Source organism: Vicugna pacos, chromosome 12 (genome assembly GCF_048564905.1).
Source record: "Vicugna pacos chromosome 12, VicPac4, whole genome shotgun sequence".
NCBI lineage: Eukaryota > Metazoa > Chordata > Mammalia > Artiodactyla > Camelidae > Vicugna > Vicugna pacos.
In genome coordinates, this window is record NC_132998.1 from 31,327,932 (window position 1) to 31,805,253 (window position 477,322).

Here is a 477,322-nt window from a genome sequence, read left to right on the forward strand (position 1 = left end):
GATGTGAAGGAGGACAGAGCTGAGTCAAAACATCCCCCTTACATGACGCCAGGACTGGGGCTCAGGTGAGGGGGATTCTGGGAGGGGGGTGATGGCCTCATTTTGCTCACGTGGAGAACCCTGGCTCTCAATCTCACCCTGGGGCCCCCAGGACTGGCATCTGTATTCTACAAAGCTGAAAACCTTCTTTAGCTCAGGAATTTGTATAGTTAACAAAATGATTTATTGAGCGTAACTGAACCCACTCTGTCAGGAGAACTATTAATAGCTGTGGCATAAACTCACCGTCCACACGCTACAAAGGATGTACAGTGGGTTCCAATAAGAGTTTCCAGCATTCCTCCTACGGATGTGGTAAGAGAACCTTCTTGGGGTAGGTTTTGTCCAAATTCTCATCTCTGTCCTGCATTGCCCTTGACACCACAGATACTTTAGATAAGGCTCTTAGTCTTTCCTCCAGCACTTGCTCAAATTACAGCCCTCATTGTATCCACTGATTACAGGAGAAAGCGTTAGTGTCCCTCTAACATCCCCTGCAAGATGCTGTCTGTGGATTGTGACAATAGAACTTCCACCTCGTCCCTTCCCCACCTTTCTCTCTCTCCCTCTCTCTCCCTCTCTCCCTCTCCCCTTCTCCCTCCCTCTCTCTCCCTCCCTCCCTCCCTCCCTCTCCCTGTCTCCCTCTCTCTCTCTGTTCCCCTATCCTCTCACTCACCCAACTGCTCTGGTCCTGCTTCCCTCTGCAGAACTACCTTCCCTCAGCTCCAGGGACGGTATTGTGAGCATTTGAAAGTCTTACCAGAAGAGTTACCTGCTATTTGTGACCTCCCTGAAAATGGATCTCCCATCAGAAAGAAACAGGGGAGCTATGACACTTGCTATGTAGCTCTATTAATATTCCTCCGAGGCCGGAGGTCAAGCAGTTTCTCTTTAATCACTTCATGCCCAGCATCCTGTGGGCTCCCCAGGTGTTCTGCTTGCTCTGGAATGCTGTTATCCTAATTAGAACCCAAAGCCATACAACTGGGATGTTCGAAGAGGCATTTGGAGCCATCCTGCAGTTTGCTTGAAGCGTCTTCTCTTAGGCTCAGCTGAGTATATTTGAGAAGTATGCTGGAGCTCGCTCATATGGGCTCACAAAGCAGACCGTTAAATTTTCATGAATTTTGCATGTCACTTGTAGAACTGTTGGTAGCTTGAAATTGGCCTGGTTGGAATATTTACACTAAGGACATTGGCAAACATCAAAGATCAAGGTCCTTTCTCCTGGCTCCAGCTGGCCATTAAATCTTTACCAGCATGCTACTGTCAGTAACGGTCACCCCCACAGTCTATATAATGGATAAGCACATATAATCAGGCTGATTTGAACTAGAATTCTAGCTTTACATTTATATTACTTATCTTTAGTTCCCCGAGGTAAAATTGAGATTTGAAATAATACTATGTCGGGTAACACTAATTTCCCATTCCTCACTTTTCCACTTGGAGAACTTCCATTAGTCATACTCTTGGCTTTTCTCTGATCCCCAAGGGAGGAGTAGAAGCAGCTCAGCATGTGTGACTGCCATCATAGCACGTGGTGTCAAACATCACCAAGACAGTTGCTTGAGCATCTAAAGGTCTGCCTCGAATTCCAGTGTGGGGGTGGGTCTCCACACTGCCAAGCAGTTCTCAGACACCAGCCACATGTCCTACAATTCAGCTCAATTCTGAAAACATCTACCAGGAGAGAGCATCAGATTCCACAGGGTAAGGGCGCAATCCCACAAGACTGCCCTCCGCATCAGAGGCCAGTGCCAAGTGCAAAGTGAAACCTGTGCTTCTGACTGACTGGCTATAAATCAGAGGTTCCCACGACCCCCTCCTTGAGTTCAATTAATTTGCTCACAGAACTCAGAGAAACATTTTGCTTACTAGATTACCTTTTTATTGTAAAAGGATATAACCCCAAAACAGCCCAATATAAAATATGCATAGGGCAAGTTACGGGGACGGGGGTTCGGAGCTTCCATGCTCTCCAAGCATGCCACTCTACTAGCCCCTCCATGTATTCACCTGAAAGCTCTCCAAACCTGCACACACATCAATAATTTCCAAACCTTGTCCTTTGGAGGCTTCATTATGCAGGCATGACCGATTATATCACTGGACATTGGTGATTGATTCAACCTCCAGCCCCTCTCCCCTCTCCTGAAGTCAGGGAAGTGGGAATGAAAGTTCCAACCCTTGCCCCTCATCTATAGATGCCTCTAAAAGTCACCTCACTGACATAACAAAAGATTTCTTAATCACTCTTATCACTTAGGAAATTCCAAGGGTTTTAGGAATTCTGTACCATTAATGAGAACAAAGACCAAACATGCATTTCTTCTTATAATCACAACATCACAGCATCCTCGTCTACAAGTACAGCCAGCAATAAGGAGGCAGCATCAAGATGGACAGGCCTCCTTCCTTTAAGGACACTTCCTAAATATTATACATGACACATGTTTATATCCCATTGGCCAGAATTTAACCATATGGCCAACCCAACTGCAAGGGAAGCTGGGAATTTTTTTACTCCAGCAAGCTGCATGCCCAGCTAAAAGCCAGGATTTCTTTTAATATGGGAGAAATAAATAACAGATACTGGGGGGAAATTAATAGTCTCTGCACAGCATACAAGCATTGGACACAGAACTTTGCTCACAGTAAGCAGTCAGTGAATATTACCTATAGTTGTTTTCCTATTAAAAGCATCTAGTTTATTCTGTGTCTCTGTGTCTATAATTGTATGGAAAGTTAGAAGCCAAAATATTCCTTTACCTTAAGGTTTTTATTATTATCTTTTAGAGTTCTCTGTTTAAAATCCAAATACCCCTTAGAAGGGGCAACTCACTAAAAGGGAGAATTACTTGTGCCCCACAGGAAGCAGGGAAGGAGGTGAGACCTGTCAACCAAGCATGACTAGAGTCACAGATGTGGGGCAGACACTGTCCGAGGCGTGGATGCACAGAGGGCACTGGAGGGGGGGGCATGAGGGAACCTGGAGGGACAGGGGGCTGGACATTGAAAGGGGAGTAGGGTGGTGCTAATGGCAAACATCTTCCAATTTCTCATTTTGCAAAAAGCTGACCCTGAATTTTTTAATGAAACAGAATCTGAACATTTCCCTATAAAATGAAGCTTTCCCTCATATGCCTCTCCTTCTATTCAGCTAAGACATTTTCTAGGTGAGTTTCTTAACTCACCCCCTACCAGCCTGGGCTGATCCTTTACTGCAGGGAGGGTCGACCATATGCTATCTGTGTGAACTTGGTTTGTAAATATCTGTGTGCCTCTGTTTTCCAAAATGCAAATGGAGGCAATAACACTATCTATCTTATAAAGCTGTTGTGAGGATTAAATGATTAAAACATGCAAACCACTTAAAACAGAGCCTAGTACATAGCATGTACCACATATATTTTGTTATTGTTATACTTAACTTGGGCCCATACCACACAGCACTATAATTTTCTAAAGGCAGAATTTTTTATCTCTTATCTAAAGAGGGATATCAAAATGATAGGTGGTCATTTTAATACTTTCTCCCAGGAGGTTCTGAGGGTTATTCATGTATAGGTCATCACCAATATGACATAAATGCATTAAGTATGACTCTGAAAGTTCCCAGAATTATCTGTGTCCATTTTAAGTTCTATAGCATTCTACTACGGCATTATATAGAGAAAGGAAACAATTCACTTCTTTGTTCATTCAACAAACACTATGCTAGTATTAAAGATATACTAATATATATGGGACAAGACATGATCCTTCTTTAAGAAACTCACAGTTTACATTATCTATCTGCCTCTGTCTCTCTCTCATCTATCAATCATGTAACAGTGAGAAAGGGTCTATTTAATAGAATACTCCCTGTTGCAAATGACTGAAACCCAACTCAAACTAGTTTAAATGACAGGGAGAATTTTATTGGTCATTCATTATTTAACAAGAAATTGCTGAATTATCTACAGGTAAATTTTTCAAACATTTCAAAGCTGGGTCTGCATGTTTAGAAATCTCTCTCTCTCTCTTTCTCTCCCTGCCCATGGCTCTGCTTTCCTCTGGCAGGCTCTCCTCACATGAGCCAACTGAACCCCAGGTTTGTCTGCTAGCTTAGCAACCTCAGCTGAATAGGGAGCCTCTTTCTCAGCAGCTCTGGCAAAAGTAATGAAGCTGGTTCTCAGCGGTCTGGGTAAGTCATGTGCCCATCCCGGAGCTGCACACAGAACTCTGAACTGGGACTGTAAGCTCAAGTACCCACTCCGTGGTGGAGCTGGAGGTGGGATCAGTCCCACCCAAACCTTATGGCTGAAAAGTGAGAGGACTGACTTCCTCAGTGGAAAGTGGGGTGCTATTACCAAAAGAAAGGAGGCCGGACACTGAGAAGGCAGAAACAAAAGGCACCCACAACTACAGATCAGCTCTTGACCCGAGAGGATGATATAGGGGGAGGGGGCTCAGGGAAAACCTCATAAAAGAGTTGATGTGTGAAATAAGCTTTGAAGGGTATTTGGAATTCAGCTGACAGACCAGAGAATTCAAAGCAAAGGGAAGAATGTATACAAAGACCTAAGGATATGAGGGCTTAGAGAAACGAGTAGGGTTAGGATATGATTTGAGGGAAAAACAGTCCATGAGGCAGGGAAGACAGGCAAACATGAAGCCAGCACGGAGGTCTTTGTGTGCTCAAATGAAGATAATTTGGGCACACGTGTCTTCATACTTACAGAGATTTTTCCATGCTATTTCATTGACGTAAAAGAAACTGATTCAACACAGGAAACACAATAAGGGAAGAAAGAGGGAAGTGGAGGCAGAAAATAGAAGGTTCTTTATCAAGACAGGTAACTGTGGGCCACTGGAGCACAATCCTCCTAGGAATCTCTGAGAGCCAGCGAGAAAATGCCCCTCTGTTCCCTCCCACCCAAGGAGCAAGGGAGCTAGGGTATGGATACACCAACTCTATCAGTCTTGGGTTAAAGGCTGCTGGGGGCTGTGCTGGGATGGGGAATGGGCATGTTCCCCAGCACTTCTGGCCTCCTCCAGTGGCCAGGGACACAGATGGAGACCCTGGCAGTGCCCACGGGAATGGTGACATGGGGTGGGTGCTGACTTAGCTCTGTAAGCAGCAGTTTCCCCATATGTAAAGTGGAATAATAATGGCACCCCACAGGGTGGTTATGAAGATTAAATGAGATGACGTGTTTGTAACTGCATGGCACAAGAGTACACAGAGTTCGTACACGTGAGCACGTGAAAGAGACAAAGAGGGAAGCATATGGAAAGCCCAAGAAGAATGAGCAGGGAGAAGTAGGAGGTAGCGAACAGAACAAAAAATGGTAACTTTTATGAATTAAAAATACACATTCCAAGAGCAAAGATGTTCCTGCAAAGGACTTTCAAGAGACTTGATTCTTGAGAGTCAAGAAGACACAGTGACAAGATCCTCCATTCCCTGAAGGTTGGTAAATGCAGTGACTTGAAAGGGCAAAAAATGGAGAATATCTATTTTTGTGAAATTATCCTTCTACCTTATTGTCTTTACCAGTGAGGAGGGTAATTAGTTCTTTCAACATGACAGGCATACAAGTTTCTGCCTTTTTTAAGGAGGAAAGAAAATTAATTCATAAAGGTATTAGCTCTATTTTAAAAAATGAAATGAAATGAAAGCTCTTTTTAAAATTTTAAATTAATTTACTTTTTATTAATTATTTTTAATAGGGCTGGGCTCTGATTTTTTTTTTCCTTTCCAACAAGTCCTATAGCTCTACCGCCTTAGGTGGGGGGGAGGGGAAGAGAAGAGAAACAATAGACAAATCATCATATGTGAGTCCAGAAGTACCAAGTGCTGGAGAAAAAACAAAGGGCCTCAGCTGTTTGGAGGCAGGTTTGTTATTTTCTTTGAGGGTGGGAGAGAAGGCTCTCTGGCAAGGAGACATTTGAGCAGAGACTTGAAGGAAGTGAGTCAGCCAGCAAATGTGTGAAGAGTATTAAACGGCAAGTACAAAGGGCCTGAGGCAGGAAAGTGCCTGTGAGTTTGGATTACACAAAGGAAGCCTCTGTGGCTGGAATGGATAGAGCCTGAACACAGTTGAAGATGCCCTCGCAGAGGGTGAGGTGAGTGTGAGGGGAGGTAAGGGAGAGGGAGCAGAGGGGAGAAGAGTGAGTTGAGGAGTGATGCAATCAGACTCACATTTTAGCAGGATCTCCTGGCTGCTGTTTTGAGAATAGGCTGTCCAGAAGCAAAGGTGGAAACAGGAAGCCCAGGCAGGGAGGCTCTTGGAGTAATCCAGGTGAGTGATGATGTGGCCTGGACCAGGGTGGCCGTGGTGAAGGTTGTAAGAACTAGTGTTCTGGATCTATTGTGAACAGAGAGCCAACAGAATTTGCTGATGAGTTGGACGTAGGGTGTGAGAGAGTCGAGAGGAATCAAGGAAGACTCAATTTATTCAGTAAAACAACCTATACTATTTTCACTGTCCTGAAACAAAAATTTTTGCCTTCATGAAGGTTTTCTCTAGTGGGGAAAACTGACCATAAAAAATATAAATATTAAGTATGTTGGATGGTGATTAAGTGCTAAGAATAAAACCAAAACAAGGATAGGGAATGTCAGGGATAGGGACTGCAATTATAAAAGAGGGTTTCAGGGAAGGCCTTCCACAGGAGAAGGTAAGACTGAAATATGAACATGAAGGAGGTAAGGGAGTGAACCATGTGCTTATCCTGAGGGACAGCATTTTCAGAAAAGGAAACAGCAAATGCAAAGCCCCTGAGGTTAAAACACACTGATTTTGTGATGCCAATTAGACATCCAAGCGGGGCTGTCAAGTGGGTAGCTGGATGCATATTACTGAGAAGACCTTCTAAGTGATTCTCTTGGCTTTGGGCCCACCCTCTTCCAAGTAGGGTGACCAATTGTCCTGGTTTCCCTGGGACTCATGGGTTTTCCAGGACACAGAACTTTCAGTGCTAAAACCAGGACAGCCCTGGGTAACAGCTGTTCACCCTAATTCCAGGTCATTCTGCATCTTGCTATCAGGGGGATGCTTCTAAAATATAATCCTAAAAAACAGGTCCTAAAAATCCTTCAATTGTTTCTTCTAGCATGAAGGATCAAAGTTGAAGTTCTGTAGAACTCAGCACAGAAGTCCCACCTACACTGACCCCAACACCTCTCCTGCTCCTCCCTCACCAGCACCCCGTTATCAACCAGCTGCCCCCACAGCCAACACAGCTTTCAACAACCATCCAGCACTATGGCATTATTGCTTTCTGAATAAGTTGAGATCTTTTAAATCCCCCACACCAGCTTTGACACATTCCACTCCCTTTGCCTGTCCCATCCAGTGCCCTCCACTTCTTTGGGTAGCTAAATTACTTCTCTTGCTTAAGTCTCATTTCAAGCACTACCTCCTGGAGGCTTTCCTAGCTGATAGAGATGTTGCATCTGCATATCCATGAAGCTCACCGTATCCTGCTAAGGGCTAACTCTCAGCCTGATGGGTCCCAAAGCTTACATAATTTGAGGGTACTCTTTAAGAAAAATAATACAAAATTACAAATACAGATTTAGGTATAAGAGTGAATACTTATTTAGAAGAGACACATACAAATGAGGGGCCCTGAAGCTTAAAAGCCACAGTAGATTGCCCTCTGATCCCATCTTGTTCATCTTGTGCAGAAGTGGAAGGTTCCCTTGTCTGTCTCCCTCCCTTGACTGTGAGATCCCTGTGGGCGGAGAGCTTACCTGATGGGTCTTTGCATCCCTGGTGCCTGGTATGTAGAAACAGCTCAGCGATGTTTGTTGACTGACAAAATGGTTAGGTTGGTGGTAACAAGGAGCACTGGTCTTGGAGTCAGATCCTGGTTTTAGTGACACCTGCCACTGACCAGTTGTATCACCTAAAGACAAAGAACAAGGAACTGAACCCCCCAGAGATGAAAGATGAGCTACTTGTGTGAAACAGCTGGCCAGAAAAGGGGCTTAATAAATCCTTGTTTCTCCTCTTTCCCTATCCTTGGGTTCTGTTTGCTATCCATCAGTCACAGGCCCCCAGGGCTGGGACACAAGCCAGGAAATAAGCTGCTGTCTGTGAATACATGAACTTATTTAGCTCCACTGTCTTATATCTCAGAATGAAGATCAATGTTTCAACTGAAATATTTTCCCTGCTCATGACGAGTTAAGATTATTTAATTGATCTTTTAACCCTCATATTTGTCTGCAGGTCAGCAGGTAAGCCTATATGTGCCATCGTGCACTTGAACTTAGTCCAGGGTCTGTAAATAAGGAAGGGAGAGTGCTGTTTCTGCTATTTAAGCCAATCAATGTTATTGTTGCAAAGGAACCAATTTCCTTCTTTGTAAACCCAAGCATATGATAAATAAATAATTCAAGTCCCTGAAATATTTATTATAGGTAGGTAGCTCTCTGCTCTCTGAGAAAAGCAAGTTGTCTAAGAATTGGATGCCGTTGGGTATCAGCGCCTCCCCTCCACTAGTCGCAGCGACTCTGTGTCTGTTGCTTTCCGTCATTTGTCTAATGCCCACAGCAAGCTTGGGAGTTAGGAAGACAGTCTCCATTTTAAAGACGAAGAAACACAAGAGGCATTAAATAAGTTTTACAGAGCCAAAACGTCTGCGAGATAGTATTCCACCTGGTCTCTTCTGGGGACGCCTCTACTCTCTGTGCAGGAGAGAAACTGCAATCTGGTGTCTGTTCTTATAAAGGACGACAATGCCTGGGATTTCTTTCCAGATGAGCCATTCTGCTTCCTCTGTACTTCCTGGATTTATTATACCGTGCATCATGCCCGACTCCCTGTCCCCCTGTCAGCAGCCAGCATCCCAAACCAGTCTCTGGTCTCTAAGGCTGAGTCATGTTTGGACTGATAAAGATCTTTTTTTTTAACATTTTTTTTATTGAGTAATAGTCATTTTACAATGTTGTGTCAAATTCCAGTGTAGAGCACAATTTTTCAGTTATACATGAACATACATATATTCATTGTCACATTTTTTTTCTCTGTAAGCTACCACAAGATCTTATATATATTTCCCTGTGCTATACAGTATAATCTTGTTTATCTATTCTACATTTTGAAATCCCAGTCTGTCCGTTCCAAACCCCTGCCCCCTTGGCAACCACAAGTTTGTATTCTATGTCTATGAGTCTGTTTCTGTTTTGTATTTATGTTTTTTGTTTGTTTGTTTGTTTTGTTTTATAGATTCCACATATGAGCGATCTCATATGGTATTTTTCTTTCTCTTTCTGGCTTACTTCACTTAGAATGACATTCTCCAGGGATATCCATGTTGCTGTAAATGGCGTTATGTTGTCAGTTTTATGGCTGAATAGTATTCCATTGTATAAATATACCACATCTTCTTTATCCAGTCATCTGTTGACGGACATTTAGGCTGTTTCCATGTCTTGGCTATTGCAAATAGTATTGCTATGAACATTGGGATGCAGGTGTTGTTTTGAAGTAGGGTTACTTCTGGACTGATAAAGATCTTCATATGACATCCCTGTGCATTTCTTTTTGAAATCTCTGCTTTTGATATGACCTGGCTCACCTTGCTGTTTGCTAAATGTTATTCAATTGGCTGTAATAGTCAGTCATTGCTTTTTCTTGGATGGAAATCACCTATCAGTGATGATGATGGTTGAAGCTGTCATTAATCCAGTACTCACTACATGCCAAGGACTGTGCTAACAGCTTTAGAAAATGCAATTTAATTCTTAGAACAACCCTTTGAGGTGGATGTTAATGTCCACATTTTTTAACTGAGATATTTGAGGCCTAAGAAGTTGCAGGAAATAACTGGTTCTAGACCACACAGGAAATAAGTAACCAGCATGGTCAGGATTCAAACTGGGGTCTTGCCAAGCATACAATAGTTGCCCTTAGCCACTATGATACCTCCAGTGGGAAAAGAGTCAGTATTTGCCATCCACTAGCATAACCTCTCATCATATTTAGAAGATATCTTTATTTCTAGGCAAAGTGGATCCATTCATCCATCCACTCATCCATCCATTCATCCGTCCATCCATTCCCTCACTCACACAGACTATTCCCTTTGCCTGGGACGTTGCTCTGCTCTTCCTGTAATCAGGGAGCTAAACCCCTTCTCATCCTTTAAGTTTCATTTTTAAGTTTGCCCTCCTCCTGGAAGCCTTCCAAGCCTGACATCTTGTCCCATCTCTGTGACCCCATGGTGGTCTGCATGTCCTACTCAGGGGTGGGTCCAGATTTTGTGGGGCCTGAGCTACAAGGTACAGTCAAGGAGAATGACTTACAGGGTGACCAAGGGTCAAAACTCCAATTAAACAGGGCAACTAGACCTTAACTTCATTTCCTCTTCAAATTTTGCTTTTTCTGGATACTCATTATATCATAATCACAGCCCTTTACAGCTTAACATTTAATCCAAGTGTTAGAGTTTTATTTCTCTAAGGCATTGAACCATCTCACCTCCAGACAGACTAAGGTTCAAAGGACTTAAAGCTATAATTGTTGTGATTCAGGTTTAAGTTGCTGAGCCTTATATTCAGATTCTCCAAAGCTGCAGCCAATAGAAAAGTGAGAGCAAACAGTGCTGACCTAACCTGAGGCCCCAAGTGCCAACATCTGTCATGATCATGTCAGTGGTCAGGTTAATTTGCAACATGTGTTTATCAGAGCTATTTTTGCTCTACAGACTTTGTTAAAATCAAGTCACAAAAAATATAATAGTGTTAATAACTCATGCGGAAACTTAGGGATGTTTATCTCTTACACACAATCATAGGAACTCAGAGAATGTTATTACCCACATTTTACCAGTATGGGAGCTGAATCTGAAGGGTGTGATCTGATCTCCTAAGGTCACACAAGCTAGTAAAAACTACAGCAAACCAGGTCATGATTACGATGTCAATGTCCTTTGTACGGTGCTATAATGAATCTCCCAAGAACCAAATTAGAAAATGAAACTTCCTGGCTTCAGCAAGTATATTATAGATTTACACTTCTGTGTGCAAATTAGTCTCACTAGAGAATGACAGATGTACAGGGGCAAGTCAAGATAGTCAATATTTCTGCAAGTGCCTGTATTGGAGCCACCTCAGTAATAGTCCCTTTTGTTTACTTCACATTGTTGTAATTATGGAATTACCCCACCACTGAGACTTGTGAGTAGATGATGCCCTGAAATCTTAGTTCGATTTAGACGTGACCATCTCTGTTGTTACTACTTCAGCTCAAACCTTCTCCCAAGAATCTTTCTTATAAATCCCTAGACATTTCTAGAGCTAACTCTAGACTCTTGGCATGCAGAGGTGAGCTGCTCTTCAGAAGTTCTTCTGGGATTCCCTGAAGCTGTCCAGAGCACCAGCGCACCAGATCAGGCTCCCTCCAAATTCTGCTTCTCTGCCAATTCAGTGAAACAACCCTGTGTCCTTTTTCGTTTCTCCTTTTCCGTAGAAGAGTTTATCATCGGAATAAGTGGACTTGATATTACAGGTGGAGCCCAGTCCCCCCTCCTCCCTCCACCCCAGGCCACACTTCTGGGAGTAAAAAGGTTAACGATGGGGTTACATTTACAGCAACAAATCATATTTCTCTACATCTCTCCCCTGTCCCCCTGTCCCACCACGTTTCCCCCAATTACTTCTGGAAAGCCTGGGGTGGAGATTCGTGGTCTCACCAATACAGGAGCCTGGGCTCTTTTCTACCAGGCACCACTTCAGCCCTATCTTCAAGTCACTGCCCAGGTCAAACCACATGGAGCCGGCCCAGTGTGGTACTTCCTCTAGTGTCCAGTAGAGGGCACTGTTTCCCATCACATCACTGCCTGCCCTTGCCCCTGGAGGCTCTGGGCCCCTCACTGTGGTGACCTCTGCTGCCACCATCCTTCATGCTTTCTGCTTTGATCCCATCAAGTGTCACTGTGACATCACTACTGCTCTCCAAAGCTGGGCCCATAGCAGGGCTGACTTTGTTCCAGACACTCACAGATGTGTGAGAGCAGCTCTTGGGTTTTTACACACGACTTCTCCTGTAGGACTCTGAGGGGAGCTCTGGGAGATGGCCTGTGCTGTATTCAAACCACTCCTGCCTCAGGCTGAATGTGTGTGCCTACCCCTGATCTACTGGCCCCTCAAGCAAAGAGGATCCTGCTGGGCCCACCCACCAGTCTTTTCCTATGCAAGTGAATCCAAGTAGCGAAAGAGGTGTGCTCAAATCACCTGCTTCTAGCCCTGGGGTTACCAGCACTCAACTCCAAAACATGCAGGAAGTTGCTGGGAAACTGAGCTGGTTGACTCCACAAAGCCAGCCCTGCAGATTCTCCCCACTTGAGGCCAATTTTTCAGGTGTGAAGGTCATCGCTGCACCCTTGGCCCCTACTCGAAACACATCATGGACTGGGCGGAAAGTCTACACAGGCCACAAGCTCATGCCATGGGACAGCCGACTTCAGCCAGCTCTTCTGTGTCACCGCCACTGACCTTCTGGCCTGAAGTCAGTCAGGACTACTGCTTGCTCCCACCTGAGGTGCCCCCTTCTTAGCAGTTGCTAAGGTACTTGGCGCAGGAGTCCAGAAAATGCAGCAATTATGAGAGTCTTTGCAATTCTGGAATCCCTGTGATGTGCCTGAGTTGTGAAGGTACTTACATAAGCCTCATGATTTCTTATCAGGAGAGTTTGCTTTTCTGAAAGACCCTTTGCAACTGGCCCCTTGACAACAACAAACACGAGGATACTGTGGGCTCTGACAGAACAAACTTCCTCCTGGAAACAGTTGCAGAAAGAAGACAAATGAGGCCAAGAGGAATAAAAAGGGTAGCCCCTAAAACATATCGACTCCAGTGTTCCTTTTTCCCTGACCCCTAAGCTCTAACTCCAGTGCATGTGGGGAATACCTGCTGCCAAAAACATCAGTGCAGTTCCGTTCTGCTTAGCCTCGCCCACGGCTTCTTTCTCACCAGGAACAATAATCACCTGACAGATGCCGAACACCCTCAAGACATAGTCAATGCTCTGTGTTCCTGCACTTATAGGACAAATGGAGAGGCTGTAACCAAGACGTTGATGGTGAAAGATGACTATGACCTAGGCGAGCACTGTTCTCAGCACAAACTGGCTTAGTCTGGGCAGAGTGAGGGGAAATTCAAGGGCACAGAGCCAACGACAGAAGCTTTTAGAGGTCCGGAGACTTCTGCACACAGTTCTAGCAATCATTGACTCCCTAATCTGAGTCAGGAACTATGAAGTGCTTGCTTAGTTCCCCCCCTTAATCTGCACAACAGGTACCTGTGAAGTAGATGTTATCACCCCTGCTTATAGCCCAGGAACCTGGGACTCTTTCATGACTTGTCATGGTTTCCACAACGGCCAAGAAAAATATCCCAGAGATTCTAACCAAGTCCTTAAATCATGATTGCATTACTCAAAACTCAGTTGCAAGGGACAGAAACCCAACTCAAACTAGCTGAAGGGAAGAAGGGGAAAAAAAAAGAAATTTATAGGTGTCTAACTTCAGGCATGGCTAGATCCAGGGACTAACATGTCACAATGGACCAACTCTGTCTCTTTTTATTGATCTTTCTGTCTCCACTTGCCACTGCTTTATTTTGTGTGTGTGAACTTTATTCTCCTGCAGAGTTTCCTCCAAGATCACAAAGATGACCATAAATGGTTCCAATCAACATTCTCATTTATCTCACGATTCCAGAGGAAAAGGGCCTTCTCTTTCAGAATCCACATGTAACCTCTCAGAGAAGAAGCTGGCTCTGTTCGGGTTACATCCTGCTTACCCTTGAAACAATCACCAGGGTAGAGAGGTTAAGTCCCATGACTGACAGCTGACCAAGGCCACATGGAGAGGGATGTCTGGTTGCTCTTTGAAAGAAAGGTTGCTGTACAAACAACACAGGTGTCCATCAGAAACAAAACTTCATTGAACTAGTAGGGACTTTACTTAGATGTAATCCTTTATGAACTTGTAGTTGCCAGTTTTCATCGTGTGATTTCCTTTTGTTTTACATGCTCTCCATTATCTGTGGTATACTTATGAACACAGGATCAGAACTGACAGAGGAGGAAGCACCAATAAGGTTTCTGAGGATGTGTTTTAAAATTAATTTAAGAGCCAGTAATTAGCGGTTTTCCTTCTAGAACAAAAAGCATATTGTTATAATAGAGTTGCTGGAATCTTTCAAAAGCTGTTTTAAGAGAATGCAGCATCATCTTGTGGTGTTCTTGCCAAAGATGTTTAACACAAATTTAATCATGAAAGAAGAATCAGACAAATGTAAAAAATTGGCTTGGATGCTCCAAAAATGTCAATTACATAAAAGACCCCTTCCCCCTCGGGCTCCCCCCACAGAGGCTGAGGAACCACTCCAGATTAAGTGACTCAAGAGTCATGACAATTAAACAATTAGATACAGTGTGATCTTTGATGAGATCCTGGTTTTAAAAAAAATTATAAGTGGCATTATCAGGACAGAATGCAATAGTAAGATCTATATATATTAGTTAACGATGTCATTATCAATGTTACATTTTCTGAGTGTGATTGTGGTTATGCAGAAAAATGTCCTTGTTTTTAGGAGAACATAAGGATTTATTTAGGGGTAAAGAGTCAGGATAATGCAACTAATTTTCAAATGGTTCAGGGGGGAAAATGTGCACATAGGTTGGGGAGAGGCAGCGATGGGGGAGTGCGGGAGTATAAGCATGACCATGAGCATGTGGCAAAACGGTAAGAATTGGTCAATCTAGGTGAAAGGCATATGGGTGCAATTATGTATATTGTATTATTCTTATACTTTTTCCTAGGTTTCAAATTTTCCCAAATAAAATATTGCTGAGAAGGGAAAAAATTAAGGTACGGCCTCATAACAATCTAAAATCTAACTCCCCAACCCATAGTACAGAAAGTGAAGCCCCAAAACTCAGCCGTCTAAGTACGGGGTCATTATCACCAGCTTAGGTAAATGACAGGCGAGTTTTAACAGCCAGAGCTGGGATCCAAATCTGTTCACGTCCGGGCTTCTGAGGTTGGCGCCACCTGGTGGCAGTTGTCTGCTTCAGCTTAAATTAGGATGGTGACTGTCCTAGGTCCAGTGATTCCAGGAATCTCCAGGTAGTAGCATCACTTCCTTGACCCGATTCAGGAGAGTGTCCGGGAGTGTTCTGGGAACTAGGTGACCATATCTTGGGCAGAGGTCAAGGTGAAGGCAATCTGGATTCAGTCCACATGGGAAGTGCTGGCATCCAGAGGCTGCCTGGCTGTGATAGCGGACAGCAGGCTTAGCTGCTCTCTGCCTGCAACAAGGTCCCTGGTTACAGGAACCTAATGTCCATCTCTGCAATAGGGAAGTAGCTGAAGAGTTTGACACAGCTCCTGGCTCAGAAGGGGGCATCATATATCCAGAGGAAACTCTTAATTCGAAAAGATACATACACTCCAATGTTCATAGCAGCACTGTTTACAACAGCCAAGACATGGAAACAACCTAAATGTCCATTGATAGATGACTGGATAAAGAAGCTGTGGTACATTTACACTACATAAAAAAGAAAAAAATAATGCCATTTGCAGTAACATGGTTGGACCTGGAGATCATCATTCTAAGTGAAGTAAGCCAGAAAGAAAAAGAAAAATACCATATGATATCACTCATGTGTGGAATCTAAAAAAAGAAAAAAGAAGACACTAATGAATTTATCTACAAAACAGAAACAGACTCACAGACATAGTAAACAGTCTTATGGTTACCAGTGGGAAAGAGGGTGGGAAGGGGTAATTTGGGAGTTTGAGATTTGCAAATATTACCTAGTATATATAAAATAGATGAACAAGTTTCTTCTATATAGCACAGAGAACTATATTCAATACCTTGAAGTAACCTATAATAAAAAAATATGAAAATGAATATATGTATGCACATGTATGACTGAAACATGCTGTACACCAGAAATTGACACATTGTAACTGATGATACTTAAAAAAAAAGAAACCACATTATTTAGGATGCTTTGAGCTACAAGGTAACAGAGGCTTAAAGAATAAATGCATTTAATAATAAAAATCAAAAATCAAAAAAGTTTATGTGAAGCAATAAACAAAGGTAAATATAGAATAACTTCCAAGAAGCAGCACTAATGTTGTTGGTGAGGAAGACAAATGTTGGTAAAGACTCTCACATGGTAGAAGATTCTAAAGCAGTATTTGAAAGAGTGTGGTAATCTTTCAGAACAGACAGATCACTGGACTAGAATAAACATAAAAGATGTAGATCCTATTACATATAAGAATTTAATAGATGATTTTCCACAAAGGCACTGCCAAATAATGCAGAGAGAAAATAATTCAATCAACCATACTAAGATACTTGGTTAGCAATTTGGCAGAGAAATATTTATTTAGATCTTTATCTCACACATGCATCCCCATAAGTTTCAAGTGGACTAAGTCTTTATATACAAAACCGAGACTATTTTTTTAAAAGTAAAATAAAATAAATATTTATCAAACTTCTGGGGGCACTGCAACTTTCCCAACTTGGAGTAATCGAAGAAATCACAAGAGTGAGAGATTTCACAGCCACAATTTTAAAAGTTCTTCACATAAAAAATATAACCGAGCAAAAGACAAGTCACTGAAAAAAATATCTGTACAACCAGGACAAAGACAGGGGTTAATATTTTTCCCTTTATGTCTTAACATTTATGCAAATTAGCAAGAAGACCACTAAGACTGTTGGGGATAAAAATGAGCAAAGGACCTTAACAGGAGAAATTTTTCCAGCCTTAGTAGTAGTCAAAGAAATAAGAAGGAAAAACAATGAACAAGCATTTTTCAGTAAATGAGTAAAACTTTAGGGAAGATCTGGGAAGGGAGAGAAGTGATGGAGAAGGTATGTTCTGATCCCTCTGGTGGTGCTTGGAACCAAGAAAATTTGTTTGAAAAGTTGTTGGTGATATTTATCATGAAGTATAAAAATGTTTGTTAACACTGACCAGTAATCCTCTTAAAATTAATGTGATTTCTGACAAATCAAAATATTTTTAGATTAGTTGCACTAAAGGGTTCTTTTGTTTGCAGCCACCAGCACCTAATTAAAGATGATGTGCAACTTTTTAGATATCAAGGAAAAAAATCCCTGCGCCTGGAAGTACTGTTCCCTACAGCCCAACGTCTTTGTTCTCTATGTGAATGCATTTGCGGGGTATCCTAAGCCTGATGGTTAGTTAGAGTAACTAGTAAATCTCAGGTTGGCTCAGAGTTCTTCCCTCAGTAATGTGACCAGTTTTTCATCTAGCAAGTATTTATGAAGCACAATCTGTATGCACACAACTGGATGATATAGATTAGTAAGACCTAGTTTGTGCCCCCAGGAAGTTTGGAGGCTGGTAGAAGATTATATGTCATTTTTGGAGCATTCAGGTAAAAATCCGAAGTGGAAAAGAACAAAAGTCGCTATGAGAAGTATGAAATGCTTTGTACACTTGTATTTTGAGATATCTACTATATGCACATCACAGCATCTTCAATGCAGTTTTCTAGAATGATGTACAGTGATGGTCTCATATTACTTCCTTAGTAAATGAAAAAGCAACAGAAACTCGGTAGAGATGAGCATCCTGGGGTGAACATCCTTGTCAGAGGCTCAGACGTAGTGAGCGAAAGATGAGCTGTGGACCACATAGGCTAACAGTTCCAGAAGCGAAGCAGGAGAGGTGGGAAGATCCAGAGAGATGCTGAAGTGCTCCTTTCCCTGTGGGTTTGGCTGTGTGATATCTATTCTGACCCAAGCAGAGATGTGTTAGGTGTTCTAACGCATGAATCCACAATCCACGAGAACCAGGACCTGCACATACACATACATAGGCTCGCCAGCCCTGGTCCAAAAATAGAGGAACATCTTTCTCATGGTAAATTCAGCTTCATTCCCAATTCAGAAGTTTGCTAAACTTCTTCCTTCAATAAGGAGCCACACTCTGCTTTTACCCAGGTATTTGTGTCTAGTACACAGTAAACACTTCTTTTTAAAGGTTGACTAGATAAGGTTAATCTCGGCAGGCTGCATCAAAGAGGTGAATTACATAATGCTTTATAAGAAAAGAAGTTCATGTATAAGGCAATTTTATAAATTTTTTTCCCCCAGAGCTTAGTGCTTCACCTTAACATTCGTTTCTGATGCTATTTCCTAGAACCACTGCATGCTTGGTATACACTGATTTTATTTTTGCTTCCAGAGACTTAGGTAGTGAATAGAGATTAATTTGTTATCTAGTCCATTGATTTTTCTCCTAAGAGAACGGATTTCATTTTCATCATTCCCTTCTATCAATTGCTACTCATACTTAAGTGGATTCTCCAAGCTAATTTCTGTTGACGTCTGATGTATTTTCTGAGTCATGCAATATTTCTGTGGTTTTGCAGTATTCAGTCATGACTGATCCTACAGTTCATTCTGATTTCTAGACTCCCAAGAGTATTGCAGGCATGTGGGAAGTCTCCAGGGGAACCCCCCCAAAAACTAACCCTATTCTTTGCCCAGGCTCTGAGCAAGTTGAGAAATAAAGCTAAACATAGAAACCAAAATATCAGTGTTATTCATAATAGAAGCTAGAGGGGAGGGTAAAGTTTCGGGTATTAACCAAATTGGCCTGCTGACTGGATTCTGCAAATTTAAGCACCAAATTCCAGGCAGAAATGATCCAGCAAAGCTTCCTGACTCTCACTCACCCACCTAATCCTGTACTTCCTAGAATTGCAGAGCAGAGTAGAACTTTGCTCTGGGCAGACTCCCTCACAAAAGAAATAAGGGGAGAATTCTTCCTCAAATTACCAATCAGGTAAATTACTAGCTCCCTGGGGTGGAGTGAGGAATGGGAGAGAGACCAGGTGTTAAACTGATTGAGTGCCTTTCATGGGAAGGAAATGTCAAAAGATGAGAAAAAGGGTTCTCCACTAGTAAGTTGTATATTGAGAAGTAATAATAAGAAAGGGGAAGAGCAAGGACATGGAAATCAAAATATTTGCCATATTTTCTAGCCATGAAAACTTGAGCAAATAATAGCATCTCCCCGAGTCTCAGCTTTCTCATCATAAAATGGAGATAACATCTGTTCTTCTTACCCTCCAAAGTTTTTACTAGATGACACAAAATAATGCAACATAAAAAGAACAGTAAGCATGAGGATATGATATTAGCAGACAAAAATTTACACAAATCCCAACTAGGATCAAGAGTTTGATCTCTTAGTGGATGGCTTCTTTCAGTTTTTAAGCAGTGTGGCTAATTTTACGCTTGTTTCTTACAATGCTTCTAAGTTCTTTCACCTTCCTTCTGTGCATATCTTACTGTCGCTCTCAGGTGACAAGAGGTCCTCAGGGACCTCTTGGCCATTCTGCCTCAGGCCCCCCATCTCACTCCCTGGACTGTATGAGCACTCGGTTTCCCCCCAGACACGCTTCAGATGAAAGCTCTGAATTGGTTCGTCTAATGGAGCAAATGAGTAGCTCTCGGGAGGCTTGTTATACCTGATCCTTCACAATACCTTGATTCTCCTTAATTGATAGGCAGGAAATCTGAAGCAAACCTGGTCCTCCTCCAAGGACTCTGTCTCCACAAGTAGCAGCAGCAACTTCTCAGCAGCTAAACCAGAAATCCGGGCTTCCTTGCTGGTTCCTCCAGCATCCTCCACGTCCCACGTGAAAATAATAGTTATTATTTATTGACATTTTCTATGAGTTAGGTGCTCTTTTAAATGCTTTGTGTGTCTGGTCTCTTTTAATTCTCAATATGATCTCATGAGTTATGTCCTACTTTTATCACTAGTTTACAGGCGAGGAAGTTACGTGCCAGAGGTCAAATAACTTGAGCGATTCCCACAGCTGGTCAGTGATCTTACTGGCATTTGATCTTCCATATTCTATCAACTGCCAAGTCCTATATATTTGATCTCCTAACTGTTTTTCAAATCTGTTCCCATCTCTTCACTCCTACCATCTTTGTCTCACGGAGGCATCTCTCTGCCAGACTACTGCAGCTTGTAACTGCAAGACCCTTTCCTCTTTCCTTGGCCTCTGTGTATATCCTCAAATACACCTTCTCTAGCGCAACTCACCCCACACCTTCCATTCATCTCGAGTTGTTTTCAAGTCCCAGAATATAATTTGTCATGTCCAGTTTCCACGTCTTGAAAAGTGGCTTTCCACTATTTCCAACATTTCCATTTGGCAAACTCCTACTCAATCCTCAAGACCCAGTTCAAGTGTCTTCTCTACAAAGACTTCCCAGCCATCCCAAACATGATCAGTCCCTTTTTTACGTTTTATAAAGTGTTTGTGACCTGAAGTACTTATTTACCTGTTTGTCTTCCTGAACTGACATGATTTCTATGATGACAGTTGATTGATCGTGTTAATAGTAATCACAGCTGCTCCTATTTGTTAGATGCCTACAATGTACCAGATACTCTGCTAGGCACTTTATAATCATCATATCTGCTCTTTACAACAACCTGGTACAGTATATACCATGATACCCATTTTACAGATGAAAAAACTAAGACTTACTGGTCTTAGTATAACTACACTTGGAATACTTCTGGGCAGAGGCAGTCAATAATTATTGAATTCAAAAAAGAAATGAATGACTTCATAATCTTCAATTAGTTATTTCGGAAAAACACTGCACTTAAACATGCATAATCCTAACAGAGATAGAAACTTTGGTTCACACAGAAATGTTCTGGAGCTACAATCTATCTATTGTTTCATTGTGTCCTATTTATTTAACTCTAGCAACACATTTGATTTATTTTTCTGCTTTATCTTTCCTCTCAGTATTTGATTTTTAAAAATCAAATAAATTGGCTTCTAGTCACAATAGAGAAGTAAGAGCACATGGAACCTTTTCTTTCCAGCCCAGATACATCAAAATGACAGTTACATATTTTTTAATTTAAACATCTATACTCACAATTTTTTAAAAAGTTTCTATAGAACAGGATAGGAGTCATCCAAAGTAATAAGTGAGGGCTGAGACCATGAGCTTACAAACTAATAAGGTCATCCAAAGCCACAAAATATATCCAATAAACCAAACAAACAGGAAACTATATAGTCAAGGAAATATAAATACAATAATTCCCAAAAGACTTTTAATTATGTTTAAAATCTTACAAGAGATAAAAGATGGAGGTTATAATCAAAAACAAAGAATTATGAAAAACTACCAATAAAAAAATCATTGACATAAAAATATATAAACAGTTGACTGGATCCAGTTAAAGAATCAGCAATTAAAAGTGAGGATGTGATCCAAAACACAACACAGAGAGATGAAGTTAGAAAAAATACGAAAATGAAGTTGAGGCATGATTGCAATGCTCTGATGCAACTTTTCAGAATAAAAAGGTACATCAAAGGTATATAAAAAGGTACATCAAGGTATATCAAGCAGGAGAACTTTTTAAAAATTTTCCACTCTGAAATAACTTGTAGCAGTAGAATTGCAGAAGATCAAGAAAGAGAAAATTTTTAAAAGCTACTAGAGAGAAAGTGCAAAGAATGATAATCAGACTGATGCAAAATTTCTAATCAGCGAAATGCCAGGATAAATGGAGTTATATCTTCAAAGTGCCAAAGAAAAGCCACACTCAATCTAGAATTCTATACCCAACTGAAATAATACTTAACTTGAATTTTGTATCACGTGAAAGTATTCCTTATACGCAAAAGTCAGTATAATGTAAAAAGAGAGAGAGAAAGAATAAGATGGATGATTTCAGGCAAAGACTAGTTTGTTATCCAGAAATCTTCCCTGACAAAACTACCAAAGGAACAAGAAAAATAAATCTATGAGGAAGGTAAAGGATGCACATTATTACTATAAAATAGAAATGATGACTGGCTGCAAAAATAGAAATAATATTTTTTCTTATTTAGAGACAAGATGGACATAAAATTCTAGATAATGACATGAAAGGTGGTAACAGTGAGATTGAGAGGAAGATAAACATGCTAAGTTCCTTGTTTTCTTTGAGAGCAGTATTCTACATGTGTGTTAAAATTTTTAATATAACCATAAAAGAATAGAAATAGAATGTTTGCAAACTGATAGAAGAAGGAGGGGAAGTGAAGAGAAGTCAGAAAAGGAACAAAAAAAGAAAATATGAAAAGAGAAACTCAGACTAAAATAGTAGAGATACTCCAAATCCATCGGTAATCACAATAAATGTAGATAGACTAAATTCATATAATAGACTTCTAGAGTGAATAAAACAAGCAAAATTAGATATCTGCATGTGACCCACTGAAGTGGAAACATTTTATTTCTTCTGAGCTAAGTGTGTGTGTGTGTGTGTACATTGTGTGTGTGTGTGTTTTGTGGGAGAAGGTAGAGACAGGTCAGTTCAATCTAAATGCTCTTTGCAACAGATTTTGGTGGCACATAAAAGTTTTTGTTGAGCCCAGTAGCACAATTTTAACTTTTGCATACATTCTTTTACGAGGTGTAATTCAATTAATTAAAATGTTTTTTCACTGAAATTTCTTCATCTGAAAAGTGCAAAATACTAATATAAAGCGGATCATAGTGAATATTCAAAAGGGTGACATCTCTGAGAATGAATAAGAGACACCCCAAAATATCAGCTGGTTTATTTACTCTGTGAGAAATAGGTCAACATCACCATTTTATTCGAAATGCAGCCACTAAAATCTCAAGGAGAAAAAAATTTCACATATCACTGATTACTCATTTGACAATTTTAGCCAGAAGCTCTTCATTCTTTCCTGGGGCCTGTGAAAATCAGTTTTAACAAACTGTGAAATTATCATTCTTGCAACTGACTGCTTGTAGCAGATTTAAATTCCATTTTGCAAGAGAGCCAAAAACTCTCCTTTGCCTCCTAAGCTCAAAAGCCTTCTAGAAAGCAGCTGAAAGATGGTCACTGCTTTGTTCTTGAAGAGAGCTAATTACACAGTTGTCTGACAGGATGGGCTCTGTAGTCAGTGTGTAAATAGGAATAATTAGAGCTCATTTCAAGCAGACATTACTGCTAAAAAAGGTAACAGAACTTCAGATTTTAATTACTCTCATAGGGATTGTTACATTAAACAAAACCTGATCATTTTTTGCCTCGCACTTCAGTTCAACCAACATGACAATTCTCTGTCACAAGAATGTTCTAATTTTAACATTTCTACAGATGGTTTGGTGGGAAAGTGAAGTTTATTCCTCCCTTTTCCTCACTAGATTAATTTGAATCCTACATCACAGTTTCAGATAATTTGCATAGTATTGAAATATATATGTTTTGTTCTCACACCTTTTTAGAATCATTATTTTTTCATGTAAGAAAATTCAACTAATCAATCATTTATTAAGCCCTACATAGATTTTCTAAGCATTGCACTTAACGCTTTGAAACATTTTCTTGCTTAGTTCTCATATTCACCTTAGGAGTGTTATTCTCATTTTAGGGTTGAGGAAATTGAAGTGTGGTTACTTGACCAAGGTCACACAGCTAGTGAGTGGCGGAGCTGTGATTTAAATCTAGCCAGCTTCCAGAGCCCTGCAGAATTTAGAAAGTGTGTGTGTGTGTGTGTGTGCGCGCGCACGTCTCTTTCATTCTAGGAGAGGGAGCACTGCAGACTTGGAGTTTGCAAGTTATCCAGGTTCATGGTTATGGGAACCAGGACTGGGAGGGTATCTCAGTGATGAGAGTGGAGGGAGAACCAGTTCAAAGAAACAGCTCAGCTGAGGAAGCCCATGGTCTTGGCAGATTTTAGGTTATATATATATCAAATGACTGACATTTCTCCAAGATCTGTAAAGCTTATGGAGAGATGCCTGTTTTGAGATGCTCATTCCTCTTCTCATTTATTTTTACGGTGTCCATGTTCTGAACCTGACCATACTGCTTTATCTCATGACCTTTCCCTCTTCTCTGTTCTAAGAGTATTTATTACCCACAGCACACAAGTCAGTGGTTCATTATATATTGTTTTAGACTCTGTTTACTTTTTTCCAGAGTCACACACTTCTGCTCAGATGGCATCATCTGGTCTCCTTGAATGACTCATTTGGTGGGAACCACAAAACCACGTGCCACAATGTTCTCTAACCCACAAAATCCCTCTCTGGGAAGAAAAATTGTATCATTGTATTATTGTACCCTAAAAATTAATCAGTAGTTCTTTTTTTCTTTTGCATTATATAGACCTAGAATTTTATGTAGCATATAGGGATGAGATTTAAAAATCACCTGGGATACAAGGAGGGGTAGGCGGGTACTAAAGAAAAACATGGAGGCATGGGAGTTATTTTTACAATTTAACTGTGATCTCAGTCTCTCTCCCTCTTTCTTCTTTTCTTTTCTTTCTTTCTTTTTTTTTTTTTTTTTTGAAGGACGGTGTCACATTCCTCTGGAAAAAGGACTTTGGGATGGAGATTTGAATGCATCATGTCTACTGGGGAATGCTCTCAGGTCAACACGTGTAAGGGAAGGGAAGTAGGCAGGATTGGACAGAAGTAGGTGGGCTGTGATGCTATCACAGCAGACATCTCAGCTGATCCTACGGGGAGCTCTGGAGCCTGGATGGCCCTTTGGAAGGGTCCTGAATTGAGTGAGGGATGACTCTTTACACCCACATGTCAAGCAGTCATTGACTGCAGGCATCCCCCAGCGATGAATGAAGTGGATCCATTCAAACAAAGGCAATTAGGAATCAGGGAAGCTCAAAACTCAAGTAACAGTAAGATGATGAACCTGTCAGCTCTCAGACGGAGTGAGGGCTTCAGTCCTGCAAGCTGGGGGTAAATCTGGGTGGCACACCGCAGTATCTATTTATAGGAGTTTTTTGTTTGTTTTGTTTTTTTCTTAATTATGAAATATTTCCGATACACAAATGGAGCATAATATAACAAACAGCCATGTACTTAAAATTCAGTTTCTGAAATATAACCTTATGAATTCAACTGCATTTCATTACACCGAGTGTACCTTTACCCAAGCCCATTTCCTTCCCTCCCTCAAGAAGTAACCACCATTCTAAGCCTGATGTTTCTCTTCTTCAGGTAGTGCAACCAGTCGTCTTGGTTTGCCTGGAAATGGGACATTTCCAGGATATGGAACTTTCAGTGGGAAAATAATGAAAGTTCTAGGAAAACTGAGATGGTTGGTCACTCTATCAGGCATATTTTATACTTTTATTACTTTTATATCAATTCACAGATCTTGTATGATATTCTATGCTTAAACTTTGTATAAATAGGATCATTGTGTATTATTATTCTACAACTTGCTTTTTCTAAGCTCAATGTCACATTTGTGAGATTGAGTCATGTGTATAATTATACCTCAAGTTCATTCATTTCACAGCTCTGGAAGATTTCCCCATTGGGATACAACCACAGTTTATTTATCCATTCTACTGCTGCTGAGACATTTGGGTTGTTTCTAGCTGTTCATTTCCAACTGCACTGCCATTAGCACTATTGTTTCTGTCTCCACACACATGAATTGAGATCTTTTCTGTGTAGAAGAACCACTGAACTGCCTTGTACACCCATCTTTACTTTTACTAGGTAACTGGAGAACTGCCCTCCAACGTGATTGTACCAATTTCCCTCCCCACTAGCTGTGTTTGAGGGTTGCTGTTATGCCACACCTTTACCAGAGTTTGGTATCATCAGACTTTGGAAACGTTGAATTCTAAGGAATGTGAAATTCTTGTCTTTTTTAAACAAAAATCTATTTGTACTGTCCCCTGATAATGTTTATGTGTATTAAAATGTAAATCTTCACCAGACTATGATTCTGTAGGAAAATGATCTCGTTCTGCGAACTCCTTGAGGATGGAATCCAGGTGTGATTATTTTTAGAACATATGGAAACCACCACAAAGCTTGTCACAGAGCAGTCACTCACTATATGCTTGTTGGCTTAATGAATGATCAAATTAATTATGTTCTACTTCTTTTTTTAAAGAAGGTATGTATCTTTTAAATTTTTTCTTTTAATTTTAATTTTTTGGACATACTGGGGATTGAACCCAGGATAATTATCATTCTTGATAATGTTTTCTTTCTTAAATATTAATGGAGGGCCTAATAATTATTTATTCATTCAGCAAATGTTTATCAAGTACCTACCATGTTCCAAGAACCATTCCAAGTATGGGAATATAACAGTGAAACAGACAAAATCTCTGCCCTCCTGAGGCTCATATTCTGATCTTATGTACTTAGCTTCAAACCACAGTAGATGAAGACACAGAGGCTCAGTTAGGCATGAAGTGGTCAGCAGAGGCTGCAGGAGGGAGATGAGGCTGGGTTAGCCTCAGAGGATGCTTCACTGAAGGTATCAAGAGGGAAGATTCAAGGACACTGAGATTGAAAAGACAGCAATGAAAAGAGGAGTATTCAGCTTGAGTAGAAGGATTTAAAGTGGGAACCAGAGAGTAGACCCAACAAAGGGCCTTAGAAGGAAGCTCAGAAATTCACATTTGTGGAGTAAGAAACACTGACTAAGTTTTGGGGCAAGGAAGCAACACGGCAAAAGACTGTTCAAGGAAGATAGGTGTCTGCTTGTCACCCACAGAGTGTATGTAGTATGAAAAGTCTGGAGTCTGGGGGTCAAATAGAGGCTGCTGCAAAAAGCCAGAGCATGGGAGCCTCCTAGATCACCCACACCCAACACACAGCTGCATCCAGGGAGTGGCCAAGTTGCATCAATCTAGTCTCTTTAGTAGCTCCTGGAGTCACAATGCTGGTAGATGGTTTTCCTAAAAGGCAAACCCAATCACGTCACTTCTCTGTCTCACGTCCATCAGCCGCCTCCATAGGCCTCACAATAAAATCTGAGCTCCAAAACATGGTTCAGGAGGCCTCACATGACCGAGCTTTGCCCACCTCTTCCCATGTCCTGAGAGCTCTGCATGCCCAGCTGTGGATGATGTTTCCTGTTTCCAAACCTCAGCATCCTGCCACTCCTTCTACTCAAAACATGTTTCCCCAAATGTCTGGAAACGCTTGTTCTACCCTTGAGGTCCAGCTACTGCACGAGCTTCTTAGAGAAGCGTTCCTGGGACACGTGGAAGGACCACCACTCCTTCCCAGTGAACACCTCCACACACTCATCATGCTGTGTCTGCAGGCTTGCTTGCCAACTTGTCTCCCTGCCGAACAGGTCCACTGTGGCTTCAGTTTCCTGAAATGGAAAGAGAAGGATGGAGGATGGAGGAAGAAGGAAGGAAGAGTTTCTCTGCTGAGCCCCAGATTATTTTCTTCTTGAAGCAATAAGACATGCCTTCTGCAATTCTCATCCATGTGAGCCAATATATTCTCTGGTAAAATGTTAAGCCATTTTGGCTTGAGTTTTCCCACTATAAGTAACAAATAGTGTTTATTAATTTATTCCCTCAAATGAAAAGTAACTTCTCACTCATCATGGAGGTGAAAGAAAAACTATCCTTAAATCACTAAATGGTAGAAGATGCCACTTGGTGTAGGAGACATGTGGAAGTTCAGAAGAGAGAGGGTGACTCCCATCAGGACATGTGCAGGCGTCCACCAAGGCATCTGGCCTCTATTCAGGTTGGAACGGAAGCCCAGGAAGGTTTCTGAGCAGTGGTGTGTCAGGAGTCAAGTTGAGCTCTAGTCAGATTACTGTGGACACAGTGTGGGCCTGCAAGGCCACTACACAACTACAGGGGGCGCCATTCACCTAGAATACATTGTGAGTGGTGCTCCCAGAGTTGTACTGTGTGCAGCTTTGTGCCATGCAGAGAGGCTGAAAGTGTGGTCAAAGAGCTATTGGGAGGCTGCTATCTTCCAGGAGGAAGTTGAAAAGGCCATGAACTTGGGGAGTAACACTAGGAGGGGAGGGATTTGAGACACATTCTACAATTATTGGACCTTTTCAATGTGGAGAGAGAGGAAGGGAAGACAACAGAAGCAGAGACATCAGGAGAAAGAGTAGATTTGGTGGAAATGGAAAATTTCTTTTCAGGTAGTAATGGGAGAAGCCTGGTGGCTACTGACAATGGAACTGGAGCTCAGGGAAACAGGGCTGGAAATAAAGAGCTGGAAATCATTCCTACAGAAATGGCACTGAAAACCAGTTTGGAAGAAATGGCCAAGAAAGAAAATATTTTTTGTTAGAAGAGGACCATGGAAGAGTCCTTAGGAATAGCTACATGGAAAGGACAGAGAAGGAACACAAGTTAGAACAAGGAGTGAGGGCTCAGAGAATCATGAGAAAAATTAGACTCACATCAGGAAGACCAAGGGGGGAGTTTCAAAAAGAAGGGTCTGGCTAGTCCCACACTCCCTCCTCCCTGCCACGGTGTTTGTCAAGATGGCATGTCCATCAGCCTTGGTCCCCAAACTACTAAGATGGGCAGAGCCCTAGGTGGCCCTGATGGGCATTTAGCATGAGCGAGAAGTAACCTTTGTTGCTTAAACCATGAAGAGTGTTTTTTCTTTTGTGCACAAAGGCCTAGTGCATCCTGATTGGCATGGGGTTGCCGCTTGAGGATGACAGAGTGGGGAGAAAAAGAAGAGAGAAAGTAGGATTAAAGTGGGGGAAAAACAAGAGAAATTGGATGTAAGAGGGAGCTATAGTTGGTTAGTCTTGGCTCCGGGAGAGGCCAAGGGCTGTGTTACTTCTGTACACACCGGATTACCGCAGATCAGACAGACCGGAGAGGGAGCCAACACACCTAACTAGGAGACATTTGTGACAGGCAACAACAGCACACTCTTCTACCAGGGAATCACTTCTGGAGAAAGTGAAAGAGCTGATGATCAAGCATTTGAGATGATTTAGTGCCAGAACTTCTTATTTAGTATACAGAGAAATGGAAGAAACATCTTCTCAGTGCCTCTGTTTTCTCATCTATAACATGGGGATAGTAACAGAATCTACCTCACAGAGTTGTAAAAATTAAATGAGTTACGACATGTAAAACATTGAGAACAGCGTCCGGCACAGAGTGAGTTCAATTTAAGTGTTATTTCAGAACCCCTTCAGGTTTTAGGATAAAGCTCTAAATATGGTGGTGAAATTGGCTAATAGTTTTTTTGGGGGGTGCTGAGCAATCACTTACTTAGACAAAAAGGAAGAATAGAAAGGAGCAGCAAAATTCTGCTGTCCAAGAAGGCAAATAGGCAAGGTAAGAAACATCTTACCATGTTTCAAAACAAGTGTCATTGAATAAAAACAATCTTAATTTATCTTATACTGCCATGCCATTTCATCAAATAGGAATTTCTTGGAAAAAAACAAAGACTCAGCACAGATAAAAGCCCTTGAACACTTTCAAGGAGTCACTGAAAGTCATATGGGGACAGAATTTCAGGGATAGAAATGATTGTGGCTGATAAAATACACTCTGGGCATCTGAGATGGTGTCTACAAAGTACCAGAACTATCAGCAGAAAAAGTCAAACAGTCCGTTGTTTTATTTCCGTGATTCACAAATGCTAGCTTGACTGGTAGCATCAATGAACTGATTAAATCAGTAGCTTGTTTTGACACTGCAGTGTAAGGGTTGGAGTGGCTTTTCTAAAATTGGGAAGTGAGGGTCTAGAACATTCTCTATCCCACTCATACAATAGGTTTGGAAGATCCCCAAGTAAGGCAATTCAGGGACGATTGGTGAGTCCAATCTCCTCAAAGTCCCCAAGACCTAGGGATGAAACAAATCTTGCTGATTTGAACATTATTCATACCCATCCTCAATCACATCTGTGTATTTGAGCATTTCCAGCCATCAAAAGTCATCAGATTTGGATTTGGGAGGACACAGGGGACACATCTGCATTATATCGGCCTCAATGATCTTGAAAGAAAAGGCCAATGCTGGAAATCGAAGGTTCCTTGATGCAAGTGACCTCCCTAGGTAACTCAGACAAAATTCAACCAAACTCTGGATTTGTTTACCAAGAGAACTAGACAAATCAGTCATGCCCAGACTTTTAAGGAAAACTGGCTGTGGCTTCTGCCAAGACAAGTGAACCAAGCTATTCCTTACATCAAAGTAGCCATGCTCTAGACCACACGACCTATCTGTTCACCACACAGGTTGAACAAAGAGGGTTGTTATGAAGGACAGCCAACTTACTGGTTTGCTAGTGACCTATGCAGAAGCCTGAAGCAAAGAACTGTCCCCTAAAAGAAAAATGGTAATAAACTAAGCCATTCAGATTCTCTCTTGAGACTCTGAACTGACAAATGGCATCAGGTAGTTTTTGTTCATGGCAGAGCACCAGAGTAAAGGGGGGAACTTGGGCTGCAGAAGGGAGATAAGCTGACCTGTCTCTAGAGCTCCCTACATTTCTCGAAGTGACTCCAGTTCCACTTTCTGTGAGGCTCACTGTACAGATATTTCTGGGTTACTGCCAGATTCCTGTTGTCATTTTGGTTCTGTGTCTCCATAAAACAACCCAGGACTAGAGAAAACTGAAGTGAATCTGTTTCTTGTAACCAAGAGCTGACCTAACACACCAAGTCTTCTCAGGATGCCTACTGGTCCCATGGGGCTACAAGCCAGCCAGGGAGATGTGCCAAGGCCCAGTTGTTTTTCCGTGAGTCAGCAATACATTTTACAGGACAAACGTCCTCTGTCATCTGCTGGAGCAGCAGGAGGAAGCACTGAGATGTCAAATCACAGGGAGCATATGCTTGGAGCTGTGTTCCTCTGACGCAACTGAGGTGGCCGGAGGGAGGTCAGCCTTCCCACATGCAGCTGGTTTGAGATCCCATCTCTGTTACATGGAATACTTGTTAAGACCGAGGGCGGTGTCCATGGAGCAGTCAAGGCAGAAAATCAATCCCCAGTGTCACAGGAAATACTCTACAGTGTTAGAAGAGCATCCTCATATTAGAGCTGTGTGCTTCTTGATTTTTAAGGAATGGCTTGCCCAAAGAAAGCTCAGATTCCTTTCTACTTCCAGTCCTGCGTTCAGGACTTGATTCTTACTGCTTTATTTTGTGAGTCATAGTTGGTGGTAAGTGACTCTTATTCTTTAGGCTCAGATACAAATACCAGTTTTTCACTTTCTTTTAGAAACTCCTGATTTGAAGCAAGAAGAGAAAAGACAAGCTGTTCTCATCAAGATATCTTATCCTAGAAGAACTGAGCTGGCTACAGTCAAAAAGAACACCATACTTTTTTTTTTTTAAAGCCACTTGAGTGAAGATTGTTATCTGGAGAGCAGTGACCTGTCTTACCATTGTATCCCTAGCAGCCAGCTTAGGGTCTGCCATGGAGGAGACACTCAGAAAAACTGTCTGTTAAATGAGCAAATGAGTGAATTGGTGGTTCACTGCCTTGTGATCAAGTAGATTGCTCTGGAACCCATCATAAATACAAATACAAGGAATCTGCCAGCCTGGATGCAATGCATTTAGGACCCATTGAAGGGGCCAGTGATCAGGGTGATTTCACAGAGGCCCCTGGGACGATTACCTCTACCATTTTCACTTCACTCTGCTGCTCACAGGTTGGTCTGAATCCAGTAGCTAACAGGCTCTATCAACGAACTCCTTGGCCTGAGTTTCCTCATCTGTTCACTGTGAGGATTGAATCTGGTAGTAGCAGGACCCTCACTAATCTAAGTCTATATGTTATACTAAGTATCCTCTCTCAACCCTGAAAATAAGTATTTTAAAACAAAAACCTGGATGGTAAGTAAGGAAGTTTCTAACATTTCTCTTCTGTAAAAGTGCAGCATTTTCTGTTTTGTTATGTAACAAAAGAAATCCATAGAAGAAAATATAGGCAAAACATTATCTGACATAAATCTTGAAAATGTTCCCTTAGGGCAGTCTACCCAGGCAATAGAAATAAAATAAAAAATAAACAAATAGGACCTAATTAAACTTACAAGCTTTTGCAAGCAAAGGAAACCATAAGCAAACAAAATGACAACATACGGAATAGGAGAAAATATTTGCAAATTATGCGACTGACAAAGGCTTAATTTCCAGAATATATAAACAGCTCCTACAACTTAATAACAAGCAACTCAATCCAAAAATGGGCAGAAGACCTAAACAAGCAATCCTCCAATGAAGACATACAAATGGCCAATAGGCACATGAAAAAGTGCTCAATATCACTAATTATCAGTGAAATGCAAATAAAAACTACAATGAGGTATCACCTCACACCGGTCAGAATGGCCATCATTCAAAAGTCCACAAACGATAAATGATGGAGACGCTACGGAGAAAAGGGAACCCTCCTACACTGTTGGTGGGAATGTAGTTTGGAGCAGCCATTATGGAAAACAGTATGGAGATTCCTAAAAAGACTGAAAATAGACTTACCATATGATCCAGCAATCCCACTCCTGGGCATATATCCAGAGGGAAATCAAATTTGAAAAGATATATGCACCTCAACGTTCACAGGCGCACTATATACAATAGCCAAGACATGCAAGAAACCTAAATGTCCATCGACAGATGACTGGATAAAGAAGCCATGGTATATTTATACAATGGAATACTACTCAGCCATAAAAAATTAAAATAATGCCATTTGCAGCAACATGAATGGACCCAGAGATTGTCATTCTAGGTGAAGTAAGCCGGAAAGAGAAATAAATATACCATATGATACCACTTACATGTGAAATCTAAAAAAAGAAAAAAAAAAGACAAATGAACTTATTTACAAAACAGAAACAGACTCAGACATAGAAAACAAACTTATGGTTACAGGGGGGTGGGTGGAGGGGGGAGGAAGGGATAAATTGGGAGTTTGAGATTTGCAGATACTAGCTAATACATATAAAATAGATAAACAGTAAGTTCATACTATATAGCATAGGGAACTATGTTCAATATCTTGTAGTAACTTATGGTGAAAAAGAATATGAAAACGAATGTATGTATGCTCCTATATGACTGACACATTATGCTGTATACCAGAAATTGACACAACATTGTAAACTGACTATACTTCAATAAAAAATATATATATATACACATATACATACATACATATACATATATATATATATATATATAGAGAGAGAGAGAGAGAGAGAGAAAGAGAGAAATCTGTAACTTCAAGGCCTCTCTTATAACTGTCCCCTTCTCTCCTCTCCATTTCTCTCCAGAAATAAGCAGGTCATATTTGCAGGCTTCTTCAAACTTTACTATGACATTTTCCCAGGGAAAAAATCCTTCCACAGTAGGTTTATCAACAGTATTAAACTAGAGGCTCACTTTACACATACCGGTGCTTATGTCCAACCGTAAGAGAATATTTCCTTCCCTCTGTCCTTTCCTCCACATTTAGGCATTAAATGCAGGAGATGTAATTGTGAACAAGTGAGACACAGTGGCCCCACCAGGTGTGGTAAGGGGTTTAGACAAATGAATGGGAAATCAGTGTAAGGTGACACTGTGACGACAGGAGACATGAAGGCAGGAAGTAAGTACAAGGGGCATCCAACCAGCCTTGGCGGGTCTGGAAGTTTCTAAGTGATGTTTAAGCGGTGAAGTGAAGGAGGGTAAAGTAAGAAGAACAGCACCTCCCAACTCCTGCTACATCCTCTGAAGACTCCCAACTCTTCTTCCTTAACTTCCCCTTTGAGCTTCATTGATTTCAAAGGCTGTCATCCTCAGCAGTGTTTTGTTTAATCATTAAGGAGACCTGGCACTTCCAGAACTTCAAAAATTGTTTTTGCTGATGATTCAGGTAAATGGAAACTACTACAAATTGCTGTTTAAAGACACTTGCTCCATTTGACCTCCGGGCTCGGGATTAAAATAAAAAATGTCACGTTCCTCTCCTCTTCCAATACACACGCACCACAATCTGGCCTCTTCCATGGCCGTTTACTGGATTCCCCAGCACCTAGCACAACGCAGTGGATCACTGAAGGGATCTACAGGACACCACTTTGTACTGCAGTTTCAGGGCTGTGTGAGAGAAATTTAAATTTATTCATTTATTCCTCTTGGAACTTCTCGTGTATGAAACCTGTTCACTCGAAGGACAATTATTTATTTTAAATGTTTTTTAAAATGGAGGCTCTAGGGCCACTTGGGGAACAAATACTGTTACTTAATGGCAAAACTTTATAGTTTCCTGGAAGCAGTGAAATAAATTCCACAATGAGAAGAACATTTTAAAAAGCAATCAAATTAAAACTATTCTCAAATTATGAATGCTTCATATGTGCAATTTCTCACATGAATCAAGTGATTCGAATGTATTAAGAACACCCAAAAAAGCAAACGGAAAACTTCATATATATGTTTAAATTTTAATGCTTGAGAAAATACAAGTTAAAATTTGATACAAACACTGCTGGCACAAGAAAACATACACAAATTTGGATTCAGATAGAGTCAGTATGTAAACCTAGATGTAAGAATGTATCATAAACAATACGTTACTGAAACCTTTTAAAGAAGTAATAGATTTTTAAGTCAGACAGAGACAGACTGCAGAAGGAATAGTAATTTTTTTTCTCAAAAAATTTCCCTTAAGTAAACTCAGTGTGGAGAGGAAAGTTAGAGATCATCTAATTTACCAAGGCATTTTGAAGATATAAGCCTGAAAGACAACACTGTAAGTCCAAACAATGTAAAAATAATCAGCATTACATTTTCCTCTGAAGATTAATTTGGTATGCTTGTCATGTTAACAAATTATAGCAATGAAAAATAAAAACTTATTCCATTCTTCTCTGGAAGCAGACATTATTTCTTCTTCCAGATATTTCAGTAATTGAAGCTCAATATTCATTTTATTAAGTATTAAAAAGAAACATTAAAAATCTCACACTATTGTTAAGAAGAAATGAAAACTTCCAACTTCAACAATGTATTTTTAAAATTGTGAAAACAACTGGATATACCAGCTCTTTAACAGCATTTCAAAATATATTGAATAAAGTATCACTCAGCCATTGTTTATTTAAAAAAATACTTTATGTTGGAAGAGAAAGCTATATAGAAATAAAAATTCATCCAATGTGAATATAATTGGAGAAATTCCCTGATCATGAATATTAATATAGGATAAAATGAGTATTTCAAAAATATTCTCACCATATCAAAGTGTAAAATCAAAACAGAATAACAGGAATTGGAAATTCGTACTATCAGTAGCCTGATGAAGAAAAGGACTACTTATAAATTAACTTCCAATTTTCAAAAAAAATAATTCTTGGAATTTGTGTCAGATGATACTTTGATTCCTGATTATTCTCAACACAAAAGTTACTGTTTACAGTTTTGTGAAATCCACTTGGAATCAGTTACATTCATTTACTTTTTTTTTTTTAAGTTGTAGAAGTTACTGATACAGAAGTATCGTTTGGTCTTACAAAGGAATAAACTCCTTCTTGAAATTAAAATTCTTCCTCTTTAAAGATACATTAAATATTTCTTGTCACTAAAAATGTAAAACTTCCAGTACTTCCTGAACATTGACTCACCTTCCAAAGATGTAAATATTACCTCAATGCCCAGATCAACAGTGGAACTAAACTAAGTATTTAGGTACTGTCTCTCTCTTTTTTGTTGTTGTTATTTTTGGAGGGGGGAAGTAATTTGGTTTCTTTATGTATTTTTTAATTAATTTTTAATTTTTTTTTTTTTAGTGGAGGTACCGAGGATTGAACCCAGGACCTTGTGCATGCTAAGCATGCACTCTACCACAAAGCTATACCCTCCTCTGGGACTGTCTCTTTTAAGAAGAGAAGCATCAATTATTTCAAAAACTAGCCTGCATATAGCTTTGATTTTAACTGTATTCCTCAGACAAAAGATCACTTAGTTTTATACAAAGGTTTCTTGTTTTATAATCTATCAACAGTAGTAGTCAGCTTAAGATGCTTATTCTATGATTACACATTTGTGTGAACCATTATTTTTCTTTAGAAAAACACTTTAAGTTTGAAATAGAGAAATACAAACCTTAATACTGAATATAACAACCTGTGATAACTGATAATACTGTAAAGTTATTAAACATATCCCTAAAACTTGAGAGTACATTAATCATTTTAAAATAGTTACAATCTCTTAAAAAACAAATTATTTACAAATATCATCTTAGATTGATGAGGTCTATGTAGTCATTATATGATCTGGGTAAGTTCCTTGGAGAATCTGCCTACAGAACAGAAAACGATGCATATATACTATCCATTTGCCATCAGAAAACTGAAGCATGACTTTATTAAAGAAAGTTAACATAATTGGGAGAATCTAATTAAAACTGGTATTGTGCTCACTAAAGAAAAATTACAACCACATGATAGAATTTTTATATAGCAGCGCTTTAAGATTCTTTAATATCACACCTTAATTTTGAGATGGTTAAAACATAATTTTGATGTTAAACAGCATTATTTTAGTGTAAAAACTGGTATCTTCACTCATAGAAAATTACATTATTTTAAAAATATTTCTAATATGCTAAAAACTACCAAACCATTTCTGTTTTCACATTGCACAATGTCCATCTAAAATACAAGGTATACATTCTTATAAATAATATGAAAAATATTTTTTCCAGATTTCAATTTATATGTCAATACCTTAATTGGTTTTACTTTTTTACCAAAAATATTGGTAACAAAATATTACCAATGTTAATGTGAGTCAGTTAAAAAATTCAGTTCCTTCTAATTTGGAAAGCTTAAAAAAAAATTTAGTAACAGTCCAACCAAAGCCAGAGCAACAGCAAGCTAATCAGCAGCAGCAGCCGTCGGTACCTGGTACTGTCCCATCAGGCTACCCTGGTCAGGAAACTGAATTAGGTACCTTTTGTAAGACAAGTGCCGAACCGTTGCTTTTAAACTAAAATGCAATAACTTACATTAAGAGCACCTCTGTTACTATTAGCAGGTAACAACCTCCATATTTAATACATATTCAAAACATAGCAACTATAGTTATAACTCTAGTAGTGTTATTTGACTTTATATTTCCCTTCATGGGCAGACATTAACAGACAATAAATGTCTATCATTAATGACAGCCTCGTGGTAATTTCACAACCATCTGCCTAAAGGGGGACCTTCTGGTGAATTCTGATGAGCCCTCTCATCACCCCAACCTCTACCCTCATCTTACTGTACTTAATGTCTGAACCCAAATGGATAAACACAATTAGGAGAAACTTAAGATGTGAAGCTAACACATTCCCTCTCTTTCTTTCCTCTGTTTTCTTAAAATAACATGTTATATTTATTTCCTAGGTTTCTTACTTCCAGTCATAACAAAATAATGGTCATCTTCCTTTTTCTTTGCAGGAGATTTTTTATCTCCACTAACTGCCTCCTTGCCAGAGGAAGGTGGTTTCCTGGTTGAGGCTGGGGCTTTGTCACTTTTTGGAGGCCCTTTGGCTGAGTCCTGGCTCCTGGTGGCAGTCTGTGCTGACTTTGGTTCTGGTTGTGTTCTGGCAGAAGACTGGGGAACACTCATGATGGACAGTGGGGTGCGGCCAGGGGACCTGGAGGAGCTGGGTCCTGTCTTCTGGGATGTGCTTTTATTCTGAGGCTGCTTTTTGGCAACTGAAACAGTATTTTTATCTTTCGATTTCTGTGCAGCTTTTGTAGGAGCAACTGAGGCTACAGAAAGTGGCTGGTTTAAATTCCAGGCTGACTTAGGTTTCGGGGCTGGCATCGCCCCCGCTTGCGGGGCTCTGTCACATGGCCCGGATCGTGTTTCCGGACCTGCGGTCGTGGTTTTGGAACCGGATGCCATCACTTTTGGAGGGGACCAGATAGAAGGAGAGGGGTTAGGCCTTACATGTAGATTTCCCTTAGGTGGCTTTGGACACTTTGATGATGAATTTAAACATGCAGCTGAGTGACAGGTTGCATTATCCCTGGAAGATACATGACTGTGTTTCAAATGCTTTGGTTCAGTTTTTCCTGAACACTTATTTGGCAAAAGTGTAGACTCATGCATCTCTCTTGACTCCTTGGCTGGAACAAACTTGGCCTTAGGAGTTTTGGGTGATAGGACACATTTTCTTAATGACTCAGACACACAAGGTGCAGTTCTTGATAAAGCTGGTGAAGCAGTGCTTTTACCTACGGGCTTTAGACAAGCAGGTGAAGATGTCACATTGTTTGAAGGAGCCTGTGGTTTCTTTGTTATGCCTTTTGAAGATTTGAGTTTAAGGTGAGAAGATGTAGCTGGAGAATTTGGAAGTTTAGAACGGACTGACCTGGAGGCTAGATCACCTCCTTTCAGGGAAGATGCTGGCAGCAACACAGCTGGTGAACATACCTGCTTCTCTTTGCTCCTTGGAAGACCAATGGGTGTGCCAGGTTTTGAATCCTGTTTCTGAAACATGCTAACTGCTGACAAAGGATTCATTTCAGGAGGCTGAGGTGTTCTGGCACACGAATCAGGCACACTTTCATTAGACACTCCTTTCTGAAATGCTAGAATTTTCTGTTCTAGTGTAGCAAACTGTAATATTCGACAGGGATCATATTTAAGCAAAAATCCTTGAAGAGTATCCCAGCCTCCACCGACACGGACCATGACATGTTTTCCATGAAGCATCTTTCCCCCAAAAGAAAGTAAAAAATAAAGCTGTAAAACTGTAAGGTGTAGTTACAATTCATTAGCACTCACAATTTGTGATGCCTGTGACCTGTGAATTCAATTCAGTGTGTTTGCTAACAGCTTCACTAGAAATCGACAGTCTCTTTCTTACGTTATTAAAATAATAAATTTAATTCATACTGAATCATGCAACTAACAATAGAGAGTCCTCCATTACTAACATACAAAACTGTAAGGACAATATTGTTCAATTAAGAATTGAATATTGAAGGAAGATAGGAGAGAAGAGAAGGAAGGAGAGGGAGAGGAGAAACGGGACTTACAGAAGAAACGTCTCATAATAAAGAAAAAAATGACAGCAGAAAGAAAAAAATGACCAAAACTCATACTTTAGAATTTAATAAATCACGTTCATATATATCAATTTAATGTTCAAAAATTTTGATACAACTTATTACTAGTTTTTCTTTGCAGATGAGAAAATTATGGCTCTCAGAGACTAAGGAAATTGTCCCAAATCACACAGCTTGGCCCAGCCCTAAACACACCAGGCTGCTCCAACCCAAATGGTGCTTTTGTGCAGATAAGACACATCCTGGGTCTACCAGCACAGCCTGAGCTGGACTTCAGGCCCCTATTCATTCAGTAAGCAAATCTGCACAATTGTATGAGGTTCCTCTGCAAATTTTAACTCTAATCCCACACTCTATGCACCACCACTGTATCATAACTGCCTTTAAGAAAAGAAAGCTAATTAAAAGATAGAACATGCACATTTGTGTTTCTGTGTGAGTTCAGGAGGTGTGAGAAGGTAATGATAATATATGAAATAAAAGAAAATAAGGGTAGTGAAATATTTTTCATACTTTTATATTACATTCTTAAATTGGGAATAAAACAGCTCTTGCATCAGAAGTGGGCAGAATTTTGAACAGGTAAAACTTCCATCTCATCAGCAAATGATTAACCAACTGCAAATTGCAGATGGGACAAAGGAAGAAAATGAACATGTATGCTGGCATACTGATGCTGTGTCAAGGAAAAAAAAAGGCCTTATTCTTAAGACCCAAAGTATATATTATCATAAAGTGCAATGTTTCTATTTATTTTTCTTCTTACTGATTGATATTTAATTTTATTAGATGCATTTGGTTTGCTTTTTTCTTCTTATGATGCAAAATTATTCCATTTTAGAAACCTCAGAAATGGAGTAAGTTACCTGAGGTATACAAAGATTCTTTTTCCCCCCAGTTATATTCAATGCCTAAATAGCCTTACTATCCTGTAGTTAGTTGTTCGCTATATTAAAGGTGTTTACCTAAACTCATTGTATATATACTCTTGAAAGTAAGTATTCCATATTTTCCCTAAAGAGTGAAGTTCTTCCATTAATAAAATCCTCTATTCCAATTTTTTAAAAAGTAAAAGGAGAGCAAAAGAAGTTTGGTAAAGCAATAAATTCAATTCCAAAATGAGATCTCAATGTAAGTAGGATGTAATGGTGACTTACTCTTATAAAGAGTATTTTATCTCCTAGTCGGTACCGTCCTTCAGATAAGTACTCGATAGAAAATCGATGAGAACAACTACAAGGAGGGTCTTCTGCAATATGTTTAACCTAAAATGAAAAATAAAAGACAAAATTTAGTGCTTGTGACAAAAACTATTTTGTTTAATGTTAAAATGCAAGGTTATTTGATAGCTGGTAAAAGCAAACTCAAAGCTAAAAATTTAAAGACAGTGCAACTATTTATTACCTCTTCTGTTTTACTTGTTGACAAATATTGAGATTGGACAGTAGTTAATCTAATAAAAGCTATCAGTGATGAAGTCTTGAGTCAGTTTCTCTCTGCCCAAGTGCAATCAAGCTGACCACTCACAGTAGTACACTCACTGACCACTAGAGGAGGCCTGTGCATGTGTACAAGAGTAAAGTCAATTCAAAACACATTCATTAAGGCACAGGAAATGTGTGAGTTCATTATTAAGCCTGAATTGTTTCAAGACCGGATTAATATATCTGTTAAACCAAAGGTCGGCCAGTCAGATAAAGTTTAACCAGGAATTTTCACTTGCCCCTTACCGTTATGCTAAAGTAATACAGATTTGTTCCAAATTTACTGTTAAAACAGAGACATTTATATCTAGTCACCCCAGACCGGGTAAATTCAAATAATTTCAATTCAAGAGGCTTTTTTCTAAAAGTGCCACTTTGTTTCAATAGTCTATTAAGGAGATGAAAGTTGAGGGGAAAATTCTACCTCCATTCCTCAAGGGGCTTACAGAATTTTTAACTGTAGTAAATATCCAAAACATGGTAAAAACTGGAATAAATATAAAAATTCAGGAATTCTATATTTAAAACTATGGAAATTAAAATAAACCGATTAAATGAAAATATTTGCTGAGATAGGTTTAATTTGAAAAAAGAAGTCACATATCAGCCACTACAGAAAATACTTTGTTTTCCTAAAATCACATTTTTGAAAAAGCAAGGCGACATATATTTCTTTCAACTACTTGTCACACAGAGTATATCTAAACAAATTAATTTAATTGAATTTAGGGATGATGGATAAAGAAAGTCTCTTCAGATATACGCAGTTTATTTAGCTGAACATTAATAGAAATTTATGATTTTCTTAATTATCTAACCCAAAATTAATGGACACATGTAGATTCACCTTGGCCTGATCAGAAGGGTCTGGATTTATCTCCCTATATCATTCATTTAGCAAAATAACATGATCATAAATAGAACTGACATTCAATCAAGTTTATCTTATTTACCTCCTGGGTGTATGTACACACTACACACACATTCATACACACACACATACACACACCACATGCAAAAAATGGCTAAAAATAATCTGAACCTGGGTAAGGAATTTACAATTATTTAAAACATTTACACATTAGTTAACAAAGTAATTAGAAAGCAGGTATATATTTCAGTCATTATTTTCCATCCATTACAGTTTCTTAAGTACACAGAACTACAATTGTATACTTCTTAATAGTACTCTAAATAATGAATCAGATAATAATTGTTCCTTACTTAAACATGATTCTAAGATCTCTGTAGATCATGTACGTAGAGGTGGACATTGAATATATTTATATAGCACAGATATATTTAAAGAAATGTGTTCCTTTTAGTTCTCATAACAAGAATGCAGACATGAAAAGTCACTTATTTTCTTTGTTTAAAATATACAAGAACCACTTATATTCAGCAGTACAAATCAGCACTAACCCACAATCTAAGGAAAGTGGTGAGGCTAAAAGAAGAGCTGTAAATAAAAAATGTTCTCTTCTGGCTTATCTATTGCATAATTAGCATTACAACACTAAAGGAAATAGCTGAAGAAATTAAAATCATCTGTAAAGGCACTACTATCAATTATTTTCATTCTCCTTGTTCTGATACACACTTTTCACAAAATAAACATTTTTCTTGTTGCTACATGGTCTTCATAATGATTACATAAAATTATTATTCTGTTAAGATAATGACTCCTACTTTACCTAGCCACTGCCCTATTTGGGATTACTTAGATTGCTTCCAATTTTTCACCCTTATAAATAATAATGCAATAAACACTTTCATTAATGCTACCTTTTTCTCTCTTCAAATATAATTAAAAAAAAAAAGAGGAGGAAAGGTATAGCTCAAGTGGTAGAACGCATGCTCAGCACCCAAGAGGTCAGGGGTTCAATCCCCAATACTTCTTCCAAGTGAAAATCAATGAAGAAACTTAATTATTTCCCCCTCATAAAAACAAACAAGCCAAAAAAAAAAAAAAAGAGGAACATTTTCGTGGCTGTTGATATCCATTCGTCAAGGCTGTTTTTCAGAAGTTTACATCATTTTCCACTGCAAACAGCAATCCCTGAGTAGAGTTCTACCAGAATTTATCAGCACCAAATTTCATAATTTTAAAAAATGTTGTTGATGTGACAAATCATATATCTGATTTCCTTGATTATCAGCACATTTCAACATTGTATTTCCTTCTTATGTGAACAGTCAGTTACCTACTGGAAATGTTTTTCTTATCAAACTGTATATGGTCCTTATATAATAGGAAAATTAACATATTGTATTTCCTATTTAATAAAAAATGTTTTCCTTTTTATTTAATTACCATTATTTTAGGTTATATGAGATTTAAAATCAAGTTTTTACCTACTACATTATCACTGCATTGCATATTGATATTCATAGGCATCATATAAATCAGTAATATAATGCAGTAATATAATATTCAGGCCTGATAAAGAGTTGTTCAGGCTGACATTTTCTTAACCTGTCTTGCAAGGCTATCCACATGTTTTTCTATGGACTTTTATCATATTAAACAAAACAATCAAAACAACAGTTTATTAGTAAAGACTTATTTGTTATTTCTTGAATAATTTTGTACATTAAGCACTTTCATAAAATACTACAATGCAAAAAAAGACTGAATTCTAAGCAACAGTCTAAGCAGAAAAAAATGTTTTGAGGCTCAGTTCACCTCCATAAATTATCATACTGCAGTCACGGCAGAAGACACACAGCCTAAGCAACTGTAATCCTATTAACTTCTACCTAATGATGTACTGGTAAAGTTTGGAAGACTTTTCAATTGAGACCCATCATCTAGCAAGTCTGCAAATACTCTGTCAGGGGGAACAGTCAGAAAAATCCCATCAGTTTGCTCTCACAACTTTTCCTCTTCCTATATTCCTCAATTATCAGTGTACCAACGACTTGAAACCTTGGAAATTATCCTAGATGTTTTCCCTCCCTATTAGAATTAGTATTCCTGTCAATTCTCTTAAATATGTCTTACACTACATTTGTTTCTTTTGCTCCTTACCTACTGTTGCTGCTCAAGTTCAGGTTCCCAGCATCCTTTGCCTGGACTATATAACCTCTACAAGACCAGAGTAATCCTTGTGATTTACAAATCAGATTACAGCACTACCATATTTAAAAAGGAACCAGTGAATTCTGTGGCCTACAGAACACTTCATGATGGGTTCCAGTCTATTTGCCTCACTCCTCCTCAAGTACACTCCCATTCCTCATCACACACAGGCAACACCAAGTCACCTTTAACATATGACACTCTGAACTCACCAGAGAGTGGAAATCAGTACTGGTGTATATTCAGAATAAGAACATTTTCTTTTAAACATAGCATCGCCTGTGGCAAACGATGAGACTGAGGCATCACAGTTGAAAGATAGTATAGCAAGTACTTACAGCTTCATGCAGCTCTTCATGTTGACAGCACGATTTTGGAATGCTGATGGAATCTTCAAGTCCAGAAGTATTAAGTAAGGTCTCCTCTAGCTCAATTTCTTTCTCAAGTTTTACTAATACTGGGGGCTCAACCCCATATCTGAAAACCAATTATGAAATCTCATCAAGCAAGTGAAGTCTGACCCAAGCACTTCCCTGCGTATCACAATAGGTTATACTTTATTTTAAAATAAAGTCCGTCTGACTCTCTTCTACCAGTTATTTCACTGGGACATCTGGAAATCATTTTTAATGTCCCACAGATTGCCAAAAATTCATATTATCATCTTTACATCACAGCATATATATTTGGGTTACTGGATGCTCCTAATATTCAATCAAGGATCCTAAAAGGTGCCTTCAAGTAAGCAGCTTGTGAGTGAAGATGGTTCTGAGCTAGGTAGGGAGGATACCAAGCCTCAGCCTTATTACTAGACCCTCTTTGTGTTCAAAGGACTTGCCTCGCCTTGAACTGCTAAAAGACTGCATACTCTCACTCTGCTCTTAATTAAAAAATTTAAGTATCCACTTTTACAGTGTAATATTTAATGAAGACAAGCTATATTGAGCAAGTAAATGTTAACACATGACATGGCTCACATGAACAGAACAAAGTTAATAAAGAAACAAAAAGAAAGAAAAAATTGTAAATTAAGTTACTTCATTTCAATCAAAAATTATTTTCACTTATTAAAAAGTGTTCTAGCCAAAATAAAGTAGCCTAAAAACTGTTTATGACATTGAAATTCTGAAATACTGTGGAATACATACCTTGACACAATTCGACCAATTTCAAGAAGACAAAGATACACCTGTCTTGGATCTTTGTGCAAAACTGTGAAAAAATAAGACCACATATTTTAAGGGGCAAATTTAAACAGGCAAATATATTTCTGGCATGGAAGAAGTAAAATAAAAGAATGATTAATACAGTAAGTTTACTTGTTTGGAGACTTAGAAAAGATTTTTGTTTTCTCTACATATTATCATCTTCCTTAAATTAAAAAAGAAACAAAACTGTATAACAAGAAGACGAAAACCTACCATGGATGACCATTATATGCACAGTGTTTTAGGTCTAAAAAACTAAGGGCTAAGTACTATTACATTAATATTTCAGATCTCTCAACAGGAGATTCTATTTGAAGAGATGTATCACCTCAATTTTATTCTAAACGATCTTTAGCATAGGACTATATGTGACTAGCCTTCTTAAACTCTTCCAAATGTAGGAGGGAGCACTTCCTAACTTATTCTATGAGGCCTATATTACCCTGATACCAAAGTTAGACAAAGACATCACAAGAAAACTAAAGACAAATATCCTTAATGAATATAGATGTACAAAATTCTCAATGAAATACTAAATCCAGCAGCAAGTAAGATTTAGCCCAGTAATACAAAGTTGGTTCAATAAATGAAAATCAATCAATACACTATACTGAAAGTATAAATGACAAGAATTATCTCAGTAGACACAGAAAAAGCTTTTGACAAAACCAAACATCCTTTCATGACAAAAAGGACTCAACAAACTAGAAATAGAATGGAACTTTAAAAATATGAAAATAGGCATCTCTGAAAAACTCACAGCTAACATCTTTATCAATGGTGAAAGACTGAATGTCTTCCTTCTAAGGCTAGGGAAAATAAGGATGTCCACTCTTACAACTTCTATTCAACATTGTACTGAGGTTTAGCCAGGGTGTTTACATAAGAAAAACAAATAAAAAGCATCCTAGGATTGGAAAAAAGAAAGGAAAACTATCTCTATTCACAGATAACATGGTCCTTTGCTTAGAAAACTCTAGAGTCTATAAAAAAAAAAACTAATAGGGCTAATTAGCAAGTTCAGTAAAGTTGCAGGATACAAGATTAATAAATATACAAAAATCACTGCACTTTGTAGATTACAATCTGAAAACAATCTAAAATATAATTAAGAAAATAATTACATTTACAACAGCTTCAAGAAGAATAAAATACTTAGGAATAAATTTACCAAAGAATTATAAGACTTGTATCCTGAAAACTATGAAACATTGTTAAAAGATATTAAATTAGATATAAATAAGTGGAAAGACATTCTACGCTCATGGATTGGAAGACATAATATTGTTATTATAATACTCTCCCAGCTGACTTACAGATTCAGGACATTTCCAGTCAAAATCCCAACAGCCTTTTTTTTTTTTCCAGAAATGGACAAGCTGATGATAAAATTCATATGGAATTGAAAGAGACATAGAATAGCTAAAATAAGAACAAAGTTGGAAGACTCATACTTCCCAATTTCAAAACTTACTACAAAGCTACAGTAATAAAGACAGTGTTTACTGGCAGAAGGACAGACATACAGACCAATGTACTAGATTGAATGTCCAGAAATAAACCCATATGCTTATGTTCAATTGAATTTCAACAAGGGTGGCAAGACAACTCAAAGAGGGAAGAACAGTCTTTTCAATAAATGCTGCTAAGATAACTGTATATCTTCATAGAAAAGAAAAAATTTAGACTCCTTCTTCACATCATATACAAAAAATAACTCAAAACTCAAGGACCTAAATCTAAAAGCTAAAACTGTAAAGCTCTTAGGAGGAAACATAGGTGAAATTCTGTGTGATCTCGGATTAAGCAATGGTTTTTTTAGATATGACATCAAAAGTATAAGCAAAGAAAAGATAAACTGAATTTCACCAAAATTAAAAACTTTTATGCATCAAAGGACACTATCAAGAAAGAAAAGACAATCCAAAGATCAGGAGAAAATATTTGCAAATCATATATCCAATGGCCTAGAATCCAGAATATAACTCTTACAAGTCTACAAAAAAAGACAATTGACCCCTCCTAAAAAATGAGCAGATTTGAATAGCATCTCTCCAAAGAAGATATGCAAATAGCCAATAAGCCCATGAAAAAAAGCTCAACAATATTAGTCATTATGGAAATTCAAATCAAAACCACAATGAGATAACACTTCACACCCACTAGGATGGTTAATTGGTTGGCCCTTGAAGAACATGGGTTTGAACTATATGGGTCCACTTAACACATGGATTTTTTTCAATAAATACAGACTACAGTATTACAAGATCTGCAGTTGGTTGAATCTGTGGATGCAGAACCATGGATACACAGGGCTGACTGTAAAGTTGTATGCAGATTTTCCACTGTAGGGGTTGGGGGTTCACCGCCCCTAGTCCCTGCATTGTTCAAGGGTCAACTGTACTTTTAAAAAATAACAAGTGTTGGCAAAGATATAAAGAAACTGGAACTTTTGTGTATTGCTGGTGGGAATGTAAAATGGTGTGGCCACTGGGAAAACAGTCTGGTAGTTCCTCAGATAAGCACAGAATTATCATATGACCCAATAATTCCACTCCTAAGTATATCCCTGAATTAAAAACATGTGTTCACTCAAAAACTAGTACATAAACATTCATAGCAGCATTATTCATAATAATAATATTATTAAATAATAAAAGTAAGAACAATCAAAATGTCCATCAGCTGATAATGGATTAAAAAAATTGGTATACCCATACAAAAAAATACCATTCATCCATAAAAAAGAATGGAGTACTGTTAGATGCTACAGCGTAAATGAACCATAATGTGAACTGAAACTAGCCAGACACAAAAGCCACATATTGTATGCTTCTATTTATATGAAAAGTACGCCAATCATAGGAAGAGAAAGTAGACTGGTGGTCGCCAGAGAATGGAGGCAGGGAGTAACTGGGTCCAATTGCAACTAGGTACAGGTTTTCTTTTAGGAGTGATGGAAATTCTGGAATTAATAAGTGGTGATATCTGCACAACAAAGTGAATATACTAAAAACCACTGAAGTGTACATTTTGAAAAGACAAATTTTATGTATGTGAAACATATCTCAATTTTTCAAAATGCTACAATTAAAAAGAAATCTAATATGCTTAATGATTAGCACACCTGGATTAAAGCAGGATACAAATTGGGGGGTAAAACAGCAATCCATTATTTTTAATTCTATACTGGACGGGAATCTCTAGAGGCATACTAAACAGGTAACAGTGGGAATAGCTACCCTGTTTGCAGACAACAGGGTGTGCACGTCAGTAGAAATATTTAAAACAACAGTAACCTAAAACAATAATAAAACCAACTAACAGTTGGTTTGCTTTTTATTACCACCATGAACCAGCAATTCTGAGCAATGTCAGTGATAAAATACTTGTCTCTATCAGGGCAGACTACTACTTCCACGACCCCCACCCTTAGTATGCTACTGCTCCTAACAAAAAGTTATAAATTCTGTGTGTGGGGTGTGTGTGTGTGTGTGTGTGTCTGTGTCTGTGTGTGTCTGTGTGTATATACATAAATACTTCGAGGAAACTTCGATGGTTTTCACTTTGGTCACTGCACAGATGCTTCTGTTGACTTAAAGGAAGTGAGAAAATACATCAGTAATTCTTTAGTAGAGTATGATCTTTTAAAATGAATTGTCAAAAACATTACTCCACTTAGATAACCAAGTTGGCAGCTGCTGTTTACGAGGTAAATCTAAGCACTGTGAGCATACAACATTTGGCCTTCTGTTATTTCTGTAATTACCTAAAGACAAACTACTCTACCAAGTAATTGTTGACGAAAACATTAATTAGTTAAGCATTAGTCCAGAACCTTCCGGTAGCCAACTCATTTAGGAAGTAAAATATGTCTAGGCCACTCTAGATATTTAGGATCTATAACTATAAATGAAAAGCTTAATCATATATTTAATTCAGAATCTGATTCTCCAATTGTTTCATGTGTATTTCGAGTATAAGTTTTTCTAGGGAAATGAGATGTGGCATTTGAGCCCTTATTTGGAAAAAAAAATTCTAGTGAGTTATATGAAAAATATCCTAATAAACATTAAACACAACAACAATAACACTTACCTAAACCTTCAGATTCAAAGAGGTAAGTCTCATCCACTCCAATGTGCCTGCACCAGTGAAGGAAGTTCGCAGTGTTGTCTCTAGCAAAGAATGAACCTGACGCAGCATCTTTCTTACAGGGCACTTTTCTCATTGGAAAATTCTGGAAAAGACAAAAGACTAATTTCTTACATGCATCAAGGATATTTTCATTAGATGTCCCTTTTAACATTATTAAATAAATAGTCACTGCATCGAATGTAACAAAAAAGTACACAATACAGGGGGAAAGGCTGGCATCTTTGAAAATATTTTATTTTGCTTTTTTTATGTATATTCCAGAAAATGACTCCTAGGAAAGCAATCTGGTCAAAATTAGAAGTAGGATCATGCATCTCTAACCTCTTTATTTTTAAAATAACACAAGAGTCTTAATTAAAATGAAAAATGACAGTCTAATAATTCCAAAGCATATCTCTATAGGATGTCTCTCCATACATAGTTCAATACAAACACAAAATTACTGCTATGTTAAAGGTTTACAGACACACTCATTTTTGTTTACTTCCTTATTTGCAGATTCATAAATATGGTTGTGAGTTTCTTGAGGAGACTTTAAAATAAGGAAGTAGTAGCTCATTCTTAATTCAAGTTCTTTGAAAACTAACAATCTAAGTTTTACAGAATCCTTTTTTTTTTACTATTTGGACAAGAGTATTCAGATAATCATGCTGAGGCTGAGGGGTTTTTAGTCTTAAATTTTCACTTGAATAAGAAATTCACGCATATGATTTTTTAAAATGCACTAACACAGTAAAGTATACGTCTTTCTTCCCCCTTTATCCCTCAGTTCCTCTCTCTTCCTAGAGATAACCACTGTTACCAGTTCCTTATATTTCCTTCTTGTTGCTATTATTTTCCAGAATTAAAATAGCTTTGTGAGTTTTTCTAATTGTATACAGAAAAAAAATCCAACACAGCCAAATACAAAGATAGTTAGTATCAAATGAAATCTTCTCATCCACATTTTATTAAGACATCTCTATACACAAGTATACCTGTACCTACAGAATGCCACAAGAACACACTGTTCTGCACTCTGATTTCTGTGTGCATGTATGCATACACACTTAATGACAGGTTGCAAGCAACTTTTGGGGTAAAAAAAAAAACAGATTAAAATAGTCATTTTTAATGAATACATAATATTCTACTCTGTTACGTACCATAATTAATTTTAAACAACTTCTCTACTGATGAGCATTTAGGTTATTCTTAATTTTTTTTGCACAATCATTTTTGTAAGTTTGTGGTTATTTTCTTAGAATAAATTCCTCAAAGTATAATTATGTTATGTATTAAAGTTTGTGCTTTATTTTCAATGTGATATATATTACCCACTGTCCCCCAGAAAGATGGTACTATTATACTTCCACCAGCACTATGTTAATGTTCAGACCCTGAGAACACCCACAGACCTAAGGGCCTAGAAGTGAAAACATCCATATTTGATGAAAAGAGAGGAGACTTTATCTACTTCAAATCATAACTTCAGGGTCAATGAAGGAAACTGTCCTAAAAAAGAACTATTTATTCAACTAATATTTACAGAATTTACCACCAAGACAATATATAAAGAATAAAAAGATGAAGAGGAAGAAGATGATAGCTGCTAACTGTGTACCAAGAACCATCACAAGCTCTTTTCTCATTCATCTCTCACAACAAGTCTATATTGTTCTCAGTAAGAGCTAGCTACTAGATATTTACTAGGCACCAGGCACTAATCCATCTATATATTATCCCATTTGATTCTGCTGAATCCTTGAAAATATATCCTACAAGGTAAATGTTAGTTTCTCCATTCAGCAAGTGAGAATATTTTTCCAGATGCTCAAAATCATTAAGTAAACTACCCAAGGTCTTACAGAGTAGTTTGGGTGGAAGTTTATAACCTTGCAGAGATGATAAGAAATGTACATAAATCAGTATGTACCAAGGTATAAAATCACTACTGTCAAACATTTTCTTACCCTTGGTTCTTCAGAGTTGCATGTTTTCACCATGTTTTGAAGAACATTAATCAGCTGGCATAATAGTACTCCATTATCAAGTTCTTCCAATAATCTTTCTGCCTTAATTTCAATACCTAAAAACATATTTCAAACCTAAGATTCTTCTAGAAACAGTAAATTCAAACAATATGGTTAAAGTTGAATTAAATATAATCAGATTATAACTGAAACACTAGACAAATATTAGATCAGACTCCAAGTATTTATTCTTAGAGGATACACTTAGAACAGCAGATGTCAAATTAAGTGAAAGATAACTGGAAAAAAAAACCTAAATGTAGAAGTACAGAAAAAATAAAATATCTACTTTATTTCATTTAAAAAACACCGAAGTGTTTTTTATATTTCAATGTTCACTATTAAGGTTAAGTTTTGATTCACAGCATATTACTACTGCTTGCACACAGAAAAAGATTCTCTATAAAAAAGATGGACTTTGTTGCAATTTAGAAATTAGAGATAACAACATAATAAGCACTCAGGAAACACCAACTTTTCACCTCTAAAATTCCTTCTTTAGAAGCATTGTCATTATAAATAAACTTTAAAAAAACTATCCAAATCTTTAAACTAATGTAAGGTAGAGTATTTACTGTGTTTTTAATGATCTTGAAAGGCCACAGATAAGCTTTATATATATATATTCCTTTTCATGAAAACCTTGGAATGCTACATGAAATTCTGCTTTTAAAAGAGAATTTTTTTTTCTGGGGAGAGAGTTCAGAGCACTCATATCCTCTAAGTGAGTAAAGAAATACGATGTCATACATTGTCCAACCTGACTCTTCCTCCTAGGTTTCATATGCCTCTGCCCCTCAATGTCTCACAAACAGTAATCATTTTAACTATAGTATATATTCCATCAAAATCTTGTGCCACAAGATTAAGGGGAAAAATCAGCAAAATATAGATCCCCAGTTAGACCTATACACGTAAAAAAACCCACTAACCATGAAAATGTTGATTATTCACAGCTTTTACTACTGACTTCTTCTGTTAAGCCTCAGACGAGCTTACTATTCAAGCCCCGAGGGTCAGGTGAATCAGAGTATCTTCCCAACTAGAATGTAAGCTTGGTGAGAAAAGGGACATCAAATATTTCATTCATTAGAGGATCCCCAGCCTTTGGAACAATCATTCCGTGTCAAAGAGTAAGAATCTAAATAAACATTACTGAATAACAGAATACAATTTTGAGTCACTTTGCAAGCCTTACCTAATAAACCAGATAACCAGATTGACAGATCCTCTTGCATGGGCAACAGGGTGGCTTCGTGCCTCACAGCTATCCACTCGTCATACTGACAAACATCAGCCAAACCTGGCCCATGTCTAGGGGTCAGCGGACTCCGTGGACTTAAAGGCAGGTCTTCTCCAAACCATACCTAGAGAAAACACCAACCAACTGAATGGATGTGAACTTGTTAAAAGTCAGCATGCCCAACATTTACATTTAAGTCATGAATTATAGACCATATATTTAATATACACACATACAAAACTGCAGCAGAAAAGTAATAAACTAAAAGCAAACTATTAGCCTAGATAATTGAGACTTTTTCCATATTTAATTTGGTGATAAATGTAAGTAAATGCCTAATTAATAAATGAATTCTACTATCGAACCAAGAAGATAAAAGTCAACAAATAATATTTTTCCTTCACTTGTTAGCTGCATAAGTTTAACAAGTTGCTTAACCAGAGTCTCAGTATCCTGGCTGTAAAATGAGTTAATGATACCTGCCTTACAAGATACATCTTTGGAGCATCTAGCATTGGGCCTGGTAACATTTATTGAATAATGGATAAATGAGTGAATGAATGCATAAATGGCATTTTGTAAACTTGAAAACATAATATCAGTGTTATATGAAAAAACTAAATAATCTGGTCTGTCACCTGATTTTGCATGGTCCACAAGCTAAGAATGCTTTTTACATTTTAAAACAGTAGTTATATAAGTACCTTCATAATTGCTTCAATTTTGCCTACTGACTCACAAAGCCAAAAATATTTACTACCTGGTCAATCCCTGGTTTAGAATAAAAATTAACATAAATGTGCTATTAACCAACACTTACAAAATTTTGAAATACAATTAAATACACTTTTAATATAAGATTATTTAGAGAAAAGACTGTATCAAATCTCAATTAAAGAAGGAGTATTAGAGACCAAATGAAGTGACAAAGGGGTTCCCACAGGAGGGGAGCTTGAAATGGAGGGTCAGAGCTTGAGTGAGGTGGGCATCCACACATGGGGACAGCCCTGTGCAGTGTCAGACCCTAAGTAGGACAAGGAGGGTGTCCACTGGGGACAATGGGGGGAACGTCCCAGTACACAGTGTCAGAGCCCAAGTGAGCTGAGAAAGGCATCAGCTCACGGAGGGGCGGCAGCAACAACAGGAGACTGGTTACATACACAGGCATTTATCAGATGGGAGCCAGGTTTCTCACTGCCAAAGAACAGACATACAACTATGGAATGAGAGGAAAACGAGAATGAACCCTATGGTGCTGGGCTGGAGTATCTTTTACTAGAAAGCAAAGAAGTGCTCAAAGAATGATGGGGACATGCAAAAGGACACAGAAGTCGGCTTGAAGGGACTTGTACTGGCTAAATTAAGAACAATTTAAGCATCAAAATAATGATATAAATGGATTATAACACATGAATAAAATAAACTGGAATTTCCATGAGGAAAAAGATTTTTATACAGTTTCAAAGTATTTCCCACAAAATACTTATTACAAAGAGAAAAAAAGAGTAATTTTACAGTAAAGAAACTCGTCAGGCAGCAACTTAGCCAAGTGACATAGGTGAACATGGTTGATAATGGAACAAACCAAAATCATATGCCACCTGATAGAATGCAGTGAGACAATGCAGCATCCCTCTGTGATACTCCTGCCAAGATGAATAACCTGAATCTAATCATAGAGAAGAACATCAGGCAAATCTAAACTGAGGGGCATTCTAAAAGACAATCAGTCTGTAATATTCAAAAGTGTCAAGGTCCATAAAGAAAGCAAAGATGAAGATACTGCTCTAGACTGATAAAGACTAAGAAACGGGACAACTAAACTCAGTAGGTGATTCTGAACTGGACATTACTGAGACAACTGGCAATACTTGAATATGGTCTAAGTCTTAGATGGTAGTACTGTACTAATGTTAATATCCTTATTCTGATCACGTCATTGTGGTTGTGCAGGAAGAAGTTCTCGTATGCGAGAAATGTACCAAAGTATCAGAGGTAGGGGGCATTAGATTGGCAACTTACTCTTAAATTGTCCAGCAAACAAGTATCTCTGTTTTATACTTAACAACTACTTTGCAGGTTTGTGATAACTTTAAAATAAAAATTTTAAAGCTTTTTTTTTTAAAAAAAAGAGGCATAAGTATAGGTAATATGAAGTGAATCTAGTTCTCTCTTGATTTTTAAATGTAGATAACTTAATTTGAGGTTTCTTTGAGGCAAGTCTTACTGTACCAAATCAAAAGCCACACCACCATCGTTAATCCAGACAAACCTGGAGATGGGAAAAAAGCTGCTTCCAATCTCCTGCGATGAGAAATAAACATGTTTTTTAAAAATATCAAAGGAAAAGAAAAAAAATGAATATATACCACAAGAGGCAAGCTGGAGTAATAAAACTTAATAAAAGTCACCAAAGACAAAGAGAAACATAGTCATTCGAGCAGCATTATTTCAGGTATAAATTGGGGAATGAACTCCTAAATATACAAGGATCCTATAAAGTTGTATGAAAAAGACAAGATGTTGTTTATTTCCCTGAATTCTCTTAGAATTATTTCAAAAGGAGAACAGCAAAGATTTACTATTTAAGTCTTCCCTTTATAAACTTTGTTTCTGTTTGTAATCCCAGGACTCAGTATGAGACCTAGCACGTGGGATGCAGTCAAAAATATTTGTTGAATAGTTGAGGAATAGGTATTAGTAAATGACTCTTTGTACCATCAAAATCAAGATGCATCTTACAATCAATGGTATTTTACAGTCAATAGAATGTTATTTGTCCTTCACTCATTTGGCTGAGCCCACAAAAGGCAGAGAAGATGCAAATGTTTGACAAAGAAACATGTGAATTCATTAGAAAGGTGGTTTTGAGAAAATCCTGTGTGAAAATGTAGAAGCTAACATTAACAAAAGTCATTCTCATTTCTTGCCACATTAGGGAGAAGAGTACTTGGATTTTTCTATAGTTGCAAGCAGAAGACCACAAAAACCTGGGCTAGTCAGTAACATATTAATGTTGTTAAAAGTTAGATGTTAACAACAAAACCTGCATGTATAAAGATTGTTCTCAAACATGCTGAAAGCTGTCATACTGTAGAGATTCGTAACCACAGGTAGTCTATAGATGAACTTGAGTCGGTATATAAACTTACCGTACATTTAAACAAAATTTTATGCCTGTGGACAAAAGGGCCTTTTCTCAAGACAGTTCGTAGCTTTTGTCAGATTCTCAAAGGGGACTATGACCCAAAAGAGATTAGGAACTATAGTTCATTGGTTTGTAGGCTGTATGCTTATTTACTAATCAGAATCAGGGATATAAAAAGGCGCAAGGAAGAACTTAATGTATTAAATTAATAAGAAACCAACTGAAAACAGCTAAGTACTGGCTGTCTCCTCTCTGCAAGGCACTTATGAATAATGAAGCCTAATTAGCAAAGAGGTGAAAACCCTAGAAAGTTCTCACATTCACCAGGGAGAGAAGCAAAAACTTCATAAGAGATGTCAAGAGTGCACTCAAAGTAGACTCAGTAGAGCTGCACCTGTGGAATCTAGATGAGAGAAGGGTTCATGGAACTAGAAGACAAAACTATGGGAAAAAAATCAATCAGTTAAGAAAATATTAATGGCCATTAGGATAGAAATGAGAAAAACACGGTAAATGTGGCAATGATATAAAACACTCTGTAAGGAATCAAGAAAATATAATCAACATGAAACAACATTTCTGAGACCTGGATAAAAAGAGACCAATAGAACTAATCAGATAAAACGTGGTTTTGAGAAATAAAGGAGTCCTGAGCATACTCAGTGTGGATTTGAGAAGACCCATGGGGGAAGAATAAGACCTTCTGGGAGACTGCCATAGACTCCCAGTCCCAAAAGGAAAACAGTATGAAAGTGGTCTTTGTTAGTAGAGCAGGAGATACAGCTGCATAGCATAGTAGGGAGAAGACAGTATCACACTCAGAGTTGTTCTTAACCATTTGATAAATAAGCTATCCTCTCTAGGCTATTATTATCCACTGTTATCTTGATAAGACTTCTTTCTTAATTAGAAAAAAACAGTAAAAAGACTTTCATGACACAGGAATAATCTCCAGTTTTACATCTGGATTATGGTGTTGAACCAATGACACAACCAAACTTCTGAAGTGCCTCCTATGTAACGTGTTATCTCATGGATTCCTCACAACCACCCTGAAAAACAAGTGCTATGATCTTCACCCAGAAGCAAGGAAATGGAGACTCAGACAGCTAAAATAACTTGCCAGAATCTCACAATCAGAGTGGCAGAACTAAAATCAGAAACAAAATCTGATTGACTCGAAAGTTCTCACTTTCCAAGGCAAGTTTTATTATCAGTTGCTTGCATCTTCTAGGTAGACCTTCAATGTGATTTTTATCTTTAAGTTAAAATTCAATCATGCTCCACTTATATCAAAAGAAAGAAAGGATGTAAGAATAACTGCCAACTCTGGAAATCATTCAAATGTAAGATTATTCTGGTTTCTCTGATTATTTCCATCTTGCCTCCCCTCACCCCAAACACAAACTAACCAAAAACCATTCTTTAAAGTTTTAATGTCAGGTTATTTACAGACATTACAAGGCACATGTACAGTTATCTAAAATTAAAAATCTGTATTCGTTTTCAAAGAAAGCTCTTTTAACTACAAATACATACTAGATAGTAACAAGAAGAAAATCACAAAATATTCCAATTCTTTTCCCAGGGTAGTAAAAATAAGATGAACCCACCAATCCTAAGGTATTTTTGATTCTTACAAACATTCAATATAAATGAAAGTTTAAAATTAAAAACTTTTCAGAATTCGACAAAATGTAGTATTCCTGTTATTATAATTTGATGCTTAACAAAGGTACAATAAACACATTTTGCAGTAATTTTAGTATTTTACTACTTATTATAATCTTATTATATTAATCTCAACGTAAATATGTACTTTTCCAAGAAAACCACTTACTTGAATTGCAGGCTGCATGGTCATCTATATTGAAATGAAATTGCTGTTCTGAAAATAGAATAAAACATTAATATGCAGACAACAGTAGTTTTCCTAGTTCCTAAATCCTCAAATTACAAAGAATCTGCTTTACTCTTCTACTTGACTGAAAACCTAAGACTTTTTCTTCTAGTTAAAATAATGTGACTATAGGAGAATTCAATAATACTCCTAGCTTCTTACTTCATAATAGTACTCCTCATTGGAAAGAGGAAAACCTGCAATACACTTTAAAATGTAGTTTCTGGCACTAATATCAGGGTAATTCTTGAAGCATCTGACTAGAAAAATAAAATTAACAATAAAACTTAGCTCATATAAAAGTGTCCTGAATTTCTCCCTATAAACACAATGCAAATATAATGTAAATACAAATATCACAGCAACTTAACTGAAAGTTAAGTATGTCTTAACTGATCTTTATAAAGAGATCATACAAGTTCATCTGAACTTTGTATAAATTCACAAGCTTAACCACATAAGCTGCATCCACCTGATAATAAGGTAATAAACATGAACTTTAACTATGAAACAATACCCAGTGCTTTTCTATAATGATTTTTCTTAAGTTATCTTCTCCATGAGGCACTAAAGACAAAAAACCCAGCAATTTTAATTTTAAAGTACTATTCTTGAAATTTGCAAGAAAAAAAACCCAATTTTAATCAAGTTACATTAGTACCATTCCTTAATGTAGTTAAAGAGGAAAAAGAATGAAGAGCTTAAAAACACCCAGAATAGAGTATAAGACCTAGGACTTCAGATTACTACAGTAGCATAATATTCTAGTCTATTTTTTATTGTAAAGCACAATTAAAACATTGTAAGAAAAAATATAAAATGGCTTATAAGGCTATAATGCTATCAATTTCCAAAGAAAAGTTTATTTTCTCCTCTAAGTTATACAAACATACCTCATGCACAGGGCCAACTACACACTCCACTTTGCTCTCAGGAACAGTTTTTCTGGTGCCAGTGCTGAAGAGGGGTAACCCTAACTGAAAAGAAAAGTCTGATATTACATCTCACATTGTCTTTGCAAAAGGCAAAGGACAGCAGAACTCCCTTCCTGATGTCATTTTTCCTTCTCTCTACCCTCGCAAAAGGCCAAAGTACAACTGAGCATTACTAATGAACTTGTTATGCTTCCCACGAGGTAATTCAGTGGGGAATACATTTTCCTTTAGCATAAATAATCCTTTGTCCCCAACAAAGATCCACAGTAAGAAGCTTCTGAGACCATTTTTAAAAAATGCAGCAAAGAAGCTGCTCCCATTAAAATAAGGAGACCCACATAATCAGACAAGAGCTTTAACAGTTGGAGCTGCCAACCCAAAACAAAAGAAGGCCTAAATTATAAGGAGTGTGCAAATCAAGAACAGTGACACATTCACAAAGAAACTAACACAGGAATGTTTAGTAGTTGCACTTTTTATGGAAAATTCAGCAAAATTAGTTTTATAAAAGAAATGAAGAATTTGTGCACAACCTTCAGTCATAGAACTTTAGCAGAAGAATCTTATATACATATATTTATCTTATAAATATATATATATATTTCCACATTATTCTTCTTACGTAATGGAAAGAACTGCCTTTAAGGTGACAAAACTATAGCCATCCAGATTACCTTTAAAAACAAATTATTTAATAAGTGGTACTCAGATAAGATACTCATGTATCTTTATATGAGAAAAACTGTCATGTACACAAATATATGCTTTTATTGGAAAACATTTATAAACTGGTGAGACTGTATTAGTGAATCATCAGTTAATTCCTGAATATTCATTGTGTCCCAGATACTAAGAGCCAGTTATTGGTATTTTCTAGTCTTTCACTATTCTCTTTCTAAACCATTTTTGGGTCTCAGGCATTTAATTCCAATAGCAGCTTCTTTTCCATAGTTAACCCAGTCCCCAGTCTGCATCACAATTGCAATTCTTGCCTCTTCCTCATTTTATTACCTACTTTTTCCTCTTATCTGTCTTTCCCTAAAAGTCTCAGTCTCTACACTTTTCCCCCACATAAACCAATTATACTGAATCAGCAATTCTTCATTTCTGAAGCTGCATCCTAGTAAGCAATGTTTTGGTTTTATTTTGTTTTTGTCTTTCTGTCTTTCTGAGAAGACTACTTTAATTCTTTGCCATTTTGAGGAGGTCTTTTCCCTTAGATTTAGGGGAAAAAAGAGCTCTCATGTGACCAAGTCCAAACTTTATGCTAACCCTGCTTGGAATCTTTCACAAGACAAACAGCTTATGCAGAGGTCCTAAGTAAAGGATAACATACTTAATCTTTAAAATCTGTAGAAAATGTTAAACGCACAGAATGCGTCCACCCACCAGAAACTTGAACAGGATTTGGGTCTAACCCACTTAACTTAAAACCAGTTTCACCTATGAGGTCCTCAAGATTATTTACGGTAAAGCTCTTTGCACCAATTTGACTTCAGATCATGATGGGGAAAAAATGCCAACCTGTGGAGCTGCTCCTTTATCCTGCAGCTGGAGGCTCTGAAAATGAGTGCACTTTCATTCCTAACCTGCATCATAAGACACGGCGGGGAAAGCACAAGGTAGCCTGCCTCAGTCCAGGTACAAATCGGGGGCACATTTGTAAAAGAATGGCAAAGAAACAAAGAAATAAGGTAAGTTTCTTCAGAAAAATAATAACATTAACTGCCACTGCCACAGATATACATTCAGCACCCAGCCACCAGATTACTGCCAAGATCCGCCAGCTGCTGGGATACGATAAACGCCCAGGTTGGCACAGTGGTTACTGCTGAGCAAGGGGAAGATCAGGGGAGGAAGGCACAGAGGCCTTCCACTGTACCAGGAAGACTGTATTTAGATACGTGGTGAGAACATAGGTGTTATTATACTAGTCTGTATGCCCTTCTGCATGTCAAAAAACATTTTATCATTTTTTAATGCTTCATTTAGATACACAGTTGAAGAAGATATCCTCTCTGATTTGTTCAGGAAAAAACTCCCAACTTTCTCAATTTTAAAATTTGAATTAAATATTCCCTAATTGCCTAATAGAGAAGAAACAAATGCTGCATCCATACTAAACATATTTCATTTTTTTCAAATGTATACTAAAATAACTAAACATAAAGGCTCCAATGTGGTAGTAGAAAGTAGCAGGGGCTTACTGTAAGCCTTAGACTGAGTGGTTTAGAAATGGTTTTGCTGGAGGAAAAACGTGAATTTGAAGGATGGTGGGAATTAGCCAGGGAGAGAGAAGAGGAAGAGTTCTATGCACAGAGAATAATTTTCACGAAGACTCTGAACAAAGCAAGAGTTTGGCACATTCGAGAACTGAAAGGAGCTAGGACGGCTGAAGCATAGGTCACGTGTGGTTTAGGATGGGGTGGAAAGTTAGGCAGTAGCCCCATCACAAGGGGCCAGGTTTAGGAAATTACATTTTACTCTAAGTGCAGTGGGAAGCCACGGAAGAGTTTTAACCAAGGGGGAGACATAATTTAATTCATAGATTTAACAGAGCTCCCTGAGGGGGCTAGGGAAACAGGGGAGTGAAATAGTGATGGGTTTAACAGAGAAAGCAGAGGAGAAAACAGCAGGAGAGGTGCGTAGAGATGTGGGGGAAAGAATTAGGGGAAACAGTGAGAGAGGGAGAAGCAGAGAGTAGAAACAGTGAGAGCAAAGGAAACTGAGCACTCAGGAAACGAGATGGGAGAGGAGCCTGGAAGGAGAAGAGGAGAGAACCCACTGAACAGGACTGACGTCTCCACTGGAGAGAAGTGGATGGATGTGACGTCCATTTTGGGGTTAGACTCAAGACTTGATGATGGTTAGAGATGGAGGGTGAAGGAGAGGGATGTAAGGGCAAAGTGAAGTGTCAAGAACGACTCCTGGGTTTCCAGCTTAAGCAACCGAGCAAATAGAGAGTGGCGGCATTTCCTGAGATGAGGATTGCGGGAGTCTAAACAGACTGAAGCAGGGATGACACAGACAGGGCAAAAGTGCTGGGCTTCGGTCATGTTTAATTTGAGAAGTCTTTAAAGACACTCAAGTGGAAGTGTCAGGTTGGCCGTTGGAAATACTAATCTAGAGCTAAGAAGTTCAGGAGATAGAAATTGTCAGAAAATACTTAGGAGATAAAGCCACTGGAAAGAATGAGATCATTTGAGAAAGAAATGGAGAAAGAGCTGATAAGGGTCAAGTCCTGTAGAAATCCAATGTTTAGACACAGGAGAAAGAGTCAGCAAAGGATCCCTCAACTCGACTAACCCAGGTTTCTAACTCTTGATTTACCTCCTCCCAGTAGCTCTTCCTGATTGGCCTAACTTAGTTCTGCTTACATGTGTAGCTCTTAAATTCACAGAGTATTTCTCCCAATTACTTGTCTTTCCTGTGCCTTGCACTATTTTCTGTTAGTTCCATATATCGCTTGACCAAGTATATTATAAGTTCTTGGACTGCTGCTCAAAGTAGGGTTGAGAGAAGTATTCAAGCTGAAAGTTGAGGAACCCTTTTGGTGGGAGATACATGAACATCTCTAGGAAAAACTGGGTGTTTCTGCCGTAGGTGAAATATTACAGCAAAGCTTGGAAGCAGCCACACAGCAAACAAGTATCTGACAAGAGACCTTTTATTGGTATTATTTATTACTTTCACTTTTATTTACTATGTGACCTGAATTGAGAAATATTTTTGCCTCTTACTGAATACCTCACCAAATATGAAGGTGAAGTATGAGAGTAGTTACTAGTCAAGGTATCAGCAGGTCAAGTGAGCTGCCTGATACAGCAGAGGAATCACTAATAAAAAAAAAAAGACTAAAACTGATGTGTATTGGGCAGAGGGTCCAAATGAACAGACTAGCTGTGCCAATGGGCAAGGACTCTGGGAGCAATGTGCTACTGAGCAATCCACACAGCTGCCTGGTGGACAGGTACAGTTCTATTACATCTTTTAAATAAACCCCATTTGTGGTAGATGGCATAATGATCCCCAAAGAAGTCTATGTCCTAATCTCCAGAATCTGTGAATAGACTGCCTTCCTGGGCAAATTGGACCTTGCAGATTGAGTAAATTAAGTGCCCAAGGAAATGGGAGATTATTGTGGTGGGCTCATTGTAATCACAAGAGTCCTTATAAGGTGGAGTGCAGAAAGATCACAGTCAGAGAAGGTGATGTGAGAACAAGCAGAGGGAGAGAAGGAGATGACAGAGAGGTAGAGAAAGAGAGAGAGAGGTTTGAGTTGTTACACTGCTGGCTTTGGAGAGGAAGGAGCCAAGAAATGTAGGTGTTCTCTAGAAGCTGGAAAAGGGGAAAAAATGAACTCTCCCCTGAAGCCTCTAGAAGGAATGCACCCTACTAACATCTTTTTTTTTTTTAGCTTTTTTCAGATTTTTGAATTCCCAACTGTAAATAATACATTTATGTTGTTTTTAAATCACTAAGTTTGTGGTTATTTGTTCTAGCAGTAATAGGAAATTAATACATATCTTAAGTGAAGGAAGATTTGCACAGAGGGTCAAGACATTTGACCTAGAGAAAGCAGTATATATCTAAAATATGAAGACACAGCAAGGCCAACATGTTGAAGCAATGAGAAAAAGGGCACCCGCTGCATATAGATGCTTAAAAAAAGAAGATGCAAAATTTATAGGTAGAACCCTTTGTGAGTGCTGCGCATTATTATTTATTATTTTTGCTTCTATTTATTGTGTGGCCTGAATTGCTAAATAATTTTGCTATCATCATCAACAACAAATGGCCCTGCCTTTGTATATCTGAGATCATTCATTCACTCATTTAAATATTTAAAAGGTTCCTGGTGTTTACTATCTCAGGGAACAATACCAACATTCACGAACCTACTGGGCCACCCTGATTCCATCCTCTCTCTTTTTTTTTTTTCCTTCTTTTCTCTTACCTCCACCTGCTCCCCAGGTCCCTACCTTACCTCAGCCAAAACAATCAATGGCCATTATCTTGTTGTCTCTACCTTTAAATGTTCTCTCCTCTAAATGACCACTCCTCTAATTCAAGCCACCATCATCCTTCTCCACACTGACTGAAACAGTCTCCAACCAGTCACCCCTTCTCCATCCTTGCATGCCTCCAACCTGCTCTACATGTACTGCAGTCAGAGTGATCCTTTACAAATTCTCATCTAAGGATGTTACTACTTCTACTTCACTGCTTAAAACCCTTAATGGCGCTCCACTGCCTTCAGGATAAAGCCTAAACTGCTTAACAAAGCTATTAAACCCTTATAGGATCCCCTCCAGCCTCATCTCCTCCCTTCCCCTCTTGCCATATTTAACTCATTTTAGCCCCTTCAAGTGCCAAGTTTTCTCATCTCTGTGATCTACCTCCAGGGAATGCTCTCCCTCCTCTCTTCCAGACTCACTCCTACCTATTCTTCCGATTCAGCTCCTCTAAAAAGCCTCCTCCCCAATTTAGGTTGTATAGCACTACATGTTTCTATTTTTACTGTACTATATACTTAAAAAAAAAAAATCCATGAGAGAGTAACATTCTCCATCTACTTCTATGTAGAACTCAGTACTAACATTAGTACCAGAATTACCCCTAAACAATAAATGCTGTATTTATTACTGAAGGAAATATGAAACAATAATAAAATAACTCTGTGTTATTCTTTTAAGATAAAGGCAGCTTCCAAAGCAGGTGAAGACTTTTAAAAGAAAAGAGTAAGTTCCTTATCATTTAATAAAACATCACATGTTATTTGCAAAATACAGAGGCTCTTCATTTGTTGGGAGTCTTTGCTTTTTTATTTTAAAATTTCCTTTTGCAATGTTTGGCAGAGATCCAACCTCAATAACTTAATTTTATATTAGAATTATCAGTTTGTCATAACATTTTGTGGGACACAAAAATTTTTTTAAAAAATTTAAAAATCAGTTTGCCTTTCTATATGATAGACTAAAAGGCTATATGGAAAACAGACACATATACAAACACTAACATAAAGAAATGTAAAACATTAAGTGTTTATTAACAGGAAATGGCTAAACTAGCTTATGAGACATCACAGAGTGGATTCATTCAACCACTTGAAAGAGTAAGATAGAGCTGTGTCTACTGAATGAAAAGATGTCTATTATATGTCATGCAACCAAAAGCAACCTGCAGGACATTATATAATTATGCTACTGGGATTGCAGTGTTTTTTAAACTGTGTGTGTGTGTGTGTGTGTGTGTGTGTGTGTGTGTGCAAAAAAGAAAAACTTCTGAACACAGTTAAATAATTTTTTCAACAATTTTTTTCGTGTATCAAAAATATTAACAAGTCATCCATCAAGGAAAAACAAAAGTCATAATGTTTAAAACTCTATATAAAGTGAGTCGTTCACCATAGCTTATACTTTCTTACAGAAAAGTTTATGTTTTGTGAGAGTAGGCAGAAGTCTCTACCAGTCAGCATGTCAGCAATATCTAGCATGTGACTGATAGTCATAACACTGTAAATTTCCATGACACTTTAAGCAACAAAGATGAAATTACGTTTACTATATCTGCTATATTTTATTACATTCTTTGGAAATTAGTAATTCACTTATGAAATACATGGCAACTTCCTGTTAAAATAATCTACTCTAATAATGTAATATCATGAGAAAACTTTTTGAGTTTGTAGAAGGAGAAACACTAAAGAGCTACAATTATAATTATTGCCTATATCTTGTAAACATTACTTCTGAGGCATTTCTCTCTATGGCAGTTAAATTTCAATTAAAATAGGGCAATTCAAAGTGAGACAACTGACTGACAGACTCAAGTTTCTTTTCTCTCAAATTCTATGTACATCACATGGTTCATTAAGGGTGTAAAGGTATATCTGCTATCAAAGTACAAGCAGCAACAAGTAATAGGAAGAAAGTAAAACAAACACACATACATACAGTCAGGTTACCGTAAGAAAGTAAAATATAACAGTATACATTAACCTTAACCCCTTACTTTCCTCACCAAAGTAAGCTTTTAAAAAGTATTGAAATAACTGAACTTTCATTCTCATCTCCAAACTTAAATTGAATTGACAGGAAAGAAAAAAGTGCTGCTTAGTAAAAATATAGTAAATAAGGAAAGACTAAATGGGAAAATATAAATTAGGTAACATTACTTCTAAACTGACCAATTCTCCAAACATCATTGGACTCATTTGGGTTTTAGTAATAGCATGTATACTGTTGATACTACTCTCTTATCACACAATTTGATTTACTATCACAAGTTATTACTCATTATTTTTAATGAAGTATTCAAAATAAACCCATACCCACTGCAGAAATGAACTTCTCTGTGCAGAGAAGTTGTTTAATGCTGGGAATATAAATGCAAGAGTAGTGTGATACAAAAAAAGAGGCTGGACAGTCTAGACTGATTCTGGGTGGACCTTAGTAGCTTAATTCCTTTCTCTGAGCTTGCGTTTCCTCATCTGTAACATGGAGAAAACACCAACTACAATGCAGGTTTACTAAGAGGTTTAACAGTAATATAAGTAAAGCACCAAACACAGCACCTGACACATTCTGGGTAATAATGCGTTCGATAAATAGAAATGAGTGTTTAGTATGTGCCAGATACAATTTTAAGTGGTTTACATATGTGAACGTAAGCAATGAATGGTAACTACCACTACCCCTGGCACTGCCTTCACCTTCTGCTCCTCTCTGCTCTTTGGGGATAGCTTGAAACTTCTGATTCAAATTAAACAGCACAGAAATAATAATAGCTATGTGTCAGGTACTGTACTAAACTAGTTATATGGATAATTTCATTTGATCCTCACAACCTTCTCATCAATAAGGTAGGAACTGTTATTAACCTCCTTTTATAGAGTAGGAAATTTAGCCTTAGAAAGATTAAATAGGTCACACAATAAAGTCTGACTTCAGAGCCCCAATGCTTAGCAACTCTGTTACACTAAAAAGGAATATTACTTTTAATTCATTAGTGTCAAGATAGCAGAGATACCTGTTATTCAAAGTCCGTTGGTTTTTATTGACTTTTTGAAACTGATGAGTCAGACAAGCAACAATCTATCAGGATCTACGCTAGACCGTCACCAGAGTTTCCACTTTTTCTTTCAAACCCATTTCCATCGCCTCTAAAGGGGAATATGCGGTGGTGAGAATTCCAATTTCTAATCATTTAAGTGCCAAGTGAAGTGATTAGATAGCAGTTCACAAACTGCTCATTTTCTAAGAGAATAGTTGTGAGCACTCTCCATATAAAAGCAGCAAAGCCCAAACTCTGACCTAGACTGGTCCTGTGAAAAAAAATCGCTTTGCTTAATAACGACTAATCAGCTTCTCCACTAGACATATCACAAAGCACTCTAAATCCATAAAATTCAATCCCTTGGTTTGAAAAGATTAGTTAAGAACTAGGAGTGACTGCATGGGAAAGCACGCCGTCCAAAACTTTCCTCCGACTTCCAAGGCAATCTACAAGCTCCCCCACAACGCAGTCCTTCAAACCGAGGGGTGTGGGTGGGAAAAGCATCGCGCAGAGCCTCCGGTTACAGCCCCTTGTTCCGGCCATCTGGGCTATGTGGGTGGGCCTTGCGTGGACTGGAGGGAACAACAGGGAAGAGACTGTAAACTCCGCCTGAGCGCAAAATGACTATTCTTTCAAGGTCAGTGACTTCAACAATACTTCTCAACGTTGAGGAATCAAGTGACCCTGTTATGTGCTAGGTGCTTGGAAATGAGGAGAGGCGACACTACTTCAGCCTCAACTCTCTTTGGATTCTAAGGCAGCGCAACAGCGGGTCGATACCTCCTCCCCAGCCTAGTGCACCCACACCTGAGAGCGCCCGCCCCAGCACACCTGTTGCCCCTCACATCGCACGGGGTGGGAAGAGGAAGGCAGGCCTAACGTCACCGTGACGGGCCCAAGGACCAATCAGAGCACGCGACTCCCGCAGAGGGCCAATCGCACGGCGTCTTGGATCCCGCGGCCCCGACCGAACCACCGCTTCGACTCCGCTGAGCTTGAGGGGCTTATGGAACGCAAGCTGAGGCGCGGCAGCCCCGAGAAGGCTAGTAAAAGTTCTCGAAGATAAGAGAAGGCAAACAGGGAAGTACTCACCCGCCCAGGCGCAGGAGGGTCACGTCTCCCTGCGGGGCCACATCTCGCTCAATCTCTGCCTCGCCGGCACGCCCCTGACCAACCGCCGCCGCCGCCTCTGCAGCCTGCGCCTCAGGGTTCTCGGCGGTTCGCCACCGCCTGTTTCGAAGGAACCAATCAGCGGAGAGGGGCGTGGCCGTGTGCCCCGCCCACAGGCCGCCCCGGGAGCACGCGACCTGCGAGCGTCTCAGGCAAGGGGCGCCCTGCCTCCCACCTCCTGGAGTCTCACAATCCTAGGGGCCAAGCCCCTTTTTTCACTGAAAATGGCTTGGTCACAGAGCATGTCCTCTGATCTGGCCCCTCAGCGACAACAACAAACCCGTTTGTCTCTATTGGCAGGAGAAATAAATCGACCTCTCTAAGCATCCTGAAATGTTGTGGTGTAGAGTTGCCCTGAGTTTTACCCTGATCTGTTTAGAGCCCGTCCCAGTCCTAAATCCACCCAAGATCTGGCTGTACTGAGGGCGCCACGGGTTTCCGGATGCAAACTGTCACGCTGCAGGCATGGGAGTCCTGTGAGCAGTGTGGGAAGAGAGACGGAGAGGAATCTAGCTCCAGGCCACAACTGAAAGCAAAAAGAGGATGTTGCCCTTTCCTTCTGGAAACCCCAGAGCGGGGGGGAGGGGGAGGTAGGATTAACCTCAACATAATGAGAGATGTTTGCTAGCTCCCAGGGTTGAGGTAAAGTGGGGACTGGTCTTGACTGTAACAAAAGATAGGTCTGTGATAACTGAATGTGACTTGTTAATATGGGGGGTCGGGGACGGGAACCAGTGCCAACAGCCTGAAAGTCCAAACCTTTCCCCTCTTCTTAGTTTTATTTTGTCAAATCATGTCACCTCTCTGGGCCTCAGTTTCCCATTTGTAAAGAGTGGAATCGACCTGGAATGATGCTGTCTAGTATTTATTCCTTCCTTCATCAAAAACACTGAGGAGGAACTGTTGCTCCCTGAAGAGACTAAAGTGAAGAAGACAGTCCTTGCCTTCAAAGTGCTCAGCAACATGGCAAAGACTCAGTGGAAGGCTGTGAAAGGAACACCTCACAGGCTTGGAGAGTGATGGTCAGAGGCTTGAAAGGTTGAACTTTGAAGGATGAACAGGAGTCTGCCAAGAGAGAGGATAATTAGGAGTAAGGAGTGCTTGCTACGCAGAGAGAACAACCAGCTTCCAAGGGATGTGAGAGCACCTGCAATGTTCTGGGAATAGTAGTTTTGAATGACTAAAGTTTGGAGATTTAGAGGTAGATCAGGCTGAAGGAGTAAGCACAGATTAAAGCCCTGGTAGTCACTAAGAAATTTAGATTTTTCCTGCAAGCAATTGTGATATTTGTGTTTTAGGGGGAAAAATCATTTTGGAGGATTTTTGAAGACTGGCAGCAATTGTAAAACTTAAAAGATGACAATTACGTAAAGTAGCTCAGAGTGGATAGTGAAAAAGAGGTGTCTGGAGATACCTAAGAGGCTTATTTACCTGGACTTAGTATCTTGTAACAGTGATGCCAGTCTAAGGAACACAGGGAAAACAACTATAGGGGAAAGAATAATGCATTTGGGTGTGTGGGTGTGTTAACTTTGAAATGTGAGGGGAACGTGAAGGTAGAAGTGTCCAGAAGATGGTTGGAAGGTTAGGTCTGAAGCTGGTTGAATTAGTCTGTGCAAGAGATACAGATGTCAGAAGTTAATTCAAAACTGTTAAGCACTTTCTCTGCACCAGACTCCATCCTAAGCACAGGGGTCCTGTTCTCAGAGAGCTTACCTTCTGGGTTAGGTGAAGATGGTCATCAAAAAGTTGACATTTAAGTGCTAATTGAACCTGATGCTCAATAGTGGTTGCTCCTTTTTTCACTGATGTCTATCGCAGAAGCCGTTGCTGCCCATGACTACAATAGACCTATTTTCACAGGACTGGTTGTTCAAATCAACCGGTTTTAAAATGTTTCTATGTGAAACTAAAGGACAATTTGTCATACCATTTCATTTAGCCAAATTTCAAGTGGAGTTGTGACTTTAAATTGGGTTAGTTGAGCCCTAATATCAAAATATGTACACGTCTTTGTAAAACCTTAAGAATAAGTAAATTGTTATACAGATCTTGTTTGAGTCAGTAAACAGTTCCTTTAGTTTCTTACATGCATCTATATACCTAAATATTTTCATACCACTTACTAAAAATTGAAACTGTGCTATATAAAGTATGTACACATCCTCTCTCCCTCTAATGTGTGCATGTGCGCACACTCACACAAACACACCACTTAGTATTTCTCTAAACCATTTGCTGAAACTTTGGCAGCAGGGTATTTTTATGGTTGCTTTCTTTTTACTCTCATTGTCTATTTGATTTGTCTTGGTAACTCCTCTACCTTATAAAGGTATAGGACAGTGTATCTGGAAAGTGAATCTGGAGTCAGGAAATCTGTGCAAATCACTTGTAAGTCCATCTTCCTCACTGGTTAAACATGGGGACTGGGTGAGAAGTTCCCTTCTAGATGCTTTGATTCTTCTAATTTCCTTCTAGTTGCTTTTCCCTAATGTGTAAAAAAGAAAAAAGTTCTTGTTGCTCTCTCAACCTCACTTTTACTTGAATTCCCAGTTAGTACCCCACTCACTAAGCCACTCGTCATCTTACCCACCTTGATTTTAACACTGCAATTAGTAATTGAGGGTTTCACCTAATAAGCTGCAATCTCCTTTGATGTGTAGATTTTCTAATTGGTGGTTAGGTTAATAGCAATGTTTTAGATGGTCTCATTTAAAATTGGCATGGTTGTAAAATGCAAAGCAAGCCTTACCAGTTTGCTTCCATCAGATAAAGTATTTTAGTTCTGACATTCTCAAAATTTTGATGATGTGCCTCACTTTAACAAAGCATCATGTTTGGAATCTAAATTTTTAAACATATCACATTAGGAATATCCATTCACCTGACTAAACATCTCTATAAAATGCAGAAGTCTCTCATAATCATATAATCCTTGGATATTGAAATATGATTTGGGTTTTTCACAGCCCTACAAGAATGCTCTATTGCTTTAAATATACTGTAGTTGTTCGAGGTGTTTTGTTTTTGTTTTCACTTTTGATTGGTTTATTAGTTATTTTGTTCTGCATTTTGTAGTTTCTGCTGTTGCTGTTTTTAATGCTTTGAAATTATTGACTATCAGTCTATGGATTGTGCCTTGTGTGAACTACTGGGTGAAATTTGGGGGCAATAGAGATCTTGATTCATTCACAATTAAACTACTCATTCAGCAGATAATTTATTGAGAGCCAACTACATTAAAAACAATACTAAGTTCTATCTTAAAGGAATGTTACTGATTTACATTAACAAATATTATCTGTAAGTAATTCAATGATATAAAATTTTATAACAACAGTTGTGATTAATACTAAAATGTTACATCTATATAGTGGATTGAATAGTGTCTCCTCCAAAATTCATGTCCACCTGGAACCTCAGAATGTGCCCTTATTTGGAATTAAGATCTTTGCAGATGACCCCCTTTTCAGGTTCAGTAATGTGCTAGATGGCTCACAGAATTTGGGACAGCAGTTAACTATTACCAGTTTATTGTAAAGGCTACATCTCAGCAACAGTCAAATGGAAAAGACACATGGCATAGGGAGGAGGGCATGGAGTTCCATGCTGTCTCCCACACATCGCCCTCTTAGCACCTCACTATGTTCAACAACCCAGAAGCTCCCCAAATGCCATCATTTGGGGGTTTATATGGAATCTCCATTACATGAGCACGATAGATTAAATCATTGGCCAATGGCAATTGACCTAAATCTCTGGGCTCTTCTCCCCTCCCCAGAGGTCTAGGGACAGGACTGAGAGTTTTAATGCTCTAATCACATGGCTGGTTTCTCTGGGAGCCATTCCCCACCCTGAAGTATCTAGGGGCCCACCAAGAGTCACCTTATTAGCATAAACTCAGGTATGGTTGAAAGGGGTTTGTTATGAGTAAAGAAAGATGATCCTATCACTTAGGAAATTCCAAGAGTTTTAGAAGCTCTATGTCAGGAACTGGGGGCAAAGACCAAATATCTATTTCTTATTATATCACAACTAGTTTTCCACATGAGAAGCATTATTTGCTATTACAAGGCCTTAACCACTTGAATAAACCCATACCTACAAGGTTAGCTCCTAACTCTGCCTACAGTACCCCCTCAGTTCCAGCTTATTTCCCACCACCTTTCCTACAGATGCCTTAGGATCTGGAAACACCGAACCGCACTCAGGTCCCAACAGGCTCTACTCCTTCAGGCATTCAGAAATTTACTTTTGTGTCTCTTAAACATCCTTTCCTCACCACCCTCTTCCCTGGTGGGTCTAACTTCCCATTTGCTGCTCATTCATCAGCTAAAATCCCTTTACACAGTGGATACTGATGCCTTCGTTCTGCAGTGGTGAAACCGAGGCTTAGCAAGGCACTGGGCACCCTCTCCCCTCGTCCCCCACCCCCGCCGCTCTGAGACTGCTTGTGGTCTCTAACATCAGCACAACTCCCCTGCCTCCCTCCTTTTGCTCCTGTCACCCCTTTCACCTTTAATCCCCTTCCCTCTTACCATGACCCATGGAGTCCTGACTATTCTTCCAAGCTCTGGGAAAAGGCAACCTCCTCTGTGATATTTTCCCAGGTAAGCCCAAAGCACTTTCCGCTGCTCGTCTTTGTAAGCCCCTCTAGGCAGTTACTGTGTCAATCATCTTTGTATCTCCCAAGGAATTTAGCACAAGGATCTTATACTTAGAGAGACTCAAGTCTTTTTTGTTGTTGTAGCAAATGGAATCCAGCTGATTTTAGCCGCAACTCACTTTCTTTACTACTGACTAGCCTTTATTAGGACTTCAGGGTTACCCTAGTATTTAATTTTAAAAAAGAAATAACAACAAAAACCCCCAAAAAACCTCTTTGCTTGCTAAGCAAGCTCAATTTTGCATGATTTCAGGAGAAAGGGAGCCCATTATTTATAGAAGGTGTTTTATTGTAATCACCAAAGGATAATGGGGATAGTAATGCAACAGTATGACAATGAAGGAAGGAAATGAACTAACTCCTGCTTTGGGGGTAAGTATACAACAGCTGTGCATCCAGCTGAAGGAGTGTTTTCCAAAAGCAAAACAAACAAAAAAGATTAATTACATGCACTGAAGCCAATAGGGAGCACTTTTAAGAGAAAAAAGGGAATGTCCCATTGCTGGAGTTATCTGCATACTCTGAATTTGTAAATGATGCCTCAAGACCCTAACTATGGAAAGCGTTTGCTTGAGCAAGGAATAATTTATTTTAGAATCATTAACTTTTCTGTATGCTACTCTCCTTGAACTTCAAAGAAAAGGAAATAATCAGGGGGCTATTACGAATGAATGACTATTTACCAGGGCTTCCAGGAAGGAGAAAAACACCATTTATGTTGGAAGAGTTTATCTTTTTGTAAATTACCCCCTCAGACTCAATAGGATGTCATTCATCATTTAAAGAAATAAGTTTGCATATGTTTCAAATCTTATTCTCAAAGAAAAGCCTATTGCCATTATGTTCAGTTTATTGCCAAAATTGAACACAACTCTTAATAAAATATATGCAATATGGTAAGATGAAGAGCAAAATGAGATTTTCCCTATTTCAGCAGATAGACTTGAAGTAATGATCACTTTAAATAGGTAAACAGGGCATGCCAATTCAAATGATAGATTCCCTGAAGCCTTGTAAAATATAGTGTAGAGGAGGTATTTCTACCTGGCCCCATATTTACAATTGTGGAAGTTATAGAACTACTATATAAATATTGATGAAAATCCTTGTGTGAAACCAGGTACAAATGAAATAAAGGAAAGTTATATATAAGATTTATATTATGAAGAAACTGACGAGCTAGACCTTGCCCCTGCAATGCTCATCACTGTACGTCCCAGATTTCACAGAGAAGCGGGGTAAACTTGTGGTCATTCACTCTCCATGACATAAGCATTTCTGCATGGTGATGGTTGAATGTCCGCAACTCAGTTAGGCGACCCAGGAGACAGGCAAAATGTTGAGGATTTTCAGGCTGGTGAATCTTGCACAACTTTTGTAGAACATCAAGCAGTGGTTCTTGAAGCTTCTCTATGGCCTCTCTGTCCTTTATATATTGTCTATCTGTTTTGAGTTTAAAATAAAATGACCAAAAAAAAAAGTCATCATTTGGAATAACTACAAGAATGTTAACTTTTTTGAGTGTAACTTATAAATATTGTACACTTAAAATGTACAAATTAAGTGTTCAAACTGATGAATTTTTATATATGTATAAATGTTTTATATATATATATGCATAAATGAATATATATGAATCTATTCATATATATTCATGTAATCACAACTAGATCAAGCTATAGAACATTTACTGCCCCCAAGAAGCCTCCCTAAATTCTCCTTCCAATCAGTGAATCCAAGGTAACCTCTATGATAGACATAAGCATCATTTCTAGTGGGTACATTCTGAGAAGTGGAATTGCTGGATCATAGGGGATATACACATGTAACTTTAGTATGTACTGCTGAAAAGTTTTTCTTTTTTTAACTGTAATTTCTTATGGTAAAACAAACTAACAACTAGCTCCTGCCTCAGTATCATGTATAAAATTCATTTAAGGCTAACATTGTAAGGGGGTGGGGAGTGGGAAGAGATAGACTGGGATTTCAAAACTGTAGAATAGATAAACAAGATTATACTGTATAGCACAGGGAAATATATACAAAATCTTATGGTAGCTCACAGAGAAAGGAATGTGACAATGAATATACATATGATCATGTATAATTGAAAAATTGTGCTCTACACTGGAATTTGACACAATATTGTAAAATGATTATAAATCAATAAAAAGTGTTTAAAAATAAATTAAAAGCCAAATTTAAAAAAACTTAAAAATTAAAAAAAAGGCTAACATTGTAATTAAGCCTTACAAATCATGAACACGGATGGCATCAGTTACTTCCAAATAATTAAAGTAATCAAAAAATACAGATTTTATGTACATAGGTTTTCATTTCAACATTGTTTAAAACAACAACAACAAAAATTGGAAGCATCCTAAATATCCAAACATGGTAATAATTGAGTAAATGATTGTACATCAACACAATAGAATATGATGCACATATTACAACAAACTTTTACCAACATAATTTTTAATCACATGAGTAAACTAAACTTAAAGTCAGTGTGTTCTTTATTATGTTAAAGAAAAAGTATGTAATTTCATTTATGTCCTTGCTCAGATTTCAACCCCTTAGAAAAGCCTTCCCTGACCACTGATTATAACAGCATTTTGCTGCTACTTTCTTTCCTTATACGCTCATCTTTCTTTTTTTTGCAGCACTACCACCTCCAGAAAATTATTTTCATTTGTTGCTTCATTTATTGTCTTTCTCACCCTAGTAGAATGGATGCTCTATGTAGCTGTATCCTGCCTGTTCCATTGCTGCTGTATCTCCCAATACCTAGAACCACGTATAGTGTGTATAAGGTGTTCAAGGCGCAATTACTGAATGAATGAGTGTGATGCTTGGAAAAAGGCTGAGAGGAACTATACTGAAATATTAATGGATAAATTTGAGTGATGGAATTATAAGCTATTTTGCTTTTTCTTTATGTTTCTGTTTTGCAGTGTTACTACTATACTTGGGGGGAAGAAACCAACAGAAGGCATAAAAATAAAAATGTAACATTGAAATTACCTGGAGAGAGGATAACAATTGCTGTAAGCAGAGCATACTCTTCTTGAGTCATTTTCAATTCTGCAACACTTTTATAAAAACTAAACATAGGTGTTATATATTCATCGGAGATGCCTATGGAGGAAAGTTAAAAAATTGCAAAGGCATAGTAAAATTTTTGAATGACTGAAAAGTATAAAACTACATGTTATATACACATACACATATTAGTATTTATACCCATATGCACACATTTAAGTACTGACTATATATTAAATGTCCCAGCCAAAAGCAAGGCATTGCAGAGAAGATCAGTTAACCAAATCCTCAAAGTATGACCTAATCAATGATTTGTATGTCTTTGATTTTGGCAGTGCCTTTGTTTTAGTCACTACTGTGTGACAATAAATAATCTTCATGAATTGCCAAAAGAATCTCTGGACTTCACCATGTTCTAAATGGGGCTTAGTTCAATCTTTTTAATATTACTACCTATAATCAAGGCAGAGATAGCATCTTAACCGACAAACAGAAGTATAAACAACTCTACTTCAGTCCAGAAGTGTAAACAACTCTACTTAATACATTGGCTAGGGTTCTTACCAGAGTTCTGATTTCTCTCTGAAATACCAAAACTGTTTATCCATTGCCTACTAGGCAATGGTACTTGGCTGTTCTCCAAACTCAGTGTATCCAAAATCAAAGATACCATGTATGGAGATAAATTCTTCATCTTCCTCAAAATCCACTCCTTTCCTGCTGTTCACGTTCTCAGTGATTGGTGTCCTTGCTGACCCAATTGTCCCCACCTGCCCCAAGATTCAGTCTCCCTCTAACTCAGTCAGGTGCCAAGTCCTGTGGATTTGAACCCTCTTCACCACGCCTTGACTTGGTTTAAGTCTTTATTTCATCTGGATTATTGCAATTGCCTCCTCATTGGTCTTCCTGTCTTCAGTGTGTTCCACTTCAATCCATCCTAGAATCACCTTGCTAAAATTCAAACCACACCCTGTCTCCCCCAGTTCTAAATATAAATAAATATAAATCTTCAAAAACTTTGTGGCTTTTGACATAAATGTTTTTCCTTTTTACACAGGAAACTCTATGACCTATCCACTGCCTTTCCTACCACCCACTACTCACCCACATGGTAACAATAGGGGTTTACCTCTATTGAGTACTCATTATGTAGAAGGCACTGTTCTAAGCACTTCTTATGAACTCATTTAATCCACTCTATTATGTAAGTACAGAGAAGTTACATAACTTATAGCTGGTGAGAGGTGGAACCATGATTCAAACCAAAGCCAGTAGGCTTCAGGGTCTGGTTCTTAGCTGTGACTAAGAGGTACCATTTTTCTATTACACAGCCTTTACTCCAACCATGTTAAGGTCTTGGGAGTTCCCTAAAAAATTCTCATTGCCCAGTTTTGTACATGTTGTTCTCTCTACTTGGAATACCTTCCTTCTCCTGTATAATTCACTCCTCTTGATAATTTAAGATTTCTTTCTGCCACTTTCTCCATTCATTCAATGACTATCAGTTTGGTGCCTGTTCTGTGCATGGCTCCACTCCAGAAGGGGTTTGACTGGGGAATTGTGGAGACAGAAAAAAAAAAAAGATGATGATATGACTTATGGATGAATTAAGATGAAAATGAGTTCCTCAGCATTGGTCCACATGAGAAAAGACTACTCCATTCTGTCCCAAACCAGACCTAGAACTTTAGAGCTTTGGTTGAACCACATCAGAATAAAATTGGACTCCAGATGGTAAAAAGTATAATTATCACTTATTACACTTCATGGAATCACAAAGTCTGAATCCTCATCTTTAGACAAATCTAAATAATCTTCTTAAACAGAATCCTTGGCCTTTCTCTCGAGTCAAAATTGCACATTTCTCTCCCCTTTGATGTTCAATTCTTTAATTGACCCAGTGGGCTCTCTCAACAACAGGGTCTTTTTTTGAGCAACCTGGGGATGACATCACATGGAAGATTGCTCTCTATCCAGCTGTTACAGATTAAACTGAATACCCATGACCAAACTAGATACAGCTTAAAATTAAGAAAGTTGGAGTATGTGACTCTGGGACTACTAGTCCCGATTTCCAACAAACATACTGGTTTGGAGGTGGTGAGCTTGAGTTTAAAATCTCACCTATGACTTGATCTTGGGCACATTTCTTAAACTCTTTAAGCCTCAGTTTTCTCATCTGTGCAATATGAGTTGTAACAATTGTACCATATAATATATGTAGATTGCCTAGCACCATGCCAGGCTCATGGTAAACCGTCAATAAATGTTAGAGCAAATAATCATAATAAGAAATATTATTACTGTTATTCAAGACATTTGAGTCAACACTTTAGTTCCATCTTAATCTCCAATTAAGGTCATTTACTTTTGTGTTTACAAAGCTCTCTTTTTGTTTTGTTTTTACATTCTGCAGCTTCCTAGGGATATATATAAATTGGCTGATCGGTGATTTGCCTCAGTATTTTTCTAGGTATTAAGGCTAAGCTAAGGTCTGTATTTCTTGAGAAGGCTATTCTTTTTTAATCTTCAAATTTCAGTATTCAGGTACTATGTGCATTAGTTATAGTTATGTAAAATAATAATTCATGACTGTGTCATTACTTTAAATAGTATATGAGGATTTGAAGATTAAAGGCAACTGATTCGAAAATATTTATGAATTCATCTTTGACTACCTCATGTCCTATTTTGTCTTTCTATATCCCTTCTCACCCTCCAAAGATGAATCTCCATTAGCTATCTATGCAGTTATTATTTTTAGAAAAAAAATAAGCTAAAATGTTTATTACAATTGGTCATCTTATGCATGTTGTAAAGACAAACAGTGAATACAGAAAAAATACAGAAAATAAGTAATAGAGTTTTTAAAAAATTATTTTCCTACAGCATAGATAAAATATAAACCTGCTTTTGAATTAAGAGTCAATAAACAGAATTAACCACGCCAGCATAAACAAAGGGGTGTTTTTTAAGTGTTTATGAGCCAGCAGTTTCTAACGTAAGACATGTAACAATCGCATCATCCTGAAGGGGCAGTCTTTTCCTGCTTTCCTGCTTCCTCCTTTCTGAAACTTGCTCTTATGGCACAGTAGTTGACTTTTGGTCACAAGAGGGCGCTGTTTTCTAACTTAATCACAAAGACTCATGGAAAAGTTCAAAGTTGTAAAAAATCATTGCTTCTGCTTCTCCGTTTACTGTTTTCCTTAAAAAAAAAAAAGAGGTCTGTGATTGATAAATTAATTGTCCAATGATAAGAAATATTCTGAGAGAATAACCATATGATAGGATTAACACTATGCTGTTTTAAGTTATTTTCAATGTAAAATAACTTTAATTTTATTTATTTTCTTTTATTTCCTAATTAACTTTTTTGTTTTAATTGGGGACAAAAACAGAGCAGAGGTGTGTGTGTGTGTATGTGCATGTGTATTATACACACGTATGCATATTATACAAGGTATCCTTGTTAGGTTAGGACAAGGACAAGTTCAAATTTTGCTTTCTCTGTGGAGCTTTCCTTGTCACCATGAAGCAGAATTACTTGATCCCTTCTGTATGTTCAGTTCTATTGTACCTATCATAATTCATATCTCTCCCTCCATTAGAGTGTGAAATACTGTACACATTTATGAAAGGAAGAGTCAGCTGCTGTATCCCCAGTGCCTGGCACACTGCCTGGCCAATAAAAATGTTTCTTATTCATCTCTGTATCCTTAGTAACTAGTATCCTGCTGGAGACACAGCAGGAGATTAATGAATGCTTGTCAAATTATGCAATATTACGTTTTGTTAGTTCTTTGCAATGAAGGTGACATAGCTGTGAGATGTGCTAGGGAAAAGGATGCCATTAAGATAGTAGAAACATTCTCGTGGTGCTAAGAAATTAGACCTTGGCCTCTATGTCAATAGCTAACCTCTACTCAGTGAGTCATTTGTGCCATTCTGTTGGCCTTGAGTCAAAAGCTGCCATCATACTAACAATTCAAAAAATAACCACTTTAAATGTAAAATACTTAATTTAAGATATTTAATAAATAAGATATTTTCTGCTAGTATGAGTGGCTAAAAGTTATCTTAGGATAATGCTGCTCAGGAGTTGCCAGGGTTTGGGCTGTCAAGTTACAGATTCATCTCAATAAAATTCACCAAATTTTGTTGGTCTCATCTGTGCCAGAAACCGTGGCAGTGGTGGGAATAATCCTCAGGCAGTTTATAGATGAAAGGGGGAGGATAAGTACACAATGTCCCAGACTGGACAAGTATGAAAGGCTTGGGGAGTACAGCTGAGAGGCAATGGAAAACTGACATCTGTATTAGTTTACTACTTGCTCCTGTTTTGAAGAGGTTACTTCCTATAATTTGACCCCAAATTTTTCCATGCTGAAATTGAGGCGGGAAGCCCCATAAAAAGACCAGCAGGACCCGTAGGCAGGGCTGCTGCTCTCCTCCCACGAGCATCGGGTTCCCTGGCCCAGAGGCTCTATCTCACTTTTTGCCTCTTAAAGTGGCTTACACCTAGAATTCTACTGGTTCCCTGAGCTCACTTCTGATTGGTTATTTCCTATTGGTTATTACTCTCACTTCTGATTGGTTATTACTTTCACTTCTGATTGGTCCACTTCCCTAATTCTGATTGGCCCATTTGTAGTACTTCATTTGCACGGAGCTCACTCCTGATTGGTCTATTTCTACAAAGCTTGTTCCTGGCTGGTCAACTTCTGTTGTACTTTATTTGCATATGATGTTGCAAAGTGTAAAACTGGCAGCCTATAAAAGGGCTGTGTAAATCTACAGACAGGGCCCAGAGTTTGAAGTGTTAACTCCTGTGGGCCTGCTGGCGTAATAAACCTGAGTTCTCCAACACTCCGAGTGCTGCTTGGTCTCTTGCCTGGATCCAGGTTGCTGTCACAACTGAGCTGTAACACTGAGCTGTAACACATTTTTCCGCAACAAAATTATCATGTGACCCCTTTAAAAGCAACACGAGAGGTGGTGAGAATTCTAAAGTTCAAGAATTAACCTTCCCTAGAAATCTTCAGTCATTTTTTTCTGTCCATTTCCAACCTTTCTTTCAAAGACAGACGATGAACTGATCATCAGCGTACATCTCCTTCATAAGGAAACTTAGTTCTTATCAGTGTTTTCATTTGTGCAAGCTGCCAAGGTTAAAGCAGCAAACTCGTATATATTTAAAGAGCAGGAAAAAAATAAGCACAGTATTCGACGTAGAATACAGTTTGCTACCATAAACTAGCTACAACTCCAGCACTCTAAGAAGAATCTCTCTTTCCTCTAACCTCCTTGTCTCTATTCATTTTATCATTTGCTTAAAAGCAATTTCAAATCACTAGCTGCTGCTTATGTTTTCTCACTCAACCAAAAGCCAGGAACCATGTCTTACTGGGTCTTTAAATTCCCTACGAGCTGATAGTTGGGCAAATATTAGATCTTAGCGAGTGACAGGTGCAATGTATACAAACAGTTCTGGGCTTTGAGTAGAACATTGTGTCCATCTCCTGGCTGATTAGCTGTATGACCCTGGGCGGGTCATCTAACCTATCTGAGCCTGTTTCCCCAGCTATAAGGTAGAAGCAGAGCACTCACTTTTAGGGGCCACTGGAAATACTAACAAGATGATGCATGTCACAGCAAACCATTGCAAACTCACAAGATATATTGTCATCCTGATAAATACTTACTAAATTGAATATTTCACTTATGTCTGTTGTAGAGAATCAAATAAGGCCAAAAAATACTATAAATTTCAGAGGTTATTTGTCTTTGAAGTGAACAGAACAAGTCTGTGGGAAGTTATTGCTGATTTCTTAATGTGAAAAATATGAACCCATTCAGTATTATTAAGCCTTTTTCAGTTCTATCATATTTTATGGTATCAAATGATTATTCCTATTTTTATTAAAAATTTTCAGTTTATAAATGTATTTTGCATAATACCACATTAGGAATAAAAAAATTGATGCACTATAATTATGTAGAAACAACTCAACCACAGGTTGTGTCAGATATAGGTTCTGAGGCCTCAATTATCATAAAGAAATACTGTAACCCTCATTATGTAAATGTATCTCAGGAGACAGCATCTTTGTGTACATGAAGGGATTTTATAATAGTAAACAAAAGAGTATGAATTTGAAGAACAAGAAAAGAAATTTCACACTATATTCTCTAAAGAGTTCTCTAGGCTTAAACAGGATAACTTTGAGACGTTATATTACTCTGGAATTAAACGTACAATAGAAATAAGGATGTGCTACATTTGCATAAAAATAAAAAGTTATTCTGAAAGGTCATCTTGCAAGATCAGGTTTTTGTATGGTGTGGAAGAGGCAATGTTCTGAGAATCCACTGGGAGAAGCAAATTCATAAATATTAATAAATGGAAGCATCATAGATAATAAAATACAAAGCAGCATGTGACTTTGGATGGTTTTCATTGTCACATATGTGGTTGATGTTTGGGTAAAGTATCTTATTATGAGCTGGAGGCATGCAAGTTTACTTATACAGATTGTATTCTGCAAAATTTCATTTTTGAACTTTTTTGAAACTCGTGGCATCACAAGTTCTGAAACTTGTGTTATTAAACAAGGGTTTTTTTTTTTGGTCTTTGATCACTACATATTCTTAACCTGCAAGACTCTCATTATTCCTCACCTAGTTGTTGCCTTGGTCTCTTTACAGAGACCTGCTTCTTGTCTCAATTCCTCCAAACCTTCCTTCATATTTCTGCTAGAAAAATCTTTCTATAGTACTGCTATGGTCATGTCACATCTGCTCAGAATAGTAACAAGACTCTCCATTATATAAGAACTAAATTAAGCTACTTTTGTGGCATTCAATATCCCAAATAGTCTAGCACTTACTACATTTTCAGCTCCACAAATATTATTTTCCAGCAATATCAAGGTATTTGTGAGTCCTCTACAGGGATACTCTCATTTCTCTACATCTTTGCACTTGCAATTTTTATACTACTATATTGTAATGGCTTTATCTCTTGGAATACCTTTGTCAGACAAGTTCCTAATTATCCTCCATGATTCAACTGTCAACTTTGCATGCCTTTTCCTATTCACCAAGTAGACTCACAGGAAGGCAGACCCATCTTTATGCTTCAATTTCATTTACATACACATTCCTTAAAGTCGCTGTTACACTGCACATTGATTTGGAATCATTTGCTTGTACACCTTCCCCATTAGTCTATGAGTTCCTGGAGAAAAAGATCATACATCCTCATCTCCACACCCTCAATATCTTTACAGTGCCTGGCACAAAGTAAGTATCCAATGCATGTTTGTTGACTAGAAAGATCTCCTATAAAGTGCCTGTTGATTAGTAACTCTGCATTTCCTCCTCCTAATCAACAGGCATAAAGTTTCACGTAAGCAAGACGAATAAGCTCTAGAGATCTGTGTTCAACATTGTACCTACAGTCAACAGTACTGTGTCGTATGCTTAAAATTTTGTTAAGAGAGTAGATCTCCTATGAAGTGTTCTTAACACAATTAAAAAACAAAACAAAACCAGGACAGTTCCATAGTTCATGAGTGACTGGCTAAATCAATCGGAAATACTGAATCAGTTAAGAGAAGAAAAGTAGACTTGTAAAACTGAATGGTATCTTGGAGGTTACCTGATTCAATCATTCTACCTTACCCCTAGCCTCCTGGACACGGACACACACACACAAACATTAAGGCCTAGAAGAGGTAAGTAATAAAATCTTTCCAGGACTAGAATCCACATTTCTCAACAATATACTGTCTTTCAAAGACTGAAAAGCTGCAACAACATATTTCTCAAATTTTTCCCCTTCTCTCCATTTGTTCCTGGCAGCAAGTACTTGAAATTTCTTGCCCCCTAACAGGTGTCTCCTATCGTGGCTTGTCCTAACATTGCTGCAAGATCTGTAAAGTATAAATTTGATGTTTTTCCTCCCCTGCTCAAAACTCTTCAATGTCTCCCCATTACTTAGGAGATAAAGAATAAAATCTTTAACCCAACATTCAAGCACCACCCCAGCATTCAACCATTTGATTCTGATTTTTAATTTTTTTCCCTTAATGTAATATTTAATCTGATCAAGTTCAACAATTCAACTAATTGATTTTCCTTTGTGTCTCAATCCTTTGCTCTGCTGGTCCTTGATGATATGGACATCAAGTATCATTCAAGACCTAGCTCAAATGCCAATGAAACCTTTCCAGAGCCCTCCCAGTAGAAGTCATCTCTCACTTCTTCTCTTCCATGTTTTATTACAACTATTTATGTACATAGTTCACCTCTTCCCATTAGACTGTAAGCTTCCTGGGGGAAGGAACATGCTTGATTCCTCATCATAGTACCTTGCCCTTAAATATTTGTTAAACCAACAAGTCAATGGATATACAAGAATACTGTGTCTTTTTAAAATATCTATTTAAAAAATCTACCAATGATGTTACTTATGCTTTCAGTTTTTAACTAAGAAGATAAAACATAATGACTATGGAAAGGCTGCTTTAAAAGGAATTTTTAATTTTTCAGTTATTTTACCTATATCACATTTGCAGAACTGCTGAAAAACTTTTCTTCAAATCTCTATTCTAAAATACTGGTTTTATAAGTATCTAAACTTGTTACAGTCAATTATGGAATGATAATACTTTAGGAAGAAAAGTTTGAAAAGTCATTTCGTTTCATCTCATTCCCTCCTCTCCCAATCCATATATGAAAAGTCTCAGAACAAACTTACGGTTACCAGGGAGTAAAGGGGGTGAGAAGGGATAAACTGGGAGTTTGAAAGTTGCATCTCTTGGAGAGTGATGGAAATGTTAGGTACCTTGATTGTGATGGTGGTTTCAAAGGTGTATACATTTATCAAAACTCACCATGCTGTACATCTGAAATATGTGTAGTTTACTGTACAGAAATTGTACCACAATAAAGTTGTTTTTTTAAAGGTTTCAGGAAAATAAGAACTTATTCTATTTTAAGGATCTCCAAGATAAATTACACAGAATTCCTGGTAATTCATTCTATCTCTTTGCCCTCTCTGTCACAGTATTCTTCTATATTATTTATGCAATTATTTCATTTTATCTCTTGAGAAGCAATGTAGTATAGTGATTAAGACACATGACTTCTGAAGTCAGACTTCTTGTCTGCTTGGAAGAGTTATTTAACCACTCTCTTACTCAGTTTTCTCATCTATATAATGGGAATAATAATAGTATGTATTTAATAAGGTTTTTGTGAGAAGTTGATGAAATAATATAAAGTATTTAGAACAGTATCTGAAACCTAATAAATGATGTATAAATGTTGCTATTAGTATTATTTCTTCTTATTTTCCTCTGAATAGAGATAGATAATAGTTTAATAGTCATTCATACCTGAAGGTTTTGAATAAATGAATCTTTTTCTAGACTGAATAATTCCAGCTCCTTTATGCCATTTTAAAAATCAAACTAATTTTCAATTTTTAAAAATTCCTCCTTTGGTCCTTCATCTTAGCATAGTGAAGAGTATTTTTGGCATTTTGCTATTACAAGAATTTTTGAACTAAGTCTCTAAGTCCCACCTATTTAACACCTTTCTTTTTAGTGCCATCCTTCATGCTAGTCACAATGGGCACATAACTGCATAAGATGGGCAAGAGGCCTGCCTTCATGGAATGTACAAATTCTTACTTACAGGAACAAATTCTTTTTACCATTAACCAAATTACTTACCACTCTTTCGAATTCTTTCTTCCAATACGTCAGCATGTCCGGGTGGAAGTTTCTTACCGAAAATCTCAGCTGAACGGAGGAACATAGCTTCAACTGCAGATCCTTTCAACAAAGCAATCTGATCTTCATGGTCCAATGTCTGAAATCCTGAATGAAAATGATAATCAAATCAGGATCAAAAACTATGAATGTCACATAACAGTATTCATCATCACCATCATCCCCATTGATAAAACATTACCATAAAGTAATTTTAAAATTGAGTAGTCAAGTTGAGTCAATAATTATCTATTGTACTCCTCCAAATAGAAGCTACTTCTATCTTCACTGAGCAGGATTTGTTGAACAAGCTGGGCAAAAGAGGATATCAAGTCCACTCCCAAACATTTGTTTATATATTATGGCAGAGATAGGCTGATTCAGATGAAATAATCCTCAGAAAGTGGAGGCAAAGTAGATTCTCTTTGAGCCATTATTTTAGTCACATCTAGTCACATCAGAGAGGGTCAACTCTTAGAATGGAATCATCCACAAGCCAGAAAAAAACTTACATGTTCTCAGAGGTTTAAATGAATATTTGGCCAACTCATGAATCTTTAATCAGTGTGAAGAATGGGTAACATTCCCCCCATCCCCAGCCAAAAAAAAAAACCACCTAACGAGGGCCATGTTGAGGTTATCTGCTTTGAGCTCAGCTCTGCACATGCAGGATAGGGAAAAATCAGATAAATATGGGAAGGAATTGATGACCTGAAAGAATATAACATTGCCTGGAAAAATTCAAAGTCCTTATGCAGGCTTATATGCTACAGTCTCCAGCAGCCTCTCTGACCTTGTTTTCTCCTTCATTACCTCCTCCTCAATCATGGTGCTCTAGCCACTCTGACCCCTGGCTCTGCTGTAAACACACAAGTCTGATTTTGCCTCAGGGTATACACTCACCCCCAGCTATCTCCATGCCTCACTCCTCACTGTATGCAAGCGTCTTCTTCAGGGTGACCCTACCTAAAATAGTACTTCTCAGCACTCATCAGTCCCTACCTGCTTTATTTTTGTCCACAGAACTTACCACTATCTGACATGATATTATAGGTTTATTTGCTTATTTGCTAATTGTCTGCCACCTCTCCTGGAGTATAAACTTCTTGGGAACAGAGATTTTGCCTGTTCTATTCAATTTTGGACCCCAAGTGCCTGGCATATGATTGGTATCCAAGCATTGTTTGTTGAATAATTTAACAATGACTAAATGAATGAATGGGAAACAAATACAAACTCACTTGCATATATGTCCACACACACACACACAAACACAAATGAGATAAATTAATGCTATCAGGGTCTAAATGCCCTAGGAAAGCATTAAATAGTGATGGGAGTTTAGAGAAGAGAGTAATGTTAAAGGATTACAAGTCACTATCTTAGAGAATTTGAGAGCTCCTTTGAGGGCAGGAGCCCTGCTGAGTCTCCAGCACCCTGGACAGTGCCTGGCAAAGGTTGTGCTCAACGAACTACTGAAAGGAATTACTCAACTGAGTCACAGAATACCCTTTCACATTGGTAATACATCACTATTACTACTACATATGCTAATGTTGTCATTTCTATAATTATTGTTAAAATGAATTTTTTCTTTCCCAAGGTTTTTTTGCCTTTTATTTCCCGTTGAATTTCTTGTTTTTTCCTTCTACTTTACTCATTAAACATGCATTAATTGTACTCTTTCTCTCCCTCAGGAACTCAGTTAGGTACTGGAAATGAAGAGGTGTGTAAGATATTGCCATTGCTTTCAGAGAATCTGCCTCCTTATGAATAAGATTTTTTTTGTCTTCAATTGTTTCTTGGTTCAATACCAACTGACCATTTGAACTGAAAAACTTCTCATAAACAACCAAGAACATCATATTCTCTCTTTCCAAATTCTTCCCCCAACATTTTTCACCCTTGTGCAATCTCATTTTTGATCAAGATTGCCTTCAGCTAAATTAGCATATAACAAATTAAGTTCCTCTTTCATTGTTAATAAAGAAATGAGAGAATATTACTGTTTCAATGATAAGAACTTTCTCCCAATGTTTTATGACTTTTTTTAAGCTTATGTCTATTCATGACACATTTAATAAAATAATAGCATAATGTGGGCAAATTAAACTGTCTAATTAAAATCCTACATCAGAAGTCACCTTCTGTAATTTAGTATTACAGTGTTATGCTGCTATGCAAGGTATTTGTTATACTCTACTAGACCATGGGGTTCTAATGTGCTAACATATTTTTAAAGAATTGAAACAACTTAAATCTATGGCTTAGATAGCATTGAAAAAGTGACTTGAAAGAATTGGGGGGGGGCAGCGCTGGGAGATAATAATCTTGAATTTCTGTTTCTATATTGATACCATCTGAATGACTATGGATAAGTACCTCTCCCTCATCTCACACCTATAATTGTTGACCAAGCTCTACCAATTTTTGAATCTCTCTTCATTTTGTTTCCTCTTCTCCCTCTTGCTGTTGCTTTATTTCAAGCCCTCTGCCTGGACTGGCACAGTAGGATACTAACTAATCCTCCATGCCTCCAGTACCTCCTGGTTCAAATCCACCTTATACAAACTCAATAAAACTCTATAGCATAAATCTCACCATGTTTCTATCAAAAAAATTTAAAAAGCCACCCAAAACTCTTTACCATTCAGGGGATAAGGGTTAAATTCCTTATTTAGGTCCTTATCAGTCTGGTGCCAACTTACGTTATGTCCAACCAAGACATTATACTACGGCCACACAGAATTTTCTCTCCCATCTCTAATAATCCTATTCTTGTTCATGCCTCATTACATTTTCACAAGCAAATCTTTTGATTTAGAATGCCCCTTCTCTTTCATACCACCCAGAAAACTCCTTTTTTTCTTTTAAACCCAACTCAAATATTATTCTTTCTGAAGCCTCTCCATCTTTCTCAGATATAATTAGGAACCAATTTCTCTCTGTTCAAACAGCACTTTGTGTATTTTTTTCTTTTATTTTAGCCTTTAATCACTCTCCTTGCAAGTAATTGCTAGGTATTTAGTATACAGTAGGTACCAAAAAATGCTTACTAAATGAATATAAGGGATACATGACAACTTTGCAAAGTCTCAATTTTTTATTCTATCAATTTGGAGAATTATTATAAACAATTAAAATATCCTGTCTGGCTCTAATATTTCATGTGTATAGTAATTAGACACATTCATTTAAAGCAGATGTGAGATGATTTCCACTTTAAAATGAACAGAATTGCCTCTCAATGTCACAAGAATGTTGCTCAGTGTAGCAGGGAAGTGACCACATGTAAAAATACCTGGCAGTTTTTTTGTGAATTCTACGAGAATCTGTACATGACTGGTAGCCATTTCAGTTAAAATGAGAAAATTTTCTTCTGCACTGAATTCTTCTTTTAACTAAATTTTAAGAAAAAAGAGCAAATGATTAATAAGCAGGTAGAAGGAGAAATCAATATAAAATTATTAGACCACAGAATCATATTTAGATAATAAAATTTAAGACAAATAAAATTTATGAGCTCATGTTTTTCAGATCCTTGGAGAACAATTACTATTACCAAGCTAGACATGAGACTTCTTACTCTTTGTTTAATGTGCTAAAAGTTTAAATGTATAACATAAATTCTAAGCCCTAATCATTTTAAAGTAAGATAATCATATAAAAATTTCATCTTGGGGAGGGTATAGCTCAAGTGGTGGAGTGCATGCTTAGGATGCTCGAGGTCCTGGGTTCAATCCCCAGTTTCTTCCATAATAATAAATAAACCTAATTACCTCCTCCCTCCCCTTGCCAAAATAAAATAATTAAATAATACAAGAATAAATAAATAAATAAATAAAATATTTTAAAAATTTCATCTCCAAAGTAGTAAAAGCTCTATAGCAAATACTGACTTTCAGCCCATGTATTTTCAGCTATTGTACATACAATTTTATTTGTTATTTCCTGAGGCATCCTCTGCTTGCTATATGAATCCATAATATAATGAAGAAGATTCTGTTGATCTGGGGTGAGTTCAGTTTTCTCCTACACTGGCAAAAAAATAAAAGGTGTTAGGGAGGGTGATTATAAGGCATTTTTTTTCTATATGTACACTCATCTGGAGTAAACCACTAGCAGACATTGTTGAAAAAAGCCATAAATATGGCAGAAACTATGTGCTCTGTTATAATTTGTAATTGTTTTCTCTGGGTCCTTGTTCCAGCCATATCACATTTTACTAAATTTGTACCAAGTAGCTAATTTTCCTATCTATAAAGTAGGAATAACAAAATATTCCTCTCATGTATCTCTTGTGAATAAATAATAAGCTGAATATGAAGCCTATTGGATCCATTCACAGAGAAGTTAGTGAAAGTTCAAGGTTTAAACATAACTAAAGACAAGTTCCCACATAAAAAATGGAGAATCCATGTAAGTATGGTCATGTGGAGCACGAGTCAACCAAATGCAGCCTAAGAGCCAACTCCACCTGGTTTTGCAAACTTATTGCAATATAACCATACTCATTGTTCACGTATTATCTATGCTGCTTTTGCAGTAACATGGCAGAGTTGAGCAGTTCTCATAGAGACCATGTGGCCAAGGCCTAAAATATCTGGCCCTTTACAGAAAAAAGTTTGCCAACCCCTGAAGTAGTGAGTCATCAATCTGGACAATTCAGACCCAAACACCTCTTTCACCCTTAGTAGCATCTTTTGATGCGTGTGAATAATTGTGTCAACTTTTTGCTTCCTTTACCAGTGTTATCGATGAAGCAATATGGCAAAATAGTGCAGTTGACCCTTGAACAACATGGGATTTGAACTGCATGGGTCTGCTTATATGTGACTTTGTTTCACCAAAAACGTACTACTACACTACAGGGTCCACGGTTGGTTGAATCCGCAGAACTGAGTTTACTGGAAGGCCAGTCTGAGAAGTTATATTTCAACTGTATGAGGGTGGGCGCCTCTAGCACCCGCCCTTCCTCCTGTTGCTCAAGGGCCAACTGCACTTTTTCTATAAAATTATTTTTTTCTGAAGTGAATACAAAATAACATATTTGCAAAACTAAATGTGAATGAAGTTTTCTCTGTCAGTAGTATAATGAATATTGAGAAGGGTGTCACTTGAACAATCATGGACTATTGGTTTTTCAACTAATGGCAAATTAAAATTCCTCCAAATGTCCTATGCATTATTACAATGTGTTTAGCTAAACCTCCAAGATGCTGTTCCTCTATTTTGTCCCAAGTAGCTCAAAGGATATCCTGAGTGATCTGCAACCTCAGTGGGAAAGGCCTTTCTTATTGACCTGCAAATGTGTATCCATCCTGTTTCATCCCTTGATAATGACTAATCCAAAAGCCTCTATTGAGTCCACATCCTTTCCAGTCTGAGCCTCCCTTCTCAATGACAGGGAAAAAATGGTCATCAAAACTCAGTTTGAAAAGTTTGCTTTATACCCCAAATGATTCCACTGGTTAACCCTGGGAATCAGGAAATGGAGTAGAGTCAGGAAGATGAAGATACATGTTTGAAGTTTTACAATGAAGCAGGTATTATTCTCTTGATGAAAAAGCAAAGAAGAAACCCACTTAATGCACACTTGAAATGAAATTCTGCTTGTGGCGGTGGCCCTAGTATGAAAGCCCCCTGCCCATGTAACTATATTCTAGATGCTCAGCGGCCCCTGGCTCTGGCAGATACCATAGCCCGTCATTACCCTGCATGACTTAGTTGTCGAGGTCACTTGTCGCAAGTCACGTCCTTCACTGTCCTCATTAATGGTCTGATCTGCGGTCTGATCTGCATGCTGCTTCACGTTTTTCCTCAGTCGTTTAGATTTACATTGAATTTCAGTTAACAAGCCTGAAAAAAGAGAGACTTCACCAACCACGGAAAGTCCTGCTGGGTGTGTGATCACGAGACTGCTGAGGTGTAGTCGGCTCAGAAGGGCTCCTTTGCCATTTGGCACAGAGCTAATTCTAGCCCGACTGACATTTTAAGATTTGGCCTTGAACAAGAAACGTATCCTCTGTGAGTCTCAGTTTCTTCATTGGTAAAATGGGAATAGTATTTACCCCACAGAGTTTTGTGTAGATTAAATGTCACCAGGTTACTTTCTTAAAATGAGCTTTATGCATAGAATTTGTAACAGAAAAGCATTGTACAAATGCAAGGTATTCAATAAAAAAGATGAATGACACACTCCCTCTTCCTGGTCTACGGGGTCTTGAAAGCTAGTGCTTCAAAACATGGAATTAACATTATTTTTCACTGATGTTTACATAACTGTACCATAAGAAGTATATTCAATTTCACATTAAACACAAGAGTAAGCATGTTGGGTAAAATGATGTCAATATTCTTCAGAGAAAATGTTAAGTCTTGTTAATTTTCAGCACTGTATAAATTATTGAGAATCTAGTTAAAGATGAAAATAACTCAAGGGGACTTTGTAATTTTCTTTTGAATAATCATACAATATCATTGTGAATTTATACTTAAATGGAACTACTGAATAACGTGCAATAATCTCCCATGTTCCCATTTAACTTCCTCATTCTCTCAGTGTCAGTGAAACTAAGTTTCAGGAATTTCTTTGTCTAGGGCATTTATTTTATAGGACCATACAAAAGCTCCTGTATCTGTTACTACATGAGTTTGTGTTCATAAATAATATTATAGACTCTTATAGGAGAAGCCACAAAGAATGTCCTCAGGGCTTTGCTGGAACAGGTTCATATTTAAGTGATAAGGAACATGACCCACCCAGGATGGAGTAAGGGTTTCCACTGCCAGATTGGATTCCAGTCGCAGCCCCTACTGCAGTCTCTTGTTTCATAGATGCTAAGAGGAGATTGTGATCGGCCGCTATAAAACTTTCATCCATCCAGAGCTGGATTATTTACACTGACCTATTTTTTTCCCCCTCCTGTACGCATTATTTCTTTGGGTCCATCCCAGTTGCCTGCAGTTCGGGAACAATAGAACTGGAGTCACCTTCCAGAGGCTTTTATTTCATGTGGCATTCCCTCTCTGAATGTTATCATCTCCTTGGTGACGTTTGTTTGTCTATTTGTGTTTTGAGGAGGAACAGGACATATCTCAGAATCTGAGTGGTCTGTAGAATTTGCAGAATAAAAAATTAATATGTTATATACTAGCATGCATTCCAAACTTTGATGAAGATTACGGTTTCTCACAAAGCCAGCAGTTAATACAGTGTCTCTTTATCTGATTGAAGGACCAAATTATATTAAAACTCGGAGTAGTTAATTTCCTGTGTAAACCTATACAGATTGGTTCAAAGCTGCACCAAGAAAAGGAATCTTAATAAAATGACTTGGTTTAAAAATCTATTTAGACAATTCAGAGGCAGTTATACCTTATAAAGCATTCTCAATTTTTCCCACAACTGAATTTTTATGCTAATTGAACAGTAATTAAGAAGGATATTAAATCATGCTTGGGGGAAACTTTTGGACTGTCATTCTTTGTAGCTTATTAAAACACATTACTTCAGCTGTATATTAATGTCATTTCACTTCACATATAATTCATTGCAACAATGAACAACAAAACACAGCTGTTTTTTTCAGGTAACTAAAATGCTCTTTAGCTGACAGTTGGGACAATTTCAGTGGTTCATTACCCTTTTCAAGAACTTAGATGACTTAGTAAGTCCCTTCTTTAATACATGACATATCATTCTAATCGTGTGAATTACCTGACGTCTGCCTCCTTAAGAGATTTTTAGTGGTATTTAATTGCTTGATGCGAATACCTGTATACATACATTCAGCCAACATTCCCATCTCTTTGCATTTCCTGAGCCGACACTCTTGGCACTTCCTTCTCATGTACATGTCCATCACACAGTTGCCTCCATTTTTACACTTGTACACGGCGTTTTTGGTAATGCTCCTCCTGAAGAAACCTGTGGAACATAGAAAAGAAGCCTCCTAACAACTTCTCAGAAAAACACACTAGGATTGAGAGATGCCAGATCATCTTCTCACGAACCCCTCAGGGCACCCTGGCCACCCTTGAGCATACTGGTGACAAAGGTACTTTTACCTGCCCTGCATGGTCCAGATGTCTGCTGGTTTTAATTTCTCTCAAAAATAAAGACACATTTGAATTACAGCCTCTCTTAGGAAAAATCATAATTTGTTCTTAAAGATAGATGACTTTCACTCATGTATCTTTATTGGGAGACAATTATGTGCTAATGAGCTCTAGGTGCTGGTGGTGCAGAGGTGAATAAATTATTCCTTGTCCTCTTACAGTTTACAGATTGGTTCAGAACAAAGAGATGCAAACAACCAGACAAGTGAAATTCCATGTTCCGGGGCTGCGCTGGGGCAGAGACGCTGACTGAATGATCAGTTCTGGATGCAGAGGTTAGACTCGGAAGTGAATGTTGAGCCACATCTCAGGAAACAAGCAGCTGTTTTTCAGGCAGAAAGGGAGAGGTCACATTTAAGATTTCAGTTCAGTACTTATACCCAGCTTGGTATAATGATAAAAATGCCAACCTTGGTTTAAGAGCAAACATCTTCCTGAGAGGATGTAGACACAACTACAGCTGCTACAGTTTAGCTCTCTAGAGCTAGGGAGGAGACTGGCTTCCTTTCTGCTTCTCCTCTTCCTCCCCTGTCCATGGAACTACATGGCCATAGTTCCTGACACTTCCAGAGTCAAGGTGGAGTGGTGAAAAAGGAGAGGATTGTCAGGGGCAGGGGAAGAAGTGATAGGAAACCCCTCATGTAACCGAGCAGGACCCTACAGGGCTTTTCCCAGCACACCCTTCCTGCATATCCTCTGCTTTAGCTCCCCAGAAGTACCTAGATCTTAGTACTGATCTGATGCACATTTCCTGAGTCATTTTATGGAATGTGAAAACCCCCACCAAATGGAAGATGTTAGCTACTTCCACCAAGGACTGATAACGTTAATCCCTGTGACACCGCCTTGTTACCTCACCAGAGAATTAAGCACGTGCTGATCACATACCTTCCCCTCACTCACCTGGCCTTTAAAAATGCTTTGGTGAAACCCTCAGCAGGGAGTTCGGGTTTAGAGCACGAGTGAGCCTCCTTTACAATAAATGCTGCATTTTCCTTCACCACAACCCGGCGTCAATAGATTGGCTTTATTGCACATAGGCAAGCAGACCCAATTTTGGTTCGTAACATTTACTTGCTTGGTGTTGTTAGAAGCTGGTTTGTACCTAGCAAGTTTCTGAAATTTCTCCCATGGGTTGGGTTCTTTTGAAAGCTCCGCCCACCACTGGGATACTTTCCTCCGCAGTTCCTTGATGAGGCCCATGGCTTGTATCTCCTTCAGCATCTGAATATTTGGCAATTGACCTCCATCCTCTTTATTTCGGAGGTACCTCCATGTGGCCCTCTTGGCGTGGACTTAACCCCATGTCGGCTTTCTCTGGTCCAACAAGCTCAGAGAAAACTTCTCCCACTTATTCATGAGCAGTCATCCACCCTCCCTCCTGCCTTTTCAACATCTCAGGTGAAAGTCAGTTGCTAATCTCCCGTGCCCCTCAGCTGCAGATGATACATATCAGTCTTCCTGAGTGATTCTGTTGAAGACACCTTCATGGGCCTGTAGCTGCAGGGCCTCCTTAGTGTATAGATTTTATCTGGGGAACAGGGACACCTTTTTCTAACTCTCCAGTGGTGGCTCCAAGGGGCAGACACCCACACCCCTCACCCCTCCCTGTGCAATGAGGATATGGGATTCCTAGCACCCTAGTTACATGTTCCAATACCTTTAAAGACTGCTCTCTAATTTCGAATTCCTGCCCACTTCATGTCCTCAAAGTAGGTGAGGTATTTAACTAGTTCTTGACTGCCCACCACAAGATGGGCTCTCTGGAAAAATAGCATCTACTGTTTCCATGCCTCTACCAAATTTGAGACAGCAGTATCCTTCCTATTTTAACAGCCTGTTGGAATAAAAGCTGACATTAATTAAGCATCTACCAGCTGTTGTTCTAACCACTTTACCTGCATTTAGTTATGTAATCTTCACATCAATTTTATCATGAAGATAATACTATGCATCCCATATTATAGATGAAGAAAAAAGATACAGAGAGGTTAAGTACTTTGTTCATGGTCACATGGTTAATTAGTGGACTAGAAAGATTCAAATCCAGGTAGCCATGCACCAAAGCCCACACTTTTAACCACCATGCTGTAATTGCCTGCCCTGGGGCACAAGAGAGTAGAGTAACCTAATATTAACTACCTACTATCTGAAAGCTGCATTCTCTGATCAGGGAGACAGCAAAGTGAAGAAAACATTCCTTGTCCTCAGAGCTTCCAACTTAGTGGGAAGACAAGTTAATTCACAGCATAATACAAGATAGAATGATAGGACAGTTAATTATGTAATAAATTATTGGAATGTAGATGAAAAGGTGATCATTTCATGGTCATGCTAAATGCTTGTGAAGGTTGTTCCATGTTAAATGGGAGACAGCAATTCCATCACAGACTTGGAGATCTGCACATTTGTTATGCCAGTTTTCCCAGCAGAAGGCAATAAAAAGTGTTCTAGTAAAATAAGCATACTATGACAGTTTCCCAACAGCTAGAAGTCTAGTGTCTTGACAAAAGGGCATTATATGGGCTGAGGATGACCCTGATTAATTCCAAGTAGAGGGAATTAGAGAAGAATTAACAAAGGAAGTAAAATTTGAGTTGAATCTTAGAGAATAAGTAGGTTTTTAAAACATGGATTGTGAGGAAAGAAGGACATTCTGGGAAATGAGCAAAGGCACGGAGTTATGGAAATTTCAAGGAAGAGTAGAGAATACACCGTGATGGGAGCGGAAGAGTGTGGGGAGAATTAGCAGTAGATGGATGAGGGCGTGTAGTGGGACAGAATAGGGTTAAATGCCCTTGAATACCAAGCAAAGGAGTTGAGTCTTTACCGAACAGAGAGAGAGAGAGAGAGAGATTTTAGAGGGTTTTGACCTAACCAGCATGTTGGGAAGGATTCTTGGTGCAAAGTCAAGAAAGGTGGGACAGGGAGACTGGCGACTAGAGGCAGGGGACTGTTACCAGCCAGAGGTGGTAATGCTTGAACTAGATAGGTAGGAGGAAGGAAGGTGAGAACAGGGAGGAGGAAACAGAGGATCATTCAGGACTTGATAACTAACTCAATATGAAAACAAAGGCTGAAAAAAAAGTTAGAGATGACAAGGTTCAAAAAGTCATAGACTTGCTTGTGAATTTGTCAGCTGGTGTAATTTTCAGTGGGAAAGATATTACCGTTTTCCTAAATGTCAAATCCAACCACATCAAGTCTAAAAAGAAAAAGACTGTGCTTCAGATCAGTGTTGATGTTGGGAGTGCAAATAGCAAATCATGCATTTCAAAGAAACTACAGGCGAAAAAAGAAAAATTATTTTCCCGGTACCAAATCATTGAGCTCACTGGCCACTTTAGCCTATCTCAGTCAATCTTTCCGCTAATCTTCAGCCTCTCCCAGGAACAATTCCCTTTAAAACCATGATAGATACTGATAGCTTAATAATTAACGGAAATAAAATTCCTTATTCCATGATGAGTCAAAGGAACAGCATTAGGACAATTCTGCATGGTTTTTTCTACTCTGGTATTAACTGAGAAAGAAATCATTATCATCTCAATAGCTGAATTAATTAGCGTTCACTCGGAGATGGCAACACAATATTATCACTATATCACTTAAATATGGGTACATATACCGTGTTTATACTTATGCAAATCCATCAATCACATACCTCTGCCTCTATCTTGTGCATATTCAACAATGCCTGTATCAGAAAAGTCATTTGAAAATGAACGGAAAGGAAATTCACTAAGGAACAGAGGCCCCCTGGTTATAAAAGATGAGTAGACAGGGCTGGCACTGCCATCCTAGGCTTGTGTAGCACTAGGATTCCTGGGGTGGCAGGCGAATAGCTATCGGGTGGTACAATGAAGCCGTCAATTATGCAGAATATTGCACATCCTGCTTTTCTGCTTCTTTATATGGATAGAACCCACATACAACACTCTATTCCCAACTCATACATACAAATGTGTGTGTGTGCTCACGTGCACATACAAACACACACGCACACACCAGACTCCAGAGACTGGCAATAGACTACCTATTACTTTGAAACCAATAAAATGATGGTTGTGTTTACACCTTTAAGGGTCTCCTTGCTGTTTAAACAGTAACCAACACACAGAGCTGAGCAACTTTATGTCCAACATGAACTAGATTCAACTTTTAGTTCTGCCTCAGCACATCGTAGGATAAAAAGGACTCTACCACCCACTTATGTGACTTAACTTTGTATTAGGCACTTTTAAACACTTCGCACATGGCGTTTCGCCTAACATTCATAACAATCCTATGAGGTAGAGCTTATTCTTATCTCCCTCTTACAGATAAGGAGACAGAGTTACACAGAAATTAAGTAATTTGCTCAAGGTCCTACAGATAGTAAATGATAGAACTCAGATTTGAACTCTGATAGGCTCAGTTCCAAACTCTATGCTCTATATCACTGGATTATGCTGTCCTTCTAGTAAGGAGCTTACATTCCTAAAAATCCTCCCCAAATCCCATACTGCATGTGAAGTGCTCCACAGTTTCTTCTCTATCTCCAAAACTTCTTCAGAAACATCCCATCCTCACTCCCCATCCCCAGCTGTCTTTTCCACCTCTGTGTCACGATAGAAAGCTGCAAAGTAGCCCAAACTAAAGAGCAGGGCTGCCAACAGTAAACCAGGTAAGCTCTGGCCCCCACTGCACATTTCTTAGACTTTAGGATCTTAATTCTTCTCCTTGAGTTGCTTGCTGAAAATTTTTAGAACTTGATAATAGACTCCTGATCACTTGGTAGGAGCTGTTTTAGATGGTTGTTTTTGAAAAAGCAAACTTCCAAACTTTTGAAATGCAGTTGATGAAATTTATCCTAACTATTCTTACCAATTGTTGCTTTTAGGTTTTTTCTTCTTAATCTCTTAGGGAGCCACAAAAAAGTGTCTACCTGACTTTTTCAGCACTTGCTTTTGCCACTACAGTGTCTATGGTGGAAACTGTCCAGCCTATAACAGAGAATCATTATCTTCCCTAGTTTGAGTCCATGAATGTGTATTTTTTTCAACAATTTTAGGAATTTTAATGTGAAAGGATGATTTATCAAGCAATTCATGTGTGCTCTGTACTGGCTCCTATTGTTCTTTTCTTTTTGCCTTTCTTTCCCATCCCAGGAGGGTAGCCACCTTCTTATGCTCACACGCTAAGACAAAAGCTGAAGTTGTCCAGATAAAGATGTCTAGATAAAGATAACTCTTGTATAAGGCTTTTGTTTTCATTGAAAGGGTTACACTGTATCATCTCAAAGATGATGGAGGTAGAGGTCAACGCTTTTAGAGTTGGGGGAGCAGAGGGAGCTTAGCTGGAAAGAGGTATGGGGAACTTCCTCAGAGCCTGAGAATGGGATGAGTCTCACAGGTTCTGTGAGCATTGGACCAGTACCCACAAAGTACCTCTACAGACGTGACAGATCTTTAATGGGATGGCTCTGAGATGGGAACAGGAAGATATCAACAACCATGACTTTGGAAACCTTGGAATAAAATACCCATGTCAAGAGGTGGCTGAGTTCTTCACTCTAAAGGGACCATTTCAAAGTTGGACAAGGAGCATATCAACTGATACCAAAACACTCCACCCTGTGTAAGACCCCAAAGAGTTGTGCGTGCTCCTGCAGAAAAGAGCATCCCCAAACATAACCCCAATGGAATTTCTCATCAGCCAGGGAGGCTATGAGCCTGGGAAAGATTAAATTTGATTAGAGAAATATAGAAATATACTATGTCTTACACTTAGTCCTACCTGTTTTAGTAACAAAGCATTTCCGAAAGGTTACACATAAAGTAAATCTAAGGTATAGAGGTGACTACCAAAGGAAAAAAGTAAAAATTAGCTAAATGAAAATGAAATACAACTGATCAAAATTTGTAGGATATAGCAAAAGCAGTGCTTAGAGGTAAAATTCATAGCATTAATTGCATATATTAGAAAAGAATAAATACCTAAAATCCATAATCTAAGTTTCACCTTAGGAAATCAGAAAAGAGCAAATTAAATCCAAAGTAAGCTGAAGAAGAGAAAATAATAAAAAGAGCAGGAATCAATAAAATTAAAAATAGGAAAACAATAGTGAAAGTCAGGGAAACCAAAGCTGGTTCTTTGAAAAGATTAATAAAATTGAAAAATCTCCAGCAAGGCTATCCAAAAAAAAGAGAGAAGACACAAATTACTAGCATCAGAAATAAAAGAGGGCCATGACTACTAATCCCATGAATATTAAAAGCATAATAAAGGAATCTTAGTGAAAAACTGTATCCTTCTCAACATTTAATTCTGTTTGTAAGGCAGGGAGATGGTTCTGTGGAAAGACTATCCTAAGTACCAAAAACCAAAATACAAAACACAAAAAGCAAAAACACAAGTAGTTACCAGCGGTTGCCTCTGGGGAGCAGAATTCAAGTGGAAATGGTTGGACAGGGGCCTTTCTACCATTTGACTTTTGAATCACATGTACTCATTGTTTTGACAAAATGTTTTTAATGATGAAGTTGTCTAAAGGAGCTGAACGAAAAAAATCCACTGTCACCCTCACCCCCTACCCCGGCCCTGGGCTGTCTTTGGGAGAATGAAGATAGGGGTAATGTTGTTTTGCAGGAGTTTGGCTTTGCAGGTGTTTAAGCTCCCAGGCAGGCAAACTCCCCAGAACTAGAGGCTTATACCAACTAGAGTTTCCTTCAGTCATTACTTTCATATTTACATATTGCTTATATTTAGCTTATACATTTTTTCTTATTAAATCTAATTTTTACTGGCTTCACTTTGTCTTACATCACTGCCCTATATTTATTTGAAATATCAATTTTTATCCACTGGAAATCACCCTTTTGCCATTTTTTTCCTTTACATTCTTTCAGATATGATTTTATTGCTTTTGTATTTTTTAATCTTTTTTGTTTGTTGTACTGATTTTTCTTTTTGTCTGTTTTAGCTCAGTTGTGTAAACCGTTTTCCTGGTGACTGTGAGAGCAGGAACTTCATCTGTTTTGTTCACCACTGCATCTCTTATGCTTAGAATAGCATCTGGTATAGAGTCAGTACTTAATAATATTTGCTGAAAAAAATTGAATTAATTATTCAAACTCCCAGGAGCTAGAGGCTTAATTAGTTAATTAATAAGAAGACGGATAGTTTTAAAGATACCACATGATCCAAATCAAGGAGGCTGGATGAACAGAAGAATAACAATAATAATAAAAATAATAAAGATTCATCAATGAAATAACAATAGCTAAAGCTTATTGAGCACTCAAGTGTGCCAGGTACAGAGCTAGATGATTTAAAAACAATGTCTCATTTTTTTCTTTATGGAAACCCAATGATAATAGTAATAATAGCAGACATTTACTGAGAGTTTCCCATTGGCAAGTATTATGTTATTGCTTTATACACATGACCTTATTTAAATCTCCCTCAAAGAGTTTTTTTCCTTCAGATTTGTTTATACATTTTTTTAGTTATATATGTCTATACTACATGAAAATAAGTTTGAAAAGACATACATCAAACACTAAGATTGGTTATCTCTGGGACAAAGGGTTTTCTTGAAGATGAAATGAGTTAGTACATGTAAAGTCTCCAGAAAAAAACTGCACAGAATAATCACATGATGTATGTTATTTATCTGTTATCATCACGTTGCCAATATCATCATCTCACCCTCCTCCTCTTTACCATTATCCTCACTTTACAGGTAAGGAGCCTGAAGCCCAGAGACACTGAGGCACTTGGAAGAGTTGGGAAGAGAACCAGCTGGGTTGGAATCTACGTTGTCTGCCTCAGAGTCCTACTCTCCCCAAGATTTTCATAACACTTATTACAAAAGGCTTCCAATGCAGTGAAATAGTTTCAACCCCATCTCTTGTATCCCACTCTAAGATGATTTGACCTATAGAGTTCATTAGGATCGTTACTGTATTTTATAAAACAGACGTCAAAATCAAATAGGATTTCCGTAAGTTTATACATGAGTCTGACTCATAAACAAAAGGCCCACTGGAAACACTCTACATCTATTTTACACACCAGAATTATTTCAATAATTCTAGAATCTTTTCTAAAGCTTCAGAACTAAATTTAATGCTGGTTCACTACCTTACATAAACATATATTCAAAAGGATGAAACATTGCCCATTTACTCATAAAATGCCTTTTACGGATGCTACCGTTCTCTTCTGACGGGTATACTCTCCTAGCATGGAGACAATTGTGAGTGACACTGACCTATTTGGGAATGCAGCCATTTCAAATATCCAGCTAGTCAGATGCAGATCAGTTTTGCAAGCTGAGGTCTGAGGTTTGAATCAAAATTCATCCAGACATCAGCACATTTCCATATGCTCCACTGATAACTGAGGGGGAGGGAAAGCTCTCGATTTAATCTAGCGCCGAGGAAATGGCAGTCATTGTCACCTGGCATTATGCTTGTGTTCTGCAGTCATTACTTTAGAAAAATCAGAATTTACCTCATAATGCCATAAATACCTATGACAAATAAAACATTCAGAAAAATTAAAATATTTCTAACAAACAGATACAGAGATCGGTGAAATCAGGAAGTTTAACCATGATCTTTATTTGGTTTTTAAGTTCTAAAAAATTTTCTTGTGTGTGTGTATCACATTTATGAGAGAGCTGCAGTAAAATCCTAAGGTAAGAGGGGTACCAGGATCTTTACACATAAAAATTTTACTGAATCCTCACAAAGGCCCTGTGAAATATATATTATCCTTAACTTGCAGATTGGAGGCTCAAGGAAGTTATGCACTCTGTCAACTAAGGATTGGCTGGCTGGACGTGTGCATCCTCTGCTGCAAAGGCAGGACAACTGAACACAATCTTTCCCAGATTCCCTTGCCACTAACATTGTGGATGTGACTTCAGCTCTGCCAAACAGATGCTCTTGTAAGATATTTGAAAAGTGGAAGTGAAGCAAGAGCTGTGCTTCTGTTGTTTCTGCTGCAGGACTATGGAGTTTTGCTGTGGCAGCATCCTGGTTTCTAGTTGCCAGCATCCAGGGCACTGAGAGACTAGACACAGGGCACTGGGAGACTAGACACAGGGCATTCATTTTTTATATGGACAGATTTAGCAGGCATACCACGGCTCTGGAGCCTGTAGCAAAGGTACCTTGCAGTGAAGGTAGCTTTCTGATCCCTAAATGGCAGCTAAGGTGCCATCTTCCCAGAGTCAACAATTCCTGTGTTAGCTTCCTGACCCCATATCTTCTTGAATAACAACTTCCCTGGCAAGACAGTTCTGCAGTGTGGCTCTGAGCATCCTCTTGGAGACTCAGTACAGAACCTGCTCCTCTGCCTTCCAACTTCTCCGGTATTAATTCCTCACTGCTTGAAATTTGGTTTCTGCTTTATTTTGTTCAACTTTGGCTACTACAGTAAGTGACTTGCTTACCCAGCCAAGAAGTACAGAGCCTAGATTCAATGCATGCCTGTTAAATGCCAGAGCCCACACTCCGTGATGGAAAGTTATGGAGTGAAATTCGTTTTGCATCTGGTTAAGTACAGATATCCACGGGGTGTGGGGCTGGGGAACCAAGTTGGCCAAGCTGTTAGGCCTGCCTAGCCCTGGACACTGGTTCTTTTACTTGTACTCTGCCCTCTTCTGTGCACCTCCTTCTCATTCTATAAGCTGATTTTCATTTGTTTTCTTTGGAGAACATATAAAAAGTACAAAGAAGCCAAGTATTGGCTTTTCAGTCACCAAAGCCTAAGCCTCAGGATTGCCGACACCAACAAAATTTCCCCAAGTTGGGAGAGGCAGACACTCAAAGAGCTAAGACATGTTAAGTGTCTGAGAAGGTCCTGAGCTCTACCCCTCCCACCTCTAATCCTCAGACTGAGTCCTAGGATTGGGTTCTGTAGAAACTCCATTTGGAAATCCTAGAAAAGAGGAATTCTTGTTATCTTTCCTGGAGAGGCCCTCAGGATTCCCTGCACCCAGCGAGGCATAGGAGAAGATGAAATGGCCACATGGTTTCTCTGGGCAGCCAGGCATTTCACTGAGACACAGCAGCATCATCAGGAACCCACCTACCCAAGCAGCAGGGAAGAAGGCGGGGCCAGACAGGAAGGAGGAGTGTGCTTGGGAAGCCAGGATGGTGCTTCAGAGACCTTTCCCATCAGTGACTGAAGACCAGAGAGGGCAGCACCTAACAAATGCCGGACTGTGTCAACAGCACTAAGAACCAGAGCCCCACCCCCAGGGCCCAATCCCTCCAGATGCTACATAATCCTGGAACTCAAACAAAACCTCAGAAGAACTGAGTAGAGTAATCCTGAATTGATGAAACAAAGTTTCCACCACGGCTTGAAATTGAATTAAATCCAGTTATATAAAATAAGGTTATTTTTCTCACGTACCACACCCTGAGTGGTGGGCTCTCCACTACAGTCTCCAGTCAATTCTGACACTAATCCCCGAGAGTCACTGGCCTAGAACAGGGGTCTGTCTGTCCCATTGCCTATTTTTTATTTTCCTGCCTATTTTTGTAGGCTAAATAAAGCCACAGGCAGGCCTCTTTCTTATGTGGCTAAGTCTGCAGAGTTGTGTAATTCCAGCAAAGACCTCTACAGTGCAAAGCCTACAGTATTTACTACCCATCTCTTTACCAAAAAGCATTGCCAACCGGTGATGTAGAACATGGGCTCTGCCTACTTCTGTCTCCTCTCCTCTCTTGCACTCTTGTCGTTTTGCTGTCATTATGGGGGCAAAGTCTCAAATCAAAATCAATGAAAAAGCTCTGCCTTTCTCTGCTCTTAAAAATGTACCTATGTCCACAGCCAGCTTTTCCTCCCTGAACTCCCCAGAGGATCGGTTACCCTTTGACCTGTTTTCTGTATCCCTGTCTTGTGACTCTGCACTTGTCTAGTGGCCTCCTCTGACTTCTGTATCCTCCATGGGCTTCTCCTCCCTTGCCTGCCTTTAGAGTCGTTGTTTCTTAGGGTTGTCCTTGGGACTCTGCTCTCCCTGTATTTACCCTGCCAGGGATTCTGTTCAGGAGGACCAGTTTTCATCCCAGTGTTCACCTTTAAGGAGGTGAGCTGGCCCAGGTTACTGACAGCAGGGTTTTATTCCCTTGGCTTGGACCATATCGATAGCTTAACACCTCAGGGGAGCACTTGATTCTCTTAGGTTGGCCACCGAGTTAGTCCATATTAGCCTTGAACGAAGAGCTCAAAGAGTAGAATGATCACTTAGTGGTTAATAATAGAGACTCTGGAGTTAGATTCAGAAGCAGTAGATTTGAAGCTACACCCCCTTTTAGCTAGCAAGCCTTGAGAAAGTTGATAAACCTCTTGTGCTTCACTTTCTTCATCTATAAAATGGGGATAAGGTATGAGAATTAGTAAGTTTTCTAGCGAAGTGTAGTTAATACATCATATAAGCTATTAGCCCTGGCCTCTAAATCTCAGCTTCTTTTTGAAATGATATGCTTATTCCTTACCATGAACACATTAATACCTACTTTCCATAGCTGCTGTAAAGACCCGAGAAAATGTTCATAGAATGTCTGCCTTAAGAATTGGCATGCCATGGGCACTGAAAATTGTAGATTCAAAAGTGTTTATAATAGGATCTTTCTTTTGAACCAGATTTTCAGAATAAACTATGCATGTTCTTTTCTATTTCTCTCTAAGCAGGAAACATGAATTATATTAGACTTTGTGTCTTTCTAGACGTACATTTTTAATCTATTGAATTTTCCTTTTGATGACCTATGGAGAAAGCACTGCCACCCTTGAAAATTTCACAATCACAATACACAACCAAGCTGCTTAACCAGATGAGTCCCTTCAGGTGCCTTTTTACATGTAATTTACACCAGTAGTTCTCAAACTTTAGCAGTGAGGGCTTGTTAAGTCACAGATTCCTGGGTCCCTGTCCCAGAAATTCTGGTTCAGTAGGGCTGGGTGGGGCCCTCAAATTTGCATTTCCTACAATTTTCCAAGTAATGCTGATACTGCTGGTCCAGGGACCACACTTTGAGTAGCACTAGTCTATACAGACAAGGTGAAGAGGCCTTTGGTAACCTGGGTCACTAGCAAATAGAATAGGTCTTGTCAAACAGCTGATAAAGGGTTGGGCATCAACATTTACCAAGATGAGCAGAAAACAGTTCCATTGCCACTATGCTTTATGTTAGTAGATTCTAAGACCATAATGATAATAATGATAAGCATTTATTAAGTTTTGACTATGTACCAGACTTTTTTCTAAGTCCATCACACATACTAAATTTATTCTTATATTTTTATCTTATGAATGTCTTTAAAAATTAATACTATCATTCTCTGGATCATCTCTATGACCATCTTATACTGCCATTCAAACTAATTGCCCTCATTTTAATTTGTGTCATAATCTCATTAACAGCAGTAAGTATGATTTATTTGTCAAGAGCCAGGAGAAAATGGCAAAGGTAAACTTCATATGCATGGGGTGTATTCAGCTCAGGGATGGCCAGATGGAGCTCTAGACGAACCAAGGTTTGGATGAACCAACTGTTTGAACAAAGAAAAGTAGTGGGGAATTGAGGCCTCACATGCCATGTGCTATAGGCATACAAACTCAAAAGAACCTATGCTTTAGTAACATTTTGAGCAATAAAATAATGGACTATTTATAATCTATATAGTAGATTAGTTTATTTATTTTATAGTTTTGTTTACATTTCATTTTGAAAATTTGTTTTTGTTCCTGTGTTGTACTAAAAATAGCATCAGGAATTTGATAAAAGCAATTTGAATCAACATTAGAGACACCCAAGAAATGGCTTCCTTCAAGAAAGCTCAATATATAACAAGTTTGAGAAATTCTGTATTATAATAGTACTTTTAACTGAACAATCTATATCCGTGGTTCTTGATGATGTGATTTTGCCCCCGCCCCAGGGGACATTTAGCAATGTCTGCAGACATTTTTCATTGCCACAACTAGAGGGTTGCTACTGGCATCTAGTGGGTAGAAGACAGGGAGACTGCTAAACACCGCACAATGTATTTAAGACATGTCCCCACAACAAAGCATTATCTGGCCCAAAATGTCAGTAGTATGTGATTCAGAAACCTTGATCTAACATTCTCTTTCATCAATTTGTAGCAATAGGAGGGGCGAGATGAACTATACATATTTTTTGACTTATGCAATACAAACTAGGTTGGAAGACAAGGCACAGAGACATGAAATAACTAGAACATTATAAACTATGGTTCTATAGATTCAGAAGACTTAAAGAATGTCAGAGGCCAATCAGTACAGTTTCCCTTACAATGCAGGAATTTCCTGTATGAGGACTCAAGAGGTTCATCTAACCTCTTTTTGAATTCCTATAATAACAAAGAGCTCATTATCACCAGAGGCAGGAAGCCAATCTCACTGTTGGAAGACTTCTTGTGTTAGAAAATTATTTCTTGAATTAAGCCCAAACTACACCAGTCTATAAGCTTCATCTTTTGGTCCTCACTTTGCCCTCCAGAGTAATGATCCAGCCACTTTTTGACTAAGAACTACTACAAAGTTCTACTTCTTTAATGTAGGTCAGCAGTTGCTTTCTCAACCCTGTATGTAGAAATTTTATTTTTTACTTTAATCCAACTCTCAGGCTGGTCATTTTGAAACCATTTTACTTTTTCTAAACAATAAGCAATCCCTTCCTGCTTTATTTTCACCCTTTTTTCAAAAAAAACTCTCACATAAACAGATTGTCATCTCCATAAGTCCTGCTCAAAATAAAAATTCTCACAACTGTCACTAAATATGAGGGTTGGTTGAAGTGTAGTATTTACTTTTATCATTTGGAGGTGGGGAAGAATATTGCAAAATTGCAAATATCGTAAAAAACTGTGAATGTCTTTTTATAAGGTAGAGTTATATATACTAAGTATCATTGATAAGCATGGATTTTCACTATTTTCATAATCCCATTTATTCCACATTTACTACCTACCAGACACTGTTTTAGAGGCTATGAGGAGCAATAGTCATAGAAGACATAATCTATGCCTTCTAAGAATATATAAGTTTTTTTACCTATACAAACTTTTCTCTCCACTGGAAAGGATGTGTATTTTGAAGGCCATAAATAGGATCTCTTAAATTTTCTTTATAGATCTGTTTTAATTTTTAATTTGGGGGCATAAATACTACTTTGTTCTTTAAAAATCTAATGAACTCATACCAAATTTTTAAGAGGTGACTAATACAGTTTCATACCATCTGATCATGCGAACTTCCAAAGGTTTGAAATGTCCTAGAGCCATGCTTATGTGGCTGGGTCCTCTGTTTCTTTTTATGGCAAACACTGGCATCTGGGAACACCAAACTGACACACTGTTCAACCAATTATGCTCAAGGGACAGTTCTTAATCAGTTTCCAATGTCCTAGAAGCTAACAGAGTGCCTAATACACGGTAGGCATCCCATAAATATTTGTTGAATGAACAAATACAAAATTAAATAGGTGAACCTCCTAGTCCACAATGTTTTTTCCTCTGAAATTTTACAAACTTATCATCTGTGCCCTTATTGGGAAAATGATCATATAGGACTTTATATAGAGCCATTTTCATGTTTCACATGTTATATTTTACCCACCCTAAATGGACTGCAATTTCATTGATTTCCCTACAGCATTCATTGCTCACAGATCTATCTTCCTGCTAAGTGAAGTATTTGTTGAATATAGATAATTATTACTTCCTTTTTTGTTTCCTTTTGTTTTTCTTCCTCTTTTCTTTCTCAATTAACTAGATAGAGTATTTAAAATGTATTTTAAAATATTTATTGAATAAAATCTTAATCTCCTTGACCTTAATTTTAAAAGACATGAGTTCAACAATTTCTGTTTTTTAAAAACAACCAAAATAAAATCCACATCATAAATTCCTTGTAATTATGTGTGAGATTGTGAATAGGAAAAAGGTTACTTATATCCAAGATAAATACTCTAAAAAGCTTTTCCAAGAAATCTATGAATTCCCAAGAAAATAAAGAGATAGGAAGAAGTAGGAGCAGAGGATGAGAAAATGGGAAGTTATTTAGGAAAAGAGAAGAATCCAATTTGAGGGATTTCAGCAACCAATATAGAAAAACCTTACTAAGGATAAACCTACCAATCCAAAGATGCTTACCTTTGCACCCCTCACAGGTCAGTGCATTGTAATGGTATCCAGATGCTCTGTCTCCACAAACCACACATAGCTCATCCCCTTTTATTCTTCCTGCTGATGCGCCCAGTCGGGCCTTCTTTGTTACAGGAATCTCAACTACCTCAGTCTCTCCTTGGTAGAGAGTCTCAGTGGGCATTCGCCTGAGTTCATATATTCCAGGAGAGTACCACTCTTCAGGCTGCTGGGGGTAGAAACCCAGGTTGGAATAATAGGAAGATGAGGAAATCTGTGGTTGAACTTGGGGAAATTGAACATTGTTGTATTGTGAGTATGGTTCCACTTCTAGATTCTGTCCCAGAGGACCTGTTGCTTGTTCTGTTAGCACACCTGAACAAAAGTGACAACAAAACTGGAATTAATGGCATCATTCTATAAATAAAAGAGGTAGTTTACCATATGGTTAGGAGTGTGAGCTTTAAGAAAAGACTGAAATATTTAACCAAATAAAAATTAACATTTTAATAGTAAAAAAAAACTATGAAAAAGATAATAAAATTAAAAGCTCAGAAAAATAGCTGCAACATAGAGGACATACAAAACACTCATATCATTAATATGTAGAGAGCTTTTGCAAACCAATAAGAAAACATTCAACATGGGGAAAAAAGGAAGACAAACAGGAATGTTTAAAAGAAAAAGGAAAACCGAAAGGAATGTTAAAAAAAATTCAACATGGAAAACATTCAACAACCTATGGAAAAAAGGATAAAGGACAGGCACATATACAAGTGCTATCCTTTGTCATTTGTGTCTCACAAAATCCTGTGAGGTGGGTAACAGTATGATCCCCACTTACAAATGATTAATCTGAGGAACAGAGAAGTTAGGGAACTTTACTCCTACCCACCTAGTAGCTGAGATAGGAACTTTGGGTCTGACTTCAAAGCCCATGTGATAACTTCAGCTGTGTGATACTTTAAAGCATGATAGTAAAACCTTTTCTCTTTCTCCCTCGGTACTTGAGTTCTTTAGTCTCTTCAAAGCCTCCGCTTGCAGGTGACCCATAACTAGGACTGCAAGACTCTGTATGACCCTACCTTTTCTTTCTTTTCCAGCCATTTCCTAAGTTCTAATTTCCACATTCCTTGAATGTGCTTTGTTGCTTCCAGACTCAGCACCTTTCCCACATGCTGCTTCCTGAGTCTGGAACCTTCCTCAACACAACCATCTCCTCTGAGAGTACCATCTCACTATTCTCCACTTATTTCTAAATTTCCTTTTAGGTAGAGCTTCTCTTGGGAAGTCTTCTCTGACCCCAGGTTCCTAGGCATCTTGGCCCTGAACCTAGTGATACGGTACTTACTATCCTGCCTGACTCTCCCTTTGCTCATCTGTAAAGAGAAGACTCCTTGCTGGAAGATCTTATAGATCTTCCTTACATCTAAAACCTCTACAAGTATATGACTAACAGTTAATGGGCATTAAAATTCAGGGCCTTTCTACAATGGCAAAGTGGAAAATATGTATATTAAATGTTTATTGAAAAGAATGCTTTCTACATTGATCCAGGAAATAATTGATGGAACACAAAATATCCAATATCTGTGCAAAATCACCTTCCTCTCTTTCATGCCCAACTTATCCATATAAAACCAGCAATGAGTCATTATATCTGGCAGACAAAAAGTTCTGGCAACGATGCTTAGTCTTATGACTACAAAATGGAAGAATATAAAAATATGGAATTATTACAGAAAAAATAAAAGATAAACTATAAGCAAAATCCTGATTTAATAACTAAATATGATTAAAATTCATGGAGTGAATACAACTAAAAAGAACTAAAGGCATTAGAGCATTAGTTTCACTTACAACTAGATTTTATCCTCTAAGCCATCTTATCCCTCACTCAATTCCCTGTCCCCACCCCCAGCCCCAGATTCTCTCCACTTACAGGTCCCATAAGGTTAAGTAACATGCCTAAGGTCAAATAATCAATTAATGACAATCTACCTTCTGCAGAATCTAAGGAAATGTGCAACTGTTTTCTCCTTATGTGACAATTCTATGATCTTTGAGCATTATTTCAATGAAATAAATCTTTTAAAAACCAAGAGATACAATGGAATCCCACATCAAGTCAAATCATGTTATCAGTGTCATATCAATCTCTGGAATCATCTCAATTAAAATGAAAGCTTTCACAAAGACATTAATTCTACTAGATAAGAACAACAAAACATGGTAAGAATACGTGATCAGTATACAATATTACTAAATAATGCCTCTGTTCCCAAAGCACATCCTCTTTTGAGTATTTCATAGTGTCCCCACCAAATCTCCACAGAGACAATATATAGGCAACTTGCAATTTAAAAAACCAGCATAGTGGGACTAGAATTACTTCTACCTTGAGCTGACTGTGAGACCTTGAACAACTGCCTAACATTTTTCAGTTTCAGCTTCTTCTGTAAAATGGGGTTACTAACACCCAGCCTTGCTATCTCATAAGGTAGTTCTGAGTATAATATACAGTTGTTGAGAAAAAGTTTTGGTAAGTTGAGTGCCATAAAAAGACATGATTGTTTCCTGAAGAACCTAGCAAAATCTTGATTCTAATCATAACTAACTGATAGTTACTTAATAACTATCAATACATACCAGTCTGTTTTGATGAGATGTTATAGGATATTTGTTTTACTTATATATATTGAACACTTACTATTTGCCATACTCTGCTAGGTTCTGAGGATACAACAGTGAATAAGACAGATAGAAAACAGACAGATGAGGTCCCAGACTTTTTCTTGTTTGTGTGCTTGGGGTGGGGAGGGGTGAGGGTTTGTCAAGGGCTGGGATAAAACCAAGTAAACAAATACAGAATTTTCTGACAGAGCATAAGATGTGGAGGGGACAGAGGTAAACTTTAGAGTGTACCTTCTGAAAATGTAAACCTAGTTCTACTTTTTTTTTTTAAAGAATGAGACAGATTTGTGGAACAGTACCAAAGCACACATTTTGCTTTGTTTGTTTTATGAGGGGGAGGTAATTAGGTTTATTCATTTATTTATGTTTGGAGGAGGTACTGGGGATTGAACCCAGGACCTCGGGCATGCTAAGCATGCACTCTACCACTTGAGCTATACCTTCCCCCCTAGTTCTACTTTAATACATTGTAAAGGGAAAATACATATATTTGAATTTATGAGTGATTCTTATGAATCAGAATATTTTTCAAGAAATAAGAGAATTTGCATTTCTTTATAACAGAAAATTCTCCATGAGAGTTTAGGGAAGAATTCTCAAACAGGAACTCTTGAATGACTCCGGGAGAGTCTGAGATCCCCCGCAAATGGAAGCAAAATTCTTCTGGGTAGAGAGTCTCTAGCATTTAATAGTTTCTCTAAAGTACCATTTAAGGTAACTTTCTGTGGAAGTGTTCTATATCTTCCAATATGGTAGCCAGTTAACCATATGAAATATTGAACATTTGAACCACACCAATGATAATGAGGAAATAAAGTTTTCATTTTATGTAACTTTAATTAAAATTTAAAACTAAACAGATATATGTGGCTAATATTAGACATATTAAGACAGCACAGCTCTAAGGTATTTGTGACCAGAACCACTATGTACCCAAATGGGACAATCAGGTTCATGTAACAAGGACGGCACTTTCCCTTCAAACTACAGTTAGTTTCTGATGAGCCTGATAAAGGGTTCAGATTATATCCAGTTTTTCATCCCTGTCACAAAGCTGACCCTAGTAAATGTTTCATGAATGTTTGCTGAATGTTTTATGAATGGAAAAATTGCCTTCTATGCCTTCCTTTATTTCCTAGTCCATGGTTTCTTAATAGATGAGACAACTTGGTCTGTGAAGTTGTTTGCCATTTGTGGTGCCAGGCCTTTGCAATGTTGGTGCTTCTCCCTGGATGGCTTCTCAACCCATTGCCTCCTCTGTGAGGCATGTCCCTGTTTCCCTTATCTACCCTCTGTATACACTTCTACTGCAGCACTTAGAAGCACGTACCAATATTTTTGTTGGTTTACAGGCTTATCTTTCACACTATACCATTTGAGGTGGTAGGACACACTCGTTACAAGAGTCCTACTGCATAGACAAATCTGGATTCAGCTCATCTGCAACTTGCTGGATGTGTGAACTTGAGAAAGACATTGAACTTCTTTAAGTGTCTGTTCTCTATAAAGCTGGGATAATATAGTAATTGAAACAGAATGTAATACCTAGGTGACAGGCTGTAATAAACTAAGACAAGGAATGTAAATGGAATAGTGCCTGAATACACATAAACCTTCAGTACGTTTTCATTATTGTTGTGGTTAGTCTGTGAACTCTTTGGGGGACTACACTAGATTACTATATATTACATTCCCTTTTTATCTTCATTCCTGGCACCTTACACAAGCCTGACACAATGTGAATCTTTAATAAAGGTTTATTAAGTTGAAATAATGGAAAACTTACTTCTCCAGCCTTCCCACTAATTTCTATTTCTAAATACAGTGCTGATCAGTCATTTTTAAACATCACATCTCAACAAAACAATATGCTGCCAAGTCTACAACCAAAAATACCTTCAAATTGTAATTATTGTAGAAATGATTAGTTTTTCTTTTAGCTGGAAATTCAAAAGGTAAGATTTGGTTTCGAAAAAAATCTTAAAGCAGTCAATACTCTATTATACTGTCTGTATTTAATTATAATCTGTATTTTACTTTAGCAAAGACAAACAGCCTAGGCTTAAAGCTGAACTCTACTCACCTGATTTTCCATTGACTATTGGGAGAATCTGCTGTGAAACTAGTTCAGAAAATTAGTGTTTTTCTTGATTTAAAAAAAATGTTTCTCACCACAACTTATAGTTTGAAATACATCTCATATCATGACCTCTGCACACAATTATATACATGTGTCTAAGTAACTGAAGCAAAATTTCCAAGAAATAACACTACCCCTTACCTCTTGATATACATTCTGATATTTCTATTCTATTCTACTTCTCTATTCTATTCTATTCTAGTTCCTAATGCTGGTCACAAGCCACAAAATAGACTTCATGACCCAGTGGGATTTGAAACTTGCCATTTTAAAAACACCACATTAAATGATGTACTGTAAATTTTTTTCTAGTGTCCACAAGCATTAATATTAGAACTGCCTAATGTTTAACTTGGAAGAGTGGTGTTAATTTTATGTAATACCCAGGGAAGAAGTATAGGAAAAACACACTTGTATTTAATCTTAATGAGATACTCACCTGCATGGAAACCCTATAAAAATCACCCCACCCCAACTTCTCACCCCAGTCTTCTGGTTCTGCTTGAGCCATCATTAACAGAGATCTGTAACTGTAATCTCAAGCAAAAGTCCCCCACGTTCCTCAGTCCCGTGGTAGAAGCTCCACCACAAGCACCTGTGAACAGTCTCTTACCTTTAGCAGGCTTCACGCTCATCATTTCCATGGCAAATCCTGCCGACATGGGGCTATGACAAGGTCTAATTTGAACTGGATTTTCTAACTCCTGAAACTGCATTACCATTCTTAGCTTACTCACAGCAACTGAAAATGAGACTAGGTAAGGAGTGACAGAGGCCAGAGGTTGTGTGGTTTACTGATTAACTTCATTACAGAGCAGAATATTTGTAAATGTTTATGAGAAAAGTCCTCGATGCCAAATTGCCTAGTAAGCTGGAAACAAGTCTCTTAGATAAACATTTTTGGGGAGTACTTTCCAGTTTAAGAACTTTTAGAGGACAGATTTCTGTTCAGGGCACTCAAAGTGGATCTGGGGGTCAAGTACTGTGTCCTAGGTCTTGACATTTGTTTCTCTCAAAAGGGTACAGAATGGTATGATTTTGTAATGTCAGGAATCATTAAAGCATAATGCTTAACAGCGTGAGGCCAATTAATCTGGGTTTATATCCAGTGTTATGGGCGTAATTGTGTCCTCCCTCCCAAAAATTAGTGTGTTAAAGTTCTAACTCCCAGGATCTCAGCGTGTGGAGACAGGGTCTTCATAGAGGCAATCAAGTTAAAATGAGGTCATTAAGTTGGTTCCTAATTCCATATGACCAGTATCCTTATACAAATGGGAAAACTGTATTTCAGAGTCAGAAAGTCATTGAGAAAAGACCATGTGAAGAGAGACAAGGAAAAAGTTACCTGCAAGCCAAAGAGAGAGGCCAGGAACAGATCCTTCCCTCTCAGATTTCAGAGAGAACCAACCCTGTCAACACCTTGATTTTGGACTTCTAGCCTCCAGAATGGTGACACAATAGATTTCTGTCATTTAAGCCACCAAATTTGTGTTTGTTTTATTACAGCAGTTTTAGCAAACTATACCTGCAGGCTTCCTTAGCACTCACTAGCAATGTGAACAAGGGACAAATTCCTGAACCATTTTCTGCCTCAATTTCCTCATCTGTACATTGGGACTGATCATCACACAACCTCCTAAAGTTATACTGAGGATCAAATAACAGAATATTTATAAAATGCTTAGGACCATGGGTGGCTCCCCACCTTCATTATACTGATATCATGATTATTCAGTTTTGGGCTCATGTTGTAGGGTGGCTTGCTCACTGAGCAGGAATAATTTCTGCCACATAACTTGTAGATACCAAATTGTGGCTGTTGGTTATTTTTTTTGCAAGGGAGGGCTTCAGAATAGGACTCAGTAGGTCCAGGGTTGGGCTCAGGAATAATGCAGCCAGACACACTGTGTAACCTTAGGCCAGACTCTCAGCTTCTGTGGACCTCATTTGTCTCCATCAACAGATGGTAAAACATGGATAATAATTCCTGCTCTATCTCTATCTCCCTCGTGGACCTGTTGTGAGGATAAAATGACATAATAAATATGAAAGCAGTTTTAAAGGGCAAAAGTGATCTATAGAAACATGATAATCACTGCTCAGCCATTTCTACAGCCTTTACAGGTTTATAAAGTGGTTCCACATGCATTATCTCGTTTGCTGTTGACTTGCACCCTTTGAGGAAGGTATTCTTTATGATGCCCACTATCTTTCACCCTATTTTACAGCCTTGGAAAGGCAACTCAGTGAAGTTAAAGGATTTGTCTAAAGTCAGCCAGCTAATGATGGATAAAGCAAAGGCTTTAACCAACATCTTCTGGCTCATAAACTTGTGGTTGAAAAAAACCAAAGCACACTTCGCCTATTTGCCAAGAAAGAGGAAAGAGTGATGGTTCCTGGGTGTAGTTCAGTTTGGAACACTCAATCACGGATTACCATCTGCAAAACTATTCTCAATCCTCAATCCTCAATCCTTCTGACCTCATTCTCCTCTCCTGACAACCAGAGAGCTATCCTTGCCTTCAGGGAATCTTAGGTGGAAGAGCTTTGAACCAAAGGCTATGAACCAGGACAAACTATCTTTGAATTTTACCTTTCAAGAATTCTCTATTAAGTTTTTTACTGGTCAAACAAATGGGCTTATCTGTTGCCCTCAGAAACTTCAATACTAAGAAGGAAATAAGCAGGATAATTTAGCTGATCCAGGAAACCCTTGTTGCTGAGTGAGGTTCACACAGGATGTTCTCATAATAAGACTGAATGGATCCTTTTGCTTCTCCTTCAGTGATGACCAACTGCCTCATGCTATTTTTCTTTCCCTAAAATACATTTTTCCCCTGTGGTCTGTGCTGTCTGAAGCAGTAGCCACTAGCCATATGTGGCTACTTAAATTTAAATTAATTAAAATGAAATAAATGTAGAATAAATTCCTCAGTTACACTAGTCACATTGTAAGTGATCAGTAGTGATATGTGGATAGTGACCACTGCATTAGACAAAGCAGATCTAGAATATTTTCATCATCACAGAAAGTTCTGTTGGACAGCACAGCAGTAGAGGGTACTTGGGAGCAATGTGAGTGATATGCCAGTCGTGGCAAGTGGGAGCATCAGCCATGAAGCCATTTAAAAAAGGGACATCCTTTTTAAAAGCAAATGCTTTTCTGAGAACTCTCCTTGAGAAGAAAGAGACTCGAATGACATAATATCATTGGAAACACTTTCTCCACTGAGAAGGTGAACAGTAATGAACTCTTAGCCTGAGTGCTTAATAATCCAGTTCTGATTCCTTGCCCTGATTATATTTCGGTTCTCTACTTCCTATCTATGGAACCTCAAGTAGATTATTTAATATCTTAAAATCTCCATTTTCTCATCAGCAAAAGGGGAAGAGTAATGGTACCTACCTTATAGGCGTGTTATGAGAATTAATTTTAGTGGCAAATAGAGCAATTGCAATGTGCCAGGGTTCTTCTGAGAACTCCATTAAATAAGGGGAGTAACCTGCACAAAGTTAAAGAATTTGCCTAGACCACATACCAGGAAATGGCAGAGAAGGGATTGAATCCAGAGTCTGCTAACAAATCTAAAATGTACTTTGCAGGACACCTGACATGTAGAAAGCACTCAAGAAATGGTGGCCATGATTATCACAATTCCTTTTATCTGTAAATACATAAAATTGCAGTCTGATCTCCACACCCTGGATGGCAATGGATTTGCCTACCAGCTAGCTGATTTGTCTATAATCCTTCACCTCAAAGTATGCCTTTCCCAAACTATGCATGCCTTATCTAAAAGAAGCAGTAACCTATTTGGTAATAAGGAAAGGCTCTGCTGATATTTCTTTGCCTTCTTCCATTTTCTAACTCCACTAACAACAGTCCCAGACCTGAGAATCCTCAGAGAGCAAAACCAAAGCCACAGTGAATTAATAAAAATCTTAGAGACTGCTTAAATCTGTGGGAGAGATACAGATAAGAAATGGTAGTGACAAAATATTTAAATTAAGCTAAAACAAAGCTCCACTTTGTCTAAGCCAGTGGTATCCTTCCATCTTCTGGAAACTTTCAGCTTTGAATCACCCATTAAGTCAGAACTACATTCACTTGCATTAAACTCAGTGAGATGGAAACACACTTGAAATCAATGTCAGAAATATTCCACAACACTGCATCTCAAGACCTTTAATTGTATTTTAAAACATCTGGCTGATTCTGAAACATCTGAAAGATTCTTTTAAGTTAAGCAAAAGATAAAGGCAAGAACCAGATTCCAAGAAAAATAAAGCTACCCGGAGAAAATGAGCATAGACAGCTAAGAAGAGCATACGTAATGAGAACTAGCTAAAGGAAATGAAATATAAGTCGATAGGATTATATAGGATATGCCTCCTGCCACTTGCTAAGCTTCACTCAGGATGGGGCTGTGTTTATTAGATACAATAACAAAAATAATACAAAAATGTGGATTTTATAGTTGTTGTTAGCAATGCTATAATGCCAAGATGAGATCAAACATGTTTCCTGCCTTACGGCACCCACAAATTTATGTCCATCCTATTGGTAATTTTGTTGGCTCCTTGAAAATTCTTTGCACTCAACAATATTCAGGTCAATAGAACTTTCTCCCCTCTCTCACTTTAATGAGGAGAGTAGTGTTTCTCATTTCAACAGTTTAAATAATAATAGCTACATTCCAAACCCTGGATTAATTATTCTGTTTTATGATGCCTTGAGGTTTACAGAACACTTGCCCACACAGCCGTTCAATCCTCCCAATAAGCTGTGAAATGTCATTATTATCCCTGTTTTATAGAAAAGAAAACTTAATTTCAAAGTCTCATTTGCCTCTGAGACTTTATTTCTTTCAATTTTTTGCTTATTTCCATTCACATTTATTGAAAATTTCCAGTATCAACAAGCTAAAGGAACCGGACTTACTGCTCTGGAAACATTCAGTATTGGAATTTAAGACTGTACCTTAATACTTTTGCTTATTCTGCGCTGTTATTAGCATGCCTTCCTATCTACTTAAGTCTTTGAAATTCTGTGATTTTTTTCAAGTTCTTAAGCCACTATTTGCTAAAAGAACATGTAGATTTTAATTAACATGCCACCTCCTACCCTATTCACTATGTCAAAGTATGGGAAGCTGTGGACTTTGTCATTATTACCTTTTATTATGCACTAATTGCATAAAGACCCTGCCTTCTTCATTCATCAGAGAAGACCTTTCTTAACCCACTAAATTAATCTTTGACCAAAGATTTCCTGGCTTTTGGGATCTTCCAAATGGAAGGAGACTTATCTTTCCTAGTTCACCACATCCTTCCATCCTGAGTCCTGCATGTGGACTGAGTTACCAATGAGCTAGATTCTCATCTGGATTTGCTATGGATGCTTGGCAGCAGAATAAATGAAAGGACCTCACGAGGTGATTCCAGCCTCATCTCTATAATTCTCTTCTGCCCAAGCTTCTTTCCTTCTTTTCCGCCAGGGCCAGGTTAAGAAAACAGAGCTATAGAGTAAATCTGCTCCATTTACACCCCCACGCCCTACATCTTAGCTTTCCTTTGAGTATTCCAATTGACTCTGGGGAGAAATCACACTGATACTGCGTGGCAGACCCCTCTGGTGACGGTGCACATCCTTGTGCCAACCTCTCATTTCAGCTGTAGCTGTAGCGGACGTGATCACACGTGAGCTAAGACCCACCCCACCTTGGCAGCCAGTCATTTCAGAGCATGCCACTCAGCTTTCTGCTTTCTGCCCAGAACTTCCCCGATACCACAGGAGACCACATGGCTAGAGTCCACTGGGAGTAGCAAAAGCACAGCCCAGAAGTGCAGGGCTCCAGCGGCGACCCTCAAACAGTGGGAGCCAGGGGTCACTTAATAACTCCCCAGTCCTCGGGGCCTCAGTGGACAGTTCTCTGTGCTACTCCTAGGGGGCCTACAGCAGTGATCTTCATAACTCATCTCATCTTGGTCTTCCCTCCCTGTCAGATCACCTAGTCTTTCACTCCTGCTCCCCAGGATCACCTCTCAGACTGCCTGTACACAAGTCCTCACCTCAGGCTCTGCTTTTCAGGGTAACCAGTTATAGGGGTGGAGATGCTTACCCCTTACCTTGAGCAAAGCCTCTGGGGTGTCAGGGGTCCACAGTCCTCTTTACAAGAAGCTGGAAGTCCTCACTCAAGAGGTTTATTAGTGTCTCCATTGCCCACTAGTGAGTGCTCATCAGTATTTGTTGAATAATCTTTATGGAACTTTCTCAATATCTTAAATTAAATCCGATGTTTTGGGATTTAATTATAGCCTTTAGCGTAACCTGCAGGAAGGGGGGCCATGCCCAGGACCACCTTAAAAGTCACATCATGTGTCAGGTGAGTACCACTGAGTCCAAGTCACTGCTTCCTAATACAACAACTGTAGCAATTTGTGGACTCAAATGTTAGATGTCCTAGAATTCCCAGCCTGGTAATCTCCTTTTACCAAAACCAGTTAATTGAAATATAGGATCCAGAGCCAGTTCTCTAGACTCTCTCGTCTTTCCTAAATAAAAACAAGAAAGCAAAGTCCTTCCAAGTCATTCTAGACTTTGGGCCTTTGCATTTGTTATGTCCTTCACCTAGAATGTTCTATTTGGCTTGTCTTTCAGTCTCAGCTTAGTTTTCAACTCCCCAGAGGCCTCCCCTGACCACATTAGTTACTCATTCTTCTATGACATCACCCTGTTTTGTTGTTTCCATAGTACTTACCACTACCTGATATTATTACATTTATTTATTCCTTTGCATGTCCCATGTGAATCTACCCTCCACTAGCATCTTTCCTGTTTTATTTCCTGCTTTTTTCCAACACCCAGCATAGGTCAGTGCTCAACATTTAGATGGAAGAATGACAGCTATCCAAATGCAGTACCATACACCTCACCTGCCCTTGTTATAACAACATGACAGCTGGTTTTGATTACACAGTTAGACCATTGGAAAAAAAAGTCCAGGTCTCCAACTAGTTGAGCCCAAGAGTTAACACTTCTGAATCTCTGGCATATCTCAAAAAGGAAGATGGGCAGGAGGAATAAAGGAGTCAAAATGCTCTTCATTCTCCACTTTGGAGGACCTTTAGCTCAGGTATATTGAATGGAGTGAGGCCAAGGTGCTGGGGGAGAGATGTGGAAAAGTGCTTAGAACTGGCTCTAGAACTTACTGGGGAAGAGGACAAGGAGTCCCAACAGTCATGCACAGCTCAGATTAGTTTACTAAGGGACCAAATAAAGACTTGAAGAAATTGCTCTAGCCAGGAATAACAGCTACGCATTGCATCTTGTGCTATATATTCTCAGAAACCTTAAACAAAGTCTTAAAAGACCGGATAAAAATGTAGTCCAGCAAAGGAGAGATGAGGGAAGAACAACACTGAAAGAAAGCATGAATCACAGTGCTTCCTTTGCAGTCCTTTTCAGATGCTTCTAACTTGACAGCTCCTTCACAACTCTCTCTGCCTACTCACATCTTTCTCACTGCACAGCCACTGAGGTCAATTTTCAACCTGATGGGCTTGCTTAAGGTAGACTAGTTTATAAGAAAAAACTTACACTTTCCTCTTGACCTATATACAAATTAGAGCTAAATGGATTTGTTTAATAATGATGACACCAAAGTTTAGATGTGTAGATCTTAACATACAGTCATAAAATTTCAGAGCAGGAAATGGAGTTCATATGTGAAAAAAAAATCATCTTAAGTGGAATTTTCCTTAGTTTATGATATGCACCTACAGTCCTAATCATCCTGTAAGTTCTGATAGGTTGATCAAAAATTATAAAGATGAATGAAAAAGCATATGAAAGAACATATATGTATAACTGAAACACTATGCTGTACACTAGAAATTAACACAACATTGTAAATCAACTATACTTCAATTAAAAAATAAAATTAAAAAAATTATAAAGATGTCTAATATTGATTTTTTTAAGGACCCATAGAAGAGTAGGACAGAAGCAAATGTCAAATGTCCAGACATGGAGGCAGATGTCCCACCACCCTCGACTATATCCACAGGATGAAGAAAAGCCAACTGGAAGGAATAAGATGCAGCAAGTATGTCTGAGAACTGGCATTTCATAAATAATTACTGCTGCCTTTGCTCTCTCAGAGAGTTACTGATAAACATCTCTTTTTTCCCTAAACGTCTTTTTTCTTTTCCTTCTATAATTTATTACTTGATTCTTATTTATCAAGTGCATACTAGGATTAATAAAATACAGACACTGCCCTTGGATGCTCTTATACTGAGTGGGGGCAGTTAGGCATGTAAATAGGGAATAAAATAATGACTCCCTCCTTGGAAATGACCTGATAAGCCACTACACATTAATGCTAAAGACTGGTAGGTAATACTATAATATCTCCCAGGGATTTCTGCAACCAAATAGGGGGTGGTGCCTTGACACACTGAATTTTGTAGAGTTTCAAGTGTTCTCATTTTCACCATCATCATCTATCATGGCTCATATACTAACATAGAGTAAAAAACCTGGGAGTATCCAAGCCTCCCAGCAGACCTATAATGCAGAAGGGAATTATTTAAAGAGTGGCAGAAAGCTGCCCTGCCCCACCCAAAGTATTGCCCCTGCTGACTTTTTGCTGATGTTCTCAATTCAGACTCTTTATAATGGGATATTTTTAATAAATGCATAAAGTGAAGCAATCGATCATTTTATGGTATCATCTAGTTACAGATCTACTGAAAACAATCTAGTACAGTTTGTCCCCAATCCAGTTTAAATGACTAATCCTGACACTGTGCCATATTTCCCCAGCACCAGAATAATGGTGGAAAGGAAATCTACTGCAGAGCTATAACCTACGTAATCTCAGCCTTTAATAGGTATAATATTAAACCATAGAATCATGATTTCATGCTTTAGTACCTGCTATAATAATATTAAAATTAGCCCTAGAACAGGAATCCATTTCTACTCCCAGCTCTGTTAATTATCTAGCCTCATGGCCTTGGACAAGTCACAAAGCTCTCTGAGTCTTGCAGTTCTCATCTATAAAAAAGAAGACCATTAGGTTCAATGAATCCAAGGTCCGATCTACCTCTAACCTTGCATAGTAGCTAACGTCTATTGAGTCTTCAGGAGGAACAAAAACATTTTCTGGACTCTCTCTTGGGCTTATCATCTAGGCTTTTTTATGTATTTCCAAACTGCAGTTTGTTTTTATTTATATTCCAAAGAACTTGACAACTTACCAAATAAATTGTCAGAAAGAGAAAATTCATCCGTGGCAGGTAAGTGGGAGTGCTCAATGAGATTCATTTTTGATCCCATCCAAACTTTTCTATTTGAAAAGTTATGGTGGTCTTCAGAAAAATCCTCTGAAAGGTAAATAAATACACAGTATGTTTGGGGAAGATGGGGCACAAGCTAATTTTAAAAAGCACAAGTGGCTCCCTTTGTAGATATTTTATCATAGCCTTTCTATGCATATTTTTTCTCAATACTTACCATTTCTATACCTCATTTGGACTTATAAATGTCCAAGATACATACTTTTAGAACAGATACTCTAATTTATCTGGGAAAACACCATACGTTTTCATTTGTTCAACACTTGGGAGATTTGAGCAAGATATGATGATATTTTGGTTATGCCTTTACTTCTTTTACATGTAGGGAAAAAAAGAAACAAATATAAAGTCCTGGATTAAAAATGGGGTTAATTGATGATTTATTATCTTAAATTTTATTCTAAATTTGAACAAGTCTTTGCAAAGACACGCAAGTCATTCAAGACCACTTCCTGCAGGAATTTTCATAAAGTTGAGTAGGCACACCACGCCAGCAGATAAAAAAGTTCAGAAAGTGTTCACCTAAGATCTTCTTTATTTTTGCCTTTTAGAGGACGTTTCAGGGGCTTGCATTTTCACTCTCATGGTCTAACTTGGTCATAAATATTTATCTAAGGTAAAAGAAATTACGGTAAAAAGAAAAATAGTGGTAAATCTCACCAAAATGTCTGAAGTTTCATCCTGAGATGTCTAGAAGGCATCCAAGAACCCAAGAGATGCAGTGTTCACTTTTAGCTATACTTCTAGGTCTTCTTTTCTTCCTTGCTTCCTTCCTTCTTTCCTTTCTCCTTCGTTCTATGTCTTCTAGTTCTTGAAGAAGTAACTAGAAAAATTGAATAATGAAAAGATACGATATCAGAGACTTTTTTCCAAGGCTGTTTTCTGAGGATGATTTTCAAACCTTTACTCCTATCTCCATCAAGAAATCGTGTCATTTCCAAATAACTTTATATGTGCTACTCAGGAAGAGAATACAGGGTTTTTGTTGGACAAATATTTATTTCATTAGAACTTTCTTACTATTCATATCTCTATTTCTTTACTCCTTACTCAGCAAAATGCCACAGATCAAGCAGAAGTAACAGCTCAAGCAGACATTTGGCTGCTGGTAAGTTGGTCCACCAGACCACATTTGCTGCATTCACTCATTTATTCATGCTGTTAACAAATATGTACTGAGGACTTACTCTGAATGAAGTTCTGTGCTGGATCTTTGGAAATAAAATGGTAAAAGGAGGGGGGAGTACCTCTAATCAATGACATCAAACTTAATGAGGAATAGACTTCTTAAAAAATAACCATACGAATACATAGATGAGTATATATTACCATGAAAGCTGTTGATGAAGGCAAAGATGAGGATATTTTAACAGAGAGGTCTGATATGAAAAGGAATTGAGGTAGTGAAGTAGCTGAAGGATGATGTGGTTTTGAGGGCAATTTTTAAAGGTAGGCAGTACTAGGTCACATTTGAATTGAGAAGACACCAAAGAGATTGAAGAAGTAAGAAAGAGAGAGCAGCTCCTGTGAAATGATAAAAGCTGTGTCCACTGAGGAAATGAAGACATTTCTGGGCCCATCTGCTAAACCAATGGCCTGGCCCTACCAAAGTCTACCAGTAAGCCAAAAGGCTTGTTAGGAGAAAACCCATCCTGAAGCCAGAAGGAACCAGGAACCATGACATTCACCTCAAAGTAAAGCGTCAGTCATTAGAGGGTTGTGTACCTGTCAATATGGCACAGTGTTTGACCTACCCGTACTAGATTCAAGAGGACTTCTTGCCACCATGAGGTAAGAAAGGAGGAGGCTGTAAGTGAAAATGAATCTGAAAACACTTAAGTATAAGGTGGACCTTCCAACAGAATGCAACAAGTAGGAGAGAGAGTTCATTTCAACTCCACCCTCACCCTCACCCTCAAAAGCTCTGCCACATATCATAGTGGAACTTTGACTCCAAGAGAACTCAGGGCCTTTCTGGGACAATTGTGAAATAGCAGCACCACTCCAGGGATCACCATAACCCACGGAGAAGTGCCTGGCAGAGGAACCGTGACCACTGGTTGGGCACGACTGTCCCCTCTGGACACAAAAAGTAGTGGAAGAAGTGGCCAGAGTAGACTTGATTATGAACAAACACAAAGTGACCCCAAGGCATTCCTGAAATATTTGCAGGGGAGGAGGGCTCTGATAAGGGACAGAAGGTCCTAAGGAATAAGCCAGTAAAAGTTGAGTTGTCACCATTGATGGAACCTCATTCATACTCATAAGCTTGTAGAGAATAAGGGAAATTAACTTTCAATATGTGTGTGTGAATTGTGTGTATATATTCAATGTGTATATATTAATATATATATGAATTATGTATAGTAATTGTATATACGTGTCTGCATATTGTATAATAATTAGGTTGAAAATCTCCCCCAAATTCAGGCAACTATGGTTTGAGATAGAGTTTCTCCTAACTGTGGAGTAAGAAATTCCTTAGTTTCCCTTGATTATAATTTCCAGTAATTCAAAAATGAGCAAAGTCAGGAATTTTTCCTAATATTCAATTCAAACTGTCATTTGAAACCCATTCGCTTTGGTCTTTAAAAAAAAAGATGTCAGCTCTATGACTCTTTAGCTTTACCTCAGTGCTTTTTCTCACATTTGTCTTTTTTAACATTCCATCATGGTTACCAAGCTCCCCATATTCCATAGCATATTACAGCTCTCTAACATTTTTCAGCTACACTCATCTTCATTTGGGATTCTTACACTACATTTTCCTCTATATGTGCAAAGAAATTTGGCACCTTCAATTCAAGTGCCTGGCACACAAGAGGTTGGCTCAATCAAATGATCTGTATTAATTTCTTTTACTGATTCATGGTGCCAAATTCCCTGACACTTGGCATGCTCTTCCTGGAGAAATAGCACAGGACAAGGATTTTATTCTCCTATTGGCAAAGGGATATAATTTGCCACTTTATCACCCAAATTATCTTCTGTTTACATATTGTCTATGGCTGTTTTCACACAACAATGGCAGAGTTAAGTAGTTGAAATACAGTCCACATGGTGTGCAAAGCCTAAAATATCCACTCTCTGGCCTTCATAGAAAAAGCTTATGATCCCTGTCTAACGTATAGAGACATGCATGGAAGTGTTGAACCCACATTCAGAATAGTGGTACAGAATGACTGGGCGGTACATAGTGAACTTCCATAGCTTCTGTAATGCCCTCCTTCTTAAGCTAGGGGGTAAATATAAGGAAGATGATGACATTACTTAATGGTTTGCATGTTAGAAATTTTTCATAATGAAAAAGTTTGAATGAAATGATGTATGTGAAAAGCATCCTCATCTGTAAACTCATACAGGGATTCTCTGTTTCACACTCTTACACCCACCCACACACACATTCTTAACGTTTTAAGGAGAAGGTAATGCCCTCTCATTAAATGTTTGGGAACTCTAGTGGTGTTCAATGAGGTGCTATTGGAAAATTTGAGTGGAACAATGAAATCTATGTTCAAGAAGATTACTCTAATGAGAAGGTGGGATAAGGCAGATAAGCAGTAAAAGAAGGAGGAAAGTTCAGGAAATTCTCATTCAGGAAGTGAGATGATTAGGTGTACATCAGGGTGTTTTCTGTAGGATGCAAAGGAAGGGACTTGAGTAGAGTGTATATAGAGGAGGAGGAAGGACAGAAAGAAACCTGATGATACAAAGTTTAAGCCTTGGGTATTGAGAGAAGCAGGGACAAAATGTTTATTTTACTTTATGTTTATTTGTCCTATGATGCAATGTAAGCCTTACGACCCAGGAATAATTCCAGCAGTGGTAAGTATTGTTTGTTTTTAATGTGATAAGACACATAGTGACTGGTAGCTTGGACTCCTACTTTCTGTTTATCAGTTTGTACTTGTTTAGATACCGTGTGTCACAGGGAGTTCATGGTGTATGGAGAGCTCTGATTTGGCACAAACCATATGCAAATAGAGACCTTGGAAAGACCTTGCTCCAATTAAATAGCTTTGACTCTGAATCTCAGCTCTCAGAAGATGAGGATAAAACCAATTACCTATGTTGGTTCCCTATGGACTTTCCACACCCCAAGTCACCATTCTTGGTGACATTTTTCTCAGATGAACCTAGGTGTTGGTGGCAAAGCATGCATTTTGTTGGACATCTATGTCATCCATTCTTCAAGGGCAAGAAAAAAGTGAACTCTTTTTAGCTATTATTGTTTCATGCCCAGAGGATGCCCTGGATTCACCCCAAGGCTGGAAGAATGTTCCTAAGGGAAAAGAGAAAGGAGCTGTAGGAGAAAAAAATGTTTTATCTTTCCAGGGAGTCGATCTTCCCAGAAGCACTGAAACTGAAGCAATTCTCTTCAGGGCGAAAACACAGATTTAAGATAAATACATCCTTTTCAAAGTCCAGAGATTTAAAGGACAACATGTGGCCAGTAGTGACCACAGGTCAGGCAGGACAGCCTCCGGCCAATATGGCCATTGTGACCATATTATTCTGAGGGTGGTGCCCTTTAAGAACCAGACAGCCTTTCCTTCTATCATAATAACCATTATGTTTTTTGTTTTGGTGTGTTGGGGGGAGATAAATTAAAATAATATCTACCATTTTATTTGTACTTAGTATGTGGCAGCTTTTGTGCCATGTTATTTTATTTAGTCTTTAAGAAGTCAAGTAAGTATTAATAATACACACTTTATAGATGAGAAAACTGAGGCTCAAAGAGATTAAGCAGACTTTCCAACGTTACACCACTGGTAAGAAACAGAGTGGGGATGTAAACCCACGTCTAACTCTAAATTCATGCTTTCTCAGGCAACTCTCCCACTGAAGCTCTCACTAACTACTTACCAATGCCTACTGAGGATGAAGTGGCATTCCTGTGAGGTCACTTCTGTCCAAGGCATTTCAACATTAGCTGTTCATATACACAATTCAGTAAGCCTGTATAGGGTTTGCCTGTTATATTGTTTTGTGTCTTTTCAAACTTCTTTTGCTGTTTCTAAAGTCTCCATTTAAAGGTATACTTTCTTCAGGTGTTGTACATCAAAAATATTAAGTCAACCAGACCTCTATAGTTTTTTGAGTTTCTCTACTCTGGAAAGCATACAATGGGGCCCAAAGAGTGGCTGGTCTTTATTTTCAACTAGATGTAAAAGAAGTCCCTGGAGTAGAGGCCCCTAGAGCCAAACCTGAGAGTAAGGACTCCTTCTATTTTGCACCGTAGGTATCTTGTTGGTCTCACTCTAGTGCCTGGCCTGTTTCTCAACCTCCTCGACCAGCAGCAATCTCTAGCAGATTTTCATAGTACCAAGTGCTTGTCTTCTTTGAGCACTTGTCAGTTATAATGCTCCCTTTGTTTTTGTGGTGATGTGGCTGTCTGTCTCCCCCATTAGACTATCAGCACCAGAAGAGCTTGCCCTGGATCTCTGGTGACTAACAGCCTGTCAAGTACATATTTGATTCACAGTCAATACTTGTCAACTGAATGAATGAAATGAATGAATAAACTAACTAAATACATAAATGAATGAATGAATAATATACATTATTAGATAACCATTTTTAGAATCACTCTTGTTTAGGCTATAGGATCAATAGTAAATAGACAATAAGTTAGGCACATGAAAAAATGCTCAATATTGGTAATTATCATAGAAATGCAAGTCAAAACAACAATGAGGTATCACCTCACATCAGTCAGAATGGCCATCATTCAAAACTCCACAAACAACAAATGCTTGAGAGGGTGTGGAGAAAAGGGAACCCTCCTGCGTTACTGGTGGGACTGTACTTTGGTGCAGTCATTATGGAAAACATTATGGAGAGTCCTCAAAAAACTAAAAACAGACTTACCATATGATCCAGCAATCCCACTCCTGGGCATTTATCTGTAGGGAACTCTAATTTGAAAAGATACATGCACCCCAGTATTCATAGAAACACTATATACAATAGCCAAGACATGGAAACAACCTAAATGTCCATTGACAGATGACTGGATAAAGAAGTTGTGGTATGTTTATACAAAGGAATACTACTCAGCCATAAAAAGAATAACATAATGCCATTTGCAATAACATAGGTGGATCTGGAGAGCATCAATCTGAGTGAAGTAAGCCAGAAAGAGAAAGAAAAATACCAGATGGTATCACTTATATGTGGAATCTAAAAAAATGACACAAATGAACTTATTTACCAAACAGAAACAGACTCACAGACATAGAAAACAAACTTATGGTTACCAGGAAGGAAACAGGGTGGGAAAGGATAAATTGGAAGTCCAAGATTTGCAGATACTAACTATTATATATAAAATAGACAAACAAGGTCCTACTGTACAGCACAGGGAACTATATTCAATATCTTGTAGTAACCTATAATGAAAAAGAATATGAAAAGGAATATAGATATGTATGTACATGTAACTGAATCACTATGCTGTATACAAGAAATTGACATAACATTGTAAACCAATTATACTTTAACAAAATAAATAAATAATATTTTTAAAAATAATAGACATGTAGAACAGCACATATAAGAGCTGAAGAAGGATTCATTTTTTTTAGTCACACAAGAAAACTGATGACAACTAAACCTTCCCCACAATGCAGTCCTAATTAATAAACTGAATCCATTTTCTTGGAAATCTCTAAAGGAGTAAGCCCACACATCTCCCATGGGAACCATTTCATATATGAATTGGTCACCACAGGAAATAATTTTAATAATCATCCCAAATCTCCCTTTGTTAATTTCTCTTTGTTAAGAACCACCAAGAAGAGTTTTTGGTCTTCTTAATGTTCTCTCTTTATAGTCAGGAAAGCTTTTCCCCATTATCAGCTATAGTCAAAATGGTCAAGAAGTTGGAGAAAGTTATGCTTTCTCTATGACTGATCTGTCATTTAAAAAAAATAATTCATTGGATCTCCTGAAATTTTATGACTATTATTTACATAATTATTTGTTATTTGCAAAAGTGGTCACCACAACTTCTTCCATTCCACATGCCCTTTTGAAATGATAGTTTGCCACTACTCATCAATAGATAAAGGTTATTTTCTCAGCTTTTGAACCTGAACTGGCCTGGTGACTGCCTTGACCAATAGAATGGTGGAAGTTATGTTGTGAGACTTCTGATCTAGGCCTTACGAGGTCTTGCAGTTTCTGTTTCCCCCATTTAGGAATGCTGCCCTGGACTGGCAAACTATTTGTAGATGCCCCAGATACAAAACTAATGGAGAGAGAAGTCAGCTATCCAAATTGTCCCAGTTGAGAGCCACATCAAGACTCTAGACATGGGTGGGCCCATCTTGGACCTTCTGTTCCATTTGATTGTCCATATGAATGAGTTACATGAGTGAGCCCAGGCAAAACCAGCAGAGGAACTGCTCAGCTGATTCACAGAAATTCGAGCATTAATGAATCATTACTCTTTTAAGTCACTAAGCTTTGGGGTAGTTGTTACAAAGAAATAAATAATTGCCAAAGAAATCAGTACCTAGAACAGGGATGCTGTTTTACAAAAAGAAGGTTAAAACACATGACTCTGGGATTGGGAGGTATGCAGAACTTGAAAGGACAGTTAGGAAACTGTTAGTGAAAACTGCAAGAGCAGTGAGGAAATTACTACAGGAAGCTGGAAAAGGAATGGGTCATGTTTTGCAGTCACAAAATAATTGGCAAAACTGTCACCTGTGGTAATTTGGAACATAGAAAGTTTCCTAATGAACTTGAGGATCTGATTAAGATTTCCAAGTAGTATGGTCAATGTGTCAGGTGGCCTTTTTAGCTGTGCATAAGATACACAAAGAAAAAGATAAATTAAGGAAGAAATGGTTCATTTTGCAAGCAGAATTTAGAGTGAATATGAAAGATCCAGGATGTACTGGATTGAAAAATAAGACTGTTGTGCATTTTTTATCTATCTGGCATAGGAGTCTCAAAGAAAGAAATGACCCCAAGGTAAATATCAAGTCATGGGTATGGCTATAGGATCCCTTGTTAAGAGCTCAAAAAATGTAAGAAGGTGCCAAGTAAACCCTCACATGTAGATAAAAGGGCTTCTAAGAATGTCAGGGGCATTTCTCACAACATAGTTTCACAATAGCTTGACACGTCCAAAGTAGAAAGAAGTCTGTCTCAAAAAAATTATGGATGTAGGTTTGCAGGCATGGAGTGAGTCCCGAGAAGACTTACAAGAAGGCCACCAGGTGTTTGAGCAAATTGATTTAGTGAGAGCAATGCCATTTTGAACCAAAAGCTGACTTTGCAATTCCTCCCATCAATAAGTGAAGTCTATTTCCCCCATCCCTTGAATGAGCCGTTATTATGACTTATTTTGACCAATAGAATTGTTCTGTTTCTGGAGAGTAGACCTCAAGAGACTGATTTCTGTTTTCACCCTCCTGGAATGATGTCCTGAAACCACCACGAAGTAGCCAGGAAAGAAATAATCTAGGAGAAAGAGACTCAGCCATTCCAAATATCACAATCAACAACCAGCACTAAGGCCCCAGTCATGGGAGTGAGACTTAGTTGAGCCTCCAGTTCATATCAGTTGCATGACTGAGCCCAGAAAAAACCAGCAAAGAGTCACCTAGCCAACCAAAAGAATCAAGAAATAATATATCTATCCTTTTAAGTCATTAAGTTTTGGGGTGGTTTGTTATATAGCACTAGATAACTGATACAATCACTCAAAATGGACAATATGGTATGTTGGTTTTTGCCTTATTGGGTCTAAAGAAGTGAGAATTTTCTTAAAAGTACTGTATTTTCTCTTTAGAAATAGCATCTCAATGTCAATATCCAATGTCAACGCCAAGTGAATTCATTCACTCACATATTTATTTAGTTATTATACATTTATTGATTCTGTGTCAGGCACTGGACAGATAGAGTAAAAAAAAATCATGATCCTTCAAGAGTCTTAGTGGAAAATTTAGCTGAGGACAATTCAGTTAAAACAGTGTGGGGATCACTATGATAGAGGAAAGCACAAGTCGCTTCAGGAACACAAGCAAGGTCATTCATTCATTCAACATTCATTATTTCTTCACTGTGTGTCAGGCTTTGATCTAGGTCTTGGAAATAGAGTGACGGATAAGACAGAAAAAAAAATCCTTGTCTTCATGGGGCTTACATTCTAATGAGAGAGATGGCTAATTTGCAAGTAAACAAGTAACAAGACTTTCAATGATAATAAAAAGAAATAAACAAGATAAAGGATAGAGTGATGTGGTTGGACATTATTTTGGAGAGGGTGCTCCGGGAAGAGCTCTCTGAAGAGTGGACATTAGAATTGAGGTGTAGAGAAGAAGGAGTAAATCACACAAGCAGGAAATAAGTTCAGGCAGAGTGGTCAGCAAGTGCCAAGGGCCTGGGCTTGTGGTGCTGGATGGACAGTAAAAGCCCAATGGGGCTGGAGATGAGTGAGCTAAGGGGGAGTGTGGGAGATGAGGTCTGAAAAAGCTAGCTCTCTATGGCCTGTTGACTATGATAAAGAGTTTGGATCTATTCCAAATGGGAGTCACTGGAGGGTGTGAAGCATGGATGTGACTAGGACAATAAAGAAAGTCTTCCTGATGGTGGAGGGCTAGTTCTTGAATATAATCTCGAAGCAGTGGGCATTAGACTAGGCAAAAGACATGGCTATAGGAAAGAAAGAGCACACTGTGTTCTGAGCAGCCATACCTGATCCTCTATGCTGTAGCCAGTGGATTCAGCTCAAATCTGTGGAGGAAGGCTGGCCCATTCAAGAAATAGCACCAAGAAAAATGACTGTTACTTTGTGGGAAAAAATGAAAGAGTTCTACCTTGTATCATTCTTGAAAATAAGCCTCAAGACTTTAAAAATAATAAATTCATTGGTACAAAATACAGAAAAAACACATTTATGCTGTTTATGGATTTAGGGATTGAGAATGACTTCTTAAACAAGAAATAAATAGGAAAAGAATCAATTTGACTACATTAAAATTAAAAAGACAGAAGTCAAGACATCATTAACAAAGCTAACTATATGAAACAAACTGGGAGAAAATGTTTACAACATAAACAACAGCCTAAAATTAGTATAAACAATATATAACTCCTATAAATGAAAACAGAAAAGATAAACAATCCAAGGGAGAAACTGGCAAAGGATGTAAACAGGAAATTCACCCAAAGGGAAATACAAGTGGCCAATGAATATACAAAACATTTGAACCTGATTCATAATTATAAAAATGCAAATTAATATAACTGGGTTATCATTTCCATCTATCAGATCATCAACATTTTTTTGTTTGATAATATTAAAAGTTGAAGAAGTGTGGAAATATGTATTCTCACACACTATTAGTGGATATGTAGTTTTTAGCCTTTTTGGAGGACTCTAGCAGTATAGATTAAAAACAAAATGCAATTCTCATTCTTGGGTATCTTCCCTAGATAAACCTTTGCCCATATGCACAAGAATGTTCATTGTAGGACTGCTTCTATTTAAAGTGGGAACTAAAATCTTTAAATAGAAGCAGTAAAGTTTTATTAGGATTTTATCTTGAAAAATGAAAATAAGTAAAAATTCATTTTATAGCCACTCCTATTAATTTTGGTCACCAGAACTCTGTTGTAATTCTTAGACCTAACAAAGAAAAACAAAATCACGTTTTCCTGTGCAATACTTTCCTTTGCAAATCAGGTTGCATTATGTTAGCTTTGTATTGACACAAATTTACAAAGAGGAGAGACAGTAAAAATAGCAGACATTCCTTTATGGCCAATACTGGAAAGGGGCAAACTGAGAGAGAAAATTACTCACTATGGAGGGCAAGGGGGTTTGAGGGCTGCAGACCGGGATGAGAGAAAAGAGAGGTGGGAGAGAGGAGGGAAGGATGGATATTTTTTAGATAAAGATGACTTTGGCCTCTCCTTGCAGCTGGGAGACTAAGGATACTCTTAGAGTGATGCCTTGTAGCTACATCTCTGCTGGTAGAAAATATTGCAGCAGCAAGAAATACCTGGGAAGAAGAAAAGTGTTTCCATTTCTTTTAGTCCCTTCATGATTTATGTTGCTAGGATTTAAGAGAAAAAGGAGACTGTGAGCAAAATGAAGGGGAAACACTCCCTCTCAAGAAAAGAACATAAACCTTCATTCTTTCCTTTATCCACTCACCTAATGACAATACAAGCCTCTTAAAATCTATCACATGGTGCTGTTATTCTCCTGGTGTTCATAACCCAAAGCTTCTGGGCACCACAGCAGTTCTGAGCGCCTCCCGGAAGTCCTCAATCACACCACCAGGGCGGGTTCACCGAGTCTTTAATTAAGATGCTGATAACTGAAGTCTCCAATCAGCTCTCCTAGACTGATCTCTGAGTTAAAGCAAACAGTGCTGAAAACTTTCCACTTCCCCTGTTCCTGGTGCAGTTTTTAGAAAATAACCCTAAGAGGTTTTGAGAATCTTCAAATTGTGCTGAGGCTTAACAAGTCACCCCTGTCAAACTGAGACATTTGCAGGCTAGTCTGTCTGCTCTGCCATTATTCCAGACTTCAAGTTCTTCCAGCCTCCCACATCAGGGTAGCAAGGGAAGGACTCTGGAGTCAGAAAGATCTACCCTCGTATTCAGATCCTACTACCTCTGAACTGTGTGACTGTGGACAGGTTACTTGTACTCTTTAGGCCTCAATTTCTTCATCTGTAAAATGAGTATAAGAAATTCCTTGCAGGGTTATTTTGAGAAGGAAACAGGCCATTTAGGCAAAGTCTGTGACGCACTCATGCACACACACAGTTCCCTTCTTTTCCTTCTAAAGTACTCAGGGCCTCACAACTATTGGGTGTTCCATTCCCATGCGGCCAGATTTTGGAGATCAGAGGAAGGACAGAGATCACATTACTTTTCTTCTCCAAATGCAGAGGGGAGGGCAGAGGTGTATGATGGAAAAACAAAGCTGCAAACCGTGAGGAAGGGTCTCAGGACAAGAGAGCGTCCTCCCAGGACAGTATTTTATCAGCTAACTTGGAGTTGCATCAGCCATATTGCAACATTCTCAGCAAAACAGAAAAGTCCACGGTACACATGGCACAGGTCCACAATTTGGGGGGGGTGACTCAGAGATCAAGACATCTATCATTTTTATAAAGTCACAGCCAGACCCGCCAGGGACAGCTTCCCCGACATCTTTCTCTATCCCTCTTGTGGATTCTGCTGAGGTGGTTCTGAGGCAGCACCAGTGGCAAGCAGATTTCTTTAAAGCTCAGGTGAGTTTTTCAGACAAAGAATCAGCAGGAGTCATTTGCATCCCCCTCCCCCACCCCTCCCTTCTAAATAAAAACTCAATTAAGAGAAATGATCTAGGCTCCCCTCAGAGTTGTCTAACTCACTATGGCAGCAAGCAGACAAGGAGATATCTTATCTGCAGCTTCAGATTTTGGACATATTTAAAAATAAAGTTCTTCCTAACATTTTCCATCTTATTTTAATATTTCCAACTAATATTAATATAAGAAATGGAAAGTAATAGAAGAGTTTACAATAGAAGTCAGAAGAGAACGCTTCTACTCTTCCTTTCCTTCTCCTAGGAAAAATCTCGGTTTCAATTAAGCATAGCTGAAATGCCATCCCAGTCCAAGATCCCAAGTCACCTGACGTGAGTAATCCCCAACTCACATCAGGATTTGATCAATTATAGCACAAATTCCAGCATACTATACAGGTGAAGTTGCCTATGGAATCAGAATAGGACATTTCCAAAATTTCTGCCTCCGGTGATTCTTCTGGGTGACCATAATGTTTAAAAGATAGTTCTAAATCATTTTTCAATAAGGAAAGCAACCCATTTTTTTCAGTAACATAAAGTTAGATCCATTAACTTCAAGAGTTTTACATCAAACTCCATTAGAACTTAGAATTCATTCATCGGCCAAAATGTTAAAGAGAAACTTCAAATGACGACTTACCCGCTTTTGCCTTGAGATAGACAGCCTTCTCCCAGAGAAATTAGGTACTAACCCGGATTGTCTTAGTTCGGAGGGGAGCTTTCAAGGCCCAGGGAGGGTTCTGAATCAGTCTTCCTCCCCCAAACCTGGTGATTTTGCTACTGATGCTCAAAATCTGAATTCGTGTTGGGGTGAGTCCAGGAGACAGTGGGGGGAGGAGGAGGAGGAGGGAATTCCAGCAAGAGCCGTGGGTGATCACAGGCGGCCTTCCGTCCCAGCAGAAGCATCTCTGCCTTGGCTCCGTGCCTCATGGACAGAGATTAGTCATTAACAATCGTTTCCCTGCTAAATGATATAAACAGAGAAAGGAACCTTGGGATAGCCTTGAGACTTCCAGGACAAACTCCCAGAACCCCAGGGTAGGGACTGTGACAAAGCTGAGGAGCTCGCCTTTTAAAACATTTCTTTGCAGGCTGCAATTTTTAGGGTTCTGAGTACTCAGATTTCTGCACACATCATCTAAAACTGAACTGTCATCTTCTCTCCCTCTCTCCAATTTCTTTTAATAGCTCCACCACCTCCAGGGGACTGAAGTTAGCAACTCTGAGGCTTCTTGACCCTTCCTTCCCCCAGCCTTTCTCTATCAAGTAATAACAGATTCGTGTGGATTCTATCTTTGGGATGTCTCTGACTTCCAACCCACCCTTTTCCTCTACTAATTTGGGCCTACCACAGCTTCCCTTCTGAAGAGCAATGTTGGCTCCATAACTCTTGTTTCCTTTTTCTGCCTTCCAAATTGCACAGCAGGATAAAGCGTGGGGCTCTGGTCAGATACCCATTCACTTGTCACAACCTTGGGCAGGACACAGACTCTCTGAGTCTTGGTTTCCTCATCTGCATGATGGGGATAGTGCAACCCTCTTATGTGCTGCGGTGAGAATTACATGCATGGTTGAAAATGTGTAAAATGTTTAGAAAAGTGCCTGGCATACAGCAAGCACTCAATAAATTTTAGGCATTATTATTTCTTTCCTTTATCAGTTGAACAGATACTGACTGCACACTATGTACCCAGCATCCTATCCTGGTAGATGTTCTCCTAATCAAAAATCCACAGTGGATTCCCATGGCCTAAAAAATAAACTTAAAATGCTATGGACTGACCCCCTCCACCTGCTGACAGCCCTAACCTGTCTTTCTAGCATTTTCTCACATCCTGTCTCTTCAGAGATCCCAACTTCTTACCCACCTGTGCCGAGCTCTCCTCCCTCCACATCATTGCCCCAACTCTTCCCTTTACCTAAACTGCCTTCCTTTCTTATCCAAACATCTTCCTGGCCTATCTCAAATGCTGAGTTCTCCCTGAAAGTCAACCCCATTCCTCATCTGCCCCTACTATGCCCACCAAACTCCCCTCATCCTTTATTATAGTTCTCTCATTATCCCTTCATTCCTCTGACCTTGTATATTATAGTTATCTACTTATCTCTTTAACATTTCAAGAACATTTCTCAAGGACAAGCATGGTAGGAGACCTGCCTCTGTATCTATCCCTGGTCTTATTACAGTGCTTCTCATGGAAAAAGCCTCATGTAAACCTTAAAACCTATTTAAAATCTAAAAATATTGCTTTTTCATCATAAAAAAAGACAGTTGGGATTCACTTTTAATGGTGAAAGTGTTCTAAGAATAAGATGCATTAAAATCAGTCCTATTTTCTGAATATGGGGTTTTTATTGTGTACCAACTGTATCTGGAATAAAATGGCTACTTCAACCTGGATGCTACCTTTTTTTACTCAATTTTCAATAAAAAGATAATTGAGAGAGCCTGGAAAAAAAGCATCACATAACCATTTTTTAACTGAATCAATGAGTGAGCTGAGAAAATGATAACTTTCAAAAGTATCGTGCCTGTGCATGCACATGGGTGTGTGTGTGTGTGCGCGCGACAATGTTCCCCATTGTAAAGTTAGTGGGAGGCCGGCACTCAAATCTGTTAGGAAAGCTTGCTTTTACTTCTCTGATTAAATGACAATCTACAGGTCTTATAGGCTCACACTCCCTACCCCCGTGGGAGTACTGAAGCACAGCCCTCCACATTCTTTACCACCAGGAACAGGAGAACCCAGCCCCTGAAAATGCTCCCTTGCCCATTTGAAGAATCTCAGCCTTGACACTCACCGGGCTCTGCAGCTCTGGGCCACCCAAGGGGCTCCTGAGTGACTCCCAGACCAATTCTTCTTGGATGGCAAGACCCTGTATTGTGATTTCATTCTCTTCATCAGCCATGGAAGGTGATGGTTGAGGACACGGACTCTGAAGTCTACCACCTCTGCCACTTGTGAGCTCTGTGACTTTAGACCTTAGGCTTTAACTTAACATCTCAATGTCTTAATTTTCTCATCTGTGAAATGGAAATATAATTACTACCTATTTCATGGAGTTATTATAAGGATTAAATGAATGAATATATACAAGGTGCTGATACACACAGAGTATCTGATATGCTGAAATGCTACATAACCATTAACTGTTATTGTTTTCTCTGAGCATTTCACAGTAACTCTCATATTGACGCAAATGGACTGGAGCTGAAGGACCTAGAAGAGTGAAAGGTACTGAGGAGGAGAAAAGGGAGCAGGTCAGGGTAAGGGAAGGTTCTGAGGCAGGAGGTAGCTTGGAGAATCCCATGAAGTAAAGAGAAGGCCATTGTTTCTCAATTAAGAGCATGGAGAATCCACAAAGAAATAGGGGTAGGATGGGTGGGGGCAGTGGTGTGTTGGGAAATGTTTAATAACCAGCTATTGGAGTAGGGGAGGGGGGTACCTACACACATGTACATTTACATGTTTCTTTAAATTTTTCTGATATAATAGATGTGTAACACAAGTTTTACAAATAATAATATAATACACAATTTTGTGTATTATAAATTCCATGTAGCAAATTGATTCTCACAGGATGCTTTTGTTGAGTTTTGCTAAACTCTTGTATTGGTAGCCAATTTCTGGTTGCATTTCAACTGTGATTTGACAAATGGAACTGCATTCCAGTCCACTAACTCCTTCCCAATATAGTTATTGTCCTGAAATCTCACATGTGACGCACTGTTGAACTGTTAGTCTCACACAAACTATATTCATTAAACTGAATGCTCTTTCAGCTCCTATGCTACGTATGTTGGATTTCACTCACTCATCAGAGATGTGAAGAGCTTCTTTGCTGAATCAAATAATAGTTTCAAACACTGGAAGAACATTTCCTCAATTTTCTATGTGCTTCACAATGTAAATACTCTGTATTATTAACATCTTCTCTATCACTTAGACCAGAGGTCAGCAAACTTTTTCTCTTAAAGGGCCAAAAAGGAAATATTTTTGGTTTTGTGGCCACATCTGATCTCTGTCATATTTTTCATCCTTTGAAAAATATAAAACCTCTTCTTAGCTTTTAGGCTGTACAAAAACAGCCACAGGCCAAATTTTGTCCACTGGCCTTAGTTTGCCAGCCCCTTAGACTGGTGACTCTCAATAGGGAGAAAAAGAGGCAATTTTGTCCAGCAGGGGATATTGGGCAAGACCTGGAGACAGTTGTGATTGTCATCACTTGGAGGGAGCGCTAGTGGCATCTAGTAGGTAGAGACCAGAGATGCTGCTAAACATCCTACAATGTACAGCACATCCCTCTACAACAAAGAATTATCCAGCCCCAAATGTCAATTGTGCTGAAATTAAGAAACACTCTGTTAGACAATCAAAAAAAACAGTAAATGGAGCACAAATTTGTAGATTTTACTCATTTCCATGGTGCAAATATTCTCACTGTGGCCTATTTCAAACTAAGAGCATGATGTCACTGAACAGAGCTGGGAAGAGATGTACAGAGGCAAACCATTAGGATTTCCATCATTCAGATCCAATAGGCATGAATAGCCTATTTTTTTTTTTAGACAGTTGACAAATTTCTTTTACTTTTTTTGTATCCACATGATTGTAAAAAGGCAAACAATGCTAATGGCCACTTTGGTAATAACAAACAGTGGTTAAACCTAAGGAGGATTACATTCTTTGGACGGGCTTTATTCCCAGGATAGCAAACCCCTTGGCCACAACAGCAGCTACTACTTCAGACAACAGCATAAGTCACATGTTCATGAAAGCACAGATAATTGTAAAATGTAGTAAAATAATTAGGATGTGATCAGTTTTAAGTATTTATTACCTTTGCTTTAAAAATGTATTTAATTATAAGCTTATATAATTTAATTTTTAATAGTGGCTACGTTTACAACTAGCTCAAATTACAAAATTGGCTCTTGTGACCCAGAGCAAGCTGACTCAGCACACCATTGGGGGAATGAGGACTTCTTACATATTATCCTTACAATTTAGGAGCTAAGAAGTATTTCTCCATTTTTCAAATGAGGAAACTAAGATTTAGACATTCAATGACTCAACAAAGCAAGAAAGCTGGGCTTTAAACTTAAGTTCATTTTCTCCAAAGCTGATATATTTTTTCTCCTATACTTTGTTCCATTATCAACTCAGGCAAAGTGAGATCAAAATATTTATTCTATAAAATTCTTATCAGTACTGAGTTATTTTAATTAATTGCTGAATGGAATATAAATTAAGGAAGTCATTAACATATTGTTAGTGACCAACTCTGGTATGGTATTCTCTGTAGTAGGAAAGCCATTCTGCCAAAAAAGATGTCCATTCATAGACATTATTTCTTGATTAATGAGTTGGCTTCCTATCTTCTCCACAATCCCTCTCTTTTTTGAAAATTTCTCCCCTCAACCCTAACGAATGAGTTCATCCCAGACCAGGGACTATAAAAGATCCTGAAGCAAATGGGTAAACAGGTAAACTTTGAATGTTGGTGTAGCGGGGGGTGCAACCTAGCCTAGGACTGAGAGGCTTGGGTGATCACCACAGTCAGAGAACAGAGCCAAGGCACTCATGTTCACAGGGTGCTGACCACAGGGGACACTAAAATGCACAAAGGAAGGAAAGGAGGAAAAGCCTGGATAATCAAGCTGGCTTCTTTCCCTATTGGCTCAGGCCTGGTTGTGAGCATAAATCTCTGCCCCCACATTGAATCAATCTATCAGAAAGTGTCTGCAGTGGTCCTTATGCCTTGAATAATGTCTTTTCTCTGGTTAGGCACACAACGCTCAAGAAGCTGTGCTTTCAGAAGAGGTTTCCAAGACTTAGGGCAACATGGTAGGGGTAGTGCTGAAAACACAGGTGTTAAAGACAGGGGCTTGGGTTTAAGTCCTAAATTGTCTTGCCATATAGCCTGAGCAAGTCAATCTCTGGGTCTTAATTTTCTCCCCCCTCCCCCACCCAAATAATATAATAATGGGAAAAGAATACCTACCTCATAGGGCTATTGTGAAGATCAACATGAAGTGTCACATGAAAATGCATGGTATAAAGACATCAAAGGGAAGCATCTGGCAGTCCCCACAGGATGTGAAATCTTCCAGAAGCTAGAAACCCTACAGGGACTCCACCCATCTCTGCATTCAGCTATTCTAGGTGACTCATTGAAGGTCACTGGGTCTACACTGAAGAGATAACTCTCCTATAGATGTTGAAGAATGCAACTGAAGCTTCATCTGAATCTGGATGGCCAATCTTAATGATCAAACTTTTTAAAAAGAAAATATTTACAACCTGTTTTATGGAATATGTAACCCATAAGATAAAACACTACCATATTTTACTTAGGAAGGCGCAAATGAGTTTCTCCACTCATCCTAGATCAAATTCACTTTGCTCTCTGTATCTTCGTTGCCCCTCTCTTTTTTAAAGGAGTCCTTTGTTGTTGTTGTTGTTGTTGTTGTTGTTTTTAATAACATAAGTAATAATGGTCACTGCAGAAAAGATAAAGAAGAAAATAAAACTCATCTATATTCCTATAGTCCCATAGATTCATAGACTATGCTATCAAAACTTTGATGTTTTCTTCCAAACTTTTTAATGAAAAATAGATACATCCAAGTCTTCTCTTTTCATTAAAAAATGGTATCATGAGGTATATACTGCTTTGAATTTGCTTTTCGCATTTAATGCATCATAAATATTTTGATATTACTAAATATTTCATTACATGTATAAAATTTAATGGCAGTGTGCTACTCCAGTTCATAGATACATGCCCTTGTTTAACCAATCCTACTGTTTAACTTTTGAATTGTTTCTAATTTTCCTCCATTATAAATGATTTTACAATGATCATCCCCTTTAGCTAAACCTTTGGCTTATCTATGATTATCTCCTTGGCTAGGTTTTCTAGAGATGGAATTACTGAGTCAGAGTGAACATATATTTACGATTCTACAGTAAACTTAGCAAATTGCTTTCAGAAAGACTGCCAATTTGTATATCCCCAGTAGGATCCAAATGTGTCTATTTCCTGCCTATTTGCCAGCACATGGTGGCCTTAGTCATTCTTTTCTCTAGAGAAGATTTCCTCAGAGGTGCCTCCAGTCCTCACCTACCCTTCCCAGGAGAGAAGCAACATGGGCATTCAAGCAGGGTTTTCTGAACTCTGTGGTATGATCCATTGTGGTTCATGAAATCAATTTAGTTGGTCACGATCAACATTTGTTTCCTTTCAATGAAATAGTGTATGTATGTATATATATATATTTATATATATATTTGTAATAGCATAACAAATATTTCCTTTGCAAGTAGAAAGGTAAGTACTGATTAATGTACTTAAGCACATTAAGTAGCTCTTGTTTCACTTATGTATGTGTGTATTGATGAAACCCAGATTTCAGTATAACACAGTTGTCAGGTCAAAGTTTAGAAAGGTTGAAAAGCACCAATCAGTCAAAAAGATCAATGAATCAGTGCCCATGGACTTAGATTCTCCACATAATTTGGTGGAGAAGGAAACCAAGGGGGGAAAAAAAGGACACACATCCCATTTAGTTTCTCTAGTGGAAAAATGTGATAAAATTCTCATAGGTACACAAAATTAGCTACTAAAATAGTGGAATGTAAGTCATGGTTTTATAGTAGGGGAAAGGTATAAATTTGGGGGCATGACAAGTAATCTGGACCTCTCTTCTGCATGTATTTTAGTCATATTATGTCTATGATTATAGGTCTGGTTCTGCCTCTGTCCAGTTATGTTTGGCACTTAATCGACTCCATCTCTTTAAGCCTCAGTTTCCCTACATGTAAGATGAGGATATTCAACCAGATGAGAGCCAAGGTTCCTTTCACATCTGTGGTTCCGAGGGTCTGATGGAGGGATTAGCTGTGCTGTGCTGAGCCACTGTAGTGTCCTGTGGTCCATTAACGGGGCTGCTTCATGGGCATGGGACCTGTTCAGTCACACAGGGACCTTCACTTAGCAGACTCTATGTTTTATTTAACACTCTGCCATCATTCTTTGGAAAGTCTTAATTTTTTTTAGGAAAAAAAGGTCCTTATATTTTCATTTGCCACTGAGCCCCACAAAGTCTGTAGCTGGTCCAGTCTATGAATTCAGACAACGTGAACTCTTCCTGATAAGAAAGTGGAATTCTTTCCTTTGGCACTGCTGAGAGCTGAAGTGGTGACTCTCAGCCTCGGTGGATAAAGTACAAGCTGCTTAGAGAGTTTATGACATACAGCATTTCAAAAGTCGGCCATGCACTAGAACAACACATAAGAGAAGCTGTTTAGAACTTTTGTTCTGCTCAAGGCTTGTGCTCAATTGTTCCATCCCCAGCTGGAGTGGATTGTCCAAACTGCATTCAATTCATAAGAAATGGTCTTAAAATAGGATGACCCATTTAATGCCATGTGCTGCTATACGGGTTAATTAGATGTGAAATATTCGCAGCAGGTTCTCAATAAAGGAAATAAAAGATACAATAGAAAGATGAAGGTCAGTGTTGGACCTGAGTGTTATATTATGTCCAACTTGCATTTAAAACCCAGAGGTTGCTAAAAAGATTATTAGTGGTAGAACAAAGGATCACATTTGGGAACGAGGTCCACTTTATATTTGGAAAAGCCTCCATCTGTTTGGGAAATTTAGCTGATAGTTCAATGGTAAGCTATCTGTCTTCAATGGAGACAAAGCTACTTGCCATCAGGAAGGTATATTTATAGAGCTTTACAGTGGTGGTGTTTCAGGGGCTAGATGCAGGTCATGACCATGGAATAGAATCACATATGATGAAATCATAATGCTGGTTTTCTTCAAAATGAATCTGAAACAGAGGAGTTAACCAGGTATTTAAATCATCCATCTTTACACATAGAACAAGCATTTATTAAGCATCTGCTACTCAAAGGCTTTGTATACCCTTTGCAGATCCCTAATCAGACACAGTCTACATGAATATTATCTCTCCTCTGTGCCTTCAAAGCATCCCATGCTCACTCCCTCAAAGCACTGTTCATTCTTTATTGCAATGGTTTATGTCTTTAATCTGTCTTCTTCACTAGTCTGTAAACTCCTTGAAGGTTTAAGTACTGAGATTGTTTTCAAACTCTGTATCCCTAGTCCTAGCACAGCACCAAGGCTGCTGTAGGTAACCAATAAATCTCTACAGTTTAAAAGAATGAATGTCACATGATAACATGAAGAACTCCTACAAATCAATAAGAAAAGGATCAACGACACAAAAGAATAATGGGTAAAGCATACAAAAAGATGGACAATAAAAAAGGAAACAGATGAACATTACACATGTAAAAAGACATTCAAACTCACTCATAATAGACATGCCAATTAAAACCATACTGAGATATCATTTTTCACCCAACAGATGGGTAAAGGTAAAAAGTTCACTAACATATCATGTCAGTAAGGGTGAAGAAACAAGCACTTTTGTCTATTGTTGATGGGGTGTAAATAGGTACAACCTCTAAGTAGGACAAATTGCAAATGTGCATAAGTTTTACCTAGCAATTCTACTTCCAGGAATTCATTCTAAAAGATATATGCACAGATGTGTGAAATGATGTTTGAACACAGCTAAATTCCCCTGGTATGCTCCAGAACTGCTGTACAGATTGTTAAAATATTGAAATTATTACTTACTCATTGGTAAACACTGCTGACCTAAGCCTGCTAGGTATCCTACTGCTGCCCTGTCATCCAGCCCCTACCCCCAAATCTCCAGACCTTGCTGCAAACCGGCACCTCGGGAGGTAACGCTCAATACTGCAAGGGCCCCAGGATCACGCTTCAGCACTATGGCTAGCCTTGTTCTGACTGGCCAGCACTTGTGCTGTAAGCGTTGTTAAATATTTGGACATCACTCCTTAGTTCAAGGTTATTCACTGCAGCATAGAATGCAATAGCAAAACTTGGGAAACAACTCAATCAACAACTAACATTTATTAAGAGCTTACCACGTGCCACACATTATTCTAAGTACTTTACATTGATTAACACATTTAATCCTCACAACAACACTAGGAAGGAGGTACTATTGTAATTCCTATTTTACAGATGAGAAAACAGAGGCACAGAGAAGTAAGTTGCCAAACATTACATAGCTAATAATTCTAGTAAGAATTCTACCAAAGTAGTCTGATTCTAAAGCTTCTCCTCTTAAAATCAAATGTCCTTTAGCAGGGATTGGTGAAATCAATTAGGGTACAGCTATAGAATGGAATATTATGCAGCCATAACTAAGATGGGGGAGGCTCTTTATTAGCTCATAATGGAAGGGTATCTGAGCTATATTACTAATTGAAAAGAAAGTACAGGAAAATGTGTGTAGTTGTTAAACACATATGATCACAAATTAGATACACAGGCTATGTCTGGAATTATATATATGAAACTGATAACACAGGTTGCCTGCATCTGAGGAACAAGGTATTGGGAAAATGTTTTCTCTGTGTGCCTTTTGTATATTATGTGCATGTACTGCCTATTTTAAAAATTAAACCGCAAATTAAACTTTTTAATAAATGATGATATGTACACCAAGATTCTGAGGCAGAAATTCAAAAGAGCTTAGAGAGAAACAGAAAAGGTATGCAGCTGGCCAGAGGTGCGGGAGAGTCCATCCTCCTGGTCATCAGGAAGGGCTGAGCCTTTGAGCAGTGTCTTTAAAGATGGGGAAGTTGTGAGGATATTTGGAGAATGGGGTAAGGGCATTACAAGGAGAGAGGCAGAGGTACAGAGACTGGGACAAATTTTAACACAAAATGAAGTGAAGGTCACTAGAAGTCTGGGTGTCCTCTGCAGTTGTGAGCAGACACACAGGAAGCTAAGACCTGGGTGTGGAGGGATCTGGGAGGGGCCGTAAGGGGTTATTGAGGCTGACTGCAGGTTAGGAGTCAGCCATGTGATGCTCATTTTAGAGAAACTGAAAGGAACATAAACTAGAAGTGCCGGAACTTCACCCTGTCCCACATCCAGTGCTGGTAAGGAGTTAAGATGTGGAGCTGTCCTCAAAGGACTGGGCAAGAAACAAAGAACTAATTGAAGGGTTGGGGGAAAATAGGACCAAGGAAAAATAGTTTAAGGAGCTGAGATTGTCATTTCTGAAGCAGGACAATTACTGTCCCCTCCTTGACGACGCATCATTGTCAGTGGGATGGTGACCAGCTGTTCTCTGCAGCCACAAAGGAGACAAAGAGAAAAAGGGCTTCAACTGCCACATGAGCAATTTAAATTAGATTCAGAGAAAAACTTTCCATCAGAAAAAAAGTTAAGTTGTTAAAAGATTCTGAGGGGAGACAGAGTATTGCTATCCTTCCCTCTAAATTAGACCTGATGATGCAGAAATCAACTTGAATTCGAATCAGTCATGTTTTCTGCATCCCAGACTTCATCTTAAGCTATGGGTAATATCAACCTCACAAAGTTGTTACAAAGGTTGAAAGAGATTTTGTGTGTAAAAAAAATTAGAACAGGACCTAACATAAATTCTGAATAAATTATAGCTATTATCCTTTACGGTAAATTCGTGTCTATTAACCATGAAGGTCTTAATTGACTTAGATGGTTACTCGGAATGGTTCCTGAGGCCTCTTTGATTCAAGCAAATATTCTAAATGCTTCATCAATAGTTTTATGTACATAGTTTTATAATGAAATTCTAACTTTTCTTCAATAAATATTAGACCATTCACCTCATCTGCTTTGGTTGTAATGAGTTCTAGTGTCAGCCATGTTTCCTTAAATCACATTTCTAACAACCTCTCCTCTGGAGTAGTGCCCTGGAGAACAGAGTTTTTCAGATATTTTGGACTGTGACCCACAGTAGTAAATAAATTTCATATCACAACACAGTATTCACACACACATTCACAGATACATAACCAAAATGCAGTTTGCAGAGAAGTTCTTAGGCTTTCTATGTGTCATCTATTCTGATATGTTCTATTTTATTTACTCTAATTTAAAAAAACACTGGTCTTAACCCACTAGATTGATTTCATGACCTACCAACGAGTAGCAGGACTCATAGTTTGAAATATTTGTGTAAAGTCTTAGATCTGTGACTACATTGGGCATCACTGGGCAACTTTCTTAACTGCTCTGGGTCTTCTTGCTCATTAGTAAAAAGGAGATTATAGTATCTATGTCTTAGTGTCTCGTGAAGTTTTATTTAGGACACCAAGTACCATGCTTAACATTTATTTAATAGACTGTCCTCAATAAAATGTGATTATGCCATTAAAATGGCTGCCACAAAGCCCCTGCACTAAAGCTGGGCATAGATCCCCAGTCCAGAGCCTTATTCATTGTTATTTGGTAGGTATCTCCCCCAGTTGTGGTCGCTTGGTTTCCCCACTAAGAGCATATGCTCACCAGCAAACCAGAAAAGAACTTAAGAGCAAAGTGAGAGGCAGCAGCAATGCAAGAGACCAAAGCACTCCCCAAAGTATGAGAAATGCACTTAGTATTACAGGCCAGGGAAGAATGAGTGTTCAAGAGCCACAGAGAGAGGTAAATTATGCCTTGCACCCTCCATTTAAAAGGCAGGGTAAGGGGATAGAGTGCATGCTGAGCATGCAGGAGGTCCTGGGTCCTGCCATTTTTAAAAATAAATAATTAATTAAGTAAGCCTAATCTCCACCTCCTACCAAAAGTAAATTTATTTTTTAAAGGCAGGGTAGAACAGAAAATATTTTAGGAAAAAAATTCCAGTTCAAATGGCAAACACACCAAAAAATAACTAAATATTTTGTTTCTTAAAGGAATACATCTAAGGTGTTAAAAAAATTAATGTGGAAGATCTCTTTCTCTAACCAAGACAAATGAAAGAAATACCACCCTTGTTTGAAATAAAATTAGCAGAAAAAAATAGTTGTGAGTTTCATCCATAAACATGCATCCCACAAGCCCCCATTAACCTGGCAGTTATTAATTCCTTGCCTTGGTCCCAAAAGAACTGAATACAAATGGGTTTTCAAATTTGGCTTCTGTCTTGACATTTATCACTTCTAACCACAACCAGGGCAGCAGGAATGGAATGATGCTTTGCCTGTGTTGTCCCTCTGCTCTCCAATCTCCCTCCAAAAAGGCCACCACTCTAAGCAACAGGTAGATCTTATATATTTCCTTTCTTTGTCACACACAAGCCCATCCAGCTGAGATGAAAGCAGAAGCTGCTGGAGGACAGCCCTCTTCAAGGAGATTTTACAGGTACCCTGAGAGCAGAGAAAGAAGTGTGCCTTCTGGATGAGATTAAGACATTTAGAGACCCAGACTGAGAGGAATATGGTGCCAAGACTACCAGCCTCTGAACATAATTCAAAACAGAAATAATACTAACCCATAACATCAGTAAAAAGAAATCCAATTAAATTAAGATTTTTTTTACTTTTGATTAATTTTTTTAACTTTTTTTTGAGTTATAGTCATTTTACAATGTTGTGTCAAATTCTAGTGTAGAGCACAATTTTTCAGTTATACACGAACATACATATATTCATTGTCACTTTTTTTTTGCTGTGAGCAACCACAAGATCTTGTATATATTTTCCTGTGCTATACAGATAATCTTGTTTATCTATTCTGCATATGCCTGTCAGTATCTACAAATTTTGAAATCCCAGTCTGCCCCTTCCCACCCCCCACCCCCTTGGCAACCACGTTTGTATTCTATGTCTATGAGTCTGTTTCTGTTTTGTATTTATGTTTTTTTTTAGATTCCACATATGAGTGATATTATATGGTATTAATTATTTTTATAATTATTTTTATTTTTATTAATTATTTTTATAATATCAGTTCTTTTCAGAGTTTCTGTCTGTGTGTATATTTGTGTGTGTGTGTGTGCCCGTGTGAATACATGCACGTTCCCCTGCATTGCTAGTGCCCCAGTGACTGTTACTCTGCCTATGGGTTCTTCTAGCACTTAGTGCTTGAGAGAGAAGAATCCTTCCAAGACTGGAAAGTGGGAGAAGATTAGTGAGAACTCATTCCCCACTCTGCCTAGGGTAGTGTGGGGAGGACTTCTGAGGGAATAGTTTCAAGGGTTCTCTAGAAAGTTTGGGCTCTGAGTCCAGCAGTTCCAAATCTTGCCAAAGATTCAGGTGCCCTGAATGTGGCACAGAAGCAACCGAGCTGCAGGGCCCCTGCAGGCTGGGACAGAGGGCAGCCCAATGGCAAAGCTTTGACTATGTGTGAGCTCTTAACACAATACCAGGGCAGAGTTCCAGTATTGACCAAAATTTAATTTCTTGGCAGCTTGGCAAAATGGAAAATAGAACTATTTTTCACACACTTGAGTTTCTGGCCTGAGATTTAAACCTGCTCATTCTGGATTCGATATCTTGGTGATATTTCTGTAGGAGTGGTTGAAGTCTTTCTCCCTGGACCGTGCAGCCTGTAGCTTTTAAGAGTATTGCTTTTAACATGTCTGGCAAATTTCTACCCTGGTCCAGCCCTACCAATCAGACTCTACTCCTTGGATATAAGCCCCTCAGGGTGGTGTCTTACAAGCAGGACAGGGACAACAGGTAAAGATGAGCTGAATATCTATACAATCTTTGGAGTTTCATGTTTCAGAAATAAATTCATACTCCGACTATAATGATTCATCATCAACCATTATACTGGCAGAATATAGGACAAGGTGACACTTTGGGGAGACATATCTCACTGCAGAATGATAAATTACTTTAGACTTAGGATGTTGTCAGCCCATCCCCCTCTTTCCTGTCTCCAGACAAAGGAAGGGAGTGTGTCTGTATCAGATTTGGGAATCAGGTACCGTTGATGAAGCTGAAAAGAGTGAATGCTTTGTTATTTCAATAAAGCCCATTTTCAAAGCATCATCCTTTCCTGCAACTGTATTTATCCAAGAGAATCAGATTACCATCAGAACAAGGCCCAGCATTATTTCATAAAGAAAGTTAGATCATTACTCACTGAGTTTTAATTGCTGAGTTTAATTTCATCGATGCCACCTCCTTTCATTTTCTTCTCCTGAAGAAAATCCCTGGAATTTTCTCCCATTCTTGCTGATTTTGTTATTCCATATCTATAGTACTGAACACCTGGTTTGTTAATATTTTTTCCTAATTGATTAAAAAATTAAGATTTCAATACCAGTCTCTGTGAATCACTTTGGTAGTATCATCTCTGTGAATCTATTGCCAATGATTAAATACAACTAATTGTGGGCTTTTCCATTAATGGATAGTTTGTTAAAGCATTGCTGTTTAGCATAACACTAAACCAGCTCTTTGCAAATGTGGGCTTTCCTGGGATTAATTGCTGAGTGAACTGTACTGAAAAACAAAGCTACTATCTATGTGATAAAATGAGAAAATGTGACTATAGCAACAACATATAAACTCTAAAATTATAATCATACCTGGAGTTTATCTTCTTCCTCCTGAAAAGTGAAAGAAAGTAAGATGGAGAAGGGAATATTAAAAATCAAACAGATACTCGGCAATAGCAGAAAAAAAGAGCCTGTGACTATCAATCAGACCAGTGAGGGTGTGAAGAGGGTTCAGATTTCTTGGTTTCTCCAAAAACAGAAGACATCATACTCAGGTACAAAATAATATTAGAAGAATATATTACAATGTAATATTACATTGTAGCCTCAGGTACAATGTACTCTAATTCCAAATCAGTAATCTCTGTGCATAATGTGATGAGGAAAAAGTGTACTTCTAAGCACAAGCCGTTCCCACTTCACCCTAATTCATTCAATCTTTCATTAGATGCATATTTACTGAGACCCTGCTCTGTGCCAGTGACTGGGTGTACAACAGTGCACAAGACTGATGCATTTCCTACCTTCATGAAGCATATTATGTAGGAAACTCCAAATATACTTCACATAAACAAAACAAATCATTTGAGCATCTCAATAGATGAAGAAAAAGCATCTGACAAAATTCAACACTCATTTTTGATTAAAAAAGAAAGAAAGAAACTCTCAACAAAGTGGGCATAGAGGGAATGTTCCCTAACACAGTAAAGGCCATACAGACAAACCTACAGCTAACATAATACTCAACAGTGAACATGAGCAATACAAGGATGCCCCCTCTTGCCACTTTTATTCAACATAGTATTCCTAACCAGAGCAATTAGGCAGGAAAAAGAAATAAAAGGCATCCAAATAGGATAGGAAGAAATAAAACTGTCATTATGTGCAGATGACAAGATATTATATACAGAAAACCCTAAAAACTCCATCAGGAAATTGTTAGAACTAATAAATAAATTCAGGAAAGTTGCAGGATACAAAATTAATACATAAAAATCTGTTATGTTTCTATACACTAATAATGAACTATCAGAAAGAGAAATTAAGAAAACAATCCATTTACAATTGCATCAAGAAGAATAAAATACCTAGGAAAAAATTTAACAAAGGAGGTGAGAGACCTGTATATTTAAAGCTACAAGACATTAATGAAAGACATTGAAGAAGAAACAAATAAATGCAAAGATATTCCACGCTCATAGATTAGAAGATTAATAATGTTTTAAAATGTATATCTACCCAAAACAATACACAAATCCAATGAAATCCCTATCAAAAGTTCCAACGGCATTTTTCACAGAAATAGAACAAACAGTCCTAAAATTTGTATGAAATCATAAAACACCAAAGCAACCTTGGGAAAGAAGAATGAAGCTGGAGGTTTTATACTCCCTGATTTCATACCAAATTACAAGGCTATAGTAATTAAAACAGGAAAAAAAAAAAACCCAGCATGGTGTCAGCATTAAAAACAGACACATAGATCAATTAAACAGAATAGAGAGCCCAGAAATAAAACCATGCTTATATGGTCAAATAATATATAACAAAGGAGCCAAGAATACACAATGGAGAAAGGACAATCTCTTCAATAAATGGTATTGGGAAAATTAGACAGCTATATGCAAAAGAATGAAAGTGGACTACTATCTTAAGCCACACACAAAAATTAACTCAAAATGGATTAAAGACTTAAACGTAAAATCTGAAACTTAAAAACTGCCAGAAGAAAATATAGGTAGTAAGCTCCACAACATATGTCTTAGAAATGATTTTTTGAATCTGACAAGAAAAGCAAAAGCAACAAAAACAAAAATAAATGAGTGACTGTATCAAACTAAAAATCCTCTGCACAGAAAAGGAAACCATCAACCTACTGAATGGGAGAAAATATTTGCAAATCGTATATCTGATAAGGGGATAATATTTAAAATACATAAAAAACTCACACAACTCAACAGCAAAAATACAAACAATTTGACTAAAAAATGGATAGAAGATCTGAATAGACATTTTTCCAAAGAAGACATACAGATGACCAACAGGTACGTGAAAAGATGCTCTACATCATACTCATGAGGGAAATGTGAATCAAAACCACAATGAGATATTACCTCACACTTGTTAGAATAGCTATTATCAAAAGACTGGAAATAACAAGTGTTGGCAAGAATGTGGAGAAAAGGGAACTCTTGCTCACTGTTGGTGGGAATGTAAATGGGTGCAACCACTATGGAAAATAGTATGGAGGTTCCTCAAAAAAACTAAAAATAGAACTACCAAATGAGCCAGCAATTCCACTCCTGGGTATATATCTAAAGAAAATAAAAATACTAATTCAGAAAGATATATGAACCCCAATGTTCATTGTGGCATTTTTCATAACAGCCAAGATATGAAAGCCACCTAAGGTTTCATCAATGGATAAATGGATAAAGAAGATGTGGTATATACTTACAATGGAATATTATTCAGCCATAAACAGATGGAAATTTTGCCATTTGCAAAAACACTGGATGGACCTTGAGGGTATTATGCTAAGTGAAACAAGTCAGACAGAGAAAGACAGACAGTATAGGTTATCGCTTTTACGTGGAATCTAAAAATAAAAAAACTAGTGAATATAACAAAAAAGAAACAGACTCACAGATATAGAGAACATCCTAGTGGTTACCAAAAAGGAGAAGGAAGGAGGGGAGGGGCATGACAGGGGTAGGGTATTAGGAGGTACAAACTACTATGTATAAAATAAATAAGCCACAAGGACACATTGCACAGCACAGGGCATATAGTCAGTATTTTATAGTAACTTTCAGTGCAGTATACTCTTTACAAATTTTTATGTTGTACACTTGAAACTAATATAATATGTACAAATAAAATATATGCCAATAAAAATTAAAATAAATAAATAAAAATATACCTGGGGGGAGGCATAAGTTCAGACACAGAGAACATACTGGTAGTTGCCAGAGGTGGAAGGTGGGGAGCAGGAGAAACAGTAGAATTTTTCTTTTTGCTTCATTTTGAGTTTAAATGAATTGAATTTAAAAATAAATAAAAGGATTTCCTCAAGAAAGGTTGACTCAAACACAGCAGTATAACTGGTGTTTCATGAGCTAAGAAAGCAAGATGAGGAAATTTCACAAAAAAACACACACCATGCGGCAGAGGAAATAACTCCAGCAGCCTTAATAAAGCTCAAATATTTTTTCATCTCCTTCTAAGCCTAGAAGCTGATGTCTACTTTTATACCTTTTCTTTTCCTTTTTGGATTGACAAGAACAGCAAGGTAAAAGAAATGGTTTCTTTAATAAATTGTTTGTACTTCACAAAGCCTAGATTAGATAGAAAAATACTTATATAGTCAATTCTTCTCCCACAGTTAATTGTTGCTTCCATTCTGTATATATAAATGTTCAGCAGGGAAAAAACAGGTGCGATTCAAATGTAGTCTCTCATTACACAACCAAAGTGATGCCAATTAGTGTTATGCCTCAGTGAGACTAGGAATCAATAATTTAAGTTACCAGAAATCCTTTTGATGAAATAGTTACACAGAGGCAGAGTCAGGCAAAATCTTGAATCCAACACATGCATTCCTATCCCCATTATTATCTTTTAGAGAGAAAAAAAAATGACAATGTATATAAAGCATCTAGCACTACCTGGCATATAGTAAGTGTTTAATAGTCACTACTTGTGATTAAAGCAGGTGAAATATACAACAAATAATTCCACCTATAAATACCCAGTCTCTGAGGTGAGCTGACCTTGGTTTCCATGGAAAACAAATGAACATTTTTAAAACCTCAAAATTTAAGTTAATTTTACACTGTTTCCCTTGGTCCTCTCTAAGATTATCAGCAATGTTCCATCACCCCTGGTTGTTGAGTCCTCTTGTCTAATTATAAACTAAATTCTGGTTTGTTAGCAAGAAAGATTTTTCTCAGACTCTGTTCTGTAAACAATACCAGAGAAATCACAGATGCTTTGAAAACTGGGAAGGCTCTCACAATCTGCAGTTTTTTTCATCTTAAAGATCTCACAAATGATTGGCTTTAAAAGTCATATATTTGCTATCAACAATCACAGCACCTAAGTTTTCCTCTTCAATAGCATACAACCCACAATCTTGTGATTATTGATTTCTATGTCTGCCTCACCCACAGTAAACTCCATGGGGGCTGGCAGAATATCTCATTCCCCACTGGGCTGTTTTGAGCCCAGTGGCAGGCACATAGCAGGTGCTCAGTAAATATTTGATGAATCAATGAATGAATGAATCAATTAATGAAAAGCTCCATGAAGGCAAAGGCCACATTTAATGCATTGTGTTATCTTTAACACATGTAATGCTTGTGACAACACTTGTCATAGTGAATGAACGAGTGAATATCATTTAGCTGAGTCTTTGAGATACAAAGACTTTTTAAAATATTAACAATTTAAACATAATTTTTAAGCTTATGCCACAAAATACTAACTTTCTAAAATACCAGAGTCTATCTTTAGAGAACTTTCAAAGTCTTGGCCAGCATTTAAGAGTTTAGACTTCTTTGTGACTATGTTCACCAAAATTCTCAAACAAATCTTACGACGTTCTGGTATGGAGGATGGTGTTACACACTGTCTCAGTGGTAAGAGAAGCTTGGATGGAGAGGGTGAATGGACTCCCCTAAGATCAGACTGAGTTTAGCAAAGCCTACAGCTGGAGCCTGGGTTGCGTTCTTCACAGAACTCAGGAGTATATGAAAGACATAAAAGAGGGCTGCCAGGGCTTCATTCACTATGAAAATCTAGAAGACTCTTGGGAAATAACTCTTCCAAAATTGGGTTCAAGGACAAAAAGCCAATGGAGAGCTGAGGGGTGATTCACAGTATTTCCATTTCTGAACTGTTTACTTTCACAAGCAATCTCCTTGTCACGCAGGATACCAGCTCACACAGAAACTCAGCCCTTTCCTAGATTTCCACACACATCAGTACATAAAACCCAAGCTCACAGAGCCTTTCTTCCAGTGGCAGACTTGATAAAAGTTTAGAGTCCAGACTTCTGTCAAGTAATTTGATACTCCTCCCTCTCTCCCTCTTTGTAGGGAAAAAAAAAATCCACATACCTCCCTTTACCTATGCAGAGAAGCATCCAAACTCCTTTTATTTCTACCTTCGTTTCCTAGTCTTTGCCCTGCTTGTATTTTCATACCCAAATGACTCATAAAGGTATTTCCCTACACAAAGCACTTCCCTCCTTAAGAAGAATTTTGTACCAACTGTTAAAGAATGATTTTTGCCACTTGAGCTGAGATGCCTAGTTGTTTCCCAGTATTCATTCTCCCTTTCTGTGCTTAGAATGAGATCTCTTGGGTTTGGGTGGTCTGCATGACATTCAGAATGAAGACTAACTTTCTCAACCTCCCTTGCTGCCAGATGTAGCCATAGATATGAGCAGAAATGATGGGGCAGCTCACTAGTCATGTTCTTACAAGGAAGAAGCATGCCCTCCACTTTCTTTGTACCTCCTTCCTATTGAATGAAATGTGGACATGATGGTGACAGTTGAAGTGGCCATCTTGGAGGCCAAAAGAGGAGGCTGTGTGTTGAGAACAACAGAGAAACAAGACAAAAGGGGTCCAGGTCCCTGACACTGTGAAGCTACTGCTTCAGTCCTGAACTGCTTATATTCAGACTACAAATGAGAGAGAAACAGACTTTTCCCTTGTTTAAGCTACTTTTATTTTGGTTCTCTGTGACAACCACTAAAACTACATCCTGCCTAATACTCCTCTTTACACAGATACTGGCAAACATCAGCAACATCAATAAACACTGCGACAGGCATTCTAATCAGATTATCTAGTAAAGTAAGACCTGTTCATTTCCTTTGTATTGCTTTTTTGTTTTCCTTTTGCATGTAGAATCACTCTTATCAAGTTGACAGATCTCCATTATTTTGGGTTATAAATAAAAATCTTAGTATTTTATACGTGATGGGATTTTTTCCAACCATTTCCAATGAGTGCTTCTGAATATAACTTTAGTTTACATTTAAATTAAATTAAAATTTTCTATTTAAGTTATATTAAGCTTACACGTTTTCTTTCAGCTATTTTCTTTTATAAGTGTTTTTAGTATGAAGTCTCCAACCGTACAGAAAAACAGAGTATCTTTTTATAAACCCCAAATCAGCAACCAACCAAATTCAAGAAATTTTAAGATTTTTGTCATGTTTGGTTCATTTTCTTATTTGAAAGAAATGAAACCTCCCATATAGTAGAAGGCCCTGAAAACCCCCAATCCCAATCTCCTACTTTTGTCTCTAAAGGTCACCACTATAATGAGCTTTGTGTGTTATCTACTCTTACACTATCTTTACATTTTTATTATATATTGAATCACAAACCATATATAGTACTCTTGTGTGTTTTCTAACTTGAAATAAATTTTATGCATAATGTTATGCAAATTGCTTTTCTAGGCAACATTATGCTCTAATTCATTTGTTTTAATTCTATTTTATAATTATTTTGCAATGTCTTGATTCTCCCATAGACAGACACGAAGGTTGTTTTCAATTTTTCACTATTTCAATCAGTGCTGCAATGAGCATTCTCACATCTAACTCCAGGCACAAAGGTTCAAATGTTTTCTAGGATATGTGTCCAGAAATGAAATTACAATGTTGTAGTGTTTCAGCTTTAACAGACTGAAGAATTGCACTACAAACTCGCTCCACCAATTCATACTCTTATTCCCCTATACCTTCACTCGCATACGATATGGTCAGGTTTTTCACTTTTTGCCAATATGATGGGTATGCTATAGTAACACATTTTATTTTTGCATTTCTTTGATTACCGGTTAGGTTTATTTGCCATTCAGTTTTCCTGTTCTGTCATTTGCCCCTTTATATCCTTTGTTCATTTTAGTATTGGGTTATCTGGGTTTTTTCTGATTTGTTGCTATTCTTTACATATTTGGGATCTTAGACCTTTCTGGTTATATGCATGGTAAATATCTTTTTTCCAGTCAATGGATTATCTTTTAATTTTGATACACAGAATTTAAACATCTTAAAGTCACTTCTTTTTCTGTATGAATTGTGCTTTTGTCTTCTGATTAAGAAATCCTTTCCTGTCTGAAATAATAAAACTATTCTTCAATATTTTATTCCACTAATTTTAAAGTTTTGCTTTTCAAATACAGGTCCATGAAAAAGTAAGTATAAATTTAAATTTAAGTGTTCTAATTCTGGGAATATCAAGTTTTTTGGCTTTTATGACATTTGAGGGGTTGGTGAAACAAAAATAAATGTGATCACATTTTGAAAAAAGTTGAAATGACATCCAAAAGTATCCAGAAAAATATCAGCAGTAGCTGAAAGAATTCTCTCATGTGTACTTTTTTCCTTTTTTGTCACTTTTAAAGTACTTTCAGGATGTTTTCATCCATTTTCCATGAAGCATATGATCATGTGTTTACACACCACTCCAGATCTGTTCATCCTCGCAGACCCTCCAGCTCTGGCCACTTGCCTTTCTTCCCAGGCTGGCACTGTCCCAGAGATGGCTCCCATCCCAGCTGCTGCCACCATCACCTCCTATCTGAGCATCTCCAATTTTCTCAGCCTCCCCAGGGATGAGGGCTGAGCTGAGGTATGGACTCCCCTGTGCCAGCTGTACAGGAGCTGCAACAAATCTAGTGGGCAGTCCAAACCTGGCTGAACTCCACGGAGACTCTGGTTTTCCCAGTCAGTGTTTTCCCAAAAGGGCTTGAGTAATAAATAGGCAAGTGAGGGAGACTCAAGGCCTTGGAAGCACATTTTCACCAATAAGCCAGAAGATGGAAAGAAGCCTGCAGATAAATGTCATGTCCTTCTTCTTCCTCAGTAGAGAAGCTTGTTCTGAGAAGCAATGCCATTCATTTCATTTCATTACAGCAGGAGGAGGTTCTGTGTTGCGGGGTAGGGCAAGACCTCAGGGTTTCAGCTGAGGACTGTTAGGGAAAATGATGAGTTATGGAATCGGAGAAGTCTGAGATGTTTTGTAAGTATTTGCTTTAAAGGGCCTAGACTTCATGAATCAGATCTGGGTTGAAGACACTGATTTTTGAGTGTTTGTTTGACACTATTTATTAGCCATCCAACAATCATTCCTCCCATCTTCCTTGCTAACAGAACTGCAATTTTATTCATGGAGTGATGTACTTGGTTCAGAGGGTGAATAAAAATTAGTTAAGTCAGCAATGGTAACCCCATTTTTCTTTGTCACTGGTGTGATACACGACTCATTTCTAAGGCAAGTGAAGTCCACTGAGGAGCTTCTAGGAAAGATTTCTCCTCTCTAATAAAACAGAGAGCGACATGCGAAGAAAGCACTCTTCTGCCTTCAAAACCCCCTTTCTTCCCACTTTAAATGTGCTGTATGTGACCCTGAGGTTTGGAGTTTCGGGGGCCATTCAGAAACTGGCAAGATGGCTCTGCCAGAGCCACAACTAAAAGGTGTAAAGAGCCTTGGTACCTGATGACATCCCTGGGCCCTGAACACACTTATCTCCAGACTCCTTGTCCTGTGATGGCCTTAAAATCATTGTTGTTAGGCCATTACTGGGTTCTGTAATGTTTGCAGCCAAAATCTCCCTAAATAATACAGATATCACCTGCACATCCTGGTAACTAAAAAGGCCTTAGCTAGAAGTCTGAAAAACATCCATGTTAAAAGAACAGAGGAGAGAGGAAACTACCAAGGGGTGTGAGAAAGACTAGCCCAAGAGATGTCAATAATCCCATACAACAAAAGGTAACAGCTGTCATAATCTAGCAGTACCACAAGGAAATAGATTAAAAGAAATGCAACCGAAAACTGTCAATCTGGCTTTTTTATTGCAAATCTGTTCAAATATTTGGCCAAAGATAAGGCAGAAAACAGGAGCCATAGTTTTTATCTAAATAAAGGATTTTTCCAATTCTAAGAACTTCTTTCTTTTTTTTTTTTAAATCACATTATCCCAATCAAGAATTTGTTTGGAGTCATTCATTGATAGATAAAGTAAACAGCTTCAAAATTCCATGCTTAAGAGTTTCCTGTGGGTTTGGGTCATGAAATTCTCTTGGCCCTGCAGAAATTATCGCTTGTCTGCATGAGGCTAGGCTGATGAATAATTCTGACAACACCACGCAACAAATCAGAGAACTGGCCAACTTCAAATTTCTCTCCTCGCTACTGTTTTTGCCAAGTTTTTAATTGTGAATGGACATGATAAGGTTATCCCTCTCCCTTCATTTAGAATAAATATTTGTAGACTCACTGATATTACCCTATCCATACAATCCACTTATTCTTTTCTAGTGCTATTGGTGATTTAAGGGGATACTACTCTGCAGGACCATAGCATAAAAGATGAGGTCAGGGAGTACTCCATGGGAGATAATAATGCAATTTTAGAAATGTTCAAGGTAAACTAATTTAGCACTACGAACAGAAAAGGTCATGGGAAAGAGCTCTGAAGTCAAACGGAAATGGTATTAAATTTTGGTCCCACCACTCAGAAACTGTGAGAAATTTAGCAAGTTGCTTATACTTTCCAAATCTCAGTTTTCTCTCTGCCAGATGGGGATAATAATATCAACACCAATTAGTCCTCTGGTTTTGAGGACTATATCAGGACTGCAAAGAACTAGCACAGAGCCTGGCTTCTAAGTACATTTTTGATAAATAACTAAAAGTTATAAATCAGTACATTTGTAGATTGCTTTTAATATTGGAAAAGGTTATTAAGGCTAAATATCTGTTAACTATGTCGCAAAAATATTCTCCCAAGCAGTCATACATTTCTTAACTTTGTATAGAGTGTCTTTCTTTGGGTAAAAAACTGTATAGCACAGAGAACTATATTCAATAGCTTGTAATAACCTATAATAAAAAAGAATATGAAAAAAGGATATAAATATATATGTCTATGTGTAACTAAATCACTATACTGTACACCACAAACTAACACAACATTGTAAATCAAGTACATTTCAATAAAAAAAAAATCTCCATTTTTCTGCAGTCAAGCCTGTCCATTTTTTCTCTTCATGGCTCCTATGTTTGTTTTGCTTAGAAAACTTGTTTGTATTTTCAGTAATTAAATACGTTGTCATGTATTTTTCCCTAATAATTTCTCTGTTAAATATATCCCATTAATCTGAGATTTAGTGTTAAATCATGATCTAACTTTTCATTCTTTTCCAAAGCAATATTCAATAATCTCTTTGCCAATACTTTATTGAAATGATCATTTTACCACAGATCAAATTCTATAAATATATGTCTCTGTATCTAAATGTTGTTTTGTTTTGTTGATCACATTATCTATTTCCACATAAGTATCACATTATTTTAATTAATATTGCCTTATAGTATTTTTGATATGTGGTGAGGCAAGATACTCATTATTTTTCTTTCTTAAAATATTTTTTATTCTGGCCTAATTTTTTCAACCAGAAGAACTTTAGAATCAGTTTATTAGTTTTCCATTTAAAAATGTCCAGCTGTAATTGACACAACACTGTAAACTGACTATACTTCAATAAAGAAAGAATGAAAGATTAATCAAATTAATTGAAAATTTTTTAAATTAAAAAGTCCAGCTGTAATTGTTATTGGGATTGAATTAAACTGATACTTTTATGAAATTCAGTCTTCCCATCTAGTTCTAGTTATTCACTTTCTTTTGTGTCCTTTAAGAGAGCTTTCTGCACATTTTTTGTTAGATTTACTCATATATACTTTATAGCTTTTATTGCTTTGTATAAATCTTATTAGCTTTTTTAAATACATATTTTATAGATTTATTGTTAAGATAAACAGGAGTTTTATATTTTCTAATTGGTCATCACTCACATACAAGAAAGCTATAATTTCTAGCTTTTTGTTTGATTATTTATGTGACATTCTGAATTTTCAAATTGATTTTACCAGTTTTTCCATTGTTTTCCTTAGATTTTTAAAAATAGTACATCAGCTTTTGCCAAAAATGACAATTTTATCTCTTTCACTCAAATATTTATACTTTCTTTTTTTTCCCTCATTACATTGTGTTTTTAAGTCCTCCAGCACAATGTTGAAATGTAGCAGTGATAACAGGCTTCCTTGGTTTTTTTCTGACTTTGGTAAGAATTTTTCTGACCTATCACCACTGCATACTATGATTTTTTTTCTAACTCTAGTTTTGCTAAGAAATTCTTATCAGGAACAGGCACTAACTTTCATCAAATGCTAATCCAGGATCTATCTACTTTTATCTGTTAATAAATAGATTTCCGAATGTTGAAGCATCCTTGTATTCCTGGGATAAAACCTACTTTGTTGTGATATTCAATTTTTTCTACATTGCTAGATTTAATATGCTGATGTTTCATTTATGATTTTTTTCATCCAATTATAAATGGGGTGGGCATAAATTTTGCTTTCTGTGTGCGCTTTCTGTGCTCTCTCAGCTCCAAGCCCACTCTTCTATCCTCTGATACGTTACGCTAGGGCTGGAACCCTGCAAACCACATTTCTGCTTTGCCAGCTGGCTTCTTCCTAGTCTCTGACTAACAAAGGAGACTGCAAGGCTAGAAAAGGAAGAAGGGACTTGCTCCTTCCTGATGGCTTGCTGTCTTCTTCCTGTCTGCTTCTTTTTCCTGTGTGTGGTATCCTGGCAACACTTCTTCACCCAGCCAGCAGCAGATCCTTCCCATAGCAACAGATGAATACTGTCTGTGGTTTTTCCAACACTCTCAGTACCAGCCTCCATGTGCTCCATACCCCTTCACCTCCCCATCACTCAGAGACACCAGCACAGGTGGGGGCAACAGCTTCTCTTCAGAGATCTGAGTTTCAGTTCATGGGACCCTCCTCCATACTTCTATTATCTTAATACATTCAACTTCTTTCCTTTATTCCTTCACATCCTAGTATGTAAACTGTTTTCTGCAGCTGCTCAATTCCAATACTTTAGACTTCTCTATCTTTTCGGTTACCTGGGTAACAACTTTTTATCTAGTTACCAATTATTTCCATTATTTTACCATTTTTCAGTAACTAGCAAGATTTCTGTCTCCTGACTGGACCTTCACTGGTCCACTATGCTTGTCTGGCTTTGGTAGCAGGGTCTGGTAAGCCTCTCAGAATAAGTTAGAAAGTTTTTCATCTGTTCCTTGAAGTTCAATAAAACTCTCCTACAGGTACTTCTGGGCCTGGTGCCTTCTAATAGGTATATATTGAAATTAATTCTCAATTTCTTCTATGAATATAGGTCTATTTGATTTTTCTATATCTGCTTGAGTCAATTTTGGTAATCTACATTTTCCAAGAAAATCATCCATTTCAACTTTATTTTCAAATTTGTTCCTATTAAGCTGTTCATAGTATTCTCTTAAAATTTTACTTCACTCATTCTAATTTGCCTGATTATAGAATTTTAGATACAAAATTAAATCCTTTCAGGCCTCTGAAAATTTGGTCTGCTGCCTTCTGTCATTCTGCTTATAAGAAGTCTCTGACTGCAAGAATATACAATGGAATAAAGACAGTCTCTTCAGCAAATGGTGTTGGGAAAACTGGACAGCAGCATGTAAAACAATGAAGCTAGAACACACCCTTACACCATATACAAAAATCAACTCAAAATGGATTAAAGACTTAAACATAAGACAAGATACAATAAACCTCCTAGAGGAAAACATAGGCAAAACATTATCTGACATACATTTCAAAAATTTTCTCCTAGAAGAAATAAAAGCAAGAATAAACAAATGGGACCTAATGAAACTTACAAGCTTCTGCAGAGCAAAGGAAACCAGAAATAAAACAAGAAGTAAACCTACGGAATGGGAGAAAATTTTTGCAAGTGAAACCGACAAAGGCTTGACTTCCAGAATATATAAGCAGCTCATACGACTCAGTAAGAAAAAAATAAACAACCCAATCCAAAAATGGGCAGAAGACCTAAACAAGGAATTCTCCAAGGAAGACATACGAATGATCAAAAAGCACGTGAAAAAATGCTCACTATCACTAATTATCAGAGAAATGCAAATCAAAACTACAATGAGGTATCACCTCACACCAGTCAGAATGGCCGTCATTCAAAAATCCAAAAATGACAAATGCTGGAGAGGCTGTGGAGAAAGGGGGACCCTCCTACACTGCTGGTGGGAATGCAGGTTGGTGCAGCCACTATGGAAAACAGTGTGGAGATTCCTCAAAAGACTAGGAATAGACTTACCATATGACCCAGGAATCCCACTCCTGGGCTTGTACCCAGAAGGAAATCTACTTCAGGATGACACCTGCACTCCAATGTTCATAGCAGCACTATTTACAATAGCCAAAACATGGAAACAGCCTAAATGTCCATCAATAGGTGACTGGATAAAGAAGAGGTGGTATATTTATACAATGGAATACTACTCAGCCATAAAAACCGACAACATAACGCCATTTGCAGCAACATGGATGCTCCTAGAGAATGTCATTCTAAGTGAAGTAAGCCAGAAAGAGAAAGAAAAATACCATAAGAGATCGCTCATATGTGGAATCTAAAGACTCATGGACAGAGAATACAGACTTGTGGTTACCAGGGGGTAGAGGGTGGGAAGGGATAGACTGGGATTTCAACATTGTAGAATAGATAAACAAGATTACACTGTATAGCACAGGGAAATATACACAAAATGTTATGATAAATCACAGAGAAAAAAATGTGACAATGAGTGTGTATATGTCCATGAATGACTGAAAAATTGTGCTGAACACTGGAATTTGACACAACATTGTAAAATGATTATAAATCAATAAAAAATGTTAAAAAAAGAAGTCTCTGACTATTCAGCTTCTCTTTCTTTTGTAAAGAAAACTTTCCTTTCTCTTTTCTTTTTTCTCCCTTTATAGAAGTTTTCCATTTTTTTCTTTATTATTTTAGAGTTAAGAATTTTCACAGGATGGATTTGGTTGCATTCACTCTGATTGTTATTCTTTAGGCTTTGATAACCTTTGATAATTTCCTCTCTGTGTCTAGAAATCTTATCAGATGACCAATTTCCACTGCCACCACTGATGGAGTAACAGGGACTGAATTCATGCTCTTGCCTTAACAACTGGAAAACTAGACAAAATATATGAAACAACTTTTTTTCAGACATTGAATACTAGAATTCAGGACTATTATCCCTGAGAAAAGTGAAAGAAAGGAAGTGAGCCGTTTTGATTGGCTGCAATTTCCAGGCCACAGCGCAGGGAGGATGTAGCCAGATAGAACTCATTTGATAATCTTGCCGAGTTGAGGAGATGGAAGTCAGAGTTTGGGGAGGTATCATTCCTCAGCTTTCAGACTAACAAAAATTAAAAATTATAACTACACTTTCTGGTCACAAGACTGTGGGGAGACAGGTACCCTCATACATGCTACTGGGGATACAAATTGGTAAAACTCTTAACAAAGAAATATTGGCAACACTTTACAATAACTACATATGCACTTATCTTTGAACTGGCAATCCCACTTCTAGAAATGTACCTTGAAGATACACCTCCAACAATAACATATAAATTTGGTTACTCGTTACATCATTTACAACTGCAAAATACTGAACAACCTAAATGCCCAAATATAGGAGACTAGTTGGATAAACCAGGACACATCAACACAATGAGATATTATGCTGCTATACAAAACAAGGGGAAGATTTCTATGAGTTGACACTACTACGAGTGGTCTTCAGGATATATTGCCAATTGAAAAAGAAGCTAAGTATGAAAGGATGTATATAGTATGCTATCATTATTGTAAGAAAGAAGTGTGTAAGAAAATACACATGTTTTTCTGCAAAAGAAATGCAGGAAGGTTAAACCAGGAACTAATGAGAGTGTTACCTGTGAGGAGTGGGTGGGAATGAGTTGGAAAGAATAGGGGGAAGGGAAGGGGGTCGTGGGGGTGAGGTAGGTAGTGATACTTCTCTGAACATACCTTTTGGATAACCTCGACTCTCAGAATCATGGTAATGTTCATATGCCAAAAAATTAATCCTCAATTAACATCAACTGCGCTAAGTGTATGAATGGGAGCGGGGAGGGGGGCCGGGGAGGACACAAAATGGAACCCAGATAGTAAGAGGTAGATCTAACTATATGGCAAGTGAGTAATACAGCCACACTTGCTGCACCCCTGCAAGGCCAAATCAAGAGTCCAAATCATGCAGCAAGGAATCGCACTGTTCAAGACTCAGCTTGCCTTTTAGCCAGAGGCATAACTTTGTTCTCATGCTTTTCTATGCCTGAACACCTAGAACCCTCCGATTGTTTTACTGTTTTCCAGTTATCTGTCAGTATCCTAAGTGACATCCTTAGTTATCTGTTTTCCAGTTTTACTGTTTTCCAGTTATCTGTCAGTATCCTAAGTGACATCCTTAGTTAGCAGGAGAAGTTGTAAGTTTAGGAAAATTGTCATTATTTTGAGATTTGGCTCTTTATTTTAGAAATATCTACTATTGGGCCCAGGATCACGGCCTGCCAAGTAGGAGACAGAGAATGAAAGAGGCCGACATAGGGCTGGTGGAAAAGAAAATTCTTTTATGAAATAAAGGACACTGTGTTAGATGAAAAGATTTCACAGTCATCAGTTTCTCCACGACTTTCAAATGCTCTTCATGCTGATTACCACAGATTAATTATAGTTAGCCTTTTTAGTTTAATCAAAGTTGGAAGAGAAGGAGGCACTGGTTTTAAAGTCCTGGTGAGAAACTGAATACTTGAGTGTTTAAATGACTCACCATTGGGGACCTTAAACTCTCAGCTTATCATAATGTGTTAGGTATAATGCAGAGAAATAATCAATAATCAAGAAGTCATTTTTTTAACCTTTAAAAATATTGACCTGCTGATTTCATGTTTAGCAATTTCTCATGAGGAAATCATGAGAGGCACACAAATATTTACGTACAAAGATTGCAGCATTATTTTTCATAGCACAAAAATGGAAAGTACCTAGATGTCCACAACAAAGAAACGGCTAAAGACACTATGTTATAGCTATACCAAGATATATTATACATCCATTTAAAACGTTTTCCAAAATCATTTAATGATATGGGGAAATACTCAGAATATTAAAAAACAAAGCTATAGAAACTTTGCCTGCATTATACTACTTGCTAACAGAAAAATACTGGGTATCAAAGCTCAGAGATATTTTCATTATGTTAGAAGTTTTTTTAAAAAGCAGGATAAATATGCGCTCCATACAGCTAAAGCAAGCTATATGTATATAGATAGTTAGATTGATTGCTCTCTATATATTTAGATATTTTTGTGTATGTGTATATGTACACATACATGGGGGAAAAGCCTAGGACAATTAAGAAAGAAGAAAAATATGACTAGATGAAAACACATTGAAATGTTAACAATGGTTATCTTCAGATAGTAAGATCCGTGGACAATTATCATTTTCTTATATTTTAGGTATTTCCCAGATATTCTACATTAAACATAAGCTATTTTACTAATTCCAATTTTCCTGTTGCTCAAGCCAATAATCTTGGATCCATCTTGACCTTTTTTCTCTAAAACCCCATATCTAATTCACTAGCAAGCCTGGCAAGTTTACCTTCAAAAAAGTTCTGAATCTATTCGCTCACTTACCACCTCTCCTTATGAGGGTCCAAGTCACCTTCATCAGCTGCCTAGATTTCTGTCACATTCTCCTTTCTGGTCTTCCTGTTTCCGTACTTGCCCCCCACCCTACCCCAGTCTCTAGAAGGACCAGAAGGAGGGCTTATTAGATAAAATTACAGGGAGTAAAATAGAGTCCCATTTAGCATAACAAGCTAATGTCTAAAGAGGACCATTTCTAATGGGGAATTGCAGGATAGGCTGATAATTTCAAGGCATACTAAAAGTCTGACATTGCATATGAAGTTATGTCCCTACTCTGTCCTTAAATTACACACCCCTTCTCCCATTATCCATGCAAAACACAGTGAAAACCTCATAGCCATGGAAACCTTGAGCAGTGATGCTTTGGGTTGCTTTTGGTAAATACATTCAGATCTAGCACAGAAAAAGTAGGAGACAAGATGACAAATGAAGAGCAGAGAAGAAATGGGAATAAGAAGTGACGAACAGGAATCCTCAGAGAACTTAGATAGGGTGCTAAATTTCCCACAGTACATGTGATGGAGGCAGGAGCCACTTTATTCCCATGTGAAGAGAAAAGGGGAGCTCAAAAGTCTGGGGAACTTAGGGACTCAGGTATTTATGTTACATTAATATGTCAGGAAACAGATGGATTGGACAGATGCCATTTCCGCCTTTTTCTTAATTGGCTTCATGTGAATAGCTCATGAGCAGAGGTAGTGTCTCATTCATCTTCATTATTCCCTACACCTATCATAGGACCCACCACAAAACAGATATCAGAAAACAGCGATAAAATGAACATATTAGTGAAGTGAGAAGGAAAGAGGGAGAGAAGTGTGGGAGGGAAGAAGGCAGGGAGGAAAATGAATAAATGAATGAATGAATGAACAAACAGATAACAAGAATGTCTAGCACTTCTGAAGCATTTTCTTACCATGTGCTTTCATGTATTAGCTCATTGACTATATCAAAATTGAGTTCCCCCTGGCTTTATGTACCATGTATATTTTCATTATCAGCTTTACCAGTAATCAGATTTATGGTGCAAAGAAACTCTCTAATGAGACTGATGGGAAAAAAAAGCATATGTCCTTAATTAAAAAGAGGATATTCATCAAAGCTGCTCTTTTATATAAGTTATCCAGGTGCCGTTGGCTTATGAAAATGCGCATGAGCACCAGAGGCTAGAAACTGGGGGGATGTCCTCATTATTCCATTATATGAACAACTAGAAGTGACAGGCTAAGTCAAAGCAAAATAATTATCCTGTTAATTCAAGCCTCCGCCAAAGCGACTTGTCTTGGCAGTTGTCTAACTTCACTAATAATAAACCTAACATAGACTTGTATTTTCCCCCCAAGGTCTCTGAGTACATTCTCTTTCATGTAGTCATCTGAGTTTACGGAACACCTACTAAGTGACAGTCACCATTCTAAGTGCCAGGGTACAGCAGTTACCCAAACAAAGTCACTGCTCTCATAAAGTTCACAGTATCTCACAACTGAGACAACAGTAATCCTCACCTTACAGAAAAAGAACTTGGGGCTCAGAGAGATTAACTCTGATCATGATCAAAAAGAGAAATAATGGCACTAGATTCTGATTCTTGATACTTAGGATTTAAAATACTGTAACTTGTATAGAACAGTTGTTTTGATGAAACAGTTTATAGTATCTTGGTTTCTCCCCAGACTGTAAAATATTTTGCCACGTGTTGCACACACATCATGGAGGTTTATGAAGGTTCTTGAACCCTCCTTTCCCTTGTGGCAGTGTTGCTTAGAGGATTCAGTGGGGAGATCCGTAAGCATCCTTGATTCCTCTCTTTCTCTCAAATCCCTCAGCAAGTCATATCCAGAACCCAATCACTTCCCTCAACCTCCATCATAACCACTCTGGTCTAAGCCATCATCATCTCTTGTCTAGATAATTGAGGTAGACTCCCATCTGGTGCGGCCATCCTTCTCCCCCTTCACTTTCCTCAACGTAACAGCCAGAAGGATTCTTTTAATGTGTAAATCAGATCTTATCACTCTTCTACCCAAAATCCTCCAGACTCCACCATTTCACTAAGTAAAAGCCAACCAACATCTTTACAGCAGCCTACAAGGCCCTGCACAATCTGACCTCCCTTTACCTGATGTCACCTCCTACTGCTCTCCTCTTTCATTCTCCCCATTGTCATCACACTAACCTTTTCACTGTCTCTCACATCCACAGGGCATGTTTCCACCACAGGGCCTTTGCACTAGCTCATTTCTCTTCCTCAAACATCTCACCCCAGATATCTGCATCTTCAACTCTTTCAAGTCTTTGCTCAAGTATTACCTTCTCAGTGAAGGTTGCCCTGACCACTCTATCTGAACTTGCCACACTGTCAGACACTTCCAATTCTCCTTATCTTGTTTTATATATTTTCCTCATCATACTTATACTTATCACCTTCTTAAAAACTAGATAAATTATTTGTATATTATACTCATTTTCTTTCTTCCCCTACAAGGGCAGGAATTTTTCATCCTTTTTTAAAAAAACATATTCCAGAAAATAGAATAATGCCTAGTATACTTTAGGCACCCAGTAAAACTGCATCATCATCATTATTATTATCACCATCATCATTATTTGTGAATGTCAACAGGCAAGAACTCTGAAACCTACAGAGAAAGAGATTTTTGCCACTTGGAGACACTTGACTTCAAAGAAAGAGATCAAAGATTTTTATAGTCAAAACAGCAAGACTGGAATCCTAGCTCTGTCATTTACTTGGAACTTTGGGCAAGGTACTCATTCTCTGTGAGTCTCAGGTGTCTTGAACATAAAAGGAAAAATAATACCTATCTCACAGGATTGCACACCTGATGAAGTGATATAATATACATGCAGAAAATGTCCAGGGCAATCAGAGTACAATCAGTATAACTCCCTCAAATTAGTACTAAGTTCTATTTTACTTAGGCAGATTCCGTTTAACAGTGTGGCTTTGAAAACATTACTTCTACTTCTGGAGACTCAGTTCACACAGCTATCTAACAAAAAGATTCGTTAAGATGTTCTCTTTCACTGGCTTGGAGAGTTCCAAGGGGGCTGGTGAGAAACTTGGGCCTCACAAGACATTGCTTCATCCTTTCCCATGGGTTAGCTAATCTGCTGCTGTGCGTTACTGAGCCTTTTAAAAAGTCAACAGATAATAACAGGAGATAAATAAAACCTTTGTCACTTACTGCTGCCTCAGTTTTAAACAAGCACTGCCAAAATGAGTTGCAACAGGAACCTTTGAACAGTAGACCAGTCAAATGGTATGTGCTGATAAACGTTTGCTTAGAATGTAGCTTTTTTTTTTCCTTCCTGGAATTTCTCAGTAACTAACCAACTGCATTAACCAAGATCCTTTTAGACAGCTATTTAAGATACTTGTTCCCAAACTTCTTATCACTAGGCACCCCCTGTGTTCCCTACAACCTGTCCCATATAAATACAGGTTTCTGATGTTTTTTTCTACCAAATAAACTGATGCATCTAAGTGATAATTCCTGTATTTTTCACACTAGTCAAACTAGTGAGTATAGTCAAAGACATTAGAACTTTTGCTCAGCATGAGTTAGACATACATTCATACTGCAAAAACAAAAAAAATTTTTTTTTGATATTTTAGACAGCCTGAGCAGCCTAATTTGAATTATATTCATTCAGTCATTCTGCATATATTTAACAAACACCTATTATCTGGCAGATACAATTCTAGGTGCTGGAACTAGAGCAGCAAACACAGCAAATCAAAATATCCTGATATAGTTTGCATTTTAATGAAGACAGACAATAGCAAAACAAATAAATAAAGTATATAGACAGAGTAAGTTCTAAGAGAAACAAAGCAGGAAGGGAAATGGGACATGTAAAGTACAATGTGGGTGCAGAGGTGTTCTTTGCAGCAGTGAGATCACAACAGGTCTGACTAAGAAGGTGATACTGGAGCAAAGATCTGGAGGACGTGACAGAGTGATCTGTTGAGATTCCTGGAAGAAGAGGGGCCCTGAGGACGAAACATGTCCAGTGTGGTTGAGTGTCAACAGAAGGCCAGGGCAGCCGAGACAAAGGATGGAGCCAGGAGACACAGGTAGGAGAGCAGACTGAAGAAAGTCTTAGCATTTGTGCTCAGGATTGTCTTTTGCTCTGAGTGAGAAGGGAGCCACTGGAGCGTCCTGAGAAAAGGAATGGACTGATCTTCGACTTCAATGGTATCATCCTAACATTTGTGTGAGCCAAAGGGATGTTTCCAGTTGTATTCTTAAAATCTTAAACGTGGCTCATGAACACAGTGAAGGCAATCTTCCAAATATAGAGCGTAGGCATTATTCATAAAAACCCAAAAGTAGAAACAACCCATGTGTCCATCAACTGAAGAACAGATAAAACAAATATGGTATGTCCATGTAATGAAATATGACTCCACCATAAAAAGGTATAAAGTATTGATATATGCTACAACATGGATAAACCTTGAAAAAATTATGCTAAATGAAAGAGGTAAGTCACAAAAAGCCACATGTGATATGATTCCATGTATATGAAATGTTCACAGCAGGCAAATCCATAGAGACAGAAAATAGATCAGTGGTTGCCACGAGGTAGGGAGAGAGGAAATGAGGAATGACTGCTGATGGGCACAGGGTTCTTTTCAGAGTATTAAAAATGTTGTGGATTAGATAATGAATATACTAAAAGCCACTGGATTGTATACTTTAAAAGAGTGAGTTTTATGGTATGTGAATTATATCTCAGTTTAAAAAATAAAGGATTTAGGCTTTTACAAACTGGTGCCAGGAAAATGGCTTTTTCCCTCTGCTCTTTGCCCTGTGACTCAGGTAACACACAGCACTAAGTGAATTTAATTCTGTGAAACTGATCAATATGAATGCTCACTAGAATAATTTAACCCAGGAGAGTAAGGTCACCCTTCCTTTCTAGCTGTGACACTATTGACCCACTACCATGAGTTGTGACTTGTTTTTCTCCAAAAGCCTCTCACATCTACCCTTGATTTTATGTGCCCATCACCATAACCCTCATCCACTAGACATGGATAGATGCACCGCCAGCATGGCTGGGGTACCTACCTCTTTCCTTCCCTTGCCTCTAATTTCCAATCTGTTCCAACAGAACAATCTAAAGACATCACTTTTATCACACCTGTGCCCCACTTTATAGTTGCTCCCTTAAATGGTAAGATTATCCTATCAGAGTATATATTTTCAAAATAAAAAAAATTCATCATTTAACTATGATTTTTGTCTTGCTTCTGCCTTAGAACAGAGTTTAAATGTCAAAATGTTAGAAGACATTTTGTTGATTTATGTGGAAAAGGAATATAATATTTCAAATCAGAGCTAGTTTGGAAAATTCAGGAAGAATGGTCAATGTACCAACTGCTTATTGAATCAGGTTTACAAGCCTATTCCTGGCATTACTCATTCTGCAACACCCACTTCCTTTCCCCCTCGCTCCTCCTATGTTCACTCTGACAAGGAGACCTTCTTTCCTCCTCTTCTCTAAACTTGTTTCTCTTTAAGACCCAGCCCTGGTTCCTGCTCTTCTCGGAAGTTTTCAGGTGAGGCCAATGGCCTTCCCTTTGGCTGCTCTTTGGGATCCCTTGGCATTTCCAGTTGTCTGGAGTGCAGCCTGGGCATCACCCCACACCCTCCAGGTGGTTCTAAAGTGTAGCCAAAGTTCAGAATCATTATGGTAGACAGATTTTCATTTCTGTGTGTATATGCTCCTCCCATCAAGAGATGAAATCTGTTTTGCCTCTCCTTGAAGCTAGCCCTGGAACCAAATGAATGCGGAAGGAGTAAAATTGTGGGACATCTGAGACTTGGCCTCAAGAGTCCCCTACAGCTTCCATTCTCTCCTTCGTATAATGCTGTTCTGGATCGATCATGTAAAGAAGCCTGGTCTAGCCAACTGGAGGATGAGAGGCCATGTAGTGGAAAATCAGGGCACCAAAGGCAACAGCTAGCACCAGAGACCAGTGTGGCCATCTAGGCCATCCCAACCAAGTCAAGCACAAGATGACTGCAGTCACAAGGGTGACGCCAGGGGAGACCAGCAGAAGAACCATCTGGATGAGTCCAACCCAAATTGCTGACCCATAAAGCTGGAAGCCAATAAATAGCTTTGCATTTCAGAAACATAGAAATTTAGTGGTGGTTTGTTCTGCAGTGATAGGAAAGTAATGCAGAAATCTTTGGAGTTTTAAATAAGGAATAAAATAACATTTTTACGTTTTAAGACTAGTTTCATCCCAAATACATTAATGAATCCATCCATAAGAACTATGGTCTTCAGTCTATTTAAAAAAGATTAAAATATTACGGCTTTCACGAGGGAGAGAGTGAAGCTCACAGGGCTATGTTGGACCACTGGAGCCTTAAACCCTTCTCTTCAAAATGAAATCTTATACTAAAGCATATTAAAACCATGTGAACCCACAAACACTAGACAAAAAAGGGCCAAAAGTCAATTGACTCTTCTCCTCATTTCAGCCAAAAATAGAATAAGACATTCTGATGAAAACCAGGATCACATTTTAGACCAGAACTCATTACAAAATGTATTCCTAAGGAAGATTAAAAAGGAAGTATCTGCAAACCCTAAACCATGGAGTTTCAATTCTATGTTATGCTGAAATAATCAAGAAAGCATTATATCATTTTAAAAGAGGTGAAAGATTGAAAGATGATCTTTGAACATGCAATCTTGGGAACAACTTTAAAACAATCAGCACTTTAAAATTTAAAAAGCTATTTTGTGGGGGAAAAAAATTCTGTAATTAGCAGATGCTTGCTCTTGCTGTGCATAATTATTTGATCTGCAGAGCAATAGGATTCACTATAAATAGCCATATTTTTTAATGGTTCTTTAAGTGATAATATTTAACCAGCCTTTATGGCTATTTATTCATAGTACCTCATAGTACTTTCCATTAATTTCTCAAGGATGTTAACGTTGTCTTCCTGGGGTATTCATCATCATGCTTTATTACATATTATGGTCAAATGTTATATGGCTTGAACAGACACTATGCAAGTACTTTCAAAATGCGTTTATCTACTTCATGTCAATATGTTATGGCCACTACTAGGAACAGTGGGAAAAAATGGTAGAGGAATAAATTGGAGAAGTTCTCGCCTATCCGACCACTCCGCCACTCCAAGCCAAGCTCCCCTAGCAGGTCGACAGAAGAAATAGAGTATGCAAAAGGACCAGAAAAAAGAGAAAGGAATCCAAATGAAGAAAGGAGAGGGGAAATACGATAGAAGATAAACAAAGGAAGTTAGGTGAGGGAAGAAATAAGAAAGGGAGATGAGAGGGCCAGGTGCCTGAGTCAGAGTATCAGGCTTCCACAAAGGGCATCTCAGGCAGTGACTATACATTATTAGGTTTCCTTCAATTTAGTATCTGTAGCTCATTCTGGGCAAATCTTGGCCTTTTTTGCATTACGGACACCTTTGAGAATACAACCATAGCTATAGAAGACTACAGATAAATCTTCTCCAGGTGAACACATACAACTTACCATTTAGTTCATATTTTCTGGGGGTGTTCACGGACCCCAAAATTAGACGTCTGGAGGTCTCGCGTCAAGGCACTTGGGCAGCTACTCCCACACCAACACTCTCGGGAATAACAGTCTTGCTTCAGGATCCGACTTTAATCGTTTCTCCTTGCCTGCGATACTCTCTCCGTATTAAATTTGCGGCAAAGTTAGAGCTTCGCCAACAAAAGCGTGGCCGCGTCTCCCAGTTCTGAGGAGAGAAGCTACTTCTGACTGGAAGGTGGCTCCGCCCACCGCGCCCGCGGCCGGCGGGGAGGAAACGGAAGTGGAGCCGCGCGGCGGCCACCCTCCCACCAAGTGCCTGCGTTCTAGGAATGGGACAGCACTGGTGGCTGGAAGGTCTCTCACATACTTCAATGTCTAAGTTATTTGACTTCAACTTTACTTCAGAATCCAGACATCCTGAGTGGATACGTATACGTGAAGTGCTTAAGTTAATTCGTAGATCAGGACTCCAAAAGCGGAGGCTGCCCCGGGAGCCCTGCTCACATCACAAATCTGAACCTCCGTCAGCCTGCACTTATGGGATACATCTGTCCAGGAAACCTAACACCAACCAAACCTCCAACTCGGTTTCACGGAGCTCACCTCAGTCTAGAAAATAGAACCGGCTTGCCTTATGGGGAAATCTCCGACCTCCTAGCCAACCTGTTTCCGAGTTGCCTCATCTAACCCTTTGTAAAACTCTCTTGTCCAGAATCCATCGGATGTGTGCTTCACTGCTAGTGAACACTGAACTACCCCCAATCCATGGATTGTTTTCCCTTGAATAAAGGACACCAAACTCGTTACTAAATTGTTCTAATTTTGTCACTTGACAGGAGACAGACAGAAAGGAGGAAAGGAGGCAAGGAAAGGGAGGAAAGGTGAGAGATGAGCGATATTACCTTGTGCTACTACTGTGTTTGAAGTGCTTTCAAGCGCTGGAATTGTAATCATCTATCCACTTCAAACGTAACTTTTAAAGAAATGCATTTCAAAGCTACCCTGATATTGTTTTTCAGATGGCACAGTTTTGCATTATTTACTCTATTATTGTTGCTAATAATTTTAACTAACCAGTTACTTATTGGATGATAAATGATATAAAAATAGTAAGTCAGGTTAATTTCCCCTTGAAAATATTTCTTAGAGATGAAGTCAAGGACACAATCAAGAACTCTTGTTTATAGCAGTGAAAAATTAGAAGCTGTCTAAAACATCTAACAGCTGGTCTAGGCACATAATATGAAATAATACTATTAGGCCATTAAAAAAAATCATGTTCTCATTGGTTTGAATGTGGAGCAGTGGGGACTCTTCTTATTCATAGACGGTGGGAAAATAAAATGGCACAAGCACTATGGAAAAGTGTTCGGCAGCTTCTTACACAGTTACACATACACCTACCCTATGACCCAGCAATTCACTGCTGGAGAAATAAAAATGTATGTCCACAAAACACAAGAGTCTTTACAGCAGCTTTATTCGCAGTAGCCCTCTCCCCCTAAAACTGGAAACAATCCAGTGGCCATCAATAGGAAAATAGATAGACAAGTTTTGATATAGCCATACAATATAATATACAGGCCAATAAAAAAGGAACTAGGGATAAACACAATAGCAAAGATCAATTTTTAAAATATTCTACTGAGGGAAAGAAGTTACGATTCAAAAGAGTTGATTCTGTAAGATTCCACTTACATGAAGCTCAAAAATGCTCAAAAATAATTCACAATAATAGAAATCAGAATAGTAGTGGTATGCAGGTGTAAAGAAATCAATTGATCTGTAAACCTAAGACTTATGCCTTTTACTTTACATAAATTATAGCTATGATTACTTTAGAATCATGTTCTCAGAGAATATTTAAGATATGGGAATTTGAATAAAATAATGTGATTTACAGCAACCGGGATGGACATGGAGATTGTCATACTAAGTGAAGCAAACCAGAAAGAGAAAGAAAAATACCATATGGTATTACTTACATGTGGAATCTTTTTTTAAAATGACACAAATTAACTTCTTTACAAAACAGAAACAGATTCACAGACATAGAAAACAAACATGGTTACCAAGGAGGAAAGGAGGCAAGTGGAGGGATAAAGTGGGAGTTCAGAATTTGCAGTATACTAACTACTATACATAAAACAGATAAACAACAACGTCCTACTGTAGTCAATACCTTGTAATATAAAAAATGGAATATGCATATGAATATATGAAATGAATATGAAAAAGAATATAGATGTATAACTGAATCACTATGCTGTACACCAGAAATTAACACAACATTGTAGACTATACTTCAATTTAAAAAATAAAATAAAATAAAGACATGGGAATTTATTATATAAGGCTAATTGCAAAAAGCAGGATATAAAACTGTGTATTGCAATATGATTCTAAATTATCCAAAAATACATATGTGTAGAGAAAAGACTGGAGGCACATGTGCTGAAATGTTAAGAGTAATTAAATGTGCTATAATATTAAGGAAATTTTTATCCCCTTCAATACATTCTTCTCTATTTTGAAACCTTCTACAAGGGAGCACATGTTACAATTTTTAGAAAAAAATATTTTGGAAGTTTTCTATAACTACCCTATCTTCCACATTTCATGCTCCAATCCTGACCTGGGCCCTCATTTCTAAGTTACTACGATAGACTCCTAACTGACCTCCCAGACTCAAAATTCTGTCTAGTCTCTCGCTTCTCTGGATATTTCTTCCTTTTGAAAAAAAAAGAGTTCTATTTTTGTGTCACATATGCAATATGTTTTCTTGTCTTAGATTAAAGTTTGTTCTACTCCCCGCAATGACAGGTTTCCTCCAAGTACCTTCCTCCTTGTCTTTCGTGCTGGAAACTTTCCTGAACTCTCAGCAATCTTTGGTGTCTATTCATAAGTAAGAGGAAGACAGTAAAAAGTCCACCCGTTACTGAATACACTCCATTAGAGTTTTGTCATCACTACTACAATGAAACTGCTCTTATTGAGGTTGTCACTGACCTCCATGCTGCCAAATCCACAGGTCCATTTTCATTTTACTCAGCAGCAGCTTTGACACAGCTGATCGTGCCCTAAGCTAACTCTAACCCTTGCCCCTCCTCCAAGCCACTCTTTTTTTTTTTTTAAATTTCCCATTCCACCATAGACTTCTAATGCAACTCCAAACTCTAATCAAAGAGGGATGGCCTCAGTGTGCTATTCTGCCAATGCTCTGAGCCATTCTTTCTTCACTTGGCCACAAGATGCCATCCTTTCTGAGTTCCTCCAACCACCCCCACTGCCCACCACCTCACTTTTCCATCTCTTCTGCTGACTCCTTTTCATCTTCCTGCTATCTCTGCTGGAGCGCTCCCAAGCCTCAGTCATGTTCAAATTTTGATGATCTCATCTGGTCTCAGAGCTTTAAGTATCATCTGTGTGATGTGATGATGACTCACAAATGTACAGCTCCAGCTCTGACCTCTGCCCTGAATCCCAGCCTGTGTTCCACTGCCCATCTGATATTGCCACTCGGATATCAATAGGCAAATGAAATTCCAAAATCAAACATGTCCAAGAACCCTGATTCTTGATTCCTTCCCCCACCAATCCTGATCCTCCCCAGTCTTCCAGCTCTCAGTAAATGTTCTGTCTGTCTTCGAAATATGTCCAGAACCTGACCACTTTAAAAGACTTGGTGTTCTTTAAATATGCCAAGTGTGTTCCCACGTCAGAGCTTTTGTACTTGCTTTTTCCTATTCCTGGAACCCTTTGTCCAAACATGCTCCTGAATTGCTCCCTCACTGCCTTCAGTTCTCTGCTTAAGGTCCACTGTCCCTGAACACTCACTATAACCCCCACACTCCCTATCCCTCTTACCCTGTTTTATGTTGTCCTTAGCACTTAACCACATACACTGAATTTACTCATCGGCTTATTTTTTGTGCCTGCCCTCTAGAATGTAAACTCCATTAGAGCAGAGACTTATTTTGTTCACTTATTTTCTATCTCCATTGCCTGGACTGGAGATGGAAAATAGGTGCTCATTAATTGAAGTGCTCATTCTAGGTGGTAAATAATTTTAGAATGAATGAATGATGGAATTTCTATTCCCACTGGCAGGGCTTGGTGGGTGGCCTCCACAGGAAATGACTGGGTAGGGATCTACTTGTTTCGATGGGGAAACCCCAAATATCAATGACTGTAAGCCTTTCTCTTAGAGAGTGAGTTCCCACTCCTTACCCTATGAATCCTTCAGTCTACTGCCAAGAGAATAGGAGCCTGACCATCAACATTTTGGAAGCTTCGCTCACAAAGATGGCTGAAAGTTTTCCATGTTTCATATGCAAACTTTTAATCAATTTCCCTGTGTTTAAAGAGATCCGTTCATTCATTCATTCACTCATTTGACAAGTATTTACCAAGTAACTATTAAATGCCAGGCACTGTTCTAGGTACTTGAGATTCATCAGTGACCAAAATAGACTAAAATCTCTACCTTTTGGAACTTAGATTCAGCTGTGACAGGTGTTCTTGAATCCAGAGTTTCCTTGTCCAGAAAATAAAGCTCCTGTTTTCCACTAGGTGTGGGGAGGGCAGTTCCTTGGTTGAGCTGGTTGGGTAGAGACTCTAGAGTTAGAACTGCTCCTCACATGCCCTTTCAGTAGGGTTGCTAAATCAGGCAACTAACTTTCAACTAGTCCTTGTGTTTTCAGCCCCCTTCCTCCAACATCACTCTACCTACTCACTCTGTCCTCCCAAGGTACCTGGTCCTGGTGCCTCCAATTTTGCAGCTTCCCTGGGCACAGTAACGCAAATCATCTGTCTTCTTTTTTCATTTTGTTCTGCTGAAGTCAGTTAAGTTTGACGAATCCCCATTCAGCTTCCTAAATGTGATTTTCTCCTCCTGTCTCTTTGTCCTGGAAAGTTTATGTGCTCTTTGATTCCTTTATTATAATTTTAGAAAGTAAATATAATTACCTACATTTAACCTGCCATGTTTAACTAGCCAACCTGAACATCACCTCCAGCATAATCTTCCTTAAACACCACATCAGATTTTGAAGAATATACCCACTGAGCATCTATTCTGTGCAGGACATATACTGAGCATCTGAACAGTGTTTGTGTTTCCATACCCTGGATGCCTGGGAGAAGTACAGACCTCTGGGACTAGCCCCCCGCAAGCCACAACATAACGCGCGTGCACACACACACACACAGTAAGTACTGGGTTCAACCTTCCTATCTTACTATCTGGGTTGCCAGGGACATAGGGGAAATAGGGGCCCCTAGTTCTTATGTCTCCTTCTAGTCTAGCAGTTGGTAAGAAGAGGGATTCCACTTGTTCATCTGGTTTTTCACCTGTCCCTGTACTGGGGTCTGAACTAAACTGCCAGTTTGCTCATACCTTACTGAAATCACTGGGAAATTCTCCTGACTTAGAGAATCACCATTGTCTGGAATTACTGCAGCCAAGAGAAGAGGTAGAGAACGGATTAAAAATTAAGAATTAAGGGGGTGGAGGATATAGCTCAGTGGTAGAGCACATACTTAGCATGCACAGGGTCCTGGGTTCAATTCCCCAGTACTTCTATTTTAAAATATTAAGAATTAAGATTAATATTTAATTAAGATTAATATTTAATTGAGTTAAGATTAATATAATATTATAAATCAACTATATTTCAAATTCAAAAAAAAGAAGATTAAAATACTGCCATTAGAGTCTTGAGTTTAGGTTCTGCTCTGAAACACCATTTATTTATTAATAAATACTTGGGAATAAATAGTTAACCTTCCTCACTGAGTTGCCAAGAGAATTAAATGAGATTATGTACAGAAAGAACTTAGCATAAGGCCTGGGAAACAGTAATAAATTAAAACAAAAGGAAAATTCAGCTTCCCTGGCCCTTCAAATTGATCCATGCAGCGGTTAACGTCAGGTCGGAATCAGCCCAGAATGTTTTGTACTCTAATGAATTGATATCTTTGTGGTCTCTCCTGGAGAAGGCTCAAGTATCCCTTTCATACAGGATTTGCTCCCTACAACTTAGTTCAGATCTCCCAGAATGCCACATAGGAGAGTCACCTCATTCTGGGCACTTGGGGTTAAGAGGCTTTCAACATGCTACGTGAGAGTTCTTAAGACCCTTACCTAGGCTAGAGCTGAGTGCCAGGTGTAATTAGGGCTCTCTCAGTAATCCACGTGCTCCCCTTATTCCCCGGCCACCTCTAAAGTTAGGTTGGAACTATTTGACTAGTGTAGGTTGATAAACTGGGAGCAGAAATGACAGTGTCATTTCCATGTGAGGCAGTGAAAAGCCAGTGTGCCTCCTTCTTCTCTCCCCTACTTCCTTTTTCATGGTGATGTCATACCTTATATGCTCCAAAGAGTGAACTACAAGATGATGAGTGGAGAAAACATAAATCCTGGATACCTGAGTGGCTGTCTGGAACAAACCTCCAGTCCATCCAAACCATCCCAACCCTGGCTTGACTAGTAACACAAGAGAAAAATTAACATTTGTTGGATAAGCCACTGAGATCTGGGGTTTAATTTATTACCATACTAACTCTAGGGAAATAAATTTGTTTGAAAGAACTTAAGATAAAATTAAGAGGGACTTCAGCATCCATTAATTGCAGACTAGGTAACTCACACCATCTTCAAACTAGAAAAGACTAACAAAACTTTTTTTTATGTCTGCTCAAAAGCACTGTAGGGCCAACATTGCAGGGAAAAATTACCTGGCTACCATCTGGCCACCTGGGAGAAGATGAAAGTCCAGAGAAGTGAGCTTGACATTTGAGACTACTTTTCTTCGGGGAGCATTTGTTAATTATAACAAAACCAGTGTTTGATAGCTGAATAGCTTGATAACCTGGTATAGAGACAAAAGTTGGACACTGGTAAAAACACAATAGTGTGGGGACCAGGAAGTGCTAGGAATAAAGGTAAATTGAAACTAAGGAGCCTCCACACTGCCTGTAGCCCAGCTTGAAACCATCTGGGTGGCCCAGAATATCTCAGGTCTTTCAACTGGGTGAAAGAGATCCCAGATTGCTAATGCCTTAGGCTCCTGGAGGAAGCAAATAAAAATCCTTTCTGGAAAGAAAAAAAAATTATTGTAAGCCTAAAATCATTTCTATAAACAATTTTTCAAATACAATTTTGGATACAATCTTAAAAAAAAAACCCCAAAATAGGCAGAGACTGAGATAAGATAATGTGAACAAGAATAGCAAAACCAACAAAAAATAGATACAGAATTTCATGAACTCCAGATATTGGCACTGATCAGGCTTTAAAATAATTAGCTTCCTATACTCCAGGAAATAAAATATAGGATTGAAAGTCTCAGCAGAGAACTGAAAATATTTTTTTAAGCACAGGAGAATTCAAAAAGAACCAATAAAATTTTTAAAACTGAAAATACAATAACTGAAATTAAGAACACAATGGATGGATTTTTAACAGATTAGGCCTTGCTAAAGAGAGACATGAAGGACCTAAAAACAAGTCAGAAGAAGGTATCTAGAATAACACAGACAGAGGCAAAAGGATGAAAGTACAGAAGAGATAGAGTCCTACTCACTGTCCAGCATCTATTTAACTGGACTCCTGGAAAAAGCAAACAGAGAGAACAGAGCAAGAGCAGTATTGTAAGAATAATGGCTGAAAACATTCCAAAAATGATGTAAGACATTGAGTCCAGGCTGAAAATAAAATTACATGGACTTGGCAGGGAAGAAAGGGCTACTTTATTGAAAGGAGGGGGAGGTAATTAGGTTTATTCATCTATTGTTTAATTTAGTTTTTTTTTTCCTAATAGAGGTACTGGGGATTTAACCCAGGATCTCATATATGCTAAGCACACACTCTACCACTGAGCTATATCCCACTCCTGCAGAAGGGGGTACTTTTTAAAAAGTCAGAGATGACTCTAAGATTGCTAGCTCCAACAAAAGGGTGATGTGATTAACTGAGATAAGAAACCAGGAAGGAAGAACAGGTTGATTGGGCACAGGAGTCCGTGTGAAGCAGAAACTGTATGTTCCAATTTTTACCTGTTGAATTTGACACCCAGGCAGGAATAACAAATGTGTCATTATTTCTTGAATAATTCTTATTTTTCTTGTACATGTTCAGGAGCCTCCAAAACTTTCATTCTTTAAAAAGAACCAGTCAAACCTTCTTGTCTTAAGAATCCAGCATCCTCAGGCCTCCTTCCCTTCTTGCTGGACTCCATGGTCTGCCTAAGAGTTGATCCACAAATGGTTATTTGCAGCAAAGTGCACAATAACTTGTAAAGTACATCTGCCTAGTGTTCCAATGTAATTATCTGTTCATTGCAACCTTCACTAAACCCATCACAACAAAATAATGTGTTTTCTAGTTTTTAACACCAGGATCCAGGGCTCCATTTTTTAAAACACTATAGGGGCAAGTTATAGGCACCCCAAATGCTTTGATTTCTCAAAATGTGGAATTTCTGCATATGACACTGACTTCACATGATGGAGTAAATACAACTCTGGGCCACAATCTACCTATTAACTTACAGATTGTTACGAGTTTTTTAAAATATTTATTTGACTTCATTAACAGAAGGAAAAATAAAACACTGGCTACCATAAATTTCTCTCTCTCTTTTTTTTTTCACTTAGAAAACAGCATGACTTTCACAATAAATCTTGGGGCTAATGCATAAAAATAACATAGCATGCTTTCAACCGAAAAGCCCCGCAAAAGGTTAAAAGATGATAATGATGATGATAACTAACGTTTACTGAGCACTTTCTACACGCCAGGAGCTGTTCTAAGGAACTTACATGGATTCATTCATTAAAGAGATTTCAAGATAACAACATAAATGATATGCCAGTAACATAAAGAGTATCATTTAATGGAGAATCAGGCCATTTTTTTTTTCAAAATTATTCTTTTTATAAAATGCCCTACCATTCTGCTGGTACAATTAGGGGCCAGAAATGTATACCTGGAGAAATAAGAAAAAAAACAAAAAACAAACACTTTACAATAACAAACTACAAGTAAATCTATAATTTTTCTGCAATATTATATTTTTCTTCTGAAAGTAGAAATAAACTTTTCAAAAATAATAACAGGAAAATTATTTTATTTTTAACAACATTTTACATGCCAATTTTAAGTTTTAAAATAGTATTAAACTTTAAAACATATCTAGAGAGTATCCATGTTATTGCGTTATGCAATCAAAGATTAATTCTTCAACACTAACTATGGGTCTAGTTGCCCCAGATGTTTACATTCTAGTATTTCACTGTTCAGTTACTGCTATATTATTATTGTGATTTCCCTGATATCATTCCAAATACAGTCATTAGGAATACTTCAATTATAACTTTGTATAATTTGATCAAACTTCCTAATATCACCAGCAGAAATGGCTAAAGGCATACATTTAAAAAAAAAAGACTCAAGATAATTTTACGTAATAAACTGCACGAACTGACTTCTTAAATTACTAAATGTCTTAAAGATTTATAAGTAATTTGGGATATTACTTAACCACATTCTTTATATTACAAAGGGTTGAAATTTAATTTACTTCTTCTCAGCCATTCTGACCATCAGATTCCTGGGAATTTGCGATCTTGCTTAGCATTTTCTTTTCCTTTTTGTTTTAAACCTATTTGAAACTCTCATAAAATTTGTGATCCTTTTTATTTGAAAAACTGTGAATTCACAGGATCATTTGACTCTTTAGCTCTCTTAGGGCCCTAAGGGTCTTTGAATCCAGACCCTTATACAATGTTTGAATGTTCTCTGCCACATCAACCCAAAAGTTTTCCATCCCTCATGCCTGCCGAAATATGGTATTATCTACGCAACAACCCACTCCATTTTCAGTTTTAATTATTGCAAATATTTTCTTCAACCTAAAGTGAAACCATCTTCTCCAAAACTGCCACTTATTTTGGACTCCACCAGTCTCGGCACTGTCCCTGGCAGGATGACCTTGGGCAAGTCAGTCTCTAGTTGCTTTTGTTTCCTTAGTTATAAAATGGGGATAAGTAATGTATGTCATAGGGGTGTGGAGATTAAATGAGAATGTCATAAAGCACCTGGCACGATGCAGGGTGTTCGTAAGTGGTGGCCTCTACTAGGAACAGAAAACCCCCCTCCGTGTGGCTGCTCTCAGAGTCAGTAGTGGCTATTGTTCTGTCTCCTCCAGGGCAAATAGCCCCATTTCCTTCCATTTTTCTTTGAAAAACATAGCATTGTCTCTCTTATTCTTCTAATCATTCCTTCCTGAATAAGTTTAGTTCTTTGAGAGAAGAGTCAACTGTCAATCAAAAAAATTATTTATATCTATATATACATAATACCCACATCCATTCTGTCAACTGAGAGCAAGTTGTCACTGCGAGATAATATTTATCTTTTCCCTACTACAGATTAAATTTCCTCTCTCTGCTCCCCCACATCCAGTGTCCCTGTAGATGACCCTCTGGCAAGCCTGGCTATGGAGAAGGCAATAGGTATGGATACTATCTGGTTCTAAAGAGGGGAGAAGACAGAAGTGCCTCTCAAACATTAGGATGTATCTGAGAAGTTTCCCTCTTCGTTCTGGTAGGATGTCAGCTCTTCTGCATCAAGGGTCACTCCTCTCTGTCCTCTCCACTCCTTCCTCTGGACATCACAATTCTGGATGGTGGCTCCATATGACATCTTCTTTTTGGGACTTGCAGAAGTCTCATGGCTAAGTTCTATCTCCTCAGCTAATTCATCTTGATCGATGATTCCACACTTCTCCTCAGAGAGGTTCTCGGGGTCAGCCCACTCCTGTTTCTCCCCAGAAGCAAAGACCCCATAGAAGATCACGCCACTGTAGTGCACCAGGGCAGCTATGAGGAACACATTCTGCCATTCCTCGCGGGTCTAAACAAGGAAACACGTGACGGATTAACGTGTTAACCAAAAACAGAGATTAACAGTATGTTCCGGAGGCCCCCAGTGGGACAAAAGCACTTGTTTGCCCCAAAGACAGTCTGTGCTTCTTGGGAAGACATGTGTCAGAAGCGTGCCCAGTATCCAAATGGAATCTGAGTGTTTCAAAATGAAACTTCAGACTAAAATGAATATGCATTTTTTAATTTAGAAAAATATACTTTACAAAAAAAAACATCATGTAAAATCCTTGGGGCACCATTTCACAGCTCTTCTAAATACACAGGTGGAATTTCCATTCACATAACAAGTTAAATTAAACTCACTTTAGGAACCCACCATTTTAATTAGAGGTCTCCCTCTTGCTTGCTGTTGGATACATAACAATATGAGCCATGAAAATGCTCAGTCTTGACTGTCAATGGCTTATTTATCATTATATTTTCTGAGAAAATATACTATATCAATAAATAATGGTAATTTGTGCTTAAAGCTAGGAGCAGAAAGCATCTGAGATTTAATAATCATGTTACCAATCCTACGAATAGAGACAGAAACCATGAATCCTCAACCTATAAAATCCCCAAAGCCCGCTTTCCTTTTCTATTAAAAAAATAAAAAAAGTTATCCCACATTTCCTTCTCCAAGAAGCTGAAAGAATTTCTGAAGTCATATTTGTAATAGACAATCCAACCAAAAAAATATTTGGGTAAAATCTCCATAGTATCAAAATTTTGTATTTGCAGAAAGCAGCATCTAAAACCGTTTTAAAGACAGAGATGAAACCATGTGGCCTGTGGCTGGACTCTGGATGGATCTGGGATCCACCTCTACCATCCACCCTAGTCTAAATACACAAAGGTTCAGCAACAGCCTAGTGCCACACCCTCGTGGGTTCTACGAAAGGGTCATTAATGTCTTGTTTATTTTTGTCATAATAAGGAAGTATAATAGCACTAATATTTTCATACTGGAATGAGCAAAGCAATAGATGGAGATGGGCTATAAAGTTTAATTACTGAGAATTATAAAACAATCTTGGGTAATTTATTGATCTTAAGTTGACTGCTTCAGTTTCTTCTTGTGTCTCTCAGCTTTGTGTCTTTATGGTATTCACACCTCCCCTCCGCACATACACATACACACACACATACACCTTTCATTTCTCAGTTGAGGAAACAGAACAAAACATTAATCAGTCCTGTTGCCATCAATAAACAATAATTAAAAAAAAAAAGAAGAAGAAGAAGAAATAAACTTAAAAAAAAAAAGTTCAAATGACTCAGCCAAGTCAAGGACATACACATTTACACAGGCTGGGGTAGGGCCTTGAGAGTTTATGCAGTACTTCAGTCCTCTGAGATTGTAACCCACAGCCCCAAAGGAAACCATTACCTTGTGCTTGGTCATTGCACCCACAATGAGGGGACAGACCATTCCAGAGAGGGTTCCCACTCCGTTTGAGATACCCATGAGAATGCTGGCGTAGCGGGGAGCAATGTCCAGGTGGTTGACATTAAAACCTAGAGTGAAGCCAAAAACCTCAAAATCAGACTCAAGTACAGAATTCCAAATACATTTTGGAAAATACTTAGCTTTCCTCAACTCTCATCAATCTATACGTACTACATATAACTACTGGATACCTTTACCAAAAGGGCTGGGTTGAGGATTGTCAGGCGGTGTCGGCACAGCAAAAAAACATGCTGTTATTAATCAGCAGTGACTACCATGGGTTTTCCATGGGGAGAATTACAGCACCTGTAACTTTTCGGTTCAAAACTACAAAATAATGCCGTCTGGGGCAGTACTGAAATGCCCAAAGCCTGGATGATATTTATTCAGAGTAAACAATCACACAATCACATATAGTGTGATTACAACCAAACCCTGCCTCATAATACCCTCCCTCCTCACTCTCAGCTCACACCCAAAAGGCCCGCCCTAGCAGCCACACGGCACAAAGGGAAGGATTCTTTTTTGACAATAAAGATTTACACAAACATTGGCAAGAGCCTCTGTAATTTACAAAACACTTTCACAAACATACTTGCTTTGGAGTCTGTAAATCTGGATTTGAATCTTATTCCCACCTCTTAAACAAGTCATTTTTGGGACAATGTCTCCTCAACTCTAACTTGGGGGTAAAGTTACTACTTAACTCATAAAGATGCTGTGAGATGAGACTCGGGAAATATGGACGCAAGACCTCTTGGCAAACAGCTAAGCTCTACTGTCAGGACTACTAATACCAGCCTATCCCTGCTGTTGCCGCTGCTGCTGAGCACGTCCCTCTTTGAGGTCTTCTATCAAGAGATAACACTGCTGGGAGTGGTCAAATAATGTCACCAACACCTCACTGTTAATCTCTTTATCAGAAGAAAAGAATGAGTGGAATGAAGGAGGACATGGGAAGGCAGGGGAAGGACAAGGCCATGAAAGAGGGGGCACCAGGCACTGGGGACCAGTATTGCCCAGGAGTGCAGTTTAGAGTCAGACAGACCTCGACTCCAGCAGCTTAGCTGAGACGCAAACCTGGACAAAGGATTTAAACTTTTCGAACCTCAGCTTCATCTATAAACTGGGATAATCGTTATTATAAAATTATTGTAAGAATTAAGTTAAGTAACATATGTTAATTACATGGGTACACAGATGCTCTTTACTGTTTGTTGGTTACCCATCCATCTTTTATTTTATTTTTTAAATATATTTTTATTGAAGTATAGTCAGTTTATAATGTTGTGTCAGTTTCTGGTGGTTATCCGTCTTGTTTACCACTAGCTTTCCTGATCTGGCAAAGGGTCTGGTGGCACATAGTAGGCACTCAATAAATAACTGTTTAATTATTTATCAACTTAAGCTCTGAAATTACAGCAGGGGGTTGTAGTCTTTGTTTATTCATATTTTTGTTTCTTTTGTCTTACTTTTTAATTCTCTGTTCTGTGCAAAGAACCTGAAAATAGAATTTTTTAAAAAATGTTTTTCTAATCTGGCCCATTGGCTGGTTGGTTTTTTTTTTTTTTTCCCATCTTTAATCAGAGAATTTTGAGAAAACCTTCCTGGAATAAACATACCTTCTCTTTCAGATCAAAGGGGCAGAAAATCAGAATACAGAACAGCTGCAAGATTAATTAATCTCACTGTTGATTTGAATGCGATAAACACTTTATTAGAAAAGAACCTAAAGATAAGAAGCAATTAATATGATTGTCAAGTATTCTATTCTGTTACAAAGCCGAGGCATCTGCGTTCAGCTAAAGATAACGTGAGAAAAGTCATTTACATCTCTAGCTGCACAGTCCTGGCGTTTGGGGGGAAAATCATTGAGAAACTGAGATATGTATAGTTGTTTTTTTTTTCTGAAGTAGACACACACAAAAAGGTTGCACACAACTTGGAAGAGTCTGTCTTCTCTACACAGGACATTTTCTAAAGCAGACATCACCCATCCCTTTTATCTTTCTAATCTCACCTGTCATGGCTCTCTTGTCTATAATCAGTTCCTAAATTGAGCAAGTCTTCCCTGACATCCCTATCAACTCCTTATAAAGTTGGCAGATAGTAAATCCTGAGGAATCATTATCTCCACGACCATATTCCCTCTGATAGTCTCACTGTTGGGTCAGACAATCCTTTATTCCAATCTCAGCCACTTAATATACCTGGATGAGTTACCTGTGTCCTCACTGGTAAAGTGAACATAGCAATGCCCTTCTCATCGGGCTGCTACAGGGATAAAATGAGATTGTATCTAAAAAGTGGCTAGCATGGAGTAAGTGCTGGGAAAAAAAAAAGGCAGCTGCTGTGATTTGGGCTATTGAGGTTCTCTCCTTCAGACTGTGGCTTAATTGGCAACATGGGGACAATATGAGCCTGAATATTTCAGTTTCTCTGGGGACAAGATATGAATCTTTTTTACACCACAGAACTGTCAAAGGAAGGTGTTCCCTACCATCCTCCTGGAGACGAGTCCTGACTGCTCTAACCTTGCTACTCAAAGGGTGGACCATTAAACAGCAGCACTGACATCACTGGGGAGCTTGTGAGAAATGCAGAACCTCAGGCCCCACTCTGGACCTGCTAAATCAGAATCTGCATTTTGCAAGATCCTAAGGTGATTTGAATGCACATTATATTTGGGGAAGCACTGGACTAGGTTGAATAAAAATTGAACAACAACAATGAATACTTAATAATTTTTTATGTATCTGGCACTGGGCTAAGGCCTTCAGTATAGGTTACTATAAAATATTGAATATAGTTACCTGTGCTATATAGTAGAAACTCGTTGTTTATCTATTTTACATGTAGTAGTTAGTATCTGCAAATCTCAAACTTCCAATTTATCCCTTCCCAGACCCTTTCCCCACTGGTAACCATAAGTTTGTTCTCTAAATGTCTGTGAGTCTGTTTCTGTTTTATAAATAAGTTCATTTGTGTCTTCTTTTTTCTTTTTAGATTCCACATATAAATGATATCACATGGTATTTTTCTTTCTCTTTCTGGTTTACTTCACTTAGAATGATGATCTCCAGGTCCATCCATGTTGCTGCAAATGGCATTTTGTTACTGTTTTTTATGGTTGAGTAGTATTCCATTTTATAAATATACCACAGCTTCTTTATCCAGTCATCTGTTGGTGGACATTTAGGTTGTTTCCATGTCTTGGCTATTGTAAATAAATCTGCAAGCTACTTTTAATGTAGACTTGTTTTTCCTAATTTAACTGTTTCTGAGCCCTGTTTACAGTTGACCCTAGAACAAAGTGGGTTTGAACTGCATAGGCCCATTTACAGGTGGGTTTTTTTTTTTCAGTAGTAAATACTACATTACTACACGATCTGTGGCTGACCGAATCTTCAGATGCAAAATCATGGATACAGCAAAACTGAGGATGTGGAGGAACATCTTATACAGAGGGCCAATTCCAATTAGAGGCAGATTTTTGACTGTGCAGAGGGTCAGCACCCCAACCCCCAAGCTGTTCAACAGCCAACTGTATTTTGATAAGACCAAGCCCCAATTTTAGGGTGGTTCAGACCAGAGGTTTCATGTTTTTCTGTTCTGGGATGTTTCCACTCTGTTTAATCTTTAAAATAGCCCAGAATTGTGGAAAGAGCAGAGGCATGGAGCCAGGCAGGACTGCAATTTAATTCTTCCTTTGCCACCAGTTGTGTGATGATAGAAAAGTACCCAGTTTTTCTTGTTTTAAGTTCTTCCTAAGTAAAATAATGATATTACCTGGGTTCTGCTCTAGGGTACCTGTGAGAACTACAGAGGTTAATATACAAAGAGGGCTTTGAACAGTCCCCAGTACAGAATTCGTGCATGATCAATGTGAACTCTTATCACCATTATTATTCCTACTTCCTGGTCTAGTCTCTTCAGAAAGTCACTTCTTTCTCCACCTGTATTTCCTTGTTTGGAAAATGAAAACCATGGAGTAGACAAAAATCTAAAGAACATTTCCACCCTTAAAAACTTCTAATTCTATGACTATATGTCAAATGACTACATCCTTTGATATTTGAGCTAATAGTAGCAGTTCTCCAGTAGAAGGTGAGGGGTGAAAACGTCACAAGAGTATCTGTTACACAGGGTGACCTGGTGTTGATGTATGAAAGTGCCACTTCACCCAGCGACACATGCTCTGTCCACACCTCAGAGGGGTCCCCTGCACTTTGTCTTTTTCCACGATGGAGAAAGTAGGGACAACTCCAGCTTGACTGGGCTCCTAAGCCCAGTCCTCAGTGATCTTACAAAGTCATCCCCACGAAATGAAAGTCTTTAGCCAGTGGCTCTGATCCTTGGGAATGGCCCGGCAATCAAAGGAAGTTGCTACAGTATCTTTTTCCTTCCTTTCTCCCAAATCTTGCTGGATCAATAGAAAAGATTTGTAAACCCAAAGGACACTTTACCTGAAATAGCAAAACCACTAAATCCTACGGCAAGCACCAGAAAGGAGATCGCTACCCCTTTGGTATGGGAAAAGCCAACCACCAGGAGTAAGGTTGCCTCCATGCCAAAACCTGTGAATGGAAACAGCAGCGGGAAAAATGTCATTTTCATGTCAGTCAACCCAAGTTCTTGAATTTATAAAATAAAAAATCTTTCCATTTTCATGGACCCAAGTTTTTCATACATACATTCTGGCACAATGTTTACAATCTTATTAGGGTGTTTCTTGACTATATGACGATGCTGATATTACTCAGGTGTTCTGGGAGCCTCCCAACATTTTCCTGGTGCACCTTGAACACTGAATGGTCCAATCATGGTGCAATGATGCCCGTAGGATGTTCATGGGTAGCTCCCCCTGCTATTTCTAAATACTAAAACCATCAGTGATTCTCCTTTGATTGCATAAGTTATGGTCTCTCACAGAAAAAGAAAATGACAACACTCTTTTATTGCCTAAAATGACCAGATAGCTGTAGTGAGTATCTGAAACAAAAAGCAGAGCCTCACCACTTGTAAAGCATAAGGCAAACTCTTCCCTTTCAGAAGTTCACCACAAATCTGAGCGGTTGCCCCTTTGCTTAAAACCCTTGTCAACAGATCCGCATGATCAGTACAGAGTTGTACAGTAAATCCACCCCTGCTGTTCCAGTTCCATCTTCTGCCAACCTCACCTCCCTGCTCACCACCTGTAGCCCACAGAAAGGCCTCTGTTGTCACACAGCTCTATCAGCTATTTCCTAATCACAACACTGTTTTATACCCACAATGTATGTTCACAGGCTGTTCCTTCACCTGTGATACTCTTCTCCCACAACTTCTCTTTTCTGGAGAAATCTTACTATCCTTTAAAGTCCAGTTTAGATATTGCTTCCTCTAGGAAGCTTTCCTGACAACCCTGCCCCTCACCCATCAGTGAAGTTGGCATCTTTCTTTTTCATTGCCTTGTAATTTTCCATTTGTGTTTCTGCCTTCCACACAAAACTGGGATATTATCCAGGGAAGGTACCTGGTATCTAGTACAGAGCCTGGCTAGTATGTAGTGGGCACTTGATAAATGATGCTTGATGAATTGATACAAAGGAAAGAAAGGAAACCAAGATAATTAAGTTGAACTACAAGCTAAAGCACTTTTTGTAAACCTTGGTAAGTTAATTATCTTTCTGAGTCCATTTCTTCAAAACTGTCATAGAAATAGGGCAAGAAGCAATAACTGTTTTAGATAGTTATCTAAAGATCAGTGAAATTATGGGTGCAGAAATGCTTTTTAAATTATGGGCTATATACCATTGCTCCTTGTTATTAATTTTGTTTTGACAATTTAAATTATACATAGGGAAAAACTGCTAGTGTTTTGTATACTATTTGTGTTTTAGAAGGGGTCTGTCTTAACAAGGCACATGGCTGAAACTTCCTTTATCTTAACATTCTCAACAAACTGGTACCAGAAAGATAATTCCCCAAAGAAGTAGAATAAAGATGTTGCAAGAAGAAAATTTACAAGTGATACATTAGTTCATCTATTAAAATAAAAATCTTTGCCAAATAGTAGATTTTCAAAGAAAGAAAAAACATTTAAGAGCCTAAATGGGTCCATCTACAGTGAAAATGCTACAGATAGGACTGTATGCTTCAGTCACCAAAGGATAAAATTTGAATTTCAGGGGTTATCAAGAGATCCTGGAAAGTGAACCTATTCGGAGCTGAGAAGAGAAACAGAACTAGGATGGAAAGGCCTGAGAAATATTTTTCATTTCATATTGAAACATCCTGAAGTTCACATAGGCAACAAATTAAGCCAGACTAGACTTTCAGACTTTGGCCATACTTTCTGTGTATATAGAGGGAGGAACAAGATTTGATGTCTTTGAGGACTCTGGAAATGTGCCCTGATTTAGAATGAACTAGAATAGCATCATGTCTTAAGGTGATCTGTTTTCTTTAAATGATTCTAGCAGCAATACCTCTTGCCTATGGAAAGAAAAGAAGGAGGTGGCAGACTCCAAGAAATGTGTGATCTTTCTCAGATGATAAATGTCTTCTATATTTCAACTTAGAAAATAGGAAAAACTAAAATTCTCTAGAAAATCATGCAAGTGCTTCACTGTATACAAATCAATCTGGCTTATTCAGTGACAGCATAAAACTCTGTCTTTACCTCTATAGCATCTCTGTGTTTAAGCAAAGTGGGACAAGCATGGTCATTGGTTTTAAATTCTCTATGTAGATCTCACTGGTTCTACTGCATCAAAGTATTAAATGACATGAATAGACATGTGAAGAGGTTTTTTATGTTTTTGTTTTTTAAGATGGGGGTAGTGACTGGGGCATTCTGGTTTCTAAAAAAAAATAATATATATTTATTCTCAGTGAGCACTCTGTTAGCACTTAAAAACCTTTGAGCGTTACCACCACCACCCACCACCCAGACTACCAATTATGAAGAAACAATGGCAAAGGTGATTGGGGCAAAATTCAACATGAACAAGACATTCCTATACAAATGTACTTAGGGTCTTCAAGGCATCTGTTTTTAGAGGAGGTTTTACAAGTAGAGTTTAAACCCAGAATTTTCTTTCAAGTTCTAGGTTTAGAGGTTGCATATTTTTGGTCATAGGAAATGTGATTGAGTAGCAGACATTTATTGAATGCCTCCTTTGGAAAACTTCTGTTTGTCAATGTCTTGAAGACAAGAGAAGAAAAAGGCATTAACATATCTCATCAAGAACCTTCTATATGTTGGACCTATGCTAGGTGCATTTATACATTGTCTCATTTAACCCTTATCTGAGGTAAATATTATTATCCATAATTTAAAGAGAAGAAAGTAAGTCATAGAATTTAGAAATCCATCCACTCTCTCCACTGCCATTGACTTGACTTTGGTTCAGTCTACCATCTTCTCTTGACAGAATGATGGAAATAGCCCCTTATCTGATCTCCCTTCTTTTACTCTTGTGTTCTACGTTCTACTATTTAGATTTGAAAACATAAATCAGATCATGTCCCTTTTCCTCCTTTAAACCTTTGATTTGCTCCCCAGTTCATTTCAAATAAAATCCAAGCTCTGCATATATCTGTCTATAAGGCCTCCCATGATCTGGCCCCAGCTGTGTATTCTGATCCTGTCTGTCCATCTCACTCACTAAGCTCCGACCATCCCGAACTTCCTTCCTTCTGTTCTCTAACACACCACACTCATGCCCACCTCAGGGCCATTGCACATGAGATTCCCACTGTCTCAATCACTTTCCTGCAAGAGCTGTAAAAAGGAAGTAGATGATAAGTTGCCAACCAAGTGTATGGATAGGAAGGAGCAGTCACTGGAGGCTGACGTAGCCTTAACAAAACACAGAAAAAAAAAGACCTGAGCTGATGCAGTAGGATGTGTGGGCAGGACTGTGGTGAAAAGTGATGGTGAGCAGAACTCACAGTAAAGGGAAAGAGAGTGAGCAAAGTCAGAGACAGAAAGATATATTCAGGGCCTGGTACGGAGAGCTATTCAGCTGGAGCAGAATCTGATAGTTAGAGGAGTGGTACTTTGGCTACTATGTAAGTTTCTGTGGTAATAACAAATTACCACAAACTTAGTGACTTAAAACTATACAAATTTATTATTGTGCACTGCTAGAGGTCAGAAGTCTACAGAGCTAAAATCTGGGTGTCAGCAGAGCCACATTTCTTTTGGAGGCTCTGGGGAAACTCTTTTCTTGCTTTTTGAGCTTCTAGAGTCTGCTTGCATTCCTTGGCTTGTGGCTGCATCACTTTGACCTTTTCCTCTGCTGTCACCTCTCCATTTCTGACTCTGACCCTCCTGCCTCCTCTACAAGGCCTGTTGTAATTATATTAAGCACACACAGATAACCCAAAACAACCTCTCCATCTCAAGAACTTTAATCGAACCACATCTGCTAAGTTCCTTCTGCTGTGTAGGGAAATACATTAATAAATTCTGGGAATTAGGACACAGACATTTTTGAGGGGGCTGTTATTCTGCCTCCCTCAGCTACTTTAGGGAAGATCCTGAATGCAGTGCTCCAGAAGCCCATCAGAGAGCAAGCCCACACCCACCAACCCTCAGTTTCCTACAGACAAATTCAAGACAAGGGTAGGTCCCCAGGTCCCTGCTTGGGACCAGCAATCAAACTGCTGGGAGACCAGATGCTGACAGATTATTCCCAGTCTCTCTGATCAGATTTCACTCCTGAGATTCTGTGGGATCAGATCATGCTGCTCTTGTTTCTCCATATGACCTTCACTTCTAAAGGGCACTCACCCATCTAATCTAGAGTCACAGTGCCCCCATTCCCACTTTTAAACTTAGGATCCCAGTTATGACCTTCAGCCCGTAGGTGACACTGTCCTCTGCCTCTCACCTCCCCACCCTGACCCCCAGTCCCTTTTGCCACAGTGACTGTAAGCATCCGCCCTGAGCTCAGACAGAAACCTGGGGTCTTGCACAGGATATGCCACTTGAGCAAGTCACTTTACCCCAGTTTCATCACTGTAACTTGGGTTTAATAATAGGACTTGCTCCACAGTTACGTAGTTATGAGGATTAACTAAAATAATACGTGTAAAGAACTTAGTATCAGGCACAGAAAGCATTCAGTAAATGCCCATTTTAAAAGTCAAACAAAAGAGATAAGGAGACAGTGTAGGGTTTTAAAAAGGTGAGCAGTCGTAAGCATCGTAGGGGTTCATGATTACTTTTACCTACCGCTTTTGGAAAATCACCCAACTTCCATTTTGTCTTTGCAAAATCAAAACATCAAACAGAAACTAAATAAAACAAGAAAGAGGATGGAGTGTGTGTGTGTGTGTGTGTGTGTACACACCCCATACACAAGCATATGTGGGGTGGGAAAAAGACTATTCAGAAAAAATACTTATGTTTCTTACCAAAACATGTGTACATGTAGAAAGGGAAGAAGGAGATAAAGGAATAACTATAAAAGTAAAGGATTATGAATGTGGAAGGATGTATGGAAAAGATAAATAAACAGGTATGTGACAGGAAATTGTGCTGCTTTGGCTTAAGAGTGGATGAAAGAAGGGTTTCTGCAGCTGCCAGTGTGCGCTGATGTGTCAACTAAGTTGTCACATCTCAGGATGCGCAGGTTCAGGCTGGATGACCACTAGGCAGGGGTGTGATGGACACTCAGGTATCTGCTGGGGAAGGGGCTGAGAGGCTTGTAGGAGCCTCCCAGGGATTAGACATAATCTCCAAAATATGGTCTGCAGTTCAGCTTCATCTCATTCTGCAAAAGCTGCTTGAGCCACCCGTGAAATTCCACAGTACCTCCACAGTTCATGATTTTTCTGACAGCAGTTGTGGTCAAAATTTTTCTGCTCCTTAAATAATCAGCCAATTGTCCTCCGATGGGCACAATGATTGTCATAACCATGTGTGGGACTGCTGACAAGAGACCCACCTGGCAGGAGAAGAAACAGTCAGCTATTTTTAGCTACTTCTGAAAGCTGTATTTCCCTAATTCCCTGTCCCCACCATCTCTACCACACCACCCCCACCACCAAGTTTAATCATCTAACTACAAGAGATCAAGATAGGCCTGAATTTTGTAATAAATAAACAGTGAATGAATGAATGGTTTTAAGGATAGACCTAACTGGCTCCTCCACCAGACTTTGAGGGCAGGGATGACTTTTATTCCTTACAGAACCCCCAGCACCCAGCATAGTGCCTGGTACATGGTAGTCAGACACTCAGCACAGAGTGAGCTCTCTGATGGCATCACTATGACTTGGCTCTTCCATGGTCACTTTTACCTATAGCTGTGCAGACATGTATGTTTACTAGGCTGCCATTCTTTCCCTTGTGGGAAAGAGGCTTAATTCTTTCACAATGAGAGTTTACATTTTGCCATCCACACTCTTCCTCCCTGAAACAAAGACAACCTAATGGTAATGCCTGGAGACACTGAAAAAGGTTCTTTCCAAATCATACAAAGCACTGGTCGTTACTGCTATAATCGTCATTATGGACAGAGGAGTGACCTGCAAAATGAGCTTTAAAGTTCTTACTGCTCCCCTCTGAATAATTTATAGGAAGAAAAAAACCTCTCACTCTGAAATCTTTTGATCCTTGCCTACTATGTTGTCCTTGAATCAGTTTCAAAAACACTTTGAGATGGGGTAGAACATAAATCTTTAAAAACAGCTTAATACAGCTCTGATCCTTACTAAGAAGAAATTAAATAGCTACATATATTGTGCAGAGAATGTATAACTTGTCTGGGCTCCAGTGTATTAGGTGTCACAGAATAGGTGTTATGAATTATGATCAGTAATTTCATTATTTTATCATGCAAAGATTTCCTCAGTAGAAGCAAGAGATTTAAAGTTCAAGAACATTTGAAGCTCTGTGTGTTTACCTTACTTATTGCAAACCCAAAGACCTCTTCAAAATAAGCAGGTTGACTTATTAACAGCAAATAAAAGGTCCAGCTTCTGCAAAAATTTGCCACAATGATTGCATAAACTGGCAACGATGTGAAAAATCTTCTCCATGGTGTATTAAATTTCTAGAGAGTAAAAATACCATGAGATTTTCAGTGAATATACTGACATATCATTTTTCTTGAGAGGAGAACATAATCACTGAGAGAAATATTCATAGAAAAGAGGCAAGTCTTCATCTATCCGTGTCTACTTACACTGAGGCTAGCCAAGTTGGCTCCTTCTCCTATACTTGTCTCTATATAGGTCCTCTCCTCACGGGATATTGTTGGATGAGCCGCCGGGCACTCATAGGCCTGCAACAGCCAAAACATGTACCAAATAACCCCAAACATACCTGCAGTTAAAAAACAAAAGGCTTGATGATAGGATCTCATTTTCTTCCATCTCTAAATTTTTCAAATTTCAAAGTATTCTCAAACGGCACTATGTTCAGCTACGAGAAAGTATTTGGTTGATTTTCCTATTGTTGTTGTTATTAACTGGTATTTAAAGAAAGATAATGTTCTGCTCATTCAGACATTCAACTTTAATATAAACATTAAATGAATCATAGTTAGACAAGTATTTCATTTATACAATAAGCTTGCCTTAATAATCTCGCTTTTCCTACAATAAACTCCTAGCCAATCCCTTTATGCAGTAAAATACCATCTCTTCTAGTCACCCAGGGGAACTCATGAAATCAAATCACTCACCATAAATATAAAAGACAGAGGCCCATCCAATGTACTGTACCAACACCCCGGCCAGCGGCATGGCAATCACGGCCCCCGCATAGGAACCTAGAACAAGACAAGGTTGAGGGAAACTTCTCAGTCGTCATGCAAGCCCTCCCAGTTAGAGTTCACGTGGTCGAGTTGAGGATGATCAAACTGAGCTCGAGTCAGAGTCACAAACTCCCCTTGTGCCTTGAAACAGGGCTTCCGGAGAGAAAGGTCACCCGAATATCCTGTAACTTCATCCCGATACCATGGAGGGATTAGACAAAGATGGCCGAGCCACCACCATTTGGAATAGCATGTAAGAATGGAAAGAAAAGATGAGAAAAATCTAAGAGAACTTTGAAAAGTTCAATGAAGCACAATATTGGAAGCTGAAGACAGAAAGTGAAGGGACATGTGGACCTGCCTCTCAGAGCTCACAGTTCGGAAGGATTATCTCCTAGGTCTTTCTGTATCTTTAAAAGATTTTTTTCTTCCAGTTTTATTGAGATATAATTCACCTAGGTCTTTTAATGAGGGACTTCAAACTATTAAAGGATCATGCTTTTTAGAGTCTCGATTTAAAAAATATCAGGAAACAGTTAAATTCAGGATGGCAGGATGACCAGGATAGCGGCTGTCTCCATCCACCTCCTGAATGGGTACATTTTTTAGTTCATTCCTTACTTTGTAAATCCCTAACTTCGTAAATACTTACCTATGTGTGGATGTTTATCTTGTCTAGACAAGATAATGAGGACTAGAAGCAGTGACCTTGCCCCCACTATCTCCTGCAGCTCCATGATATCTGCTAGGGAAACACGAGCCCTGTGAACTCCCAATAAATATTAACTGAGCCAAAAAAATTACTTTCTGAAAATCCCCCTGGGTAGAAATGAAACAATTCTTCCTTCAGAAAAAGGGAGCAGCAAAAGGAAATTCTGTATCCTGGAATTCAATGCTAAGAAGACCTTCAGCAAACAGGAGCTTGGGGATCTTCCAGACAAAGAGATTAAATCCTGGCTTTCCAACTGGGGCCTGACTGGCTATGAAAGGCCCAACCTGGAATCCCAAATCTGAACGTGATGACACCTGAGGAAGTCTCTCAGTCTCTCCAGATCACTTCCCTCAGACAGAAGATCGAAGTGATAGCTGTATCTCACAGGGTTGTTTTGAGGATCAAACCATGTACATGAAGACGTGTTGTAAGCTATAATTAGTGCTGCACAAACACCAACTATTACTGCTACTGTCCTGTACAGAATGACAGAGCACTTTCTTTTTAACCTCAGACTTCCTCAAACCAATAAGGCAAGCATTCTGGGACATAGCATTTAGAAAGAAGAGCTGCAGGCTTGATTCCTCTGTGGGTGTGGAGAACGTAGTCTTCTCTCCTGGACCAAACACCCTGGGAGTGGAAGATGGGGGCTCCAGTTTAGATAATGCAAAGAAATGTCCAGTGCAGGGAGGGTCAGGGGACAACCATCAACAGCTAAGAAGCACTGGGTGCTTTCTGTGTGCCCAGTACTGTGCTGAGTATTCTGGACTCATGATTCTATGCAACCCTCTTTTCAATCTGATGATGTTGGTACAAGTATCATCCCCATTTTATAAGGGGGAAACCAAGGATGGGAAAGAGGAAGTAAATTGCCTGAGGTCACACAGGTATGAGTCACAGGAACCCAAGCTGGTAGGAATCCAAAGCCTTTATCCTTAACTCTTTAATAATTCAGTCCTACCTCCTCCACTAAAAAATGCCCAATAACTTGAAATTTTACAACTTGAAACTGTCCTTCCTCCCTGTCTACTAGGAGAACTCTTCCTCATCCTTCCAGACACGCTAAATGTAATCTCCTGTCACACCCACAGCCCCTGAGCATACCCCAGTAGGGCTCGCCACCACACGGCTCTGCGGAGCTGACCGCATCTGGATCTTCTGTGTGTTCACCACGGGGGACAGAGGAGGCCCTCCAGTGTGTGTTGAATGGTGTGGAAGGGGGGCAGTAGCTGAACTGGAGGTAGGAGGGTCCCCAGCTCTGTCCTCACTAGCCGTGAGAATTTACGTCTTTTTTTCCTCCCAGAGCCTCAGTTTCCTCCACTATAAAACAATGGGTGTGACTAGATATTTCCTAAAGTCCCTACCAACTCTAATATTTTTTAAGTGTAAGAACCAATTAGTCCAGGCCTGGGTTTCCGTCTAATGACATTTTCACTTGACTGTTCTTTGAAACCAAGGCCACACCTTAGCTCGGAAGTGTAATAAAGACTGTGACCTTGATCAGGTAACTTTCCTTGAGAGTCAAACTATTTCTCAAATCAGCCCTTTTAAGGCTATAAAAACACTAAGAATGGGGAGTGGCTGCTAGTTGTTCTTGTACTGCTGGCAAATCAAAAGGAAAGCCCTTATAAAATAAATCATCCAAAGAAAATAAGGTCAAAGAGTTGACAATTCACAAGGTCGGCTGAAACAGAATCTTATATTCTTCTAGAGTTGGTATGAGATCAGTAGTGGAGGCAGAGATGATCTTGAACTGCAAATGAGAGGACAGAAATGGTTTCTAAGAACAAGAGAGACTAAAGATGTAAAGACATCTCAGCTGTGCCTGCAGTTCCAAACTAGGCACAAAATAGGCACGTGGGTGAATATTTCACATCAAATCCCCAAGGATGCTTTGTTATTGTTGTTGTTATTACTTAAGGATGTAAAAAGAGAGCGAAAGGGAGAAATAAATTAAAGTATTCAGAGAAAGAAAACCTCCTCTTTGGCTAAGAAATACAGATTAGCTTGTGTTAGGAAAAGCATGCTAGCTTGAAAAACCAGGCAGACCTAAATTCTGATCCTAATTCTATGTGGGCCCCATTGTGCCTTTTGTTACCTAAAGCACTTTTGTCTTCCTAGGTCCCTTTCTTCATTAAAAAAAAAAAATTGAAAATATATTCACACCTGTGTTGGTGGTGGCAGCGTGTGCTATCTTTGTGCAGCTGTTGATCAGCACCCAGGTAGGCCCTACCAAACACTGATCACTCTCAGAGATATACAGCAGGGACAGTCCCAACAGCGTGGCTTAGAGTGAGGCAACCTTAGCAAGGTGAAGTTTAGAGACCCAAGAACTGAGTCCAATCACTACTTAAGGGCCACTAATTTTCTTCCAGGTAAGATGGGTGGTGTCCACTTCATTTTTATCTGGAAGGTAATTAATTAAAAGGCCTCCATGACAATGTACACATTGTAGTGTGTAGTGAGGAAAGTGCTGAATTGAGAATCAGGTGGTCTGGCTCCAGTTCCGTGACTTAGGAGCTATGTGACCCTGGGAAAGTCAATGGATTTTTGTTTCAGTTCAATGAAACTAAACTTTAAACTTTAGTTTTGGTTTCTTCATTTGTAAGAAGTGGAGTGGGGGTCTTAATGGTCCCTTCTACTTTTGACCTTGGAAAATATCATCTCTTAGCTAAACCTACAACCAATTCCAACCCTTTCTTTCTTACCTTTCTCTATTAAAGATGTTAGAAAGGCTAGGCACTTGCTTTCCAAGCGTCCTTTGCAGTTAGTGTAGTATATATGACACAATTAGGACCGAGGAAATAGAAAAGAAATGGGTTTGGGAAAGCTTTTGCTTTCCTAACAAAAGAAATAAACGCTATTAGAACACCCACCCTCACTTCTTCCTGCCTTTAATGTGGACTTAATGCCTGGAGCTGTGACAGCCATTTTGTGAACATGAGGAGCAAGCATGAGAGTAAGAAGTTATCACTTTGAGAACAGTGGACTAGAAAGTCAGAATATGCATAGGCCCTGGACAGATCACAGAGCAGCAGGACCAACACTAGCAACCGCTCAACTTCAGACTTCTGTTATGTGAAAAAAAATAGACTCTATTTAGTAGGGTCTTCACTTGAAGTCAAAAGCAGTCCTAAATGAAACTTACTATGATTCTAATACACTTACCACAAAAAGAGGTGGTGGCCAGTCGGCTTCTCTCCAAAGGTGGCGCCCACTTACTCCACATCCCATGGCAAGCTGGGTAGGTCACACCCTGGCAAAACCATTGAAAATAGATTATTTGACTTGACTCCAGTTCCTCTTTGTGTTTAAAATACGGATTCTGCTTCTTTAACACTACAATATAAAAGCCTAGTTCATAGATATTAAATGACGTGTGTGCCATCTTCACTTGTAGTACTAATTCTGAAATTCAAATTCTAGTTCAAATGGGGAATGGGGAAGGCAATCTTTATATTTTATATTAGGATAGAACTTCAGTGTGGGAATTGACTTCCACAATCACCTGGTCCATCCCCTCATTTCAAGGTACAGAACCTGAGGCTCAGAGCCATTCAGTGATTAGACTCTAGTCTTTACGGCTGCTAACAATTTGTTCTTTCTACCATATCAGTGTTTTCCAAACTGTGGTACAGGTCCCTCTAGTGGGACTAGAGTTGGATATGAGGTGCTACAACAACCTACATTTTAAATTTAATTGTTAAGTGTCTATTCTAATATGCTCTAGAAAAAAGTATCACTAGCATATCAAACCAGTGATTTCAAAGATATTGTGCCTTATGGTGAGGTTTTTTTCTGTTTGTGTGTGTGTGTGTGTGTGTGTATGTAAGTGAATTGATCTAGGGGAAACCATATATTAATAATAGAACAAATCGTACATGGATATGACAAAAGTGACAAACATAGAAATGACTGAGTTTTCTCTGCATCAGGTGTTGGCACACTGGGGCCTGATTTGACCCACCATCTGTTTTTGTACAACCCTCGAGCAAATAACAGTTTCTACATTTCTAACTGGTGAGGAAAAAATGGAAAGAAATAGAATATTTCATGGCATGTAGAAATCATGTGAAATTCACATTTCAGCACCCCGAACGTTTTAATGGAACGTAGCCAGGCCTGTATATATGCATATCCTTCCTGGCTGCTTTTGTCCTATAACAGCAGAGTTGAGTAGTTGCAACTGAAACTCTATGGTCAGCAAAGTCCAAAAAATTTACCTTCTAGCTCTATATCAGACGACTGCTTTCCTCAAGTTAAGCCTCTGTGTAAGATTATACCCTTGGAAATTTACATATTTATTAATAAATCCATGTAAATTGTTTTAGTGGAAAGAGCCCTTGCTATGTGAACTGTAGTTTTGGGGCTTCAGTTTCAAAATTTATTAAATGAAAGGGGTTGGATCAGATTATCTCTAAGATCACTCCTGACTCATCTGAAATTCTGTACTCCGTGCAATAGTTCTTTATTGTGTTTAAGTTTGAAATCACACAAGGCATTTTAATCAAAGTATTCATAATTGTAATCATAAGCAGGGGGAGGTGCTTAGCAGGACAAGGTGGAAGACACGAAAACTGAGTAAACGGGGTTTTCTTCAAAAGCTGAAATTTCTAAAAGACCATGTTGTCTCCAGCAATATCAAATCTATTAAGAAAAGAATCTCCTACCTCTACCAGACCTTGCAAAATTCTGACACACATGACACAGCCATAATGCACTCTGGCTGCAGAAGGAATGAACATGTTCAAGGTTGATGTTAAGAAGATGGCGGCTCCAAAGACCCTGAAGGAACCAAAACACTGTGTTATTGGACAGGCTGCTGATAGATGTGTCTCCTTAGTTAAACATCCGATCATGGAAGATCACTATGGAAATTAATAGAAAGAGAAACAGTTGTTGTGTTAAGGTCTGGTATGTTCCAAGCTAGATTGTTGAGCTGCTTTGATTCCTCAGCTCCAGTCCCTGGACCAATTGTAGGAAGGTTTTTGGCAGTACAGGGATGTCCTGCCTGGATGAGACCCTGAAGCTGGAGATTAACTGCATGAGGTGAGCTTGCTAGAGACCCACCATCCTTCGGGGTCCCACCCAGCTATTCCAGTCTGACCATTACCTTGTGATGTCTGTACATTCGAGTTGTGTCTCTTGCTTCCCACTTCTATTCTCCCTTTACCAGCTGGGGATACTGACTGTTTGAGAAGCATGCTGTGTCCTGGGACCAGCCAAGCACAAGACAGGCTGTGTAACTGTCTTAGCCCCCAGCTCTGCCTAGTGCCCCATGCCTTCTCCCTGCCTGGACAGGAGTGTCCTGGGGGAAAAGAGCAGGCAGCATTTTCTTCCTTTCTCACACATGGTAATGATGCTTCAGCCCTTCTCACATGCTGGCACATTATACTATGTGTTATTTCTTTTTAGGGCAGAAGTGTAAGCAGTAACTCCAGAGATCATAAAATCCAATATTTTATCACTTTTTAAAAAGAATACAACAGGTAAGTGACAATAAATAAAGGACACAAATTAGACAAAAAATAAGTAAATATGAGTTGTGCTTGTACATGTTTAAATCTCATGGAGGTGACTTTCACACTTCTTGGTCCTTGACCCATAAAACAAAATATATTTTATGTTGCAACCCAGCACATACTTTATATACACAAATGGAACCAAAACAAGTTTCAAAAAACAGTATACTTATGTGTGCAATGAGCTAAGGTATTTTCTATTCTATTGTATTCTATGTGATTATCTTTTCTTCTGTTTCTTTCTTTCTCTTTGTTTTAGAAAACGCTCATCGGTAAATCACTATATTGATTTCATTGCCATCTAATGAGTTGTGTTTTAGAGTTTGAAAAACCCTGCTATATAAAATATACACTTTACAAAATCCATACATGTAAAGTCAATTACAATTAGAAGAGACCTGGAATTAGTTAGTACACTCCTTGTCTGGTACATATACACCCTGCATCTCCCCCAAGTGGCCATCCTCTTCTGCTTGAATATCTCTAGTGACAGAGAACTCACTGCTGATTGAGGCAGCTCATTTTGTCTTGGACACTTTTAATTGCTCCAGCACCTACTAGGAAATCTCAAAGGGTTTAAAGATAGTCTCTAGCAATGTAGAGGCAAGCCCTTACTACTCATAGGACAAAACCTGCATGGTTTAGGATGATATTAACATAGTACACAGGATGACAGAATGTCACTGGTCAGAGCACACTCAGTCTAATCCATGCTTCATTTCACAGATGAGGCCCATAGAAAAAAAGGAAGTAGCTCAGTGGAGGTCCCCAAGTGAGTTACTTAGGGCCCAGGAACAGTTTCTCCTTGACTCAGAGCCAACTGATCTTTTTACTACACAATCACGTTAAAAAAAGGCAAGATAAATGAGACTAGACAAAAAAGTAAATAAAAGAGACTCTTAAGAACAGGATCATATAAGACCAATGAAATCACATGTTTAGGAATGGCTTCTATGTTTCATTCTGCACCCCTACACAGAGAGCCAATTATGCAGATTTTATAAAAGTACAAGGTCATGTTATGATCTGTGCAGCACTCATGTTCTATCAGTTTCTCTTACCTGTTAGCAGCAAACTTATTTGAAATGAAACCACCTGGAATTTGTGTCACAATATAACCCCAGAAAAAGGATCCATGGATAAGGCCCACCGTCTCTGGATCCCAGTTAAATTGTGCTGTCTGAAAATGACAAATCAGATAAAGTTGTGTTTGTAAGAAAGCAACTGACCGCCACTGTTCACCAACGAGCCTGCATAATAACCCCACAAGGTCTTTCTTTCTCTCCTTTACTCAACGCATATTTATAGAGCACCTCTTGTGTGCTGGGGATATATGACCCAACAAAGTCCCTGCTGTCACTGAATTCACCTTCTAGTAAGAGAAAGGAGAGATTATGTACAAATTAAATATATATATATATATACATATGTATATATATATATATCTCAAATGATGATTAGTGTTAGGAAGAAAATAAAACAATTTGTGAAAAAAACAAAAAATAAATTCTAGGATTACTAGGTTATTTACTAGTTTATTCAGACACCAGTTTAGGGAGAGCAGGAAGGGAATGAGAGCCTTAAGCCTGTCATTTCTTAATGAGGATGATAAAACCTATTCTACCTACCCATAGGACGCCTGGGGGCAAACAGCATGACTATTTCCAGTAGGTTATTCCTCTGCTTAGAGATTTTGCATTTAACACATTAGGACAGTGCCTGGAACATGGTGTAGACTCCGTAAACAGGAGCAGCCATTGTTGTTATGATGATAACAATGGCAGCAAAATGCCCTTAGGCCATGGAAAATGTGTTCTTCCCCAGGCAAGGAAACTCATCCTTTTCAGACTCCTTACAAAGGTCCTTTCCTCTGAGAAGCTCGCCAACTGCCCTGAAATGAAATGGTGACTTTTCCCTGCACTTGTCCCACAGACATCTGTGTGCCCATTTCCCACACTGGGTAGCAATAACTCTAAGGTGGCAGCCATGTCCTTTTGACTTTATAGCCTCAGTACCTAAAACAAATGCCTGGAACAGAGAAGGTGCAGGTAAAGATTTGCCAAATGAATGAATAAATGAATGGCTTTGTAAAGCACTGATAACAAAACCTAAGGTGTTCCCATTATGAAGTAAGGATACTTAATTGTTAACATACTGCATCTTATAAACTTTAATCACAGTTTATTTTCCCATTACAAATTGTTACGTATTTATTTGCTCATTTATTCAACATGCACGTGATGCCTCCTCTGTGCCAGTATAAATACAGACTCAAACAAGAAATGTCTTTGCCTTCTATGAGATCACAGTCCAGATAACAGTGAACTGCACTCTGTACTATGGTTCCCATTTTTCAGATTAGGAAGTTGAAGCTCAACAGTGAAATGGAACTAACAATCACTAATTCAAAACAGATCACCAAATGTTTATTTCATGCTACTGTGTGCAACACATTGTTCCAGGCAGTGAGCAGTAATTACAGTCTCCACAAAGATGCCAGTGGCGATGTCAAAAAGTAAACAAGTACATACTGTGTTAGATAGTGATCAGTAATGAGGGAAAAAATTAAGTAGGGAAGGGGCAGGAAGTGTTTAGTAGGGGTGAAGTAGGGTGAAATTTCAGATAAAGTGGCCAGGAAAGGCTTCACTGAGGAGGTGATTTTTGAGTAAAGTTCTGAAGGAAGGAAGGGAGCAAGTCATGCCATTCATTATTTGAAAAGAATGCTTTCCAAGCAGAGAAATAGCAAGTGCAGAGGCCCTGAGGTACGGATGTATCTTTGAGGAACAGCAGGATGTCAGTCAGTACAGCTGAAGGGTAATGTGTGAGGGAGAGGACAAAGGCATTAAGAGAGGTTCAAATGATGAAGGGCTCTTTAAGGCATCACAAGGACCTTGGTGTTTACTCAGAGTTGGAGAGATGGAGAGCAGAAGAGGATCCATTTTAAGGCACTTTCCATATATTTCCTCCTCTAATCTTTAGAACACCTAGAGGGGACGGTGCTTCTGTCCTTTTGGGAAATGATACATGAAGAACACTTGCGCCTGCCAAGAACTGACTTTCATTATCACTTGAGCCCCATTAGAATCATAGTGACCCACCTGTGCGTTCATGAACCACCACTATAAGCCAAGCACTGTGTCAGGTACTGTATTAGGCTGAAAAAATGGCCCCCAAAAGATACACAAACAAAATCCCCAGAAAGTATGACAGCTGCCTTATTTAGAAAAAGGTTTTTGCTGATGTGATAAAGTCAAGGATCTTGAGACGAGCTATCCTGGATTATCCAGCTGGGCCCTAAATCCAATGACAAGCCTCCTTATAAGAGAAAGGCAGGGCGAGATTTGAGACATAAGAGGAGGAGATGCACAGAGAGGAGGAGGCCACATGAAGACAGGGGAAGAAATTAGATTTCTGCTGCCACAGCCACAGAATGCATGGAGCCACCAGAAGCTGGAAGAGGCGAGGAAGATTTCTCCCCTAAAGCCTTTGGAGGGAGTGTGGCGTTGCTAGGGGTCCTCTCCAGAACTGTGAGAGTCTAAGTCTCTGATGTTTTAAGCCACCATGTTGGTGGTAATTTTTGTTATGGCAGGCTTCAGAAACTAATAGAGGTATTTAGTATATTAGTACCAAATTATCTCATTTGATCTGCAAGCAGGACTTTCATTCCCATTTCACAAGAAGGGCAATGAAGGTTAGCAGAGAACTGCTAGAAATTCCAGTTCCTGTCTCCCTGCTCACGTATTTTCTAAGATAATTCTCCCCACTCCCCTTGGCGCCATGGGCTTCTCCTCTGCAGACACCGGGATAGAGAGGGCCAAGGTGCCGGCCAGACTCAGCCCACCAGCCTCTCTCTCTCTCTCCAGTCTGAACCCAAAGATTCCAGTCAGACAGCACTTAACACTGGAACTGAAACAAGTCCCACTGCAGTAAGGGCCAAGGAAGTCAGCTCCCCAGCAAGGCAAAGGATCAAGGAACTTCAGCTCTGGAGGTAGTGAGAAGCCACGAAAAAGGGGCAAAAACACAAACAAAAACACACAAGAAACAGTCCCTGGAGAGACCTGGGAGAATGGAGTAGACTCAGGGGAGCAGATGCAAGAAAACCATGCCCAGCAAGCAAGCTGGAGACCTCAGCTAAGGACTTCCTAGTTCCCGTGACGACCAGCTCCACTCTGCCCTTCCTGGCTCCTTCGCTCGCCATGATGGAGTACAGCCTGGATTTCCATACCACCTCTGGCTGGGTCCCCCCCTGTCCAGAACACAGACTCCACAAACATATACAGCAGATTGCATTCGGTCCTTCACTTTTATGAGCTCCCTACAACCCCACAGTAATTTCTTTTTAACTTGAGCTGGCTTCCCTGCATTTCTACTTTTGGCCACCAGCAATCCCTGACCAGGACACAAGGGCAACTTGCTCAAGGTCTCAGAGCTAATAAACAACAGAGCCAAGCCTGAAACCAGCTCTGGTCAATTCCAAAGCCCAATTCTTCTTAACCGTACAGGGCTCCTGATTCATGAGGAGGAGTTTGGACTTTCCCTGAGGGTAATGAGAACTAATCTCAAAGCTTCTCAGACTTTAGTCATTTATTGCTTTCCACATGCCAGACACTGTTCTAGGTAATTCACGTGTTTAAAAATTCATAATTATTAAATTTAAAGTGATGATTCGCACATCAACTGAAACTTCCCTTTATACCACTAGTAGAACATATGCTGCTTGTTTGCAGAACCTACCTGTTCATATTGCTTACTTCTCTCCCTCTGTTGAAAATGAGGACGTAAAACTATCTCAGCACAAAATATCTAATTTCCGCCCCATAAAACAAACAAAAATAGCAGCCATTGAGAGCCTTTCTTGTTACAGTTAGTGAAATCTTTGTCATCAGGTTGAACATGCTTAGATATCTAAGCATTGTTCTATTTTGCAGAAAAATGGCCTGCTATAAATTGGAGCTTCTGAAATGCTATTAAATTCTTCTTTATAATCCCAGAGAACATGATGTAAAGCATATTTTTAGATCTTAATCAGCTTCTCTTAACCCCAGAGGGCAAAACCGCAGAAACTGGAAAGCACACACAGCATCGTTCCACAGGCCTTTCGAAGTGCCTTTTCTACATGCCGCAAAGCAAATTCTGTTGACCTAGGTCTATCTTTTCAGGCAACAAAGAAATGCAAACCAGCGTCTGAGCTGGATCCTTAGCAGACAAGTTTAATTAGCTGCCCTTGCTCACAAAAGGCTGCGAGAATGCATGTGATACACATCTGAAAACTCCTTGCTAATATACATCATTCTTTATTTAAAAAATGCATGGCATGCCCCCCACATCTCTACTGCCCTCCCTCCCCCCTCAAAAAATAAACAACCAGGATATCCTTTCAGAAAAGATTCAACTGTGGCATCAAAAAGAGAATGGTTAGAAGAATCTCCACGGTGCCCTTTCCTTCTGGCAGAATACTCTCATGAAAGAAAGGAAGGAAGGAAGAAGGAAAGGAGGGAGGGAGGGAAGAAGGAAGGAAAGAAAGAAGGAAAGAAAAGGCCTGCAGGCCAACTAAAGACTTCTTTTTAATGAATTGAAATCAAACTTTCCCAAACCAGTTCTAGGCAGGAACAATACCAGGTAATGCTAATTGGTGTGACGTGAAAGAAAGCCTTTTGCAGTCAAGTCCAGGAGACCACGTACACAATGGCCCCCTCTTGGAGATTCTCCTAGGACACAGCACAGTAAAGGCTCCCATTTCATACAACACCTTCTTCACAGCACAGCCTACAGAACGATGATCTGCCAGACACCAGTTTGGGAAACTCTTATCTAATATGAGCAGGGACCAGAGAACTATTAGTTGTCTCTGTGCAACCGGATGGACTTCCACACGAGTCACTCCAGCGTGTGTGTTCAACACAGTGAAACATGTAGATAGTGGGCATCCACTGGGCATGCATTTTTGTTTTTGCTCTAGTCACCTCACTACTTCTCTAGGCCTACCATTTAAGAAACAAGCCAGATTTTATCTTTCCAGCAATTTATAAAAACAATACTATTTAAGTCATATCAGAATATGCTTGCTTATGACTTCAACAGCCTTTGAACCAGGCCTTCTGCTTCTACTCACTCCAGTCCCCATCCACTGGGAGATGACTGGCTGGACAGTGATCATTCTGGAGCATGGATTTGATTGTACCACATCTCTGCTTAAAACCCCCTTGTGACTCCCCACATGGTTTACCAGGCTCCCTGTGACCTAATCCCACTTTACTTACTGCCTCCTTCTTGTGTTGTGTACCCTATGCTCTGCTCTTTTACTAGGAGTTCTTAACCTGGGGTCATGGATGGAATTCCTGTGGATCTGTGAACTTGGGTGGGGAAAAATCTTTATTTCCACTAACTAAAATTTAGCATTTCTTGCAATAATGAATGTAGGTGACAAACCCGTCATATTACCAGCACCTGTGACTCTATTACTAGTGGAAATTATAAATATGTTCATATCACATGACAGTTGTTGCCACTATCTCAAAATATTGTTTACCCTTCAAATTTCAAAATTACAGTCATTATTAGAGATATTGCTAGTGTTTGTCATCTGATGTGTTTATAAGGAAGCCCATGTGTTTCTATACCACAAATTGATTTTTAACTATTTTAATATCTCAATTTTAAAAGAATTGGTTTCCTTTATAACCCTATGTATTTCATTTTAAGAATTTAAAACATTAATACAGCTGTGGCCAAAAGAACTCCCACCATAGACAGAGACTGACCTGAATTTCTGGTTTTCCATCAACATACACAGTGCTATTGTTCACCATTTCCACAATGGCAACTCCAAGATTGCACCGAATCCCAAAGGAAATGCAGAATCCTAACCCGCTCATGATGGCAATGATGTAACGCTTCGGGACACCACAGCAGTGGCAGTCGCAGAGTGGGGGGCTCTGCCTGGATGTCTGCACTGGCCTTCCTTCTTCATTCAGCTCAATGCTTCCTTCCTCCTCACTGGTCCCATCAATTTTTCTACAGGAGAAAAAGGAATTGGCAGAGAAGAAAGACCAGGATTATGAGGGAGAAAAATGTGTACTAGATAAAAAGAAAAGGTGTACGAAGAAAGAAAAAGAGAAACCTAAAGTAGAATGCAGCCTGCATTTTTTAAGGTTATTATTACCTTCATCATTATTACTAAAATAAATTATAATGGCTAAAATTACTAATATTGTGGCTATTGGGTTGCACCTTTATAGGCATTAGGTTATTCTAATTTCATAACAACCATATGGTTGTTATGAAATTAGAGTTAGGTAGTGCCATCCTGGATGCATTTCTTCTCCAATCCACATCTAATCTAGGAACCAGTGTGCCTTAGTTTGAATATTTACTCTTCCACTTACTTAGCTGTGTGACTTTGGCCTAGTTAACCTCTCTGGGCTTCAGTTTCTTCATCTGTAACCTAGGAATTATAGTAACAGTTTCTTCTTCATGGAGTTGTTCTTTGGATTGTCACAAGTAATTATTTTGTTTAGATCATTTAGAACAGAATTTGACACATGTGAGAACTCAATATATGCTAGGTATTTTTATTACATTAATCCTCATAACCATTTAATGAGTCCATTTCTGTAGGCTGAGCATTAATGTCATTTATTGACATTTATATTGAGGTCTAAGAGTTTTTTGGATCATAGGGCTATTTACAATGTGCAGCCCCAGTGATCTCCATGAATTTCTGGCATCAAAAAATACATCATTTGAATCAAGCTTGGAAAACTGATGCTCTAACACTGACAACATCATTATAACAGCATTATTAGCACTCACTAAAACAGGGATAATGTATAATAACTACACTAATATTTATATAAAGCAAGTTCAGTTCTTCCCCTCTGCCCTTCCCTCTCCATGCACTTTCATATAATGACCTATTTAGATGGCTAGAACAGCTCAGTAAGACAGGAATTCTAATAATTCCACAGAATATAACTGTAGTTCAGAAGGCAAGAGTGGATTAGCCAAGAACACCCAGCCAGTAGAGGGTAGAGGCGAGATGTAAAGCCTTCCTCCTGGCTGGCCAGACAGGTTCCCTTTCCTTCTTCTTTTTTTTTTTTAATATAATAATTAAAAGTTCTTTTTTTAATTGAAGTATAGTCAGTTTACAACGTTTGTCAATTTCTGGTGTCAGGTTCCCTTTCACATAAGGTTCCCAGCTCACCAGGCTGTGTTCTGTCTCAATGATCTTCCTCAGTCACTTTGTCATCCACATTCTGTTACTCTGAGCCCTTGCCCAGCCACTGTGGACCACCCAGTACAGAATATTTCCAAGAATGGGCTCTGGAATGCTGTTTTCCCCATGTGCTAGCTTTGTGACTTTGGCTAAGTTACTCGACCACTCTAAGCCACAATATTCTGGTATCAATTTGCCAGAGCTGTCATATCAAAGTACCACAGACTGAGCAGTTTAAACAACAGAAATTAATTTTCTCACGGTTCTAGAGGCCTGAAGTCCAAGATTAAGGCGCTGGCAGGGTTAGTTCCTTTTGAGACCTCTCTCCTTGGCTTGTAGATGGTTATTTTCTCCTTGGGTCTTCACGTCTTCTTCCCTTTGTATCTCTGCATCCAAATTTCCTCTTGTTAAAGGGAAACCAGTTATGTAGATTATGGTCCAACCTAATGACCTCATTTTAACCTAATTATCTCTTTAAAGACCCTAATTCCAATTACAGTCATGTTCTGAGATACTGGGGGTTAGGACTTCAACATATGAATTTGGGGGGAACACAATTCAAACCATAAGAATCCCTATCTCTAAAATGGGCTAATGATCATAGCAGTCCATAGGATTATTTTAAATGATATGATGTGTGATATTTAGTGCAGTGCCTGGTACATAAAAAAGCTTTCTATTAATAAATGGTGAGCACTATTATTACTGCTATTAATAAAACTGTTGCAAGTTATAAACTTAGCATCTCTCTATGCATGCAAATGATTTGGATAAAGAGTAACACAGACTAACATTATCAGGCCCCGTGGGGTCTTGAGGAGCTTAATTGAAGGCTGACCCAGCTGTGGTGCTCTGAGGCTTTGGCTTTGGCTCGAGGATCCCATTTCTCACAGGCTGCTTGCCACAAGCACTGAACACAGCAGGGATATAAGGCAGGCTCTTTCCTGCAAGAGGCAGGACTCCTCTGACAGGTAACTGGCTCCAGGACTCCCCACTGGCCTTGCCAATGCTTCCCAGCACTGTGGTGGAGTCCAAGACTCTTCTTATAGAAACCTTCTTCCTTCTCTCTCCCACACAGATAGCATGGGGGTCTGAATACTCCTCCAGCCTCCTGTAGCTCTTGCCCCTTTTCACTCAGTAAATCTCTTATGTAAATCTATTCCTATTTTGGTGTCTGCTTCTCAGAGGACCTGAGCCAACACAGACACCCTCTGTGTGCAAGGTGCCATCTGGGATGTCCTGAGTTTCCAGAGGGAGCACCCAGCAGCATGGGCGTAGGCGGATGGAGACAAGGGAAGAGTAGGGATAATGAGAAAGATATCCTCCAAGGAAGGAGGTGCGGGCTCCCCAAGCAGCAGGACCTACAGCTGACTTGACCTGAAGCCGCCTCTTATAGTGCCTTCCCCAGTTGGAGACAGGAAGTGGGGAGTTGTAGAGAGGAGGCCCGGGGGATGGGTGTCAGTTTCTCTTGCCTGAAGTGGCAGCTGAGTCACAAGACTTCATGTGACCAAGGAACCAGGAACAAACATGGATCAACCACCAGAGGAAACTCCTGAGTTATCTGTGAGTCCTTGCACAACCTGGGTGTGGCAGGAGGGGCGCCCCTATATCAACTGAAATCACTTCCACCAGTCTGGGGGCTCAGAGTTATATTTAATTCACTTTAAAAACCAGTAAAATGGTGGGATATGACTTGTATAGCCAAGCTGCTCGGAGAAGATACCGAACCACCTCACCCCACCTGATGAAACAAACCAGGCTCCACGGCTGTCAGCTAACGCGAGTTTACTTGCCAGCTCTGCCACATATGTACTAGCTGTGTGACTTTGGGCAAGTAGCTTGGCCTTTCTGAATCTCACATATCCTCACCTGTAAAATGAATATAATATTTATCTCACAGAGTTGTTGTTAAGATGAAATGAACCTACTCTACCAAGAGGAAAACATGACCAGCAATAAATGAGTAGGCACTGGTTTGGCGTTACGGCCTGCACCATCCCTGATGCTTCCTAAGCCTTTTATACATTCCTCTATTAGCGCACCTGTCACACTGAGGTACTCATTTGTTTCCATCAGCATAGTGAGTGTGGAGTAAATATTCATTGACTTGAGAACATGAATGAATGAAGGCCTCTCCAATAGATGGTGAGCATGTTGAGGGAAGGAGTCATTTCTTCCTCATCTTTATTCCCAGGGCTCAGCCTGGTGCCTGGACACATGAATCCCTAGTTAACTGAATGAGATTGATGGAACCACTTCAGGTACCACTTTGGACTTGAAGCGCTTACAGACAAAGATAAGTATCTGTTCATTCTTGCCTAGAAACAAGTTATTTAAAAAAAAAAAGCGAGATTGGGGTTATAAGGATAAATGAGAAAAATAACTCCTTCCTTTAAGAAGTGGAAGACTTTAATCATCCGTAAGAGCTGCTTATCATATTTGGTTTTCTTTTGGTGTTTGCCTGCAGTTGGTCTTTTGGATCAGAGACTCTTCCTTCTTCCCAGGGTGACATCCATCATTGCTGTTTCTCCAAATCCAGATAGCTGCAGTCTGCTGCCTCTTTATATACTAGATAAGTATGCGCCCACTGTTCATAAACCCAGCTGTCCAGTAAACACCCAGCCCGGGGAGTCTAATTGCTTAAGCTATGCTAACTGGCCTTTAAACACTTACAGAACTATATTTACAATTCACATGTTCCCAGTAATTATGGAGAAGATTTGGTTTGGTTTGGTTTTGCAGGTAACAAGCTTGATATATGGAGCATAAAGTAAGCAGAATTGCTGATGATTTTATGACTTTTTGAAACTTACTTACTCTTACACCAAGCATTATTATGTGTCCCCACTGCCCCCCACTCATACATTGAAGTCCTAACCCCCAGTACCTCAGAAGTGACTGAATTTGGAGACAGGGCCTTTTAAAAAGGTAATTAACATTAAATGAGGTCATACAGGTAGGGCCTAATATAATATGACTGGTGTCACAAAAGGAGGAAATTTGTTTTGTTTCTTTGAAATTTTTGGGGGTTTTGGGTTTTTTCAAATTTATTGATGTATAGTCAACAGGAGGAAATTTGGACACACAGAGATGCCAGGAGTACATGTCACCAGAGAAAAAGCCATGTAAGGACACAGGAAGAAGGTGGCCATCTGCAAGCCAAGGAGATTGATCTTGGACTTCCAGCTCCAAGTTTCTGTGGTTAAGCTACCCAGTCTGTGGTACTTTGTTTTGGCAACACTAGCAGACTAATATAGTATTTTAATTTGCCTTCCAAAGGATCTCATTCACCTCAGATTGTATTTTACATAATTATGGAGTTGCTATTCTAATGGAAGAAGGAAGGAAGCTGAAGGATATTGATTACCTTCTACACTGCAGTCACTCCATGAGATTATATAGATATATATAGATAAGGAAATACAGATATAAATGTGGATATCTCCTCAAAGCAGTCTTGAGAAGTAGGATTTATCCTCATCTTACAGCTCAGGAGACCAAACTCATAACAACTAAAACAAACAAACAAACAAAAATACAAACCAAAAAACAAAAAAACACTAGCCCAAGAGTCACCCAGCTTCAATGGGGGAAGTAAAAACATAACCCAGATTTAATATCAAGGTTGTGCCTATCAATATGCCACAGGAATTACTCAGAAAGCACCTTAAAAATATTAAGTGCTTCACCTAAATAGACATTTTTAAAAGGTTCTAGAGAAGCAATATTGAAGAAGAATTAAGAGAATATGCTCTGGAGTCAGGCAGTCCCAGGTCCAATGCTGAATCTGGTATTTATTAGCTGTGTGACCTTCAGAAAGTTATTTAACCTCTCTGAGCCGTAGTTTCCTGAATGGGGGATAGTATTAATTTGAGCACTAAATAAGATAAAGTTGATAAAATTCTTGAAAAATAATCAATAGTGGGAACTTCTAAAGAAGGGAGGGGGTACTTAAAGTCTGACTCCCAGAGCTAGGTTGGGATTTGAAATAGGATCTCATCAGTGTGGCTTTCAGTGCTCCTATCTAAAGGATCTCAATAAAATGTACCTGATCAACTCCCACCCAGCCAGTAATCTCACAATACCTGTTTTTGTGTTACTTCTCTTCCAGGAGGCTATAAACTCATAAATTCGGGAACCAAGTACCCTTGTACTCAGAATTGTTTCACAGATTTTGAAGTGTTAACCTCTGCTGTTTTTGTCTTCCTCCTGGAATTTCACCCTTTACTGTCCCCTCATAAAAGCAGAGAGTCAGTGCTCATTACCTGGTCAGAAAATGGTAAGAAGGAGATAAAGATGGTGGTGTTGGAGGAAGTGGACCTCACTTCCCCCCACGAACACATCAAAAATAGACCTACATGTGGGACAGTTCTCACTGAAAACTAACTGGAAATGGGCAGAAAGACTCTTGTACAACCAAGGCTGCAAGAAAGATCCACACAGAATTGGGTAGGAGGGGAAGAGGAGAGATCAGGTCGGGACCTGTACCCCAGGGATGGGACTCAGAGGAAAAGGGAGGTTACACAGAAAGAGAGCCACTCTGGGAGTGAGCAGTTCAAGCCACATATTGGGCGCCCCAGTCCTGGGGTCCAACACAGGGAAGACAAGCCCCCTTGGCTGGCTGGAGGGCTTTTTTAATTCCAATAGCCTAAGCTACAGTGGCAAACCAACAGCCCAATGGCCACATCTGGCCCATGGACTTGTTTTGTTTATGTGCTATAATGTGTATATGGTTTTTTTTTTTAATTTGGATTAACTGTCAGAATTTAAAAACCAGGAGAGTGTTCCAAAAACAAACAAACAACAGCAACAAAAACCAAAAACACTTGGATTTCTGGCTTATTTTGAAAACTCTGAAAATCTGGTATTATTAGGTCCACATTCTCTCATGGCTACAATTAGCTCTCCTGTTTAATGCAGTCCCCATCACTCCCTAATGTCACCCCAGCACTGAGCTCAGTTGTCATTTAACATTATGCTAGTGTTGTTTCTTTTCTTAGTTATAGGTAAGAAGAAAGGAAAATATATTTTGTACCCATATCTCTGTAAGAAGTAGAAAAATAAAAATCAGACTGGAAACAAGCATACGTATTGGATAACCATCATTTTCGGCTGCCCAAAGTCTGAACTGCCTCTTGGTGTTTTGAGTCGGGCCTTACCAGCAGAGAAAACTACTTTTCCTATGCTCTTTTGTAGCTATGATGTTGGCATGTGATGTGGATTCTGCCGAATCAGAAGCACATGAGAGAGATTAGATGCCAAAGGAAGCAAAAAGAGGACGCTGCAGTATGCAGGGACAATGGCAATGAAAATGTGGCAAATGCAGTGGTGGAAGCAGCTGGTTCCTCTGTCACTGCTGTGGCAGAATTCTGGACTATAATCAATACTTAGAGGTAAGTATTGGTGGTGGCTGTGTTTTATCCAGAATAGTTTAGCAGTATGATACAATATGTTCTCTGCTGCCTTTTTACTGCAGCTGGAGCATCCAGATCTGGTCCTCCCAGGAAGTCTGAAAGCTTACTAATGTGCTTTACTAAATTTCACTCCACTTTAGCTAGAGTGGATTCTGCTGATTCCAACTAAGAACTTTGAATGATGCCATATTTTTTTGTGGACATGGAGACAGTATCTGTGTGCTGACATCTAAAGTGTGTCTTTGTCAGAAAAAGACAAATATCATATGATATCACTTATATGTGAAACCAAAAAAATACAAATTTTATTTACAAGCCAGAAATAGACTCACAGACATAGAAAACAAACTAAGGTTACCAGGGGGGAAAAGGGTGGGGAGGGATAAATTGGGAGTTTGGAATTATGAATATACATTACTATACATGAGATAAATAAACAATAAGTACCTATTGTATAGCACAAGGAACTATATTCAGTTTCTTGTGGTGAGCTGTAGTGAAGCAGGGTATGACTATATAAATATATATATATATCTGAATTGCTTTACTATACCTGACACTAACATTGTAAATCAACTACAGTTCAATAAAAAATAAGAATGAAAAAAAAAGAACAAAAAATGTGTCTTTGTCAGAAAATACAATATGGCCAGCCTCACTCTGTAGGCATTGAGTCTATGGCCCTTGTATTAAACTTTAAGAAGCATTTAGAGAATTTGGTTATTGTAAAGACATTTGGGGGAAGTTGGAGAAAGAGAGAAAATAAACCCTAAATAAGGAAATCTAATGCCAGACTAGAAGAAAATGAGAGATGGTTAGAAGAGAGAGGCTAAGGGACTAAAAGCTAAAGGGTCCTATGCCCTACTGCTTGGACAGACCCCTGAGATGGAGACCTCAGGAAGCAGACCCTAAGAACGAGATCTTGGAGTCTGATTACTCACAAGCTGGCTGGCAATGAGGACCGCAACACTGGTGGTAGGTGAGTGTTGATAGTTCCCTGTATGCAGTACCAGGGCAAATGCTAAGATTTTCAGCTGTGGTAAACGGGGCTGGGATACAGGTGCAAGGGGATGCAGTGGTCCATGCAATATCACTGGTATTTGGGAGGTTTGGGAGAAATAGCAGTTTCTACAAGGAGTTGAGTGGCTATTGTTAAATGCCACTGATGCTTTGAAGAGAGAAAATGACAGTATTTGACCAGTCAATCACCAATGAAAGAAAGCATGTGAGTGTCAGTTGCTTCCTTGTCACCATTTAAAGAGACACTCACCTCCTGCAGTTGGAGGGCAGATAGAACTAAAGATCAGGCACAAGACTTCACTGTAAAGACGGCAGAATCCCGTCTGGTGTGGGCTGCACTTAGTGACTTGCTTCCAAAGAACTGAGTACGGAAAGTGGAGAGATGGGGCAAACACTTCCTTAACCAAGCAATCAAGGTTGACCCCCTGATATGATGTGACGAGAAAGGCATTTCACCTCTGTGGTGTTCTTTCTAAAAGCTCACAATCCTAGTCTAATCACGAGAAAATTCAGACAACTCAAACTGAGGAACAGTCTGCAAAATACCCAACCAGTATTCCTCAAAACTGTCCAAGTCATGAAAAACAAGAAAAGGCTGAGAAACTGTCACAGATCAGAGGAGACCAAGGAGACACGATGACCAGGGCAATGTGGTATCCTGGACTGGATTCAGGAACAGGAAAAAAGATATTAATGGAAAAACTAATGAAATCTTAATGAAGTGTTGGAGTTTAATTACTAATGTACCAATGTTGGTGTCTTAGTTTTGACAAACGTACAATAACAATGTTAAGATGTTAACATTAGAGGAAACCAAGTTAGGAGAATATAGAAAATCTCTGTACTATCTTTGTAACTTTTCTAAAATTATTCCAAAACAAAAGCTGAGTTTAAAAAAATGAAACAGCAGAATTCCAAAGAAGGTAGAATTCTGAGCCTGGGTAGGTCTCTTACACCAAAGTCCAGATCCTGCTAAGAAACGGTACCCTGAGTGGGGCAGGTGTAGCTCAGTGGTAGAGCACATGCTTTGCATGCACAAGGTCCTGGGTTCAATCCTTCATACCTCCATAAAAAATTTAAAAATAAAAAGAAATGGTACCCTGAGAGCTGGGATGGAAGGATACCTGAGTGCTGGGTTAGAGGACAGATGCACTTGAACCTCTGCCCTAAATGCCTCTGGACCTGCAGAAGAGCCATTCTTCTTGTTGGAAGATAGATGTCCCTCCTCCTCTAACTTGGACCACCCTAATCCAATGACTGGTGTCCCTATAAAAAGAAGGGGATTGAGCACATAAACACAGAAACTCAGGAGGAGAAGGCCATGTGACAACAGAGGTAGAGACTGAAGTGATGTGTCAACAAGCCAAGGAACATCAAGGAATGCCAAGGATTTACCAGCAACCACCAGAAGCAAGGAAGAGGCAAAGATGTATCCTCTTTCAAAGCCTTTAGGGAGAGCACAGCCATGCTAATGGCTTGATTTTGGACTTCTGGCTTCCAGAATTGGGAGAGAATAAATAAATTTAAGCCACCCAGTTTGTGATATTTTGTTATAGCAGCCCTAGGGAAATAATACAGAGGGACTATCCCATGACACAGGATTCACCATCCTGGCAAAAAACAAGAAAGTGATTCTAATGAGCTGCTAATGTGGCTCTCAGAAGCTTAGACAAAGTAAGAGATGCCAAGAGGAGGAGACTCATGACTTAAAAAAAATTGTGTACTAGTTTCTAGTAATTATTGCATTGTGGTCAGAGATTATGGCCACTATGACTTTTAAAAAAATAACTTGAGAGTTTCTTGTGGTTCAGTAATTAAGCAGAGCACATCTTTGAAGTAGATTTGACCATCAGTGGCTTCCCCTTTTGAATGAGATCCTGAAGATGGGGACTGGGCAAAGTCAGGTCATGGTTTGATAGACAAGGCCAACATCATTCCTCTTGCCATTCGTATTTATTTTGAACAGAGAATACCCAAGATCACAAGAGTGTTCTCCCTTGGGTCTAGGGGTCCACTTCCTCTCCTTTCCTTCATTGTCTATATTATAGGCCTATTTCATTTTTTAATGCCTGTTATAATGACTACAGAATTTAATTCGTCCATAGAGATGCACTAGTGAGAATTAAATTGGTTATCTTCTGTTCCTGTAGCTAAAACTTTGATGTCTGTTATTTGAAATATAAAAATTCATGACATTTTTGATGTTGATCATGCTCTTCAATACATAGGACTTTTTAAACTGTTTTTGTTTTTTATGAGAAATGCCAGAGCTATCACGGTAGATTACAGAGAAAGGGATCAAAATGCTCGAAGAAGTGGACATGCTATAGTGGATTTGCTACGCAAGACCGGAAAACCCACAAGCTCACCATCTCCTTCAGGGGCCTGAGGGATACTGCCTTTACCAAGGCAATGAGGAATGTAGCAGTGACAGGCCACCCACACCGCGGAGATGCTCAGTAGTGGCTGTCATCTGCAGGTTGGATTCGACAGTAGGAAGTGCTGTTCCAGAACTGGGCTCCCTAGTGGCAGTTGAAATGACAGAATCCTGGAGTAGCAGAGGCCAGAGGCAGCACTTAAAGATCAGCAACAAGGGAAACAAAGTCAGAATGGCAGGGGAGGGATTGGACTCACAGGAACTGCCAGACGGGCAGGAGAACCTATGAGAGTGGACACGAAGTGCCGGACCTTCACGCTGTGTGTGAACACATGCCAGACAGCTTCCATGTGGAAGAGGCACTAAGCAGCCAATGGATAGGCTGACTTGGCTGGTTGGTGTTAGCCAGCTTCTGTTCCCGGCCACCCAGTTCTAGAACAGTGGACTCCTGAAGCAACCATGGTAACAGATGTAGTCTAAGCTCAGGGTCCCACTCACCAAGACTGCTGTAGCTACCATTGCTGTCGGCAACAAAACCAGTGCTGAGCCCCTGATGTAGCACTATCCCTGAGGAGAAAAACCAGGCAAATTGTTTGTATCTGACTCCTTTCATCCTGCAAAGAGTGGCAATTCATCCTGATTGGGGTTGACATATATTCCATGTATGAGTTTGTCTTTTCAGGCTGCAAGCCTTGGTCAGCATCCCTATCCAAGGATTCACAGCATCTTGATTAGCCAAAATGGGATCCCACATAACATCACATAAGACCAAGATACCCACCCAGTTTATGGCAAAGGAGGTACAGCAGTGGGCACATGATAATGGGATCCTCTGGTCTAGCATGCACTGCACCTTCCAGAAGCTGGAAGCCGACCAGAGCTGAGAAAACCTCTTGAAGAAGCAGCTGAGGCATCAGCTTAGAGATAAATCTCTGTGAGGATAGAGTGCTACCTTCCAGATGCAGTATATTCCATAAACCAACAGTTATCATATGGTGCTTTTCCCCCAACAGGTACAATACCTGGGTCTGAGAAACGAGGAGTGGAAGTAGGAGTGGCCCCACTCACCATCATTCCCAGGAACCCAGGTGAGGACTGCCTCATCTCCTCAACTTTAGGCTCTGTTGGCCTAGAAGTCCTGATTTCCAAGGAAGAATTCTTCCACTCGGGAATACAAGGAAATCCCAATAAATATAAGGCTATTACTGCTGCTCGGTCATGTTGGGATCCTCAAGCCAAGACCAAGAGGGAAGTCCAGGGGTCACCACGCTGGCGAGAGAAATTGGTCCTGATGCCCAGGATGATTTAGAACTGCTGTTTCATCGCAGGAGGAGGAAGACATATGTCAGTCACTCAGGTGATTCACGACGACTTTTCCTGATACTGCCTTGTCTAGTTTAACAGAAATACAGCAACCATAACTATAAGGGTATGTTAACCGAGGGTTTAGACTCCTCAGGGATTGAAGTCTGGATCAGCCCACCAGGCAAGATAACAGAAGTGAGGGGAATCGAGAATGGGTGGAGAGGAGGGACCAGCCAGAGCAGTGGGAGCTGGAGTTCATCCCACCAACTCTTCTCTTGAAGGTTCCTCAGGAAGTATGACCACAGAGTCTTGGAGAAGCTGTTCACTTGGAATGAACTGAATGTGAGAAGCAAGTGGATCTGAGTGGTGCAATGAGTGGGATGTAATGTACTCCCCAGGTCCTTTTTCTCAGGCCAGCACACTTCCAGAGAGGCTAACAGTTTGCAACTGCTCCCTTCTTAGGAGAATTCCCCACTGCTACGTGGGCTCCATTATAAACCTCCATCCCTGCTAGGGCAGCCCACGGTCAATGACTGACTGATGCAAAGACATAGAAGGCTGATCCCTTTGCTCAGTGGGACAACCCACAGCTTCCCACTGTGACCTGGTCCCTGTGCATTACCCAAGATCACATCCTTGCTCAGTTTTCTCCTTTCCTATCCTGCTTTACTCCTTCCCTTCCAATTTTTTCAGGGAGAGCTCCCCCTCAATAAATCACATCCTAGGCTCATCCAAATCCTGACTCAGGCTCTGCTTTTAAGGAACCCTACCTAAGACAGAGGTGGAGTAAAATAAACCAGGGAAGAGGGTCATGGAGTGGGTGGGAGGAGGAGGGAAGGTGAGCTTTATCTTTAAATAGGATGGTCCAGAAAGTCCTCCCTGGGAAGGTGACCTTTAAAGAGACTTGAAGAAACTGCGGGGATGAGCCATCAGGCTATTTGGAAAAAAAACTTTCAGGGTGCAAAAGCTGGCACAGGAGTGGGTCCAGGGAGCTCTAATAAGAGCAGAGTGTGGCTGGAGTGGGGCGAGGCAGGAAATGAAGGTCAGAGATGAAGTCAGAGAGACTTCTCAAGGTCCTGTGGATTATGTGGGGCCTTGAGGCCATTGAAAGGACACTGGCTTCAACTCTGAGTGAGATGAAAAACTGTAGGGAGGTTTTGAAAAGGGGAGAGATGTGATCTGACTTTGTTTTAATAGAATCACCCTGACTACAAGGAGTGGAGCCAAGTTGCCTGAGGTCTTAAATAATGTCACAGCAGTTGGAACCCAGGGCCACCTGATCTCAGAGCCCATTCTCACACACCTGCTTTTGTCAATGGAGCAGACAGTGCATATCTGGGACCTATGTTCTGTAAACAACTGCTGAATGCTGAGGATGGACATAGTACGGGGATTGGTACCATCTCTTTAAAGAGGAGATATGAATACTTATAAAGAGACCAGACTCACCCTCAGTCTCCCTTGGAGAAAGTCTCCCATACGACAACTGATTAGGATAAAAGCCCATACTTGCCTTAAGAGGCAGAGGTTGCTGGCTACATTGCAGCCCAGGTAACTCCAAAAACCTAAATGAGTGATTAGATTTCAAGACAGCAAGTAAGAAGAACAGAGACTTGATTAGAATGGTAGCATAGTGCAATGATTAAGAATGGTGGGCAGAGAATGTCTGATCTGAAAACCAGCTTTGCTACTTACAAGCTGTGTGACCTTGGGTGATTTACCTAACCTCTCTGTGCCTCAGTTTTTTCATCTGTAAAATCGACCCCACCTCATTGGATTGTTAATAGAATTAAATAATTTTACAGTACCTGGAACACACTAAATATTTGTTATTATCATTTATTACACATAAGTAATTAGAGGACATTCATATTGTCATTTAAGTTTAACAAATCTCTATATCAATTCTTGGACATTAACTTCCAAGTGTAACGCCGTCTATGTCATCTGTTCCAGTACTGGAACAATACTGGAACTGAGTGCATCATCTTTCTTCCTATACTTCTAAAATATCATTGTACCTTTAACTGACTAACTGTTTGGCTGCTTCTTTTCAATGGCTGTTCTCCAGGAAGACTAATAACGCCTGACTGCAATCAGCCCCATGTGTGAACTTTAGATGCTTCTCTGTGCATTTGCCACTCCCCTGACCATGAGGAACACTCTGATTAAAAAGCATTTCAAAAATTCCATTTAGATGACGATCTCAGTCTCAAACATTATTAGACATCTATGACTTATACTGATTGCTAAATTATGGAGTGGGGTTTCTCACTTCCCAGTGTTCCTGCCCCTTACAAAACAGAAAACAGTTTTTCTTTCTTTCTTCCTTTCTTCCTCTCTTCCTCTCTTTCTTTCTTCCTTTCTTCCTCTCTTCCTCTCTTCCTCTCTTTCCTTCCTTCCTTCCTTCCTTCCTCCCTCTCTTTCCTTCTTTCCTCCCTCTCTTTCTTTCTTTCTTTCTTTCTTTCTTTCTTTCTTTCTTTCTTTCTTTCTTTCTTTCTTTCTTTCTTAGTTCTTTCTTTCTTTCTCTCTTTCTCTCCTTCTTTCCTTCTTTCTTTCTCTCTTTCTTTCTTTCTTTTCTTTCTTTTCTTTCTTTCCTGGATTCTGTCAACTAGTTTTATGTAAAAATCAATGAGAGGAAAGGCTCTGGGGAAGCTACTTTATAATTATCCTAGGGACTTGAAGTTAACACCAAGTGCATGGCAGAGCTATTTTTGCTGGAGGAGCCCTAATCCTGGAGCTCTCCTCGGAGACCACTAGAGCTGAGGATCAATTTAGATCTCTGGTTAATTAGGCTTTTTTTTTCCTTCCTCTGCCTATAATTTCTGTCTAGGGATCACTAAAAGAAGAGGTCTGAGTTTGGCTTTATTTATTCTAAAGCCATTCTACAATTATGATGACAAAACATCTAGGATGCATTTAGTGTAATCTCTATCCCCAGAAATGTGGTAGATGTTGTTGGAGATTTTGTTTGTTTGTTTGTTTTTTAATTGTTCCATGATGCAATTCTGAGGAAACTGTTCAGAGCCCTAGACCCATAGCTCAGTTCTGAGTTGAGGTCGCATAACTTGACAGTTACTAATTTTGTTATATCCCTAAACAAACCAATCTGGTAAATGAAAGGCTCTTCCAGTGGCTCATCCGATCAAACACAGTAAAACCAGCACTCAGGGTAAGTCCCTTATTGAAAAAGGGATTAATTTTTAGAAAGCAATCTAAATTGGAAAAGAACACTCCTAAGTACTTTTTTGTCGAGTATTTTCTAAATGAAGGCACAGAGTTTGGTGATGATAGTGACGACTATGGTCCAAAGTCATGGTTTTTATTTCTGACTTTGTCGGATTCCTTTGTCATCACTTGAATATGCCAATTAAGCCACTGTGCCCTCTTTTGCATTTCTAATCAAACGAATGCTACCATGATAAGATGTTACCTGGGAGTGCTCGACAGAAGGATAAAATATTCTTAAAAGAAAAGGTTATTGTAATCATTTCCTATGTTTTCCTACTGTCACTGAGGTGGGTTTTTGTCTATACATGATCAGTGTAGTTCTGATGGAAACCTTTTTGTTTTTAATTACTAAATTAATAAGATGCCCAACCCACTCCTCTTGCTAAGCTCATCAAGAGTGATACAAAGGGAAATTTAATACTGACAGGAGTGGAACCTCTGCGTTATAAAACACAAGAAATGAAATCAATTTCAGTGTGCCTAGAGATAGTCCTTTAAATGCTAGTTTAAGAAATTAAAAATTTCTCTTAAATTTAAGAGAAAATATAGGTAGAAAATTTTAAAGGAGATGCCAGATGGCATTTTCACTCATCAGGATTATAAATAATCATAAAAATCTTATCAAGGGTGTTTTCACATTTATTTATCAGAGAGATTAATGGAGTCATTTTACCTTGCATATAAGGACTGCTTATTAATTAATCAAAACTAGGAAGGCATTTAGTATGGTCTATAAAAAAATCACAAATTAAAATGTCATCAATTCATTCATTTATGGCAAATTCTTCCAATAAAAATATATCTTACTTTTTTAAAAAAAGATCTATTTTTTTGGTTTGGCAAAAACATTCAATTCAATGATAATATTTAACACTTTCCCAGTTACTGAATCATGTAAGATTTTCTGCTTTAAAGAATACAAATGTTTTCAGTTACTTTCTTCAAACTATTGTAATTTCCTTCTTTTTGAAATCTACACAATCAAGAACCACTTAATATAGTTTATAAGCCACATAATATGCAAATACCTAATCTTTGTATATAGCGAAAAATGAAGTGAAAAATTCTTAAAAATTATTTCAGCTCAAAGCATAACCATATAAAGTGGTTCCTGATTTTGTTATTACTATTGAATTAACATGAAATATTATCTCCCTAAGTCTTTTCTAATTCAATGCCAAACACACAATATACAATATTACCATCTGCAACAAGTGCTAATCCTGCTGTATGTGCAGAAGCTTGTCTTGGTATTTTCCTAATTTAATCTTACATTTTTGATGCACCTTCTTTTCCTCCAGGCATAGCCTGCTGAAGCTGAAAGGGGCTCCAGAAGCCATCTAACTTTATCTACCCACTCCTTTTCAAAATGTGGCTTTTAAAATGTGAAGCAAGGTCTCTAAACACGAGCGATGTGAAGCTACTCAGAAATAAACCTAAAGTTTGCAATCAAACTTTACCTTTGTAAAATCCCCAATGAATCGTCCACAGCATTCTTCACTCTTTCCTTTCCAGGTTTCAAAATTTTTTCTTTGAAGATATCAAATGCTTTAAAAGGCATTTTGAATTGGGGGTGGGATACCTCCAAGCCGTCACCATTCAGTCTCAGAAACTGTCATCCTTTTTCCGCTCCAGCCTGGGGACCACTCTGCTTTCCTCGGTGAACACCTGGCAGTCAATTTTCATGAAGGTAACTGCTTAAAATAAAAAAGGAGAAGAAGCCCAGCCCAGATCTTTCAAGATGAGACAACACCCCACCTCCAAAAACAGGAGAGGCCAAGTGGTCTGAGACTGGAAATTCAGCCCCTTTCAGCAGCAGACGGTGGTGCTGTCTCAGGCAGCCACGCTCAGTCTGAGCGCAGCCTGGCTCCCTCCCTGGGCTGCAGCTGGAGAAGCTAAAGTGGGCTCCAGCCACGAGGTGTCCCGAGACCAGCGACAGCATCTGCAGCCTGTCTCCTGCCTCCCCTGCTGCTTCTGACCACATTCCCCTCCTGCCTCACTCGGCTGCTGTGGCTCTCACTGAGTGATCCTTTCCAAGGTGATGCCATAGTAACCGACACAATACCTGCCCCTCAGCACTGGGGCTTATTAATGGGCTTTCAGCCAGAGCTGGGTGAAGCGTGTAAAACAAGTTCTCTGCTTTCCTGAGGTCTGGCCTCAAAGACAGGCTCTCAGCCACCGCATTAGGACCTCTTATGCTCCTCATGGGAGCCAAGAAACAGTTTTTCTGCCAGACACCAGTATGGATGTGGTCCTTGGAGGAACACTTGCACTTGAAGGCGGCTAAATGCAAAACCCAGGCCATAAACCTCTAGGAGGGCATTTATCTGCTCCTGACCACAGAGCAGGACCACTCAAGTTGTGATGTGCAAGTGCCAGTGGGACCATGGAACCGAAGATAACTGAGCCTGTCCTAGAACTCTTAGCACTCTTCACTGGTCCTCACTGTCCTCGGGATAAATCCAAGTTCTTTATCACAGCACACAAGGCCCTCCATGGGACCTCAGCCTTGTTTCTTGTCACTCTGCTCTTCATATCAGCACTTCACTGAATTCAGTAAACTCCCTATCACCTCTGGGGTTTATTCAGTTTGTACCCTCTGCCCTGATAAATCTCCTCACCCTTCATCTGGGAAGTGTCGAGGGATTCATAAGTCTCATAAAGACAAGGGTTTCTTTAGAAACCCTCATATACAAGGTTAGATGTCCCTCCTCTGAGCCCCCAAATTCCCCTGTCCTCTGAGCCAATAGGACCTGGCGTGTAGTGGTATAACATAAATTGTTGTCGGACAGAGTAGAAATATCACATGTTGCTCCCATATTTATGGGCAGCAGGATGCCCCCGCCATAAATGATGCTGCCGTGAAGAGATAGCCTTCATCTGTGAGGCTCCAGTGCTCCAAGCCCCTGGCCTGCAACGACTGACAAGTCCCATGCTTCAGCTTCTCAGGCTCCAGGGAGTCATCTCCACAGACCAGTCACTGACATCTGCAAGGCACAGTCTAAATCCTTCTCCAGGACTTGAATTAAGTTGATCTAAATCAGAGCTGGATCCTTGGTAGGTTAAATACCACCACCAATAATAACCATTATTGTTATTATTATGGCTAATACTTACTGAGCTCTCTTTAAGGTCCAAACTCCATGTTAAGCATTGTTTACGTGTTATCACAATCTTTCCAACACTGCTTTGTGGGTAGTTACTTATTTTCCCCAACTTCACTGACAGGAAACTGAGGCAAAGAGGGGTTGGACTTGCAGGGTTTCAGATCCAAACAGTCTGGAGCCAGCCAGCACTGTTCTCATTCTCTTTCTCTCCCTCCCCACTCCCTTCTCCTCACCCCCACCTCTACCCTACTACCTCCTCCAACCTTACTGAACTATATTTTGCATATCATATTTGCATTTCAAGTGGACAATCAGTGATTTTTAGTAAATTTATCATGTTGTGCAAGCATCACCATAAAACATAAAGCAGATAGAACATTTCTATCACCCCAATAAGTTCCCTCATATTCACTGTTAATCCCCATCTCCCAGCCCCCACACTGCCTCAGGCAATCATCAGTCTTTCTGTCTCTATAGGTTTGCCTTTACTGGACATTTCATATAAACGAAATCAACACACTGTATACCACACAATATATGGTCTCTTGTGTCTGGCTTCTTCCATTTCACATAATGATTTTCAGGTTTGTCCATGTCACAATTTGTATCAGTGGTTTGTTCCTCCTTTTTTGCTTTCTGTGAAATATTTCAGTGTATGAACATACCACACTGTGTCTAACCATGGACCTGTTGGTGGACATTTAGGTTACTTCCAATCTCTGGCTATTATGAATAAAGCTGTTAAGAACATTTGTGTGCAAATCTTTCTGTGGACCTATCTTTTCATTTCTCTTGGGGAAATATCTATGAGTGGAATCGGTGGATTTAACCTTTTAAGAAACTACCAGATTATTTTACAAAGTGGCAGCACTATTTTACAATCCCACTAGAATGTATGAGGGTTACCATTTCTGACATCCTCACCAATATTTGTTGTCTGTCTTTTTTTAGTATAACCATTTTAGTGGGTATGAAATGGTATCTCATCGTGGTTTTAATTTGCATTTCCCTGATGACTAATGACATTGACTAACTTTTCATGTGCTTATTAGTCACTGATACATCTTTTTTTTTTGGATAAAATTTGTTTTCTTTTTTTGAGTTATAGTCATTTTACAATGTTGTGTCAAATTCCAGTGTAGAGCACAATGTTTTAGTTATACATGAACAAACATATATTGTCACATTTTTTTTCGCTGTGAGCCACCACAAGATCTTGTATATATTTCCCTGTGCTATACAGTATAATCTTGTTTATCTATTCTATATATGCCTGTCAGTATCTACAAATTTTGAAATCCCAGTCTGTCCCTTCCCACCCCTCACCACCTTGGCAACCACAAGTTAGTATTCTATGTCTATGAGTCTTTTTCTGTTTTGTATTTATGTTTTTTTTTTTCTAATTCCACATATGAGTGATCTCATATGGTATTTTTCTTTCTCTTTCTGGCTTACTTCACTTAGAATGACATTTTTGATAAAAATTTCTATTCAAATATTTTGTCCATTTTAAAAACAGGGTTTGTGTGTGTGTGTGTGTCTTATTGTTGAGGTGTAGGAGTGTATTGTCTCAGTACAAATCCTTTACCAGATAATGTGATTTGCAAGTATTTTCTCCCAGTCTGCTGCTTGTCTTTTCATTTTCCTTATGCTGTATTTTGAAGTACAAACATTTTTAATTTTGATGAAGTGAGGTCCAATGTATCAATTTTCTTCTTTCCAAGACTGTAGTTTTGTTCATATACTTAAGAAATCTTTGCCTAACCTAAGGTCTTGAAGATTTTCTATTTTCTTTTTCTAATAGTTTAATTGTTTTAGCTCTTATATTTAAGTCTATGATCCATTTTGAGTTCATTTTTATGTATGGTATAAGGTAAGCATCGAAGTTCATCTTTTTGCATGTAGACATCTAGTTGTCCCAGCATCATTTGTTAGAAAGCGTATCCTTTCTCCAATGAATTGCCTTAGCACTCTTGTCAACAATCAATTGAATATAAATATAAAGAATTATTTCTGGACTCTCAATTCTATTCTATTGATCTTTATGTCTATCCTTCTCCCAATATCACACTGTCTTGACAGTCGCTTTATAGTAAGTTTTGAAATTGGGAAATCAAAGTCCTCCAACTTTGTTCTTTTATTAAAATTGTTTTGGCTATTCTGTCTTTTGCACTTTCATTTAAATTTTAGAAGCAGTGTTTCAGTTTCTGCAAAAGCTCTTGTCCAGCCCTGTGCTTTTAAAGAGATAGTTTCTGGCCACTAACCTTGCCACCAACAACCCCTCAAGGCTGAGATGCTGAGACTCCAGGGAATCACGCATCTAATCCCCTCAACAACAAGCCTTTACCTCTCACCAAAATGCTCACTCATTCATCAAAATCAAATACAATCAAAATAAGATAAACACAATCTCTTGCCACAGAAAGCATCCTCTGGTGAAGCTTCTAACCTATTCCTCAATCCCCAGATACTCTTAGATTACTAATCTCTTAGGGCACATAATGGAAGCACTACTAGGCAAAGACCACATGAATCTCTCTTAAGGGTCAATGACTGCCATGAGCACTAACCATTCCTGCAGAATGCATTGCCCATGAAAACACACTTGAATCTACAAAAGTTTTTTGGTGGCAGTTTAGATAGTTGATGATAGTAACAGCAAACATTTATGGAGCCCTCTCTCAGTGCCAGACATTAAGCACTTAATGCCCACAACAACTCTCTCAGGGATGTATCATCATTATGTCATCGACTGATGAGGAAACTGAGGTAGAGAGATTTTTAAGTAAACTTACTCAAGTTCACACAGCTAAGAAATCAGGCAGAGATGGGATATGGACCTAGGAAGTCTGGCATCAGAGCCTATACTCTTAACTTCTACACAAGAGCTGTTGATAGAAGAGACAAGAAAATATCAAGCCAGACTTTCCAGAATTGAGGCTCATTTTATTCATTTACTCATCTGTTACTTCTCTTGAGGGCTTACGATGTGGCAGGTCCTTTTGAGGCACTGGTGGTATGAGATGAACTGATATTTTCCTTGAAGAAACAAACAAACAAACAAAAACAGAAAATGAATGAGTCTGTATTGTTACATACAGAGAAATGGGAGTACAGATAAGGACACCTAACTTAGCTTGCTGGTGGGAGTGGGAGAGGGTTTCCTAGAAGAGGGGATGATAAGGTAAGCTTTCAGAAATGATAAAGAGTGAGGCATATATGTGGGATATGAAAAAAAAAAAAAGAAAGAAGACTCTAATGAACTTATCTACAAAATGGAATAGACTCACAGACATAGTAAACAAACTTACGGTTACCAGGGGGTGGGAAGGGATAAATTGGGAGTTTAAGATTTGCAAATATGAACTATTATATATAAAATAGATAAAAAACAATTTTTTTCTGTATAGCACAGGGAACTATATTCAATATCTTGTAGTAACCTATATTGAAAAATAATATGAAAATGAATATATATATATGTGTGACTGAAACATTATGCTGTATACCAGAAATTGACACATTATAACTGACTATATACTTCAATTAAAAAAGAAAGTGAGGCAAACAAAAGAAAAAAAGTATGGGAGCAAAGACTTGCATGAGAGATCATGGTACCAGGGAGGAAACTTGCATAGTTTCAGAGAGTTGGGTGAGTGTACCACATGGTAGAAAACAATGCTGGAGCAATGATCTTGAGCTTCATATAATTCAGTCATTACAGCAGAACATTAAAACGTGTGCTCCCCATCTCAAAATATCAAATACAGCAAAGATAGAGGAAATTATGTGCAGGGCCCCTGAGGGCTATGAGACTAAAGCTTTGGTCTGTGCTGGGAATGTGTAGACTGAATATGTATTAGGAAAAAATCCAGCCATTGACATGTATTTGATGACTTCCCATCAGTCATTCTGTATATCTTTAGAGGTGCTTGCCCAGGTCATATCAATTCCTCATTCTCAGGGAACTTCCTCCCTTCCCCATCTCTCCCCTTTTATAGTGACAGGTCTCCAAAAATCCTGTATATACTATAAGGTTTCCCATCTCCTCTGACCACTGTTGGGTGAACCACGGATGGACACCTGCACCCTACTGAGCCAATCAGATGCCAAATTCTCCTGTAATTTAACTTTGGAATTGAAAGACTGCAGTTAACTTTCAGGGCCCAGGAACTGTAACTGGGAGGGTGGCTACATTCACTTTATGGACTGGAGATGCAGAGAACACTGGTCTGACCAAGAGTGAGAGGAATGAAACAGAATGAAACTTTAGCAGGGTAAGGTTGTCTGTTTCTAACAGCCTTCTAGTTTCTGTCTGTCTAGACCCAGCTATCCTTTTACCCTTGGATTTCATGAAATACCCACATCCTTCTAACAAACTGACCTCTTTTTAGTTTACTCTAGCTAAGATAGTTTCTGCTCCTCATAGATAAAGAATCTTTACTATATCAATAATGTAAAAACCCAAATTCTATAATGCTAAGACCGCCTCTACTTAACACAATAGGGCAAGCCTGACTGTCCAATTCAATTTTAGGTAGAACTCCAGTCTCCCAACAGTGAAAAAAGTGGGACTCATAAGCTGATTGTAAGCCAAGTCATTCCAATCTAACTTGGCAAACAATAACCATGACAAAACAAACAAATTTCAAACAACCTGAAGATAATATGAATTCAAGAAAATAATTTCATCAAATCCAATCAAAGTGTTAGGTGGAGAATTTTAACAAAGCTCAGAGATAATGACCCAATTATTCACCTTTTAGGATGAGAAACTTCATAAGGAGACAGAGGTAATGAAGACAACTAACCTTCCTGAAGTTCCTTTTCTCCTCAATTCCGTGGCCGCCTTCCAGGCCCCATCGTACACTTCAGTTCCATACTCCTCTCCCCTGCTCCCTGTAACATACTGATACCAGCATAAAACTTTCTATTTTATCCAGGACTTCTCTCAATCCTTTAAAATTTGTACATTGTTGATAACTATCATTAGTACTAATCTGACTGTATATAAAACTTGATTTTTTTCACTGCACTTCTATTTTTGACATTGTTTTATCAATAGTCAAACTTGTATCCAAAGCACTTTGAAGTATCTCATTTTTTTCTTACAACCACTTGTGTTACAAATAAGCATACAGAGAAACCAAGACTCAATTTTGCCCAAGGTATCCTGGCCAGTAGAATGTGGAGATTCGGGACTAGGTTCTTAGGCCCATTTCCTGGGCTTGTGTCACCACAATACACAGTACATTGTGATCCTATAAATCCCACCATGGGTCCTAAAGACTGGAAACTCAGGAAAGATGTTCTTAGAATCCTTGTGCCTTTAAAAACATCATTGAGCACCTAACTACAGTCTTCCCTCCATACCCATAGGTTCTGCACCTGTGGATACAGAGGGCTGGCTAAGGGACTTGAACTTTGAGATTTTTGGTAGCTATGGGGGGGCTCTGGAACCGATCCCCCACAGACACAGGGATGACTGTATAGGTAAGCTTGGGCAAGCAATCATGGACATTTTAGAAATAAAACAGGGTGCTGGTTTTGAGATTACATACTAATCTGCTGCTTTCACTAAAAAGTTCCACCCCAAAATAGGGCAAATCAAAAGTAAAATAAAGAGAAATTAACATAAAACACTGATGTACCAGCCCCTGGATTAAGATTGCCCCCATTCACCCAAGTCTAAGACACTCACCCTTCCAAGGAGAGGGAGGCTAATGGGAACCTTTATCCTACTCTGTAGTAATTGCTTCCTTTCCTGTCTTTCCAGTGTTTCCTGATCTCATTTCCTTCTCACAAAGGAGAATGAAAAACTAAAAATAACAAGATAGAATGATCAAACATATTATTTCCATTTTATATGTCAGCATACTGAGGCTCAAACTCAGGAACTTGTCCAAAGTCACAATTTTTGGTGGAGTCAGGATTTGAACCAATTAATTACAAATACTCACTTCATTATACAGCACTGCTTCCAGTCCATGATAAAGCACTGTTAATCCCATTATATTTCAGCTCATTGTGAGCTCAGTCCTGGAATTCAATTGATTTGGCTCTGTGTTCCTAAGTTATAGGAACATAATTTTCTACCACTATTATATAAATAAAATGTCTCTATAATACTTTGCAAACACAAGACTGAATACATGGAGACCCTAGAAACACATCAAGTTCTACTTTCAGTTCATCAGTGTAACTGCTTAAATATTTTTCCCAGTTAATGAAAATTAAAATTTTTATCAATTAATGAAAAAAAATCCCAATCTTTCCCTATTCATGAAAATTTTATGTGAAGTCAAATAATCAAAATACAGAAATGTAGGATGTCTTTACACAGCATGGAATAATCTGAGTATTTTCTATTTTTCAATAGAAGAATTTACACAAACTCCTTACATTTATGAAACACTTTAACTTCATTCTTCACTGCTTCTTTGAGGTTGTAACTACCAAGAGAACTAGGTTGGGCGGACTACTCGACCTGACTGTAGAAGCCAATGGGCGTGGAGAAGACAAGTGATGTACTTAGCTCTTTTGAGGTATTGGGCATAACTGGAGAAGAAATCACACCCAAGTCCTCATCTGTTGGCTGTCACTGGCTGCCTTTAACAAATTATAAATCCTGGAGAATCCCACTCCACAGCCCCTAAGACTCTTGATTATCAATTTTTGAGTCTGTTTTCTGGCTGTAAAGATAATTTATTTTTCCTTAACATGTTACTACCTATTATTTATTGGTATATATTGGTTCAGATAGACTGAAATCCCTATTTATGAATAATTGGGGAAATACTGGTTTATTTCATCCCATTAATACTATGTGGAAACACATTCCAGTTTTGCTTTACACACCATGAACGCTGACCTAAAAAAAAAAATACACACCTCAAGAATATCTTGGATTGTGTCTAAGGCCTCAAATCCTAGAAAATTGGCTAATTTAATAAATGCAGCTTCATCATAATAATGTAACCTGAAAATGTGGGAGGAAGTCAAGATCAGAGAGGATATTTTAAGAATGTTTTACCACATTCACTTTTTTTGAAAGCACAGATAAAACCCAGAGGGTCCAGGTAATTCCATTACATGAAGCAGAAAATAGGGTTCATTTATCCAGGGCATCAAGAATCAACATGGAACAAATCTACACACTTTAACAAGTATTTCCTGTGAGGGCCTATCCTTCTTAAAGATATGAAACTATAGGCCAGACATCAATCTGTCACAGCCTGTCTGTCAGTTTAAAAATGTACCTGAAAAAGAGCCAATGTAACGGCCCATTACTTGGGAGACAGTGACATCTTCTGGTGGCTTACTGACTACATACATTTATGCCAGACTTGTTTCCCCCCAGAAACCAGCCATTGTTTTAAAGTAGATTTATTTATCTATTCAGTGTAACTTTACTGAGCTCACAAGTGTGGATCCTTAAATTTCTGAAATGTTCAATGATGCATAAGTTATTACGAAAAAGTAACACTTATTTTACTTTGTGTTGGTGTCATCCCTAGCTTATTCAGCCAACATTAATTCCACTTTTCCTGGTAATCAAGTCATTTGAGCAGACTTTCCTTAATTCAAGCAATTTTCATGTAATCTCTGAATCAAAAGGTACTTGGGAGTTGCCTGCTCTAACTCCCTCCCCAGAGGGTCCAGCTTAATGTGGGGAAATGTAATTCCTAAGTAATCATTTGATAGCATCACAATTTTCAAAAGGCTCTTGACAAGGCTGAGCTCACGCCCTATCTCCTCTGAAGAAGCTCTCCCCACTCCTCTAGTCTAGGTTGGCCATCTCGCCTATGTAGTCTTGTCACAGCATATGCTGCACTGTCCTGTAACTGTCTAGTTTCTCAGCTGCCTTTATAAGTACAGTACAAATGCCTTGAGGGCAAGGCCTATATCTCATTACTATTCATATCTCAAGAACCTCACAGGGACAAGCCTATAACTGATTTTGGGTTCATTTTTGAAAAGTAAATGTATTCAAACAATGGTGAGGCATCTGGTCTTCATGCAAGCAGATATTATTTTAGAGGTCTATGTCCATTATAAGCAAGGTAGGGATATCCACTGAGCACTTACCATATGTCAGGAGCCTTGTCAGGCGTTTCACACATGTTGACTTCATTTCATCCTAATAAGCCTGTAAGACATGATCCTTGTTCTATAGCTGAGAAAACTTACTCTGGTCAGTTAGTGAAAGAGACAAGATTTAAACTTATTCACTCCATATACTTATTTACAATCTACCTTATTCTAAAATAAGAATTTCTAAGGACATAATACAAAACTCTTTTTTAAAAATGGAAATCAGAGCAAAGGAGAAATAAGAATTTTAAAAATCACTTAAAGCCAAAAGGTAAGTACTGACCAATACATACTACTAAATGTCTACATTTGCTACATACGGACTGCCAATTTGGTTGAAACTCCCAGCTGTTAATATGTGATTTGTTACCTTATTCAGAGACTTCAAAAGAGAAGAGCAAACTAGTTGCTTAGAAGCACAATTACTCCTCAGCTGAAACCTGAAATTTCTCCTGTGGGTCCTCAAAGAAGCTATTGTACGTTAGAGTGTACCAGCGTCATCCCTCGCACGAATATGTATCACAATATAGTCCAAAGCAATTGATGTGTGGCCAAAACAAGGCAATCCAGGCATAAAGGTCTCCATAGAAGGTTTAATTTTTCAGAATTTTCCAGAGAAACAGATGGATTGCTCAGTTTTTGGCCTCCTCCATAAACATTTCTCAAAAATGAGATTTTGAATATTGGGCAATAAAGTCAAAAGTTGTTCTCTGTCAAGTATCTGGGTATAGATAAGAAAGCTGATTAGGGTCAGCTCCATATGCTCTCTGGAGCTGGGGCAGAGATGCCAGACCCTTCTGAAACTGGAGCAGTCTAGTGAGGATACCACCTCAGGGAGAGGCATCTCCATCTCTTCACAAAAGTGATCTTAAGAGACTTTCTTAAAAACAATTTTGGATCTATTCCAACATTAACAAACGTGTAGCATCCCATCCTACCTCCATAGAGCATGTTAAATGCCTAAAATTTCTTCTAAAACATGCCCCCTCAAGCCCCAACTTTACGTGGCTCCAAAGTCCACACACTCTCTTCTCCTAACGTGCCCATAGACATGCCTCACATTTGACTTTTGTTTGATCACTGCATGAATGTTGATTCCTACATTCAAACTCTGAACATTAGTCTCAATCTCATTTACTTTTATATGAAGGCCAAATACTGGCATTCCTAGCAACATAGGTCACCACACAAAAGAACATATATCCAAAAAGTAGAGGAACAAAGATAAAAACTGAAACTGCACCAAATAGGTATAATTAGAGTCACTAAGTTATATTTCCACTAAAGGTATATTTCAAAAGAACTTTTAGAAAGGAAAGATTTAATATAGGCTACATACTTATAATTTCCTATGGCTTTTCTTAGCAGCATAAATATATATATCCATGGCCCCTTTCTTAAATGGCGTAGTAGATTGAGGCTATCAGAGGTGACGTCAGGAGCCCAAACCAGATATCTGGACAGGGAAATTTTAATGAAACAATTATTAACTAGTATAAGGTGGCTAACTGTTTAAAGGCATCTTACGACTCTAAGGAGTTCAGAGGTAGTGATTGCAAAAACACAAACAAAAAACAGCTACTACCTCTAGGCTGGAAGAAAGTAAAAAGAAAAAATTAAGGAACTAAAAGACTGGGAGAGGCTCTCTTCCCCACTCCAACCCCTCAAGCTGAGCGTCACACTTCCTCAGCAAAGGCGTGGTTTCCACTGGAATATTCAGCCCACCAGTGGTGAAGCATCTGTCAGCAGGCCAGCGAGGAGAGGCCTGTTAGAGGGAGTGGCTGAAAGCAGCCCAATGGAGCTGCTCCAAAGTGGTAGCAGGGATGGGAGAGTGTGACCCGAGGCAGTGCTGGAGCTACTTCACTCAGGCTGCTAGACTCCTTCAGTGAAATAAAATGGAGAACCAGAATCCAGGAGAGACGTGACTTCTTGCTGCTATTGCTTTGCAATGCCACTTTAGGGCCCTCTACCAATGAAGCCTAACATTCTGCCAGGCTGGCGGCAAAGGAGACCCATTTATAGGGTCCAGCTCGAGTACCACAAAGCAGGGCAGAGAAGGACGCATTTGGAGCTAGGAGACAGTAAGTTGATAACTGCCATGGTTCACTCTGGCTTCTTACCTTCTATATATACCTACCCTGTCTAACATAGTAGCTATTAGCCACACATGACTACTAAGTACTGAAAATGTGACTAGCAAGAATTGAGACAGCCTAAGTGTAAAATACATATTGGATTTCACGACTAAGTACAAAAAAAAAAGTAAAATACATCATTAAATTTTGTATCAGTTGCATGTTGAAAAGATATTTCGGCTCTTTTAAGTTAAATAAAATATATTATTACAATTAATTTCATCTATTTTTACTTTTTAATGTGGTTACTAAGAAATTTTAAATTACATATGTGGCTTGCACTCCACGGTAGTTAAATCTTCCATGAGTGGCTGGAGCAACTCGGCTGCTTTGGACAGAAGTTTCTAGTATCTAACAAGCTCTATTTTGGTTAAATGACTTTTCCACTGTACTGCCCCCCTCCTCAAGGTTATATGCTTTAATTCTACTACATGTCTGGGCAATGCAAGCACTGCTAACCTGCTCCCCAACCACTCCTCATCCACAATTCACAGAAGTAGCCCAGAAGATGATTTTGACTATTTGATCATTTCTATTTCTATCATTGCCCTCTCCTTCTTCAGTGCCAATGTTTCCAACATAAATATATCTATGGGACTGAAAAAGCAATGAACACACAATACTTACTACATTAAACCATCTCAACAAAAGCAACTCCAGAAGAATTCACACAGTAAAGAATATAAAGGATGTCAACATGGTAGAGAGATTGTAGACCAGGAGAAAAAAAAATCTAGTTTCTGTCCCTGGCTGACCTCCTTGAGTTAGGCCATGTAAATCTCTGACCCTCTGCTTCTTCATCTGCTGGAAGAAAGAGAGTGCTGAATTATCTCAATTTTACTTAAACTATATCATGGAATCCTTTTAGGGACTGTAACCAGGTTGTTTGTTTTTTTTTAATTAATATGATAGAGTAAAAAATGTCAGACTATACTTATGTATTAAAGATACTCTGAAACTTGTTTCAGGTATAAATTTCACATACTGGTTTGTAAGGTAAGACATATAAGTGTCATAGTTACAAGTTTTAAGGCCAACAACATAATCTTTTAAAATCCTATATAGTTTGAATTCTTATAATTAGTTTTGTTCTAAAATTATTTAGACCAGTAAACAACAAAGCATGAAATCACAACTTAATATGGAATGTTTTTATCAAAGCTAAAATTTATTTGGTGCATACTCTGTGCTTGCTATGAGGTACTTTCACATACACCTTTTCCTTTAATATGTAAAAGCAACCATGTGAGGTATTTTACAGTTAAAAAATAACAAAAACCTACTTCCTTAACTTATTCAGGTGAAAAGAAGGGTTATAAGCATTTCAAAATAAAAACAAAAACAGTTAAACACCAGCCACGTTACATAGTCTATTCCCATTTCCCTTGTTACATCCTCTACATATATCACACGCTTAAACATTAGGAGAATAAACCACCACTCAAAAGGGAATCTTTCTGGTAATTTTATCTATAGGTGAGGTGCTTTGTTTAACCTACCAATTTCTACTCTAAGCACAGGGGATTTAAGCGCTGTCAATGTCAGAAATAATTTTAAGGTGATCTAGTATTGTGAACATTTTTCTTCACAAGGCTAAAAATAGCATTATTTCTTAGAAACAATTTCTTAACAGAAAAAGGCAATGGTAACAGTTCAACTGATTGAAATGACAAACAAAATATCTTCAAGAAAGTAAAAAAAATTGTAGAAAATTTCCTAAAAATATAGCACCATTACCTCAATGAACAAGCAAATTTCAAGATGTGAAAATCACTTAAGAATTACATGTTTTCAAATAATCTATTTTATATTTAGAAGTTCAAATTACAAGTTGTTATATTAAGTTTTTCTTCTAATTAGGAGTTCAACACTGACATAAAGTTATTTTACAAAATAAAAGCAACTTCCTAATGAACAGTAATCGTTACAAAGAAAAATTCTTCAACATTAAGCAATTTTATTCCATAAGTAAACTTTTCTCAATATAGATATTAATAGTGTGTTACAAACAAGACAGATAACCTGGTCAAGGTATGAATGTATTTGACAAAAACATTTGATCTTCCTAGTGTTTCATTTCTTGGATAAGTTTCTTCAGCATTCTTATGAGTCCTTTTTCTACAGCCATGTAACAAAGTATAGCTCATACAGAAACCAGAAGAAAGCCGACTTTTCATTTTCTAAAGTACCCTATTTCTGAATGCTGCCAGCAATATTATCATTAACTCACATTTTATAATCAAGTACTGTACGTTCAATGTATACATTTAGTCTGTGTGTATATGTATTTTTTCCTTGAATAAATGTAGTATCAACACACTAAACTTCAAATCATTTATTTTAAATGATCGCTGGTTTCAGGTAATTAAAAATCACAAACTCTATGGCAGCAGTTATAATACATATAAAATTCTCTGAAAGATCAGTTTAAAGTTATAATGATGGAATATAATTTAAGAAAATCAAATGACATTTATAACATAAGTCTCTGGGGTTGACTAATCAGCAATTCAAAGAAAAACTGGTATCAGAGAAAGGCTTTGAAAAAGAAAGTATGTTTCCTGTTAGAATTTATTTTCTTCCTAAAAATAGGTAATTACGGACATAAAAATATTCAAACAAAATGTCCTGAAATTCCTATAAAAGAATTAAACCTCAGTTGCAGTGATTGATGAAGTCAGACTTTATCATGACAAGCTGAAAATTTTATCTGTTGGTAGCCAGAAGATACAACTGCTCATTTTTAGAGAAGTAAAGTTTATTACCTTTGAAACAATACAGCAGAAATCTCAAAAGTTTACTCATTAAATATAGTTTAATTCTTACAAATCTCCTTTTGAAAATGCAATTCATATAGGCTGCAACCTCAGAAGTTTGAATTCAAAATGAAATATGAAGGCAGTAGTCAGGGAAATCACGCGGGAGGCCTTTTGTTAAATATCTGTACAAATCAGTACATACCTCTTCTGTCTGTGATACAGTAGGAAAAAAGTGATTCTAAACATATCCAAGTAAACACAGAAAAACACATTACTATTTGAGACAGACCATGCTAAAATATAATTTACAATGATGAGTTTGCATTTATGATAGTTTACTTTAAGCCAATGAAATCAAGGTTAAGTCAAATTTTGCAGTATTTGCTAAGTCTTTCATACTAAACATTAGTTCATCTGAGAAGTGGTAAGATTGGAAAAAGCAAATGACCTGGTCTTTTTTGCTATGCTTATCATTTTCTCACTCAGTCACACTAAATGCAAACAAATCAATACAGCATCAAGATTTTTCATGTATTAAAATGAAGACTAATGACTTGTGAAGGCAGACTATGTACCATGTAGTACTTGAGATGAAACTTGCAATTACCATCAATTCAATTTTTTAAATAACACCAAAATTTACAAGCCAAAACAAACAACTGATTTAAAAATCCTGCAAGATACTTAGATGACTTTTTCTCGTTGAAACTGATATGGGTTGGATCTTTTTAAAACCTGAAGAGGAATTGGTAAGAGGAAAAAATCCTCAGTGCTTTAAAAACCTCAACTGTTAGTAGTCCATACAACTACTATGCTGGAATGAAAACAGGTGTTTTCTGTCTCAGAACCATTCACTTTCCCACAGAAGTAGTTCCTCCAAGCAAACTATATAAAGATGTCAATCAGTTCACTCATGATTAAAACTGAAGTAATCCTTTAAAAATAGGAGCAAGACACCTCACCCAAAAAGATCTTTTAAATCATTGCTAGCTGAACTGCTACTGGTCATAGAAGTTGGTGGCTGTGCAAAGTTCTGTGGGTTAAAGAAAGGATTAGCCTGCATACCAAAGGCAGATTGTCCTATCATGTTCATTTGTGTTCCCATTACTGAACTGCCCATACCTGGAGACCCTTGAGGTGGTACAAACTGATTAAGCCACTGATTTGGTTTCTGTTGTGATAATTGGTTCATGCTAACTTTGGGTTTCTGAGGGCCAAAGAGATTATTAAGAGCAGACATATCTGTGGGTCTTTGTTGAGTCTGCTTCGCACCAGCAGCAGGAACACTCATAGCATTGAAGTTTGGCAAAGTGGAAGGTGTTCCCAGCGTCATCTTGGTCACTCCAGGTGTGCTTGGACTACTGAAGAAGTTCTGGTTTGTATTAACTGGCATGTTGAATCCTGAAGTCTGAAAGCCCATGTTAGCATTTAGGCCATTTGTTAAATTTCTCTTTGTATTATCAATCGATGTAGAAAACATCATGCCAAGGCCCGTGCAAGGAACAGAAGTGAAGGTACTTGAAGCAGAAATTTTAGGGGTACTAACAGAAAGACTGGTCAAAGATGACATATTATCCATCAATGTGTCTGTCAGGTCCTTAGTCTGAAAAACATGAGGAAATTACTTTATCTCCAAGAATTCCAAATTACTTTAAAATTAGTAAACATTTGATAAATTATATTATAAAGGACAAGTTAAAATTAAGCTCAACAGTCTACATGTCTTAGTGTAGACTAAGCAAACCACAGCTCACAGGCCAAATTCAGCCTGCCACATATTTTTATGTGGCTTTTTAAAGATGAACATTTACAATCAATTTGATGATAAGGAACACTATTTATCATTAAATTTATATATTTACTTATGCATATTTATAAATATGTATATTTAGATTACATATATGCATTCTGAATTCTAGATGGCCTAAAGGGAGTCCACAGAAACTAGCTGACGCTTTATATCAGGATGGTAGGACAGCTGAGGCTCATCTGATGTGGTACTGGCTTCACCGAGACATTTTTTTTTTTTGAACAGCAACATTATTTATCATTGTAAAGATATGGAAGCATCCCAAGTGCACATCAATAGATGAATGGATAAAGAAGATGTAGCATATATGTGCAATGGAATACAACTCACCCATAACAAAGGATATTTTGTCCTTCACAACCTTTTATTCACTTTTTCCCCCACTTCAAAAACCAAAATTGTGGAACTGGCATAAACATTTCCATTGCATCAAAAATGACAAAATACTTAGAAATAAACTTAACTAAGGAGGTCTCCTATAGTCTGAAAACTGTAAAACACTAATGAAGGAAATTGAAGATGATACAAAGAAATGGAAAGATTGGAAGAATCAACATTATCAAACTGGCTGTACTACCCAAAACAATCTATAGATCCAATGCAATCCCTATCAAATACTGACAACATTCTTTACAGAACTAGAACAATTCCAAAATATATATGGAACCATTAAAGACCCTGAATTGCCAAAGCAATCTTTTGTAGGTCTTTTTTTCTCTTTCTTCTTTTTCTCTTTGTGTGTGTGGTTTGATGACTAGAGAAGTTCCTTTAACATATATTGTAAAGGTAGTTTGGTGGTGCCGAATTCTTTTAGCTTTTGTTTATCCATGAAGCTCTTAATTTCCCCATCAAGTCTGAATGAGAGCCTTGCTGGATAGAGTATTCTTGGTTGTAAGTTCTTCCTTTTCATCATGCTACTCCCTTCTGGCCTGTAGAGTTTCTGCTGAAAAATCAGCTGATAACCTTATGGGATTTCCCTAGTTACGTTATTTGTTGCTTTTCTCTTGCTGATTTTAATGTTTTCTTCTTATCCTTAATTTCTGTCAATTTGATGTGCCTTTTGGGGTTGATCCTGTGTGGAACTCTCTGTGCTTCCTGGACTTGGGTGACTGTTTCCTTTCCCAAGTTGGGGAAGTTTTTAGTTATTAGGGAACACTAACTTTAAATTCCAGTTAAATGAAATGTTGTCTCCCCATTACCCCTCCACTAAAAAACAGAACTGCATTCTTCTCATTAGATAGATCTGTACTATAGAAAAGGATACTCTATTGTTTTTATATTTGGAATTTCATCAAAATTTTGTGGAAATTTATTTTCTCTATTCTTATATAAGTACCTACGAAATATTTTTTATTTTGCCTCTTGGCCTACAAAGATTTTTCCCAGAGAAAGAATTTTAGTGATTAAGAGGTAACAAAAAAATAATTTAAAGAAAGCTTTTAAGATACAGTTATTTCTGAAACCAGTAAGAGTATAAACTTTCTACAAGCAGAGACCTTAATTACTGCTATAACACCAGTACCTAGAACAGTGTCTGGAACACAGCAGGAAATACTGGTCAGGGCCTATAGGTAAGTATTCCTCAGTCAAGCGACAAATCTGACTATAACTGAAAAGCCAAAAAGTGAAAATTGCTTTTTGCTTGAAAGTACATAAATGCATGAATATAATATTCCTGATCATTTCAAAAAGAACAGAGTTGAATTAATACCAAGAGTCCTAATTATTTTTTAAGAAATCTTCCTGTTCATCTAGCTTCCTATTTATTGGTAACAAGCACTATCACAAAACATTATACATTAGGCAGGCTATTGAGGAGTTGTTGAAAATCTGTTATGTCCATACTTCTTAGAAACTACATATTAAAATAATCTTTGAAATATATTATTATAAAACACTAGTAGGTAGACTAAGTTCTATACTACCTCATTCCTTAAGAGTTGTAGGCTTGAATTATGCAAAAGAAATGAACTCTGACCTGTTTGACTGGAGCAATAGGCGTTTGCACTTGGGGTTTAAGAGGCTGCTGACTCTTCAACTTCTGTGCCTGCTCCTGTTCTTTTGCTAATTTTTGTTTTTCTTCAAGTGTAAGTGAAGCCTTAAAACAAAATAAAAGAAAAACATCAACTGGCAACACACATACTTCAACTTGTAAAACAGAAGATTTCTTTGTGGTACATCTGACAACACCAAATAGTTTGCAAACTAGTCCCGTATTAATGATTGCCACAGCATATTATTATAAGATTTAACTTTAGGTAGAAACTTATAGGATCTGTGCTAAAATATTTCCAATATGAAAATCATAATAAAATTATTATTTTAAAAACATTCATTAGAATCATCTTTTTCCAGACAATGAGAACATAATTAGGTGATTTCACTTTATAAAACTGGGAGGTTCTTATTCAACTGTAACTTATTTCACTCTGAAAATATTTTAGGAACTTATCAAAAAGCTAAAGAAGTAAAAAAACAACTTTTGTTTTACATGAACAAATAAGTTCTTCCACTGCTAATGTCTGCATCAAATTTGATATATATTTTTCTTAACATCAACTTTGCTAAACTACAAGCTCACAGTATGTTCCCTTGCAATTTTGTAAACCACAATGTCCAGTAGTTCCTTGGCTCCACACATACAAGTACTCATATTTGTTGAATGAATAGAAAACCGTCATCAGCGGAAATTCAAAGCTGACATTTTTTTTGTATTGGATGCTAGCCAAAATTTCAATTAGAAAGTATAATTTTATAGTTTATTATTCAAAATCAGAAGCAGAGAAGAGACACTGTAGAATTTATCCAGGGATGTGACTGGCAAAATGCAGTAGAAAGGACAAAGAAGTCATGCAATCTAGAAATGTTACCACATGGGAAGCTGAATAATAAAGGAAGTTAAGACTTTTAAGTATCTTTATTTTCAGCATGGGTTAGATCATGTTCCACTGATAACTTTTAAATTTCATAAAGATAATTACAGAATGTGTCTTATTAAGCTAAATAGTATTTCCCAACAAAAATTTGTGGTTCATGTAAGTCGTAAAAAAATAAATATGAGTACTAAAAGAACAATAAAGAAACTTACTCTTTTATGTTTATTCTGTAACCCATCCTCTTTATTTTCTGCATCACCACCAGTCAGAAGGTCTGTCCCAATGTTGTTAAAGACTTTGTCAATCTGCTGAAATAGAAAAAAAATCAACCACTTTAAAGACATGCAAATATTCTGATTTTATTGCTCAAAGATCAGAAGTCCCTGAAATGAAGCACACTGTCAAGCACTTTTTACAAAAATTAGAATAATCCAAATATCTTCTTACCTGAGACCCAACATTTGTAACTTTCGTCTCCTCAGAAGCATTCATTTGATTTCCTATATCCAAAGATCTGCAAGAGAATGGAATTATGACAAAGGAATAAAAAGAAATACACGAATGCATGTTTCTAAAACACTTGTACTAAAAAAGTTCATCCACAAGGAACTGATTACAGTCTAAACAAACTGCAACTTCATTCTTTAAAGGCAGTCGTAATCTTTTTCATTACTTACTATTAGTATCTGCTTGCTTCCCAAATTAACATCTGTATACAAGTTTTTTTTTTTTTTAACTCAACATTTGAGATTTACTGGAGAATTCACTCAGTGAGAATTTATTCGCTTTATTTAAAACCAGGCAAGTATAGTTCTCACCATCAGAGAGTTTATAGCTCACTAAGAGACAAGATATATGATATGAAGAATTTACTGTGATTAAGTTCAGAATCTGTGATTCTAACAATAAATGCTATAATCATTCAGTGATGTGGGCAAGATCTATGCTTTGAAAAATAGGTAAGATTTAGATAGGAAGATGAAAAAGAAGGTTCATTTGCACCTTAAGTATAAATACTACATAGAAAATTTCTCTCTGTTATAAACTGTTAAAGATTATTTTTCAGGGTTTCTATGTTAATGTCAATCCATCAAACCATAAATATATACATCAAGGAATACTTAGAGCATACAAAGGGCTATTTTGCGTCATTTTACATCTTGTGGATTTACTTCCATGAAGCCTTCATCTTACACTGGAACAGAAGCTAAAAAGTTTCTTTTGGGGGACCTTGCTCATAATTGATAGTAATTTTACTGATTTTCAGATGTCTTTTGGCTCAGATTAAATTTTAACAGGCATTCTAAAATCATGTGTTTTTCTCTGGGGCAAAGAAGATAGTGGAGATTTGATTACAAAAATTGGCATTTGAGAAAAAGAAAAAAAAACAACTGACATTCTCCACTGAATAATTTTCACCTTTCCCCTCGTCCTTTGAATACTAGTATTTTGCAAATAATTTAGAAATTTCTCCCTAAAAAACAAAGAGATGGATATTGTGTTACTACATATGAAACGAGTGCTCTAGAAATGTATCTGGGGTTAGAGAAAAGAGAAAGGGAGGAATCAAAACACCAGGGTTTCATAGATTTGAAAACTATTTTTAAGTGGCGCTCTTGGTGATCAGCATCCTGAGTTTACAATGTCAATGGCTAATGTGACAAGAGATTTTCTTAGAAACAAAATTTTCCTTATGTAGAGAAAATGTTAAGATTACATCATATTACACTTTTGTACTCAGAAATGACATCAGATTTTCAACAGCTCAGTTCAGTTTAACATGTTGGAAAAATTTTATATGTTTTACATACAGTCATATTGAACTCCTTCAATCTTTCTGTTCCATTTTCCAGAAAATCAATCATGGTATAACTTTAGTATTAGTTACTCCTGGACCATGTGCAATTCATATGCAACCTACTTACTTCTGCTGTTCTTGCATTATATGAAGTTGCTCCAGCTTAGTCTTATGTTCAGACTCCAATCTATTAAGCATCTCTTTTATGACGGAAATGAAAGAATTAAACTGGAATAATAAGAAATTGATATGGTTATTATGTTTCAAGTTAGCAACAAAGGTAATCTAGTAAGATAATTCAAAGAGTTATTCACAATACTCTATTTTAACCAGAATAGACCTATTCATGGCACTGATATCACAAGAATAGTATCTTTAAACTAAGCATTATCATAGCAAGTTTTTATTTTTACAGTGTCCTTGTATAGTGGTGATATAGTTGATGAGACTTTTAAGTTCCAGAAAACATGCCTCAATGAGTTTTATATCCTGATTTGTCTTACAGTTATTATTTAGCAGGCTTATATAAATTCATACGCAGCAGTTATTACATACTGTTTTTTCTAGAATAATCCAAAATTGATCATCTAAATTTGTGCATATCTGAAAACAATCTGCTTAATAATGCATAAAAAGTTACTCTTTATTCAAATCATTATAAAAATGACATGTCTGGCTAAAATTAACCTTATTTTCTAAAAGTTGGTAGAAATACTAAATACAACTTCCAAATAATTAAAGTTCATTTAAGACATAAACAATGCCTTAACATAGTTTAAGTTTTGATTAAACTTTAGTTAAATGGTAATTTCTTATAGTACTTCAGAATCATCATAAATAAAATTTTTTTATCAGTTATAATGTATCAATTTCTGGTACACAGCACAATGTCCTAGTCATGTGTATACATACATATATTTGTTTTCATGTTTTTTATTAAAGGTTATAAGATACAGAACTTAGTTCCCTATGCTATATAGCAGAAACTTTTTTTAAAATCTATTTTTATATATAGTGGCTAACATTTATAAATCTCAAACTCCCAAATTTATCCCTTCCCATCCCCTTTCCCCAGTAACCATAAGATCGTTTACTATGTCTGCGAGTCTGTTTCTGTTGTAGATGAGTTCACAGTGTTCTTTTTTTCTTTTTTCTTTAGATTCCCCATATGAGTGGTATCATGTGGTATTTTTCTTTCTCTTTCTGGCTTACTTCACTTAGAATGGCGATCTCTAGGCCCATCCATGTTGCTGCAAATGGCATTATTTTATTCTTTTTTATGGCTGAGTAGTATTCTACTGTATAAATGTACCACATCTTCTTTATTCAGTCATCTGTCGATGGACATTTAGGTTGTTTCCATGTCTTGGCTATCATAAACAGTGCTGCTATGAACACTGGGGTGCATGTATCTTTTCGAATTAGAATTCAGTACCCTCCAGATATATACCCAGGAGTGGGATTGCTGGATCATATGGTAAGTCTACTTTTAGTTTTTTGAGGAATCTCCATACTGTTTTCCATAATGGCTGCACCAAACTACACTGCCACCAGCAGTCTAAGAGGATAAACAACTTTTTGAATACCACATACTATAGGAAGACTATAGAAAGCGCTTTCTTCTCCTCCCCAAATCTTATAACTAGATCTTTGGGCTAAGTGCTTCTAAATATACTATTTATCTTCACAACTCTTTAAATTTATTAATATTTCTATTCTATAAATGAGGGAACTTAGGCTCAGCAAGAGAGAAAGTAACTTATTCAGAAAAAATAAATAACTTATATGGCAGAATTAGAATTCATACTGTCTCCAAAGCTTGTGCTTTTTTGTTACATTAAGCTCTCTCTCACTATACTCTATCATTCATTTACCCTTCTTTGTCTTACCATGAAAGTAACAAAAGGCCTATTTCCTTAGCAGTTTACCGTGACTGACTTTCTGGTGATTAGTTTTTTAACTTTTAAACAAAATACAACATACTAGCAGAATAGTATACATATAAATAAATGCACATTTCAAAAAATTCACAAACTGAATATAACCAGCAGCCAGAAAAAGAAAAGATCATTTGGCAGCACCCCAGAAGCTTCTTTGTGCCCTCTTCCAATGACTTCCCACCCGCCTCGCTGTATGAATAGACACTATTCGGACTTCCAGCAGTGTAGTTTTAACTGTCTTTGTGTTGCACATAAATGGAATCATTCAGTAACTTCTCTTTAGTGCCTGCTTCATTTGCTCAACATTATGTCTGTGAGATTCATCTACTGTTGAAGCTATAGAGTAGGGCTGAACTGCTATCTTTGGAAAAGCCTGCTTGTAAGGCTGTCCCTTGGCTGGTGTCCAGGAACTCATATTTTAGAATGGTTAGCCTCATTCACTGATGATAGTGGCTCACTGTGCCTAACAGGAATTTGAGTACATGACAGGCTGGGAATGCTACTTGGTCTGCCTCCAATAAAAACTCCAGGCACTGAGTCTCCAATGAGCTTCCTTGGGTGGCAACATTTCCAACACACTGTCACAACTCATTACCAAGGAAAGTATGTGCATTCTGTGTGGCTCTACCAAATGACAACTCTGGAAGCTAGAGCCTGGTTTCCCCAGACTTTGGCCCACAAACCTTCTCCCTTTTCTGATTTTGCTTGGTATCCTTTCACTATAATAAATCATAGCTGTGAGTACAACCATATGCTGAGACCTGTGTCCTCCTAGTGAATCACAGAAACTGGGAGTGGTCACAGGAACCGTCCTCCAATACAAGTTGTGATTGTATTTTGATTGCTGCATGGCATTTGCTCTTTTAAAAAAAAATGCTAAAAATGTATTTTCCTAAGTTACTTTATCTTTTTCACATAATACAGAATATACTTAGATTATTTTAAATCAGAACTGGCAGAAGAGGGCAGTCTTGAATTAGGAAACTTGTCCATGAAATGAATAGGAAAGCAAGACTACATCCACGGTAACTATTGTAAAATACTAGAAGATATGAATCAAAATATTTCAGTTGATGAAAACAGGCCCCTAAAAAAAAATCAACTTAGCTGAAGAAAACTAACAAATCTCAAATGGAATTATATATCCTAAAATAAGCATTTGAGAATATGTTAAAACACCCTAAATCATAAATATGAGAACTAATAACAGAAATGACCAAAGATGAACACTATCTTAGGCATGTTATCCTATTTTTGCCCAATAGTCACTGTCTCCCTTTTTGCCAGTCATAATTCTAACCCTGCCATCTAAGATATGAAGAAGCCATTAAGCCAAAATTTGAAATCTAAGGACACAAACTTTCAGAGGCTTATCCTACCACTTCAAATGAAATTTTGGATCCAATCAATTTTACAAATTTCTCAACTCCAAAACTCCATTCACTCAGCAGTCTCCCCTATGCCAAAAGCTCTCTTGCTTAACTCTCAGCTTTCTGCTTCCCTCACTGCTCTAATTCACTTTCAGTCCTTAATTCCAAACCTTGCCTGCCTATCCATTTCTGATACTCTCAGTTAAACAGTAACCCTTCCCAGTCTTTTCCCCTATACATCATTAAATACTAATTCTGTGTTGAGCAAAATGCCTTGTCATTACTCTGTACCTCAAGTTTTCTCTCAATTTAACAAAAATTTTTGCTTCTGGCACTGCACTAAGTGCTGGGGATATAATGAGCTGAAATAGCCAGCCTCCTAGGATAGTCAGGATGTATGATAACTACCGCAGCAGAGGTACGCAGAGAGGTAATTCTATAATAATCTTTGAACACATAGTTCCTTTGCTCAAACATTTACCACATCTCAAAAGTTCAAACACCTAAACCAGACAGGCATTTAAAGTCTACCTATTCTAGTCTCAATTTATCTTTCTCTCATTACTCCCCTATTGTATTACAGGTATCTCTCAAACTGGATTTTTCATTTCCTGTGGCAGACAGGCTCTAAAATCATTCCCAATTATTTTCTCATTTTGTTACTCAGTCTTTGTGTAATCTCCTATCTTCAAGCATGGGCAGGACCTGTGACTTGCTTGTAACCAACAGAATATTGCAGCGGTAATGAGCTGTCATTTCCTTGATTACACTATAAGATCTGTAACTTTCATATTTCTAGTGGATTCTCTCTCCTTCTGGCTTTGATGACACCCAGTTGCCATGTTGGCAAGGAACTTACAGCGGCATCCAGCTAACAGAAAGCAACGAACTGAGGCCCTCAGTCCAACAACCTGAAAGGAATTGAACCCCAGCAACGACCACTGAGTGAGCTTAGAAATAGATCCTCTCCCAGCTGAGCCTTCAGATGGGACCCCAGTTTTTAACAGCAGCATTGTAAGAAACTCTGAGCAGAGAATCCATGCCCTGGCTTGGCTGACCCACAAAACCTGTGAGATTATAACATATGTTGTTTTAAACCATCAAATTTGTGGTGATTTGTTAGGCAGTGATAAATAATGAATACACAAACCAGACACATTAATTTTTTCCTTCATTCACCTCAACTTTCCAGCTCCGAATTTGAAGTAGCCCCAAATTCTACACATTTTTCAATATTCTATTCATTTACTATCTCCCAATGAGGCCTTCAATAATCCATCCTTCTAATTCATATACTCCTTTTTTGAACCCATGAATTTTCTTCATTTAACTCTTTGGCATAGTTTTCCTTGTTTCAGCAATATTTATATATAAAGTATTTATATGTTCAATGCCAAGAAAACAGTAAGCTGAATAAACTGAATAAAGCACAAAACTACTCCTACCTGATTGAGATTAAGATTGTTTTCAATACTCAGGGGAATCAGATGAGGTAATACTTTCCCAGCCAGCTGCTCTTTGGTGATTCCCAACTTCTTATGAGTAAAAGTACATTTGTAAATACCTGATAGAAAAGAGTAAGACAAACTCTATAATTCAATGACACAAATTAACAGAAATTAGAAAAAAAGGATATCCACATGAAATATCTTGATAATCAGTGTAGTTTAAAATTTTCCTTATCAATGTATAGAACAAGGTTAATTTCAGCTTTATTGTCAGTTTGGATTTAATATACCATGACATATTTATCCTGTACTCTTTTGGTTTATAAGAGCACATTTAATGATAGTATATAATATTAAAAGCCTATCAGCACTATGTAGAGTTCTTACAGCATAGCAGTAAGATTACAGAATGTCTCTCTCTCCTTAAAACATCTAAATATGTATTTCAGACCTCTCACTCAATCTTGAGTCATCTATTTCAAAGTGTCTAAGATAGGTCCTAACCTTTATTCACTTCTTTACCCAATCAGACTCAACACCTCTGACCTTTGATAATTTAATTCATCTCCACACAATCCTTCCCTGTTGTCTCACCTATTTACTCAACTTTCAAGACCCTGATTGTTTATACCTATTCCACAAACTTTCACCTGGTACAATGAGTACATTTGCTCCTCATTCCCTGAATGCTTTTGTGTTATAAGTGTTTTGTATATAATCCAAAGCTTTAGAACACCAACTCCTTTTACTCTCCTACACTTCACTTATATACTCAAACAGTAACTTTATTGGGTGCCTACTAAATGCTTATTTGCCAGGCTTACTACTTTCCCTTCAGTTATCTCACTGAATTCTCACCAGACTCTTATAATGATATTATTTTAATCTTCATTTGATAGATGAAGAAACTTTTCAAAGTCACTCCAGGAACTGGCACAGCCAGGATTAGGGTTAAGGCTCTTTCTACTATGTCAAACTCTTTCTCAAGAAGACTAATTTCTTTGAGCTCAAAGGTTTCATACCATATTACAAAAGCTCTATATTTACAGAGGTCCACAACAGATTACTTACTGACCATTCCTACAAACATTTACTGAGGACTTTCTATATAAATCAGGCATTGTAGTAGGTGTTCAAAATACATGGCTGACTAATACAGTTTTTCTTCAAAATTAACAAAGAACTTCAAACTTAGTAACTTGTTAATGTTTCTGTGATTCTATGTTTATTTCTATTAGTACAGCAGAGCCCCCCATATTTCCAGACTGGGCTTTAACTATCTGTAAAGAATTTCAGAGTTTTTTGACAGAGTAATTTGTAATTATGCTGACAGAACAGAATGTGCTTCATCAGCACATCACTTAGCAGTGAAAAATACTTCAGATGTAAACATATCTCGGTTAAAAACCAGCTCTACCACTTATCAGCTGTGGTAATTTTACCTCTCTATCTGAGCCTCAGTTTCCTTACTGTAAAACAGAAATAATAGTACCAATCTCGCTGGACTTTGGAGAGGACAAAATAAGATAATGGAGAGAAAAGACTCAGTATAGTGACTCTTGCAAATCAGGTACCAAATAAACGTCAGTTATTACTATCAAGACTGGTATCAGCATTTCAAGTAATTCTGTTTGCCTCTCTTATTCAGTATCATTTTATAGGGTAAACTATATGCTATTATGGTATTTGTGAAGTTAGGATTTCCAAATGTCTTATTCCTTTGTAAATGTCAAGTTCTACTGCTTGTGCTAAAATTAACACAAATAAAAGTTGTATCATGGCATTTATCCCATCATTCTTCAATTATTGAATGCTATATACATGAAAAGAGAGCAAAATGACTTTATAGATTCAAAAGTTTACTTGCATGACTGTAAAATGACATAGTAGCATAAAAAGACATTAAGTTTTTAGCTACCTAAAATTCCCATGAGGACCGCAGGTTCCTTGGATGGAATCTGTTGTAGGAAGGGCAGAATATCATCAAGTACAAACCACTTATCCAAGTATTCCAAAATCTTTCCTAAGCACACTAATGAATTTACACGAACCTATTAAAAAAAAGGTAAACTGAATTAGTCATTTAAATTCTCTGAAATCTAGAACAAAATACTTCAGTGTAAACATACTCTTCATATCAGCTTATGTTCAAATCTCAAGAATAAAAGCATGTTTAAGAGCTCTCATTCTTTACTAAAATAGGAAATTCACATCACATATTTATAATTTCCCTTGCCTTGTTTCAGAACGAATTTATGATTGCCTTACCAGGAGCTTAGGTAGCTAAAATAAGGAATGACTTTAATTTTGTATCATTTTAAATAAAGTAATTAGGATCTGAGAAGCTTTGCCATCTACGTGTTTACTAAGAATATTTCCTTGGGGTCATTTGAATTATAAAAAGGATTAAATTCTCCCACGTTATCAATTTTATTGGGCTTTTAGTATTTTTCTCTAACTCAGGTTAAAGTCATTCTTAAACTAAATATTTTAACAACATAGGAAGAGTATCTATAATATCTGTCCTACATAAAGTTTTCTATTTCTAAATATATCTTTAATTTAGTTACTAAAACCTGACACTTAAGAACTTTATCAAAATTCTATCTATATTCTCTTGAATATTTTGATAAATATTTTACACCCTACTTTTTTTAGCTGGAATTTGTTAAGATACAATACTTTCGGTTGAGATCATAGTATCAATAAAACTGCATTCTTCAAAAAAAAAAAGTAAACTAAGAGAAGTAGATAACAATGTAGCTGGTTAAAAAAGTACCGTATTTCTGTAATAAAGATGAAAGAAAAATAAACAGTGACTTAAAACAGAAAAGTATCAAGAAAATAATTACCCAAATTTTCTACTGAAGCATTCAGTTAGGGAACAGGCGTGAAGGTCACGGATGGAATATTGTAAAATTTTACGCCAGGGAACACTACAGCTATTGCTCACTTTTATAGTACTATACATAGGCTACCAGTAGCCAAGACAAAATACATGAACAAAGTGTAAAGGAGTTATTAAACAATAAGAAGATGTTTTAAACCAACGGGAACTGAAAGAAAAACAAAAATTAACACGCAATTACTTACAGCAAGAGAAGATGTTTGCAGGCATGCATTTTTAATTCTTGGTATCAAAGCATTTTTCATGGATGGGTAGTCTATAAGATTTGCAAAGGTTGGAATGATGTTTAGACAGAGTTCCTATTAAGAAAATAAATCAGATCAATCTTAGAGGAAGACTTTCACATATTAAACATTTTATGTTTGTATAACTAATTTGTCACAAAGTTTGAAATAAATTTTTATCTATATCATTGGGTCCTTTCAACAACTATTTGAAAGAACAATAGTTATTATCAATTTTCAATATTATAGATGAAGAAACAGGCTCAGATGATCTTACTCACATTCACACTAGGTCATACAACTAGCACATGTACCAAAATTCCCTGATCTCATTCTTAATTTCTTTCCCTGAAAACAGAATTCTTCATTTATTTTAAAAAATAGGAACATCTAAGTTTTGCTATCTTTCACAATGAGGGAAAATCAAATCATGTAAAACTGTTCCTTTTAAATAAGGAATTTCTTATCTATTACATATATCCATATAATGGAATACAATACAAACATCTTAAACAGATATTTCCAAAGATTGTTTAATACTACTGAGGATAAAATGGAATAAGACATTATTATATGATCCCAGTTTTAAAAGCATGTTATCTGTCTACAGGCTTAGGAAAGAAGATTAGAAAGATATATCTGGAAATGTTAACTGTGGGAATCTCTGAGAGAGAATTTTACTTTTTTTTGTATTTTTAAGTACTTCTAAATTCTGAAATTTACGTAAGTATAACTGATAGAAATAGAAAAACTTATTTAAAACATTCTTGTTAACTAATGCCATGCCATAGTGTAAATGCTCGAAACTGGGAACTATGAATGAGGATAACAGAGGAAAAAGGGGGATGATGGAGATTAAATGAGATAAAAAAATGAATAAGAAATGGCTTGAGCACTAACTGGCTGAAGAACACACATCTCAGATACCTTATAAGGCAGAACGATCCTTGTAGGAAAACAAGAGTAAGGATTACTGACGAAAATGGAGGTATAAATGTGTATCAGGGAAGGAATTATTGATAATATTTGGTAAACTTAAAGACATTCACTTGTAGTTAGCAGATAGAAATGAATTAACCACTAAGAATCTGTTATCAGAATACTAGCAAGTATTTTACTTGCTTTAACCTATTCTGAGATTTCCAAAAGGCAGATAAAAAGAAGAGTTGTATGTTTGTAACCACTCAGAAATATAATAATTAAGTAGATGACATAATTTGAGAATAAGAAATACAAACTATAATTAAGGGACTATTTTCCACAGATGGTAGAGGAGAATGAGCAACGGTGAGCAATCAGTGAGAGATACTATGCTCTTGTGACCAGAGGGTGACAGGGAAGGTCAGCCGTTAATTGACAGGAAAGACAGAGACAGAGAGAGAGAGAGAAAATGAACACTATGCCATATAATCTAGCAGTAGGTTACAAAGAGACAAACTTAAATTATGTCTAAATCACTTAGCTAAAGGAGGAGATAACTTTCTCCATAGGAGAAGATGGAGTGAAGAACTGAACAGGAGATCGAAAAAAACAAAACATTAACAAACAAAAACTCAAGGAAGTCCAATTAGTATTTTCTCAGGAACTTTTGCCTTATTTTATACTTTCTCTGTAACTGATGGTGGGGAGAGGAGAATGAACCCAAAGTCTATGTTTAATTTTAAAGGTAAATAATTTTAGAAACTGGTTCTCATATACATTTCTATTAATGGCTCTAAGGATCCTTACTTTTGTAAACCATTGTCTACTTTTCCCAATATTTTTCTAAACTACTCCAGCCTCTTAAGTATTTCTAATCAAACTTCACTCTAACAGTATCACTCAAAAAATGAATTTTAGAAGTTACTTCCTAGCCTTTTAACATTTTTTGTTTCTTGCTTTTGCTCTAAGACTCTCCCAAAGCTTAGATAGGCTTTAATTTTATCAGACTCTTAACAAGCAATGTTGACACTAGTGACTGGTGACTAAAGATATCAGAAATGCTGTTTTCTAAAACTCAGCAAAGTCGCACAAGTCAATATGAATTATATGTTAACCATTTCAATAAAATATTGGCTAATAATTTACTGGTCAAAGTAACCCCCTTATGAAGAAAAATGGCCTTTCATGTCACTCAATCATCCTTCTCCCTAATGTCACTGAATATAAAACCAGTTTGGCTACACAGGGTCTGTGGGAATGTTTCAAGAAGCTGTAATTCACAACTCCTTTGGAAAGGGCTAAAAGGTAATGGTAAATACACCTTCCTCAATCATCCCACGTCATCTGGACAAAGGCAGCATATCCTAACCTTGAAGAAGGGATGATCGTATAAGGAAAAAAAAAATTTTAATATCAACTTCAAAACTTTGAATGAAAAAAAGAACTTAAAGACTGAAATGAGTTTAAAAAAAAAGTGACCTTATACAAGTGGTATTAGGTTCACATTAAAAAAAGGCTTTGGTCAACAACTTTCAAAAATTAAAATTCTATGCTTTTATTAGAATCTCTACACTGGCAAAGAGATTATAAGCTTTTAAGTATGAGATGTCTTTAACATAGGTATTTATTTTACAAAGTGAAAAAAGTCAAAAACCTAAATTATACTTTTAATGGCAATTCAAAGTTTATTTTTCCAGATAACCCACAGAATCAAAATTCTAGTAGAAAAATTACAGAACTAAAAGTTTGGCAAAGTACATGATATTTTAACATCACTTTTGCAACACAAAGCATGACTATAAATGCATTAGGCATGGTCACACTGAATTGCTATGTGCTTTTCTATCTACGGGCTATACAAATTAACTTCAATGCCAAAGGAACAACATTTCTGAATAGAAGACTGAGTTACCAAGCATGAAAGAAAATTATGAGTATGGGAAATACCTACTTAACTCATAAGAAAAAGGCACATATATCTTTGTCATTTTCATTCATATGTTACTCATTTAGCAAGAAGCTATACAGCAATCCAAACTATAATAAAACCTTCCAGAATTGTATATTTCTGATAAAGAAAAGCAACAAATCATTTTATTTCATTAATACAGGTCAACTGATTCTTCAAATTAGGAGTGGATTCATTTTAGTAAGCACATAATGCAAATCAATGGATTAATATATACTACTGAACTTTACATAAAAGATTTTATAACTTAAAATGTACTTCACATTTTTCTCTTGCTTTAAGAATCAAAATCATCACAAAAGGAAAAAAAAGCTGATTATACCTGGATCTGAATGGAAGGAGCCTCTAGGGCTCTGTAAACCATAGGGAGGACACTGTTCTTTATTTCATCAGGAGGAGTTTTGGTTAGTAGCAAATCCATTTTTTGGAGGAAAATTAACAAAATCTGTACAGAAAAGGGAACAATGTATTAAGTTCTAGAATCTTTATGACACTTTATATACGACAAAATTTATTAAAGTAGCTTCAAAAGAGTAAGTTGTATATTTTGACACTCACCATGTTGCTAGCCTGAAGGCATGGAAGACAAAAATATACAAATCAAGTCTCTTATGTTTCTGGAGGCACAATATTTAACATCTGCTCTCAGTTTAAACATTTAAATAAAAAGTAATTTCCTAACTCTCACATATCTTCAGCAATACATCACTCACCCACAAGTACCAACTATCTGGAAAGCTACTGGGTAAAAAAATAAAAGCCTGAGGGCAGCAAAGTCAGATGTCCCAAAGAAGTAAATTCCATCACTCGGTTTCTATGAAGTTCAAGAGAAGAAAAGGTACAGAAATGAAAAGAACTGTCAGGAAAGATTCTAGAAAGAAACATTTCAATTGTCCCTGATAATTTGTTTGCCAGCACAAATTATAAGGAATAAACTACCCCTACCATTTGCAGAATACTTAGTTTTGCCAAGGCTCAGTTAAAGCTTTTCAGAAGGAATTTTTAGCTAGACTACTAAGGGAAAGAATACCAAAAAATGAAGGCAATTAAGAATTTAGATGACAGGTTCTTTAAGATCCGATCTGACTGACACACAGCTTAGTGAACATGTGACTCCACTCCTTTCCCTCTTGACACCTTGACCTTTGAAGGCTACAGCTCCCTCACCTGTCCCTTCCTTATGTAGAGGAACCCTTGCCTTACCACCACAGACTTCCTTCTGTTCCCCTCCTTTCAAGAGAAGGACCACAAACAGCCTGTCATAAAACCATTAAATCAGGTAGTTGACAGTTTACTAATAAGCTATTGCCATGAAGTAGCAGCAACTAAATAATACTTACCATATGCCAGAAAATTTCATTTAATCTTAACAACCCCTTTTATTTCAGAAATGAACAAAATAGGAGCTTAAGAGAGTAATGACTTGCCCAAGTTGATGAAGAAGGCCAAATTCAAACTCAGGTATGTGACCCTACTGCTCTTAAATTCAAGTCTACCTTAAATCTGGCAAATAAATATTGTAATAGAGTCTATATCAGACACTAATTACATTTTCTCATTGACAATACACATATATTACTTCCTTGGTGCTTTAAGCATTTTCCCTCTTCTGGTGAAACTATTTATTAGTAATGAAACAAAAAGAAACAACTGGTATAAATCATATATAAATTAAAGACCCTGAATAACAAAACAAACAAAAACACTTCAAAGTGAAGGAAAAAAAAGAACTATTTCTTTTCCTAAACTTGTAATTTTCAATCAGGCCAATGGGAACAGTATAATATATGTATAATCTCATTACAATTTATTTTCTGAGACAGTAACTTATGGAGAGCTATAGAGATTTACTTGCAAAGTTCAGGTATAATTTTAGGAATGGTTCACTTCAATATACGCAAAATAGCTTCTGACTAATGGAAAAGAAAGTCTCTCTACTTACCTCAATTTAAAAAAAATTAAATATTCATTCCTTTTGTTTCCAATGAGTCATTATTGGTTAACATCACTGAGTAACAGCAGATAAATAGGAAAAAAATATTTACATACATACCTGGATTGGCTCCTGCTGTTTAAAGACAGGGCCAAGTTCAGGTAAAATTAATTTGACATATTCTTCTTTGGTGCATTCTTCGGCAATGAGTAGAACATTGGGCAAAACAAAAGGTACCATGTCAGGGTTTACAAATTCTGAAGTCAAACAAGGCAAAATTCTCTGCACAATGACACGCTGAAAGGCAAAAATGTTTTCATAAAACTGGTTTTTATATCAGGTCTTTAGTATTAACATTGACGTTACAGTCTAAAATCTCCATTCCTTTTGGGCAAGGTGACTAGATAACTTATGGTTGAAATTGAGACACTTCTGAGAGTAAAACAGGGTGTTATGGCTAATTATGCCAGGACAAAAGACATAACTTGGGAATGTCACAGGTAAATGGGGAACATACAGTCACCCTTCCTTTAGAAAACCTTTCCTAATTAGTCTTCAGTAATATGTTTCTCCTCTTAATTTCTTCATTACTTATGATTCATACTATGCAACTTAAACACTGTCCTGTATTGTTAATTGTTTCATATATGTTTACCCTATGTAATTCTTATTGTAAGGATCTTGAGAGCAAGGACAATATTTATTCTCCATAGCATCTCAGTACAGGGCTAGACAGACAGTACATAATGAATATCTGATAGATTAAACATTGGAGATATTTCTGCAACCAGGAATTACCAGCTTTCCAGCCAGTGGCTTCTTTAATATTCACTAATATTTTTAGACCATATTACACTCATGATTTAATAAGCCAGAAAGGGTGACTAAAGGAATTGGAGAGACTAGTATCAATACAGAAGAATCCCTTTAATTGCTGGTGAGGTAGTGATTTCCACAATGACAGCTTAGGGATTTCTCTCCTGATGTTTAATTGTCCAAGTGTTACCTTTGCATTGGTAGTATCCATCTAATAGTTTTACCCTGTTTAATTATTTTTGGACCATGCAAAAAAGGTCCACTAAACTTTTTACTTCAGTCTACAGACTTTAATAGTTATTTATGCATCCAAGGCAAAAGTTACTTTTTTTTAGGAAGAGTTATTATAGTAAGTCAAAGTAAACTCTAAATTCTAAAATCCTGACTACAATAAGAATAACAAACCTTGGGCAGTTTTGGTAGAACCTTTGGCAGTCCTTTGAAAAACTGTGATTTCTGAAGGTTATCTCTTTGGAATAAAGTATCAAAATACTGCAGTGTTACTGCACCAACATCATCAAAGAAGGGAATCTAAAAACAGGGAAATAAAATTATTTTGATAAGTATTAAAGTACTTGTCATATCTGAAACTGCCACACATGTTGAAAAAATATTGAGAAACATTTAGCAAAATGCTAAAGACCACTTAATAAAAATTCCAATTATAAAAATCAGAATAAGAAAGTAATAAATTATTTTTCTTTCCAAGGTCAATTTTTCAGAGTCAGTACCTGTGAGTTGGCTGTATAGTAACATTTACTTTACATAACTAGCAAAATATTGAAAGATTAAGTATGGTATATGTATCTATCAAAATTCATCAAACTGTACATTTGAAATATGTATAGTTACTGTACAGGAACCATACCACAATAAAAAAATTTTAATTAATTTAAAAAATTAAGTAAGATACCTTAAAGGCATAAACAGTACTATTTATTAAAATCCATGCTTACATTAGTGAATTAGAGGGCTATGAATTCTTGGGGTGTCTAGAACTTCTGCACACCTAAATGTGACAATTAGGACTCTATCAGAGCACTTACATGCATAAATTAATTAACTGTTTAAGATGAAAAGAGGTTGAATATTTAATACATACAAGAACATAGATGTTATTTCTGGACTATATCTGACTAAATCTTGCTTCAGAAGCATTTAATCAACTTTAATTTTTTTGGTCTCTACATTTTCAGCAGGAATTCATGTGTACTCACCTTTGTCATTTGATCTGCATCTGGTCTTACAGTTGGAGTTACATTTAACAGCAGTTTTACATGTTCACGGACTTCCTCGGGTATATTTGTAAGTGAACTAGATCCTAAACGACTCAACTATTCAAAAGAGTGATAATATTAAATATTAATATAAAATATTCAAAAAGATAATGCATTTATATTGTAGATAGTCAATTTAAGAAAACTTCTTGAAATTTACTAAAAATATATTTTGATTGAACAACTTGCTAATTCTACTGTTGCAAGATAATTAAAGCACATCTTTAATACCTGAAATTGTTTCTATTCTTAAAACAAAATGCCCAGTATTTTAGACCATATTTTAATGATCACTGTAGTAAATAAATGCCATGATTTAAGTTGTAGTTTTAAAAAGCTTTAATTCTTACTAAAGAATTACTTTTGTTAAGTTGATTTTATGCAAACTTAAAATGAGACACATCTCATTTTAGAGAATTCCCTGAACACATTTTAGAAAAAGATCAAAGGAACACTTAAAACAATTTAATGCAAGCAAATATTTAAGTGCAAATACCTGATCCAACTGTCTACTGAAACTCTTGTAAATATCTTGCTTGTTTACTTCAAATATAGGTTTCCCTTTATTAAATACAGCATACATGACAGTTCCTAAAGAGTACATATCACTGGCTGTTTCACAGCTCACAGAAAGTATATATTCAGGGGCCAAATATTCAGGATTTGGAAGACACAATGATGGCAAATTTGGGTCCCATTCTTTACATGGAAACTTAGGCTACAATAAGACAAAAAAAGGATTATATAGGTTAAATACTTCAAAGTAAAGCAAACTACTGTCAAATAGCAGCCATATAGTTTTTAATTCAGTCATGCAAGTAAAAATGTCATCACCACTTTCAGTCCTCAACTTCCCCAAATCCCAAATCTAGAAAGTGAACGCAACAAATTGTGAGATAAGAATAAAAACTCATAACTCTGAGGTTATTGTAGCTCTCTTCCAGAAGACAAATTATCACTATAGTATAAGATGCAATATGAACATGGAAAGGTCTGTCCTATGTTTTGTGATACACAGGCTTCAAGTTTATGGGCTCAAATAGAATAGTTTGAAATCCTGTTCTTTCAGTAACTAGTTAGTTAACAGGTTCAAAAGGCTGTTTTAAGAATTAACAAATGTATGGAAAATAGACCTAGCACAGTGTCTCACCCATAGTATATACTCAACCAACACTTATTCTTTCTGCTTCCCTTAAAAATGTTTCCTTACATTACAAATCTATTTTAGGTCAAATCATGGTCCCTTTAACAATTACAATAAAAACTTGATTGCAGTGTTTTCCTAGGTATAAATAGGCAGTAATAAGTGCTTTGGAAACAGAAAGACTGGGTTCAAATCTAAGCTCTACCATTTACCACCTGTCTAAACTTAGGCAGGTTATTTTATTCTATGAGCCTAACTTACTCATCTGTATTATTCCTATACCTCACCGAGTTGTTATGAGGATAGTAAGTAAACACACAGAAAGTGTTTAGAAAAGTGCTTCAATAAATATCAGCTATGATTACCACTATTACTATTATCATGCTCCCTAAAGAAGATTCTGTGATCCAATAAGTTGGGGGAACACCGCTAGAGATTCAAATGTTTGACAGTGCATTTGACATCCCGAAGGGGAAAAAAACCCTACTTAACCCAATAGTGCTCAAACTGGCTTAACTCTAGCTAGAATGTCCTTCTCAAGTAACATTTCTATGGACTTAATGAGTAAATACTCTTAGGTACAATGAACATTAGACATTTTCTATAAAGTTATACATTTAAACATACCATTGTACCACATAGCCTATTTCTACACATTTATCAGGCTTATAAATTCTCTAATCTATTCCAGATACAATCACAAATTTCCAGAGCTCTAAAAAATTAGAATACTAAAACCTTCACTACCTCTTGTTCAGAAGGATTGGTCGATGATACACAAAAATCAAAGCCCATTATTTTCCAGGCTCCACTTTTATTCAAAATTATATTTTCAGGTGTAATATTTCCATGAACCATTTTCACACTGCTGTGCAAAAATGACAATCCTTCAGAAACCTGTAAATGGAAAACACAACGTTTTGACATTAAATAAAACTCTTTTTGATAATTATAATAAATATCTTATAAAAATCATATTTTCTGCTTCTCCCAATAAAAGATTTTTTGCATGTCAGGTAACAATTAAATTTCATCACAAATGCAAAAGTGTAGATATTCTCAGTTGCCAGGGCAATCTAAGGATTAGCAGGAAAAACCCAATTACAAAAACAGAATACAACTATTTATTTTCTTTCTATGCATATAAGCAAAAGAAAAGACAGTAATAAAAGCACTTTGTATCCAAATATATTCAGTTCCTGAGTTTGAAAAGTAGGAGAATCCTTGGTTTCTGAGTATCAAGAGATATCTTTGTCAGTTTGATTCTAATTCTTATATTTTTATATATTTATACTTAATATTGAATTAAGTTTTTCTGAATAGTAAATATTATGCTCAGTTTTCAAATATTAACTGATGTTCACTCATTCTCACAATGGATTAGTATTTAGTAATTATATATTTGTGCCTGACATTACCATGGAATTTGTTAACAAAAAATGAAGACTGGATTTCTGTCTCCAGGAGTAGATTTTGGCAAACCAACGCTCTTTAACTTCTAAGACCCCATTCTCCCAGGTTTTCCTCTAACTCCACTGGTTACCGCTTTTCAGTCTACTTTGCTGGTTTCTCCTCATCACCTCAACTTCTTGGACTCAATTTTTGGACCTCTGAATTTTCCATCTACTCTTTCTCAGTGTTCTCACAGCTTTAAATTCTAGTTGTATGTTGATATCTCTAGCTTAGGCCTCTGTTCAAAAGTCCAGACTTGGTTATCCGCCTGCTGCCTCAATTTCTCTCCCCTTGGCTGTTTTATAGCAACTCAATCTTAGAAGAACCCCAAAATGAGCTTCCTCTACAATACATTTTTACCCTCCTGCAGTCATTACCGTATCAGTTGATGGTCATTTCATTTTTCCAGTTGCTTGAGGCAAAATTCTTTGAGTTATCTTGCACTAGCCTGTAATTTTCTTATGTAGCAAATCCCAATACCTTCACTATCAAAATACACTTAGATTTTGGTCCTGTCTTATCATCTTCCCTACCCTGGACCATCATCATCTCTGGTCTGTATGACTGTAGTAGCCACCTACCTTGTCTCTCTGCTTCTATTTTCCTACCTATTTTAATTCTCAATATAACAGCTAGAGTAACTCTGCTAAAACATAACCCAGACCATGTCACTTTACTGATCAAAATCTTCAAATGCTTTTCCTTTTTCTCAAAGTAAAATCCCAAGAATTCTCTGGCTTCCAGGGCCTAACAAGACCTAACCACTCATTAGTTCTCTGATCTTATCTCCTACTACTCATCTTCTTACTCGCTCCTCCACCACTCCAGGCATTTCACTATTCCTTGAACATGACATTTGTGATTCTCTCTCAGGGACTTTGCACTTGATGTTCTCTCTGCCTAGGTCATACTTTCCTCAGGTGTCTATATGGGTTGCTTCCCCCCCACTCCAAGTCTTTACTCAACTGTGCCCTTTCAGTGTGATTTCTTGACTACCCCATTCAAAGATACAAGTCCCCTCTCCTCATCATCCAAATTATAACTTCCTCTCCCTTCCCTTTTTTCCTCCACAAGCACTTATCATAATCTAATGTACTATGTATTTACTTATTTTATTGTCTTTCTTCCCTGATGAGAATGTAAGTTCCAAAAGGCAAGAATTTGTGTCTGTCTTGTTTACTGCCATACTTTCAGCACCCAGAACCATGCCAGACTTATAGTTGTTCAGTAAACATTTGCTTAATGAATGAACAAATATGAGAATAAACTATCTAAAAAACCCTTATGGTTTACAACATGAAAGCAAGTCAACAGTAAAGAGGGTAAAGAGTACTATTTTATAAGATATCTGGATTCCCGTTCTCACTTCATCACTTACTAGCCTTGCAACTTTGAGCAAAGTTCTGAACCTGAGGTCCAAGCTGGTGAATTACTTCAAATGATGGCATATTAACTTCTTAATAAATGTGAGAAATTATATTAACTCCACACCACTCCCAACTTCCAACCCCTAAGTCAGTCATCAGGGCCTTTCTACCTTTGCATAATTTTACTTTGTACCTATAGTCCTTCTTATGATTTTTTGATTCAGACTTTTTAAAAAAATCTATAATTAACCGTTTTTTAACATGGAAGTACTGCTGTACACCAGAAATTAACATTGTAAACTGACTATACATTAATAAAAAATATATATATATAAAAAAAAGGCCCTAAATAGACATTTCTCCAAAAGAGATAAACAAATGGCCAACAACCACATGAAAAGATGCTCAAATTCACTAAGTATTATGGAAATGCAAATCAAAACCACAATGAGATACCATCTCACTCCCATTAGGATGGCTACTATCAAAAACCAAATAACAAATATTGCTGAGGACATGGAGAAATTAGAACACTTGTGCACTACTGGTTAAAATGTAAAATGGTGCAGCTGCTATAGAAAACAGTATGCTGGTTCCTCAAAAAACTAAAAATAGAATTATCATATGATCTAGCAATTCCACTTCCGGGTATATCCAAAAAAGAACTGAAAGCAGGATCTTGAAGAGGTATTTGCACACTCATGTTCACAGCAGTATTGCAATAAACAAGAGCTGGAAGCAACCCAAGTGTTCATCAACAAATGAATGAATGAATACAATGTAAATACATACAACAGAATATTATTCAGCCTTAAAAAGGAAAGAAATTCTGACACATGCTACAACATGCATGAACCTTGAAGACATTATGCTAAGTGAAATAAACCAGTCACAAAAAGAAAAATACTGTATGATTCCACTTACACGAGTAGTCAAATTCATAGAGATAGAAAGCAGAATGGTGGTTGCCAACGGCTTGGGGGCATGGGAGGTGGGGTGTAGGGAGTTACTGTTTAATGGGTACAGTTCCAGTTTTACAAGGTGAAAAGAGTTCTGAAGATGGATAGTAGTGATGGTTGTACAACAATGTAAATATTCTTAATTCCACAAAACTGTACACTTAAAAATGATTAGGATGACAAATTTTATGTTATGTGTATTTTGCCACAATTAGAAAATATATACTGTTAAGAGAATAAAATAAGCCTCAGACTGGGAGAGAATATTTGTAAGTCATGTATCTGACAAAGGACTTACACCCACAATGTATATTAAGAAATCTCAAAACTCAGTAATAGAAAACCCATTCAAACAATGAACAAAAGATCTGAACACTTAACCAAAAAAGATATTCAGATGGCAAAGAATCATACAAAAAGGTGTTCAACATCATTATTCATCAAAGAAATGCAAATTAAAACTCTGAGAGACCAGTGCACACCCATTAGAACAGCTAAAATTAAAAGGATCAACCATACCAAGTTTTACAAAAAGGTGAAAAAAATGGAACTTTTATATACTGCAATGGGAATATAATATAATACTTTTCCAGTATTACCATATGGAAAAGTTTGCCAGTTTCTTAAAAAGCAAAATATATACATACCATTTGATCTAGCCATTCCACTCCTAGGTATTTAACCAGGAGAAATGAAAGCATATGTCCATATAAAAACTTGTACACGAATATTCATAGTAGTTTTATTTGCAATATCCAAAAACTGGAAACAACCCAAATGATCATCAACAGGTAAATGGATAAGCAAACTGTGGTACAGCCATACAATAGACTACTACTCAGCAATAAAAAAAAAAAAATACTGATACACACAACAACATGAATAAATCTTAAAATAATTAGGTTGATTGAAAGAAGTCAGGCTCAAAAGAGTACATATTATACAATTTCATTTATAAAATTTTAGAAAATACAAACTGATTAATAGTGACAGCAGGTCATTGGTTTCCTGGGATGAGAGACAAAAGACAGCAAGGAGCAGGAGGAAAGAATTACAATGGGTATGAGGAAACTCTGGAGGGCCATGGATATATGTATTATTTTGACTGTGGTGATGGTTTCACTTATAAACTTATAAAACTGTATATTCTGAATATTTGAAGTTTATTATATGCCAATTAATTATACCTTAATAATGCTGTTAAAAATAATAAATAAAATGATCCCTGTCTCTCAAAACCAAAGAATCTACTGCATAAATTTACTCTATAAAGCTGAAGATGTTTTGGTAAGCAAGGGAAGAAATATCAGAAAAAGTGGAATGCACTTACAAACTGCAGTCACAGGTTTAAAAGTAAAAATACAAATAAAAAAAGAACCAACTCATCCACCAATCAACAAGTGCCCTTCCCCAAAGGTTGACGAATAAAAACACATACCTGAAGCAAACCATACTTAGTTTCTACATCATAAAGTTTATAATCCTTAATGTCTGGAGATACAGGGGAAGGTAGATTTTCCCAGTTACCCAAAACATTGGCTAAACTGGCAAAAACCGGTTCTGTACAAAATGCCAAGCAATCCCTGTTTTAAAAAAGAGAAAGAGTCATTTACTATTGTTTTTTCCCACATTATTAAAGTCAAATATAGATAAAATATCAGTGGTCTTATTTAACTATCAACAAGAAGGTAGACTATTTCAGATTTATTTTCAAAATTAATAAAACACACTTAAGACCAACAAAGCAAAGTCAGGAAGCTTTGTATATGAATCATACTGGACAGAACACTCAATTTTTCAAAATACATGTTAAAATAGTTGTTACACATTTTTTAAACTTAAAAAGTCAAAAAATAAAACATAATTTCAGTGGTGCTTTTTAAACAATTGATACTCTTTATGGAAAATCCAATGAATTAACTTAAAATATTGTAACATTATATCTACGACATTTTCCCTATTTCTAAGGGTATAATTTTCAGAACATGCTCAAAGGACCCTATAGATTTCCCACAGACACCTCTGGAACAAGAGGAGTCAGGAAAAGGGAAAGGGCATAGCTCAGGCTCCCCTGTAACTCCTTCAATCAGAGCAGCTTTGCCTTTATCTATTTTATCTATCATTTTTAAAGGTGTCACAACTTTCCAATTTTTAAAATTATTATTCTTTGATTACAAGAACGTTTAGAAATTCAGAAAGTGTTAAGATACTAACATTCAATAAGCCTTGTAGAGTAATGATCAAGAGCTCAAGGTCGGAATACCCAACTTCTAGTCCGAGCATCCCCATTCCTGGACTTGGTATCTTGGGACATCATGGCTCTGAGCCTTACTTTGCCCATTTGTAAAATGGTAATAAAAGACCACCCTAAAGTGCTACTGAGAAGATCAAATGTATGTAAAGTACAAAACACACTGACTAACAATGTAAGCTCAATAAATGCTTACTATTGCTATTACCAAGCGTTTGAGATTCAAGTCCTAACATTTTCTGTGTTTGGGCTTAGGCACTGGCAGTGAAGAACTATAAGGTAGTGTAGTCATATAAAGCTATACCAAGCCTCTGAGCCTGGACAGTAACTGTTTAATGGCAAATATGCCCTTTGTTGTTTCATCTATCAGCAGTACCTGAGTAACATTTCTCCCACTTTGAACCCATTTTTCAAATGAAAGCATATGCAGAAGATCAATATGCACAAGAGATGAAGACAAAGCTGCTTAGGTTGAGGGAGACAGTTACACTGTCCTGCCCGCTCAGTTATCATCAAGGATGATGATCTCGATATCCTGTTCTTTACTGTTACACTAAGCCCATTACCACAGTGGACATCAGGCTATTGCTCCAATACTCTTACATCTTCTCCACAGTTACCTATGATTCCCAGGACTCATTTATTTTAGCAACTCTTACTTTTTCCTTTCTGTCTTGACCCCAAAATCATCCTTGGTCATATCAATATTCATATGATTATTCTTCAAGCTTGAAGGCCTTTTTATCTTTCATGAATATTCATTCCCAGCATTATTACAAACAGTTACATACCAGAAGGGCTATATCCTCTCTCAAGGACCAGTTCCTTAACCCACAGCTATTGATGAGCCATTCACATCATACCCTTTTAACACCTCCACCTAATCTAGTTTCCCAGTATCTTTATTCAACAAATTTGAAGTATTCAGTCCTAATTATATTTGATTCCTTTCTTTCTCCCTCCTACTTCAATAATAAATTATCACCCGTACTACCCTTTTTTGAGCAAACCCTTAATAACCCTGTAGTAACCATCACAGATTTCCTTTACACTCTTGCTACATTATAAGCTGAAGGAAAAATAGAAAACCCAAATCTTTGTAAACTGATAGTCTAAAGTCACATAGTGTACATTAACCTTGTTCTTTTTATTTTTCAACATCCAAGAACATCCCTTCATAGCCCTTTTATTTACTCCTCATTCCATAGCACCCTTTACCAGCTACTCATCTGTTACCCACTTCCTACTTTAAAAAGTAAACTTCATTTAACATGAATGATCGCATTTCCCTAAGCTTAACCTCAGTATATTAGTGATTTAGCTATCCTCCTGAAGTCTCCTTTGAGTTCTCCTATGGGACTTTATTCACATAATGATGTCTTCTCTACTGAGTTCCTTTCTAGCTTCCAAATTGCCATCCTACTGAAACTGTTGAATATCACTAACAACATCTCACTAGTCAAGTGTAATGGATTCTTTTCAGTCCTTATTTTCTTTTCATTTGGTGGTCCCCAGTGTTATGGAGTCCTTTCTTTCCTCCTTCAGCTTCCATAACATGCAGCTGATTTTTCCCCTGCCACATGACATGATTCCTCTAGTTTCTTCCCCTGGCTCTTCTTTTCCCTCTACGTTCCAAGTTCTGTCCTAAGTACTCTGCCCTTTTGACTCATGCCCTTGAAATTCATTTTTTCCCCCATGGTTTTAATTACTGCCTCTACGTTACTCACCCCCACATACATAGTCAACTCTGACTTTCATCTGGATTACTTTTCTATAGCACATTTCTTTCGGATAATTCCATTGTCTACATTATTAAGTCATTAAAAAAAACGGAAGTTATTTTTTTCTTCCCTAATGTGTTACTATTTCTATCAATGTTATTGCAATTTTTAAACCTATCAATGAAAATGCCTTAATCTCTGAATTATCTCTCTTCATGAATGCCAATAAAGCCCTAGTTCTGTATTTAAACCACTATACAAGAAGCTGCAGAGACAGAGAAAAATATTAAACATTGGTACTTCTCCCTTCAAGAGACTTAAAATTTAAGGATTTTAAATTTTAAAATACAAGTTAAAATAACAAAGGTAGGTAGGCTTCTGATAGGTGACACTATAAACACTGACAGAAAATACTCCAGAGGAAATAGAACACACACATACAGTGTCAGGAAAGCTCAGGACAAGCATGGCAAACAAAACTTAGTCTGCTTTGAGACAGCAGGTTCATAATAGTGAGTGTTACCATAAGTGAAAACAACTAGTCTTTTTCTGGGTTTATGTATGCATAGAAGGGCAGTAAAATATTATGATGATAAGAGACATACATATAAGCATATTTCTGGGTAGGCATAGCTTGGGCCCAGGAATCAGGGTACCATAACTATGTGGCTTAAATAGTATCTCAAATTCTCAGTTCTTCTAGTAATTGTAAGAACTACATGAGTTAAACAAATGTAAGGTGTTTGGTACAGTTTTTCACATGGTAAATATTAGGTCTGTTTTTTTAGGTTGAAAGAAAAGATCTTGTGACTCTGGGGGAACTGGGTAAGTGATAGTGGGTTATTGAAGATTCTAAAGTAAGAACTATGTAGAAATCCAATAAACGAAATAGATAAAAGTTAAACTGTTCTGGTTGAAGAGAGATGGGAAGCTTGGAATCCTGCCAGCTAGGTTCCTCCACCTGTCTGTTTTTCCCCATCCCTAAAATTCTAGGGTCCACAGAACACAACTGGCAAACCATTTGGTAAGATCTTCTGAATTAAGAGAGGGGAATACAGTCGGCCAAGTAGGAAGGAAGGAATAAATTAGAGGTTATGAGTAATGAGGAAAAGGCTTATATTGCTAGAGTATCTAAGGAGTATTAAAAGCACAGCAGGCTTGGGGATCCAGTTTAGATTACAAAATCTACATTTCATTTTCTTGTCATTCTCAGCAACAGTTCCCAAGTTCATCTTGAAAAAAATAGATGGCAGAGTAACTGAGGATTATGGCCTTATATGCTGGACACAGTAAAAGGTTAAACCTCTAGAATAGTACTACCTGGAACACATATAAAAATAACCTCCAAATACTCAATCAATGAAATGGGGGCAAGAAACTCTGGCAAATTAACAACTACTTTCAGGCAGGGACTGCATTCTATACTTCATTTGCATCTTCCATTTTGACTACTGTAGTCTCAAGCATAGAATAAGCAAATACAGACTCATGGCAAATGTGAAGAAAACTTTCTTTAATATTTCAAAAAGAGACATACATAGAATATGCAAATAAATTTCAAAGAAATAACTAATCCATAAGAACTTAACACTCAAGTTTACAAGAACTTTTCACTGACATTATACTGTGTAGACAGATTTCAATTATAAAGTTATTTTAAACTATTTGTTTAGGATGTCTCTTATGTAATTTTTCATAAAAATTTACCTGGATTCTTCTAAAGGATGCTGGACAGTAAGAAGTCGAGGGTGTCGTAGTCGAGTTAACTGCTGGACTCCTCTTTTTAGAGAATCAATGATTTGATCCTTTTCAAATTTTTGATATTTGTCAATCAGCTTTTTATCAAAGACAAAAACAGCCACTTCCTAGTAAAAGAATTGTGCAACAAATTTTAATCAGGAATATATAAAAAAAAATTTTATTTCAATGTCACATCAGTCTACAAATAGAAATAACTAAAAACTAAAGTTATGCAAATTTTAACACCACCGTGGTACTTTTCTGATATCAAAAAGTTGGTTTCTTTTTTTTCTTATATTCTTCTTTTAATTGTTTTTGGGGGAGGGGTAATTAGGGTTTTTTTATTTATTTGTAGAGGAAGTACTGGGGATTGAACCCAGGATTTTGTGCATGCTAAGTATGCACTCTACCACTTGAGCTATACCTTACCCCCCCAAAGCTGGTTTCTTCATTATTACTAAATCTAAATATTTTTAAAGGTATGAGACTCAGAGCCCTCACCTAAGGAGAACATAGGAAAATCTCCATCTTTAAATTCTGGAATTAGAGATACACACAAACTGTGTGGAATGTATAGTCTCTTACATAGTAGTAATCACTTACTTAACCAGAATTCAAATAAAAGCTAAAATGTTAAAAAATTCAAAATGCTATTCATAATGATAATCCTGAATTATACTACAAAATCCTAAAATGCTTTTTGAAAGAAACGTTGTTTATGTTAGGGAGTGCTTATTTATACAAATATCCAATTTGTAAGCATCTTTTACATATGACTAACCTTCTCTGTCTCTTTCCATGCTATCCCCATCTTGTTATGGGCAGTAACTGTGAATAGTTACCAGTACATGAAGCTGCTTCCCCTGAGATCAGTCACAGCTTATTTTATAATACTAAAAGCACACAACCTCCATAGCCATCTTCTTCCTTTCATTCTCTCTCGGATACCCAAAGAAAAACAGTTCCCATCGTTACCCAATCTTAACAAATCAGTCAAAAAATAGCCATATCAAGGCTAATATACTACGACCGTACAATGCATCAGTGGTGTTAGATCTTCATCATAAATGCAAAGAAAACTGATAAAGCTGTAAGTAAAATTAGCAAAGAGTCAATGGTGGCCCTCCAAAATTCTCTGAAAGATTTTGAATGACTCAGAATTTCTATGAGAGTCTCTTTCAAAAGCCTACAATTAAACCTACTGCTACTCATCTTTGAGTTGATATCAAGATAGTATCTTTCCATTCTATTGCTGTTCTCTAATTATTTTTGCTACATTATGATTATTGCCTTCACAAGTTAGCCTGGCAAACTAATAACCTATTAGAGATTCACAGCAGAATTCCAAATCAATAAATTTCTCAAAACACAGCTTGTTTTAAGTCGGAGGCTCCTTGTATGTATATAAATGAATTAAGGATTTTAGAAGATTGAGTCTCTGACAAGTTATAACATAAAGGGACTATTTAGTAACTCAAATTGAACGTCCCATTCCCCAAACGTTTGTGTACTTCTACGAATTATTCCATTCCTCACAGGCACCCATCAGACAAGTTATTATCCTCACTTCACAGATGAGGACACTATGGAAAAGATAAATGTATTACTAAGACCTCACAATTGGTAAGATGAAGAATGAAGATCTAAATTCAGTCAGTCTAACTCTAGGGGTCATAACCTTAGCCAAAACCATGCTGTCTTCCAGAAATAACAGAGCCAGTAAATAAGGAGATCCAGTAAAACATGACATATGCCTCCAGGAAAACACCTATTTGAGTGAGGACTTTAAACAGCACTCACGTGTACCTACATAATCTTAGCTGTTTTGATCATTTTGAGCTAAGAGTGTTATGTAATATTAATCTGAACTAAAAACAAATGACCTACAAGCTCAATTTCTATCTCATTATTCATGTGTACAATCTTATTTTAGTAAAGTGTTCTAACACATTTTATAAATGCATCTAATTTAAATGTGTTTATTTTTTCGAGATGCTTTAAGTCTTTAAAAAAAAGATATGTGGAATGACTTCTCATTTCCTATAGTTTCAACACTCTGAAGGAAGAACACTACAGTTCATGAAGAAAAAGAAACAACACAGTCTCTATCTTGGACACTCATTTATTGTTTTAGGTCAAAAATGAGAGATTCCTTTGTGGATCAGAATAGGTTATCAATTATCTTAAAAATATTTTCTCTTTGTTCCAATCAGTTAATTAAAAGTAAACAATGTCAACAAAGTAGTGACTAATTAACTAATGTTTAGGCCTCATACTGACCTCCTAAAAGAAAATTCTTAGCCTGTACCTCAAAATCTTTCATCTGAACAGACTATCATCTAATTTCTAACTTATGTCTTTCTTCTGCTATGTCACTATACTACCCACTTTGCTAACACATTATCAGTTGTATAAAAATCCTATCCATATATACCTTTTATGTATTACAAGTTTTTTGAAGAAACTATGCCTTAAGTGTGTCTGTACCCACCAAAGGATCTATATCTAAAAGACACTTAGATGTTTATTGCCTATTGGTGGTCAATAAAGATAAGCAATTACTAGAAGCATTTCATTGTCATGTTGATTTAAAATCTTCTTCAACTTTTCATTAGGAAAATTCTCAAATATACAAAAAAGATGAGGTAGTGCAATCATCTAATACATCTTCCACTAAAGATTCAACAGCTGTTAACTCTAAAATTTGAGGCTCTTTTTAATATAAAAATTACTAAAACAGATGTACACAATATTTGGCACACTACTGTTTATCGACATCATATTCTTTAAAATACACTGGCAAAAAGAATTACCCATAAATAAAATAATATTAAAAAATAATAAAATAAATAATGAAAAAATATTTTTTTCTCAATAGCATATCTTTAAACAACAAAGGCTATGAAATAAATGTTTTTCTAAAAATTAATATTTGTCATTGTGGAGGCTGTGTCTTTTGATCTAGATCTAATTTCTAAATTTTAAAAGCTACTTTGCTTACTACAACTACGAAGTTGAACTCTTGCTGAAAACAAGATAGTTCAAGTAATAAAATCTGAGTTAATATATACCAATGTGGAGGGAGGGTATAGTTCAGTGGTGGAGTGTGTGCTTAGCATGCTCAAGGTCCTGGTTCAATCCCCAGTACTGCCATAAACAAACAAACAAACAAACAAACAAACATAACTACTCCCCAAATTCAAATTTTGTACACACACACACACACACATACACACACTAATGTGTCTAGGATTTCCTAAGAGCAGTCATGAACTCCACTAACATATTCTTCAGAGCCACCAGAGATGGTTTTTGAAATAGATGTTCCCTGAAATCTCTATTTTATGATCTTTCCTGATTGGCCAGTGGTGACTGTCAAGCACCATATTCTTCACTTTTGATGTGACTTTGGGGACAATGTCCCTTTCTCAGAACAATAAAATAAAAACTAAATTTTTATTTAGATTAAGATAAGTTGATTTTTGAGATGACTGAGAGAAACAAGATATACCCCTTAAAATTACAGGAGATAGTCTATGATCATTTTTTATCTAGGCAATTTGACTACACATTCAACTTTGCACAATGATTTCCTTTACTTTAAAATCTTTAATTTCTTACAATTTACCGATTTATAATAATTTAATCATGCCTTTGTCTACACAATATTCATAAGTCTCATCCATGATCACTGGCATCTGGATAACATAATGTAAATTTTGCAATAAGGGACTGTGTCCAAGCCTACATTTAGTAGAGCAGATAAATACGAAGTTAAATTTTTATTGCATAATTTTTTAGAATCAATCTTCCTTATCCTCATTTAACTGGAGGTGTTATGAAGCTTATGAAGCAGTCAGAGCAGGAGAAACAGGCTAACAAATAAAACTTTTAGGCCAAAATGAGACTGAAGTTGCCTTATTTTTTAAAAAAGGGTCCATCCCAAAACTGGATAAAAAAGATCATAATAAATGTGGGACACTAGAAGACTCTTAATAAATGTTAAGTTAAATCCATTTTGAAGAGCAGTCACCTGGCAACACAGAATCTTGTGTCAAGATAAACAGAAATGCTTAATAAATAAATGCTTGAACAGCCCGAGAACTAGGCAAAATTTTACACATAAACATACATAGATATTTTTAAAGACATCTTCTTCCAAAAATAAATCCCTTGGCTTGATATAGGAGAGCTGAAAGAAATTTTAAAAAGTTGAATTATTCTTCAACTTGAAAAGAAGGAGAAGTAAGGTACACAGGTGGGACAGGAACTACTTATGTAGTGTTTTTATTACAGATTATTTAAATGTATTAGCGGCTTTTATAGTTAAAAGTAGTACCATCTAATAGATAAGATGATGGCATTTCAATTTTTAAATCACACACACACACACACAAACACACATATATGAAGCAAACATTTTTCACTTACATACATATAGTTTGGTCAAAAAGATTTCCCTTTAGTGACATTTAAATAAAGTATAATTAAAAATTAGAAAAGCTTACTGAAATCTAATCAAGGTCATTTGTCTCAGAAATCTCTCTTAAATAAATATTCTTTAAAAAGGAAATAAGGATATATTTCAAAAGAGTTCATACGTATAGGTAACAATTTTAATCCTAAATATGCTACTTTATAAAAAGACTAAGTTACAGAGCTGTGACAAAGACACAGCAGTAGGAATTCAATGCCTAGCAATTATCTACCAAACATTACAAAAATTCAGGAGGTAGGGGAGCAGGAAATATTTCACTGAATTTTCAAAAATTCAATAGGCCCTCTGCTCAGAAAGTCTAAAATTAAAAAGACTAACTATAAACAGGTTTGGCAGGGATATACAGAAACTATAACTGCTGGTGGATGTGTACACTGGTACAGGCACTCTGGGAAACTTTTTGGCACTGAATACATACATTATTACCTAGTAATTCTATATTCAGGTATTGTGCCATATATGCCAAGAGCACACAACAATGTTCATTGCAGTACTCTATGTATCAATGAAAAGTAAAACTGCTATGTTCAACAACACAGATGCATCTCATGAACATAAATGTAAGAAAAAGGAGCCAAACACAAAACTGCATGCCATGGTTTCACTTAAATAAAGTTTGAAAATAGCAGGCAAGAGTGTTCTGAAATGTCAGAGGACAGAACAGCAGTTACTCCTGGGGACAGGGGTTGAGGTTGGAGTTGGGGCAGGTAACGACTGCAAAAGGACATGAGTCTCTTGACAAGAGCAATGTTTTCTTGATCTGGATGTTGGTTAACAGCGGTGTTCACTGTGAACATTTAAATAGCTGCCCATTCACAATCTGTGCATTATTCCATACCTAAGTTCATAAGAATAAGTTTATATTTAAAAAACTAAATAGGAACTTAAATTCCCTAAATATCACTTGGAAATGTTTCATAGCACCTCTACTGAGATCCTAGAAAGAATAATGGTTAGGAACTAAGAGCTGCTTCTAAATGAACACTCAAAAAGGAAACTATATAGTACTTAAGCCTAAATAGTAGCTTCAAGTGTCAATAAGCTATAATTAAAGATCTATCCATTTCAACATGTTTACATATTGTATTTGGTGAAGTTTATCCAAACAATAATTTTTTAAAATCTTCATGGCTTATTTTGTATACAAAACTGGCCTAAAAACTATTTTACTACAAAATATCAACTATACACTTGTCTTGAAGACTCTCAGGAATTCTTAATTTCACTTTCAAAAATTATTCACTATAAGGTGGTTCTTCAATGAACATCTTTCAAAAACAGTAAAAACCAACAAAAAATGGTTTTTGGAAGCATAAAGTCAGAATAATAAGACAGATGTCCAATCAGGTACAATGAAGGTACAAGTAACTTTTTATTTACTAATTCTTTTTCTTTATTTGGCTGCATTTCAGGTTTCATAAATATGTACTTTTCCCCATCAGTTTTGTAGGTGCTATTATTACTATATTCTTCTCAGAGGACTTCAAATATTTAGGTTAAAAAGTTAGTTTAGTTGCACATGCTCTGAAAATTCATACTGTACTAATGTGAACCTGAAATAACCCTAGGAAAAAATACATAGATAACCTTTAAAGGAGTATGCAAATCCTGAAAATACTACTTCATACGAGGATTCTTTTAATCTGAAAATATTATTGTTTTATTGGTTTTTGGGAGACAATGTTATATTATTACACTTTTCTTGAAGATCATGTAAAAAAAGTAAAATGTGAAATAGGGGGAAAGAACAAGATGTAAACTTTAAATGCAATGGTTTAAATATCATGGTACTTATTTCACTGTCATATAGCAATAGACAACACTTTCATATTTTTAACTATTAAAACTATGAGACTCTCCTAGCCCAAAGTCTTTTACCCGGTAGTTACCTCAAAGTCAAACTTACGATTATATACTCTGCTTATAAAACACAACTGCAATCAAGTACACTGTATGTTAAATCAAAATAGGCTGAGAGGGTAAGAAAAATGCCTTCGGTTTCAATATTCCTTTAAGGGGAAAAAAAAGGACTAAGAAGAGTATCCTTTTTCATTATTTTCCTCCCACTTTCTCTAAGATCAGTACTGTCCAACAGAACTTTCTATTATCGTATCTGCATTGTCCAATATGGTAATACTAGGCATATGTGGCTATGGAGCATTTGAAATGTGACTAGTACAAGGAAGGAAATGAATTACACTTATTTAATTTTAATTAATTGAAAAAGCCATATATATGTAGCTTGTGGCTACCATATTGGATAAGTATAGCTGTAAATTATGTATTTTCTGATTACCTTTTAATAAAATGAGGCTATTGAAAAAAGAATTAAAACTTCTCAATTAAGGGAGAAATTAAAATGAGGCTTCAATGCCAAACTGGTTAGAGACTTAGCTATTCCTTAAGGAATTAAGAAATAATTCCAGCAGTCCAGAAAGGATTCTCAGAGTTCAGACCCCTAAGGCTTGAAAGAGGCAAAGAAAGAAAATTCAAAACCATATCCACAGAAAGCACTGATATTCTAAAACTATCTTTTTTTACCTTGCAATAAATTCAACGGAAAAAAGGACTATAGTAAAGTTTCATAAGAGAATTCAGTTCTGACAGTCAGCAGTTGAGAACTGTTGTATTGTTGTGCAATATCTAACCATTTATCTGTTATTTGTGCCTTGTTCTCATGTTCTATGAGCAACAATGGAAGCTCCAACATAACCAGAGGATTTCAGCATATGAGGTACTGATATAAACACAAACAGCTAGAATTCTTTTGGTTAAGTACAAAGACAGTATTATGTCATCACATTCTTAATAAACTATAAAAATTTCACGTTCTTTCAATTTTTCCTTGATATACTTCATTTTAAAAGCAATGTAGGCTAGTTTTGGAGGCCGGTCATTTATATAACTTTATGACATCATTAATAGCTTTTAAAGTAATCAATACTCAAGAAACCATTTACTTTTGGGATGAGCTCCTGGTGAAAGAGAAAATATTCAAAAATGACAAATCAATCAGTATTTATGACACAGATCAACTCTGGACTTAAAGACTTCCAACCAAATGGCAATAAAAACAAGATGTACAGGTCAGGTACAAACCACATACAAACAATTTATCACAGGACCAAGATTCCTCCTTCAAAAGAGGATAACCAATGCCAATATTTATTTGGGAAATAAATCAATTTTAGAAAAGTCTCAATGCATACCCACAACTGTACAATTTTGATAGTCATTGGAAAACATGTGTAATAAATCTGCATGTTTCACTTGCATGACAGTAAAAGTACTTTTGAAAACTGTGGCTTTTCTTTTTAAAGAATGTATTTCTACAGAGGTTTTAAACCTGGAGATTTTTCAATTCTTTAACAATTTCAACAGAAAGTTGTTAGTAAAATTTAACACTAACAATCCTCCACATTTCTAAGAACCATCTGTCAGTCTCTTAGGTCAAATAAAAAAATAAAAATACAACTCATTCAAAATACTCTTCAATGAACAGTTAGTTTTCAAATAACTTTTAAATCAATATACCCCAAAATATTCCCACAAATGCATCCCGTTCTGATGGTAAAAAATATCAGGGTAATAAACATAAAAAATTACAGAAGTCCATTTTCTGGAAGGCAATAGAATAAAAGAGGGAATAAGGATGCACTAAAACATGAATGCATTTAATGTTAGAAAAATTTAACTTGGTATTTTGCCATAATGTATTAATAAAGATGAAAAGGAACATGGTAATTTTTATTCTAAAACACATTGCTGAATATTAAAATCTAATATACTCATTTGTTCAACCGATATGTTTATGTTATTAAGTAAACAAAATTAAACTAGAAGATGAGATGATATGTCAAACAATGGATTTGTAACCAGCACATTCAAGGGCATGTTTAAAAGCATTTCTTTTTGTATGACTTCATTACATGAAATGAGTCCTAGAGAACTCATTACTTTTGGCATTTCTTAACATAAAAATGCATACATGCACATTATGGTACTTATTAGCATGTGTGTTTTTCCAATTGACTCTAAATTAAAGCTTACCTGCTTGGTTGACTTTTTTGTGCCATTAAAGATCTTCCAAGCTAGCCCATTGCCACCACTGGCAATGTGTCGACCAACATCGAATTCTCTAGTGACAGGATTTCCCATCACAGCACTAGTGACATCAGCTGTTACTTTTGTAACAGTACTCTTCAACTTATTAAGCATGGACTCCATGGCTGCAATCCTGGATAGTTACAGTAACCTAAAACATAGGAGGATAGGAGAGCACTGACCATTTGTCTTTACTTTTAAAGCAATTATTGTTTAATCTGAAAGCTTAATATACCCCAAACAATGATCAAAACAACCCTACAGACATAAAAGCTACATGTTGGTTTTGCCTTCAGAGAACACAATATACTTGAGTACAAATTTAAGTCTAGGAACCAAGCTGCTCCTTTCAACCTCAATTGTCACAGACCAGTAAGAGAAAAGGCATATTCATATTTGACATGGACATGAATGTTGTTCAACTGTATAACATAGACCCCTTAAGACATAAAATGGCATAGAGTGTATGAATCTTTCTTCACACTAAAAACTACTATATAAAACCTGAAAGAAGCTAATGTTATACTAAGCAATAAATTTTGTATTTTATTAAAGTTTTGTTCACTATTGAAATAATTACTGTTGAACTATGAAATCATTTAAGAATATTTTCTAAAAGAAAAGCATTGGTGGCAAAAGGACAAGAAAACATGGACAAGCAGTAAGTCATAAAATATTTTTTTAAATTTTACACACTCCTGGTGATGCTGGAGGAACAAACACTAAATCTACCCTCTCACTTTGAGCAACTGGAAGCTGGACAAAACATATGAAACAAACATTTTCAGATACTGAACAGGCAGCATAGGCATGTGATTCCAGTGAGAAAGCAAATTAACAAGGTGAACCCTAGGGTTGCCCAGCTTTCTGCACAGAGGCACACTGCAGATTAGAGTAGAAAACAGAATTCCAAGCAGCAGTCTAACTCAATTAAGCAGCTGAGGAAACAAATTGGAATTCAATGATACTGATGTGGCTGGGAGTTCTGGGACTTAAATTTCAAAGACAAGGGGGGAGAAAAGGGAAAAAAATTTTTTAAAGAAAGTGAAAAACAGAAAAGGGAATAATGCCAGAAAGAGCTCCAAAAGTTTGCACTGGGATCCCCCTGATGCTCTATTGAATACTAAGATGCACGTACATGGTATGAAACTTCATCAGGTGAGGCAAGGACCAACTAGAGAGCTGTGAGCTGCATAGTTGCAGAGTTCACACAGGGCTGCAAATCTTTTAATTTTTCAACAGCTAGAGTGGAGAGTCCTCGTTGATCATTGAAGGCATTCAGCAGAAACCCAGAAAGACCATGTATTAGTGGTAGGATAAACCATTCTTAAAAGTACTCTAAACCTGCCTTAGCACACTAAAAAGCTAGCCTCAAATGATCAAACTAATCACATATTACTTAACAACCTACCTGTGTGAAACTGAATACACAAAGGAAGGAAAAATTCAGATACTAAATGAGATAACATTTACAATGTTCAGCATGCAATCAAGCAATAATTATCAGCATGCAAAGAAGCAAGAAAATGTAATCATAACCAAGATCAAAATCAGTCAACAAAAACAGACTCCAAAATGACAGATTATAGAATTAGCAACAAAGACATTAAAAGCTATCATCTGTCCAAGTAGTTAAAAGAAAGCATGAACATAATAAAAGAAAATGGAACACTAAAAAAAATCAAATGAACATTCTAGAGAAGAAAAATATCTCATATAAAAAATTTTGAACTCACAGACATAGGAAACAATCTTATGGTTACTGGGGGAAAGGAAATGGGAAGGGATAAATTTGGGAGTTTGAGATTTGCAAATGTTAACCCCTATATACAAAAATAGAGTAAAAAAACATATTTCTTCTGTATAGCACAGGGAACTGTATTCAATATCTTGTAAGAACCTTTAATGAAAAAGAATATGAAAACAAACATATGTACATATATATGCATGACTGGGACATTATGCTGTACACCAGTAATTGACATATTATAACTGACTATACTTGAATTTAAAAAAAAAAGAGAGAGAGAGGATGTAATTACCAGATTAGACAATGTAGGAAAAAAAATTAGTGAAACCTGAAGAGAGAGTAAAAGATTGGGAGAAAAAAAGAGCAAAGTCTCAGTGACCTGTGGGACAAAACCACAATCTAACATATATAACTGAATCTCAAAAACAAGGGGGAAGGGGGGAGAAATAATATTCAAAGAAATAATGGCCAAAATTTTTCCAAATTTGATGACAACTCTACAGCACCAAGAAATTCAACGAACCACAAGCAGGATACACACAAAGAAAACCATGACTATGTTTTGTCAAATAGCTGAACATTAGTGATGTAAATGAATAATGTTCCCTGTCCTATCAGTGAACAAAGATAAGTTACAGCCATATTTATGACATAAATATGTTATGTCAAATAGCTGAACATTAGTGATGTAAATGAATAATGTTCCCTGTCCTATCAGTGAACAAAGATGTTACAGCCATCAAGCTACTACAGCTGCCCTGTGAGCCCTAAGGGAATTAAGAATGGAAAAGAACAAGACACTGGCCCTAGATAGCTAAGGTGCGTATAAAAGGAATGATTTCAATGAGCCCAGACTCTTGCATCTTCTCACACATAGAAAAGCACTAAATTCATTAAGGTGAGATATCTGGTTTTCTTTAACTAACAGTAATTTTTTGAGGCCCCTCAAAGTTATCTGAGAGGCTGCCTCCTGGCTTGAAGTCCTCAGAAAGCCCACCAAATAAAGCATAATTCTCAACTGTCAGGTTGTGCACTTTTATCAGTCAACAGTGATTAAGAGGAAACTCTTAAAAGCAGCCAGAGGAAACAGGCAAACTATATAGAGAGGACCAAAGATAAGAATTTTCCCCAGACTTCTTGTCAGAAACTATATAAGCCAGGGTACAACTGAATGAGGTCTTTAAAGTGCTAAAATAAACTGCTGACCTAGAATTCTAAGTCATGAGGGGAGAAAAAAAACTTTCAGAAATAAATGAAATACAGACTTTTTCAGGAAAACAAAATCTCAGAGAATTTGTTGCCAACATATACTTACTATAAAAAATATTAAAGGAAGCCCTTCAAACAGAAAAGATGCCAGATGAAAATCTGAATCTACAAAAGGAATGGAGGACTCAGAAAATAAAAATTTTGCAGGTATATAAAAAACTTCTCATGTTATCCTCAGAAGATAGCTGATCATTTAAAACAAAAATAACAAAAATAATATACGTAGAAATGAAAATATGACAAAACAAATCAAGGACAAAAGAGGGGAAATTGAAGTAAATTTCTGAAAGATTCTTACATTATATGGTGAGGTAATAGACTATTATTTGAAGGTAGATTGTGGCACGTTAGAGACATATTGTAAATCCTAGAGTAACAACTAATAAAGAGATATAGCTAAGATGCCAACAGTGGAAGTAAAATGTAATCCTAAAGGAAACTGAATTTTTTTAAAAAAGAAAAGAAAGGAACAAAGAACACATGTGACAAATAGAAAATAAATAGCAAGATAGCAAATCTAAATTCAACCAATAATTACATTTAGTGTAAATGATTTAAATTCAGTTAAATGGCAGAGACTATCAAACTAGGGAAAAAAAGCAAGACCCAACTATATACTGCTTACAAGAAACCCACTTTAAACACACTTTACAAGATGATTTAAAAGTTTAAAAAATGTGAAAATATACCAAGCTTAAGTGGCTGTATTAATAACACCCAGAACAGGCTTCAAGAGATACTTCATAATGACAAAGCTGTCAGTTCTCAAGAAGATATTGAATAAGAGAGCTTCAAAATAAATGCAGCAAAAACTGACAGAACTGAAAGAAGAAATACACAAATATAGTCAGAGACTTCATGGGTCCTGTCTCAATAGGAGAGATGGACAGATAAAGTAGACAGAAAATCAGTAAGAATAAAGAAGTGAAAAATGCTATCAAACAACCTGATCTAAAATACTCCACTCAAGAAAAGCAGGATGCATTTTGTTTTCAATGTGTGCATGGAACATTCATGAAGACAGACTATGTGCTGGGCCATAAAACAAGTTTCAACATATTTAAAACTATTGAAATAAAATACATTCACTGAGCATAATGAAATTAGAAATCTGTAACAGATGAATACCTAGAAAAATGCAAATTCTTCTAAATTAAACACTTCTAAATAACCCAAAGGCTAAAAAAGGAATCCTAGAGAAAATTTTAAAATATTTTAAAGTGAAGAAAAATAAAAAATCTGTGGTACATAGGTAAAGCAGTGCCTAGTTAGAAATTTATAGCATTAAATGTTTGTAATAGGAAAAATTTCCAAAATCAATGGACTGAGCTTCCACTTTGGGACACTAGGGGAAAAAGATAAAATCAAGCTCAAAATAAGAGTAGAAAGAAGGAAACAAAGGGTAGAAATAGATGAAACTGACTGAAATTAATGTAATTTAATACTGTTTTTAATAGAGAAATGAAAAAGAAAAATCAATGAAGCCAATGTTTTTATTAAAGACAAACGTCCAGCTACATTAAAATTTTAAAAAACACAAATGACCAATATCAAAAATAGAGGAAATCCTACAGCTGCTAATCTTACGTAAACCCTATAGATTCTAAATGAATCAGTTATTATATTATGAATGATCTTGTGTCAGCCAATTAGTTCTACAACTTGGATAAAGTGAAAAACTTCCCTGGAAGCCAAAATTACCAAAACTGAAGAGAAAGAATAATTCTGTATTAAAGAAATGCAATTGAAAACTACAACATTTACCACAAAGAAAACTCCAGGCTCAGATGGGTTCACTACTGAATTCTACCAAACATTTAAGGAAGAAATAATACCATGTCCATATAAGCTCTTCTAGAAAACAGAATACAATAGAACACTTTCCATTTCATGTTATATAGTCATTATTGCCCTGATGCCAACACCAAATAATGACATAGGTAAACTGCATATCAATATATCTCATCAACACATAAAAATCCTTAACAAAATATTAGCACATAACAAATCCAACCTGACAACCAAGTGGGATTTATCTCAGGAATGCAAGGTTGATTTAACTAAAAAACAAATCCATGTCATTCACCATATTAACTGAATAATGGAGAAAATATATGATCATCTCAGTAAAGACAGAAAAAATTTTTTGACAAAACTCAATACCCATTCATGATAAAAAAAAAAAACTCTCAACAAACTAAGAACAGAAAGGATCTTCCTCAACCTGATAAATGGTATCTTTGAATACCTACTTAAAATTTAAAGATTGATCACTTTCTCCCTAAGTTTGGGATCAAAGTAAGGATGTCAACTTTTACCACTTCTATTCAATATTCTAATGCAGGTCCCAGCCAAAGTAATGAAGAGAACAAAATAAAATGTATTCAAATTGGGAAGGAAGAAGTAAAATTCTTTATTCCCAATAACATGATTATGTACACAGAAAGAAAGAAGAAATCCACAAAAAAAGCTACTAGAACTAATATGTGAGTTTAGCATAATGGCAGACTATAAAAACAATACTTAAAAAAAAAAGACTTTTATATACTAGAAATACATAATTGAACACTGAAATTTCAAAAATTCTATTTCAAGGACATGAAATTCCTATGGATAAATTTAACAAGATATACAACACTTGTACAATGAAAACAAAACCTTCTGAGAAAAACTGAAGATGACTTAAATAATTGGAAAGATTGTGTATAGGATTTGGAAAACAATATTAAGATGTCAATTTTCTCCATCAATCTATAGACTCAATGCAATCCAATCAGAATCTCAAAGGCTTTTGTAGAAATAGACAAGCTGGAGTCTAAAATGTTACTTTGAGAAGAGGTCCACAGGCTTTACTAAATCGTGAACCAGTCTATGATACAGAAGGAAGTTTAAAACCCTGTCACTCTTCAAATCTTTAACTGCCATGTGTACGCTTTCCTAAAATTGATTTGCCTGAGAACAAGTCTCTGTCCTGCAAATTTTCCTTAACCAACTCTTTCTTCACAATTTTCTCCCACTTGACCAAACAAAAGTATTTTTCTCAGCCATCCCAGTCCTATTATAGGGCATTTCCCTGGGTATGAGAAGACTTTGGGAGGTAGGGAGAATGCAATTCAAGAATACACTAATCCTGAAAGTCTTTTAAGAGTAAAGCAAAAAGAAGTTTGGTAAGAAATTCTGAAGGGGGTTGTGCTTTATTTCTTCTAAGACAGATTTTCACAGCAAAACCCCGTGCTTTATCTGTCACAGAACTAAATTAAGAAATAAGATGGTTGCGGGGAGGGTATACCTCAGTGATAGAGCATGTGCTTAGTAAGCACAAGGTCTTGGGTTCAATCCCAAGCACCTCTAGGAAAAAAAAATACAAATTTTAAGGTTAAAAAAAAAAGAGATAAGATGGTTGTTACAGGGATGTATAGGAACAAGCTTATTTCAATTAAGAAGCAAAAATTCCAAGGTTTTGATGAAAGTAAATCATAATCACAATATACAACAACTTTGAAATTAGATACTTTGTAACTATCAAACTCTTGAGACACTTCCGGTGGCAGGGTCTGGGGAAGGGGCGACAGGCGCCATTTCCGGCCATGACGGTGGCTAGAAGCCCCTAAAGCAGCCCAAGAAGCAGGCCAAGGAGATGGACGAGGAAGATAAGGCATTCAAGCAGAAGCAGAAAGAGGGGCAGAAGAAACTTGAGGAGCTAAAAGCGAAGGCCATGGGGAAAGATCCCCTGGCTACAGGTGGAATTAAGAAACCTGGCAAAAAGTAAGCTTTTCCCTGTGCCTGAGGCAATGATGATCCTTAATTCAATTCCAGTTTAAATATCTGGATTCCCTGTCATAAAATAACATCTGTACCTGAATGAAGTGGAACCTATTGCACATTTAAGAATAAACTTTTGTAAAAACAACAAACAAAAACTCTAGACAAAAAAAAAAATTCAAAAGCCATGAACTCAGAACACACAATGGAGTACAGCAGATTACAAAATTACTAAGAGAATACACAAACAAAAATATTTGGAAGGCCACTAGACTAAGGTAGCACTAGTTTATATCCTATTTTCTCAGTTAACTGTATTTATGTAATAACCTACTTTCTTCTATCAAAGTTTTGAACTGTCTGTAAATAGAAATAGAAATTCATTTCCTTTTTTAAAATTTAATGCTGCATTTCTGTAAGCAGTTAGAAAATGTTGCTATTGGCATTATGAAAACATTTATTGCTATGCCAAGTTGCTCTCTATGAACATCTGCTGCTGATTCTGATGGAGAGGTGGAAGAAACACAAAAACCCTATTTAAAACATATATTTCCATTCCTCTAACTCTGCCTGAGTAGCTATATATTACCTGCCATGCACTTGTTATACATTGGGAATACAGACGTAAATGGAAATATTTCTGCTTTTTAGGGGCTCAGTCCATTAGCAGACTCAGATCTGCAAAGATTTGTAGCAATTAACTAGAGGTATGAATGTACCATGCTATGGGAACATGAAGATGGGCTCAAAAATAAAGTGTTTTTCAGCTAGGACAAATGGGAGGGAGCTTCCAGAAAGAAGGGTTACTATGTGCCAAGACATGGAGGGGAGGAAGACTACGTATGATTTGATTTAAAAACTATAAATAGTTCATTATAAAAACAAAGGATATATTTACATTCGAGATGCCTATCCAATTCCAAACAGAGTCAACACTGGTGTACACAACAGACATGGAAATTGTCCGGTGAATTATTTCATATTTACTGAGTACCCACTATGTACCTGATACCACCTAAGAAACTGGGGAAGAAAGAAGTAAAGGAAAAATAAGCCATAAAAATGGCTTACCATCAAAGGAGCAAGAGACAGAGAAGTAAACCAAACAGCATTATTCTACAGTGATAAAATGCTACAGAATATAAATGCACAGAGTGTTATAGGAACAAAAAGAAGAACCAACAGAAGAAAGATTCCCCAAAACAGCAATGCTAGAGATGTCTTTGAAGGTGAGCAGGAGTGAAGTAGATGGATAGAGAATGGGAAGGGTGCAGGAGAAAAAAAGAAAAATGCAGCTCAGATAAAAGCTAGAGAAAAAGAAGGAAGTATGGCAAAGGAAACTTAGAAAAGCCAGACTACCAAGGGCATTAAGTAGCAAGAAATCAAGCTATGATAAGCCACAGATGTGTTTCAGGCATGAAAAAAACAATCAATCACTGCATCATGCAAAGTGAAAGCAATACTAGGGGTAGAAAGTAGGGAATATGAAAGACTGAAGAGAATGTCAACTTGTACTTCAGAAATTTTATATATACATAATTTAGAATGTATACAGGTAAAAAAAACAAAAACAAAGGAAAGGACACTTAGAAATACGGACAGGGAAGATAGGAAAGGGATGGTAGGAGGTGTTCTAAAGGTGCCAATTACATGCATATTTATTTTATAATAACATATTAAACTTTATATATTTTAGTGTATTATATCAAATTTATACAAATTCTAAAGGAGGGAGAGGTTGCTGAATTAAGGAAACAGCCGAAAGGAAGGAGAAGAAAGGAAAAACTTAGAAAACGAGTTAGAACTAAGAGAACTTACTGATCAGTCAGATAATGGAAAAGGACAAAACTAGGAATCCCAATCAAGTTTCCAAGTTTAGACTCTCGGCAGTCGGTGAAGCCACTTCTTATCAAGGCAGGACTTATAGGAGACAACTGTTTGTTTTGTGGGAAGAAGAACTCAATTTTGGACATGTTGAATTTGCGATGCCTGAATGACATTAATATGAGTATACAGCTAGTAGGTTTAGATATGCAAGCCAAAAACTTAGGGGGAAATGTCTTGATTGAAGATAAAAATGTGGGCACCATGAGTTTATAAGCAGTATGGTAGTTAAGACTGTTGGCTTGAAAAAGGTTACCCAAAGAGACCCAACAGGAGTAACTATAATCACGAGAATAACTGAAAGGCTAAGAAGAGAATGAAATGAATAAGCTTGTAAAAAAAGACCAAAACTTAAATGAGATTTTGAATAATTAGCAATAGCGTTTTGACATGTAAGAATCCTAGAGTCCAACTATATTTTCCTAAAATAACTTTTCAAATTTTCACTTGATTAATAAAGAAACAAGTCTTATCTTTCTAAGACAAAATTATAAATGATAGAAATGTTTACTCTTGTGTTTGGCCCTTGTACACCATTTAGTAGAATTCACTTGAAATTCAATCATCTTCCCCTCCTAAATCCCTGCCAAAATAAAACTTGAGGCAGCTTCAGTAAGATCTCAAGATAATATCTCTCTACCATCTGATTCAGCCATCATTTGGCTTTTAGTAGAACCAGTAGATGAATCGGTTGTAATACTAGATTTTACAGGTACCCGGCAGACGGTGGGTTGAGTGTTAACAGCACCTGATGGCAGGCACCTGAAAAGAACTGGCAATTCTTTCAGTTCTGCCTACTCATAAACTCTACATATAGCAGGAATATAGTACGTAAAATTGTATTTATACTAACTTCCTGGACTTTCAAGTAACAAAACTGCAAAAAGAGACCCTTTTTTCCTTACTTCCCAGAGAATAAAATATTCTTTTATTAGTAATTTGATTACTAATTTGAACAGTAAATAGAATTAGCTTGCATTTTTGTTGGGAATACTGTAATGCAAATAAAAAGGTTACTTTAATTACATCTGATAGTGAAATTACATTTAGTAACTAACGGTTAGTCTCATGGCACCTAACAGAGACTAGACTTTCGATAAGCATAAACTAATACACATTGATTATAAAAAACAATAACACAAAAAAATACAAATGAACTCAAAATAGTTTTCTTTATTCCTTAAAGAGGCACAAGGGTCTGAGATTTCTAAATAAATGCCTAAAAATTTTAAAATACCACTTATATAGTCATTTATATAGTTAAACACTTATAAAATTTTGTAACTTCAAATAAGAGTTACATTAACATGACAAATAATTTTGACAAAATGCTTCATAAAATTTGGTAAAAAAAAATTTATACCTGAACACCTATATGTGGTGCTTCTTTGTTTATGTCTAAGATGGTCCTGAGATACACTTTCAAAACACATTTTTTTTTTCTTGCAGGAAGACTCAGAGATTACTGGAAGTTCTAAAAACATACAGTTTTCAAAAATTAAAAACATTTTTTGGCCTACATAGAAGTCATGTTTAATCTTACCAAGAAAACAAAGATTGTACCACTTGAATACAATCATTCTCCTTGTAACTAAGGAAAGTATCTAATTATCAGTTGAGCTAGAACAGACTACTTACAGGGGACAAACTGATTTAAGAAACAAACATAAAAAAACCCATTCAACAGATTACTGTGTACCTAAGAGTTCAAAAGCACCAAACTAGATGCAGTAGGAGAAACAAGAAGTAAAACATTGTTTCCATCATTAAATTTGTATACAGTTAAGATTTAAAAAGCAGAATGGTAGATTATAAGGCAATATATGCTTAAATAGCAAATTAGTAATTTGAACAATACGTAAAATTTGATGAGAGAGTACACGTAACTTTTTTTAAGGTACGTCTAGGCCATGTACTTCATAGTTTTTACTACAGGAAGTCAGTCAGATACTTGGAAATTATTGTACTTTTAAAAAAAAGTAGCAGCAGCACTTGGGTGGCAGTGTCTTACTATTCAGTTCCTCCAGCCAAAGAAGGGAGAAAAGGAATAACTGAGTGGAAATTAGACTAAATGATCGCTAAGGTCACTTCCTGAGGTCTACAGTTCTTCCTTGATTTAAGAACATATAAAATCTGAAACACTGTAGGACAATGTGTGAAAACTGATATTCATAAAACACTAAAGTGTCGCCTAAGACAATGGTTTCCAAACACCAAGCTAATGATTTTCAAACTCTGATGAACACCTAAATACATCTAATAACATCCAAATGACTGGGTAACTTGTTAAAACATACAGATGCCTATGTACTGTCTCAAACCTTTGTTATCAGAATCTATAAATTTGTCAGGACATTTGCAATCTGAGCAGCTCCCCGGGTGATTCTGATGCACAGTATGAGAATTACATGAGTAAGAACACAATCTTCACTGGCAACGCAACCTGGGTTCAAATGATAGTTCTAATACTAGCACTATGACCACCAACTAGCCTCCCTAATACAATATCTAATCTTTAAAAAGGGGGAATTGCCACCCATACCTCAAGTGACTGTTGTGAGGATTAAAGATGAAGATGCACAGAAAACAGTACAATTCCTAGCATACTTAGTAAATATTCAGTGAATCCATCCCTTTAACAAACATTTATTAAAACTTACACAGTATCAGAAGATGAGGAACAGCTCACTAATTTATTACATATTAAGTATGGCAATTCTGCAGTGGTGTCATGAGTACATATAATGAGGGGTATCTATCCTAATCAGGAAAGTCTTCCCTGAAGTGAGCTGAATGATGAGTAGGCATTAGCTGGATGAAAAAGAAAGGAAGAGCATTTCCAGGCAAAGGAAGCATCATAACCAAAAGCCATGAACTTGAAACAGAGAACAGAGTGACGGGGGGGGGGGGGGGGGGGGTTGGGTATGCCAGAAGGCATTGTGGAGATAAGATGGAAAAGGCAGTTAAGAGGGGTCCAAATAGCCTGTTTTAGGATTTTAAGGATTTTTTTTTAATGTTTAAGGATTTTAGTTTCTCTTAAAAATAGTGTAGGTTTTCAAACATGGAGATAATGTGATTACATCAGTATTTTGAAAAAAAATCACTCAGTCTGGTGTAGAAAAATACAGAGGTAGCCACAGTAAATGCACGTAGACCCTCAGGAGACCAAAAGTACTTCAGATGAGAAATGATGGTGGCTGGAACTAGAGTACTAGTGTGAAGATGAGGAATACAGACTCCAGAGATATTCAAAGAGGCAAAATCAAAGGAGACTGATAGGAGGCATGAGAAACAGGATGTTATCAAACTTTATTCCTATAGAAAGAGATGGATGATTAAGTTAGTGACTTGAGTTAAACATGGTAAGAGGTCCCATTTTTCTTGGTGGGTAAGTCATGAATTACGGGGTTGATTTTTACAGAAATATTCCAGTGTATGCAAGCACTGGAATTTTATTTTATTGGGTGTTTATGGATCTTAGAGAAAAAATAGGTTTCTGCACATGTGTACAGTGGATCTGAACAGAATGAAGATCTTTATCTTCCTTTAGGTTCCTTTCCTTTACACAGTCCACTAAACGTGTCTTTTATGACTACAGTTTCATAGTGTCTCAAGAATTCTATTTATACACTCGGCTGACAAATTATTTTCAAACTTTTAAAAAATTAATATTTAAACCAAAAAACAAGACAAGAAGCCAAAAAAGGCCTGCAAAGTTCAGAAGGAAGCTTCAAGTACCTGGCTTGTAAGCCATTACAAGAACATGACTGGGTATTTACAGTGACAGGCTGGTTTGGAGCATTTACCTTGAACTATATTAACTTTCCAGAATGGAGAGGCTTGCGAATATGACTTAGAAAACTTCTTACTCACGGAATCCAATTTAAAAAAAAAAGTCATACAAATGATTCCTGACTTGGTTCTACAAAAAACTAGCTTGCAACTTACAATTGTTCGTCGCTACTGACATAGCACTTTTAAGTCGCTTGAGCCTGGAGTCTCAGGAAGACTGTCATAGGAGCTGACCTGAAAACACCAGTCCCCTTAATTACGGACCGTAAGTATATATTCAATCGGATCCCAAGTCTTCGCAAGCTTCATCGATCTAAACCCTCCTCCACCCTTTCCCACTTAGAAAACCAAGAGTGCAGGAGTTTTGGAGCGGGTTATTTAACAAAACACCTGCCCCACCCACCTCACAAACAAAAACCTTCCGTTCCAGAACTAAAGCTACCGTCAGTAAAGGACGCCGGGCGGTAGGGCCCCAGTTGGTAACCCAGGTAATCAGGAGGACCTCAACACTGAAGGGATCTGTCTCACCCAGTCCCGGAGCAGTGTCCAGTTTTCCAAAACGGGACCAAGATCTCCACCACGGAAACCCGAGCTCCCCAGGAGAAGCAGGGGGCTCTCCCTCTAGCAGATGGCTCCTGCCCCGCGTCTCCCGCCGCTTCAAGGCCTCTTCAGCAGACTCAGGCCTCCCAGATTCGCTCCCGGGAGCTCGCGGCTCCCCCAGCTCGGCCCCGCGCGGGCGCCCACAGCCCCGCCGGCACGGCCTGCAGCCGGCAGGCCCGTCACCAGCCAACAGTCACTAGCCCCGGGGACCTAAGGAGGCCTACCCGGGCGCCGGTTCTTCCACATTCCTTCCTCGCTGGCCTGGGGAGCCCAGCCGCGAGCGCGGCCGGTGAAGGCGGTCGCTCGGTGCTCGGGGACGGTCACTCACCTCTTCTCCTTCTCCTCCCGGGAGGGGCGGTGCTGGGGCTTGTTTCCCCCGCCCCTCTAAACGCCTCCTGGGTGCTCCTGCTCAGCCTCAGCACCTGGCCGCTGCCGCCTGCTTACTCCATGTCCTCCCACACTCGCGCGGCCTCAAAGGCTGGAACCGGAGGAGGGAAGGGGGAGGGAAGGGGAGGGACTGGGGAGGAAGAGTAAGGGAGGGGAAAGAAGACCGAAAGACCAGCCGGCCGGGGCATGACGTCACTTCCGGCTGGTTCGGAAGGGGCGGGACCGGGACTTCCTTGGCCTCCGCCTCCCTAGAGGCAGTGGGGGGCGGGGTTACAAGCCGGAGGAGGAGCCCCGAGGGCGAGTTTATGGCGGTTCTTTTGACTCCGCGGTTCCGTACCCTCGAAAGCCAGAGCGAGCTTCCGGGCCCAGGGCGGAGCGGGCCGAGTTTCGTGAGCTCTAGAGGTGTCTTCTGCCGGAAAAGGAGGACAGGTAGCCTATACATTTTAATCAAATGTGTACTGAAGAGGAGGACGGATGAGAGGAGCGGTTTGGACTTGTGCCTCAGGCCTCTGGAACCCCCCCTTTCCGGGCCTACCTGTCCTTTCAGTCCTGGGCTGAGAGCCGCCACTGGGCATTTTCAGGAGCTACTCTTCGGGAGACCAGGAAAGCAGTGCTTCTCAAACTTTAATATAAACACAGACCGTTTGGGAACTTTGTTAAAACGCTATTTGGATTTAACAGTAGGGTCTGATATTCTGCGCTTGTAATAAAGTTCCCAGATGATGCCAATACTGCTGGTCAGAAGGCTACACTTAGAACAACAAGGGATTAATAGTACCAGATGGCAAGTTCCTTTATCACGAGGACTATTTCTTTAACCCAGCGCATTTGTTCAGTGACACTTAGGCAAATCGTCTATGGAAAATAATCCTTGTCGCCACCGTTCACAGACTCCTAGTCTTATCCACCCTACCCTACCCTCTCTAACCCCGCCCCTACCTACCCTCATTCTCCCCTCCTCAATCCCTCCCCTTTTCCACTTCTTACCCTCCATTCCTCACTCCTTTCTGTGCAGTGTCCACCGTGTCTCGGACTAACAGTTCAAGGATAGACAGACCTGTTCTGTTACAGAAAGCATTTGAAGGTGATGGGCTTTTTATTTCTGCCCTTTTGTCATAAACATCAAACTAGCATGTAAAACTGGCCATCCTGTTTCCAGTTATCCATAGTCAAATAAAGAATTGTTAAATTCTTGAATTCTAACAACAAAAATCTAGAAACAACGTTCTAGATGCTTCAACTTATTCCCTTACCATTATTAAATTTTTTTATTAAAAATGTACTGGCGTCCACCAGAATGTGGAGTGACTGCTAACTGTATGAGTTTCTTTTTGAAGTGATAAAATGGTTTGGAGTTAGATAATAAAGATGGTTACACCGCTTTGCAAATGTACTTAAAAACCACTGAATTGTACACTTCAAAAGGGTGAATTTTTCAGTATGTGAATTGTATCTCAATAAAAAATTGTATATGTACATTACAAAAAATTGAAATAGACTAAAAAGTGAACATCCTCTTTCATTACATCTGTTTTCCAAAGGTTAGTTTGAAGTTTATCCTTCCAGACCTTTCTTTCTATTTACATATATTTGTGTGTAGGTTGGGAATTCATTTTTACATAACTAGGATGATAGTATACAAATTGTTCTGTCCAACTCATTGTTTTTTTGTTTTTACTACTAATGAAATCCTTCCATGCTATAAACTTCATTCTTCCTAATGGCTACTTAATATTCTGTAAGGCTGTGCCATAATTTATTTAACTATTCCCCAGGTTATACACATATTTTTTTTTATTTTCAGATTTTCATTATTCCTCAAAAACTTTCTTTTCCAACAAGAATGGCTGGCAGATAAATTGAGTAGGTTTTTTTCAGCTTCTTGCCATAGATTTTTTAATGCAAAGCTTGTCGTTGGTCAAAAGGGCAAAAGAAAAGAAAGAGTAAACAGTCTAGTGAAGACACAGCTCTGTAAAATCAAGACTCCAGTGTCTGTGTGCATTCCTTGTAAGTGTGTCCTAAAATAATATTCTTCAAGACTAAGCATAGCTAGTCATTAATCATGTAATATTAAGAGTGTATAAATTCACATAATAGTATATATCATATCAGTAAGGCAAGTTCCCAGGTTTACTCTAATTTAATTGGCAAATGAATGTGGTGCAATCTTAGTAAACATATTATTGTTTACATAAGATGAAAGAAAAAGAAACTTAAAGGCACTGGTAGCAAATATGTCATAAAAAAGCATAAGGTTGTCAGAACTGAAAAACTTACATATTTATATGTATACCTGAAATTTGTTAAAAACATATGTTCAATTTTTTTTTTCAGGATACTCTGGTCCTTTTCAAGCTACTCAGCTATGGGATGGTATTATTCACTCCCTTCAGACTCAAGTGGAAATAAAAAGATGGAGGCGTCATTTACGAACATACAAAGACTGTTTTACTGGTTCTGATGCTGTTGATGTAGTATTAAGTCATCTTATGCAAAATATGTACCTAAATAGTAATGATATCTCTCGTCTTAAAGGAGTTCAGTTTTGCCAGGTTCTAATGAACCATAAAATATTTGAACCTGTAGGAATGAAGCTATTCAAAAATGAAAAGGAATTGGAATTTGAGGATTCAAATAATAGTCTCTACAGGTTTCTAGGCAATAAGTCATCTAATGTTTTTTGCAAAAGGAAAAAGGATTCTGAGACTGGGTCAACTGATGAAATAAAAGCACAGGAATCTAAGGTTAGTGTTAACCAAGATACTGTAATATTTTGTGTTTAGATGCTGGCAGAATGGTCTTCATTGAGCTTAACTTGAACATTATGCTTTCAGTTTTTTTCAGTAATCAGAAAAAGAAATAGCCATGTAAAAATTAATCTATTTCTGCATTTGCTCTAAAGCTGTTACGGAGGACATGATCACATAAACAGTTCAGAATTTGTACCAAGAAAATCTCCTCTGATAAATTGTATGTTCCCTAATTTTGAAAAATTACTAAGCCAAGGTAAATAAAACCAAGGCTGCCTGGAAACTTAGAGCAAAAATTTTCTATTGTATCATAGTAACCATGGCAATCTTAGAATTAACATATACTTTTTTCTCTTTATTTACAAACCTATCTTCTTCTAGTGATATTCTGTTATCTAAAATTTACTACTTTTTTTTTTTTTTAGTGTAAGCTACCTGATATTCTTTTTGGTAATAAGAAATGTATAAATACGTTTTAATAAGTAAACTAAAATGTATATTTGAAATTTTAGTCCTGTATATAATGGAAAATTTCACGCATTATTTCTTATCAGACCAGAAGATGAAATGATTTCAAATCCTCTAGCATTGGAGATTGGTGAGGAAAGAATTGAGGAACTTACTGATACAATGAATGGGAATCTGGCTTTACCTCCAAACAACACAGCTGGCAAACCTGTTCTCCCACTTTCAAAAGAAGGTAATTTCAGTTTTCTGTCTTTTTTTATTTTTTGAAACTTTTTAAGGAAGAACTAACTTTTTAAAATAGACTTCATTTTTTAAGAACAGTGTTAGGTTCATAGAAAAATTGAGCAGACAGTACAGAGAGTTCCCATGCACTGCCTGCACCCACACATACACAGCCTCCCCCAGTAACAACATAGTGTACTGGAGTGGTACATTTGTTACAATTCATGCACCTACATTGATACATCATTATCACCAAAGCCCATGATTTTCATTAGTGTTCACTCTTGGTGATGTATATTATGTGAGTTTTGACAAATGTATAATGATTGTATCCACCATTATACTATTATAGTATCATTCAGGATGATTTCACTGCCCTGAAAATCCTGTTTCATCTATTCATCCTTCTCTTCCCCCCACCCCCTGGGAGTCACTGATTTTTTTACTGTTTCTAACAACTGACTTTTCAGATATGAAAGTTGTGTATTTGGTGTACTGACTCTATTCCTCTGTAAGTTTCCTTCTACATAGTGATTACATCAGATGAGACAAGTGAGGCAGCATAGATCCAATAACATTTAGTTAATTTTTTACAGTGACCATGATCAGATTAACTGGAGGTGCTATAGTCCAGACTATCAGAAAAAAAAATGTGCAGACTCATTACCAGTCCTTATTTATAATCCAAGAACATCTTCTTATGAGAGTATCCTTTGTCCACTGTGTAAGTCCCTCCCAAACATCTCCCTGACCTTCGCCTTTCAGAACAAACTAGCTAGGCTACCTGTTGCTCTAATTCTCTTTACTATTTACTTCATCTACTTATGGTTTTATCCTTATAATGACACTTAACAGTGGAAAGAAGGGGCATACCCAGGGCAATTAGATTGCACAATTCACTAGTGGTTACATCCTTTACTGCATGTGATCAAACCATGGCAGAAGCAAAACAAGCATGATCTGCACACTGGAGGAGCCAGAGTTACCAACAATAACTAGAATAAATGTGATGGGGAAAATGCAGGGTGCTCAGAGAAAGGTTGTAGTGTGAGAAGAGAAGAGGGACAAGAAGAAAACTCTGAGGAAGATTAATATTTAGAGGAATATGAAGAGGAAGAGCCAACAGAAGTACAGTTTTATCTATTATAAATGAAGAGAAAAAAAAAAAAAACTTGTTCCATCATTTTCCCATGAGGATATTGGGTACTTCTAGAAATTTCTAACCAAAAATGGGTGTAATTTATCAGTAACAACGCTCATACATGTAATTTTCATTTACTGGGCCTTTCTCTTTGTTAAGCAATTTGTTATGTATTTCATATTCATTGTCTATAATCTAACAGTAGGCCTGTAAAGTGAGGAGTAGAACTTGCATTTTATAGTTGGGGAAACTGAGACTCAGAAGGATAAATAAATAAGACACAGTAGAGAGGGAAAGCTGGCACTCTTATGTACATTTTTGGACGTTTTTATTTTTATCTTTGTTATATAAGCACATAATATAAAACATTTAAATAGTCCTACAGGTTTTGTTACCAAGAAATAGCAGTTCACTTCCCTTCTTCTCTCACCAGAGACAACCATTTACCATTCATGTATACTGTAACTGATGTATGTTGTAAATGTATCTCATGTCTCTAAATGGCATGTTTATATTGCTACTTCATGCTTTTTCAGTTTTAGGGACATCTGTTAATTTTCTACAAAGGAAAATAGGGTTTTAGGCCTCTTCCCTTCCTTGCATCTATCTCCCAAACACTTTAATTGATACAGAGATTTTTATGTACTCTTTTATGTGTAACATATTTAACAAAAAAATGTTAGGTGGAAAAAGGAGGAATATCTGAAGACTTAAGACTTGTGTTTAGCCAAAGATTTTAAACATTAAGCCACAAACCAATAACTATTGTTTTATTTTTTTTAAAAAGGAGATTTTATGTTAAAACAAAAATCAGCCAAATCTGGGAACCACTACTTTATTTTGAATTTAGTTTAGTTTAGACTGTTTATTTTATATACAAGGAAACTGTCACTCAGAGAAGTTAGATGATTTGCCAGTATCTACAGTTAAATAATAGCATCAGGATTCAGACCTAGATTTCCATACTCTTATAGTGTTTTATCATTATTGTGGCAACAAGTTATTGTAAATTGTAAAATAGGTACAAGTGAAGTATGTATAGTTGATACGTTTGCTCTTTGTTACAACTGAATATATCAGCCTTCAGGACAGAGAAACACAAAAACTACTTTAGTTGTTCTTTCTAAGAAAACATAGTTTTGAGAGCTGTGGTCTTTAATAAGTTACTAATAATAAATCTCTTTATGTTCAAAATTCTTAAATCTACTAGGGTGGGGTTTTTGTTATTGTTCTTTGTTTTTTGTTTTGTAAGAAGGCTTGCAAAAGAGAAAAAAGTTGACTAGATGCTCCTGTGTTTAATACATAAAAAGAGTTCAGTTTTTTTGGAAGTTACCTTTTCATACCAAAACTTTTTGGAGAAGTGCATTTGGAAGTTTCTCTGAACTCTTAACAAATCAGGCATGAATGGAGTTTTTGTCTTGTTGTTACCCACTGAAATCTTATTCTTCTGTGATCCTCAAGCACAAAAACAACCCCATCAGACTTATTAACAGATATAAAATGAGGAATAAAACAATATAGATACTATCTGGTTTTCTAAAATTAAATTAGCTGGCCAAGAAGAAAATTTAAGCCATTATCTGTTCGGAAAAATATGACTAGTGAAAGGTATATAGGCGGCAACACTCCTATATAAATTTTAGCCAAGTAATAAAAGTACGGAGTACTTCTTTTTGTGAAAAATGCCATATCTTATTTCCCAAATAAGAGAAACCTACTTCACTTGAATTGAGTTGAAAATTGTGTCAGCAGTGGTAAAGCAATGCAGTCACAGAATTACAGGCTTCTTGCAAATTTGCATTTATGTGACCAGAAGAGTTAAGGTGAACCACCTTTTTGGAGATTTATTTTTTACTGTTGTTTCTTACTGATAATATAATGACATATTTTTAACGTATGTGTGAGTTGTTAATAGATATGTTAGGGGTTCTAAAGGCTCAGAACTTCTCCTTCACCTTGCTACAGTAGGTCTCAGGGGAATGCCGACATCGAATAGAACAATTTCGCTGTTAAGCTGTTTTACATGACTTCCAGAAGAATACATTTGTACAAAGGTTTCCTCAGCTGAAACCAAGTTTGAATCCTACTGAACGCACTGTACTCCTTCCACCAAAACATTTACATGCTTAATGAAATTGCCTGTTTGCTTGTCTTTATTTCCCACTAGAGTGTGAGGTACTTGGATAAGGATAGTCCTTGTCTTATTCACTGTTGGATACCCATTGAATGGCCCAGTGCCTTGCTATTGGTAGGTGACAGTGAATGAATGGCTCACATACAGCCTCCTCATTTTACAAATATTTTCTTTTTGTTTATACATCTATACATATAATACTCATGTGTATATATATGTGCATCATGCACATGCATGCACACGTGTGTGTGCAGGCTATCCTAAATGATGGGTTGTATGCTGCCCAAATGCAGAGTATTCCCCTTATATCCCCTTCACTCAGCACAGTGGTCGTTGCATATGAAGTGCTCCATAAAGATGATCGTGGTGAGTGTATGTGTTACCATAGTATCCCTCCTGCATCTAATTTCCTCACAGAGCTAGCTATTCTGTTTATCAACTCTGCACTTGAGTTGTTCTAGTATGTTCTAGACATGCACATTTCTCTGCTCCCTCTTCTTCAGCTCTTTGCTCAAATATTATCTTCTCAATGATAGTTTCCACACATCATATTTAAAATTGCAACACTACTTACCTAGCACTTCTCTCCTTTTCTGCTTAATTTCTCTCTGTAGAACTTAACCACTGACGCACTACATATTTCATTTTTTGTCTGTTTGTTTATTGCATGCCTCCCTCTCCCCAGTAGAATATAAGCTCCATTCAGGCAAGGATTTTTGCCTGTTTTGCTTACCACTATATCCCTGGTATCTAGAACAGTGCCTAGTACAAAATAGGTCTCAATAAATATTTGTTGAGTAAATGAATGTTCTATCTTGATACTACTGCAGAACAGTCTTTTTTCTACTTTGGATTTTTTCATAATATATCTATTCTTACTTTTTGGTGACTTGATAAAATTTGCCTTCATCCATTTCATGTTTGGCTATCCTTGCCTCTTTACATAGGCTGTGGCTGCTGAAGGTCCACTATTTTTTAGATATCTTTTTCTAGCACCTGGTTCAGTGCCCTGCCCAAAGGTTGTTATTGGCAAATGTGGACTGATTGATCTCAGGTCTTCACTAAAAGATTGTTAATTTGATTTATTTTTGGCCAATAAATCAGAAGTAGCAAACTCAGATGCCTTTATGAGCCAGGCAGATCAGAAAGCCAGTGAACACTTCATTTTCAAACATGTGGGGAAAATATATACTGTTGTTTTGCTTGAAATGTATGGCCCTCTCAACTGTTTTTCCTTTTCCCAATTAATGCCAAGATATAACTGTAAGGAAATTAATTTCTGCTGTAGCAAAACCAATATGACAGTACCACGAAGATGGTAGCTGACATTCAACTTCACTGTTTGGGATATAATGGCAAATGGTAGGGTTTGTGGTGAGCTGGGAATGGCATGCCAGTGCAAGTGGGGTAACCACTAAATTATATCAGCTGACTTTGGTCAGACATTAGTTAAAGCCCAGTGTTATAGGATCTTATTATTTTTTTTTTAAAAAAAGAATCTTGAAACCCAGAATTTTATATGAAATCTCCCATTTTTATATAAGTTAATTCTAGTCAAAATACTTTATAGCCAAACAAATCCTGGCTATGTTCCAAATTTAATACATAGGCTACTGGCTTGGGAGCTCTGCAAGAGATTTACTATACCTGTTGCTTTTATAATTTTATTTCATTTAAAAGAGAAGTAAAATATTAATGATGATCTGACGATTAGGATAATGTAAAACTATTAACCCTTAACATGAATGACCAGGAACCCAATTTAATAAATTAACCTTATACTGTATTTTAATTTAAAAACAATTTAACTACAATTAGCTCTACTGCTTTGAATAAAATTATAATTAGTGATCTCATGTCCTTTCAGATATGCAAAATTTATATGCTTTTTATATTTGGAGTTAACCTACTGATCAACTTAAAAAGCTAGACACTATCACTTTATAATCAATATAACCAGAAAATAAAATCAATATGGCTCATAATCCTGATGTCCATTCAAGTCAGTCTTGAAAAGAAAAATTGTAATTTTGCAAATTTAAATTATCCTAGCATTAAATTAATCCACTGTGTTATATTAAGGTAGCTTTTCTTTTGTATCATAAGAAATGGAAGAGTTTTATAATGCTGATTGGATATGTATATATTATTTATTAGTCTGGTAGTTACATTATTTTTCTTTCTAAGCTGTGGAAGATGTTTGGATACAACAAACATTGTCACGTATTCTTCAACTGATTCACCTTCCATTCTTGGAAAATATTTTGGAAACTCCAGCTAAAACACAAAATCTTCAATTAAGTAAAAAGGAAGATCTTGTTATCTCAAATACTTGCCTGGACAGAGAGGTTATTCCAAGCTTATGTCTACCTGAGTAAGTGACCATTTTTATTGTCAATTTGTAACTAAAAAGTACTTTCACGTATTTTGCCATTGATATTTTAAGACAGAACACATGTGTAAGCAGCCACCATCTTTGATTTAGAAATTAATCAGTGTGAATTCTCATTTAATCTAAACTAGAAAGTTACTGGTTCTGACCTGTGAGAAGATCACTGGAAATCAGAGTGATTTCATTTATATGAATTCAGTCATGATTTGTCAGTCATTCTTTCCCTGCACTGGCCCTGCATGTTTTCCCAAAGTTCTGTTATTTCCATTTTATAACTGTATACAAACATGGTTCCTACTGATTTATTTATCCTTGTCCTAAAAAAATCCACAGTCTAGTAGGGGAGACATTCATGAAACAAAACACTACAGTTCACAATGAAATAAGCCCTGTCATAAAATCACCCTCACTTGTGGGGAAGATGTTTGGGGAACCCTATAACCCGAATGAGGTTCCCTTCTCTTTCACTCCCAACTCCAGGATATTTGTCACTCCTGATAAACCAGCTGCTAGGAACCACAGGTGTAAGACCTTAGGTACTGTTGGGATTCCAGCAGAGAAAACTGATATAATGCTTTCTCCCACATGGCCAGATGAGAGAAAAACATAATAGACTCTATACCTGGAAACCGGGAAGCTTAGATCCTAAGAAGAGCTTGGTGATCAGACATCTATGAACCCTGTCTAGTGAAAAAAAACAAAAAAAAAGCACAACCTAAAAGTTGAGAATTATATTTTATTTGGTGGACTTTCTGAGGACTTCAAGCTCAGGGAGGCACATTCTTTGTTTACTGATATGGCAAGCAACATTTTTCATTCACACCACTTAGATAGTCAACCGTGTTCCTTTTTGCACATGACGTGTTTGCTCCTAATTCACAATAGACCAAGAAAGAGCCCACAAATTGTTGAGTCCTCCCCAGCCCCTGAGTCAGGGAGAGTATAGGTACAACAGCAAAGAAACGGGATTTCTTTAGATGCCTCTGTAGGAAATGGCAGCCAGTCAGCCTTTATGAGCTTCCAGGCAGAAAGGGTAGCTTATCTGCCAGAGAAATGCCGTGTGACTGTCATTTGTTCTTTCATCTGCAACACAGGGAGCTAGAAGGTAATGAGTCACACCTATTAGGTAATATATTCCATTCACCTGTGACGGGGGAGGAGCAGGAATGAAAAGGAAGGGGAAAGGGAAGAGGAGGCAAGAAGGAAAGATATTTGAGGATTATCAAGAATTCAGAGTATATCACACAGGAATCCCATCCTAGGAAAATATTTGAGGAAAGATTTTAATCAGATTACAAAGAAATAACCAGAACCCCAAGATAGAGACAGATGAAGAGGAAAGAAAATATTGGTAGGCAGTGAACTTCGGTCTGTGCAATCTCACTGTTTTCTCTTCTCCCCAGTTTTGTCCCCACACGTGTGCATGCATACAAACACAAATGCTCACACACGCTCATGCACACACACACACATTCCAAGATGATATGGTAAAACTGTGTGAGAATGTACAAAATATAAGTGCTAAATAAGATGTCAAAAAAGAAGGGACATTGTATAAAGGGAAGTTATAATAAATACCAACCTATCTCAGCAAATCCTGGGGTTGGGAAGGTGGCAGATGAGGAGAGGGAATTAGAGGCATCACTGAAGGGAGGGAGGAGTGAAAGGATCCTAAATTTCTTATCTTGTTGGGGTCGGGAGATAAAAAAGGGAAGACAGTTTGTGGGGGGATAAAAAGTGCATCGTCATGGGGGAGTATTAAGTATCTTATTTTCAAATAACAATAGAACCATATGCACCTAATGATCAGAGCAGGAAAAGGGAGAGGAACCACCAGTGGAATGGAACAGTACAGATGAACTCCTCTGAACAGAATCCAACAAAATTAGAAACACATAATGAAAAAGTGGCCCTCAAATATTTTAATTCCTTGAAAGGAAAGGTACAGAAAGGTATGGTGGTATTTGGTGAGGAAAAAAGCTATTCCCTCTTGCTCCCTCAGTCATCCAGCAAAAATTATTGAAAGGATTCTCTCAAAAAATAGTTTCTTCTTTAGATTTGGTAAATTATAAGCTAGATTTTATATGTTTTATCAAACAATATTTTTAGGTAGTTAAATGGAAATGTTAATCATTGATTTATTTTACTTTGTTTTTTGCCTCCAGGGTTGATAACTGGCTTAACGCAGCAATTAAATGCTTGGAATATTTTCCTGACCAGTTCATAGTTACAGTTAGTCAGCAGTTAGTACAAAACAGAAATGAAGAAGCAAGATTGAATATACAGAAGAAGTTACTTTTTGATGTCATAGTAAAATACTATAATCAAGAAAGAGATTGCTTATTAACTGATGAGTATTTTGATATTCATTCAGGAATTATTGAACTTTTAGGTAAGATAAGATGTTTAAACTTTAGTGGGTTTTTTTGCATACTAATACATTTTTAAAGATACACGTTGCAGAAAATTTTATGTAGTATGTGAGTATTACATTTTAATATGTTTCTTCTATGATGTCAAAACTTCGTGGGGTCTTTTTTGACTTCACTGCTTTTGCTTGCCAAATGTCAAAAGTAATACTATGTATAGGATACTATGGTATAGGAATTAGATCTAAGGTAATTATATCACAGGAACATTGTAAGAAACATTTTTAGTATAGCACAGAATTAGAGAACTGAGTTATCTGGAAATGTTAATTTCTGATGTATTAGTTTTGCAACCTTTGAGCAAAATAAAATTGAGTGACATAACATGTCACTTTTTTAGCTATGTAGGTGGCCATATAATTTCATGTTAGAAACAAATTACTGTTTAACAATGCTGGCTATAATTACACAGGTATTTTTGATATATTGTATAGATAGTTTCCTGTGTGTTTTAAATATTTCATAATAAAAAATTTCGAAATAAAAAAGAATCTGCAAACCAAATACAGCATCACAGCATTTTAACTGATGGCCTAAGTACTTTAGTCTCCATTTAATTTTTTGGCCCTTGCTTTGTTTTCTTGGTAACCCATGTAACAGAAAATGAGAAAAGAACAGAAGCAGTTGAAGCAACACAACTATACCTAAGATTGTTACTGCCCAACATTAGAGAAGAATTACGACGGCTACTTACTTTTATGGTGATTGCATCAGAACCTAATGCCTACAAGTTACAAAAACAGGTGAAAAAAACTACAATAACATTTTACATTTTTCTGCCTTTTTTTTTGTTTAAAAATGATTCAAGCTAATGTTAATCTTTCTGTTTACAGTATGATAACAAAACGGTGGTCCTGAAAACTCTTGCCAAAGCAGTTTTGCAATCCAAATCATTAAAAGTACAGGCAGAACAGCTAGTCTGGTTTCTACTGGAGTTCCACTCTGAGCTCTTCAAGGTATCTCTGGCATTTTGCCTGGGCACATTTATTGTTAAGCTATTTGTGTCAAACAAAAAAGCAAATCATTCACTTATAAATAATTTACTGAGTACTTTTACTTTTTTTTTTTTAACTGAGTACTTATAATGTGCAAAGTTTAAAGGAATGCTCTCTCCCTACTAAAGAGAAGGAAGCAAATTTAAAACAGTGTTGATATTTGGAAGTATATTGATTTATTTCTTCAGCCCATTTGTGGTGTGTTACTTGGTGCCAGGCACTGTTCTAGGTGCTTGGAATACATTAGCAAACAAAACACAAATATGCAGGACCTGGAGGAGCTTATATCTAAGTGAGGGATAACAGACAATAAAATAAAAAGAAAAATACACCCAATACATCATTGTCACATAGTTTGATGGAAGGCAGTAAATGTAATAGAAAAAAACAAAAAGAGTGAGTTAAGGGGATTCTGGGGTTGCCAACGTGGTGGGTAGTGGGAGTTTACAGTATTAAACAGCATGGCCAAGGTTGTGCTCACTGAGAAAGTGAAATTTGAACAGAGACTAGAAGAGGGAGAGTTAACCAGATGACCATAAGTGTAGGGGTAGTGGTTTGGGGCAGAGTAAATGGTTCCTAGAGTAAGTCCCTGGGGGTGATGCATGCCTGCGTGCTGAGGAACAGCATGGAAGTGGTGAGCAGAGGGGAGAGTAGTATGAGATCAGGTAAGAGAGGTGGGGGCCCTTGTAGGCCACTGGAGAGAACTGTTTCTCCTTGAATAAAATGGGGGATCATGGGAGGGTTTAAGCACAACAGTGGCCTCATTTGACTGACATTTGTAAAGATAACTCTGCTTTTGTGTTGAAAACAGGTTGTAGAGGGGAAGGGTAGAAGCAGGAACACCATTTAGGAGACTGTTGTAATAATCTGGGCAAGAAATATGGTGACTGGAAACAGGGGTAGCAATGGAGTTAGTAAGATGTGGTCAGATTCTTGATATATTTTGAAACATTTTAGGAAAAGATTATTTTGTCCCCACTACCACATTTTAGTACCCAGCAGTGGTACTTTTAGTAGTGTTATTTCTCCAAAGCCTCTATAAAGAATGGTTCCCTTCTCAGTTTTTCTGTTTAAAAAATTTATTTCATGTCATTAGAAACATTGGTTTGAATTTTGTAGCAGTTCCATCAACTTTAACTGATGTTTCTTTTCCATTATTTCAGAGAAAAGGAGGATACTAAGTATATACAATAGAAGCAGCCTCCTATTTATTAATTTTGAATGAAATATATTCTAAAAGCTCATTTGAAAGTCAGTCCTTAGGTATTCTGCACCTAGTTTTTCATCAAAAAATGTAATAAATGGAGGTTAGGGCCCAGGTTACAAAAATGTTTAATTCTGCAGTCACTAAACCAAAATTCATGTGTATAGTTTACTTATAAAATGGTTCCCAGATTCCAACTAGGAATTTAAACAGAACATTTTCTGTCCCCTCCTCTTCCTTACCATTTAGCCTTTCCACTTTCTTCTTTCTCACCTTGCCTCCTCTGGATAAATGAATTCTCCTTTCTCCTACATATGGTTGAGAAGTTATAAAGGATTTTTCTTTTTTTTTTACTCCCCCCTTCATGTCAGAACTAGCAGTGTCATAAAGAAACATCCTGGCTCAAATTTTGTAGCAGGACACAAAGGGAGAAAAGGAACTTGATATGAGCTGAAGGGGGTGGCAGTACAGGATTCAGGAAGCAGGGAGAAGGGGCTCTGATGACTGCTTTCTAGGGATTAGGGGATGAGGTCTTTCTGGGAGATTGAGACAGAGGTGTTTATAATAAGGGATCTCAAACATGCCAAGCTTTTTCCCATTACAGGGCTTTACCAATGCTGTCTACTGTCTGTCTGGAACATCTCCCAAATCATTTTATAGCTCACTCCTTCACATCATTTCAAGCCTCTGCTCAAAATGATACCCTTTCAGAAAGACAGAAGCCTTCCCCAACTAAGACAGCCATGCATCTTCTTCACTGTAGCTCCCTACCCTTCTTTATGCTTTCTTAGTGGCATTTATCACTACCTGAAATTATATTATGTATTTGCTGATTTTTTGAAATTATCTTTCTCTTCTATGGGAATGTAAAACCATGAGTTCAGACTTGATCTGCTTATTCATCATCTACATCAGTCCTGGAACATAGCAATCACTCACTAAGTTTTTTTATGAATGACAGTGAATTAATGGGGATAGCTTTATGTTTGGAAATTGTCATAGCAATAGAAGCTAATGGAAAGGTAGCCTGGGGCTCAGGATGAAGGAGCTGTGTGGACATGAGGTTCAGCATTGGTAGGTCTAGGTACCAGTATTAACTGAGGGATTATTTCCCCCAGATACGTGTTGTAATCTGGGATTACCTTTGTATAACCAAAACCGGAAAGGGAGTATTTATCTATTTTTAAGAGAATTATGTTATTATGTATTTTAGAGCTACTATTTACATATGGACCATGTAATTATAATGTAAGATTATTTAGACCAGTGCTGTTATAGAAGTACAAATAATTTTAATTATTATAGGAGAACATTACACTAATGATTAACCTACATTCAGATATAGTGCATATGTGGAAGTAGAAAATAGAATTATAAGAGTCCTAAAAAAATTTTCAAGTATTTATACCCTTTATAATTCAGAGGCCTGCTGCTACCCACCCCCTCTCCCCATCTGCAATCCTCTTCCTCTACTAATTGGTCAAAAATATTGAGTTTCTTTCTTTCTTTTATTTTTTCTATATTGGATTACTGGCTAGAAAAAAATTCACATTAAATATTTGAAAATACTTGTTTTTCTGTAGACACCAGTTACTTTATTGGATCTGGTTAGTAAGAAACTTAAGAAGCTTCTATGTGGAGAAGATCCAGATGCTATATCAGGTATTGATTCAGACTTATTCTTTCTTTATCATTAAGTGACCATTACAGCCAAGTAAGTTGGAAAGGAGCCAAGGGTGAGTATGTAAAAAATATATGTTATAAAAAGAGGTTATAGTAAGGTAATTTTTTAATATCTCCAGAGCAAGTTCTTCTCTAGTTCTTATTGAAGTCCTTTGTTTGATTACCTTTCTTCTAAAAAGGTAAAATCTTTTCTGTATCTCATTGTGCCCCCAGGTCTCACCTCCCCTTCCGCTAATTACACAGCTGCCTACTGCTTGCTCCTACATGCTCTATTTTCTCTTCTTCAGATAGTCTCAAATTCTTTCTTGTTTTTTATTCTCCCCTTCCCAGGAAATGACCAAGTTTTATAGAGGAGCCTAAACCCCTCCCCAGCTCAGTTGTATAGACTCCATGATTCTTTTCACTCAGTGTCTTGTAGCAATTGATCTGATTCCATAATTTCACATTTCTTTAAACTGTAAAATATTTTAAGTTCGAATTTTCTAGGATCATCATGTGAGAGACAAAATAAAGTAACAGATGTAACTTTGGGTGCTAGGGCCAAGTTGCCTGGGCAAGTTATTTAACCTCTTTGTGCCTCACCTTTCTCATCTACAAAATGGAAGTAATAGTATCTACCTCATGATTGTTAAATATTTAGTATTTATATTAATAATATAGTATTGTTATAAATAATAAATTAAATTATGCTGTTATTATTTAAATATTAAATACTATTAAAGTTTAAAATTAGTTGACAGTAATATTGAGCCCTACTATCTATGAGACACTGTGCTGAGCACTAACATGGACTTATGAAATTATTTGTTCTATGTAATAATCTGTTACGTAGCCATTATTATCCCATTTTATAGGTAAAATAACTGAAACTTAGAGAGATTAAGTAACTTGGCCGACTAGAAATGTAGGTAGCATTTCTTTCTTTAAAAAGGTTTCTAGGGCATTACTAATTTCTAGGAAAACATTCACAGCATAGGTATACATTTATTCGCCTGAACTACTTGGAATTTCTTAGCTAATAGATGCCATTTTCTCTCATTCCCTTTGAACATAGGGCATATGGCAACAGGTATGGAGCCACATGCATCCTGTCTGATGTAGTCAAACAGTGATACTAACGAATTATTCTGAACCTAGCATCTGGAATCTTTTTATATTAATCAAGACAGACTTCATTTGGCTGTCATTACTGTGTTAGCTTTTAACATTCAATTTTTCATTATTTTTGGCTTTTGAGGAAAATGGAGAGATTGTAGGCATTTTAATATTTATTTCCATTCAACATTCACTCAACACTATGCTTTAAAGGGAGATAATGAATATAGTAAGTGCTTCCCACAGTACCATGTGCTTCAAGTGAAGAGTTATCTGATAATATTTTTCCCTAAATAGCTTAACTATTTTGTCTCTTCTTGAAGTTTATCCCTTATTCAGTAAAATTGTCAGACTATATCAGTATACAACTTAACTGAATTTTTAATTGAACTTAATTGAACTCTGTTTTGTGTTGTATGCTCTTTTCCCCATACTTGAATTGATCACTTGAAACTCTTGTGTTGATTTTAAATGTTCCTGACATCAAATATTCATCCATCCATCCATTCAATTATTCACTAAACATTATTTGAATATCCATGTGCCAGATTTTGTATTAGGACCGAAAAATACAAGATGTATGAGATAATGCCCCTGCTTGCAGTGAGTTTATGTTCCAATGTTCAAAGTGACTAGCACATGTTAGATATAGATATGAATAAATATTGGTTGAATAAAGTAATGCAGAGAAAGAATTGATATATGAGAGAGGCAACCATTTCTAAATCAATCACAATAAAATATAATAAGGATAGATTCAAGCCAGAGAAGGTTATGGAAGACTGAAGGAAGGGGACTGACCTAGTTTGAAGATACCAGGCTAGGCTTGTGGAGATAATGCCTAGTCTTAAAGAACTAGATACTAGCTAAATCAAGGGAGTGGAGAAGGGAAAGATACTCTGGACAGGAGGAACACTGAGCAAAATAGGTACTGGCTAGAAATTATAGCTGAGCGGTGGCAGGAATTGAAACCAGAGAAATAGAGGACAGATCTTGAAGAGCCTCGTTTAGCAACTAAGGAATTCACTAAGCAGTTGGGTAGGCATTTTTTAATTTTTAAAACATGATATGTCTAGATTTATATTTTAGATAGAGAGTGCTTAGCAGCAGTTCCGAGGATGGGTTGGCCAAGGGGACTGGAGGCAGTGATCTTAGGAGACTACAATAGTCCAGGCAAGAGCTCGTTTAGGCTTGTACAGTGACAGAGGCAATAGAGATGGAGAGGAGAGGAATGTCTGAGAAATATTTAGGAGGTAAAAGTGGCAACCGACACTTGATTGCATCTAGGGGTAAGGGAGAAAGATGACTCAAAGATAATTCTCAAGTTTCCAGATGGGGTGACTACCACCAATTCAGATAAAAAACAGGGGAAGAGGAATATGTTCAAGGAGATGATTGAATCTGTTTTGCCCCTTGATTGAAGATACATGCATGGCATCCTGACTGATATTTTCAGCAGAGCAACCGGATGTGCAATTTTGAAGTTCAGGCGAGAAATATGAACTAAAGCTAGTATCTGGGAACATGTGGAAATTGAGGTTATTTAGACTATGTTGAGTAATATAAGAAGTCCAGGATAAAACATTAAGGGACACTAATAGTCAATGGGTGAGTAAAGAGCAAGTTATGACTGAGATAGAGAAGAAATATTAGGAGGGGAATGAGGTGAAGTCGTGCCCATGAAGCCAAGGAAATGTAACATTTTAAAGAGAAGGATTCCATGTGGCAACAGATCAGGACTGTCCCTGACTATCTGGAGTCAATTAACAAGAACTGATTTATCACCTCCAGAGGCAAAAGCCAGGTTGGATCTATGGTAAGAAGGGAAGAGAGAAACTGGGACAATGCTAAGTCAAGCCAGAGATTTGAGCATAATGACCAGCTGAGAGGAAGGCAGAAGAAAAAGGATATTGAAGATAAAAGATAAAAAGAGATGACTGATGGAGCCAGGCCCCGGAGGAGGCAGGAAGAAGTGTGTTCAAGGGAACAGAACCAAGAGTTTGCCTGGAACAGAGTGGGGATATTGGAGTAAAGTTGACAGTGTATGTGGATCTAAATAAATGTGTATTCCCAGAAGTTGAAGGAGATCATTAAGTGATGAATCCATTTTCCTTGGCAAAGTAGGAGGAAGAGACCCTATTGTCTGAGAGTTGTAGGGGGACCACTGAATGGATGACATTAGAAAAAGGGAATAGTTTGAAATAGACTGGAAAATGGGAAAAGCAGTTGCAAGAAGACACATAAATGGATTGATGAGTAACTCTGAGCACCTAGATGAAGTAGGTTACAAATTTTTGTGATGCCAATTTGGACAGTATAATTTTTCTCAGCAGAACTCATTTACTTGAATATCCAAGTGTGAAAGGTAGATTCAAGCATTGATTAAAATCTGAAATTTTGCTTTATCAAGTTTTGCAGAAAGATAAGAATGCAAAAGATTTGAGGACACGAATTAGTGAGAAAATGGTTCAGATGTTCATGTATGTGTCTGACTCAGGATGGGAAAAAAGAGATGATGAACAAAGAAAAACAGCACATCAGTGGTTGATGTTCAGAGACTGACGAGAATTGTAACAGAGCTAAAGGCAGTATAGTGTAGTGGTAAAGATCCCCAAGCCCTGGGAATGGGACACAGTCCCAGGTTCAGATCCTAGCTCAGCCCCCTTGCTAGCCATGCAGTCCAACCTTCTATTTTTTTTTTATCAATAAGGCAGGGCTGATAATAATAGTACCTACACCTTAGAACATTGAGGATTTAATGAGAAAAGGTACAAAAAGTTTGACACATGGTAAGCATTCATTGTAAGCTATTATTATGTTATTACATGAAAGATAATAGATTCTCAGTAAAGAGTTGGGTGTCGAATTTTAAGTTTTCAGAGGCAGTGTAATTTCAGAGTATCACCATAGGTGTGTTTAAGTGAAGGCCATCATAGTGAAGATAGGCAAGCTCTTTAACATTAATGGGTTTAAGGATTTCAAAGGTTAACCCTAGTAGAGGATTGTTTTGATATGCGTGGAGCCCTAGGGCATCCTCTTCAGTAGATCAGCTTAGGCAGAGTCTTGGTTGACTGAACAGGCTAACACAGCTCACAGAGCAGTGAAAAAACAGTGGTCATTTTCATGAAATTCTTTGTTCATGTTTTGAACATACTTCTGATAGGGTTCAGGACACACTACCCCAAAATACAGTACTTGACACATCCACTATTTGAAGCTGAAGGAGTTTGAGAAAATGGCAAAAGCAGGAAGATCCCTCTGACCTACCCCCTCCTCACCCTTCATCCCTGAAGCAGGCTATTCAACCCTGTATGAGAGATGCCCTCCCTATACCCAGAGAAAGGAGTATTCTTATCTCTGAAGACAAAGGACACCAAGAAGATCTGAACAAACAGGGCTTGCTAAGATTCCCCTAGTTTATCACAATTATGTCATGCTGCTTGACCTATCACATTCCTCCAGGACTGTGCAGCCTTCATCAAACCTAGCATACAAGTACATAGGTCTGTTTCTTTGAGTCTTCATTTCCTTATGAAGGCTCCCATGTCACGTGAAACAGATTAAGTGTATGCTCTTTTCCTCTTTATCTGTCTTTGTCAGTTTACTTGTCAAACCCAGCCAGGGACCCTAAGAAGATCAAAGAAAACTTTTTCCTCCCCTGCACCTCCAATTTATTACCATGTCACTTAATTCCTTGTGTGTTCATCTTAAAACTGGGATAGTAGTCCTTGGTTCTCCTACTTCATGGGCTTATTTTGGAGATCAAAAATAATAATATATGTAAAATAAGACTATGTATAAGGATAGAGCATGTGTAAAGAAACAATATTACTCTGAAGCAAAGAAAATATGAGCATAATTAATATTATCTACTGTATTTTGGAAAAAAATAAGTCCAGCTTATGGCCAATTTGGATAAGTACATTTTTAAGTTTTTTCAACTTGCTTTTCTAATTGTACTTTTTTTTTAAAGCTTCACATTTTGCCAACACATAACATACAAGGAATTTGAAAAACAAAAGGAAAGGACAAGTCAATACCTTCACCAGTTGGCACTAGAGATTAATAGTAACTCCAATATCACTTTGAAAGAAATTAATTAAGGAATTTCAAAAACACCATCCAGAAGCTTTGCATTAACATTTTTGGGAGAAGAAACTATAATCTGTAAATACAAAGAATTCCTCTGAATGGTTTTCTCAAACTGCCATCTTACACTTCAGAGACAGGAAAGCCTCTAAGCATTGTAAGTGTAATTATGTGTAATCATGCTTAAAATATGTTAAAGGAGGTGGTCAAAAAGTACAAACCTCCAGTCATAAAATAAATAAGTCCTGGGGATGTAATGTACGGCCTAATGACTATAGTTAATAATACTGTATTTTATATTTGAAAGTTGCTAAGAGAGTAGATCCAAAAAAAAAAAGTTAGGGATGCTTTTAACTTTAAAAAGGAATACAAGTTAAATATGCTGATTCACTTAATTATAATGCTGCTAAAATCTCTTATTAAATGTGCTGCTATTGTTAGGGATCTGGTACAGTTAATTTCTTTAGAATTTTTTTCCACAAAAAAAAGAACATTTCATACATGAGTTCTCTGAAGCAAGCACCCATTTTCCTTACTATATATTATTTTTAAGCTACCCCCTTAGGCTACTGTAACTTAAATGCTGTGAATCATGTGAGTAAGACTTATAAAGTGGAAGATTTTAAAAGCCACAAATTTAAAGTTCACAAATATGTAAAATCATGATTTTTGCCTTCCGTAGTTCTTTTTTAGTCCATATGGTATTTTATGGTTTTCTTCTTTCTGTTTTGCTTTCTTCTTTCATCCCTCCCTCCCTCCTTCTCTCCTCTGTAAGTTGTTGAGTTTACTTTATGGTATCATTCTTCCAATGTGACATAGGTTGAGGATTCAATCCCTGTTGAAAATTACACAGAAATATATTCTTTTGTGGTCTTAATTTATGCCTTGATCACAAGGAAAGAGAAGCGTATATCATGTACTGGAAAAAATACATACTTATGTCATCAGTTTTATCTTTTTGTACAAAAACTCTTATCAGTTGTCTTGAATTTGAATGCCTAGAGTCTAAGTTCTCAACTAAGATTCTGTGAAAAGATTTCAGGGTGCTGAAGTACAGTGTACCTTCTGAGATTGTACGGAGTGTTTTATGTATATATGCTTATGGCATTTTTCTAGGAAGAGAAACCATAGCTTTCACCAGATTCCCAAAGAGGATTATGGCCCAAGCTCAGTAAGAACCACTGAGTTAGAGAATCAACATTATTTATTCTCTGTCTTCAGAGAATATACTAAAGGCCCTTATTGACATATATTTATATTTTTTCCAAAGTTTCCTTTTACTTTGTGGATAAACTGTTAGTCCAAATGTTCAGATGTTATGTTAAAATAAGGGCATTGGATAGATGAATTCTGAGTTCCTGCCATTTAAAACAAAACAAAAAACAAAGTAAGACAATTCTGACACTAGAAGATAAAACTGTCCTAATCTGTGTCATTATTTTGAGTTGGAGAGGAAATTAATATACTTCCAGTAAAAGACCTGAGATAATGGTTCTACAAAGACAGGAAAATACTGGAAACATGGAGCCAAACCCTCCTTTTGAAGGGTGTGTGTGTGGGCGGGGGTCCCCTTATTAGAAAATTCTTCACTTTAATGTTCCATGTGAATCAGGTGGGGAATTGGTTGCTTTCACTGTGAACGGCTGGCACATTGAGAAATGCGTTAAAGATATTAGTGTCCCTGGATCTGCTGCTCAGAAGAGTACTCATAACCTTAGGCAAATGTCTTCCTTCTGAGCCTTAGTTTTGTTTTGCTTTTAATCTCTAGAATAAAAAATACATGCGTAGAGTTGTATTTATAAGATAGGACCAGAAATATCAAAGGTACAAGGGAGTGTGTGGTGTAATAGGTAAAAGGGTATGACTCTGGAGTCAGAGACCTGGTTTTACTACCTGACCTATTTGGGTTCAGAAGGGAAAATGTTAGCGAGTTCCCTAGATTATGGTAAAGTCCAACTAAGAAATAGAAATAGAAGAGTTGTTCAGCAATATTTGAAAGGTTTTTTAATTAAACTGAATGACAACATTCCCTAGTGGAGGAATAACATTCCCTATTTTGATCACCATATACACTACTGTCCATTAAACTTGTTTACAAGGAAAAATTGGCTTCTACTGTATGGCTTTTTGAAGGTTCTGAAGCATTAATTCCTAAAGAGAACTTCCCATCCCAGCAGTGCCACTCCACCTAGTGACAGCTCCATACAGTTATTAGGCTTAAAAAGAATTTCCAAGGGCATTGTCACTCAATTTTAGGCTAACCCTTTTTGAGGGACTTATTATGGGCAAAGTATTTTTTTCTCTATATAAATAAAATCCATCTCCAATCACTGAAAAGCTTACCTCCTGTTAGAATATTCAGTAACGTATATTCGTGACAATTAGCATCCTGATTCATAGTGCTTAAGACTCTGCTTAAATTTCTTAGATTATTCATATTCTCAGGTACTATCCAGGTAAATAAAAGATTTTTTAACTTGAAGAGATAATGTTGAGATAAAACTTTTCTCTTTAAATTTATATAAATAAATAATGTTCAAGACTGAAAGTCATTCTTGAGAACTTTTTTCTGGAAATTTTTCCTCCTTGTTCTCTCTTCTCTACAGATGGATTTGGAAGTACTTTTATTATGCACTTCCTTGTGTGCTAACAAGATTTTTGAACATAAAAACCAAAAAATTGCTACTGCAGTTCCGACTCTGTCACTTAACAACTCTGTGACCAGTGATACTATTAGGCAACTCTTCATTTACAGGTATAATAATTCAACATTTCATCTATGCCAGCATTGTACTTCTGGCTGGTGCCAGCCATATCCTGTATAACCACCTATAAACCAGGTTTGAATTTTTTTCTCCTTGGTCTTAAGAGAACCTCCACGAGGTCAGATGTCAGTTGAGGGAAGGGTAAACAGTGCAGTAAGAGTAAATGCTCTGTGAGCTCATGTAATTAACTTGACCATCTGGCATCCAATCTTGTATAGACCACTTCCTCTTGACATGGCACGCCACTGGGCAAGACTAACCTGCACTGGGAAGGGAAGTGATCCCAGAGAGCAGAACTGAGAGCAGCATTTCTAGTTGTTCAATTTGCATAAAGATATGATTGGAGATGACAGCTAATGGTTTGACTAGAGGATCAGAGACTTGAAAACCACAGGATAAGAAACCTGGGAACTAGAAGCTTTAGGAAAGAAGTATGTGGATGGACATCTCAGAATAGGCCCCAAGTGGGAGGATATTTGTGTGCCAGGTGAAGGCTTTTCAAAAGGCCTCTTCTGTAGGAAGGCTCTTGTATCACTAGCCAACATAGCTTATACACTGGATGTTGTTTAGCCTCCTTCGCTGCCATCCCAGTGCTTGCTCACTTACACTACATTCCGGGAAAATTCCCCTAGCTTAGTTTTTCAGTCTTTAGTAGTGTCTTTTCTGCAGTTCAACTCATCAAGTAAGCATGAGAAATCCTATTTTTAATTTCTAGTATCTGTCTTTGTTATAGCAACCTGTTCTTGTTGCAATAGATGCAACTGCCTTACCAATCTCTTAAGAGAGTATTACTTACAAGGTTTCTTTTATTTTATTCCTTAAGGGTTCGTTCTTGATTGTTGTTTGGTGCCACTTTTAGGGTGTTAAGTATCCTTCAAATGTTTAATGCTTGGTTATCTGTTCATTTTTTTCCCACTTACGAATTCCTGTTGACCTGTCTGTGAATCTGAGTTCAATTATGGTGACTTTCCTGGCAGGAGAAAGGTGTGCTAAGTTCCCTGGAGCCCTGCCCTGTCAGAATTCTAGTAAGTCCGAACTCTTGTCTTTAGCCAGAGATCAGAGCTACAATCAAGTGTTTCCTTAAAAAAATTATTTTTTTTTTTACTGATGCTCTTAGCAGATATGACATTATTTCAGGTTCTATTCTGTTTCTCTCCAACCCTTATACTTCAACTCTCTTACCGCTGAACATCAATTTTAAGAAAGGGAGTAGGGCTCAGCTGATTCCAGTTCATTCTTTTAATGGCTTATCCATGATTTCCTTCTCTATTTGTCCTGAATTAAAATGCCTCTGGAATCGTTCTTATGTCTTTACTAGTTTTCTCCTGCCCTGACCTGGGCATAGGTTTTCTTGTTTCTCTAACAATCTAATCCCATTTGTTTTCCATCTTTTAGAAATTCCTCCACATTTATCAGTGGCATCTTTCTTTGTTTCCTAGAGCCCACTTAAAGATTTACTCTTCTATCAAATTGTAATACGAAAATATGAACAATGTCATGAACACAATAGAGATTCTAATATAATGAATACCCATGTGCCCACCAACCCAGCTTGAGAAATAATGTATCACAAATGGCATTGAATTAAGTGTTCCCTGTGCATTCCTCCATGTTTAAAGGGATTTGGGACAGGTAGAGAAGTAGGTGAACATGGTTGGTTTACTATGTCCACTGACCACTGAATTAAAAAATGCAAAACGCAGATAGAAAAGTGTTTGAGAGGGTATCCTATCTTAATTAGTCCTTGATGTAGATCCTAATCCTGTATTGTCTTAAGGTATATGTTATGCATGGCCAATGCTGGAACATTGTTTCCATGCATGCAGTTTGCAATAAAAAAAAATCATAAACTCTAATGTGCCTAAGTTCTCTACTTCTATGAATCTCAAATTAAGATTTTTAATATCTTTCCAAAATAATAGATACCTTTGTTATTATTTAGAGCTAATGTTAAATGTCCTCTTTGAAGTCAACTTACTGTATATTAAAATATTATCTCTAGCAACAAAGTTTCAAAATTAGGCAGGTGTTAAAACTGATGGGAGCTTCAATGCTAAAGGATTAGGATCTGTGTTCATTAATTTCACAAATGGATTTTTAGTGTCTCAAAAGTGAACACTATGAGAACTACACTGAATAAAGAAATTAGTTTACTGTAGTAAATATGCAAAGACACATTATTTTCAGCAAAACATAATAGGAGACTTCCAGTTAGGGCATATTTTGGGAATGCAGCTTTGAGGAATGCCACAGTTCTTCATATGAAAAACACCGTGGTTAGCAATGATAATATTCTGCCTGTCCAAAATGAGGTCCTGGTAAGTCAAGGAAAGCCCTTTAAATGGGGACTTGCCTTTATACCTCCAACTGCATCACCTTGAAATTCTAGCACAGTTACACTGTTACACTGTATGGTTGCAAAAACTTCTTTTATGCCACCAGCATCTTTTTGCTACACTCTCTACGGAATATATGCTACTACTTTGGTATCACACAAATACAATCAATTTGCAACTCTGTAATAACCAGGAGTACAACTAGCTCATCAAGTCTAGGACCGACAGGCCCTAACCCAATACAGATCTTCATAAACTGAAAATATCATAAGTCAAAAATGCATTTACTTCACCTCACCTACCCCATCATAGTTTAGCCTTGCCTATCTTAAACATGCTCAGAACACTTACTTTAGCCTATAGATGGGCAAAATTGTCTGACATAAAGCCTATTTTATAATAAAGTCTTGAATATCTCATGTAATTTATTGAATATTGTGCTGAAAGTGAAAAACATGGAATGGTTGCATGGGTACTGGATGGCTGTAAGCGTACTGGTTGTTGACCCTCATGATCGCATGCCTGACTGCCACTGCCCAGCATCACAAAAGAGTTAACATATCACATACTGCTAGCCCAGGAAAAGATCAAAATTCAAAGTTGGAAGAATGGTTTCTACTGAATGCATTCTGCTTTTGCACCATTGTAGGTTGAAGAATCATTAAGGCTTCATTAAGAAATCATTGTTAAGTCAGAGACTGTCCTTATAATCCAAACATAATTGTAGTAGACAGCTCCTTCACCCTGCCCAGCATCTGTCACTTCACCTTATCTTTCCTCTGGGAAACCACCTTCTTTGACTCTAGGCTATCTTAATAAGGCTGTCAAAGCCCCTGAAGCCATGGGGTAGGTGCATGACCCTAGCTAGGGTAGAGACTGGTGGAAATTTGATTCATGAGCACAGTGACACAAGACTGAAAATACAGAAGCAGAGATAGTTTGATGGCAGGGCCTTACAAGGATTGTCCCTCAGTTACTGTTACCTAGATCCCTAAGTTATCCTGGTTTTTATTCTTCCTAAGGCTATTGGTCCAGCTTTTTCTTAGATTTTTATGAGCTGTCCTCTGTCTTGCTCATAAAATTTGTTTTGCTCAGTACAGCCCAAATGAGTTTCTACTGTTTGCAATCAGAGAAGCAATCCATTCATTACCTGACCCATTCATTAATGTTTCTGTTAGCTGTTTCCTTAAACTGGAAAGCTGTAGCCTTAATACCTTAATACGCTTACTTTGATTGTGTAAGAGTTTTAAAAACTAAACACTAACATTTGTATCAAGAGTTTTAATAATACCAAGTTAACTTCAAATTTCTGTTTATCCTAAAAATGGTACAGTATTTTTATGAGTGAAATAATATATTTCTCCAACACAGTAGTGACCAAAAATACTTTAATAAATTGGCTTTGGTCTCCATTCTTTCAAACTTACACTAAGTAAAAAATAAACATTAAAAAAAAAATTAAACACAGACAGATTAGTTTCTCCAACTTAAGTATATATAAATAAAAATGACAATTTAAAAATAAAATACTTAGTTCTAAAAGAAAGAAAGAAAACACTTGGGCCAATTCCTAGTTTCAAAACTACCTTCTAAGGAAAGCTAACCAGTGAGACAGCTAAATTTGTGCTTTCAACTCTGAAGAATTAAAACACGTTCACTCTTTCATCTTCTAATGAAAGATAACCTACTCTCAGAAACAGCATAAGCATTGTTATAGTAAGTCTAGCTCCTAAGTGAAAATTTGGGCTGAGTTACAGTCTACTTAACAACTTAGCTAAGAAACCTCTGAAAATTAGCCATGGATCAAAGAATTTACATAAGTGCAAGACTTTTATCTTAGGATGAAAGGTAACCCAGGTCCTTAACTTCCTTTAAAAAGAACACTGAAATTAAACCTTTGTTACAATCTCAAAACTTTCAGAAGTGTTTCTTAAATATCAAATTTCTCTTCACAGACACTATGTCCATTTTCTTCATAATCTTCTCTTGTTACCACCATATCTTCAAAATCATCATTCTCTGATATCAATTTTCCACCTTCCCAGGCATAAGTAATAGGGCTAAAAATAAAGGTCAAATAAATGAACCCAGATGATTTTACAGAACTGAAATGACAGAAACATTAATTAGTAACAAAAATGTGGCAGTCTCTACCCAATTTGACTTAACAGCAAATCATTTAATGTGTGAAAATAAGCATAAACTTAATAGGAGTAAAGCAAACTCAGAAAGAAACCGTGGTCACCACCACAAGTAAGTTTTAATTTTTTTCCCCTGTGCCCTGTATTTATGGGCCTTATACTTCTAACAAAAAACAAGAATACAAGCAAAAGATCAAAAATGCATAAAAGGAAAACACTGTCATAACTGAGTCTAACTTCTGTATGTGGCAAAGATAAGTCATCTCATTAATTCACACAGAAACCCATAAAATAGCTATTCCAACTCCCATTTTATAAATCTGGAAAATGAGGTTCAGAGAAGTTAAGAGTTCACCGAGGATTTAATCTGAAACTGTTTTCACACAGTTTGTGCTTTTGCTGCTATATTCTGTTGCCTCTAATAAATGAGACATTTAGAAAACACAATGCCTGATAAATAGTTATAGGGTAGGATACAAGCAGTAAGTAAAATCAGAGCTCACCTATCTATTAAAACAGTACATATACAATAAAGATTTGATGAATAAAGAAATAAAAACTATTTCTGCAGATCCCTTGGCCTGTAACGTGTGCATGACTTACACTTAAAATTTAGGATAAAAATCCAACTGCTTCATATTCTAAAGAGTATTTGACAATAAAGGCTGATAAAAAAAATCATTCCAATATCTAAGTTTATTCTTTTATCTGACAGCTGTAACATTAAGTGATCAGATGAAGGCTTTCTTATTAATTGCTATTAACTTTGAAAAAATTCTACTTTAGCTTTAAAACAAAACTCTAGAAGTCACGTACGTGGGCTCATGTTTACAACTCTGCCACTTAAAACAGTGGAGGGGAGAGGGGCATTATTTAGATATATATTTGGTAAGAACACCTGCCTCCAGGTAAAGAGAAATGGATTTTAGCCTGGTGACTACTATTAACTTATCATAAGGCCTTTGCCAACTCATGAGCCCTTGTTTATTAACAAAGTATGCGGAACAGGATGCTCTGTAAGCCTTTCTCACAGCTCTAAAATTCTACCTTAATTTTTTTTACCACCAATGTAGAAATGATATCTACTTCTTCTCACAAAACAGGGTAGAGGGTATATATAAAACAGTCTGAATTAGGGGGGTAAAAGGCTAGTTAAATGTAAAAGTTTATTTTAAATTACTTTAAAACATCCCAAAACAACTTATGAATTGACATAACTTATCTCAATGGTTAAATTCTTTAACTTCTATTCTTGATAGGAACTCTCAAGAAATGACACATCTCAGATGAATCAAATACATTAATAACCTAACTGCTTTGCCTGTAAAAATCTCAGGAATGAAGACTGGTTTACTATAGGGAAATGATCTTATATTAACTGGGTATCCATTATGTACCAACCATTATGGCTGGTAATCTGCATAACTGAAATGTTACGTTTATCATTTCATTTTTTAAGAAAAGCAAAATGAGAATCCCAAACGTGAAATAAACCTGCCGACGTGGTAGAACTAGCTTTAAACTCAAGTCTCCGTATAGACCATTTTATCTACAAACCAACTTCCATATTTTGTTTCTAAGCCAACACTTACTTTTCAGGCAGCACAACAGAAACATCATAATCTGTTGGAGTGAGACATCGAACTTCTGAGTAAACCCGATCCCTAAATCCCGGGAAAAGGGAATTTCCTCCTGTCAAAACAATGTTCTTAAAAAAATGTGGCTGCATTTCTTTAGAAAAAAAAAAAAAAAGGAGAAAGGAAGAAAGCATTAGAAAATCTATTTACTTATCTTTCTGGAAAAATAGGGATGAGGGCGAAGGTAAAGCAATTAGGGATTAAAATTACTAAGAAACCGTAATTTTTTATAACCATATAAATTATATAATTTCTAAGATTTTGTAATGAGGTTATAATTTCTACAAATAAACATATTAAACAGAAGTATGATCTTATAGATCTTTACAAGGAAGGCTAAGGTGAAGGGGCTGAACTACTAGTGATTTACTATATATATACATGTAAGCAATGCATAAATGAGTAAAATTCTAGAGGCAGGCATTTGAAAATTAAAATTGATCTTTCCTAAAATGGAGGAAGTCTCTACGTAGCCTGAGACTGTTAGCTAGTGTAAAGATGAAAAGGTTTTTCATGACATTTTAACTTGGGATTCCAAGTTTCCATGTTATCTCAGTGAGACACATATATTGATTATGCAATAATTAAAACTGATAGTGGAAGATACTCAATCTATAATAATATTTAAAGAATCTTATGTTCTACACTCAGTAAGGTACATGATAACAAACATATGACATGATATGATAAGCCAGTATTAAAAGGCTACTAAGCACCACTAGGAAATTTATCAGGAATTAATAGGTACTGGCCATCCTTCACCTGATGCTTCTGTTCACAAAACAAGGACAGAGTACCTTTATATTAACATCTGAGTCTCATTATATGACATTAAAACAGTGCAGTACAAAATGTTTTATATGTCTTGACTGCAACTTTATATAAAATATGACATCAATATGAAATACTGCTATGAAAATATCTGTGAAATAACTATTAAGGTGATGGCATTATTTACTTTCTTTTTCATTCTTTTTTTTTAATGGGAAGAAAGGACATTGCATGTGCTAGATTTTCTCCAATGCCTAGACTGTTTCCTAAGAACTCAGAAGACACTTTCAAGATATAAAAGTACTCCTAAACTCTTTTTAAAACACTATTTAAAGAACAAACCAGTCTAAAAAAACCCTGAACAAAAAACCAAAATAAATTAAATAAAGAATAAGCCTGTCTCATCAACAGGTAAAAACCATTAAATAGTTAAATTATAAATGTCTATTCTGTCCAAATTTTGCTTAAAACTCTTCTAAAATGGATATAGAAGTTTAATACTCATAGAAAGATGAATTTCTTCAACTTTAAATAGACTATAATTACTTTTCCTATATCAAATCTGTAATCTAGGACCAATAAAGTAAGAATTAATCAAGTACATTATTGTACCTGGAAATCTGCAAATAAAACAGACTCGCCATTTACTGAACTTATTCAGAAGAAACAGGTAACTTCTCTAGGGCTCATAGAGCCTATGTTTTTTTTTTTTTAGAGCCTATGATTTTTTAAAATATCATTATTCCCCAGTACTTTATGTGTGTACCTTCAGGTAAGTTCTGAATTGAATAGACAATAGCTTCTGGAATTCCCATTTCTTGAATGCCTATATCAGAAGGATTAAAGAGTATTTCTGGAACAGCAAATCTCTCATTGGTCAGACGAAGAATTTGTTCCCCAGATTTATATTTTCCACTTAACACCATCTCTTCCCTTGGCTTAAAGAAAAAAAAAATAAAATGTTTAAGCTACATTATCTAGCTCACATGACTAATAACATTTAATAATGCGTGATACTAATAGATTAACAATGTTCTTGGAAGTTTCAGGATTCTCAAAAGTTAGAAAAATGTAGCCTTCTCTTCTGTTGCCTAAACCACCCAAGTAAACAGTTATTGACACTAATATAGCTATTCCCCTAAAGATGATCTGGATGTATTCCACACATTTTAAAACAGAAAGAAAAGAACAGAGGAGAGGGAACTTCATAATCTACCTATAATAGCCTGATTTCAGTTTCTAAAGAAAAAAGAACATACTTTAAATGAAAAACACTGTATCTTATGTCTCTACCACTATCTACTTTCACTCTAACCCTGTCTTAGGTGTTTACTGGACACTGGTTTTATTCTATTAGGATTTCCCCCTTCCTTTATACAAAAAGCCTATAAATTTATTATTTATTCAATTTCTACTCAAAATCAGTTTCCAAATGCTTTAAGCAAATACATGGACTGTATCACTGAAGTTCTTTTATTTATTTTCTAACCCACCCACTCTGTGAGCTGTGCTCCTGAAGGGGCTGGAAAAAATAATCTCCTCCTATAACATTCTACATCATTAAAATAATGGTCCCTCTCAATTTTACTAAGAATCATCGGCTCTTCTGGATTCAGCTACAGACGTTCACTTCAACTGACTCCTGTAACAGTTTGTCCCAATCCTTTACTTAACTACAAAAATACTTCAAATACCTGAAAACAAATATTAATAACTTAAAATATATAAAGGATATTCTAGATTCCTTAATGTAATCAGTCATATATTCTCTGTTCAGATTTCCACTTCCTTAGGCTTTTTCTGACTCCCAAATAAAAAGTCCCTCCAGTATTCTCTATTAGAACCTATATTATCCTTCATATTCTGCATTGTTCGCCATCACACCCGCACTACTCAGCACAGCATAGCACCCAGTACACAATAATTATTCAATAAATTATTGAATAATGGCATGCAAACCAACAATGTGGTGTTTGTATTAGGCATTTTACATAAATTAACCCACTGAACTCTCATACAACCTTGTAAGGTAGGCATATTTCCCTTTTATTAATGATGCAGTTGGTGTCAGTAAGGTTATGTGACTTGCTCAGGATCATCATCTAATAACCTAAGGACACACAATTTATTCATTCCACTATATTGCCTCTCTTAACCTGGATAGGAATGATTCTAATTTCTATCACTTGGAAATTGTACGCTTGAGACATTATTTTTTAGTAAAAACACCCTAAAAGTTACACAGTATTCACAACATTCTAGGAAAAATGAGGAAAACCGCAAATCCCAATTAAAATTATTACACTAGCAAAGAGAATATTATTATTCCTTCACAGATAAAATACTCTTCCTTCTCAGGTAGAATGGAAAATATATCCTATAAAGCTACAAATTCATTTAAAAGTGACATTGGCTTGAGTGTAAAGGGTATAACTCATTTTGTCAACATTCAAAATAACCTGAGACAGAGGTAGACTTGGAGAATTTCAGCTGACAAAACATGAGAGGTTATCTAGTCCACAGCCCTGATTTAACAGAAGAGGATCATGTGACTGACCCAAGATCAAATATCCAACTAGGAGAAAGAGCCAGAACTAGCTATCCTTGCTGAATATTAGCTCTAAAGCCATTAATTGTTAATATGTAATCTGGAACTACAAGAAGTTTCTGTTTTTAAGATTACAATTCCAAAAAGATTTTTTAGACATAGACAAATGAATTTATAAGGGCTGCTGGGAGGTGCTGTTTTAGTCAATGCAAGCCATGATTACTGCACAATCCTCATAAATTTCATTTTGGCACCATGAAAGAAATCATCAGTTTAAATTACAATGGCTCTGCTGAAAGTGGACATTATTAATTATGAGGAAAATTTTATCAATTTTAGATCAGCCAAGCATTCATTATTATTTCAGTAGACCTCTTTCTGATAAGAAATAAAACTAGGATTTCTAATCAGTTGTAATCAGTAATATTATAGACCTTATTATTATTGTTACTACCATCAGTACTAGAAAATCAAGATTGTAACTTTTTCCTGAGTATTTAAAAATATTCCTGAATAACGTATCAAGGTCCAAGTTTTAACATATCCTAACTATAAAGGCACCCATGTAATTCTTTTCATTTTACAGTATTGTTTTTCTAATTTCATAACTATTTATCAGCTCTCATCAAAGATTTTGATTATCACACAACAGTGAAAACAAGTTAATCAAGTACTAAATTTAAAATAATACATTTTATAAGTAATCCTAACATATACAAAATATAACTATTTCTAAATCTTAAAAATCATTAAGAGATACACAATTTAACATGCATTGTGAATAAGGTATAAATTCTAACATTGACAAAGTAAAGATTAAGGCATTGTGGCTGAAATAAACATCAACTGGGGGAATGAATAACCACACCTCTATTAGCTCACTATGTAAGGTGCAGGATTGAGAAAATGAGGCTTATGATATGGCAAGGAGGAAACTAATAAACTGATAGGCTGTCATTTGCAGGGCAGGAGAGAACTACATTGTAAAAAAGATAAAGATTTCCAAACCTAGTTGATAGTTAAATCAACTGGAATAGAGTTTTTCTTTTCTTAAGATTAAGTTTTCAAACTTAGGCACTCAGCATTTCCAGGGACAGGAACTGAGAATATGGATACCAATTGTTCTTCAAGTGGCCCAGGTGATTTTTAGTCAGGTTTGGAAAAACTGGGAATTACTGAGACTTTACACAGGGTCCATCCCTGTAGAATTACGGATTACTTGAGCACCACCATTAACTCTACGAGTGCTGTAAACTCTCCATAAGGTTTTTTACCTCTGGAGTGTTTTAATCAGCTCTAATATGAGGATGATCAAATGTGCCTAATGAGAAAGAGGCTTGGTATCTGTATGTTTGGAGCAGTTTTCCCTGTTTTGTAAAGAAAAAAATACACCTTCCATATCCTAAGTGGGACATGGGCTTCCAGTTTCTCTCCCTGGTTCATGTCCAGACAACCTGATCCCATAATCTGTCACAATTTCCACTTCTGAAAGTCAGGCTCAGTCCTCCACAAGGATTTGTTTTTAAGGATATGACACAATGATTTCATTTTTACAAGGCCCTGGGTAGCCTACTCTGAATTCTGATTTGTTTTTCACCTCAGTAATCTAGCCCCCCGAAATTTTTTTTTACTTTCAGGCATATAAAGAAGTATAAATAATTATATAAAACCCATGTATCCATCAACCACTTTAATGCAACTTTACAAATAAGTTAACATTCCCCCTTTAAATTTGGTATTATCATTCACATACATTTTTATACTTTTACTTCATACTTACAAATTCCTAAACATAAATAATTACTCTGCATACCTTGGAATGGTACATATACTTCTAAAACTTGCTTTTAGATATCATTGTGTTTTAAATGTTTTAGAAACACATTTCTGAGATTTATCCAATGATTCTGTTGCTCTACTTCACTTTCACTGCTTATTTTATAATATGAATATATTAAAATTTATCTATTCTTCTTCCATTAATGGATATCCAAGCTCTTCCCAACTTTTCACTTTTTAAGTATACTGCAACAAATATTATTATAAATGTCTCCTAGTACAAATATTTCCTTGTGCTTAAATTTCTGACCAAAGATTTTTAACATCCTAACAGTCCTCATCAAGCCAGTAACTAGAAGGGCAAACTTCACATTTACCCAAACATAGTTAGAACTGACAGTTTACCTGAGGTGATCAAAGATAGGGAGAAATTACTTTGTTTTGACAACCAAGATAAACAGCCTCTCAACACTTTGAAAGTGTACTGGATTTTGCCCTTTTCAACTACAATCTGATATCAGACCAAACATGAGTATAATTCAGCCCTGCGTCACTTGTGTCAATAATATTCACACAGGCAAATAACCAACTTATAACTGGACTTAAACTAATTCGTAAGGAAACAGAAAAGGGTTAACCATAATATAGGTAATGATACTGTTAATCTCCAGGTTTGTCCCATGTCCCATTCAGCTAATATTTTTTTCTAAATAACTTTAGTAGAGATATTTACTAATCATTTATACACTGGTGCCTGAAGAAATGGCCACCAGGCAGGAAGGCAGTCATCAACATCTCTCTAAGACTCTGCCAATCCCAGCTAGATACTTTTCAAATCTGACTGAGGTGGTCGCTTGAAGAAATATCATTGAGCATGTATAAAATTACCTTACAAGGGGGAGGGTATAGCTCAGTGGTAGAGTGCATGCCTAGCATGCATGAGGTCCTGGGTTCAAGCCCCAGGGCCTCCATTAAATAAATAGATGAATAAACCTAATTACCTACCCTGCTTCAAAAAAAAAAGATAAATTAAAAAAATAATAATATTACCTTACAAAAACCCTTTTTAATTGTACTAAAGTCAGGCAAAACATAGTCTATCATTACTGTATTTTCCTCTCCTTTCAACCTGAAAAACAAAATAGAGACTTATGAAACATTTTAACTATGTGTAACACTACCCAAGAATCAACTTTCCAGTTTTTAGATTATCATTATACATACTTGGCAATATCCATGTCTCTGTAAAAATCCTGAGACACATAGCATACATCTTCCTTCACTTGATTAATAACATGTGTTTCATCCATAACATGTAACTGCCTAAACAGAAATAAAAATGGTAAGATGTCAAATGGAAAAAAATTAAATATAGCTTATAATTATCATTTAAAATTTTTTTTCTGGAATTAAAATTTCAGGTAACTGATCTTTTAAAAATACTAAATTCTTGAATATGTAAAATATTTTTAACCTTATGGAATACTCATTCCATTGTTTTATTTAATCTCCAGAACACTATCCCTCTGAGAGAAAACACTGTTACAATTTGCAGAAGGAAATTGAAAACAAAGGTCTTAGGTGGCAAGGATTATCCAGTTAAAGCACAAACTTTTTCTTCCAATCATTCTGAATAGAATCTTGCCAAAATGTCTTAACTCTAAGCACTATCTTTTCTGATTATAGAAGTATTGTTAGTCAGCAGCACACACTACTTGGCACAAAATAGATGCATAATAAGTATGTAATGTGATGATGAGTGAATCAAAGAAAACAGGCTTAATGTAAAAAAAGTTTTTTTTTAAAGGAAGGGTTTTTTTTTCAGTAGTTTTTAAAATTAAATTAAAAAAATTTTTAATAGAGGTACTGGGGTTTGAACCCAGGACCTGTGCATGCTAACTAAGCATGCCTTCTATCACTGAGCTATACCCACCCCTCCAGTAAAGCTGTTCTTAAAAACAACAACATGAGGTTATTTCAATTTTTCCCTCTGCACATGGATTACATACTGTATGTTCACTTTTTTGTTTTAGACTAAATATTATCTCATGAATGTTTTCTTATACAGTAGCATATTCTTTAAAAATATGACTTAATGCCTTATCATATTCAACCACAGAGATCTATTAAAATGTTATTTATCAATGTTCCTAATGTTGAAAGTTTAGATCAGGAAGGAAAGATACTTGTATGTTTATAAACAGGGGCTCCAAAGTCAGAGACTTAGGTTTAATCACAACTTAGTAGCCAAGTTATTTTATCTGCTTGAGACTCAATCTCTTCAACTCTGAAAAGGTAATAAGGTCACCAACTTAACACAGCTGTTAAAAGTAAATCTAATCATACATGTAAAGTATTTAGCATAGTCCTTGTACTCAATAAATAAAAAACATTTTTATTACTTATATCTTTTTGCTTTTGTTATAACAAATATCTTCATATATACCATATTTCACCTTCACTAAGATACCAATGAGAAGAAAAAGTGCTAATTAAACTATAACAATTCTAAGGTACTAACGACTGGAAGATTCATTCCACTTTCAGAGGTTAAAACGTTAAAAAAAGTAAAGATCAGAATCAATGAAAAAGAGGCATTTTAACCTATATCTGATTATCTCATTATTTATTCATACTCTAGGACACAGGATATGAAATACTTTTACTCTCTTGGTATACTGCAAAATTGCTTACCAGAAAAGTTATTTTAAATTATACTTTGACCAGCAGCAAATAAGTATCCATACCACAAATCTACAATATCTTTTGAAACAATTCTATTAATTTGGATTGTAAAAATGGTATTTTAATTTGCATTTTCTCTACTATAAGGTTCTACACAGAATGTACACAAATGCATGTAAAAAATGGTGAAAACTGAATATAATCTGTAGTCTGGTTAACAGTACTGTGCCAATGTCAATTTTATAATTTTTATATTGTACTAGTTAAATAAAATGTTACTTAAGGGTACACAGGGCTCTATGTACTCTATTCTTGCAACTTCCTGTGTCTATAATAATTTCAAAATAAAAAGCTTTTTTTCAATGTCCTAGAGCTGGGTAGGATGAAGACTGGACAGTGATGGCTAAGGGGAGTAGGCTTCTTTTGGGGTAACAAAATTGTGTGATGGGTATACACGCTAAAAACCATTAAACTATATGCTTTAAATGGGTGAATTGTATGGTATGAGAATTATATCTCAATAAAGCTGTTAAAATAGTAATGGTACATCTGAGAGAAGAAAGAAAAAAGGTAGAAGTGAGATCCACTTATTTTCACAAATAACATGGTGGGGCTAAGAGACACTGTCAGTGTCATACTAGCCAAAGTTAATGTAATGAAAACTGAGATTTAAAAATTCTACTTATGTTTTTTAAATAGAATAAATTTAAAATAATAACATTAATAAAATTCAGGAGGCAAGAGAAGAGTTGGGAGATCACTAAGTACACTAATTCTTCATCTTTTAATAGTGGACAGTAAACAAATATTGGCTAATCCAGAAACAGAAATATCAATATATTAAGGCTTATAGAGATTTAAAAAAATGCAGTTCAAATAGTTTACTTTGTATGGAGTAAAACTGACAAAGAGAAATGGAAAGGGGAGGCAGAGATTTATTTTCCTTTTATACCCTTATTTCTTTATATATCTTTTCAAATTAGTTTTACAATGTACATGTACGTTTATACTTTAAAAATATTATTAATATATCAACCCCCTAGAATTTGGAAATGTCTTTTTGGTGGATACTATCACTTCACATGCTAGAAAGCTTTTCAACTTGAACATCATTTGAATTTATATATATGATACAGTTTTTTAAGCAATAATACAGAATTGCCTCCTGAACTTAGAATTAAAGATAAGGAATCATTTTAAATTACTTTAAAAAGTTCATCCCCAGCATCCCATCCTCCCAAAGAATCAAAGCTAAGTATTACCTGTAAGATATGATTTCCTTTAGATGATTGGTTAGAAGTTTTCCTCCCACATTTATCCTAAAAAAGAAGAATTCAAATTTGATTTAGTTTATTACACATTTCATTCAGTTTTATTTTAAGAAATAACATGAAAATTGAATGCAACTCACCGAATAATTGCTTCTTTTTTCTTTTTACTTCTACAATAAGGAACTATATGTGTAAAGGAATATCCACTATCTACAATGATACAGCATAATTCAGAAGGATTATCTCGGAAATACCTATGTGCACTGAGAGCCCCAGCTATTAAAAAAAAAAAAAGAAAAAATAAACACATTGAATAAAAGTATAATTAAAGCAATAAATAAAGGTAGCAAACTAAGGCAAGCACAAAGACAAAAATTTTATTTATAAAAAAATGTTAATTTAAAATAATGTTCTTAATTCTGTCAAGTTTTTTACAGTTTAAATTTTGAAACATCACATTTTTGTGGTAAAGATGATAAAAAAGAATTGAAATCAACTTTTAAAGATAAATATCCACTTCACAGGTTATAATAATTATTTTAGTGTCTGAGGTTTTTTTTTGGGGGGGGGGATTAGGCTTATTTATTTGTATTTTTAGAGGAGGTACTAGGGATTGAACCCAGGACCTCATGCATGCTAAGCATGCGCTCTACCTTTAGCTATACCTTCCCCCTTGTAATAGTTATTTAATAGCAGGTAATTTTACTGAGCATTTATTACACGTTGGACACTATTCCAAACTCCATAAGTATGTATGTTTTAATCCTCACAACAACCCCATTTTACAGAGGAATAAACGGAAACACAGAGAAGTTAAATAATGTGCCCAAAGTCCCATGATTAGAAAGTAAGAGTCAGGATTCAAACCTAGGCAGTGTGGCTCTAGAGCAAGTTTCTCAATTTGGAAACTAGTGCCACTTTAGACCCGATAACTCCTCGTTGTTGAGGGCTTTACTGTGGGTTGTAAGATATTTAGCAGTCTCTGTGTCCTCTACCTACAAGAGGCCAGAAGCACCCTCCTGGTTGTGATGAAGAAAAATGTTTCCACACATGGCCAAATGTCCTGAGGAGCAAAATTGCCCTGACTGGAAATACTGTTCTCAATATTATACTCCTATTATAGGTAGTATACTGAAGCTTACATAGACTTAAATTCTGCAAGCTAAATATTTGAATACTTTCATTGTGCAGTCACATAGTGTAATTCTAGCCTTTAATAAACTTACTTCTAGATAATATTTAGATTGCTTTTCCTCATATTGGTAGCCCGAGTTAATAACATTATTTCAAACAATAATAACAACAGCAAACACATCAGTGACAGGAGAAACAATTATCTTTCAGAGATTGGAAATATGTGGCTAGTAACTTCATTAGGGAGAAATATCATGTTAGTAAAAAGTTAAGGGGGGAGGGTATAGCTCAGTGGTAGAGTGCATTCCTATAGCATGCATAAGGTCCTAGGTTCAATCCCCAGTACTGCCATTAAAAATTAATAAATACATAGACCTGATAACCCTCCCCCACCAAAAAATAAACCCAAACAAGTAAAAAGTTAAAATGAGAGGAGTCTGACTAGATAATCCCTAAGGGTCCATCTAGTTTTTAAATTCCATGTTTTATTTCCTTCAAATCTAAAAGAATGTCACGCAATATTTTTAGATTTTAAGTGTTTCTTTATTCTATTCATATCCATATTCACATAACTCAATTTTAATCAAAACTGTAACTCACCATTTACTCTCAATACTGCTTGGAACTGGTATTCTTCAAATAAGATTTCATTCATTGATTCTTGAATTGAAGTGAAGTTAAAATATGGTTCTGTGATAATAATATTAGTATCTAAAAAATCAACCTATGAAAGGAAAAATATCCCAAAAGTTTTATAACTTTGTAGTTATAATTATAAACACCTGTTTTACATATATACACAAACTTATTTAATCCTACAATAATCCTAAGAGACAGATATTATTATTATCCCCTTTTAATAGGTAAGCAAACTGAGGCATAGAAGAGTTGAATGAGTTACCAAGGTTCATATAACTAGTTAGTGACATACCTAGGATCTGAACTGGAAAAGTCTGGTTATAGATTTCATGCTTTTAACTATTATTTAATTTTAACTCTCTTAATAGTAGCATGGATAAAATGATACTGTCAAATTGTTTATAAAGACAATCATGCAAAAGTAATGAATGATGTAACTACAAGCATTGGGACTGTTGTTATTTTGTGTTTAAAAGTTGAAAGGCAAGAAGCTTTAGAATATTAAATGTTTACGTAATTCTCTCCCACACACTTAAGCATTAAAATTTGAACATTCCGTATACCTGAAGTCATGCGAAAGATATTAAAAGCACAAAAATTTGACATTGTAATATTCACACATTCAGATATATGGTCAAAAATATTTTATTGTGAAAATAAAAATGAGATAGTGAACTGGCCTAATAATAGCAGAAATCTGAAATAAAATTTTAGTCTTAAGTTTCAAAGACTATTTCCTCTCAACCTCAAATTCTACTTCAAAATGGAAATTCTATTCACTTGCACTTATTTAGAGAATCAAAGCTAAGCACAGTAGATTAAGTGACTTAAATATATATAAGAAACATTAAAAATTTTATAAATCTTAAAATGTAAGTTCTAATATTTCATTTGAATAAGACACGGAAATAGAAATTTGAATACATACTCCAATTTGTTACCTGATACATTTCTTTTCCAAAAAGGTAATCCCAAACTTGCCTTTGAACATCCCAATTCACCAAGTAGCCCTAAAAAATTTGTTTTATAAATTAATTATCAAAAATATTTGAATAATCTTTAAAAATCAGACTAATATATTCTAAATCACTGCTTTCTATCTATTTATGGTTACCTTCATGAGGCTAGTGCTGTTTGAATTTCAAGCCCTCTATACTGTTATGTTTTTCTCCTTCTTTCTGAGAGGGGGGAGGTATGATTTTCTCCTTTTAAAAATTCTAAATATTACAAATTTACAATAACCAAAATGTCAAGGGTTCAAAACACATCAATAAGAGGAGATGCCTCTCTATACTTCTTTTCTTTTTTTAAAACATTTTTTATTGAGTTATAGTCATTTTACAATGTTGTGTAAAATTCCAATGTAAAGCACAATTTTTCAGTTATACATGAACATACATATATTCATTGTCACATTCACATTTTTTTTTCCGCTGTGAGCTATGCTGTGCTATACCATATAATCTTGTTTATCTATTCTACATATGCCTGTCAGTATCTACAAATTTTGACTCCCAGTCTGTCCCTTCCCACCCCCCTCCCCCTTGGCAACCACAAGTTTGTATTCTATGTCTGTGAGTTTGTTTCTGTTTTGTATTTATGGGGGTTTTTTTAGCTTATTTTCTTTAATATGTTCATTTCATTTCACTTTACCATAAACAAGTAAAATTCAGTAACCACAATCATTAACTAAATCATAGTCATTTATTTTTACTCTTATTTTTAGTTTTTTATTGAAGTACGGTTGACTTTATTTCACTGAAATAAAGGTGATCATGGTCATTTATGTTTAAGAAGACAATCATTTATGTTTAAGAAGACAATTTAAATTCAATTTTTGGTTGTAAAAAGATCCTACTGAAAATTTAAATAACTTCTCAGATATTTAAAAATATTTTCATACATAAAAAATCTTGTATATATACACTTCAAATCATCTTTAAACTTAGGCCTTTGATGCTAGAAATGACATACAGTTGGATTACCTTCTGAAAAGGAAGGATGTAAAAGAGTCCAGAAGGGTCCTTTATTTCATCGATCTGGTTAGCAGTAAAAGTTTTAAGACGTGCTGTTTTTGACCTGAACTGACAGTTAGGAATAACTCTTTAAACAAACAAACAAACAAAAATATAATTACTTCTTAAATACCTAGTTCCTAAAAATAATTTACTTCACCACCACCCTTGATGTCAAAAAACATCCAAAACCAATGTTTCTTATTTTGTCTTCAAATAATTTTTTAAGTCTTTTTAAAAAAATGTTTTAGTATATAACAGGTTGTATACTGGACCCATTATCTTTCTCAAATAATCCTCAAGATATCCTCACAGGTGGATATTGGTTCTGCCACTGCACAGATACAAAGAGGGGTTTAGGTAAAGTTCCTGGTCCTCTGGCTTTAATGGGAAATTTCCTAAGACCATCCTGGCAAAAAACCAAAAGCTTCAAATTTAAAATTCTAGCCATAAAATTAAGTGTCCATGGAGTCAAAGGTTTTCAATCAGCAAGGTGCTATAGCGTAGAGAAGGAGGAAGTAGTTTTAAATATGGTTGCTGCCCCCATAAAGCTTAAAATCTGGTCAAGAAGACAAATTAGAGCCATTATCAACTACACGTGTACCCGTATAGGGGTGGGTGTGTGGGTGTGTGTACGTACATACGTACGTGTACGTACATATATACAGAGAGAGAAAATAAAGGGGAGCTGAATTTGTCACCCCAAAATATGCCACTTTGGCATGAGGATTATTTTGAGCTAAAGGCAGTCAAAACCGTTGCGTTAATTGGGATAATCTGTAAAAATGTTTTGAAACCCTTGCATTAATTGGGATAATCTGTAAAAATGTTTTGTACCTGATAATTTCACTTACTATACGGTCATTTTCTCTATACGTTTAAATAGTCTCTGAGGACAAGAGTCTTAAAAACTGCATTGTAGTCAATCTATGGTTGTATTATAATTCGAGTCAATTTACTATTCTTGAGTATTTAGCTTGCTCCCCCGCCATTTTTGTTACCATACAGGAAGCCCAGATACAATATCCAGTATTCAGTACCTAATTTTATCAAGCACTTCTAAATTATTCCTTAGGTAACGGATAACAGAATTGCTGTCAAAGAATAAGAACATACACATTGCCAAAATGTTTTCCAGAAAACTAACAATTTATATTCCTATGCAATTTGTCCTTTTAAGAAAAAGGAGGGAAGCGAAAAAAAAAACCCTTGTGAATATATTAAAAGTGTGCCTCTAAATATGCTTAGTCTTTATTCAGATATATAAATTTTATGAAAGCCACTGCAGTATTTGTTTAGTTGACTCAAATCAACTAGGTCAGCTAATGAGCACTTCTAAGGGCTTAAGTACAAAGCCTTCAAAGTCTCCAGCCACTGAGACAGTGGTTTTTACACTTTAGGAATCATAAAACTTTTTGAGGATCTGATTTAAGTTTTAATCGCGGTCCCAAGTAAATGCATATCCACATAAAATGTTGCCCACAATTGCTGAAGGCTCAGTAACTTTGTGTACGGACCCCTCTGTCAAAAATCTCCTCCTTAGAAACCTGTTTTCCTGAGCTATTTCCTGTTACGAAACGAAAAAAATCGTCCCACTTCCGGGGCCATAGAACCCCAAATTAATACCAAAGTCCCACTTCAAATCATCCCCACTACCCAGATCCAACCAGAGCATCTCTCTGGCTGAGTTAGGGCCGCGCGGGGGAGTTTGCAGTTTACTGATACCCCAAGATGAAGAGCAGCATGTGTAACTACTAGGCGTACATGCCTGTCCCTCAGAGGAGGCGAACACTTACGATACATTTTCATGGCTGTAGCCGATTTTGGCGTTATATGCTCCGTTATCCAGCACTAGGGTCGTCATTTTTTCATGAACAATGCGGTCGTTGCTTTCTCTTCCCGACCCTTCTGCTCACGCTTTTTCCGGCACTCTATGGTTTGCATGGACGGAACGTAAGGGCGCTTCCGGTCTCCCTTAGCAACTGAGGCCGCCGGAAGCCAGAGATTGCGCTGTCGCACCGTTTCCCAGCAAGAGTCGTACTGCGTTTTTAAGCCTAACCTGTTTGCGTCGTGGCGAGAACCAATAAGACGCGAGGTGCTAAGTGCTATTAAGCCCAACGTGTATTTGTTCTTTACTTTGCAGGTTGGGTCGCTCCTGCGAGTTTCTTCTAACCCTTTAACGAATCAGCCCTTTGAGGGGGCGGAGGGTGGGGATGAAGGGGTTGTGGGTGGGTGTGTGTTCGAATAGTATTGTTAAGGCAGTGACATTTTTTTCAAGAATAAATTGCAAAACCATACGCAGTATGGAATTGGATATGAGGTCTCTTCAGCCTTACTCCCCACCATTGCCCACCCTACTGTTGGATCCAACCACTCTGAGTTACAAGTACGCTGTTTAGTAAACCGCCTTACCTTTTTACTCACACTCACACTCAGCCCTGTCTGTTTGTTCTTCAGGACGGAGCTGTGTCTTTCTTATCTAAAAAAGCTTCTCTACATCTGACATACTCCCTCTCTGTTCCCCTTCCTAAAATTAGGTGCTCCTCCTATGTGTTCCCGCAATGCCTTAGGTTAACTCCTATCATAATGTATAAGAGAATAAATTTATATTGGAAACCGGACTTTGCCACAAAAGATCTGTGTAACTTTGCGCGATGAAGATGATAATGGTTAATACTTACACAGCGCTTAATGCATGCGATTACACTGTTCTAAGAGCTTTATGTATATTAACTAATTTAATCTTTACAATTTATTAAGTGGATACTATAACTGAAATCAAAGATAGTTAAGAGTGCAGTCTCTGCATTCAAATTCCTGGTTCAAATCCTCGCTCTGCCACTATATGTCTTGACATGTTAGTTAACCTCTCTATACCTTAGTTTACTCGTGTGTAAAATGGAATAATATAATCCCCCCCCGGATTATTTTATGAAGAGTAAATGATAAAAAGTACCTAGTAGTAACTAACATCATCATCATCATCATCATCATCATCGTTTTTATCATATGATCTTTCTGTTACCTTTGCCGTAGATGGCAAACTCCTTGATGTCAGGTATGCTATTGTCTATATTTCCTTTCTATCAAAAAGTCATTGAAAATCCAAACCTAGTTATGTCCAGTTTCAGTCATTCTATTTTCTCTAACTTAATATTAAATTGATAGGATCCCTTACTAAAAACAGGTAAAGAGTATTTTATCAATCGTATATCATTGAACAACCATCATTTTCATTCATCTCGTCTTTTAAAATACACTCTTTCAATCCTCTCTCTCTCAGATATAAGGCCTCATTTAAGCTTCCCTTTTTGCTTTCCTTAATATTTATGTGTTCCTGGATCAAGATCATTTTTGTTCTTGGCTCCAGCTATCATTAAATACTAATAAATCCTAAAGCAGATTTTCTACCCCCAGCTGTACACTGAATGTTTCTTTCCAGACATCCTGAGATAAACTTAAAGGTAATAAATCCAAAACTGAATCTTATCTCCAAAACTGTTTTTCTTCCTATATTACTTGTCTCAGTTAGTGGTGTACCCAATATGCACCCAGTGCCCTAAACTAGAACACTCAGTTATCTTCAATCCAATCCTTGACTTAATCTCTGGAATTTGTCCTTAACCTTTTATCTCTAATAATATTGCCTTATCTCACCAGAAATAGTAATGCCACTGCCTTCTCAAGACTCCTGTCTCCATTCTCTTCTCATTAGATTTATTTTCTGTAATGCTAGCCCAATTATCAGCAAATATTTTTCTAAATCAGAAATCTGACCATCTTCATTCGCCACAGAAGTCTTCCATGGCTTGACATTGCCTATGAAATAATGTCCTTATGTTTGCAATCTCATCCCCCTTCAACCTGTCCTACAGTGTGCTGGTTAATGTTTAATAACAGGTATCGAGGAAAAAAAGTCCTGATTTGTAGTGTTTACCACTTTCTGTGGTAAAAATACTGTCACATTTTCCTTAAGTCACCAAACAATGGAACACAGAAATGGGAAGATACGGGCACAATTAGTTTTCCTGAGCCAATATGAGCCAGCTCCAGCACGGACTGTACAGGAAAAGCTCTAACTCTATTCACCTTCACATCATACACTCTCTCCTCCCCGGTTTTAGCACCAATAATCTCAAATATGTAAGCATTACTTTTTATATACATGAATATTTTGGCAATGTGTAATATTAAAAGAGTTAAAAATATTACTCTAATATATAATGAACTTGTGACAGATTTAAGTCACCTTAATGAGTGAACTAGCTTTATACTCTCTTGTTGGTTCTTGCATTAATAAGTTAACAAATTTTTGATGCACATTCATTATATATTTGTATGACAGTTATGTTTTTAATTTTTTTTAATTATACTTTGATATTTAAATAGCAATGAACAAAAATGTAAATTAATTTAAAACAGAATTAGCGGTGGTCTTATGACATGTGTTCTCTCAATCAAGGAAGAGTAAAATTGAAATTATTGCCATGTATTTTCCTAATAAAAAGATACTATAACTACAGTTATTAATCTGACCTGTACTTTGATAGTTATTACTTTAAAAAGTAATGGAGGCTATAAAAAGCCACTTGCCTGGGGCAGAGGTTTGGGAAGAAACTACTATCACCACCCACTCAGAGGATGGTGGATCATTTCCTTTAGCCAGAATGCTTGCTGCTGAAATTTCTTTATTGCTTTATTTCCTTAGTACTGTGAGAGAGAACCACTGTCTCATAGCACTTTGCTTCTGTTTTCAATTATGCTAATGATAATAATAGCATTATTATGAGTTTCCCATATGCTAGGCACTTTGTTGAACATTACCTATGCATAATCTCATTTAATCTTCACAAAATTCTGAGTTAGGTACTATTATCCCCAATAGATGAGGTAACTGAGACAGAGAAAGATTAAATAACTAGTCCAAGTTTACACAGCTACAAAGTGGCTGAGCCAGCTCCATGTCTTAGCATTAGGAATTTATCTTCCATGCTAGGTTAACTTTTTGATAGCAGGAACAGTTTTTGTTTGTTTTTTGTTATTTGTTTAGGCTACCCTAGTTACTTCAATAGTGCATCCTTTATAGTACATGATAAATGTTAAGTGAGGAAATCATCACCCCCATGTATATCTCTTTTCCTTTGCTTGAAAACAGCCAGGTTATTGGACTATGTGTAAAATAGCCCCTCTCCACACACCCCCACACTTACACATCTTTTTGATACATTATTAAGAGCTAGTGTAATTTTTCCCCCTCTTTTAGACATCACTAGGTGATCATTTTTGTTGTGGGACAGCAAGCAGGCCATTGGAGGCATGGTGATGCTCAGGTTGGTAAAAAGAATTTACCAGAGATAAAGTCTTGGAATAGAAAGGAGTTTATTGGGGTATGCCGTCATAGACAACAATGGGTCACACGGAGGAGAGGTGCCTGTGTGAACACCAAGGCAAAAAAGGGAAAAGTTTAAAAGATACGCTGCTATAGGCAACAGTGGGGCACACAGACAAGGCGTGCCTGCGTGAGCACCAAGAGCTGGTTGTTGGGATCTTTCATATGATAGGGTCATAAGGTGCCTTTCAGCTTGTGCACAAGGCTGATTGGTTGCAGGTGAGGTAAGAAGTTCAGGATCTGTGAAGGACAGTGGGGTTTATGACTGATAAGGTGGACTGAAACAAGCCAGTCTGGGCTATTGTGAGATTAGGCATTACCTGGGGAAACACGCCCAAGGAAAGAATGTACTTCATCTTTTGAGGGATCACAGGCAGACATCTGAGAGCCCAGAAATGGGAGTTGTTGGATTTTGAAAGACATCAGTTGGCCCATCTCTGTAAAACGTTGGTTTGGGGCTGGATGCGGTGAATGTGTACAGCTGTAATAGTTCTCCCTGCTATTTCAACAATTTCCTTCCTTTATACAGAAATTTTTAAGTGAAATTTTACATCCTTATTCCTTTAGATACCACAACCTAGTGAGGTGGGTAAGGCTGATATTATTAACCTATTGTATAGATGATTAAACCAAGGCTAAAAGTAAGTAAATTATTTTCTTCAGGTTAACACAAGTAGAAAAATACTAGAGCCAGTACTTGAGGACTTGAATTTAGGCCATCTAGTTTCCAGGTCCTGGACTCTATTGAGACACATTGTCAACTTTTACTTCCCATGGGATCTCCAGGGGAAACATAAAATTACACCATTTAGCCGGGGAGAAAGCAAAATATCTAGGCTAAGAAGAAACAGGCAAGAATATGAGGAAAGCTGAATAGGTAGGGAGAGCAAAGCAAGCAGGGCAGTTTGCAGAGCAAATTCTGAGGAAATGAAAAAGAAGCAGGAAGTGGACGATGCATTCAGTGATGGAGACGGGAACAAGACTGGAGGGTGGGTGTGAGGTCTAAAACCTAGCAAGGTTCTGGGATTGGGAGTCTAAGCACCCGAAAACTTGAGGGCAGTGGACTCTCGAGGCGAATGCACGGGAGGCGGGGCAGCAACCCTCCGCTCCAGCCCCGAGCCTGCGTTGCCCCGCCCCCCCGCACCGCCCCGAGCCCGCACCGCCCCGGCCCGCCCCCAGGTCTCCTAGGTGATGTTGCAGCCAAGATGGCGCCGGCGGAGGCCGCGGCTGCTTGAGCGCGATGCCCCTGGTCCTTGGCAGCAGCGGTGGCCTCGGCCGGGGTCTCGGGTCTGTCCCGAGCGTGAGCGCTCAGGCGCCTCTCCTCCGGCCGGATTAACCCGAACACAGAAGAGACGGCCGCGAAAAGAGGAAGCTGTGAGGAACGGAGAGGGAGCGCGCCGCCTCCCGCCTCGGCACCATGGCTGGGCTCATTAAGAAACAGATTTTGAAGCACCTCTCCAGGTCAGTCAGAGCCTTAGGCGTGGGGACCAGTCCGCCTCCGCCATAGCCGGGACCCGAGGCAGCCTGTGGCTTTGGCGGCGGGGTATACTGGCAGCCCAACGGGAGGCGACCTTTGGGCTCCCCGCTCCAGTCGGGGCAGAGGTCGCTGCCCCGATTCTCCCGACCCTGGACCGGTTCGCCCCTGGACGGGTTCTCCTCTGGCTGGCTCGCGGAGGGGCGTGTTGGGCGCTTGGGGGAGCGGTGGACTGGGATCGTCCCCGACGCGGCGTCTAGGGGCGCGGGAAGGACTCCTTGAGCGGTCCTGCGCGGAGGCTGGAGGTGGTCTGTCGTTACCAGGTGCCTGATGTGTGGCAGGAGGAACCTAAACTCGGTGCTCGCTTCGGTTCGAAGCTGAGTGGTTCCGTTAACCGAGGGCGTCTGGCGCAGTGTGGGCTGTTAGGACTGAGACTTGTCTTAGTGAAATGTTAACCTTGTTATTGTTCTGAATTCACCCTACCTCGCGGTTCCCAGTCTGATTGCATTAAGGGTGTGCCTGTTTGCACTGTTAGGATTTGTTTTAGGTAATCAGAGTTACCAGCTTTGGCAAGTTCTTTCTGGAGTCGTTTTAGCCCCACATCATTCTTACAAAACAGTTTTTTTTTTTTGCTTTTTAAAAAAATGAGACCCATAAATTCAGGGAGTCAACATCTGTGGTAATAAACCCTAAGATTTGTCATTCTTTCCGTTTCATAACGCAGGCAGTTTTAGTCAGAAACATGACTCAGTAAAGCTGGCAGTTTGTTACTGCCCCTGGCTTCTCCATGTTTGCCTCAAGACAGGCTAAATGTAGGATCTTATTTCTAAGTTGTTAACAGTGCGAAATTCAAAGTGCCTGGTTATAACTCTTTTCTCTGTAATTTTTTTCCCCTTTAATGGAAGTACTGGGAATTGAACCTAGGACCTCGTATGCTAAGCGTGCGCTCTACTACTGAGCTGTACCCTCCCACCCCCTTTTCTGTTATTTTTAAGTTAATGATTACTTTTAACTGATTTTAGGAAAACATTAGGGTGTGACGATATACTTTCGTAGTAAAGACTTCTTGATTCTCCAAGTTGTTATATATCACGGGTTATGTATTAGGGAACAAAATCAATATTTTCTGTGATTCAGCAAATATTTTCCTCACTTATTACATTGAGTACGATATAGGTTTGTTTTTTTAAAAGCAACAAATTTTAGCAGCGTTTATGAATATACATTTCTTAATATTGTCACTAATTGGAAAGTTTAAAATTGTAATTATGGTCCGATAATTATTTTATTTTGGAAGATTTTATCTTTATTGCTGTTTTTTATAATTTAAGTAAGGTCTGACGTATCAGATGTCCTTCAGCCTTTCTCATACTCAGTTCCACAAGAAAATTCAGACCTGTAGAAAATGATTTGGATTTCTATTTTCTCACTCTCCCAAGCATGATAGTACATACCTACTCTAGATACATGTACATAGTACACTCTAGATGCACGGGAGAAAAGTTTATTTAGTCAATGAGTGCCTTAGGGCATTAGTTTAGTTCTCTTGTTGAACTCCCTTAACTTGAGAAAAACTCTTAAAAATTAGTAGTAGAGGTAATGGCTCTATGTCACAAAACAGACACATTCAGAATTGAGTCTTTAGGATTACTTTTTAATCTATATGATTGCTAATAGCTGTGTTGTAAATAGTAATGATTTTTTTTTTGAGATGAGTTTTTCAGACACTTGAGTTTTCAGTTATTTCATATTTCAAAATTACCTTAAGTCAGGTGATTGAATAGTATCAAATTCGTATTCTTGGTTAATATATTAATGTTAGTGCTGTTGCTGTCATGTCATCTCCTAAGAAAAATACAGTTATTTATAAATCTAAAGTATGACAATAAATGTAACAATGTTGTGATAAATTATAGTTATTCAAGTGGGAATAAACTTTTGAAATTACCTGAGTCAAGCTTAATTTTACAGATTATCTGGTAATGAAGAGGCCACCACATGGATCTAATCATCTGGGTACAATTTAATACAGTTTAAAAGGAAAGACTTAGAACATACTATCTTCCAATAATAAACATTTCATATGGCCAGTGAATGGAACCCGTGGCACCTTAACAGAGGATTAACCTGACCTTACTTTTCTCTGTGGCATTCATCCTTTTCTGTCATAATACATACTTATCTATTTGCTATTTGTGTGTCTTCTCCATTGAATGCAAACTCCATGAGGACAGGGTTTTTGTTTTTACAAATTTTTATGTTATTTTTCTTTTATTTATTTTGTTTTTTAGCAGGTTTTTTTTTTTGAGTCCAGAATAATATGGGCACTCAACAACTATTTTTTTGAATGAATTCATGAATGACAATGAGCTGACTCTCCCTCATATTACTGTTTTTTAAAACTGAGAAGAGACTATAAGCCATCAATATCATCGCAGATATTTAGTCTGACCAGTTTAACTGTGGTTTGGGGAAGTCATGGATAGTTGAATCATTGAATTAATGTGGTGCCTTTGGTGTCCTGGAAAGGAAAATGGACCCTTTATATAAGGGGTCTTCCAGTAAGGAAGACTGTCTAGGAACTAACAGGAGAAAGAGTGCTTACACTGAGCCTTGAGATTGAAGTATAGTGAAAACTGTCAGATTAAAAGCAGTGTTGCTCAGATATAGGGGCTTCAGAAAATGGTATATTTCACTAGTATATTTCAGGGATGTGTCGGGTGGGCGGCTGTTGGTAACTAGAGGGGTAGAGGACAGGAATGGTGCTAAACATCCTACAATGCACAGCACAGTCCCCCATAACAAAATTATTTGGCCCATATATCAATAGTTTTGAGGTTGAAAAACTGGTTTAAAGTATACATATGTCAGATGACTGAATTAGGGCACTGTGCCAGTTAAGATTATATTGTCTGCAAACAACAGAAACCTGGTTTGTTTAACTTAGGTGAAAAAGGAAATGTAACAGAAAGTTATTGGGGTGGGTCACAGAATCTGGAACTAGCCAACTCCTAGAACCTCATTGGAAGAGTTGTTGAACATCAGCACTATTGACATTTGGACAAGATAATTCTTTGTCATGAGGGGCTGCTCTGTGCATGGTAGGATGCTTAGCAGCATCCATCTCTGGTTTCCATTTGCTAGATGCCACTAGCTATTTGTACAGTCTTGACAGTGAAAAAATGTCTCCAGACATTGTCAGATTTCTCCAGGGAGACAAAATCACTTCTGATTGAGAACCACTGCTTTAGGGTGCTCTCCCATCATTCACAACTCCCAATCTGATCTTTTCTATTAAGTTTCAGATTCCTGGGACAGAGAAACTGTTTGACTTAGTTCTGTTTATCTGTGGATCAATTAGCAATGTCAAAGGGTTATGCAGCAAAGATAGGGTCATGGGGAGAACTATTTCAAGTCAGGCTTGCTGCTCCACTTGATGTCTTTAATAAACATTGAACTAAATTAGATTTCACAGGGCCTCATTTGCTGTGTTAAGAAAATTGAAACTGAACTTCATCCCAGGAGGTGACTGCTAATAAAGGATTCCTGACAAAAGAGGGACGTGATCATTAAAGACACATGGTTATCAGTTTGGTTTGGGGTCCAGGGTTCAGGAGCAGTTGTCTGGGGTGGGAGTAGAGCATCTACAGAAGGGCTTTGATTAACTTCAGTGGAAAATTAATGTAGAAGGATATCAGTATCCCACAAAATTAATGGAAAGGTTAGAGAAACAGTCTTGGGAAGGGACTGGATCCAGACCAGCTATAAGGATCTAGGTAGGAGAAACTACTTGACCTTCTACTAGATGCTTTCCCTAAACAGAGGGGAAGGAACAAGTACTAGTGGAGGGTGGTCTGAGAAGAATGCTAAATATTTATAATATTTGTTAAGGAGATTAGGAGGGGTTGAGCACTTGTAGGATCTTGTGACTGAATGACAAAGTGATGGGAGGTTAGAGTGCCTCACAGTGTGTTGATGGGATGGCTTAGGCTGTGTAAGGGGGGTGGGGCAGCAGCTGATAGCCTGAGGAGAAAAGGAAAGAACCCTCAGAGGATTGGAAATTTTACCTATGTAGATGAGCAGTTGAGAAAAACAAATGAGAGAACTGGAAAGATTGGTTGTTTCGTCTGAAAGTGTCATATAAAAGTTTAAGATTTTAGATGTGGGGTGGGGGGTGGGAAGGGACAGAACTGGGATTTCAAAATGTAGAATAGAAAAACAAGATTATACTGTATAGCACAGGGAAATACATACAAGATCTTATGGTAGCTCACAGAGAAAAAATGTGACAATGAATATATATATATTTATTTATAACTGAAAAATTGTGCTCTACGCTGGAATTTGACACAGCATTGTAAAATGACTATAACTCAGTAAAATATGTTGGAAAAAAAAAAGATTTTAAATGTGGAGTAGGCCTAGCTTAGGGCAAGGTGTCAGAAAAAGCCATGGAAATGAATTGCTGAAGAGAAGTTAAGGTGCATGTAATTGGAGATGGATACTACTGAGTACATAATTGTTCCTGTACTGGACATTCTTAAAAAGAAATACAACATAGATTATTTAGATTGTCAGAAATTATTTTCTAAAATGATTATTTTGTATAATTATTGATAGGCTGATTATTTACATAATTTACTTTTATGTTAAAGTTCAGTAAATAATTTTTGAGAATTTATGTGTACCAGGTTCTTGAACCCTAGGCATTAGAGATACAAAGATGGGCAAGACATTATCTCAGCTCTTGGAAAACTAAAGTGATTCCTATTCTGTCATAAGAAACATGAGTAGGATCACTATATGTAACTTATTTCTAGAACTATACTGCCATGTGAAATTTGTGAGATTTGGTTTACTTGGATGAGGCAATTGGGGATTTTTTTGAAGTAATTTTGGATTACTTAAATTGGCTTATTCTTTTAAAAATAATATCCAATAATACTGATTTTTGACACTAGATAGCTAGTTTATTTAACAAATATTTACTGAGTGCTGCTCTGTAACAGGTACTGGTCCATAGTGCTGGGGCAAAAATCCCTGTCATCAGTGGAGTTTACATTTTAATCAGAGATGAGAGTAAATAAATAAATAAGTGAAGTACATTATATTAGTTTGTGATAAGTGCTATTAAAAAAAAAAAAAAGAAACATGGGGAAAGGGGATAGGGAATTCAAGGAGGTGTTGATGAAGTTTGCAGTTTTAAATCTGGTGATTGAGAAGGTCATACTTGAGAAGAGACCTGAAAGTGGGATGGGAGCAAATGCAAAAATCCAGAAGTGGAAGCTACTTGTCATTTTTTTTTTTTTTTGGAAGTGTATTGAAGCCACCAAAATAGGTGAAGTGGGATAGAGAGTGAGGTATGTAGAGGAAGATGAGATCAAAGAGAAAACAAGGGCCAGATCTTGTGGGACCTCTTGTGACTTTGGCTTTTACCCTGAGTGAGATTGTAAACCACTGGAAGGCTTTGAGCCATTGATCATTTGGCTCATGATCATCATGTGGGGAAATAAATAATAGAGGGGCAGGGGCAGAAGCAGGAGCCCAATGGAAAGTGTTAACTATTCAGATGAGAAAAATACTAACTTAGAGCTAGATGGATGCAGTGGAGTTGTTGAGATATATAGTAGTTCTAGATGTACTAAGTTGGAGAAGACTACAGGAGAAACAGGCTTACAGAAGATCGGGAGTTTGGCTCTGGATACAGTAATTTGGATGCCTATTAAATATCTAAATAGAGATCCCTTTTATTTGTGAACTAATTTAGACTTCACATCTTAGTCTGGCAACAACTATGTCTGTTTTTTTATCCTTTGGTTTATGCAATAGATAATTATAGAAAAGTGAATTGTGAGTTCAGTTTTAGGGGGCAGATTTTTTTTTCTATAAAGTACACTATGTAGAAACATCTGAAATTGAGCGTGGTGTTCATATCTTTCACATTAATTTCCAACTACAACCAGATATTGATTGTTGCAAATGTTACTTTCAGAAGATTGATTTGAAAACATCAGCTGAAAATGAGATTGGATGCTTGGTCCATCGGATGTTGTAATATTATTATCTAGAGTGAGAGAAAGTATTTAATCTTGTCTCCTAGAAGGAAATTATTAAAACATTGAACTTTTTGATTTTTCCAAGGTTTAACAGGTTGTGATGAGTGGTTAAGTGAGTGATCCAGCACCCTTTTAATTTGATTATTCTATATTGCCGGCTCAGGCTGTTGTTGCCACCTAACAGTTTGCTTTTCTTTTACTTAGTTCACAGCATTTCCGTTATTACTCTTTTATGGTATTATCATCCTGATGTAGTATCCCTTAGGAGATTCTTTTATTACTTGGAAATCCTTTGACTTTGCAGTCCTTTGAAACTTGGGAAACATAGTCTTTTGACTCAGCAATTCTTTAAAGTTGGGGAAAGACAATTTCTCCATTCATTTCTTTTTACTTGCAAAATATTTTTTTTTGTGATATACTTTTTGCAGTATTACACTTTGCCTTAATATATTTGCCTCTAAACATTTCCTTAGTAATTTGATCTCTTATCAGTTATGTGTTTTAAATTCTGTATATTGCTTAGGATGAGTAATTTAATATTTCTATTAAATATTGGTATTTACAAGTTGGTATTAGCTCAGATTGAATGTAAGTTACAAGTGAAAGTCTGTATGACTATTTCTATGAGTGATATATGAGCAGTTATCAAGACCAAGTTATTAAAACAAAATTAAGATAAACAATAAAGTCCTACTGTATAGCACAGAGAACTATATTCAATACCTTATAATAGCCTATAATGAAAAAGAATATGAAAAGGAATATATATGTATAACTGAATCACTATGCTGTACACTAGAAATTAACACAGCATTGTAAACCAGCTATACTTCAGTAAAAAAATAAAATAAAACAAAATTAAGAGCTGAGCAAATATGATTCAGGACATAGTAATTTATTGCTTGACTTTTTTCCAAGCATTAGCCTTATTATTGTTCTGTCTGATGGTTCATTGACTTGTTTTGAGACCTTTCCCAGCCAAAGTGAATATTATGTATAAATTTTGAAACTCTATATTAGCCTATCCTTTAAGACTTAATTTTAACTATATATATACAGTATACTCTTTCTACCCCAAAATACTTTAATAGAGGGCTTTCATTTGCCACTGCTGTCATAGCATTGTGTTGTTTTTCTCTACCATTGTCTGTTTATTAAAATAAAAGCTTCATGGTTGTTAGTTCCATAGACTGTCATCTCTTAAAGGGCAGAATAACCATAATAGGCTTTGAGGGCAGTGACTGTGCTTCTCTTGTTCACCACTGTATCGTTAGCATCTGCCACAGTACTGTGGTACATAGTAGTTGTTCAGAAACATTTTTAGCTGCCTGGAGAAATAAATTTATACTACTTTGGTCTTCATAGACTACATAGGGCATAAATACATGTATTCATAAACCTGAATACATTTTTGGCAGGTTTAAGAAGTTGACTATATCCAAAAAATTTAAATTAAAGCTTTTTTCCTGATAGACGCTATAGTTCTTCAGTTTACTTTTGAGTATATAAATATAGCTTATTGCTGGATCTCTTTGGTTTGTGGGTCACTTTTCATAGGTAAATTTACTCTTTAGTGTTCTCTATGAAAGGATATGAGGATTAGAGTTTTAACTGGGCCTTTGGCAGTTAAAAATTTGATAATCTGTATTTGTAAGTTGCTTGTCTTTTAGAGTACTTGTCCTATTTGGCTTCATTTAATGTTGAATTGTACAACTCAGTCTTTGTACAATATAGCTATCTCACTTTTGTTAAATAACATTTTTACTATAGAATTTTTAAAATATTGATTTAATAGAGTAGTAGTGATACCAGTGGTAGAGAGAATGAAGAAAATCTTAAATGATTAATTTATCTTAGAATTTAAGCAACATTTACCTTTAGTTAATCCAATGTGAAATACAACTGTATTTTCTTTAAAGTGCATCACAGCTAAATATTTTTATCATATCATTCCTTTCCTCTTCCTTCCCTTAAACTTGCTCCCTTCTGTGTCCCCTGTGTACCCATTCCCTGCAGCGATCCCTGCTGGCTGTGGTGGAGATTGGTGTGCTGTGAATTTCATAATCACCCAAATGAGTACCAGAGGAGTCTAAGAAACCCTGGCAACTGACTACTTGCTTTCACCAGGAATAGGGAGCTTTTGTCTGAATTTCCTGCCCTCAGGTAATTCTTCTATTCCCCATTTTTTTTTCTTTCTGTAAATGGAAACACTTACTATGCCCCACATAAGGATATTTCAAGAATATTTTCTAATTCTTGTTTTAGTGAGACACCTTTTTTTTTTTTTTTAACTATGTAGCTACAGTCTCATGCAATTCTTCTCTCAGAATGTCTTCTAATATATAAAGCTTGGCAATACACTTAAAGTTATAACCAGTTCTTTCTGATGTTGCATAAGAGAGTTTTATAACTTATAGCCAGCTATTTGGAAATAGTAATTAGCATTTGATCTATTCTAATGAGTAAGATATGATAGTTTAATGTAATTAATGAGGTGTAAAGGCTCTTTTGATAAAGAGAATGTTTTGATCAATTTTCTCAATGAAGGACTTAGAGTTCATTTTGTGTACTTACTGTTAATTATAACCTTTATCAAAGATCTCTTTGATATCATTTGCTATCTAGGAATAATTCTCATTAACAGCAGTGAAAAGATTTCATTTTTGAAGAATGTAAGGGCTCTCATCCCATTCTTTTCTTCTTCTCTCCCCTGCCCCACTTTAGAAATCCTTATCAGGAAAAGCAATTATGCTATGTAAAACCAGATTCGTGAAAATAGCACTAAATTTCTTTCAGCTTAGGACTCAGTGAAAAACCTGAAAACTTTTATCTTTAAACACTTTTGGGAAATTTATCTGCTTAAATACTTTGAACCTCTTCTAAAAGTCTACTGAGAAGCTAGTAATTACAAACTATGACCAGAATTGAGCAACTTATTAGATACTTACTCAAGAAGTAGTGGGACAGTTGATAAACTTGTTGGCTGTATATTAGCTAGCAATTGTATAGGTATGATGACCTAAATAGTGTTGTCTATTCTTGTTTGCCTTGATTCCATGCCATCATTTGGGCATCTGAATCTCAACCAAATTTGCCAAGGAAAGATGTCTAACTTTAACCTTAAACAGACCATTTGACATCCTCTCCGAGATACTGGTAGTTAAGGACTTTTATTCTTTATGATGGCATTCATGGGTGGTTCTGATTTTGTATATACCTCTAGCAAATCACCTGGGACCTTTGCTCTCCTGAAGTATAGTCATAGCTGTAATTCTTTGTTTTGTCTGGATTACACCTCCTTAGCATATCTTCTTTTGACCAGCTTTGTGCTTAGCTTATTGAAGATGAGGCATTTTGATTTTGTTCTAAGTTTAAATTACATCTGTCTGCATCCATTTAAGTCACCTACCAAGCTTAATTCTTTTTTCCTTTTAGCTTTCTCATTTTAATTAGTCATGATCCCTTTTCATTTAAATAACTCTTGAATTTATCTTCTTTATCCTGAACCTAGCACATAGCAGACTACTTGGCACAAAGTAGATATCAATAAGATTTGAATATCTCTGCTGTCACTGCCCACATTTAACTCATCATTTCTTGCATCAGTTGCTGCAGCTAAGTGTTCTCATTTCTTTCTGGTCTTGTATTTCTTTATTCATCCTTGATACTGTTACCAGAGAGATCTTTCCAAAATACTAATCTTATCATATAATTTCTTGGTAAAAAATTTTTAATGTCTCATGTTCAAGCTTTAAACACATTTTTTTTTGTTTATAGCAGCAGAATTTTTAATCCAAAGATATGTTAAAATAGAACTTTACTGCGTAAAATAGAAGTAGAGCTTTAGTTGAATCAGTGATTAGGGGTGGAGGTCAGCTGTTATATTCTTTCTGTTTTTATTTCTTCTCCCACCTGGGTCGAATCATGAGCAATCTCCTTAGGGACACTATGGGAAAAATACTGATGGGTAGGATGAAACCCACATTCCTTGGCATGAGATACAAGCGTTCTTTATGATCTCACTTTAGTTAATCTTTCAAAGCATATTATTTTTTTCAAACTACCTGAAGTCTTATACGTCATCCATGCTGATTGTATGTGGTCCTATAACTGTGAACATGCTGCTGCTTGTCTAAAATGTCTTCCTCTGCCGTATTCACCTGGCAAAACTTAACTCTCAAAAACATAGCTCAAATGCTGCCTCTTCCATGAAGCCTTTCCAAAGCAGTATGCTTTTTCACAGAGTTGATCACCTCCTCAAAGCCTTGTGTCTCCATCTTATCTTATTCTCATTTTTATTGTGATATCTGTCACACGGTGCCTGGCACATAGTAAGACTATAATATACTGCAATAATATATTTTTGTGATTACCTCTAATAATAAACCATGGAGTCTTTGAAAGCAGCAATTTGTTGAAGTTATGCAAGAACATAATCAGAGCTCAGTTTTTGTTATGAAGGATGTATGTCTAATTATGTCAGATTTTCCGATGTTTCAACAAAATTCAGAAGCCCAGAGTTTAATGTAAGGTCTACCTATTTTAAATGTTAGCTACATATTCAAGTTTTTAAAAACACTGTCCAGGCCAGATGAAACATATCTGTGGGCAAAACATAGATCACAGACTGCCAATTTGCAACCTTTCCATTCTTTATGTGGAAAAACTGGTTGGACAAGATTGGTTGATCTTCTTTACATGCATATTATAAAAATATCCAAGCCAAATAAACTCTGTAAATTGAGAATGCGCCAAAGGAGGGGGGATTTATTATGACCATACCTTGATCCTAAACCCTTTAACTGTAGATTTCATTTAAAAAAAATTTATGCCTTAAATATTCAATAAGCCTCATAAATTGACATTGAAAGCTCCTTGAAAGTGAGAATTACCATATACTCCTATAATGCCTAGTAAGTGTTCAGTAAATATTGTTGAATTGAAAATTGATCAGTATGACAGTGGAATTGTAATTGATCCTAAAATACTTTTTAAATTAGAGTTGTCCAAATTTGATTATAGTCTTGACTCTGCCTTGGTATGGCTTTGAACAGTTGACTTAATCTTTCTGGGCTTCACATTCTCTGCTATAAAATGAGGACTTTGGATTAGACGAACTTTTCAGGCGCTAAAATCCTGAAATTATTTGATATTCTTTGCCTGTATGAACACTGCCTATGGCTCCACTCAGTTTTTTTTTTAAACTTTTCTTAAAATTGCTTCTAATGCCTTTAGATGCCAAATACAGTGGTGTAGTTTTCAAAAAGCCATGGTTCAGATACCTTGAAAATTCTTATTCCCTTGTATTTTATTGAGTTAACTATTCATTCTTTTTTATCAAGAGACACACACATGCGTGTGTTTGTGTGTATCAAGGTATGCTCATAGTAAATTATCTCTTTTTGAGCATTCTCAATTTACAGAATTTGTTTGGCTGATTATTTTTGTAATATACAGATGAAGAAAATGAACAAATCATGTATAGCCAGTTATATATACATGTATATGTGTATCTGATTTAAACACTTATTGAAATATAATTGATTTATATGCAGTAAACTGCACATGTTAACGTATACAAATTGATGAAATTTTGACATATGCTCTCAAAAGTTTTCTCATGTTCCTTTGTAATCCTCTCTCTCCTCCCTTCCTAACTTATCTATTATTATTATTATGTGATCTACTTTATTTCACTTTGAAATATTCATATGAACTGGGCATATACTTTTTTCTTGCCTTTTTCCCACGGCATAATTATTTAGCAATTAATCTATTTTGTTTTATACATTCACTTTTATTGCTGGGTATATTCCATTGTGGATATGCTGCAACTTGTTTATCCACTCACCTGTTGGTGGTCATTTGGGTTGTTTCCAGTTTGGGGCTATTACAAATAAAGCTGCTATGAACATTCATGTATAAGTCTTTGTGAGGACATATGCTTTTCTTTTCTCTTGAGTAAATATAGAGGAATAGAATGGTTGGGTTATACATAAACTTTGATTGGGCACATATATAATTTTTTAAGAAATTATGTTTTTTATATTCTCACCAGGAAGTACATGAGAGTTCCACTTGTTCTTTATCTTCACCAACATGCAGTATAGTCAGTTTTTTTAATTTTACTCATTTTAGTGGATAAGTAGTGGTATCTTACTGTGGTTTTTAATTTGCAGTTTCCTACTGACTGGAGATGTTGCACATCTTTCAGTGTGCTTTTCTGTCATCTGTATTCCTTCTTTGATTTGAGGGTCTGTTTAAATTTTTTGCCTATTGATGGGTTGTCTTATTTTTGAGTATTAAAAGTTTGTTATAGGTCACTCTCTCTCTGGCCTTCTGAGACAGCCTGCACTCTGTCTATAGAGTGTGCATCTCTCTGAATAAATCTCCTTCTACTCAAAAAAAAAAAGTTGTTATATATTGTTGATACAGATCCTTTTTCAAACATATCTTTTGTAAATATTTTCTGCCAGTCTGTGGCTTGTCCTTTAGAAACAGTGTCTTTTGATGGGCAGAGTTTTAAATTTTGATAATGTGTGATTAAATGCTTTTTTTCCCTTTATGATTTGTGAGTTTTTTGTTGTGTTATAGAAATCTTTGCAAAGATGGAAGTCAGCAAAATTTTCTCCTGTATTTTCTTACTTCAGTTTTAAAAGTTTCTGTTCTTAGATTTTGGTGTATGATCCATTTATTTATTTTTATTTTTTATATTTATGTATTTATTTTACAATATCATATTTTTTAAGTTGAAGTCTAGTTGATGTACAGTATTATGTTACAGGTATACAATATAGTGATTCACAAATTTTTAAAGGTTATATTCCATTTATAGTTATAAAATATTGGCTCTATTCCCCATGTTGTACAGTACATCCTTGTAGCTTATTTTGTTTGTACCTCTTAATCCTCCACCTCCATCTTACCCCTTCCCCTTTCCTCTCCCCACTAGTAACCACTAGTTTCTTGTCTACATCTGTGAGTCTGTTCTTTTCTGTTAAATTCACTAGTTTGTTGTATTTTTTTAAGGTTCCACATGTAAGTGATATCTTACAGTATTTATCTTTCTCTGTCTGACTTATTTCCCTTTAGCATAATGCCCTCCAAGTCCATTCATGCTGTGCACCAGAAACTAATACAACATTTAAAATCCACTGTACTTCAGTTAAAAAGCAAACAAACAACCAACCCACCCATTTAAAATATTGGCAGAAGAACTGAACAGACATTTTTCCAAAAGAGGAAATGCAGATGGCCAACAGGAACATGAAAAGTTGCTAAACATCACTAATACCACAGAAATACAAATCAAAATCACAATGAGACATCATCTCATACCTGTCAGAATGGCAATCATCAAAAAGAACACAAATAACAAATGCTGGCAAGGATGTGGAGAAAAGGGGACTCTTGTACACTGTTGGTGGGAATGCAAATAGGTGCAGACACTATGGAAAACAATATGGAGATTCCTCAAAATTCAAAAATAGAACCATGACATGGCCCAGCAATTTCACTCCTGGGCAAATATCCGAGAAGAACAGTTAATTCAGTAAGATTAATACACCCTGCTATTAACACCAACACTATTTACAATTGCCAAGACATGGAAGCATCTCCCAAGTGCACATTAACACGTCAATGTATAAAGAAGATGTAACATCTATATGCAATGAAATACAACTCACCCATAAAAAAGGATATTTTGCCATTTGTGGTCCTTCATTCACTTTTTTTTTTTTAATTTCAAAACCCAGAATTTTATAACTGGCATAAACACTTCCATTGGATCAAAAATGACAAAATACTTAGAAGTAAACTTAACTAAGGAATTTTCTATACTCTGAAAACTATAAAACATTGATGAAGGAAACTGAAGATGATACAAAGAAATGGAAAGATACCTTGTGCTCTTGTGTTGGAAGAACTAATATTATCAAAATGGCCTTAGCATCCAAAACAATCTACAGATCCAATGCAACCCCTGTCAAAATATGACATTTTTCACAGAACTAGAACGAACAATTCCAAAATTTATATGGAAACATAGAAGACCCCGAACTGCCAAAGCAATCTTTTGTAGGTCTTTATTTTCTCTTTCTTCTTTTTGTTCTCTTTTTTATGGTTTGATGACTAGAGATGTTCCTTTAACCTTTGTTGTAAAGATGGTTTGGTGGTGCTGAATTCTTTAGCTTTTGTTTATCTGTGAAGCTTTTGATTTCTCCATCAAATCTGAATGACAGCCTTGCTGGGTAGAGTATTCGTGGTTGCAAGTGTTTCCTTTTCATCACTTTTTTCATGCCAATGAAATTTTTCATGCCACTCCCTTCTGGCCTATAGAGTTTCTGCTGAAAAATCAGCTGATAACTGTATGGGAGTTCCTTTGTATGCTATTTGTTGCTTTTCTCTTGCTAATTTTAATACCTTCTCCTTCTCCTTAATTTTTGTCAATTTGATGACTATGTGCCTTGGTGTGTTCCTCTTTGGGTTGATCGTGTGTGTAACTCTCTATGCTTCCTGGACTTGGGTGACTGCCAGGTTGGGGAAGTTTTTGGTTATTATCTCTTCAAAAATTTTGTCAGGCCCTTTCTCTCTCTCTTCTCTTTCTGGAACCCTTGTAATGTGAATATTAGTGTCCTTCATATTACCCCAGAGTTCTTTTAAACTATCCTCATTTCTTTTCCTTCTTTTTTCTTTTTTCTGTTCTGCAGTAGTGATTTCCACTAATCTGCCTTCTAGCTCATTGATCTGTTCTTCTGCCTCATTTAGTCTATTCTTGTTCCTTCTAGTCTGTTACTCATTTCAGTGATTTTATTCTTCAACTCTGGGTATTCTTTATATTTTCCAACTCTTTGCTAAAAACTTTGCTCCGTGTGTCTATACTCCTCTTGAGTTCTCTGAACATCTTCACCATCACTACTATAAACTTTCTCAGATAAATTGCCTATCTCTTCAAAACTTATTTCTTCTTCTGGGATTTTATATTGTGCCTTGGCCTGGGAGATATTCCTCTGCTGCCTCATATTGTCTATCTGTCTGTTTGTATTTTTAGGTAGGTTAGTTACTTTCTCAGCCTTGGAAAAGTGGCCCTCTGTGTGGGAGATGTCCTATGTGTCCCAGCAGTAAACTCCTCTCATCACTCAAGAGCAAGGGTCCAGCTGGTCCCAGTGTAGAATCTGGCCTGTTTGTGGATTCCTTCCATAGGCTTTGGGATTATTGTTTTCTTTTTCTTTTTCTTTTCTTTTCTTTTTTTTTTTTAACATTTTTTATTGATTTATAATCATTTTACAACGTTATGTCAAATTCCAGTGTAGAGCACAATTTTTCAGTTATACATGAACATATATATATTCATTGTCACTTTTTTTTCTCTATGAGCTATCATAAGATCTTGTATATACTTCCCTGTGCTATACAGTATAATCTTGTTTCTCTATTCCACAATTTTGAAATCCCAGTCTATCTCTTCCCACCCCCTGCCCCCTTGGCAACCACAAGTTTGTATTCTATGCCTGTGAGTCTATTTCTGTTTTGTATTTATGCTTTGTTTGTTTGTTTGTTTGTTTTTTAGATTCCGCATATGAGCGATCTCATATGGTATTTTTCTTTCTCTTTCTGGCTTACTTCACTTTGAATGACATTCTCCAGGAGCATCCATGTTGCTGCAAATGGCGTTATGTTGTCGGTTTTTATGGCTGAGTAGTATTCCACTGTGTAAATATACCACTTCTTCTTTATCCAGTCATCTGTTGATGGACATTTAGGCTGTTTCCATGTTTTGGCTATTGTAAATAATGCTATGAACATTGGGGTGCAGGTGTCATCCTGAAGTAGGGTTCCTTCTGGATATATGCCCAGGAGTGGGATTCCTGGGTCATATGGTAAGTCTATTCCTAGTCTTTTGAGGAATCTCCATACTGTTTTCCACAGTGGCTGCACCAAACTGCATTCCCGCCAGCAGTGAAGGAGGGTTCCCTTCTCTCCACAGCCTCTCCAGCATTTGTCATTTGTGGATTTTTGAATGATGGCCATTCTGACTGGTGTGAGGTGATACCTCATTGTAGTTTTGATTTACATTTCTCTGATAATTAGTGATATTGAGCATTTTTTCATGTGCCTATTGATCATTTGTATGTCTTCCTTGGAGAATTGCTTGTTTAGGTCTTCTGCCCATTTTTGGATTGGGTTGTTTATTTTTTTCTTATTGAGTCATATGAGCTGCTTATATATTCTGGAGATCAAACCTTTGTCGGTTTCATTTGCAAAAATTTTTTCCCATTCTGTAGGTTGTCTTTTTGTTTCGCTTCTGGTTTCCTTTGCTGTGCAGAAGCTTGTAAGTTTCATCAGGTCCCATTTGTTTATTCTTGCTTTTTTTCCTTCTAGGAGAAAATTTTTGAAATGTATGTCAGATAATGTTTTGCCTATGTTTTCCTCTAGGAGGTTTATTGTATCTTGTCTTATGTTTAAGTCTTTGATCCATTTTGAGTTTATTTTTGTGTATGGTGTAAGGGAGTGTTCTAGCTTCATTGTTTTACATGCTGCTGTCCAGTTTTCCCAACACCATTTGCTGAAGAGACTGTCTTTATTCCATTGTATATTCTTGCCTCCTTTGTTGAAGATGAGTTGACCAAAAGTTTGTGAGTTCATTTCTGGGCTTTTGTTTCCCTTGGCCTATATGTCTGTTTATGTACCAATACCATGCTGTCTTGATGACTGTAGCTCTATAGTATTGTCTGAAGTCTGGGAGAGTTATTCCTCCAGCCTCTTTCTTTCTCTTCAGTAATGCTTTGGCAATTCTAGATCTTTTGTGGTTCCATATAAATTTTATTATGATTTGTTCTAGTTCTGTGAAATATGTCCTGGGTATTGAATAGGGATTGCATTAAATCTGTAGATTGCCTTGGGCAGTATGACCATTATAACAGTATTAATTCTTCCAATCCAAGAGCATGGGGTATCTTTCCATTTTTTAAAGTCTTCTTTAATTTCCTTCATCAATGGTTTATAGTTTTCTGTGTATAATTCTTTCACCTCCTTGGTTAAATTTATTCCCAGATATTTTATTATTTTGGGTGCTATTTTAAAGGGGATTATTTCTTTACTTTCTTTTTCTGTTGATTCATCATTAGTGTAAAGAAATGCAACTGCTTTTTGAACATTAATCTTGTAACCTGCTACCTTGCTGAATTCTTCAATCAGCTCTAGTAGTTTTTGTGTGGACCTTTTGGGTTTTCTATATATAGTAACATGTCATCAACATATAGTGACGCTTTTACCTCTTCTTTTCCAATTTGGATCCCTTTTATTTCTCTCTCCTGCCTGATTACTGTGGCTAGGACTTCCAAGTCTGTGTTGAATAGGAGTGGTGATAGTGGGCATCCTTGTCTTGTCCCAGATGTTAGTGGGAAGCTTTTGAGTTTTTCACTGTTGAGTACTATGCTGGCTGTAGGTTTGTCATATATAGCTATTATTATGTTGAGGTATGTTCCCTCTATACCCACTTTGGCAAGAGTTTTTATCATAAATGGGTGTTGAATTTTATCAAATGCTTTTTCTGTATCTATTGAGATGATCATGTGGTTTTTGTCCTTTCTCTTGTTGATGTGATGTATTACATTGATTGATTTGTGTATGTTGAACCAGCCTTGTGTCCCTGGGATGAACCCCACTTGGTCATTACGTATAATCTTTTTTATGTGTTGTTGGATTCTGTTTGCTAATATTTTTGGTGAGGATTTTGGCATCTGTGTTCATCAGTGATACTGGCCCATCATTCTCTTTTTTGGTAGTGTCGTTGCCTGGTTTTGGTATCAGAGTGATGGTGGCTTCATAGAATGAGTTTGGGAGTATTCCCTCCTTTTCAGTCGTCTGGAAGAGTTTGAGAAGGACTGGTATGAGTTCTTCTTTGTATGTTTGGTAGAATTCCCCGTGAAGCCGTCTGTTCCTGGACTTTTATTTGTAGGGAGGTTTTTTATTGCTATTTCGATTTCATTTCTAGTGATCAATTTGTTCAGGTGGTCAGTTTCTTCTTGATTCAGTCTTGGTGGACAGTATGTTTCCAGAAACTTGTCCATCTCCTCTAGGTTATCCAGTTTGGTTCCATATAGTTTTTCATAATATTCTTGTATGATATTCTGTATTTCTATTTTATTTGTTGTAATTTCTCCATTATCCTTTCTTATTTTGCTTATTTGTACTCTCTCTTTTTTCTCCTTTGTGAGTTTGGCCAGAGGTTTATCGATTTTATTTATTTTTTCAAAAAACCAGCTTTTGGTTTCATTGATTTTTCTATGGTCTTATTAATCTGTATTTTATTTATTTCCTCCCTAATCTTTATAATTTCCTTCTGCTGCCTTTTGGGATTTTTTGTTCTTCTTTTTCTAGTTCATTCAGCTGGTGGGTTAAATTGTTTGTTTGAGATTTTTCTTCTTTTTTGAGGAAGGCCTGTTATTGCTATAAACTTCCCTCTTAGCACTGCCTTTGCTGTGTCCCATAGGTTTTGAGTGGTTGTGCTTTCATTATCATTTGTCTCAAGGTATTTTTTAATTTCAGTTTTGATTTCCTCATTGATCCATTGTTTTTTCAATAACATATTGTTTAATCTCCATGCTTTCCTTTTTTTCTCCTTTATTTCTCTGTTGTTGATTTCCAGTTTCATGGCATTGTGGTCAGTAAAGATGCTTGAGATAATTTCTATCTTCTTAAATTTGTTGAGGTTTCTTTTGTGTCCAAGTACATGATCGATCCTGGAAAATGTTCCATGTGCACTTGAAAAGAATGTATATTCTATTTTTTGGGGGTGTAAAGCTCTGAAAATATCCACCAAATCTAGTTTTTCTATTGTAGTATTTAATTTCTCTGTTGCCTTGTTTATTTTCTGTCTGGAAGATCTGTCTAGTGATGTTAATGCAGTGTTAAAATCTCCAACTATGATTGTATTCCCATCAATATCGCCCTTTATCTCTGTTAGTAATTCTTGTATGTACTTAGGTGCTCCTATATTGGGTGCATATATATTAACAAGTGTAATATCTTCATCTTGTATCACTCCTTTAATCATTATAAAATGTCCTTCTTTATCTTTCTTTATGGCCTTTGTTTTAAAGTCTATTTTGTCTGAAATCAGTACTGCAACACCTCTTTTTTGGCTTTTCCATTTGCATGGAATATCCTTTTCACTCTCAATCTATATGTGTCCTTCTCCCTAAAGTGGGTCTCTTGTATGCAGCATATTGAAGGTTCTTGCTTTATTATCCACTCTGCCACTCTATGTCTTTTGACTGGAGCATTTAGTCCATTAACATTTACAGTAATTAATGATAGATGTGTGTTTATTGCCATTTTGAACTTACCTTTGCAGTTGATTTGGTATTTCCTCTTTGTTCCTTTCTTCTTCCTTTTGTGGTTTGGTAATTTTCCTTTGTATTATCATGGATTTTATTTAGTTTTTGTGACTCTCTTGTAAGTTTTTGGCTTGTGGTTACCCTTTTTTGTAAGTCTATTAGCCCATTACTATAACTTTTTATTAAACTGATACTAACATGATCTCAAACCCATCCTACCGAGAATAAAAATTTTAAAAAGAAAGAAAAAAAAATTCTATATTTTCCTGCCTCCCTCTCCCACTGCCAGTGATTTGTATGTCTTCTTTTATAATTTCGTGTTTATTTGTAATTCATGAGTTACCACCTTTCCAGTTGTGAGTTTCTCATTTCTGTAACATCCTGTTGCTTTTCTATTTAGAGTAGACCTTTCAATATTTCTTTTAGCATGGGTTTAGTGTTGCTAAACTCTTGTAGCTTTTTCTTGTCTGTGAAATTCTTTATCTCTCCTTCTATCCTAAAGGATAGCCTTGCTGGATAAAGTATCCTAGGCTGCATCTTTTTTTCATTCAGGACTTTGAATATACCTTGCCACTCCCTTCTGGCCTGTAGTGTTTGTGTAGAGAAATCAGCTGAGAGCCTTATGGGGGTTCCCTTGTAACTCACTCTTTGTTTTTCTCTAGCTGCCTGTAGGATCATTTCTTTATCCTTGACTCTGGCCATCTTGATTATGACATGTCTTGGTGTGGGTCTATTTGGGTTCTTCCAGTTTGGGACCCTCTGGGCTTCCTGTATCTGGATATCTGATTCCTTGTTTAAGTTTGGGAAGTTTTCAGTCATGATTTCTTCAAAAACGTTTTCAATCCCCGTTGATCTTTCTTCTCCTCTGGGACCTCTATTATGCAAAGATTGGGACGCTTTATATTATCCCATAGGTCCCTTATGCTACTTTCATTTGTTTTTATTTGTTTATCTTGTATCTGTTCTGATTGGGTGCTTTCTATTGTCCTGTCTTCTAGGTCACTAATTTGTTCCTCTGCATTATCTAGTCTGCTTTGCACAGCCTTTAGATCATTCCTCGTCTCAGCCAATGAGTTTACCAATTCTACTTGGTTCTTCTTTATAGCTTCAATTTCATTTTTGACATATTTTGTATCTCTAAACGCTCTCTCTTTTAGTTCCTTCAGTACTTTGATAACTCCTTTTTTGAAATCTTGATCTAGTAGGCTATCGATGTCTATTTCATTGATCATTCTTTCAGGGGATTTCTCTTGTTCTTTTAATTGGAAATGGTTTCTCTGCTTCTTCATCTTGCTCCTACCTCTCTGGCATTGTGGTTTATGGAGTATCAGTTATCTATTGTGGTCCTTAAGGAGTTTATCTATCTAATGCCTATGTAGGAATGAAACTTAGAAAAGAAAAAAAGAGAGAGAGAGACAGAAAGAATTTTAAAAGAAAGGAGAAAAAAGGTTTGAAAACAGTGTATAATGAATAATAGAAGAGCAAGTTGAAGCAGAATTTTTAAAAATAATAATAAAAATATTTTTAAAAAATTTAAAAGGGATGAAAACTGGGGGTATATATAATTGTTTAAGAAGTAAAAATTAAAAGGGTAATAGAAAATAGAACAGGTAAAAACAGAATTAAAAAAAAAAGGGGGTGGGTCGATGTTCTCCTGGAGACTGTGTGCTTTTAATGTTAAGTCTTTCTGTCTTCGTCCTGTTTTGGAAGCACAGCTTGCTGTTTCCAGAGGCCCTCCATTGGCGCCCTCGTCTGTGCTGCTCCCAGTGCCTGTTGGCAAGCAGATCACGCCTCCTCCCAATACTGGGTTAGGTGCAGCTCTCCTTTGCTGTGGGTGGGCGGGTCACTGCCCCTCCCCATGCCGCAGTCAGATGTTGCAGACTGGCCAGGTAGGAGGGTGGGTCGCGCCCCTTCCCAGCACCACAGTCAGGGGCTGCATTCCTGCCCAAAAGGCGGGGGACCACCCGCCCTCCCCTGGCGCCGGTTGCTCCGCTGCTCTTTGCCGCTGTGCGGTCAGCCTCGGGTTGGCGCTCCGCAGGCGGCTCGGGGAAGACCAAGGAACAGCCTTGTCCCTGCTCCAGGCCAAACCCCAGCTCCTTGTTTGTCTTGGCCGAGCAAGTTCTTTGAGGGACCAGGATGGAAGGATCCTATCTGCCTCGGGCTGTAGACAAGTCTCAGTCTGGCCCTTGAGGCTGCTAAGTCCTTAGTTGAGGATGCAGGTTTCGCCCCCGCCCCCGCCCCCGCCTGGGTGCTCAGCGCTGAAGGATATGGCGGCTGTGCCTGAGTCCTGCCTCTCTTCAACTGAAAACTTTCCACGGGTTTTCAGAGATGGGGGTATGCACCCTTCCTCCCAGGGCACATCAGCCGTGTTGTTTTATGGAGGGCCCAGGTTGTTCTGCCCTGTCCACCCACAGCCACCGCGCGCAGCCCCCTGCAGTCCCCCAGGGCTGCCTCAGTGCAGCTGACCCCGTCCTCCACCCATCCTGGCCCTGCCCCCAGTTGCTGGGCAGTGTCTCGGGCTGGGTGTCGTGGGGACCCTCTGTGCCAGTTTAACTCAGTTCTGTTGGTCAAGGGTTGTGCTGTACAGATTTGAGCCTCGGAGGCTCCCCCTCCATCCTGCTGGCCTCTGAGTTAGAGAGGAGAGACCCAGTGAGCGACAGTCCTCCTTTGCCGCTCCCTCCCTGCGGGACCCGTCCCACTCTGTTTTGCCTTTTCTTCTTTCTTTTTTCCTTTTCTCCTACCAGATTTTTGGCGTCTCTATCTTTTGAAGAGGACGGTGTTCTGTAGGAGTTCCGCAGGTGCTCTGGTTGGCTGAGTGGGTCTGTGTATGTGAGTCTTGGTGCATTTGTGGGAGAGGTTGAGCTACGAGCATCCTTCTACTCCGCCTTCTTGGCCTCCCCCCACCCCCACCCCGGGATTATTGTTTTCTTGTTTCTAGTACCTGCCCCTGGTGAATGAGGCTGGACTAGAGACTTATGCAGATTTCTTGGCAGGAGTAGCAGTGCCTGCCCACTGCTGGGTGAAGCTTGGTCCTGGCCCCTCTGGTGGGTAGGGCCATATCTAGGGCCTTTTGTCTAGAGGCATTTGTGGCTCAGGAAGTCTGCTGATGGGTGGAGCTGTGTTCCCACCTAGTATGTTGTTTGGCCTGGGACTTCCCAGCCCTTAAGCCTATAGGCTGTTGGGCAGGGCTAGGTCTTGGGTGCTAATGATCCAATCAAGATGTCAGCCTCCAGGAAAGCTCATGTAGATGAACACTCCCAGAATGTCTCCTACCAGCTTTTATGTCCCCTGGGTGAGCTGTACCCTTCCCCTACCTCCCCTGGAGACCCTCAAACCAGCAGGCAGGTCTGGCCAGGTTCCTATGAAATCATTGCCTCTGTCCTAGGACCTGGTGTACATGCAAGATTCTGTGTATGCTTCCCAAGAGAATGAAATCTCTGTTTCTCTAAGTCCTGTGGTGCTCCTGTAGTTAACCCCACCTGGCCTTCATAAACCAGATGTCCTGAGGTTTCCTCTTCTTCCCAATGCTGGAACCCTGGGCTAGGCGCCTGACATGGGGCTCAGAACTCTCCTGTGGGAGGGCCTCTGTGACTTAATTATTCTTCAGCTTGTCACCCCAGAGGGTTTGGGGCCTGATTATATTGTGAGCATACCCTTCCTAATGTCCCGCTGTGGTTCCTTCTTTATATTTCCAGTTGAAGATTTTTTTTTTTTGCTAGGTTCCAGTATTTTATTTTTTCCAATGATTGTTTAGCAGTCAGTATTGAACCCAGGACCTCATGCATGCTAATAAACATGTGCTCTACCACTTGACCTATACCCTCCCCGGATTTAGAGTTAATTTTTTATTTATGGTGTGAGATAAGTGTCCAGGGTTCTTGTTTTGGGGGGGGGGTAGGGGGATTGTTTTTGAGTTTTTTGGTTCTTTTTTTTTTTTTTTTATGGCTATACAGTTGCTCCAATACAATTTATTGAAAATATCTTTTTCTCATTGAATTGATTTTGTATCTCTGTTGAAAACCAGCTGACTATAAATTTGGGTCTATTTCAAGACTCTGTTTTGTTCTGTGATCATTTGTCTGTCTTTACACCAGTATCAGACTGTCTTGATTATGGTAGCTTTTATTTATTTATTTATTTTTATTGAGGTATAGTCAGTTTACAATGTTGTGTCACTTTCTGGTGTACAACACAATTCTTCAGTTACACATGAATATACATTTATTCATTTCTTGTATCTTTTAAATAAGTATTGAAATTGGTGGTACAAGGCCTCTAATTCTGTTTTTCTTTTTCGAAGTTATTTTGACATTCCAAGTCTTTTTGTATTTTCATGTGACTTTTCCAATCAGTCATTTCTGCTGGAAAGCTTACTGGATATTTATTTGGGAACTATAAATCTGTTTGGAGAGAATTGACATCTTAACAATGCTAAGTCTTCTGATCTTTCTACATGTTTTATTTCTCCATTTATTTATATCTTGTTTAATTTCTCTCAGCAGTATTTTGTAATTTTCAATATATAGGTCTTATATACCCTAAAAATTTGATACTTGTTTTACTAATGTAAATGGTACTTTAAAATGTTCAGTTTCTGATTGTTGGTAGCATATGGAAATACAATTGATATTTTTATTGCAGTAACTTTTTATTGAGATTTATCTTGTATATTTAGTTCAATGATTTTTAAATAAGCTTTTTTAAATTTTACAATACTTTCAAATTTGAGGAAAAGTTGTAAAGATAGTACAGAGAGCCTCACACAATACACAAAAATGAACTGAAAATGGCTTAAAAACTTAAATATGAAACAGAACACTATAAACCTAGAAGAAAACAGTGGCATAACATTTTCTGACATAAATCTTAACGATGTTCTCCTACAGCAATGGAAATAAAAGCAAAAATAAACAAATGGGGCCTAATTAAACTTATAAACTTTTGCACAGCAAAGGAAACCATAAGCAAAACAAAATGACAACGTACAGAATGGAAGAAAGCATTTGGAAAAGATGAGACTGACAAGGGCTTAATTTCTAGAGTATATAAACAGCTCACACAACTTAATAATAAAAAAAACACCAAAAATGGCAGAAGACCTAAACAAGCAGTTCACCAATGAAGACATACAAATGTCCAATGACACATGAAAAAATGCTCAATATCACTCATTATCAGAGAAGTGCAAATCAAAACTGCAAAGAGGTATCACCTCACATCAGTCAGAATGGCCATCATTAAAAAGTCCACAAACAATAAATGCTGGAGAGGGTGTAGAGAAAAGGGAACCCTCCTACGCTGTTGGTGAGAATGCAGTTTGGTGCAGCCATTAGGGGAAACAGTTTGGAGAGTCCTCAAAAAACTAAAAATAGACTTACCGTATGATCCAGCAATCCCACTCCTGGGCATATATCTGGAGGGTACTCAAATTTGGAAAGATACATGTACCCCAATGTTCATAACAGCACTGTATACAATAATCAAGACATGGAAACAACCTAAATGTCCATTGACAGATGACTGGATAAAGAAGTTGTGGTATATTTATGCAATAGAATACTACTCTGCCATAAAAAAATAATGCCATTTGCAGCAACATGATTGGCTCTTGAGATCATCATTCTAAGTGAAGTAAGCTAGAAAGAGAGAAAAATACCATATGATAATGTTCAAGTGGAATCTAAAAAAAAAAGAAAAAAGAAGATGCTAATGAACTTATCTACAAAACAGAAACACTCACAGACAGAAAACAAACTTGTGGTTACCAGGGGGAAAAGGGGTGGAAAGGAATAAATCAGGAGTTTGAGATTTGCGAATACTAACTACTATACATAAAATAGATAAAAAAACAAATTTGTTTTGTACAGCACAGGGAACTATATTCAATATCTTGTAGTAATCTATAGTGAAAAAGAATATGAAAACAAGTATGTGTATGTATTTGTATAACTAAAACATTATGCTGTACACCATAAGTTGACACATTGTAACTGACTATACTTCAATTAAAAAAAAAAGATAGTACAGAGAGTTTTCATACACCCATATCCCATCTCCCCTATTATAACATCTTACATTAGTATGGTACATTTATCACAACTAATGGACTAATATTTATAAATTACTATTAACTGTAGCCCATATTTTATTCACATTTCCTTCATTTTTTACCTAATGTCCTTTTTTCTGTTCCAGAAATCCATTATTAATACATTATATTTAATCATTATGTTTTTATAGGCTCCTCCAGGCTGTGAATTTCTCAGACTTTTCTTGTATTTGATGATGAGCTTGATTTGATGATGAGCTTGACAGTTTTTTAAAACAATTTTTTCTTGAAGGACAGGGAGGTAATTAGATTTATTTATTTATTTACTTTTAAATGGAGTTAACTGTGAGTTGAACTCAGGACCTCATTCATGCTAAGCATGCACACTGCCACTGAGCTACACCCTCCCCCCAATCTGACCTTGTCAGTTTTGAGTAGTGTTGGTCAGATATTTTGTTCAGTGTCTCTCTTTGTCTGAGATTTTCCCCACTATTGGATTGGGGTTATGAGTTTTTGGCAAAAAGACCACAAAGGTAGAGTGCCATTTTTATTATGTCATATTAAGGGTTCTTACTGTCAGCATGTTTTATCGTTTTTTTTTCTTCTTCCAGTTTTGAGATATAATTTACATACAGCATTGTATAAGTTTAAGATGTACAACATAATGATTTGACTTATATACATCATGAAATGATTACCACAAGTGTAGTGGACATCCATCATCTCATATACATGCAAAATTAAAGAATAGGAAAAAATGTTTTTCCTTTTGATGAGAACACTTAGGATTTACTCTCTTGGGGGAAGGATATAGCGTGAATGGTAGAGCACATGCTCAGCACCCAAGAGGTCCCATGTTCAGTCCCCAGTACCTCCTCCAAGCAGAAATCAGTGAAGAAACCTTATTATCCCCCCCTCAGAAAACAAACAATACAAGGATTTACTCTCTTAAAAACTTTAATGTATAAGATACAGCAGTGTTAATTATATTTTTCATGTACATTGCATCCTTAGTACTTATTTGTCTTATAATGGAAGTTTTGTACCTTTTGACTGCCTTCATTCAATTCCTCCTCTCCCTACATCCTCCATCCTTTGGTAACCACAAATCTGATCATCTGTTCTGTGAGTTTGTTTATTTTTGAAGTATAACTGACCTATAACACTGTGTTAATTCCTGTCATACAACATAATGATTTTATATTTCTACACATTTCAAAATGATCACCATGGTAAGTCTAGTTAACCATCTGTCACCATGCAGTATTACATCATTACTGACTGTATTCACCACACTGCACATTTCATACACATAACTCACTTACTTTGTAACTTTTTGTAACTGAATCTATACCAGTTAATCTCATTCACCTATTTTTCTTCTTCTCCTACTCCTCTTCCCTCTGACAACCACCTGTTTATTCTCTGTATCTATGACTCTTTCTGTTTAGTTATGTTAGCTTAGTTTGTTCATTTGTTTTATTTTTTAGACCCCACATATAAGTGAAATCATACAGTATTTATCTTCCTCTGACTTACTTCACTTAGCATAATACTCTCCATCCATGTTGTTGCAAATAGCAATATTTTAGTCTTGTTTGTGGCTGAGTAATATTCCACTGTGTCTGTGCATATATCTGTGTACATATGCATACATACATATATACACATACACACACATCTTCTTTAACCATTCATTTTTTTGATAAGGTACTTAGGTTACTTCCATATCTTGACTATTGTAAATAATGCTGCAGTAAACATAAGGATGCATACATCTCTTTAATTAGTGTCTTAATTTTCTTTGGATAAATACTCAGGACTGGAATTGCCAGATCATATGGTAGTTCTGTTTTTCATTTTTTGAGGAACCTCCATAGTATTTTCCAAGGTGGCTGCACCCATTACAGTCCCACCAACAGTGCATGAGGGTTCCCTTTTCTACACATCCTCACTGTTACTTATTATTTGTGGTTTTTGTGATAAAAGCCATTCTGACAGGTGTGAGGTGATAACTTCATTCTGGTTTTGATTTGCATTTCCATGATGATTAGTTATATTGAGCATCTTGTCATGTCCCTGTTGGCCATCTGTGTCCCTTCTTTGGGAAAATGTCTATTCAAATTCTTTGCCTTTTTTGAAAAAGGATTGGGGGTTTTTTGATGTTGAGTTATATGAGTTCTTCATCTTCTCTTATTCATTAGGCTGCTTTTTCATTTTGTTGATAGTTTCCTTCACTGTGAAAAAGCTTTTTAGTTTGATGTAGTTCCATTGTTTATTTTTGCTTTAGTTTCCCTTGCCTGAGGAGACATACCACCCAAAAATATTACTAAGACTGGTGTCAAAGAGTATACTGCCTGGTTTTAGGCTAGAAGTTTTATGATTTTATGTCTTACATTTTTAAGTCTTTATTAATCCATTTTAAATTTATTTTTATGCATGGTGTGAGAAGTTAGTCCAGTTTGATTCTTTTGCATGTGGCTGTCCAGCTTTCCTGACACCATTTCTTGAAGAGGCTGACTTTTACCCATTGTTTATTCTTGCCTCCTTTGTTGTAGATTAATTGCCTGTATAAGCGTGGGTACATTCTTGGAGTCTCTGTTCTGTTCCAAAGTGTCTTTTTTGGTGCCAATATCATACTGTTTGCATTACTATTATCTTTGTAGTGTAGTTTGAAATCAAGAAGCCTGATGACTCCAGCTTTGTTCTTCTTAAAATTGTTTTGGCTATTCAGGGCCTTTTGTGTTTCCCTACAAATTTTATCATTATTTGCTCTCATTTTGTGAAAAATGCCATTGGTATTTTGATAGGGATTGTATCGAATCTGTAGATTGCTTTGGGTGGTATGATCATTTTAACAATAGTAATTCTTCCAGTCCATGAATACGGTATATCTTTCCATCTCTTTGTGTTCTCTTCAGTTTATTTCATTGGTGTCTTATAGTTTTCCAGAACAGGTCTTTTATCTCCTTAGTTAGATTTATTCCTAGGTATGGTATTCATTTTGATGCGATTATAAATTGAATGGTTTTCTTAGTTTCTCTTTCTGGTAGTTTGTTGTTAGTGCATAGCAATTCAACAGATTTCTGTATATTACTTTGTATCCTGCCACTTTCCTGAATTTATTGATGAATTCTATATTTTTTCCTTGTTGTCTTTAGGATTTTCTAGGTATAGTATCATGTCATCTGCAAATAGTGACAGTTTTGTGCCTTCCTTACAATTTGGATTCCTTTTATTTCTTTTTCTTTTCTGATTGCTGTGGCTAGGATTTCCAATACTCTGTTGAGTGAAAGTTGTAAGAGTGGGCATCCTTGTCTTGCACCTTATGTTAAAGGAAATGCTTTCAGCTTTTTACTGTTGAGTATGATGTTAGCTGTGGGTTTGTCATATATGGCCTTTATTATGTTGAGGTATGTTCCCTCTACACTCACTTTGTTTAAAATTTTTACCATGTTGAATTTTGTCAAAAGCTTTTCCTGCACCCTTTGAGATCATCATATGGTTTTATTCTTTGGTTTGTTAATATGGTGTATCACATTGATTGCTTTGTGGATTTTGAACCATTATTGCATCCTTGGGTCAAATCCCACTCAGTGTCTGTGATCCTTTTAATGTTGAATTTGGTTTGCTAATATTTTGTTGAGGATTTTGTATCTAGGTTCATCAGTGATATTTGCCTGTGAATTTCCTTTTTTATGACTGTCTTTGTCTGGTTTTGGTATCAGGGTGATTTTGGCCTTGTAGAATGTGTTTGGAAGCATTCCTTTCTCTGCAGTTTTTTTTGGAATAATTTCACTGGGATAGGTTTTAACTCTTCTATGTTTGGTAGACTTCACTTTTTGAAGCCTGGCTCTAGACTTTCGTTTGTTGGGGTTTTTTTTTTGTTACGGATTCAGTTGCATTACTGTCTAGTGGTCTGTTCATATTTTCTGTTTCTTCCTGATCCAGTTTTGGGAGATTGTACATTTCTAGGAATTTGTCCATTTCTTCTAGGTTGTTGGTTTTATTGGCATATAATTGTTTGTAGTAGTCCCTTACGAGTCTTTGTATTTCCGTGGGGGTCAGTTGTCACTTCTTTTTCATTTCTGATATTATTGATTTGCTCCCCCCTCTTTTTTATGAATCTAGCTAAAGGTTTATCAGTTTTGTTTAAATTTTCATATAATCAGTGCCTAGTTTCATTTAAGTCTTTGTTTCATTTATTTCTGCTTTGATCTTTATGATTTCTTTCCTTCTACTAACTGGGTTTTTTGTTCTTTTTCTAGTTCCTTTAGATGTATGGTTAGGTTGTTTATTTGAGATTTTGCTTGATTCCTGAGGTAAGCCTGTATCACTATAAACTTCCCTCTTATTATTGCTTTTGCTGTATCCCATGAACTTTGGATCACTGTGTTTCCATTTTGTTTGGAGGGTTAGTTTTGGCTGCGTGATGAACCCTATGGTCTTTGAAAAGATGTAATTAGGTGCAGATTAATAACTGAATGTTCTTAGTCAAAGGACTTGTCAGACTGTCAGATTTTGGGAAGTCTCCCCAGAGATACACTGTCTTGTATGACTTTAACATGTGATCTTAAGATACTATTGTTTCCAATAAAATCAAGCAGAAGCTGTTGTTAGATTTGCTTACATAAAGATTTTGGTTCTTATAATGTCTCTTCATATGCAATGAGAACTTAATCCTTGTAGGGGCATACAGTCTTGATACTACTAGCTAGTAATTTCAATTTTTAGTTCATTTCAAGGTTTTAAGTTGGGCCCAGTTTGGGAGAATGGAACAGTGTTGGGGGAAGAAAATTTACAGTACCTTTAAGTTCTGAAATATTGGATTTGTGTTTCTTTCTCAGTTGTGCTCCTTTGTTATTTGTCAGCTTGATCCTAAGGTAGTATGTTTTAGTTTCAAATTTCTGAAGGAGAAAATCTGATTAAATAGTCTAAATGCCTTGTTATCTAGCTTCTTGGTCAAATCAGCTGTATGCAAGGGAGTATATTAACATGTCTTAGGTATGCAACTTTCCCCAATGTTTATATCTTTTCTCTCAGAAGAGGAAATCTGATAACCAGGCAGCCATCCTAAGCGGTGTTCATTATTAACAAGTTAATTAAATCAGATACCAATGATATTAATAATCAAATGACAGTATTGAAATAATTTATTTTCTGGGTGGTTAAAATTAACACTATTACTTTAAGGCAGTGTTCTTAGCCTTTTTTGCTGTCCAAAAACTCCCTTTGAAAATTTAATGAAGTGTCTTGGACCCTTTGAAGCCTATCCAATAACTTCAGGTTGGTGTGCCTACTTTAAACTTTTTAATTAAACAATTTAACATGCATTGTTAAATTTCCTGTAAAATCTGGTTTTTCATGCTATAGCATGAAATATTAGAATAAGAATGATTATTTTAATTATAACTATTATTTGAGAAAAATGTTGTCTAGTAGCAGAGCCAGTTTTTAAGTTTAGAATAGTTGGAAACCTGTTTGTATGTATTTAGTTTCAAAATATTTACATTGTTAAAAATATAAAGTTAAGCAATTAAATATACACATTCTTGTTAGAATTTATTCCATATAACACTAATGTTAAAATACAAGACACATGTTTATTTTAAAATAACTCTTTACATGCCATAATGTACATAGTAATGGAAAACTTGTGTGTTCTGAATTGTAAAAATTAAAAAAAAAATCAGTAAGAGTTGTACCAATTTTTTCTTTATTATGTGGTATGACTTTTTCTGAGCAGTTGTTGTAACTTTGACATATTCAGGTCAATCAGCTTTCTCTCTATTATCCTTATTTTGAGTCTTTAACATGTTTACTTTGGTTTTATACAGATTTCATGCTTCTAGTCTCTCACCCCACCCCCACCTCCACCAAATAACTAATTACTCAGAAGCTTAATTCATTGACTTAAATTTCTACCATAGTTTTGGAAGTTCAGCTTTAAAATATTTATATAACTTTTAGAGCTTTAAATGATTCTTTAGTGTACTGTGAAGAATGTTTATTTCAGATAACAATTTATTATGTTTAGAATCAGGCCCGGTATCATAACCTTTCTCAGTTACAGTATTTAGTAGAATAATACAATTATCTGGAGACTTAACGTGGCAGTTTAGTCCAAAGAGTCTGCAGCAACACTTAAAGCATAGGTAGACACATAGCTCTTTTATGTCTTAATGTTGTTTTGTGGGTATTCTTCCCTTTGTTCGCCTCGTATACACATAATGAAAGTGTGCTTTTTCTCTATCAATTAAATTATAACAAATGTGGCTGAAGAATCATTCTCCTGTCTCTGTTTTTGGAGGAACATTAACTATATAATTAAATGATTGGTAAACATTTGTGTAGAGCTGAAATATATGTAAATTAAAGTCTTACATATGACTAATAAAAGATAAATAATTTGATATGCCCACTACCTACCCAGTATAAGAAACCAACTTTCTGATAGATGTAGAGGTGACAGTTATCAATATATTTTCAGCTTTCTATTTAAAATAATAGATGAGCAACATTAATGTAAGATGTTCTAAAGTTTAGCTCTAAAGCGCTGCCATTTTAAAGTCCTTTTTGGATAAAGCTGAACTTTTGATATTGCTCCAGTTAAAACTATAATCAATGCCTTCATAATTTAATCTCAATAAAAGGAGGACAGGAAAAAGAATTCTTAATTGGATATCTTTTTGATTGATTCAACAAATCAATATTTTTAAAGTTTTAAAAATTGAAGTATAGTCAGTTTACAATGTTATGTCAGTTTCTGGTATACAGCGTAATAGTTCAGTCATACATATACATACATAGATTTGTTTTCATATTCTTTTTCATTATCGTTTACAACAAGATGCTGAATATAGTTCCCTAAGTTATATAGTATAAACTTGTTGTTTATCTAAAAAATTAATTTTTTTATTGAAGCATAGTTTATTTAGTGTTTTGTTAGTTTCAGGTGTACTATATATCTGTTTTATACCAGATACTTTACATATTATCTTTAATCCTCATAAAATCTTTTGAGGTTGGTATTATTTTCCGCGTTTTACAGATGAACAAATTGAAGTAGAGAGCTATCACAGTAAGTGGCTTAAAGTAGAATTCAAACCTTTTTGTCTCACTTTGAGGTCCATGCTCATTGAAGATATTGTCCCTTTGGTGTGAACTAAATTGAAGATAGAACTTCTTGTGAATAACATGTTTTAATTTTTCCATCTTCCACTTTTACCAGGCCTGTCTTTTTAAGGTTCTGTAGAACTTTTGTCTTTATAAAGTTATATATATGCTCCTTATAGAATACTTAAACATCCAGAAAAGTATAAAGACGAAGAAATAAATCTAAAACCTCACCAACCGTAGGTACTATTGATATTTGAGATTTTTGTAATGCGTTTTTTTAAGATAATTTTAGATAATTTTGTAATGCGTTTTTTTAGATAATTTTAGATAATCACAGTGTGTAATTTTGAACGTTTAATTTTTACCAGGCATTATAGTATCATTTCTTTATATAATTGGCAACACATATTACCTGATATGTAAGTAACATAAAGTATCATAATTAAAAGGATTATTCTCCTTTGGAAGTTTAGGTACTTTGATTTTTTTCCTTTTGTAAATATCGTTGAGATGAACATTCTTGTACATAGCCAGTCAAGATGTGGCCTGATTTCTCCACTAATCACCCACCTCCCTGCCCAACACTGAGGACGTATAGTCAAATGTTATGTTCATGAGTTACTCAGATTAGTTTTTGTCCATCTGTCCCTCAATCTGTCTTTCCTTTCTTTCTGTCTTCCCGTTGAGTATGGTTACAATATTTTTGAATACACTTAAGTTCATTTGTTTCAGGTTGCTTTAAGTTTTAGGTGTTTCCCCTCATCTCATTGTTTCTTATTTTATTTTTTATGTATGTAGAGTATTAACGTGCTTTCCAAAATCAAAACTATTAAAAGCCACCGCTCTTCCTGTGTACTCTATTTGCTGTCTTCTAATTGGGCATTTTGCTCCATCAGTTGTTTGTCCATCAGTAGTTTTTTTTCTGTATCATTGCTGTCAACATGCAAGCCTGCTGAATTTTTTCTCACCTAAAAACCAACCTGATTTCTCTCTTACGCCACTGGCCCTTTTTCTTTAATCCTTAATCCTTAATCACCTTTACTGATTTTTTTTATATTTCCTTGGCCTCTTAGTGGTCCCCCAACACAGTCCTTGAGCCATTTTATTTTCTGTCTCCATCTCGCAATCATAAATACCATCTACAACATTGGTGATTACCAAATTTGTATTTGCAACTACTGAATGACATTTGAATATCCAACTACCTAATTGGTATCTCCTCTTGGATATCTAATAGGCATCTCTTAATTAAACTATTCAAAGTCTAAATTCTGACCCTTAATCCCAAATTTCTTTCTTTCTGTGTCTCTTTGCCCCCATGAATTTACTCAGACCAAAAACCTTGGAGCCGTCCTTGTCCTCAGTCTGTATTATCAAATCCTGTTGGCTTTACCTTCAGAATATGTCTAGAATTGTTCCCTTCTCACCACTTCCTAATCTTCCATCTTGATCCAAGGCAACATCTTTTCTTACCTGTATTATTGTAATAACCTCCTGACTGGCTCCTTTCTTCTGTCCATGTCTCCTTTTCATATATTCTCAATAGAATGATCCTTGAAAAATCCCTGTTCTAGTCCCCTAGTCACAGTCATCTCCAGCCACTCTCATTGTTACTCAGAGAAAAGCCAGTCTTTAGAGTGGCTTAAATGGTCCCACATGATCTGGTCTCTGTTATTTCTCTAACTTTGTCTCCTATCATTCCTGTCCTTGTTCATTTCCTCCAGCTCCATTGGCCTTCTTGCTATTCCTCAGACCTGCCAAGAATGTTCCTACCTCATGTTTTTGCGCTTAGCTTTTCCCCTGCCTAGAGCATTCTTTCTCCAGATATTTGCATAGCTAGCTCCTTCACTTTCTTCAGACCTTGCCCAAATGTCATCTTTTTAATGAGGCTTTTCCTGTCCACTCTTAAAAATTAAAAGGTCCCCTGCTTGCATCTCCTGACTTACATTTTGCTTTGTTTTTTCTCCATAGTTAACAGAATCTGACTTACTATATATTTAACTTATTTTTTTAATTCTGTGTACCTATACCCCCCCAATTAAGGTCCATGAAGGAAGAGTTTTTTTAATCTATTTTGTTCATTGTCAAATCCTCAGTGCCTGTTAAATTATAGGTATTGGTTAAAATGTATTGAATGAATGGATAAAATGCTCAGGGCCTTATGTAATCAGTCCCTTCTTTGTCCTTTCAGAGTTATCTACTACTCTTCTGGCTCTCATGCTACATTCCAGATGCTGATCTTTTTTCAGTTCTATTTTATACTGTGCTCTCTCCTGCCTCAGAAGCTTTATGTTTTATTCTCTCTACTTGGAATACTCTTTCTTTCCTGCTCCCTTCTTCTACTGCTGTTCCTTTAGATATCAGCTCAGAAGTCTCTGTTTCAAAGAAGCTCTGGATTAAGAACCCCTACTGTATTCTCTCCTTGTCATGCTGTTTGAACTCTGTCTCACCCACTAACTGAACACTGCACAAAGGCAGGAGCCTTGACTATACTAGTCAGTGTATGTGTCTGAATAGTGAATCCTCAATAAGTACTTATTGAATGCCAACTTCTAGCTTTAATATTCTCCCCTGAGGCAGTGTCAGGTTATTCCTATATGATTAGAAATAGCCTATCAGGAAGATTCATATCATTAAATCAAACATTGGTGGTAAGTATGAAACAACCCAGCATCATTGACCAAATATGGGTTAAATGTGAACTTTGTATTGACAAAGTTAGTGTGTTGACATTTTGTGAGAAGCCATGAATTCAGATAAAATCTGGTTCAACAAATTCTGGTTTTAGAGTCAGTGGAGAAGCATGTGTATATTGATTCTTATTGATATGTAGGGCATGTAAATAACCCAGTGTATTTTGGTAACTTAATATTTAATGTCAGAAGACTGGCTGATGACTCTTGTTAGCCAATATTAACTTTGTCAATAGTTTTACTTGTGAAAAAGTACTTGCTGGGTAAAGTTAGCAATTTTTAATTTTTTAAGATTGTTTTAAGAATTAAAGTAATATATATGAAAGTACTTTAAAATGCATGTGTAATTTATTATTATTATTGTCATTATTCCTGTTATCATCATTATTTGTCGTGACACTGGGCAAATAAGTTAGTTTCTCATTGTATTTACTCATTTAAAAGTAGGGATAAAAATAGTGGTGACCCTAATGGGTTATCATGAGAATTTGTAAAGCATGCATGCAAAGAGAAGAGCCTGGTACACAGTAAACCTTTGGTAAATGTTCACTACTATTTTAACTTATTATTTCCAATCTTTTAAATTTAAGGACTTTCCTTTTTAAGTCATTTTAGTGAATCTGAGTTCTTTAATTAGAATTCAGGGTCCAGTCCCCTGTTTGACTTTTGGCACTTTCATTAAGCCACTTTATACTTCAATTTTCTTAACTCCTGTATAAAATAAAATTATATTTGTACAGCTAATTCAGGGTTGTGAATAACTGATATTTTTAAGAGTTTCATGTAGAAAACTTCAAAATTGGCTGCTAAATAGAACTGTATAATTTCCTTCCTCGGAGATCTTTTAGAACAAGATTTATGTACTACAATTTATTCCTGGAATGATCTGGGTCAGTTTCTAAAGCTGAGAATCACTGGATGATCCTAAATGGAGTACTGATGTCCTTTAATCATCAATCTTGACATGATGAATGACTGGTGGCACCTTTTGCTGCTACCACTTCTGGGGGGTCCCCTCATTCTTTTACCTTCCTTGTAGATTGATTAATAAAATAAGAATATCGACTTCTGTGATACAATCTGTGGTAAAGTGAACAAAATGTGGTAGGGGATGGCTCAAAGCATTGCATAGTACTTGAAAAATAGTAGATACTCTAACAGTATTTATAAATTTGAAAGGCGCTAACAGCTAGAGCTTTAGTGTATATGGTAATATGGTATTTAAAAGCATGCCAAAAATATTGTAGACTTTCTGTAACAGAGCAAAGCAATAATAACAAAACCACATTGAAAAACATGGATTAAAGTAGAGCTTATCATGTGGTTTTGTGTTTCTTAGTGATGCTTTTATACTTTTAGTGCTCTGTATATTTGTAAGAATAACTCAGGGGTACAGTAACTAACACTAAAATAAATGTCAATGTTTATTCTCTTTCAGATTTACCAAAAATTTGTCTCCTGACAAGATAAATCTAAGTACCCTTAAAGGAGAAGGTGAACTAAAGAATTTAGAGTTGGATGAAGAGGTGCTCCAGAATATGTTGGATTTGCCAACATGGCTTGCTATCAACAAGGTTTTTTGTAATAAAGCATCTATTAGGGTGAGACTTTGATATGGAAGACATTTCTGCTTTGTTTTATTTATTCAAACCTATCTTTTAAAATAAATGTTTAATCTTAGATAATTCTGAAAAGAAGCATTATTATTAACATAATTTATAATAAAAATACCTTTGTCTAAATAATTGCATAAATGTATGCCTTATGAATTTAATTGAAGTCATATTCTAATATGTTAATTAATTTATAAGACTTTAAGTTTTATTTAAAATTTAATGTTAACATCTAAATAAAATTACTGATAATTTATTAATAAAATAATTGGTTATATTTGGCATATATTTAAAGATTTTTTAAGGGTTTGTTGTCAAATGGGACAATTTAAATTTCAAATGAAGAGATATGACTGATAAGTTATCTTATTCTGACCATTATACTTTATTTGAAATTTGTTCTTTTCCTCATTTGTTTCTTATTTTGAGAATTTAAAATTTTTCTTTTATTATTATTTCTACTTATTAAAACTTAGGCTTTCTTATCTTTAATTCCAATCATATGTCATATCACTTCTTTCTCTTAAAGATTAGGCTTAGTTTGAGAGTACTCAGTAGAAATACTGCATGCTAATTTGTTTCATAAAATTAAAATTGAGCTCTAAAGAAAAGATTGTGGAAAGGTTCCCATATCTTTTGATGGTCACCTAAATTTTATTCTATCCTTTATAAACCCAAATGTTTACAGAAGCATGACATTTTTAGTGCAGAGTATGTTTGAACATTACTTACTGATATTGCTTGGCATTTAACATTAATGGTCTCACTTTTGTATTTGTTTTAAATATCTATGAAGAGATTGGTTGGAATTCTAGAATTTAAAAAACTGTTCAGTGAACAAAACATTGATTATGCTTTGCTGGGAATTCTTAAATTATAAAAGTAAAGTGTGTTTTAAGAACTGGGGGAAAAAAGATATTAAGAGAACCTGAAATTTTATTTAAAAAGATGACCAAGAGGTGCCTAGCTAGCTCAGTTGGTAGAGCATGAGACTCTTAAAAAGATGACTAAGAAAGTAAAGGTAGTAGTATTTTCTTGTGTAAAATAATTACATCTGATTTCAAGAGTATGAATAAATTGCTTAGTTTATTATTTTGCAACTTAAGAAAAAAGTCATCTGATATAATTTGGTATGTCTATCACTGTATTAAGAGAACATCTGTGTTGATTACTGTTTTACATTTTTTTTTTGATTCATTTTAAAGGAAAAACATTTTTTCTTTTGTAGATTCCATGGACAAAACTGAAAACACATCCCATATGTTTGGTAAGTTCTGCATTGCATCAGAAGTAAAGATTTATATATGTATATAATTAACTACTTTGGTAATATTAAACTTTTGTTTCATATAAACATAATCTTCGGACTTCCCACTAGTTAGTTTCCACTTTCATTTTATTTTGAGGGTACTTAGGACTCTCAGTCCTTAAATGAAAAGTTTGAATTTTAAAATGGAAGGGTCTTTAAAGTTTTTCAGGTCTAGAATATTATGTTCTAAGTTGGTATATTTTGTTGCATTAATTTAACTCCTTATTGACATACTATAAGAGTCTTCTTTTAATAAAATTGATCCAGACTTTTTGTTTTCTGGTTTTATGGATCAAATAAATTAAATAATATGTTCTTTAATACAGTTTTCTTTTTAAGGAAAATTAAAGAAAGATTCATTCATTGCACAAATATTTATTGAACACCTCTCCTCTGCCCTGAGGGAATTTATTTTTTTTTTTTTGATTCATAATCATTTTACAGTGTTGTGTCAAATTCCAGTGTTCAGTACAATTTTTCAGTCATACATGGACATATACACACTCATTGTCACATTTTTTTCTCTGTGATTTATCATAACATTTTGTGTATATTTCCCTGTGCTATACAGTGTAATCTTGTTTATCTGTTCTACAATTTTGAAATCCCAGTCTATCCCTTCCCACCCTCTACCCCGCCCCCCCCCCGGTAACCACAAGTCTGTATTCTCTGTCCATGAGTCCATTTCTGTTCTGTATTTATGCTTTGTTTTTGTTTGTTTGTTTGTTTCTGTTTTTTAGATTCCACATATGAGCGATCTCATATGGTATTTTTCTTTCTCTTTCTGGCTTACTTCACTTAGAATGACATTCTCTAGGAACATCCATGTTGCTGCAAATGGCATTATGTTGTCGGTTTTTATGGCTGAGTAGTATTCCATTGTATAAATATACCACATCTTCTTTATCCAGTCACCTGTTGATGAACATTTAGGTTGTTTCCATGTTTTGGCTATTGTAAATAGTGCTGCTATGAACATTGGGGTGCAGGTGTCATCCTGAAGTAGATTTCCTTCTGGGTACAAGCCCAGGAGTGGGATTCCTGGGTCATATGGTAAGTCTATTCCTAGTCTTTTGAGGAATCTCCACACTGTTTTCCATAGTGGCTGCACCAAACTGCATTCCCACCAGCAGTGTAGGAGGGTTCCCCTTTCTCCACAGCCTCTCCAGCATTTGTCATTTTTGGATTTTTGAATGACGGCCATTCTGACTGGTGTGAGGTGATACCTCATTGTAGTTTTGATTTGCATTTCTCTGATAATTACTGATATTGAACATTTTTTCATGTGTTTTTTGATCATTTGTATGTCTTCCTTGGAGAATTGCTTGTTTAGGTCTTCTGCCCATTTTTGGATTGGGTTGTTTATTTTTTCCTTATTGAGTCGTATGAGCTGCTTATATATTTTGGAGATCAAGCCTTTGTCGGTTTCACTTGCAAAAATTTTCTCCCATTCCGTAGGTTTTCTTCTTGTTTTATCTCTGGTTTCCTTTGCTCTGCAGAAGCTTGTAAGTTTCATTAGGTCCCATTTGTTTATTCTTGCTTTTATTTCTTCTAGGAGAAAATTTTTGAAATGTATGTCAGATAATGTTTTGCCTATGTTTTCCTCTAGGAGGTTTATTGTATCTTGTCTTATGTTTAAGTCTTTAATCCATTTTGAGTTGATTTTTGTATATGGTGTAAGGGTGTGTTCTAGCTTCATTGTTTTACATGCTGCTGTCCAGTTTTCCCAACACCATTTGCTGAAGAGACTGTCTTTATTCCATTGTATATTCTTGCCTCCTTTGTCGAAGATGAGTTGACCAAAAGTTTGTGGGTTCATTTCTGGGCTCTCTATTCTGTTCCATTGGTCTATATGTCAGTTTTGGTACCAATACCATGCTGTCTTGATGACTGTAGCTCTATAGTATTGTCTGAAGTCTGGGAGAGTTATTCCTCCAGCCTCATTCTTTCTCTTCAGTAATGCTTTAGCAATTCTAGGTCTTTGATGGTTCCATATAAATTTTATTATGATTTGTTCTAGTTCTGTGAAATATGTCCTGGGTAATTGGATAGGGATTGCATTAAATCTGTAGATTGCCTTGGGCAGTGTGACCATTTTAACAATATTGATTCTTCCAATCCAAGAGCATGGAATATCTTTCCATTTTTTAAAGTCTTCTTTAATTTCCTTCATCAATGGTTTATAGTTTTCTGTGTATAATTCTTTCACCTCCTTGGTTAGATTTATTCCCAGATATTTTATTACTTTGGGTGCTATTTTAAAGGGGATTGTTTCTTTACTTTCTTTTTCTGTTGATTTATCGTTAGTGTAAAGAAAGGCAACTGATTTTTGAACATTAATTTTGTAACCTGCTACCTTGCTGAATTCTTCGATCAGCTCTAGTAGCTTTTTTGTGGACCTTTTAGGGTTTTCTATATATAGTAACATGTCGTCAGCATATAATGACACTTTTACCTCTTCTTTTCCAATTTGGATCCCTTTTATTTCTTTCTCTTGCCTGATTGCTGTGGCTAGGACTTCCAGGACTATAGTGAATAGGAGTGGTGATAGTGGGCATCCTTGTCTTGTCCCAGATTTTAGTGGGAAGCTTTTGAGTTTTTCACCGTTGAGAACTATGCTGGCTATAGGTTTGTCATATATAGCTTTTATTATGTTGAGATATGTTCCCTCTATACCCACTTTGGCGAGAGTTTTTATCATAAATGGGTGTTGAATTTTATCAAATGCTTTTTCTGCATCGATTGAGATGATCATGTGGTTTTTGTCCTTTCTCTTGTTGATGTGATGTATTACATTGATTGATTTGCGTATGTTGAACCAGCCTTGTGTCCCTGGGATGAACCCCACTTGGTCATGATGTATAATCTTTTTTATGTGTTGTTGGATTCTATTTGCTAAAATTTTGGTGAGGATTTTGGCATCTATGTTCATCAGTGATATTGGCCTATAATTCTCTTTTTTTGTAGTGTCTTTGCCTGGTTTTGGTATCAGGGTGATGGTGGCTTCATAGAAAGAGTTTGGGAGTATTCCCTCCTTTTCAATCGTCTGGAAGAGTTTGAGAAGGACTGGTATGAGTTCTTCTTTGTATGTTTGGTAGAATTCCCCGGTGAAGCCGTCCGGTCCTGGACTTTTATTTGTAGGGAGGTTTTTAATTGCTATTTCTATTTCCTTTCTAGTGATCGGGTTGTTCAAGTGTTCAGTTTCTTCTTGATTCAGTTTTGGTGGACAGTATGTTTCCAGAAACTTGTCCATCTCCTCTAGGTTATCCAGTTTGGTTCCATATAGTTTTTCATAATATTCTCGTATGATATTCTGTATTTCTATTTTGTTTGTTGTAATTTCTCCATTTTCCTTTCTTATTTTGCAAATTTGTGCTCTCTCTTTTTTCTTCTTTGTGAGTTTGGCCAGAGGTTTGTCGGTTTTATTTACTTTTTCAGAAAACCAACTTTTGGTTTGGTTGATTTTTTCTATGGTCTTGTTAATCTCTATTGTATTTAATTCCTCTCTGATCTTTATTATTTCCTTCCTTCTGCTGCTTTTTGGGGCTTTTTGTTCTTCTTTATCTAGTTCATTCAGCTGGTGGGTTAAATTGTTTGTTTGAGATTGTTCTTCTTTTTTGAGGAAGGCCTGTATCGCTATAAACTTCCCTCTTAGCACTGCCTTTGCTGTGTCCCATAGGTTTTGAGTGGTTGTGCTTTCATTATCATTTGTCTCAAGGTATTTTTTAATTTCAGCTTTGATTTCCTCATTGATCCATTGTTTTTTCAGTAACATATTGTTTAATCTCCATGCTTTTCTTTTTTTCTCCTTTGTTTCTCTGTTGTTGATTTCCAGTTTCATGGCATTGTGGTCAGTAAAGATGCTTGAGATAATTTCTATCTTCTTAAATTTGTTGAGGTTTCTTTTGTGTCCAAGTACATGATCGATCCTGGAAAATGTTCCATGTGCACTTGAAAAGAATGTATATTCTATTTTTTGGGGGTGTAAAGCTCTGAAAATATCCACCAAATCTAGTTTTTCTATTGTAGTATTTAATTTCTCTGTTGCCTTGTTTATTTTCTGTCTGGAAGATCTGTCTAGTGATGTTAATGCAGTGTTAAAATCTCCAACTATGATTGTATTCCCATCAATATCGCCCTTTATCTCTGTTAGTAATTCTTGTATGTACTTAGGTGCTCCTATATTGGGTGCATATATATTAACAAGTGTAATATCTTCATCTTGTATCACTCCTTTAATCATTATAAAATGTCCCTCTTTATCTTTCTTTATGGCCTTTGTTTTAAAGTCTATTTTGTCTGAAATCAGTACTGCAACACCTGCTTTTTTGGCTTTTCCATTTGCATGGAATATCCTTTTCCATCCTTTCACTCTCAATCTATATGTGTCCTTCTCCCTAAAGTGGGTCTCTTGTATGCAGCATATTGAAGGTTCTTGCTTTATAATCCACTCTGCCACCCTATGTCTTTTGAGTGGAGCATTTAGTCCATTAACATTTACAGTAATTAATGATAGATGTGTGTTTATTGCCATTTTGAACTTATCTTTGCAGTTGAATTGGTATATCCTCTTTGTTCCTTTCTTCTTCCTTTTGTGGTTTGGTAATTTTCCTTTGTATTATCATGGATTTTATTTAATTTTTGTGACTCCCTTGTAAATTTTTGACTTGTGGTTACCCTTTTTTGTAAATCTATTAACCTATACCCGTTTTTAATAAACTGATAATAACATGATCTCAAACCCATCCTACTGTTAAAAAAATTTAAAAAAGAAAGAAAAAAAATTCTATATTTCCCTGCCTCCCTCTCCCACTCTCAGTGATTTGTATGTCTTCTTTTATAATTTCGTGTTTTCTTTATTTGTAATTCATGAGTTATCACCTTTCCAGTTGTACGTTTCTCATTTCTGTAGCATCCTGCTGCTTTTCTATTTAGAATAGCCCTTTCAATATTTCTTTTAGCATGGGTTTAGTGTTGCTAAACTCCTGCAGCTTTTTTTTTGTCTGTGAAACTCTTTATTTCTCCTTCTATCCTAAAGGATAGCCTTGCTGGATAAAGTATCCTAGGCTGCATCTTTTTTTCATTCAGGGCTTTGAATATATCTTGCCACTCCCTTCTGGCCTGTAGTGTTTGTGTAGAGAAATCAGCTGAGAGCCTTATGGGGGTTCCCTTGTAGTTCACTCTTTGCTTTTCTCTTGCTGCCTTTAGAATCATTTCTTTATCTTTGACTCTGGCCATCTTGATTATGATATGTCTTGGTGTGGGTCTATTTGGGTTCTTCCTGTTTGGGACCCTCTGAGCTTCCTGTACTTGGATATCTGATTCCTTCTTTAAGTTTGGGAAGTTTTCAGTCATGATTTCTTCAAAAACCTTTTCAATCCCCTTTGATCCTTCTTCCCCTTCTGGGACCCCTATTATGCGAAGATTGGGACGCTTTATATTATCCCATAGGTCCCTTATGCTATTATCATTATTTTTTATTTGCTTATCTTGTAGTTCTTCTGAATGGGTGCTTTCTGTTGCCCTGTCTTCTAGATCACTAATTCGTTCCTCTGCATTAACTAGTCGGCTTTGCACAGCTGTTAGATCATTCCTCATCTCTGTCATTGAGTTTTCCCATTTTGCTTGGCTCTTCTTTATAGCTTCAATTTCATTTTTGACATATTTTATTTCTCTAAGCATTATCTCTTTTAATTCCTTCAGCAATTTGATCACTCCTTTTTTGAAATCTTGATCTAGTAGGCTATCAATGTCTATTTCATTGAGCTTTCTTTCAGGGGATTCCTCTTGTTCTTTTAATTGGGAAAGGTTTCTCTGCTTCTTCATCTTGCTCATACCTCTCTGGCACTGTGGTTTATGAAGTATCAGTTGTCTATTTTGGATCTTAAGTATTTTATCTATCTAATGCCTATTTAGGAATAGAACTTAGGAAAAAAAAAGAAAAAAGAAAAAAAAAGAAAAGAATAAGAGAGAGAGAAAGATTTTTAAAAGAAGGGAGAAAGAGGGTTTGAAAACAATGTATAATGAATAATAGAAGAGCGGGTTGAAGCAGAGTATTAATTGGGTGGAGAAGTCCTTTTAAAACCTTAGAAAAGGGGGTGTGGGGAGATGAATATATGTGTTTGAAGCCTGTGTCTAATCAATAACAGGACATCAAAACCGAAGAGAAATAGAAATGAATTAAGAAGTAAAAATTAAAAGAGTATTTGAAGATAGAACAGGTAAAAACAGATTAAAACAAAACAGAAACAAAAACAGAAAACAAAAATACAAAACAAAGCAAAACAAAAACCAAAAAAAAAAAAAAAAAAAGGGGGTTGTCGGTGTTCTCTTGGAGTGTGTGTGCTTTTAATGTGATGTCCTCCTGTCTTCGTTCTGTTTTGGAAGCTCAGCTTGTTTTCATAGGCCCTCCGTTGGCGCCCTCTTCTGTGCTGCTCCCAGCACCTGTCGGCAAGCAGATCGCGCCTCCTCCTAACACGGGGTCAGATTCAGCTCTCCTCCGCTGTGGGCGGGCGGGTCACTGCCCCTCTGGATGCCGCAGACAGATGTTGCAGACTAGCCAGGCAGGAGGACGGGTCGTGCCCCTTCCCAGCACCTCGGTCAGGGGTTGTGTTCCTGCCCGACAGGCGGGGGAACCGCTCTCCCCCTGCCTGCGCCGCCGGTAGCTCCGCTGCTATGTGCGGCTGCGCGCTATGCCCTGGCCGGCGCTCCGCCCTGGTCGCGTTCCGCGGGTGGGCTCGGGGAAGACCCAGGGGCAGCCTCCTCCCTGCTCCAAGCCAAGACCCAGATGCTTGTTTGTCTTTGTGGATCAAGTTCTCTGGGGTACCAGAATGGAAGGGTCCTATCTGCCCAGGGCTGTAGGCCCGTCTCAGTCTGGCCCTTGAGGCTGCTAAGCCCTTCGGTGCGGACGCAGGTTTCGTCTCTGCCCCCGCCTGGGTGTTAAGCGCCGGAGAATATGGCGGCTCTGCCTGGGCCCCGCCCCTCTTCCCTTGAAAAGTTTCCGCGTGTTTTCAGAGATGGGGGTATGCACCCTTCCCCCGAGAGCACATCTGTTTTATGGAGGGCCCAGGTTGTTCTGTCCTGTACACCCACAGCCCCGGCGCTCAGCCCCTTGCAGTCCCCCGGAGTTTCCTCCGTGCAGCCGCCCCCGTCCTCCGCCCAGATTATGCAGCCTGGTCCTGCCCGCTGCTGCCGGCCGGCGTCTCAGGCTGGTTGTCGGGGGGACGCTCTGTGCCTGTTTAACTTAGTTCTGTCAGACAAGGGCTGCTCTGTACAGATCCGAGCCTCGGAGGCTCCCCCTCCGTCCCGCTGGCCTCTCAGTTGGAGAGGGGAGACCCAGCGAGCAAGCGCCAGTCCTCCTTTGCCGCTCCCTCCCCGCGGGACCCGTCCTGCGCTGCTTTGCCTTTTGTTCTTTCTTTTTTCCTTTTCTCCTACCAGATTTTTGGCGTCTTTATCTTTTGAAGAGGGCGATGATCTGTTGGAGTTCTGCAGGTGCTCTGGTTGGCCTAGTGGGTCTGTAGATGTGGGTCTTGGTGTATTTGTGGGAGAGGGTGGCTTACAAGCGTCCTTCTACTCCGCCATCTTGCCCGGAAGTCGGGAATTTATATTTTTATAAGAAGACTGACAATGAACAAGTACACAAATACAAGAAGACAGTTTCCGATAATAAGTGCTGTATTAAAATGGAGAATGAAGAATAACTGGAGTTATGTTAGAGATGACTACTAAGGACATTTGATTTTTCTTCAAGAAAAAAATTAGCCTAAGAAAGTTTTTCATTATGAGAATATTAATTTTTTCACATTTCTTTTATATTTCATATTTTTCATAGTTATGTGCTTTAAATCTCAGGTTTTAGATTAGGATAATCTTTTAGAGGTGGTTGGTTTAGTCCTGTTAATTAATAAATAATCTAATTTATCAATTAATGTACATTCTGGGATTAGCGATTATACTTTTATCAAACCTTATGATCTTATCAGTATATATCTCTCATAGTTTTTCTCTCCCATATTCCTGTAATGAGCATCGTTTTTCCACCAGATAATAAGTGCCTTGAGAAAGGACTAAGCACTTTCTTTTTGTTTTTGTTTTTCCTATTTCTCCTTTTAGACCTTTATAGATACATTTAAAATAACTCAATTTATTTACTGTTAACTTTGCTACTAAAGAAATGAAAGAGAAAGTAGTTTTAAATATTTTGATAATATACATAAAATAAAATTTCTAATTATTATATTTTCATGTATTTTTATTAGTCCCTGGATAAAGTAATAATGGAAATGAGTACATGTGAAGAACCACGAAACCCTAATGGCCCATCACCAATTGCAACTGCTTCAGGACAAAGGTAAGCTATTTCCATTAATCTGTACGACTGGCCAAGGGAATTTTTTTCTATCGTAAGCTCTGTTATCAAGTAATAATGGGACATAAAATAAAATCCCTTCACTTGAGTCTCTGTTTCAGTTCTTCTCCCATCAAACATTTTGCAGTTTTAGTAAATACATTGCAAAGCCACAGAATTGATATTTAGCCTTTTTATTCATCTTGCTTCCCTTGTGTTAAATAATGATGATTAATCGAAGACAGAGCAGTAGCAGAAACTGAAAGCAGAAGAGCTTCGGCATTCTATAAAACAGTCTCTTACTTGGTCTCTGAATACTTTCTCTTCATAACATTTATCCTGTGCATCAATGAAAGTTTTATGACCCTTAAGAGTTAAGTTTGTGCCTTAAAAAATTATAGATCTTTGGATTACACATGCTGAATTTTGATAGATAAAAATCAGATGCTAGTAGAAGCACGGGGGCCATTTCACAAGCCGCTTTGGAAGTTAGAATAGTTATTAAAAAATAGATCTTTTAAAAATTGCCTATTTATTTTTGCATTCAGTAAATTTGGGCCTTGTGTTACACATCATTTCCTCAAAGCAAGTTTTCCGCCCTACTTTTGGATTGTACAGCTATTCACATAAAAAGTTCAACATAGACTTTAATGTGATTAATTCCTCCTCAAATTGCACAACACGGCAGCCCTGAACATTTATAGTATTCTAGGTGCTGTATAAAACCCGTGATAAATTCTTCTTGAGGACGAACATACACATACAGAAACACACATACACACTCTGCTTCCCTCTCTCACCCTCTCTCTTTCTCCCCCTCTCTTTGTTTCTCTGTTAAGAGGAGAGCTTTTTCACCAGAGTTGAATCACCTTTACCTTAGTACATTCTGTGAGAATACCTTCAGCCTGATCAGTGACTTTTCACTTGGGAATCTAATGGTGATCCATCCACTGCTTGGAGTTGACTGAAGGCCAGATTTATCAGCTATACAGTTTATCCAGCGATTTGAGATTTTGAAGTTCAGATTATGATTTCAGGTTAGAGTAGATTGGAGCAATTGGTCTTTAAATTGGCTAGAGTCTGAAACTTGGAGGAAACATAGAGATGTTTTTAAGGGCAAAAGATCAGGAAAGTTGGTATAAATGAATGACATTTTAATTATGTGTGACAGAAATGAGGTATTTTGTCATTGTGTGCTAAGTGTAGTTGATAGTGTTCTTCCTAAGTCGTGTTTTTATAGTATCAACAACAAGCTTTATAATTTTGGCTTTGTAATCATATGATGATAATCCTTATATTTTGATGTATGGCAATATGGTTAATCTTTTTCTATATTTTCCTGACTTGCCTGATTGTTGCATTCATTTTAGGATGCTTATTAAATCTATAGAGTTTTTTAGGCTCCTTTTGAAATTATAATTCTAGAGGTCTACAATGGTTATCAAAAATGTGAATATATATTTTTAACAATTCTTTACACTCACGCAATTTAGGGAAACACTGATCTATTTGATTTTGTTTCTAGCCAAGGATTAAAATAGAAGCAGATTAAGAATTAACAACCTGGCCCTTCCTTCTGTGCAGGACCTATAGGCTAACATTGCTCCCACAGATTGATGGTCTTGTAAACTTTGTATGTTCAGAAATATGATTTTATCTCTTCACTTGGAGGAGATAAATACCTATGTGAAGACTGACCAAACTCAGAAGAGACTTATTTGTAAACTGAAATTTCAACTTTTTAATTTATAATGGATGACATATAATGGATGACAGAAATATATAGACTTTAGTTATTGATTCAAGCTTCACCCTTCTGATTGTAAATCCTCCAGTACAATTGTAATACTCTTTACTGTGCATAGATGAGAGTAGATGGGGTTGGATATTCCAAAGTATGTTCCCACATTATTATATAAATATTCTTCCAACTCTAGGAATTCTTCTGTTTAATTGACCAACATTTGTCCCTAGAATCAAAGCAGCTCCTCCCTAGGATGCTAGTGAGTTCTTCCTCTTCAGTTCTCAATTTTCTAAACACAATGTAGACAACCACCTTTTTTTAATAGCAAAATTACATCAGGCAAGCCAAAGATTATATAAATTACTATACCTATGTCATTGCATTTAAGGACCACAGCAACCTTTTGAAATAGGTATTGTTTTCATTTTACACATGAGGAAACTAAGCCTTAAACTTCCAATAGTATTAATAATAACATACTGTTATTTATAATATAATAAATAATAGTTACTTTTTTTCAGTATCATGAGTCAAAAGTTGTGCTGTTTGAGTCAAATGCATTATTTCATGCAGTCCACATGTAACCTAAACAGTATTACCTGATTTAAAAGATAAGCCATCTAAATCTTAGAAAAGATAAATTATATTATTTATTCAATAAGATAGTGAATCAGGAAGTATAGCAACAGGTATAGAGGAGAGATGCGCATGATCAATAAAGATGATGGGCTTACTTTTATACATGTTGGCTTTGAAATATGTGAGTCAGCCAGGTGGAGCTCTCTGGTGGACACTTGGATTTTACTGTCTGAAGTTCTGGCAAGAAATCTGGTTAAAGACAGATTTAGGAATAATGGTCACATTGATGATAATTGAAGTAAGGTACCAATTTAGCACAATTTTACTGCCCCCTGCCAAAATGTATAGATAAGATAGTCTGTATTCCAGTCATACTGCACTACTTATTATTCTTGAAACATGTCTTCTACTTTCTTACTTCTCTGTATCTTTGCTCATGCTTTTCCCAATTTTAAGGTTTCCTTTACTTCTCATTTTTCCATGTAGAAACTTCATCTTTCTTTCCTGGATATATTTCTCCCTAGTTATAAGCAATTTCTTCCTCTACCAAGTATACAGATGATTCCTTTTTTAGAGTACTTAATTACAGACTGCCTCATGTTTAAGTTACTAGGATATGTTTTTTTCCCTCCCCAAGTAACTTGCAAGCCCTGTAATGCCACAACTCTACTTGGATTTTCCTTATGTCCTAGCATCGTTCACATTCTAGATGCTCAATAGATATTTGTTGAATTGCATTAGGGAATGTGAACTTTTTCTGATCTCATTCCTAAATTGTGAGATTATATTCCAGTTGGACTCGTTAGCCTTCTTTGTGTCAAGAATTTAGCCCTAATTTAGCACTAATGCTTTTTGAGAGTAGGCAGCTTTGGATGGTGATTATAATAATGTAATTTAGAGTTACTTCCAATTTCGAAAACCTTTTATCATTTTGAGAAGAGCATTTTTATAACTTACATCTAATCTGAGTAGATTATTGTTTTAAGAAAAAATTTTTAAACAAAAATGAATAATATTATGGCAGTTTGTGTACTTTGTATGAGAATTTTAGCAGAAAACTTTTTCATTCTGAATTTTTTTTTTTGGCTTTAGTGCATTATATTTTGTTTTGCTTTGTGTTCCCAGTGAATATGGCTTTGCTGAAAAAGTAGTTGAGGGAATTACTGTTTCTGTAAATTCCATTGTCATCCGCATCGGAGCAAAAGCCTTCAATGCATCCTTTGAACTTTCCCAGCTACGGATCTATAGTGTAAATGCAAACTGGGAACATGGAGATTTAAGATTTACTCGTATTCAAGACCCACAGAGAGGAGAGGTAAATTTTTTTTTCTTTCTTTGTTTAGAAAAATGTTTTAGCTGCTGATTAACATAAAAGGATATTTAAAGTTACTTTTTATGGTTACTTATATTCACATGATACTAGATTTACATTTGCCCTTTATACTTTCTCTGTATTACTTTCAATCATTTAATTATAAAATATGCATAATTTAATGTTTTTACTGTAATAAATCTTTCAACTTACAGAGTTAATGAGTCCTATTTTCTCAGCTACTCAGAATTAAATTTCAAATTTACAAAACTAAAATATGTTTTTTTAAAATTCTTCTTGGTTACATGATTCAAATGTTCTTTATACTTTGTATTAAAATTAAATTACTTAGAATAAAAGTGTTAACAGCTTTACAGATGATGAATCTAATCATGAAGATGTGTTACTGAATTTGGAAGTGTATAATTCAAAAAAAAGCATAGTGGATATATCTAGAATTTATTTAACTTTATTTTTACAAATCTACATTTTTCTCATTCTATTTTGCATGAGTAAGTGAAGCTAATCTCTGTGTTCTCTTTAGGTTTTGACATTTAAAGAAATAAATTGGCAGATGATTCGAATAGAGGCAGATGCTACCCAAAGCTCACATCTTGAAATTATGTGTGCTCCTGTTCGATTAATAACCAACCAGTCAAAAATCAGAGTTACACTTAAAAGAAGAGTAAGTCAACAGGGTTGCCTTTTTTGATTCAGGTGATGACTATTGGAATTAATGGGAAATTTTAAATTTATTTTTTAGATGAAATATTGCCACATTAAAACAGCACAAAGTAAAAGGAAATATGGTGGCCCAAGCGCTATTTGAAGAAATCTAGTGTAATGATAATACTTTTCAGGTTTCTCAATTTAATGTTTGGATTTTTATTTTTGATAAATTGAATAGGTTTCTCAGTTGCCAAATATTTTTGAACATTAACTGTTTTGTAATTTTATTTCTTCCATTGAATGTTGCTCAGGAGTGGGTAAACAGTAAAGCCTTTATTATTAGTAACCAAAACTACTAGCTTCAGAAGGCTGTTCAGATATGACTGGTAATATAGATAAAACTAGGGGAGATAGTTACTTAAGGATGTCAGAATTTGAGAGTCCACTGTGAATTGTGATGAAATTTAATGAGGGAAAGTAATGACTTTTTAAAAACATGGCTGAATTAAAATCTCAACAATTGTTTTGTAGTGATAGACACAAGTCACTATACTAAATTGAATTGAAAAGAATTTTTCAGAGTATGATAATACAAATATTCTGAAATGTGAAATATGGTTAAAATAGCATTTTAGTTTTTAATTAATTTTAATGCCCCCCCCTTTCTACTGGGATTATAGTTGACCCTTGGACAGCATGAATTTGAACTGCATGGGTCTACTTACATGCAAATTTTTTTCAGTAGTAAATACTATAGTACTACATGGTCCAAGGTTGGTTGAATCCACAGATGCAGTGGAACCTCTGATATGGAGGACCAACCATAAGTTATATGCATTAATCCCTGCAACTGTGGTTGGGTCAACTGTGGTTGAATTAATGTAGGTAATTATATGATTTATTAACTATAAATGAAAAATTAAATTATGTAAGTACGTGTTACCTGTATGACTTGGACCTAAGGTACAGGCATCTATCAGTCTTTATTTTTTTTTTTACCACTGTATCTCCAATACTAAGAGATATTCCTTCCATATTATGGGAACTCAGTAAATATTTGGTGAATGAAGGAAGAATCCATATTTAAGCCACTGAAATTTTAAACTTTTTTTTAGCCTAGGATGAGGAAATATATTTCATGTCTGTTGCAAATCAGTTCCATTAATACAGAAAAATAACAGAAATTGACATAACATTGTAAACTGACTATACTTCAATTAAAAAGAAAGCTAAAATAAATAAACTTTTAAAAAATACAAGTGTATTGTAAGTTTTATATCTTGGCTTAATTTTATGAATCATTTTGTCCTGACAGTTAAAGGACTGCAACGTCATTGCAACAAAGTTAGTTCTCATATTAGATGACTTACTATGGGTTTTAACGGATTCCCAGTTAAAGGCTATGGTACAATATGCAAAATCTCTTAGTGAAGCAATAGAAAAATCAACAGAACAAAGGAAAAGTATGGCTCCTGAACCTACACAGGTATGCTATTAAGTTAATAGCAAAAACACTTCACTTTTCATGTAAATGCTTTAAAATCAGAATGATTAATTGTTTTCTTTATGTGATATATATTGTAGTACTTTTGAGTCCGAGAATCTTCTTATACTCTTGTATGTAAAATTATATGGTATGAAAACGTATGTGAAATATATTTGTATCTATATAGTACTTATTTTGTTTGGAGGTCTGTCCTTGGCAGTAGATTAATGATAACATAAAAGTATTTTGATGTTATAAATACTTCTTTTCAGAAAGTTAAAGAAGTACAATTTAAAAATTACTAAAGTGGGAAAGGAAAAAAATGTGGGTAATTATAGTCAAGTGAGGGAATGTGAGGGTTAATATTAAAATAGAAAACTGAAGCCCTAGGGTATTGCTGAAGTTGAATACAAAACTGTTAGGATTGTCTGATGGCTGGGACAGAAATGGGGAAAGCTATTTAATGATCACTTTCTTAAAATCAGAAGCATTACTAGGTTTTTCTGAAAAGAAAAAGATTTTCTAATATTTCCTAGTACTAAATTCTGAGAATTTAATATAAAAATTTTTGCAGAAGATTTTGTAGATTTGGGATTTTGAAAATTCCAGTGTATAGTGTCTTTTGGTAATTTTATAAGAAATACGATTGACCTTTTTATATCCACCTAATAAAAACTTAAAGGATATTGTGAAATCGTATTTCTATGAATTATTTCATTGAAAACAGAGTAATATATCTTAGATATATAGCTTGTTGGTGGTCTGCCTGATATATGGGAATTTAGGCTTTCTTGTGACTATGTCAAATTGGCTGGCTGCTGGCTGGCTGGCTGGCTGGCTTGTTTGTTTGCTTGCTTGCTTGCTTGCTTTCTTGCTTTGCCATAAGGTGCAGGGCTAGACACTGCAGATATAAAAATAAATATTGTCTGACCCTGCCCTCAAGGATCTCAATATTATGGGGAATCAAATATAAAACAAATTGCAGTTCAATATAAATGTTAGAGTGAAGAATTAAAGATGGCGTGAGGGGGTTGTATAGAAGCACAGAGAAGTCTTAATCAAGTGCTTGCAGAGTTTGGAAAGGTTTTACAAAGAGAATAATGAAGTTAAGTCTTAAAACTAAGAAGTTCACAGGTGAGGGAAAGAGTATTTCAGATGTGGAAATAGAATCTGCAAAAGTGATGGTGTTAAAGAGCATGGTGTTTTCTGATAAAGATAAGGTTTTTTTCTTTTCTTTTCTCTCTCTTTTTTTTTAAACTAGAGCACTGTTTTCTCGAGAATAGGTACTCATGCTTTGTAAACATGTGACAGTTTTCCAAGTTTTAAGGAAACTGAGTTTTACATTTTCCATTTTGATGGGTACTCTTATAAACTTGGTCTATCTGAGAATATTCTTGTGTTAAGATGTCAGACTGGTTCTCCTTTTCCATAATTACTTTTATCCTACTTTACAAATGAAAGGCATTCTTCTTACTCATCTTCACTCTTACTATGATGGATTTATCCTGGAGGGTGGCCAGGTGGTGGTGGTGGGGCCCAAAACCTCTGGGAAATGAGACAGGCAATATGATATATTGCTATCCATGTTGGAAGTGAATGACTAATGACAAACTAACCAATTAAGTAGTTTCCATTTTGTTGCCTTTAACACATTTGAAGAAGGATTTAATAAATGTCAGCTGCAAGACTATTAAAAATAAAAATTTTTTTATAATAGATAAGTTTGTGAATCCTGGCATCTAACTTGAAGGAGTGCAAAGAATCATGTCACTTTGCTAAAATGAAATTCATTCACAAAGTGTTAATGTTATTGTAGCTCTTATTTATATAATATGTGGATATGTTTATTACAAAACAGAATATAGATCAGAAATGAGATAAAGATACAGATTGGGAAATTAGAAACAAGGACAGAATTCTATAATCCTACCACCAAAGCAAAACCAGCATTAGCACTTTGAGGTATTTCCTTACAGATTTTTTTACTTAAGCATCTGCATTTTTTCCTAGGTTTAGTAAGGATATAGTAAGTGCCTGTATATAGTTTTCTTCTGTGTCATTAGTATTTGTAATTAGTATTTTTTTGTCATTCCATAATATTTCATAGTAGTTATACTTAACTGTTCACATTACCATAGAGTTTCTTTCTTGGGTTGTAGTTGTCTTATCACTACATTAGGTATCATAGGCATAAGAGCTTATAGTATCCCACTTTTCCCCCTACAAATAGCATCCAAAAACCTGAATCTCCTTCAGTATGAAGAAAAGTGTTTGTAGGAAGGTTAATTCTTATGTTTTTATTTGTATCAGTACTTATCTTGCTGAAAGAGAGAAAACATGCTTAAAGAAATGTAGGAGAGTGTTTTCCTTCAAAAGAGTACCATCACAGACATAAGTAATAGTTTGTTAAGGCATTTGAAGTAGATGAGGGGAAAAAACCTAAGAAAGAAAAAGTGATTTTTCTGATAGAAATCCGTTTAATAATTACTTAGTAAATAAAGCTTTACTTGAGCCTCTAGAATTTAAGGCTTCACAACCATATTTCATCTTTGCATTTCTTTAAATTCTATGGGCCCCATTAATTTTCATTGAGAGATTCTCATTTACTGAGTACTCTTTGAAATTCTTTTACATATGATCTTAGTTCTTAATAGATACTTGTAAATTGTATACAAGCTATATATATGTGTGTGTATATATATATCTTTTAATTTTTTGTAAGTAATTATACTTTTATTAGTGAATTGTTCTTAATTAGAAAGTTTTAAAAATACTTTTAATGAAAAATCTAGTCTTCATTCTGTTGTTACCAAAGTTTCATGTATAGTTCTATGGTTAACATATACAGATCATCTCACGGTATACTTACGTATGCAAAATTATTTTAGGCTACTGGAAGTTCACAAATGTCTTTATACTTCAGCAGTATTCTGTGTTTTTTTCTCTTTAGGGAGAAAAGAGTATGAACTCATAATCTATAATAAATCTCTTCTGCTGTCTGGCTTCAAATATCCAAGTTCAGAGGACATACCACACCTCTTATGAAAAGCTCAAGAGCACTTGTACTAAATAATATCACAAGTGCTTTTACAAAGCAGGGATTTATTTCTACAGGATGTATTAATAGTCTATATAGCTGATGTATATATGGCTCACATTTGTTTTCTTTTTTTATATAGAACTAGTAATATTTAAATAAGCTGCCTTTAATAGTTATTAAACATATTTTCTAAAACAAGAAGGGCTATAAATATGAAAATATAGCTATGCAAATACTTTCTAAAACCTATTGAGTTTGTATTCGTGTTCTTTGTAGTTCTCCAGTTTTTAGATTTTAGTTTTATTCCTATATAATTCAGAAAATGTTTTAGGGAAACTGAGTTACTGATACAAAAGAAAATGTTTTAGCTTATTTTTCATGACTCTTTTACTAAAAATATTTAGATTTTCTTGAGTGGGGAATGTCAGATATTTAACTTGCAGTGATAAGGTGGTTTTGAATCTTTTAGAGCTCTACTGTAGCCCTATCTACCCAGCAAGTGAAGACACCACAGACTTCAAATGCTCCTGATCTAAACGATGCAATTGTGAAACTATTCAATGACTTTGATGTTAAAGAAACCTCCCATCATTTAGTGATTTCTCATCTAGATCTACACATATGTGATGATATTCATGCTAAAGAAAAAGGTAATAAAAGCTGCTATTTCAAACTATCTTTAGTTTTTCTAGAATTTACTACACATCTAAATTGTTTATCATATGTAATATGTAGTTTGTACTGTAACAGGTCATAGTTTTGTCATTCACTGAGGTACACTGATGAAAGGTATAATTTTAAGCATTATATATTGGTATAAAATTTTATTTTGCTTTAATAGTTAGTACCTCAACATAATTTATAGTTAGCTAACAATGCCAACAGTAATGTTAGGTTGTTGTTTTTTTTTTAAAGACTGATATCCTTAGAGGATGATGAAGAATTAGACTTGCCTTTGAATTAACTTTTTCATGATTTTGAAATTGTTAATAAATTAAATTTTAGTCCATACTCAATTCATAAATACTTGCATATGTGTTTTCAGCATGGTGGTTTATCTACGTTTTTCTAACCCCATATGCATGTAAACACAAGTATGTGACCTTTCAACATTCCTTGTGTCTCCTCTAAATCCTCCCTAAATTTGGTCAGGAAGCTAAATTCTAGTTAGGAAGTTTTTTCTGTCCTTCCAGCTTTTGCTTCTCTTTTTCCTTATTTAGTAGACACAGGTAATGGGATAAGCAGGGAGCTGCTCTTGGTCACTTTGAAAATCTGTAGTTCCATGGTCTAGGTGCTGGGCATTTATGTTTCTTATCCAGAGAGTGTCCCTGGCCCCGTAAGTGTTGGAAGGGTTCAGCAGGTAGTCTTACCTCTAAGACAGTGATTCTCAAACTTTGATAAGCATGAAAATCAAGCTGAGGATCTGTTTAAAATGGAGATATCCTCCCTGTGGTCCTTCGACCTGAATCCAGAATCTGTATCTATGAAAACTGTTGCTATGGATTTTTAAAACTGATAGAGTGAATATTGAGACCAACCCCTGAAACTTAGCAATAGAAGTTATCTTGCCATCATCAGATAAGGCAGCCAGGTATCAACTATCAGCTAAAGGGTGGAGCGGAAAAAGTGAGGAAGTTTGGAGTTTGAAGAGCGATCTGTTGTCTTTTGTTTGTCTAGGTTTATGTCATTTGGCTTACAGTTGGCATCTTCTCCTTTAGTGAATTGAAAGGAAAATCCAAAAAAGTTAAAACAAACCAAAAAAAATGACGAGTCAGGTTTAGGTAATAAGCAAAAGCACAGAGGAAAGTGTTTTCTAAGCTCTTTTGCCTTCCTCATTCATTATATTGCTTCATAGAATAAGCTAAATGATGTTATTTAAGGAGAAAACCCCTCCACCAAAATATCTTCCTCATAGTACAGATCTGTAATCAACTCTCTGCTATTCTGAAATCCAGAAGGGTCTGAAATGCTTTTTGATAAGTTTGTGAAGAATTCATTTGCTGGCAAAACTTGACCTAAATGAGCACGTTGCTATTTATCATCTTTATTTTACCCCTGAGTGTAAATATTTGAGTCTTCCCACAGAATTACTATCTTTTATTACTTAGTGATTTGTCAGAATCTGTCAGCATAGTTGTATAATATGATATGATATATATATATATATATATGCCATATTAATAAAATCTAAAAAAAAAAATTCTGAATTCTAAAACATTTGGCTCCAAGGGTTTTAAATAAGGGATTATGGATCTGTACTAGAAATTCTACCAGTTGAGATACCTTGAAGTTAACAAATTAATATAGAGAGTGTGTACATAGCTGTATATTAATTTGTATTTGATTTGTACACGTTTTAAAATTTGATTTTTATGTTGGATTTACACTGACTTTTGATCTACTGATTTTTTTTTCACTTTTTAATTTTTTCTTACAGTTGTATTAAGATACGATTGACATACAGCAGTACATAAGGTTAAGGCATACAGCATAATAATTTGATTTATATACATCATGAAATGATAAGTTTAGTGAACATTCATCTCATATAGATGCAAAATTAAATAAATTAAAAAAAATTTTTCCTTGTGATGAGAAGACTTAGGATTTACTCTCTTAACCACTTTTATATGTAACATACAGCAATGTTTATTATATTTGTCATGTTGCACGTTGTATTCCTAGTACTTACTTACCTTATAACTGGAACTTTATACCTTTTGACTGTTTTCATCTAATTCACCCTCTGCCTCTGCCTTATCTCTTTTTCTATGAGTTTGTTTTTGAAGTTATCATTGACCCACAGCACTGTGTTAGTTCCTGTCACACAACATAGTGATTCAGTATTTCTATACATTTCAAAATGATCACCATGGTAAGTCTAGATCTGTCACCATCTAAAGATACCACATAATTATTGCCTGTATTTCCCACACTGCACATTTCATACCTATGATTCATTTATTTTGCAACTGAAAAAAAATTTTTTTAAGGAGAAATAAGAGCATTTTATCTTTGAATTCAGAATCACACGCAAGTTACCTTTCTGGTTCAATTTACTATATAGAAATCATTTGGGTTTTATATTTTCAGTTTAATTCTGAGTCTTGTACCTCACTTATATTTTACCTCCCTCCCAACCTTACCCCCCACATCAGAAACCACCTGTTGACAAATACTGTTATGATTTCATTTATATGTGGGATCTGAAAAACAAAACAAATGAACAATCATAAAAAAAAACTGAAACATAGTTTTAGGTACTTCTGATCTTAATATAGCTATGTGACTTTAGACAACTTATCTAACCTAATAGATTCAGTTTCTTCTTCAGTAAGAGGCAAGATAATACAATGTAGTGGTTAAGATTTCTTGGGATCAAACCAGGAAATTATTGGCTGTATGACCTTGGCCTATTTACTTAATTTTCTTATCTAGGAAATAGGGACTATATTAATGGTTAATGATAATATTAGTCTATCTCATAGGGTTGCTATGAAGAGCAAATGAGTAAGTATAAGTAAAACATTTAAAACAATGTTTATCAGATGGTTAGGGCTGTAAATATAAAAGGTCTGCTATTTTTGTGTCCTCACCTTTTAGCCTAGTACCTTACATATGATAGGAATTCAATAAATACTCGAGTGAATTGCATTTCCTAAAATTCTTATTGTGTTAACCTTGACAATAATCGTTGCTTGGACTGCAGGTATGGTGAATGAAGTGTTTCTGATATTTGTTTAGTATTTCTTTCTCTTTCTCTCTCAATTTTCATCCTTTTATTTCCCCAGAGTCAAACAGACGTATTACTGGAGGGGCTATGCAACTGTCTTTTACACAGCTAACTATAGATTATTATCCTTATCACAAAGCAGGTTTGTATAACTATTTCTTTAAAAGATGTAAAGCTTGCTTTTAAATTATATAGCCAATTTATTTCATTTTGTCTATATTTTATTAGTTTTAATTTAATTTTTTAAGGAGAAAATAAAGACATTTGTTATCTTTCCTCCTGCTGGTATCTTAGCAAGAAGATATAATTGTCATAGGAAATATTCATGCATTTTATTTTACGCTTTATGTAGATTATTAAAAAGTATAATTTTTAGAAATTGAGAATATCTTAAATAAGTGATTTAAAAAATAGAATATAGAAGATATATGTTTGTACTACTTAGTTAATTGTGACAAAATCAAGTTATTAATAATTTTGAATTTTTAAATGATGTATATTAGAAAACAAAAAAAGCATATAGAGCAAAAGGAGAATAGTGATTGTAGCTAAGTTGTGGGATTCTTGGAAACTTTCAAAGAAACTTTTCTGTATTTTCAAAATCTCACCAATAAGTTAGATTTAATAGATTCTTTAATAATCAAAAATTGATAGGCACTTTCCCCGCAAAGCATAAAAACAAAAAGTATGTAAGTTATGGCCAAATTAAGTACTTTAACCTTACACTTATATCTGCATTTTGGTAGTATGTGGCTTTTTATCTTTTAATTCACACATAAATAAAACAAGTAACAGATTTTCTAGAACATTAAAAAATGTTAAAAATTTTCTGTTCACAGATTTCTGTCTCCCAATGTTTGTCATTTGTATATCAGTACCTGACAGAATTTAAAAGTTGTACTATTTGTTTAGAGTTTTGTTTGAAGGGCTTTGTCTCAGATATTCTATCTTCCTGATTTATAAATTACTTATACTGAAAATATTTTTTATTATAGAAATCATTCCTATTTGAGAGGTAAAACTTTTAGTCATAAAGTAGACTTTATTTTCTTAACCCTTTTATGTAAATATTATGTAATTACATATGCAATTATGTAATTGCTACAGAGAAACCTAATAATCCTGATTAAAAATTTTTCCTCCTTTATATTTAAAAAATATACATATAGATATAGATAACTATAGTTACTCACTTTACAACAAATCTTTGATGAAGAGACTTTTTCCCATGATGGTATTTTTTGGAGATTCTGTGCAATGGAGATATGCCAAGTGGTTGAGCATTCAAAGGCTGACCAGCAGTATGTCTTCTAAATGAAACTTTGAGTGATGTTCTGCCAAGTTTATGTTTTCTAGATAGAAACCCTCTCTCAGATTATTTGCTTTTGACACTCTTCCCCTCCATTCTAAATGTTTTACTTATATTTTCTAGGGGGATTAGTGTCTGTAGTAGGTGAAAGCTGCAAATTTTTTGGAAGATAAAAGAATTTCTTGAGAAAATGAATAAATCTCATTAGAAGCATTGCTGTAATGGAATAAACGAAGTGTGCATTTTTTAGTGAAATACGTATTATTCATTTTACAGGAGATAGTTGTAATCATTGGATGTATTTTAGTGATGCAACCAAAACAAAAAATGGATGGGCCAACGAGTTATTACATGAATTTGAATGCAATGTTGAAATGCTTAAACAGGCTGTAAAGGATCATAATGTAGGTTCACCTCCTAAATCCCCAACACATGGCTCTCCTCAGCACACACAAACAGGTATTTTACCTATAACAACATTATGTTGTTCCCCTAATATTAATTGTGTGTGTGTGTGTTCATAATATGATGTTTTCTGTAAATAAGCATTATGTTTAATGTCTAAAAAGCCTGTACCTCATTAATATCTTAGGCTTATGGATCCAAGTACTTTTTAACAAGGATTCCAGTCAAAAGTTATTGTATGAGAGTATCTCTAATGTGATATGATTCCTGTTTAAAGAATAATCAGAGTAATCATCATAATAACTTACATTCTTATATCAGTTTCTGTATAATGTATTTCCACATATATTATCTTGTTTCAGAAACTAGGATTCATCTATATTTCTAGTAGCTGTCTTAGTAATAAGTGATTGTTTAAAATAATTTTGCAATAAATTGAAAAGTTTTTGTTTCACACAGAGAAAGACTCAACTCTGAAAGGGACTTCCAAAGCACCTTCAGTATTATCTCAACAATCCAAAGCTAAATTAATGTCCAGTTCTGTTGTGGTTAGACTTGCAGATTTCATTATATACCAGGTATGTTTTATTTTTTAAATTAAATCTTCTGATAAACACCCTTCATATCTCTTGCAAGCAACTCTTGTAAAACAGTGCTACCATTTTATTTAAAATTACCTTGACCAGTTTTATGAAAAGGCTAAATTAGTACGTAGAAAATACCAGTTCATTAATTTTTGTTTACATGGTTACCCAGAATTAGGCAAACTATGAGGTTGAGGACACAGTCTGCCATACTGCAAAGTCTACACAAGACTTCAGACACCAGCTGTAGGTTCAGGGGTTTCCCTAAACTACCCACAGATTCAAAAATTCACTAGAAAAACTGACAGAACTCAGTGAAATCATTTATATTCAGAGTCACGTTTGTTACAAGGGGAAGATACAAATTAGGACCAGCCATAGAAAGAGAGCATAGGGTGGAATTCAAGAGGGCCCTGAATTTGGAACTTCCTTGTCCCCAGGGACATATTAGCCTCCCAGGATGAATGTAACAATTTACATGAAATATTGCCCATGTAGTTGAAGTCAGTCTCTGTGGATGGACTTGGTACCAGGTGACCTAAAGCTTTCACCCTCTAAACCCTACTAAGACTATCTAGTGTGGTCAGTCCCACTCTGAGTCATGTTGTGAACATAAACTATCAGTTGTGGTCTCAGGGATCTACTAGGAATAGGAAATACCAAGAGTTTAGAATTATCTCCCAGGAGCAGGGACAAAGGTATCTCTCTTTGGAGGCCAGATTCCTTATTACACTATGGTTTTAGTGGAAGAAATTAAAAACGATTTTTGCTTTATTGAACTATTAAGTATTGGCTAAACTGTGAGCTTAATTTTATAGCTAAGAACTCTGTCCCATTTATACTAACGATCTTATTCAGACTATAATCATACAGTATGATCTAACATCACAGTCCTTGAGACCAGCACAATAAAAATATGATCTCTTTTTTAAATAAAGGATTTCAAGTATGTGTTATCATTTGTGAATTCTTCTGGTATATTTTGATAAGTCTGTGGCTTTGAGACTTAGTTTTATCTGGAAAGTTTTCATTTTACTCGGTGGTTTTCAACTGGGGCTGTTTTTGCTTCCCAGGGGACATTGGGCAATGTCTCAGGACAGTTTTGTCTGTCACAGCTGGAGGGGGTTGCTGCTGACTATCTAGTGAGTAGATACCAGTGATGTGGTTAAACATTCTACAGTGCACTGCATAGCCCTCACAACAAAGAATTACCTGGCCCCAAAAGTCAATAGTTCTAGTTTTGAGAAACCCTGATTTAAGAGTTCTTTTTCTTTTTGTGTAATTGTTTCTTTTTTAATATTCTATATATAATGCATCATATATTAGTCATATGGAAATGGGAAAGGAGAATTACCCATAATCCCATATACTTGAGGGTGAAATACAGTAAAGAAATCCCACATACAAACACACCAGAACAAAACAAACAAAGTAACTGGAAGAAAATAAGATAGAATGTTCATCCTAATTTGAGTAACTTTTTAACTGTTAAAGGAAAAAAGAAGTAAGCTGTTGTCTACTAAAATAACTTGAGACTCTTGAACTGAAAAGAATTTGTTTCCATATATGCAGAGAAGAGCTTCTTAATTAGATAATATAAGGAATTGACTTAATTTTATGAAGACTGCAAAAAGTCAGAAGGTTTGATCAGCAATTTATACAAGAGGAAACATTGAAAAAACTTTCCACTTTATATGAGAAATATACATGTTTGTTGAATGAATTTTTTTAAAAAAAAATCTTGAAATGCATTTTTGAGTCTACTGAGCAAGTATAAATAAGTAAAATTGATAAAATGATATTGGTTGAATTTTGGGAAATTAGTATACACATTTTTGATGTAATTATAAATTAGCTGTTTTGAGGGGAGAGTGAAAATTATAAATTAGCTGTTTTGAGGGGAGAGTGAAAATGTTAACAAGAACCTTAAAACTAATAGTCTTTTTGGAAAAATAATATAAATAATCAAACTATTTGACAGGAGCATTTATAGTTTTACTATTTTTTAATTAATTTTTATTGGTATAATTTATTTATAGGTCAAATATATATAATATATAAAATTTATCATTTTAACTTTTTTGGTGCACAATTCATTGACATTAAGTATATTCACACTGTTGTGCAACCTTCACCACTATCCATCTCCATAATATTTTTTATTATTCCAAACTGAAACTGTATATACTTACATTATTTTTCATAATAATAAATTATGGTAAAGAATTATTATAAAGTACATACTTGGGAAGCAGGCTAGTCTTGAGGACTTGGATCTCTGTCCTGACTCTGCCATTTACTTATTTTTGTGTTGTCTCACAAAATATTATATCTGTTATTGTAAGACTCAAAGTAGTAAGTTTGCAAGGAAAGTTGTACACAGTTGATTTTGTAATTGGTAGGATCCAAATAGGTTATCGTTTTCTGAATAAGTTAATGGGTATTATCTAAAAATAATTAAATGTGAAATTAAATATATAATAAAAATTGCATTGGAAATTAACCATTAATAAATTATTGGAAGTAGATTTAAGAGTTTGAAGTGATGTCCGAGTAGCATAAATTCTTTGGAAAGCAATTTATTCAGTGTTAACTTCAATAAACTTAATTGTTTTTTTCAGGTCTCTACAGCAGAACAGTGTCGTTCTTCCCCTAAAAGTATGATTTCTTGCAATAAAAAATCACTGTATCTTCCACAAGAAATGTCAGCTGTCTATATAGAATTCACAGAATATTACTATCCAGATGGAAAGGATTTTCCAAGTAAGAGAGTTTTCTATTTTGTTATTATTTGTCCATTACTTGGGTTGTTATTTTTCTTGCTAACTTTTTGAGTTTTATAAATGTGAAAAAAGAAACAAAAGTTCGTTGTTCTTTACCCTATAGTATAGCTCTAGTATAATATTTTTATGTATTCCTATTATTTTTTCGTATGTTCTTTTCTCATACTAATTTGTAGCATCCATAATGTTAGGAACCATGTAGTTTTCATGCTTCGTTTTATCCTTGAAGTTTGATTCATTTTTGTACTTAGTAACTGTGGTTAAATGAAGGAATGAATGAATGTTAGGTTATTTGTAAAATAAGGTCATTTTTTTCTTTAGTACTCCATTTATATTTCAGCTATATAATACTCTATATTTCACTGAAAAATGAATTGTGAAGTTATCCTGTTAGCTGTAGAGAATTTGAAGGATGGGTTTTGATATGCAAATAAATACCTTAGACAACTTTTGGCACTTGTCTTTAGTTATAGAAACATTGACTTATATGAATTTTTATTTGTAAGCTACTTTGTGATTATGTATTTGTGTTCTTTGCTATTGTCTCAGTTCATCTAGCTCTTTGAACTAAAATTTGCCTTTGTTTATGTGGTACCTTTTTCATTATTTTTGTTGAAAAATTGTAGTTGAGAAAAAGTGTTTAAATGAAATAGATTATGTTATTGGAGGAAAAAATAATTACATCTTCTCTTTAAAAGTCAACTCCAAATTCTTTGGCCTACTTGCCCCTTTTGTTTAATATTCACTTAATATAGGTTTTTAGTTTCGAAGGGAATTTCTGATTCTCATGCTTTGGTTGTTAAATAAAAAAGAAGGTATCCTGGAAATTGCTTTGGAGAAAAGATGTCAAACTGTTTATCATTTTAATCCTCATATGTATCAAACTTTGAGGATTTCATCCTCACCATTTTCATGCTTTTTAATAGTCTTTTGTGTATTTCACATTTGTTTTCTTAGATGAAACAATGAAAAAATTAAGTTGGGTTAATTAAGGCATTTGCTCAGCACTATACAAAGCACAAAATGGCACAGCTGAAACTCAAGCATGGGTCTTCTAAATCGAAATTCTTCTCCGACCTTCCCTTAACTATATTTCACTGCCTCCATAGGATATTTATCTGTAATAAAAACCTTTTATCTGCAATTGGGCAATCCCATTGTTTCCAACACACCCTGCCTCTCAAATTGTTTTCCTTAATATCTCATTCATTGAACTAGTAATTTTTCCTGGGAGTGAAAAGTATAGTTTCCAGGATTTCTGACGTCTAATCTAGATTTATTTCTATCAGTTTTGTTAACTTGTGCCAAAGGAATTGTTTGTTTCAGCAGTATATATACTAAAACTTGAAACGATACAGAGACTAGTGTGACCCCTGTGTAAGGATGATACACAAATCCATGAAGTGTTCCAATCTACAATCTATACATTTTTCTTCTGATAAAATGTAAAATTCTTTCCCAGCAATTTAAACCCTAGCCTCCTAGATACCTAGGAGTGAAATTGGTAGGTTATGTTTAATTGTTTCTAATTTAATTTTTTATTATGGAAAATTTGAAACATACACAATAGTAAAGAGCATAGTATATTGAATTCTAAGGTATAGGGATCCATTTTCAGTTCTTATGTTTCACCTCTCTGTTAAGTGATCCAATCTGTAAAAATATATAACTTTTTACAAATAATTTAAACATAACATATGTTCATTATGTTAAAAAAGAAAGGAAATACTAAAAATTTAAAAATTGCCAACGGGCCTATAATTTTAAGACAACTTTTCCTAACATAAGTGTATCCGTTTGCTAAGGCTGCTATAACAAAGTACCAAAAACTGGATGATTCTAACAACAGAAATTTATTTCCTCACAGTTCTGGAAGCTGGAAGTTCTAGATCAAAGTATCGACAGGGTTGTTAGCTCAGAGACATTCCTCCTTGGCTTGTAGATGGCCGTCTTCTCACATGGTTTTCCCTCTATGTTTGTGTCTGTTTTCTAATCTCCTCTTCTTATGACGCCTGTCATACTGAACTGGGGCCCACCCATATGAACTCAGTTATACCATAATTGCCTCTTTAAAAGCCCTATATCTAAATACAGTTAATTCTGAGGTATTGGGAGTTAGAACTTCAGCATATCAATTTTGAGGGGATGCAGTTCAGACCATAACAATAAGTATAATGTTGGTCCTTTTTTTAATGTATGTGTTTCTTTAATATATTTGATTTACATCCTGGCCTTTTTCCCTTAATGATTCTAGTTTTCTGCAAGTTCATTTTAAATATCTTTTAATAGCTACTTACTAGTCTATTTCATAAGTAGACCCCGTTAGTCTTTCTACCGCTTGGTGTACCAGCTTTCTTGCTCTTTCCCAGGTTTGCAGTCAGGGTTGTTCTATCCTTCTGAACTATGTTTGCTCTCTGGTTTTCTCTGTGGCTGCCATCATCACTCTGTCTATACTAGAAGTTCCCTCTCCTGATTCTTCTCTTGACGTGATCTCCTCAGCAACACTATTTCCTTACTATTCTCAAAGGCAAACACATCAACGTCCCATTAAGATGTCTCTGTTGTATTTTAATAATAATTTTTCTGCTTTCATGTCTGTCTCATATAATAATCTATGGACTTTCAAAGGAAAGGACTGTGCCCCTTTTTAAAATTCTTTGTGCTTAATTCAATACATAGAATGTAGCTGGCTTCATTGAATCTTTGCTGAAAGAAAGTCAGTGAATGAAAACAAAACAAAATCTTACTAAGAACATTGTTACAATGCTGTCTTCCTACTGGTATCCCACACCTTGGGTTTATTTTCCTTAAATTAATGTAGTCTAAAAGTTCTAGCTATTCATACTGTTTGCTCTGGTAGAAGTAAATAGGTGTGAATTTTTGGAATAAAAAGATCTTTATCAAGATGCTCTGAAAACATTAATGGCTTTTATGAAACAATAGATACGGATTTCAGGGAGTGATGTATACTCTAATTATAAATATTAGCTTAATATAAATTACCATTAAAACATTTATTCAACCTCTAAGCATTCTAATATTTTCGAGGAGCTATGAAAAAGAATGTATTCATTTGATTATTCAAGAGATACTTGAGTTCTTACTTTGTACCCAACACTTCAAGGCTTAGGATTAAGTGGAAGATAAAACTGTGAATGGTCTTTCTGTTCTCAAGGAGAACTGCCTAGCTTACCACTTTCATAAGAAATTAGTCATTAGACTTGGTTCTGTCATTTTAGAGAATTCAGATTAAGATTCGGGTAGTAAGTCCCTACAGAAATATGTGATTAAGGACCATGGCTTTGATGTGATACTTCAAGAAGTCAACATTTTTTGAAGTTTGCTTCTTGGTGACTCTAACATTAGGAAAAGAAATCAAAACAGTACCTCTTATTTATACAATTAGTTTTAGATTGAACTGTATATTTTTCAGTTAGTGAAGCATAGAAAAATATTTTTTGTCTGTCTAATAATGTGTTTGCTATCATCCACATGTGTCACTTTAATTTTGTAAATAACATCTCAAAGCCTTTTTATTTTAATTAAAATAGAATAAAACTTGTTAATGTATTTTCTGTTCTCAGGGAAGATTTAGTGCTGTTTATTAAGAATCTTTTTAAATTTTTTTCTCCACAGTTCCATCTCCCAACCTTTATAGCCAGCTGAATGCACTACAATTTACTGTGGATGAAAGAAGTATTCTATGGTTAAATCAGTTTCTGTTGGATTTAAAACAGAGTCTTAATCAATTTATGGCTGTATACAAGTTGAATGACAATTCAAAATCTGATGAGCATGTTGATATTCGAGTTGATGGCTTAATGCTAAAGGTACCATATAAACAAGTGGCTGTCAGAGCAAAATCATTTTTGCAGAATAAAAGTTATCAGCATTGTAATTTCCAGGATTTAAAATGGGTGCTCAGATATAAACCAACTTCATTGCAATTTTAATTTTGATTTTGAAATTTCAGTTTTGCTTTCAGTTATAGAATCTTTAAGAGACTATTTCCCTCCCTCCTCTTCTTTCTTTGCTTTTCTTCTATTTTTTTCCCCCACTACTCATCTATTTGGAGGTAAGCAGTAGGAGTAAATTTAAATATCATTTTCCCCTACCTCTTACCAGAGCTGATTAAAAAAAAGTTATTTTTTAAGAATGGTAAATGCTTTTAAGTTATATCTGGGTTTTATTTGTTTACACTTACTCCATTATTAATATCCAAAGGTAATAGAAAGTTGCCTTTTTATTACAATCAAGTAGTTGATTATCAGAATCCCATGGGTATTTAAGCTTTAAAGGAAGGAATTTAATGGGAAAAAATCTACTATAGTATAGTAAATAGAATAAAATTTAGGCATGGATGAATATTTCAGTTTTAAGATCTGTTACTGGTAGACTAAATTTATGTACCCTTAACTTCTCTATAAAATGAGGTTAACAGTACTAAACAGTTGCATTGCAGAAATGTTTTAAAGATCTTTTCAGAGATCTTAACATATTCAATATAAAGAGATATATTTTGTGACATTTCTAATTGTAATTTAAAATATGATTATATGATAATCTTTACATTTTCTGCTTATGCACAGTTTGACTTTTAACATGAGTCACTTTGAACTCTTTGTTATGAATGTTTTGAAGACTGGGCTTAATAATCTGTAGAAAATGACTTTAGTAGATAATTTGACCTGTAGTCTTAAGTTTACTTTCTTAATAGTTTTCTCTCAGAAAAGTGATCTACTGGCAATTATCCAGTCATTCCATTTGTTTATCTAATCATCCTCCAAATTTCTTGGATTTAAAATATCATAACAAAATTCCCTTTTCCAAACTTAGCACTTTCTTATATATACTCAGGGCATAGCAAGCATTTAATAATATTGATTTAACTCAGTTTTGTTCTTTTACTTTGTAATATGTTGTATGCAAGTATATATGTTATGTACATTATTCATTTTTTTTCAGTTCTTTCTTAGTGGTTAATCATTTAAGTCTTTTTCACCTGGTATAATAAAAAGATATGGGGGAAGGGAGTTAGTATTTTATGTCTGGATAGGAAAGTAGTGTTTTGGGGAGAAATGTCAAAAGGATTTCCTGAGCTAAGTAATAGTCTTGATTATTTTATCTTCAAGAGGTATGGATTTATAAATCAGACTGGATTAATGTTTTTGCTTTTCTAGTTTGTCATTCCTTCTGAAATGAAATCTGAATGTCATCGAGATCAACCACATGCAGTTTCTATTCAGAGTTCCGAAATGATTGCTACAAATACACGGCACTGTCCAAACTGTCGACATTCTGATCTAGAAGCTTTGTTTCAAGACTTTAAAGATTGTGATTTTTTCAGTAAAACATACACTAGCTTCCCCAAATCTGGTGACAATTTTAATCTTCTGCATCCAATCTTCCAGAGACATGCTTATGAACAAGATACCAAAATGCATGAAGTTTATAAAGGAAATATTATTCCCAAGTTGAATAAACACACTCTTAAAACTTCTGCTGCCACAGACGTTTGGGCTGTGTATTTTTCTCAATTTTGGATAGATTATGAAGGGATGAAAAGTGGAAAAGGACGGCCAATAAGTTTTGTAGATTCTTTCCCTCTTTCCATCTGGATTTGTCAACCAACAAGGTATGCAGTGTCACAAAAAGAGCTGCAGACTTGTAATCAACTATCTCTAAATACATCACAAAGTGAATCCAGTGATCTGACTGGCCGGTGGAAGCGGAAAAAGCTCTTGAAGGAGTATTATAGTGCAGAGTCTGATCCCTCGACAAATGATAGTCAGAAACCTCCTTCGGATACATTTTTAAGATTTTCCTCTTCGTCGTCAGATGCAGATATTCATGTCTTGGTTCGTGTTCATAAACATGTCAGTATTCAGATCAATCACTACCAGTATTTGCTCCTGCTTTTCCTCCACGAGTCACTTATTGTACTTTCAGAGAATCTGAGGAAAGATGTAGAAGCTGTGACTGGCAGTCCTGCTAGTCAGACATCCGTTTGCATTGGAATTTTACTTAAAAGTGCGGAAGTGGCTCTTTTGCTACATCCAGTGGATCAAGCAAATACCCTTAAGTCTCCTGTTTCTGAAAGTGTGAGTCCAGTGGTTCCTGATTATTTGCCTACAGAAAATGGAGAATTCTTGTCTTCAAAGAGAAAACAAGTTAGCAGTGGTATAAATAAAATTAGAAGTGTAGCTGTCAATCATATGTCAGACAACAGATCTTTGAGTGTTGACCTTAGCCATGTCCCTTTGAAGGATTCTTTGCTTTTTAAATCAGCTAGTGATACAAATCTGCAAAAGGGTATTTCTTTTCTGGATTATTTATCAGATAAAAATTTAGGGAAAATAAGTGAAGATGAAAGTAGTGGAATTGTTTGCAAAAGTGACTCAGGAGAAATTGGATCAGAAACAAGTGACAGAAAGAATTCATCTTGTACAGATTCAAACAGTGTCTTAAACTACAGAGAAGATTCAAGTATGCTGTCATTTGATAATAGTGGTCATCAAAACATACTTTCAAATAATATAAATAGTAAAGGAAATGAAACCATAGAGTTGATCTTTAAAGGTGAAGGCTTGCTTCCAGAAACAGCTTCACTCTCTGAGAACTTGGAAATCAGTAAAGAAGAAGCACCCACAGTAAGGACACTTAAATCACAGTCATCTTTAAGGTAACATACTGTTGGAATTTGATGTGGGGGGAGGATTGTTTTGGTATGTGTGTGTGTGCATGCACGCTTGTACATGTGCTTATGAGTGTATTTTGGTTTTGGACAGAAAACCTCATGACAAAATGTAGCATTGTTAGAGTTAACACATGGAACAGTAGGCTTTTCAAAATATGAAAAGACTTTGAGCTTATACTTATAAGCATAATTTAAAAACTTCTGGATACATATTTTTGTTTTATTTGAAGTATTTTTTTAAGAATTCTTTTCCTTATATATGATGGTTTTCTAATAATTTTGTTCATTAACAGTGGAAAGCCTAAGGAATATTGCCCACCTACCCTGGTTCCACTCTCTGTTTCTTATAAGAACATGAAAAGAAGCCCCTCACAAACCTCATTGGATACCATTTCACTTGACAGCATGATATTGGAAGAACAGTTGTTAGAAAGTGATGGAAGTGATACTCATATATTTCTGGAAAAAGGTAAGGCAATACAGTTTAAGAATTCATATTATATATACATAAATCTTAGAAGTGGTGTTTAAGTATTATTAGTTATATTCAATAATTAATCACAGCCCCAAAAAGACTTATTTATACACACATACATACACACTATAAAGAACATTGTACCTAACTTTCTAATGATTGTTCCATTGCTTCTTTTGACCAGATACTCCTTTTTTATGGATGACACCCAGCAATTATTTATATACAGTTGTTTATATCATAAAGCAGATACCATTAATATTACTAGCCTCTATCACAAAGACTCCTGTATCTGAAATTTTGATTAGGTAGGCTTAATTTGCATGGTGAGTTCTCAATTCTATGGTCCTACAATTGGAATTTTTCCGGACTGGATCTACTGATTCCTATAACAAAGATTCTCTCTCATACATGATAGTATATGATGGAATTACATGATTCTCCGATTTTATTCAGAAAAAATTAATTTCCCAGTAAAGACCACTGGGGATGACTTAGTGTTACATACATCCCCATCACTAAGGCATTAGGGACTTTGTGAACAGGAATAAAACCAGGGCTACAACTAGAGAGTAGTTGCCACAAATCCTGAAGCATGAGACTAGAGGCAAATACGAATTACTTTGTATATAGAGGGTAACAATCCTGTTGATGCAGTTGAAAACAGCTCAGGTAAGGAAAGGCTCATAGCTTCAGAAACTAAAACTTAAAGAAATGAGTGTATAGTCAGGAAGAGATGCAGATTTGGAACCCAGCTAGTCTGACTCAGGAGCCTAAGCTTTTAACCAACCAGAATGCTATGCTAACCCCTCAGCCTTGGGAGAAGATTACTATATGTAAATGAAAAGTCCTAATCCAACCCTGTTGTAGGCAATTCATAGCAGTCTCCTTTCCAGCATACTCTGTCAGTTAAATGTAGAAGAGGTACTGATAGGGGTCATAAAAATCTATTCTAGATTCACAGACTGTTCTATTGCCTAATTCCTTTTCCCCCTTTATGGTTTAAAATTCTGCTCTAATAGAGGGTTTCTATTCTGTGATCAAATTATGCTTCAAAAACAGTGTTTCTATGGAAAATATCTACTTTTTCTCAAAAATTATCAGTGATTTTCTTTTTATTACTTCTGAAAATTAAATAACAAAAGTGACTACCACTTAATGTGGAAACTTGGAAAATACAAACAACTATAATTTGGGAAATAAAATAATAAAAAAAATCCCACAATCTAGTGATACCAACTTTTATTTATTTTATAAATTTATATATATACATTTATATTTGGTATCACACCACATATGGTTTTTTTAACCTGCATTTTATGACCTGTTTATATTAAATTCTCATAAGAATGCACCCTGGTCTTTTAATCATTTCCCTGATATTGGATGTTTAGATTGTTTATAGTTTTTCACAGTTATACAATGCTATAATTAAAATTGTTCATAAATTTTTGTCTGCATGTTTTATTACCGTCTTAGAATAGATTCCAGCAGTAGACTGTTCTTAGGAACTTGAAAAAGACAAGGGCATTAATATTAAGTTGATATGTGACTCTATTAGTTCTCCTGAACTGTAATAATTTTCTTTATGTCAGAAGAATAGATTTTTATTAGGAAAAGATTCATTTTGTGGTGTGGGTTTTGTTTTAATTTTACTAGCAATATATGAATATTTTCTCATTGTCAAAAAATATATTATGGAAATATCTAGAGTAAAAATTTAAGATATCACTTTAATACCACCCTTACTCTGCCCTTGATATCATTCCCAATTGCAGACATAACTACCATCAACTTTAGGTAGACATAATTCCATACCTTTTTCTTTGTGTGTGTGTGTCTGTGCGTGTATATGTATATATGTAATATATATATATATATATATATATGTATGTTTATACAATGCACACTAAGACATATATGTATACAGACATACACATGTATGTGTATGTGTATGTGTATGTACACGTATTTTTAAATACACATACATATTTATGAACAAACATAACTGGACTACCAACACAGGCTTCTATTCTTGTCAATTCCCTGTTCATGCTTCATTTTATAGGCTGAATACTCTTTTAAAAAGGTAATACTATCATGTCATTTTCCAGTTTTAGTCCTAATAACTTCTGTTGTAAGGCTGTTAAGTTTGATAAACAACATTACTGACAGTGCTCTGTGTAATATGGCCTGAGGTTAACTTCTGCTGTTCCCTACATGTTTACTACACTTCAGGTGTACTATAATATATTTCAGTCTTTCTCTCAATCTCTTCACTATTACTAACTTTCTCAGTCATTGTGCCTATGCCTAGAATGCTGTTTTTTTCTGTTTACTTTAGCTTAAATGTTATTTTATCAGGGAAACTTTCTTAACCCCTGGCAATGTTAGGAACTCACTGTGAAATGGGAGTTTATTATCTCCTCTTACCACAGTTGTATTTCTGTGTATTTTCCCTGGCTCTGAAAATTGTTTTATTTATTTATTCAGTAATTTATTGAACACCTATTATTTTATCAGATGCTGAGTTAGAAGCTGATTATATAGCAGTAAATATAATGATTAAAAAATGATCAAATGATTAAAAAATTAAAAACAAGGTTATGGATACCGAGAACAGATTGATGTTTACAGAGAAGGTGGGAGGATGAGGCAGACTGGGAGAAGGGAATCAATTGTATGGTTATAGAAGATAAACTAGACTTGGTGGTGATCACTTCTTAGTGAATAAAGATGTCAAATTATAATGTACATCTGAGAAAAAAATTTCTAACAAGCTACTTGGAGGCTGCATTGAGCAGAGTATTGTTTCAGTGAATGGAAGTGATACTCATTCTGTAATGCATGTAGTGAAGTGTTATGAAGACTTGTAATAATGTTTCTAACAACAGCAAAGAGAAGCTTGGTAAAATACTACCATTTAAGCAGAGACTGACTTTATTGCTTATATCATTTGGTGATTTAATCCTTGAAGTCATTTCCAGAATTATTAGCTTTTTGGTTTTGTGTTATAATTATTAGCTTTTTGTTTTTGTGTTGTGTTGTTTTATTTTGTGATTGTATAACATCAGAATCCTTGCAAGATGGAAGTGGAAAAAATGGTGGCTTTGTTTTGTGTCTAGGGCTCTTCTAATTTTTCTAGATTCATTTGTACTTCAATGTTTCTTTTTTCTGGTTTTTTTTTTTAAGTATTGATCTGTTATGGACACAGAAATTTTTTTAATTGTCTTTTACCATAGAGAGTTTGAGAAATATTGAAATATAGCACATTAAGAAATTAAGGTAAGTTGATAAAGATGGAGAACAGTCACAATGACAGTAGTCGCATTAACCTCATGTAGATGAACTGTAGGATACTGAAAAGAGAATGAAGTGGTCAGTCTGGTACTGTTGAATGTAGAATGGAATAGAGGAGGCAAAGCTGGCTGACCAGGAACCTGCTAGTGACGCCGGCGCCATACCTGCAATGGGGAGAGCACAGGCTGCGGTCAGCTGTCTAAGTGTAGGGTTTAGTATGTCTAACATTTCATTGTGTGAAGTTTTTTCATATTATTTGCTAACTAACCACAATTTAAGTTTTCTTTGCTTATTATCTTTTAGATAAGGCTATGCTTAAGAAAGAGTTGAAAGAATAGTCTATTTTGGTTAGATAAATGTAACATTGTTGGATCACATGTAAACTGATTTTAATTTTTTAGCAAATGTTTGTATTATTTCAGGTATTAAAAAGAACTCAACTACAAATTACCAGAGCCCAGAAGAGAGCACAAATGCCAGTGCAAACCTACAGAATTATGGTAAAACCTCTCCAGATGCCATCAGTACAAATTCAGAGGGTGCTCAAGAAAGTCATGATGACCTGGTAATCATTTCAGAGACACTCTATGAAGAGAAATGCCACCAACTTTATTTCATATTCAATATGTATACATTTTAAGACATTAATATATAAAATGAATTGATTTAGATTATGGATGATTCACTTCACTCTTTCTACCATTGAAAATTCTTCCTACCCTCTTACTGAATTGTCTTTCTCTAAATTTCACTTTTCAAAATTTTTTTTCTGTATTGATAAGGGAATATTCTGCCTTTTTTCCATCCTTTATTTTTGACCTTTATTTTAGTTGAATTTAAGTACACTTTGAAAATGTTTGATGGTAAGGATGGTAGTCAGTCCCCTCCTGTAGAGGGGCTATCTACAAAAGAAGTATGTTACTGGTTTATTTTAAGCTCTCTTAACCCAGTGAAATACTTTTATGGATGACTTAGAAAATATGTTCAGCTTTTATTGAAAATAATTTCACATAGAAACGTCATATAATTAATCTTTGTGACCTAAAAACATTCTCTTGACCAAATAGGAAGAAAGCTATTTGGAAGCTTTCTTTCTATAGGTTTTCTTCCTATAAGCTTTCTTCTTATAAGTTGTCACTATAATGTAATAACCACTTTTTATTAATCACAACATTTTTCGTTTATTAGGCCACAGTTGTATTTTTAGAGGTTATAGTAGTTTCCTGTGTTGTTCCTAAATTTTGCTTTGAATGATTTGGTATACTAATATTATTTATGCAATCATTATTAGATGTCAGTTGTGGTGTTTAGAATTACTGGTGTTAATGGGGAGATTGACATCCGAGGGGAAGACATGGAAATCTGTCTTCAAGTGGACCAAGTGACACCAGATCAATTAGGCAATATCAGTCTTCGGCATTACCTTTGTAATCGTCCAGTAGGTAAGACTTTAATATGATTTAAACTTGTTTTGCATTGTATATGAATGACTCATCAGCAGTTCTTTGATATGAATGAACTCAAGGAAAATGACATTTATTTATAATAATGCAAGAGGTTTATTCTCTTAGATTACCTAATATCTGTACTTTAAGATTTTAGAGATATAAGCTGTTGAAGATGTATTCTTTAATTTCTTTTTGTTTCTGCTTTTAATAAGTTCCATCTTTTAACTTTTTCAGTCTTCCCATTCTTTGTGATATTAGGTCTGAGGAAACTAAGATCTTTTCTATATGAAAAGAGTGAGAAAGGAACCCCAAAAGGTCAAATTTAGTTCCATACTAGAATAAGTGTCAATTTCTGTATTCCATTATCTTGCTTATAAGCAAACATTTCCTAAGTCTGGCATGATACTTGGTATTTGGAAAAATCGTATATCCTATTCCTGTGTTCCTCATTCTAAGATCAACACATTTGCTTAGACATAGAAAGATATATGCAAGGAAACACACAGTGTATTAAGAGAAATACCACATTAAGCCATCCCTTTCTCAAAGTTTATATGGGATTATCACTCATGGTTTTCAGTCATTTAAAGAAATGCTATACCAAGAATTTTAAATGATAATGTTCATTTTTTTAAGTCTTTTGAAAAGTCACTGAGCTGTATCATTTTTCTTTGCTATATACACAGAACGCTATATCTGATATGTAACATGTTGAAATACATACAGTCCTGCATGATATCAAATAAGTATGCTATCACCTTACATATGGGAATTGCAGGGAAATGTGCCATTTGACTATAAACCAGCATCATAGGAAAAAATTGGCTTATGGCTTTTTTCTTTGTGTAGGCCTTATAGTTTACAATATATTTGCTAAAAAAATTTCAAGAATTTTATATTAACAAGTGTAAATCCTAATAACATACAAAATGGAGGAAGCTAAGTATATAGTTAGAAAGCTTTCATAATAGACCAAAATAAGCTACATAAAAAGATTGAATGTAAAATTTCAAAAGCTAGACCATGTTCTATACCCATCCCAAACTCTTGGAATATTGTACACTCTTGGATTATTTCCAGCTACACTGCACTTGTTTTTTTTTTTTTTTAAAGTTCTCTTTATAGCCCCTTTCTTAACTATGTCCTATTACTTTGTTTCATGTTATTCCTAACTGAGGACATAAATAACTGTGGAAATAATTTTGAAATGACTTGTATGTATGGGTTATATAGTCAGTGCTATCTAATACCTTATTTTTTTTCCCAACTGTCTCAGTTGGTTGTTTAAAAATAAACAGATAGCAAGAAGAAAGAAAAGAAAGGAAAAGGGAATAAAGGGAAAGGAGAAAACAAAATCATTTAACTTGAATATTTAAAATATTAATAAGGCATACAAACAAAGATTGTATTTGATCTATAGTTTATATACACTGCTGTCACTCTGATACGAACAATTAAAATTGCAAAGTTGTTTTTGCTTTTGTTTGTTTTTATTTTTTTATAATGTGTGAATATTGGACCTTACTAAAAGTTTCATGGCATAAAGGTAGTAGGAAGGAGTGATTTTTGACTAATGAAGATTTTGTTTTGTTTTATCTCTCCTCTGTACCGTTCTTGTTTGAAATTACTTATGGGTCTTAGTTCCTTGGAGTGAGTAAATGTGTGTGTGTGTATGTGTGTGTGTGTAGATAGAGATGTAGATATATAGATAGATAAAAAGCCAAATAAAATTAAATTTACAAGTTGTTTGTTTCAAATTGATCTTACTGTGCATGAGGACAAGTTAATTAAGTCTTATTTTTACTGATACAGGAAAGACACTAACCATTATTAATTTGTGGACATTTATTTTACCTTTTATTTAAAAAAATAAAAATACCTGATTTCTTAATCATTTAAAGAATTCCTTGGGAATCTATTTGTACTCTTCTGTATCTATTTTGAATGTTAATAAGTAGTGATAACATTAATTAAATATCATTTTGTACCCTATTATAATAAAAGTTTTAAAATCAGCTCTACACTTTAAGTTGTACATGGAAGTCTATCTTTAGTGCCTAAATATATGTATCTTTAATTTATTCTACTCCTCTCCCCTTCATAAATATGTATACATTTGACTTCTGTAAAACTAAAATATTTACCCCCATACTGTGAGAAAATAAACACCTTTTCATCATGAATTTAGTTAGTGAGCTCTTCTTCTAAGGTCCCATGGAACAGATAACTTTAAACCTCAATAACCCAAACAGCTATACCTTTCTAGAATAGTTAGTTGTTTTTAACTCATGAGTTGTGAAACTGATTGTATTTTTCTCTTTGCTGCTAGGAAGCTATTTCTACCTTTGGTACAGAAATTTAAATAATGTATTTTGAGTTAATGATCTTACTGCCTATCTTTACCTTTTTTATTCCCTACTTATTTTTTTTTAATCTGATTATGCGATGTGTATGTTGCCTCCTATTCTTTTTGGAGCTAGGTAGTGTAAAATAAAATAGTTACCATGAGGGCCAATTCACTTAAGTGGTTCCACTACGAACATTTATTTTTAAAGATATTCTATGGCTGCTTTATTGAAATTAAAAAAAATTTTTTTGAACTTGAGTATACATAGCTCTGTAAGCCACCTCAAATTCTTATTTGGAACAAGGCCAAGACATAAATAAATGTGAATATATATGTATATACATAAATGTTTCCTTTGCTATAATTTTAGTTTTAAGATTATCTTGTAATAGAAACATTTTAATGAGATCTTCTCTATTTATTGTTTGTTCCAGTTACTTACAGACCCAGTTTTAATGAAGAATGTACAGGCTTTAGTCACTTCTTGAAGTGGCTTGAGTCATTTTAAGTGCCATGAGTTTTTTCATCAAGTTGTCTATTATTAATGTGTACATAGGTACACACTCAGAGACACTCAAAATATCTGAGGTATACATTCTATCAGACTTATATTATGGCATGTTTTTCATGTTATCAAGATTTTTAAATATATGAAAAATACAGACAAGACAGCATTATTGCAGAAGATTGTGTGTAAAAATGGAAATTGAGAAATTAGGGTTGTATATGGTATATTGTATATGTACTATAAATATAATTTAAGAGTAACTATTAAAACTTTAATCTGTTTTATTGCTTTACCATTGTACAAAATGACAGCAACCTCCTAATGACAAATAATTGAGAATGGCATTTTTGAGTAGTGCTACAAAGTTGTAATTTTTGTTCTTTTTTTGTAGGGTCAGACCATAAAGCAGTAATTCATTCTAAATCTTCTCCTGAGATTACTCTGAGATTTGAAAGTGGGCCCGGTGCTGTAATACACTCTTTGCTTGCAGAAAAAAATGGATTTTTGCAATGCCGTATAGAAAACTTTAGCACTGAGTTTCTTACATCTTCTCTTATGAATATTCAGCATTTTTTGGAAGATGAAACTGTTGCAACAGTAATGCCAATGAAGATACAAGTTTCTAACACAAAAATAAATTTAAAGGTATGTTAAATAGTTTTGTATTTTCATGTTATAAATGTTCATTTTGCCTACCTGGACTCTGATTCATATTAAGAACATGAATTCATTGGTCTTTGTTGTGAATGATGTAGTGATTCTTAGAAATTAGGAAATATGAAAAATATAATGGACAGTTTTCTTCCTATATCAACTAAAGCATGAAAAGATGTATTTCGAACTCATTAAAAGCATTATTGGCTGAAGTGATGTTTCAGGAAAATGATTAATTTTATCTTTTACTTTAATAACAACATGCCAATACTAATTATTTTTCCTGTAGGATGATAGTCCTCGTAGTAGTACAATATCCCTTGAACAAGCTCCTGTAACCGTTCATATTGATCATCTTGTGGTAGAGAGAAATGATGATGGCTCTTTTCATATCAGAGGTATGTATGAAAACAGTTTAAGTGAACATCTACCAAAATTTGAAATTATTTACATGCTGATTATTTCTATTCATCATACTTTTTGTTTGTTTTGTTTATATGCACGTATGTAGTAGTAGATGATTGAGGGATGCTCAGTATATAGTGGTAAAATATCATTCATGTATAAACCTCAGACAACTCATCTACGGTTGATTTAGTTCCTATTCTACAAATGTGTTTTGAATGAAAATGAGAAGGACTTTCATGGTCTTAATGTCTCTTGATCTTACTTGGGTGTCTTACTTAGTCCCTTCCTTAGCTTTATTTCCACTGTTTTTTCATATACACTCAACCAACCTTGTATATTCCCTGTAATGGACTTTGATCTCCATGTTCTTTATATATATATATACACACACACACACACAGACACACACACATACTTTATATACACACACATACACACATATATTCATATATTCTTTATATTATATATTATATATGTTCTTTATATATTATATATTTTTAATTGGAGTATAGTAAGTTTACAATATTGTGTCAATTCAATTTCTGGTGTATAGTGTAATGCTTTTGTCATACATGAACATACATAAATATATATTTATTTTCATATTCTTTTTCAACATACTTATTACAAGATATTGATTATAGTTCCCTGTGCTATACAGTATAAACTTGTTTATGTATTTTATATATATTAGTTAGTATCTGCAAATCTTGAACTCCCAATTTATCCCTTCACACCACCTTCCCTCCTTGGTAACCATAAGTTTGTTTTCTCTGTATGTGAGTCTGTTTCTGTTTTATACGTAAGTTTGTTTGTCTTTTTTTTAGATTTCACATATAAGTGATATCATATGGTATTTTTCTTTCTGTTTCTGGCGTACTTAACTTAGAAATAACAATCTCCAGGTCTATCCATGTTGCTGCAAATATCTCCATGTTCCTATTTACCTTTTTATTTTTCATTAGAATTGTTCATTTCCTTCCAAGGTTATCTCAACTTTCTTTTCAGTGAACTCTTCCCTATAATTTAATGTGACTTATAATTCTTGTGTACTTATTCTCCATACATTAGTTACTTATAGTATATTGCTATGTGTTTAGTTGTGCTTTTAGTGTTTGTATCGCCATTCTAACAAGATTTTTAACGTCTCTAATGTAAGGAGTATGTATTATAAGGTAGTGTGGAGTAGTGAAAAGAGCTTCAGTTAGTAGACTTAGGTGTTATAGTCCTCACTTTGCTAGTAGCTACTTGAGGGTGAAATGTGGGGGACTGATATATGCATCAACTTCATCTCCTATCAAAACCTCATGGAATGACGTAAAATATGTTAAAAGAAGAATAAGGTCATAACAGTACTACAAAGGAAAAATAAGTACCATCATCAGTAGGTCAGAAATTCTTAAAAGAATACAACCAGAGAGCAAACCAAAGAGACAAACCAGAACCTGTAGCCTTAAACTCAGGGAACAGAGGACTGTTGCTGTGTGAGGTAGGGGCAGTTTGTCTTCCTCTCTGGAATTGGGGACTAACTGAGCAAACATAGAAGTCAAGCCAACAAAAGTCAAAATGTCAGTTTCATAACTGATAAAAGCTTAAATGAAGATAACCTAGGTGTGAAAATACAGGTTTGCTGTATGACTTTTATTCCCAAATGCTTTAGATCCCCAAACTGCAGGTCTGTCTTGTAGAGAAAGCAGAAAAGAATGTACCCTTTTTGCAGGCAAGGCTTATACCATAGTGAGAAGAAGCTGAATCTCACATACACATATAGTTTCTTTTTCTAAACTCATCAATCAGATAGGTCATAGCTTCTTTCCTGTGAGAAAATGAGACCAGGGGCCAAGAGCGCCCAGGAGAACTACTCCTCAAAAACAGAATTCTTCCCAACAGGATGCTGAGATTAGAGTGGATCCCTGAGGCAGTAGGGTAAATAATCTAGGCACTTCTTTTTGAGACCCTCCCCTGTGCTCCTACCAAGCACAACCTCTTCTCCTCCCACAGTCATTAGACATCAACTATGGTAAATAGAAACAACGTCTGTAGTCAAGAAAATGGGATAAACACACATCCAAGAATTCTCAATCATTTGATAAAAGCACTACCAGGCAGCATTCTTGATTGTAAGCAAGAAACCACTCTCTAGTTAATTGAGTAGAAAAGGAGCTTTTAAAAAAGATTATTGGAATGGCATAGAATTGAGAATCTAGAAATATACTCTTGTATCTGTAGTTAACTGTTTTCTTTTACCATGGTGCCAAGACAGTTCAATGTGGAAAAGAGTAGTAGCCTTTTTCATAAATCGTGCCAAAACTGCTGGATACCCGCATGAATGAAGCTGGACCTCTTCCTTATATCTTCCACAGAAATTTACTCTGAATGTATCAGAGATCTTAATGTAAGAGGAAAAACTATAAAACTCTGTGAAAAGAAAATACAGAAGTGAATCTTCATGACCTTGAGTTAGGCATAGCCTTCTCAGATACCACAGCAAAAGCAAAAATGACAAAAGAAAAGGATAAATTTATTTTTGAACTTCAACAAAACTTACAACTTTTGTGCATCAAAAGATACTATCAAAAAGTAGAAAGTGATAAGGTACTGGAGTCCAGACTATATAAAGAACTCTTACAAGTCAGTGCTGGAAAAGATGAATAATCCAGTTGTAAAATGGGCAAGGGATTTGAACAGATATTTCTCCAAAGAAGACATTCAAATGGCCAATAAGCACATGAAAAGATGCTTGGCATCAGTAGCTACTAGAGAAACGTAAATCGAAACCACAATGAAATACCACTTCACACTCACTAGGATGATTAATCAAAAAGACAAGATAATAACAAGTGGAGTGGTGGGGGGATGTGGAGAATTGGAATCTTCCTACATAGCTGGAATTGTAAAATGGTGTAGGTGCTTTGAAAATAGTTGGGCAGTAACTCTGACAATTAAAGAGTTATTTATGACCCAGCAGTTCTACTCAATACAAATAAACATAGGTCCATGCAAAATCATATACAAATGTTGACAGCAACAATATTCGTAATAGCCAAAAAGTGGAAACAACATGAATGTCATCATGCTATGAATGAACAAAGGAAATGTGATATATCCCATACAAGGGGATATTACTTAGCAATACAAAGAATGAAATATGGATACATGTTACAATGTGGACACTTCAAAAATATGCTACATGAAAGAAGCCAGTCATGAAAGACCATATGTTATATGATTCTATTATGTGAAATGTCCGGAATAATCCACAGAGACAGAAAGTAAATTAGTGGTTGCCTAGGGTTGGGGGTGAGGTTGGGGTGGGTTTTGAAAGGAATGGGAAAGACTGCTGATAGGAACAGTGGGCTTTGAGGGTGTTGAAAATTTTCTAAAAGTGATTATGATAATGGTTGTACCATCCGTGAGCATACTGAAAACCTTTGGATTTTACACTTTAAATGGATGAATAGAGCTGGTGAATTATTTTCCAATAAAGCTGTTAAAAAAATAAGATTGTAGTTTTTCAAAACAAATAAATATAAAACAAATATGTTGTACATCTGAAATTGATAGAGTATTGTTAAGTCAATTATACTTCCATTAAAAATAAATAAAAAACAAAAGTATAATTTTAGAATCATGGGAGATCTGGGGAACCATTCTCAAGGCTTGCCTTCCAGGTTCCACACCTCCAAACCACAGTACAGTGTAATCTGGTGTGATGGGTAAGACTGCTGCCTACCACTGGACAGTTGATTAAGTTTTACTGTCGTTATTGATCCATAAATTGAACTTTACTGCAACTGCTGCAGCCAACACTATTTCAGCCTTAATTATGTACTGCTGCTGCCTTCAGAAGGAGTAAAGGTTCACTACTCTTTCTTTCCTTCTTTTGTCAGTAGTATCTGAAGGAAACCTAGGATATGTGTAGTTTGGCAATATCTAGGTCACATACGTGGAAAGGAATCTGGAAAAATTAGTATTGTTTTCCAGTATTTCTTGAAGGAAGCAAATTTTACTCTCCACAAAGCTCATAAGAAGTATTGAAAGTCTCCAGGTATAGAAAGGGATTCTGATAATGCATAGCCAAAATAAATAACAAAATGTCAATTTCAAAAAAAAATGAATACAGTGAGAGAGAAGAAATAAATGAATAATACAGTTAATACTAAAGAAAAGCTGAGACTTTTAAAGAAATATATTTAATATCCTCAGACAAATGATAGGATTTTGAACTCAAAACAATAACAAGCTTTTATGGGAAATAATCAGTTAGAAATCCTTGAAAATTAAAAGCCCAATCTTTGAAGTAAAAAAATAATGGCTCACCTAAAATCTGCCAGCTTTACCTTCAAGAGATATTCAGTTAGATCTGAACCATGCAGTATGTAGCCTTCTCAGATTGGCTTCTTTAACTTAATAACTTGCATTTGAAGTTTCTCCATGCCTTTTCAAGACTTAATAGCTAATTTCTTTTTAGAGCTGAATAATATTACATTGTCTGAATGTACCACAGTTTATTTCACCTACTAGGACATTTTGGTTGCTTCCATATTTTGGCAGTTTTGAATAAAACTGCTATAAACATTCATATGCAGGTTTTTGTGTGAACATAAAAGTTTTCAGCTCCTTTGGATAAATACCAAGGAGTGTGATTGCTGGTACTACTGATTAAAAGTATGTTTAGTTTTGTACCAAGTGGCTGATCATTTTGCATTCTCACCAGCAATGCATGAGAATTCTTGTTGCTCTACATACAAACATTTGTTCTTGTCAGTGTTCTGGATTTTGGCCATTCCAAATAGGTGTGTAGTGGTATGCTGTTTTAGTTTGCATTTCCCTGAAGATGTGATATACAGCATCTTTTCATATGCGGATTTGCTATCTGTATATCTTCTTTTTGTGAGGTACCTGTTAAAGTCTTTGGACCCGGAGAAAGAGATGTCATGTTGATAAAAGACCCCCCAAAATGTAGCTCAGTCATCAACCTTTATTCATTTAACAACATAACTGAAAAATATAAAATCTGTTTGAAATCATGTCATACTGATACTGCAGTTGTATGAACAAACTTTAACATGCCTCTCAGAGTACATAAAAATATTTTTAAGTAAGTACATAAAAATTTGTGGAAAATGTGAACAACATGTTTAGCAACTTTCATCTTCTATGTATATATACATACATATACATACATATTTTTTTAATTCAACAAACAGGAAATTTCAAATACCCAGGAAAACTTTATTTATTCAATCTCAAAGAAAATATCACCAGATTCCAAAACACAGAGTTCTTGCAGGTCATTTCTTTAATTTCAGGCAATGACGTTTGTCATTAAGACAGAAGTGTAGCAGAAAATAAAATATTTATACTTGACATACTTTAAAAAATCCTTGAAATCATTCTTAGGGATTTATTGGCAACTGACTGAGGTTAATTACTGTTTGCTAAAGAAAGCAAAAACAAATATGGTTTTAAATGAGAGGTTTATAATATCTGAAGAAAAATATCCACCTGCATACACAAACTGGAGAAATACAGAATTGAACATCAATTTGATGAGTAAAAACTAATTTAAAATCAAGGTGCTTTGAAATTTATTTCCCCATATTTTCCCCTATGTTTCTCATCTATATTTTACAGTTAGTCAAGTACATATTTTACCAATTGTGAGCTGTATTTAAATCATAGCTAAAGGCAAAAGTAAATCGTTGGTCAGGCAAGGGCATATATTTGCATGCAGATCGTTTCAATATGAAAATTCCAATTGGATGTTGTATGGGTTAGAAAAAATCACCAGTCTACCCTAATAAAGGCAAGATAATATCTTTTTATTTTTTTCAACATGTGTTACATATTATATTTATTCACTTTATTTCTTACATTTTTGAAAACTAGAAGCTGCTCTTATTAAATGTTCTACATTTTAGGAATATATTTTTTCTTACTTCATGCTTTTATAGTGATGCTTCTTTGGATCTTTGTAGCAAAGCAGTTTAGGTAGTAATGAAACATTAGAGGAAAAAGCATATGCTAGAGTTTTTTAAATGGGCATCAAAACTCAGAATATTATTTGAATTTAATTAGAAGCTATCATATGTGTTAATTGTAGACGTACCTTTCAAAAGCTCACTGGGATGATGGAAAAGTTTGTTGTGTTATTTAGGATATGGGCATTGTACAGAATCTAAGATAATTTATGTTAAAAGTATTTTTCCATTGACTCTGAAAAGAACAACATATTTTAAGCATAAGCAAATATGCTTTGTTTTACATAGAGTGTCTCAATCTTTATTTCATGAAGCAGATTGTGTTTTTTTTCTTACCATGTGGAAATTAATTGCATTAGGGTATTCAGTGTATGATGTATATAATGTAACAGTCTAATGTACACACATAGAGCTTGTTTGATAATGTATCATAAATATGACTGACTAATATATCGGCCATGATAAACAAGTATTTAAGTTTTATTTGCTTCTTAGAATTAGAAGCTCTTGGGTGAATGATTTGAATGGTCCAACTTTCTCAAATAGCTCTTTAAGAAATTTTAACATGTGGTGGTTTTTCTCCCTTGAAACAAATGTATTTAGCAAACAGGGGCATTCAAAATAATCTCACTAGCAGTTATTTCAGAAATTAGTTTTAGATGTTTGTTGCTGTGATAATGGCAGCTTACTTAATATTTTTCATTACTCCTTTCTGTTCTCTTAGTATATTCTGGGGTTTACTTGCAGCTGCTCTGGATGTGATTAAATAAAGTCCATTATGAAGGAATAGGCCCCTTTATACTTCTTTTTTTTTTGCTGCTTATCATGGTACTTCACATTTCTTGGGAAAGTCTTAAAAACAATTACTGGTTTTTCAGTAAAAACTTTACAGAGAAACTTCAAATAATTTTTCAGAAAATTACAAAGTTACATTACAGTTTCTTCTTGCTCCAGTGAAATATGGCTAATTAGATAATAACACTACTAATAAGAGAAAAAGACAGAAAATGTTTGTTGTGTGTGTGTATATATATATGGGGGGGGGATGTATGCTATACTATCTACCGTTAATTACTTTTAATAGTAGTGTACTGGCTCTCAACATTTTTCCACCCAACACACCTGGGATCTGGTGTACTCCAATCTGGAACAGTGGCCATTATGGCATTGATTCTCAACCAAAAGGGTTGTGAGGTACTGCCTCCCAACAGATTATATCAGATTGTTGTGGTCAGGGGAGGCACTGCATATGTAAAGATGTGTGATGAGAAACTCTTTGCCATATACATCTTGGAATCATTGCCATAATGCTTCCAATCTGGGAATGAGGGAAGATTTTCTTTCTTTCTTTTTTTTTTTTTCTTTTAAATTACTAAACCTACAGAGAAGCATAAAACCTTAAACTTAGAAGAGTACCTGTATGACAGGGAAGACAAATGAGTAGACATCTTCTATTTGAATCAACAGAGAACTATTAAAATCTAGATTTAAAGTAAAATATTTATTGAACACCTACTATGGTACTAGTAACAATATTTGAATAATGGCTTCCAGTTTGTAAAATTCTTTTATGTTAAATATTAACTCACTTAATTCTTAACCATAACTTTGAGATAATTAAGGTAAATATTCTTATCACCTCCATTTTGCAAATGAAGAAATTGAAGTTTAGACAAGTTGAATGTCTTGTTCAAAATGAAAGATCTAGAAAGTAAGTAGCAGAGCCCGTGCTAGGGGAATAGTATATGTTGCTGTAGTGTACTGCACATTTCACCCATGAGGGACATGGATTTGTTCATCAAAATTTGTTATAATAACTAGAAGGAAACTCTTAAAGTAAATAAAAGAGAATAAATCTTCCTACAGTAATAGACTCCAATCATCCCTGGCATTCACAGGTTATCTCTTTTCGCATTTATTTCCAGTCCCTCCCATCTTTTTACTTTCTTCTTCCTGCCTCTTCTGCCCCATTTCCTCCCTTAATCTCTTTTTTTCCCTTTGTGCCTCCTCCTACCTACTTACCTCCCTCTTTTTTTTTTTTTAATTGAAGTATAGTTGAGTCACAATGTTACATTGATTTCAGGTATACAGCATAGTGATTTAGTATTTTTACAGATTATACTCCATTATAAGTTATTACAAGATAATGGCCATAATTGCATGTGCTGTATAACATATTCTTGTTAGTTATCTATTTTATACATAGTAGTTTGTATCTCTTAATTCCATACCTCTAATTTGTCCCTCCCTGCTTCCCTCTCCCTTTTGGTAACGGCTAGTTTATTTTCTATACCTGTGACTCTGTTCTGTTTATAACAGCACTGTTTACAATAGCCAAGTTATGGAAGCAATCTAGATGCCTATCAACAAATGAATGGATAAAGAAGACATACACATACATACAATGGAATATTACTCAGCTGTAAAAAAGGAATCCTGCCATTTGCAGCAACATGAAAGGACCTAGAGAATATTATGCTAAGTGAAATAAGTGAAACAGGGAAGAAGAAATACTATATGATTTCACTTGTATGTGGAATCTAAAAAAATTCTACAAATGAGTATATATGCAAAGCAGAAACAGACTCACAATCACATCTCCCTTTGTCTCCAGTTGCAAAACCAAAAACCACTCCTCTTTCTGTTTTCCCATCCTCCCTTCTCTTTCCTCCACTCTCCAACTCTCTCTCTTCCCTCATTCTCTATCTCATTCCTTCTTTTTCTCTCCCCATATTTCTTCCTCCTTTCTCTCTCCTCCCCTGTTCTTTCCTCATTTCACCTTGCAGTGATTGCAATAAAATAGGTTTCAGAATTGTTTGGTCAGTGTTTTTTTCATGATTCTTAGGATCCCTTGAGCAGTGAGATACAGGCTAAATAGCATTAAACAGAATGGGCCTCAGGTCCTACAGCCTATATAACTCAGCTTTTTTTTTTTAGTTCATATTTATATGTCAGATTTCATTTAAAAGAAGAGTTTTGCTCCTTTGAAAGTTTGATAACCAGAAGTATGTTATAAATTACCAATCAAGTAGTATTTTAGGAGTGTTTAGTTTTTTGAGGTTTGAAAGAGTAGAGAATTTGACTTTACCATGACATAGTACTTTAGGATTTCTCTTTGTCACTACCAGGCTGAATGGTGTGCTGGTCTGAAGCAATACAACAGTTTTGGTAGTTTTTTTCTAGTTAATATTACTAAAAACATAATTGGCTCAGGGCAATACTGTAAAAAGTAGTTTCTAAATTAAGACCGTTATAATAAAATGAAATCAAGAACAGACCAAAACTCAACTTGATGGCACTTACCCATATAGATAGAACTGTTCCATTTTTGTATATACAATGAGGGCAGAATTGATTGAAGCATTATGGAGGGCAATTCGGTGATATGAACAAAAGCTTTCACAAATGTTTTTATTATTTATTTGGCTAACCCCTCTGGGCATCTTTTCAAGGGGGAAAATTATGTTGAGCAGATTTTCCTCTTTTGTCTGCTCAGTATAATTTGATTTGGTGAACTGCTGTTCTATTATGACAGTTCCATGTGATTTTAGTGGACCTGGCAATCATATGACCCTATCACAAAAGTGAGAATGAGCCTAGCTGGGCCAATTAAAAGATTTCAGTCCTTGGGACACTGTGAGTGATAGATGAATTGACTGTATCTCAAGCATCCTTTTTTGTGAGTTGAGAAGGACATTGAGAGAAAAGGAGTCAAAGGCTGTAAAACTTTCTTGTTTGGGGTCACCAGAGGCTACCTTTACCATCATATGATTAAACCCAACACAAAGAAGAAAAATGGACTTGAGAAGTAGAGATAGTTAGGTTCCTAAAATGACACTCCTGAGGATATCATGTGAATTCCAGTATCTGGCCATGCCTGAAGGACTTGGACTCCTCTGTTACAGAAACAACTACATTTCCTTTTTTAAAAACAAGTTTGACTTGGGCTTCTGTTCATGTGGTCTGCCTATATGCAATTCAAAAAGTAAGAAAAAATGTTGATATGTAAAAATATTCCCTGCCTTGTTTTTTGTAAGTACTTCTTATTAAAAATATTTTCGAGATATAATTCACATACCATACCATTCACCCAATTACAGTATACAATTCATTGATATTTGGTGTGCTCCGAAATGGAGCAGCCAGCATGACAATCAGTTTTAGGAGATTTTCATAATCCTCAAAAAAACCCATTCCTACTACCAGACTCTCCCCATTACTCCCAGCTTTAGGCAGCCACTAGTTTATTTTCTGTTTCTGTAAATTTGCCTACCCTGGACATTTCATAAAAATGGAATCATACAATGTATAGTCTTGTATAGCTTTTTTCACTTAACATAATATTTTTAAAGTTTATTCATGTCATTGCATGTATCAGTACTTCATACCTCTGTATGGCCAAATGATGTTTTATTCTATGGACATACTACCTGTTGTTTATCCATTCATTGCTTGATGGATTTGGGTTGTTTCCACTTTATGGCTGTTACGAATTTTACTGCTGTAAACATTCATGTATAAGTTTTTATTTCTCTTGGGTATATATCTAAGAATGGAATTATTGGGAAATGTGGCAACTCTTTAACCATTGAGGAACTGCCAGACTGTTTTCAAAAGTGGCTGCACCATCCTACATGTTCACCACTACAGTATGAGGGTTCTGACTTCTCCACATCTTTGCCAACAGTTGTAATCTGATTTTTTGATGATAGTTATTCTAGTGGATATGAGGTTGTTTATCATGGTTTTGATCTACACCCCTACTGGCATCAAGCATCTTTTCATATCTTTATTGGCCATTTGTGTATCTTTGGAGAAATATCCATTTACATCTTTGATTATTTTTTAAATGGGTTATTTGTCTTTTTATTTGAATTTTAAGAGTTCTTTATATATTGCATAAATAAGTCTCTTATCAAAGATATGATTTGAAAATTTTTACTCTCATCCTATTGGCTTTTTAAATTAGGTATATAGTAACGTCCCCTCTTTCATTTCTGATCCTAGTAATTTTTGTCCCTTTTTATTTTTTGGTTTGCATAACTAAGATTTTATCATTTTGTTCATCTTTTCAACAGACGAGCTTTTGGTTCTTATTTTGTTCATCTTTTCAGTGAATGAGCTTTTTTGTTTTATTGGCTTTCTCTGTTATTTTTCTATTTCATAATAATATCTTCATACTAAGAGATATATTCATTTTTAAATTCATTTTTCACAATAGAACTGAAGATTTATCAAGTATTTTGAACTGTTATCTGAGGATTGGTTTTGTTTGATTAGATTCTCAGTTGCTTCACACTGGAAATGATTTGAGAGAAAATGTCAAAAGTGATTCAGTGCTGCTCACCAGTGGAAGGTGTGACCTGAGGAAACAATACAGTGTCACTCAAGCCACTCAGACGAGTCCGGAGGTTCCTTGGCCTTTCCAGTCATTTAACTTTCCTGAGTGCTCCATTGACTTCACTAGGGAACAGGTAATGGGAAAACTAATTCATTCCCTTTCCGTTTCAGCAATTAAAATAAATATTAGATATTAAATAGTTAAGACATTATTTACTTATTTAAGTTATGTTTATTGAGCACATTTTGTGCATGGCACGGTGGTAGATGTTATGGATATAGTGTTGAGCAAGGTGTAGGGACTTTCCCAGCCTTCACAGAGGTTCTAGTCTAATGGGAAGGTAAAGGAGTAAATATGAGATTTTCTGGAATCTAGTAAGGCTTCCTGGAGGATGTATTCACTTTGAGGTCTTATTTTTAAGTTGCAAAAGTATTGTAATATTTCAGAACTTTGGAAAAATATTTTAAAACAACTCTAATAGATTCTAACCTCTTGCAGTACTCAGTATTTAAAATTTTTCCTTTCAGGCTCTTTACATAATTTTTATAAACAATTATTATTCTAGTATATATACTGTATTTTTTTACTTGTTTGACAGATTTTTCCATATTGCCATATATGCTTTGTGTTTATTTTATTGTTGTTTTGAAGTATAATTGATGGTTCATATTTATTGTTAATGGCAGAGTAATGTGGGTGTGGATGTACTGTCATTTTCTGAAGGTTCCTCTTAACATTTGTTAACATTTGAGTTGCTTCTTATTTTTTACTGTTATAAGTAAAATGTCTAGCAAAATTTTACTTCTCTATGATAGAACCACAGAATGAGTTCATTTTTTTTACAGGATTTGTTGGATGTCAACTTTGAGGTAGGGATATAGAATTGGAACAGTATACCACCCTATCTATTGAGGAATTCAAAGTTTGGTGGAAAAGATAAGAGTGTGTAATCAGTAGTGACAGTGTACTGTGTCAAGTTCTGTATGTAGTAGAGTTTGGGGAATTATATAGTTAAATACCCATCGTGATCTGTAAGGCAGTCACTCTTAAGTGGGACTAAAAGAAATCTGAGGACTCTTTGAAATTAAATGCATGTATTTTAATGTATCTGTGTAAATGCATTTTTCTGTGGAGAAAGTCCTTAGTTTTATCACATCTTCTTAGTTAGGGGTTGGGGGATGGTTCTAAGATGATAAAATGCTTGAACTAAGTCTTCAAATGAGGGAAGACCTGTTGACATCTAGATGAAAATGTCTAATGAGATATTCAGAATGTGGGTTTGGAGCTCAAGAGAGGCTTGAGCTGAATCAGGCTATCTATGATTGTTGGAGCCACAGGAGCATATGAGATCATCTAAGAGTGACTCAAGTAATAAGAGAAAACCAAATATGGACCCTAATAGAATATAAAAAATGTAAGGGGAAAGATGGAAAAGTCCATAGGTGGAGAAGGATAAACACGAACGATCTGTGGTATAAAAAGCAAAAGAGGAGAGAAGCTTAGGAAGTAGAGAGGAAGTCAGCAGTGTGTAAAGCCACAGAGAGATCCAGGGAAGTTGAAATTAAACAAAATCATGATTAGATTTGGAAATTAGGAGTTAATTAGTGTTTTGAGTTGCTGGGTCGAAACTTATGAACATTTTAAAGTGCTTGATTTGTGTTTCCACATAGCTTCTCAAAGCAATTTTCAGCTTAAGTGCACCATTATCAGCATTGGGTAATTTTATTGTCTCACATGCCGCACCTTTATATATATATATATATACATACTGTATAAGTAGTCTATGTTTTCTGAAAATGGTTAAATTTTCTTATTTTCTCCAAATATATCATTTCAGCTCATGGAAGAGAATGAATCTCTTAAACAGGAATTGGCTAAAGCTAAAATGGCTCTTGCAGAGGCTCATTCAGAAAACGATGCTCTTCTTCATCGTATAAAGAAGATGACAATTGAATAGCAGAAGTGGCAATCAAAAGCTCGAATTATAGCTCTGGAGTACAGAGGTTATATTTATAATGTGATGTTACCAATTAGTGGAAGACTTTCCTTTTCATCAAAAGACAATAAAATGAAATAGAATGTGATAAGGTGGTGACTATTCCAAAGCCAGTTTAAAAAATCCTAGGTACGGGCCTTACAATCTTTTGGGTTGTTTTGTGTTTTGGGGTTTAACCCTGTTTTAAACTGGTGTGACACAGGAAAGTCAACACATACGGTAAAATAATTACATGCCTAATGAATATGAGGTGTCATTTCCTAATTTTGATATTACATTATAAGCATTTTTTTAAAAAGAAAAATGAAAACCTATTGTATTCCCACAGATTGCTGAATTTATTTATCACTGTTTGTTAATAATTTACTATTATTTACAAAGATTCAAAGGCTTTCAGGGCTAATGTAAAATAGAGGGTTACATTTTAAATGTTATTAAAATTATGTATTTAAATCTGTAACTATTTAATTACTGTAAAAAAGTCAAATCAGATTAATAAATTACATAATTACTGGGTTTGAAAATTATGGAAAATTATCACCCTACTGAACTTATGAAGTAACTTGGAAATTGGAAGGAAATCATTTTAAATGATGGGTACGCTGTATAAGTTGAAGCTATAATATACAACAAAAAAGATGGTACAAATTTTAAAATAAAAAACACAAGCTGTGAAAAAGCAAAGCATTAGAGTTATATGGTCAACTAATTTAAAAGCATTACTTATACGTTCCTTTAAACGTTTATTCTTAGAAGTAGGAGAGTAATTTAACTATCCTGCTAAATTTGGCAGCATTTGTAACTGTAAGAATTTTAATTAATACTATTTGTATTATTTCTTTACCTTCATCTTCCTCTATTTAAGGAGGGGAATGTTTTCAGAGAATTTTCTTTTCACATACATAGAACAATTTCATACCATTCGTGTAATATCATATTAGGTGGATATTTGTACATTTCAAATTTATAATACTAGTTTTGATTAAAGTTCTATGTGACATATATTATCGTCTATAAGAAGAGTAACTGGTAAATATTGAACTCTATTTTCTAGGGATTGTTATGGTTGAAACTAGCATGAGAGAGAATCGCAATCACATATTATGAAATAAAAGTTCATGAGTGTTTAAGAAACAGAAGCTTTTAACAGTTTAAAATATATTTCTGATTGAATTAAACTAAGTGGGGTGTATTTTAAAATTCATGATAGAACATGAAATAGCTGGACTACGCTTTCTTTAAGATACTTGAAAATTTTCAGATTTTCAGCCATATTAAGACACTTTTTGGTGCTTTGTTTGGCATGACTTATATACCCATCCCTCTGTCTAAGTACTTGGAGGGGAATACATATTTCATTTTACATTAAGTGTTGGAGTGATTTTAGATTTTATGGAAAGCAGTGCTGGCCTTTCTTTTTTCTATAATGTCCGTTTTTGTGGATATTATTTTAAAATGCCCTGTTTTAGGAGCTAAGGATACAGCAAAAAACAAGTTAAATTGTTAGTATTTTACCTCGAAGTATTTTAAAAGTCATGCTCAGCCATTTTAATCTAAGGTTATTATATAGTCTTAGATTAAAAGCAACGGTCTAATTAAGGACTTCCGTTCTTAGTAGAGTACTTTTGATCTGTAGGTATATATTCAACAAAGGCAGTCTCTGTTACAGAAAAGCAGGATTGATGCGACCTTCAGTTCTTCAGAGTTCACAGTGTTTCTCAGGCTTGACCTACGTGCTCTATATAAATTTTAAATTATAATTTAATTAAAATAAATCATAAATTTTATGATATAATTATTTAATGTTATAGAAGCTGAATGTTTTTCTTATTCTTTTCAATTTATTTGGCCTTCTCAAGAAAATCATATAAGTAGTAGAGATAATAATTAATATGGGTCTGAGCATTCTATATACTTTGTTGGATTTTTAAAAATGTACAGTGATTACTATTTTTATAGAGATTTAAAATTCATAAAACACTTGCAAAAACATGATCTCATGTAATTCCCACAGCAAACCTGGGAGGTAGGTATTATTCATATTTTAAAAGTTGAATAAAACCCCTAAAGCTCAGAAAGAACAAGTGACTTGACTGAAATCATAATTAATAACCTGTTCTTTTGACTTCAATCCCAGTTATATGCTTACTCATTATTTCACAGATTTTGCCAGAGGTAAGGAAAGAAATCACTTCTGTTTTTCTTTTAAAGATAAGTAGAATACTTTTAAGGTGTGTGTGTGTGTGTGTTTGTATTATTCAAATTACTTAAAAGATAAGGGAGAATTTTTGTTTGATGTAAAAAAACATTTTCTTGGTATCTTGTATATATTTTTCTTTTCTCATTTTATGCTAAAATTCAAAAGATCACCGTGTGAAATTAGTTGTGATGAAGCATTATTTTTATTTAAGCCATGGAAGAATGACTGTGTATGATTGCAGGCAAATATATGTGGAAAAATTAACCAGAAACTCCTTCCTGGGTTTTTATTGTAGTTACTGTTACTCAATACTTGTCAATACAGGAGTTAAGACTTCCTCTTTAACAGGTTTTTATTTGCGTATCCAATCTAATCGAAGTACCACCATTACTCTGGTTCCCAAGCTAGTAACCTAGAACTCATCTTAGTCACCTTCCTCTCCCTAACTGTCACCCCACCCCATCAGTTCATTACCAGGTCCTGTCATCTTACCTTGTAAATTTGTCTACTTCTTTTCACTCACCACGTTCCTCATCTAAGCTGTCATCAGCACTTTTTGCCTGCATTTCTGCAGTTGCTTCCTAACTGGTGTTCCTGCTACTCTGGCCCTCCTAATTCATTCTTTATGCTACAGGCAGAATTCTCTTTTCTGAAATGCAGTTTTAACCAAGGCAATCCACCTACCCCCAGACTCATCTCTAGCTTAAAACATTTTAATGGTTTTTCATTGCTCTTATGATGAAAACAAAAATATTTTATGTGACCTATGAGATCACATATTAGGGCCACTATTTATAGGATAATTCTGAACATTAAAAGAGTTAATGTCTCAAAACATTAAAACATTGGCTGGACATCACCTTAAAAAGCACTCAATTCTCAATAAAAAAAAAGTTTAAAAAAAAAAAGCACTTAATAGAAGTTGGTTATTATTATTACTGGTTAGTCTCATTGTGCACCATGTTTCACTTTCTGTTCTACCCTCATTGCCCTTTAAGTACTGGAGTAAGTGAGAAATAAAGTGCTGCTTCCACCATAGCAATCTTTGTTCATGCTGTTTCTTTGGCTTGAAATACCTTTCCTGTTCATCACCTAGTTAATTCCTCGTTGCCTTTCAGATCTCAGCTCATTTATCACTTCCTCAGGGAAGCATTCTCTGATTTCTGTCACAGACTGAGACCTGCTGTTAAACATTATCACATAAACACATATTCCTACTTAGCATTGAACATCTTTGTAATTTCATATATATTTGTTTGATTAATGAAGACCCTCTAGATTGTAAACTTCATGAGGAAAGGAATTGTGTTTTTGTTGTCATCACTCAACTTTGTATTCCTTATGTCTCATACAGTGTCTGGCACATAGTAGGTGCTCAATAAATCTGCTGACAGAATAAAATGAATGGATGAGGTATCAAGGATATTTTTCAGGTATTGAGTTCTTCCTCTCAGCTGGATTGGGGATAACATAGGCATAAAAGTAGGCAGTGGTAGTTATTAAAAGGGACAGACCCCTTGAGTCCGTAGAGAAAGAAAAAGTAGGGAATGGAGAAATTTGCCATACTATGTATTGTTTTGAATTTTGAATATCTGAAATTCTAGTTGACTTATAACAAATAATCACAAACAGACAATTAGCACATCACTTCACACAACTGCTACAGTTCCAGAAAGTCAGCTGGCTTTCATTGTAACTCATGGTGTTGTGGCTGTTGAGAGCTGCCAGTCCTGTCAGCTAAAAAGAATGGAAATAAGGCCAAAAGAGTAGTGACTGAAATAATTTCCAATTTTAAGAAATTGGTACACAAGATCAGTTGTGCCTAATTTCTTCAAATGTAAACAGTCTCATTTTAGCTTGCACATAGAAATGCTAAGGAGAGTAAAATCTGAGCTATGTTTCAATTTCCTTTTAGAATAAAATACCAAAAGTTGGAATTATATAGGATATCGAGAAACACTAAGGCAGTACTGTTTTTAAAATACTAATTTCTTCATTAAGTTATCAGATTTGATATTTTAAAATATTTTTGCTGCTTTTTTGAGAAGTACTAAAATTAAGGTAACATGAAGCAAGTATGTAAGCATGATGGTTTTTATAAATCATTATTATCTAATAGATCATCATAAAGTGGAGGGAAATTCACATTATTGTTACAATATGGAAATTTAACATATGTGCTGCCAACACTACTGTGTAGTTTTGATAGGTTTGAGAATTTGAAACTCTTTTATGAGAAAAATTTTAAGGGGTATGAAATCAACTGAATGTCTTTTTTTCTGTTTGTATAATATGATGATTTTTTGGTCTTAGAAGAAAATGTATCACTAAATCACCAAGAAGAGTAATCTGGGTTTTAAAAGATTCTGAAAACATTTAGACAAAAAGGCAATACTAAATAACTTACACTACATTAACTTTTATTCTCACTTTGCTTGTGTCATCAATCAAAAGTCAATTTATTCTTTCCAAGAAGTTATACTAAACCAAAATTGAATGGTAAGTAAATTTCTCATTCTTGACTTTAATTCTTCACTGTTTGTGTGAAGACATAGTTGATCGTTTAGGTGAAGATACTTCGGTGTTTTGGAGGTTAGCAGAATATAGTGAGGTAACTAACCATCTTGCAACCATTTACCAGAATTGCTGCGAACTCAAATACTGAATCACAACTGTAATGAAGATGAAATGAGAATTAAAAAAATAAAAAGACACATGAATGAAGAGTTAAATAAATAGAGATCAGAATTATCCCTGAATGATATAGGTCAAATAAATGTATAAGGGTGTAGTCAAAGTCCATCTTTCACAATATTTAAAACCAATTAAAATAGATGTATAGTATAATCAGAGCTGGATCTTTTAAAGGTAACCATAGTGAACAAATCCAGGGCAATGTAATAATGTTGAACAAAACTGCAATAATTAAGCACGTGAGAGAAATCGATGACAAGGAATTCACTTGGTGTATCATGAATTAAAATCTAAAGCACAAAATTGAAATGGACAACATTTCAATTTAATGTATAAAAATTGGTACATGCAGAAATTCATTATTCAATAAATAATATGGCTACAAAAGAATGTTGGACTCTTATTAAGGTTCTAATTTCGACTTGAAAACTGACACTTGCTGTTATTGGAGACATTTTATTGGCATAACAATAATTTTGTGGCATCCTAGCATTTTGTCTGAAAAAATATACTTGCTTTATAATTCTTATTAGCATACTTAGCATAGGTATGATCAGTTGGTGCTTTCTTCACTCTGGTTTATTCTCACTTTCTCCATTCCTTGCAGTTGAACAAGAGATTTTCCGTACAGAACTTTAGAGCTATGAAGGCAAAAGAGCTCTGAAGAGAGATACAGAATGAGCAAGCTAAGCAACTTTTTCATATCCTTTTCCTATAAATTTCTAGAACTTTAGGCATTCCCATATTATCCGTATAAAAAAACATGTCAAGGCCAAGTATATCTTTATTAAAAGTGGTAGGTTTTTTGCTGCATTAGCACAGATATTTGAGACTACCTGAACATGTATGTATGCCTTTCCTATAATTTAGTAGGGGTCCATTTAATACTTTGCAATTTTTACGTCTTTAATAAGTCCCCTCCTGCTTTTTTTTTTACCTTCAGAATTCAGTTTCTTGTTGATATATTTTGCTGAGTAGGCTTCAGCTTTTATTTTATTTTGATCCACTTTTTGTGCAGTTCCATTAATATGCCCGGAGGCCATTATAATGTGACCCATTTTAGAAACTGAAGCACAAGGAATATAAAAATACACACTGGTGATGTTATATTTTTCCTTTCTACTCATGCCATCATAATTGCAGTGCATATCATTAAGTCAAAGAATAAAATCATGGCATCTTAAGGGTTAAAACTTGTTCTGTAGCTAAACCTCCCACCCAGAACAATCCAGAATGCTTAACAACTTACAGCTAAAATTCTTTACTATGAGAAAACATACTACTTCATAAACCTTTCTGTTTTAAGTAGTTCTAATTGACCTTTTTTTTTCCCTTTCTTGTTAGAGAATTGAAATATATCTCTAGGACAGATTGGTCCTACATTTTTCATTCATATTAGCAGAAGAACTATTATATCTCCTAACAAATCTTCTCTGTTCTAGGCTTAACACCCCTGGTCCTTTGTTCCTCAAAAGACAATTTCCAGAGTCTTCATCATTATTTGTCATTTGGATGGACCCCAGTTTGCCACGTCCATCTTAAATTGTGGTCACTTATGTGAGTTAGGAAGCTTTCTGTCTATAGGTAAAAGAAAACCCACCCAGGAGTAGTGATAACCTGGAAGTTTTAAATGGAAATAGTTTATTATTTCTCACAAAACAATACATCTGGTGGTTCCAGATACTCATCGATATTATCAAGAACTATATTGTTTCTGTCTTTCATGTCTGTCATCCTCAATGCAGGGGATTTTATCCTCATACTTGTGCTCTCATGGTTGCAAGGTACCACAGCAGCTCCAAGCAAGACCTTTACACAGCCACATCCAGAGGCAGGAAAAAAAGTATGTTTTTCCTTATACATTACCTTTTTAGTGAAACTCCCTTCCAGAAATTCCTCAGCAGATGTGCCCTTATATCTCATACTGAAACACATCACATTCCTGCCTAAACCACCATAGTTAAAATTAATCACTCTCACAGAGTTGAAACTAGGACTCTGCCTACCAAAAGGGAGGGAAGGGGATAGATTTAAGCAGGGAGTCAACAGTTCACTAATCACCAAAACCAAATACTTAACACCATGTGGTCTGACTGATGAGGAATATAATGGGATTTATTAATCCAAAACATGTTTAAAAATTATTACGTGGCAAGCAGTGGATCTGGTGTTAGAATTACAGCTACATGTCCTTGCATATATGGATTAAATCTCTCACATAAGGAGACAGAAAAGTAAACTTCAATTTTAATATGATGAGTTAAATGCCATGATAAGATGAGTACATGTAACCCAGTATTGGCTTCCCAGATAAGATGACGTCTAAGCTGAAGTCTGAAAGATGTGTCAATTAACCACGGTGAGGAGGTTTTAGGCAGAGAACAGGTTGGCAACAAGACTGTATACTGGAGCATAGTTAATCCCAGGAGAACTGCAACTAATGGTCCAGATATTGCTTCTTTTAAAGTAATCTAAGAGTATATTTACTTGGTTTTTAAGTACTTTCTTCTTCCGTGTATGATTTGTCCTGATTTGTACCCATCAGGACTTTTTCATTCATGTGTATACTGCTGAGTCAGATCTCCTGTATATTTGTAATTTATTTTTTAAACCTCGATGTAGGCTTTTCCATTTACCTAATTTCATTTAAGCTCTATTAGTCCAGGAGTCAGCAAACTTTTTCTGCAAAGGGCTGGATAGTATTTTGTGGACCATGTGGTCCTTGTTGCAGCTACTCAACTCTGCCATGGTAGAGTGAAAGCAGCCACAGACACTGTGTAAAGGAATGACCACGTTCCAGTAAAGCTCTACAAAAATAGGGAGTTGGCCGTTGTCTGCCGGCCTCAGTCTAAACCTAGACTGCCTGTAGTATTCCAGTCCCAAGGTAACTTCCACGTAGCACCAGAAGAGTAAGATTCCTTGTCTCTTCCCAGTTAGTCTTCTCTTTAGAGATGCTGACGAGAAAAAAGTGAGACAATGTCGATCTGTAATTAAAGGATTTTATTAACCATAATGACTTGATCAGAGTCAGCAAAGTTATCCTCCCAAATACCTAAGCCCACAGGTTGGTTCAGCATTCATGTATAACAGCCCATTCCTTCATTATCTATCTGAATTCCACACAGATTCCCAAACAGTGCCTTCTTGAATGGTCATACAGTTTGATCCTTTCATTATCATATCATTATTTTAGAGAGGTTTGGTGCCCTTGACAACCTAGTTTTGTCCCTTTCCAGCGCTTTCTTGGTGATAACCTATTAATATTTTTTAATTGAAGTATAGTTGGTTTACAATATTATATTTCAGGTGTACAGCATAGTGATTCAGTATTTTTACAGATGATAATTCCACTTTAAGTGATTATAAAATAATGGCTGTGCTATGCAGTATATCCTATCGTGCCCCTCCCTACTCCCATCTTCCCACTGGTAACCACTAGTTTGTTCTCTGTATCTGTGAGTCTGTTTCTGTTTTTTTTATATACATTTGTTTTATTTTTTACATTTCACATTTTAGTGATGACACAGTATTTGTCTCTCTGACTTATTTCATAATACTTTTCTTATTAAGTAGAATACTCTCTAGGTTCATCCATGAATACTGTTTCTTTCTTCTAGAGTATGCACATTGTGTCTGATCAAGAATATATGAAAATTGGATATGTGGTCCTTTCCTCTTACAGTGCACTAATGGCATTTATTATTAAACTGACCTCTTATGTTTCACCTCTATTAGTTTCCTACTACTGCCATAACAAACTACCACAAAGTTATTATTTCATAGTTTAGTAGGTCAGAAGTCTGGGTACGTACAGTGTGACTCAGCTGGGTCCACTGCTGAGAGTCAAAAAAGTCTGAAATCAAGGTGCCAGCAGGGTTGCATTCCTTTTTGGAGGCTCAGGGGTAAATCTGCTTCAAAGCTCATTCAGTTTGTTGGCCAAATTCAGTTCCTTGCAGTTTTAGGACTGAGGTGCCATTTCTTTGCTGGCTGTCATTCTCAGCTGGGAATTGTTCTCAGCTTCTAGAGTCCACCTGCATTCTTTAGCTCAGGATCCTATTCCTCCCCATCAAAGTTAGCATCAGTTGGTTAAGTCCTTCTCACACTTCAAATCTCTCTGACCTCCCCATTCTGTCTCATCTCTTCTGCTTCTACCTGGAGAAAGTTCACTGCTTTTAAGGGTTCCTATGATTAGATTGGACCAGCCTGGATAAACCAGGGTATCTCTCTATTTGAAAGTCTAAACTTAATTACATCTACAAAGTTCCTTTTGCCAGGTAAAACAATTTGAAGTTCTGGGGAGGGAGGTGAACCTTTTGGGGGGGTCATTATTCCACCTATCACAACTTCATTGTATTTTTGCTTCTATTTCATATTTTTTAACATAATTGCTTGGACTGTTCACTTAGTTCTAAAATACCTTCATAATATGAGCATGCTAAATATTTTTCATCAATACATCTCAGTATTTTATTTCCTAATTACATAAATGTAAATGCCAAGTAGTTTATGTAATCAAGGAATACACTTTTTCTTCAGCATATTATGAACCATTTCCTCATGTCACTGAGTTTTTTATAAAAATAATTTTTATCATTGTATAATCCTTGGTTGAGTGGACATACTACAATTTATTTAACATTGCTCACTTATAAATCATCTGGGGTTTCCCCAGTGTTCCACTAGCGTAAGTAACTATAGTGAACATTTTTGTGCCATAAGATTGTCTAGATGTTGGATTATTTTCTTAGGATAGATTCCCAGAAATAACTGCATCAAAGGCCATGAATTTCCCATGATAGAAACTACTTTCCAAAAGATTTGAACAAAGTTTGTATCCTCAGAAGTACTCTCACCAGCAGTGAATGTCATCATTCAAAACAAAGCACACACAGTTGAAATGAAAGGACATTAGACAATAATTCAAAGTAATATGAAGAAGTAAAAGTCTCAGTAAAAGTAAGTACACAGGCAATTATAAAAGCTAATATTATTGTAAAAATAGTATGTAATTTCACTTTACTTTAAAAAATTTATATATATATGTATATATATACACACACACACACATATAAGATCCTTTTCCATTATAGTTTATTACAAGAAATTGAATATAGTTCCCAGTGCTATACAGTAGGTCTTTGTTTATCTGTTGTATATATAGTGTAGCTCCACTTTTTTAAAACAAGATTTAAGAGACTAATACATTTTAAAACGAATTATTAGTCCAAAACTAGTATTACTGTAACTTTGGTTTATAATGCCATATTTTGTTTTCTATATAATTTTAAGAGACTTAAAATTACTAGTTTGAGCATAAGCCATGGACCTTCCATATTCGATTTGGGACAAAGTGAGGACAAGGCCTTAGCACTTTGCTGTAATTCCTGCTGCTTCCCTTTGGGCGGTGCTGCCGTGGTCTGAGATGCTGACTTGAATCCCCTATGGGAGGCTTAGAGGGAAATGGAGTCTGACTCCATGTCGAGTCAGTCATGGAGCCCAGGAGTGCTGCCCCTATGCATGGCCTAGGTAAGTGGATGAGTTGGTTGCACCCTTAGGGGGACCACCAACTAGGAATCTGAGAAGGGCTAACTTCATTTGAGACATGTGGGTCGGGTGGGCCTAGGGAAGGGCCATAACCCACCATGAAATCGGGCTGCTATGCACAGAAGCCAGATGAGCAGAGGTAAGGGTGACAAAATGTCTTGGGAGGGAGCCACTGAGTCTTGTTTAGTCAGGTATCATGTCTGTGTGGTTAGAGCAGGGGTCAAGACTGAGACAGCCATGTAGCTCTGGACAAATTACATTTTCAGAGCTCTCAATTTCTTGTCTGAAAAATGAGGTCATTGTACCCCTCCTTCCACCACCACCATGGCTAGGATAGCCCAGTTCACAAAGTGGGAATGGCAAGCCCACGGTGAGTGCCCCAGAACTTGGGGTCTTGCCACTACTGTGGCAACTGAAATAAAGTCACACAAAATGAAAAAAAATTATTTATATTTTTGGACAATGTATAAAGATGTAATTTTGTGTGACATCACAGGTGTAGGAATGGAGCTGTTAAAGGAACAGAAGTGGTGAGAAGTTTTTGGAGCCTGGATATATTCTGAAGTTGCAGCTGTTGGGGATTTGCCTTTGGACAGGATGTGATGTGTGAAAGCTAAGAATCTATGGTTGATTCATGGTTTCTGACCTGAGAAATTTACTGAAATTCCTAATGGAGGTTTCAGCCTGTCTGCACCTTAACCATTCTGTGATGCGTACCCTCATTCAGCAAAACAAAATCCCTGCAGATAATTCTCTTCCTTAGACGAAGTTAGGAACCATCTATTGTTGCTTGAGCACCTCTCTTTACTCTGTGTGTCTGTGTGTGTGTGTGTGTGTGTGTGTGTGTGTGTGTGTGTGTGTATGTGTGTATTGTCAGGGAGGTATGATGGATTTTAGCTCCTTCCCTAAGTAGCTTGGAAGAATAGCAGAGGGGATGAATATATATATAAAAAGCTGAAGAAGTTTATAAACAGCTCTTTTGCCAATCCAGTGTTCAGAGGTCAGGGAGGTGAGGAAAAACCAGGACAGGAGACCAAGAAGTGACAGGAGGAAAATCAGGACAGTGGTGCCCTGAGAGACAAATGAAGAAATTGTTTAAGAAGGAGGGAATGGTTGGCTTTGTTAAATGCTGCTCAAAGGTCAAAAGTGAGAAGTGAAAACTGACAATTAGATTTAATATTAAGGACGTGGCTGGTGACCTTGAAAACAATTTCAATGGAGTAGTGGGGGAAAGACCAGTTTGCAGTGAGGCACAAGAAAGAATAAAGGGGAAAATTTGATACCAAAAATGAAAAGACTCAATAAAGAAAATATACATTCTCATTTCCCTGTGCCCTTCCCTGCCCTTTAAAAAAGAATCTCTCCTATTAATTCGTATACTAAAAACAAAGCAAAATAAAATCTTCACATCCTAATGTATAAGATGCCCTTGCAGGAATTTACTAGATGTTTATTAAGGCCATACCATACATGAAAGGGAGAAGGGAAGCATGAAGCCTGTTTCACATATTGTTATAAATCTATAATGTTAGAATAAAAGGGAAAGCTGATTCCTACCAATTTAAAAGGGTGAAAAATTGGATACAATGAGCATAGATAGCTCTTTCAAGGAGTTTTACATCAAAGTGTAAGCTAACCATATACTTTACAATCCAAACTGGAACACATTTGAAAAGGGTACCATTAATAATTAAGCCAAAATTTAATTGTAAGTATAAACTGGAATGGACATGACAAACAAATATTATTTTATGGAAGAAAGGGGAGGGAGGGCCATGGCTGAAAAGGAAGTGGAAGAAAAATTGTTGGTTTGTTAATTTTTTAAAGAGGGGGGAAGTAATAGCTGATAGAAGTGATCTGTTAAGGAGGAGAAGTTTTATGATAGAGCAGGGAAAGGACATTTTTGGAGCAATTTCTTTGAGTAGACAAGAGGGGATAGTACATTGTGTACATGTGGAAGAAGTGATTTTAGCCAAGAGCACAGACAGAAGGCAGAGAACATGGAAACAAATGAGTGTAGATGAGATGATGTCATGGGAGCTTGTGGAACTTTTCTTATGAAGGTTATTTTCTCACTGAAATAGGACATTTACTAGGAGTGAGGATTAGGAAGGGGTTGTTGGAGGTTTTAAGAGAGAGAGAGATGAAATAGTTTTATAGGAGAAAGGAAGAATGAGTGGAGAAGAGAAATACAATTAGACACTATTTAGGTCCAATTGCAGTTAATAATATGTTTTAAGTAAGACCAGTCAATATGGTTGTGTGTTTTTCTCAAGTCAGGTTTTACTGTGTAGGTGTAGTCATAGAGAAAGCTGAAAATTGGACTTAATCAGGGTTTATTGTTTAGCCAAGTGCAATAAAGTAAGAGAAATGCAAGGGAAATGAGAGTGTATCCAAAGGAATGATTTTATCATTTGACCATTTAATAATTTTACCATGATTTTATCATCTGACCACATATAGTGTATTCGTTTCATAGGGCTGCTATAACAAAGTGCCACAAACTGAGTACTTTAAAATAACAGAAATGTATTGTCTCACAGTTCGGGAGGTTAGAAGTCTACAATCAAGGTGTTGGCAGGGCCATACTCCCTCTGAAGCTTCTAGGGGAGGAGCCTTCCTTGCCTCTTCCAGTTTCTGGTAGCTCCAGGCATTCATTCCTTGGCTTGTGGTAGCATAATTCAGATCTCTACCTCTGTCTAAACATGATTGTCTTCCTTTGTGTGTGTGTTCAAATTTTCCTCTTTTTCTAAGGACACCAGTCAAATTAGGGCCCACCCTATTGACCTCATCTTAACTTGATTATATCTGCAAAGCCCCTATATTCAAATAAGGTCACATGCACAGGTCCTGGGAATTACTAGGTGCAGGTACTAGGACTTTGACAACTTCGGTGAGGATACAATTCAACCCATAACACCTGAGTAGAGAAGTAAGGACATGAGGGAGTAAGAGTGAAATGGTGGTAGGATCAATGGATTGCAGATCCCAATGGTGCTGAAGAGTGTTTGGAGTTGGTATTCTCGAAATAAGGTAGAAATAAGGTAGAGATTGGAGGATGGGATGTTTGAAATTAGATTATGCAGAGGTTAATTAACGGTAATGAAAGATGTAGAATGACTTCAGGAGTGAGTAGCTAACAAAGAGTGAAGAGCAATATCACTGGAGGAGGGGAAACCAAAGAACTGAGAGGCCAGTGTGTCAAATGGATCATCAGTTAGGATCTTAAAATCCCCAAGAATAGTGACAGGAGGGGAAATTAGAGAGAGTTAAGTGCCCCCGGAGCCAAAATGTTGAAGGACTAAGGAGGAGTAAACGGTGGGGTTGGAAGATAACTTCAACAAGAATGGGTAATGGGTGCTGTAGTCTGACAGTACAGGATTCAAAGATGGATGTTTTTTGAGAGAAGAGGGAGGGAAAATGTTTAGGAAGCACTAATAAAGTACAAAACACCTACCCCACCTCCAGGCTCTGTGATATGAAGGCTGTGGGAGGAAAAACTGCCACTTCTTGAAGCAGGGCCCTTAGTGAAGAGACACATTTCAGTAAAATGAAGTCTGTAAAAGGAATATTTAAAGAAGACATTAAGGGAAGATTTTGCTGATAACTGAGTTCTAGAAGGACTCACAGTGGAAAGGTTTTGGATGCTGGAGAGGGATGGAAGATGGGATCAAGAAAGGTGATGTACAGATCAGTATAGAGATTAATGGCTGAAGAGTGAGGGATGTGTTAGGAGACCATGGCTTGTGATTTGGAAGCTCCCATTTGATTTTTGCTGGTGGATAATACATGGAGGCTTGCAGAGCATGGTCTCACTCTAGCTCATGGACTCTTTTCACTGCTTTATCAACATTCACAAAGATCTTGTATATTCATTATATGTCTACATGTTTTCCTTCTTATACACTGGAAAGTGTAGTCTTTGAAGGCAGGTTTATCGGCCGTCATCTTCATTCTTACAGCACTGGTGCCTAGAACCGAGCTTGGCACACAGCACTCAGTAACTGTATTTACTGATGAATACCTACATTGATTTCATTCTCTCAATCTACTAATAGGTTTAAAGCCTTCTGAAGATACTCCTTCAGTTAAACTGCATCTCCCTCATGTCTTCAATCTGTAACTATCAGGTCATTTATCAGCATTCCATCGTATACTAGTATCTCCCATTCTTCAAACAAAACAAAACAAAAACAAAAACTTCCCTTGAGCCTTTGTCTCTCTCTAGTCTGTCTCCACGATATTGCCCCAATCTTCTCCATGGCCAGACTTCTCAGGAGAGCTACCTAAAACAAGCTGTCTCAACTTCCTCACATTCTCTTTATTCTCAATTCCACTGCAACTTGAATTTCTACCCCTACACCACCACTCAAATGAAACTGCTTTTGTTACTATATCCAAGGAAAATGTTCATGTCCTCACCTTATTAAACTTTTTGAAGTTTTTGACATAACTAAATACTCCTTTCTTACTCTTGGCTTTACTCATGATTCCAACATTCTTGGTTTTCCTCTTAATTCACTTCTTGTTTCTTTTCCATCTTCTTTATTTTCTTCTTCTTTATCTAACCCTTATATGCTGGAATTTCAATTTTCTTTTCTTAGGTAATCTCATTCATTTACTGTAGTTTATATGCCAAGACTTCCAAAAATTTATCTCCACTTAGACCATTATTCTGAAATCCTTAACATTTTCACTTGGATGTTTCATAGGCATTTCATACTTAAAGTGTTCAAAATAGAGCTCTTGGTCCCCCTTTTCCCTTCACTTCTTCCCATGTTAACATGAAACATGATAATCTTTTGGTATTTTTCATTTTAGTAAATGGCACTACCATCCACCCAAAGTTTGGATCTTTGTTTCTACAATTTCCCTCAACTTATCCTCACATACATATAATATATCAGCTTGTCCTATTGAGTCTCTCTACACGTATTTCTGATTTATCAATTGCTCACCTTTTTTTGGACATTTTATTTATTTTACTTTTAAACATTTTTTATTGAGTTATAGTCATTTTACAATGTTGTGTCAAATTCCAGTGTAGAGCACAATTTTTCAGTTATACATGAACATACATATATTCATTGTCACATTTTTTTTGCTGTGAGCTACCACAAGAACTTGTATATATTTCCCTGTGCTATACAGTATAATCTTGTTTATCTTGCTCACCATTTTTAAACTCCTTCCCAATCCATGCTACTTAATTTCTTACCTTCAATAGCCTATCAATTTCCATCATTGCCCTGCCTCCCATCTGCCTTTTTAAAGAGCAACCAGAATGATCTTCTTAAAATAAGATGCAAATATGTCACTCCTCTACTTAAAATACTTCATCGATTCTCAGTATACTTGAAATAAAACTCCAAATCCCTAACGTAGCTCACAAGGCTCAGCACGATCTGACTCCTGCCTAATCTAACTTGTGTTCATCTTCACTCCAGCCTTAAGGAAATGCTCTCATGTTGTTTTTTCTGTCTGTAATGCTCTTCTCTTGACTCTTCATTGTCTAAACACTGTTTTCAGGTCCCAGTTTAAATGTTATTTAAGTGTTTAGTTTTAATATAATTTGCAGAGATACTTATTAGAAACAAGTAATTAGACTTAACTTTGTTTTACTTGATTCATTGATTACTACAAGTTTTTTCATAACATGATTTTCCCTTTTTGAGTTGTTTTGATTCTCTTCTCAGTAATCTGTAATATTTTTAAGAAAAATTTTCAGGACAGTATCTTCTAAGTATTTTTATTTCTGGTGATATACCCTCATAAAAAATGATAGTTTTGTGTTTTTTAAAAGGTTACAGTATTTTCTTCCTCTCATATAAGAGGCACTGTTGGTTGCCTACAAACAGCCTTTTCCCCTGCTACTTTATTAAGAGAATTCTGGCTTTGTTTATGTAATCCATCATTCACCACCCAGCCACGCACTGTACTAAGCCAACTGCATTGCCCTTGTAAGTGATTGGCTTAGGAGTGGACATGTGACACAACACTAGCCAGTGAGATTCTTCTTCTGCTTGATATTGTCAGATCTATGTGTAATGCCTGGAACTGTAGGACCATCTTACGAAAAAGAAGATGAGTAACTCAGGATAAGACTGATCCCCTGAGCTTGTCAAAGCAGAATGATAGAAAGAACCTAGGTCCTTAAGCTACTAAATTAACCAATCTCAGCCAATTTTAGAAATTCTTATATGAGATAATAAATCTGTTTTACTGTTTGTATTAGTTGCATTGGCCTTTCTATTTCTTGGAACTAAAAAATTCCTTATACATAACTTTATATGTTGTTTTATTACTTCTGCAGGGATATATGAGGGCAGCATGATTGTTGTTCTTTGAAATATGACTTGTTTTTGTTGACTGATTGCTAACAATATTTTTTATTTAAAATTTAAAAATGTCTCTATAATGTATAGACATTTATCTCTATTTTTCTTGGCACTTAGCCTTTTAACTTGACAGATTCAATTCTAACACTAAAAGTTTTCTTCAGTTATATCAGTAATTCTTGCTGCTTTTCCTGATCCTTCTGCTGATTTTGCTTTAAATTTATGGTCACCGAACACTACTAAACCATCAGGGCTGCGTAGTTCACAGTTCTACCCATACTCTTCAGTTCAGCTCTTTATTTCCTGCTTTCCTCCTCTTTCTACAAACCTCCAACATTCCTTCTTCTCTCCTCCTAATGAAGCCCATGATTTTGCTTATTTCACTGTGAAGATGGAAGTAATCAAAAGAGAATTTCTGCATCTTCCTACCCTGTGTCAGACATGAAGATGTACCCACTTAGATCCCCCTTCAGGAAAGGACTGGTTGCCAGTTGCTTGGTTGCTAGCTGCCAGCTGTTAATGCCTTCAGTGTCCACTTCAGCTTTCAGGCTAAGGCCATGGGCTTCTCTAGTGGCACCTAGGCAATGAGAGAGCAAGATGGTGTGCAAGAATCTATCCATTTCCATCTAAGGTGTGACTCCTCTAATGGGCAATCTTAACTCAAGCTGGGCTGGCAGAGATTGCCGGAACAGTATCACAGAAGTCTACTAGTAGTTTGATGGCTACCCCCTGACCCATGTCTTTTCCTTTCGTAAGAGTCACTTTCCATTAATCATTTTAGGCTCCTCACCCTGTCTTAGTATCTGCTTCCTGAAACAACTCCTACATTGAAAGGCTGAACAATGTTCATACACTGTTTTGCATGAGTGAAATGGACAGACAGCCAACTCAGATGAAATCCTCAATTTGTGCACCAAATAACTATTGTTTTGAAACCATTAAAGGCTTTTTCTCCTGAAATGTTTTCCCCTCTCTCCTACATTATCAATTTTTCTTTTTCTGTACGATTATTTTTGCCAGCTTACAAACACATTGTAAAGTCTCTCAACCTAAAAAACAAAAAATCTTCCGTTGACCATACATCGCCCTTCAGCTTCTGCTGATGTTTTCTGTTTCTCTGTATAGAAAAACTCTTAAAAGTATTGTTGGTCTCTTTTTTTGTTCCTTCTCATTTTATCCTTTTTGTCTGTTTAAATTTTTATTGAAGCATAGTTGATTGACAGTGTTATTTTCAGGTGTACAGCAAAGTGATTCAGTTATACATATACACACACATATATATTTTCTTTTCATTATGTTTTTACAAGAGATTGAATATAGTTTCCTGTGCTATACAGTAGGCCCTTGTTGTTTATCTTATAGTAACATGTGTCTGTTAATCTGCAACCCCTAATTTATCCCTCCCTGCCCTTTCCCCTTTGATAACCATAGTTTGTTTTCTATGTCCATGAGTCTGTTTTTAGTTTGTAAATAGAATCTGTCTTTTTTTTTTTAGATTCCACATACAAGTGATAACATATGATATTTGTCTTTCTCTGTCTGACTTACTTCACTCAATATGATAATCTCTAGGTCCATCCATGTCACTGTAAATGGCATTACTTTATTCTTTTTTAAGGCTGAGTAATATTTTATTGTGTGTGTATGTGTGTATCTCACATCTTCTTTATCCATTCATCTGTTGATGGACATTTAGGTTGTTTCCATGTCTTGGCTATTATAGATAGTGCCACTATGAATGTTGGGGTGCATGTGTCTTTTCAAATTGAGGTTCCCTCTGGATATATGCCCAGGACTAGGATTGCTGGATCATATGATAAGTCTATTTTTAGTTTTTTGAGGACTCTCCACACTGTTTTCCATAATGGCTGCACCAAATTACATTCTCACCAACAGTGCAGGTGGGTTCCCTTTTCTCCACAGCCTCTCCAGCATTTATCATTTTTGGACTTTTTAATGTTAACATTCTGACTGGTATGAGATGATACCTCATTGTGGTTTTGATATGCATTTCTTTGATATTAGTGATATTGAGCATCTTTTCATGTGCTTGTTTGCCATCTGGATGTCGTCTTTGGAGAAATGTCTGTTTGGGTCTTCTGCTCATTTTTTGATTGGGTTGTTTATTTTTGATATTAAACTGTACAAGCTGTTTGTATATTTTGGAGATTAGCCCCTTGTTGATGTCATTTGCAAATATTTTCTCCCATTCTGTAGGTTATCTTTTCATCCTGTTTATGGTTTCCTTTGCTGTGCAAAGCCTTTAAGTTTAATTAGGTCCCATTTGTTTATTTTTGGTTTTATTTCCATTACTCTAGGAGCTGGTTCAAAAAAAATATTGCTGAAATTTATGTCAGTGTTCTGCCTATGTTTTCCTCTAGGAGTTTTATATTATACCATCTTACATGTAGGTCTTTAATCCATTCTGAGTTTATTTTTGTATATGGAGTTAGAGAATGTGTTAATTTCATTCTTTTACATGTAGCTATCCAATTTTCCCAGCACTACTTATTGAAGAAACTGTCTTTTCTCCATTGTATATTCTTGCCTCCTTTGTTGTATATTAATTGACCATAAATGTGTGGGTTTATTTCTGGACTTTCTGTTCTGTTCCATTGATCTATGTGTCTGTTTTTGTGCCAGTACCATACTGTTTTGATCACTGTAGCTTAGTTGTATAGTCTGAAGTCAGGAAGCATGATTCCTCCAGTTCCATTCTTCTTTCTTTAGGTTGTTTTGGCTATCGGGGGTCTTTTGCTTTTCCACACAAATTTAAAAATTTTTTGTTCCAGTTCTGTGAAAAATGTCATTGGCAATTTGATAGGGATTGCATTGAATCTGTATATTTCCTTCGGTAGGATGGCCATTTGAACAATTTTGAGTCTTCCATTCCAAGAACACGGTATATCTTCTCATTTTATTTTGAACCAACTCTGATTAGGCTCTGTTCCTACTTTTCCACTGAAACTGTTTTTGTCCTATCTCTACTTTGCTTCAAGGCTTGGTCCTCATCTTATCTGATCTTTCAGGAGCATTTGACACAGTTAATCATCTTCTTTGAAACAGTTGCTTCATTTAGCTTTCAGGGCCCAGACCTCCTGTGTTTTTTCCCTCCACCTCACTGGCTGCCCCTCTCCCCCTTAACCTTAGTGAATCCTTCTTATATTCCTAAGTGTCACAAGACTCTGTTGTTGATCTTCTCTGTCCATACTCACTTCCCAGGTGATCTTTTCCAGTATCATGGATTTAAGTACCACAAATGCATTGACTACTCCCAAATTCATATTTCTAGCCCTAACTCTTCCCTGGACTCCAGATGCATGTATTCAACTTCTACCTGGGTATTTCTCAGCCTATACTTGGTGTCACTAGGCTTACTATGCACAGAGGAGGAGGCATCAATTTTGATAATTTGAGAGGAGTATATTTCATCAAGATTTTCTATTTTTTAAGTATAGAATTACAATATTTAAAAATAATTTTGTTTAGATTCCATTGTTTTTTACTTCATTTATTTTCTTTATTTCCATTATAGGATTTCTCAGAGAAAGCCCTGAGGTTGCTTTATTTTAAAAAAGATATTAACTAGTCACAGTAATTCAGTATCTGTGTTAGCCATTTTCAGGTGTGTAATTTAAGGGATTTAGTTTGGTGAACTATTTATCTTCTAGTGATCTTGAAAACACTTTGTAAAATATATGCTTTATCTGTTCTATAATTTTAGTGGCTTTCAATATCATGCTTATTAGCCTTTAGTTTCTGGAATCTTTTTTATGTTTTGAAAATGGGAACATCTGTGCATCTTCAGCCTTCTGGCAGGTCTTGTGTTCTCCACTTCTCAAAATTACTGACAATGATTCTGTCACCTAGTATTATGTTTTATACCCATGGATGTAATTCATCTGTGGCCAAAGACTTTAACCAGTTTAAAGGAACTATGTGTATTCTTACTATGCTTCAGTTGTCTCATAATCATATGTATTTAACCCTCGTATATTTGGAAATTATTCTTCTTAATGAATATAAGCAACACAGTAGTTAATAATAGTTTACTACCTCGAACAATAGGCCTTTCTGTTAAAATTTTTCCACATCCAGTAAAAAAATCCAAAATGATCTAAGTAACACTTTTGTTTTAAACTGTGTAGTAAAGAATACATTTTTAAGAAAGATCAATTATCCTTTTTTGCTTTTTATTGTATTTAAATTTAGATAAATTGTATATTTCAGTGGAAGGTATTGAATATGATTATTTTTCCCTAAATATCCTGTTCTGCAGGATTAAAAATGAAAGACTTCATAAGGATAGACATAAATCAACAGAACAAAATTGGGAATCTAGAAATGGACCCACATTTATGCCATTAATTGATTTTCAGTAAAGGTATCAAAGAAAGTCAATTGGAGAAGATTAGTCTTTTCAAGAAATGTTTTTGGAATAACTGTGTATTCACATGGAAGAGAAATTAACTTTGTTCTTTCTTCACATCATACATCAAAAGTAATTAAAAATGGATCATAGACCTAAATGTAAGGTCAAAAACATATATATTCTGTAGAACAAAGCATAGAAGAAAAATATTTGTGACCTTGTAATACACAAAAAGCATAAACCAAAAATTTTAAAAATGATAAATACACTTCAAAAATTAAAATCTTTTGCATGTTGAAATCATTAAGAAAATGAAAATCCAAGCCACAGCTTGGGAAAAAAATATTTATAAAACATGTATCTGCAAAAAGGACTTACGTCCAGATCTAACTAAGAACTTTTACAACTCAATAATGATACAGATAGTTCAATTTTAAGGAAGAGATCTGTACAGGTGCTTAACAAAAAGATGCTCAACTTGATTGGTCATTAGGGAAATGCATATTAAAACCACAGTGAGATACTACTACACATATATTAGAGTATCTTAAAAAGACTGAAATACCAAATGTTTGTGAAGATGTGGTACAATTGGAACTCTCCTATATTGCTGGTGGAAGAGCAGAGTGATGCAACTACTGGAAAACAGTTTGTTAATGTCTTAAAAATTGAAACGTACACGTACTACATGACCCAGCAATTTTACTGCTTAGATGTTTACCAAAGAGAAATGAAAATATATGTCCACACAAAGGTTTGTACACAAATGTTCATAGCAGCATTATTCATAATAACCAAACAATAGAAACAACTCAAATATCTATCAGCTGGTCTATATATATAAACAAAATATGGCATATGCATTCCACAGAATATAATTTAGCAAATAAAGCAGAATAAACTACTGCTACACCGAACAATGTAAAAACATCTTAAAAGCATAATTGTAAGCAAAATAAAAAGATACAAAAGACATGAAATATGAACATGAAATTCTGTGAAAAGCAAAAATATAATAGCAGAATGCAGATCAATGCTTGCCTTGTGGCTGGGGGTGAGGGACAGTTTGACCACAAAGAGGCATAAGAGAACTTGGAGGTGGTGATTAAAGTGTTCTAAAACTTAATTCTAGTGGTGGTTGTACAGCTCTATACATTTACTAAAACTCATACAACTTTACACTTAAAATGAGTGAATTTTATGTTATATAAGTATGCTTCAGTAATAATTTTAAAGGTGTATACATTAAACCTTAAGGAGATTTCTCTTAAAAAAAAGGATTGCTATTTAGCAAATAAGTTGTTGCTGATAAGCATAAATTTAAAATGCCTAACAATCCATTTTCTACAAAACATAATTATCTTTGTGTAGTACAGTTACAATATTTAAAAATATTTATCATATTGTAAATAATTTGATACCTATCATGATTTGAGTAACAGAATATGAATTGTGGGATTATAAATTAATATAACATTAAAGTTTCCAGTAAAATTTATTTAAAGTTTAGTTGTCTCTTAATCTCCCATGTCTATAACAAATTCAGAAATGAGTAATAAAAATACATTTGTACAGCTGATTTTGAGATCACAATGTCTATACACTAAAATTATAGACATTTTTATTGGAAATGTTGGTCAAGTCACTCTGAACAATATAGTACATTATTTGTCAAAATTAATAGAATAGTTTACACATAGAATAAAAATGTGTAAATAAATAAATATGTATTTAGTTATTTATCATTTTTCTTCATCTTTGCCACCACTATCATCATCTACTATTCAAAGAAGAATACATTTTTTAACTTCTTATTCTGGACCAAAGCTTCTAATCGTATGCCTTTAAGAGCAGTCCAAAAGAATGGCATTTCTGTTTACAAAAAATGAACATATTGCCAACTGTCAAAATGCATTTCACAAGTCATTTTCTGGAATGATAGTTTATCAATTGTATTAGCAGTCATTTAAGAAGAAATGTAACAATCTTTTAAAATTTAAAAATTTCCAGGGCTGTATATAAAAAAATTTCCCCTTTTTAGCTAAATATAACATAGATGAATTTGAAGTTAAATCTTACCTTCAAAATGCCGTTTATTCTATGAGTGTTGTAATAGTCATTTGCCTCTTAGATCAAAATATAAAGCAAGTTTAAAGAATGAGGAAGAGTATGGGAAAATAAGAAGATGAAATTCAACAGCTCTTTTGTCCTATAAGATGGCACCTTTACCAGACCTTTACTCCAAAACATTAGTGGACATTCATTGGACAATTTATTTGCAGGTATATAGGCAAGAATTATTCTGCATTGCTGTCAGTCATCTACAGCTTATAGAGTTGTGAAACAGCTCATAGGCAATGAAAGGCACAGAACCTCCATGTATTCAAAGTGATAACCCAGAAAAGTTTGCTCTCAACAATATATAATCTTCCATTAAAGCACATTCCCCCCACATACAATCCTAAGAAGGGGCTATTTACCCAGATGAGGAAAGCATTTGTTCAGATAAATTCATTTTAAGGAAGTTCTTGAAGGAAACACTGAAGTTATTTATTGGTTCATAGAATTGTCTTCTTGGGAAAGAATTTCCTGGTGTAAATTTAAAACTCATGTTTAAACAACAAGTTTCTTCTGTATAGCACAGGGAACTATATTCAATATCTTATAGTAACCTATAATGAAAAAGAATGTGAAAACGAATATATGTATATATATGTATGAATGAAACATGCTTTACACCAGAAAATGACACATTTGTAAGCTGACTAAACTACAATAAAAAAGAAAAAAAAAGTCATGTTGACACAGGTGAGCTCAGTCCTCAGTACTAATAGCTAAGCTATATGGGTGTGGGTAGTCTCAATTCTCATACATTTACTTTTCTGAAATTTTTCTATCTAACCCAGGAATATTTTCTATCCCAGGGTGGCAGGTGAGGTAAGTAACCCTGTTATCCTCAGTTCCCCACCTCTGCATTTGAAATGTCTCATACTTCTCCTAAGGGCTTGGATATTAGAAACCAAAAGCTGAGAAGAAAACTTAAGGTTACCTACCAGGTACCTCCTTTAAGCAATGGGATACTCAGGTTTTGTTTGTTTGTTGTTGTTGTTGTTGTTGTCATTGTTGTTGTTTTCTGGTGGAGGGATAAGGTTGCTAAAGGGAGGACAAAAGGGAAAAGAGAAGGGGAGTAGGAGGATTTTTAAAAAAAGTTTTATCTAGCCACATTCTTACAAACACAAGTGATGTGTATCAAGAGAAGAAAGTTATACAACAGAATGAGTTTTAAATGTTTTTATGTGTGTTTGGTGGGGGGGGGGTGTTTTTAATGTGCTGATCTCTTTCATAGAGTTTTAAGAGAAGTGGTTCATCAAGTCCCTACCTACCCTGATAGATTGAATGTCTCAGCATTTTCTTTCCCCATCCTTTCTTCATTCCCTGGATTCATTGGACTTTTCTCTCCGCTGCCTCTATAATTATAGATACTAGAATATAATTTCATTTTTTTTTCTTTTTTCTAGACTCTAGATGTTTACAGAATCTTATCAAGTTAAGCTGCAACAGTCTGCTTGGCATATAGGTTTCTTCACCTAAAACAACACATTCCAACCAGGAAACATATAAGTGAAATACATGTTTCGGGTTGCAGGTTCTGTAAATGATATAATTCTTTGTCCTCCTTCATTCAGAATCTTAGATCAGACTTATTTGAGTCAAGTGATACCTGTATTTTTCTACTAGTATATGCGATGCTGTTTATTAAACGGTCACTTCATGGCTGCTAAAAATCATAAAACTGGGCTGATAGTTTTTAAGAAAAGTTGTTGTAAGAAAACTTTCTAAGAAAGGTGATTGAGAGTACTGGGGAGGTCTTCATCTTTTCTCTTTCCTGCCTATACCAGGTCCCTGAAAAAGTACTGAAAGTTTCATCTATGATTATGTATGAGTTACAGCAATAAAAGCATTTATTGATGTACTATTTATTGATTTTAATGTATTTACTAATACTACCACAGTATTTTTTCTAATTTTATAGATTTTATACATGTATGGGAAACACATACATACATGTTTATACAGCTTTTGGATTTCGGAGTCAAGCTGTCAAAACTTAAAAGTTTGACTCTAGTTTAGAAATAAAGCCTTGAATACAATTAATTCCAGTTACTAGGATGTTTAAGATACTCAGAATTCCCCAAAAGAGAAAATTTTTATAATCCTCATGAACAATGTAATCACATGGATATTGAAGGAAAGTCACTTCTCCTTGATTACTGCTGAATCTCAAAGGCAGCAAAGGCATTAAGTCAAGCATTTTGAATTACTTTAATACAGGACTGCAGTTGTGCATCTCTACGGGAAGCACAGATTTCTTATTTAAAATTTACCTTCAACATCAAATGTTTCTGGATAACATTACATTAGATAAGAACACTATAAAATTATAGTAAATAATAACATAGACTGGATATTTTAAAAATTACCTGTTTAGATTTAATTGCCATTTATCATCTACTAAGAGTCAAATGCCTTCACTTTTTCAGTGTCATTTAATCTGATCTTCAAAACATCCATCAACCCTGCTATGGACTGTATTGTGTTTCCTCCAAATTCATATGTTGCTGTCCTAACCCCCAGTACCTCAGAATGTGATTGCATTTGTAGATAGGGTCTTTAAAGAAGTAGTTAAGTTAAAGTGAGGTTATTAGAATGGGCCCTAATCCAAGATGACTGGTGTATTTAGGAGAAGAGATTAGGAAATAGGCACATAGAGGGAAGACTATGTGAAGCACAAGTAGAAGACGGCCACTTACAAGCCAAGAAAAGAGGCTTCAAAAGAAAGCAACCCTGCCAACACCTTTATCTCAGATCCTAGCTGCAGAATTGTGAGGAAATAAATTTCTGCTGGATACTTTATTATGGCAGCTGTAGAAAACTGATATACTTGTAAAGGTATGTATTACATTTCTCTACGGATACTGATGGCTCTAGAAGTTTTCTAGGATAGAAGAGGTCACATTAGGATTTGAAACCCAGGTCTTCTGACCACAATTCTAGTGGGTTTTTTTTTTTTATTATTATAAACTAATTTTTGTGGTATAATAGAAAGTGTGCTTTACATACATTTATCAGATAATGTTAGCTACTGAGTCCAGGGAAATCTCACAATTACTCCCTTTCTGTTCTTGGCTGCAAATCCAGCCCAGCTTGGTCCCCCAATTGGCAGGCATGGACCTCAGCTGGATAATAGGAAGAAGCTGGTCGGTGAATATGGAAGGTGGGAGGACTGAATTGTGGCAAATAGAGAATTAGTTGCACATGTTTCTTTGTTTGTGTAAGAGAATTAAAAAGCATATGTGTACTCAACAATTATAGTTAGAATTAACTATTCATTTTTTCCATATTCAGCTTAGGTTTGTTTTCAAGTTGTTTCATGCAACTAGTTCCCATTCCTATTCCTTGACCCATAAAGTATACATAGACATTAAAAATCGTACAAACCATGGTTTATTTATTTTGGGTTTTTTCATATGAAGAAAGAGAGAAGCTTCTTTGAAGTGGGCAAATATCAATTAAAAAAGGAACCGGAGACCATATACAAGTGAAAAAGCAACTTATTTTTAGAAAAAGCATTTGTATAATACTTTATAATTTTGAAATTAAGACCATTCAGTAACAATAATAAACTTAAATTCTATAAACAATACAAACATGATTGGGAGATGTGAGTGATTAAAACAGAAGCAAAGATAAAGAAAAAGATGGCAGAAGGTTACATGGGGATTTAGTTCTGAGGGTATATTTCCCAGTTACCTTCTAAAGAGCAAAGTGTAGTGCCTCCCAAACTGATTTCTGCATGGAACATTCTTCTTCCACCTCCTCCTCCTCTTTGCCGCTCTCTCTCAAGTCTCAGTTTAAATATCTCCTTTGGAGACAAGTCTTCTGCTCACCTCCCAGACTTAGTAAGCTGTCCCTCTTATTTACACCTATAGTCCTTATGGCATCTTCTTTATAACATTTATCCTTGTTCCATGTCTCTTTTCCTAAAAAGAATGTGAGCTCCATGACAGCTGTGGCCACACTTGCCTTGTTCACTGCTGAATCTCCAGCAGGTACTCAATAAGTGTTGAATGAATGAAAAGATGAGAAATCCATACTTTCTTTGTATCCTTAAGACCAAAGAAGTTTGTTTCTTAAAGTATTTTTTGAAGGAGAAACTGAGCTCCAAGATATTCCCTATGCCTGCTTTTATGTGATAATAAATAATTATGAAAAGAAATTTTGGCATTTTTATCATTTCCAGTTGAAGGCAGGGACTATGTTTTTACTCATTATTCTATTACCTAGAGCAGTACCTGACATTTAGCAAATTCAGTTAATACAGATGCACATGTATCTCTTCCAACAAAAACATACTGAATAAAATATACAACTAAATATCAATATAAATCAAGGCAGCAATATATATCTTTAAAGAGTTGTGATCAGGATGCAAAAAGCTCACAAATATGTCACACCTTAAATTTGGCTTAGTTTCCTGGGAGCTAAAGTGGAAAATGAGAAAGTCAATTTCTTAGTTATTATTGTCAGAAAAATGGATTCCTTGGAGGTAGCAAACTTGCCTAATGCAGTTTAATTTCAGTGGCGTTCAATATAGAATTTGTTAAATCAAGTAGGGGACAAAAATTTCAAGAAAATTTCTACATCCCATGTAATAACAGATGTCATATGGCTGCTGATAAAAGCCAAGGACATGACATTACAGTTCAATGAAAGCTATTCTGCAAGGGCAGAATTGGTCATATGTCTAGCCTACTGGTTGCTCAAGGTTAGAATACCTAATCCAGTGTTCCTAAAGTTTCCTCCTGGCAAATGCTATGTGTGTGTGTGTGGTAGGGGGGAAGCCTACATTTTTTTAGATGCATATACCTCAAGAACTTGTGAGGACCTAATGAGATAACCCATGTGAAATATCTGGCACATACAAAGCTTTCAAGAAGTTATTTCCCATGGCATTATCACCTAATAAGGGTTTCTCTTACCAAAAGCCTTAACATCATTGTACCTTAGTCCTTCTACTACATCTACTCAACAAAAACTTCATCCAGGAACAATTCCACAGTCTACTTTTTCTGCTTCTATATCTGGGTCCTGGAAAAAGAATGGCTGATATCACAAGTTCACATCTTCCAAAAACTATCTGGAATCATACATCCTTTAATCATTTACTTGTTCATGATTTACCTTTGCCATGAAGATCAACAGCTTCATTACCTTCCCCAAACTTGCCATCTAAACCTCACCTTCCTGGGTCATATTCTATTTTTAGTTTTTTGAGAAACCTCCATACTGTTTTCCACAGTGGCTGCACCAATTTACATTTCCATCCCAAAGGTGTACAAGAGTTCCCTTTTCTCCACATCCTCGCCAACATTTGTGTTCTTTTTGATGATAGCCATTCTGACAGGTGTGAGGTGACATCTCACTGTGGCTTTGATTTGTATTTCCTTGATGATTAGCGATACAGAGTATTTTTCATGTGCCTGTTGGCCATTTGCATTTCCTCTTTGAAAACATGCCTATTCAGTTCTTCTGCCCATTTTTTAACTGTTTTTTTTTAATGTTGCTTTGTATGAGCTGTTCATATATGTTGGATAATAACCCCTTATTGGTCATATCGTTTGCAAATATCTTCTCCCAGTTAGGAGGTCGTTTTTTCATTTTGTTGATGGTTTCCTTTGCTGTGCAAAAGCTGTTAAATTTAATTACGTCCCATTTGTTTATTTTTGCTTTTATTCCCTTTACTTTAGGAGACAGATCCCAAGTAATATTGTCAGAGTGTTCTGCCTATGTTTTCCTATAGGAGTTTTTATATTATCTGGTCTTAACATTTAGATCTTTAATCCATTTTTATTTTATTTTTGTACACGGTGCTAGAGAATGTTCTAATTTCATCCTTTTACATGTGGCTATCCAGCTTTCCCAGCACCACTTATTGAAGAGACTGTCTTTTCTCCACTGTATATTCTTGCCTCCTTTATTGTAGATTAATTGACCATAAGTATGTGGGTTTATTGCTGGGCTCTCTGTTTTGTTCCATTGATCTATGTGTCTCATTTTGTGCCAGTAGCACACTGTTTTGATTACTGAAGCTTTGTAGTATAGTCTGAAGTCAGGGAGCATGATTCCTCCAGCTCTGTTCTTCTTTCTCAAGATTGTTTTGGCTATTTGGGGTCTTTTGTGTTTCCATATAAATTTTAAAATTATTTGTTCCAGTTCTGTGAAAAATGCCATTGGTATTTTGATAGGGATTGTTTGAATCTGTAGATTCCTTGGATAGTATTGTCATTTAAAAATATTGATTCTTCCAACTTAAGAACATGGTATATACTGTTCCATCTATTTGTGTAGTCTTCAATTTCTTTCATCAGTGTCTTACGGATTTTGGAATAAGGGTCTTTTGCATCCTTTGGTAGATTTATTCCTAGGTATTTACTCCTGGGTATATATCCAAAAAACCCCAAAACACAAATTTGAAAAAATACATGCACCATGCACCCCAATGTTCACAGCAGCATTATTTACAACTGCCAAGCTATGGAAGCAACCTAAGTGTCCACCAATAGGTTAATGGATAAAGAAGATAAAAATGGATGTCTGTATGTATGTGTATACACACAATGGAATACTATTTAGCCATAAAAAAGAATGAAACTTTGCCATTTGCAGCAACATGGATGGACTTGGAGGGCACTATGCTAAATGAAATAAGTCAGAGAGAGGAAGACAAATACTGAATGATATCACTCATATGTGGAATCTAAAAAATGCAACAAACTAGTGAATATAACAAAAAGAAGCAGACTCAGATATAGAGAACAAAGTAGTGGTTACCAGTGCGGAAAGAGGGAGAAGGGGAAAATCATGGGTGGAGGAGTGGGAGGCACAAACTATTAGGTATAAGATAGGCTCAAGAATGAATTTGTATAGGGGGAGGGTAAAACTCAAGTGGTAGAGCACATGCTGAACATGCATGAGGTCCTGGGTTCAATCCCCAGTACCTCCATTAAAAAAAATTAAACAGATAAACCTAATTACCTCCCCTCACCGAAAAAAAAAAAAAAGTAAAAGAATGGATTGTACGACATGGGGAATATAGCCAATATTTTGTAATAACTGTAAATGGAAGGTAACCTTTAAAAATTGTATTAAAAATACAGAATTGAGAGGAAAATATTTTTTTAATTAAAAGAACCCCCCCCAAAAAAAGAACCCCCCCCCAATCTCACCTTCTTCACTTTCAACAGACACTTTTACCTATATATGCCATGGAGAAATTTAAACCATGTTAAATGGGACTAGATACCAAGAGTGACCATCTGTGTTAATTAGTCTTTGCCACATAACAAAATACCCCAAAACTTAGTGGCTTAAAATAAGAATCATTCATTGATACATGAATTACATTTCATGTATTAATTAACTATGTTAATTAATTAATTATGTATTAATTTACATTAATACATAATACATTTGTGGGTTATCAATTTGAGCTGAGTTCATCTGGGAAGTTCTACTGATCTCACCTGTGTTTATTCATGCAGCTATAGTCAATTGATGCTTCAGCTGGGCCTGAATGGTCTGGGATATATTCATATATCTGTTGGTTGACAGACTGTTGACTGGGATGCCTTATTTTTTTCCAAGTGGTTTCTTCAACAAGCTAACTCACGTATCAGGGTTTTCAGTAGATAGAGACATTGAGCTCCTAGATTCAAATTGTGGGGAAATGGGAGAAGCAGCAAAGTCTTACAGAAGGTGTTGGCATACAGGGATGGGAAGCAGTGAGACGCATTGGTTACAGGTTCTGAGGGAAATGTTCAGGACTCTGCAAGGCACCTCTCTCAGGAAAGGCAGACTGTTCTTCTCAGGTAGGCGGAAAAGCACTGCCGGCAAAGCAAGATCAGCAGAATTTAGGGGTTCACAATCTTCATCCTGATTGGAATCTTCCAATTTTCAGGGTCCCACTGGTTCCCAAACAATGCCTTAACATTAATAAAAGGGCTCTACAAAGATAGGAATACAATCTGTATTATAATTCAGCCACTCACAGGATTCAACTTCTGGTTATTTTGTAGATTGACCAATGGTCTGTCCCGTTTGCCCAAGACTGAGGGATTTCCTAGGATATGAGACTTTCAGTACTAACATGGAAAGTCCAGGCAAACTCAATGATTTTGTCATCTAGTTTTTAGAAACATTTTCCCTGTAACTACCAGAAATAACTGTTTCTTATTAGGGCAGAAGCAGAAATTTTCTGGTCCCTTATCTGGACCTCAAGACAGGAATTTAAAATTTCAAGCTCATTTTCTTTCCTCAAGTTCTCCAGCATAGTTAGAAGCAAACATACAATCTCTTTATACTCTTAATTTCACTAAATGTTCTATGATTATCAATTTCTTGATCATCAAAGCCTAGCTTTCTAAATTCCCTTAATTACCAGTATCTACAAGAGATAATTTAATCTTTGCCATGGACTACCAATGTCCCCTTTACCACTGGCAGTAGGTCATTAATGCCTTCATATCTAATCAGATCAGACAATCAGTTCCAAATAAACCAATTCAGGGAGCCCATTCTTAAGGCTCTAGTCCCCTAGATATGTACAATATTAATTTCTGTATCAATTAGGGTTTCGTCAGAGAGTTATTAGTTATATGGAATATCACTAATGTAACATAAAATAACAGGATTTTTAAAATAGAAATTTACCTTACATAATCTTGGGAACTGGTAATGAAGTCTACATAAAGCTGTGCTTGAAGTTTTTGTAAGTCAGTAGGGCCAGCAGTTGGGAAAACTAAACGGGAATTGAGGGAGAGTGAGGATGCACTGGAACCCACAAGGATAAGTGGAACCTATGAAGACAAATAGGGACTTGTATTTGTTTCTTCTTGTCTTCAATGTCAGTGACGTGGGTGCCCTACAGAAGGATCTAGCAGCCTTCACCATGGAACTACACATGCACCTGGCTGAGCACTGACGGAATTTGAAGTAAGAGATATTGAAGGAGCTGAAGGAGGTAAAGGCTTGACTGCTGCCCTGCACAAATGAAATGAGACAGCAGATCAGTGACAGTGGGTGTGAGCTTCAAAGGTACATTGCAACTTACACTGCAGTTCAGAGTATAGTGGCATTACTCTACCTATGCCTTCCAAATATCATGCAGATTTCTTTTGTGGCCAATCCTAAAGTGGTACTATAAAGAGAAGTTTGGGAAGCTTAGTTCCAGTTTGGTAAAGTGACAGTACAAAAACACCACACCTATAACTGTACTTCAACTTATTAAAATGTTTTAAAATGCCTGATATAAAAATTTATTTTCTAATACACAGCGCTCTGTGATTGACTTTATTATTTCTATAAATATTTTGTCGTAGACCATTTAAGATAATTTTATGAAGCGCTTGGTTTAAGAATTATATTTTTCCTACAAAAAGGAGTATAAAACTTGTCTATGCTGAAACACACTTGCCATATGCAAGCCCTTTCACCCAAATGGGCCAATTCCTTTGAATAGTTTTGCATTGTTCTTCAGTTTCTGTTCTGCATCTGTTTTATTCCCAGCTAAATGGAAGGCATTATTTTTTATATATTAAGTCAATAAAATGATTTGAAGTGATGATAGCAATACCATCTCAATCATATTATATACAGTGTTCTTTTTGTTTTAAAAAAAATCCCAAAACAGTCTTCTTCTCCCTTGGTGTTAGAATTAGTTATTCAGAATTAATTGGTAAGAAATTTAATGTTTAACTTTTAAAATCTAATAAATTATTAGCATGTTACCAAATTATATTTAGTATCTCTTAATGAAGGTCAATATACATTATTTAATTTGTCAACACAATTCCCTGACATTATTTAATTTCTTAACTTAATTACTTTATTTCTATGGTTTTCTATATCTCTGATTCTCTCTTTAGTGTAAGCATCAGAATGACAACTTGAAGTAACCAGAATTTGATATTTTCAAGAAGATCGGTAAAAATAGATCATACATCTCTCAACCACAATCCCTTCCCTCCTTCCTCTCAACACATACACCACACACACACTGAAGAAGAGTTGAGAGAAATGGTACAGTAAACATTCAGTTATAAACCCTTAGCAATTAATGAACATTTAGTCTACCTCTTCTATACTGCCCTCTCTCTTGTCATTTCTCTTCTGGTTTCAATTATAGCTTACCTTTATATCAAATTTTGGAAAAGTGAGAGCAAATTTTACTCTGACTTTAAAAAATCATCTGAGGAAATAATGATTCCTTGTATTATGTAAAATGCATACAAATAACACACTATCTAATGTAAACATTTCATTATAACAGTAATCCTCCACATGTTTCATTATGCCAGCAACTGATAACTAATAAAAAATGGGATTCTGGAATGGTTTTCTACTTGCATCATTTGGACAAAATGTCTAGAAAGGCTTTCTAATGTTTTATATAAATACAATAAAGATATGGCTCTAATATAATAAGATTAAAAATGCAATTTGGTTGGTAATCCTTGATTGTTGCTTCTTCTAACTTCCTAACAAAATGCTTATATGGACACTGTGTCATTAATCTCCAGCTACTATCCGTTTCCCTGTCACACTGTACTTTTAACAAATCTCTGAAGTTTCAAGGAGATGCCTTTAAGTTTCTTGTTGCAGATGTAATGAAATAATGAAAATATTATTCATCAAAATCTAGGGAGGATTGAAGAGATGATTAAAAGGCTTAGCAGGTGGTTGGTCAAATTCTGTGAGAAATAATGTGCCACTCTTCAGATTTTTAGAAAACGATTGGATTTTTCATGGAACTTAGTAATGGGTGGAGTTTCCCACCAGACTAGAGCAAGAAGCAGAATCCAAATGATCCATAAATTTTAGGAGTGGAGATAGAAGACCAGGAGTCCATGGGGTGGGTATAGGAAACAAGGAATTCTCAAAAGTTGTGGGTAGGACATTGGTTGTGAAATTATTGATGGTGGTAGGAAGAGTTAAGACTAGTTTAACCTAATTTTCAGGGACAGTTATGCTAGTTTTTGTTTCAACTTTCAACCCATTCTCAAGTACTCTTTTTGTGTGTGTGTGTGTGTGTGTGTGTGTGTGTGTGTGTGTGTATATTTTTTAAATTGAAGTATAGTCAGTTTACAATGTTGTGTCAGTTTCTGGTGTACAGCATAATGCTTCAGTCGTACGTGACCATGTGTATGTTCTTTTCATATTCTTTTTCATCATGTTACTACAAGATATTGAATATAGTTCCCTGGGCTACACAGTATGAGCTTGTTGTTTATCTATTATCTATATATTAATTAGAATCTGCAAATCAAGTACTCTTTTGTGGTGTTCTGCACGCCTCATTACTGCTTTGCCACCTGGTTCAGTTAGGCTCTACCAACAGAGAGCGCCTGAGAAACAGCACTTCCAGCCACACTTGAACCTGGCAGTGGCAGTTTGTTACAGAGCAGCAGTAGAATCCAGTTCTCAGTTTTTCTAATATGCAGACCCAGCCTTACTGTTCTCTCGCAGACACACCAGCACCAACCAGCTGGTGTCCCCTCCTAAGAGGTCTCGGTTGCAGCCCTGTGTGGCCCCTTGTCTGAGGTAAGAGATACCAGCATCAGCCCTTTCTTCATAGGTTGAGTTTCAGCTCAGTGGGGCCCCTCTAAGCAATTTGCTGTGATCATGGCAAAGAAGGACACACCCATAGAATATAAAAAGCTTACTATAATGACCATGATAGAGATCCTAGAAAGGGTCTTTCTCTTGAGATATGAGAGAATTACAGAGGACTGGCTGATGGGAAGGGATCCTTTCTGTCCAGGCTGGGCATATTTGACTGCCTGAGGGGATAATGTGATTCCAGGCTCCTGTCCTACTACCCGCTTCTAAACAATCAAGCCAAGCAAAGAAGTAGTTCCATTCAGATGTCTAATATCTTTATATTCTGTAACCTGGAGCTGCCAACCTTTGTCCCACAATCTATCATAGTCCCAGTTATGCAGAGTAACTGTAGAGATCAAGATGGAGAAAGTAGATATATTCCAAACCCACTCCCTAAATCACAGAGTTATTCTATCTTAGCTCCAGTTGATAACTTGATGCTATAAGACATCACCTTTTCTTCTTCCTCACTGCAAAGGGACCTTGGTATACAGTTCTAAAATTGATCTTGAATCATGTTCCTTCATTTTATATTTCCAAAGGCTTTTTGTGTGTGTGCAAACACTTCTATACTTGCTTTGTCTTTTGCTTTATCTCCCTTGTCTAGTCTCAACCCCTAGTTCCTTCTTTTGTTAATCAAGAGGAGTAACTGCAATTTATTCATTTTGGAGTGATAATTCTCAAGTTGACAAAAAGTATGCAGAATTACATCTGTGTATATCAGAATTCAGAATAAGAGATTCAGAGATTTTGCAGTAATTGTAATATCTACTATATATTATGCTGTTATATACCAGGAACAATACTAGATTCTCTACTTTATCTCATTTAATCCTGATTGGGGTGTGTGTGTGTACATAAAACATGTATACAATAATATGTAACAATATATAATATATATGCAACAATATATATACATGTAGTATATATAACATGTATATATATACGCAATATGTTATATATATAAATAAATAAAATGAGAAAAAGTAAAGAATCCAGTATTGTTCCTGGTACATAATATGCATATACTACTATTAATACTCCATTAAGAACAGCAAACATAGATTTTGATGAAAAACAGGTTTAATTAGAAAAACCTGAGAATAAATATATTTTTATTTTTGTTATTGAAAACAGAATAGAAACGGATCCAAATCTACCCCCATATTTGACTTCTAGCTTCATTTATGCATAGAACTTACTAAGACCATATTTCATCACAGGCACATAGTATAAGGCCAGTGGAGACCATCAGATATAACTTCATTTTACGTATGTGCCAACTGAGATCTAGCCTGTCTAATTTGTTCCCTAGATTTTCTGGCTCTTTGCACAATACACAGATGCAAAGTATCTTGATGAAATCTGGATGTTTTAAAAAAAATCTGAATTTTTTTTTCACCTCTTCAGATTTTTGGAAGAATGTTTTCATTTTTAATTTGTATGTTAGTCCCATGCAGTCAAGCCTTTGTCTTCTTCAGCAAGAAACTATGATGTAACTACAAAGAGTTTGGAATTGAAAACTGGCTTTGAGTATCATATGCCACTAGAGTGCCTGAAACTGTGGAACTGATTCTTGGAGTAAATCATTACCTATGGTTTTCTCATTGCAGGTTGACACTCCCTGTTACTAACTCAGCCATGATTAAATGTTGCTTGTCAAAACTGTGGGTGATTTTTAGCTCTGACCAACTAAATACTTAAAGTATATTATGGGAAAGTTGTGTTTTGCTTAGGTGGCAACATAAGGAAAGTGGAAGAAGGATTTCTGTGTGCCATTTTCAAAATGAATTAAATGGCTCCTTACCTCTTGTTTCTTTAATTGGTCTGCTAATGTCATTATGTCAGGGATCATATTATTATCACATATAATATCATCTTATTATTAAAACAGATTCAAAACAAAAAACCACTAGCTCAAAATCCTTCAGGAAACCTCCCATGAGTAACTATAATTTACCTAATACTTTGAACTATTCAAATAAAATCTCAGAATACTGAATTTCACAAAAATTAAAAAGATATATTTTTGATATTACTTATCTTTTGTATGTCTTTTAAGATTTCCCCAGTTATTTACTTAAAATTTCTGCCTATAGCAGGCAGTCTTCTTGGGTTTGAGTCTTCGCTCACTCTCTAGTTCCGTGATTTTGGGCTAATCAGTTTCCTCATCTGGGAAATAAGGATAAAAATAGTACCAATCTCATGAGATTGTTATGCAGGTTGAGATAACATATGGAAAGTACTTAGCACAGGACCTGATACATAGTAACTGCTCATCAAATATCTGTGATAATTATTAGCTGTACATTTTATTTTTCAGTGGGTGCAGTAAGGTATTTCGGGAGGAGCATGGGCTATGCAGTGAGTCAGTTCTGTGGTCCAGTTCCGTCAACTACTTACTGTGTGTGGCATCTTGAGGAATTTAACCCTCTGACCCACTATTTCCTCCTTAACGAAAATGGATATATGTAGCATTATGCAGTTCACTGAATTGTTGTGAAGAAAGTACCTAGTACGTCCCCTTCTTCCCAACTGATTATCAACAAGTTAACATTTATGAAGTCTATTCCAAGGGCAAGGGTAAGCACAGGGTGTCACAGGAAGTTTCAAAAGAAAATAAATCCGTGTTCTCCACCACAGGCAAGGAGAGCATCGAACAAAATCAAGCCAACCATGCACAATGAACTGGTGATAACATATGCAAATTAAAGTGGCTCTCTAATCCATGCTCATTTATATTTTTCCCAGTGTGAATATGGAGGAATTTTCAATGAGAGCCTTTTTCCTGGTATTTTCACAAGTCAGCAGATCCTCAACGCCGGACTGAAATATGGGGCTGACTAAAGACCCTAGAAAAAGACCCAGTGGCACAGAAACTAGGATAAAACAAACCTCGTCTTTCTAAGCAAGGGCAGGTCTCAGATGTCTCTGGGAGGTAAGCAGAAGGGCGAAAGGCCGGCCCAGTTGCCTGGACACGGGTAGAAGCGGTGGCAGAAGGGCCTCTTCCCAGCATCACCAGCCTCCTCATCCCCGTCATGGAGGATTTTCCTCAAGCATCGTGACTGACCCGAGGCGTGGCGCCCGCCCCGGCCCGACTGAGGAGTCGCATCGGCGGGGAGAACTCCAGTTCTCACACGGTTAAACCTCTCCCAAGGAGACTGGGGGAGGGAGGGTCCCCGCAGGGTCCCCGCCCCGCCCACGAAAACGAGGAGAGTCTTGTCCCGGCGCCCCACCCCCACCTCCCCACTCCCTTCCGCCCCCCGCCCAACTCTGGACAGACCCACGGGCCGCACCTGCGGGCACTCACACGCCCCCCGCGTGCCGACCGCCCCGTGCGCCAGGCCTCCGAGTCGCCGCTGGCGGACTCGGGCGCCCGCCTGCCCTGCCCCAGCCCCGCGCCAGCGCCACAGCCACAGCCGCCGCTGCCGCCGCCGCCGCCGCCGCCGCCCTCGCACGCGCCCGCCGCGGGTCGTCCGCACCGCTCCGACAAGGGCCGCTGGAGTCGCAGCCGCCGCGCTCCTGTCAGCCGTGGGCCACGGACGCCGCCGCCTAAACCGCCGAGCCAGCCGGGCGCGGAAGCTGAGGAGAACCCCGGCTGAGGTGCGCGGGCGCGGAAGCTGAGAACACCGGCTGAGGTG

At 36.6% G+C, this 477,322-nt stretch overlaps 7 protein-coding genes, 2 long non-coding RNA genes, 1 other non-coding gene and 1 pseudogene across 26 annotated transcripts; 5 read left to right on the forward strand and 6 right to left on the reverse strand.

The window, feature by feature from the left end:
- Positions 1-33,697: 33,697 nt before the first annotated feature.
- GAS2L3 (growth arrest specific 2 like 3) lies at positions 33,698-67,412 on the reverse strand. 3 transcript variants are annotated; one of them, XM_072973173.1, is made up of 10 exons: positions 67,295-67,412; positions 58,103-58,186; positions 57,150-57,197; positions 52,117-52,285; positions 50,859-50,974; positions 48,847-48,988; positions 44,689-44,752; positions 43,879-44,017; positions 40,132-40,239; positions 33,698-34,001 (listed from the first exon to the last, which is right to left on the reverse strand). In XM_072973173.1, exons 3-10 carry the CDS (start codon positions 57,171-57,173, stop codon positions 33,996-33,998), a joined length of 768 nt encoding a protein of 255 aa, XP_072829274.1. In that variant the 5' UTR covers positions 57,174-57,197; positions 58,103-58,186; positions 67,295-67,412; the 3' UTR covers positions 33,698-33,995. The 3 variants fall into 3 exon arrangements, with proteins under 3 accessions (XP_072829274.1, XP_006214430.2, XP_072829273.1); XM_006214368.4 differs by lacking the exon at positions 33,698-34,001 and adding an exon at positions 34,335-38,618; XM_072973172.1 differs by lacking the exon at positions 33,698-34,001 and adding an exon at positions 34,335-38,618 and having other exon boundaries at positions 58,103-58,182; positions 67,295-67,396.
- A 4,894-nt stretch (positions 67,413-72,306) lies between these two features.
- Positions 72,307-174,530, reverse strand: NR1H4 (nuclear receptor subfamily 1 group H member 4). 7 transcript variants are annotated; one of them, XM_072973176.1, is made up of 12 exons: positions 174,275-174,530; positions 137,491-137,713; positions 123,018-123,180; positions 122,259-122,384; positions 108,167-108,532; positions 92,640-92,792; positions 90,576-90,721; positions 88,796-88,894; positions 88,164-88,263; positions 84,824-84,970; positions 75,066-75,179; positions 72,307-73,481 (listed from the first exon to the last, which is right to left on the reverse strand). In XM_072973176.1, the coding sequence occupies exons 4-12, from the start codon at positions 122,335-122,337 to the stop codon at positions 73,243-73,245; spliced, it is 1,443 nt and encodes a 480-aa protein (XP_072829277.1). In that variant the 5' UTR covers positions 122,338-122,384; positions 123,018-123,180; positions 137,491-137,713; positions 174,275-174,530; the 3' UTR covers positions 72,307-73,242. The 7 variants fall into 7 exon arrangements, with proteins under 7 accessions (XP_072829277.1, XP_072829280.1, XP_072829275.1 ...); XM_072973179.1 differs by lacking the exon at positions 174,275-174,530 and adding an exon at positions 140,695-140,750 and having other exon boundaries at positions 92,652-92,792; XM_072973174.1 differs by lacking the exon at positions 174,275-174,530 and adding an exon at positions 140,695-140,750.
- Positions 174,531-183,412: 8,882 nt separating this feature from the next.
- Positions 183,413-227,793, reverse strand: SLC17A8 (solute carrier family 17 member 8). Of its 2 annotated transcripts, none has more exons than XM_006214366.4 (12): positions 227,693-227,793; positions 211,432-211,684; positions 205,732-205,850; positions 203,819-203,933; positions 202,317-202,404; positions 198,365-198,451; positions 197,864-198,003; positions 197,582-197,731; positions 196,489-196,621; positions 191,147-191,257; positions 186,621-186,748; positions 183,413-185,216 (listed from the first exon to the last, which is right to left on the reverse strand). In XM_006214366.4, exons 1-12 carry the CDS (start codon positions 227,791-227,793, stop codon positions 184,872-184,874), a joined length of 1,770 nt encoding a protein of 589 aa, XP_006214428.1. In that variant the 3' UTR covers positions 183,413-184,871. The 2 variants fall into 2 exon arrangements, with proteins under 2 accessions (XP_006214428.1, XP_072829282.1); XM_072973181.1 differs by lacking the exon at positions 227,693-227,793 and adding an exon at positions 221,954-222,093.
- On the forward strand, positions 222,186-227,686 carry LOC140700192 (uncharacterized). 2 transcript variants are annotated; one of them, XR_012078487.1, is made up of 3 exons: positions 222,186-222,496; positions 222,710-223,053; positions 223,283-223,737. It is a non-coding gene; the product is annotated as an uncharacterized lncRNA (long non-coding RNA). The 2 variants fall into 2 exon arrangements; XR_012078486.1 differs by lacking the exon at positions 223,283-223,737 and adding an exon at positions 227,534-227,686 and having other exon boundaries at positions 222,187-222,496.
- Positions 227,794-240,715: 12,922 nt separating the features above from the next.
- Positions 240,716-296,462, reverse strand: SCYL2 (SCY1 like pseudokinase 2). Of its 4 annotated transcripts, none has more exons than XM_006214364.4 (18): positions 296,239-296,462; positions 282,800-283,004; positions 274,219-274,376; positions 269,978-270,122; positions 265,509-265,658; positions 264,114-264,335; positions 263,558-263,674; positions 262,746-262,871; positions 261,645-261,821; positions 259,914-260,036; positions 256,663-256,776; positions 255,488-255,620; positions 253,567-253,685; positions 248,939-249,039; positions 247,461-247,527; positions 247,226-247,321; positions 246,116-246,235; positions 240,716-243,930 (listed from the first exon to the last, which is right to left on the reverse strand). In XM_006214364.4, exons 2-18 carry the CDS (start codon positions 282,974-282,976, stop codon positions 243,286-243,288), a joined length of 2,790 nt encoding a protein of 929 aa, XP_006214426.1. In that variant the 5' UTR covers positions 282,977-283,004; positions 296,239-296,462; the 3' UTR covers positions 240,716-243,285. The 4 variants fall into 4 exon arrangements, with proteins under 4 accessions (XP_006214426.1, XP_006214427.1, XP_072829285.1 ...); XM_006214365.4 differs by having other exon boundaries at positions 295,839-296,462; XM_072973184.1 differs by having other exon boundaries at positions 247,226-247,318; positions 296,239-296,456.
- Positions 289,269-289,641, forward strand: LOC116282592 (translation machinery-associated protein 7-like; annotated as a pseudogene).
- Positions 296,397-321,520, forward strand: DEPDC4 (DEP domain containing 4). The gene is given in 11 exon segments (XM_072973185.1): positions 296,397-296,726; positions 298,632-299,006; positions 299,577-299,747; positions 305,200-305,386; positions 307,570-307,796; positions 308,434-308,576; positions 308,667-308,789; positions 311,616-311,694; positions 316,783-316,897; positions 316,899-317,056; positions 319,506-321,520. Coding segments are annotated over 10 exon segments (1,596 nt in total). The 5' UTR covers positions 296,397-296,602; the 3' UTR covers positions 316,951-317,056; positions 319,506-321,520.
- Positions 321,521-323,371: 1,851 nt separating this feature from the next.
- On the reverse strand, positions 323,372-340,569 carry ACTR6 (actin related protein 6). The gene is made up of 11 exons (XM_006214363.4): positions 340,417-340,569; positions 338,591-338,708; positions 337,547-337,615; positions 336,567-336,690; positions 334,973-335,108; positions 334,824-334,880; positions 332,101-332,199; positions 331,927-332,005; positions 327,316-327,487; positions 325,734-325,872; positions 323,372-324,060 (listed from the first exon to the last, which is right to left on the reverse strand). The coding sequence occupies exons 1-11, from the start codon at positions 340,482-340,484 to the stop codon at positions 323,931-323,933; spliced, it is 1,191 nt and encodes a 396-aa protein (XP_006214425.1). The 5' UTR covers positions 340,485-340,569; the 3' UTR covers positions 323,372-323,930.
- Positions 340,570-345,199: 4,630 nt separating this feature from the next.
- Positions 345,200-442,434, forward strand: BLTP3B (bridge-like lipid transfer protein family member 3B). 4 transcript variants are annotated; one of them, XM_031683217.2, is made up of 22 exons: positions 345,223-345,470; positions 353,556-353,702; positions 382,182-382,344; positions 383,585-383,623; positions 391,924-392,015; positions 395,461-395,650; positions 396,192-396,332; positions 397,632-397,802; positions 401,312-401,492; positions 404,634-404,717; positions 406,161-406,343; positions 406,749-406,867; positions 409,495-409,636; positions 413,293-413,486; positions 414,837-416,338; positions 416,647-416,822; positions 420,551-420,693; positions 421,420-421,570; positions 424,823-425,076; positions 425,375-425,483; positions 436,758-436,951; positions 438,656-442,434. In XM_031683217.2, exons 3-22 carry the CDS (start codon positions 382,282-382,284, stop codon positions 438,773-438,775), a joined length of 4,248 nt encoding a protein of 1,415 aa, XP_031539077.2. In that variant the 5' UTR covers positions 345,223-345,470; positions 353,556-353,702; positions 382,182-382,281; the 3' UTR covers positions 438,776-442,434. The 4 variants fall into 4 exon arrangements, with proteins under 4 accessions (XP_031539076.2, XP_072829287.1, XP_072829288.1 ...); XM_031683216.2 differs by lacking the exon at positions 353,556-353,702 and having other exon boundaries at positions 345,200-345,470; XM_072973186.1 differs by lacking the exons at positions 353,556-353,702; positions 420,551-420,693; positions 421,420-421,570; ... (2 more) ...; positions 436,758-436,951; positions 438,656-442,434 and adding an exon at positions 417,013-417,155 and having other exon boundaries at positions 345,200-345,470.
- LOC116282733 (U6 spliceosomal RNA) lies at positions 410,972-411,074 on the forward strand. Its single transcript, XR_004192314.1, has one exon. It is a non-coding gene; the product is annotated as a U6 spliceosomal RNA (small nuclear RNA).
- A 979-nt stretch (positions 442,435-443,413) lies between the features above and the next one.
- LOC140700195 (uncharacterized) lies at positions 443,414-444,375 on the reverse strand. Its single transcript, XR_012078491.1, has 2 exons — positions 444,247-444,375; positions 443,414-443,686 (listed from the first exon to the last, which is right to left on the reverse strand). It is a non-coding gene; the product is annotated as an uncharacterized lncRNA (long non-coding RNA).
- Between the last annotated feature and the right edge of the window lie 32,947 nt (positions 444,376-477,322).

Excerpts from the sequence above, each read along its gene's own strand:
- GAS2L3 (XM_006214368.4), bottom strand. The coding sequence starts at position 57,173 with ATGACCATGCAGCCTGCAATTCAA. Across the intron at positions 40,240-43,878 it reads ATGAAGAGCTGCATGAAGCT|GTTAAACATATTGCAGAAGA; the intron begins GTAAGTACTTGC and ends TTTTCATTTTAG. Across the intron at positions 38,619-40,131 it reads ATAAAATACTCTTTATAAGA|ATGCTTCATGGAAAACATGT; the intron begins GTAAGTCACCAT and ends TTTGGGGGAAAG.
- NR1H4 (XM_006220339.4), bottom strand. The coding sequence starts at position 113,713 with ATGGTAATGCAGTTTCAGGAGTTAGAAAATCCAGTTCAAATTAGACCT. Across the intron at positions 108,533-113,604 it reads GAGCGTGAAGCCTGCTAAAG|GTGTGCTAACAGAACAAGCA; the intron begins GTAAGAGACTGT and ends ACTTTTGTTCAG. Across the intron at positions 88,895-90,575 it reads CGACAACTAAGTCATGCAGG|GAGAAAACTGAACTCACCCC; the intron begins GTAATGACGGGC and ends TTGCCAGTGTAG.
- SLC17A8 (XM_006214366.4), bottom strand. The coding sequence starts at position 227,793 with ATGCCTTTTAAAGCATTTGATATCTTCAAAGAAAAAATTTTGAAACCT. Across the intron at positions 211,685-227,692 it reads TCATTGGGGATTTTACAAAG|AAAAATTGATGGGACCAGTG; the intron begins GTAAAGTTTGAT and ends TTTCTCCTGTAG. Across the intron at positions 203,934-205,731 it reads AATAAGTTTGCTGCTAACAG|GGTCTTTGGAGCCGCCATCT; the intron begins GTAAGAGAAACT and ends TGGTTCCTTCAG.
- SCYL2 (XM_006214364.4), bottom strand. The coding sequence starts at position 282,976 with ATGGAGTCCATGCTTAATAAGTTGAAGAGTACTGTTACAAAAGTAACA. Across the intron at positions 261,822-262,745 it reads TTCTACCAAAACTGCCCAAG|CGTGTCATTGTGCAGAGAAT; the intron begins GTTTGTTATTCT and ends TTTGCCTTTCAG. Across the intron at positions 255,621-256,662 it reads TGCAAACATCTTCTCTTGCT|GTTCGTGTAAATTCATTAGT; the intron begins GTAAGTAATTGC and ends TTTTTTTAATAG.
- ACTR6 (XM_006214363.4), bottom strand. The coding sequence starts at position 340,484 with ATGACGACCCTAGTGCTGGATAACGGAGCATATAACGCCAAAATCGGC. Across the intron at positions 327,488-331,926 it reads TTAAAAAGGGTTTTTGTAAG|CCAAGGGAAGAGATGGTGTT; the intron begins GTAATATTATTA and ends TTTTTCTTTAAG. Across the intron at positions 325,873-327,315 it reads AATTCAGAACTTACCTGAAG|AAATGCAGCCACATTTTTTT; the intron begins GTACACACATAA and ends TTTTTTCTAAAG.
- BLTP3B (XM_031683216.2), top strand. The coding sequence starts at position 345,427 with ATGGCTGGGCTCATTAAGAAACAGATTTTGAAGCACCTCTCCAG. Across the intron at positions 409,637-413,292 it reads AGATGGAAAGGATTTTCCAA|TTCCATCTCCCAACCTTTAT; the intron begins GTAAGAGAGTTT and ends TTTTCTCCACAG. Across the intron at positions 425,077-425,374 it reads ACACAAAAATAAATTTAAAG|GATGATAGTCCTCGTAGTAG; the intron begins GTATGTTAAATA and ends TTTTTCCTGTAG.